Raw genomic sequence first — 576,716 nt, forward strand, 5'->3', positions numbered from 1 at the left:
CTCTTAATCACCAGAACCTGATAACTATGTTAGGTTACATGACAAAGGGGAATTGCAGCAGATGGAATTAAGATTGTTTATCAGCAGAGCTTAAAATAGTGAGAGTGTCCTGAATTACTGAGGTGGACCCAATGTAATCACAAGAGTCCTTAAAAGTGGAAGAGGGAGATAGTGGAAGAGTTAGTTAGAATGATTAATTCTAAGTGCTGTTGGTTGGAGGAAGCTGATTGGATTGAGGAAGACCTCCATTACTCAGGAAAAGTGAGTGGACTCTACCAGCTCAAAGAGGCCAGGGATTGGAGTCTGTTAGAACCCACAGAAGGAATGCAGCCCTGACAGCATCTTGATTTTAGCCCAATGAGACCTATTTCAGATTTCTGAACTCCCGAACTGTAATAAATGTGTGTTGTTCTAAGTCCCTACATCTGTGGTCTTTAGTTTCAGCAGTCACAGAAAACTGGTACAACCTATATGAGTTTGTATTATTAGTACCATAACAAAATGAACACATTTCTGTATAAAACTGTTGTTGACAATGATATGAATTGAGCAACCACAGTTGTGGTACAGTGCAAACAGATGTCTTTTACTATTATAAGTGCATTCATTTTGATAAAATGGCCAAATGAGAGGAGAGGCAAAACAATTCCCTTCTGCCTTTTCTAAGATGTTTACTTAAGATGATTTCTTCCTTGACAATTCTCTTTCTAATCAATATGAAGCACTTTATTGTTTATGCACATTGCTAACCATTCAAAAATTGAACAAAGAAATGAATTTCTCTGTAATTTCATTAGGCAATTTTTAAAAACATAGTTCTTATGAATATTATTCCTAACAAAGTAGGCACTTTTTAACAAGTTGGATGAAATCATAAGATTAAAGTAATGCAAAATACTGTCTCCACAAAATTATAGGCATTTAAGAATGCACATCAGAATGCATCTAAGAATCACTGCAGATGGTGACTGTAGCGTGAAATTAAAAGATACTTGCTTCTTGGAAGAAAAGCTGTGACCAACCTAGACAGCATATTAGAAAGCTGAGACATTACGTTGCCGACAAAGGTCTGTCTAATCAAAGCTATGGTTTTTCCAGTAGTCATATATGGATGTGAGAGTTGGACTATAAAGAAAGCTGGACACCAAAGAATTGATGCTTTTGAACTGTGGTGTTGGAGAAGACTCTTGAGAGTCCCTTGGACTGCAAGGAGATCCAACTAGTCCATCCTAAAGGAGATCAATCCTGAATATTCATTGGAAGGACTGATGCTGAAGCTGAGACTCCAATACTTTGGCCACCTGATATGAATAACTGACTCACTGGAAAAGACCTTGATCCTGGGAAAGATTGAAGGCAAGAGGAGAAGGGGACAACAGAGGATGAGATGGTTGGATGGCATCACTGACTCGATGGACATGAGTTTGAGCAAGCTCCAGGAGTTGATGATGGACACGGAGGCCTGGCGTGCTGCAGTCCTTGGGGTCACCAAGAGTTAGACACGACTAAGCGATTGAACTGAAGAATGCACAAGTGTGCACACATACACAAAACACCTGTCCATGGCAAAGTTAAGATGGTTTTAGGAAAGAAAATATTTGGCTGTATATTATATATATATACAGAATTGCCAGAAGATGTGGCCTTGATAAAATCAGATGAGTTTTCTTTAAAACAAGAAAATATATATTTTTAGAAGAAATATTTTCATCATTTAATTAATCTGTAGTTTGCTAGTACTTATTTGTTCTTAATTTCCCCAATTATACAAAGGTTTGCAAAAATAATTAAATCTTCTCAGAGCAGTTATTGATGCATTTTTTGTTGATTGAGTAATGTTTATTTTTCTTAGTATACCATAAACTCATGGAATCAAGGTTCATAAATAATTGTTTTCATTATTTAATCTCTAGAGCCCAGGCTTTTTGGTAGAGTAGGTATCAATGAATATTTATTTAATAAAAGGTTTTTGCTATAGAATGAGGTTTCAATATTATTAAGGTCTTTCATTTTCTGAAAGTTATAGATACACAAACATCTATTAAAAAACTGGGTGAAATTTGTTCTATGCCAAATAACCAAGAAGCTTAGAGATTAATATGTTGTAGTATCTCCTGGATGATGTCCAGCAAATACATAGCCATCATGACAAGGAAAAAAAAACAAACCCCTATTTAAGTTCCAAATTAAAGGCTTCAAAATGATTCACTGGATGTCACAGGCTGTCACCGAAGGAAAAGATATCTAAGACCCCTAAGACTCTATGGCATTAGAAACCAGTTCAGCTTTAGGTACATTCTGTTATTAAAATAAATAAATAAATAAAAGGAAGGAAGTAGCTACATCAGATAACTATGATTTTTACTGTTGTAATACCTCTATACTAAAATATCTTATATTGATAAAAATATCTGGGGATGTTAGGTTTATAATGCCTTTTCAAGGTTGCTATAATTTATGTCAGACATAGAAAACTACAGATCAATGCAATTATATTTCCAATATATATATATAAATATATATATGTTTTTAAAGTATGCTTTATTTTAAACCTAGAGACATAAAATAAATCCTTCAAAATGACCATATTCAAAGAGGTTACCCCGTAGACAGGAAATGACAGTGGCAAAAAGGCATGCCCACTTGGTGTGATTGCACTGTTAACAAGGAAGTTTTTCATTTTGAAGCAACATTGCCAAAGCAAGGCCTTGTCTAAATTAAAGGCAATCTATTGAGAGGAAGAAATCAGAGGAAAAAAATAACCTAGATATTTTTAAATGGAAGAAATTTTTAATACAATTTAAGTTCCAAAAATGTCTTCTCATCTGTTATAATATTTAAATATCTCACATCTTTCCAGGATCTAAGTAGTGTTTAGTAATGTCAAAGCAGTCAGGGCAAACAGTTCAAGTGAAAGAAGAATCTTAGCTCTGCTTGGTAATACATCCAGCCCATTGAATTTTACACAACTCTTTTTTTTTAAACTATTGTTCTATAATTAAATTTGAAAATTTTTTTTTACTGAATTTGTACTCAACTATATATGACAAATGCACACAAACATGCATAGATATATTTAGTAAAATAATAAAGAATGCATATAAAAATTAAACAGAGGTAGAGCACATGCCCTTTTATTTGCCAGATCATAAAAAGAAGGAAATCCAAAACAGGAAAGAAAAGGAAATCTAAATGTTCATGTTGAATAGAAGTTTATGAGATGTTGTGCTTAATTTTAAAATATATAAAATCAGTTATTTAATTACGAACAAGCTGTAGAATGCTCATGATGGTAAATCACTGATATGCGATGTAGCATGTTAATGTTTACCATCTTGTGATAATCACTTATGATATAGTATATACAGAGGTCTAATCTCAGTTCAATAGCTAAACAGGTTTCCAGGTTTCAGAGTGGCCATACGTGTGAAATGAGGATAATTCCTACCTGGTACATTTTTGGTAGAGACTTGAGATATGTGTAAACTGGCCCAGATGGTATATGGTACAGAGCAGAATTATAATATGTAAAAAAGAAAGATACATTATTGGTTAAATGTAGCTCACTCGAAATTGAATATCATTTAATTTAACTCAGATGACCATTATATTTACTACGGTGGACAGGAATCCCTTAGAAGAAATGGAGTAGCCCTGATAGTCACCAAAGAGTCCAATTGGGTCCAATGTCCAAAACGTCACAATGTTCTTCGTTTTCAAGGCAAACTATTCAATATCACAGTAATCTAAGTCTATGCCTCAACCACTAATGCCGAAGAAACCGAAATTGAATGGTTCCATGAAAAAGACCTAGAACTAACACCCAAAAAAGATGTACTTTTCATCATAAGGGACTGGAATGCAAAATAGGAAGTCAAGGGATTCCTGGAGTAACAGGCAAGTTTGGCCTTTGGAGTACAAAACAGGGAAAAGGCTAATAGATATTGCCAAAAGAATGCACTGTTCATAGAAAACACCCTCTTCCTACAACACAAGAGACAACTCTACACATGGACATCACCAGATGGTCAACATCAAAACAGATTGATTATAATCTTTGCAGCCGAAGATGGAGAATCTTCAGCAAAAGCAAGACTTGGAGCCCACTGTGGCTCAGATTATGAATGCCTTATTGCCAAATTCACACTTAAATTGAAGAAAATAGAGAAAACCACTAGGCCATTCAGGTAGGTCTTAAATCAAATCCCTTACAATTACATGGTGGAAGTGCCAAATGGATTCAACAGATTAGAATTGATAGAGTGTCTGAAGAACTATAGATGGAAGTTTGTAATACAGGACGGTGATCAAAACCACTCCCCCCAAAAAAAGAAATGCAAAAAGGCAAAACGGTTGTCTGAGGAAAGAAAGAAAGTAAATTCGCTCAGTCATGTCTGACTCTTTGTGACCCCATGGACTGTATCTTGCCAGAGTTCTCATTCCATGGGATTTTCCAGGCAAAGATACTGGAGTGGATTACTGTACATCTTTCTCCAGGGGCTTTTCCTAACCCAGGGACTAAGTCCAGGTCTCCCACATTGCAGGCAGATTCTTTACTGTCTGAGCCACCAGGAAATTCTTAGATCTTACAAATAGCTGAGAAAAGAAAAAAAGCAAAAGGCAGAGGAGAAAAGGAAAGATAGACACATCATATTCAGAGTTCCAAAGAATAGCAAGGAGAGATAAGAAAGCCTTCCTAAGTGAACAATGCAGAGAAATAGAGGAAAACAATGGAATGGAAAAGACTAGACACCGCTTCAAGAAAATTACAAATAGCAAGGGGACATTTCATGCAAAGATGGGCAGGTTAATGACAGAAATGGTATGGACCTAACAGAAGCAGAAGATATTAAGAAGAGGTGGCAAGAATACACAGAAGAACTATTTAAAAATGATCTTAATAAACCAGATAACCACAATGATGTGATCACTGACCTAGATCCAGATTTCTTGCAACGCAGCCAAGTGGGACTTAGGAAGCATCATCACGATGACCAAAGCTAGAGAAGATTATGGAATTGCAGGTGAGCTGTTTCAAATCCTAAAAGATGATGCTCTGAAACTGTTTCACTCTATATGCCAGGAAATTTGGAAAACACAGCAGTGGCCACAGGACTGGAAAAGGTCAGGTTTCATTCCAATCCCAAAGATGGGCAATGCCAAAGACTGTTCAAATTACTGCACAGTTGCGCTCATTTCACATGCTTTCAGAGTAATGCTCAACATTATCCAAGTTAGGCTTCAACGGTACATGAACCAAGAACTTCCAGGTGTTCAAGCTGGATTTAGAAAAGACAAAGGAACCAGAGATCAAATTGCCAAATTCCACTGTATCATAGAAAAAGCAAGACAATTTCAGAAAAACATATACTTCTGCTTCATTGACTACATCAAAGTTTTTGACTGTGTGGTACACAACAAATTGTAGAAAATTCTTAAAGAGATGGGAATACGAGACCATCTTACCTGCTTCCTGAAAATTCTGTATGCATGTCAAGAGCAACAGTTAGAACCAGATAGGGAACAATGGACTGGTTCAAAATTGGGAAAGGAGTATGTCAAGGCTGAATACTGTCATCTCACTTATTTAATTTATATGCAGAGTACATCATGTGAAATGCTGGGCTGGATGAAGCACAAGCTGGAATCAAGATTGCCAAGAGAAATATCACCAATCTCAGACATGTATATGACACCACACTTATGGCAGAAAGCAAGGAGGAACTAAAGAACCTCTTGTTGAAGGTGAAAGAGGTCAGTGAAAAAGCTGGCTTGAAATTCAACATTCAAAAAACAAAGATCATGGAATCCAGTCCCATCACTTCATGGCAAATAGATGGGGAAAAAATGGAAACAGTGACAGATATAGTTTCTTGGGCTCCAAAATCACTGAAGATGATCACTGCAGTCTTGAAATTAAGAAGAAAAGCAATGACAAACCTAGACAGCATATTAAAATGCAGAGACATTACTTTGCCGACAAAGGTCTAGCGAGTCAAAGCTTTGGTTTTTCCAGTAGTCATATATGGACATGAGACTTGGACCATAAAGTAGTCTGAGCGTGAAAGACTTGATGATTTTGAACTGTGGGGTTGGAGAATACTCCTGAGAGTCCCTTGGACTGCAAGGAGAGTCAACCAGTCAATCCTAAAGGAAATCAGTCCTGAATATTCATTGGAAGGACTGATGCTGAAGCTGAAGCTCCAATAATTTGGCCACCTGATGCAAAGAACTGACTCATTAGAAAAGACCCTAATGCTTTAAAAAATTGAAGGTAGGAGGAAAAGGGACAGAGGACAAGATGGTTGGATAGCATCAGCAACTCAATTTGCATGAGTTTGAGCAAGCTCCGGAAGATGGTGAAGTATATGGAAGCCTGACATTCTGTAGTCCATGGGGTTGGACATGACTGAGTGACTCAACAACAACAAATGAAGAGTTTTCTTTATTGAATAGAAAGGCTCTTGACTACAAACACAGAGGCACACACACATATTCTAAACGTAATTTCATTTCAAAGGGCATCAGGCTTAGAGGCACTAGAGTGAAAGTTCATTCAGATGAAATACACCCTTACATCCACAGGCTATAAAAGTTTAAGGTTGAATTTTGGTGGTCTACTTAGTAAACATAAAATGGGCCATTGATTTTGTTGACTTTTGTTTTTTTAAGGAACAAATATAAGTAACTAAGATTTTCTAGTTCTAACAGCCATGGAAAATATTTCAATAGAAAATGACCTTTCTATTAAAGTGGAATAAAATAATAGTCTTTTTGTATCCCTAGAGCAGTAAACTTTATTCACATCCGCTTGGCCTAAACTCCTTCTGAAAATTACTTCATTGTTCAATAGCAACATTTTGCTTTTTAACTGCGATGATTATTGAGGTTTTATTATTTAGATATGAAATATACTTTAAAAATACAAGAGCTTTGTGATCGGCTCATAATTTCTCATTGTTTCATATAAACTCCATTTTATTATGTAAAAATCATTATTTTATCTGTAGGTTTCTTGGGATTTTAAACACTGGAGTCCATCTTTAGAAAATATTACTCCCTTTTAGTTTATGGCCAATTGCAATTCAGAGAAAAAGTAAAACTAGAGGTTAGAAGCAACACAAAATAAAAAGATTAACTTTGGTTTTTGCTTTTTATTTGTGGGTCATTGTCTATTACCCTATATTCAAGTAGCTAAAGTTCTTATAAAATGGCAATGCCTAGGGATTTTGAGGAAGTTTGAGAACAGTTTAATGAGTATTCAAAGTATCTGGGGAAGTCATACTGTCATTCATATTGTCTTTATAACAATTTGCTTATAAATTCTAGGGAAATGTGAACATACCTAACAAATATATATATATATATATATATATACACAATTTAAAAATTATGATGGCCTCAACCTTATATACTAAGAATATTATCCCTAAGGAAAAATATATGTATAATTTGTTTATGATTGCTGTATTATTCTTCTACATGTCAAAATATCACAGACTGGGTGACTTGAACAATAGACACTTATATATCTATTTTCTCACAGTTCTGGAGGCTAGAAATTCAAGATCAAGATCAGAGTTGTTTTCTGTTGAAGCCTCTCTTCTGACTTGTAGACCTTCTCACCACGTTGGCATACAAACTTTTCTCTGTGCGTTAACTGAGAAGAAGAGAAAGAAGAGAGACTGAGGCAGGTATCCTATACCAGCTTCACTAGATTTGCCCCATCCTTATGATCTTTCTAAATCTTAATTACATAATATTAAAAGGCCTTATTATACATAAAGTTCTTGTCTCCAAAATACAGTCATAATAAGGGCTAGAGCTGCAAAACTTGACTCTGAGGGGGGCACACAGTTCACTTCACAACAGTGGTGTTCTTTTCATTTGTACACTCACTTAACCATCACATTTATTAAGGATCTGCTATGAGCCAGGCACTGATTAAATGGAACTTATAATATAGCTATTACATTATAATGGCTGGATGAAGCACAAGTTGGAAACAAGATTTCTGGGGGAAATATCAATAATCTCAGATACACAGATGACACCACCACCCTTATGGCAGAAAGCAAAGAACTAAAGAGCCTCTTGATAAAAGTGAAAGAGGAGAGTGAAAAATCTGGCTTAAAACTCAACATTTAAAAAGCTAAGATCATGGCATCCAGTCCCATCACTTCATTGCAAATAGATGGAAGAAGCAATGGAAACAATGAGAGGATTTTTTTTTTTTTTTTGAGCTCCAAAATCACTGCAGATGATGACTGTCGCCATGAAATTAAAACACGCTTTCTCCTTGGAAGAAAAACTATGATCAACCTAGACAGATACTAAAAGGCAGAAACACTACTTTCTCGCAAAGGCCCATCTAAGTTAAAGCTATGATTTTTCCAGTAGTCATGTATGGATGTGAGAGTTGGACTATAAAGAAAGCAGAGCTCTGAAGAATTGATGCTTTGAACTGTGGTGTTGGAGAAGACTCTTGAGAATTCTTTGGACTGCAAGGAGATCCAACCAGTCCATCCAAAGGAAATCAGTCCTGAATATTCATTGGAAGGACTGATGCTGAAGCTGAAACTCCAATACTTTGGCCACCTGATGCAAATAACTGACTCATTGGAAAAGACCCTGATGCTGGGAAAGAGTAAACGCATGTGGAGAAAGGGACAACAGAGAATGAGATGGCTAGATAGCATCATTGACTCACGGACACAAGTTTGAGCAAGCTGCAGGGGTTGGTGATGGACAGGGAGGCCTGGCGTGCTGCAGTCTATGGGGTTGCAAAGAGTCAGACGCAAATGAGTGACTGAACTGAACTCATAATGTAGCCAGGAAGACATTTATTAACTGTGATGAGTGTTAAAGGGGGCAAAAGTTATAAATCGAAAATGTAAATAAGGAGATCTAACTTAAAGTAAGTTAATGATAGTGATAGTCCCTGCTTTCATGAATTATCATTCTAGAGAAAATAAAAAATTTTTTGCACACTAATGTGACATATTTCATGACTTTTTTCTATTTGAGTATTTTATGTGTTTGTCTCTTTGGTTATAATAACCACAATAATTGAATGGTGAACTATGTAAATATGTAAAAACTCTTTAGTTTATATGAGGATTTACATTTGCTTAAATGCTCAAGGCACTTTATAACACATTACACTATTTGATCTGTGCAAATATTAGGAGGTAGCTAGCATAGGTCATGTTCAAAAGAAGTAAGTTCAGTTGAATAAAATCTCAGCATAGGATAGTTACGTGACTTCTGAAGATAAGTGGTAGAATGATAATTTAAATATCAAATGATTGATTTTTTAAAATTTAGTTTCATTGGTTGCATCATGCTGATTTTCTTAGAATAATTTGTTATTATTTTGGAAGCTGACAGGAAAATTTATTTTGTTGTTTAAAAATACATTGTCTCATACTTTCTGTTATATATATATATATATATATGTATATTTATATATATATATTCACTCAAGTCTTTTATTGAGATTTTCTTTTTTTTTTCCAGTTATTTTTATTAGTTGGAGGCTAATTACTTTAAAATATTGTAGTGGTTTTCCCCATACATTGACATGAATCAGCCATGGATTTACCTGTATTCCCCATTCCGATCCCCCTCCCACCTCCCTCTCACCTGATCCCTCTGGGTCTTCCCAGTGGACCAGCCCCGAGCACTTGTCTCATGCATCCAACCTGGGCTAGTGATCTGTTTCACCCTTGATAATATACATGTTTCGATGCTGTTCTCTAGAAACATCCCACCCTCGCCTTCTCCCAGAGTCCGAAAGTCTGTTCTGTACATCTGTGTCTCTTTTTCTGTTTTGCATATAAGGTTATCATTACCATCTTTCTAAATTCCATATATATGTATTAGTATAATGTATTGGTCTTTATCTTTCTGGCTTACTTCACTCTGTATAATGAGCTCCAGTTTCATCCATCTCTTTAGAACTGATTCAAATGAATTCTTTTTAATGGCTGAGTAATATTCCATGGTGTATATGTACTACAGCTTCCTTATCCATTCGTCTGCTGATGGGCATCTAGGCTGCTTCCATATCCTGGCTATTATAAACAGTGCTGTGATGAACATTGGGGTGCATGTGTCTCTTTCAAATGTGGTTTCTTCAGTGTGTATGCCCAGAAGTGGGATTGCTGGGTCATATGGCAGTTCTATTTCCAGTTTTTTAAGGAATCTCCACACTGTTCTCCATAGCGGCTGTACTAGTTTGCTTTCCTACCAAGAGTGTAAGAGTGTTCCCTTTTCTCCACACCCTCTCCAGCATTTATTGCTTGTAGACTTTTGGATAGCAGCCATCCTGACTGGCGTGTAATGGTACCTCATTGTGGTTTTGATTTGCATTTCTCTGATGATGAGTGATGTTGAGCATCTTTTCATGTGTTTGTTAGCCATCTGTATGTCTTCTTTGGAGAAATGTCTGTTTAGTTCTTTGGCCCATTTTTTGATTGGGTCATTTATTTTTCTGGAATTGAGCTTCAGGAGTTGCTTGTATATTTTTGAGATTAATCCTTTGTCTGTTTCCTCATTTGTTATTATTTTCTTCCAATCTGAGGGCTGTCTTTTCACCTTACTTATAGTTTCCTTTGTTGTGCAAAAGCTTTTAATTTTCATTAGGTCCCATTTGTTTATGTTTGCTTTTATTTCCAATATTCTGGGAGGTGGGTCATAGAGGATCCTGCTGTGATTTATGTCGGAGAGGGTTTTGCCTATGTTCTCCTCTAGGAATTTTATAGTTTCTGGTCTTACATTTAGATCTTTAATCCATTTTGAGTTTATTTTTCTGTATGGTGTTAGAAAGTGTTCTAGTTTCATTCTTTTACAAGTGGTTGACCAGTTTTCCCAGCACCACTTGTTAAAGAGGTTGTCCTTTTTCCATTGTATATCCTTGCTTCCTTCCTTGAAGATAAGGTGTCCATAGGTTTGTGGATTTATCTCTGGGTTTTCTATTTTGTTCCATTGATCTATATTTCTGTCTTTGTGCCAGTACCATACTGTCTTGACGACTGTGGCTTTGTAGTAGAGCCTGAAGTCAGGCAGGTTGATTCCTCCAGTTTCATTCTTCTTTCTCAAGATTACTTTGGCTATTCGAGGTTTTTTGTATTTCCATACAAATTGTGAAATTATTTGTTCTAGTTTTGTGAAAAATACCATTGGTAGCTTGATATGGATTGCATTGAATCTATAGATTGCTTTGGGTAGTATAGTCATTTTCACAATATTGATTCTTCCTATCCATGAACACGGTACATTTCTCCCTCTCTTTGTGCCCTCTTTGATTGCTTTCATCAGTGTTTTATAGTTTTCTATGTATAGGTCTTTTGTTTCTTTAGGTAGATATATTCCTAAGTATTTTATTCTTTTTGTTGCAATGGTGAATGGTATTGTTTCCTTAATTTCTCTTTCTGTTTTCTCATTGTTAGCATATAGGAATGCAAGGGATTTCTGTGTGTTAATTTTATATCCTGCAACTTTACTATATTCATTGATTAGCTCTAGTAATTTTCTGGTAGAGTCTTTAAGGTTTTCTATGTAGAGCATCATGTCATCTGCGAACAGCAAGAGTTTCACTTCTTCTTTTCCTATCTGGATTCATTTTACTTCTTTTTCTGCTCTGATTGCTGTGGCCAAAACTTCCAAGACTATGTTGAATAGTAGTGGTGAGAGTGGGCACCCTTGTCTTGTTCCTGATTTTTGGGGAAATGTCTTCAATTTTTCACCTATGAGGATAATGCTTGCTGTGGGTTTGTCATATATAGCTTTTATTATGTTGAGATATGTTCCTTCTATTCCTGCTTTCTGGAGAGTTTTAATCATAAATGGATGTTTAATTTTGTCAAAGGCTTTCTCTGCATCTATTGAGATAATCATATGGTTTTTATCTTTCAATTTTTTAATGTGGTGTATTACATTGATTGATTTGCAGATATTAAAGAATCCTTGCATTCCTGGGATAAAGCCCCCTTGGTCATGATGCGTGATTTTTTTTAAAAATATGTTGTTGGGTTCTGTTTACTAGAATTTTGTTAAGGATTTTTGCATCTACGTTCATCAGTGATATTGGCCTGTAGTTTTCTTTTTTTGTGGCATCTTTGCCTGGTTTTGGAATTAGTGTGATTGTGGCTTCATAAAGTGAGTTTGGAAGCTTACCTTCTGCAATTTTCTGAAAGAGTTTGAGTAAGATAGGTGTTAGCTCTTCTCTAAATTTTTGGTAGAATTCAGCTGTGAAGCCATCTGGTCCTGGGCTTTTGTTTCCTGGAAGATTTCTGATTACAGTTTCAATTTCCTTGCTTGTGATGGGTCTGTTAAGATCTTCTATTTCTTTCTGGTTCAGTTTTGGAAAGTCATACTTTTCTAAGAATTTGTCCATTTCTTCCAAGTTGTCCATTTTATTGGCATAGAGCTGCTGATAGTAGTCTCTTATGATTCTTGATATTTCAATGTTGTCTGTTGTGGTCTCTCCATTTTCATTTCTAATTTTGTTAATTTGGTTCTTCTCCCTTTGTTTCTTAATGAGTCTTCCTAACGGTTTGTCAATTTTGTTTATTTTTTCAAAAAACAAGCTTTTAGCTTTGTTGATTTTTGCTATGGTCTCTTTAGTTTCTTTTGCATTTATTTCTGCCCTAGTTTTTAAGATTTCTTTCCTTCTACTAACCCTGGGGTTTTTCATTTCTTCCTTCTCTAGTTGTTTTAGATTATTTATTTGACTTTTTTTTTTTTTGTTTCTTGAGGTAAGTCTGTAATGCTATGAACCTTCCACATATCGCTGCTTTACAGTGTCCCATAGGTTTTGGATTGCTGTGTTTTCATTTTCATTTGTTTCTATGCATATTTTGATTTCTTTTTTGATTTCTTCTATGATTTGTTGGCTATTCATAAGCGTGTTATTTAGCCTCCAAACGTTTGAATTTTTAATAATGTTTTTCCTGTAATTGAGATCTAATCTTACTGCACTGTGGTCAGAAAAGATGACTGGAATGATTTCAATTTCTTTTTAATTTACCAAGGCTAGATTTATGGCCCAGGATGTGATTTATTCTGGAGAAGGTTCTGTGTGCACTTGAGAAAAAAGTGAAGTTGTTTGTTTGGGGGTGAAATGTCCTATAGATATCAATTAGGTCTAGCTGGTCCATTTTTTCATTTGAAGTTTGTGCTTCCTTGTTAATTTTCTGTTTAGTTGATCTATCAATAGTTGTGAGTGGGGTATTAAAGTTTCCCTCTATTATTGTGCTACTATTAATTTCCTTTTTCATATGTGTTAGGTTTTGCCTTACATATTGTGGTGCTCCTATTTTGGGTGCATATATATTTATAATTGTTATATCTTCTTCTTGGATTGATTCTTTTCTTCTTGGATTGATTCTTTGATCATTATGTAGTGTCCTTCTTTGTCTCTTTTCAAAGCCTTTACTTTAAAGTCTATTTTATCTGATATGGGTATTGTGACTCCTGCTTTCTTTTGGTGTCTGTTTGCGTGAAATATTTTTTTCTAGCCCTTCACTTTCAGTCTGTATGTGTCCCTTGTTTTGAGGTGGATCTCTTGCAGATAGCATATATAAGGGTCTTATTTTTGTATCCATTCAGCCAGTCTTTGTCTTTAGGTTGGGGCATTCTTCCCATTGACATTTAAGGTACTTATTGATAGGTATGGTCCCCTTGCCATTTACTTTGTTGTTTTGGGTTCACGTTTATACAACCTTTCTGTGTTTCCTGTCTAGAGAAGATCCTTTAGCATTTGTTGAAGAGCTGGTTTGGTGGTGCTGAATTCTCTCAGCTTTTGCTTGTCTGTAAAGCTTTTGAATCCTCCTTCATATCTGAATGAGATCCTTGCTGGGTACAGTAATCTAGGTTGTAGGTTATTCTCTTTCATTACTTGGAGTATGTCCAGCCATTCCCTTCTGGCCTGAAAGGTTTCTGTTGATAGATCAGCTGTTATCCTTATTGGAATCCCTTTGTGTGTTATTCCTTGGCTGCCTTTAATATTTGTTCTTTGTGTTTGATTTTTGTTAATTTGATTTATATGTGTCTTGGGGTGTTTCACCTTGGGTTTATCCTGTTTGGGACTCTCTGGGTTTCTTGGACCTGTGTAACTATTTCCTTCCCCATTTTAGGGAAGTTTTCAGCTATTATCTCCTCGAGTATTTTCTCATGGCCTTTCTTTTTGTCTTCTTCTTCTGGGACTCCTATGATTCCAATGTTGGGGTGTTTCACATTGTCCCAGAGATCCCTGAGATTGTCCTCATTTCTTTTGATTCTTTTTTCTTTTTTTGCTCTCTGCTTCATTTATTTCCGCCATTTTATCTTCTATCTCACATATCCTATCTTCTGCCTCCGTTATTCTACTGATGGTTCCCTCCAGAGTGTTTTTTATCTCATTTATTGCATTACTCATTTTTAATTGACTCTTTTTTATTTCTTCTAGGTCTTTATTAAACATTTCTTGCATCTTCTCAATATTTGTCTCCAGGCTATTTATCTGTAACTCCATTTTGTTTTCAAGATTTTGGATCATTTTTATTATCATTAATCTAAATTCTTTTTCAGGTAGATTCCCTATCTCCTCCTTTTTTGTTTGACTTGGTGGGCATTTTTCATGTTCCTTTACCTGTTGGGTATTTCTCTGCCTTTTCATCTTGTTTAGATTGCTGTGTCTGGAGTGGCCTTTCTGTATTCTGGTGGTCTGTGGTTCCTTTTTATTGTGGAAGTTTCACCCAGTGGGTGTGGTTGGACAGATTGGCTTGTCCAGGTTTCCTGGTTAGGGAAGCTTGCATCAGTGTTCTGGTGCATGGAACTGAATTCTTCTCCCTGGAGTGCAATGGAGTGTCCAATAATGAGTTTTGAGATGGGTCTATGTGTTTGGTGTGACTTTGGGCAGCCTGTATGTTGATGCTCAAGGCTATGTTCCTGTGTTGCTGGAGGATTTGCGAGGTATATCTTGCTCTGGAACTTATTGGCTCTTGGGTGGTGGTTGGTTTCATTGTAGATATGGAGGCTTTGGGATGGTCTCTTCTTACTTAATGTTCCCTGTAGTCAGGAGTTCTCTGGTGTTCTCAGGTTTTGGGCTTAAGTCTCCTGCCTCTGGGTTTCAGTTTTAGTCTTCTAGTAGTCTCAAGACTTCTCCAACTATACAGCACTGATAATAAAGCTTTTAGGTTAATGGTGAAATGATTCTCCCCAGTGAGGGGCACCCAGAGAGGCTCACAGAGTTACATGAAGAAGAGGAGAGGGAGGAAGGAGATAGAGATGAGCAGGAGGAGAAAAAGGGGGACTCAAGAGGAGAGAGAGAGATCTACACAGTTCTCTGTTCCCAAAGTGTTCTCCGTAGCCCAGACACACACAGAGATTCACAGAATTGGATTGGGAAGAGAAGGGGGAGGGAGGAAACAAAGGTGTTCTGAGGTGAAAACAGAGAGTCAAAAGTGGGAGAGAGTAATCAACACACTCCTGAGTAAAAATGAGTACTGAATATTGGATTTTTAAATGTGCAAATTGATATCAAATACTGAAAAACAATGATTAAAAATCTAGAGTAGAAGTTAGACTCTTAATAATACAATATTAAAAAACAAAAACACATTTTAGAAATATATATGAAGTTCAGTTTAAAAATAGGGCTTCTCACAGCATCAAAACATGTATATTATCTAGGGTGAAACAGATCACCAGCCCAGGTTGGATGCATGAGACAAGTGCTCGGGCCTGGTGCACTGGAAGACCCAGAGGGAGCAGGTAGAGAGGGAGGTGGGAGGGGGGATCGGGATGGGGAATACATGTAAATCCATGGCTAATTCAAGTCAATGTATGACAAAAACCACTACAATATTGTAAAGTAATTAGCCTCCAACTAATAAAAATAAATGAAAAATAAATAAATAAATAAAAAGGAGACCATTAACCATTAAAAAAAATAAAAAATAAAAGTAGGGCTTCCCCTTTATTTTTTGCAAGGTTATAGTGAAATGAAAATGAAAATTAAGGAGTAATAGAGGAGTAAGAGAGGACTTTAAAAGAAAATAAGAGAAAAAATAAAACAAAAAAAAATTTTTTCCTAATTAAAAAAATAGTAAAAATATATGAAAATGAAAATGAAATTTAAGGAGTAATGGAGGAGTAATAGGGAATTTTAAAAGAAAATAAAAGAGAAAAAATTTTAAAAAGAAAAGAAAAACCTTTTTAATTTAAAAGGAAAAAAAAGTAAAAATATATCTAGGAATTTCTCTGGAGCTGTTGCAGTCAGTGTGGGTTCAGTTCAGTTTCAGATAGCTCCTCTTTCCAGCTTACACTTCTTAATATCTGTAGGCCCCTCAAGTGTAGTCGGTGTTACCTACAGGGATTTTAATCTGTTGCACTGGTCACTTCTGAAGCGGTTCCCTTTGTTTATTTGGCTTCTGTTTGCCGGTCTCTTCAGTGTCCAATTTCTGCCCTGACACAGGCGGGCAGAGGTTGTCTCCTGTTTAGGTTGGCTAGTTCAGTCCTGCTGCGGGGAGGGAGGGGCGCTGCAGGCAGATATCACTGTGTGTGGGGGGAGCACTCACCGTGTTCCGGCCACACTGGGTTTGCCCCCACTCACGGGTGTGTGCTTTCCCCGTCTACACTGCTCAGGCTCCCGGCTGCTCTATATGGAGCGGGCCCTGCGTTGCATGCGGTTCCGGTTTTCGGGTATTCCACAAAAGTGCGGACTCAGTTGGGCCTGCGTTTTGTGCCTTCAGCGGCCCGAGCGGCTCAGTCAGCCAGGAGCTTGACGGGCGCACTCTCCCCAGGTGTGGTGCGCCTTCTCCCCTCCGCGGGTCCAGCCTCAGTTTCCTCGCACGCCAGTCGGGTGCGTGTGCCTTGTGTCTGTTCTTGGGAGCTGGCCTCTGGTCGTGACCCTCCCGGCGGATGTCAACCATCAGAATCTCAGGAAGTCTTTGGTTAGAAACTGGAGGCCCGTTTGCAATGTGGTAGGGGATGCCGTCTCTGGGGCCGAGTTTGCCCCTTTCCCCTCCCCCCTGCCTCCTGCCTCCGGCGGGGCGGGGCCGGTCCGCAGCCGGCTAGCTCTTGTCTGGAATTGCTCAGTCCCTTTGTTCTGTGAACTGCCGGCAGTGTGTTCCCGCCGGTTAATTTTCTCTCTCTTGCTATCCCATAGTTTAAGTTGCTATCTCACGTTAGCTCCCTCCGATTGCCCTCAGGGCATTCAGGCCTGGTCCTTACTCTAAGCAATGCCGCCCGCTCCTCTCCGTTCTGCCCCCACTTGCTGGTGGTGGATGCGAGTGACTGGGATACTTACTTTTCTTCTGGGAGTTGCTTTTAGGCATGTAATCTGTGGGTTTTATTTATTTTTCCTCCCAGTTAGGTTGCCCTCTGAGATTCGAAAACTTCCTCCAGACCCGCCAGCGAGAGGGTTTCCTGGTGTTTGGAAGCCTCCACTACAACTCCCTTCCCAGGACAGGTCTCCATCCGCAGCTCTTTTGTCTCTCTTTTTATCTTTTATATTTTGTCCTACCTCCTTTTGAAGACAATGGGCTGCTTTTCTGGGTGCCTGATGTCCTCTGCTAGTGGTCAGAAGTTGCTTTGTGAAGTTTGCTCAGCGTTCAAATGCTCTTTCAATGAATTTGTAGGAGAGAAAGTGGTCTCCCCATCCTATTACTCCGCCATCTTGGTTCCTCCCTCTCTTTATGTAATACTTTTGCACAATTTCTCATTTGGATTAAATTTTTATGGAATTCATATATGTAAATAAATAAATGTATAGATAAATTCAGATTTACTTAACACTAATACTTTTGTGGTATTTTGCCTGCACCATGCAGCTTATGGAATCTTAGTTCCCCCATCAGAGACTGAACCCAGGCCCCTTGCAATGAAAATGCAGAATACTAACCCCTGAACTATCAGACAAGTTCCTCATACTAATTTCTTAAAAGGTATATATCTTCATCACAAACTGATTTGTTATTTCAAGAAGAACTGATCAAAGTCCATTCTCATTAGATGTGTAAAATACTCAAAATGACTTAATAGGCATTGCTTTTGTTTCAGAGGGAATCATACCACTAGTGCAGAATTCACACAATTTTAAAAGATATTTCAATGAACTGTGACAAATATTATGATAAAGTGTATGGGCATATATACAGAATTATCTCATGTGCTTTGAGAACCTGTCAGAGTTTCATATCTTAGGACATTAACTCCATTCAGTTCAGTCCCTCAGTTGTGTCCGACTCTTTGAGACCCCATGAATTGCAGCAAGCCAGGCTTCCCTGTCCATCACCAATTCCCAGAACTTGCTCAAACATGTCCATTGAGTCAGTGATACCATCCAACCATTTCATTCTCCGTCGTCCCCTTTTCTTCCTGACTTCAATCTTTCCCAGTGATGGGTATTTTTCTAAGGAGTCAGTTCTTCACATCATGTGACCAAAGTATTTGTGCTTCAGCTTTAGCGTAAGTCCTTCCAGTGAATATTCAGGATTGATTTTCTTTAGGATTGATTGCCTATCTCCTTGCACTTCTTCTCCAGCTCCATGGTGTAAAGCATCAATTCTTCAGTGCTCAGCTTTCTTTATGGTTCAGCTCTCACACCCATACACAACTACTGGAAAAACCATATATTTGACTAGACGGACCTTTGTTGGCAAAGTAATGTCTCTGTTTCTTAGTATGCTGTCCAGGTTTGTCATTGCTTTTCTTCCAAGGAGCAAGCATCTTTTAAATAAATGGCTGCAGTCACCATCTACAGTGATTTTGGACCCCGAGAAAATAAAGTCTCTCACTGTTTCCATTGCTTTTCCCATCTATTTGCCATGAAGTGATGGGACCAGATGCCATGACCTTTGTTTTTTGAATGTGAAGTTTTTAAGCCAACTGTTTCACTCTCCTCTTTCACTTTCATCAAGAGGCTCTTTAGTTCCTCTTTGCTTTCTGCCATAAGGGTGTGTCATCTGCATTATCTGAGGTTATTGATATTTTTCCCAGCAAACTTGATTCCAGTTTGTGCTTCATCCAGCCCAGCATTTTGCATGACATACTCTGCAAACAATTTAAATATGAAGCCTTGATGTACTCTTTTCCCAATTTGTAACCAGTTTATTTTTTCCATGTACAATTGGAACAGTTGCTTCTTGACCTGCATACAGATTTCTCAGGAGGCAAGTAAAGTGATCTGGTATTCTCATAGCTTTAAGAATTTTCTACAGTTTGTTGTGTGATCCACACAGTCAAAGGCTTTAGTGTAGTCAATGAAGCAGAAATAGATATTTTTCTGGAATGATGTGTGCTCATTTTCTCCTGCAAGAACTCCAAAACTGGAGCATGTTGCTGAACAACCATCAACAGAAGAATGAGGGATCCCACCCATAAAAGATACCCCACATCCAAGGGCAAAGGAGAAGCCTCAGCCAGATGATGGAAGGTGTTTAGAATCAAACCCCATGCCTGTCAGAGATGCTCAGAGGGCGCAAACAAAACCTTGGGTACACCAGGACAAAAAGACCCCACAGAAACTGAGCCAGACCTGCCTTGGAGTGTTTGACTGTCACCTGCAGAGGCAAAGGTAGCCTTCTAGGAGGACAGGGAGTCTGCATGCATCAAAGCTGGGACACTCAGTGTATGGCATAAATCCTCCTGAAGGAGGGCAACATTAGCCCTACCATAGAGCCTCTGAGCAGATGACCCACAACTGGAGAATAATTATATAAAAGATGTTCTCAGTTCAGTTGACTTCAGTTGCTCAGTCGTGTCCAACTCTTTGTGCCCCATGGACTGCAGCATGCCAGGCCTCCCTGTCCATCACCAAAATCCAGAGTTTACTCAAACTCATGCCCATTGGGTCAGTGATGCCATCCAACCACCTCATTCACTGTCGTTCCCTTCTCCTCCCACCTTCACTCTTTCCCAGCATCAGGGTCTTTTCCAATGAGTCAGTTCTTTGCATCAGGTGGCCAAAGTATTGGAGTTTCAGCTTCAACATCAGTCCTTCCAATGAATATTCAAGACTGATTTCCTTTAGGATGGACTGGTTGGATCTCCTTGCTATCCAAGGGATTCTCAAGAGTCTTCTCCAGCACCACAGTTCAAGCATCAATTCTTCAGTGCTCAGCTTTTTTTATAGTTCAGCTCTCACATTCATACATGACTACTGGAAAAACCATAACCTTGACTAGATGGACCTTTGTTGGAAAGAAATGTCTCAGCTTTTTTTTTTTTTTTTTTTTCTGTCTCAGCTTTTTAATATGCTGTCTAGGTTGGTCATATCTTTTCTTCCAAGAAGCAAGTCTTTTAATTTCATGGCTGCAGTCACCATCTGCAGTGATTTTGGAAACCCCCAAAATAAAGTTTAACACTGTTTCCATTGTTTCTCCATCTATTTGCTATGAAGTGATGGGAACAGATGCCCTGATCTTAGTTTTCTGAAAGTTGAGCTTTAAGTCAACTTTTTCACTCTCCTCTTTCACTTTCACCAAGAGGCTCTTTAGTTCTTCTTTGCTTTCTGCCATAAGGGTGGTGTCATCTGCAAATCTAAAGTTATTGAAATTTCTCCTGGCAATCTTGATTCCAGTTTGTGTTTCATCCAGCCCAGCATTTCTCATAATGTACTCTGCATATAAGTTAAATAAGCAGGGTGAAAATATACAGCCTTGACGTACTCCTTTCCCAATTTGGAACCTGTCTGTTTTTCCATGTCCAGTTCTAACTGTTGCTTCCTGACCTGCATATAGGTTTCTCAGGAGGCAGGTCAGGTGGTCTGGTATTCCCATCTCTTTCAGAATTTTCCACAGTTTATTGTGACTCACACAGTCAAAGATTTTGGTATAGTCAATAAAGTAGAAATAGTTGTTTTTCTGAACTCTCTTGCTTTTTCAATGATCCAGAGGATGTTGGCAATTTGATCTCTGGTCCCTCTGCCTTTTCTAAAACCAGCTTGAATGTCTGGAATTTCATGGTTCACATATTGCTGAAGCCTGGCTTGCAGAACTTTGAGTGTTAATTTACTACTCATTGCCAGCAGTCTAAGTGCCCGGTAAACAGTACCGTTGGTTAGGAAGCTGTTATCACCCTTCATCGAGGAGCTACCCCACACCCGAGGTTGGCCAAGAAGAGCAACCCTACATCCAAGGAGTGGCCTCTGCGCTGGTTCAGGAAGGCCAAGAGGAGCTACTCCACGTTCAAAGTCAGGAGGGGTGACCTCGTCCAGCTGTGCTTTGCTGGAGCAGCCATGAAGAGATACCCTATGTCCAAGGTAACAGAAACCCCAGTAAGATGGTAGGTGTTGCGAAAGGGCATCAGAGGGCAGACACACTGAAATCATGATCACAGAAAACTAGCCAATCTGATCACACGGACCACAGTCTTGGCTAATTCAATGAAACTAAGCCATGCCGTGAGGGGTCACCCAAGATGAACGGGTTGTGGCAGAGAGGACTGAGAGAATGTGGTCCCCTGGAGAAGAGAATGGCAAACCACTTCAGAATTCTGGCCTTGAAAACCCCATGAACAGTATGAAAAGGTAAAATGATAGGATACTGAAAGAGGAACTCCCCAGGTTAGTAGGTGCCCAATATGTTACTGGAGATCAGTGGAGAAATAATTCCAGAAAGAATGAAGGGATGGAGCCAAAGCAAAAACAGTACCCAGTTGTGGGTGTGACTGGTGATAGAAGCAAGATCTGATGCAGTAAAGAGCAATATTGCATAGGAACCTGGAATGTTAGGTTCATGAATCAAAGCAAATTGGAAGTGGTCAAACAGGATATGGCAAGAGTGAATGTCGACATTCTAGGAATCAGCAAACTAACATGGACTGGAATGGGTGAATTTAACTCAGATGACCATTATATCTACTACTGTGGGCAGGAATCCCTTAGAAGAAATGGAGTAGCCATCATGGTCAACAAAAGAGTCCAAAATGCAGTACTTGGATGCAACCTCAAAAATGACAGAATGATCTCTGTTCATTTCCAAGGCAAACCATTCAATATCACAATAATCCAAGCCTATGCCCCAATCAATAATGCTGAAGAAGCTGAAGTTGAATGGTTCTATGAAGACCTACAAGACCTTTTAGAACTAACACCCAAAAAAAGATGTCCTTTTCAATATAGGGGACTGGAATGCAAAAGTAAGAAGTCAAGAAACACCTGGAGTAACAGGCAAATTTGGCCTTGGAGTACGGAATGAAGCAGGGCAAATGTTAATAGAGTTTTGTCAAAAGAACACACTGGTCATAGCAAACACCCTCTTGCAACAACACAAGAGAAGACTCTACACATGGACATCACCAGACAGTCAACACCGAAATTAGATTGATTATATTCTTTGCAGCCAAAGATGGAGAAACTCTATACAGTCAGAAAAAACAAGACCAGGAGCTGACTGTGGCTCAGATCATGAACTTCTTATTGACAAATTCAGGCTTAAATTGAAGAAAGTTGAGAAAACCCCTAGACCATTCAGTTCAGCTCAGTTCAGTCGCTCAGTCGTCTGACTCTTTGTGACCCCATGAATTGCAGCACGCCAGACCTCCCTGTCTATCATCAACTCCCGGAGTCTACTCAAACTCACGTCCATTGAGTCAGTGATGCCATCCAACCATCTCATCCTCTGTCGTCCCCTTCTCCTCCTGCCCTCAATTTTTCCCAGCATCAGGGTCTTTTCAGATGAGTCAGCTCTTCTCATCAGGTGGCTAAAGTACTGGAGTTTCAGCTTCAGCATCACACCTTCCAGTGAACATCCAGGACTGATGTCTAGGATGGACTGGTTGGATCTCCTTGCAGTCCAAGGGACTTTCAAGAGTCTTCTCCAACACCAGAGTTCAAAATCATCAATTTTTCAGTGCTCAGCTTTCTTCACAGTCCAACTCTCACATCCATACATGACCTCTGGAAAAACCATTACCATTCAGGTATGACCTAAATCAAATCCCTTATGATTATACAGTGGAAGTGAGAAAAAGATTTAAGGGACTAGATCTGATAGACAGAGTGCCTGATGAACTGTGGACAGAGGTTGTAACATTGTACAAGAGACAGGGATCAAGACCATCCCCAAGAAAAAGAAATGCAAAAAAGCAAAATGGCTGTCTGAGGAGGCCTTACAAATAGCTGGTTCTGTAAGAATGAAATAAATGAAAGATGAAATAAATGAGTATGTCCTGGGTAAGATATTATTTAAAAAATAAAAAGTCTAGGAACTCTATAGTTTAAAATAATCAAAACTTTTCTTTATTTAACCTAAAGTTAGTGAACTTGAAGTCAAATTGGCTTGGGCAAACCAAATACATTGTTCTTATATAAAAAGACACAATGTGAAACAAATGGATCCAAAGGTTTAGATATTATCATCAGGTTGGTCTGTTTATCTAATAATTTGATACATTTTATGTCAACCTTATTATCTCATACTGCAGATAGACTTTCTCTATTTTACAGGAAAGAGAAACATGGCTACAGTATTTGCAAGATTTTACAATACCAGGAACTTATCACTAACCTGTATATACCAAAGGACTTCTCTATCCCTTGACTATATATCATATAAAACATATATATATATACAAACATACACATATATACATATACACACATTCCAATTTTATACAACATATTAAAATGTAAATATATTTATGTTTATAAAATAGAGACATGTGTCTATGTATCACAACATATTTAATAATTATATAATATTGTGGAATATATATATTCCAACTGGCCAAGGGGTAGTCACAGTACTGATGAATCAGATCTTATTCAAAAGCCTTCCCCTGAAGAAGGGAAAGGAGATGTGTTGGCCATATTCTTCAATTTACATCCAAAAAAACTTAGAATGGTTTCATAAAAGGGTTGTGTGACGTTAGATTGCTGTTTATAAAGGGAAGAAGGGACAGTGTATGTGAAAAATGGCATGTACATTATAATTCAACTGTTATTTATAAGATCTATTTCCATTTTTAAAATATATGAGCATGAAGTCTTGTGTTCTTGAATGTTCTCATTGGTTTAGTGGCAGTACGGAACCTACTTCAGTACATTTATGAAATATTTGATCTTTAGATTTTCTTGAATCTCAAAACTCCTTGGATATTTCCAATAACAGATGCAATGTCATATTTTAGGTTCACAGCTCTTTGGTAGGAAAGGCAGATATCAATCATTCCTATTTATATTGTTAGCTTAATTTCAAAAAGTCTATAAATGTTTCAAACACTTGTGCCTCTTGGGAGTAAAAATTGGAAACTTTAAACACATAGCAATTTGTACTTTACTTAACTTTTACTCTTGTTCTTAAGCTAGAATGCTTAAACTTTGTTAACCTTTTAATCTTTTTGTATGTGACATTTCTGTGGAAAGTGTTAAAAGCTTACTCCATAACCTAATGTAGAATAAGTGAGTATAGTGGAAGATACCACCATTAAGAGCAAAAATTAAATTCAGAGATTCTAGGTTTTTTCTCTCTCTCTCTCTCTTTTAAAATGATTAGCAGATCCCTAAGCTTCAACTATATTTTCTTGTTTATGTTGATTTTGTCCCAATTTTCCAAGTATTAAAATTGATATCCTAGATGCACAGAATTGGCAGTTTTATAAATATCGTTTATTCTAATACCAATCCATGTTTTTGTTTTTGTTTTGTTTTCTCCCAACTTGAAACACAACAATAAATAAAAATATATATTTTTACAAGAGAAAACAACCTGGCAAGTTTCCCTTAACACTTGCAAAATAAATAAATAAAATCCCCACAAAAGCGATTAAACAATTTAATTTTATTTAAAAGAACAAAAACATAAGTAAATAAGAGTAGCTAATGAGCCCTATTAGGTTTGACTTTAAATTCAACTTGAAGCTCTAGATATCCCCTTGGGGTGAGGGAAATAATAATTTATAGAGTTTAATTTTTTAAAAAGGGTAAAGTTCACAGACAAAGAAAACAAATCTTTGAAACTAAATTATACACATAATTACTGTTTGGCTAATATGAGACATTTTAGAAAAGTAAAAAGAAATCCTCAGTTAAGTTTTATAAAAGATACTACTGTCCTCCAAGACAATGTTTTCAATGCATCTCCACTCCAAAAATAAAGCAGAAGTAATAATATTGGTAAAATTCAGAAAAGTCATTTCTTCAGGAAATTGGAAGCACAGAACTATAAATCAACCTAAATTGATTTATCAGAGATATGCAGATATCACTAGTAGAATGGATATTCAGCTTGTCTCTGGGAAAGTTTCCCACTAATGTTTATTGTTTGTTTAAGTAGGTCTGTGATGGCAGTTATGTGATAGTCATTGATTTGAGGCTTTGCTTCTGAAATATTAATGATTTTTGGTGTTTCATAATAAAAGGACCTCATGCAATTATATTTATTATTGAGTGTGTCTTTTATATTCTTGACGAGAACCTCACCTGGCACACAGTAAATGGTCAAAAATATTTTAATGAATAAATAGTGAGACATCAAACTCACATCTGCAATATGATACAAGGTAACCTGACAAATTGCCAATTGCATAAGTTAATTTCATCTAAAGCATAATCCAGGAACAACTTCAATGTTCAAACAAGTATTTACCTAACATAATTTTCAAATATATAGAATGTTAAAAAAACAAAATACTTTAAAAACATTTCTGAAATAGCCAGCAAAATTGAAAGCAGAAAGGGATAGAAAGTTGAATAATTCAGACCATAGAGTTTGCTCATTAGTCAGAGCAAAGTTGAGCTAAGTGCAAAGTGGATATGAAAGGGCAGACAGGGAATATAATTAAACTATATGAATAACTATGATTTGAAATAAAAACCCAGTATAGTACTGGAAGTCTGAGCCAGAGCAATTACACAAGAAATAGAAATAAAAGTCATCCTAATATAAAAGTAAATTTGTCTGTTTGCAGATGACAATATTTAATACACATAGAAAATCCTAAAGATTCTGAAACACTGTTAAAGCTAACAAATGCATTAAAGTTGCAGAATCAAAATCAACATAGAAAAATCTGCTGCATTTTTATATACTCCCAAATTTAAAAGAACAATCTCTCTTGCAATAGCATTGAAAAGAATAAAATACTTAGGAGTAAATTTAATCAAAGAGGTGAACAGTCTATACACTGAAAACTATATAACACTGATGCAAAAGAGAAGACATAAATCAATGGAAGGATAGTCTGTATTTATACAATGGAAGAATTAATATTGTTAAAATGTTTATATTACCCAAAGTCATCTATCAAAATTCCAAAGTCACATTTCATAGAAAGAGAAAAAACTCCTAAAATTCATATGGAATAATAATAATTAAAAAAAAAAAAACACTGAGTTATCAATGTAATCTTGTGAAAGAATAAGAAAACTGGAGACATCAAACATCAGTATTCACATACAAGTAATGTGGCTTGTTATCTATCCACTGTCATCTTTTTTCATTCTAACTGTTGTGATATTAAGGTACCTTTCTCTTATTTCCATTAATCTACTCAGGACCAATGTATAAAAGGAAGAATAAAAAAAAAAAAAAGCAAATATCCCTAATTAGGGAATAAATTAATGTATACTGGAACATTAGACCACTTCCAAGGGTATGTTCTTTTAAGATATACATTATTAGAAAGCCGCTTATTTAGAGGTCTTATTTCATTTTTTTTTTCCATTTAGTTTTATTAGTTGGAGGCTAATTACTTTACAGCATTGTAGTGGTTTTTGCCATACATTGACATGAATCAGCCATGGATTTACATGTATTCCCCATCCCGATTCCCCCTCCCACCACCCTCTCCACCCGATCCCCTGGGTCTTCCCAGTGCACCAGCCCCGAGCACTTGTCTCATGCATCCAACCTGGCTGGTGATCTGTTTCACCCTTGATAATATACAGATGTACAGTAGAGGTCTTCTTTCTACAAAAAACATTTTAACAAGGCATAGAAAGTCACATGCACTCAGTATTTTTTATTTTTTAAATGCCAACATCTGCAATTTAGGTAAAGCTGGGAATGAAATAACTCTAATATTGAGTCACAAAATTCTTTGGAGAAAAAAAAATGATGTTGAAATAATGAGTAATATAATTAGGCTAGTTTGCTTACATTAATACAATATAAAATGCTAATAATACTGAAAGAGGATGATCAATCTTTAGTCTGAAAATATTCAATGCAGCTAACACAGTAGTTTTTATTGTTTAAGTTAAAAGGAGCATTACATAGTGACAAAGGGATCAATTATTTAAGAAAATGCAATATACAAATATATGCACCTTGCAAATGTATGTATATACACCTAACAATGGAGAGTCAAACTACATCAAGCAAAACTAATAAAACTTAACAGAGAAATAAATCCACTATTATAAGACTCTCAGGACCCCTCTGTCAGAAATTATCTAGAAAGCAGAAAATCAATAAAGATATAGTTGACATGAACAGCATTCTACTTAATCTAATTGGCATTTGTGAAATACTTCATCCAAGAAGAGAATGCACAATCTTCTCAAGTTTATATGGAATATTTAGCAATATATATCACATTTTTGGGCTGAAACACACTTTAATAAATTTAAAATAGTAGAAGTAAAGCTACCTATGTTCTCAGATTATATGGGCATGAAACTGAAATCAAAACAGGAAAAGATGTAGAAAATCTCCATTTTTGCAGAAAGAACATTTGTAAATAGCATATGAACCAAAGAAAAAGTCTCCAGAGAAATTTAAAAATAGTTTGAACTAAATAAATTTAGAATATAGTTTATAAAAAGTAGATGCAGTGAAAGCAATGCTTAGAGGGAGGTTTATAAAGCATACCTTAGAATATAGAAGGGAAATATTAACTAAGTGCCCTCCACTTCCATCCTAGGAAACTAGAGAAAGAAGAACAATTTAAGCCAAAAGAAAGCTGAAGAAAAGAAACAATTTTGGCAGAAATCAATAAGAATTGAGAAAACAATGGTGAAATTAATGAAGCCAAAAATTGGTTGATTCAGTAAATTTTACTTAAGAAATACTAATATTTAATAAAATAATATTAAAATGATTGATCTCTGCAAGGTTAACCAAGAAATGAAGGGAGAAAACACATTACAAATATTTCCTCTTTCTGCAATGAAAGAGGGACATCACTGCTCATGATCACATGAACATTAGAAGGGAAGGATAATAAAGAAATGCTATGAAAGCTATATGCCCACAAATTTAATCACTTAGATGAAATGGATTAATAACTTGAAATACACAAACTACCAAGACTCACAGAGGAGTAGTATATAATCTCAATGGCTATATCTGTTGGAACATTCTATCAATAATTAACAAAATTCCAAAAACATAATTCATAGTCCAATGGTTTTAATGGTCATATTTCCAAATATTTAAGAAAGAAAGGAGGATAATTGTATTCAATCTCTTCCAGAAAATAGAAGCAGAGAGAACATTTTCTAAATCATTCAATAATATCAGAATTATCTTAACACATTATGAGAGGAAAGCTCAGACACACACACACACACACACACACACACACACACACACACACACACACACACACACATATTACCATCAATGAAATACTCCCCAAAATAATAGCAAATTGAATCAAACATTACAGAAGAGGAAAATTACATATCTATATATATTTTATCATCAGTGATATATACCCTTCATAATAATATCAAACTGAATTCAATAATATATAAAACAACTATACATGACAACCAAGGTCAATTAATTAGAGTCAGGGTTCAACCATGAAAGTCAATGACACATCAACATGATAAATTATATATATATATATATATATATATAAAATCTCAAATGATGCAGAAAATCATTTTAAAAATTTCAGCATCTCTATGGTAAAGACTTTCAACAAAGTAGGAACACAGGGAAGTTTCTTCAACTTTATGAAGAGCATTTACAAAATCATACAACTGTCTTCATCCTGAATGGTTAGTGTATAATCCAAAATTTATCAGAGACCTGTATTTGTCCAAAGGTCCCTCTTCTGAGTCTTCTTGATGATGAAGAACTTTTACAAAATCAGAGTACAACAATAATTGCCTACTAATAAAACAAAACTTAAGTATGGCTAAACACCTAATGACAATGTAATCAACAAAGAAACTTGATTAGAGTAACCAGAATTATGATTGATTATCATGACACTCAAAACCTTAATCTCTGGCAAAAACCAATAAGCAAATAACTATGAACTGCTTACCATATTAGCATGTTTTGATTGAAACTATTAGGCTGTAGTCTTCCTCTCCTAAGGAAGACAATGGTAGGTAAATTTAGACCCATCTAACAATCAATGTTTCAGTATTTTATCTTATTTGAAATGACCCAGATAATTAATGAATTCTCTTTATTTCACTTAGCTTTAAATTACCAAAATCTGGAGATACCATTTTAGACATTCCCCAAACATAATTATTCCCATAGAATTTACCTAAAATGTCTCCTCATTTACATTTACTTAGTTTCGCTATATCAAGTTAGTTTCCCTGCTGACAAATTTGCAACAGATATAAGAACATCTTGTTTGACCTCTAGTAAATCTAGGTACAACAGAAGTCTTATAATATTGATGACTCTAAAAACATATCTATATCAATCAAACCAAGGAGCTTAAGTAGCTACAATACCAGGTATCAATTCAGTACTAAATATTTCCTAAATCACATGAAGCTGAAATGTATTCTTTTATAATTGTGAGAATTAATATAAACGTATATTTTCTTTCAAGTCAACTAAACAAAGTTTATCCATAAACCAATGTTGGCAATGCCATTTGTAAGCAGAGACAACTCATATATACAAATTAACACATAGACACACATATATCTATATAGGCAAGAGGTCTCACAATCTCAATTAAAGTTTTTTTCTCCTTCACTCTCAGGGTTAGAGGCCCAGGTAGATTATTCACATCTCAAAGAGACAAGAAAAGAAACATGGATTCCTTCTAGAAAGCTAACTTCTTCTAAGGGTATTTGCAAAACCAGTTTTAGAATGTCAAGACATTCCCATTTGGGCCATTTTCAATGCTTCTTCCTCTTCTTCTTTATTTTTAAACTTTCCAAATAGCAAATTCAGCGTTAATAAATAACAATAATAAGCAATAATATATACCATTCACTCACCTTCGTATGTCTCACTTAGAGAGGAACAAGAATCAGCATTCAAGTTAAGCTTCGCCTCAGCTATTGACTCAAGACTCTGCGACCTCTCTTCAATACAAAACGCAACCACCAGTCCATAGCTGTGGTCACTGACTTATCGGTCTAACTTCTATCTCCCCATTGTGACAGTGGCCACTATCTCTGCAACAGCCTTGGGGGTGTCTCAGAGTTCTCTGTACCCTCCTGAAGACCTCCATTCATCAAGCACAGCTACCAGAGGTCCAAAATATGAGTGGAGATTTTGCCACAACTATTGAGATTACTGCCACAGCTTTTGAGATTACTCCAACAACTTTTGGGCTCCACATTAATGGATGGCCACCCCAGGATTACACCAATGGTGTAACTTTCAGGCCCTAAATGTTAGTGGATGGCTCCCCACAACTTTTCATTCCCATCCTTATGTCTAGGCATTTTGGTGCTCATGGGAGTGTCCACAGTCTCCTTGTTGCTTCCACAATGGTTTGGTTGCACAGTGAAGTCCCGCAAACCCTGTATTGGCCTAGCTTCCTCACCAAAGAAAGTATCTGGAGTTAGTGACAGACATCAACAGTTTAACATTTACGGGAAGCCTACCTATCTGAAGCAAGGTTCTGGAGCAACAGCGAGCAGGACATGGCATCAGCCTTCACTCCCAGGGAAGAGTGGGAGATTAGCAGTTATTGGGGAATTGATATTAGGTAGTTAGAATAGGAAAAAGGAGTCCAGAATGGCGGTGGCTAAAAGACAAAGAAGGGGAAAGCCCACGTAAATAGAACAAAGGAAGGTCCAAGGACCAGAGTGAGGACCTCAAGTGGAGCAAACAGCCTGCTGGCTAGCCCAATTTACATAGGGCAGGCTCAGGGGGAGGAAAAAAAAACATGTAAAAAGAGGAGTCAAAATTGAACTGGGGCTTCTCTTCATTTTGCTTATTTCGGTTTGCCCACCCTTATGCCTCTAGGATATATTTTCCTTTGCTTGCCAAATAAAACTGAGCTGTAACACAGAGCTATAACACTGGTCTGTCTGTCGCTTCAAATTTTTGCTGCAATGAGACAGAACTGATGAAATTACACACTCCCCCGACATCTATGGTGCCTTGACTCAGATTTAACCTGACTGAAAAACCTCCACTCAGCCCCCGTGAGGTGGAAGACAAGCACAGCAGAAAACCCAACTCAGCAAAGGCTCCAGTGGTGGAAGCTGGACGTGAAGAAAACCCAGCACAGGGGCAGTGACAAGAAGCCCAGCGTACTAGAAATGGTGACAACAAAAACAAACTCAGCAGAAGCTCTCGTGGCTCAGTCTCAGATTCCAGAAAATCTCCAGTTAAGGCAGGAGGTCCTCGCTCTTATGGCTGGAAGGACGTATGACTAACAAAAGCTTAATTCCTTTACAGTTTTTCATTTCTTATTTCCTCTAACCCCCAGTGAACAGACAAGGGGTAGTGGGTGCCCCAGGATGTCCCAAAGGCTCTACTGTCTGCTGTGCCTTAGTAGCTATTGCCCAAGCGTGTGGGAGTTCTTCTTTCCTTAATCTTCTTTGTGCCAAGGATCAGGCCAATGAAAACTGTGAGCACAGGTCAGGTATTTAGCAGATTTTCTGGCAGGTTATGAAGTGGATTCCTTGGCACCTTTCTTGCACTGTTTTTTCCTCCCATCCTTCAGCTCATCTCTCCATCTATGCCACTGCTTACAAAATATTGGACAGGTCATCATCTTTCCATTTCTAAAAGTTGTGCTTGAAACTATTTACCTAAGATTGGGATTCAAACCCACTTGGCAGGGACTCTGTGCTATGCTTCATCACTCAGTCATATCCAACCGGGACTTGAGTCAGCCAAAACACAAAGTGCCTGGCTTCAGGACCTAGTGAAGCTCAGGTCCTTGATGTCTCATTGAAAAAATTCAGTGAGAGACACAGTGATAGGTAAGAGGTATATTTATTTGGATTTAGAGAGAAGCACACTCCACAGGGTGTGGAGCCTCACAGAGGGTGAGGGGGACAGCCATGGAATGTGGTGTGGTTAGTTTTTTATGAGTTGGGTGATTTCATATGCTAACAAGTGGGAGGATCATTCCAACAATTGGGGAATCAATCACCCACTCCTCCGTCCTTTGACAGTGCCTTGAAACTGTCAGGAGAGACCCCACGTCCAAGGGCAGAGAAGCCCCAGCAAGATGGTAGGCACTGGAGAGGCAGCTGCGTGGTGTTGGAGCAACTTTGAGGACATACCCCACGTCCAAGGGCAAAGGAAAATCGCTAGCAAATGGTAGGAAGGCAAAATCACCTTAAGAATCAAACCCCATACCCGCCAGAGATGCTCAGAGGCCTGAAACATACCTTGTGCACCCCAGGACCCAGAAACTGCACAGAGACTGAGACAGAACTATGTTTGACTGTCTCCTGAGGAGATGTGGGGCAGCGGTGGACTGCCGCAGGGGCGGGGGCTCTGGGTGCAGGAGACTTGGGTATGGCATAAGCCCTCTTGGAGGAGGTCGCCATTAATCCCACCATAAGCCATCAGAACTTACACAGGGCTAGGGACACAGACTCTTGGAGGGCACAAACAAAACTGTGTGTGCACCAGGACCCAGGAGAAAGGAGCAGTGACCCCACAAGAGACTGACCCAGACTTGCCCAGGAGTGTCCAGGAGTCTCTGGTGGAGAGAGTGGCCTGCTCCAGGGTTGGGGGCACGGAATGTAGCAGTGTGTGCATGGGACCCTTTGAAGGAGGTCACCATTATCTTCATTACCTCCACCATAGATTGGCCCCAGGTGAATAACAGGGAGGGAACACAGCCCCGCCCTTCAACAGAAAATTGGATTAGAGATTTACAGAGCATGACCCTGCCCATCAGAACAAGATTCAGTTTCCCCCTCAGTCAGTCTCACCCATCAAGAAGCTTCAAAAGTCTCTTATCTATCTCCATTGGAAGGCAGACAGGCTGAAAAACACTTTCACAGAAAAATAACCAATCTGACCTCGGGGACCACAGCCTTGTCTACCTCAATGAAACTGTGAGCCATGTTGTGTAGGGCCACCCAAGACAGATGGGCCATGGTGGAGAGTTCTGACAAAACGAACTGGAGAAGGGACTGGCAAACCATTTCAGTATTCTTGCCTTGAGAACCCCATGAACAGTATGAAAAGGCAGAAAGATAGGATGCTGAAAGATGAACTCCTCAGGTCGCTGGGTTACCAATATGCTACTGGGGATCAGTGGAGAAATAACTCCAGAAAGAATGAAGAGATGGAGCCAGAGCAAAAACAGCACCCAGTTGTGTATTTGACTGGTGATGGAAGTAAAATCTGATGCTAAAAAGAGCAATAATGCATCCAGGGACCTGGAATATTAGGTCCATGACAAGGCAAATTGGCAGTGTTCAAACAGGAGATGGGAAGAGGGAACATCAACATGTTAGGAGTCAGCGAACTAAAATGGACTGGAATGGGGGGATTTAACTCAGATGACCATTATATCTACTATTGTGGGCAAGAATCCTTTAAAAGACGTGGAGTAGCCCTCATAATCAACAAAAGAGTCTGCAATGAAGTACTTGGATGCAATCTCAAAAACTACAGAATGATCTCTGTTCGTTTCCAAGGCAAACCATTCAATATTACAGTAATCCAAGTCTATGCCCCAACAAGTAACGCTGAAGAAGCTGAATTTGAACAGTTCTGTGAAGACCTACATGACCTTCTAGAACTAACACCCAAAAAGATGTCCTTTTCACTATAGGATACTGGAATGCAAAAGTAGGAAGTCAAGAGATACGTGAAGTAGCAGGCAAATTTCGCTTTGGAGTACAAAATGAAGCAGGCTAACAGAGTTTAGCCAAAAGAACACACTGGTCATGGAAAACGCCCTCTTCCAACAACACAAGAGATGACTCTACACTTGGACATCACTAGATGGTCAATGCTGAAATCAGATTGATTATATTGTTTGCAGTCAAAGATGGCGAAGCATTATACATCAGCAAAAACAAGACCAGGAGTTGACTGTGGCTCAGATCATGAAATCCTTATTGCAAATTCAGACTTAAATTGAAGAAAGTAGGGAAAACCACTAGACCATTAAGGTATGACCTAAATCAAATCCCTTAAGATTATACAATGGAAGTGAGAAATAGATTGAAGGAATTAGATCTGATAGACAGAGTGCCTGAAGAACTACAGACACAGGTTTGTGACATTGTGCAGGAGGCAGTGATCAAGACCACCACCAAGAAAAAGAAATGCAGAAAGGCAAAATGTTTTTTTGACAGGGCCTTACAAATAGCTGTGAAAAGGAAAAAAACAAAAAACAAAAAGCAAAGGAGCAAAGGAAAGAAGACAGAGTTCCAAAGAATAGCAAGAAGAGATAAGAAAGCCTTCCTCAGTGATCAATGCAAAGAAATAAAGAAAAACAATAGAATGGGAAAGACTAGAGATCTCTTCAAGAAAATTTGAGATACTAAAAGAATATTTCATGCAAAGATGGGCTCAATAAAGGACAGAAATGCTATGGGCCTAACAGAAGCAGAAGATATTCAGAAGAGGTAGTAAGAATACACAGAAGAACTGTACAAAAAAGAACTTCACTACCTAGATAATCACGATAGTGTGACCACTCACTGAGAGCCAGACATCCTGGAATGCGAAGTCAAGTGGGCCTTAGGAAGCATCACTACAAACAAAGCTAGTGGAGGTGATGGAATTCCAGTTGAGCTCTTTCAAATCCTAAAAGATGAGGCTATGAAAGTGCTGCACTCAGTATGTCAGCAAATTTGGAAAATTCAGCAGTGGCCCCAGGACTCCAAAATGTCAGTTTTCATTCCAACTCCAAATAAATGCAATACCATTGAGTGTTCAAATTACTGCACAATTGCACTCATCTCACACGCTAGCAAAGTGGTGCTCAAAATTCTCCAAGCCAGGCTTCAACAGTACATGATCCATGAACTTCCAGATGTTCAAGTCAGATTTATAAAAGGTAGAGGAACCATGGTTCAAGTTGCCGACATCTGTTGGATCATCGAAAAAGCAAGAGTTCCAAAAAAACATACACTTTTGCTCTATTGACTAGACCAAAACCTTTGTCTATGTGACTTACAACAAACTGAAAACTTCTTCAAGAGATGGGAATACCAAACTAGCTGACCTGCCTCTTGAGAAGTCTGTTTGCAGGTTAAGAAGAAACAATTAGAACTGGATATGGAACAACAGACTGGTTCCAAATTAGGAGAGGAATACAATAAGTCTGTATATTGTCACCCTGCTTATTTAACTTATATGCAGAGTACATCATGAGAAAACCTGGACTGGATGAAGCACATCTGGAATCAAGATTTCTGGGAGAAATATCAATAATCTCAGACATACAGATGACACCCCACTTATGGCAGAAAGTGAAGAAGAACTAAAGAGCCTCTTGATGAAAGTGAAAGAGGAGAGTGAAAATGTTGGCTTAACGCTCATCATTCAGAAAACTAAGATCATGGCATCCGGTCCCATCACTTAATGGCAAATAGATGGGGAAACAATGAAAGCAGTGACAGACTTAACCTTTTGAGGCTCCAAAATCACTGCAGATGGTGACTGCAGCCATGAAATTAAAAGATGTTTACTCCTTGGAAGAAAAGTTATGACCAACCTAGACAGCATATTAAAAAGCAGAGACGTTAGTCTGCCAGCAAAGGTCCATCTAGTCAAAGCTTTGGTTTTTCCAGTGGTCATGTATGGATGTGAGAGCTGGACTATAAAGAAAGCTGAGTGCTGAAGAATTGATGTTTTTGAACTGTGGTGTTGGAGAAAACTCTTGAGAGTCCCTTGGACTTCAAGGAGATCCAATCAGTCCATCCTAAATGAAATAGGTCCTGAATATTCATTGGAAGAACTGATGCTGAAGCAGAAACTCCAGTACTTTGGCCACTTGATGCAAAGAGCTGACTCATTTGAAAAGACCCTGATTTTGGGAAAGTTTGAAGGCAGGAGGAGAAGGGGACGACAGAGAATGAGATGGTTGGATGGCATCACCAACTCAATTGACATGAGTTTGAGTAAACTCCAGGGGTTGGTGATGGACAGGGAGGCCTGGCTTGCCAGTCTATGAGGTCACAGACACAGTCAGACATGACTGAGGACTGAATTGAATTGGACTGAACTGTAACCGTCCTGGCACTTCTGGGTGTATCATTTAGCTTGCAGATTTAGGATCAAGGTTTAGTTGAATTTGACTTGTCATCTTGGACCCATTTGATTTTAATCAGTTTATGTTATGCCCTTGGGCTATGTCATTCTTTCAAAGTCCTGCCCCCTTCCCTCTGGTTACATGCTCCTTTCCTTAGGCCAGTCCTGGCCCACAGAGTTTCCTCTACAATCTTCTGGAGGGAAAACCAGAAAATAGCTGCCCCTTGGGAGGGAAATACTATGTAATATCCAATCCCTGTAGATATTCAGGCCTTCGTCTTCCATGTTTCCTAAAACATGTGCAACAACAGTATCTCTCATGAATCCGCTAGGGCAGGTGACAGGCACACAATGCCTGCCAGAAGGCCATCTGTGAGTGGCATCCCTTCAAGGGCAATTTGGCTTCCAGGGAAAATGTTTGCCTCCTTGAGAGTTAGCCCTGAAGGTTGTTTGAGCCCAAACCCTTGCCTCCTTCTTCTAAAGTTACAAATATATTCCTGGATCAAATCTCCACTCCACTTTAATGGCACATCTGGTTTGTTGCCTCTTATCAGTTTGTTCTTAAGCCACTTACTAACTCCTACAACCAGGACCCTGCCCCCTTGTAGGCAATATCACTCCACCTCGCTTAATATTAAAACACTGTTAGTGCCTCTAACAGGACCAGATAACCCAATCCTTTGTCATTATTTCTGTTACTACCTAAAGTGCATCTATGACAGTGAACTGTTTACCGTTGGAAATACCCTAAGCTGTTCTTATAGAGGACTAGGGGCAGAAATCAGTGACTTATATTCCCCCAGAACAATAAGATAATGCTTGTGGCTATTTCACCAGGTTCCCCGTCTTAGGACACAGGCTTGAATTGCTTTACATCATGGTCTCTTCCCATCTGCAGTAGGCAAGCCAGCAATGAGTTACAATTACAACCCCTGAATCCTACCAAGCACTGGTCATGCTAGAGACCTTGAAGACACTTAACTCCAGTCTGGGGGTCCCAGGAGGTTAACTTGCCTTGACCTGCCTAGGGATTTGGTCCCTGGGAGTTGTCACAACTCAGCCTGCTTGGGGATCCACCAGCCTGGGGTCCCAGGAGTTCAAAGTACCTAGGGATCTGGTCCTCGGGAGATTTTCACACCTCAGTCTGCTCAGGGGTCCACCAGTCCAAGGGTTCCAGGTGGTCAACATGCCTGTGCAGGGACCCAATTCTCAGGAGGCCAACATGCATCGACCTGCCCAGGTATTCGATCCCCAGGAGGTTGTCATGGTTCAACCTGCCTGAGGATCTGCACCCTGATCCAGGGACACCTGGCTCTCAGGTTGCAACAGTGCTGGGTATGATAAACTTCAGAAAGACTACCCCTAAGGAGGTCCACCCATGGAAATACAAGGAAGCCTGTTAGTTGTGAGACTGTGCCCAGTCTCAGCAGTAACTCAGGAGCCCAATGAGAACCCCATTGCCTTTCTGGAAAGGCTAAAAGAGGCCCTCCAATAGTTTACCAACCTGGACTTAGACTCTTACTAGGGGCAGGTGATTTTAAAGGACAAATTCCTGTCCCAGCGTGCATCAGACATCAGGCTAAAGTCACAACAGCTACAGCAGCAGGACCCACTGCCTCTTTAGATGAAATGAGCCAGACAGCCACCAATACTTTTTACAACAGAGAACAGTAAAGGAAGCCAAGGCCCAGGAAAGGGAGAAAAGGAACGAGACGAGGCATGCCCAGATGCTGGTCACCCTCCAGGGAAGCCCTGTGGCAAACCCTGAGTTCTTGAAGGACAAGGCACAAGGCAATGCCTAATCTGTAGACAGGTGGGACAATGGGCCAAAGAGCATCCGTACTGTGACAAGTCTCCCAAAATGGCTTGCTACAATTGCCATCAATTGGGACACTGGGTGGCACTCTGCCCTCGGGATCCAAAAGCCTCAAGGTCAAGCACCAAGCCTTTCCTCATGGTGGCTCAACATGAGTGAAGCGGCCTGCTCCAGCCAGCCCACCTGTCTAACCTGTTTTGTCTCTGCTCAGGTCATCAAGCTACAACATGCAGTGCCAGTTCAACAAGGATATTTAAATCTGCACCCAACCACAGAAAATATCATTCACCCTTACATGAAAACTGTTATAAGGACTCTGTGGCTTGACACTAGCAAGAGGGGGAGGCCCAATGCCTCTTGCCATCCCAGTTCAGCAGGAGGTAGCCAGAGAGACCTCGACACCCTTATTCCCAAAGAATTGCACCTCCCATCTCTTGAGGGGGGAATGTTAGGTAGTTAGAATAGGAAAAAGGATTCCAGAATGGTGGTGACTAAAAGATAAAAAAGGGCAAAGCTGATGAAAATAGAACAAAGGAAGGTCTGAGGACCAGAGTGAGGACCTCAGGTGAAGCAAACAGCCTCCTGGCTAGCCATTTACATAGGGCAGACTCAGGGGAGGAAAAGAGAAAAAAAAAAAACCAATATATATATATATATATGAGAGGAGACAAAATTGACCTGGGGACTTCTCTTCTTTTTGCTTCTTTCAGGTTGGCACATCCTCATGCCTCGAGGATGTATTTTCCTTTGCTTGCCAAATAAAACTAAACTGTAACACACAGCTTTAATACTTGTTCATTCATCACTTCAAAATTTTTCCATGGCAAGACAGAACTGAGGAAATTGCACACTCCCCTGACAGCATATCAGTTAGCAGGGCAACTGGAAGAGGAAGGAGGATGCCTCTCCTGGCCCCTTTGATAAGCTCTCCAGGTGGAAATATTCTGATCTAAAGATTAGAATAATCATTAGCTGGGGTTGGGGCAAATAAGTGGGAAGGTCAGCCAGGTGAATGTGAATCTCTTTACAGAGTATATGTGTATTAAGTCATCACAGCCTATACTTTAGATATCTAATTATATGTGTCATTATACCTCAATAAAAGCTGATTTATTATAAAATCTTGTTATTTATTTTTTCATATATTTACTTATTTGACTGCTCTGGGTCTTAGCTGCAGCCTGTGGCATCTTCATTGCAGTACGCAAGCTCTTAATTGCAACACATAGGATCTAGTTCCCTAATCAGGAATCAATCCCAGTCTCCTGTATTGGGAGCTTGGAGTCTTAACCTGACTAGAGCACCTGCATTTTTTTTTTTTTTTTTTTTTTTTTTTTTAGCTTATGAACTCTCAGAAGAGAAATCCTTTCCCCACATTACTAGGCAAATTCAATCAAGGCTGCAAGACACTGAAGGAAAATTAACCATAGCAGATACACAGGAAGTTGAGGAACTTGCAGTCATCTCTCCTTCATGCTGTGGGTATCACAAAGGTTGCAGCTCTCTAAGAATGAAAAAAATAAATGGTCACAGACAGAACCATGGGTGTTGAAAGAAATTTTGTCAATAGGAATGATAATAACTAAGAAAGAGTTTCTGAAGCCCAACAGTAAACTGATGAAAGTTGTTGCAGCTCTCCTCATGGTCATATGAAATTGAGGACAAGAAGCAATTCACCACTACCACCATATACCACTTGTCATGAGACAAATCCCACTGATCCCAATTTAATTAAGCTTGTAGCATTCAAGCCAAATAGGCTTCAAAGTAAATTGAGTTATACAAAACAATAAAGAAAATTATGCATGTTCTACCATAATTTTTTAGACTGAGATATGTGCACACTCTATAGGTAAAAGCTCATTTTTTAGGTTCTGCCCTGACAATTAATAATAGTAAATGAGTCTGTGATGAAAAAATTTTAGTTCAGGACTTAGGACTAGTAATGTCTACTCTGATATCCAAGAACTCTGGTCCTCCACAAGTAAACTGAAGTAATATATATTATAAGAAAATATTTTGTAAATAAGAAAGTAAAATGACAATGCAACTTTAGTTTGTTTTTGTCTTTGTCTTTGTGTATAGCCTTTATTTGTTAAAATGCCACTAGATCATAGCTCACGACAAGAGCAAAGATCATCCCCTGCAGAAACCTAGGAGCTAAGTATAGAACTCTACATAACAGAGGACAACACTTTAGCTAAAGCCTGCTGGCTGACCAGAAAAGAGTGACCTCAGTGGACTCAGAAAAGAAAAGGAAATCAGTTAGGGAAGGAAAGATGCCCATCTGAATCCAAGTTTAGCTGCCTTCAGAGCAAGTCTTGTGATAGTTTCAGATTGGAGGCTCTGTTGTGGAAAGGTTGATTACAGCACCAGGTTTCCATGCCAGGCAGAGTTGCCATTCTTGGTACTGGCCAGCCAAATTCTGGCAGCAAAGAGTCCCAGATTGAGGATCAAGAGCCTCCAGAAGTCATACTTGTCAGGGCCTTCAGAAGCGGTAAATGCCTGGCAACCAATCTCCCATGTTGTGGGAATTTCTGGAGCTTGATTTGCCAAGCATGAACAGTGACACTGGCTTCACTGGAAGTCACAGCAGCACATTTGCACTCTGCAAGGCCTCTAACTTCAACTTTTTTTTTAAGTCTATAAATTGTACTTTTTCTTACAGTCATTTGCAATGCATTGGAAACTCTGTAAAGTATGATGTAGACATAAATTATATAATTTCTGCCCTTAAGAAATTGTCAGTACACATGGAGATATGACAGAGTCTCAATAATATTTAATTGACAGAATAAGTTATTATAAGACTCATATCTAAGGAACTTTTCTTCTGAGAAATGGTAAGTGAATTTCAATGGATCAAGTAAGATAGGAGCTGGCTAAGCAACATAAGAATTTCTATCTGTGGTGTAGGGAAGGAAAAGAACTTTGGTAGTTGGAAGTGCACTAGCAAAGACATCAAATTTGAAGACAAGTTATTTCCAGGGCATCAGGGAACCTAGTGGATCTAGTGAAATGGGGAGCATAAAATCATTTTAAGGAAAACTAATATATTATCCCACATGAACAAAGGACTTCCCTTGTGGCTCACTGGTAAAGAATCTGCCTGCAGTGTGGGAAACCTGGGTTTGATCCCTGGGTTGGAAAGATCTCCTGGAGAAGATAAAGGCTACTCACTCCAGTATTCTTGCCTGGAGAAGCCCGTGGACTGTATAGTCCATGGGGTCACAAAAAGTTGGACATGACTGAGTGACTTTCACTTTCATATGAGCAAAAAGATGAGTTTAAAGAATAAAGAAACATGCAGCCCAAAAGGGATAGAGTACTAATATATGCTATACTGAACCTCAAAAATGTTATGCTAAGTGAAAGACACATGACTTTATTCCATTTGTATGGCATATCTAGAACAGATGAGTCCATAGAGACAGAAGCACATCAGCGGTCAGGAAAATGGCAAGGAACTGCTCAGTTAGTATGGAATTTTATTTAGGAGTGATGAGAAATTTTTGAAACTTGATAGAAGTGATGTTTGTATAATACTGTGAGCTCTAAACACCACTGACTTGTTCACTACACTAAAAAAAAAAAAAAAAAGATTTATTTATTTGGCTGCAGCAGGTCTTAGTTGTGAATCTTCAATTTTCTTTGCAGCATGTGAGCTTTTTAGTTGAAGCATGTGAACTCATAGTTGCTGTATGTGGGATCTATTTCCCTAACCAGGGATAAAACTAAGGCCTCCTACATTGGGAGTACAGAGTCTTAGCCACTGGAATACCCAAGTTGTTCACTTTAAATGGTTAATTTTATGTTACATGGATTTCTCTTAAAGAAAACAATTAAAGAACAATTTCCAGAGTGTACTGGTGAGCATTGTCTATAGGAATATATAAATACTCTGTTTATATAAATACAGTTTTATAGAAATGCCCTTGTGAGCAGAGTATTTATCAGAACTAAATTCCCTCCAAGTCCCCTGCCAGAAATGATTGAGAAGCATTTTTGTAAACTGATGTGTCATATTCAGTGAGTTCTAGCATTCCAATTGTGCATATTAAATACCTTAACCTTTTATACCATTAGCTTAATTTCAACATATCTTTTAAAAATCTCATTTTTACCTAAAACTACACATCCTCAGAAGTTTCTGTTGTTGCATTCATTCTCCAGAAAACAATATAATAAATGCATCTCTTTTTGCTAAATTAAATCACAGTTTATTATGGGTCACTTCTCTTTTTATTGAAGTATAGTTGATTTAAAATGTTACATTAATTTCAAGTGTACAACATAGTGACTCAATCATTTTAGAGATTATAATTCATTTAAGGTTATTATATAATGATTATTTCCCTGTTCTGTAAAATATATCATTGCATCTTATCTATTTCATGCACAGTAGTTTCTATCTCTTAATCAACACCCTTGTCTTGCTTCTTCCCCCGCCTTTCTCCCATCTGGTATGAATTAGTTTGATCTTTATATCTTTGAGTCTGTTTCTGTTTCATATATAAATAAATAAATATATATATATATATATATATATATATCCATTTCTCTTATTTTTTTAGATTCTACTTATAAGTGATAACATAAAGAATTTGTCTTTGTCTGATTTATTTCAGTAGTATAATACTCTCTAGGTCACCCATGTTGTTGCAGATGGCATAATTTTATTTTATTATTTTATGTCTAAGTAATATTCCATTGTGTTACCAGTGGCTCAGAGGTAAAGAATCTGCCTACAATTCAGAACTGCAGGAGACATGGGTTCAGTCCCTAGGTCTGGAAGATCCCCAGGAGAAGGGAATAGTAGCCCACTCAAGTATTCCTGCCTGGAGAATCCCATGGACAAAGTAGGATATAGTCCTTGGGTCACAAAGAGTTGGACATGACTGAAGTGAGTTAGCATGCACTCACATATGCATAGTATTTCTATTATTAATTTTAATATTTTAAGGAAATTCCATACTGTTTTCCATACTGACTGAGCCAATTTACATTCCCATATTATTTTTCATCTCTTCAAGACAGATTTTGCAGTCAGCACATCATTATTTTACTAGTTGACAATTCAACTAATCCCTGAATGCTTACTCTTCCATTCTTCCTGTTAGAGAATATTTATTCATTACAACTGCAATAATTTTACCGAGTAATATATTGGTTGCATATAGAGAGTATAATTTTGTTTCTTGGGTAAAAAAATTATAGAGTAGACTGATTAGTGTACCCTCCTTGTATCTATCTGATACCTAATTCTAACCCATGGCTAATATCCTCAAGATCACTCCACAGTCCAAGTTATCTCAAATCATCTTGCTCAAGTTTTAAGCAGTTCTGAAAAAAAAAAAAAGCACATAAAGTAAGATAGAAAAATACAGACACTACTCATTTGAGTTTGATTTCTTTAGAAAATTTTCCAAGAAATCTCAGAGAATACATCTGCTTTTATCTCATTGGTCACAACTAACTCTAAGAGATTCAAGGGAATAAGATCTTTTAATTAGACAGTCACTGCCCTGAATAAAATAATAGTTGTCATTAAACTGAATGACAAATATATATCAGGCAGGTAGTCAGCAATCTCTTCCTTTTTCATATTAAATAGTATACACATATTAAGGTAAATATATTAAGTAGTTCACATTATGTGTTATGTTATATATTATGCAATATATGTGAATGTGAACTATACCAAGTGCTATATCACAAATTATAATTTTATTCATCAAACAAATATTTGTTGACTAACTACTGTTTTTTTGGCCCTAGACTAAGCCTGAAAGCAAAATCGGACTCAGTTCCTCTTCTCAGGGAACATAGAGTTTAGTGAGGGAAACATTCTTTAATCCAATAAACATACAAATAAGTATTCAACTATAATTATGAAAGCATGTAAGAATTCTGACATATTGGTGAGAGAATCATCTGAATTCACTGTGAAATTGGCACTTGAACTGAGATCAGAAAATGATGGCAAAAAAACCATCATTTGGGGTTATGGTCAATATTTTCACTTTGAAAGAATTCAAATATACACATTTTGCCATAATTTCTATCTGCCCACAATAGAATCTGAAGTGTTCTGTACCCAGTTCCATTATTGGGGAGTCCCCGATATCACCAAGCAAGACTTCATGACACTACCTATGTGTCTACAATATACCTCAATTCTCAAACTATCTACCCCATGATAGCATCAGATTCCACAGGTTAAGGATTCAGTTCTGTTAACACAAGACTGTATCCCCACCTACTTCAGAGGCCAGCCATAAGCCAAGGTTATTACCTGTGCTTCTCACCCTGGACTTCAGATGCCAGTCCTTACGCTGAATTGTTACCTGTAGTTCTCATTGACTGACTTACTCCTCGGGTTCAAGTAATGGTCTAGAACTCACAAAACTCAAAGAAACATTTTATTTACTAGATTACTTGTATATTACAAAACGATAGAGCTCAAGAATCACCAGATGGAAGAGATGCACAGGGAAAGCTATGGGGAAAGGATGAGGAACCACTATGCTCAATCCAGGTGCATCATTTTATCCACAAGCACACCAACCCAGAAGCCCTACAGATCCCTTTGTTTTGGATTATTAAGGAGGCTTCATCACAAAGGCACACTTGATTAAACCACTGAATTCAATCTCCATCTCCTTTCCCCTCCCTGAGATCAGGGGCTGGGTGAGGCATAAGCTGGAATCAAGATTTCTGGGAGAAATATCAATAACCTCAGATATGCAGATGATACCACCTTTATGGCAGAAAGCAAAGAACTAAAGAGCCTCTTGATGAAAGTGAAAGAGGAGAGTGAAAAAGTTGGCTTAAAGCTCAACATTCAGAAAACTAAGATCATGGCATCTGGTCCCATCACTTCATGGCAAATAGATGGGGAAACAGTGGCAGATTTTATTTTGGGAGGGCTCCAAAATCACTACAGACGGTGATTGCAGCCACGACATTAAAAGACACTTACTCCTTGGAAGGAAAGTTATGACCATCCTAGACAGCATATTAAAAAGCAGAGACATTACTTTTTCAACAAAAGTCCGTCTAGTCAAAGCTTTGGTTTTCCCAGTAGTCATGTATGGATGTGAGAGTTGGACTATAGAGAAAGCTGAGCACCAAAGAATCAATGCTTTTGAACTGTGGTGTTGGAGAAGACTCTTGAGAGTCCCTTGGACTACAAGGAGATCCAACCAGTCCATCCTAAAGTAGATCAGTCCTGGGTGTCCATTGGAAGGATGGATACTGAAGATGGAACTCCAAAGCTTTGGCCACCTGATGTGAAGAGCTGACCCATTTGAAAAGACCCCGAGGCTGGGAAAGATTGAAGGTGGGAGGAGAAGGGGACGACAGGAGATGAGATGGTTGGATGGTATCACAGACTCAATGGGCATGAGTTTGAGAAAACTGTGAGAGTTGGTGATGGACAGGGAGGCCTGGCATGCTGCAGTCCATGGGGTCGCAAAGAGTCAGACACAACTGAGCAACTGAACTGAACTGAACTGAGGTCAGGAGTGGGCCTGATAGTTCCTACTCTCTAATTACAAGATTTGCTCAAACTCATGTCCTTTGAGTCAGTGAGGCCATCCAACCATCTCATCCTCTGTCGTCCCCCCATTTTGAGCAAACTCCAGGAGACAGTGGAGAACAGGAAAGCCTGGCATGCTGCAGTCCACATGGTCACAAGAGTCAGTCACAGCTTGGTGCCTAAGCTATTACAAGGTTGACTCCATTGACAACTAGCACCCAGGCTCAGGTGTTTTCCAAAAGTTACCTCATTAACATAACAAAAACATTTCATCACCTCACAACACTTAGGAAGTTCTAATGGATTTGAGGCCTGGGAGTCAGACATCATGGATGAAGACCAAATATATATGAGAAATATAATTTAGTCATCAGAAGAATATATGTATATGGTAGTAGTGGTTTAGTCTCTAAGGCATGTCTGACTTTTATGATCCTACGGACTGTAACCTGCCAGGCTCCTCTGTCCATGGGATTCTCTAGGCGAGAATATTGGAGTGGGTTGCCATTTCCTTCTCCAGGGGATCTTCCCAACCCAGGAATCAAACCAGGAATCCTGCATTGCAGGCATATTCTTTACTAACTGAGCTATGAGGGAAGTCGTGATATATGCATATACATATATATAAAATAAATCAAAATATCACATATTAAAATCTCACCCTAAACAGTCTTTCTACCATCACTATGAAGGACAGAGTTTCTATGAGAAGAGTGGCACTGGTATATATCTCTGCTCCACTAACTTCCACAACCTGAAGAACTATATCTTCCTTTTTCTGAAGTGCTCAAACTACTCCTTTCTCCAATTCTTCCACTTTTTCTCAAGTTCCTAGATTTTTTTGTGTTGTGCTGCCAAGATACCTTGGTTCTGGGCCTCTCTCTGAAGACTGAAATTGTTTCATTGGTTAAGCAGGTACATGTATATATCAATAAATTTGTGAAGAGGACAAGTAGTCTAAAACAGAGAAGGGGGCAGGAGGAGAAACAATAGTGAGTTTTTTGGGAGACAGTCTCATTTATATTAACCAAATTTATCTTCTCATTTATATTAATGCTAAAGAATAAGAAGGATAAGTATTGTTATCTCCAATTTATGTGTCTGGAAACTGGGGATTTAATAATGCCAAATCTGATACGGTTGTTGAGAGTTTAAATGACATAAGCAAGTAAATTGTTTAGAGTAGTTCCTAAAAGATAGGTGCCATAAGTGCCTAATATATGCTAGCTATTATTATTAGTTTCCATTCCAAGGAAGTATCTTAAGGCTAAACAAAGAAAGAAAGTGAAGTCGCTTAGTCGTGTCGAACTCTTTGCGACCCCATGAACCTACCATGCTCCTCTGTCCGTGGGATTTTCCAGGCAAGAGAACTGGAGTGGGTTGCCATTTCCTTCCCCAGATCTTAAGGCTAAGATGTGTATATTTGCTTGTCTAAAGGACTTTTCTGTCAATGCAGGAGACACAAGAGATATGGGTTGGATCTCTGGGTTGGAAAGATCCCCTAGAGGAGGAAATGGCAATCTACTCCAGTATTCTTGTGTGGAGAATCCCATGGACAGAGGAGAGGAGCCTGGTGCGTTACAATGAATGGGATCACAAAGAGTCAGACACAACTGAATCAACTTAGCACAAAAAAAGTATTAGAGGTGAAATCCAGAATTGAAATTAATACCTTCTGGCTCCAAACACGTTATCTGTGTTGTGTTTCTTAAAAGATATTGCCTTTTCTTTAAAGGTTTTTGAAGTCACATGCCTTTAAAATCAAATTCACTAATAATTTTAATGGGCAGAATTGCCCATGAATTGGGGGAGGGTGGCTGGCAACATGTGTATCTGATCAGGGCAATGCAGAGGAGATAGACTCTAAGAGGAATAGAATTCAGCAATCAAGGTTAATTGGGATGAAAATAGTTGGTTTGCATTTCAATGCTTAAAATATCAGAATTTTACTTTAATTAAAGCATCAGTTTAACTATAAACTATGATCATATGTTTCTCAAAAAAAAAAAAATACAGCCTCTTTGACAAAATATAGATATCATTAAATTCTAGTGATAGAGAGTTAGGATAAAATATAGTTATCTATATTATAGAGACAAGAATGAGCATGATGTTAACAGAATGTAATAAAGAACAGATAAAGGCTTATAAAGCTCTGTCTGAATTAGAACTTATTTTTAGATCATAAACTGTGACTACTGCATTGTTCTATGGGGGAAGAAAAAGTCTTTTTTCTTTTTAAAAAATGATCCCAATATAGTTGCACATTATAATGTTTCTGATAGGAAAGCACTCATTTATTAGCAAATTGGTCATCCTTTCATTTCTACAGCAAATATAAAAATGAGAGAGGGGTGAGTTTTGGCAAAAGCTAAATGGGAAAATATTTGGTTAACTCTTATTATCATTTCAAATACTGAATATCAGAAAAGATGTAATTCTTAGACAAGAGATGTCAGAGTATGTGATGGAACTAATGAATGAGAGCCTCCAATTCAGGTGAGAAATATGTTAAATCAGCATTATCACAGCGTATGAAGTTTTGGTGCAACATTTAAAAGTGGGCTTTGGAAAAAAAGATTCTTTTTATGATATTAGTATTATAATAATCACTATGCAAATACTGCTAAAAATGTAAATTATATAGAAAATGTATAAAAAGATTTAAGAGCCTTTGTTCTTTTCTTTAATAAATAAGAAGTTATGTATTTGGAAAAAATCCCCTACATTTCTGTGCTTAATGCATTCTTGTGTAGAACTTATTAAATGTACGTGTATCAATATACTTAAGCTCAAAATTAATTTTTATAAATATGAACTTTCATTAAACAGCTCATCTTAAGTCATTTACAATGCAATTTAATATATGACTGATTATTTTGAATAGGTTTATAAAAATATTTGTCATGATACCTTCTTTGCTTTGCTGTGATCCTATAAAAGCAATAAGGAAAAGATAATCACCTCAGAACAGTCAGCTTTAAAGAACATGAGTTATGAAGTTCATGAATTTTGATCAAGATCTGGGACCTTATTGCTTCTCTTAGGTGATTTAGTTTTATTTATTTATTTATTTGAATATTTGTGATTTGACTGAGACTTTAATTTTTCAAAGTTATTCTTGCTAAGTCAGAGACTTTTTAATCCCCCATGACTTTCAGGTAGTTTTATTACACGGAAACTCTTTATCTCCTCCTTAAATTATAAATTCTTTTCGAATAGATGGGTCATATTATACCACCCACAGTGCTTGTCCTAATGATCATTTGTTAACATTACTCTGCATTGTTGTTGTTGTTGTTTAGTCGCTAAATAGTGTCCAACTCTTTTTCGACTCCATGGACTGTAGCCTGCCAGGCTCCTTTATTCGTGAGATTTGAAAGACAAGAATACTGGAGTAGTTTGCCATTTCTCTCTTCAGGGAATCTTTCTGACCAGGGGTCAAATCCACATATCCTGCATTGGCAGGCAGGTTCTTTACCACTGAGTCACCAGGGAAGCGCTGAATACTAAAATTACTAAATTACCAAATATTGCTTATGCCTAATTTCAATTTTATTATAGTTTGAGAAGCCATAAAAAGAATAATCTGTCAGATGATTAGGGTTTTATTCCTTGTGGTCAGATCTTTGTTTGGAGCATTTGGATAAATTATTGCTTAAAATGTAGCCTCGAATGCTCCTTCTATCTCTGGATTCACAACAATGTTAATTAACTACTTGACTACCAAGTAGGTTATAAAGTGTGATTATGGTTCTTTCTATTCTTCATAGTGATTTCTGTTTTTTGTTTGTTTCATGAGGATAGTTGATTAATTCAGTATTCCCCGTGTTTACTTTTTCTGCTTCAAAAAATAATCTATTTGGGTGAAGAGTAATACTGAAGTTTGTAAAAACATGTTAGCTAGTGTATTTTAAGATTGGTAATGAGCAATGTGCAACTGTGTTTCCAAAAAATAAACTGAGGTAGAGATTTGAGTTCAGAGATTCACTTGGGTATGATCTCATTATCAGTACATGTGAGGAGGAGTTACAAATAGGATTGGGCAAAGAGAGAAGGTGGGGTACGAAGTAATCACAACAAAGTCCTCAGCCAATCCCATGGGGAGTCTTGAGGCTTTTATGGTTCAGTGTTGTCCTGAAATTGCTCCGCACATCTGCAAACCACTGAAGGCAAACTGACCCAAGATTAGATATAAGCATAGACAAAACAAATTTCTACCACAAAGGTTAATTAAAAGAAAAGGACTTAGCTGGGAGGTGCAAGCAACTGATATTCCCAGACGGTGGGAGAGTGTATGCTTCAGACTTGAAAGCTAATTTATGTTTAATAATGTAATATGAGACACATATATTCAATAATTGTGGAATGAAAGGATTTAATCTTTTGTCTTATTTTTTACAGCAACAATTTAAATTTATTTTTAAAATAATAAAGATGATGGGGGGTTTCGATAAAGATGTTGACTTAAATACATCTTACCAAGATCTATCAATTTTCAACTGGAGCAATTTAGCCACTAAATCAAAGATGGATGGTCATTTGTAAAGAACTTTGGAGATTAGAAATTTGGGCCATACCTTCCTCCTTCTTGAAGACGTAGCTACAGATATCAATTGTTTTGATGGAGAGGGGTTGAGAAGATAACCTGAGGATATGGAGGATTCTCATGTCTTCAAGGGTCCTTGGAGTTAGGATCTCTGGTGGCACTGCTGCCCAGAAATCATCCTAAACTAGGTGAACAGTGTGATTTAACTAACTAGTAAGGAGTTCTCCATGCAGAGAGAGTTGAAGTGCTCTGTTTTGCTTGCTGTTTATCGCTGTAACAGACTGAAAAACAATTGTTTTAAAGCTAGATAATGTTGACAGACAAGAAGTTAAAATCAGTACTATAGCAAGAATACAATGCAGTGATAAACAACTTAATGAAAAATCACATTAGAGATATAAAAAGAATAGTTATAGAAGAGAGAACAAAAAATAAGTTTTGCAAATCAACAAAATACTAATACCAAGGAATCCATTTCCTTCGCTAGAATTCAGGGAAAATGAAAAATAAAGCACTAACAATATGCTATATGTTCCCATATTAGATTAGAAAAAAAGATCAAAAACCTCTAACATGGAGGAGCACAGTGAACATGTAGTTAGCATTTCTGCCTAAGATATCCTTCAAATTCTCTCATTAAAGTGCTTAAAATGTTAGTTTATAAACCTCATTATTTTATAAATCCACTAATATTCAAAACTTTGTGTATATATCCTTGATAATCTGACAAAATAACTAACATATTTCAGTTGCCTTGTAAAACAGGTTCCTAAGGTTATTGAATTTATTCTACATTATGATATATTGCATCATTAGTAAGCACATTGATATGTCCTTGCTTGACTAAAGATGCTTAATTTCCTATCAATTGAAATATCAAATGACTGAAAACTAGGGATAAAATTTTGTGTAAAGCGTCATTTTTATTGTTACTAAAATGTGTATCAAGATATTTCATAAGATCAATCTAAAAATACTCTTTTATATTAATACCTATGATTACATTTTAGAAAATATTTGTTAGTAAGTATTATGGGTCATTTATAAATTTTTCTCATACTATACATCCAGCCACTTATCAGAAGAATTTTGTTCAGATATTTTGAGAAAGTTCTATTTTTATTTTTTATTAAGACTACCAATGCTGTCAAGGTTGTTCATTTTCCAAAAATGGATACATTTTAGCAATAGCTAGCAGTTGGTGATATAAGTCAAGAACACTGAGGGTGTTTTTTTTATCACATTTGGAATATCTAATTTCCCCTCCATCTGATAATAATTTTGCATGCAAAAAATAACACAAAACTATGTCAATATGAAATAGCCACCCACACACCTTATGGAATTAAAATATTGTGTGGGATTGAAATCATGAGTATGCTCTGTAAGCATGATCTCAAAAGCATATTTTTCTAAAAAACATAATAATGACAGTTGTTTGAACCAAATGATCTGATATTTTAACGTCAAGAACTTACTCAATAATCTCTGGATCTTGGTTTATAGTGTTAACAAGAGCATTTGGATTTCAAGGACATAAAGTCTCACGGTAGTAAAATATAGTAACACAAAATTTTTGGATGAATAGGGAACAGAAAGTCCAATAAAAGCTATCAAAATTTTAGCACTGCATGAAGGATTTTTTTTTTTTTAGTGCATATTTTTGTTGTAGACGGAAAGGTTATGTTCACTACCAATTTAAACAGTACTTTGCTAACATATGGACACAGTCTAAGCTATAGGGTAAACATTTTCAGGATTCCTCTGAGAGCTAACTTTAATATCTGAACAGATTTGGCACCAAACAAGTGGGATATAAAGCATGATTCACAATTTCACATAACTCATTGACGGTTAAAACATGCTAAAAATAAATTCAGAAATTCCTTTCCCTCTTGTATCCATTAAATGAGTAAAATTGTTTACTGCACATACATGAGCCACTTGGTGCAATTTCCATGTTAATTTTTCTATTCAAAAGCCCTTGAGCACTAACTGATACTTTTATATGTAGTTAAAAAGTAAAGGCAAGGGAGTAGTATGTTTATAAGCATGTTTCATATTTTTCTCATTAGAATAATTTTCATACACAAAATAATACTATAAGAGATGGAAAAAAGCAAGAATTTCATTAGCTGAAAACGAGTGTATAAAACTAACAGCAAAATGTTACACAGCCATTTAAATTTATGCATCAATCTTGTTCTAGTTGTTGTTGTTGTTCAGTCACCCAGTTATGTCTGACTCTGCGATCCCATGGACTGCAGCATGCCAGGCCTCTCTGACCCTCACCATCTCCCAAAGTTTGCCCAAGTTCATGTCCTTTGCATCATTGATGGCTTCCAGCCATCTCATCCTCTGGTGCTCTCTTTTCCTTCCGCCCTCAATCTTTCCCGGCATCAAGGACTTTTCAAATGAGTCAGCTCTTTGCATTAGATATCCAAAATACTGAAGTTTCAACTTCAATATCAGTTCTTCCAATGAGTATTCAGCGATGATTTCCCTTAAGATTTATGGGTTTGATCTCCTTGCTTCCAAGGGACTCTCAGGAGTCTTCTCTGGCACTATAGTTTGAAGGTATCAGGTCTTCGATATTCTGCCTTCTTTATGGCCCGGCTCTCAAAACCCTACGTGACCACTGGTAAGGCCATAGCCTTGACTACACGGACCTTTGTTGGCAGAGGAATGTCTGCTTTCCAGCATGCTGTCTCCGTTTGTCATAGCTTCTTCTAGTACTCTTATTAAAATTCAATTCTCCAGACTTAAACTTTAACAACTAAAGAGGATCTACAATTGTTAAAAAATACTAATTAAAATCTTTAGACATTTGGAAATTTGTGACTTAAATCACTGGGGGAACTTAACATCCCTTTTTGTCTTATAAAAATTAAATGGGTTAAAACAGAAATCTGTTTTTTATTTTAACATTTTAAAATTCCACATTGTATTCCTCAGTCAATGACTACTGCTTCATCTATTTAAAACTATTAAGCAATAAGTTGTCCTTTAACTTCCAGGTGGCTCGGTGGTAAAGAATCTGCCTGCCAATGCAGGAGATGCAAGTTCAACCCCTGGGTCAGGAAGATCCCCTGGAGTAGAAAATGGAAACCCACTTCAATATTCTTGTTTGGAAAATTCCATGGACAGTGGAGCCTGGCAGGCTACAGTCCATATGGTTGCAAAGAGTCAGACAGGACTGAGCAACTCTGCATGCCAACAAATGAGGGAATAAAAGAGAAATTTAGAATGTATTGTTATTTCTGTGCCTTTCAAAATTTTAAATATAGTACTATTCTCTGTTATTCCCTGAGGTATACTGCACTGTTTATTGGTATATTATTTGGCAAAGAGGAGAAACTTAATTTTCTTCCATTTTGCTGTTCTTATCATGATAGCTTTCTCTTCATATGTCAAAGTAAAGATTCAATTTCTTATGATAACTATTCTAACTATAAATTCAGAAATTGAGGAAACATCTTGCTCCCATGTCTCTCGAAGGCACACTGAAACACAAACCTAGTCAAAAGCCAGGAACAATAAGGTGTACGAAGGTGAAATACAAGAAAAAAAGATTAGTTTTTCCTTTTGATTAACTGTCTTTGGAGAGTGGGATGAACCATCATCTTATAATTTCACAGAAGAGGAGTTGTTTTCACAGAAATGAGGAAGGGCTATATCTTTTGCAAGTACGCATCCTCTAAAGCCTATACTTTCCTGATAAAAACACTAAATTGTACGTAAGGGACATGGAACTGCAAATTTAACTGTTATGGTGCTGAGTATCTTTGAATAGAGAAAAATTAAACAGATTCTTAAGTAAGGATACTTTCTGTCACTCACGCATGAGTTTCTTCAAGAAACACATGATATTGTTTACTCTTTTTACTTTCACTGTGTAATACAGAATAATGCATAGGACATTACATATGTATGAAAAGAACAAATTAATGTTAGGGCTCAAATGTTTTTGTCAGATACCATTTTATTTTTGTTTAATAAATATAGCTTCAAAGTGAAGGCAGTTTTCAAGTTCTAAATAAATATTTTAAAATGGACATTTAAACACAAAGCAATGAAAAAAGTTGGGAAGAAAGTCATAATTAAAACCTTGAGGATTTTAATTAAAAACCCAATTATTATCTGATGAACACTATAAACTTCAGCTTGGAAAATACATCCTAATTATCTATATGTATTTGAGTTATTTTTAAAATATAGATTAAACATAATAGCTTTCAATTTTAAATTTATTATATCCAGAATTTGGGCTTCCTTAGTGGCTCAGATGGTAAAGAATCTTCCTGCAATCCAGGAGACCTGGGTTCAATCCCTGGGTTGGGAAGATCCCCGGAGAAGGGAATGGCAACCCACACCAATATTCTTGCCTTGAAAATCCCATGGACAGAGGAGCCTGGTGGGCTGTAGTCCATGGGGCCACAAAGAGTTGGACATGACTCAGTGACTAACACACACATAACCAGAAATTACAATATGCATAATTAATTTAAAATTTTGCACCAGCAAACATTTAATGAAATTGATATATATTAGTAAAGTCTATTAGGTGATTTTCATATTCCCTCCTAGGCATATTAAAATGTAAGGGATGGAGTTTCCTTTGTTCCTATCTAAAATTCTCCCCTTGAGTCATAGCTTGAAAAGAATATGTGTGAAACTATTGGCAAATTGCATTTGTCAGATATGTGTGTGAGGTAGGATGAAAATTACTAGATAAGAAATAATTCCTCCTAAAAAGTATTTTCTTCTCTTTGGCTCATACATGGTAATTTGAAGCCCATAGCAGAATTGTTTTGAACGGAATGCCTCTGTACTTTGGCTTATGGCAAAGACAGTCTCTGACAATGTGATTCACCATACAGATTCTCCATACATTAGTTGATTTATTCCTCAAATGTTGTAGAATGGTACAAACAAAAAAGAGTGAATTTACTCTCTGAGCATCATAACTCTTAGAGAAGTGTAAAACAAAGAAAATATCTTTGTTGTTTTAAAATGTTTATCTTAGAGGTCATGATAAAAAGTTTACTCAAGTATTCCACTGACCATTAACTACAAAATTTAAATTAAACAGAGGTACTTCCCTGGTGTTCCAGTGGTTAAGACTTTGCCTTCCAAGGCAGGGGAGCTAAGATCCCACATATTTCACGGCCAAAAAACCAAAACATAAAACAGAGGTGATTTTGAAACAAATTCAATAAGGACTTTAGAAATTGTCCACATAAAAAGTCTAAAATAAATGAATTAATTCAACTGATATTTACGATGTGCAATTTATGTTTTTTGTTTTTATAGCATATCAGGGTTCAGAAGAAACCCAGGAGGGGCTACATATTAAGCAATTTACTGCATAGAATTGGCTTAAACAATTTTGGAGCTGGCTTTGTAAGTTCCAGAGACCAGGTTGTCAGGAAGGGTTGGCTAGTACTCCCAGTCATAAACAGAAGTTGCTGCCCACAGGCAGAATTTACTCTTCATTAAGGAAACCTCAGCTCTTAAGGCTTTTCTGTTGGAAGAATTAGGCCCACTAGATAACCTAAATTAATCTCCGTTACTTAGCATCAACTATGTATGGACTCTAATCACATTGACAAAATACCTTCATATCAACACCTAGATTTGTTTTTGGATAACTGAGAACTATAGACTAGCCAAATTGAAGTATCCAAAGACTATCACAGGTTTAACACTCCTTTGAAATCAATGTAATGATTACATTAAAAACTCTGTCAGTTCCGTTCAGTTACTCAGTCATACTCTTTGAGACCCCATGGACTGCAACATGCTAGGCCTCCTTGTCCACCACGTGGAGTTTACTTCTGGAGTTTACTCAACTCATGTCCATTGAGTCAGTGATGCCAACCAACCATCTCATCCTCTGTTGTCCCCTTCTCCTCCTGCCTTCAATCTTTCTCAGCATCAGGGTCTTTTCAAATGAGTCAGTTCTTCGCATCAGGTGGCCAAAGTATTGGAGTTTCAGTTGCATCATCAGTCCTTCCAATGAATACTCAGGACTGAACTCCTTTAGGATGGACTGGTTGTATCTCCTTGCAGTCCAAGGGACTCTCAAGAGTCTTCTCCAACATCACATTTCAAAAGCATCAATTCTTCTGTATTCAGGGAAAAAATACAAAAACTCTGTATTAAGGTAAAATATTTCCTCATTTTTTAACTGCAATTTTAGCTTTAGGGAATAATTCCAGAGTTGTATTATTTTTTGCAGTTCTAATCCATCACATGTTGAGATTCAGATTAGAGGCAGTCATACTTTCTTCATATGTTATTGCTAGATATCTCCCAAGAGCAATTAAATGAAAATAATGATGCTTTATATAAACTAATTTACTTTCTACTAAACACTGGGCTAATTTGTTAAAAGATTCTTCTAGCATCGTATCAATTATAGCCTTAAAGAATGTCCCTAATTTCAATAAAGTGCAGAAGAAACAGAATTTAGCAATTGTTAGTATCCTTGAAACTCACATGTAAAATTCAAGGGTTAAATTTTGTTATTATGAAACACACCAGTACTTATGACTTCTAAACAAACACAAAAGAGCTTCAAACTTTTTTTACCAAAGGTTTATACTAGAGAAAAATTTCTTCTTCTAGAACTTCAGAGAAGCTTATCCACTCCTAGAACTTCCAGACCAAGTAATTTGTGAAAGACTACAAGCAACTTCTATTAAATATGTCTAAAGTAATAAAGAAAAGTGATCATTTTGCAGGAGAAATGTATATTGTGTACTAAAAGCACTATAGACTTTTACTATCATATTTAAAGTATTCCAGAATGTTTGAAGAGACTCTTCTTTATATCTAAAATTTGCTTTACTATACTTTTAAAAGGTTAACATATAGATTAAGCAAAAATATAAAAAGAAAATTAAACAAATTATAAACACACATAGGTTTATAAAAGCCAAAAAATTTCTAATTTGTTTGAAAGCTTAGATATGAGGGTATTCATAGGATGTTCCTTTCCTATATTTTGTCAGTAATAAAGAACAAGAAATAAGTAATACAAATAAGTGACTATCTCTTTTTATTAAGTAGAAAAAGTTTCAAAATTGAGTCTTTTTGAAAAGTGCCAAAATACGGGGAAGGAGTGTCTTGTTCTGGTCATTAAGCTTTTTAAGTTTATTCCTCAGTAGATAAAAATCAAGAAAGTTTTACACATTTTTATAGAAAGCAAAAAAGCTTAAGACCTCTACTAAGCAATTCCAAACAGATAGGAATGCATTTTCATAATAAGACAGATGAAGAGCATCTCAACTGGGGTATCATTGGATATAGTATCTTATGCCTCCGTTGTGTTGTATTGGGACAAAAAAATAAACAAAATTTAAAAAAATACTGTTTTACCTGTTGAAGATTCTGCTATGAATTGAATCACTGAAGAAAATATTCAATCAAAAAGCTTTCAAGAGAAATAACTGGCAAAGGGTTATAAGTATATTTTTACTTTTTAAAAGCATGATTCTAAAATAATTATATATATCCCACTTTTACTTCTAGGATAAAACCAATAATGCAGGCTTTTGGAAAGGGAGAGAGAAAGTTAGAAACATTTAAGAAACTTCATCTGAAGAATAATCACCTCTCAAAAACTTCTGTTTTAATATTGTAAAAGAAGAATCTGCAAAAGTTTCATCAAAGTGTCCTTAATAACAAAGGAGAGTAAAGTACACATGGAAGATCTGGGAGCACAACTCCAAGCACACAGTTTACCGAGGCTCATGTCTTATTATCAATGTTTACACTAGTTTTTGTATTCATTTGACATGTAATATTTATCATGTTTTACTAAGGAGATTTTACCAAACTTTCAAGAAAAATATGCTCCTTCCATCTGGTAGTTTTTCATACCCCTGGAGGTATTCATGGCCTAATTAGGAAAGTAAAAAGTCAACCAAACAAAAAAAAAGTGAGTTTTTAATTTTTTTCTTCTTTTCAGGTAAAATATTTATGTACAATTATATGCTTTTGATAGACTTCAGAAATCCTCATTGTTCCAGAATGGCTATTATCCAAAAATGAAGTCAAAAAATTCTTAAAAGTCAACAAAAAGAAGTACTGTAACACCTGTTCCTCCAAACAGTGCTGCCATGCCCCACCTCATTCTCTCCCACACAATACACACACTTTAGCCATTCAAGTAAAATGGCATCGAACCTTAAAAAATAAAAGATTTATTGCTTCATTTCCAAGGTGTAAACAGTGTGGAATGTGATACATCCATCTCTACAATAAGGCTAACCTAAGAAGACTAAAAAAAGAAGAAAAAAAAAGGAAATCTGACTTTTCTTGACCCACCAGAGAAATGATGTTTCAAGGCAAATCATCACCCTGAAAACTGGAAAGAAAGATTCATTCAGAGAGTCATAACTGAGATCTGCTTACTTGGAGGAAAAAACCACTGGACCTATAAACTGACAGGAACATATAAATGCTAGTTGTCACAAATCACTGAATTGTAACAGAGCAGTTTCTCATTGTAGCCTAAAGAATGAGAAAGTCCTGAGGGCATGTAGTTTCAGTGGGTCCTCTTACATTTGTGGGCCTGATCTCCAATAACCCCACTAGTTTCTCATGATTAAGATCTGAGAAAGAGTTCCTTATATAATGTGCATGCGGAGAAAAAGAGTAATAATTGTGTGAAACACCCAGACTTCTCTATACAAAAGCCCACTCTCTAAGGGAAAATAATTTATTAGAGCCTTATGCCGGTCAGAGAAGAGCATGTTACTTCCTCTTCCTTCCTCTACTCCTGCAAGATCACATAAGACACAGGGAATAGTCAACAAGTGTTACAGTTTTACGAAAATAGATTGGGGGAAATGTTGTCTGATAAGAGAGTAGGGGAAAGAGAAAATCAACCTACATCATCGGCAAAGCGCTTGGGAAGGTAGCTACAGCAAGCGTTAAACACAGTCTAACTCAGCATAATTAACATAAATGCTTATTGTTGTCGTTCAGTAGCTGTGTTCAACTCTTTGTGACCCCGTGAACTGCAGCGCATCAGTCCTCCTTGTCCCTCACTATCCCCTGGAGTTTTCCCAGGTTCATGTCCATTGAGTGGGTGATGCTATCTCAACCATCTTATCCTCTGCTTCTATCTTCTCCTATTGCCTTCAACCTTTCCTAGCATCAGAGTCCTTTTGAACAAGTCACTTTGTTCGCATCAAGTGGCCAAAGTATCAGAGTTTTAGCTTCAGACCAGTCTTCCCCATGAGTATTCAGGGTTGATTTCCTATAGGATTGATTGATGCTCTTGCTAAAGGCTTATTTGCCTCAAACCCTCTTACCTGACAGTTACCTATTACTGGGCATTATAATATGCCTAGATTTTAACAACAACAAAATCAAAAGACATGCCAGAAAGGCAAGGGAAACAAGCATATTCTGAAGAAACAAAGGCATCATTGGAAACATAACAAATGTGACACATATGTTGGAATTAAATAGCAGGGGATTTAAAATAACTCTAATATCACCACACCAAACTAAAATGCAAAAATAATAAAAGAATAAAAAAATAAATAAAATGTCCAAGAACTGTAGGATAGATCAAAGGATGAAACCCACATGTAATTGGAACACCAAAAGACAGCAATGAGAGAACAGAACTTAAGAAATATGTGACGTAATAATTACTGAAAACTACAGAACCAAAGAGCCTCTTGATGAAGGTGAAAGAGGAGTGTGAAAAAGTTGGCTTAAAACTCAACATTTAAAAAACTAAGATCATGGCATCTGGTCCCATCACTTCATGCCATGGGGAAATAGATGGGGAAACAGTGGAAGCAGTGGCTGACTTTTTTGGGGGGGGCTCCAAAATCACTGCAGATGGTGACTGCAGCCATGAAATTAAAAGATGCTTGCCTCTTGGAAGAAAAGCTATGACCAACCTAGACAGCATATTAAAAAGCTGAGACTTTGCCAACAAAGGTCTGTCTAGTCAAGGCTATGGTTTTTCGGGTAGTCATGTACGGATGTGAGAGATGGACTCTAAAGAAAGCTGAGTGCCAAAGAATTGATGCTTTTGAAATGTGGTGTTGGGAGAAGACTCTTGAGAGTCCCTTGGACTGCAAGGAGATCCAACCAGTCCATCCTAAAGGAAATTAGTCCTGAATATTCATTGGAAGGACTGGTGTTGAAGCTGAAACTCCCATACTTTGGCTACCTGATGTAAAGAGCTGACTCATCTGAAAAGACCCTGATGCTGGAAAAGATAGAAGGCAGGATATAAAGGGAACAACAGAGGATGAGGTAGTTGGATGGCATCACTGACTCAATGGACATGAGTCTGATTAAGCTCCAGGAGTTGGTGTTGGACAGGGAAACCTGGCGTCCTGCAGTCCATGGGGTTGCAGAGAGTCAGACACAATTGAGAGCAACTGAACTGACTGATAAAAGTAATGACAGACATCAATCAGGTACCTGAATCTCAGAGAACACAGCAAAGTCAGGATAAATATCAGTTAGAAAAAATTCAGGAACAGTATATGCAAACTCAAGCCACTGCCAAAAAGCTTTTTTGAAAGAAGTCCAGGTGGGGGGCTTATTTATAGTGGTACAAGGGTAAGAATGAACAGAAAATTCTCATGAAAAATTAGGTAAACAAAAAGAAAATTTACTGAAAGAAGACCACTAATATAGAATTCTATACATAGTAAAATTTTTCTTCAAAGTAAAACAGTAATAACTTTCTGAGACGTAGAAAACATGGGACTTCATTGCTAGCATATCTTCCTGTAAGGAATGGTAAAAAGAGATTTTCATACAGAAGAAATATGGCATATGCCAGAAACATGAATCTGTATAAAAAAAGAGTTTTACCACTGGAGTTATAATTACTGGAAAAATATTTAGAAGGAAATACACTTTCTCTAATGAAAGAAAGTTCTTGGAATTCTCCAGGCCAGAATACTGGAGTGGGTAGCCTTGCCCTTCTCCAGGGGATCTTCCCAATCCAGAAATCGAACCGGGGTCTCCTGCTTCTCAGGTGGGTTCTTTACCAACTGAGCTATCAGGGAAGCCCTAATCATATAAAATGTTAGTTAAAATCAGAGAAGCAAGAAAAAGAGTAAGAAAAATAAATAAGAAATAAATGGGACAGAGGAAAATTAGTAACCGTGATGTTAGATATTAATCCAAGTATATGAAACATAACTTTAAATTTAATTATCTAAGTATGCAAATTGAAAAACAAACAGTGTGTACTTGGAGGGCATTATGCTAAATAAAGCCAGACAAAGAAAGACAAATGCTGCATGATATCACTTATATGTGGAATCTAAAATGTATATAAGCTAGTGAATATATCAAAAAAGAAGCAGACTCATAGAGAATAAACTAGAGATTACCTGTGGGGAGAGGACAGGGATGAGGTGCAATATAGGGGTAGGAGTGGAAGTGGAAGAAGTACAATCTATCAGATATAAAATAAACAACAAGAATATATTGTACAACGTAGGGAATGTAGCCAATATTTTATAATAACTATAAATGGAGTATAACCATTAAAAATTGAAAATGACTATATTGTACACCTGTAACATCTAATACTGTATAGCAATTATACTTCAATTTTAAAAAAGAAAAAACTGTCAGTGTTTTTCACTGAATATATATATATATATATGTATATATATATACTGAAAGAATATATTCACAGAATATATTCACTGAAAATATATATTCACTGAAAGAATATATACTATATGTTGACTAGAATAAACCTATGTTGAAGTATATAGTCTGATAGGCTGAAAGTAAAGAGATAGAGTTAACATGATAAGTAAGTGTTAGTGGCTCAGTCATGCCTGACTCTTTGTGACCCATGAACTGCAGCCCACCAGGCTCCTGTGTCCATGAGATATTCCAGGCAAGGATACTGGATTGGGTTGCCATTTCCTTCTCCAGGGGATCTTCCTGACCCAGGGATCAAAGCCGGGTCTTGTGTATTGCAGTCGGATACTTTACCAATGGGGCTACAAGGGAAGCCTTGTAGGGCTACAGGAGTTAACATGATAATGCAAATCAAAAGAAATCTAGTGTAGCTGTATTAACTGTATACAAAATAATCTTCAGAACAAGAAAATTATCAGGAATTTTAAAAGGGCACTACATAATGAAAAAGGAATATATCATCCAAAAATAGAAGAAGCCCTAGACACATATGCAACTAGTATCAGTGTCTAAGTATTAATACATGAGGAAAGCTGATATGATTCAAGCAAAATAAACAAGCCATTCTTACAGCTGGAGACTTCACAACCCCTCTTTCTATTATTGATAGGTCAAGCTGACAGAAAATCAGTAAGGATACAGAAGTTTGGAATAGCAATATCAATCAACTTGAAAGAATTGACATTTATGGAATAATCCTAGCTATTTGTCCAGTTGATTTGAAAATGTATGTCCACATTAAAACTTGCCTGAAAATGCTTTTAACAACTTTATTTATAATTGCCAAAGGCTGGAAACAACCAAAATGTCTTTCAGTGGGTGCCTGGATAACAACAGAATATTATTACGTGCAAACAGACAATGAACTGTCAAGCCATACAAGGACGTGGATGAATCTTTTATTTTTTATGAGTGAATCTTAAATACATATTGCTAAGTGAAAGAAACTAGACTGAGGCTGTGTGGTCTATCGTTCAATTTGCCTGACATTTCTGGAGAAAGTAATGCTACAAGAGACCATTAACAGATTAATGGTTTCCAGTGGTTTGGTGGGAGTAGAGTTGACTACATAAAGCACAGGGGATTTTTATTTATTTTTAGGATGGTGGAATCATTTTGTATGATTTTATTTAATAATAATGTATCACTATTTGTTAAGTCTGACACAAAGACCATATCTTGCAGGGCTTTAATAGTTAAAGAAGCTAGATGTGTGGTATATGGGAACTTATAGTATTTTCACAATTTTTCTGTAAATGATGATCCATTTTAAAAATAGAAAGTTTATTTAAAAATTATAACAGGTTTGTGGTTGCTTGTGAAAGTCATCAGTTCTTTTTCTTTTTCTTTTAAAACTAGAGATCAACAAGTTTGGGGGTAAATAGAGGAAGCAAAATAAACATACAATTTTGAATTAACAGTGAACTAAAAAAGCAACATAAAGAGAAAGGATACTGATGTCCAGCATCAAATAATCGTTTGTCATTCTTCTGCCAAACTGTGTATATTGTACAGAGTATCTCATATTTAGGTCTTGAACAAATAACAAAAAGTTGTCATTATAATAGAGCATAGTAATGATATTCATAATGACAACTCTAAATTTTTTAACATACCAAATTATATTATTATACTTTGTTTACTAAGTCAGTGAAGTATGTAATATATTTTAAATTAATGAGTTTCTAAAATTTTAAGGATATTGAAAATTAACTAGAATACTTAAATATCTAATGACGGCAGGTAAATTATTTCTTAACTATATGGTAAATGATATGTCATGAATTACATAATAGCAATTAGATTATATATAAATGATATTTCCATAAGCAAATCTCCTGAGAATGAAGCTGCATTGTATAAAAAGGGTATTCTCATTTGACCTTTTGATACAATATATTTGACTCCTAATATTAAACCATCTTTTATTTCTGGATTAATAAATAGACATGCTTTTGAATAAATTAAATGGTTTTCTATTGATATTTTGCATGAATATTTTATCTCAGTATAATAATATTATGTCAAAAATCTTCTCTTTTAAGAAAACACTAACTTCCAAAGGGTTTATGCAGCATTGCAGAGGAAAACTTGAGGAAAAACTTTTTCCTTCTTTGTAGAGTGATATTCACTGGAAGATATTGTAATGCTTCCTCTTTTTATCCCCCAAATTTTGAAATGTCATTCTCCATTGTTTAATTGCAGGTTACTTTATTAGTTTAGCTTGTATCACAGGCAATCTAACTGTACATTTTTAAACATAAATCAGTGGTGTAAAGTGAACACTTTCATACCTTCCTGGTCAGCATTGTGATTCAATATTTGGTGCAATTGCTAGTGTGGATCAATTAGTTCACTGTTTTTATTTAGTTTTAATGAGAACTTGGAGAGGAATATTCAAGCACTGCTAATGCTTCATTGAGTGTTAATTTTGTACTGCCTGGAATATCCACATTGATCTACTACTTTCTTTGTCACTCTAAAGCAGGATTTAGTAGGAAAGTGGCTTACCTCTTCAAAGCCCTGTCTCTAGATCTTGTGTCCTTCATTATCAGTTCCTTTCAGGACCTATAAGCCACCAAACCTGGCATAGATTTTCTGGCAAATGCATGACTTTTCTCCACAGCATTTGCATCTATTCCATTTGCACGGTAAATGCTGGTCAGATTTCAGCTGTCTAGCCTGTCCTAGCTTGAACTTTCCTCCTGATCTTTATTCTTTATCTGTGTCTGCTTTGTATTCTATGCATTTGTGAGATCCGACCAACATAATTTTAATTATCTTCAATTTTTATTTAATTTTGTATTAGAGTACTTCCATATTTTTTATCTTTTCAGTAAAGAGTATAACTCTGATATATGCTGTTCTAACATTCTTTCTCACTAATATCAGAAGCTCTATACTCTATAATGGGATCAATCTAAGTCACAATCACATATGTGTCATTAGTGGTGATTTTTTTTTATTACTTATGGTGAAGAATTAAATTGATTTTGATTAAAGTATCAATATTCAGTACTACCCTTTATCCTTTGGATCCTTTTCTCAGTCCTCTACAATATTTTTCTTATAATTTTTAAAAATTTCAAAGATTCAGTATTCTTTTAAGAACCTGGATACCATTTCAGTGTATTGCTGTCACAGTTTAGAAAGAGGCTACCAAGTTTAAAAGACAATAAAAATAAGCAAAACAAATAATGAACAAAAATAATAAGACATTGCAATAAATATTTTTTGAGTAAATGTTTTACTTTTAATTCATGGTTAATATTCAAAGATTAGATTGAATGAGATTTTTCAATTCAGCAACAATTTCTTGGTGACCTTTCTCTATTTCTTAGACAAGTGGACTTCAAAATGGGCTTCATAGAATGCTGTTCCAATACTTTGACAAGCTCTGGATCCTAACTCCAAACTTCAACTGGGTTAGCTTACACAACATAAGGCTTCATTTGAACAAAGTGTTTTGCAGCTAAAAAAAGCCTTTCCCATGATCCTCAAATTGGCAAACAGTGTAAACCAGATACTTGAAAAATTTCTCAAGTATTTATTGGAAATATGACAGGTCAGTCATTTAACCTATCAATCGTAACAAAGTTTACTTGTAAATAAAGTCTCTATGTTTCAGTGTGACACAATCACACATGGGAAGATAAACAACACCCATCACCCTCTACTCCACATGTATTTCATTACAGTGAAAACACAAGTTGTTTCTACATCAAATGAGGAAGTCATATGTCATGTAGTTCATCCTATTTTACTAGAGAGCCTGAAAATTTATACTAGCTGGCAAGGATCCAGCACCTTTATATAACCCTTGGTTATAAATCTGTGAGGTTTTTACTGCCTTTGCATTTTTAATAACACTGTTATAACTATCAAGAATGAACCCAGTTCTACTCAGCAGAAAAAAGTTGCTTGTCTAGACTCCTTGAAATTGAGGCATTTTTTTCCTTTCCTCTTCCTTCTTTCCCTCCTATTCCATAATCATTCTAATGTTCATCTATTTTCATCCATCTAACTATACATTCCAGATCTATATATTCTATATTGATAGATTTCTAGTCCTTGGATTCAAACCCCCATTTACCATGTCTTCTTAATTCTTCTTATGGCTCATCAAATCGCCTGCATTTCATGGATAGAACTTTGACTTCAAACTTGCTGACTACTTATATTTGTGATACTCCATTGGATTCCTCTTGTCTAAATAGTCTCCCAGTCTTCACATCCTCTGACTTGTCTAATCCTGTCATTACTTATGACTTACTGTGAACATGCAATTCTCTATTCATACTCTTATACCACAATTAAGCACTCTGTTTCCAATAAAACAGTCACTAAGATATTTTCTTTTATCCAATACAGACAGCTGTATAGAATTGGTAATCTAGAAAATTTGAAACTGAGACAATACAGTAAGCTCATCTTTTAATTTCTAGCCATGTAAAAATCTTATCATACTGGAAATACCCAAATTAACACTTACAGTGTAAAGTTTTTGGTTTTAATTGAAGTGATTATTCTATTTAGCCAATATCAGTTGCTCTTTTTGTGTGTCATTCTATATTTTAGTGGCATTTCAGATTTTCAAGGTATAAAATATACTATCATAAATATAACTGATTTTGCTGTAGGTTAATTTTGTTTGTTAATTTTACTGTAAGATGTAAAATAAGGATATTAAATTCATTTTGCATCAAATATGGTACTTTTGACTGACTAATACTTAACATGACTCTTTCATTTTAATTCAATTGTTCAATTTGTAACATAAAAATTGTCCATATCATTTTGAATTGATAGAGTGCAAAATCATATGGGTTTCTCACTTTTTATGTGATTAGAAAAGCAACTGTAAGAATCAATTAAAATGAGCTAACCATTTGATTGTTATAATAAAATACTGTGCATTCATGTACATTTTCTCAAGTATGATTTTGTATTAATGGATTAAATTAAACCAGTATGTATGTATATATGTGCTGGTTTGGAATAACATATTTATATGATGTTCTATAATGATAATCTACTATAAACAAGCATAGTTACATGTATTGGGAAAAGTATGTTATTGACATGAAGAGTAATAACATTAATTAATTATTGCCAAGCTAAAATTATCAAGCACATTAATAATTTCTGAGATATGATACTGAGATATGAGTACTTGAGTGTTTTAACTCCAGGCTATCAATCTTAACTACACCAATTATTTGAATATCAATTTTTCTACCTATAAAATACAAATAAGAATGCTAATTTTGGTGTTATTGTGAAAGTTAAATAAGATAATGCATATGGAGTTGTAAGTACAGTGTACATTACACGGTAAGCCCTCAAATGTAACATAATTAGTACCATCATTTTTACTGTTATTTCTATCTGCTCTTTGATAGAATTGCAAAGAGGGCAGTTACTTCTCAATGAAATATATATATATATATATATATATATGTAAACCATAGAGAGAAGGTGCAATCTGATAAAATGCTTGGGTTTCCATGATATATGATTCATTTATATTTCCCTATGCTTCACTAGTTCATTGGCAAAAGGATATCACATTTAGGTGAATGCATCCCCAGTTGCTCACTAGCATCTGACTCTTGTGATGCCATGGACTGCAGCCCATCTGGCTCCTCTGTCCATGGGCTTTCCCAGGCAAGAATAGCGTATTGGGATGCCATGCCCCGTTCCAGGGGATCTTCCCAACTCAGAGATCAAACCCGCATCTCTGGGGTCTCCTGCACTGGCAGGTGTATTCTCTACCAATGAGCCACGTGGGAAGCTGAATCATGTTTACATTACAATCCAAACGGAAGTAGGAGCAATCTCCCACTTGTTAATGAGCATTCTAGTATTTTGCAGCTGTCACAAGTCTACCTATTCTATGAATCCCCAGGTTGGTTAATATACTTTTATGAATAATAATGCCTTTTTAGTTCAACTGCTGCTGCTTAGAGCAGCACGAGTCATTCCAATTCACTCTTATAGACTAAACTACAAGTACAGATCTATGGATAGCATTTCCCTTTTATCTCAGTTGCCACCCTATTGCCTATTTACCTCAATTGCTGCTGATATTCCAGCAGCTGCCTGCTCGAGATGAAAAAGCCAAATGCTTGAACAATACTAAAAGCTGAGGAAAGGAGTGGTCTTGAAGAATCCTCTGTCCTTCCTGACCTCCTTCCCTTGCTAACCATCACTCCTGTCTCTTGTCTGTTGCTGCTTATATGAATGTATTTTCTGCCTGTTGACCACCATGCCTCACAGTGCTACCTTTCATGAAAGATAAGCCATGGAATCATGGAAGAGTTTCCTAGGACCATAGTCGTAAAAGTTTTTGCATTCACATTCAAGTACCTGTTTACTTAGAGTATATCTATGGCTTCAGAATACCAAATTGAATTCTAGCACTACCTTCACTGTGTTTGGTGTTGATATTAACTGAGTTTCTGATCTAGACTTCTTGAAAGTGAGTTTCATTGAGAGCCAAGCTTTATTATTTTTGTTCAACATGGCTATTTGAAAGGTTATATGTTTTCTTATATTTTAAATTTAACATGGGATAGGAAATAGTGACAATCTTCCAGCCTTTTCTTTACAAGAGAGCTGGACAGCAACTATGCAAATATGTATGTTGAATACAAATAAACGATGATAGTCAAGTTCATTATGCAGCATCAGAATCATTGAGGGAGAGATGTTATTTCATAATACTGGGAAAATATGCCACTTCCCACTTAATTACCTAGCAAAATTTTCCTGATAGAGAGAGGATCAGTAATTGATGTGATTTCTATGATTTCACTTTAAGCTAATCATTTTCATTGAAGAAAATATTAAAATGATAACTTTCTTTACAGTCTTCAAATATTACATAGGGATAAATTATTAGCTGAGACTTCGAAAGTGCATTTATGATCAGCTGCTTACTTCGTTGTAAAACACAGTGTTCTATATGAATAAAATTCTCAGCTTTCCCCCCAAAATAGTTACAGTTGCCTCCCCATCACTTTCTGTAATGAATAAAGTGTAATTTTATTGGGAAAACAAATGCAAATAATGGCATATAGATGCAACAGTTAAAATGATATAATTTCATTAAATAAATATTTCCATTGAGAGATGACAAATTTCCCATATGAGACAGATTAATTATTTAAATACTTTCTATACAGTTACACAAATATCCAAAACAGTTTATATAAATACATCTATCCACACAAATGGAATATATATATATTCTACAAATAGAAAATCGATTAGAACATTAGGATGATTTTGCTATTGGAACTTAATCTCTTATTGTTGCCATTGTTCAGTTGTTAAGTCCTGTCTGACTCTTTGTGACCTCATGGGCTGCAGAATACCAGGCTTCCTTGTCCTTCCCTATAACCAGGAGATTGCCCAAACTCATGTCTATTGAGACAGTGATGATTTCTAATCATCTTATCCTCTGTAGTCCTCTTTTCCTTTTGCCTTCAATCATTTCCAGCATTAGGGTATTTTCCAATGAGGTGGCCCTTCATATGAGGTGGCCAAAGTGTTGGAGCTTCAGCTTCATAATCAGTCCTGCCAATGAATATTCAAAGTTGATTTCCTTTAGGATTGACTGGTTTTATCTCCTTGCTGTCCAAGGGATTCTCAAGAGTCTTCTCCAGCACCACAACTAAAAAACATCAACTCTTTGGCACTCAGCCTTCTTTATGGTCCAACTCTTACATCTGTACATGACTACTGGAAAAACTATAGCTTTGACTATATGGACCTTTGTCAGCAAAGTGATGTCTTTGCTTTTTAATACACTGTCTAGGCTGTTCACAATTTTTCTTCCAAGGAGCAAGCATCTTTTAATGGCTGCAGTCACCATGTACAGTGATTTTTGAGGCCAAAACAAAACCTGACACTACTTCCACTTTTTCCCCATCTATTTGCCATGAAGTGACAGAACTGGATATCATGATCTTGTTATTTGACGGTTGAGTTTTCAGCCAGCTTTTTCACTCTCCTCTTTCAATTTCATCAAGAGGCTCTTTAATTCCTCTTCCCTTTCTTCCATTAGAGTGGTATCATCTGCATATCTGAAGTTGCTGATATTCCTCCTCGCACTCTTGGTTTCAGCTTGTGATTCATCCAACTCAGGTTTTTGTATGATGTACATTGGAAGGACTGATGCTGAAACTGAAATGCCAATACTTTGGCCACCTGATGAGAAAAACTGACTCGTTTGAAAAGACCCTGATGCTGTGAAAGGTTGAAGGTGGGAGGAGAAGGGGACGATAGAGGATGAGATAGTTGGATGGCATCATTGACTCAATGGACATGGGTTTGAGTAAACTCCAGGAGTTGGTGATGGACAGGGAGGCCTGGCATGCTGCAGTCCATGGGGTCACAAAGAGTCAGACTGAGTGACTGAACTGAGCTGAACTCTGCAAAGAAATTAAATTAGCAGAGTTACAACATAGTGCCTTGACATATTCCATTCCCTATTTTAAACCAGTCAGTTGTTCCAAGTAAGGTTCTAACTGTTACTTCTTGACTTGCATACAGGTTTCTCAGAAAACAGGTAAGGTGGTCTGGTATTTCCATTTCCTTAAGGATTTTCCACAGATTTCCAACAGATCACTGTTGTGACACACACAGTCAGAGGCTTTAGCATAGTCAATGAAGCAGAAGTAGATATTTTTCTGGAATTCCCTTTCTTTCTCCATGATTCAGTGAATGTTGGCAATGGAATCTCTGGTTCCTCTGCCTTTTCTAAAACCAACTTGAACATTTGGATGTTCTTGGTTCACGTAGTGCTGGGGCGTAGCTTGAAGAAGTTGAGCATAAACTTACTAGCATGAGAAATGAGTACAATGAGTACGGTAGTTTGAACATTCTTTGGTACTGCCTTTCTTTGTAATCGGACTGAAAATGGACATTTTCCAGTCCTGTGGCCATTGTGAGTTTTCCAAATTTGCTGGCATATTGAGTGCAGCACTTTAACAGCATCAACTTTAGGATTTGAAATAGCTCAACTGGAATTCCATCACCTCCACTAGTTTTTGTTTATAGTGATACTTCCTAAGGCCCACTTGACTTCACATTCAAGAATGTCTGACTCAAAGTGAGTGATAACACCATCGTGGTTATAAGGTCATTAAGAACTTTTTTGTATAGTTCTTTTGTGTATTCTTAGAGGAGAAAATGGCAACCCACTCCAGTGTTCTTGTAAGGACAGAGGAGACCAGTGGGCTATATAGCACAGGGGATCACAGAGAGTCAGACACGACTGAGCGACTAATACGTCTGTGTATTCTTGCCGCCTCTTCTTAATATCTTCTGCTTCTGTTAGGTCCTTAACATTTCTGTTTTTTATCATGCCCATCCTTGCATGAAATGTTCCCTTGATATCTCCAGTTTTCTTGAAGAGGTCTCTAGTCTTTCCTATTCTATTGTTTTCTTTTACTACTCTGCATTGTTTGTTTAAGAAGTCTTTCTTATTTCTCCTTGTTATTCTCTGGAACTCTCCATTCAGTTGGGTATATCTTTCCCTTTCTCCTTTGCGTTTTACTCCTCTTCTTTCCTCAGCTATTTGTAAAGCCTCCTCAGACAACCTCTTTCTTCTTAGATTTCTTTTTCTTTGAGATCATTTTGGCTACTGCCTCCTGTACAATGTTATGAACCTCCGTCCATAGTTCTTCAGGTGCTCTGCCTACCATATCTAATCTTTTGAATCTATTTGACACCTCCACTGCATTATCATAAGGGATTTGATTTAGGTCATACCTTAATGGCCTTGTCGTTATTTTAATCTTCTTCAATTTAAGTCTGAATTTGACAATAATGAGCTGATGATCTAAGCCACAATCAGCTGAATGTATAGAGCTTTTCCATTTTTGACTGCAAAGAATATAATCAGTCTGGTTTAGTTATTGACCATCTGGTGATGTCCATGTGTAGGGTCATCTCTTGTGTTGCTAGAAAAGAGTGTTTGCTATAGCCGATGTATTCTCTTGACAAAACCGTTAGTTTTTGCCCAGCTTCATTTCATACTCCAAGACCAACCTTGCCTGTTACTCCATGTATCTCTTGATTTCCTACTTTTGCTGTCCAATCTCCTATTATGAAAAGGACATATATTTTTGAAGCTACCTCTAGAAAGTCTTGTAGGTCTTCATAGAATTGGTTAATTTGAGCTTCTTCAGAAGTAATGGTTGGGGCATAGATTTGTATTACAGTGATGTTGAATGGTTTGCCTTGGAAACAAACCAAGATCATTCTGTAGTTACTGAGATTGCACCCAAGCAATGCATTTAAAATCTTTTGTTGACTATAAGGGCTACTCCGTTTCTTCTAAGGGACTTTTCCTAATGTAGTAGATATAATGATCATTTAAAATCAATTTGTCCATTCCTGTCCATTTTAGTTCACTAATGCCTAAGATGTCAGTGTTCACACTTGCCATCTCCAACTTCAGCCAGTCAGTCATTTCAGTCGCTCAATCATGACTGATACTTTGCGACCCCATGGACTTCAGCACATCAGGCTTCCCTGTCCATCACCAACTCCCGCAGCTTGCTGAAACTTATGTCCATTGTGTCGGTGATGCCATCCAATCACCTAATCTCCACCATCCACTTCTCCTCCTGACTTCAATCTTACCCAGCATCAAGATATTTCTGAAAAGTCAATTCTTCTCATCAGGTGGCCAAAGTATCGGAGCTTCAGCTTCAACATCAGTCCTTCCAATGAATATTCAGGACTGATTTCCTTTAGGATTGACCTGTTGGATCTCCTTGCAGTCCAAGGAACGTTCAAGAGTCTTTTCCACACCACAGTTCAAAAGCATCAGTTCTTTGGCGTTCAGCTTTCTTGATGGTCCAACACTCACATCTGTACATAGCTACTGGAAAATCCATAACTTTGACTAGACAGGCTTTGTTGGCAAAGTAATGTCTCTACTTTTTAATATGCTGCCTAGCTTGCTCATAGCTTTTCTTCCAAGGAGCAAACATCTTTTAATTTCATGACAGCAGTCACCAACTGATGTGACTTTTGAGTCCTCCAAAATAAAATCTCTCACTGTTTCCATTCTTTCCCTAACTATTTGCCATGAAGGGATGGGACTGGATGCCACGATCTTAGTTTTTTGAATGTTGAGCTTTAAGCCAGACCTTTCACTCTCTTCTTTCACTTTCATCAACAGGCTCTTCAGTTCCTCTTCAGTTTCTGCCCTAAGGGTGGTGTCATTTGTATATCTAAGGTTATTGATATTTCTCCTGGCAATCCTCATTCCAGCTTGTGCTTCATTCAGCCCTGCATTTCACAGTATGTACTCTGAATATAAGTTAAATTAGCAGGGTGACAATATTAAGCAATAATGAACTCATTTCCTAATTTGGAGCCAATCTGTTGTTTCATGCCAGGTTCTAACTGTTGCTTCTTGACCTGTATAAGATTTCTCAGGAGGCAAGTAATGTGGTCCGTTATTCCCATCCCTTGAAAAGTTTTCCACAGCTTGCTGTGACCACACAGTCAAAGGCCTTGGCACAATGAATAAAGCAGAAGTAGAAGTTTTTTTGGAACTCTCTTGCTTTTTCCATGATCCAGCAGATGTTGGCAATTTGATCTCTGGTTTCTCTGCCTTTTCTAAATTCAGCTTGAACATCCTGAAGTTCACATTTCACATACTGATGAAGCCTGGCTTGGAGAATTTTGAGTGTGAGATGAGTGCAATTGTGCAGTAGTTTGAACATTCTTTGGCATTTCCCTTCTTTGGGATTGGAATGAAAACTGACCATTTCCAAATTTGCTAGCTTATTGAGAAAAGCACTTTCACAGCCAAATCTTTTAGGATTTGAAATAGCTTAACTGGAATTCCATCACCTCCACTAGCTTTCTTCATAGTGATGTTTCCTAATGTCCACTTTACTTCGCATTCCAGGATATCTGGTTCTAGGTGAGTGATCACACCATTGTGGTTATCTGGGTATTGAAGATCTTTTTTGTACGGTTCTTCAGTGTATTCTTATCACCTCTTCTTAATATCTTCTGCTTCTGTTAGGTCCATACCATTTCTGCCCTTTATTGTGCCCATCTTTGTATGTAATGTTTCCTTGGTATCACTAATTTTCTTGAAGAGATCTGTGGTCTTTCCCATTCTATAGTTTTCCTTTATTTCTTTGCATTGATCACTGAGGAAGGTTTCTTATCTCTTCTTGCTATTCTTTGGAACTCTGCATTCAAATGTGGATAACTTTCCTTTTCTCCTTTGCCTTTCACTTCTCTTCTTTTCTTAGCTATTTGTAACACCTCCTCAGACACACATATTGCCTTTTTGCATTTCCTTTTCTTTGGTATGGTCTTGATCAGTGCCTGCTGTACAATGTCACAAACCTCTGTCCATAGCTCTTCTGGCACTCTATCACATCTAATCCCTTGAATCTATTTCTCACTTTCACTGCATAATCATAAAGGATTTGATTTAAGTCATACCTATATGGTCTAGTGGTTTTCCTTACTATCTTCAATTTAAGTCTGAATTTGGCAACAAGGATTCATGGTGTAAGTCAGTCAACTCCCAGTCTTGTATTTGCTGACTGTATAGAGCTTTTCCATCTTTGGCTGCAAAGAATATAATCAGTCTGATTTCAGTATTGACCAGCTGATGATGTCCATGTGTAGAGTCTTCTCTTGTGTTGTTGGAAGAGGGTATTTACTATGACCAGTCCATTCTCTTGGCAAAACTCTGCTAGCCCTTGTCCTGCTTAATTTTGTATTCCAAGGCCAAATTTGCCTGTTACTCCAGGTATCTTTTGACTTTTTACTTTTGCATTCCAGTCCACTATGATGAAAAGGACATCTTTTTCTGGGTGTTAGTTCTAAAGAAGGTCTTGTAGGTCTTCATAGAACAGTTGAACTTCAGCTTCGTCAGCATTGCTGGTTGGGTGCATAGACTTGGATTACTGTTATATTGAATGGTTTGCCTTGGAAATGAACAGAGATCACTCTCTTGTTTTTGAGATTGCATCCACGTACTGCATTTCAGACTCTTATGTTGACTATGAGGGCTACTCCATTTTTTCTAAGGGATTCTTGCCCATAGTAGTAGATATAATGGTCATCTGAATTAAATTCTCCTGTTCCAGTCCATTTTAGTTCAATGATTCCTAAAATGTCAACGTTCACTCTTGCCATCTCCTGTTTGACCACTTCTAATTTATCTTGATTCATGGACCTAACAATCCAGGGTCTTATGCAATATTGCTCTTGACAACATCAGACTTTACTTCCATTGCCAGTGATATCCACAATGGGGTATTGTTTTTGTTTTGGCTCTGTCTCTTCATTCTTTCTGGAGTTATTGCTACACTCTTCTCCAGTAGCATATTAGGTACATACTGACCTGGGTAGTTTATATTTCAGTGTCATTTTTTTTTTTTTTTTTTTTTTTGCCTTTTCATACTATTCACTGGGTTCCCAAGGCAAGGATACTGAAGTGGTTTGCCATTCCTTTCTCCTGTGGACCACGTTTTGTCAGAACTCTCCACCATGACCTGTCCATCTTGGATGGCCCTACACAGCATGGCTCATATTTTTAGGGTTCTTGGTTTCATCTCCTCCTTGACCACTTCCAATTTGCCTTGATTCTAAGAACTAACATTCTACATTCTTATTCTTATTGCTCTTTACAGTATTGGACTTCACTTTCACTGCCCAACACATCCACATCTGAGCATCATTTCTGCTTTGGCCCAGCTGCTTCATTCTTTCTGGAGCTATTAGTAATTGCCCTCTACTCTTCCCCAGTAGGATCTTGGATACCTTCTGATCTGGGGGTCATATGTTTTTGCCTTTTCATGCTGTTCATAGGTTCTCATGGCAAAACTACTGGAAAGGTAAACCATTCCCTCCTCCAGTGGACAACATTTTGTCTGAACTCTTCACTATGACCAGTATGTCTTGGGTGGCTCTTCGAGGCATGGCTCAAGCTTTGTTTAGTTATGCAAGCCCCTTATGCAAAGACATGAATTGATACTTCATATCATCTGTAATTTGGGAATTGATTATTTAAGAATGAGATACCCTTATACACCTATCAAATGGCTGAAATCCAAATATAACAACAATAAATGCTGGCAAAGTTTTAGAGCAACAGGAAATCTCATTCATTGCTCCTGGGAATGCAAAATCCTACAACCACTTAAAAAGACAGTTTGGCAGTTTCTTACAAAAAACAAGTATAGTCTTAGCATATGATTCAACAATCATGCTCCTAGGCCTTTACCCAAAAGAATTCAAAATGAATGTCCACACAAAAAAACCTGCACACAAAAGTTTATAGCAGCTTTATTCAAAATTACCAAAACGTGAAAGCAACCAAGATGTCCTTCAATAGTTGAATGAGTAAACAATCTGTGACATATCGGTACAGTAGAATATTATTCGGTAATAAAAAAGAGAAGTGAGCCACCCAAGCCATAAAGATAAATAAATAAATAAAGAGAGAGAGACATGGAGGACCCCATAAATGCATATTGCTAAATGAAAGATGCTTGTCTGAAAAGCTACTTTCTGTATGATTTCAACTATGTGATATTCTGGAAAAGTTAAAAAAAATTATAAAGACAGTAAAAAAAATAAATGTGGTATCCAGTGATTGAAGATAAAAGGGAAGGGATAAATAAATATGTGAAGCACAGGAAATATTTTTGGAGTGAAACTATTCTGATGACACTATAATCATGGATATATAACATCATGCATTTGACAAAACACACAAAACTGTACAACATAGAGTGAACCTTAAAATAAATGGAGAGTTATTATCATAATGTATCAATACTGTCTCATCATCTGCAATAAACATACTATACTAATGAAAAGTATTTTTTATGGGGAAATTCAGGGTAGGGACAAGGGGTGATGAAAACTCTCTACTTTTTGCTCACTTTTTCTGTAAACTTAAAACTACACGAAAAAAAAATAAAGTATATCAATAAAAATAAAATAAACATGGGTTTATTTTAGTTTGAAATTTAGTTTATTTTAGTTTGAAATTCTTACATAATGTGTTTGCCATACTATAGTGCTATCATTATCATGTAGGTTGCTACCCCCAACTTAACTTATAAACTGTTTTAGATTTCCATGTAAAAGTTAATATAAAACAGAAAAATGCCTTAAATTAAAAGCAAAATGTATGAAACAATTACTTAATCATCTGGAAATTTAATAGCTTCTTTTTTTTCTCCTCACAACTGGCCAGAGAAAATGAATGTCACAAAGAATGGCTTAATGAAATTTGTAGCTATACTTCTGAAAGGTTGTTGCTGAACCACAAACGATGCTGGGGTTCTCGGCCTCCAGAGGAGAAGAATTCAATCCAGGGCCAGAGATGAGGGTTGACTGCTCAGAGCTTTTGTGTAATAACATTTTATTAAAGTATAAAAGAGATAGAGAAAGCTTCTGACATAGACATCAGAAGGGGGCAGAAAGAGTATCCCCCTGCTAGTCTTTAGCCGGATGTTATAAAGCTACTAGCAGTCTGCTAATTAGAGAAAGGAAGTGTCTCAAAACTCAGAGAATGGCACCAGGTGAGTTATCCTGGGGCATAAAATGATTGACAAGAATCTTGAAGAAAAGCAGATTTCCATACGAATATATAGTTTCACTAACATTGATTAGGAGAACAATGTATGAGTGTAACATACTGGTTTGTCAAGTGGGTTCTGAGTGTTTAGGTAAAACCAACTTGAAGACAGAGTCTAGGGTAAATACATAGTACATTAACATAGCTTAAGACAAACATTTCCATAGAAAAATGCATTGGTTAGCTCAAGGTTTGAGGAAAGTTAAGTTCAGGTGAAACCAGGTGTCATTATGGCAACAGAATTTTAAGAGAAACCTCTTTTTAAATTTGCATAGAGAAGGGAAAAAATATAACACTAGTTTGTTTCCTCCTGCCGCTTAAGAGAGAGACAAAAAATGTGCCACTTGCAGCCTATTTCCTCCGTTTGGAGACCCCTGGCCTTCCTGCCGGTCACGCTCACTTCTTTCCAGTAATAACACAGTGAAAATACTCAGTAAAATAAAATGAGAATCTAAAATACCACGGTTTCTTTCAAACTTTTCAATCTATTTGCTTCATTTATTATTGATGCTTATTATTTACCTTTTTGAAACTTGTTTATTTGATTGTATAAGCCCATTCTCCAAAAAGTCTGAACTTTTTCTTAATATTTATTTTTATACCTACCTAATTCTTCTGTATTATTACTATGATCTTTTTTTTTTAAATTTAAATAAAGTCTTGGTGTAGTTATACATGTATCAGATATTTTGATGTTGAATTTTAGAACAGTATTTATATTACAGTATTTTGACACAATACTGTTTATCAGTATCATTATAATGAGTTTTCTCATTATTATTATTTCTTAAGATACTGTACATTTGTAGACTGATTTTTTATAACTTAGGATAAAATTTGAAATAGCTTAAGTTGTCTAACAATCATTATTTGACCGAAAGGTGAAAACGTAAGCTTAAATGATCAAGCAATAATATGTCCTGTGTGTATGTGAAGTGGTGACAACAACCAAAATCTCTTTGCTCAGATCTTGAAAAGACTGTGGTTTTGACTCCAGAATTCTTAGAAACAATAGCTCTGTTCAGAGAAAGAATTTGCCACAGTCAGAACTGTGGCTGTAAAGATGTAAACTTTTCAAAATGTGGTCCCCAAACTAGGAATCAGCAGCCTCAGTTTCACCTGGAAAATTTCTAGAAATGCAAATCATTAAACATTACCTAGGGCCTACCTACTGAATCAGAAACTTTGTCGTTGAATCCAGAAATCTGTATTTTCACAAGTACTCCAGAAGATTGTGCCGCACGTTAAAGTTTGAGAACCACTAACCTACAGCTCTAGGTATTGCTTTTAGTCTCATCTCTGAGGCTGTGTGTGTTCAGTTGCTCAGTCGTGTCCGACTCTTTGCAAACCCATGTACTGTAGCCCAACAGGCTCCACTGTCCATAGGATTTCCCAGGCAAGAATACTGGAGTGAGTTGCTATTTCCTTCTCCATGGGATCTTCCCAAATCAGGGATCAAACCACATTTCCCGCCTCTCTTAAATTGACAGGCGGATTCTTTACCATTGTGCCACCTGGGAAGCCCCACTCTGAAGGTACAAGTCAACGAGTAAAACAAAATATTTAAAAAAATAGTGGCCCTTAATTAATGTTAAAACACTGATTCTTAAAGTTAAGACAAAGGTTTCATATAGCTTAGTATACCTCAGATACTCTTATTTTAAATGACTTATGGTTAAGGTTGGGCAATGGTAATGAGATATCTTCCCAAAAGGACTTGCAGTCAAAGATAGCTGGATCCAATAAGTATCTCTGCCACAAAACATATTCCAAAAAAGTTAAAATCTTAAACTCAAATCAGGTGATATTAGGATATATGTTTTCAAGGCTTAAATGCATTACCTTTATGGAAGAAGGACGATGAATGGGTAAATTGTTTTTTATTAGTCTATCATGAAGCCCATACATTAGCATAAGTCACAGAAGAATTTTAAAAAATCAGTTCCTCAGAGTTATATATCTCTAAATTAAACTGCCCCATCAATTTTAGGAATTTGATGTTGCAATACCAATTTCAATTCTCTTTTCTTTTTTTAATAGTACAACTCAAATTTTAGTTAGGTATGTAGTCAAGCACTACATTCTCAAACCTGCTGTTGCAGCTTTTTGTGACTATAAGAAAACTGCAGCCTATTAAATATGAAAATAGAAGTGTCATATGTTAAGCCATTCTCTTAAAGGGAAAGACAAGGATCTCCATTTGCCCTTCTCACCTTTGAATTTGCTGAAACAGGTATGCAATGATGGAGGCAAGAGCAGCTACCCTGTTATTATGAGATGAAAACTGCATGTTAAGCATGACAGAACACCAAAGGCAGAAGATCCTGGGTCACTGGCATTGTTTGTCTCGGAAAACTGATACAGTAACTATCATGAATGAGAAGAATCAACTTTTTTGCTTAATTTTTTGTTGTTTTGGGGTCTTTTTAGAGATTTTATGTTTATTCTCATTAATACACCAGGGAAACCTAATTGACCTCATGTTCTAATGCTCATAATTAGAAAGGCACATTTGTTGATATGAAATTAAAATGAAGAGATTTACCATAGTGAGAAGTGCTTGTTTTTTTCAAACACTTATCCAAATTCCTCCACTCTTATAACTCAGCCAGTCAGTAATAATTACTGAACACATTCTAAGCTCAAGGTACTCTTCAGTGTCCTGGAGATGCAATGGTGAGCAAGCTAGGAAAAACGGATGCTCTTCAGGTGACTTCATATTGTTGGGGGACTCTAAACAGATAAATAAATTAATTGCATGAGGTTAATTTAAGCAGGCAAAAAGTGTTTCTTAAGTTCTTTGAAAATCCTAAAATAGAAAAATTTTTACATCTACACTTATAACCATTAAAATATTATCTTTTGAGAAATGAAGGCTGCCTTCACCCAATCTTCCTCTTGCCCCCAAAACCATTCAACTTAATAGTGACAGGTGATAAACAGCACTAATTTCTGCTGCATGTCCAGTCTTTTTGTCTTTCCCCTATGCTTATCAACAGTCACCTGTTTGTCTGTAAAACTACATATGCTAAATTATTTATACCAAAATTATTCTACACTGTAGTTATTTGCTTTGAAATACTTGGATGAAAAATCTACATAATAAATAAAGACATAGCTATTTTTTTAAGAACTGATCTCTCAATATACAATATCTAATATACCATTTCTACACTTTTATTAATTTCTGCTATTTATGCTCCTTTATGAATATTTTTTTAATATAACATATTCTGCAGTGAGAACTTTGTGCCTATTTTATCTCTTTGTGATATTATTCCTGTGTAACAGTCTGCAAGAAGTAGAATGGCTGAGTCATGTAATATGTACATTTTACAATTTTATGAAACAAAACCAAATTGAACTTCAAACAATTGTATCAATTTATATTACAACTATCCTTAGTTGTTGTTTTTAGTCACTAAGTCATGTCCGACTCTTTTGTGACCCTATGGACTGTAGCCTTCTAGCCATGGGATTTCCCAGGCAGAAATATTGGAGTGGGTTGCCATTTCCTTCTTCAGGGGGTCTTCTCGACCCAGGGATCAAACCTATATCTCCTGGATTGGCAGGTGGATTCTTTATCACTGAGGCACCAGGGAAGCTCTAAAAGACTAGCATATGCTATCAATTTTTATTTTGGCTAATCTGATAGAAAAAGTGAGTCAATATCTTATGTTTATTAATATTACTTTTATGAATTATTCCTTTTTATATTTTGCTTATTTCTGTAAAACTTTTTGCTTTATAAATTTTGCTCTTATGTTATTTGGTGCATAGATGTTTGTGACTATAATATTTTCTCAATCAACTTTACTCTTCAATGTTTTTGGCTTTAAATACTATTTCATAGGGTAATAGTATTTCTTTCTGTTCCAATTTTATCTTCACCCATCTGTTTACTTTCAAATTCTCTATCACTGTATATTTAGAAATGTTGCTTGTTAGTTTATAATCTGAAAATCTTTACCTTGCTTAGGATAATTTAAATTATTAACATTCATGTTTATATAAAAAACATGTTTTTCGGATAGCTAATGTTTTCTATTTATATTTTTATAGTTTCTCATTTTCTTATCTTTACTTTTTCTAAATTGAAAGAACTTAATATATTTTTCTAGAACTTAATACTTAGTAAAAATAGATATTTCTACCTTCATGTAAAGGAAAACTATCCACTTAAAATATGAACACCTGCAAAAATGTTTAAATAAAAATAATCATAGTTTTATTATTGACAGATTTTTCTATTAATGAATTGTTGTAATATTGTGAAGTTGTGTTTTTGTATATATTTTTATGTACATAGGGCTGTTCTTTTGTATATATACATGCGATTTTATGTTTGCTATTTTTATAACATTTTCTTCATGGTCATTTTTATGGCATTAAAATATTATAATATTATTTGCAATAATATATATTTTGGATTATATGTATTATTTAACCATTTTCCATTATTTGCATTTTCATAGTATTTGTGTGTTTATAGTATTTGTGTGTCATGCATACTCAGCTGCCCAGTCATATGTGACTCTTTTCAACCCAGTGGGCCTTAGCCCACCAGGCTCCTCTGTCCATGGGATTTTCCAGACAAGAATACTGGATTGGGTTGCAGTTTCCAATTCAGGGGTCTTCTTGAACCCAGCATTGAACCCATGTCTCCCGCATTGGAAGGCAAGTGTTTTTTTTTTTTTTTTTTTAATCATTGAGCCACTTGGGAAGCCCATTTGTCTATCATGTGCATGCCTGAAAAAAAGCCCTTAAGATTCCTAACTAGAATGCAGAATCTTCATGAGCATGTTTAAAACCTGAATTCTGTAGATTCAGTTAGCTATAAAAAATCCAGTTGATACTAACAACTAATTCTATCATACAGGTTCTGAGTTATCACATAGAAGCATGTGAAAGCAAGTAGGCCTTAAAGTTCAGTTCAGTTCAGTTCATTCTCTCAGTCGTGTCTGACTCTGCAACCCCGTGAACTGCAGCACATCAGGCCTCCCTTGTCGCCATTCTTAATCTATACAGAAAAAGGATACATTGTGATAATAATGTCAATCACTTCTTTCTAGGCTTTTTTTAAATTAATTATTTTAATTGGAGGTTAATTACTTTGCAATATTGTGGTGGTTTTTGCCATACATTGACATGAATCTTTCTAGGCTTTTTAGAGTCCTGGCACACAAAATAAAATTGGCCCATCATGAAACTTAGTAAGATATTCTCAGACTTGCTTGGTTCAGGAACCCACGATGGAACAATCAACTTTAGTTGAGAACTGGGTCCTTTGATAGACAAATTTATGGATGGTGGTGAGGTTTATGATACATATTTTCAAATTCATTTTCATAAATATTATACTACTAATATTCTAATCTGAATTATATGAAATCTCCATTTTATCATTAGCTCATGATTCCTGTGAAATAATTTATACACCAATTTAATAAGCTAATAAAAATACATACAGCTTAAATTTATGTTTATTTGGTTCTAAATCAATATGACCATATGTAAACTGAAAACCTCAGTGAAAGTGTCCACATCCTCTTCCACTTATTAGCAAAAGGTTTACTGGAGAACAGGGGAGTTCAAGTATATATGCCCTTGTTTAGTCACTAAGTCGTGTCTCTTTTGTGACCCCATGGACTATAGCCCTCCAGGATCCTCTGTCCATGGGATTTTTCAGGCAAGAAAACTGGAGTGTGTTGCTATTTCCTTCTCCAGATAATCTTCCCAACTTAGGGATCTCCTGCTTTTCATGCATTGCAGGCAGATTCCCTACCACTGAGCCACCCAGGAATCCCTTTCAAGTATATATAGGTTGTGCTAAAAGACAATATTGAGTCTTGATCTTCTATTATATTCTTAAAGCTCATCACATCTGTCCATATATAGAAATATTTCCACAAAATTTCTGTCATACAAATAGGACACATGCCTGATTTCTTAACTTGGTTTCAGAATTACTTTTTTTCTTGTAAATTCTTCACAGTCTTTCTGGTATATTCCAGAAACTGCTTTTTCAAGGTCACACATGACTTCCAATGTGTACAACTGGCAATCACCTCTCTGATCTCATCTTACTTGAGCTGTTAACAGCATGCCTCATAGTTGATCAATCTCTCCTTAAATTCTACCTTTTTTTTTTTTTTTTCCTGGAAGGGAGAGCTTCTAATGTATCATGTTCACTTTGCTTTGAGCCCCACTGGCAGCTCCTTCCTTGTCTCCTGTTAAAACTGCTTTTCACAGAGTCAGCTGATATCTGTCCTGTAGTTTCTGTGTATCTACACATGTTCTCATGTGATCTTATACAGTCTTATGTCTGTAAATTGCACCAATATGCCAGTCATCTTAAATGAATACCTGACCCCAACTCTGTAATCTGTACCTGGCCACCTCTGTTCTCTCCACTAGTTCATCTGAAATTCATCTCAAACTGGTTAAAAATCTAAAATTTAGCATTTCCCCTAACCTAATAATAGTAGACTTCCCTGGTGGTTCAGATGGTAAAGAATCTGCCTGTGATGCAGGAGGTTCGGGATTGATCCCTGGGTTGAGAACATCCCCTGGAAAAGGGAATGGCAACCCACTCCAGTATTCTTGCATACAGGATTCCATGGACAGTGGAGCCTGGCAGGCTACAGTCTATGGGGTGGCAAAGAGTCAGACATGACTGAGCCACTAACAGTAACCTAATAATATTTCTTCCTAGACTTCCCCATCTCAGTAAGATGCACAAGTAACCTTCAATTGCTCAGATAAAATTTTCAGTTTTTCTGTGTTAGTCTTTTCATCATGATATATCCAGTCTATCAGTAAATCATGTCAACTGTAGTTCTAAAGCATTTCCCAAATCCATTCCCTCATCCTCATCACTGTCTACCACTGGTTTCATGTTAGAATCTTCCCAATATTTCCCCTGCTTTCATCTATCTCCTATAATTCTTCATATACTATCTATGGTGATATTTGTATCTTCCGCCCTCTTTTTTTTCCTTTCCTTTTTCTGTTTTCTTACCCAGATAAGTGTCTCTGTGTGAATGCATCTCAGTGTTATTTTTTCTCTTCTACTTCCCTGGCTTTTTCCTTCTCTTCTAATCCCTTTTTATCCCTCATACCTGACATTAAAGAATGTTAACAACCTACATATATCCTTACCTATATTCATGTCTGCTTATTTTACAAATATATATGCAATCTTTTTTTAATACAAAACCAGATCCTATTTAATACTGTTCTTTCATTTGTGCACTGCATTTCTTATGCAATAAAACAACTAGATAATAATACCAAATCAATGGGTACAGATAGTTCATTTCAATAAATGCAAAATCTACCCTTACTGAAATTTCCTGTTTCCATTTTTTAGAACTATGAACAATTAAGCAATGTTGTGCAAAGTATTCTTGAGTATCCTTTTATTCATTGTAGAGAGTCCTAGGAATGCAATGTCTAGGTCAAAAGTTTTGTGGCCAAATTGCTTTCCAAAAAGACTATAAAGCATGGGAATGTAATAATTGATCATCTTTTCCCTGACTTACAATAAGATCTTTTAATGTTATTCCTTTTGGTAAATTAGTTATATAGCATCCAATTATATTAATTTCTTTGGCAACATATTAGATATGTGGCTTTGACTCTTAAATTAGCATTTTCTGGCATCTATCCCAAAGTCAGTTATTAGATTTGAAAAGTAAGTGAATAAAAAGGTAAAATCAATTATCAGTATTGAATAAATATATTGGCCAATAGGTGATCTACCATTATTTTCAGACATAATATAAATTGCTTAATATTCTTCCTAGGGTTAAACCTGGGCTTCCCTGGGGGCTCAGACAGTAAAGAATTTGCCTGCAATGTGGGAGACCTGGGTTCCATCCCTTAGCTGGGAAGATCCCCTGGAGGAGGGCATGGCAACCTACTTCAGTATTCTTGCCAGGTGAAGCCCATGGACAGAAGAACCTGGTCCACAGAGTTGAAAAGAGTCAGACATGACTGAGCGACTAAGCACAAGCTTAAAACTAAACAAAATTATAAGATTTACCTGTTTACATTTGCATCAATTTCCACATTTCCACAATTTCTGGATGTTCACCATATATTTAAGATAAACATCCTAAAGTAGGAAATTAAAATGGTGCTCTCTTCTGCCAGGCCTGACCAATATCAGCTCTAGAGAAGTTGCCAAAGGGTCAGAAAAATTAAATCTTGACAATACATAGGATCATATTTGGCTTTTCCCCTTTCCTTTAAAGGTAAAATAACTGAAGTTAAGAAAACTGAATCATTACTTGACCATATTCCATAGTTGTTTTAGTTGGACATATCTTAAAGTGATTTCTGTTTAAGTATTAACTGTGAAAGTGTCTACCCAAATTTATGTTCAATATATCATTGACTATTCTGTGGCTTTTTGTTTTCAACATCTCTGTAATTCAGATATCTTATAATCAGTGGCTGCTTACAGTTAATTGGTACTGTGCCTTATTTATAGTGGACATAAAAAGAATACATCTTACAATTGATGGGGTATAAGGTTTGTTAAAATCTGTATTTGTTTTTAATAGGTCCCACATTTAAATCCAGCAGACTTGAGATACAGAAACAGGAAAAGGGAGCTAGGACTACTTGTAAGTAACAATTAACTGATAATTACTTTAAAAAGTCACTATTTCCTTTCAAAGCATACCATAATAGTGTCAGCTTCAGATAAAGTCAGTAATGGTTATTCAATACTTATCCCATGATTAGCATATAAAATTTTCTCATACTTAAAAAGCATGTAGATATTTCTTAAAGATTATCTAGCATAGATTAAGTTCACTAGTGACATAATTTTACTGAAATATGTTAATATCAAACTAATTATAAAGCCCCATATGCTTACAGTTCTTATGTAAATACAAAACAGAAATAGAAATCAAATAAAAATACAACTGAAAAAATATCCAAATTATCAATCTTAATTTAATACAACAGATGATGTTACTTTGCTTAAACCAAATCCTATCTCAAAACATGGATATGTTTATGAGAATTTGTGTCAATACTGATTTAAGTATGTCTGATGAGTAGAGTGAATATGAGTACTGTATGTGATACAGTTATCTCACCACTTTTCTCCATTTTATGCCATATCTTTGTTCATATAGCATGCCATGGCATTATTTGATCTCATCTTAGAATAAACAAAACACTTATATGTTAAGTTCCTAGATATTTCCTCATTAGGCCAAAACAATAAAAGCAGTAATACCTGACACCAATGTGATTACAAACATGAATGCAAACAAGAGATATATAATGACGGAATTTAATTACAGATACTGTTAGATCATTATAGTAATAAAAAGTTCTTAATTCCAATCATATGTTCTGTAACCACTAAGATTACATCACAGACACTTTTGAATAGCACTGGAATATGCTTGTTTTTTATTTTTTTTAAAAAAGATGACATAAGAACAGGAACTAGGTTCACAGAAGCTCACAAAAGGTAAGTTTGAGTTGCTGGAACCCAGAGGCTGATCTAATTTGTGGATCTTTTATGTTGGCAATGGGAAGTTAGCCAGATGGAGTAAAAGCATTCTGTGATTGTAATGACAGAAAGTAGGAAATCCAAGTGTGCGAAGGTAGCAGCATATGGTCTCAAACAGCAGTAGGCAAACTGAGGGAAGTTTCACTTCCTCTGGGAAAAACGGACAGAGAGAATCACAACAGGGATTCAGGATGCAAGGGCCCAGCCACGGGTCTGGGACAGAAAGCAGAACTTTGGTTTCACGTTTCACGGTGGTAGCATTGTTTTGAAATTTTGCGTGAGACATCAACAGATCAGGACCAATGCTCAGGTGCTGTGCATTTGGACTGAGCAAAAGGAAATGAGGAACAAGAGTGAGGTAAATTACTATAGGCACAGAGCAAAAGGATCTTGATTTGAATCACAGTGATGGGAAGGGGAAACCACACCTGTAGGAAGGGCAAGTTAAAGTGTCGTTTAGTCTCCCAGTTATTACTCCTTGCGACTCCATGGACTGTAGCCCAGCAGGCTCCTCTGTCCATAGGATTTCCTATGCAATAATACTGGAGTGGGTGCCATTTCCTTCTCTAGGGGATGGATCTTCCTGAGCCAGTGATCCAACCTGTGTCTCCTGCATTGGCAGGTGAACTCTTTACCACTGAGCCATTAAGTGTAGTGTGGCAAAAAAAGAACTGCAGGTTTTTTTTTTAAGAATAATGTCAACTACTTAAATGCTTAATTTATTAGTTGTAATTTTTTTCAGCTGGTTAGTTGGTAATTAAACCCAAGGGATCTATAGTTATCCCATAAAATATACTTTTTAATTTTATGATTAAAAATATTGATTCTGCACATTTATAATAGCAGTTAGATGTCTGACTTAATTTAAATTTTCTAAGTCTTTGAAAGGGAAATCTTTATTTTTTGAATTGAGTAGTATTGTTTCATAGGAATAACCAATGTCAGAAATTGTTTGAAATAATGGGAACAGACCATGTATATTAAAGAGATGGCAGCATAGTAGGACATTTAAAGACACTTATGTGCTTACTTCCTTTGGACCATGGTAAAAGGAAAGAAATGGAAACAGCAAAATGGAAGTTCACAATAATTTATCATTGTTTGTTGTGTTGTGTTAGTTGTTCAGTCATGTCTGACTCTTTGTGACCACATGGTCTGTCCATGGAATTCTCCAGACAAGAATACTGAATGGGTTGCCATGTCGTACTCCCGGGGATCTTCCTGACCCAGGGATCGAACCTGAGTTTCCTTCATTGTAGGCAGATTCTTTAACATCTGACTTAGTAAGGAAGACCTTATCATCATTTACTGATTTTAATTTATTGCCACATAAAGGTATGCTTTCTCTCTAAAATGGTGGGGAAGTCCTGATTTCCTTCTTGACTTCTCTATTCATTTTAGCAAAATTCAAAGAAAAAAAATTCACATTTTAATAGAAGAATTCCATTATACTTAGGAATTGTTTATTGTTATTAGAAGCCAGAATACACATGGTGGTGGCTTACTTTTCTCTTGAATTTTAAGATTGATGTAGTGATGAGTTCAATAGCAACAAAGCTCATTGGTAATGGCATAATGAATATCACATAGTGTGATTAGTAGTTTTATTTGAATGACCATTATGGATATGGCTACTCAACTGAAGTGAGTGTAAATAAAAGGAACTGAATCTGCACTCTCTTCTGAAATATGTCTGTGCAAACTGAAGGCATAGGTACAGAAGCTTGCTGATTATACTTAGCATCAAGTAATGCTGAGATAAATTACCTCATGCGTAGAGAAAAAATAAGGATACATTTTATGTAAAAAAACTACATTGCTTTTGACTCTCAGCATCCTCCATGTATTAGAAACAAACCTATGTTATATTATCACCAATTATATACAGGTTTAGATTTTGCAGTCAAAAACTACCCCATCACATCCTCAAGCTTATAAGTGGCAAAGGTAGACTATCATGACAGTAAGGTGAATCTTTTCTGAGATTATTTTCCTAAAGTTTATTTTTAGGATATACACATCATCATATACATGTATATATGTCATATGTATGGTATATATATTAACTTTGCCACTACAAACACAATATGGCATTCCATATAGATGATATTCTGCTACATGGGGCATTCATGTAATTGTGGTTCCTGAAATGGAAACTGAGCTTCTTGATATAGATACAGATCTGAACATTTTGTCAGAAGTATTTTGATAGAAAAATATTGCAAAATATCTAGCTTAGATTATATGAGTTGTATAAGCTACCCACTCCAATATTCTTGGGCTTCCCTTGTGGCTCAGCTGGGAGAGAATCTGCCTGCAATTCAGGAGACCTGGGTTTAATCCCTGAGTTGGGTGGGCAGATCCCCTGGAGAAGGGAAAGGCTACCCACTCCAGTATTCTGGCCTGGAGAATTCCAAGGACTGTATAGTTCATGGGGTCCCAAAGAGTCAGATGCGACTGAGTGACATTCACTTTTCATACACAGGAAAACTACACTATTTGATTCTTTCACTATGGGGTATCTTCCATTTCTTTAGGGAATTCTTTAGTTTGAGTCAGTAAAAATGAAGATTCTGTCTCCAGTCTAACAACTGTGTTTCCAAAAATTAAAAAGACATAATGAAAATAATATAGGTCATGAACTGTTCCCAATGTTATATGTACAGAGAATGCCTGCACCCTCAAGATATAAAGTAAAAATAAAAATAATTGTAATCGAAGGAGCCAAAACAAAATTGATTTACACATGGCAGTTGGTGGGGAGATCACTTAAATATTTTTTATAAGATTGCATTCATACTGAATTGTAACAAATTGTTAGGGATCTGTTCCGTAGAGTATAGAAGTTTTGTAAATTCTTGCTTTCTCTTTCTCCCAGGACTTCCATACTCCCCCAAGTGGATATCTGAGAAATTTAGCCAAGTACCTTTAAATAACTGTGACACTTCATAATGAGCTTTGATCAATACATACCAACTTTTCTCTTTATTTGAATTGAATCAAGGCAAATGGAGATTTTCCCTTGGATGAATCTAGCACTCCCCTCTTACACCCTTGGAAGTTATAAATTACTCATATGACTATTGCCTCTCTTACAAATACTCTTTTTCTTTCTCTGCTCTTCCTCTTTCAAAGAGTGAACTCAAACTGGCAGATTCATTTAAGGACCATATTGGGGTTTGCAGAGTCACTGCTATATAAAATTATATATAGGGGACACTCAAAATGAACTGCTTTGAATTCCTGACCTTCAAATAAACAAGATCAACACAGCTTATTTCAAAGTGCAGTATGCTTGTGACACAGAAGCATCAGAATGGCTGGAATCTGATTTAACCAATTAAGCCATTCAAGGCAAGAGGAAAATAAAGCCTTCAGTAAATCCATTGAAGGCACTATCTCCCAGCCTCCCACTATTATCGATCTTTTTAAGTGCGGACTAATGAGTCGTATATATACCTGATGGGATGCGCTCACCCTACCACCTACGAGGAGTTAAACTTACACAAAGAGAGAATTCAGTAGGTGAGAGGCAGGGTAGGAGGGCACATTCAGACCGACGACTACCGTGGCCCCTTAAAAACCTGCGTGGTGGTTTCTCTTCAGGGAACGCAGCAGAACCGTCCCTACTTGCCTAACGAACCCATTAGTTCCTTTGGGAGAGATTTTCCTTTCAGGTCGCTTCTAGGGCAAAGGCTTTTGTTCGCTAGCACTCTCTGTAGCGGGAAAAGAACTGTACAGAAATGCAAAGCAAGCTCGTAGCAGCAGCTTCTTTGCGGCAAAGCATCGCTTTCCGTTCTGCTTTGGCAATTTAGGAAGAACCCAGGTTCTCAGGGGACGTGGGTGAGGGGGACTCCGGGTCGAGGAGCACAGAAGCCAAGAATCTTTTTCCTTTTATCCACTTCACTTCTATCTCCACAACATCCCTCCCCACCCCCCAAACGATCAACACAAATCCCCATGATCTCTACAAACGGGTGGTGGTGGTGGTGGGTGGAGGGACCTTTTCTTTCTCCTGAGACTCTCAAAAGGATTCAGCCTCCATCCTAAAAACCACATTAAAAACAAATAAAATCACAGAAGCCAAGCCCAAATGGGTGGCAACTATCTCAGGAGAGAAGCAGCTGCTGGCACCTGCCTGGAAACGCGGCAGTTGGAAGCGGATGGCTTTTCATCCTGAATTATTAATTTATTTACCCCCCTTACCGTCTCCTCCCCCCTTCCCCGACTGCGAGGCCAGACACCTCCGGGTCTCCACACCTCCCCCTCGGCCCCCACCTCGGAGGAGTCTCCCGCTCCCGGTCGCGGGCCGCTCTGCCGCCGCCCGCGGTGACCGTCGCGTCCCCGGCCCTCGGCCGCCGCGGCGCGGGGGGCGGCCCGCTCGCCGCGCGCTCCCACTCGCGGCCGGCCCGGCGCGGCCGTGGGTCCCGGCGGCGGCGGCGGGGGAGTGCGGGGGGAGGCCGCGGGTGACAGATGCACTCCTCTGACAGCTCTCAGTATCAGCCCAGTGGCTCCCTGCCATTGGCTCAGTGCAATGGACCGGCAACGCCGCTCAATATAATAACACTCATGCCTGCCAGCAGCAGCAACTCCGAGCGCGGGCGCCGAGCGCGGGGGATGCTGCCGCCGCCGCCGCCGCCGCCGCTGCCGCTCGGGCGGCTCCCGCTGCCCGGCTCCGCTCGGCCGCGCGGCCCGCACTGACTCGCGCGGGGCTCCTCTCCGCCTGCCCGGCCCCTCCCAGCCCGGGATCCTCCCGCGGGGCGCAGCGCCCTGAGGCGGAATCAGGGGAGCCACAGAGCCTGCTAGGCAGAGCGAGGCGAGCATGCGGGGGCGGAGGCGCCTCGGCGCGCAGGGCAGAAGCGCCGAGTGAGCCTGTCTCCGGAGGGCGAGCGAGAGAGGCGGCGGTTCGCCCTCCCGGCCGGTCCTCGCCCACCCTCCCCGGCCCCGGCGCGCTGCGGCGGCGGGCGCGGGGTGCATGGAAGCGGCGGCTGCGGCGGAGGAGGCGGCGGCTGCCCCATGGAGTGTTACTACATTGTCATCAGCTCCACGCATCTCAGCAACGGACACTTTCGCAACATCAAGGGAGTTTTCCGGGGCCCTCTCAGCAAGAACGGGAACAAAACTCTGGTAATCGCTCCTCTCCTCTCTCTCCTGTTTAAGAGGGCATTTAGAGCATTGAGGTTACTGTGAGGCTTTGGGGCGTCGCTGTTCGGTCTGGTTTACAGTATATTCGTTTCTTTATCTTGTGGGCGTGGGGTGAGAATTTGGTGTAGAAAAAGGCAGGAATCTCAGGGAAGCTGTGATCCAAGGCTTTGGTTGACACTTCCCCATCGCTCCGGACTCTCCACCTCATTTGCACCGGTGAAAATTACCAGTTTCTCCTTATTTGATGCAAATTGTGTTAACAGGACCTCTTATGAGAAAGAAAAGGAATAACCCTAACCCCAAGTGACCCTATAACCTCCGTCGGCTTAGGAAGCTGAAGGTGAATAAGGATGTGGATGTCTTTATGGAGGCAGAGAGCCATGTGACTGGTGGCCCGGGGCAAGTGGCGGGATTGAGTGATGGTCTCGGAAGGAGTTTGTGTTCCGGCTGTCTCCGCAAGGACTGGCAGCAAACTTCTCCAGTGAGAAGTTGTCAGTACAGAGCTTAGCAGAGTGACTCCGGAACCCCAGGCCATCAACTTTAAGCTATTGACTCAAAAGAGCTTGTAGATGAGTGTGTGGGGTGAGCATTCGGATACAATCAAAGCCAGAAAGGAGAAACGTGCCAGACAGAGCCCGTGCAGTCCTGGAAGGCTCTCACTGGGCCACAGAGCTGCTTTTTTCAGCATTCTAGTATGAAAAGGACTCCTGATTGGTGAGAAATGTGCTGAGCATTAAGATAGTACAGGGCCACAGCTCTTACTTTTTCCTTTCACATCACCTCTTAGCTACAAAACCTCCTTGCAGAACTGATTCCCAAGTCCTCGTATTGCCTGAGAAGTATACACTTCAATAAAGGAAAAAAAGGGAAGTGTAGGGAAGGCTTATTAGGAGGGAAGACTTATTAAGCTTAGTAACGAAGAGTAGAGCCAGAGTGAGGTGATGGTATGCAAATATATGCATCACTAAAGTCTGGTTCCTTTAGCAAGCAACACCCCCCACCCCCACTATACAAAGTGATGATTGCTTAGCCCTGAATAAGTAGAGAAGTTTAAGGACAGATTCAATTAGTCCAAAAGTAGAATATTCTTAACTTGCATTTCTTTATATATCTTAAAATATTCTACATAATAAAAAAAAAAAAATGTGCTGTGCATGTGTTTTCCAAGAATGAAAAGTTCTCTTCTGAAGTTTTAAGTGAATTCTGGCATTGATGTGATTTATTTGATTATTTTCTTTTCTCCCTTGAAATCTCTTGGACACCTTCCTCTCAGCTCATTTAAGACATAAAGAACCAGAGTTAAGTTTATTGCTTTTATTCTTGTAAGGATAAGATTGTTTACTGTTGTTGATCAAAGAAAATACTTTTCTGTGGTCTTCCAGTGGAGTACCATACAGAGCAGGAGGCACAGGCTGAGGGAATTGTGGAAAATGTTCTGGCTAGACTTAGAGAACTCAAAAATGTGTAAAGGTAATTGGTTTTTTTTGGGGGGGGGCACTTCATTTTGAAGAAAGTATGCACTGGTTTGTTTTTTAAGTCATGTTTCACTTGTGAGAAAAGACAGACTTATTGAACACGATCTCATCTCCATAATTATAATAATGGTGTAGGTAATAAAACCATGAAATAAAGTTCATAGGGAAAAAAAAATTATTTGCCAAACCTCAACTTGTTAAAATTCTGGTAATCTTGATTCTTAAGTCAGCTTTGGGCTTCCACCAATGATTGAACTTGATTAGGCTGATATTTGTTTTATGTTTGAAGTTGATTAGTTCTTTATCACTCATGTTGACAAAAGATAGGTTAAAGTGTAGGCCTGCCTGTTGTATCTTCAAATTAAGATAGATGTTTAGATGAAGCTATCTAAGTTAGACAAATAAATCTAAATGTATGCAAATATCAGAAGCAACAAATTCGGTTAAAAAGGCTTAGAAATAGGCCTATCATATTTCTCTTATTTATAGAAAATAAAAACAAATTATATGGGCTTCATAACTAATCCTTCAATGTTGTGCTTACAAACTGCCCAAGTTTGTGTTTCCTGTGCAAGAGATTTATACTGACTGAAATGATGTAGATTTTCATATATGGTTCCTCTATAATTGAAACTATTAATTTAAAAAATAATATATGTCATATGTTTGTTTTCTGTGTCTTTTGATGATTTGTTATTGAAGAGAAGGAGACTCACACCTGTTTTTATAATAGAAGAGATTCTAAATATATTCATAAATGAATTTTTTAATTAAATACTTTTCTATACTTACCAAAAACTATATTCTTTACAGCAAGTAGGATGCTATGAGAGCCTATTATAAACTAAAACTTACTACATGTTAAACACAGAAAACTGAAACTGAGACTTATCAGAAATAACAACCTTAATAAGAAACACAAGTATTATCTTACAAATGTATATGTTCCACAATTTTCATGCAAGGATTTATATTGTCATGTCATAGAGTGAAATTATGAGATCTTTTTTACTTTCTTGACTATTTGATTTTAACATATTGTGAACTTTGCCTTTAAAAACATCATCACATTTTTGCATTTTGAAATTTGTATTACATTTAAAGAATTTTAACAATATCTCAAGTTTTTTTTCATATTTCAGGAAAAAAAATTTTACTTAAAATGTAAAATCCATTTAGGGATTTTTTTCCAAAGAAATTCCAATTATTTTCAGCCACTGGAAAGCAAATGGATATTCCGAATATTTCTAAAATTCATATTTTTAAAACATTATTTTATAGTCTTTAAAATTATTGAACTGATTTAAGATAGGCTGTAACTGTTAATGCAGTGTTCTTTCATGAATTAGAAGTTTTCTATAAAGTTACTTAGAGAATATAACTCAGTGTTTAATGACATTGATTAATTGCTTTAGTCCTAAATCCAGAATTCATATTCATATTGAGGAGATTATAAAAATGTACAGACCTTTTCAAAGGTCATATTATGTCACTCACACAGTAAATTTTTAAGGATACTTAATGACTAAGCTTATTGTTAACCTTGACCCTATTCCTGAGCCTTTAAATATACTTCTCTTCACAATTTTAACTGAAAATACACAAATCTCCATTTTGCAAGGTCTTACCTTCAAAGAGAAAGGTCACTCTACCTCTGATGATTTCTGTTGTAAACAGTATCATATCTGTGATATAACTTTAATTCCTTGGAATAAAAAATAAACTGATATTTTATTAGTGCTCCAGAATATGTCTAAATAACTTATGTCATTTAATAACAGTGAATAAAGTTTACCATCCATGTATTCTCATTGTTTATACTTAGATTATTTCAAACCACCATTGTGTATGCATTTGTTTATTGGATGAAGACATTCTCTTATATTTATATTTTGCAATTGGTCCACAAAAGATTTTTTGCCCTAATTATTTAAAAATTGTAATACAAAATATTAAAATATTAAAAAAATTTAAATATATATGTAATCACTTTTATTATGGAATTTGGAGTTTGTGGAACTTTGGAAATCATTACTAATTTGTTTATTGCGTTGTCAATTTGTCAGCATTTTTTTATTTCACAAAGAGTATTATGTCTGTGTAAAGACTATGGAATTCAGAAAGAAGAAGTGCTGATTTGAGGTCAAAAAGTGAGTCACTATTATAATGCAGATTTCCTGACTCTAGATGAATTTTCTTTATGATTTTTATGCCAAATTAGAGAATCTATAGCAATTGGTACCCTAATCTCCATACTGAAACAGAGGTGTTGGTGTCATCTATTGTTTGAGGACATTCTACTTTTCCATTTGTCTTTAGGTGTGGAGAAATAGTACCAGACTCACAGAATAGCTTGAACTCAAATTTATTTTATTTCTTATCTTCCAGTATGTGAGCATGGATATTTTTTGTCTTGCCTAAACCTTGCTTCTGAAGGCTGCCCTCTATTTCCATAATATTTAGTACCAGATTTGTTAAGAAAAGATGTATTGACTTATTAATCATTTCTAAACATATTGTTATTTAGTTCATTCAGATTTACTGAGATGCTTTAATTGCAAAACACTAGTCTAGGCACTACAGGATCTGTGCTAAGCATTATGCACTAAATATTGTGTTAAGATGTATTCATGTATGCGCCTGTTCATTTTGAATGTGTTGAAAAAATCTTCACAAATTTTGACAAGTTTATATGTTTCTTGTCACTCAGGATATTTTATATATATATTCATTCTGAAAGTATGAAAAATTTCTTGAATTTTTCCTTTGTGTATACAGGAACTCACTAAAATTAGATAGGTCTTTGAAATATGCTATATGGACTTATTCTCATTATAATAGTATTATGTCATTCCCTTAAACATTTCTGTATCTCCTACAGTTTATAATTTAAAAGGTTTCTGCACTCACTAAAACCCATTTATGTGGCACATTTAGGATTGTTCCTACGACTAAAGAAACAAGTTGATAAATCGTGCTACTGAGATGTTATCATTGTTAGATTAATATCCTCAAGAACGGTCAAGAATGAAGGTGGATTAGGGTGAATAATATATGGCTAAACTTCCCCACGCTATATGTATAGACTTAGCCGTATAGTCAGTTATATATTTTTTCCAAGTTTCTTTTACACTCTCATGCATTCAGAGTCAAAGACATCTTGTGTCTCCCTTTCCTGAACTTAAGGTGTCATATATTCTTTGTCATACTTGTTTTTTATTCCAGCAGAGCTTTACAGCATGTGCATTTTCAGAGCATATTATTGGAGTGAGGAAAATAAGATTGAAATATTGATATTATAACCTATTCAAAAAGCTAAGCAGTATTTTAAGGCAAATATTGTCAAGTAATAGCCATGATTCCAACATATCCTTTTTGGTTTATCAAATATTTTGTAAGTTATTTTTGATAATTGAAATTCAAATAGTGACACGCTATCTTGCGACCTAACTTCTCTGTTATGCAAAAGTATTTTCTAGTTTATTGATGACTTTTATTACTTTTTTGCTGAAAATACAGCAAGAGCTTTGGAGACCTCTAATCCAGAGGTTTCATATAGCTGTATGCAGGACCAAATTCAGGTGGCAGAAGTAGTTTGTTGAGTATGCGCTGTGTTTTAAACTATTTGAGCTTAAATACCATTCAAAGAGGAATACACTTCACAGTTTGCTACTGTTTATACTGTTTTTGGTTTTACTGTTACATACGTTTATTTATCTAATTATACCATCCTGACCAATGAAGGCACTTGAATTTCCCATCCCTTGTTTAGTCTGAGAACCAAATTTTACATACAGGTAGACAGAAACATTTTCGTCGTTCTACCCTTCATGTTACCAACTTTTAGGTAGACAGGAGTCTTCTGGAAAGTTTCCCACATATTCATCTTTCTGTTCTGTTTACTATATATTGGCTGGACAACTTAACAGTATTTTCCAGATCATATATCTAGGAATGCAATTGTAATAACTACAATATAGAAGTGTGGATTTGAAGATGATGCACATTTTGTATTTTAAAATTGCAAACTTTCACTTAGACCACTGGTGTTTTTGGTAATTTCATGTTGTTTTTGGTCTTTTAAAAAATTAATTTTGAATGTAATTTTATTCTTTAACTTATACTTTTGATAAACATGTTTAGCTCGTATAGTATACTTAGAAAATAGTTTTTGAAAGTATTATATATAGGGGAAATCATACTTTTTAATAAATGTAATCATAATACAGGCTTGAAATAATTTTCTCCGATGATCTTATTTACCTGAGATATATTATTGAGGGCAGTTGTTGTATATAAAGAGTTTGAGTAATCCTTCCAGAAAGAAAGAAAGAATAGTCTTTTTAACCTGTAGTATACTGAAGCCAAAATTTATAACAAAGTTATTTATATCTGTCCCTTTTTTATACTGCTAATTACAATATTGCACTTCCCTTGTGGCTCAAACGGTAAATAATCTGCCTGCAATGCGGGAGACCTGGATGTATTCTTGGGGTTTCCCTGGTGGCTCAGACCACAATATTAATAATTTTATTAATTCTGTTCTCTAAAAATCTTCGCCTGAAACCATTTCATCTGTTTTATCTCATCTAAATTATCCTTTGCTTCTGAGAAAATTCTTAGCATGTATACAATATTGTGATTGTGTTTTCAACTGGCAAAGTTTCATTAATTTTATAAATGTATTACACTACACTTCCTAGCACAGTGTAAGATAAAGTGGAATAATAAATAATTAAAACTCAATCCTAGTTGTCAAAATAGCAGAGTCCATTACCTGATGTAGTGCTCTGGACTCCTTCATAATGGTTTGGCATCATTAGAAGAAAGTTATATACTTTCCTAAGTGTAAGTACATTTAGTGTATTAAATGTTTATGATGACAATGCTATATTCAAATAGTGAGAAAACACTCTTTACTTACATAGCTTTAGAAAAATGAGCTATGCTGAGTGTGGTGACTGGTTTTATGTGTCAATCAGAATGAAGTGAAGTGAAACAATTAATTGCTCAGGTGTGTCTGACCTTTTGTGAGCCCATAGAGTGTAGCCCACCAGCTCCTCTGTCCATGGGATTCTCCAGGCAGTAATACCGGAGCGGGTTGCTATTTCCTTCTCCAGGAGATCTTCCTGAACCAGGGATCGAACCCAGGTCTCCCGCATTGCAGGCAGATTCTTTACTATTTGAGCCACCAGGGAAGCCGTGAGTAGTAGCCAGTTATTTGATCAAAGACTAAAATCGTTCCTCTGAAGGTATTGTATAGATATAGTTAATGAAGTCTATATTTAGTTGATATCAAGTAAAGGAGATTACCATCTACAATGTGGATGGACCTCATGCAGTCAGTTGAAAGACAGTAAGAGAAAAAACTGAGGTTTCCTGGTAAAGAAGACATTCTGCCTCAAGACTGCAGAATCAAATCCTGCCGTGAGTTTCTAGCCTACTGACCTGTCCTACACAAGCTTCACAAACCCACAGTCAGAATCAATCCCCAGTTACTTAAAACAAAATTCTCTCTCTTTTGCTCCCTCTGCCTCCTCTCCTTTGTCTCCATGTATTTTTTCCTCACCACCCCCAACACCCCTGTAACAGTTCTCTCTCCATCTTTCCTGTTGGTTCTGTTTGTCTGGAGAACCCGAAGTGGTATACTGAGAGTCAGTTATTGTATCTTTTATGTCGTCTCTTACAATAAGACAACTCAATATTTCAAATATAAATCATATCCAAGCCCAATTGGATTTAATTGGAAATAGGTGAAATTGACATTGTTAAACTTTTGGGGCTTGAAATGGATAGACCTTAATGTGGAAGGAACATTTTTGTTGTTTTCTAGAGGAACATATAGTAACCTTATTTTAAATATTTTCCTGGATTACTTTGTATCCCTCAGTCCATCTCCCTGCCTTCTCCCAAAAAGTGAAAAGTGAAAGTGAAAGTCAGTCATGCCCAACTCTTTGTGACCCCATGGACTATACAGTCCATGGGATTCTCCAGGCCAGAATACTGGAGTGGGCAGCCTTTCCCTTCTCCAGGGTATCTTCCCAACCCCGGGATGGAACCCAGGTCTCCCGCATTGCAGGCAGATTCTTTACCAGCTAAACCACAAGGGAAGCCCAAGAATACTAGAGTAGGTAGCCTATCCCTTCTCCAGTGGATCTTCCCAACCCAGGAATTGAACCGGGGTCTCCTGCATTGCAGGTGGATTTTTTTACCAACTGAGCTATCAGGGAAGACTGCCTTCTCCCCAAAACCTTTATAAAACTATAAAATATATTCTTATCTGTTCAACTTCAGTAACTAATCATACATGCATTTATTGTACATTAACAAATCAGGCCATCTTTAAATGAGAGAAAGTATTTTTAAACTTAATATCAAAAGTATACAGTTTGGTAACCTAAATTTAAGAAAGTTGCCTTTAATGGGTGGTTGTGTAAAATAAAGAACTTAAATTTTATAACAGAAAAAAATGTCTTCATGAAAAATATACTACCGGCCAGAAACTATCAGTAACACTGCACTAGTTGAACCAAGCTGGACATACTGGTCCTTGTTGGAACAAGATGAACTGCACTCCAAGGAGAAGCTTGATACATCTCATGAAGAGGGAATAAGGGCGAATTTTATAGGTTTGGGGATTGTGTATGGTGCTTTTCTGAAGTTTATTAAAATACTGTTTTTATTCTGGATTGTTCTGTGAGAATGAAGGGCCAGTTCTGTGATTGGTTACCTTAATGCTTTTTCTCTAAGAGGCAAGAGGAACAGAGTTAGGGTAAAGCTGTAGTTGGTAAGGAAGCAGCTTTTGCTTGTTTTGGCTGACAGATGGGGATGTTTCATAACAAAAACAGTGTGTTTGTTTTTGTCTGTCCCCAAACACGGTTGCAAAGTGGTCTTGTTTTTTTCCTACTTGACTTTGTTTTCATCAGTGACCTTTGATTTAGCGGACTGTGACACTGTGTATGTTTGATCACAGAACCATACCTTACTTTTTCAACTAAACAAGTTTGTACTTGCCAGTTCCCAGGGGCTGCTCTTTTCTTTCTCAAATATGACATGGATGGCAAGGCACAACCATCAGAGGGGAGTTTCAAGAAAACGAATTCCAAAGCTGGGGAGTTTTAGGGATGAGGGAAGGGAGGAGAATGATTGAAGATTACCAAGCTGGATGTGGACAATATTGTCCTGTGCTGGCACTTCCTTAGGACGACTCTGGGAGATAAACAGTCACTGGCCTCTTGAGAGAGATACAGAAGAAAGGATTTTCAGGAGAGACAAACTTCAGTGGGAGCAAAATGGTGAAGTGAAACTTCTGTGAACACTCTGAAGCTATAGAGATTTCATTGATAAGGTACCCTTCTGAATTCAAGACACCATCCAAGTGTTTTAAGTTATGTAGTAATATAGAGAATTTTGTCGTAAAAGAGGATGTAACATAATCCAATGGAGATTGAAGTCCAGGAAATGAAGAAAAATTTGGGAATTCTGGGGTTCTTGTGGCAACTGATATTGTTAGAAATACAGAGTAGTTTAAAATTGGTTCTGATAATCCCAGTGCAGGTAGTGATTAGCAGTGGAATGGTGAACCAGGACAGAGGAGAAATTCTGTGGGAGGTACTCAAGAGTTCTTGGGCCCCTTGGATGCCTCCTTTAAGACTGAATTACATGCATGCTTAGTCACTCACAAGTGTCCCACTGTTTGTGAACCCTCATGGACTGTAGCCTGCCGGGCTTCTCTGTCCACGGAGATTTCTCTAGACAATAATACTGGAGTGGATTGCTATGCCCCCTCTTCAGGGGATCTTCCCAACCCAGGGATTGAATCCCGGGTCTCTCCCGCATTGCAGGAAGATTCTTTACCGTCTGAATTATACACAGGCCTATTCTGAGCCTGAGGTCTTTCTCCTGACCCTTGTTGAATTATCATGTCAAAGGGGCATTGTTAGTTCTAGTGCACAAATTTCCTTCCATATTCAGCCCCTGGCAGTGGGGGCTTGGGGAAGGTCAGTGTATTAACAGTGATTCAAGGTTACCCCATCCAAATTGCTTTGTTTTTGTCCTTCAGATAGGAAACACCTAAAGAATTTGATGTGAAACAAGCAAATTTTGTTTGGAGGGAATTTCAAAAGTTGCCAGACTCACTGAATTATGAAAAAGCAAGAGTTTTGGACAATAAGTAATGGAGGAGGAAGTGAGACCAATTACAGAGAAAGAAGGGATTTAATGATGAGTGATTTGAACCTGATTTTACTTACAAGTGATCAAAGACAGGAAGATGGGATATAATATGGAATTCTCTCCTTGTTTAATGAAAGGGTCTCAAGTGACATGATCTAGGGAACTCCAAGCAAGTATCAGGGGAAATATGGTGGTTGAAATCATACTTTATAACCAGATGGCCTTGAGCTCAAATCCTAAATAGGCCCTTGTATCAATTAATAGACAGTAAGACTTTTAGTAACCAGAATCCCAAATATCAACTCTGTACCTATATAGTATTTTATATAAAATTTTTAATACACTTAAAATATGAAACTACATATATTTTTATGTAAAGTGGCTCAAGAATGTCAAGACTAAAGACTGATTTTATTTGTATTTTTCCCTTCATTTGTAAGGTGTTTAGTGCTCCAGCCATCTACATTCTAAGTTAGAAAAAATGAGTAAAGAAGACAGATGAAAAGTTGAATATTCTTTTTTTTTTAAAGAAGTCCTACTCAACAGTGTTTGCTTATATCTCTTTGGCTGAAATTGTGTTATAGGACCACTGAAGTATAGGAAAGAGTGGAAACATTATTAATTAAGCCAGGCATTGCTAAGCTCAAGAAAATAAGTGTTATGTTAATAATAATAATAAAAAAGAGGTAACTGATCAGAAAAGAGAAATCTCCCACAACCTGTCACTAGCTTTATAATCTTAGTAAAGTTCACCTCTCTGTCAGTTATATTATCCTTAAATAGAGATGATATTAATATCAATGCCTACCTAGGAAACAGATTTATGTATCAAATAAGATGAAGCAAGTAAAGTAATTCACTCAGGTTTGACACTAATAAACTCCCAATAAATGAGGTTAGCTGTTGACAATATTTCATGCTGGAACATTCATATCTAGAATCTCATCTATTCAAGTCAATATGTATGAAGTGAAGTGAAGTGAAAATCGCTCAGTCGTGTCCAACTCTTTGCGACCCCATGGACTATACAGTCCATGGACTTCTCTAGGCCAGAATACTGGAGTGGGTAGCCTTTCCCTTCTCCAGGGGTTCTTCCCAACCCAGGGATAGAACCCAGGTCACCCACATTGCAGGCAGTTTCTTTACCAGCTGAGCCACAAGGGAAGCCCAAGAATACTGGAGTGGGTAGCGAATCCCTTCTCCAGGGGATCTTCCAGACCTAGGAATCGAACCGGGGTCTCCTGCATTGTAGGTGGATTCTTTGTCAACTGAGCTATCAGGGAAGCCCCTCAGTATGTATAAATTTGCATAATTTGTACGTTTTAGCATTGAATAGTATCAAGATTTCCTTTTTTTTCCCTGTTTATCCATGACACTTCTTACATATTTATCTTCACCCCAAGAGTCATAAACTTTACCTTAAAAAATGGACTGGGCTCTAAATACTCCAGTAGATAAAGAAATGAAAATCTTATGAACACTTTACATATAAGAGATTCTTTTGGCTCATAAAGTACATGACACTTATATTTTGTATTCCGAGGTTGCTAGTTCTTTAGAAAAGCTTGGAATTTCTTTTAACTCTCTTCAATAATTTCAGTAGCTGTGATTCCTTTGCAATGTCTTGGATCAACTGCAGTTTTGGTGTTACAAAGTTTATATTTACACTAGGGGGCGACATAACATTTCCTCTTGCTCATATAGACAGGCGTAGTAAATAATCATGCATTAATAAATTTGTCAGCTATAGGGTTACCGCAGTTTATTAACCAAAAGTCACTTTAAAATTTTACTGACCAACAACAAGTCAGTACAGAAATGCAAAACAGATGTGATGTATTTTCTATATAGTTTATTTGTGCACTTCCTCAAATAATTATTCTTGGCCATTCTCTACTTCAGTCACATGAGATACATGTAGTAATATGGAGCTAGCATAGCCTTGATGTCTAACCATGCCTGTTATATTATCACTCTTGGCTGTGAAAGTGTCAGTTTTCATTTTCGAATTTGATATTCTTGGTTTCTTCTGAGTACCTCCAACCTACTAGATTTATGATTCTTAACACCGCATTTATGTCATAATTATCTTGCAATCAGTTGTTATAGTTAATTTGTAATTAAATTTTATTGACATTTTCAGGGACTGCATTATTAAGCAAAATGAAAGTGGACTATGGTGACCATTATTTGTTAAAAATAGCTACAGCACAAAATAAAAAAAAATGTGAAATTGTGAAACCTGTTAATTTCATGATTGATACATGATATTAGAGAATAGTAAAAAAATATCTGAGGCTCAAGTTTCCCAGCTTTACTAAAATTTAATGGAGTTTCCTCCATAGAAATTGGGATTAGGTTTCCTAGGGAAAACGTTCACATTGCATGAAATAACACAAACTGTTCTGCTTGTGTCACTAATCATTGTGAAATTATTGATACAACATGAAAGATGCATTTTTTATGGATCAAGATTTAGAGGAGTTGATACTATGATATGTGCTACTACTCAAAAGCTTCCAAGGCTTTTTTTTAGGTAGAATAATATTAATGAAATTTCAGATGTTGTATGTTACATATTGCTGTCCTGGAAAGCCACATTTAAGACAATCTGTTAGCCTATTATTCTACAGATAGGGTTCATGACCTAAATAATAGTCATAGTACTAATAATATTGAATCAAAACAAATTGATCCTCTTTGTACAGTGCCTAACATAGCTGTAAGCATGATTTGATGATGTAAGGAAAAAGCTACAGAGATTATCGTTTACTTATAATGTTAAATTATTTTAATTAAAATGCTGTATCAATAATTCAGTTTACATATGCTATACTATGAGTAATTATTCACCTTATAGGCATTAAACATGCCAACTATTTTGACTTATTAATAAAGTGCCAATACAATTATGTCAGCTATAGAAAATATAGGTCTTGTGAGAAATTCTTCTCTTTTCTCTCAGTACCTTGCATAAGTACAATATCTATTTTTGGACACAGGCAAAATAGACATGTTCACACAGGGTAAAGTCAAGCACACACCTGCTCTTTCTCTCTCTGTCTCTACCCCTCTACCCCTCTAACCGCTCCCTGCCTCCTTCCTTCTCTCTTTCTCTCTAACTCCTCTCTTGCTACACCCTCATTGTATTCTAGATGAACAGAGAGCGTATTGTTTTTCCAGTTTCAGGTTGTCTGCATGTTTGTTTCTAAGGTAGCACATAGAGTTCTGCTAGCAGTTCTGGCCAGATGCAGACAGCAAAATGATGATTTACTTGAAAAGCAATTGAGAACTCCCCTTCTCCCCACCTCAGCCACCAGATATAATATCAGAGATCTGAAAATAATGCTGGAAAGCTTTTGAGAAATCTGAAGCAACTTAATGGTCAACATTCCACTGGATGGCCACAATCCTAGGAGTTAAAAATAGAGAGAGGTGGCTTCCCAGGTGGTGCAGTGGTAAAGAATCTACTTGCCAATGCAAGAGATGCAAAAGACACAGGTTTGATCCCTGGGTTGGGAAGATCCCCTGGAGAAGGAAATGGCAACCTGCTCCAGTATTCTTGCCTGGAAAATTCCATGGACAGAGGAGCCTGACTGGTGGGCTACAGTCCATGGGGTCGCGAGTTGGACACCACTGAGTACACACATATGCAGACACAAAGAAGGAGAGAAGGAGAGAGAGACAGAGAAAGAGAGAGAGAAAAAGGAGGGAGAAAGAGAGGGGAAGGAAGGAGAAAGAAAGAAAGGAAAAAGTAAGGAAGGAAGGGGCAGAAAGAAGGTCATTAGTTCTTTTTAGGCAATAGAGAATATAAGTGAATATATGAATGCATATCAGTTTGAATAATTAGATGATGGTACATTCAGATTTTCCTGGGGTTATCCCAGTTTGGATAGTTGTCCTGGTATGGCACTGCCTTTAATTCTTAGGATTATTCGGACTTGGATGATAATCTATATGGTCATTCTGCTAAATAGAGAAACATTTAGAGTGACAGAAATCTGCCTACATTGTTTCTTCATTCTCCATCCTGGCTTGACACCCACTTTCCTTTAAGATCTGTTGGTTCTTTTGAGAATGTTATCTACAGATGTGTTTAATGTTCCGCTTTGCTGTTTTTCCACAGTGATATGGAATCAACAATAAGAATATGCAGTGATAAAAGGAATGTAGTTATTCCTTCTCCCCACCTTTTGGCAGTTTGAATTTAACTGAATCATGGAAGAAGGGCTATTCAGAGGCAGGATGATGTGCAGGCACAGGGTCATGGGGAGATGGCTTGCGGCAGCTGCAGTAGAGTGAAGCGGAGCAGGGAGCCACAGTATGCTTCCAGTGGCCACATACCAGCCAAGCCTTGTCTGTGAAAAGTTCCTGGGGCTGAAGATCCAGTTGCAGTGTTCCAAGCTATTTTAGTGGCAGAATTTTGCCCAAACATTGCCAGTTTTGGTTCTTCAACAAGCCTCCTTCAACAGGGTCACCTTTGAATCTGTCAGCTACCTAATAGTCTTCCAATAAATGTATCTTATGCTTCATTTCATGAGTTAATTTTGGTTATTTTTAGCCGAGAAACCTGACTGGAATTAGGACAACTGTAGAACTGCAGAGTTTTGCTTTTTTTTTTTTTTCCCCAGGATATGAAACATTTTGCTGGGTTTTACATCTAGAGCATTTTGACAGTGTTTCACTCTATCCTCTGCTTCTGATCATTCTCCTTCCTTTTTAAAAAAAATAATTATTATGGAATATTTAATTGTTATTCAGGTTTGCCTGGGATAATCCCAGGAAATAGTGAGACTTTTGTTTAAATTCTGGGTGTGTAGTGTGGGCCAGTTATTTAACCTCTTCTGTTTCTATAACTAAATCTATATCTAAAAATAACAAAAGTTGTAATTCTTCTAGCTCCCGATGTATAGCAAATGTTATTTTAACCATGGGTTTCCCTGGTGGCTAAGATGGTAAAGAGTATGCCTGCAATGCAGGAGGCCCGGATCTGATCCCTGGGTTGGGAAGATCACCTGGAGAAGGAAATGGCAACCTACTTGACTGGAAAATCCCATGAACAGAGGAGCCTGGCAGTTTATAGTCCATGGGGTTGTAAATAGTTGGACACGACTGAGCTACTTCACTATTTTAACCTTATTGCATAAATTATATATAATTTCTGATGAAATGCTTTAAAATGGGTACACGTCAACAGGACTGTTTTAAGGGTAAAATAATATAAGGGAATTCTCTGCTTCAGTGATTGGCACATAATCAAAGTTATTATTTTTACTGTTATTGATACTTAAAGAAGACATGTTTTTCCTCCTTTCCAAAGCCAATACATGGGCTTCTGCTTTTCAGACAGAACATGAGAGATGCCAAATAAAAGAGAATATAGGTGCTTTAGGGAGTCCAATGAAAGATGGGCCAGATAATTGATTATAAAATTTGGCATTTATATATGGCCTATGAGTGAATCGCCTATTTTATCCTTTGCAGGAAAACTGAAGACCTGTGGTATACAGATACCAAACTAGGTGATCATAATTGTCACCTGAAGATTTGCAAAATAACATCCTGGACTTCACTTCATAACTACTAAATCTTAATATCAACGGTGAGGTCCAGGAATCTAGGTTTCCTAAGAGCCACAGATGACTTTCACTGTCCTAGAATAAACTGCATCTGGTTTGGTATCAATGGTCTTGTTCCAGAAGGTTGCTTGGATGTCACGCATTCACACTTAGTGTGAGAGATGAGGCCCTGTTCTCATCTGCCCTTTCTTAGTTTCTCTGCCCAACACGCCTCTTCATCCTGCCCCTGCCTTCAAGTAGTCCTTTGGAAAGCTAGTAAAAATGCATTTGTTTCATTGTAAAGAAAAATGACATTACTTAAAAAGGTAGGTACAAAATAACTAAAGGGCATAATCTTAAAATTTAATAGAGTACATCTACAGAAGGGACGAAAATGTGACTCTATGTTGTAAGCAGAAAAAATGTCTAGTTCTAGATTCTGCCTCATGAGACAATTTAGTTAACTTGGCCAATTTCCTTTTCAACTATGTTTTCAATATATTATTTCATGTAGAAATTAAGGGTAATAATGCATTTCATGCTTTCTTAAAATTATTGTTTTAAGTAGCAAAGCAAGTGGTTGAGCTAGTAAACATATAAACATGAGGCAATTTATAAAATAAAAAGATGCAAAGGTAAATAGTTTTATGAAATACAGGGTGATCCTATGTACTTTTATGAGAAGTATATCAAAGATTTAACACTGATAGCCTGGAAAGAAAGTGAAAGTGAAGTCGCTCAGTTGTGTCCAAGTTTTTGCAACCCCATGGACTGTAGCCCACCAGGCTCCCCCGTCCATGGGATTTTCCAGGCAAGAGTACTGGAGTGGGGTGCCATTTCCTTCTCCGGGGACCTTCGTAACCCAAGGATCGAACCTGGGTCTCCCGCGTGGTAGGCAGACGCTTTTTGTGTCTGAGCCACCAGGAAAGTAAAATCATATATACTAATTACATCATTATTGTCAGATGATACACCTCAATGATTTTTGAGATTCAAATTCAATAGCATATTTTATTTACAAATTTTGGTATTCTTATTGTTTATATATATGGGATTACCATTTATCATTTTTTAGAATTTTGTTTGTGATGTGATTGTGATACCATCAGAATCAATTTCTACAATAGCAACTATGTAATTGTCAGTTATTTAATATAGTTTGATAAATCATCTAAATGTCTTTGATTAACCTTATCCAAGTCATGTTTTCAAATTGTATTTTCAAATCCTAAGAAAAAAATCATCTTATTTAATGAAAGTTTTCAGTTTTTGAGCATTTATTAAAATATTTCATTTAATTATTTCAGCAATTCTTTAATTTGGTATTGTTACAATTGTGACTTATAAATGAGAAGATTTAGTTTTTAGAACTTATCAAGGTCCTCTAAGTTGTTTTAAAATCATAGCTGTCTTGTGAACACTATGGAGAATGGATCTGAACACTAAGATTTAACATACGTATGTCCATGTCTCTTCCATTTTGTTTAGTTTAGCACAGAAATAATGAATACCTCATTTTTATATTCTAGAATTCATGGCTATGCCAGTTAAAGAGATTCAGAATTAAGAAATGTATATATAAATCCATAACTATTTTCCCCAAATATCATGGCTTTATTTAAAAAAATATGTTTATTCTTTCTGCTTTCCTATTTTTATTATCAGTGTCTGGACCTTTAATTAAAATTTGCATTACTGCCCATTTGCTTGCCACTAGTGTTCAATGAAGACAGTTTAATGTTCCTTTTTCTTCTTATAGGTAACAGAACAGAACTAGTTAATTAGACTAAATAATTTGTGTCAAATGGTGTGTTTCTATATACATTACATAGGGCACCAAGGCAGGAAAAAAGATACTTTTTACTAAAAATATTATTTTAGTAAAATTCAGGGCTTAGGATATTTTTTATATTTTCAATTCACTTTGAAATTTCTTCCCCCAGCTTTGTTCATTTTTAGTGTTTGCAGTCTTCTATTTACTAACTATTAAAAGTAATAAAAGTTCTCAAACTAAAGCAGATGATAAATTATTTGCAAGTTATTTATAGCTGAGAGAGCACCATCATACTCCAGCATACGTTATTGGGTTTTTCCTTTATAGAAATAAGATAAGAAAACCTGTACATTTTCTAATCACTGGGCTTTGCAGCACACGTTTGTAGAGGGTTGGCTTTCAGGTTTAGACAGTTCATAATGTGTAGGTTATCCTCTCATCTTTCTCAGAAGATTATTTTCAGGGAGAGTGCAAGAAAATGAAAAGATCTGAAAGCTTTTAATATATTTTTTTGGTAAAATGCTGATGCTTCTAAATTTATTTTCCCTTAATTGCTGGCTGTGCTGCAGAGGAGAGGAACAGGGAGTAGGGGGGGCAATGAGGAAAGCACCTTGTCATGTGTGAACAGAGAGGAGCCTTTGAGCAGCGCTTTGGTACAGTTTGTAAAGAGCCTTCTGCTCTGTCCTCACCAGTCTGACCTGACTAACTAACTCTGTGTGTGTGTGTGTTCAAGATAAAAACTTTAGATGTAGATCCAAGATTCTGGAGTATCTGGGACCTGAAGAGAACAGGAATATTTTTAAGGATTAAGGTGGTCTTCATGCTGAGAAAATATTATAGGAACTTTTGACTCTAGAAAATAAAGGAAGTCAAACTAATTCCTTACAAAACAGAACCAAAAAAAAAACTGTATGACTTAAAATAAAATCCCTACATCACATTTCTTGTAAGGTCATAAGTTCTATTCAGTTCAGTTGCTCAGTCATGTCTGACTCTTTGCGACCCCGTGGACTGCAGCATGCCAGGCCTCCCTGTCCATCACAAACTACCGGAGCCTTCTCAAACTATGTCCGTTAGTCGGTGATGCCATCCACCCAACTCATCCTCTGTTATCCCCTTCTCCTCCTGCCTTCAATTTTTCCCAGCCTCAGGGTCTTTTCCAAGGAGTCAGTTCTTCGCATGAGGTGGTCAAAGTGTTGGAACTTCAGCTTCAGTATCGGTCCTTCCACTGAATATTCAGGACTGATTTCCTTTAGGATTGGCTGGTTTGATCCCCTTGCAGGCCAAGGGATCCTCAAGAGTTTTTTTCCAACACCACAGTTCAAAAACATCAATTCTTCAGCACTCATATTTTATGTAAATATGTAAGTTCATATTTTCTGTAAATATGTAAGGTTGTATTTTATGTAAATATGTATTTGTAATATAGAAAGCATATGATTTTTAATCAGGCAGGTACCATGATTTCGGCCATTTTGTAATACTTATGAAGAATTGAAGAGAATCTATAGATCTTTACAGAGATTATGAAAGCTTATGAGTACTTCAGTCTAATTTTGTCCTAAGTTGTGTTCCAGTAACAATCACAAGAAGCGATATCTATTTATATGTTTTTATAACAATAATGCTATAAGCCTTTCCATTTTACAAAGAATACTATAACTGAGAGTTCAGTTAAGTATGCAATGCCAATTTTAGAAATTACTAGCAAAATACATGTTCTTCATTCTACCCTTTAAAGTGTTCATGATTAAATCTATACTTAATAACAAAACATATCTCAAATTAGAAATTAAATATGAATTTCCAAAAGTAAGTATTCCTGGGCAAATAAATATTGTAGCTTTTATAAATTTTAATTTTATATCATAATTTTATAGGTTTTACAGAATCAATAGTGAATACTTTTTTAAATAAATTATTAATAGAAACTATTAAAGACAGTTTGTACAAAAGCATATGGAGAACAGAATAATTGCATTTAATTATAAGTTACTATCTATAAATCCTTCATATCTATTTTGTGTACCAAATATTTCACACAATGAAATTAGAATTCATTAACTTTAATATAAATTCAGAGGGACAAATTGTGTGACAGAGATTTCTACAAATATAAAGTAAAATACACTGCTTTATTTTCTATTAAAGAAATTGGCTCATAAAGATAAAAATTGCTGTTTTTCCATATTGATTCACAAAAAAGAGGAAGGGACAGCTACAATTTTCAATGAAAGGAAGACTGTCTGTGAAAATAAGATTGCATTTTGCCAATAGGGAGGAAGCTAAGTGATTTGATTTTTATTTTAGCAATTGTCTCTCATTAAAAATTAGCAAATGTATTCATGTGTTTATTCGTCAAATATGAATTAAACAGAGTGGTAACATGATCTGATGTTTTCCTTTTCTCCTCTAGTAGTTGCTTAGTCATCAGGGTGTGGAATCACACCTATTCTCCTTGCTTGAGCCTGATGAAAGTTATCCTCAAGGAGAGTATCACAAGATAAGTGGAGAGACAGGAAAAGAGATTTCAAATAAAAGATGCAAAATAATAATTAAAATGAGATGTAATAAACAATCTGCAGAGAAGAGTTGTAATTATTGTTGGGTCATAATTACTTGATCCATTTCATTAGCTATAAACATGAACACCCTACAGATATTTTATAATTTCAGAATCCAAGGAAAAAGGCAGATTATTATTTTCAATTATAGTAGATATTTAAAAAGAAGTAGATGTCATTGATTTCACAATTGAATGTTTGGATTTTAGTGGATTTATTTTTCTATAAATTTAACTTCTTGTTATCAAGAACAAGAATAGATTATTGGAACATAAGTAGGTAGTTAATTGATAGATAGACACAGACTAATATACATTGCTATTCATTTATGTTAGTTTTGAAACTTTAGAAAATTAGAAAGTAAATATCATACATACATATGTAAAATACTCTTGAAATTTTGTTATATTTTCCCAGACATTTTTCCTATATCTAACTTTACTTAGAATCATTTAGAAAAGTTACTTTCCAGATTAAATATTTTCTCTTTCTATTTTTTGCAATGCTATCAGATAATTTTTTAAAATATTTAGATACTTAGGATCGAAATTTAGAACCCTGACAATTTTCTAGTAAAATACGTTATAAACTTGTGTATTAGTGTCAGTAACAAATTATTTTCCATTCATCTGCATTAAATGCTGATTGTATTGTCCATATATTTGCATAGATTGTATATCTTTCATCTATATATTTAGATGGTTAAGTTGGCATAAGTCAAAGAGAATTGGATTTAGAATTTGAAGACTGAGTTCCTGTCTAGTTAAGTAAGACTTAGTTTCTGGATAATTTTGTATGATGCTTAAAAAATAGTTTATCTTCTCTGGGGGTACATATATATATATTCATTTATTCCTATCTTTCTGCAATACAATTGATTACCTCTGTATGTCAGATTCTGCACTCACCATTAATACCATGGAAGGCAATAAAGACTTGGTTCTTTGCTTCTAAAACTGTGTAATGCAGTGGTCTTTAGAGTGGGTGGCATGCACCCTAGAAAGTGTGCAATATATTATACTTTATAGGGAGCAAGTGGAAATGTGAAAAATAATCTTTATATTTATGATTGTCTCAGTTAAGATGTTTTTATAATGCTTTATTCTGTGTAGAAATGCATGTTTATATTTGTATATTAGCTTGAAAGTTTTTTGTTATAGGATTGTGCTTGATAGCAAATTCAGAGACTGGATTAGTGTAAGGAAAAAGAGTTGAATGAAATAAAACATTTTATCATAGCCAAAGACTGTATCATTTTTAAAGAAAAATTGTAATGTTGTTTGCCTTGGACATTATGAAACATCACATTTTCGATGCCCCCTGTAGTTTTACAATTGAGCATCAAACTTGTACATGGTATGTTCTAGACACATTTCCAAGCAATTTGTTTGAATTAACATATTTAATCTTCACAGCAACCCTATTTGGAAGGTATTCTGATTTTTATCTAACTTAAAAGTATCACTGAAATTCAAGTAATCTGTCTCAAGAGCAAGAGCTCATATTCACTGTGGTAGCCTGTCTCTCCCATGTGAAATTCATTGATAGAGTGCAATAATAATAGCAGATCTGGAAATGAGTATACTGTTAGTAACTTAAATCTATTTTTCATTATTTTCACATTTATATTATGTCATAAGATAGGCAGTCTTTCTTCTTATGACGTACATCTTTCCCCACAGAACAATGTATAGCTTTCTGATTGTACTTTTTTAAGATGCTGTTTGAATAGTCACCAGATATTGAGTCAAATTGGAACCTTACAGTGTGCTGAGCACCGCATCAGGACCTGGAAAAATGGAGCCTATTGAGATAAATTCTTACACCAATAGGAACCTCACTTTGCACTGAATAGTAATACAATACAATACAATATTTAAAATTATATGTAAAATGCTGAACAAAAAACCTGCCTCTCTCCTTCAATAAAATTTCACCTTATTTATTAAAACTGATTTATATTATATATTTCTAGTCACTGAGTCAGGTCCAACTCCTTTGCAACCCCATGGATGTTAGCCCTCCAGGATCCTCTATCCATGAGATTTTCTAGGCAAGAATACTGGAGTGGGTTGCTTTTTCCTTCTCTAGTATTATATTTTATTATACTATGTTACATTGTGAAAGTGAAAGTACAGTCGCTCAGTTGTGTCCGACTCTATGTGACCCCATGGATTGTAGCCTACCAGATTCACTGTCCACAGAATTTTCCAAGTAAGAGTACTGGAGAGTGTTGCCATTTCCTTGTCCAGGGTGCCTTACCAACCCAGGGATCGAACCTGGGTCTCCCTCATTGCAGGTCAACACTTTATTGTATAAGCCGTCAGGGAAGCTCCATGTTATATTATATGTATATATGTATGTGTATATATATATATATATACTTTACTTTGGGGTATATCAAACTTATTTTGGTTTTTATGTCAATTTCAACAGTACATAATCTATTATTAAATTAGTGCTTAGGTTGCTTTCAGAACGCACTGATCATTTTGTATATTTTGTATTAAAACCAAATATAAATAAGTGTTTTATGTGGGTGAAGTAATAAGTACCTATTGTGGGTTAGGTGCTAGAAATGTAGTAGTAAGCAAAAGTACACAAGTTCCCTGCTGTCATGAAACTTACAGTCTGGCAGGGAAGGTGGATATTGATCACTGAGTGTGTTATTTTAGGTTGCTTGAACTGCCATAACACAGAACCACAAACTGCGTGGCTTGTAACAACAGAAGTTTATTCTCACAGTTAGAGGCCAGAAGCCAGAAATCAAGATATTGGGAGGCTGTGCTCCTCTGAACTCTAGGAAGACTCTTCCTTCCCTCTTGTAGCTCCTGGTAGCTTCAGATAATGTCTAGTTTGTGGCAGCAGGACTTCAGTATTTGCCTTTATCTTCACATGATATCTTTGTTTCTGTGTATATATGCCTCTGTCAATCTTCAATTGACATTCTTCTTGTGAGTCTTTGCTTCTTTTCCTATAAAACACAGGTCATTCTTGGATTAAAAGCTCAACTTGTTCTATTTCAGTCATCTTGAATAATTATACCTGTAAAGATCCTATTTCCAAATAAGGTTGTTATGAAATACTGAGAGTTAGCACTTCACTGTATCTTTTTGAAGAATACAGTTCGGTCCATAATACTTATCACTGCAAACTGTCTTAAGTGCCATGAAGGAAAAGTACAGGCAGAATGAGAGCATGTGCAGTGGGGTATGGATCTAGGGGGGAATATAAGGAAGCCTGGGGTTCAATCAGAGAAATCAGAATGAGTGTGTGACTTTTGGAGAGAGGAAGATCATCATCTTTAAGGGAACCAGTGTGACTAGAGGTTGAGGACTTGGTGAGGAGTTGGTGAAGGTGAGACAATGTTGTTTTGTTCAGTTGCTAAGTTGTATCTGACTCTTTTGTGGCCCCATGTGCTTCAGCTTGCCAGGCTCCTCTGTCCATGGGATTTCCCAGGCAAGAATACTATAGTGGGTTGTCATTTCCTTCTCCAGGGGATCTTCCTGACCCAGGGATTGGACCTATGTCTCCCTCACTGGCAGGAGGATTCTTTACACTGAGCTACCAGGGAAGCCCAGGTGAGAAACTAGCTGTGCATAAATTAAGAAAATGTAAAATTTGGGTATTCTTATGAAGGTGAGCTGAACAAATGATCTGACTCCTTTTTTAAAATACTGATTCAGCTCAGTGTTGGAAAAGATAGCATGGGGTGGATACAGGAATGGATGCTGACGTACCAGCTAAGAGGCGATTGCAGAAGTCTAAGCTAAAATAGCTTGGATTTAAAGAATATATATATTCTGCAAGATGTGTATAGATTTAAGATATATATATATATATATATATATATATATATATATATATATATATACACACACAGACACACAGACACAGACACAGACACACACACACACACACACTAAATGAAATCAGCAGGATATATAACAAATGGTATGTGAGAAATGAAATCAAACGATATGCTGAGATGCTCCTAAATTACTCTCTTGTAGCATGTACAAGTGTGAGTACCATTCACTAGCATAAGGGGTAGTGATATAAATATTGTAAGTGTGTTTTTAGACATGCTGAACAAGAAGTGCTTTTCACAGCTATTTCAGACATGCAATTAGACATACGGATTTAGATGTCACAAATAAGGTCAGGGTGAGGAGATATATGTTGGTATTAACTGGTCATTTTTTCATCATTCCAGTTTTTTGTGCTTTCCTATCTCTACCTGAGGACCCGGGCTGGGATTTAGAAAGGACTTACAATATGCACTATTGAATAATCTCTGGACACAAAGCTAGACCTTTGCTTCTTCAATGAAGTAAATTCCATCATCATTATACATTTTCAATAGAGAAGAGAATTCTGCTATTTTTTCTACTTTGAGTTGTAAGTTGACACTTCTTAAATTCATTGTATTCTTATTCATTTTTTAAAATTCATTTTATTATTCATTTTATTAAATTCAAAACTAGACAATTTGATATCTATCCATGGACATTTGCTTATGCTGTATCTATAGAGATTATCAGTGACCTTCCAAAACAAATCTTTGGAGGATGCTTTTCAGGTCTGAGATAGTATTTGTAAACAATACAAAGGCACTTAGAAATGAAAGATCTAGTTGATTGGTAGACGGTGTGTGTGTATTTTTAGAAACAACTAAGAATGAGTCTCTAGAGACTAATTTAAATAAACATAAAAGAAAACTAAGGAAGGGAAAGGATCTAGAGCTGGGAAAAAATTCTAAAGGAAAATTTTAGTAAATGGAATACCATTTAATTATTGCCTGTAAAGCACACTAGAAAGTGGCATTTGAAGAAGAGATACCCACATGACAAATACATGGTACTGCATTGAGAAACCAGGAACTGGAACAATCTGTTCCCCCATCAACAGCAGTGCTACACAAACTAAAAGGCATATGCTGTTAGGCAGGAAAAACGTCATTATTTGCTGGAAAAGTGAGTAGTGGGTATGTAGCAGCAGTATTTTGTAGTGCACTGTTCTTTATTCTAGCCATGGAAAAGGTAACCAAAACTGTTTGAATGTTTTTAGCTGTTCCTTAATCAGAATCCATATACTATTGTGTGTCTAAGATTTCACCCTTGAAATTCAGAAGAAAGGAGAGGTTAATAATTATAAATAAGAGAATAAAATACTGTGAAAGTTATGATATAAATAAATGTTTAAAGTGAAAATCTGACATGAAATTAAAAAAAAGTATGTTTTAATGCCTGCATAAAAGAATAATACTGACAAATTTATTTGCAGAGCAGGAAAAAATAAAAGGCTCTCAAATATAAAATAACAGAGAAATATTCCCTAACTGTATACCTTTTGCTTTGGATAAAACTGCTGTATTCAGAACAGTGGGTAACAAGATTTGGAAACATTTCAGAGATTATTCAAGATTTTAAGTATATTGTGTTAGTCTACTAAATATGTGTAAATTTTAAACAAGGACATATCACTTTATATTTGTTGTTAGTTGTTCCAAGAAACATTTGTTTTATTGACTTTTGTGTATTTCTTAGGATCAGATTAATAGTTATCAAAAAAAATGCCAAGCTTTTATAAATTAACCTGCTGAACATCGCAATAATACACATTTTTGAAAGATTATGTCCGAACCTATCGTTTAACACAAATGGAAGGCCATCGCAATTGAAAGTATGATTGTCATTACAGTATTCATCATCTTAAAGAAAGAAAACAGATGCATGTACACACACTCACAGACACACACACCTTGTATGTACTATGTGGCAAATATCAATAGCAAGATTATGATGTTAAATTATGAATGGGGGATAGTTAAATGCAAATCATTATTCAGCTTGTAACATTCCACTAGACCCCCCAAAGTTAAGTAAAGGATATGATTTTAAGGGGAAAACATAATTAGAAGACAGAATAGTATCAAGAAATCAATATGTTTATTTGGACAATCCGTCAAATGGTCTGAAGATTCTTAGATATGTCTGGTTGTTCCAGAAATCTTAACAATTGTATCAGAATTCCCTATAATTAATTGGCAAGAGTAGTGAAAATAATGCTGGCCCATTGGCCATTTGTATTTATCAGATTAGATAATTGTAGATTAAAACAGTTTGGATTCCCATTTTATTCAACTATAAAAATGACTGTGTAGCAGTATTAATGCAGTTAATACCTGTGAATTGTAAACTTTAAAAATATTAAATTGGTAGGTGTTATATATATTTTACCACAATAAAAAATAGGTCTGAAAGTGCTATAAATATAAAGTCTACTTGTAAATACAATGTTTCTAGCTTTTTGTGAAAATTTCTAATTTCACTTTGGTGCATATATAATCTTAAATATCTAAATTCTGTGAAAATATACATACATGTCTGCAATGTGAGGGATCTAGTAAGTCAGAGTCGTATTTTCTAAGAGCAGCAGCAGTGATTATGAAAGACTGAGTTCATGTACAGCTTGGATTACTCACATTCTGGAGAAAACACATACTTTCATATGTTTTTGAATTATTTGTTAATGTAGATCCCAGGTTGTAACTAAAAAATGGAACTCCATCTGTAGTGTTCTAACTTGTAGACTATTAGAGTATATTTCTTTTCTTCTATGAGGAACTGCTATACTTTTTCTTCCTAAACAACTGTTTCCCATTTGTTTTAATTATGCAACAGCCTTCGTGAAAACTTGGTATCATTCAGAAATAATTTCTGACATTTATAACAAGGAAAAATAGCAGCTGATTTAATTAATGATAAATAATGCTGCATTATAAAGTTTGAGGAGAAGGCAATGGCACCCCACTCCAGTTCTCTTGCCTGGAAAATCCCATGGATGGAGGAGCCTGGTAGGCTGCGGTCCATGGGGTCGCGAAGAGTCGGACCTGACTGAATGACTTCACTTTCACTTTTCACTTTCATGCATTGGAGAAGGAAACGGCAACCCACTCCAGTGTTCTTGCCTGGAGAACCCCAGGGACGGGGGAGCCTGGTGGGCTGACGTCTATGGGGTCGCACAGAGTCGGACATTACTGAAGTGACTTAGCTTAGCTAATAAAGTTTGAAAAAGTCTACCACTTTGGTGAATGGGGGTGGGTAAATGGTGTGCAAACTGCTTCTTCATATTGGATTTCAGTATTTTATTACATATAGCACTAAATGATTGTTCTGTGTTGGGAATGTTATCCTATCGCTTCTAATCCTTAAAATAAGCAGGATACGTTTATTATACCAAAAAAACACTTATGGTTTTAGCAGAACAATTCAATCTTCAGATGTCTGAATTTTTAGTTCAAGACTATCCAGTTGAAAATATTAGGAATCAAGCTGATAGTGGTGGGAGGACAGACATAATAATAAATATGTGTCAATTCTAATAATACAGTGTAAGGGATATAATTTTTAAATTTGCATTTCATGAAAATAGTTATCACATTATAAAAAATCATTAAGCACTTATTATTGCCTTTCTTTTTTCCATCAAGAATTCTTTGTATTAAAATTCATTGGAAAAGTAAGGTAAACTTGAGGCTTAAAAATTATTATACAGTGTAATGTTTTATATTCAGATTGATAAGAACAATTATCAATTGGATCTGTATTGTCAACATAACCTATAAAATGACTTATTATTTATGTTACATAAAGATGAATACAACATAAATAAGTTGTCATTTATAATGAAAAATAGAACAGAGAGTTAGATAAATAGCTAGATATAAGCACAATTTTAAAGTGAGCCTATTTTTGCAAAACTTGTTTCAAGCTATTTAGCTTTTATAAGGTTGAGTGGATAAAGTTGATGTGTATGATATTACTCTATCAATTAGTAATATCTATATTGTTGAATCAGTTTATTTGGAACAATGTTGCCAGTATTTACAATTAATATTATTCCTAGAGATTAATTTAAATTAAAAACTAAACACATCTTATTTTATTTGAATTTTCAACAACTAGACTATAGCAGATGCCCTAATAATGAGGATAACTTAATATACAATACTTGCAGGGCAGAATAATTTTACAGTCTTTTTGCTTATAATCTCCTAGTCTCTGGTATGGTTAAGTTGTATTTTGAGTTCACCTTCAGTAGTGTATGGCCAGCATTGTAGATGGAGTAAAAATATTCATTGGGCAGATATCTACATGCCATTATTCTGTTTTAAACTCTATTAAAGACTTCTTGAAAACATTTGAGAGAATTTGTGCTTCTAGAATTTTTAAAGCTGTTTTTTAAAAGCATTTATTTAGTTATTATTACTTCTTGGTTGTGGTGGGTCTGCATCGCTGCATGCGGGCCTTCTCAGCTCATTGTGAGTGGGGGCTACCTGTTGTCGTGCTCAGCTTTCTCATTGCAGTGGCCTCTCTCGTGGAGCACAGGCTCTAGGCACTTGGGCTTCAGTAGTTGCAGCACGTGAACTCAGTCATTTTGGCTTGCAGGCTCTGGAGCCTGTGTTCAGTAGCTGTGGTGCATGAGATTAGTTGCTCTGAGGCATGTGGGTTCTCCTGGACCAGGATCGAACCGGCGTTCCTTACATTGCAAGTAGGATTCTTAACCGCTAGACCACCAGGGAATCCCTTAAAAATCTTCTGGGTTCTTCATACCTGGTGTAACTTAAAATCCACATTTTCATCCTAAACTTAGGCTTGGGAAATAATGGTTTCCTTAGCCTTGTGAAAAGATATGTACATTTTACTATCAACAGTTATTTCTGAATCTGAATGACATACAAATAGAATATCTTCAATGTTTAGAATATGTGCTCAACAGTTAAGAAGTGATTATGCTCATCTATTAATGCTGTTCTTTTTACAGTTTTTTGTAGTGTCACAAACCTAGAAATGATGTCTGAATGACTGAAAATGAAAACATAGACCCTAACCATGGTATCAGATTAACAGAAGCTCATTTTAAAAACAGATCCATAATGTAGAATTAAGCAAATAGTTTAACTTAGTATATTTTTATTGAAAGAAATTATACTAATCAGAGTTATTTTACTTTCCTTCAAATGGTGATTTACACAAATACTTTTTACAATTTAATGTTGTAAAAATGAAGATAAATATCAGGGGATAACAAGACATTTAAATACCAATATAATCATAATATATATTATGTAACATCAGAAAATAAGAACTAAGACCCATTAACAGTAAATGCATACTTCTTAATCAGTAGATAAAATGATAGTACCTAGGATGTATCTCTACATAAAATTTTTCCCAGTGGCTATTTCAGCCACAATTACAATGAATAAACATTCAGTTAAACAAAAACATATTTTAACATGGATTATATTGTGGAAGTGAGAAATAAGTTTAAGGGACTAGATATGATAGACAGAGTGCCTGATGAACTATGGACAGAGGTTTGTGACATTCTACAGGAGACAGGATTCAAGACCATCCCCAAGAAAACAAATGCAAAAAATCAAAATGGCTATCTGAGGAGGCCTTACAAATAGCTGTGAAAAGAAAAAAAAGTGAAAAACAAAGGAGAAAAGGAAAGATATACTTATTGAGTGCAGAGTTCCAAAGAATAGCAAGGAGAGAAAAGAAAGCCTTCCTCAGTGATCAATGCAAAGAAATAGAGGAAAACAATAGAATGGGAAAGACTAGAGATCTCTTCAAGAACATTAGAGATACCAAGGGAACATTTCAGGCAAAGATGGGTACAATAAAGGACAGAAATGGTATGGATCTAACAGAAACAGAAGATATTAAGAAGAGGTGGCAAGAATACACAGAAGAAATATACAAAAAAGATCTTCACAACCCACATAATCACAATGGTGTGATCACTCACCTAGAGCCAGACATCCTGGAATGTGCAGCCAAGTGGGTCTTAGGAAGCATCACTACAAACAAAGCTAGTGGATGTGATGTAACTCCAGTTGAGCTATTTCAAATCCTAAAAGATGATGCTATGAAAGTGCTGCACTCAATATGCCAGCAAATTTGGAAAACAAAGCAGTGGGCACAGAACTGGAAAAGGTCACTTTTCATTCCAATCCCAAAGAAAGGCAATGCCAAAGAATACTCAAAATACTGCACAATTGCACTCACCTCACACACTAGTAAAGTAATCCTTAAAATTCTCCAAGCTAAGCTCAGCAATACATGAACTGTGAATTTCCAGATGTTCAAGCTGATTTTAGAAAAGGCAGAGGAGCCAGAGATCAAATTGCCAACATCCTCTGGATCATTGAAAAAGCAAAAGAGTTCCAGAAAAACATCAACTTCTGCCTTATTGACTATGCCAAAGCCTTTGACTCTGTGGATCACAATAAACTGTGGAAAATTCTGAAGGAGATGGGAATACCAGACCACCTGACCTGCCTCTTGAGAAACCTGTATGCAAGTCAAGAAGCAACAGTTAGAACTGGACGTGGAACAACAGACTGGTTTGAAATAGGAAAAGAAGTATGTTGAGGCTGTACATTGTCACCCTGCTTATTTAAGTTCTATGCAGAGTACATCATGAGTAACACTGGGCTGGAGGAAGCCCAAGCTGGAATCAAGATTGCCAGGAGAAATATCAATAACCTCAGATGTGCAGATGGCACCACCCTTATGGCAGAAAGTGATGAAGAACTAAAGAGCCTCTTGATGAAAGTGAAAGAAGAAAGTGAAAAAGTTGGCTTAAAGTTCAACATTCAAAAAACTAAGATCATGGCATCCGGTCTCATCCCTTCATGGCAAATAGATGGGAAACAGTGGAAACAGTGGCTGACTTTATTTTTGGGGGCTCCAAAATCACTGCAGATGGTGATTGCAGCCATGAAATTAAAAGACACTTACTCCTTGGAAGGGAAGTTATGACCAACCTAGATGGCATATTAAAAAGCAGAGACATTACTTTGCCAACAAAGGTCCATCTGGTCAAGGCTATGGTTTTTCCAGTGGTCATGTATGGATGTGAGAGTTGGACTATAAAGAAAGCTGAGCACCAAAGAATTGATGCTTTTGAACTGTGGTGTTGGAGAAGACTCTTGAGAGTCCCTTGGACTGCAAGGACATTTCAACCAGTCCATTCTAAAGGAGATCAGTCCTGGGTGTTCTTTGGAAGGACTGATGTTAAAGCTGAAATTCCAATATTTTGGCCACCTGATGAGAAGAGCTGACTCTTTTGAAAAGACCCTGATGCTGGGAAAGATTGAGGGCAGGAGGAGAAGGGGATGCCAGAGGATGAGATGATTGGATGACATCACCGACTCAATGGACATGAGTTTGGTAAACTCCAGGAGTTGGTGATGGACAGGGAGGCCTGGCATGCTGCAGTTCATGGGGTCACAAAGAGTCGGACACAAGTGAGCAACTGAACTGAACTGAACTAGCAAAGTAGTCTGGTATAATGCAAATGGTACAGAAGGCTAAATAGGAAATTTATTATTTATGCTCTATTTGACATCAATTCTGATCATTAAGATGATCTATCTTGACTGCTCTAGTTAGTACATGAAAGTTAATCATAATACAATTGAATTTAATCAGTATATCAAAATTTCATATTTGTGCTTTTTCCAGAAAAATATGTTGACTTAGTGCTATCTAGTATGGAGATGAATTTATATTTCATTTAAATTATATATCTCTTTATTGTGCTTTTGACAGCTGTCTTATTATACAGAAACATTTGTTACTTAAATACTTTGTGTTTTTACTGAAAACTTTCACATCTGTGATCCATTTTTTCCCCTAAAACAATTGTATCATTTTTCAAGAGCTCTTCCCTTGAAATGAATTGCATCTACAACATCTCAACACTGAACCTGTCTAATAATAAGATGTGAGCTTCACATTTGTTAGATATTGAATGTATGAGTAAGGATGGACTTCCTAGGTGGTGCTAGTGGTAAAGAACCCACCTGTCAACGCAAAAGATGTAAGAGATGCAAGTTTGATCTCTTGGTCAGGAAGATCCCCTGGAGGAGGGCATGGCAACCCACTCCAGTTTTCTTGCCTGGAGAATCCCATGTACAGAGAAGTCTTGCGGGCTGCAGTGCATAGTGTCACAAGGAGTTGGACACGACTGAAGTGACTTAGCATGCATACACACCCGTGAATAAATATATGATAGGAACCTTACATGTGCAAGTTAAGAATCATTTAATTTTCCTAGATAACTAAAAGAGACCTAGGGATGGATTCATTCTAGGAAGCTGTTCAAGTTATTATTTCAGTTGGGTCAAAAGCCCAATTATTGAGAACTGCCAGTCTGAATTCATTTAATCATAATGATAGTGAAGTGACCTTCCATTTGCCCAGAGAGTTTAGGAGGAATTTAAACAGGGAAAGGAAAACTCGTTCATTAAATATTTATTTAACATAGTTTCTCACATATATCTATCACAGACTCTGGGAAGAATGTACACAAATAACCCCTGTTTTAACTTCATGGAACTTTCATCTGCTGAGTTAGACAGTTATTATTCAGTCACTCAGTTGTGTCCGACTCTTTGTGACCCCACGACTGCAGAATGCCAGGCTTTCCTGTCCTTCACCATTAGACAGGCACTAATCCACACAGTTACAAAAGCAAATCTAGCATTGCTATTGTTTTAAGAGCTTTATAAGAGAAGAGCTTTGTGCTATGAAAACCTATAATAGGATTTACTAGAGCACAGACATGAAATTCTGTTCAAGATACCCTTTGGATACTAGCAAAAGGATAAGTAGGAGTTAACTTAAAGTGGGTTGAAGGATTGGGGCTGGGTTGAAGTGTCACTGAATATCCCATATCAGAAAGAGAGTGTGGTTTGTCTGTTGTTCAGTCGCTAGGTCATGTCTGACTCTTTGTGACCCCAAGGACTACAGCATGCCAAGCTTCCCTGTCCTTCATCATCTCCCAGAGTTTGCTCTAACTCATGTCCATTGAGTTGGTGATGCCATCCAATCATCTCATCCTCTGTTGTCCCCTTCTCCTCCTGCCCTCAATCCTCTCCAGCATCAGGGTCTTCTCCAGTGAGTCAGCTCTTTGCATTAGATGACCAAAGTATTGGAGCTTCAGCTTCAGCATCATTCCTTCCAGTGAATAGTCAGGAGTTGGTTTCCTTTAGGATTGACTGGTTTTATTTCTTGCTGTCCAAAGGTCTCTCTAGAGTCTTCTTCAGCATTGCATTCAAAAGCATCAATTCTTCAGTGCGCAGCCTTTTGTTATTGTCCAGCACTCACATCTGTACATGACTTCTGGAAAAACCATAGCTTTGACTATACAGATTGGCAAAGTGATGTCTCTTCTTTTTAATATGCTGTGTAGGTTTGTCATAGCTTTTCTTCCAAGGAGTATGCATCTTTTAATTTTACGGCTGCGGTCACTGTCTGCAATGATTTTGGATTTGAGAATCCTGAAAAAGACATATGTATAGCTGAATTAAGGAGACTTGTTGAACATGAAATCCCCAAATAAGTTGAGAACCAGATATGCAAAACTATTCATATAAGACTATACAGAGCTTTACTTTTCCCTGAAAGCAATGTGTTCAAATAAACCAATTCTGAATCTTTAGGCATGCTTATGTAACTGCTCTATTTGTGTTTTTATAAGTTCTTTCTCACTATGGAATAAAGAATAGAAGATATTAAGTGTATATGAGTTGGCTATATAAAAAACTATTGCAGTAATTCAGACCTATAATGAGAGAAGTTTGAACTTGAGTTGGGATATTCAAGGTAGAAAGAAGATGATGAATTCGGGGATAGTTTTGGTCAGCTTGATTGTGGGAATAACTAGAAATGGAAAGTAAAGGCAGGAACGATGTCAAGGATGATTTCCATTATTTCCTATGGATAGTAGAACCTGTGACCTGAGACAGTCAATGATGAAAGAGGACTTATCTGAGTTTACTATGTTATAAAGACTTTGATTTGTCTCTAAATAATAGTTTTATTTGTTTTGTTTTTGCATACTGTTTGAAGGTGGCAAAAGTGATAGATTATATAGAAGGATTCAGAAAAAACTGACAAAGTCTTGATTTTATCCCATGTTTCCACGTACATCATTTTCAAGTTTCAAAGAAGAAAGCTATTTTTGCTGCTAGAAGGATGAGGAATAAAGGTACCTAGATCAAAAGAAATGTGCATTTCTTCTTGGTATATATCTAGAAATATAATGGCTCAATGCAGCATATGTAAACATTTAAGTTTATCAAGCAACATGTTCCAAAGAGGTTGTACTAGTTACTATCTAAACCACAGTAGGTTGGAGTCTCTGTGGTACTATGTATCTACTAACATTTATGCATATTTGAATTTTTCTTTATTTGATATATATGGGCTGGAATCCCATCTTGGTTTTAATTGAAGACTCATTGTATAATCCTGTGTTGATTTTATGTGTTGAAAATACATTCACTAATTTCTGCATTATTTGTTTTATTGAACTTGTATTTACCAGTATTTTTCTTGTATTCCTTGTTTTTTGTAAATTGCTTGAAAAATTATTCATAACAGGAAGTAATAGAGTCTTCCATATCTTCACTGTCTAATATGGTAACCAATAGCATATTTACTGACAAAGGTCCGTTTAGTCAAAGCTGTGGTTTTTCCAGTGATCATGTATGGATGTGAGAGTTGGACCATGAAGAAAACTGAGCACCAAAGAACTGATGCTTTTGAACTGTGATGTTAAAGAAGACCCTTGAGAGTCCCTTGGATGCCAAGGAGATCCAACCAGTCAGTCCTAAAGGAGATCAATCCTGAGTGTTCATTGGAAGGACTGATGCTGAAGCTGAAACTCCAGTACTTTGGCCACCTGATGTGAAGAACTGACTCATTGGAAAAGCCCTGATTCTGGGAAAGATTGAAAACAAGAGAGGGGGACGACAGAGGATGAGATAGTTGGATGGAATCACCAACTCAATGGACATGATATTGAGTAAGCTGCGGGAGTTGGTGATGGACAGGGAGGCCTGGCATGATGCAGTCCATGGGGTCGCAAAGAGTCAGATAATGACTGAGCTACTGACCTAAACTGACTGAGCCTGATTTCAGTTGCATATTAGCCCATGATTTCTGGTTACCATATTGAGCAGAGTAAACTAGAATATTTCCATAACCACAACAAAATTCTATTGAGCAGAGCCATTTTATTCTATCTTCTAAAAATTTCCTTTTCTTTTGTTGTATTTGTTCACTTTTTGCCCTCACAGTTATGTGATTGGAACTTCATTGAAACTGTGTAGCTCACTCCTTAGGACCTTCAGAGAATTAACATAAAATAGTTTGACTTGAAATATATTTTTGGTAGTTGTGTCTGTGTGTTTAAAGACCATTTTGGGGTTGAAAATTTTCCTTCCTAGTCTATTACTTGGACCTAAAACAACATTTTTCAACATTCCCATAGAAACTGTGTTTATCCACTTATATTTAGGGTGATTAGTGTTATATTTGAACTTTATAATTTTATAATGTGCTATGTGCTATTTCTTTTATAAAACTTTTTCTGGTCCTCTTCCTACTTACTCTTGCTTTATATTTAGGGTGATTAGTGTTATATTTGAGCTTATTTCTATAATTTTTAATGTGCTATTTCTTTTTTTAAAACTTTTTCTGGTCCTCTTCCTACTTACTCTTGCTTTGTTTTGAATTGGGGGAGTTTTAAAATTTTATTTTCATATTTTTTTATCTAATTATTTAGGATTTAGGTATTTCTTTTATTGTGTTGTTAGTTTTCCTAGGCTCATTATACCATGGTTTACTTGTGTGTTAGTTGCTCAGTCGTGTCCAACTCTTTGTGACCTCATATACTGTAACCTGCCAGACTCCTCTGTCCATGGGATTTTCCAGGTAAGAATACTGGAGTAGGTTGCTATTTCCTTCTTCAAGAGATCTTCCCAGCCTGAGGACTGAACCCAGATCTTCCCAGCCCAGGGATTGAACCCAAGTCTCCCACACTGCAGGCAGATTCTTTACCATTTGAGCCACAGGGAAATCATTTCCTTAACACATTCAAATGTAACTAGTGGCTTTTCTTCATCTTAGATAATAAAAGGGTCTGAAACTTTGTCTTTTATCCCTCATCATGTTCCTGATCTACTTTGACCGTTACTATCTAGGATTTAAGTTCTAACTTGCCTCTCCAAATTAGACATGCATATTGCCTCCTAAAAATAAATGATTGTTTGAATTATTTACAGACACATTTTCTTATCTAACTCAAAATTTGTTTTTTCATTTAATAGCTTAACTTTGGGCCAATTTTCTCTTCCTGAAAAATATTTCTTCAAATTTGCTTTGGTGAATATATTTGTGTAATTAAATTCTATTTTCCTGTTTTTTTTTTCCCTGAAGATATCTTTATATTTAAAGCATTCATAAAGGTAGTTTTTCTATATAGAGATTACTGAGTGGCAATTATCTCATCTCATTAAGGAGATTTCTTCAGTATCATCTGCCTTCTGTTGTTTCCAGTGACAAATCACTGGCCAGTTTAATTACCTTCTCTTTGAAGCTGCTTTATATTTTCTTATTCGTTTTTCTTGACATCTCTTTGCCTCTGTTTTTTTGCCATTTCACTACTGTATGTCTAGATGTGGATTTCTCATTAATTATCCTCATTGGGAATGAATGACTCCCAGATCTGATTGTAGCATTTTTCAAAATTTCTGGAAAGCACTCAGCTTATCTCTTTGAATATTGCCTTGTTATTGCCTTCCAGAGTTCTGTTTAAATGTTTGTCAAGCCTCCTCACTATTTCTTCAGTGTAATAGAGACCACTTTTTATGTCTAGGCTGAAATATAAACAATTTCTTTTGGTCATTTTTCCAGGTCTCTCTTTAATCAGTTCTATATAAACTACTACTTTACCCATTAAAAAAGCTAGTTATAATTTAAAGACATAGGAGTTGTATTTGTTTTCAAATTTCTCTTGTATTTCTTTAGAAAAAACTATTTTTCTTAAATCTGTTTCTAATAATTACAGTGGCTAAAATCTTTGAATGTCTGTTTCTGCTGTTGTTTATGTTAGCTTTTATGCATGGCACCTTCTCTGTGTGTGTGTGTGTCTGTGTGTATGAAGGTGTTTTTGCTTCTCTGTTGATTTGTTTCCTATTATAACGAGGTACTGATTTTCTTCTTTTGAACTTCATTTATTGGCGTTCTTTGTGTCCTGAGTTGAGGTTAAATTCATGCGGTGTTTACTTCTGTCTATCAACTTGGGACAATTTTAAATCAAATACTTTCAAATAACTTAGTTTTTGAACATGCCCTGTAAAGTTAATATTGACTCTTTCAGAGATTATATTAAAGTTTCAAATGATACTTGTAGTTTTTCTTTTTCCATTCGTGCAGTGTCAAGACAGATATTGGCAATATTCCTGTCTGTCAACATTTAGAAGAGGCAGTTTGAGAAGGGTTGGGAAAGGAATACTGTATTTCTTGTCCTTGTTTGCTTGTGTGTTCCAGCTCAACTGAAAATCTCTTGTTAGTTTTCACACCTTGGGTGCATCCTCTTATAGTCCTGTTTTCTGTCATCTGTATGGTGGGAAAGCTGTGGCTCAAAACCTTAGATTTTGTAGAAGCACTCAATGAGACTGCTGACACTGACACTCACTTCCTATGTACCTGGTTTCCAGTTTTTTTATTTCTTTAATTAATTAATTTATTTCTTTATTTATTTTTATGTTCATGGTAACTCATCAATGAATTTAAAGTTGTTTTAAATTACAAAAAATAATTATCCAAAGTTTTAGTTAACTCAGTAATTAACATTAATCTCAAATATGTATTTTCCTAAAACATAAATTATAAATTCTATCATCTAAAATTTTTATGCTAAAATTTTCCTGTTTCAATTGTATACTTGTACTTATTGCATGTATCAAACCTACAAATAAACACTTTAAAATATGTGGTTCAGACATTGTTTTAAAAATAAAATTTCAAATTTAATCCATTGTTTTGATAAAATTGATTTTCTCTTTGCAAATTATAGAGTGACTCTAAAAGTTTATTTCCCAGGTCCAAAGAAACATGTGAACTTAGAGAAATAATTTAAGTATTGGCTTTTAAAAATGTTGTTTTATATTTTGTTATTTTTACTGTACTAACTTACATTATGTGATCACTATGGCAACAAGATTCTTAGAAAATTTAAATGCCTAGGTTTCTGAAGCCACCCACAATAGGTGTTCCTCAAGAGAATAACCATTAAACTTGCCCAGAAAATAAATTGCTAAATAAATTGTGAGGAATAAAAGAAATAGCAACTTCAAAACAATTAGTCTCATGCTAAATTACATAATTTTCACTAAATATTTTTCTGATTGAACTGTATGTCTAGGTTATGGGGAAAAATTGGAAGAGAATCATTTTCAAAACCTTAATTTCTAATACATATCAATTAATTTAATAATTTTATTGTTTGTTAACATAAGGATCTCACTTGTAAGAACTTTTCAGTAGCAAAGAATTCAAAACATTAAATTTTATGCATAAACATAGGTATAGTATTAACTATATAGCGTATCTGAAAAAGGACTTCCCTGATGGCTCAGATGATAAAGCATCTGCATACAGTGTGGGAGACCTGGGTTCAATCCCTGGGTCAGGAATATCCTTTGGAGAAGGAAATGGCAACCCACTCCAGTACTCTTGCCTGGAAAATCCTTTGGATGGAGTGTGGTAGGCTATAGTCCATGGGGTCACAAGAGTTGGCCACGACTGAACAACTTCACATACCTGCAAAAGAATCTGTATGCTAGGGATATCATTAAGTATCCCTTAATGCATCAAATTTAAAATTTTAATTTAGCCATTAAAATTATATGCAAAATATATATGTAGCCACCTGTACAATTATATAATATTAGTAATAAAATATTTAGGAGAGAAGGAAACATTTAAAATTTAAGATATGCTTGCATATGGACTGACAAGAAGAAAACAAAAAGGATTGCAAATATTTATGTTGGCATGACGAAATTGTGTATGCTTTTAAAACATGCTTCATATTTTTTATTCTGTTCTAATTATTAAGACAACCTTAACATGTATGTCTAAATCAACAGAAGCAATCAAGATTTACTGTTTTATTAAAATAGCTTACAAGTGTATATAATGATGTACTGTAATTTTCCATGTGGACCAGCTACCATTTCTAGAATATATGATCTTAAGGCCAACTCATAAACCTAAGTTTCCAAAATTAAAGGTCTAGGGAAAATGTTCTGCATTTTCAAAACTGTAGATGGAAATTTTAAAATAAATTTAAAAATAAATTAAAATAAATAAAAAATAAATAGATGACCAAAATAAATGAATTCAATATATTGGGAGTTGTTAGATAAGTAAAGCAGAGAAAACAGTTGCATAAAAATAATACAACTCTTAACTTCAAAGTACAATTTCAGTTTTATATACCATTAAAATGGAAAACATACCAATGTAGTTAATCATGATTGCTATAAATGATTATAATATTATATAAAGTATCAGCGTTAAATTCAGGGCATTAATCTCTAATATATTTGTTGATAACAATTGCATTAAATATCTGAAGTTGCTTCTTGGACTAAATATCAAATGACTTTACAGAATATGTGTGTTCTTTTAGGCACAGAAGGAAAGATTATGAGAGAGTACTTGATAGTTTCAATTTTACTGAACATTTATGATGTCCTTGGCATTGCTTGTTGCTGTGGATATGAGGATAAGCTCTCTTAAGAGTTTATAAGTAGAAAAAAAAGCAGTCACAGAATGGGAATAATATTTGATCTAAAATCAATATATTAAAAATGTTTTCAAGCAATCTCTGGCTGAAATAATAACTGAAAAGCAGTGTTGGTCTTTCAAGATCCCATTTGGTCTTTTTGGAGTCACTTCTTTATTGCTTAGTGGTTCTTTCATTCTTTCATTTTTAACTAACAGGTGCTCTGCCCTGCAGCAAGTGCCAGTGAGCTCAAGATAAAATCTAAGTGACTGATAAGAATTGTATGTGACATTCCTAAGAGATTTTTCTACTTCTAGATTTATAGATTTCTCTTTCTTTACAAGGAGGCAAGATCTTTGGATAATTTATTCAATTTCTGTTCAGAAATTTGAATAATTAAGGTCCAGAGAGGGTGTACCCTATCCAAGGTCATTAGCTATTAAGTCGTAGAATGAGGACCTCTCAATTCTCTATTTTAATATGGGTAAGAAATTTAAGTTAACACCTCCCCTGATTATTACAAGAACCTCTTGATGCCAAACACTTTCTTTAACTTCTCCCTTCCTCAAAGGAATAATGTACAGAAATATAGGAAAGTGTAATATAACCCTTTATGTGTTTTGTGGTTCTAGAATAAATAAAAAGTCATTCAGAATTCTTTCACTTACAAAATAATTGCTTTAAAATGCAACCCTACACAAAAGTAATATTAAAAGAAAGTTGTAAAGATATAAAAATACAAGGTTTATTCTATTCATCTATCACTTATAATGGAAGCAGTGCAGCTAGTGATCCATTCATCATTTTGAAAATCTACTTCCAGTATATTAAGCTTCTAAATGCCTTGAGATCCAGGGTACTGGAATGAGGCCATTGTATTTTATGGTTGGAAACTGCAAAAAATAAAGTCTAAAATTTTCAAGAGCTAGTTGAAGAATTTGTAAATACATTTCAGAACACATAATGCATAAATGAAACAAGCCATTTAAAAATAATTTTTTAATGTTTGATTATGAAACTTGATCAAAACATGAAAGAGAAGTATTTTAAATATTGGATATAAAAAATGCAGGGTACAAAGTTAAATTATATTTTTAGCCTGTGAAATCATTCTAATGACTATATTACTATTGAATTAAAGCATATTGAAATTTGATATAACCTTAGATTTTTTTTTTAAATTGCAATGAATTATTTTTGAATATGCATATAAAGACCCTGATGTTTGGAAAGATTGAAGGTAAAAGGAAAAAGGGGTGGCAGAGGATGAGATGGTTAGATAGCATTATTGACTCAATGGACATGGATTTGGGCAAATTTCAGGAGACAGTGAAGGACAGAGAAGTCTGGCATACTGCAGTGGGATCACAAAGAGTCAGACACGACTTAGGAACTGAACACACACATAATGTAAATATATTTTAAAAATATTAGCAACATCCAAGTATCTAAAGTCAAACTGTAAGCCTTGTACATGACTCGGTTTCTTTGAATTACTGTGTCTCTGGGCAATGAAAACAAACTTTAACATTTGTCTACACAAAAGGTGAAAGGAGTCTGTATCTCCTTCTACTGCCCTGTCCCCAAGGGAAAACTAAGCAGTATTGGAAAACAAACATCAGAAATAGTCTCCAAACTAAATATAGGGGCTTTGGAGTTACCTATTATTGCACTAGTTTTCAATACTGTAAATATATTAAAGTACAAAATATTATGCCTATTTCATTAGTGTATTATTCTAGGTAATAATACTAACTGACTAAAGTAGCATCTTTAACTGTAATTAATTCTGCATTATTTAATGAGACATTTAATGGCAAATTTGGGAGATTTTTCAATATATTGAACAATTGAGATAACACTGGCACTGTTCAAATAAAATAGACATAGCATTAAAACCTATGCTTGGTATATAGTTAATATCAGGTAAAAGTAGAGATGTATCCACATTTTCAGGTAAATTAAATGAAATTTGGGAAACAGCAATCATATTGTTAAATTAAATTGAATTTTAATCATTTTCCTATTTAAAAATGAGGAAGTTTTTATGATGCAAAAATAAGCATTTATGATGAAAAAGTCAAACAAAACCAAAACAAAACAGTTTTCTATATTGAAATAAAGCAAACAGTATTTCAAGCTAGTAAAAATTTAACTTTATAAACCTCTGAGGCAGGATACTTGGATTTGGAGAATACGAAGGAAATATGAAGGAATATCAAGGAAATAGAGTCCCATAAAAAGGGGTGAAATAGGTAAAGTGCTAGCATATAAAAGCAGGCATATAAAGTCAGGTAAAATATAAAGATACAAAAGCTCACTGCTTGCCTTAGAAACATCACTAAGCAATAATAGAATATTGGACTTGCCAAGACTTCATATCCACACTGGTGCTACAAACTGAATACTTTAACAAGTGGTTAGTAGGGTTATATAATGAAATATTATTTTTGCAAGCGAAGAAGAGAGTATCTATCAGAAATGTTAAATTTTCATACATTTTGCTATAGTAATTATATTTTTAACCATTTCTGAGAAGTATTCCCTAGCAAAGTATAAATATAGTGTTTCATATTTTAATCAGTGAGTTCAACTATATTATGCTATATTGGTCTTCACTTTGCTTTAATGACTAAGTTGGCAGATCCTACTACATTTGATAATTTTTAGTTATTACAGTAAATACCATTTAGTTTTTATTGTCAATCTCATATTCAAGTGAAATCTCCAGACTGTCTTATTTCATCTTACTAAACTTCAGTGGATCCAGTTCAGTGGGATAGGAGAAGGGAAAGGGAAAACAGAATAAATAAGTATCCCTTCCCTTGTCTGGTCAAAGTTTCAGCCTTTTAGTCATGTATGACTCTTTTCAGTATAACATTGACTACCTATAACGTGCTTCTGTGTAGCAGATACACTGGCTATTGGGACTGAACTCTTTAAAGGTGATGCCTGGTTGTTTTACTGCATGATCCCCTAATGGAGGACATCTAAAGGAAGCCTGACCTTTGCAACCTGATCTCAACTTTGCTTACTTGGAGCCCTTCCTGAAACATCTTCCTATAGACAGCCTTCTTGGGTAAAGCTTCAGAAAGATGGCTCAGGTCCCATTTCCTTCCGTGGTGTCTGCTTGACTAAGAGGATATGTGTCCGACATTGCTGTCTCCAACAGTAATCTTGTAAGTTCTGCCCCTTTCTATCCTGCTACCTTTCTTAACTCTACTTTTTGTAATCAAGGGCAAATAAATGGGTCTACTGCTCAAGCAGAATTCTCACTTGGGAATACAGTGTCAGTTCTTCCATCTAGCAAACATTCCCCATCTCTGTAAGTGATTCTTTTGGGATTTTCCTTAATATGAGGTGCGACAGAAGAGCTGGTTGGGGATCATCTCATTAGGATCTCAGTATTTCCCGGCAGACACAGGAGAGCACAGAATTTCCTCCCTTCCTCATTTAGGTAAACTGGATGAATTCTTTACATGCTGTGCATGCTCGGTCCTCAGTCGTGTCCGACTCTGCGGCCCCATGGATTGGTAGTCCACCAGGCTGCTCTGTCCATGGGATTTTCCCAGCAGGAATATTGGAGTGGCTTGCCATGTCCTCCTCCAGGGGGTCTTCCTGATCCAGGAATTGAACCTGCATCTCTTGGTGTTTCCTGTATCGCCAGGTGGATTCTTTACCACTAGCGCTACCTGGGAAGTCCAAAGTAGATCAGTGGAAAGGGGTGAGTGTAAGTTTGAGTAATAATATAAACTTATTCAAGTAGTGATCTTGAATGGTTACATGTAGCCCTAAATGTTGGTTATTCTTCAGATTATGAGGTTGATATGTTTCTTGTTTTGAGTACTAAATATCCCACCCATCCTGATACTACTCTTGCAACCTAACTTAAGAATATAATCACACATGTATACAAAGATATTGATACAAATCTATAAATTTTATCATTTTTCATAAAAAAAAACAAGTAAAAATAACCTGAATGTTTAATATGATGGAATGAGTTGAAGTTAACTTTACTCTAAACTTTGGAATTACTCATCATCCCCATTTGAACGTGTCCCATTCAAGCTATAGGATAGATCCTTGTAATGTGTTCCTAAAGCCATATGTTTGTAAAATTTGCAATAGTGAGCTATTTTAACTGAAATTGGGGCTTCCCTGGTGACTCAGATAGTAAGAAGTCTGCCTGCAGTGCTGGAGACCTGGGTTCGATCCCTGGGTCGGGAAGATCTGCTGGAGAAGGAAATAGCAGCTCACTCCAGTATTCTTGCTTGGAAAATCTGATCGATGGAGGAGGCTGGCAGACTACAGTCCATGGGGTCACAAAGAGTTGGACACTACTGAGCGACTTCACTTTAACTGAAATTGGTTAAGACTATTTTTCCTTTTCAACTTCCCCAAGATACATAGGTAGTACCTTGATATATCATACATTACTTGTGTGTGTAAAGTCTAATGGCCCCAGGAAAAGCAACATCAATTAATCATCAATCATAGTGAAATGGACTGAGGGTAAATTAATGAAATTATAAAACTGACATTCCCCAAATTTCAAATTCTTCAATAAATCAGTTGGTAAGAATAAATTGCTTTCAGAATTATGTAGTTCAACACAATGTAGCCGTAATTTAAAATTTTAATTGCTCTGTTTATATTCATTTTAGTTACTCTTTAACTCATTTAAATAACTCCTTGAACATAAAAGTGATAGTTGTAGAGTTGTGTCTGACTCTGCGATCCCATGGACGGTAGGTAGCCTGCCAGGCTCCTCTGTCCATGGTATTTTCCAGGCAAGAATGCTGGAGTGAGTTGCCATTCCCTTATCTAGGGGATCTTCCTGACTCAGGGATCAAACCCATGTCTTCTGCACTGTGGGCAGATTCTTTACAATCCGAGCCACCAGAGAAGCCCAAAAGTGAGGTGAAATGAAGTAAAAGTTGCTCAGTCATGTTGGACTCTTTGCTACCCTATGAATTATACAGTCCACAGAATTCTCTAGGCCAGAATACTGGAGTGGGTAGCCTTTCCCTTCTCCAGGGGATCTTCCCAACCCAGGGATCGAACCTAGGTCTCCTACATTTCAGGTGAATTCTTCATCATCTGAGTCACCAGGGAAGCCCAAATAACTCCTTAACTTCTGATAAATTTTGTATATTTTAAAGAATTATCAATCACAACCAACTTCAGTTACAGTAGAACAACCTTAATCTGGTGGACAAGAAAGAGAACACTTGGTCTGTGTTCTAGGAGTAATCATAGCCCACACAGATGTCCACGCATTAATCCCTGAAACCTGTGAATATATCACCTGGTATGAGAAAAGAGACTTTACATTTGTGATTAAATTAGTGGTCTTCAGCTGGGGATATTGTCCTGAAATATCTGAGTGAGCCCAATATGATCACAAGTTTATGGTAATTTACTGCAGCAGCAACAGGAAACTAATAAAAATTGAAAGAAAATATGCGTGGTAGTTGTCAGCATTAAGTTTCACTTATTGTTTATATTTTTCTGAAGATTAATATCTCTTTTGTTTGAAGTTTATTAGTAATTTTATATTCTTTTTCTTTCAAAATAAAATGCTGTATAAACATGAAAGTCGCTCAGTCGCCTCCGACTCTTGTGACCCCGGAGACGATACAGTCCTTGGAATTCTCCAGGCCAGGATCCTGGTGTGGGTAGCTGTTCCCTTCTCCAGGTAATCTTACCAACCCAGGGATCAAACCCAGGTTTCCCGCATTGCAGGCAGACTCTTTACCAGTTGAGCTATCAGAGAAGCCTGTGTAAACATGAGACCTACAGAAAGTTGATCGTCCTTCTCATAGAAGAGTGGTTAAATTTTGCTGCATCTTTTTCTTCTTTTGAAGTAATTAAATCTAGTGTTCTGTTTGTCAAATAGATTTTTATTCTTTAGGAAGCACTTGGCAGAGAGTTTATAGAGCTTTTGCAATTAATTTTCTTCTTTAATTTTGGGTATCTGCTGGGAGGATAATACATACACATTCAACAAGACAGTTTTTTTTTTGTCTTTGACAATACAACCACTTTCTCATCTAAAATAATCACTTTGTTTATCTAACACCAGAAAGGATTTCCTGTGTAAGTTTAGCAATTAAGTCAAACCAGATGCTCTTCTTAAAAAATAAGGAGTAGCTTGGCAGTAACATTATAAACCTGTCTACTTGTTTTTATTTAGAAGTTAGTAAGCCTTACACAAAATAACTAATTACCCTTTTTGAGGTACTATAATCACCTTGCATAGTCAAGTATGGGAGATAATAATAATATATTGTATATGGCAAAAGTATTATTAAAGAAAGCAAATGAAATATGATCTCTACAGTCTAACCCTTTATACTTTACTAAACCTGAATTCCAGACTGGTTCCAAATAGGAAAAGGAGTACGTCAAGTCTGTATGTTGTCACCCTGCTTATTTAACTTCTATGCAGAATACATCATGAGAAACGCTGGGCTGGAAGAAGCACAAGCTGGAATCAAGATTGCCGGGAGAAATATCAATAACCTCAGATATGCAGATGACACCACCCTTAGGCAGAAAGCGAAGAGGAACTAAAAACCCTCTTGATGAAAGTGAAAGAGGAGAGTGAAAAAGTTGGCTTAAAGCTGAACATTCAGAAAACTAAAATCATGGCATCTGGTCCTATCACCTTATGGGAAATAGATGGGGAGACAGCGGAAACAGTGTCAGACTTTATTTTTTGAGGCTCGAAACTCACTGCAGATGGTGACTGCAGCCATGAAATTAAAAGACACTTACTCTTTGGAAGGAAAGTTATGACCAACCCAGACAGCATATTAAAAAGCAGAGACATTAAAAAAAAAAAAAAAAAAAGAAGTAGAGACATTACTTTGCCAACAAAGGTCCGTCTGGTCAAGGCTATGGTTTTTCCAACGGTCATGTATGGATGTGAGAGTTGGACTGTGAAGAAAGCTGAGTGCCGAAAAATTGATGCTTTTGAACTGTGGTGTTGGAGAAGACTCTTGAGAGTCCCTTGGACTGCAAGCAGATCCAGCCAGTCCATCCTAAAGGATATCAGTCCTGGGTGTTTATTAGAAGGACTGATGCTGAAGCTAAAACTCCAATACTTTGGCCACCTCATGCGAAGAGTTGACTCATTGGAAAAGACCCTGATGCTGGGAGAGATTGGGGGCAGGAGAAGGGGACGACAGAGGATGAGATGGCTGGATGGCATCACCGACTTGATGGGCATGAGTTTGAGTAAACTCCGGGAGTTTGTGATGAACAGGGAGGCCTGGCGTGCTGCGATTCATGGGATTGCAAAGAGTCAGACACGACTGGGCGACTGAACTGAACTGAAACCTGAATTAGTTAGTAATTCAGCTTAATAAGTTGAGCTCAATGGATAGTGATTAATTTAATAATTCAGTAACTTATTCTTAATTGCATAATATTTTAACTGAATTAAAATTTTTGTATATATCCTATTATCTTTATCTAAATGCCCAGAATATAAGTGTGTAGGAGTTTTCTTATTGGGAATTAGGCACATAATTGGAAATTTTTTGTTAGTATTCCCTTCACATATTTTTATCTACCAATTATTTCAGTAAGTGTATGCTACTAAATCTGTGACCTTAAATATTCCATTTTAGATGGTGTTTTGTTTTAAAACTAGTATATAAGCAAACAAGTTCAGAGCATCAGGATGAAATGGCATTATAATTCCCAACAAGAAAACTCCTGCAAACTTTTATTCTGGACATTTTGGTAAAGATAATAGGATAATCTTTCTGTATATCTTGTGAGAAGAAAGAAGAATTAATGCTACACAGCTGTAGAAATAATGGATATTTCTTTCTTCATCTCATCATTACTGCTTACCATCCACCATTCATATTCCCAAAAACTACAAGCTCACAATTAATCTTCCGTTACTCTTTTTCATGAGTCCTTCTGTAATTTCAGCACAGTTAATTCAGAATAAGAAAATTTAATCATAGACATCAAATTCCACTTCTCAGAGTTTATTCTGTTTGAATCTTGTATCTGTAGCATTTTTAAGAAAGGACATCTTAGTGGTAGATTAGGAGATCTGATGCTAGAATGATTATTTCATTTTTATATTTCAAACCTGTGTTTCTCCCTAGTATATTCCATTTTTTGATCAGAGATTTATTTCTTCATCATAATTTAGTATTTACATTTACAAGTACCAGTGTACCAAAGGAAATCTTTCACGGTATTGTTTCAAAATATGATGTTATATAAAAAGCCTTAAACAATTTGGGGATATTGAATAATAATATCTCCTGCATTACCTAACTTGGGAGACTGCACTTTTAATGTGCACTTCATTATGGTTAACATCATTAGAAGATGAAATGCTTTAAGTGAAATAAATTTCACAGAATTGCAACTCATCTTCTGTGGACTTCCCTGGTGACTCAGATGGTAAAGTGTCTGCCTATGATGCGGGAGACCCGGGTTCAATCCCTGGGTCAGGAAGATCTCCTGGAGAAGGAAATGGCAACCCTCTCCAGTATTCTTGCCTGGAAAATCCCATGGACAGAAGAACCTGGTAGGCTATATCCCATGGGGTCGCAAAGAGTTGGACATGACTGATCAACTTCACTCACTTCTATGTTCTTCAAACAGTAAAACATGATATGTTCACAGTATTGATTTCTGTGAGGGAATATTGTAGTGCTTGTCATTTTTTAGAGAGAGGTTGGTCTAAATAGCACGCCTCCTTCTAGCCTTTCTGAGCTGAAAGGATCTTTGATATGAAACTCAGGTATGCCTTCAATTTTTCAGAGTCACTTAGGAGAACTAAGCCCAGGTTCTGTAATGTGGTCTCCAATGATTTAGAAACTACTGATTTCTTGTGACCCACTTTTTACCTTTCTTTAGCTTCATATTTCATCTTTACAGGACTATAGTTACTTTTTGTATAAATTTATAATTAATATTTGTACATGAACTGAGAACATCCAGATGATCAAGCAGGATTTAGAAAAGTCAGAGGAACCAGAGATCAAATTGCCAACATCCATTGGATCACAGAAAAAGCAAGAGAATTCCAGAAAAACATCTACTTCTGTTTAATTTATTACACTAAAGCTTTTGACTATGTGGATCACAACAATCTGTGGAAAATTCTTAAAGAGACAGGAATATCAGACCGCCTTACCTGCCTCCTGAGAAATCTGTATGCAGATCAAAAAGCAACAGGGAGAACAGGACATGGAAAAACGAACTGGTTCAGAACTGGAAAAGGAGTAAGTCAAGACTGTATATTGTCACCCTGCTTATTTAACTTATATTCAGAGTGAAGTGAAGTGAAGTGAAAGTCTCTGAGTCATGTCCAACTGTTTGCAATCCCATGGACTATAAAGTCCATGGAATTCTCCAGGCCAGAATACTGGAGTAGGTGGTCTTTCCCTTCTTCAGCAGATCTTCCCTACCCAGGAATTGAACCAGGGTATCCTGTATTGCAGCCAGATTCGTTACCAACCAAGCTATCAGGGAAGACTTGATATGCAGAGTACATCATGCAAAATGCCAGGCTGAATGAAGCATAAGCTGGAATCAAGATTGCCGGGAGAAATATCAATAACCTCAGATATGCAGATGACATCATCCTTATGGCAGAAAGTAAGGAGGAACTGAAGAGCCTCTTGATAAAAGTGAAGGAGTGTGAAAAAGCTGACTTAAAACTGAACATTCAAAAAACTAAGATCAGTGCATCTGGTCTCATCACTTCATGGCAAATAAATAGGGAAACAGAGGAAACAGTAGCTGACTTTATTTTTTGGGGGTCTCCAAGATCACTGCAGATGGTGACTGCAGCCATGAAATTAAAAGATGCTTGCTTCTTGGAAGGAAAGTTATGTCCAACCTAGACAGCATATTAAAAAGCAGACCTTTGTTACTTTGCCAGCAAAGGTCCATCTAGTCAAGGCTGTTGTTTTTTTAGTAGTCATGTATGGATGTGAGAGTTGGACCATAAGAAATCAGAGCACTGAAGAATTTATGCTTTTGAATTGTGGTGTTGGAGAAGACTGTTGTCCCTTGGACAGCAAGGAAATAAAACCAGTCAATCCTAAAGGAAATCAGTCCTGAATATTCATTGGAAGGACTGAACTGAACTGAACTGAGAGAAGTAAATGCTTCTCAACTTCTTTTATTTTAGGTAGCCAGTTTCTTGGTACCAGTTCTGTTCAGTTCAGTTCAGTCACTCAGTCGTGTTCAACCCTTTGCGACCCCATGGACTGCAGCACGTCAGGCTTCCCTGTCCTTCATCAACTCCCGGAGTTTACTCAAACTCATGTCCATTCAGTTAGTGATGCCATCCAGCCATCTCATCCTCTGTCATCCCCTTCTCCTCCTGCCTTCAATCTTTCCCAGCATCAGGGTCTTGTCCAGGGTGTCAGTTCTTCGCATCAGGTGGCCAAAGTATTGGAGTTTCAGCTTCAGCATCAGTCCTTCCAATGAATATTCAGGACTGATTTCCTTTAGGATGGACTGGTTGGATCTCCTTACAGTCTAAGGGACCCTCAAGAGTCTTCTCCAAACACAGTTCAAAAGCATCAATTTTTCGGCGCTCAACTTTCTTTATAGTCCAACTCTCACATCCGTATATGACTACTGGAAAAACCATAGCTTTGACTAGACAGACCTTGTTGGCAAAGTATTGTCTGTGCTTTTTAATATGCTGTCTAGGTTGGTCATAACTTTTCTTCTAAGGAACAAGCATCTTTTAATTTCATGGCTACAGTCGCCATCCATAGTGATTTTGGAGCCCAAGAAAATAAAGTCTGTCAGTTTCCACTGTGTCCCCATCTATTTGCCATGAAGTGATGGGACCAGATGCCATGATCTTAGTTTTCTGAATGTTGCACCGTTTCTTGATACCAAAAGTAAGCCAAAACAACGCAAGATAACTACAGACCAATCTTTCTCATAAAGATGGATATAAATATTTTTAAGAAAACATTTGTTCTTTAATAAACCAATAAATAAGAAGGATACTAGTACATCATAACCAGTGACTAAATGGAGTTTATCTTGAGAATGTGGGATTGATTTTAAAATTATTTAATTTGCTAGAATTTAATAATATTATTTGGGCAACTTCTTGTGTACTTGTAATTATTAAATCTAATAATTTATTAGATAAAGGGAGGAAAATTATGATAATTATTTTAGCTGTAGAAAAAAGTTTGGACAAAGTTAATATTTATGTGTGATAATGGCTCTAAACAAATTTAAATGAACTGAGTTCCCTGTGCTGAAAAGGACATCTACAAACAAGTCACAAACCATCAATACAGATGAAAGTCTGACTTGTTTCCTTCTAAGTTTGAGAATAAGACAAGAATGTCCACTGACTTTGATTCAATGTTGTACTAGTTGGTAACATAAATTATAAACAATAGATACAAGGAACAGGACACATACATCTCAAAATACTATGCTAACAAAAGCATCTAGACAAAGAAGTATAATCTGTTGTGACAGAAAGCAGATCAGTTTTTGCCTGAGGCTAGGGATAGAACTGACTAGGAACAGAAGCAAATGGCCTATTTAGAGTTATGGAAGTGTTTTGCATTTTGATGTAGTCACCATCAAGTTGACATGTACATTTGTCAAACTCATGAACACGTATGCTTAAACTGAGTGCACTTTATCATATGTTAAGTTCTGCTTTAAAATGTTGAGTTTTGAAAAGAAAGTGCATTGTTTTACTAGGTGTGTTTGCATACTCAGTTGCATCTGACTCTTCGCTACCCCATGGATTGTAGCCTGCCAGGCTCCTCTGTCCATGGAATTTTCTAGGCAAGAATACTGGAGTGTATTGCCTTTTTCTACTCCAGGGAATCTTCCTGACCCAAGAATCCTTTTCCTACTCCAAGGGATCTTCCTAACCCAGGGACTGAACCTGGTCTCTTGTGTCTCCTGCTTGGGCAGGTGGATTCTTTACACTGCACCATCTGGGAAGCCCTTTATAATGGTATAGAAAATATATATCATTGTATTTAATAACAAATTATTTCTGAAAGAGTTTAGCCAATTATTTCTTAAATATTAGGGATTTGTAATTCTGCTATGAAAGCTTCCAGCATATGTATTATCTTTATAGTATTTCACATTACATTTCTAGACTTTTAATTGTAGCATATGCAATGAGAATATTTTCCTTCATTATAGAGAAGTTCTTTATATTTTGTTTTCTGCTTTTATTGATTGCCTAACATTAGAAATCAAATATTCTGTATTAATATAAGTTAGATCTTTCACCCCAACAATCTTGTTGGGGTAAAACAGAATGTTGAAAGAATAAATCAGAGTCACTATTCTCTCTGATTGACCTTATAACCCGAGATGTCTCCTCTTAATGTCTGTCATTTCAGTCCATACACACATATACACACACTCTTGATATTCTTCTCATTCACATGGCTAGGGTTTCTCTTCCAGTGCAAAAAGGCCTCAGGTAATATACACATTTTACTGTTTGAAGACATAGTTGCTTTTTCCTGTAACTGATTTTAACTATGTAATCCTATGCTTTTACTTTTCTTCCGATTTTTTAATAGTATTAAACTGTTTTAATTGGCTCTCTAACTTCATTACTTAGGAAAAAACAGTGTTTCCTTTATTTTTATTTTAGTTTATACTTAATCTGTCTTCAAGTACCCGTCATTTAACATTCTTGCCCTGCACTGAAAGCGTCTTTCTTCCATTATTTTTTACTTCCCCTTCAAATAATATTTTCTTACTTATTTAATCTAAAACATACTAGCTAAGGGCTTACTACTGTTCTCTATAACAGGATGATGCTTCATATTTGCTTTTAAATATCCTTTTTAAAGATAAGAATTGCTTGGTTCTGTAGGCCAATGTTTACTTAAGCTAATAGTTTTCAAAGCACATCACTTAGGATATAACAGGTAAAAGAACTGTAGAAGTCAGATAATATATTTACTTCTTTGTCCCTCTTTTCTGCTTTCATTTTTTCCCTCTTTCTACATTATCTCATGTAGGCATGTGGCAACCAGTTGTTCAGGGAGCCAAGTTTCATTAGTGACTCTGGCAACATCCCCAGCTCATAATTTCTACTACCCAAGCCCTATACACACAACTTAGACATAACAATTACAGAAGCTCTTGTGTGCAAAGGATGGAAGAAGTCTGAAGAGCTTATATTTGAGAGCACACTCTCAGTTCTTGTTCCTATAACTTTAAAGCTGGGTTCTTTGCATATTAAAATCAAGATCTTTTAGAATGATAGCCTTCGCATTTTCTTGATATAATAGTTGATGATGGTATGATGTATTTAAGAGCATTTACATTATCTTAGATCAGTTCAGTCTCTCAGTTATGTCTGACTCTGCAACCCTATGAACTGTAGCATGCCCGGCCTCCTTATCCATCACCAACTCCTGGAGTCCACCCATCTCATGTCCATTGAGTTGGTGATGCCATCCAACCATCTCATCCTCTGTCGTCCACTTCTCCTCCTACATTCAATCTTTCCCAGCATCAGGGTCTTTTCAAGTGAGTCAGCTCTTCACATCAGGTGGCCAAAGTGTTGGAGTTTCAGCTTCAGCATCAGTCCTTCCAATGAACACCCAGGACTGATCTCCTTTAGGATGGACTGGTTGGATCTCCTTGCACTCCAAGGGACTCTCAAGAGTCTTCTCCAACACCACAGTTCAAAAACATCAACTCTTTGTCACTCAACTTTCTTTATAGTCCAGCTCTCATATCCATACATGACCACTGGAAAAACCATAGCCTGCACTAGATGGACCTTTTTAGGCAAAGTAATATCTCTGCTTTTTAATATGCTATCTAAGTTGGTCACAACTTTCCTTCCAAGGAGTAAGCATCTTTTAAATTCATGGCTGCAGTCATCATCTGCAGTGATTTTGGAGCCCAGAGAAATAAAGTCTGCCACTGTTTCCACTGATTCCCCATCTATTTGCCATGAAGTGATGGGACCGAATGCCATGATTTTAGTTTTCTGAATGTTGAGCTTTAAGCCAACTTTTTCTCTCTCCTCTTTCATTTTCATCAAGAGGCTTTTTAGTTCCTCTTCACTTTCTGCCATAAGGGTGGTATCATCTGCATATCTGAGGTTATTGATATTTCTCCTGACAATCTTGATTCCAGCTTGTGCTTCATCCAGCCCAGGATTTCTCATTACATTATCTAATATTAACATAAGTGTAAAAATTAGTGTAATTCTATGTTATTGGTTTACTACTTCTATAATGAATGTCATATGTATCTAGAATGATAATACCAGGTGAAAAATTATAGAACTTCACATGAGAAAAACAGGTACCCATTTTTTGGCATAGCATTTAGGATGATATCCTGATTGAAAATGTCACTTAAGGCCCTATTATTTATTTTCCTTTAAACATTGAATACATCCTCCCTACTTTTCTTTTTTATTTTTTTTTCTTTTTATGGTGAAGTGCAGCATATAGCATATAGTTGGTATATAAGGAATATTGAAGTAGAAAGAATAAACCTAGGAGTTAGTTATGTTTTGTTACTTATTAGTCATGATTTGGTCATCTAAATATTTTGAACTTTTTCTTTTGTAGATAAAAATTAAATACTTACTAGCAGCCTTTTCCTTACAGTGAATTTATGTAGAACATAAAATATACTCTATAAATTTGTATTGAATAACTAGGAGATGTACACATTTTAAGTACCATTTTTATGATTTTATGTTAATCTTACAATATATTTGTGATAAACCACTCATGTAATAAGCGTGTTTAAAACTTCAAGTAAAACTGTAAATTTTCTTCCTATAGTGAAGAGCACAGCACCAGTAAAAATCACTTTATTTCCTATTTCTAATTTTAATATTGCTTATTGAAAAAGGGACTAATCTTATAGAAATCAAGTATATGTGTATATATATGTTGAAATAAAATATAGAACAACACATGCAAAAATAAGCATTGGGAAACTGAGTACAGTATAGCTAACAATGTTACCAAGTTCACGCTTATACTGCTCTTGGTGTGACAGGCCATTAAAAAGATGAAAGAGGTGAGGCTTTGGGGCAAGGAATATCACAACAACTTTATTTGTAAAGCCAGCAGACTGAGAAGATGGTGGACTACTTTCCCAAAGAATCATTTTACCCAAGTTAGAATTCAGACTTTTTTAATGCTGAAAGGGAAAGGATTGTGTCTGGTTGTTACAAACTTCTTGGTGTTGGCCAGATCCTGCCCATTGTGGGTGTGATAATTCTTTGTTCTTTCAGCTGTCCACATAGGTTTGGTGAGAACATGCTTATAAACCTCCAACAGGAAAATTGGTATTTTTCTGTTCTGCAACTTTTTATTTCTAAGTGAATTAAAAAGTGTTATGGCTTTAAACCTTTAAGCCTGGAAGACAGTCCTTGAGGAAGGACTGTTATGTATATTTCAGGTGATAAGCAACATTCTTTTACTTATTGAGGAAAACAAGGAAGTAAAGCCAGCTAAAAGAATAGATCCAATAGGGATTCAGGGTTGTTCTCTGTTAAAACAATATGGGTTCCCTGGAGTCAAGAATAGCCCATGCAAAATAGCTTCCATTATTAGCAGGATTCTAAAATTTTATCATAAAATTCTCAAAGCACCCTAAAGGCACTTTAATCATGTTAATCCACTTACTTGCTTTTAATGGAAAGAATAGAGTATAGAATATGGCATTAGGAACCCCTTGTCCTACTTTACAAAAAATAAATAGTGAAGTAAGTATTAGGTTGGTTCAAAAGTATTTAAAGTTTTGCTTTGCTGAGCTTTGCCGTTTGATATTGGAATACTTTCTTAAATGTGGTTATCTTATATATCAGTTTAATGCACATTTCTCGATTTCTTTCTTTTTTTGCTAATGGCTTACTACTTGCCATATATTTTATATTTATTTTTGACTATGGAAATGATTTTAGACAAAAAGCAAGTTTGAGCGATTTTCTTATTTGAATTCAAAATGGGTTGTAAAGCAATGCAGACAGCTCACAACATCAACCACACATTTGACCCAGGAACTGCTAAGGAACATACAGTGAGGTGGTGGTTCGAGAAGTTTTGCAAAGGAGACGACAGCCTTGAAGAGGTGGAGCATACTGGCCGGCCATTGGAAGCAGATCTTCTTACAAGTATGCCAGAAGTTGCCCAAGAACTCAATGTTGACCATCTCACGGTTGTTCGGCATTTGAGGCAAATAGGAAATGTGAAAAAGCTCGAAATAGGAAATGTAAAAAAGTGGGTGTCTCATGAGCTGACTGCAAATCAAAAAAATCATTAGTTTGAAGTGTCATCTTCTCTTATTCTGTGCAGCAACAATGAACCATTTCTCAATAGGACTGTGACGTATGATGAAAAGTGGACTTTTTACGACTGGTGACAACTAGCCCAGTGGCTGAATGCTGAAGCACCATGAAAGTGAAAGTGAAAGTGTTAGTCACTCAGTCTTGTCTGACTCTTTGTGACCCCATGGTCTGTCCATGGGATTCTTCAGGCAAGAATATTGGAGTGGGTGGCCATTACCTTCTCCAGGGGATCTTCCCAACCCCAAAATCTAACCTGGGTCTTCTGCATTACAGGCAGATTCTTTATCATCTGAGCCACCAGGGAAGCCAATAAGATGCTCCATAGCACTTCCCAAACCGAAAACTGCATCAAAAGATGGTCATCATCACTGTTTGATGGTTTGATGGTATTTGGTGGTCTGATCCACTACACATTTCTGAATCCCAGTGAAACCATTCCATTTAAGAAGTGTGCTCAGCAAATTGATAAGATGCATCAAAAACTGCAAAGCCTGCAGTGGGCCTTGATCAACAGAAAGGACTGAAGTCTTTTCCACAACAATGCCGACCACAGTTCGCACAACCAATGCTTCAAAATGAAGTGGAAGTCACTCAGTCATGTTCAACTATTTGCGACCCCATGGACTATAAAGTCCATGGAATTCTCCAGGCCAAAACTAGAATGATAGCCTTTCTCTTCTCCAGGGAATCTTCTCAACCCAGAGATTGAACCCAGGTCTCCTGCATAAATGCAGGCGGTTTCTTTACCAGCTGAGCCATAGGGGAAGCCCAAGAATACTGGAATGAGTAGCCTATCCCTTCTCCAGTGAATCTTCCCGACCCAGGAATTAAACCTGGGTCTCTTGCATTGCAGGTATATTCTTTACCAACTGAGCTCTCAGGGAAGCCCCAAAGTCCAAAGTTGAACAAATTGGACTACAAAATTTTGCGTCATCTGCCATATTCACCTGACCTCTCATTCTTACTACCCAACTACCACTTCTTCAAGCATTTCAACAACTTTTCTCAAGGAAAATGTTTCCCCAACAAGCAGGAGGAACATATGCTTTTAAAAAGTTCATCAAATCCTGAAGCACAAATTTTTATAAGCCAACTTATTTCTCATTGGCAAAAATGTGTTGATTGTAATGGTTCCTATTTTGATTAATAAAGATGTGTTTGAGTGTAGTTACAATGATTTAAAATTCATGGACCAAAACCGCAATTATGATTGCACCAACATAATAGCAATTTAACTGTCAGGGTTTAGAGGTATCATAATAATCACTGGCAGAAAGGCAAGAGGCAAGGAGAGATATGAAAATTGCAAAACAACTAAAAAGTTTATAGTAAACACATCACATGATCAATTGCATTTTGAAGGGAATAATTGTGACTAGATTATTTAAACATCATTTTTAATCTGAACCAATGCATAAACAAAAATGTTTGTGTGTGTATAAATTTACCTTTTTGTGTTTTGACAATTATTTTGTTAACCAGTCTCTTATTATTAAGTGTAGATGAACTGATTGCAAAGTGAAATAAAATTAAATAGCATATAAATACATCTTGCTTTATAAATAATAGCATCTACAATATGTCTGACAAACATCAAATTTTATGTTTTCAGGGAAAAAAAACTCTTAAGTACGTTTTATGTCATGCAATAATCATTAAATCCTGCACTAATATTTAACTGTTTGATATAGGAAATGTTGTTCCTTTTTAATCTGTTATGTAAATACTCTTTCTCATTATATGAAAGCATTTCAGTACTCTGAAAAGATAGGCATGATGCTGATTTCTCAAAATTTACATAACTTCTCAATTTGATTTTCATTTTTAAACTATTGAAACTGTGTTAGGGAAATGTGTTGGGCAGGCATTTTTCTTCTTATTCTGTTCAAGTCTCTGATGTGTAATATTGCACCTCACTGGGGTAGCAGATGGCAAGATCACTTTTCTTAAAAGTCTATCACAAGTATCTTGTGTTTTGCTTTTATTTAAAAGAATAATGAGAAGTTTACATTTTTTTCTTCATATATTTGGTTTCAAAACTATTAAATAATATACTATTATTTAATATATATTGTAATTATATATATAATATTTATATATATAATATATATAATATTCTTTTGCTTTCAAATAAAATGTTAATTGTATTTGTGTGTATAACTGGAGAGTTTAAAGAAAAGATACCTAAGGCCACGGTCATATTAATGAGATTATATTAACCTAAGTCTTTTCTTTCTGTTTCCTCTATCAATGTTTCATGTATTAAAGCAATACTATCCATGTGGAATGTGTTGGCTTTAAATATACACTTTTCTTGACACCAGTGATACTTATTGGCATAATGCTTTATTTTACATTGAAAACTTATACTGAAGACATTTGGTTGTTGCTGGTTTATTGCTAAGGATGTGATGACCCCAAAGGCTAGCTTATTAGCAAGATAATTAAAGTGACTTTTAATTTTTCATAGAAGACTATAATCATCTTAAAATATTAATTAAAATATTAATTTTGTGCTGTGCTTAGGCACTCAGTCATGACTGACTCTTTGCGACCCCATGGACTGTAGCCCATCAGGCTCCTCTGTCCATGGGGATTCTCCAGGCAAGAATATTGGAGTGGGTTGCCATGCTCTTCTCCAAGGAGTCTTCCCAACCCAGGGATTGAACCCAGGTGTCCTGCATTGCAAACAGATTCTTGACCATCTGAGCCACCTAGGAAGTCTAAGAATACTGGAGTGGGTAACTTCTCCCTTCTCCAGGGGATCTTCCTGACCCAGGAATTGAACTGGGGTCTCCTACATTGAAGGTGGATTCTTCACCAGCTGAGCTACCAGGGAAGCCCATTAATTTTTTAGGTATAGCTATATATTTATGTATAGCTATATTTTTAATTGGAGGATAGTTGCTTTCCAATATTGAGTTGACTTCTGTCATATATCAACATGAATCAACCATAGGTAAATGCATGTCCTCTCCCTCTTGAACGTCCCCCCCACCTCCCACCCCATCCTCGCATCTAGGTTGTCACAGAGCACTGGGTTTGTGCTCCCTGCATCCTACAGTAAATTTCTACTGGCTGCCTACTTTCACATATAGTGATGTATATGTTTCAGTGCTACCCTCTCAATTTGTCCTACCCTCTCCCTCCCCTGCTGTGTCCAAAAGTTTGTTCTCTGTGTCTGCATCTTCACCCCTGCCCTATAGATGGGTTCATCAGTACCATCTTTCTAGATTCCATATATATGCATTAGTATGATATTTGTCTTTCTCTTTCTGACTTAATTTAGTCTGTATAATAGGTTCTATGTTCATCCCCCTTATTAAAACTGAGTCAAAATTGTTCCTTTTATGGCTGACTACTATTTCGTTGTATATATGTACCATGGTTTCTTTATCCATTCATCTGTGTGTGTGTGTGTGTGTGTGTGTGTGTGTGTGTATTTAAATACAGTTCTCTTGGTGAAATAGTTGGGGAAAAGGCTTTACACTGAATTTAAAACAAAATGCTTAGGACGTTAAAGAGGGTGTGTAACAGCTAGGGAGCATTAAAACTCTGACAGTAAGACCCTAACATCACTTAACTAACTATATTTAAACTTTTTAATTGTTTCAGTCATTGGGGTTTGAGACTGTGGAATCCTGATGAAATCCTTGATTGGTTGATTTCTTGGCAGTTAAATTACTATTGAAAAAAGGCCTCTTGCATTCCTTTGTTAAATAGCACACCTCTCCAGTATCTTTTTAAGAACATTTCCTCCTGCTTTGTTGAGTGTAGATTTATCTTTGATCTTCTCTTACTCTTTCTACTTTGTTCTTTTGTGTTTCCTCATTATAGGGTCAATTGATATGGCAGTTGAAGTCATTTTGCTTGACTGCAGTCAAACAGCAGTTAGGTGTTCTCATTTAATGGTCTATATAATAAAGTAAAAATTAAATGTTTATATAAGCAAGTTTCCTAAACACCTAAATGTATACATTTTTACGTCTGTAATTCAAAGCCATTTTGGATATAAATGAAGACTACTCAAATAAAAACAAATGGTAAAATATTACTCTAATGCTTTTGCTATGCAGTATGCATATACATTTTTCTAAGGTTGAAATCATGTTGCATATAAAATTGCATATTCAAATAATATAGCATCATCAGTATCTCCAGTGATAGAAATGGGTTTTTAGTGGTTGCATGCTGCTGCTGCTGCTGCTGCTAAGTCGCTCCAGTCGTGTCCGACTCTGTGAGACCTCATAGACAGCAGCCAACCAGGCCCCTCCATCCCTGGGATTCTCTAGGCTGGAGTGGGTTGCTGTTTCCTTCTCCAATGCATGAAAGGGAAAAGCAAAAGTGAAGTTGCTCAGTTATATCGGACTCCTAGTGACCCCAGTGGTTGCTTATCCCAGCATAAATGTATCATATTCCTCATTCCCACACAAATGTAATTTAAGGCACTTTCCCTTTCTTTAATTAATATTGTGGTAATTATTTTAATAATTTTCACTTAGGGGGCAGTGGGAGATGTTTTTGCTACATTTTGATTATTGAAGTCTGGTTTGTTTGTATTGCACCTTTTACAATTTATGGTTTGGCAAATTTTAATATATTTTGGGAGGTGGAAAAGTATTTGGTTAGTTTTATTCCATAGCTACTTAAAAGGAAGGTATAATTCTTTTGAGAATTAAAACTACTCATACACACACACACACACACACACACACACACACACTCCTCATAATACTTGTTCTGAAACTCATTATCTCTATTCACTATTCTAATAACCTATTAAGTGCTTAGCGTAAATGTTTTCTATAAACATTTGTTACACTGATTTTATAGCATAGTTGAGTCAGGAAGCAGTACATTACAGTAGTATCACTATAATTCAATAAGGTTTTACACATTCTATTTATTATTTAATAAGATTTTTATCAGTCAATTCAGTGCTCAGTCATGTCCGATTCTTTGTGACCCCATGAATCGCAGCACACCAGGCCTCCCTGTACATCACCAACTCCTGGAATTCACTCAAGCTCATGTCCATTGAGTCGGTGATGCCATCCAGCCATCTCATCCTCTGTCGTCCCCTTCTCCTCCTGCCCCCAATCCCTCCCAGGATCAAGGTCTTTTCCAGTGAGTCAACTCTTCACATGAGGTGGCCTAAGTACTGGAGTTTCAGCTTCAGCATCAGTCCTTCCAATGAACACTCAGGACTGATCTCCTTTAGGATGGACTGGTTGGATCTCCTTGCAGTCCAAGGGACTCTCAAGAATCTTCTCCAACACCACAGTTCAAAAGCATCAATTCTTCGGCACTCAGCTTTCTTCACAGTCCAACTCTCACATCCATACATAACCACTGGAAAAACCATAGCCTTGACTAGATGGACCTTTGTTGGCAAAGTAATATCTCTGCTTTTTAATATGCTATCTAGTTTGGTCATAACTTTCCTTCCAAGGAGTAAGCGTCTTTTAATTTCATGGCTGCAGTCACCATCTGCAGTGATTTTGGAGCCCCCAAAAATAAAGTCTGACATTGTTTCCACTGTCTCTCCATCTATTTCCCATGAGGTGATGGGACCAGATGCCATGATCTTAGTTTTCTGAATGTTGAGCTTTAAGCCAACTTTTTCACTCTCCTCTTTCACTTTCATCAAGAGGCTTTTTAGTTCCTCTTCACTTTCTGCAGTAAGTTTGGTGTCATCTGCATATCTGAGGTTATTGTTATTTTTTCCGGTAATCTTGATTCCAGCTTGTGCTTCTTCCAGCCCAGCGTTTCTCATGATGTACTCTGCATATAAGTTATATAAGCTGGGTGACAATATACAGCCTTGACGTACTCCTTTTCCTATTTGGAACCAGTCTGTTGGTCCATGTCTAGTTCTAACTGTTGCTTCCTGACCTGCATACAGGTTTTTCAAGAGGCAGGTCAGGTGATCTGATATGCTCATCTCTTTCAGAATTTTCCACAAATTATTGTGATCCACACAGTCAAAGGCTTTGGCATAGTCAATAAAGCAGAAATAGATGTTTTTCTGGAACTGTCTTGCTGTTTCAATGATCCAGCGTATGTTGGCAATTTGATCTCTGGTTCCTCTGCCTTTTCTAAAACCAACTTGAACATCTAGAAGTTCATGGTTCATGTATTGTTGAAGCCTGCCTTGGTCAACTTTGAGCATTACTTTACTAGGGTGTGAGATGAGTGCAATTGTGTGGTAGTTTGAGCATTCTTTGGGAGTGGAATGAAAAACTGACCTTTTCCAGTCCTGTGGCCACTGCTGAGTTTTCCAAATTTTCTGGCATATTGAGTGCAACATCTTCACAGCATCATCTTTCAGGATTTGAAATAGCTAAACTGGAATTACATCACCTCCACCAGCTTAGTTCATAGTGATGCTTTCTAAGGCCCACTTGACTTCGCATTCCAGGATGTCTGGCTCTAGGTGAGTGATCACACCATCGTGATTATGTGGGTCGTGAAGATATTTTTTGTACAGTTCTTCTGTGTATTCTTGTCACTACTTCTTAATATCTTCTGCTTCTGTCAGGTCCATACCATTTCTGTCCTTTATCGAACCCTTTGCATGGAATATTCCCTTGGTATCTCTAATTTTCTTGAAGAGATCTCTAGTCTTTCCCATTCTGTTGTTTTCCTCTATTTCTTTGCATTGATCGTTAAGGAAGTCTTTCTTATCTCTCCTTGCTATTCTTTGGAACTCTGCATTCAAATGGGAATATCTTTCCCTTTCTCCTTTGCTTTTCACTTCTCTTGTTTTCACAGCTATTTGTACGGCCTCCTCAGACAACCATTTTGCCTTTTTGCATTTCTTTTCCACGGGGATGGTCTTGATCCCTGTCTCCTGTACAATGTCATGAACCTCCGTCCATAATTCATCAGGCACTCTGTCTATCATATCTAATCCCTTAAATCTATTTCTCACTTCCACTCTCAAGTCATAAGGGATTTGATTTAGGTCATACCTGAATGCTCTAGTGATTTTCCCTACTTTCTTCAATGTAAGTCTGAATTTGGCAATAAGGAGTTCATGATCTGAGCCAGAGTCAGCTCCCAGTCTTGTTTTTGCTGACTGTATAGAGCTTCTCCATCTTTGGCTTTGGCTGCATAGAGTATAATCAATCTGATTTCGGTGTTGACCATCTGGGGATGTCTTCTGGTGATGTCATCTGGTGTAGAGTCTTCTCTTGTGTTGTTGGAAGAGGGTGTTTGCTATGAACAGTGCATTCTCTTGGTAAAACTCTATTAGCCTTTGCCCTGCTTCTTTCCGTACTCCAAGGCCAAATTTGTCTGTTACTCCAGGTGCTTCTTGACTTCCTACTTTTGCAATCCAGTCCCCTATAATGAAAAGACATCTTTATTGGTTGTTAGTTCTAAAAGGTCTTGTAGGTCTTCATAGAACCATTCAACTTCAGCTTCTTCAGTGTTACTGGTTGGGGCATAGACTTGGATTACCATGATATTGAATGGTTTGACTTGGAAACGAACTTAGTTTAACTGAGTTCATCCAAATTTGTCAAACATTTTTGTTAAAACTCTGATTTGACTAATAAAATAAGCCTATTTTTTTATGCTTAATTTAACTCTCTTTTGTAAATTTTTTTTTAATCTTGATTTTTGGTTAATTTTCACTCTTGTTCTAATCTCTGCTTTACAACAGAATGACTCAGTTATGCACAGGTAGATGTTCTTTTTAATATTCTTTTCTTGTTTATCACAGTATACTGAATAGAGTTAATCCACAGCATACTGAATATAGTTCCCTTTGCTATATAGTACAACCTTGTTGTTTATCCATTCTATGTATAATAGTTTATACCTACTAATCCTGAACTCATGTTCCTTCCCTCTCCCACCCCCACCTCCCACCCCTTGACCACCACAAGTCTGTTATGTCTCTAAGTCTTTTTCTGTTTGGTAGACAGGCTCTTTTGTGCTAAATTTTGGGCTTCACATATGAATGATATCATATGATATTTGTCTTTCTCTTTCTGACTTACTTTACTTAAAATGATAATCTCTAGTTGCATCCATGTTTCTTCAAATGGTATTATTTCATTTTTTTGTGGATGATTAGTATCCCAGTGTATATATGTGCCACATCTTCTTTATCCATTCATCTATTAATGGACATTTAAGTTGATTCCATGTTTTGTCTGTTGTGAATAGTACTGCTATGAGTGTGAGAATGTATGAATCTTTATAGATTATAGTTTTGTCTGGATATATGCCCAGGCATGGGATTGCTGGATCATATGGTAATTCTATTTTTAGTTTTCTGAGGAACCTCCATCCATACTGTTTGCCTTAGTGGCTGCACCAATCTACTTTCCCACCAAAGTGCAGGAGGGTTCCCTTTCTCTAGACTCTCTCCAGCATTTGTTATTTGTAAACTTTTAAAATATGGCTACTCTCACCAGTGTGAAGTGATACTTCATTGTAGTTTTGATTTGCATTTCTCAAATAATTAGTGATGTTGAGCATATTTTAATGTGCCTACTGGCCATCCATGTATCTGGTTTGGAGAAATTAAAACTACTACACACACACAAAATAGGTCTTCTGCCTAATTTTCAATTGGGTTGTTTGTTGTTGTTGAGTTGCATGAGCTGTCTGTATATTTTGGAGATTAAGATTAGTATTCAAAAATTGATTACATTTCTTTGTAACGGGAATATAAAAAAAAAAATCTTTTAAAATAGCAAAAAAAAAAAAAAAGAAAGAAAAGCCTAAGAATAATCCTGATCAAGGTGGTGAAAGACTTATACAATGAGAACTATAAAACATTAATGAAGGAGGTTAAAAAGAATTCAAAGAAATGGAACGATATCCCATACTCTTGGATTGGAAGAATTAATATTGCTAAAATATTGGTACTACCCAAAGTAATCTACAGATTAATGTCATCACTGTCAAAATACCCATGACATTTTTTATAGAACTAGCACAAGCAATCCAAAAATTTATATGAAACCATAAAAGACCCAGAATTTCCATAGAAATCCTGAGGAGTTGGGGGGAAGCAGGAAGCATAACTCTCCCAAGCTTTAGACAATACTATAAAGCTATAGTAATCAGAACAGCATGGATCAGAACAGCCACAAGGGAAACCCAAGAATACTGCAGAGGGTAACCTATCCCTTCTCCAGTGGATCTTCCCAACCCAGGAATCGAACCAGTCTCCTGCATTCCAGGTGGATTCTTTACCAACTGAGCTATGAGGGAAGCCCATTTTGCACAAAGGAAACCGTAAAAAAACCAAAAGACAACTTACAGAGTGGGAGAAAATATTTGCAAATGATGCAACAGAAAAAGGCTTAATTTAATTTTCTTCTAGAAACTCAATGTAAGCATCTCTTTATTTTCATTTCTGAGTTTCACTTATTTTTATAAACTTGCAAAACTTATTTTTGATCTTATTTTGCTGATCATGTTATTATCTATTAATAGTAGTTAATTTGTATATGTTTCTTGTTTTAGTCTTTCATTAGATGTATAAGTTTTCTTATCTGTTTTAATTTATTCAATATTTTTGAAAGTAAAATTCTTTAAAATGTTGCTGATATTGTTTTGCAAGTTTACAAAGGTTATGATTCAGTTTATATGTTCCAATCATTTAAGTTACAAAAAATGGTATCTTCAGTTGTCTCCCTGTGTAAGGTGGTGAATTTATTGTGTTTTCTTTCCATCTTCAAGGATTTTTTCTCTTCTACCCACGAATCAATATAATCTGGGTTTGGAGGATCAAACTGTTTCTAAATTACCTAATGTGTTTGATGTCCGAGTTATTTAACTTTCCAAATGCTTACTGGAAGTTTCTCTTTTTTTTTTTTTAAACTATTTTGCTGGGAACACAGTACATCTTTATCTTTTGCCATTTCAAGTTTCATTTATGATCAGAAAATTATATTCATGCAATACTTTCGATCAGAAAAAAATATCATCAGAAAATACTTCATGGAGTCCAGTTAAGACTCAGCTCTTGATGCTAGTGGTCCAAGTGCTATCTCTTGTTGGTGAACTAAAATCCCACAAGCTGCATAGCATGGCCAAATAAATAAAAGAAGAAAATTAAATTCAATTATGATTTTTTACTTTATTTCTGCTCTAATTGGTGTGGTTTGTTCATGTGTGTTTGTGTATATATATATGTGTGTGTGTGTGTGTCAGCATTTCCACAGTTCCTGTGTATCTAGCTCCATTTTCCCCAAGTTCTATATGTGTGTGTGTGTATTCTATATTTTTGTGTGTGTGTGTTTGGCTGTGGCTGGTCTTTTGCTGTGTGTGGGCTTTCTCTGTTTGCAGTCAGCAGGGGCTACTCTTTGCTGCAGTGTGTGGTCTTCTCACTGCAGTGGCTTCTTGTGTTGGGGAGCACGGCTTTAGGGCACATGGGCTCCACTAGTTGCAGCATGGGGCTGCAGTAGTTGCAGCTTGTGGGCTCTAGAGTGTGGGCTTCGTAGTTGCGGCACACAGGTTATAGTTCTGTGGCATGTGGGATCTTCCCAGAGCGGGGATCAAACCCACATCCCATGCATTGGCAGGTGGGTTCTGAACCACTGTGCCACCAGGAAGTCCTAAATTATATTTTAAATAATATTATCTGAGTCCCATTTATTTTGCCTTTTTTTTTTCATCTAAGTCTTTTGTCTTCTATTTCAATGAGGCCATGTCTTTTTTCTTTTTATCAAGGGATTCAAAAAGTTTTATAAAAAGAACCTATTCTCTACTGAACACTGTCATGGGACAATTATTTTCTCTAAGCTAAACTTGCTTTCATCTTTTTATGCATATATTTTAGAGTATATACATATATATTAGAGTTTCATATTTGCCCATCCTTCCATAACAAAAGACTTAGCTTATATTTTTCATTAAAATAGACTTAGATATTATAACTTATTCTTAAAATTTGCCCAGATCTTTGTTTTTTTTATTTACCAATACATCCAAATTATCGAAGAACATAGAGAAAAAATATTTTAAATGATCAATCATTAGGGACAGTGTGTGTATGTGTTTTATAAGCAATTTATATTCTTAGATTCAGGTAAGGGAAGTTTCAGGGAAAGGTTTTTTTGTTTTTGTTTTTAAAGGGTTATCAATAATTTTAGGAAATAGTAAAATTTCTCCATTTTTAAAAATTTCTACATTTTAGCACTGAAAAGCACTAGAATGTGGAACATGTGCAAATATACCCTAATCACTCCTATGTTGAGTAACTTCCAGAATCAAAAATGGATGACCAGTAAAAGTTACATCAATATTTGTAAGCCAGGAGAACACGTTTTCTAGATGTAGTGCAAAATTGAGCTTACTCAGAAGATACATGTTTTCTGGTGATAAAAGCTAATGGTAGGTGATAATGCTAAAAGAAGCAGTTGTCATTTTCAATATAATATTTTCATCTTAGTTAATAAAATACTTACAATTAAACTAATAAATTGATAAATATTTTCTTCTGAGAAACATGATTTTGGGTGATGATGCTAAAAGAAACAATACTTTCCATGGTAATGAGATCTTTCCCTAGCTGTTAAAATACATATAAAAATAAATATTAAATTTCACAACACTTAAAGAGCACATGATAAAATCATATTCAAGTACTACAGGTGATATAGATTTCCTTTTTATGATGCCTTTATTTTCACATACACACAAAACTTAGATAGTTTCCCTTGAACAAAGCACAAGTCTTGCCTAGTGCAGGACTGTTCATTTTACTGAATTGAAAGCCAGTTTAATCATATGACATTGATTACTTTTATTATATTTTTTCTGGTGGTTTAACATCTTGGAGATGCAGTTGAAGAAAAAAGCATTATTCTTTTTCTGATTTTTAATTATTTTTAACTTAAAATTTATCTCAATAATTACTGTGCATTAACCTAAAAAGAGAAGTTCAACATTTTTAGCAATAATAAATTAAAATTTCATAAAGTATAAAGTGTATAAGTTATAATTTATGACTATAAAATTACATTAGGTTGAAACTTCAAACAATTTTCATTGTTGAATGTGAAGTTATGTTAAGCTTGCTGTTCAGCTTTAATAGTGCCATTGTTAGATTTTTTTTCTTTCATTGTCATTTTCATATAGAATTTAAATGACATTTTCATGTTGTTTTTAATTGATGCTTTTCCTTAAATTAATTTTCACACAAAAATCCACAGATGGGTAAGCAAAAGAAAAAGGAGAATAAAGAAGTTCTATGAAAATTTCTTAATATGATTCTTATCAAATCAGTCAAAAGTATCTCATTATGATAGAAATGAAATTTTGCTACTTAATAGACACAGTTTTAGTGGTACTGTCACTATTGAATCAAACCTAACATAAGCTACACTTTAGATTATTTACCTTTGTTGTAGCTTCCAATTGTTTTCATTTGTTACCCTTTAATATATTATGCTTTTCTGTGGAGCCCTTTCTTCATTTGTTGATAAAATATAAAATTCTAGGGAGAATCTGGCTATTGTAAAGCAAAACGTCATTGAAATAATACTCTTAGTAATATAGTCTCTGAAGTTCCAATTCATCTGTCCTTGCCCTTCTGCCAAATGTTATCAGGAACAAATCTGAGCTTGAACAAGCAGTCTTTATTGCTCATGCAGTTCATTGGAGCACCTGACCATGGGGATTTATGAGGCATATTGATAACAGAATATTAGGATGACTTTTTATAGGGTTTGAACTTTTGTTCCATGATTTAGGGAGACTTAAGGAAGATGTCTTTATTTGAATTAAGAAACTAGAGTGTTTTTATGATTAGCTATTTAAAATCTTATCAAGAGGAAGGGAAAATCAGAGCAAGGATAAATCTGTAATTAATAAAGAAGTAGCCGTGATTCATATTAGCTGGAAGATGCTGTCATTTTTGTGTTTCGGACAATATTCATGATTCTGTCTGTGTTCAGATATGATTCTAAATAGCACTTATGTTTGTTTTGACTCATAATGGTGATAGAATGGCCTTACTTGTTATTGATGATTTGAAAACTGTTTTATGTTCAGCAGGAGAACAAGAAGGCTTAGCTGTGAATACCACACTAGTTCCAAGATGCTAGGGGCTATAAATCTTCTTTCTCAGCTCAAACTCAACAAACGAGAAAATATATTGTTTAAATGCATTTGTGTGTATGTTTTTCCGAAGCTAAATTTCTTGGTGCAAATTTGGGGTAAGAAACTTCATCAGATAAGTTTTACTGAAACTTCAGGTTACAAAGGCACAGAAAAGTAAAATTAGGAATAAGACCAAATTACAGCTGAAACATAAAGAATGAAAGAGGGAAGAAAAATGGAATGAAAATATGAATATTTCTGAAAATATTTATTTTTCACAAATATTTACACATTAAAATAACTGAATTACTCAACTGAGAATGTATTATATAATTATTAAACAATTTTGTTATTTGCTTGCATAAAATTATTGAAGTGAAGCTAATAGATTCCCCATATTATAGTTATTTAAGAAACATATCATCCACTGAATAGTATTGTTAAATATTTGCATGATATATGGATGATAATTCATTACAATTAGGATACTTAATGTTTTATTTACTGTACCTTTAATTGAATAAAATATTCATTAGAAGATTCTGTCATTATTATTTGCACAATTTATCATCTTATCTGAAGCTCATATCAAAATAATTTGAATAGTTATGTGAAAATACAGAGTAGTAAATAATAAATGTGGCTATGTAAAATCATTTTAAATTTGCATCATAATTCAGGATCACAATACATACAATCTCAGAAAAAATTGAGTAAGGACTTGATAAAGGTAGAAAGTGATATTAGATATGTCATGCTATTTAGCCATGGGGCAACTCTTAATTTGATCCACTAAGTCTTTGAATAAAGCATTACTTTTTCATTTCAATATATTTTTAACAATGTAGTATTTGAAAACTTCAAGAGAAATATTTAGACTGCTATTTGTAGACAATATATGTAATACTAATTTATTAATGTTCTATAACAAATTTTGAAAATATTTGAATACTTGAGTATTCCAGTGAACACTTTAAACAGGGATTTTTCTAATCCATAACAGTTTAACACATTTGCTTTATTTCTCTTTGTATTTGCATACATTTCATTATGTGTGTGTAGGCAGAATCATTTAAGAAATATTTGAGACATCATAATGTTTCACCTTTAAAATCTTCAGCAGCTGCTGCTGCTGCTGCTAAGTCGCTTCAGTCGTGTCCGACTCTGTGTGACCCCATAGATGTCAGTCCACCAGGCTCCCCCATCCCTGGGATTCTTCAGGCAAGAACACTGGAGTGGGTTGCCATTTCCTTCTCCAATGCATGAAAGTGAAAAATGAAAGTGAAGTCGCTCAGTCGTGTCTGACTCTTTGTGACCCCATGGACTGCAGCCCACCAGGCTCCTATGTTCATGGGATTTTCCAGGCAAGAGTACTGGAGTGGGGTGCCATTGCCTTCTCCATTCAGCAGCTGTCTCAAGGAACAAATACATTTTCCTTAATAACTGTAAATTATCACACTCATGATGTTGTTCAGTCACTTAGTCGTGTTCGACTCTGTGACCCCGTGGACTGCAGCACGCCAGGCTTCCCTGTCCATCACCAGCTCCTGGAGCTTGCTCAAACTCAGGTCCATTGAATCCGTGTTGCCATCCAACCATCTCATCCTCTGTTACCCGCTTCTCCTGCCGCCTTCAATCTATCCCAGCATCAGGGTATTCTCCAGTAAGTCGGCTCTTTGCATCAAGTAGCCAAAGTATGCGAGTTTCAGCTTTAGCACCAGTCCTTCCAATGAGTATTCAGGGTTGATTTCCTTTAGGATTGACTGGTTTGATCTTGCATTCCAAGGGATTCTCAAGAGTCTTCTCGGGCACCACAGTTTGGAGAGCATCAATTATTCAGCTCTCTACCTTCTTAATGATCCAACTCTCACATCCATACATGACTACTGGAAAAACCATAGCTTTGACTATCGGGACTTTTGTCGGCAAAGTTTCCGCTTTTTAATGTTTAGGTTTGTCATAACTTTTCTTCCAAGGTGCAAGTGTTTTAATTTCCTGGCTGCAGTAATCATCCACAGTGATTTTGGAGCCCAAGAAAATAAAGTCTTTCACTGATCTATTTGGCAAGAATTCATGGCAGATGCCATGATCTTGATTTTTTGAATGTTGCATTTTTTTGCCAGCTTTTTCACTCTCTTCCTTCATCTTCATCAGGAAACTGTTTAGTTCCTTTTCACTTTCTGCCATTAGGGTGATGTTGTCTGCATATATATGGTTGTTGATATTTCTCCCAGCTATCTTGCTTCCAGCTTGAGCTTCATCTAGTCAATCATTTTGCGTGGTGTACACTGCATAAAAGTGTAATAAGCAGGGTGACAATAGACCGCCTTCTCACACTCCTTTCCCAGTTTGGAACCAGTCTGTTGTTCCATGTCTTGTTCTAACTGTTCATTCTTGACCTGCATATAGGTTTCTTAGGAGGCAGTTATGGTGGTCTATTATTCCCATCTCTTTAAAAATTTTCTTCAGTTTGTTGTGATCCACATTCTGTTCGGTTCAGCCTCTCAGTCGTGTCTGACTCTTTGCAACCCAATGGACTGCAGCACGCCAGGCTTCCTTGTCCATCACCAACTCCCGGAGCTTGCTCAAACTCATGTCCTTTGAGTCAGTAATGTCATCCAATCATTTCATCCTCTATTGTCCCCTTCTCCTCCTGCCTTCAATCTTTCCCATGAGTCTTTTCCAATGAGTCAGTTCTTCACATCAGGTAGCCAAAGTCTTAGAGCTTTAGCTTCAGCGTCAGTCCTTCCAGTGAATATTCAGGACTAATTTCCTTTAGGATTGATGGTTTCATCTGCTTGCAGTCCAAGGGACTCTCAAGAGTCTTCTCAATACCATAGTTCAAAGCATCAATTCTTTGGTGCTCAGCTTTCTTTATCATCCAACTCTCAACATCCATATATGACTGCTGGCAAAACCATAGCTTTGACTCTGTGACCCATATAGGCTTTAGCATAGTCAGTGAACCAGAAGTATATGTTTTTATGGAATTCTCTTGCTTTTTCTATGATCCAACAGATGTTGGCAATTTGATCTCTGCTTCCTCTGCCTTTTCTAAATATAGCTTGAACATCTGTAATTTCTCAGTTCACATACTGTTGAAGACTAGTTTGGAGAATTTTGATCATCACTTTGCTAGCCTGTGAAATGGGTGCTATTGTGTTGCCTTTCTTCTAATTGGATTGAAAACTGACCTTTTCCAGGCCTCTGGCCATCACTGAGTTTTCCAAATTTTCTGGTATATTGATTGCGACACTTTAACAGTAAAACTGTTAGGATTTGAAATAGCTTATCTGGAATTCCATCACCTCCACTAGCTTTGTTCATAGTAATTATTTCTAAGGCCCACTTGACTTCACACTTCAGGATGTCTGGCTCTCGGTGAGTGATCACGGTATCATGGTTGTCCAGGTCATTAAGACCTTTTTATATAGTTCTTCTGTTTATTCTCATCACTTCTTAATATCTTCTGCCTGTTTTAGGTCCATTTCGTTTTTGTCCTTAATTGTGCCCATCTTTGCTTGTAATGTGCCCTTGGTATCTCTAATTTTCTTGAAGAGATCTCTAGTGTTTCTCATTCTATTACTTTCCTCTGTTTCTTTTCATCGTTCACTTAAGAAGTTTCACTTAGGTTTGTAACATTATACAGGAGACAGCGATCAAAACCATCCCCCAGAAAAAGAAATACAAAAAGACAAAATGGTTGTCTGAGGAGGGCTTACACTCAAGATATTATCCTTAATATTGCATTAGCTATTATTATATACCCTCCATCTAGTGAGCCCTGGTTTTGCTTTGTATGTGCATTTTTGTGTGTTGTGTCACTTTACTTTGATTCAGATTCCCACTGCAGATCACACATTAGTTGTCATGTGGTATAATTGTAAAGCATTTTTCAGATCTTTAATGACACTGTGTATATTTTCCAATTTAGTGTATTTCTTACCTTCTTTCAATGCCAAACACTTGGTAGTGTATATATCCTAAGAATCTCAAAACTGACCTGAAATGGGCTTCTCTTAAGATGATGATATAATACTGTAATATATTGAGATATTAGAATATTTTATTTGATGTTTATTAAACTGTTAAAATTAAGTTGCCAGAGAAAATTACATGAATACTGAGTCTCGATGGAGAGACCCTGTCTTAATCAGTCTGTCTTTAATGTCCACCTATTTCCCCAGATTAACCAATATGTCTTCTTCTTCTCTAGTGTAACCTCTCAGATATTTTCTCATAGAAATCAAAATTTCCATTTTGTTTTCTAACAGACTGTTTGCAACATCTTTTTAATTCAATATGAATTTGTTCTTATTTTACCCTGATCATTGTATACTGTTAGGGTCAATGGGGAGGAAGAAGGGAGGAGAGCTTTCCAGAATCAATGTACTTTGTCAAGGAGAATAAAATCACCATTTCCACTATGAGGTAAAATCTGCATTATGTGATGTCATATCTTGTTATGATGACTTCTATCATGTAGGAGTTAGAAAATATAAAATAATATCTATTCTTATTTATTTTGTGCCATGTTTAAGCAAAAAAGCACTATAATGTTGTTTTTGAAAATAAATAATGAATGAAACTCAGAGTCACAAGATAAAGTAGAATTACTAATTATTCTGCTTGATTTTGATTTTTAAAGAATTTCCAAACTACATTTTTTTTCTATAAATTCTTTGTAGATTTTGGTAGAAGAAAACATATCTATCTAAACTTAATAACAGATGCTCATTTGTGTATGCAAGGATCTGATTTAGAAACGGGAAAATATGATAAATGTGAATAAGGACAAATAATTGGAAAATAATTCTTAAGAGTAAGTTGATGCCTGTATGAATTAGGACTGGAATGACAACCACATGCATGTTGCCACTCCCTCATTTTCTCCCCTGGACAATATTGCAAGTTGATCAATAGCACTGAGATGGAAGAGTATTCTTTTTGGGAGCCTAGTATTAATTTTAATATCCTTCAGAAGACATAGCTTGATTGAACAGTTTTTTTTAAAGTGGAGTGCTGATCATTTAATGAAAAGATGTATGTAGAAGACTTTGAAAAAATTAGAATATAGAAAGCCATTGGGAATAGTTATAGATGTCACAAAGTTGTAAATTGAATGCTGAATTTATCATGAGGACATATTGAATATTTTGTCTTTTTGACTAGTGGTAACAAATTATTTAAACATCTTTGTCTAGAACATATGTTTCCCATGTGTTTTATTTCTGTTAACCTGCCTAGTTTGTGAAGACGTTCATTTGGCTTTCAAAGAACGGTAGTGAAATAAACCAGAGGTAAATGATAGTATCTGTAGCAATGCAAACATTTTATTTTTAGAAGTATTTATATTTCATAAAATATAAATAAAGTAATGCAAATAAACAATGGAATGAAACTATACATCTAAAAGAAATTTCTATGGAAATACAAATCACTGAATTAGATATTCATTCACTATATATACTAAGCAGTGTAAATGATCAATTAAACAACATTAATTTAATAGTTGCTTTAAATCCACAAATTAAATCTACTTAATAATATATTTATAAATATATTCTTCAGCATGAAGAATGGATATTTTTCTGTTAGGAATTCTCATCTTAAACTATGTGAAAGATTGGTAAACTAAATCCTAATTCTGTGTTCAAACTCTTTATTGAATAATCTCCTATCTTGATTGGATACTTGTAAGGAATTTAAGTACTATTTAACTTTTTATTATTTTACAGCAATAATACTGATCTCAGTTTATGTTCATCTTCTTTGGTTATATCATGTAAAGAAAAATAATTTGACACAGTCACTTGAATTAATTTCAATATACTATCCTGTTTACATTCTGTTTACATTTACATGTTCAGAAAGTTTTTGAGCAAGAGGAAGTATATTGTTCTAGCAATGGTTGCTCTGCAATACAACAATATTCTCCTTAATACAACTTTTGTAGCCATGTTCTCTGTATTTTATATACTATAATTATGTTCATTTTTGTATTAATTAAATAATTTAAATATTGATGTAAATGTTTCTAAATGTAAATATGGAACTTTGGAACTTAAAATAACTAGGATACACCAGAATCCTGAAATATTTCTAAACCTTTATTATAATAATTTTAAAGAGTAACCTAGTATTCAATTAATTTAACTTTTTAAAAATAGCAATCAAAATTTGAAACTATATCATAAATATTTTAGAGAGCAATGTAAATATCTACACACATAAAAACTCTGTTTTTTTATTACTTAAATACTAAAGGCAAAACATTTTCAGATTTCTTAAAGATAATTCAAAGTTTTAGAAAGGTAGTTAGTAAGTAACAGATTTTAAGCACTTACAATCTTATATAATAAAGATGATTCAAAGTTTTAGAAAGGTAATTAGTAAGTAATAGATTATAAGCACTTAGAACCCAAGAGCTAGAGTTCAGTTTTGGAGACTTAAAATTGCTGCTTTTACGAGCTATTTTATTATGATCATGAAGCTGTCTATGGGAATTCTAGAATGCAAAGGAAGCCTGTCTTTATGAAGTATGTTATTTCCATGCTGCTATCTCAAGGATCTTACAAGAAAAAAATAATCCATTCTCTTCACCTGGGCATCTTGCTCACCTGTGGAAAGAACTCATAAAGATGGGAATTTTAATTTGAAGATACTGACTTGAATTACTATATCCATTTTCTCTCACTCTGTAACAAATCACTACATATTTAGCAGTTTAAAACAATGCACGTTTATTATCTGTTTGTCAGAAGTCTGGCTGATGAGGCTGGATTCTCTGCAGGTTCTCCTGGAGTCTAAGTCAAGGTGTCAGAAGGGCTGGGCTTTTCTCTGAAGGATCTAGGGAATCAATCCACTTCCAAACTCAATAGGGCTGTTGGCTCAATTCAGTTCGTTGAGTCTGTTGGACTCAGGTCCCTGTTTCTTCTGATTGTCAGTCAGGGGCTGTTCCTTGAGCTGCCTGCATTTTTCTCTCATGTGGCAATATTACTTGCCTTCTTAGACCCTCGGTGTTATAATTCAATTCAGAAAAGGTATGTGATCGGTCCTCATGCTTTGAATTTAATAACTACCCCCTTGGTCACATCTCTTTCTGGCATCCTTTCTGGCTCCTCTTCTACCATTAAGGGCTCATGTAATTACTCACCTAGATAATAAAGAATAATCTCCCTATTTTAAGATCAGCTAGTTAATATACTTATATCTGCAAAGTTCATTTTGCAATGTAACATAACATATAATAATGGGAATTACACCAAGAGGTGGTGATATTGGAAGCCAAAATTCTGCTTATCACAGGTACTTTTCAAAGAAGATATATACATTTAATACAAAATGTTTATTTTGAAATATTTCCTGTACCCAACAATAAACATGTGTAGAGGAATTTTCATGTAAGGAAAAATAACTTAATGCAAATGTATGTATTATTTATTGTAGATGTTAATATTGTATGTTATAAATTTGACTTTTTAAAAAAATCAGATAGTTTTTTATGTTAGGATCACAAATATACTCTTTCATTAGAAGCTAAGGAGACATATTCATTCCAAAACAAACACAGAAATAACTAAGAAGTATGTTACACTTACAAGTGTACTTACTTATAATATTATACTTACAATTATAGAAGTGTATATTATACAATTATAATCTTTTACACCAGACTCAAAATATATGTACTCTAAATTTTTAACTAGTTCGATTCAAGGAAAAAATGTACAAATAACAAAATTAATAATTGATCAATATCTAAGGTGAAAAATTATATCCACACACTCCCAATTTTAATTATATGTCATAATACAGTTAAACACAGTTAAAAAGATTTTGTGGTCATTTTGTATTGCAACAGATGTATGAATATGTTTTCTCATGATCAGCGAAAATTCTAAATTTCCAAATTGTATGCTGTCATCTCAGGCAGATTAGCATAAAATTTAATTTATGCCAATTATCCAGAGGCAAAGGAGGGAAATTAACTTGACACATTAATTTTGAATCTACGGTAGTCTATCATAATGTTCATGTGCATGCGAAATTTATTAGTTATTCCCTTTCATCAGTGTCAGAAATTACTTCCTTGAGTGTCTTAACCAGAAGAAAATATTTGTTCACAAAATACATTGCAACACAAATTGAATTACAGAAAACTGGCAATCTAGGAGGTAGTTTCACAGCTTTTTGTTAGCCATATATAAATTTGATTTTGATTGTAATAATGATGCATTTAACTTTCTAATGTTTATAACATTGAGGGTCTAGGAAGGCAAATAATCCAAAGTAGCAGATAATTTGAATTATTTTAGGAAATGCACTTTCCTTAAAATAAATGCATGGTATGAGGTAGGAAATCTAAGAATTTGACTCTAATTTGTATTTTAGTGCTGTATACTGAATTTTCAATGTGTAGCCTTTAAAAACTATCCTATTGATTTATCTTACATTATTCATTAATTAATATCATCTTTAGTTACTAAAAAAATCCTAATTTTCCTTGACACTTCAAGATTCAAGTTTTCAGTATCTTCATTAACATTATTTATTTGATTTAATGGATGTTCAGCATTTGTAATACAAAAGTGAGTAATTGATGGTTTTTTATATCTCTGTTCTTTCTTTGACCAGTTAGCCAAAATTAGATTTTTAACTTTGGTAAAACCTATCACACACATACTGATGCATAATGATTTATTTTATCTTAAATCATGATTGAAGGTCTACTATGCTCAGCACACTGTTCTGAGAGCAATAAGAAAGCAAGAGCGCACTGTGTAAGACCGTCTCCTCCTAGAGGAATTACATTTACCAAAAGGCCCTCAAACGGTCATGTACATATTAGAAGAGGAAAAGATTTTGAAGAGTTAAAATCAAAAACTTGTTTGAGTTACATTTCTTCTTTCTTAGGTTTTTAACTGTAACAACACGGCAAATCTCTATAAGTCGCCATGTTTTTATATGTAGTATGGCCACACATATGTTAATTCACATTGATCAGGGAGTCCCTGTGAGGATTAAATGAAACATTTTTTTCATGTGAAAATCCTTTAAAATTTCTAAAAAAAACTGTAGTATAATTTATCCAGCCAAATTGAAAAACTTATATTCTTTTCAACATATCTTCAAATTATCAAAAACAATCTTTAAAAATGGCAAAAGATTAAACATTCTTATAGTCAGTACTCATTGCTTTGAGGCAACGTGATCTCTTGAATTGTGAACTAATTTTTAGTGTTATCTCTTCAAAAAAGATTAACAAAAGTTAAAAGAATCTTTTTTAGAAAAAATGAGTTCCAGTTTTCTCAGATGTAAATTAAGGAAGATTATGTAAAAGCTCATTTATGAGCTTCCATAACAATTCAAAGACTTATTAGTTTCTACGTGTTTATAGTAAATGATAAATGGCATTTTGTTTATTTTTTCTTACAATTGCATTTAAACAGAATATCAAATTTTAGTTGATTATATAATTGAAGTAACATTATTTCTTCTTCCACCCCCCAATTTTCAAAACAAAACCTATGGTTTACTGTTTCTTTTTCACAATAAAAGCTGAGCAGGAAATTTAGTTACTAGAAGCAATAGGAACCAATCAGAAGGTTTAAAGAATCATGAAATATGCTATTTTGCATCCTTGAAAAAAGGAAAAATAGTTGTTTCAAGGACTAGTTGGAAAGTTATACTATTTGAAATGACCAAGATTGTACAAGATCAACCAAAGATCAAATTCCTTTCCTGATTGAAATTTTCTATTATTTAAAATAGCTAGAGGGAACGATGTATCTGCAAACAAAAAGAGAACATGTTATGTCAATAGAAATGGTAAATCTGTTTTTGAATTTAATTCATTAGCACTGTAATTACTATTGCCCTCAAATTGATGAGCCTAGAGTTAGACTCTGGAATTTGTTAAGCCCTCGTGGAATATCTAAGACACCACTCTCTATTTGGTACCTACTTGCTGGAGAGATATTAAGTCCTACACCTGGTCTCCAGTGTGTACCTAGTTTTCTGAGCCTTGTGAGGGTTCTCTCCTGATGATTACTGAAAACAGAAGTAACAACTGTGCCCCCCCCATTTTTTTTTTTTTTTTGGTATGAAAAGGGGGTTATGAGATTAAGAATAAACTACAGCTGACCCTTGAACAACATGGATTTGAACTGTGCTGGCCCATGTATGTGGGGATATTTATCCGTGATAAATACTACAGAACTACACGTCTCTGGTTGGTTCTATCTACGACGTGAGGGATGCACAGATACAGAGGGCCAGCTGTAAATTATGTGAAGATTAATGCCACAATGTTCAAGCGTCAATGTATATAAAACAATACATGTATTAGCAATTACAGCAGAGTCTCCAAAGGATAAATAACCATTTCTATAATATATTCATGCAGATACATTGTTCCCAGTTGTTTTGTTTTTTCCTGGAAATGCAATCACATGAGGTTTGGGATCTGTATTGATTAAGTGACATATAAATCACTTCATACAAATGAAGGTCTTACATGGCGTATAATTGTTTACTAGCTATAGATCTATCTATCTTTCCTTTCTTGATTGTGGGTTCTAAAGTAGGAGACATAGTTTCAAATCACCTTCTATCTCATTAGCTCTAGTTCCTTAGACAAATTATGGATTTTTTTTTTAAATATGAGCTTCACTTTTCTCTTCTATTGAATGGAATTGGTAATAACATATTTCTCAAATTTAATCAGGATATGAATGACAAAATTCTAATATTTACTACTTTGCTTGTCACCTTTCTCCTGTCCCCTGTTCACATTGGAACATTGAAAATGGCACATTAGTGGTTACAAAATAACTGAACAGGTCAAAAAATACATGAATAAGGGAATTCTTTTTAAATTAAATTGTAATTAAATATTTTAAAATAATATTATCTTGAGATAATGTATCAGTGATCCTTCTAGATGATTTGGTTACCAAATCTAGTTTCATATATCAAGAAATTTGTGAATGAAAGTGGGCATGTTTCTTGATAAGAAAAAAGTAAACAAAGTAATTTTAAGTGGATAATACATTCCACACTCCAATAAAAATGGACTCTTACTAAATAAGGAGAAAGTATGGATTATTTGAAAATTATCATCCGCTGCTTACTTGGTGTTCAGAACTATTCCAGATGCTCAAGTTGTCTCATTTAGCATTTAAAAAAATTTGGTGAAGAACATTCTGTTATTAGCTGAAGTCCTGTTAGTGATAGAGTACTCAGTCTAAGCATACGGACACGCACACATACACAACTAGAATTTTTAAAAGTTTCTTTAAAATGATTGCAACTTTTTAAGAAAAAAATTATGATTATTTGATATCTGAGTTAATTACCTCTCTTGTTAATATGAGCAAGTATGAATAAATTCTAGACCCAATAATTTTCTTTCTCTTCTCCTCTAAGTTATGTATGTATGCTCAGTTGTTCATTCATGTCCAGCTCTTTGGGACTGTCTGGACTGTAGCCCACCAGTGTCCTCTGTCTGGGGGATTTTCCAGGCAAGAATACTGAAGTTGGTTACCATTTCCTACTCTAAGGGATCCTTCTGTCCCAGGGATTGATTTCATGACTCCAGCATCTCTTGCATTGGCAGGAAGATTCTTTACTACTGCATCACTTGGGAAGCCCCCTTCTAAGTTATATACTTTGTTAATTATTTCAGTTATGATCTTGGCTTTTAAAGTTTGTTCTTATGAAAGAGTTTATTATTCTTAATTTTTGGATGATTATTCAGCAGGGTTTAGTCAGTTCAGTTGCTCAGTCGTGTTCAACTCTTTGCGACCCCATGGACTTGCAGCAGGTTTAGAATTCTAGTTTAACATTTAGTGTTATGCAGCAGTGTGAAAGTTTTACTCTTATAAGTTTTCATAATGCTATGTTGTTTGTATTGCACAAGAACTCTATTGTCAGCCTACTTGCTGTTACTTTTCTGATTAATATAACTTTTCTGTTGAATATCTTTATATTCTGTCTTTATTCTGAATGTTATATGTTGCTGACTTATTTTAATTTACCTTTACAGCACATAGTATGTATCTTTAGTCAGAGTAGTCCTGTCATTGTATTTCTGGAAAATCTTGATTTTTTTTTCCTCTAAAAATGAGCTTCCTTATCACTTCTTTTTATTTTCTTTTTCTAGAACTTCATTATTCTAGAGTTTGCCAACTTAACTAATTTCTTTTGATGACTCTTTTGTGGTTTTATTCCTTCTTTTTTTTATATATTTCATTCTGGGTTGTAGTCTCTGTTTTAGTTCTCTAATTCCCTACTTCAGTGTGACTTTCAGATATTATACTGCCTATTGAATTATTTAGATGACTATATATATTTTACATACAGAAATTTAATATTTCCACTTATTCATCTGCATCTATTGAATAGAATTCAGTATTTTATTTGTATGGATGCTACACTTTTTCAGGACTCTCTATTTATTTTACAGCATTCTATATTGCACTCAAATATTTGCTAGAATAAACATATCTTCTGTTGCTTAGTTGTTGGTCATTTTTTAAGTTTTGGATTTGAGTATGCTAGTTATAAATTCACCTCGAAATCTTCTGTGTATGTGTTTGTGTATGTTTGTGTGTGTATGTTTGTGTATGTGTGTGTATATGTGTTTGTGTATGTTTGTGTGTGTGTGTGTGTGTGTGTGTGTGTGTGTGTCCCACGTTCACTTTCAGCTCCCTCTTTCTTGTCTGGTAGATGTTCAGGTGACTTCTTCTCACCCCTGTGGTTCTCAATCAAACCAAGTTATAATTTCTATCTGGAATCCATTCCAGTGGTAATATTAGACACAGTACAGATTTGATATCTAATGGATAATCAAGTGTCCAGGTCTTACTTATGGACTTAGAACTGGTTTACCAGGCTCTATAAAGTGATCAGGTTCATATAATAAATCAGAACCCAAACAGTGATCTGTCCAGGCTTTTCACCCGTTTTCACCTCAGGTTTGTTTCGAGTCAATGAACCTGGACACTTTCATGCTTTCATTTCCCTATTTAGATCTTCTGTCGCCCCCTATTCACTATTGTAAGATCCATTGTGATCTTACTCCAGGATGCTAGCCTGGTGGAGCCTATCAATTGTCTTCCATGTCCTCTAACTACTGACTGGGTTCAGCCATGGGAAGGCACAGCCAGAGATGGACGGGAAGAAAGAGAGAATGGATGAGGTGTTATTACTTTGGGTACTTTCCTGAGTGGTCAGAAGAAACTTGGAGATGTTCTGCAGAGAAATTGGCTCTTTATCTCACATGAATTGACCTACATTTAATTGTATGAACCTATGTTCCATGTTGGTATAACACTCTTCCCTTTCATAACTTGGGGTCTAGATAGATGACAGTTTTCCCTTATGGTAAATTATTTTTGCTACATTGCTTGACAATCAGTCCCTTTGTCAGACCTCCCTGACTTATCTGAATATCAGTGTACCACCGCTTTCCTACTGATTGACTGATGGAACATCTCTTTGCATGAATTCTCTAGAATCTCTTGCTTGATTCTGAAGCAATGGTCTCATTGCACATTCAGATCCACTTACCTCTTTATTTTTCTATTCTATACCTATCTGCTGCAATTCACTTTATGAGATTTATTATAGTATGCTATTATTCTTTAAGATAATCCCTCTATCATTGCTATGTGCTATTAGCAGAGCCTGGAGCAAGTTAGTTTTTCAGAAAATGAAATTAAAATATTATAGTGATTCCCTCTCTGTATGCAATGAGTTTCCCTGGTGGCTCAGATAGTAAAGAATCTGCCTGCAGTGCAGGAGACCTGGGTTTGATCTCTAGGTTGGGAAGATCCCCTGGAGAAAGGAATGACCACTCACGCCAGTGTTCTTGCCTGGAGAATCCCATGGAGAGAGGAGTCTGGTGGGCTACAATCCATGGAGTTGCAAAAAGTCGGACACAACTGACTGAGCAACTAACCCTTTCACTTTTTCCCACATATATGCAATATTAATGTTTTTGAGACAGGAAAACTTAAGCTATTGCACCTATGATAGATGGAGGAAAATAACTTCAAATTATCTAAGGAACTATTTATGGGAATGAAAGTTGAACAAGTGTTTTTAAAGGTCCATTTAGTGATAACACTGAAACTCCTAAAATGGTGTGGAAGGAGTACAATTATAAATAGGCTACTTCTGCCATATCCTTGCTTGTTGCATGATTTCATGCCCTAGGGTCCTGACAGATTCAGAACAGAGTCAGTAAGTGTGTGAGAAACTGGAGATGAATTGGAGCAGGGCTTTAGGGTCAGGCAGAGAGAGAACAGAGAGCTCCTGTAGAAACATGGCTCATCTATCAGCAACTCTTGGGCTGTTTCTATAATACCCTTGCTGGCTGTGATTACTCCACACCCTAAAGTTCCTAACAGTTGATCATGAAAATTATAATAATGTGTGTAAACCTGCCCCAATGTACATGCATGCTCTGAAAACATCAGTGGGAATTTATTCAAATAATTTGTTTTGTGATAATGACATAACATGTTATTATTCAAAAAACCTGGATTCTAGATGATAACTGGAAATTTCAGCACTGACGTTTGTTAAGTCCACTTCTTTAATTTTCAGTTACACAGTACTTTTTTAAGAATAAAGTGGGTTTTTTTGTTTGTTTTTTTTTTAATGAAAAGAAAGCAAGTATGGAGATTTGCCAGATGGGCAAAGGGGTAAACTTAAGTTCTACAGATGTTTGTAAATCTCACTATTGTAAAAGAAAGAAAAACGTAGGATAACTATATTTTTTCCTATATTTAGAAATTTTTTTTTTCTAAATATAAGAAATATTTTTCCTATACTTAGAAAGGAAGAAAAAAAGAAAAAGATGGGCATGGATGAAGGAAGGAAGGAAGGCAGGATAAGAAAGAAAATTCAGAGTCAACTTAGTTCTCATGCATGATACTCTTCCCAATTAAAAAAGGCATTGCTTGTGTTTAGTATTCAAATGCATGTGGTAGCCCATTTTTATGCTTTGTAATTAACCTCTTTTTGGCCCTTCCCAATATTTAGAATCTCCACAGCTTCACATGGCTTTTGTTTTTAATTCAGGTAACTTTATCACAAATCATATTTGTGTATTACCATATCCTGATTCTTCAGTTGTCAGAGCTTTGCTTTGCTTAAGTCAGAGTCAGCTGTGGTGAAACTTAGGCAGAATAAATATTGCCTGTGAGAGCGACTAGTTTTCTAAGGCCTAGGAGAAGTGACAGTATCCAGTTTACTGATAAATTGCAGTGTAGCAGGAATGATGCTAGGATATGTATTGATTTCTTTTGTGCATAGAAATCATTTTGCTACAGATGGTAAATTATCTTCATGAGCTGAAAATCCATTAAGTATTATTTTGTGTGTCTCTTCCTTCATTATTGATTTTATTTATTTTACTGCTTTATGTTTTACTACCTTTAACAGAGGTTATCAAAGAAAAATGAGTAAAGGGAAAACTTAGTGGTAACATCACAATTAGGATGTAAATACGATAGAATGATTTTATTAGATAAAACTGAATTTTTGCCAGTACCTCCAAGAAAAAACTATAAATAAAATAACTTAAAAGAATTGTATTATAATATCTTCTAGAAAAATATGTAAAAGTGTGACTTGAATTCTATTCTAAAATTGTTAATTTCACTTTGACATTTTGTATTATAATTAACACAATTTACTTTGCCTGCTGTTGACCGTAATGTAGTTTTATTAATTTATTCATGACCAATCTGATATTTTATGTGTGAATGCAAAAAAAGACACTTTTAGAGTTTAACTCCCACAATCCTAACCTGTCAGCTTATATTTTTTCTTATAAATGTGCAAATTTAAAATATGTCATTATTGTTTTGTGTGTATTCATTTAATTTCTTTATATTGCTGCATCTCAGAGCAACAGTTTAAATATGTAATAAAATGTTACATTGTCAAAATTTTGGATTTTTATGCATTATTACTTCTGCTCTTTTTATATTGGCTGGCTTCATTTTTCTCAAAATGTGATAGAAGCAGAGTAATTATGAGGTATATGAGAAAAAAAAATATATTTCAAATTAGCTTGCAAGAACTGGAAGAAAGTACATGTCTATTATATATGAAGGCATGAAAATGAAGATACAGAACCAGAAAACCGTTAAGTACCAAGAGAAAAGGAAATGCATATTTTTTTTCCAAAGCAATGTAACATAAAGGAAGCAAGAGGCTAAATTTCAAAGAAAAAATTAAAATCAGATTGGAAATCATAATGAAAATTGAGATTATGGGAAACTAATTTTAGGATGTGATGAAGTGATGGGATAATTTAACTATATACAAGTATAACATGAAGACTGAGGGAGAGACAAGGAAGATAACATGGTACTGTAGAATGGATACAGCTAGAAAATTAAAAGATAGGTGTGGAGGAAAGAGAATGCTGATCCAACCTAAAAATTATGTGTTTTCTGATTTAGAGGTCAGAAAGACAGGAATACAACCATAAATTTAAGTAGTATTGTAGACAATATTCTGAACATTGAGTTTTTTTTCCATTTATTTTTATTAGTTGGAGGCTAATTACTTTACAAAACAATATTCTGAATCTAAAAAAAACAGTTCTTACTAAGATCTAAGTAAGAACATAGAATGCTCACATTGTTAAGAAAGATAAAATCTCACATGTTAGTAACTGTGTATGTAATGATTGAATAAAAAAACTTATACATTTTATCTAATATTTCTTGAGTCAGTCTTTAACATAGTAAAATAGCATCAGTGGTCAATACCTACCCACTCACTTAATAAAAGCAATCAAGGAATCTTAGCCATGTATTGGTGTTTATGGGTAAATGTGGGTATATGTGCATATATGTATGTATGGATAGACAGATAGGTAGGTAGATAGAAGATAGATACATGTATTTTTGCATGTATGTATACTTAAACATATTCATGTACTTGTATATGTTTATAGAGATTGTAAGTATATGTTTATATGCGCACACATATACAATGCACATACATGCATATATAATGAAGTATAAATAGTGCATTTGTTTAAAAATCTATTTATAATTATGTTGTTATAAAATATCATCATTGTGTGTGCTTAGTTGCTCAGTCGTGTCTGACTCTTTCCGACCCCGTGGATCATAGCCTGTCAGACTCCTCTGTCCGTGGGGATTCTCTAGGTAAGAATATTGGAGTGGGTTGCCATACCCTCTTCCATGGGATCTTCCCAACCCAGGGATTGAACCCTGGTCTCCCACATTGCATATGGATTCTTTACCATCTAAGCATCAGGAAAGCCCATAAATTATCAACATTATTTTAATTTAACAAACTGCATGTGTAATTGCAATTCAAATGCTATTTATATTTTTAGCTGTATGAAGTTGCAACTAAGTATATTATATTAATTTCCAAAAATTATGCTAATAGAGGTTTAGATTAACTGACTGACTACAATCACAATATTTTAATTGAAATCTTGTCTACACCTCTTGCTAGTTGTGTGAACTTGGCAAGTTACTCAGTTTTCATTGCTTCAACACCCTCATCTCGAATAAGGAATAGCAATCATACTTATCTGCTATAATTATTGTGACAACTAAGTATAATAAAATATGTAAAATATTTAGCATATAGGAAGCATTGAATATACATTTGCTAATGTAAGTAATGATGTTACTGTTGCTACTACTCTTCCTATTCTTGTGTCCTGTTTACACAACCTAGAACTCTCACTCAAGCAAATTTTTGTTAAAGGATTAAGAGTCTGTCTGAAGTTAATAAACTGAAATCTTAAGAAAACTCCAACACACATACAAAATACCATTTTCCTCAAAAATAATTATGAGTTATTAGTAGAAAATCACTTAGGTAAATCGTTGAAAAAAGACTTACATATTACCAAAAAAGGTTACAGAAATATAAACATGATTTTTTACTGGTTCTGTGTTCACTTTATCCTTGCTTTAGCATTAAATTTGATTTGTTTATGTTTGCACATACACACACACAGAAACAGCATTTTAAGGAAGAACTCACATGTATAAAAACCAACCATTAAATATTAAAATTATGTATTTTGTTGCATATATTAAGGATAATTTTTTAAAGATAATAAAAATAAACTAATATAGGGCAAAAATTTTGACACCTACATTGTTTTCAGTGTATTGAATTTATGAAATTAAAAAAAAATTGAACCTTAGTTTTATGTCAGATACTGCTGGAGTAAATTTTTACATGTACTAAGTCACAGTCCATTTAACAGTTAATATTTTGATCTTTATCTTATGGAATAAGAAAGTGAGTACAAAGAAATTTAATATTCTGATGGTTTTTTAGCTACTAAGTAAAAAAATTGAGAAGTATAACCTAGTACCTTGCTTTCAATATCTGTTTTCTGCCTCTATTTTTCCTATCATTTTTCTTATCATTGGATAATTTTCTTTCCTCACTAAATGGGGCTGAAAAAGGAGGAAAATATAGCATATTACATAGAAAACTAAATGTATATATGTTTTATTACATATAATATTATTAATTGTTCATGTTTTATGTATTAGTCATCAAAACTTTAAGAACATTTATTAAATAGAAGCAGTTGTTTCCTGTTTCAATAATGTGAAGATCCTGGAAAGAGTGACAATATGTACATTTATAGCTTATACTCCCTGGTGGCTGAGGTGATAAAGAATCTGCCTGCATTAAGGGTACCCTCGTTCAATCCCTGGGTCGAGAAGATCCCCTGGAGAAGGGAATAGTTACCCACTTAAATGTTTTTGCCTGAAGAATTCCATGGACATAGGAGTCTGGTGGGTAACAGTCCGTGGGGTCGCTAAGAGTCAGACAAGACTAAGAGACTAACACTTCTACTGTTTTTAAATTTCATACCACTTATACAATGACTGTCATAATAACATAAATGCAAATGAATCTTGTCAGCTATGGGCTTACCTGCTGACTCAGATGGTAAGGAATCTGCCTGTAATGCAGGAGACCCTAGTTCAGTCCCTGGGTCTGGAATATCCCCTGGAGAAGGAAATGGCAAACCACTCCAGTATTCTTGCTTGGAAAATCTCATGGATGGAGGAGCCTGGCAGGCTGCAGTCCATAGGATCGCAAAGAGTCAGACCGGACTGAGTGGCTAACACTTTCATAGCCATTATAATGATTCTTCATAAATCATTTAATTTGTTAAAGTTAATATAATTCATCCCCTGAGAATATTTAAAAGTTTATTTTTAATGAAAAAATGCTGAGAAAAACATATCAAGTTTGCTGTTTTGTTAAATATTATACAGTGTAAATTATATGAATAAATTTATTTTGTTTCACTTTTTTCAAACATTAAATGTCAAACATTGGAAATATATTTAAAAGCATTTAAAAACCTTTAATGATAAATACAAATTTAACTGATTTTATTAACAAATATGTACTTAAACTTATTCAATTGATTGACAGTATTAAGCATGGGATAAATCTATAATACTTGCTATTAAACACTCAATGTGTTAGATAAACTGTTAGCTAATGTTTTAACTAGAATTTCATACTTGGTATTTCAGTGCATTTTTTCCCCACCTATGTGATATATACTGGATGTTGCCAGTAAACCAAATGATAAGCCCAAACATGGACATTTTGGACTTACTTCCATAGTAATACCTTTCTGCAATTATTGCACATATTTATTTTCCTAAATCACTGCCCCCCAATTTTTTTTTTCAAAATTTGCACCGCATCACTTTTTCTCCTTCAGTTTCAATGGCTAAAACAGTTTCTAACCCAGCATTGCTAAATGGAAAACTGTATACAAATTGATGCAAAGTAAGGAGGGGATGAAAAAATAAAAAAAAAATATAGAATGCTGAATTTACAAGCTTTATAGTATACCCAGAGATACGGGAATATAGTTACTTTTAAAATAATTGTATTAGGTAAAATATATAGTTTTCTTGTTAATATAGCAAGGACTTTATTTCACTTGTAAAATTGTCAGTATTCATCCTATTTGCCATTTAATGTCTTCAATAACATCTAATTGGGGCCTCATCATTGTCCTTTGCTCTAGATAACATCCTGTATTACTCAGCTTCTTTTGTGGCATGTGTGGTTATTTTTCCTCTGTAACCTTTTATTGACTGCCAGAAATGTCTATTAGCTTGATCTTCTCTTCCTTATTTAGTTAGCTATTCCTTTAAAACATAAGTCCAGCCAGATGTAATGATAAGCAGGCAGATGGCTCTAGAGTGATTCTTTTTCGATAAGGAAGTAGTTTCTTTTGAAGATGTGGCTCTACAACTATCCTTGCCTAAGGCATAATTTATGATTTGTCAACTTGTATAGGATGCTTTTCAGTCTCACGATAATAGAAAAAAATTGAACACAAACACTGATACTAAAAAAAAAGAAGCTGCATTTCTGTGTGAATATTGCATTTCCTGCCAGCAGGGGTACATAAGTAACATATTTGAATGGAAAATTGAATTAATTTTAAGAAATAAAATATCACTGAGAGTAACTATCCAGTTAGTACAGATTGAGAAATTTGAAATCCTGAAACTAAATGTATATAGGGTTATTGGAACTCCATTTGATTTTATTGGGGACCTTTATAAATTCCATAAACTCTGAAGTCCACTATATTTATAAAGTCTGTATTTTCTTTCTTTCTTTCTTTTTTTTTTTTAGTAAATATTGTATATGTCAGTTCAGTTCAGTCACTCAGTCGTGTCCGACTCTCTGCGACCCCACGAACTGCAGCATGCCAGGCCTCCCTGTCCATCACCAACTCCTGGAGTCCACCCAAACCCATGTCCGTTGAGTCAGTGATGCCATCCAATCATCTCATCCTCTGTCATCCCCTTCTCTTCCTGCCCCCAATCCCTCCCAGAATAAGGGTCTTTTCCAATGAGTCAGCTCTTCGCATCAGGTGGCCAAAGTGTTAGAGTTTTGGCTTCAACATCAGTCCTTCCAATGAACACCCAGGACTGATCTCCTTTAGGAGGGACTGGTTGGATCTGCTTGCAGTCCAAGGGACTCTCAAGAGTCTTCTCCAACACCACAGTTCAAAAGCATCGATTTTTCAGTGCTCAGCTTTTTTTATAGTCCAACTCTCACATCCATACATGACCACTGGAAAAACCATAGCTTTGACTAGATGGAGCTTTGTTGGCAAAGTAATGTCTCTGCTTTTTAATATGCTGTCTAGGTTGATCATAACTTTCCTTCCAAAGTGTAAGCGTCTCTTAATTTAATGGTTGCAATCACCATCTGCGGTGATTTTGGAGCCCAGAAAAATAAAGTCAGCCACTGTTTCCACTGTTTCCCCATCTATTTGCCAAGTGATGGGACCAGCTGCCATGATCTTAGTTTTCTGAATTTTGGGCTTTAAAGACAACTTTTTCACTCTCCTCTTTCACTTTCATCAAGAGTCTCTTTAGTTCTTCTTCACTTTCTTCTATAAGGGTGGTGTCATCTGCATCTGAGCTTATTGATATTTCTCCCGGCAATCTTGATTCCAGCTTGTACTTCTTCCAGCCCAGCGTTTCTCCTGATGTACTCTGCATATAAATTAAATAAGCAGGGTGACAATATACAGCTTTGATGTACTCCTTTCCCAATTTGGAACCAGTCTGTTGTTCCATGCCCAATCCTAACTGTTGCTTCCTGACCTGCATATAGGTTTATCAAGAGGCAGGTCAGGTGGTCTGGTATTCCTATCTCCTTCAGAATTTTCCACAGTTTATTGTGATCCACACAGTCAAAACTTTGGCATAGTCAATAAAGCAGAAATAGATGTTTTTCTGGAACTCTCTTGCTTTTTCAATAATCCAATGGATGTTGGCAATTTGTTCTCTTGTTCCTCTGCCTTTTCTAAAACCACCTTGAACATCTGTAAGTTCACGGTTCCATGGAGAAGGAAATGGAAACCCACTCCAGTATTCTTGCCTGGAAAATCCCATGGACAGAGGAGCCTGGCAGGCTACAGTCCATTGGGTCGCAAGACACTACTTAGAGACTAAACCACCACCATTGTGTATTTACATATGAAGAATGACAGTCCATATCTTGCTAGAAGTTGTCAAAGGTCAATACCTACTTATATTTGATTTATTCAGCATTTGTTGTTGTGTTTTAAAAGATTTATTGACGATCAAGTCAAGACAACACTTGATGCAATAATGACAGATGTCAGTATGTTGAAATCTTTGAGGAATTGTGATTCATACTTGTTTAAAGAATTTAATACAGGATTAAAATTCACTGCCTTTTTTAAAAAATGAAACTTTAAAATGCAGCCTATTATACTATGGACTGGGAGGAGTGCAAAGTAGGAATCATTACTAAATGGTTACAAGCTATTGTTTGTAGTAATGAAAAAGTTTTGGAAATATACAGTGTTGATGACTACAACATTGTGAATATAATTAATATCACTGAATTTTATACTTAATTATAAAGGTAAATTTTTATGTTTATACAATCTTTAGCACATTAAAAGTATTCAGGAAAGCAAACCAAATGTGAAGACATTTATGAATATATATTCAATGAATACTTCTAAGTCATAGTGTAAATCCAATATAAAAGAAGTATTTTTAGTACAATAGTAGGATGAATCAGGTACATTTGCCACCTGTTCTTTGTTGAGAATTTTAGGCAGCGCTTATAGGCAGAAGATATGTACAAATGGAGCACTCTCTCTCTCACTCCTTGTGTGTATGTGTGTCTCCTGTCTATCTCTGTTCAAAGTAAATTTAACTATGTTTTAATGCTTGGTATATACATAATCCATCTTACCTTTAATAATAAGCTAAAAATTTCTTTACAAAATGATTTTCAGGTTACTAAATCTCTTTCTTTTCTTCAGGCATATTTTTCCTAACCTATCAGTAAAACTCAAGTTGAAGGTTAGAATTACTTTCCCATTCTTGCTTACTTCAGTATTTTAACTGATAATTTTGTGTTTTAAATTTTCCTCAGCACATAAAGCTTTAATGCTGTTTTTAATATTTACTTCCCTAGGGATATAAAATAATTTTTGGTATATGATATCCATTTTAATGTGTAAAGCATCATGAATAATTAAATTAAATAATCATGCATCTTTGTGCTAAAAGGAACAATTTTAAAATTTAACAAGTAAAGCACACTTAATGATACTCTTAAATCTATTTTCAAAATCTCCCTTTGAAGCATGCTACATATCTGCCTATTCTAAGAAAATGCAAGGGGAAACAAGTGAATTATAATTTGCAATGTTAATCTGATGCCATTGCAATAATAATTATTATGGAGAGATCTAGACCTTTTGTCCCTAAAAACCTGTAAATTTATAAAAACTTACAGAATTGCATACATGAATATGAATCTATGAGTATAAACTAATAGATTAGTATAAATAATTACTAAACTCAAATACACATTTGTATACACTAACTGATATAAGGCATCCATCAGTTAGTAAGCCATTCTCTCAAGTACTGAATTGATAAGCCATTCTCTCAAGTTAATTCTCAGTCAAAGCATCTCTCACTTCAAAATATTCATATTGAGCAATATTCCAAATATGTAATTCCTCATACAGTTGTTTCATCTTCACATAAATCATTTTCAAATGACATTTACCTAAATTTTCTCACAATAAAATAAAAATAAACTTTGAATTAACCTTTTGGTGTTCAAATTTTAGTCTTCCCCTTTAATAATTATATGGTCACTGGAAATGCATTTGGTCTCTACAGTTACTGCATCTATTAGATATATATGTTCATAATAGCTAGAGTTGCTAAAAGTTTCTAAAAGAATTTAAAAGAAAATTCATTCAGAAGTTATTGGTAAGCAATCATATAGAGTAATTTTTAAAGTTTTGTCATAATTTTAGGGCCAGTGTTAAGGAAAAGCTATCACTTAATTCTAGGTAAGTGATGTAATCTTTGCTGTTGCTTCTGTATAGTCACTAAGTCATATCTGACTCTTGGCAACTCCATGGATTGTAGACCATCAGGCTCCTCTGTCCTTGGGATTTCCCAGGCAAGAATGGAGTAGGTTGCCATTTCCTTCTCCAGGGGATCTTCCCAACCCAGGGGCTGAACTTTTGTCTCCTGCTTGGCAGGCAGATTCTTTACCGCTGAGCCATCCAGGAAGCATCACCAATTTAATCTTTGCTACATTGGAATATGTGATATAGTTAGATATACTTAATGATATTTTTATAAACATAGGCTTTAGCTCTTCATACATTCTGTTTAAGACATAAAATCTTGCCCATCCACATGACTTCCATAACAAAACATGGGTATGTGCAGGTGGTTCCTTAGAATTTTTCCAGATTCTTTTTCTTCTCTCATATTCTGTATAACCTTGGAGTACACTTTATGGTATAAAACCCATGATCGTATACAAAATAACATGTAACATAGGAATAAAAGAATTGGACAGTTAGCCATTTAAATGATTTTTCCAAGAAGAAAAATCACGCCATCTAATGATTGGCATGATTGTTAGATGGCAAAGATGTGGAATATATCTCAGGTTTTAACACAAAATTTTCTTAAAAGAAAAATTTTTATTCATCTACTTATAAAGCATCATTTAAGAATCACTAGACATAAGGAAATGTGTAGATTTTCTAATTAAAAATATGAAAAGATAGAAGGAAAGCTTGATTATACAACATGATTGCAATTACCATTCTAGTCATCCATCAAATGCCTTGTATTTTATTCATTCAGTTATAATCCTTGTTTTGTGATTTATGAATAATTTGATAAACTACCCTTTAATGAGTTTAGGTGAGTTGGCAATAACCTGTTAGGATATAAGATTTTCAATTGACTTTTAGTAAAATATTTTGATTCACAAGAGAAATCCTCTTGATGGAAAAGTCTAATGATATCGCAGGCTGCTGTGTGAAGTGTTACTCAGATCATGCCAGAGAAAAGTTGTTAGTACTACTTTGGTAAGCCATTCATTAAATCAACAGATATTTACTTAATGACATCTTTGTATACTCCTTCTTTACCTATTCGTCACTTAAGGTTGCATTGGTTAGTAGTGTTATCACCAAAAGTGACCATCTATTGAAACTGAACATCTGTCTAGGAACATGTCCAATTTATTGTGAGTGGTTTAGCAAAGTATCATTCCCATATTTCTTCTGTATTTACTTCTATAAGCATACATATTAAACCAAACTGTGCAAACAAACATATAAAAACAAACTCTATCAAATCTTAGTTTGAAAATAAATTATTTAAAAATAATGCTTATTTTATATACCAAAAAACTCTGAGTGATTTGTTAATGTAAGATGTACAGTTGTACTCATCTCACACACTAGCAAAGTAATGTTCAAAGTTCTCCAAGCCAAGCTTCAACAGTACATGAACCGTGAACTTCCAGATGTTCAAGTTGGATTTAGAGAAGGTAGAGAAACCAGAGATCAAATTGCCAGTATCTGTTGGATCATCAAAAAAACAAGAGCATTCCAGAAAAACATCTACTTCAGCTTTATTGACTATACCAAAGTCTTTGACCGTGTGGATCACAATAATCTGTGGAAAGTTCTTCAAGAGGGAATCCCAGACCATCTTACCTGCCTCCTAGAAATCTGTATGCAGGTCAAGAAGCAACAGTTAGACTGGAAATGGAACAACAGACTGGTTCCAAATCGGGAAAGGACTATGTCAAGGCTGTACAAATTAATTTACAAAAGTAAGTTTACATATATCACAATCTTATACTTCTATATGAAATACCTGGTATTTCTAAAAACAAATTGCAGTAATCTGGTTCAGATGTAATATTGACAGGAACCGTCCTTTTAATCTAACTATGTTTTCTTGAAACAGCATTCATTTTTGTTTCTTTGTATAGGCTAAAGCAAAACATAATTAAATACTGCATATTTCTACTTTATAAGTTTTTTTTTTTCAGTACACATTTTTTAATATTTTATTACTGCATTTTGTGTAAGGAAATTGAGCATTGGGCAGGTTTGAGGGGTCTCCCAGAACCAATTCCCTGCGAATACCAAGGGGTAACTGTGGCTCTCCAGGAGCCGTAAGTGAGAGCATAGTTACCCCTACACTCTTGGACATAACAGTTGGAGGAAATAGAACAGAACAGAGCTCAGAGAAATGATCCATAATTTCTGATGAGAAAAAAAAGTGAGAAATCTTTCACAATTTCCTCATTAGATAACCTACAGGCAAAATGATTTATTAATATGTGAAAAATAGTTACTAAAGGTATATTTTAGATATTACTTGCTTTAAAAAGGCACTTGAACTACATAGCCTACTAAAAAAGTTAACATTCAGTTATGCATGTGTATGTTTTGCCTGGAAAAAATAACTGGGCATAGAAATATGTTTTTGGAGACAAAAGCAAGCAAGTTAGCAGTTGTTCATCAATGCGTGTCTTCAGACACTTTAACTGGCGTGTGTGTTTAAATCCAGAGTGCCGCAGTTAGTAGCAGCAATGCTTCACACACACTGATTCAGCATTTAATTTTTATTAAAAAACCCTAACTGTCTTCTGTCACGGTGTGAATGTGTCTGCCTCTAGGACTAGCACCATGTGTTGAATTCATTACAGTCTTTCATAGGATCCCAGGAGAGTTTATTCACAGATGTAGATTTATTGCCAGCCACCCAGAACTGTTTGTTTGGCCTTCATTGTGAGCACAAAGACAAGGAATTATCCAGTGGAAATAATTCATAGCAGTGTATTAAAAATAATAAGCATTATTCCTAGTCAGTGATGCTGGAGGTTTATAGTTTCTGACAGCTGACTCTGGTTTTGTGGCAGCCCCCAGGATTTATGTGTAATATCATGTCTTTTCAATGTCTCACAGTAGAACTTAAGTTTTTACAGCTTGAAAGAAGGCTCTAGGATGCTGGTACCATAGATCTATGCTATTTATTTTCCCATATGTATTTTTAATTATTCAGTGAAGGATCCATTAAACAATCTCATCTATTTTTAACCAATTAAGTTTACATTAAAGATTTACCATATCATTCTAATAATAGAATGTTCCATGGCACTTAACCAAGTACCCAGTACTGTGATTCTGAATCCTATAGTGCATATAAAGATCTAAAGTAAGAATGCTTTCAGAAAAACAGTAAATATATACATAATTATCACCTTAAAAAGACTTAATAGTTTAAATATTAAAGTATTATAAAATTTATTCCTTTTTGACATTCAAATAAATAATAATAAATAAAAATATTCTTATCAAAGTAGAAATCTTTGGATTGACATTACACATCTTAAAGTCTGATCATGTAAGACAAAGGAGGCAGTACAATAGTAATTCACTGTAGAGTCAGAATACATATCATTTCTGTTTATCATCCAAACATGTTTACTAAAATGTAGGGTTTTTATTTCTTTGTATTACTACATTCCTTTGTATTGCTAGAGAGAAATATGAGATTAGAATAATTTATTAGAATAAGATAGTCTCAATTATATTTTTTGAATGGGCATAGGATTTATGAACAAAAGAGCTTTTAAAAACTATATATTACATACACTTCATTTTATTAAAAAAAAAAGAAAAGAAAAAACAATGCCCATAATGGCTTGTTCAAGGTAACCTAATATTAATAATATGAGAGTTAAATGTCATACCTTTATGCCTCTTAGTCCAAGGTTATTTCTACTTGTATTGTATTTTATAACCCCACACTCATAATGTATCACTTGTTATGTTGCACTCATATGCCATTTTCTCTAAAACTGAATGTCATAATAAATATTTATACATGCAGGATATGTTGCAGTTGGTTCCTGTTACCTCCTATATTCCTAGGAGGAAGAATGCAGCTTTGCCTTAATATTGACTTCCAGTAAGTTTATGTCTTGACTCTGACATATATTTAATTTTAAGCCTACTTACAAAACAATCGTTTCCATCTATGTCTAAGATTGCTTTTTCTGTTTTCATTTTGCTTTCTTTTTGAAATGTGCATATAGCTAGTGCTGTTTTCCTATTGATAAATTATTCCCCTATACCATTTTAATCTTTCTCAACCCCTTCTCACTTTACTACACATGATGTCAGTTTGGAGTCAGTGTATATCAATGTGAAAAACAAGGAAACAAATAAGAAAAAAAAATCTCATGAGGGTTTAACTGCTGTGGGGACAAAATCAATGATACAGCTAACTCTATCTTTATTGTTATATACTGGAATTATAACATTCTGTTGTAAACTTCAGACAATATGAGAATTTCAGTGTAAAATGAAGATTTCCACAGATGGTTCATTCACAAATTTGTCGTTCTTGGGTAACTTTTAGAAGCATAAGATTCACGACTCCAGGAATACTTTTTTGTATATTCATTACTATTTTTATACAACTCACACATGTTTTTATATATATTGAGCGGTGTATATATATATATATGCATTTAGAGAGTTACATACCTTTGAAATACATGTTTAATAACCTATCAGTATATAATTGACATTATCTATGGTTGGATTTCCTGGAAGCAGATTCTGACGCAAAATTTCAAGTACACATAATTTATTGAAGAAGTGCTTCCAGGAATAGGAATATGAGATTTAGCAAATAAAAACATGGCATGCCCAGTGAAATTTGAATTTCAGATAAACAGCGAATATTTACATGAAATATTCAGGACATACTTTTATTAAAATAATATTCTTTTTTTTTGAAATTAAAATTTATCTCAGAGTCCTTCTTTTTAATCTGATGACCTTAGTTAAGAGGGAAGTAGTAAAGAAAGATCTGGGAAGGGAAGGAACTAAGCATAAGTGTAGTATTAGTTGGATCCAGGCTCCGCCTGAATCTTTGGCAGTGCTGATTGTATGGGAGGTCTGAATTACCCCCATGAAGTTGGCCCTGCACTGAGTCTGAGCTTTTGTATTAGCATGGCTCGGTGAGTGGCTGCAGGCTGTGTAGGGGAGAGGTGGGATTGTTGTCGTTCAGTCACTTGTCGGGTCCGACTCTTTGTGACCCCACAGACTGCAGCACACCATATTTCCCTGTCTGTCACTATCTCCCAGAGTTTGTTCAAACTCATCGCCTTTGATTCGGTGATACCATTCAACCATCTCACCCTTTGTCATCGCATTCTCCTGCCCTTAGTCTTTCCCAGCATCAGGGTGGTCTCCAGTGAGTTGCTTCTTTGTATCAGGTGGTCAGAGGGTTGGAGCTTCAGCATCAGTCCTTCCAGTGAATATCCAGGGTTGATTTCCTTTGGGATGGACTGGTTGGATCTCCTTGCAGTCCAAGGGACTCTCAAGAGTCTTCTCCAGCACCACAGTTCCAAAGCATCAATTCTGCAGCACTCAGCCTTTTTTATGATCCAACTCTCACATCCATACATGACTATTGGAAAAACCATAGCTTTGGCTATATGGACTTTTGTCAGCAAAGTGATATCTCTGCTTTTTAATATTCTAAGATGGTCATAACTTTTCTTCCAAGGAGCAAGCAAGTGTCTTTTAATTTCATGGCTGCAGTCACCATCTGTAGTGATTTTGGAAACCAAGAAAATAATATCTGCCACTGTTTCCATTTTTTCCCCATCTATTTACCATGAAGGGATGAGACCAGGTGCCATGATCTTAGTTTTCTGAATGTTGAGCTTTAAGCCAGCTTTTTCACTCTCCTCTTTCACTTTCATCAAGAGACTCTTTAGTTCCTCTTCGCTTTCTTCCATTAAGGTGGTATCCTCTGCATGTGTAACGTTGTTGATCTTTCTCTTGGCAACTTGATTCCAGCTTGTGATTTCTCCAGCCCAGCATTTTGCATGATATCCTCTGCACAGAAGTTAAATAAGCGGGGTGACAGTATACAACCTCGATGTACTGATTTCCTAGTTTTGAACCAGTCCATTTTTCCATATCTGGCTCTAACTGTTGCTTCTTGACCTGCCTACAGATTTCTTAAGAGACAGGTAAGGTAGTCTGGTATTCTCATCTCTAAGAATTTTCCACAGTTTGTTGTGATCCACACAGTCAAAGGTTGTATCATAGTCAATAAAGCAGAAATTGATGTTTTTTTGGAATTTGCTTCCTTCTTATATGATCCAGTGTATGCTGGCAATTTCATCTCTGGTTCCCCTGACTTTTCTAAATCCAACTTGCACATTGGTTCACATACTATTAAAGCCTAGCTTGAAGGATTTTGAACATTACCTTGCTAGCATGTGAAATGAACCCAACTGTACAGTAATTTGAACATTCTCTGGAATTGCCCTTCTAACCTCCTGGATGGATAACTCCCATTTCAACAAGGGCAAGTCTCTAGAGAAGGTTGTAGCTTTGACTATTTAGTGGGCAGCAATCACATTAAGTACAGACATATTTATGTGTTTAGGCATATAAACCTACCAAAGTACCTCATCTTCCTTGCCAAAGATAAAATACCTAATTTTATCCTATCAAACAGACTCTGGTTATCAAGAAATCATAAGGAATGCCTTATTATAGCAGGTATTTAAGGCATCTCATAATTAAAAGTTTAAGACAGTTGCATCCTCTGCTTATTATTGTTACAGAACTTTGATTGCATGATTTGTTGAACAGAGTGAGATAACTAAGTTATCATCTGTTCCTAAGAGTTATACTCTCTAAATCAGTTGTAATTTGTGTAAACACTATATAAGAGTTTTAACTGGAGTAACCAATTATATTGTAATATCTTTTGGGTTGTTATATTACTACTGATGTAGATTTTTCATTTCTGTACCTTTTAATGTCAATTTCAAAGATATGTCAGCTCTTAGAAGAATATGGTACGTATGTGGGTCTCTATGGTCTTTCCAAGTTGCAGGAGACATGAGATGTGGGTTTGATCCCTGGTTTGGGAAGATCTCCTGGACGAGGAAATGGCAACCCGCTCTAGTTTTCTTGCCTGGTGAATCCCAGGGGCAGAGAAGCCTGGTGGGCTACAGTCCAAAAGGTCCCAAAGAGATGGGCAAGACTGAAGCACCTTAGCATAGCACAACACAACACATGGGTCTCTACGCTAAGTGACATTTGCCTGGTCAAAGGACGAAAGAGTTGGCATCTAAGCAGCTGAAAACAGGTCAAAAGAATACAACAGAGGCAAAATTGAGTTAAGAAAAAGGAGAAGGCCAAATGAATTTTGATAGAAAATGACTGATTTCAAGTGATGGAAACAAGAAACAACAAGGTCAAGCTAGGATTGAAGCCTTAGGTATATAGAGTCAAGTATAGACTCTAGTGAAAACAAAGTACAGAGTTGAGGGCAGGTTAGAGATAAATTATGAGATAAATTATGAAGGGTCATTTTAGTGAAGTTTACATGTGACTGGGACTACCTGAATTGAATTTCTGAAGCTTGCTCTAAAGGACCAGAAGTTAAAGGGCTGCCTCAGTCACACAGAAATTGTTTTAAAATGTTTAGTATTTCAGGAAATGTAATATCGTTCGTCAAACTTCCCATCAAAATAGCGTTTGTATTATTTAAGTAAATCAAGTAACTTATCTTGTTAAATAGTTTGACAATATTATTTTATTATAAAATTAAAATACATTTCTTCTTAAGAATTTAAATTATGAAAATGTGCAGGAAGAAATTTGCCCTTAGTTAATCATTCCAAGGCAACAATCATTAACCCTTTTTTACTTTCTTCCTGACTTCTTGCTGTGTATATTCTTTTTACATAATTATAATCAATTGGTGCATATAACATTAAATGTGCTGATTAAAATTTCTGTTCTTCCTGATTATAAATAAATATTTGCTTATTGCAAGTAATAATTTAAAAATGTAGAAACAAATGTAATGCAGAAATGTAACTCAGAGCCTAAAATAAAAATTGTTGCTAATTCAGTATTTCCAGTTGTTTATTATTACTGAAGACTTTAAAAATATTGATATAATAAATCAAAATAAATTTTATTTTCACAATGAAAAAAAATTATGATAATCTCTTGATGTGTGAAAGGATGAACTATTTTCAATTCTATTATAGCAAGTTCTATTGTAAGAAACCTAGCTATTATTTTTACAAGATAGAGAACTAAACAGCACATAATATTGTGTTAAGAGGTCATCAACAAATCAAGAGAACCTATGAGATCTGTGAAGGGTAATGAAGCTCAGGAAAACCATTATCTGTAACATGAAGAGTAGAGTCTCCTCTATGTCAGACCTTTGCTTTTGTTCATGGGTTCTATATGAAACAAAAAATCCAAATGAATTCCTGAGTTTGATATCCCAGATGATAAAGTAGCAACAGCCATTTATATTTATAATGTTGAAAAATCAGAATATATTGCTAATTTTATAATAGTATATAGAATCCCCAAACTGTATATAATTTACTCATGTGTAAATGTAAACTCAGTGTCAGAGACACAAAATATCATTGATAGGAGATGATCTTAAGGAAAAAACACTGATCAAGAAAGAGTAATGCAAAGAATTTTGCTTATCAAAATTGCTTCTCAAAAATTGAGTGCCTAGTTCTTCTGAAGTTACATAATCTGTTAAGTTATAACCAGAAAAATAACTCAAGACACACATAAAAATCATCAACATGTATTCTAATATTTTAAAAACTAATTTTCCACTTGATTTATAGACTCATAATGTAAGAGCTGGAAAAGGGCTTAGAGATCATCTATCTAGGATTTTTTAAACTATCCTTAGTAGAGCTTTTAAACTATCCTTAGTAGAGCTTACAGATTTCACCAAGAAGACAAATGAAGCTGATATCTACTGAGTGGCTCTGGGTCCTCTGCTCCCACTGGAACCAAAGCCCATCTACTTTGTAGCCCATATATACTGAACTTTTGCTGGAATTTTATTTGGAAAAAAAAGTTTTAGATAATTTAATACGGAGGTGAAACTTTCAGATTTCATTTGAGCATATTCTGGAGGGGGTGAATCCCAGGATGGGGGAGTCTGGTGGGCTACCGTCTATGGGGTCACACAGAGTTGGACACGACTGAAGCAACTTAGCAGTATGTTATATGTGAGAAAGTAATGGTCATTCCAGTCAAGTCCATATACTGGTTAATTCAAAACCAACACTAAATCTTCCAAAAGTGCTAAGTTCTTTCCACTGCACTTCTTCACTGTGTGAACTTGAAGATCTGTCTTCTAAAAATGCTGGGAGAGTATTCTGCTCACTGCATCTTAATTATGTGTATGAAATATGCAGAGTAGTTTGGGGTATGGAGAACATGAAAGTTCAATCATTATAAACAGATGATATTCTTAAATTTTTATGATAAATTTTAATCCCCAAAGTTCATTTCTATGGTTGGGAACATTATAACTTTGATAACTTCTGCCTAAAGTCTAAAAGAAATGTTTCAAGCTTATTATTGAAAAATAAATATATCACTACTACTGTTTAAAATATGCAATAATTCAACAGCCTAATAATAAAAAAGCTTTTGACTGAGTTAACCTACCCTCCCAGAATCTTTTTACCTTTATCTGTCTTGTGAGGGAAGAATTAACTAATATAACATAATTCTTTCTATCCTGTGTTGTTAAGGATACTTTACCTTGCAGATTGCAAGAAATGCTCCTTTAACTAACTTAATCAATGAGGAAATTTATCATCACACATATAGAAATTGCAGAGATATGGTAGACATTGAAGTTTGTTATTTCAGCAGTTCAATTATGTGTTTTATATGACCCAAGATCTCTCTATTTTACTCTAGTGCTCTCAGGGTTGATCACATTTTTTTAGACATTCAAGATGCCTAAAGAAGATTTGAGTGTTATATCCAGACCCAGGGATGTCCATAGATAGTGGGAATAAAGGTAACTTCCTAGTCTTTCTTAACGTAAGTGCTTTTGTAGAAGCAATCCAGCTGACTTGCCGTGATGTCTTGTGGATTACAGTTCACTCGCATGAATATACTTTTACCAGTCAATGCAAGGAAGATGAACTGAACCAGCTTTGCCTTCTCTGGGGACTGTATATAGGTTCAGTTTACCAGGAAATGTATAGCTCTGTGCATGGCACATGGGAGTAGCCACCTGGATAAAATCTGGAATCTATAACTAAAGAGAGAGCAGGAATGGGTGATGATTAGGCAAATATCTGTGTCCACTCCACAATGCTCACAGCATATGGCTATGTTTATAATCAGCAATTATGAATGGTAATGATATCAGACAAAGTAAAACTAATCTGAATTTGAATAGAATTCTCAAATGTCACTCTAGGCATTCCTACCCAAGCCTTCTCTACCCATTTAAACTTTTGTTAGAAATTAGCTGAAAATAGCAGAACAGATTTGCATTGGTAATATTAATCTGAATACTTTCAATGAGTTAAATATTTAGGCATCATGATGCTTAATGATACATTGATTAGAGAGAAAACTAAAAGCTGAAACCAAGTAACTAAATGGCCTTAGGAAATTGGCATAGATAATGACTAAAGCCTTTGCCAAACTACAGACCTTCCCTGTCCTTGACCTCTTGGAGGCTTTAGCCAGCTTTTATATTCAGTTGAATTCAGTTCAGTTGCTCAGTAATGTCTGCCTCTTTGTGACCCCATGGGCTGCAGCACGCGAGGCCTCTGTGTTCATCACCAACTCTTAGAGTTTACTCAAAATCGTGTCCATTGTGTCGGTGATGCCATCCAACCATCTCATCCTCGGTCATCCCCTTCTCCTCCTGCCTTCAATCTTTCCCAGCATCAGGGTCTTTTCAAATGAGTCAGCTCTTTGCATCAGGTGGCCAAAGTATTGGAGTTTCAGCTTCAACATCATTCCTTCCAAAGAACACTCAGGACTGATTTCCTTTAGGATGGACTGGTTAGATCTCCTGGAGTCCAAGGGACCCACAAGAGTTTTCTCCAACACCAGAGGTCAAAAGCATTGATTCTTTGGTGCTCGGCGTTCTTTATAGTCCAGCCCTCACATCTATACATGACCAGTGGAAAAACCATAGCCATGACTAAACGGACCTTTGTTGGCAAAATAATGTCTCTGGCTTTTAATATGCTGTCTAGGTTGGTCATAACTTTCCTTCTAAGGAGTAAGTGTCTTTTAATTTCATGACTGAAGTCACCATTTGCAGTGATTTTGGAGCCCCCAAAAATAAAGTTAGCCACTGTTTCCACTGTTTCCCCATCAATTTGCCATGAAGTGATGGGATCAGATGCCATGATCTTAGTTTCCTGAATGTTGAGCTTTAAGCCAACTTTTTCACTCTCCTCTTTCACTTTCATCAAGAGGCTCTTTAGTTCTTCGCTTTCTGCCATAAGGGTGGTGAAATCTGCATATCTGAGGTTACTGATATTTTCCCCAGAAATCTTAATCCCAGTTTGTACTTCATCCAGCCCAGCCTTTCTCATGATGTATTCTGCATATAAGTTAAATAAGCAGGATGACAATATACAGCCTTGATGCACTCCTTTCCTGATTTGAAATCAATCTGTTGTTCCATGTCCAGTTCTAACTGTTGCTTCTTGACCTTAATACAGATTTCTCAAGAGGCAGGTCAGGTGGTCTGATATTCCTATCTCTTGAAGAATTTTCCACAGTTTATTGTGATCCACACAATCAAAGGCTTTGGCATAGTCAATAAAGCAGAAGTTGATGTTTTTCTGGAATTCTAGTGCTTTTTTGAATATCCAGCAAATTTTGGCGATTTGATCTCTGATTCCTCTGCCTTTTCTAAAACCAGCTTGAACATCTGGAAGTTCACGGTTCACATATTGTTGAAACTTGACTTGGAGACTTTTGACATTACTTTATTAGCGTGTGAGATGAGTGCAATTGTGCAGTAGTTTGAATATTCTTCATTACCTCTTTTTGGGATTGGAATGAAAAGTGACCTTTTCCAGTCCTGTGGCCACTGCTGAGTTTCCCAGATATGCTGACATATTGAGTGCAGTACTTTCACAGCATCATCTTTTAGGATTTGAAATAACTTAACTGGAGTTCCATCACCTCCACTAGCTTTGTTTATAGTGATGTTTCCTAAGGCCCCCTTGACTTCACATTCCAGGATGTCTGGCTCTAAGTGAGTGATCACACCATCCTGATTATCTGGGTCATGAAGATCTCTTATATACAGTTCTTCTGTGTATTCTTGTCACCTTTTCTTAATATCTCCTGCTTCTGTTAGGTCCATACAATTACTGTCCTTTTTTGAGCCCATCTTTGCATGATATATTCCCTTGGTATCTCTAATTTTCTTGTAAAGATTTGTGGTCTTTCCCATTCTATTGTTTTCCTCTATTTCTTTGCACTTATCACTGAGGAAGGCTTTCTTATCTCTCCTTGCTATTCTTTGGAACTCTGCATTCAAATGGGAATTTGTTTCCTTTTCTCCTTTGTTTTTGATTTCTCTTCTTTTTACAGCTATTTGTCAGGCCTACTGAGACAGCCATTTAGCTTTTTTGCATTTGTGTTTCTTGGGGATGGTCTTGATCCCTGTCTCCTGTACAATGTCAGGAACCTCTGTCCATAGTTCATCAGGCACTCTGTCTATCAGATCTAGTCCCTTAAATCTATTTCTCACTTCCACGGTATAGTCATAAGGGATTTGATTTAGGTCATACCTGAATGGTTAGTGGTTTTTCCTACTTTCTTCAATGTAATTCTGAATGTGGCAATAAGGAGCTCATGATCTGAGCCACAGTGGGCTCCTGGTCTTGTTTTTGTTGACTGTATATTGTTTCTCCATCTTTGGCTGCAAAGAATATAATCAGTCTGATTTCGGTGTTGACCATCTGGTGATGTCCATGTGTAGAGTCTTCTCTTGTGTTGTTGGAAGAGGGTGTTGCTATGACCAGTGTGTTCTCTTGGCTAAACTCTATTAGCCTTTGCCCTGCTTCATTCCGTACTCCAAGGCTAAATTTGCCTGTTACTCCAGGTGTTTCTTGACTTCCTACTTTTGCACTCCAGTCTCCTATAAAAAAATGACATCTTTTTTGGGTGTTAGTTCTAAGAGGCCTTGTAGGTCTTCATAGAACTGTTCAACTTCAACTTCTTCAGCATTACTGGTCGGGGCATAGACTTAGATTACTGTGATATTGAATGGTTTGCCTTGAAATAGAACAGAGATCATTCTGTCGTTTTTCAGAATGCATCCAAGTACTGAATTTGGACTATTTTATTGACTATGATGGCTACTCCATTTCTTTTAAGGGATTCTTGCCCACAGTAGTAGATATAATGGTCATCTGAGTTAAATTCACCCATTCCAGTCCGTTTGAGTTCGCTGATTCCTACAATGTCGACGTTCACGCTTGTCATCTCCTGTTGACCACTTCCAATTTTCCTTGATTTGTGGACCTAAGAATGCAGCTTCCTATGCAATAGCACTCTTTACAGCATCGGACCTTGCTTCTATAACCAGTTATATCCAGAACTACTCTTATATTACCATTATTTAAGTAGTGTTATCATGGAACCCTGTATGACATTGAGTGTTATGTCAGGAAACCAAAATGTATTCTTGAAAATGAAGCTAATATTGTTATGATCATCATACAAAATAATTTATATGAGCAAATTGGATGAGAGCAATGAAGATATAAAATAGATGAGCAATGATATGAGCAATAATAGACAATATTTACAGAAGCCTTATAGACAACACTTTAAGTGACCAAATATAAGTGAAGTTCTGCAACAAATATAGAAGGCAGGTGCTGTTATTATTTGAAGAAGGAAATGACTTTTATTATTGTTATCATCCTCATTTTAAGATGAGACAGTCAGCGAGTCACAGAAAGGATGGGAAAGTCATGTGGTTAGTAAGTAGTGGAGTGGATAATACCACGCAAGTTACATGGTACCAGAGCCCACATATTCTGCTAGTACCATAGCATCTTTTTGAATAGAGACATAAAGGAGAAGAAATATATAACTTCAGATGAAGAACTGGCTTTACTGGTGAAATGAGAAAGGCATTTATGAACTTAAGAAATTATTTGACAAATCTTAATTATTTTAATGTTCTAGATGCTACAAAAAAGAATGTATATAAATTATTTTAGTATATCATTTAAATAGTGACTTAATTTTCTGTTCATAGTATAGTATGTGCTTATTTATATCACTGAATGAAATCTTTTAAAGCTATGCTACTTCCATTCATTTCCAGACGATGTAGTACTTGGAGAATCTGGAAATGCGTTTGGTGTGATTTCATAAGAATAGCACCAGAATTCCAAAATCAAATTTATAGTCTTATTTTAGAACACTTTCTAACACTGCACACAAAAATAAACTCAAAATGAATTAAAGATCTAAATGTAAGACCAGAAACTATAAAACTCCTAAAGGAGAACATAGGCAAAACACTCTCTGACATAAATCAAAGGAAGATCCTCTATGACCCACCTCCCAGAATATTGGAAATAAAAGCAAAAATAAACAAATGGGACCTAATGAAACTTACAAGCTTTTGCACAACAAAGGAAACTATAGGCAAGGTGAAAAGACAGCCCTCAGACTGGGAGAAAATAATAGCAAATGAAGAAACAGACAAAGGATTAATCTCAAAAATATACAAGCAACTCCTGAAGCTCAATTCCAGAAAAATAAATGACCCAATCAAAAAATGGGCCAAAGATTTAAACAGACATTTCTAAAGAAGACATACAGATGGCTAACAAACACATGAGAAGATGCTCAACATCACTCATTATCAGAGAAATGCTAATCAAAACCTCAATGAGGTACCATTACACGCCAGTCAGAATGGCTGCTATCCAAAAGTCTACAAGCAATAAATGCTGGAGAGGGTGTGGAGAAAAGGGAACCCTCTTACACTGTTGGTGGGAATGCAAACTAGTACAGCCACTATGGAGAACAGTGTGGAGATTCCTTATTTTAAATTTGGGTCAATTTTTTTCCTCCTAAAGATAATGTCCAGTGTTTTTAATAGATGTACAGTGTTCCTAATGAATAAAAAGGTGTTGTTAAAAGCACAAATGAATAAGTAAATACATTTAACTTAACAGATTGGTAGAAATACTTCTGTCAGTCCTACATTTTCCTTGTATTACTGAAAAATATTTTTCCTACAAAAACTATTTTTCAGGATACTGAGGACTTATATAAGACCATATGCATATAAGACCAAAGCTCTTGACAGCCTACATAGAAAACTTTTGGTACCAAAATCTGGTGGTGCTCAAGTCACACATAAAATGGCATATTAAAAATGGTGTATTATTTGTAGGTAACCATATACTTTAAATTGTCTTAGATTATATGTAATAACTAATACAAGGTAAATGCTATGTAAATAGCTGTAAGTCTAATGAAAATGCGATGTAAACAGTTGTAAATACAATGAAAATGCTATGTAAATGTGTGGCAGTTTCAAGTGTTGCTTTTTGGAATTTTCTGGATTTTTAAAGATATTTTTCATCTATAATTGGTGGAATCTGCAGATGCAGAATCTGTGAATACAGAAAGCCAACTGTAACAAAAACTAAATATTAAGAATCATATAAAGTCCTTTTTAAGGTGATAAAAGTTAAAGTGGTTGACAGTAAAATAATAAACAGCATATATTTGCTCTGTGCTCAGCTGTGAATGACTCTTTGCAGCCACTGAACTGTAGCCCACCTGGCTCCTATGTCCTTCTGTCCATGGAATTTTCCAGGCAAAAATTCTGAAGTGGTGCCACTTCCTATTCCAGTGGATCTTCCCAACCCAGGGATCCAACCTGTGTCTTTTTCATGTCTGGCATTCACAGGCAAATTATTTACCACTAGCAGAACCTGGCAAGCCATATACATACATACATACATATATATATATTTAATGCAGGCTTAAATCATAAAAAAAAAGACTTAAGAAATGACATCAGGGTAACCACAAATTTCACATATACCTCATTATATTGTACGTCCCTTCATTGCATTTTTTAGATACTACCTTTTCTACAAATTGAAAATTTATGGCAAGCCTGTATGAGCAAGTCTATTGTGCTATTTTTCCAAAAATGTTTACTCACCTTATGTCTCGGTGTCACATTTCAGCAATTTCTGCAGTTATTCAAGTTTTTCATTATTATTTTATCTGCTATAGTATTCTGTGATCAGTGATCTTTGAGGTTACTACTAGGATTCTGAAGGCTTGGTCTGGTGGTTAACATATTTTAAAAACAAAGTATATTTTAATTAAGATATGTACATTTTTAAGACAATGCTCTTGCACACATAATAGACACAGTATAAAATAAACATAACTTTTGCATGCACTGGGAAATAAAAAAAAGTTGTGATTCTCTTTATTGTGACATTTGCCTTATTACGGTAATCTGAAATTGAACCAGCAATGTCTCTGAGGTCTGCCTGTAAATCCCATCAAAGACAGCCTTAAGTGACCAAAAGGCAAACTGACAACAGCAATTTTGAAAAACATAATCAACAAAAGGACTGAACTTCCTTTGGAAATGTGCTGGGAGTGGAAAGAGGTGAGTTATCACTTGACATGGGGCACTATTTGTACCAAGTTAGAACTGCATCAACAGAAAAAAAGAAAATACACAACTAAATATCCTAAATAGTAGGTGAATATGTATGTACACTGAACAAGGACCCTTGATCACTTGATAATCTAAAAGAGTTAATGAAGGAAATGTTGTTTCAGTGCTTGCACTTTTACTTTGACAAATAAAACAATGATTAAACCTTTCTAAGATTAATAGTTTTATAGTGAATAAAATACCATCAGTCTTCCCAGGTAGCTCAGTGGTAAAGAATTCTTGCCTGGGAAATCCCATGGACAGAGGAGCCTGGCAGGCTACAGTCCATGGGGTCACAAAAGAGTTGGACAGGACTTAGCAACTAAACCGCCACCACCAGGTACGAAAATGATAATTATGACAGAATACAGCCAAAGACATGCAGCTTTTCTAGGGTAAAATTTTAGGGAATAACTAAGAAACATGCCTTATAAGACAATATAGAAAAGCAACAGAGCCCTTTCGTTCTGCTAAAATAAATGTTCTATTTCTCTCAATTACAAAACTTTTCCAAAGTAATTTGAATGTATGCATTTCTTTCCTTCAAATTGTATTTCAGTTAATTTATATCGTTGCTTGAAATCAGTGGTAAGAGGGCAAATTAACATCTAATTTGGTTCAAATAAGGTTTGCTACTTCCCCTGCCAGCCCTTTCAGTCATTTTATTATACCTTAGAAACATTTTATCTAAAGGGGGAAAAAATGATTTAGTGCCACTGGAATTCTAGAATAATCAAGTGGCATTAGCAGCTTGATTTTCTTAGAAATCAGGTTCTTTTTTTCCCTGCAACTTAATATCATAAAAATCTAAAGGCAAATGAAATGTTATAAATTCATAGAACAGTCTCCCTGGGAAAATACTATTAGTGCAGAATTGCTAACCATGAACAAATTACTGCAATTAGAGATACCTGAGTGGTATTGTAAGGCAGCTCTACTTCACTAAAGTTGTTTGAACCCAGACTCCGTGTTCCTTACATTAATCTTAAGATTCTCTGAATGAATAAAGGAAGATATTTAATGATTATTCATTGGATAAGGTGATTTGATGTCAGAAGGAGTTCTTCAGAGTTTAGACTCTTGTAAATTCAGAGCAATTATAGGTCCTCTGGGTAATTCAACTACATTTCTAACTTTAAATTAAGAGCTGTAAGGAAAATCACTCTTTCTAAGCTAGCTGTAAAATAAAAACTGTGCTTTTTAAAAAGAACCTTGAATTCTTCATTCTGATATGTCTGCAGAAATCCATAGGTATCAATACATATTTAATTATAATTAAGGATTTTATAGACCTTTAATCCATATTAATCTCCTTCACGAGTCTTTGTAAAGTTTGATTTGATGAGATAATTGAAGTAAAGCTGCATAATATAGAAATATGAATTTATGGGTAAGAAAATGAAGTAATTAGGAATGAATCAGAAGTACTACAGAGATCAGAAATTTCTAGGCTACAATGAGAGTAAAGGGGGAGTGAGAACTCTCTAAAGGTCATACAGTGCTCTCTTTATTTCTCTCTCTTTCCCTGTCTGTCCACCTATAGTTCTCTAAAGAGAGAGATAAAAATAGTGTATAATAATGTATAGTGCATTTTAGCTAAGCATTCAACAGTGAAACTGAATACTGAACTAAATGCAGAAGTTAAAGAATCTTAGATTAAATAACAATTCTTTGAAACACTTTAAAATTTCTTTCAAGACTTTCTTTAAACTTTATATTATTATTTTAAAAATAACTTTTATTCCCACAAGGTTTCCTTGGTGGCGCAGACTCTTAAAAAAAAAAAATCTGCCTGCAATGTAGGCGATCCCAGGTTTGGGAAGATCCCGTGGAGAAGAGAATGACAACCCACTCCAGTATTCTTGCCTCGAGAAGTCCATGGACAGAGGAACCTGGCAGGATAGAGTCCATGGGATTGCAAGAGTTAGACACAGCTTAGCGACTAAACCATTACCAAGCGAATAGCACTTTACTTATAGTACTTGGAAGCTTTTCAATTCTAAATCTTTGGAACTATCCTTATAAAATTTGAAGTTCTTAATTAATATGCTTGGATAAAGACCTAGAATCAATTTTTACCAAACTTTTCAGGAAGAATTGTACAATGAATGAAAGAATTAGAGTATCTCTAAAGACAGACAAATCCCCAAAATAATATGGTAAATTTAACAAAAATGAATATAACATCTAGTATTTTGCTTCAATAAATTAATTTTATGACATAGACTATCATAAGTTGAGTTTGCATAAACAGTATAATGTGTCTGATAATAATGGTTTTTTCCAATTAGGAAATATATGTATACATTCATGTGCACACACACACACACACACGCACACACACGCACACACACACACACACACACACACACACAGACATGTATACGGCACTCCCTGCCCTTAATTAGTTTATAACCTGTTGGAGGTTGAAGATATGATTATCCAGTGTGGTATGGCCTTGACTGTGATATAACCAGGGTCATAAGTAGAGAAGAAGCACTTCACCTTGTTTGGCAGGAATAAGAAATGCCTTTGAGAGTGACAACACTTAGATTGTGTTTTAACAGTGCTTCTTGGCTGCATAATAAGATATATGGATGAGACAAATGGGAGCTAAAGCTGGGAAAGTAGAGAGGTCGTTGATCATGAGTCCCAGTATGGAATGCTAAAGTTCTTGGCCTTTATCTTGTGCCTGATGAAAAAGCTGTCGTGTTATTTAAGCTGTGGAATGGCAAGTGTGTATTTTAGAAAGGTTGCTTTAAAATCAGAGTATAAAGCAGACTGTGGAGAGACACTACGGCTTTTAAGGAGTCCTAAATGATAAGAGACTGGGGGAAAATGACATCTGTATTTAAATATTTCATAGTGTCACGTATCTCTGTATTATAATTTCACTTTTTTCATAGCAGAAAATGAACCATGTTACTTTCACTTTAAAGATCTAATCTGGACTGATGCTTTTTTGTTTTGTTCTGTTTTTGATTCCGGCTAAATGCTGCTAGAGTCTATTTCAAGGAAAAAGAAAGAGGCTGAATAGCTAAACCACCAGAACTTTCGGGGGCTACAAGTAAAAAATTATTTGTAGCTAGATTAATTTACGAACTCCACATACTATCACACTGAATTTAGTGTTTGGAAAACACTGCATTGTGTGTACATACTTAAGAAATCTGGGTTGATTCTAAAACGTATAGGCTCTCATTTTGGTGTAAATTTGCAATCTGATGGTAATTAGAAAATTCAGCAAAAAGTTTCTAATAGATACATATTTACTATCATTGTCATCATTGTGACAAATATGTTTGTGCAGAAGCTGAAGCTGCAATACTTTGGCCACCTGATGCCAAGAGTCGATTCATTAGAAAAGACCCTGACACTAGGAAAGATTGAAGGCAGGAGGTGAAGGGGATGACAGAGGATGAGATGGCTGGATATAACAATTTACATATTTAATATTTGACATGGTTAATATTTGAGGTACAGTTATTTGATTTCTCTATGGATTCATGTTTATATCCATTAATTACTTGCTTTACCTGTGAATATATTTATATAGATATAGATATTTTTTTTAAAGAAATTTATTAAGTAATGGAAATTTTGCCCCTTCCCATTTTGCCAGTCAATTTTATAAACATTGATATTGTAATATCTCGGTAAACATTATTTGAATCTCTGGGGTTTTTGACTGCTATGCTTAGGTCATAATATGTATACAGAGTATTCTGTCTGGCTTTTTTTGTTTTCACAGTTATTCCCATTTGATTATGAGCAACTATACTGCTGCATAAACATTACAGCTTGCCATGATAGCTTCTTTTTTTCTTGCATGTTTATGAAGAATTTACTATGTAAATACTTTTAAGGGGACAATTCTACTATTTACTATTAAAGTTCCAATTGTCATATATATTTTTCAGAGCAATATCACTGTAGGTAAAAAGCAGCTTATGTATTGTTTATTTAGTGTGGAGAACCCAGCTGGTATGAATGAGAACCATAATGTCTCAATTAAAATAAACACAACCATAAACAACATATCACTAAATACAAATGCATTAGTTAAGAATTGCTTCCAGACAGGAGCTGTATATTTTGAATGAATGGTACAATGTAGAGAGACCAGGTGTGCATTTATCTTATGGAGGGAAATGCCAAATTTAAAATAATGCTTAATAAAATCTAGCATAGTTCTTTTTGAAGATAAATTTGTTGATTCCGAGTAAAACCAGATAATCATCATGATAAAACTCAGAAGCTCATGCTTATTTCAAAATCAGAGTATTTTCAGTAGAAAAAACTTTTTTTTTACTTCAAAAATATGAAAAATATGACATATGATTCATCACATTAATGACTTTAAGGAGAGATATAGTGGTGACATATCCCCCAGAGTTAATATACTCAAGATAAGATCCTAGTTGATAAATGAACTTACTGTACTTATTAAAATATAAAGACGAAAGAGAGCACTTGTAGACTGAGTTTCAGAAAGGCCTCGTGAAAGACTTTCAAATTAGTCTAGAATGATAGATAAGATTTCCAAAGAAGAAAGAGAGAGGAAAGACATTGAGAAACATTAATATAGAGTGAGTTAGAAAGATGCTCATAGTAATAGTTTAAGTTCATGTAGAAAAGTAAATCAGAAAGGGAGAAAGTCTTCAACTTGTGAAATCCTTTGAATTAAAGACTTCTTTGGGACTTTTGTTAGTAAAGTTTTTTTTTTTTTTTTTTTAAGAGAGTACAAGTCCAAATCTAATGTCTTTGCCTGGGTTCTTAAGCCTGGATTACAAGCTTATGTGCTCCTCTTTTCTTTAGGGAGTACATCTCAAAGAACAAAAAGTAAGGGACACAGATTGAAGCAGGGGAGGAGAAAGAGCAGGAACTAAGTTGGTCACTTATAAATGTGACTGATGCTTGGTCCTTGATAGGGTAACCCAAGAAACCCTATAAACCATGTCAGGACTATTTCCCATGGAGAGAAAGAAGAAAGTAAGAATAATTTAATCATTTCTTCTCAAGATATATTGACTAAATATTCACCCCATGAATTGTTAATACCCCTACTTTTTTTGGTCTGTAAATTAGGCAAAAAAAAAAAAATGAAGCAATGTGAGATTGTACCTATTTGAGGTTAATTAGAGCATAGGAAGAGTTGGAACTAGAAGTAAATGATGCAAAAAAATGTTTAGGAGATTTCTGATATGATGATGTTTTAGGAAAACTGCATGGCAACATAATTGAGAAAAATATATTAAATATAGGATGCCCAATTAGAAAAAAAATATTTAAATAGTTAGATAAACGTATGGAGATTTTCTTTAGCAGAGTAATATTTGGAGTCAGATTAAGAGAATGACTACTAGAAGACTTACGTGAAGTGAAGTGAAAATCACTCAGTCATGTCCAACTCTTTGTGACCCTATAGACTACAGTCCATGGAATTCTCTAGGCCAAAATACTGGAGTGGGTTGCCTTTCCCTTCTCCAAGGGATCTTCCCAAGAATACTAGAGTGGGTTGCCATTCCCTTCTCTAGGTGATCTTCCCAACCCAGGGATCGAACCCGAGTCTCCCACAGTGAAGGCAGATTCTTTACCATCTGAGCCACCAGGGAAAAATATATCAAGGACTAACAGGTGACCAGATATGGGATGATAGAAAGCAACAAAGATGATATCACATCTCTTAGCCTAATTTTAATGGTAACACTCTTTTCATAAGAAGTAATTTTTGTTGTTCACTTTTTTTTTTCTGGAGCAGATTTTAATGGTAAATATGCTTAGACATAGAATTCAAAATGCATTATTTGGTTAAGATTGTCTAACCATGCATATAGAAAGTATTGCTAAACAGATAATATAATATTCTGATTTCTGCATTTAGTAAATCTATTTTCTGCTTCCTATCTCAGAATACAACTACAGTTAATAACCTTAATCATTTTTTGTGTACTCCAAGGGGTCAGGGAATGGCTTTTTCTTCAAAAGAGTCATGATATCTATTATTTCTGTTTCACAGAAAGAAATATAAAATTGTGCTCTGTGATCAAAAGTTCATTTTGGGGAATTTCTATAATTTTTTAATGCAAAAATAAACCTCCACCCCACCCCCAAATACAGTAGCTATGCATTTTGGCATGTGAATATTTTATAGGTTGAGGTGGAAGAAAATATGGTTCAGGGCCTAAAAACAGAAAATAATGGCTATTATTGCATGGATGCTAACTGAACAACAAACTGATAACTGATATAACTTCCATTTCTGCCAACATGGCCACTCTGTTCATAAACCTAACAGACAATAACAGGGATGGCTGGGGAAAGAAGCAGACTGGTATTAACAGAATGAGTCATCCTATTTACTGCATTACTAAACTCCTCCTCTGCTGAAGTAATCCATGAGTAAGCATGTATGTGGGATGCAAATATCAGTGACAGTTGAATATAAGTTCTTTTGTATATTTAAAATAATGTAAAATGATACAGTTGATGTGAGTGATGAGTGCAAAGTTCACTGTGTCTAAGGATTTTAAAAAGACAACTAGTGGTCTTCTGCCATCAAATTATTAAATTAAAAATATTTATTTCAATAAATTAGATATTATAATAGATGATCCCTGAAACTGGTCCTTTGACTTCCCTGATGTCTCAGACAGTAAAGAATCTGCCTTCAGTGCAGGAGACCTGGATTGGATCCCTGCGCTGAGAAGATCCCCTGGATAAAAGAATGGCTACCCACTCCAATATTCTTGCCTGGGAAATTCCATGGACAGAGGATCCTGGCGGGCTATGGTCCATGGGGTTGCAAAGAGTAGGGCGTGACTGGCTGAGTGACTAACACACTTACAGGTGGTTTGCAGATACAAAAGTTCACTTGTGTTGAAAGGAACTTGTTTCTTAATTCTCTACTCTAAATCTAAGCTTTATATATATAGCTTTAAAGTTTCTCTAGTTTTTTTCTTGTGGTATTGCACATTTTAATGACATCCAGATGTATTTTCACTAAAAGAGCCTGTGCAACATTAAACATATAAGAGCCTAAATGATAGGAATTATTTTGTTTCTTTTGTGTACATATAACTTCTTTTATGTATGTATAACGTTATTTATGGGCTTTATGAGCTTCACACTGGAAATTCCAATAGCATTTATTAGAGGGAATGAGACATCAGTATCTAATTTGTATCTGTCATTTCATATTCTTTTCTTAACACAGTGGAAGAATCTCTATTTTAATACCTTCAAAGTAGTCATTTTAGGCACTGAACTGGTATGTTTTTGCCGGTTGTTAGGGTGCTACTTCTTGATTTCCCAACTTTTTGTTTGTGACAAAGATTGCAGTTCCTTCATGTACCAATTCTGTATGCTGGTCTAAGAGCCACTTCGGGGCAAACCCATTTTCCATATGCTCCATTGACTATATATGCACCTAGTTCCCTCTATTAGAGGGCTCATTTGTTTAAAAAGCTAAGTTGGATTTAGTTCTCTGAAATTTACTTCACCTGATATAAGTATTCAACTCATCCTTCAGGTCCCATCCTTGTATTTCATATTTCCCTCTATATCATAAGCTCCTCACAACAGTAAATATGTGCTATATATGTCTTTATGCCTTACAGCATCTGTTTCTCATATTTGAACAATATTTTGAGAGGAAGGGTTTCCCTGATAGCTCAGTAGGTAAATAATCTGCCTGCAATGCAGGAGAACCTGGTTCAATTCCTGGGTTGGGAAGATCCACTGGAGCAGAGATAGGCTACCCACTCCAGTATTCTTGGGCTTCCCTTGTGGCTTAGCTGGTAAAGAATCTGCCTGCAATGTGGGAGACCTGAGTTCAGTCTCTGGGTTGGGAAGATCCCCTGGACAAGAAAAAGGCTAGCTGCTCCAATGTTCTGGCCTGGAGAATTTCATGGACTGTGTAGTCCATGGGGCTGCGGAGAGTTGGACATGACTGAGCAACTTTCACTTCACTTGAGAGGAAATGGAAGTGTAATTAGATTACAAGAGTATTGCTAAAATCCTAGGCAATGAAAATGTTAATGATACATTTTTCTTAGATATTTTATTATAGAAAGTATTAATCATCATAATAAATTATTAAATATTGCCTTTATACTAATATTGTTCTTTTTACATATATATGTATCTGTGTGTGTGTGTGTGTGTGTGTGTATATATATATATATATATATATATAAATTCACAGTCAGTCCAAGGTAATAAAAAAGTGTCCTTAATACAGAAGAGGAAATGATGTGCCTTTTGAGATGGAAATTAAATTTTTATTTGGGTAATTGCATATTTAAGTTAATACACTTGAGGAATTAAATGAGGTTATTTTGAGTCATTTTAGTGATGTGCAGACTCTTACTAAAAAATAGGTTAAACACTAAGGTTTTTAGAAAACACTGGTGTAGCAATTTAATGGATTACATCTTTAAAATTCTAATGAATCATTCCATTGCATTTTAATGTTTTTACTCTAAATTCCTCTGATTAACTAGAATTACTTGTTACTGTATCTTTTTTTTTAAATTAAATCCTATTGTAAGATGGGTTATCTGTTCTAAGTGGTTGCCTTGTTGAACTTAAAATATAAAAACCATCCAGAGAAATTCAGATGTCTTCTTCCTTAATCACTTATGATTTATCTCATTCTCTCTGACAGTTTTAAATAAGCAGAACCAAAGTCATAGGCACATATATAATCTATTCCTTTGCTGCCAACATTTAAATTTCTCCATTTTATTTTAATCATCACAAATTATTAAATATGCATTACCATTTGTGTCTAGAAGCTGCATATCTAAGTTTTATGAATGTTATCATATTTTGTATGTTAAAATACATTTGTGTGTTAGCTGCTCAGTCATGTCCAACTCTTTGTGATCCCATGGCCTGTAGCCCACCAGGCTCCTCTGTCCATGGAATTCTCCAGGCAAGAATACTGGAATGCATTGCCATTTCCTTCTCCAGGGGATCTTTCTGATCCAGGGATTGAACCCAGATCTCCCACATTGCAGGAAAATTCTTTACCATCTAAATGCATTTAAGTTTGGTCAAAAAAAAAAAAAAAATCTAACACAGCACATTTTCAAAGATGACTTCTGGAACTTGTGAACTATTCCAAAGAGTTTAGAGTGTACCTTCAATAAAGACCCCACAGACACACCAAAATTGATAACAAAGCTGTTCATAGACAAGTGAATGTGCTCCGTGTCATATTTATTCTTTTTAATTGGAGAAAAGTCGCTTTACAATATTATGTTGGTTTCTGCCATACAACAATGGGAAACAGCCATAATTATACATATATTCCCTTCATCATGAGCCTTCATCATATTTTTAAACACAGAAATCTCAGATTCTACCTGGTAAGCTATCAAAATCATCAAAGCAAAGTAACAAGAGCATAACCCTCTTTTTTGTGTATGAGGACAATGAGAAGTCTATATTCTACCTGAATTTGATTTTTTTTCTCCATGGTATTCTTGGGAAAGAACAGCTTACTCTGAGGTGTGTGTGTGTGTGTGTGTGTGTGTGTGTGTGTGTGTGTGTGTGCACGCTCAACAGCTCAGTCCTGTCCAGCTCTTTGGAGTCCCATGGCCTGTAGCCCACCAAGCTCCTCTGTGGGATTCCCCAGGCAAAAATAATGGGGCGGGTTGCCATTTTCTTCTCCAAGAGATCTTCCTGACTCTGGAGTGACTCATTTCTCCTGTATCTCTTGCATTGGCAGTCAGGTTCTTTACCAATTGCATCACCTGGGAAGCCCTGGGAAGCTCTGAGATAAAGATGATAAATAGATTACTGCTTTGTATTACCTTAAATTTTTGCATCTTTAAAAAGATCTTAATGTTTCTTGCTTTCTAGAGTTTTACTTTACAGATGAAGACTGGCTTGGGTTGCCATGCCCTCCTCCAGCAAATCTTTCTGACCAAGGGATCGAACATGTGTCTCTTATGTTTCCAGCATTGGCACTAGCACCACCTGGAAGCCCCAGAGATGAAAGCACTGCAAGATAAATATTTGTGTAACCCTGACAAAAGAGAGTGAATGTGAAGAATGGTGTTTAGGTGTTAGAGGTGTTTAGAGGGCTGTGATGTTTAGGATGAGCACTGAATGAAATAATAAGGCCTGATCAGCTTTTATAATAAAAAAATGCAGGTAAATATATCTTTATATGGAGGATAAACCAAGTTTGGGTACATTTTATAAAGAACATAAATAAAGGAAATTTACTTTCTCTCTTTTGTGATTTCTTTATACTGAAATAAAGAAAATATTGAAGGATGAGTGCTAGAAGGTGTCAGGATTACTAAATGTATCCCTCTGGCTTTGACATGCTTGCGTGCAAGACTGGTAACCAGCCAGATAACGAGCCTGGTGTCTGACCAATAGGAGATGGCAAGAGTAAACAATGACATTGTAGGAATCAGTGAACTAAAATGGATGGGGATTGGAGAATTTAATTCAGATGGCCATTATATCTGCTGCTGTAGGGGCAGATCCCAAAGAACAAAATGGAGTTGCCCTCTCAGTCAACAGTAGAGTCTGAAATGCAGTACTTGGAGGCAATCTCAAAAATAACAGAATGATCTCTGTTCATTTCCAAGGCAAACCTATTCAACATCACAGTAATCCAATTCTATGCTCCAACCACTAATGCTGAAGAAGCTGAAGTTGAATGATTCTATGAAGACCTACAAGATCTAGAACTAACACCAAAAGAATATGTTCTTTTCAGCATAGGAGACTGGAATGCAAAAGTAGGAAGTCAAGAGATACCTGGAATAAAGGCAAGTTTGGCTTTAGAGTATAAAATGAAGCAGGGCAAAGGCTAACAGAGTTTTGCTAAGAGGACTCACTGGTCATAGCAAATACTCTCTTTCAACAACACAAGATATAACTGGACACAGGGATGTCACCAGATGGTCAACACCGAAATGAGACTGACTGTTGTATTCTTTGCAGCCAGTGATGGAGAAGCTCTATACAGTCAGTGAAAACAAGACTGCGAGCTGACTGTGGCTCAGATCATGAACTCCTTTTTGCAAAATTCAGACTTCAATTGAATAATGTGGGGAAATCCACTAGCCCATTCAGGTATGATCTAAATCAAATCCCTTACAATTATATAGTGGAAGTGACACATAAATTCAAGTAATTAGATCTGAAAGACAGAGTGCCTGAAGAACTATGGACACAGGTTTGTAACGTTGTACAGGAGGCAGTGATCTAAACCATCCTTAGGAAAAAGAAATCCAAAAAGGCAAAATGGTTGTCTGAGGAGACTTTACCAATAGGCTGAGAAAAGAAGAGAAGCAAAAGCAAGGCCAAAAGGAAAGCTATTCCTATCTGAATGCAGAGTTCCAAGAAGAGAAAGGAGAGATAAGAAACCCTTCCTAAGTGAACAATGCAAGAAAATAGAGGAAAACAATAGAATGACAAAGACAAGAAATCTCTTCAAGCAAATTAGAGAAACCAAAGGAACATTTGATGTAGAGATGGGCACATTAATGACAGAAATGGTATGAACCTAACAAAAGCAGAAGTTATTAAGAGGAGGTGGCAAAAATACACAGAAGAACTATACAAAAAAGATAGTGACCCAGATAACCACGAAGGTGTGATCACTCACCTAGAGCCTGACATCCTAGATTGAGAAGTCAAGTGGACCATAGGAAGCATCACTACAAAAAAAGCTAGTGGACATGATGGAATTCCACCTGAGTTATTTCAAATCCTAAAAAGAAAAAAGAAGATATGCTCTTAAAGTGCTGCACTCAATATGCCAGTAAATTTGGAAAACTTCGCAATGGCCATAGGACTGGAAAAGGTCAGTCTTCATTTTAGCCCCAAAGAAGGGCAATGCCAAAGAATGTACAAACTACCACAATTGAAATGCACTCATTTCTCATGCTAGCAAGGTCATGCTCAAAATCCTCCAAGCTAGGCTTCAACAATACGTGAATGGAAAACATCCAGATATACAAGCTATATTTAGAAAAGGCAGAGGAACCAGAGATCAAATTTCCGACATCTGTTGGATCATAGAGAATTCCAAAAGAGCATCTGCTTTTGCTTCATTGACTACACTAAAGCCTTTGACTGTGTGGATCACAACAAACTGGAAATTTCTTCAAGAGATGAGAATACCAGACCAACTTATCTGCCTCCTGAGAAACCTTTTGCAGGTCAAGAAGAAATGGTAGAATTATACATGAAACAACAGACTGGTTCATATTTGGGAAGGGAGTCCATCAATACTGTATATTGTCACCCTGTATATTTAACTTATATGCAGAGTACATCATGTGAAATGCTGGGCTGGATGAAGCAAAGGCTGGAATGAAGAGTGCTGGGAGAAATATCAACAACCTCAGATATGCAGATGAAACCACCCATATGGCAGAAAGCAAAGAGGAGCTAAAGATCCTTTTGATGAAGTTGAAAAATCTGGCTTAAAATTCAACATTCAGAAAGCTAAGATCATGGCCTCTGGTCCCATCACTCCATGGCAAATAAATGGGGAAACAATGGGCAATGTAATAGACTTTATTTCCTGAGCTCCAAAATCACTGCAGATGGTGACTGCAGCCATAAAAGTAAAAGTTGGTGAAGGACAGGGAAGTCTGGTGTGCTGAGTCCATGGGGTTGCAAAGAGTCTGAAATGACTGAGCTACTAAACAACAATATGACCAAAACCTGGAGGCAGTGGGCTAAAGAAAACTGGACATTTTTTAAGCAATATTGCAAAAGTCTGCAGAGGAAAGGTTTTTCTAGCCCATAATTTTCAAAAAAGTTTGAGGCATTAAATGTTAATGGTTCTGCTATACTTAATGTTCTGTATTGAGTGAAAACTGGAGAACATATTATTATTGGGCTATGGAACTGTGTGACACCAGCAATGTGGGTGAGCACTCAAGCTGTTGAAAGTATAAAGTGTTCATCTCTATGAAAATATGCCCCAATTTGGAACTGAGCTTTATAGTTCTTTACACTTATCCTAAAGAGTAATAAATGAGATAACCACAATACTTTAAAAAAGGCAACTGGTATGTAATTCTCTGAAATATTTTTATAAGTTCATCAATATTTTAGTCATTTTTGTAAATAATTTTATTGATAAAAGAAAAACTGTGTTTATATTGTGTTTAGACTAATAGAACATTTTTACATTGGTAATTCACTGAATCTGTTTTGCCTTGCATAGATATTGGCCAAAAATAGGCATTCATTGAAAGAATACAGATTTCAAGCAGATGCTCAAACACTGTTTTATGCTAACAGGACTAAGACTATCTGAGGGTAACATTTTTGTGAACAAATCCATTAGAATTGCATGATGCCTTTAAACTTTTTAACTTATGAGTAGTGAATTGTGTGTTGAATTTAAATCACTTCACTTTGACATAATTATCAGATCATATTATTTAGTTGTTAATTTAAGTAAAGAAAGTGACTGACTCTGCAGTCCCATGGACTATAGCCTGACAGGCAGCTTTGTCCATGGAGTTCTCCAGGCAAGAATACTGGAGTGGTTTTCCATTTCCTTCATCAGGGGATCTTTCCAACCCAAGGACTGAATCCTGGTCTCCCGCATTACAGTCAGTGCATCTGAGCCACCAGGGAAGTCCCAACCTTAGTAAATGGGAAAATAATTATTTCAAAAGCCAAAGAAATATTTAGGTTCTGGAATCACTAGGCTTTTAACTGAGGAGTATAATCGTATTTTCATATGCCTTATTGTTGTTCATGATTATTAATTTGAGAGATTTCCTCATGCATTTCCCCTAGGTGGTACTATTAGATTGTTGTGATAGTTTTATTTCATATTCTGTTTTGTCTAGCTAACATTTAATACAAGCATTTTAATCATGTTACTCTTTAAAATAATGCTATAATACCTGAATAATCGATGTAATAGTTGCATAATGCCTCATGATTGATGGTTCAGTCAAATCATTAAAAATTACAGTCAATAAAAAGAAAGACTCATAGTGTAAAAAGGTGAATGACATAAAGATCTTAGTCATAAGGTAAAGATATCTTATAGTTTTAAAGCAAAGAGTTATAGGATATTTAGCTGTGTGGATATTGGAACCACTCACCTTCAGTGGTCCATATTCTATTAATAGACAAGAGCTCACTCAGAAGTGGATTTAGGAAATCTATGGTTGGTATATGTATATCTGCAGATGCATGTGAAAATATTGAGAGGTGCAACTAGGATAAATGGAGAGAGGGGAATTATTAAGTGAATTTAATGTCAAATGTGATCATTTGTGTTTTATATACGCTAATAAGATTTCTACCCCAACTGTCCTCTTATGACCACAGTATGGGATACTCTGGAAGAATCTATGTAGAAAGGCTATCATAACTCCTCTAAAATCATAACACATAAACCTGAACACTTCAGATGTCTCACCCTGTCAGAGTGTCAAACTTAAGGAGAAAGTAATTAGACATCATGAAATAATGTGAATAACTGTTCACAGTAACTTGCTGAAAAAATTACCCCCCCCCAAATCTATTCATGTAATACTACAAAGCTGCTATTTTTTTTTTTTTTTGACTCATTGTGGCATAGAGGCTTCTCTAGCACCCACCCCCTCGACAGATACCAGAGTCCATGGATGATTAAGTCTCTTAATATGAAATAGTGTGGAATTTACATATAGCCTACCCCCATCCTCTTTACCTTAAATCACCTCTAGATACAATGTAAATGCTATCTAAATAGTTGCCAGCATTATTGTTGTGGCAAATTGAAATTTTGGTTTCTGGAGTGTTTTTTTGTTTTTTTGTTTCTTTGTTTGTTTTTATGATTACAGATACATTTATTATTTCTGCTACATTATTTCTGTGTTTTTTGTTTTTATCTTTATTTTCCTTCTTTCAGACTAGTAGAGGGGTTTGTTTGTTTTTAACTTCTTATTTTGATTTCTGGTGTTTTATGGAATTTTTAGAATACTTTCAATCTGCATTGGTTGAAATGGGGGATGCAGAATTCACGTATAAGGAGGGTCAACTGTAATCTATTTGTAGGTCCATATCTGCAAAAACCAATTTAAACACTGAATTGTAATTAATGGCTTCCCTCTTGACTCAGTGGTAACAAATCCACCTGCCAGTGGAGGACATGCAGGTGACTCAGGTTGGATAGCTGAGTGGGGAAGATTCTCTGGAGAAGAAAATGGAAACCTACTCCACTATTCTTGTCTGGAAAATCACATGGACCGAGGAGCCTGTTGGACTATACAGTCCATGGAGTTGCAATAGAGTCGGACACAACTGAGTGACTAAACACAAGTGTTGTAATTAATATTTAAGGAAATGTAAGTGAGCCCTCAGAGAAGTTTTTTTTCCTTCTGTAAGTGTGCTTTGTTTAAAGTGACTGGAAAATAAATAGTGCACACAAATATTTTCCATCTTGAAAGTTTAGAGTTTAGGAATTTTGTGTTAAAATGAGTTATATAGGAAATGTGAATGTATAATAGAAGCTACTGGGAATATCTTCCCCGAAACTGGTTAGTTTCTGAATTTTTTCACATCTATTACTAAACCAGAGTAAATTTAATTTACCAATTTTATTTATAATTATTTCAGAATTGCCCAGAGTTAACTTCAAGAGAAAGTGAAAGAGGAGAGTGAAAAAGTTGACTTAAAGCTCAACATTCAGAAAACTAAGATCATGGCATCTGGTCCCATCACTTCATAGCAAATAGATGGGGAGATAGTGGAAATAGTGTCAGACTTTATTTTTTGGAGCTCCAAAATCACTATAGATGGTGACTGCAGCCATGAAATTAAAAGACGTTTACTCCTTGGAAAGAAAGTTATGACCAACCTAGATAGCATATTAAAAAGCAGAGACATTACTTTGCCAACAAAGGTCCGTCTGGTCAAGGCTATGGTTTTTCCAGTGGTCATGTATGGATGAGAGTTGGACTGTGAGGAAAGCTGAGCACCGAAGAACTGATGCTTTTGAACCATGGTGTTGGAGAAGACTCTTGAGAGTCCCTTGGACTGCAAGGAGATCCAACCAGTCCATCCTAAAGGAGCTCAGTCCTGGGCGTTCATTGGTAGGACTGATGCTGAAGCTGAAACTCCAATATTTTGGCCACCTGATGTGGAGAGCTGACTCATTGGAAAAGACCCTGATGCTGGGAGGGAGTGGGGGAAGGAGGAGAAGGGGATGACAGAGGATGAGATGCCTGGATGGCATCACCGACTCGATGGGCATGCGTTTGAATAAGCTCCAGGAGTTGGTGATGGACAGGGAGGCCTGGTGTGCTGGGATTCATGGGGTCGCAGAGTCGGACATGACTGAGAGACTTAACTGAACTGAACTGAACTTCAAGAGAATTTAGAGTGAGAATGTTTTAGTACCTATTGAACATGAAATGGTTAAATATATTTTCTGAAAGTCAAATAATGTCACTGAACTACTTCAACAATAACAAGCTGTTTTTTTCGGTGTGCTAAGTCTCTTCAGTCGTGTCCGACTCTGTGTGACCCCATAGACAGCAGCCCACCAGGCTCCCCCGTCCCTGGGATTCTCCAGGCAAGAACACTGGAGTGGGTTGCCATTTCCTTCTCCAACGCATGAAAGTGAAAAGTGAAAGTGAAGTCGCTCAGTCGTGTCTGACTCTTTGTGAGCCCATAGATGGCAGCCCTCCAGGCTCTTCTGTCCATGGAATTCTCTAGGCAAGAATACTGGAGTGGGTTGTCATTTCCTTCTCCAATTTTTGGTTTGTGTAGCTCTATACAGATAATTAAGGTGAATTTGTGCTTTGTCTTCCTTAGATGTGATAATTAATTCTACAGAAATAATTCTCCCCAAAAAAAGTTTCATGGGAGTGCAAAACTTTGGCATTGAGAGACATCATAAAATAATTGTAAAACTGCTTCATGTTAATAGTATTTACCCTACATAAAAATTTTGGCTTCATTTACAGTATGCAGCCATTTTAAAGAGCATAACTTTGCTGTGCTATTAAGGTAATCATCCAATTTAAGAACATATTACTGTGAACACATCATCTAGTATAATACAGAATCTAGAGGGCAGGATTTGTTTTACTATGGATTTTTAAAGAATGTATAATATTACATGGATTATCTGGTAAATAGCCCTGTATGGTATTAAAAATCATTACAAGCCCAGGAGGCTAAGTAGGCACATTGGCACATTAAAGAATTTCTTTCTTTTAAATAAAAACTCATTCTAAAACTATGTTTACAGAAATTATACACTTAAGTGGGAAATGGTCTACATGATAGGAAATTTTAAAAACTGTATTGTCTGACACATGTCACATACTCAGTATTATATCTGCATATTTCACTATAATTGGCAGATGAGGGCATTCTCCAAAGGGAAGTGAATAGGAGCTGAAATACCAGCCCAAAATATACTTCTTAAGGATTATCTCGAGCTGCTTATTTTTGAAGAAACAGCAGATGCAGGAGAAGCTCTGAAAAAATCAGTAGAAGTTACGCTTTTGTACGATAAAGTTACTCGTACAAGGAAAATCTCCATTTATAAGTTGTCTCCCTCTCCATACTATGAAAAGGAGGAATACTAGATCACTAGAAACTCTATCAATGGAGTGGACAGCTGATTTAAATTTGCTTCACAACCCTATCCTTGTTTACTGTGTTTATCCTGTGAAGTGAATTGAAGTCGCTCAGTCGTGTCCGACTCTTTGTGACCCCATGGACTGTAGCCTACCAGGCTCCTCCGTCCATGGGATTTTCCAGGCAAGAGTACTGGAGTGGGTTGCCATTTCCTTCTCCAGAGGATCTTCCCAACCCAGGGATCGAGCCCGGTCTCCCGCATTGTAGGTGGACGCTTTACTATCTGAGCCACAAGGGAAGCGTGTTTTTGCTGTAATCTCCCACAACTGACTCCCCTCTCCCCTTGCCCCCAGCTCCACGATGTCTTCTGATCTTCTATCTTTAGGAGGAGATGGTATTTAAAGTGAAGGCTAGGCCCATTTGTTAATACCATGACTCACTGAAGACTCAGATGAGGGTTAGTATTTTTTAGCAATGAAATATATTTAGTGAAGGTATATGCATTTTTTTTAGACATAATGCTATCACACATTAATACACTATAGTATAGTGTAAATGTAACTTTTATTTGCACTGGGAAACCAAAAAATATGTGTGACAATTTTGTTATTCACTTTACTGCAGTGGTCTGGAACTCAAGCCACATTATCTCTGAGGTATGCCTGTACTCAGTTTTCCTAGGTATCTCCCATGTGCCCAGGAGGTATACATGTTGTAAAAGTTCTCTTTGTTTTTCTCTTGTTAATCTGTCTTTTATTCTCAGCCAACAACCTAGAAGTATAGAGGGAGATTTTTTTTTTCTCCCCTACAGAAAATATTCATTTTATGGTTCGATATGAAATAGCAACTTGCTTCAGTATTCTTGCCTGAAAAAATTCTGTGTACAGAGGAACCCGGTGGGCTACAGTCCATAGGGTTGCAGAGTCAGATACGACTTAGCAACTAGATGACAGCAACAATATTATCATAAAATGATTTGCAAAAACTTTAAAGATCAAACCTATTTGCAGAGAAAAAATTAAAACAGGTGTACTTGGATTGAAAGCTTATTTTATTTCATATAGATTATGAAAGCTATTTTAGACATAATATAACTACAGATATTGGGGCTATAATCTTGCATGAATATCAGTTTCATTATTTTATACTCATCTTAACCTCTCAAGAGTACACCTTAGTATTTTGATTTGAAATTGTGAAAACTGTCATATACTTTTATGAGGATATTTTTTTTAAAGTAAACTTTATTTCAAACACATCTACCTTATTGCTTTCAGCTCACTATTACTCTATTAAATGCACATTTTGATCACATGAAAGCAAAACATGTATGTATGCTTTCCATACAGTAAGTGTCAATGTTATACAATGCACGGGAAAGCTGCAATGATCAGCATCAAGACTTTCAGTGTTTTCCAATATTTTGGCTTGTAATCATCTGCAAGTTTAAGGATTTCTATATTCAAGGAATTAATTGTTTTGCTTTTTGTTCAAATGCTTATAAATGATAGACTAGATGAATGGATGGATTTCTTAAAAATTCTTTTATTCTGCAAAATCATTAATTGGCACATGTCTTGAAAATGAATAAAAATCACTGTGAGGTATTACAAACTGACAGAATCTCTGATGTTTAACTTGTGAGGTTCAACATACTTTTAGTAGTTGTTTTGTATCCCTCATACATATATGTTTATTCTCCTTGTTTTAATTTAACTTCCCCTTCTCAAAATTCTCAACAGTTTTATATAAATTAAATTTAAGCTTAATGGCCTAAGCTCTGTACCAGGAAAAGGCCATTATAATCTTGCCTCAAGCAGCTTGTAGTAAAAGAAACATACTAATAAAATGATGTTCATAAATTCTGAAAGATGGAACAAAAAATTACTTAGAATTGACATTCATTACCTTATGTAAGTAAATGAAGTGTATAGAATATATGCATGTAACGCTTTATGCACATTATTTAAGTGAAGAGGAAATTATAGTCACTACATTTTGAAATAATATTTATGATTTTTGAAATCATGGTAAATCTAGAAAGCAGGAGGGGGAATTACAGATCTGATGGGATTACAGAATATTGGAAATCAGGCAAAAATCAGAGAATCTCCAAATAAAGTCCTCTACAGAAACAAGAGAAAATATAAGATGATGTGTGTTAAATAAAATTGCCTCGGAAACAACTCAAATTAAAAATGATACTGATATTGGTGTTGGAGAAAGAGAATTTTCTTTTACCCTTTAAGATTTTTTTGGCTGGTCTGATGACATTAATATGAAATAGATTAACAGAAGAAATTCACATTTAATTTTGTATGTACAGGAACCCACATACATGATGGATTTGAAGACAGAAAGATACAATGAAGTGTGTGTATATATGTGTATGTATGTGTGTGTGTGTGTGTGTGTGTGCGTGTGTGTGAATATGTATATATGCCACCTGAATGGAAAGGACCCTGGGCTTCAAAGAGGAGGACAATTCATAGGACAGTAAGAATAAAAGCAGATGTTTGGTAACTGATGTTTCTCCTGACAAACAGATGGGCCACTCAGGTCAAATTTATCTCTAGAAGTAATTCTCATTCTGGGAAAGATTTCCAATTTAAAGTTTTCTAAATAATTAAGGGAGGGACAGAAGTTTCTCTGGAGCCCACTGATCTCAATTGCTTTAGTTCAAAATAATCCACATGCCAAAGTGGCGCACTTTGGGAAGGTTAGTTATGAATCCCTTCAGTGGTCTATTGAGTCGCAGTCACCTTGTTATTCACCAAAGTCTTGCTAAATATGTATGTAGTACAGATTCTACAAATATGAATAGGAAGTAATTTTACTTTTAAGGGAACTCATTATCTCTTCATAGAGGACATGTAAATAAATGAATTAGAATACAGTTTTAGAAATATTAGAAATATATACCTTATAAAGGGATAACACAGATAAAGAAGGGATGGAGGATGGATAAGAGATTTTCAGAAAGATAGGAAAATAATTTTACAATAAGGAATAAGATTATTTGAAAAAAATTCTAGTTAGAGAAATGTACAGAGTGGTGGTTTTAGGGCACTAATGCAAAGCTTAAATTATATGATAAGAATAATGTGAAACAGTACACATTTCTCTTTATACAGATAATTTTTTAAACATATTGAATATATGGAATTTTCCCTAGGGACATTTAGAATTTTTAAAGAATTAAAACACTCATTGCCATAGAAATACCACACTGTGGTTAACCAGTAGAATTATGGAATCAAACAGTGTTGATTTTGGTTCTAGGGCTGCCTGTTAGAAATAGAATGACTTTTGGAAATTTCTTAGCTTTTATAAATTCACTTTTATCATCTATATATTGGGAACAACAGTACTTACGCATTAATTGGCTTCAGTTCAGTTCAGTTCAGTCGCTCAGTCGTGTCCGACTCTTTGCGGCCCCATGAATTGCAGCATGCCAGGCCTCCTTGTCCATCACCAACTCCTGGAGTTTACTCAAACTCATGCCCATCGAGTCAGTGATGCTATCCAGCCATCTAATCCTCTGTCATTCCCTTCTCCTCCTGCCCCCAATCCCTCCCAGCATCAGGGTCTTTTCCAATGAGTCAGTTCTTTGCATGAGGTGGCCAAAGTATTGGAACTTCAGCTTCAGCATCAGTCCTTACAATGAACACCAAGGACTGATCTCCTTTAGGATGGACTGGTTGGATCTCCTTGTAGTTGCTTACTTACTCATAAATAAAGTATACATAAAAAATGTGATTGAAATATGCAAGAACTGATAAATGTTAAGATATAACATTAATTATCTAGTTATTATTATTAAGAAGATGTTGAAAACATAATTCTGGGTGTGTAAGCATCAGTATTATCTTCTCTGTTCTTCAGTAAAATCTAAATATCCTGCGATTATAATTATGCATGACAAGATTTTTATTACATAGTGAAGTAAAATGAGTTTAAATGTAATGACACTGACATCAATTTGAGTAAACTTTGCCTGCCTAGTGGCATAATCTTCCACTGTGCAACATTTTCCAATTAGAATTTTTGGAAATTTTTATATATAAATACTTATATTCATAGGAAGTTGCAAAACTAGGCCAGATATTCTCTGTGTTCTCTTCACCCATTTGTCCTCAGAGTAGCATCAACTATAGCCATAGTATGATATTAAAACCAGAATATGACAAAAGCAAAATAGTTGTTTAAGGAGGCCTTACAAATAGCTGAGTAAAGAAGAGAAGCAAAAGGCAAAGGAGAAAAGGAAAGACATACCCACTTGAAAGCAGAGTTCCAAAGAATAGCAAGGAGAGACAAGGAAGCCTTCCTCAGTGATCAGTGCAAAGAAACAGGGGAAAACAATAGAATGGGAAAGACTAGAAATCTCTTCAAGAAAATTAGAGATACCAAGGGAACATTTCATGCAAAGATGGGCACAATAAAGGACAGAAATGGGATGGACCTAGCATAAGCAGAAGATATTAAGAAGAGGTGGCAAGAATACACAGAAGAACTGTACAAAAAAATCTTCATGACACAGATAGTCATGATGCTGTGATCACCCACCAGGAGAGCCAGACATCCTGGAATGCAAAGGCAAGTGGGCCTTAGGAAGCATCACTATGAACAAAGCTAGTGGAGGTGATGGAATTCCCGTTGAGCTATTTCAAATCCTAAAAGATGATGCTGTGAAAGTGCTGCTCTCAATATGCCAGCAAATTTGGAAAACTCATCAGTGACCACAGGACTGAAAAATGTCACTTTTCATTCCAGTCCCAAAGAAAGGCATTGCCAAAGAATGTTCAATCTACCACACAATTGCACTCATCTCACACACTAGCAAAGTAATGCTCAAAATTCTCCAAGCCAGGTATCAACACTAAGTGAACTGTGAACTTCCAGATGTTCAAGCTGGATTTAGAAAAGGCTTTAGAACCAGAGATCAAATTGCCAACATCTGTTGGATCATCGAAAAAGCAAGAGAGTTCCAGAAAATCATCAACCTCTGCTCTATTGACTATGCCAAAGCCTTTGACTGTGTGGATCACAACAGACTGTGGAAATTCTTCAAGTGATGGGAATACCAAGCCACCTGACCTGCCTCCTGAGAAATCTGTATGCAGGTCAGGAAGCAACTGTTAGAACTGGACATGGAACAACAAACTGGTTCTAAATTGGAAAAGGAGTACATCACGGCTTTATATTGTCACCCTGCTCATTTAACCTATATGCAGAGTGTATCGTGAGAAATGCTGGACTGGATGAAGCACAAAATGGAATCAAGATTACCAGGAGAAATATTGATAACTTCAGATGTGCAGATGACACCACCTTTATGGCAGAAAGCGAAGAAGAACTAAAGAGCCTCTTGATGAAAGTGAAAGAGGAGAGTGAAAAAGTTGGCTTAAAATTCATCATTCAGAAAACTAAGATCTGGTCCCATCACTTCATGGCAAATAGATGGGGAAATAATGGAAACAGTGGCAGACTTTATTTTTTTGGGCTCCAAAATCACTGCAGATTGTGACTGCAGCCATGAAATTTAAAGATGCTTGCTCCTTGCAAGGAAAGCTATGACCAACCTAGACAGCATATTAAAAAACAGGGACATTACTTTGCCAACAAAAGTCTGTCTAGTCAAAGCTATGTCTTTTCCAGTTGTCATATATGGATGTGATAATCGGACTATAAAAAATCAGAGCCCCAAGAGTTGATGCTTTTGAATTGTGGTGTTGGAGAAGACTCCTGAGAGTCCCTTGGACTGCAAGGAGATCAAAACAGTCCATTCTAAAGGAAATCAGTCCTGCATATTCATGGGAAGGATTGATGCTGTAGCTGAAAGTCCAATACTTTGGCCACCTGATGCGAAGCACTGACTCATTGGAAAAGACCCTGACGCTGGGAAAGATTGAAGGCAGGAGGAGAAGGGACGACAGAGGATGAGATGGTTGGATGGCATCACCAACTCAATGGAGATAAGTTTGAGCAGGCTCCAGGAGTTGGTGATGGACAGGGAGCGCCTGGCATGCTGCATTCCATGGGGTCATAAATATTTGCACACAACTGAGTGACTGAAATGAACTGAACTGATGACAAAGATAGACTGCATAATTTTGTGTCATTTTGCCACATGTGGGTAAATGCGTGTAACCACCACTTCAATCAGTATGTAGTATCATTTAGTCACTGTAAGATCTCCCAGATAATTGCTCCTTTGCAGTCATGTTAACCCTTTCCCTTACCCACTATCCCTAATTCCTGGCAAGCAATCCCATTATTGTTTTCTCCTTCTCTATCATTTATTTCAAGAATGTTATGTAAATTAAATAATATTTTATGTTACCTTTTTCATACAGTATAATGTCTCTGAGATTTACTAAAGTTGTTGGTGTTTATTGGTAGTACATAGCTTTCTTTACTGAGTAGTATTCCACTGTATGGTTTTACAACATTTTGCTTAACTAGGACATTTTCACTTTTTCCAGTTTGGCGCCTATCACAAATGAAACAGTAGTTAAAATCATTTACATGTTTCACTGGGCATATGTTCCATACATGCATAGAAGTGCAATTACAAGATTATATAAAATATATATTTTTAGAGTTTTAAGAATTTGACAAGTTATTTTTAGAGTGCTTATACAATTTTAAGCACATAAATTCACACCAGGAATATATAGAAGTTTCTTTCATATTCTAACCAACATTTAATATTGTCATCATTGTTTTATTTTAAATGGTTCTACTGTAAGTTTTTTGATACCTCATTGTGATCTTAATGTGTTTTCTATCAAAAGAAAATATTCATTTTCATAGAAACATATTTCCAGATATATAATAAGTTCTTTGTCTCTTTAAAGTATAAAATTTTATATTTGGGAAAAATGAGTGAATTTGCTATAAGTTATCAGGGAACTGAAGAAATACAAGGGAAAATAAAGATTTATTGATATCTCAAGTTGGTTGAGACTCAAACCAAACTTTGGGATTATAGTGAGAAAATATTCCACATTCCCATGAGAAAATACATAATTTTATCAATTATCTTCAAGAAAAGCATTCACCAAAGGGAAAAAAAGTGATGAGCTTTTCTCACTTATGTGTGAAATCTAAAAAATGTCAAATATAGAAGCAAATATAGTAGATGGTAATTGCCACGGGTGAGGAGGTGGAGGAAATGGGGAGATGCTGGTCAAAGAGTGCATATTTGCAATTATTTAGGATAAATAAGTCTATAAAAGATAATGTTCAGCATTATCATTTTAGTTAATACTGCTACTACTATTGAGGATATTGGAAGTTTGCCAAGAGTATAGATATCAGGTGCTCCCACCACACACAAAAGGCTGTGACTATGTGAAAAGATGGGTATGTTAATTAGCTTGGCTTTAGTAATCATTTCACTATATATATGTATATCAACTCATCATGTTGTACACCTTAAAAAGTTGTTATTAAAATAATAATCCAATTCATGCCTATTATCCATCTACCTACTGTACCATCCCCAGAACTTAAACTCATTATCTAAATATTGCTCTGAATAAAGAATACTTTTGAAAAGCTACAGTTGTATTCCTTGTATATGACTGTCTTAAGTTTTATATGCCTAGTAATGGTTAAGAATTCTAAGGATCAATTTCATATTCCCTAATTTTTAAAAAATGTCTATGTGCAAAACATATTAAAAGAACAGTTGCTTAACAGATTTCCCTGGTGGTTAGTGGTTAAGTTTCCACCTTCCAATGCAGGAGGTGTGAGCTAAGATCTCACATGCCTGGAGGCCAAGAAATCAAAACATCACACAGAAGTAATATTGTAACAAATTCTTGAAAAATTGTCCACATTAACAAAATCTTTTAAAGAACAATTATTTTTATTGTAGAAAAATGTGTTAATATAACCTAAACTCATAATTTAAATTCTCTAGCATTACTAACATTGAGAAATTACATGGCACTGGAAAATAGTTTCCTTGGTAATTTAACGAAAGTAAATCCTATCTGTAACTGAAATAGTACAAAAAACCCCACATAACATTTCATTTTCATTTTTTTTAAAGAAATTTTTTTGGAACATATGTTAGCATTTAATTTAGGGTCTTATTAAAAATGCCCTGGCATTTCTGCTTGTCTGAATAGAATTTCAGTACCTCACACATCTTGAGCATTATAAAATACCACATTAACCTTTCTAACAGAGCTTGATATGACACAGAAGATATATTTTTCCAGGAGAATGTATTATTCATTAAGTAAATAGTAGAAGCAGTATAAAAGAATTGTCTTAGTACTAAAATTTAATCATAGCAATTAAAGTCAAAGGTGTTAATATATAGCTAGACATATTAGAGTAATCAAATATTGTTGGACTTTTCCTTCAGAAATGAAATAGACTCCTACTTCAAGTACTCATCTGAACTATTATTATGTCTCATCATTTTTGTACTAACTCATGATGCTAAATTTATTCCAATACTTGTGCGTAAGATATTGTGAATTTTATATTACTCTTCATTGTGTCTATAGCTGATAAATCATTTCTAACTCACTTTATTTCAGTATTGCTTTACAGATCTAGTATAATACTATACCAGAGGAAATATTTTAAGCATAAATAGAAGTGATTTTATATACAATGATATTAATAATTTTCAGAAAATAATTACTGCATGCAATGCTTTAAGATGTTATAGTATAAATTTGAATGTCAGCTGCTGTTTTGTAATTACACTAGAGTTTTTCTTATAGTAAAATATGATGACAAGAATAATCAGTTTATGAACATGTACAATGTGTCATACCTCATGTTGGATAGTTTATATTCAGAATATCTTTTCATATTTATATTATTAGCATTTGCAAATTAAACTCAGAGAAGAAGTTACCCAAGAACATACACCTAGTCAGTGACAAACACAGTCTGTGAATTGAGAATATATTAAAAATAACCTTGGATACTCATCAAATACTATGACAGGAAATAACCAATATATACCAGTGAGAATTCCCATACCTAGAAGTATGCTGCTTTGAGTAAAGCTTTTGAATAAAACCCTCAAATAAAATAGTCATTTTATACAAGAGATGAATTTAGGAAGGTATTTAAATAGACTGCTCTCATGGACAAGAAACACATGACACATGAAACCACCAGAAATATAAATAACTAATTCAACAATTTTTCTCAATACCAATATGAATAGGCATCTATTAATGTGATGCCAATATCAATAAAGTGTTATGTAGGGATACAGAAAGTTTAAAGCTGATTTCCCACCTGAAGCTATGCCATGGTTGGATATTTTTAATTGCAATAAATTGGAAAGCCCAAATCACTTATGTGATCGAGATCATTCAATCTGTATCACTGCTTCTATAGACGATCAGACTAGTTCCTAGTAATAGGAAGTATGCATTCTGCTTCCAGTTTTGCACCTGTTATTTGAGAATGGGCAATGAAAAAGTTCAAAGACTGCTGGTTCACTGTCCAAGCACAGTTCTGGGATGGGCTCTGTGGTTCCCAGACTTCCGATTAGGCTTCCTACTTGAGCAGGAGTGGATGCTATCCAATCATTATGTTGTACACCTTAAACTAATGCAATACAGTTTATCAACTATATCTCAACCAAACTAGGAAAAAAGTGCAATGACTTTGTCCCTGGAGATTTCTTCCATCTGACAAACTACTTTCCATAGATGGGTGTTGATCTGATCCTTCTGTGCATAAGTCTGAGCCATGTAGATAACTGTCATAACTTTCTTATTTCTTTTGTCACATGGAAAGAAAAGTTTCTTTCTATGTAGACACGTGAAGAACAAACCAGCATTATTTCCAGAACATAATTGAATAAATTAAGTGGCTGTTGCTTTCTTTGTTCCTCTTTATTCTTAGAAAAAGGCTTAAAGATCTTCAGTAGTTTGTTTAAGAAAAATAGAAAATAATCACACTGTGTTCACCTCCTTTGTCCCTTTGATAAGATGTTACTTTATGGAACGAGAAGATTTCAGCCTAGGACACAGCGCTTGATGATCTCTTGTACAATACATATTAGTAAATGTCAATAATGAGACCATCTTTAAAAAATAGTATGTTTGAAATGGAATTCATGATTTCAAATCACTCAGTTGGCTCAATTCATCCCTCAGCTTCTCGTTTTCAAAATTATTTTTAAAGTATTTTAATTTCCTCAATGTTCTTCTCTGTAAGCCAATTTTTAAAGCTCAAGTAATCAAAAAATCATGTTGCTGTGCAAAGTATTGAATGCAAAACTGCAAGAAGACAGATGATATACTTAATTGAATGTTGAATGTAAAATATAGAAATAATTTTGTCATTGACACATTTTTTCCTCAACTTCATGTATTTATATACCACTTATTACTATAGTGTCTAGACATTGCAGCAAATGTGTCATGCCAATATTAAACACTATATTCTTTGGCCAAACCTATAGGAATACCATATGGCATTCTGAGTTGTTGAAAAGCAAACACAAAAATAAATTACCCTGCATGATCGGGCATTAGAAATTATTATTAGATTTTGATGGTGTAACATTCTCTTCACCTGTTTGTCTTAAATACTAATGCCTAATGCGTTAAGATATTTTCATGGAAATTAATAATGTTGGACCTGGTATAGTAACAGTAACTTATACTATTATGGTAACTACCAAAATGATTACCTTTACTTGTCCAAATTCCTGAAAATCTTGATATAAAATTTAGTTAAACTTCAGGAATTACTTAAACAAGTCATTTTAATAAGTTTATATTTTCAGAAGCTTAAACTGTTTCTTGCAAATTGACTACAAAAGATAGTTTTTGTTAACTTGGTTACTTTTAAGCGCATTTTAAAATATCATTTATTCTTTATTCTATACTCCCGAAATCATGATTTAAATGCAATTACAACCTGATCATTAAAAGGAATATTTATATTATCCCCCAAAATAAACTTTATGACTTATGCACATAATACTAAGTAAATCTTAGTTTCAGAGTTGAAGGTAAAAATATAATGATATTTGAAGACTTCAGAAAGTGCTGTTTTCAGAGTTAGTGCTGATTCATATTTCTTTTTCTAAGCAAATAAAATAAGGAAAGTAATGCGGATATACATGCACATTATTACTGGCAGAATCTAGAACATTGAAGAAGTTTGTGAGAAATAGAGAAGCAAAAGATCTTAAAATTTCTTTGTAAGCTTTTAGCCTCGGCACGGGGACAGAGAGTGGTGTGAATAAACTTTCTTACTCCTTTCCTTGTCATTATAATTCACTGCATTCTTGTGAGATATAAATAGTCTGTGAGTTGGGAAATATACCAGATTCTGAGTGAAAAAGCTTGACTTACTATTTACGTAGACTTTTCATGTCTTGCAGCTCTGATGCTCATCTCCTCTGATTGATTCCAACACATACATTTGCCCCTTGATGTCTAGGCTACACTTCAGCTTTTTATTGATTGCTTACAAGATGAAAAACACAGCCCAGAGCAACAGAGGTGATTCAGATGTAATCTGACCTTACAAATTTCGTGGTAGAGTGAGGGAGAGACAGTCTTGCCAGCTGCCCTTTCTTGGTGATATTTTGTTTGATATTTTATCCTTTCTAGTTTTGAAATTAAAATGACAAAATTTTTATATGCTTATTAGCTATTTCTTCTATATTTTCATAAAATAATACTTAATATTTTGGTACTACAATATAATTTGTATCCTAATACAGTGTAAGTAATATAGTAATACTATTAAGTAATAATACTTAGTATTCTAGTGTCTGTATTTTTAACTCAATATTCATTAATGTATTTTCTAGAAAGACATTTTCGTCATTTACAAATCATAAGACATCTCTCTTACCTTCTAATATTTCAATCCATTATTTCTTTTTATTTTTCTGTATAGTGATGGCTAAGACCCTTATTATCATATTAAACAGTTTTGGCATTAATGAACATCTTTGTCTTCGGTTGCAGAAATGTATTAAACATTTATTCATTAAGCATAAGATTTGTTATAGGTTTTGATATTGCTTATATCAAATTGTGAAATGTCCATTTACCACTAGGTTAGCTTTTTTAAAAATTATTCGGTTCACTTCAGTCGCTCAGTGGTGTCCAACTCTTTTCAACCCCATGGACTGCAGTACACCAGGCCTGCCTGTCCATCACCAACTCCCAGTTTACCCAAACTCATGCCCATTGAGTCGGTGATGCATTCCAACTATCTCATCCTCTGTCGTCTCCTTCTCCTCCTGCCTTCAATCTTTCCCAGCATCAGGATCTTTTCCAAGGAGTCTGTTCTTCACATTAGGTGGCCAAAGTATTGGGGTTTCAGCTACAGCATCAGTCCTTCCAATGAATATTCAGGACTGATTTCCTTTAAGAAGGAGTTGGATGCCCTTGCTGTCCAAGGGGCTCTCAAGAGGCTTCACCAACACTACAGTCAAAAAGCATCAATTCTTCAGCATTCAGTTTTCTTTATAGCCCAACTCTCACATTCGTAAATGACTATGGGAAAACCATAGCTTTGACTAGATGGACATTTGTTGGCAAAGTAATGTGTCTGCTTTTTAATAAGCTGTCTAGGTTGATCATAACCTTTCTTCCAAGGAGTAAGGGTCTTTTAATTTCATGGCTGCAGTCATCATCTGCAGTGATTTGGGAGACCAAAAAGATAAAATTTGTCACTGTTTCCATTATTTCTCCATCTATTTGCCATGAAGTGATGGGACCAGATGCCATGATCTTAGTTTTCTGAATGTTGAGTTTTAAGCCAACTTTTCCACTCTCCTCTTTCACTTTCATCAAGAGGCTCTTTAGTTCTTCTTCGCTTTCTGCCATAAGGGTGGTGTCATCAGCGTATCTGTTTCACCCAGCAATCTAATTCCAGCTTGTGCTTCATCCAGTCTAGCATTTCTCACGATGTACTCTGCACATAAGTTAAATGAACAGGGTGACAATATACAGCCTTGATGTACTCATTTCCCAATTTGGGAACCAGTCTTTTGTTCCATGTGCAGGTCTAAATGTTGTTTCTTGACCTGCCTACAGCTTTCTCAGGAGGCAGATCAGGTGGTCTGGTATTCCCATCACTTGAAGAATTTTCCACAGTCTGTTGTGGTCCAACAGTCAAAGGCTTTGGCATAGTCAATAAAGCAGTAGTAGATGTAATTCTGGAACTCTCTTGCTTTTTCAGTGATCCAACAGATGTTGGCAATTTGATTTCTGCTTCCTCTAACTTTTCTAAATCCAGCTTGAACATCTAGAAGTTAATGGTTCACATACTGTTGAAGCCTGGCTTGGAGAATTTTGAGCATTACTTTGCTAGCGTGGGAGATGAATGCAATTGTGAGGTAGTCTGAACATTCTTTGACATTGCCTTTATTTGGGACTGGAAGGAAAAGTGACCTTTTCCAGTCCTGTGGCCACTGCTGAGTTTTCCAAATTTGCTGGCATATTGAGGGCAGCACTTTCACAGCATCATCTTTTATGACTTGAAATAGATCAACTGTAACTCCATCACCTCTACTACCTTTGTTTGTAGTGATGCTTCCAAGGCCCACTTGCTTTCACAATCTAGGATGTCTGACTCTCTGTAAATGATCACACTATCATGGCTATTTGGGTCATGAAGATCTTTCTTTGTATAGTTCTTCTGTGTATTCTTGCTACCTCTTCTTGTCTTCTGCTTCTGCTAAGTCCATCCCATTTCTGTTCTTTATTGAGCCCATCTTTGCATGAAATGTTCCCTTGGTATCTCTAATTTTCTTGAAGAGATCTCTAGCCTTTCCCATGCTATTGTTTTCCTCTATTTCTTTGCACTGACCACTGAAGAAGGCTTCCTTGTCTCTCCTTGCTATTCTTTGGAACTCTGCATTCACATGGGTATGTCTTTCCTTTTCTCCTTTGCCTTTTGCTTCTCTTCTTTCCTCAATTATTTGTGAAGTGAAGTGAATTTGCTCAGTCGTGTCTGACTCTTTGTGACCCTGTGGACTGTAGCCCACCAGGCTCCTCCGTCCCTGGGATTCTCCAGGCAAGAATACTGGCGTGGGTTGCCATTTTCTTCTCCAGGGGATCTGCCAAACCCAGGTATCGAACCCAGGTCTCCGGCATTTCAGGCAGAGGCTTTAACCTCTGAGCCACCAGGGAAGCCTATTTGTGAGTCCTCCTCAAACAACCATTTTGCCTTTTTGCATCTCTTTTTTTAAGGGATGATCTTGATCTCGGCCTCCTGTACAATGTCACAAACCTTCATCCACAGTTCTTCAGACACTCTATCAGATGTAATCCCTTGAATCTATTTGCCACTTCCACTATATAATTGTAAGGGATTTTATTTAGGTCATACCTGAATGATCTAGTGTTTTTCCCTACTTTCTTCAATTTAAGTCTAAATTTGGCAATTAGGAGTTCATGATCTGAGCCACAGTCAGCCTCCAGTCTTGTTTTTGCTGACTGTATAGAACTTCTCCATCTTTGGCTGCAAAGAATATAATCAGTCTGATTTTAGTGTTGACCTTCTGGTGATGTCCATGTGTATTGCAGAGTCATCCGTGTTGTTCTAAGAGCCTGTTTGCTATGACCAGTGTGTTCTCTTGGCAAAAATCTATTAGCCTTTGCCTTGTTTCATTCTGTACCCCAAGGCCAAATGTGCCTGTTATTCCAGGTATTTCTTGACTTCATACTTTTGCATTCCAGTCCCCTATAATGAAAAGGACATCTTTTGGGGCTGTTAGTTCTAGAAGGTCTTGTAGGTCTTCATAGAACTGTTCAACTTCAGTTTCTTAAGCATTATTGGTCAGAGCATGGACTTGGATTACTGTGATATTGAATGGTTTGCCTTGGAAACGAACAGATCTTTCTTTCATTTTTGAGATTGTATCCAAGTACTGCATTTCACAGTCTTTTATTGACTATGATGACTACTCCATTACTTCTAAGGGATTCTTGCCCACAGTAGTAGATATAATGGTCATCTGAGTTAAATTCACCCATTCCAGTCCATTTTAGTTCACTGATTCTTAAAATGTTGATGTTCACTCTTGCCATCTCCTGTCTGACCACTTCCAATTTGCCTGGATGCATGGACCTAACATTCCAGGTTCCTATGCAATGTTGCACTTTATAGCATCAGACTTTACTTTCATCGCTATTCACATCCACAGCTGGGTTTTGTTTTTGCTTGGGCTCCATCTCTTTATTCTTTCTGGAGTTATTTCTCCACTGATCTCCATTAGCATACTGGGCACCTACTGGCCCGTGGAGTTCATCTTTCAGTGTCCTATTTAAAAAATCATTAAATAGTCTAAACTTTGTCATTTGAGTTTTCTGTAACAACTGATAAACATAAATTGTCTTTTTTTCTTCCTTAATTTATCAGTGCAATAAATTGCAACTTCCTTTAGGATTTAGGATTTACTGGTTTGATCTCCTTGCTGCCCAAGGGATGCTCAACAGTCTTCTCCAGCACCATAATTCAGTCTTCTTTATGATCCAACTCTCACATCCAGACATGATGATTGTAGCATTGAAGATAGAAACCTCTGTGATTTTAGCCACATTTTTTTATGATCCTCATTAATAACTCTTCAAACTAAATTGAGTAAATATATGCTTTGTTTACTCAAGTATAGACTTGATTTTAATTAATAATGGGTCCCTTGTTCTTCCTAAGAATTACTAAATGTTATTGGTCCATGTCATATGTAATGACTAAGGTGGAATAAGCATTCACTCACAGAGCTTGGGCATCCAGAGTGATTAAGTTCATTTGTTAAGCCTAGATAAATGAATTTCTTGACCTGAATAAGTTTTAACTGGGTAAGTGTCTGGAATTGCTTTTGAGAAGAATATATGTTTTTAAAACCAAGAAAATTAGATCCAAAGAGGAATGAAAAATAATAAAGTGAAAGTTATAATGGGAAAATAAGCAATAGAGATCCATAGCAAGGAAAGTTGAAAGAAGGGTAACATAAATTTTGAGAAATTGATGAATGAGGAATATTGAGATGAAGACACTATATTGCCTAAGTTGCCCAGATTCAGGAGTGGCTGTGATAGCTTTGATGAATTGTGGTATGCATGTATGCGGCTTAGTTGCTCAGTCACTTGGTCACTCCTTGCAACTCCGCAGGCTGTCACCTGTCAGGCACCTCTGCGCATGGGATTGTACCAACAAGAACACTGGAGTGAGTCGCCATTTCCTCTTCCGGGGGATGTTCCCTACCTAAGAATCGAACCTGTGTCTCTTACATTGAAGGCGGACTCTTTACTGATGAGCCACGGGGAAGTCCCTTTTAGGAAATATAGAGGACTGAAAGTTCATGGACTATGTTGACATAAAATTGTCTCTGATGTCCTTCTATAGGCAAATTAGATTACCTAAGCATAATGAGGGATTCCCTGGTGGCTCAGACAGATGCAGGTTCAATTCCTGGGTTGGAAAAATCCCTTGGAGAAGGAAATGACTACCCACTCCAGGATTCTTGCCTGGAGAATTCCACGGATGGAGGAACCTGGTGGCTACAGCTTGTGGCATCACAATGAGTTGGACACGACTGAAAGAAAGAATAGTGAAATGGTTATTAGGCACAGGTTTGTGGCACTATAGTAAATCAGAACATATTTCATTATGCACCCCTTGACCAGCTTAGCTTTAATGTATTCTTTTTAGCCCTTTTATGCTTCATTTGCAGCATTCACTTTCCTCCATGCATCTGAAGGATTGGTGATTCCAAGAATCCCACCTTTGTAAATACACTGAAGATTTATCAAGATAACAAGTGAAGTTCAGGAAGAGATTCAATCTAGGACTCCAAAGTAACTTTGAAATGATTTATCCATGCAAAATTCAGCAAACACTATTTGCAGAATAGTGACCAAAGAAATAAATAAGTAATAAAAACTGAAGCAACATTAAAAAAAAAAAAAAAAAAAACACAACCTAGGGGCTGGAAAAAGAGGGATCTGAGTCAGTTTTAATTTTATGTATATTTTATAGATGGAACATACAGAGACAAATTTATACAGGAAAGGAACAATGAAAATAATTGCTAATTGAAATTCAGTTAACATGTGTTATCAAAACACTCCATTTATTTATTATCTCTAATTTGGAGGATCATTAATAAAAATTCAGAAATACATGTCTAAAATTTTGCACATGATTCTGCAATTTGATTATAGTCTAAATAATAAGAATTGATATTGTAAACTTTTCATTGTGCCTTCTATATTCAAAGTTTGAAATCTTATTTAAGCTAACATGATTAACATGAAAAATATTTGTATTAAAAAATCTAAAGTTTTGTATCAATTTAGTTAGGTGGATTTTGTCCTAGATTATATACATTCATATAATTAATTGCAAGCTCAGCAAAAAAAAAACCAAAAAAAACAAAAAACAGCAATTTATTCATTCACCAAATAGGATAATCTTTTACTCTACTCTGTGTTGTATTCATATGTTTTTTGATTACCAATAAGATGTAATATTTCTTAACTATTCTTTGCACCAAAGTATTGAGCACAGAAATGTTAATACAATAATCAATCTCCACCACTCAATGTTGCAATACTTCATCTGTACTACTTTATAAACTTTGTATATTTTAGCCTTTTTGTCTCTCTCTGAATGTGTCAGCCTTTTATAAACCAAGCATAATCAAACAATTGAAATCAGAATATTATTATAGCCAGTGAAGACGTCATCTAGCATCCATTGCTATATCCAAATATAATTTTCCTTTAGAACATTAACTGAGTTGTTGAATTTACTTTTAACTATGAGATGCAAGACAAATATTTTCTAAGATATATCACTGTTATTTTTTCTTTATTTTAGTCAAACAATCTGTAATAATTTCATTCATATCTTGGGAAATGAATTCTGCCATTCATTTAATACTTCTTTTCATGTCAGTTTTTTGAGGGGCTCATTGTCTCAAACTGTTAATGCTGTAGTACCATGAGTAGTAATTCTCAGTCAAATCTTAGGTGAAATTTCATATATAGTGCTTCCTTGGTGGCTCAGTCGGTATGGAATCCACCTCCAATGCAGGAGACCAGGGTTCAATCCTTGGGTTAGGAAGATCTCCTGGAGAAGAGAATGGCTACCCACTCCAGTAGTCTTGCCTGGGGAATTCCATGGACAGAGGAGCTTGGCTGACTGTAGTCCATGTGGTTGCAAAGAGTCGGACAACACAGAGTGACTAAATACGGCACTATATATATATATGTATTAATATGTGTGTGTGTGTGTATATATATATATATATATATATATGTGTGTGTGTGTGTATATATATATATTAGGACTCCTCTGGTTACCTCCTTTCAGAACAGGTCTCATGCACATTCTGCTAGAGATATGAAATGTGATTAATACCAGGTAAATGTTTTTTAGAAATACCCAATTGATTCACAAGATCATTATAAGGAAGGGAGAGATGAGAGTTGCTCTCATATGGAGGGAGAATGTTAAAAAGCATCTAGATGGTCCTTATGTTATATGCTTACTGAGCATGATCCAAAGGCTGTACTCTGACATTCTGATGACTTTTGAGAGAGGTCTAAGTACACTGAACATTTCAGAAGCCAAATCTTTTGATTCCCAAGCATAACACCATTTTTGTTATAGAACATTTTTGTAAATAGAACACTGTTCTATTTTCACTCAAAATTCTGTTCCCTTATAATTAAGTCTCAGAAAACTTTCTATAAGGTTGATATCTTTTTAAAGCACAATTAAATCACATGTTCATTTCTTTATTAGGACAAAAGAGAGGAGCATCTATATTAAAATGTTTTAGTTTTGTTTGTAAATTTAAAAATTCAGTAATACTCTATGTCTTTTTTTTGCTAAGTCATGTTTGACTCTTTTGTGACCCTTTGGACTGTAAACCTTGGGGCTCCTCTGTCTATGAGAATTTCCAGGCAAGAATACTCAAGTGGTGGCCATTTCATTCTCCAGGGGATCTTTCTGACCCAGGGATCGAATCCACATACCTGCTTGGCAGGCATATTATTTACCAATGGCCACCAGGGGAGACATTCTATCTCTTATATTCTACTTGTTCTGAACTTAAGAATTTCTATGATGTGAATTAATAACATCATTAAGTTGGTATGGGGGATTTCAGTCACAAAAACAGTATAAACTACTTGGCCACTTCAGTTGCCTCATCTATAAAATGGCTCAATTATAATACTTAATTCAGCAGTATATTGCAAGAATTAAATGGTCAATTGATGTAGTTAATAAACATTAGTTATAAGATTATAAATATGAGGATTGAAGTGCTTTTAATATTTGCAAAATTAAGACACAATTTATAATACCATCCTCACCTCTGATACCCACTGCAAATTCAGGAATCCTCAAGACCACCACTTCTGATATGAAATGAAACTTTAATGGTTGTCAGAACCACCCTCAATTTCAGTAATTTGTAAGAAAACTCACTGAACTGACTGAAACCTCTAGAACTCGCAGTTAACAGTTTATTTCAATGAAAGGGTGAAGATTAAAATTAACCCAAGAGAAGAGATGTCTGAGGCCAAATCCAGGAAAGTAACATATTTACAAGCAGAGCTTCCAGTTGTCCTCTCCCCATGAAGTCATGGACAACACTAACTGTCATGGCAGTCATGGTGGACAACACTCAAAATGTCACCAACCAGGATAGCTTGCTGGAGCCTTGATTTCCAGATCCTTTACTGTCATGTAAATGTGATTGCTCTTTGGAAAACAAAGGTATGACAAACCTAGACAGGATATTAAAAAACAGAGACATTGCTTTGCCAACAAAGTTCCATGTGGTCAAATATATGGATTTTCCAGTAGTCATGTATGGATGTGAGCGTGTTAGTTGCTCAGACATGTCCGACTATTTGCAAACCCATGGACTGTAGCCCACCAGGCTCCTCTGTCCATGGAATTCTTCAGGGAAGAGTACCAGAGTGGGTAGCCATTCCCTTCTTTCCTTATCCAGGGTATCTTTCCTACCCAAGGATTGAACCCAGGTCTCCTGCATTGTGGATAGAGTCTTTACAATCTGAGCCACCATGGATGTGAGAGTTGGAACACCAAAAAATGTCTGCTTTCAAACTGTGGTGATGGAGAAGACTCTTGAGAGTCCCTTAGACAGCAAAGAGATCAAGTCAGTCAATCCCAAAGGAAATCAACCGTAAATACTCAATAGGAGGACTAATGTTGAAGCTGAAACTCCAATACTTTGGCCACCTGATGGGAAGAGCCAAATCATTGGAAAAGACCCTGATTCTGGGAAAGATTGAGGGCAGGAGGAGAAGGGGAAGACAGAGGATGAGATGGTTGGATGATATCACTGATTAAATGGATGTGAGTTTGAGCCAACTTAGGGAAATAGTGAAGGACAAGGAAGCCTGGCATGGTGTAGTTCATGGAGTGACGAAGAGTCAGACATGACTTAGCAGCTGAACAACAACAACAAACATCATTGACTACCCTTTTGGCTAACTTCAGTCTCCAGCCCATCTTCAGATGGAACTAATACTGCAAAATACAAACCCTCCATTTTAAATCACTTCAGTAGATTTTCTAGTATGGCTCCAGGCCCCCAGCTAGCCAAAGACAATTTAATACAGCAAGACTTTCCAAGGATTTCAAGATGGCCTCTTAGGAGCTGAAGTTGACCAGATAAATATTTGGTTAAAGATAATTCTTAACTATACGCTATTGAGGGCTCCCCTGGTGGATCATGACTGAGCAACTGAACAACAACAACAACTTGGAATATATGGTAAAGAATCTGCCTGCAATGCAGGAGACCCAGGTTCAATCCCCAGGTCAGGAAAATCCCTGGAGAAGGGAATGGCTACCTATTTCACTATTATTGACTGGAGAATTCCATGGATAGAGGAGCCTGGTGGGCTACAGTCCATGGGGGTCAGTTTAGTTCAGTTCAGTCACTCAGTCGTGTCCAACTCTTTGCGACCCTATGAATCACAGCACGCCAGGCCTGCCTGTCCATCACCAACTCCCAGAGTTTACTCAAACTCATGCCCATCGAGTCAGCGATGCCATCCAACCATCTCATCCTCTGTCGTCCCCTTATCCTCCTGCTCCCAAAACCTCCCAGCATCAGGATCTTTTCCAATGAGTCAGCTCTCCACATCAGGTGGCCAAAATACTGGAGTTTCAGCTTCAGCATCAGTCCTTTCAATAAACACCCAGGACAGATCTCCTTTAGGATGCACTGTTTGAATCTCCTTGCAGTCCAAGGGACTCTCAAGAATCTTCTCCCAACACCATAGTTCAAAAGCATCAATTTTTCAGTGCTCAGCTTTCTTCACAGTCGAACTCTCACATCCATACATGACCACTGGAAAAACAATAGCTTTGACTAGATGGACCTTTGTTGGCAAAGTAATGTCTCTGCTTTTTAATATGCTATCTAGGTTGGTCATAACTTTCCTTCCAAGGAGTAAACATCTTTTAATTTCATGGCTGCAGTCACCATCTGCAGTGAGTTTGGAGCCCCCAAAAATAAAGTCTGACACTGTTTCCACTGTTTCACGATCTATTTGCCATGAAACGATGGGATCGGATGCCATGATCTTAGTTTTCTGAATGCTGAGCTTTAAGCCAACTTTTTCACTCTCCTCTTTCACTTTCATCAAGAGGCTCTTTAGTTCCTCTTCACTTTCTGCCATAAGGGTGGTGTCATCTGCATGGGGGTCAAAGAAGAATTCAAATATATACACAAAATATAGGTAGAAATTGCAGCTGCCCATTCTATAAAATAGTTAATAGTGTTTATCATATGTTTTGCCTTGAGTTAAACTGGTAATATTTTTAGAAGAAAAATGTCAATTGCATGAAAATTTGTTTTGCCTTACAAATAGCCAGATTTTCATTTCCTTTCTGGATAATAAGTGACATTTTTCAAAGTATAAATAAGCCATATAGTTACCATTTTGTACTTAGGTATAATAAACAGAATGTCAATTTACGTGTTATCTAGTTTTTGTTTTTTAGTCTGTCTATGTTAAGTTTTAGGTACTGATTTCTGTCAATAAGATTCAATCTGCGCTCATAAAAATGTAGCACTGTTGACATCAAGTGCAAATGCAAAGTACAAATTTGCATATCATTCTGAAAGAAGTAACCTTTCTTTTTAATCAGTTAGTCTCAGATATGCTGTGTAACTATACAACAAGTATTTTTGTGCATTCATTTCAATCATTATGATAATAAGCTTAAAGAGATAAAAGCTGTTCTATTTCTTATGCTGCATTGTTAAACCTGTGCAAGTGTTCAATTATCATAATTCTGAAAAATTTTTTGGCTTAAAATTTTAAGGTAATATAGTCTCTTTCTTGTATTCAATTTTATTTTTTGTATTCAGTCTAAAATATCTGACAGCTGCTTTTGAATATGTTTTGTAGGTATTTGAAAAGAGTCAAGTGTAGGGTAGGACTGAAAAAAGGCTAGAACAAAGCTGATTCTGACAGCCTATCATATGTAAGAAAGAATAAGATATTTTTGTGTATTACATGGTACTTTTATAAAAATAACCCAAGTTTTCAGTAAAACTACTTTGTTTTATTTTTTTAGCATTTTATTTTTTTTTTTTCTCATTGAATTTAACTACCTCTAAGCATGCTTGGTAACTGCTTGGTCAATATATATTTTTTACCATTTATTGATCAGAATCTACTAGGTCCTTGGAGTCTAATGGTGGAGACTATTAGATACAGTTTCCAATGTCTAGGAAGTTGGATTTCAGATAACCTGATGAGAGTGAGCCAAGTTGCATGCACATAGAAACTATTATTTAGCTCCCAGTTTCAGATTCATAGATGTTACTCTCTGCCAGTCTGTCTAATACTGAGTCTTTATGTTTGAAAGCTTTTCTCTTTCAGGAAACATCAATCTCCAGTACATATCTTGACCATCTAGTCTGTATCTCTGAGCTATGGCTGGAGAATGCAGCCATCTTTTTGTCTCATGTACTAGTAATTACCAGACCGAAACATGACTGCCTCTCTTTCTCCTTTCCATACCACCAAATTTGAATGTTTTCAGGCTTCCTTAGCTCAATAAATTTCACCATTAATGATCCATTTGTTCTAAGTCTAATAAATCTAAATTATCCTTAATTCTTCTCTTTCCATTACTCAACAAATCCAGTATATCAGCAAGTTTTCCTGAATGCATGTTAGCTTTTATTTATCTCTAACAGAAATGGTGTTCCTGACTCACTTCTTTATATTTTTCATTGCCATTGTCTCATTGAGCTATGGTTGCTTATGCATTAACTTTGATAACTAGAAATAATTACAACCTAAATTCTTTCTTTGGGCCTTCTAAGTGACACTAGTATTAATGTTTTTTCTTGATGCAGTAATATTTGAAGTAGATGAAGATGGAGAAAATTAAGATAAAAGTAAGGAAAATCTTTTGGAATGCAATGTATGGCACCATATTCAATAGCCTTAATAAATATCACATTAAAATATATTTCAAAACTTTGAATTTTTGTACATTATGCTAGAAGACTCTTGTTAAATCTCTACATAAGAATATATTATACATACACATATAATGTATATTAAATAAAATATTAAAATAAGAGAAATAAGAGGCGACAATCCCCAGAATTTAGTTATCTTTTAAAGACTGGAAAAGGTCAGTTTTCATTCCAATCCCTAAGAAAGGTAATGCCAAAGAATGCTCAAACTACCACACAATTACACTCATCTCACACGCTAGTAAAGTAATGCTCAAAATTCTCCAAGCCAGGCTTCAACAATATGTGAACAGTGAACCTCCAGAAGGTCAAGCTGGATTTAGAAAAGGAAGAGGAACCATAGATCAAATTGCTAACATCTGCTGGATCATTAAAAAAGCAAGAGAGTTCCAGAAAAACATCAACTTCTTTTTTATTGACTATGCCAAAGCCTTTGACCGTGTGGATCACAATAAACTGTGGAAAATTCTGAAAGAGATGGGAATACCAGACCACCTGACCTGTCTCGTGAGAAATCTGTATGCAGGTCAGGAAGCAACAGTTAGAACTAGACGTGGACCAACAGGCTGGTCCAAATCAGGAAAGGAGTACATCACTATATTGTATATTGTCATAGTATAAAGTATATTGTCACCCTGCTTATTTAACTTATATGCAGAGTACATAGTGAGAAACGCTGGACTGGATGAAGCACAAGCTCGAATCAAGATTGCCAGAGACATATCAATAACCTCAGATATGCCAGATGACACCACCCTTATGACAGAAAGCAAGGAAGAACTAAAGAGCCCCTTGATGAAAGTGAAAGAGGAGAGTGAAAAAAGTGGCTTAAAACTCAACATTCATAAAACGAAGAACATGGCATCCGGTTCCATCAATTCGTGGCAAATAGATGGGGAAACAGTAGAAACAGTAGCAAACTATTTTTGGGGGCTCCAAATTCACTGCAGATTGTGACTGCAGCCATGGAATTAAGAGACAGTTACTTTTTGAAAGGAAAGTTATGACCAACCTAGACAGCATATTGGAGAAGGAAATGGCAACCCACTCCAGTGTTCTTGCCTGGAGAATCCCATGCATGGAGGAGCCTGGTAGGCTATAGTCCAAGGGGTCACTAAGAATTGGACATGACTGAGCAACTTCACTTTCACTTTTCACTTTCATGCATTGGAAAAGGAAATGGCAATCCACTCCAGTATTCTTGCCTGGAGAATCCCAGGGACAGAGGAGTCTGCTGGGTTGCATCTATGGGGTTGAACAGAGTCGGACATGACTGAAGCAACTTAGCAGCAGCAGACAGTATATTAAAAAAGTAGAGACATCATTTTGCCAACAAAGATACATATAGTCAAAGGTATGGTTTTTCTGGTAGTCATGTATGAATGTGAGAGTTGGACTATAGAGAAAGCCGAATGCCGAAGAATTGATACTTTTGAACTGTGATGATGGAGAAGAGTCTTGAGAGTCTCTTGAGCAGCAAAGAGATCAAACCAATCAATCCTAAAGGAAATCAGTCCTGAATATTCATTGGAAGGACTGATGCTGAAGCTGAAGCTCCAATACTTTGGCCACCTGATGTGAAGAACTGACTCATTCGAGAAGGCCCTAAAGCTGGGAAAGATTGAAAGCAGGAGAAGGGGACAACAGAGGATGATATGGTTGAATAACATCAGTGACTAGATGGATATGAGTTTAAGCAAGCTCCTGGTTGGTGATGGACAGGGAAGCCTGGCATGCTGCAGTCCATGGGGTTGCAAAGAGAAGGACATGACTGAGCAACTGAACTGAACTGAACCAACCTTATGCTTAAATAATCATCTCTGAGGAAGGAGAGCAAAATCGTTAATAGTTCAGTCAATACATTAAGAAACCCCTGTATTATAATTTTATGTCTGCTACTTAAGTGGTTTTTGACTGTAGTCAGTTCAGTTCAGTCACTAAGTCATGTCCGACTCTTTGTGCCCCATGGACTGCAACACATCAGGCTTCCCTGTCCATCACCAACTCCCTGAGCTTGTTCAAACCCATGTCCATTGAGTGGGTGATGCCATCCAACCAGCTCATCCTCTGTCATCCCCTTCTCCTCCTGCCTTCAATCTTTCCAAGAATTAGGATCTTTTCCAATGAGTCAGGTCTTCACATCAGGTGGCCAAAGTATTGGAGTTTCAGCTTCAACGTCAGTCCTTCCAACGAATATTTAGGACTGATTTCCTTTAGGATGGACTGGTTGGATTTCCTTGCAGTCCAAGGGACTCTCAAGAGTCTTTCCAACACCACAGTTTAAAAGCATCAGTTCTTCAGCCCTCAGCTTTCTTTATCATCTGACTCGCACATCCATACATAACTACTGGAAAAACCATAGCTTTGCCTAGATGGGTCTTTGTCAGCAAAGTAATGTCTCTGCTTTTTAATATGCTGTCTAGGTTGGTCATAGTGTTTCTTCCAAGGCGTAAGCATCTTTTAATTTCATGGTTGCAGTCACCATTGGCAATGATTTTGGAGCCCCCCAAAATAAAGCCTCTGACTGTTTCCATTGTTTCCCCATCTATTTGCCATGATGTGATGGGGCCAGATGCCATGATCTTCGTTTTTTGAATGTTGAGTTTTAAGCCAGCTTTTTCACTCTTCTCTTTCACTTTCATCAAGAGGCTCTTTTTTCTTCTTTGCTTTCTGCCATATGGGTAGTGTCATCTGTGTATCTGAGGTTATTGATATTTCTCCCAGCAATCTTGATTCCAGCAAGTTATTTCAAATATGTTCAGTGGAGATATAAACATTGTTTTACTTTTTTATTTTAAAGGTTAAATGAATTTTTATGTAACATTTTATATTGCATCATTGTGTCTGCTGCAAGAAGTATGCTTAGTATATTATAGCTGTTTTAATACCACTTTAATATAAGGTAAAAATAACATGTAAGATGCATAGTATTTGCTGTAAAATAATAGATTTTTGATATCATATTATTATAGAATATAAATTTATTCAATCTGAGATTACGTTTTGTGCTAAATGGAGAAGTAATTTTGATCCAAATGATGACACTAGGGCAATCATATGGATGAATATTCTATAAATATTCTGTAAAATGAGTTTGGCTACATTACTTACCCTGTATACAAAGTAAAGTTCTCAGGATAGAAAGAAATGTGAAGATTCAATATTTTTTTTCAAAAACAATAATTTATTTGCTTTAATATTCTTAATTTAAAGTTCTACTGACATTTATTTTCAAGAATGCAATTATCACTGTCCCTCAGGAATCATGTTTAAAGTAACTTATTTGTGTTGAGACATCAAGAACAAAAGACTGAAGTGTTATTTATATGAACAAAATGTCCTCCAACCAAATGTCTTACAAACAGATCATAAACTCATGAATATTTAGCTTTTCTTCTTTTCTCTAGGCATTATCAAATATCCCATTGTTTTTAATAGAATGTTTCATTTACTTAGCATAATATGGAGCCAGTATCGGAAACAAATAGTTTACTTGGATTTCTACTTCTCATGGGCAAGAGCATGACTTAATCATATTATATTCTTTGTCACCAGGCATAATATCTATGACAGAGTAGATAATGGAATATTGAATAAATAAATTATAATGAGTAAAATCAGTCTATATCATATAAAATATCAAATGGTAAATGCATTATTCAAAGTATATGTAAATAGTTTTTCTGTCACAAGTCTAAGAAACTCTGACAATATTAAATTAAGATTTGTTCTCATACTTTTGAGAATGAGTTTTTTTCCAATAAAGATCTGGAATCCAAAAAACTGTATTTATGACGAATCAACCTGAAAAGATTTTTTTTTTTTAATTTCATTCCAGGCAAGCACACAAAGGATTACATGCTCCTGAAAGCTTGTCTGAATAAACCCAAATCCCCCTACCAGAATCATACAAGAATCTATTTTTTTATAGCCTTCAATGTATTTTCAGTAACTTTCCTTTGTTAGCAATTTTTTAAAACTGCCTCAGCAATAATGTAAGTAAAAATTAATTAGACTTTTTAAAGAGTGAAAAACCTGCACTGCCCAATCTTTTTGCTTGTGTGGGTGAAATATGAAATATATAGGAAACTAATTATAAATTTGCATATACAGTGTTCAGAGAAAAGCTTTTACATATGTAAATACTTTGAAAACAGAATAGTACTCTTTTTTCACCCTTTGAAACACTAAAAAATGTTTATAATATGTATTCAATTTTTATGTTTAAAAAAACTTTTTACATATGGAATATATTGGTCATACCTTTACATGTTTTGTGAACAACTTAATCTTTTATCTAACGTTATTAGGAATGAAAAAGGGGAATAATGCTTAAAGATAGGTTTAAATTTAATATATACATTCTTATTTATTTTAAGCACAAAATATTTTCATATCAAATAGTGAATGCCACTAATTTACTTAGGAACTTATCTACAGCAGCATACAGCCATGGTTATTAATACTTATATTGGAATAAGTATTCTCTTATACTTTAAGAAGCTGATATGTAAGTATAGTCACAATTCTAATTATTTATTGAACTCTGAAAGAGACCAGTCATTTTTTCAGCATATGACATTCCTTGTATTTCATTTGTTTTATATTTCCACAGAAGTTAAGTACTATTGTATTCAATTAAAATATTGATTTTTCATGTATTTAGCTTTCACTTGAGTTTCTCACTCATTGATTACTTTAATATTAAGTAACTCTTACAAAAGATATAAGATCCCTTAAAAGTATAAAGAAGATGTTAATTCTCATGGTTGACAAAGAGTTTTATCAGAATTTTTACAAAAGTAATTACTCTTCATGTAATTTCTTAGTCCTGAAATTTTTTTAATACATGATGGTTACCTTCAAAACTGGTGATTACCAAAGTTGGATACTGTATAGAATGGGTTGTTCTTTCTTTTTATTAATTTTTTTATACCTGTTTGTATTTTTTTTAAGTTTTATTTTTGGAATTCCTAGATTAGTGATAACTTAGTCTTATTAATTTCTTTTCTGTAAACTAATGTGGATAGATGATGGTGACAAAGAAGATGATCTTATTCACAGTTTAGCATGGCATAGTTGTGTGGCTAGGCTCACCTTTGCTGTCACTGAATTAGCAATTAAAGTCTTACAGTGAAAAAAGAATATTTGTCCAGTAATGTCCTGCACTATGAAAATCACTACCTTATGTAGTGAATGAAACTTATGTTTCATTTTGAAAAACTAATTGGGTTTTATTTGTGATTCATTGCTATTAGAGACATAATCAGGAAGATTAATTAGGCAGTAATATAAATTATGGTATAAAGTGGTGATGGCCTAAACTGGGGTTAAAACATGGATGGAGAGAACCACAAAAGGAAGTTTCCATGTTGTGTTCATTAGTAGAAGTAATGATTCCATGATTCTGAAATCTGGGACAGAAGATTAACTGATGAAATTATTTAATTAGGGTTCTGATATTTGTCCTTATAGTTGCATACTTATTTAATATCATGTTTTCTTGTATCAAGAAAAGTATTTTAAAATTTGATACTAATTATAAATTTGGGGCATGAAACTTCATGAGGTTTGCTTCTGAAGGCAACATGTTGGAGGGTTCCTCCTTCCTTGGCCTCCTAAAATGAAAGCAAAATTTAAACATAGCCATAAATATAACCCAGAAAACAACCTTGAATGGTATGAGTATGCATCTCCCACAAGTCTCTCAATCTTTGCAATATCAATCCTCTTTAACTTACAAAATGTAATTCTGTCCATCATTTTTAAAAATGTGATGAAAGCAGTTGCATATTATCTTCTAGGGCCAAACTTGCCTTTCTTGGACAGCATGTAATACTCTACCACTGCTACTCTATTATCTCTGGTTGAAGTCTACCATATGGCAGATAGGTGTCCTGATAGTTCAGTTTTACCTGTGGGAATGGATACCTGTCATGGATTGTTCATGTGATAAATCAACAATGCTAGCAACTTCTCTTTGAATATTGTCCTAAATTCACTTTAATAATCTCCAGACTTATTTTGATAGAAATTTTTAAAAAGGAGAAGATGCTTAGAGAAATATTATACTAAGTCTTCATGAAGGAAGTAAGTCCTAAGTTAACACATGGAGGAAGGATAAAATTTTATGTTTTTGCTTGCCAAGTATTCTGGGACTAGAGTTGCCATATTATCAAATTAAGATACAGGATACCCGGTTTGATTTCAATTGTAGATAAACACTTTTCAGTATAAGTATATCTCAATTAGAGGGCTTCCCTAGCGACTCAGTGGTGAAGAATCAGCCTGCGTCTGATTCCTGGGTCAGGAAGATCTGCTGGAGAAGGAAATGGCAACCCACTCCAGTATTCTTGCTGGGAAATCCCGTTCACAGAGGAGCCTGGCGGGCTACGGTCCATGGGGTTGCAAAAGAATAGGGCAAGATAGCAACTAAACCACAACAATCCCAAATGGAGCACACCATACATACTACATCAATATCTGTATTAACATTGGTAGATGTTGATATAGATATCATATATGTGTATATATATATATACACACATGTGTATATGTGTAGATACATTTGTAGATGTAGATACAATATGTAGATACATTTCTGAATGAAAGTTAATTTAGTATTCTAAATTAATTTAGAATTAAATTAATTCCTACAGCCTTACTTGAGACATAAACTTGCATGGGTTAAGACTATTCTCAGTGTCCTTTACTTTATGCCCTGTACCCAGTTTGTGTCCAAGTCTTATGTAAGCAAAGGACCTGTGGAACACTGGAAAAATAGCTTGGGTGGATATCCAGGTGGATTACAACGTTCCAACTTCGCACGTTTTTGCCTAGCCATGGTTTCATTCACGTGTGGGCCAACACCCGTGTGTGAGATGTGATATGTGTGCTCTGTGCTCAGTCACGTCCAACTCTGTGCAAGCCAGTGAACTTCAGGCTCCTCTGTTCATGGAATTTTCCAGGCAAGAATACTGGAGTGGGGTTCCATTTTCTACTCCAGGGGATCTTCCTGATCTGGGCATCAAACCCACATGGCTTGCATTTCTGGCAGGAAGATTCTTTACCATTGCACCACCTGGGAAAACCAATCTGTGAAATATGTGGGATTAAAAATATCAATCTGTAAAGGAGTTAATGATTTGAAAAAATTGTATTTATATCTGAATGCACTTACAGTACCTTTATCTAACCCTTTCATCATTTTTTCTCTTTTAAGTGTCTAGTGCCTTCCTCATGCACATTGTTGGTGCAGATATCTGTCATTCACGGTCACTTATTCATGGATATTTAGAATAAATTTCAAAAACATTCTCTACTTCTACTATTTACTTGCCTTTTAAGTCTAATTTTCCCATAGTATAATAACATAGAAATAATGCCAAAGTTGTGGAAATGTCAATAGAAATAATTAATAGCCAAATTATCTTAGTGTTAAAAAGGACCCTCAGTTTATGTTAGGAAAAATTTGAAAGATAAGCCAAGGCTAGTCTTTGCTGTACTCACCACATAAAATGGCCCTTCTTTCTCTGGGAAATATGAGTAGTGAACCATAAATCTATGTTGTGTAAGCATGTTCCAGAGATGTTTAATACTGTAAAATATTAGTGACCTATTGGAAAATAATGCTTCTCCTAAGAATATAGAGTCAATTTTGGTGAACTTTCTATAATGGGAAGCCTTTCTTTGAATTGGGTGCTTGTCTCTTGTTTATTTCCTCCATAGTTCACAGGAGCCTCATGTAACTCCAGCAAATCACCTAACTATGTCCCCAAGGCAATCCTGTTCATATTTTATATTTCTTTGCCCATTTGTTATTTTTGTACTGTGTTCTCCACATATTTATGAGGCTGTGGGATGAACCCTTATGCTTCCTGTATTGTTTTTCTTTTCTTTTTCTTTCCTTAAATTTAAATGCTAGATTTCAGAAGGCAATAAAAATGGGTTGTAGTGTTCTTAAAATTATATTGAGAGATATAAGTGCTATGATTTAAAGATTTATTCATAGACAGCTACAGATTTGTAGATAAAGTGAATCTGAACACACCTGATTCTTAACAATGAATATTTTAAAACCTGGTATTAATATAAAATAACCAATTCTGGATGTATTTGAAAAAGATTTGTGTACTCCCTCTGACTTTATTCACTTCAAATGCATTCCTAATTAGTTGTTTTGCTCTATAATGGCCTACAATGCTTTAATGTAATTTTTTTTTTAATTTGCCCTTAGTAAAGGAGAGAGGATTCCGCAGTAGCTCAGCTGGTAAAGAATCCACCTGCAATGCAGGAGACCCCAGTCCATTCCTAGGTCGAGAAGATCTGCTGGAGAAGGGATAGGCTACCCACTCCAGTATTCTTGGGCTTCCCTGGTGGCTCAGCTGGTAAAGAATCCACCTGCAAAGTGGGAGATCTGGGTTTTGATCCCTGGGTTGGGAAAATCCCCTGGAGGAGGGCATGGCTACCCATTCCAGTATTCTGGCCTGGAGAAGTCCATGGACTGTATAGCCCTGAGATTGCAAAGAGTTGGACATGATTTTCACTTTCAGAGGAGAGATTATATTTGAAACATCATGTCATTTATTTAAATTTTGTCATATAACTATTAAAATTCTTATTTTCTTCATAGCATATAATAATTTATTTGATGTTTAAGGAGAGATTAATTTGTTCCACTGTATTTAACTTTTACAAAAAACAAGCTGAGTAAACATAAACAAATTTTTACTATAAGGCCAAGGCAAATATTGTTCTCAGAGTTTATGAGTATCCATTTCAAACTCCAGGCTTATAATTCAAAAGATTTTCTTACTATAATTTTTACCTCTTGGTTAGAGGTATATATTCATTATATAATAAAATATTTTAGTAAATTTGATATAACGACTATCTGTGATTTTGATATATTGAGCTTTCACTTAAGATTGATATACCTGCAGAATACTTTAATATATGCCTTATCCCTTAAGATTTTCTTTTTCATTTTATGTATACATTTCCCAGGTTTGCAGAGCAGTGCTACTTTTATTGTTATTTTTGGAGAAAGAATATGGTATTAAATACCTAATATCCATGAAAGGGGCTTCCCAGTTAGCTCAGTGGTAAGAAATCCACCTGCCAAGCAGAAGACATGTGTTCCACCCCGGGTCTGGAAGATCCCCTAGGGAAGGAAATGGCAACCCACTGCAGAATTCTTGCCTGGGAAACCCCATGGACAGAGGAGCCTGGAGGACTACAGCCCATGGGTTTGCAAAGAGTCGGACACAATTTAGCAGTGAAACAGCAGCAGCAATCCATAAAAGACTGCTTAAAGTGAAAAACAAAGCCAAAATGTTCATGCATTATTTCATGTGTACAAACCCTCATCTCAATCTCTTGCCTCAAGAAACTGAAAGGCACATTTTATTACAGGGTGGCTGCATTTAGCAACAAGCTTGGAGGAGGCAGAGATGACTGAGGCTAAACAGATGCTATAATAGCAGGGGTTTTTGCTGCATTTAGTTTTTTTGTTTCCTTTTTTTCTCTTTCTGATTCTGTTTTTTCTCTCAGTGTATCATGTTGATTGCCTTGGCTTCAAACCCCATAGTCTCATCAAATATGTGGGACCTTTTACTCTCCTAGCTTCAATGTTGTCATCTGTAAAGGGCTTACCTCACTGCCTAACACATGACACATTTGACCAAGTTTCTATTTTTATAAATTAACTTCCATTTAATTTACTCTTCTCTTTGTCATGTAAATTAAACTGTTTTTATTTTTGTGAATATCAGAGCATTAGTAAACTTTAGTGAGCCAAATAATGTTTTCCTTTTTGAGGTTCTAACTGGAAATACTTGCCACAGAAATTAAATTTAATACTTCAGCACATTTTGCTAGAGGTATGTTTAAAAGTCAAGAGATAAAGCTAGTTTGTGAATTCTATAGAAATTTTGCCAAACATAAAAGGGCCATAAAACCATTATGCACACAAGCAAGCACAGTTGGGATATTTTCAGTCTGTTAAGTTTGCATTTTTAAAAATGTAGTAAGGCTGTATGGGGAAAAAAAATTGTTTTTCCTCAGTTTTGTTATCTCTTTCTTTGAATGTCAGGATACATTTGTAAATCAAATTGTGCTCAGCCAGATAATGCTGAATCTTAAAGTTTTAAGAATGGTTTTTAGGCACTTTCATAGCTAGTTTGATGTACAGAAAGTGATTAAAAAAGCATTGTGAGTTTTCAAGGCAAGATTGCAAATACAATTTACTACTAATAATGGTCTATTCAAGTACATATTTTTAAACATAATGGGAAAATCGATCCAGCGATAGTTTATTGAGTTCTTTAGATGCTAGTCATTCTGTCAGAGGCTTGGAAGGCAAATAGGGAATAGCGACATATAGTTAGAACAAATGAAAACAAGTTATCAGCTCTCCACATGTCACCCAAGTTGGGTAAGTATAGTTAAGGTAATATTTTTACAGGCCACAATGAAAGTGTGTTTATAAACAACACATATACAAGAGAATTATCTAAGGTTGCTTACGGTGTCACGGTCTTATCTGTTAACCAGAATATGGGATGAACTTCAGGTATCTTATGTGGATCTGACAGTGATCTTGGCTGCTAGTTATCCCAAGCCCCAGTGAGATTCTGAGACTGGAATTATGAGACTAAACTTTTGATATGACTTTATCATGAAGACTGTATCTTCAATCCTTGCAACCCAATAGAAGCCTATTCTGCAGGTGTTACTCCTCAAACTGCCAATTTGAAGATTAAATGCAGAGAAGAAATATTTCTATTATATTCCATGATGTCTCTTCCTTTTTTCACATTGTCTCCTTCAGTATTCTCAATTTCTCTTTCTCTCTCTCTCTCTCTCCTTTCCTCCTCTCTCCCTTTTGTATAAGAGTGTTGTTATTCTTTACTCATAATTTTCATTTATTCAACAAATTTTTATTGAGCATCTATTATTTTCTGAGCACTGTTCTCACTACTAGTAATACAGTGGCATACAAAACATTAAAAAAAACTCTTTATACTTCTAAGTTTAAAAGGATACATCTCATAAGGTAATACAAGTTATAAAGAAAAAAATCAAGGGACAGAGTCTGATTTTCTTTTCTCACTGATATTCTCTTTATTTTACAGGGTATCATCTACTTCTAACAACAAGTTTAAAGTGTGTTATTTGCCAGAGAAGTTAATTTATTCAATCATTCATTTGTCTGCTTATTAATTAGCTTTTGTATTAGATGTGACTGTTTAAAGAGAAAACAATTTAAAGACAGGACTAAGCTTTTGGGTTGGGTGCCTCAGTTTCTTTTTTTTTTTTGAATTGTTTTGTGAGCCCCATAGAAACTGACTAAACATATTAATACTTCACATGTATGGCAATAGTTTAATGGAAGATTCATAACTTTGAAACTATTTTAGCCAAGATGGAGGTAATGTCCAGGGCAGCTACATAATTAGAGGAGAGAAAGACTTAGAAATAACTGGAAGATAGGAAGATAGGGTCTAACTGATACACAGAAAGTAAGGAATGCAAAAGATATGTGTAGTTGTAGTAAAGAATAAGAAAAGGTGCCAATTCATGTGAAAGACCCTAATCATAGCTAAAGCTATGTTCATTTATTTGACTGGTAAATTGCTTAATTTTCAGATTATATCTGAAATATTGTGTTTATCACAGATCTTCTAGAGATTATCCCTTCATGAAACACTGGGGCTGGGTGACAGAAAAAGTGAGATATGATTCTTACCAAATCATTTTGTCATCTGCTGGAAAAGAGAAACTTATAAAACAAGTAGTTTTACAGCATAAGTAAATCACTATGAATTTAAGTGAGCATGCATACAGAAAGATGCAAAGGAAGGAAGTTATTTTGATTTGAGGTGTTTTTAAATGAAGAAATTGGTACATAAATCTAGACTTAAGAATGAGTTTTTTCTATTGGCAGGGAAAAAGACAATTTGAGACTTCACATTTTAAAAATACCAACAGATCACTGAATTTTCAAATTGTGAGGAGTTGGGAAAGGGAATGAATGAGGGTGTCTGAGAATGTTAAGAAAGAAAAGAAAACTAAAAGGAGACTAAATAATTATATCAAATATTTGAAAGCTTCCTGTGCAGGAGAAGAAAGAAGTTTATTTTCATTATTTCTAACACATATTATTGGAGCAGAAATGGCAACCCACTCCAGTATTCTTGTCTGGGAAGTCCCATGGAAAGAGAAGACTGGCAGATTATATTCCATATGGTCACAAGAGTCAGACACAGCTTAGCAACTGAACAACAACAGCAACAACTTGGATTATGCAATACATGATTGCCAGGTCCTATTGTAAGACTGTGCTGTTCTTGTCCCTAGGAGCAGCACTCACAAAGATTGCCAAAGCAATGTTGTCATACAGTATTGTCTGATGCAGAATTCACCATGTATGCAAGCTCCTTTGTTCTCCTAGCCTGAATTAGGTTAGCTTTCTTATGAATTCCAATTAGGAATCTGCAATATACATTTATCACATTATATTGCAGATTTTTGTTAATCTATATTTCTCCCTTATTGATTCTGAGTTAGTAGATTCCTGACATTTACTTCTGCTATATTGACTATGCCAAAGACTTTGACTATATGGATCACAACAAACTGGAAAATTGTGAAAGAGATGAGAATATCAGACCATCTGACCTGCCTCTTGAGAAATCTCTATGCAGGTTAAGAAGCAATAGTTAGAACTGGACATGGAAAAAAAGAATGGTTCCAAATCAGGAAAGGAGTGAGTCATTTTCTTTATTTAAATTATATGCAGAGTACATCATGTGAAACACCAAGCTGGATGAAGCACAAACTGGCATCAAGATTGCCAGGAAAAACATCAATAACCTCAGATATGCAATTGACACCACCCTTATGGCAGAAAGCAAAGAAGCAGTAAAGAACCTTTTGATGAAAGTGAAAGAGGAGAGTGAAAAAGTTGGCTTAAGACTCAACATTAAGAAAACTAAGATCATGGCATCCAGTCCCATCACTTAATGGCAAATAGATGGGGAAATAATGGAAACAGTGAGAGACTTTAATTTTTTTTTGGACTCCAAAATCATTGCTGATGGTGACTGTAGCCATGAAATTAAAAGATGCTTGCTCCTTGGAAGAAAAGCTACGACCAACTTAGACAACATATTAAAAAGCAGATACATTACTTTGCCAACAAAAGTCTGTCTAATCAAAGCTACGGTTTTTCCAGTAGTCATGTATGGGTGAGAGTTGGACTATAAAGAAAGTTGAGCACCAAAGAATTGATGCTTTTGAACTGTGGTGTTCGAGAAGAGTCTTGAGAGTCCCTTAGATTTCAAGGAGATCCAACCAGTCCATCCTAAAGGAAATCAGTCCTGAATATTCATTGGAAGGACTGATGCTAAAGCTGAAACTCCAATCCTTTGCCCACCTGATGCAAGGAGCTGACTCATTAGAAAAGACCCTGATGCTAGGAAAGGTTGAAGGTAGGAGGAGAACAGGACAACAGAGAATGAGATGGTTGGATGGCATAACCGACTCATGGACATGAGTCTGAGCAAGCTCTGAAAGTTGGTGATGGACAGGGAACCCTGGCGTGCTGCAATCCATGGGGTCACAAATAGTCAGATACAACTTAGCGACTGAACTGAACTGACCTGAAACAAACAACAATCACATTATCATAAGCTTGTTTTTATATTAACCATTTATTTTAGATAAAGTGTAAAATGCAACATAATATTATATATATGATTGCTATATATATAATTTATATATATAACATAAAAATAGCTCTCTTTAAAATCAAATATGTTTAGTCAATGACAACCAGAAAGGAAATGCATTTTGAAATTAATGAATTCTCGTACAAGAGTTTTGTGTCTGGAATAGCTGGATTTTTTTGACCAAGTATTCAAATTGTGGCCATTTAAGAGATATGTTGAATTTGAAATATTGCAAGCAGATCGCTAAACATAAGGTAATAATATTCAAGACTAAAATTTATTTTTTGTATTTTACTTTGTTTTCAGTTTGGGAAAGTGTGATGACAACAGAAAGTTATTAAATGGTGTATATAGCATATGACCTTTAATATCTTTTTAGGAAACAGTTTATAATATACAGAATATGCTAGTTGCCCAATATAGATAGAGAAAGAGGAATCAAAAATAAGATCTGTTTTCAATTAAGATGTCATGTAAGAATTATCAGTAGCAAGATTGAATTGAGTTTAAAAATAGAAACAAACACTCCTATAAGTTTTTTGAAAATTCTTGAAATTTTCTGAAAGTCTAGAGTAATTAGCAATATATATATTTAAAATAGGAATCAGGACTTCCAATTTACCAAGTAGTCAGGATATAGTCTGGATATTTACCAAGATTTATAGGATATAGGAGAATTTTGAGCATTACTTTACTAGCGTGTGAGATGAGTTCAATTGTGTGGTAGTGTGAGCATTCTTTGGGATTGCCTTTCTTAGGGATTGGAATGAAAACTGACTTTTTCCAGTCCTGTGGCCACTGCTGAGTTTTCCAAATTTGCTGGCATTTTGAGTGCAGCACATTCACAGCATCTCTTTCAGGATTTGAAATAGCTCAACTGGAATTCCATCACTTCCACTAGCTTTGTTCATAGTGATGCTCTCTAAGGCCCACCTGACTTCACATTCCAGGATGTCTGGCTCTAAGTGAGTGATCACACCATCGTGATTATCTGGGTCGTGAAGATCTTTTTTGTACAGTTCTTTGGTGTATTCTTGCCACCTCTTCTTAATATCTTCTGCTTCTGTTGGGTCCATACAATTTCTGTTCTTTATTGAGCCCATTTTTGCATGAAATGTTCCCTTAGTATTATTAATTTTCTTGAAGAGCTCTCTAGTCTTTCCCATTCTGTTGTTTTCCTCTATTTCTTTGTATTGATCGCTGAGGAAGGCTTTCTTATCTCTCCTTGCTATTCTTTGGAACTCTGCATTCAAATGGGAATATCTTTCCTTTTCTCCTTTGCTTTTCACTTCTCTTCTTTTCACAGCTATTTGTAAGGCTTCCTCAGACAACCATTTTGCCTTTTTGTGTTTCTTTTCCATGGGGATGGTCTTGATCCCTGTCTCCTGTAAAATGTCACGAACCACCGTCCATAGTTCATCAGGCATTCTGTCTATCAGATCTAGTCCCTTAAATCTCTTTCTCACTTCCACTGTATAGTCATAAAGGATTTGATTTAGGTCATACCTGAATGGTCTAGTGGTTATCCCTACTTTCTTCAGTTTAAGTCTGAATTTGCCAAGAAGGAGTTCATGATCTGAGTCACAGTAATTCTCCAAGCCAGGCTTCAGCAATACGTGAACTGAGAACTTGCTGTTCTCGGTTGATGTTCAAGTTGGTTTTAGAAAAGGCAGAGGAACCAGAGATCAAATTGCCAATATCCGCTGGATCATTGAAAAAGCAAGAGAGTTCCAGAAAAATATCTATTTCTGCTTTATTGACTACGCCAAAGCGTTCGACTGTGTGGATCACAATAAACTGTGGAAAATTCTGAAAGAGATGGGAATATCAGATCACCTGACCTGCCTCTTGAGAAACCTGTATGCAGGTCAGGAAGCAACAGTTAGAACTGGACATGTAACAACAGACTGGTTCCAAATAGGAAAAGGAATACATCATTGTACTGCATACTGTCACCCTGCTTATTTAACTTATATGCAGAGTACATCATGAGAATCGCTCGGCTGGAAGTAGCACAAGCTGGAATCAAGATTGCCAGGAGAAATATCAATAACCGCAGATATGCAGATGACACCACCTATATGGCAGAAAGTGAAGAGGAACGAAAAAGCCTCTTGATGAAAGTGAAAGAGGAGAGTGAAAAAGTTGGCTTAAAGCTCAACATTCAGAAAACTAAGATCATGGCATGTGGTCCTATCACCTCGTGGGAAATAGATGGGGAAACAGTGGAAACAGTGTCAGACTTTATTTTTTGGGGCTCCAAAATCACTGCAGATGTTGACTGCAGCCATGAAATTAAAAGACGCTTACTCTTTGGAAGGAAAGTTATGACCAACTTAGATAGCATATTAAAAAGCAGAGACATTACTTTTTCAACAAAGGTCCATCTAGTCAAGGCTATGGTTTTTCCAGTGGTCATGTATGGATGTGAGAGTTGGACTGTGAAGAAAGCTGAGCGCCGAAGAACTGATGCTTTTGAACTGTGGTGTTGGAGAAGACTCTTGAGAGTCCCTTGGACTGCAAGGAGATCCAACCAGTCCATCGTAAAGGAGATCAGTCTTGGGTGTTCATTGGAAGGACTGACGCCCTAGCTGAAACTCCAATACTTTGGCCAGCTGATGCGAAGAGTTACTCATTAGGAAAGACCGTGATGCTGGGAGGGATTGGGGGCAGGAGGAGAAGGGGACGACAGAGGATGAGATGGCTGGATGGCATCACCGACTCGACGGGCATGAGTTTGATTAGACTCCGGGAGTTGGTGATGGACAGGGAGTCCTGGCGTTTTGGGATTCATGGGGTCACAAAGAGTCGGACACAACTGAGCAACTGAACTGAACTGAACTGACTTATAGGATATATGGTCTCAATCCAGAGGAAAAAAGAGTAAAGCTACTAAAATTTTTTGGTAATCAAAGTAAAATTACTTGAGGATATATAGTTAAATTATTTCTCATAAATCAATATCATGATAAAGTAGTTAAGGTAATAAAATTAATAATTCATTGAAAAGTATAATATTTATTTTATAGTTCTGGGATTTAAAAAAAAAATACATACTATAGTTGTACATGCTTCCTCATAACTCAGTTGGTAAAGAATCCACCTGCAATGAAGGAGAACCCTATTTGATTCCTAGGTGGGGAAGATCCATTGGAGAAGGGATAGGTTACCCACTCCAGTGTCCTGGGGCTTCCCTTGTGGCTCAGCTGGTAAAGAATCTGCCTGCAATGTGGGTGACCTGGGTTCAATACCTTGGTTGGGAAAATCCCCTGGAGAATCGAAAGGCTACCCACTCAAGTATTCTGGCATGGAGAATTCCATGGCCTGTATAGTCCATTGGATCTCAAAGAGTCGGACACAGGGTGAGTGACTTTCACTTTCATAGTTGTTAACTTGCAAGTTACATGGCATTGAATAACAATTTAAACTATAAATGTAGGCATACTCTTTCTCACCAAAGTAGAAGTTTATAACATACAGAATAAGTAAATTATAGAATTATGTATAGCTAAGTTAAGGAGCTTTCAAGTAGAATGTTCAAGAAAAAGAAATGGCTATTTTAAATTAAATCTGGTAATTAAATGACTAATATGGTAGTTAATGTTTAAACATACACTTGTTTTCCTAGTGATTATAATTCATTTTATTTTATTAATTTTTGTTGGAGTGTATTGCTGCCTTAAAAAATCATTTTAGTTTTTGCTGTACAGCAAAATGAATCAGTTATATGTATACACATAGCCTTCTTTTTTGGACATGGAAGCAACGTAGATGCCCATCAGCAGATGAATGGATAAGGAAGCTGTGGTACATATACACCATGAATTTTCTTCACACTTGGAACACCACAGAACACTGAGTAGATTTCCCTGAGTTACAGAGAGGTTCTCATTAGTTATCTATTTTATACATAGTACCTGCATTCTTATAAAGGCTATGTTATTAGTGAGGGCAAATATGAAAAATCAAGGCTTACACCCTGAGTCAATGTTATCTCCTTAATTATTATATTTCACTTCTCTCCCGTGAAATATATTTTCTCTAAACATCAGCCTTAGGCCTTTCTTCTCTCTCATTCTCTCCAAGCCATCTAAAATCAAGCTTTTTCCAGGCAAGCCCACCACTTATTAAGTTCATTAATTACCTTTCCTGAATATTTAATATAAGCTACCTCTCCACCACTCTCACTTTTTTCTTCAAAAAGTTTTTGCCTTTACTTGTGTGTATCTTTAACTCATATTTATCCCCTCTCATAAAACTGGGTCATTTTTTTCACTACTCTGAATCTCTATCCCTGAGACTTGTAGTCAATGCTCAATTATTTTTTGAACAGTTCAGTGAATCTGTGGTATAAAACCCAATTAAATACAGAAGACTGTTGTTAAAATCAAAACACCTTTTGAATAAATAAAAACATAAAAGCCATGTAATTTTTTTTCATTTTTTCTGGTCTACATACTGAAAGGATCCTTGTTAAAATAATCATTAAACTATCTTTGGCTAAGGTTATGTGAGAGAACATTTTGATCAGTTGACTCATTAATTATCCAAAATTTTGTCTAAATTGATGATCTGAATTAAAAGACTCATAAAATCAGCTCAAGGAATTGTGCTATTTTGTGTCATATTTCATATTTTCTCATTATGAACATGCCATCTTTATTTTCTTGAGCTGTTAACCATCAAACACAGTCTTGGGGAAAATTGTGACTTGATTTTCAGGTTTAAACTGGACATAAAAACTGGCCAGCAACTGGGCTTTGCACCTTTCATGAATCTGAAAGCAGTGCTTTATTAGCTATTTGTCATATAATCCATATGCATGATTTTTCACTTCCTTTTAGAAAAGAGCCACAGCCACAATTTATATAGGTACATCTACACTGCCAGTCAGAAACATCACATCTATGAATAGACTATATTCAGTATAAAAGCTTATGACAATAAGGCAGTTTTCATAGCCCCAAATCATTCCTTGAACATTTGTCGATTATAAATGAGCTGAAATTAAATCAATGTAATAATTTACCTTAAAAAGATATATTTAATTTATGCTGTTTCAAACGTCTGAATTTTATAATTCATATAATTTATGTTAATCATTTTAAAACATAACTATTTCAAAGAACTTATGATGCCACTAGAGTAAATAGGTAACATTTTAATCTAGGAAAAACAAAACTTTAAAAATTGTTCTTGCTTTAAGAAAATGTCTGAAGGTTGAATTTGATTTTGAAAATACAAGTGTACAAGTAAGTGATTTTAAGCCAGGGTTAGAATTGTGTGTTATCAACATATTTATGACAATATAATTGTGCTAATGTCATTGCTTTCTGAAAATTTTTTGTAAAGAGTCATGAAACAGGTGCAGATAATCCAATTTTACCTCTTATCTCAGTAGCTTGTGAACAGCTGACTTGGTGGAAAAAGGAAACAGGGTTAAATTGGAATATGCTGCTAAACAACACTGCCGCAGGGACTGATCCTGAATGAGAAGTCAGTTCTTCCACTTCCATCATTTTTTTATACTATCAAGGGACCCAAAGTGTTTCCCACCAATAATAGCACCCATAGGTCTCTGTGTATTTAACAATTTCAAGCAGAGTTATGTATCTGTTGTATACTATTGTATACTGAAACACTACTTAGAAAAATCAATATAGCACTTGCCTATATGTTATTTGTCCAGAGCAGCAAAACAAAATTTTTCTTGTAGAAATGAAAGAGCATGTTTCTAATTTAGAGGAAAGTGGGCCATTATTTTTCCCCCAAAATGCATGATAATATGCAATATATCACTTAAAAAGGATTTATACATATAAACTTGCTTATTAACTTCTTGTTAAGTTTGCTTTATTAGAATTCCTACATTGGCAAATCAAAATCATTCATTGGAAAATCATTTTTCTGGTTTAATATCAAATCAACTTTTTGTTATAAGATAACCATTCAAGGTTTTGAGTCTTAGTAGATAATGTAGTTAATATCCTGAAGTCATTGTTTAGAATCATCACTTAGATGATAGTTCCTTGATTCTAGGACTAAACACAGTTCAAAAGCTGTAAATATACTCAAAAGTTTTTTAAGATTAGTTTTTTATGATATGATTTTTGATTAGGAAACATATAAATATTGATGAAGAAGCTAATCAAAGCTTCATTTTCAAAGTGAGTACTTAATCTTATCTTGGAGTATTTGGGAACTAGTAAGTTTACCCAACTAAATGCAACATATAGTGACTATAAAGTAATGCTTGAGCAACATTGACTTAATTGCTATGGAAATTTAATTTTATTCACAAAAACATACTCTATCTTAATGCAAGCCTTGCAGATATTTCTGTGATTAATATTAGAGCACTTTTGAATAACTGATAAAAAAAAAAAACCTAATGTAACACATGTGATGACAGCTGTTTAGAGATTGAAGAATTTTTTAAATTAAGTGGAATCCCTCGAAGAATATTATTTATGCTCAAAAGCATGAGTAACAAAATGTAATTAGACACAGGGTCCTAAACAAAGAGTAAACAGGTTTTGACTATTACTGCTATACATATCCTGTAAGTGCAAATGTTAAGTGTTCTCTAAGTGAAGTAAAAAAGCCAATTGTACCTAACGTCTCAGTCATACACATACACACACACACACAAAGTTGAAAGATACATAATCGGGTACTATGGTAACTGAAAATGAGAAAAGTATAAAATTCATCATTATTTGATGCTACTACTTCTTTAATTTCCTTTCTTAATTTAATCTGAATTTTCTTTATTGATTAAATGAAAAATTATATCTCTGACTTCTTTCTGTAAGTCAGTCCTTTATTTCTTTTCTCAAATGGATATTATATTTACATATCACTTTTGGGGGAAAGTTAATTTAAATATAAGAAACTTTGTAGTATGCTTAAACAGCATAAAATGCTGATTAAATCTACATATTTTAAACTATATTGCAATTAAAATTTCTATGTAAGCAGCAATTAATTAAAGGACAATATTTTCACAGAGATTATAAAATAGTCTATGGATTCTAATTATCAAATTGGAAATTTATCTTCAATTTACAAATAGGGCTGATAGATGAGACATGGTCTGTTATGTTAACAGACTTGTTCTGCTTAATTGTAACTCAAAATTCTGAAGTGCTACAGAAATCAATATCTATTTAAAATGAGAAGCAGAATATAAGGCCCATTTTGAAGTAACTCAAAAGTTTTGTTTCCATCTCAACACAGATTAAGAAAAAAAGTCCAGAGGCTAGTAAAACTTCTTGGTAATTTAACTATAAGAAATGATGTTAATGGCATGGATTCAGTGTAGGTTAGAAATTGAAGTTTCCTAAAGGCATTCTCCTAGATGTGTCATGCTCACAACAAAGTTTATACTGAATTCACTACTTGCACTGTCTGATGAAATCAATCCATAGTGAGCTGCATAAAATACTGAATTTTAATTCAGAGCAATTATCTTCATTTGACAGTGGCAACAATCACTCTTTCACTTCATTACAGTTCAGTAAAATTGTTTTTCAAATGGGTACTATATTAGGGAAATGCAAAGTAAAACCATAATAAAATATCACCTCACATCTATCGGGTTGACTAATATCAAGAAATAAAAATGAAAGCAGAAAGCAACAAGTGTTGTTTAGATGTAAAATATTGGAGCTCTTGTGCACTTTTGGTGGGAATGTAAAAGGGTGACGTGTGTATGGAAAACACTGTAGAGATTCCCCAAATATTTGAAAATAGAGTTATTATATGATTCAGCAGTTCCACTACTGGTCATGTATCTAAAAGAATTAAATAATAACGTTAAAAGAATTTAAAATAACTTGAACAATATTTGCACGCTCATGTTCGTGTGTACATGTTAGTCGCTCAGTTGTGTCTGACTTTTTGCAACCCCATGGACTGTAGTTTACCAGGTTCCTTTGTCCATGGAATTCTCCAGGCAAGAATATTGGAGTGGGTTACCATTTCCTGCTCCAGGGGATCTTCCTGACTCAGGGATCAATAGCAATATTATCCACAATAACCAAGTAATGGAAGTATTTGATAATAGACTGTATTATGTTTCACCAAAATTCATTGGCTAAAACCTTAACCCCTACTGTGACTGTATTTAGAGACAGGACCCTAAGGAGATAATGAAGGCTAAATGAGCTTATAGTATGGAATCCTAAACCAATAGGCCTTGTGTCTTATAAAAAGAGGAAGAGACACCAAAAGTGTGTGCATGCAGAGAAAGGCCATGTGAGGACACAACCAGAAGGTGATGGTATGTGGAAAAGAGTGCTCAGAGCAGCATAGCTTGAATACTGAAAGTAGATTTTCTCTAAATAATAAATAAGCTAGATAAAGTATGGTATAGTCACACAGTGGAACACCATACAGTAATGAAGATGAACAGGTGATATGACACACAGGAAAAGGCCACACCACCAAGATGTTGAGCATGGGAAAGCAGGCACAGAGGTATTTATACTCTGATTCCAAACATATGCATTTAAAATAGGTAGTACCGTTTCAACATGTTAGAGATGAAGGTACTGGCTGCTTTTGAGAATTGGGCTGTAGTGCCTAGAAGGGGAAAAAGGAATCTTCTCAGATAACAGTGTTCGTATTGTTCCTTGCCATATAACAAATCACCATAAGCTTAAGTGGGTTAAAAAAAACCAAACACATTAAATATCTCAGTTTCTGTAATAAATCTGACAAGGTTTAGTTGCATTCTCTGCTTAAGAAAGTAACTCGGCTACAATCAAGGTGTCAACTAACTGAGTTCTCATTTGTAGGATCAATTAGGGAGGAGTCTACTCAAGCTCACTCAAACTGGCAGCATTCAGTACTATACGGTTGTAGGACTGATCTCCTCAGCTCCTACAGAGCCTATAGAAAATGAGAAAACTTTAGCAAAATAGAATCCTATATAACAATATAATCAGTGAATAAAACCCCATCACTTTAATCAGAAAATATAACCAATTTACAAGTCACATCCCATGTATAAGTGTTTTTTTTGTGTGTGTGTGTGGGTTTAGGTTGTCATTTTTCTTGACTACATTATTAGAAGGAAATTTTCTGAGTCATATGGTAAGCCATGTTTAAACTTCTGAGGAACTATCATACCATTTCCAAAGAGGCTACATCATTTTGCATCCCCACTAGCAATATGCAGGGTTTGCAATTTCTCCATATCCTTGACAATATGTGTTATTATCTGTCTTTTTGGTTATAATTGTTTTAGAGGGTGTTAAGTGACTCTCATTGGGGTTCTAATTTGTATTACCCTGATGAAGAATAATTGTTTTAAATATGGATATTTATGAGGTGAAAATTCATTGTGATTCAACTACTCTTCTGTTTGATATTACTCATCAAGTTATTTTAAAAAAACAGTGTCAGTGAGACTGCACTATGATGTGCAGATTGGTTGTATGATATTCAGCAACCAATAGCATTATCTCATCTGTGCAATGTGAATGCACCACTTCAGATGGAAGTCTTAACGAATCATTGTACCTGGTCTCTTTTCCAACTGATGCTCCACCGAAACTGAGAGATAGAGACAGAGTATGCATGTGCATATGTGCGTGTGTATGTGTATGCGTGTGTGTATGTGTGAAAGAGAAAGGGCAAGAGGAGAGAGAGACAGAGAGAGAACTGGTACCTACATTATTACCTATCACTTAGTAGTGATTAGGAAGGGGAAGCCAAGTAACTGATCAAGACTTATAGCTGTAACTATGTAGTCTGCAAGCAAGTGGGAAGACACTTTATCTCAGTTTAGTATTAAATATTAACACAATGTCAGGAGGAAAATGGAAGAATTTAGGGAATTATTGATCATTCAGTTCATATATGCATGTTGAATCTGCATAGAAAGTTATATCAAAGTGAAAAAAATGCTTACATGGTCTGTGGTACTCTATAGATATTTATTCAGAGCTCTCTGTGCAATCAAATTCTCTGAAATCCTGCTGCTTTAATGTATTTTGAGTATTGGGTAAATGTTAGGAAGGTAGTCCTACTTTTTCATAAAGTAAATGCTATGAAAAGTACATGAAATTTAATTCTGTGGCTTTGCTGGTGATAGCTAAACATTTTTTTTTTCCTTTTTGCCAGTGAATATTAAACAAGTAACGTCCACCCCAAGGTAATTGGTAAACTATATAATACAGTGGCAATTAATGTCAGGGGTGGCAAATGAAAATCGTGTATACAAATATATATTGCTCTTGTGGACATAAAGTAAGAACATACAATGTTAACAGTATGCTTCTTTTACTGGAAGTATATAGGATTGTGTTTTGAAAATGTTATTTCTTTCTTTGTGGATGGTTCTCAAGGGTAAGAGAAAAAGAATCTTGCCAGAAAAAAAGTGGAGAAGTAGATCTTTTAAAGTTTACTATTTTTTTATTGGTTTGGTCAGAGATTGTGAAAGGGGAATCTTTCCTGCTTAACACATGCTTTAACTTGAGCATCTCTAGTCTTCTTTTCCCCACCTGTGGCAAAATGAACTCTATTCATACATCTCTCCAGGTTCATTCTTGCAGTTCTTAAAGGCACTTTGCATATTAAGATGAATAAACAGCACATATCATTTTATCACATGAGTTTGAGCAAACTCTGGGATATAGTGAAGGACAGGGAAGCCTGGTGTGATACAGGGTCTCAGAGTCGGACATGAGTTAGCAACTGAACAACAACAACAACAAAATCATTTCATCATTCATAAAGTTTTCGAAGAAGAATAAGTTCTACTTTTAATTCCTTTATTCAAAATGCTTGCTCTAAAGACAGATCCTACATCTGATCTCAGCAACACATTTTTGCCTGATTTGAGGTGGTGTTAATGGAAGAGTAAAGGGTCAGTGAGTGTAAAGGTGTGTGGGGGATCAAAGAGTAGGAAAGTTAAAGCACTGCAGCATGGGCCTGCCGGATGCCAATAATATTGTTAGTGATCCTTAAGCGTGATGGATAGTCAAAAAGAAAGGGACTAGACACTATGAGGTAAGGGATTGATTATTCTCTCTTTTATCCTTAATACCATTTTTTTTTTTTACATTCTACATGAAAGCAAAATAAAAGCAACATAAAAATCTATTTATTTATTTTATAACAGAATTACCTTACTATCTGGGAAATATTAATTTTGAGATAATTTAATCTTCATTTCCTAATATTTCCTTCTTGTCTATTGTAAAACATACATAAATATGTAATTTTGAGCATATTTAATGTGTACAGTTTCAACAGTCTCTAAAATCATTTTTCAGTCTTTATGAACTCTAAGCATGTACTTAGGCAAAATTTCTAAAATATCATTCAGATTTATAAATAGCTCACTAACCATAGGTTCTTTTGAAAATCAAGTTGGTTATGATTGTCTTAAGAAAGATTATTTATCTAATTTGGTAAGCCATGATATGAAACCACGATAATCACTAAGAAAGCAGAGATTCCTAATTTTCATAAAATAGGGCCAAGTGTAGGGATGGTCATTTGGAAGCAATGTCACAGCTTAAATAGTGAAACCATGTTATTCTCCATGTTAGTTGCCTGCTAAGTCTGTGCAGTGGAGGCTGACAGTCTTGGGTCCTAAACTCCTACTTGAGAGAAAACAGAGTTATCCTAATTGAATGTTGTACTATCACAAACTCCTGAATTAGTTTTGTAAATGTTTACTGTACAAGAAACTTCTCTACTTTTGGAGTTAGGGATATTAGTAAAAAACAAATTGTTCTTCTTTCCATATTCTCAGATAACTTCCCTCAGGCTATTCTCTGTAATTTAAGTCTCCACAGAAGCTTGAATGCTTGGTTATCTATAGTGACATGGTGAAGGATTTGTACTGCTAAAGCATTTCTTAGTCATGAAGCAAGATAAAATGGCACTAATTCTCATTACCAAAAATGAAGATGGGTAAATGGTGTGGAGCAGTAGATGTTTGGGTATGAGAGCAAATCTTTACTTAGTATTACTTTACTATTTCATGGATGAATCATCAAATGCAAAAAATGTAAAGCTTTAACAACTCTACAGAATATTTTTTTTAAAATATTATTACATTTCATTGTAATCATTAATAATGTTTAAAGTGAAAGTCGCTCAGTCATGTCCAATGCTTTGCAACCCCATGGACTAGACAGTCCATGGAATTCTCCAGGCCAGAATACTGGAGTGGGTAGCCATTCCCTTCTCCAGGGGAATCTTCCCAACCCAGTGATGGAGCCCAGGTCTTCTGTGTTGCAGGTGGATTCTTTACCAGCTGAGCAACCAGGGGATTGTGTTTACAGAAGTGGTATAACTAGAATTGTTCCTTTTTCAAGGGTATTTATTAACCTTTTTCTCTGTGTCAGGTATTATTTTAGACAACACTGGAAATACAGTGGGCAAATAAGAGAGAAAATTTTTATGCTCCAGAGTGGTTTACTTTTGGGGGAGTGAGGAGAGCAGTTAAATAATAAAGAAAGAAATATACACACAAATGGGAAAATATATGGTACTATGTGCAATAAATAAAATGAAACAGGGTTTTGTGATAGAAAGTGCCTAGTGGATACGTAATAGTTCAAAGGAGGAAGGAAGGATAAGGAAATTAGGTCTTGAACAAATTTTGGAATGAGAAGAATCAATAGAGAATGAGTTAATAGAAGATTGTAGAAGCAGAAATAGAGGTAATCTAAAAATTTTGTTTTTAATTTTGTTCTATCAATAGGCTCTTACCATTCAAAGTGAATAGATGACACTTGTGAGGTTCAACTTTTGTTGGCTGTTTTATATAAACTTCATTATCTTTTTTAGACCACCATATAAAAGCTAATTCTTCAGAATGAGTGTTTTCTCTAATTGTCAAAAATTATTCATACCTCTTGAAATAAGACATATTTGGGAGACACCTCCCAATGTCATAAAAGAAGCAAAAATCACCTGAGGATTATCTAGGAAAATGTAATTAGTTTACTCATTACTACTATTGATTAAAGGATCTAGACTTTGTGAAGTTGTATACTAATTTGCATATTTCTCCAGATGGAACTGACAACCCCAGAGATTAGAATTTATGGCTCTATTGAACATTACCCCGTTATCTTAACATCGCCTAGCTTTGTAAATGCCATTTGGACTGGTTTTAACATCTGTTTCCCTGGTTAATTAATGAGGATAGAAATTACGTGATGCTTGTTTATTTTTATTGGAGCTGGAGTCATGTTTTAATTTTTTTAACATATTTTGTTATGTGAAACATAACTAAATCTTGGTTGCTACAGTCAATGGCATCCATAGTGCTCTCCTTTCTTGCTTATCTGGATGTAAGAGAAAACAGAGAACTCTCTGATCTAAGAATTATTCCAGTATATTTGTAAAAAAAAGATGTTGATATTTGGTTTTGTCTTCATTTTCATTCGTTTTGCTGACTGCTCTCATGGGGCATTCTCATTACCTGAAAAGATACTTCCTAATTCTTTCATCCCCTAAACTGCGATAGAGTCTACTGCTACTTCCTCAATCACCCATTCACATGAAATCAACTAGTCCCAGTGAGGTACTAACTCATAAATCCTAAAGTCATTCATCCTAATCTCTGATTCTTCTTCTGATAATTCTTATCCTTCATAGTCTCAGTTTATAGTGCCACTGTACTTGCTCCTGAATCTCAGAAAGACTTCAGTACCTTAATATTTTCCAACCAGATTATTGACTCTCTTTTACCCTTTCTGACATGTTTTCTATCTCTACATTTTCTGTCTCTACATGATGATGTGTCTGAACTGCTTTCTCACAGTCATCTCAATTTCCTTTCTTGCACTTCTAGCTTTACTTCATATCAGTGGACAAGATCCTAATCCAGAATGATGACTGTATTCACTTTCTTTAGTGCTATGTAAAGGAAAGCTAATCCATATTTTAAAAACAAAACAATTAAAAAACACATCCTACAACTTATTTGACTAGATGAGAATCCACATGAGCCATGCATTTGTTTATAAATTTCTATAGTCTCTTTTAATCTACAGTTTCATTCTCCATCTTTCCCTCTTCATGACAGAAGTTTATTTGTTGAATAATTAATAACATGTATTTTATCTTTGAGTTGTTAATCCTACAGAGTTTTCCATCATCTTTTTTTTTTCCTTTCTTTTTCAATGACTTCTGATATATCATGGTATTGTTTAACATGGTCCCCTTCTCACTGTGTTATAAGTTGGGTGTGAAGACTTGTAGTTCAGGTTACTTCACTTATGTGTATTTCCATCAGGAGGCACATGGATTGTGTTTCAAAATAGTAATATTCTGGTTTTATCATTACTTCTTCATTTATTATAAAACTAGAATATTGCCATTTTGAAGCCTCTAGTTAATTGGTATATTTTGAAAGTCATCATCATGGCTACAACTACACAGAAAAACAGACACCATTCAGGTGCCTCCTGATGCTTCCATCAATGAAACACATCCATGAAGTATTCTTGAACCACAAGCCTTCACATCCAGCTTGCAACACAGTGAACAGGGAATCATGCTAACCAACACCATGAAATAGATGCAAGAGATGCAGGTTCAATTCCTGGGTCAGGAAGAATTCCTGGAGTAGGAAATGGCAGTCCACTCTGGTATTTTTGCCTGGGAAATATCAAGGACAGAGGAGCCTATACAACCATGAGGTTGTATATAGTTGGACATGACTGAGTGACTGCACAATACTAGTGCTCTTCTTCATTTATTATTTGGAATACTTTCTAAAATGAAACTTTTTTCACCAGCTCTTTTGCTACCCAGAGGCAGTTCAAATAGAAAAGGTGGAATAAATGCAATATTTTCCCCTTTATTTACCAGTTTACCAGAGTTATCATTTGGTTCCTTGAATCCTTCAAAAGGGATAATGGGGCTATGTGTGTGTGTACATGATTTTATCTTTATGAACTCATGAATTTATACATATCTGACATGCTTAAATCCATCAAAGCTTTTATGCTCATTTAGAAGATCTTTGGCCAGTGGAGATTCCTTAAAATGGCTATTGAGCTTTTTTTGAGATGACCTTGGTAATACTTTATAACTTTCCTGCTTTCTGCTATTCTAATATACTTACAGACTCATTCTTAGGTTATTATTAATGGAAATAATGTTTAAAGACCGCAGTCTGTGACTTCAGTCATGCTGATTGCTACTTGTATTTTTTAAATTGTTTCTAGGTCTTTAAGTGGACAGAGTTAGCAAATATGTATTATTTGATTTCTTTTTGAAAATTTCAGGGTACATTCATGCTGATAACTCATTCATCTCAGAACTGCAGATCTTAAACTCATAGAACTTAAACACTCAACATTAGCTGTAAAACTCTGTTAAAGCTTCACAAAATGAAACACCTAAACCTAAAATTAGTTTTCTCTAATTTGAGGGAGGAGAGTATCTGATTTTAGGAAAAACTGATACCCACTTCTTTTTAAACTTTCCCTTTGAAAAAGAAATATTTCCGAAATTTCAGCCAGTCACTTCCCTAAAAACGATGTTGATGTATTGTTTAAAATAGTAGCTAAAGAAGCTGAAACTCCAATACTTTAGCCACCTGATGTGAAGAGTTAACTCTTTTGAAAAGACCCTGATACTGGGAAAGATTGAAGGCCGGAGGAGAAAGGGACGGCAGAGGGTGAGATGGTTGGATGGTATCACTGACTCAATGGACATGAGTTTGTGTAAACTCTGGGAGTTGGTGATGGACAGGGAGGCCTGGCATGCTGTGGTTCATGGGGTCACAGAGAATCGGACACGACTGAATGACTGCACTGAACTGAAAGTCTTTGAGTATATTCAGTGAGCATCAAAATACAATAGATGAATAGCATGTTATTATGTATGTGATTAATAATTCATTTACAAAATTATAATCAAAGTACAGTGTTTTACAGGATTATGTTAGATTCTCTAGTGTGACTTTGCCTTACAGTTTAGAGGAATCTACGTTTGAATAAAAATGTGCACCCTTTGCTTCCAACTAATTCTAGCATTAAGCTGCCTAGAAGCTATGTTAAAGCTCCCATGACACCTGAATATGTTCTTGCTTTGTCTGCAGATAAAAAGCTTTTGACTTGAGCAAATTAGTGGTAGATTCTTTTTGTTATAGTGATTTATTACTTTCACATTATATAATTTTTTCATTTGATAAATATTATTGGGCACATAACTTCCAGGAAGCACTGTTCGAGATGCTAGGAAAATTATAGTAAAGAAGCCTAGTAATCATACCACACCTGCTATTGGACTTAATGGGGAGATGAGAGAAAGTCTGTCAACCATCTAATTCATATGTGTCAGCTGTTTATAAGACAAAATAGGGCAAAAAATGGGAATGAGAGAGACTAGATTATGGGTGTTACTCTAGATAGGGTGTCAGGGAACACCTGCTCTTTGTACCACCTTCATAATTCTGATACCATTTTTTAAGAAAAAAATCTCAAAATCAGCAAGAGTCTAGCTGGCAAATATCAACCTAATAGCTAGGAGTCCTGATAGTTACTAAGAAACACTATAGCAAGAGATTAGCTTTCAAAATGTGACCTGCTTCTCAGGCCAAATGAGAGTTTAATAATGCGCTTCTACATATAGTCACTGTACAAACATTTCTTGGTATGTGGAATGTGCTGGGCACTGTGATTGATACTATAAGTACAGAGAAAAAAATATAAACCTTAAACTTAAGTTCAGGAACTGAACAGTTGGACAAACCTACCATGTGCATCTTAGCATCCCAAGTCTACTGAATAATCTTTGGGAAAGAAGTTAAATCTTTTATTAAACATTTTCAAAGTCCCTGTAGATTATTTTAGTGTGGAGTCAGAGTTAAGAATGAATAACGGGGAAAGGAATGCAGTTGTAAATTTCTGTTTCAGCATCTACCAACACAATTTCACCCGTGTTTCTCACTTGTAGGTCCTAAGGCTACCATAAGATAACATTCTCCTTTCTCTTGCTCTTCCAAAAATATCCTCACAGTTTTCAGGTCACTAGAATGCTGTATTCTGAAGCTTCAAATGGAAGTTTTATAGACAGGCTTTTCATTTGTGACCTGACACCTGTATTTCTCTGAACTCATATTGGCCTTTCATCTATGGTTTCTGAGCAACAGACCTCTTCTGTTGCCACTCTGTTTTCTTTTTCAAGCAAGAAGTTTAGTTTCATGGCAACTGATATATTTATTTGTTGCATTTGTTCTCTTTTTACTAAGATTCTTCCACAAGAGTAAGGAAGAATGACTCCCCATGATGCCTGCATCTTAACTGCAAGTACCTGTGAATATGGACTTCCCCAGGGCTCAGTGGTAAAGAATCCACCTGCAGTGCAGGAGCTGTAGGAGACACAAGTTCAATCCTGGGGTCTGGAAGATCCCTTGGATGAGGGCATTGCAACCCACATCAGTATTCTTGCCTGGACAATCCCATGGACAGAGGAGCCTGCTGGACCACGGTCGATGTGCGTTTGTGTGTGCTAAGTCGCTTCAGTGGCATCCAACTCTTTGTGACCCTGTGGATTGTAGCCTGCCAGGCTCTTCCAGGCAAGACTACTGGAATAGGTTGCCATACCCTCCTCCAGAGGATCTTTCCAACCCAGGGATCAAACCCATGTCTCTTACATCTCCTGCATTGTGAGGTGGGTTCTTTACCAGTAGCGCCACCTGGGAAACCCCAGGCTACAGTCTAGAGGGTCGTGAAGAGTCCGACACGACTGAAATGACTTAGCACACACACACACATGCACTTGTGTATATATTAGGCTACTTGGCAAAGGGAAATGGAGGTAGCAAGTGGAATTAGGTTGCTAATTAGCTGACATTTAGATAGGGCGATTAGCTTGTATTATCCAGTTGAATTAATTGTAATCAAAAGGGTCCTTAAATGTGGAAGAGGGAGAAGAAGAGTCAGAGTGGTATCAAGTGAGAAATACTTGAAATGCCTTTGCTACTTTTGAAGGAATGCAGCCACAGCCAAGGAATGCAGAGAGCCTCCAAAAACTGAAACAGATAGGTAACTGAACTCTCAGTTAGAGCTTCAGTAAAGGAACACAGCCCTGCAGACACCTTTATTGTAACCTGGTGAGACCCATTTTGGACTTCAGACCTCTAGAGCTGTAAGATATTACATTTGGTTGCCTCAAGCTACTGAATTTATGGTAATTAGTTACAGCAAAGGAAAGGAAGCCAATGCAGTACCAAAGGTTTTTTGTTTGTTTGTTTTTTAATTGAAATATAGTGCCCTGGTGGCTCAGATGGTAAAGAATCTACTTGCAGCACTGGAGACCTGAGTTCGATCCCTAGGTCAGGAAGATCCCCTGGAGAAGGGAATGGTAACCCACTCCAGTATTCTTGCCTGGAGAATTCTGTGGATGGAGGAGCCTGGCGGGCTACAGTCCATGGGTCCCAAAGAGTAGGACACGACTGAGTGACTATTGCTTCAGTTCTCATGATTGCCTTACAACGTTGTGTTGGTTTCCGCTATACAACAATGTCAATCAGTCACATGTACACATGTAAGGCCCCCATCTTGAGTCTCTCTGAACATATCCTGTCCCTCTAGGTCATCACAAAACACCAAGCTGAGCTCCCTGTGCCAGGTAGCTTCTCACTAGATATTTTACACACGGTAGTTTGCATATGTCAATGCTACTCTCGCAATCCATCCCACCTTCTCCTTCCTATCCTGTGGACTGATTCAAGGGTCTTCATCCTGGGAAACTGCCTTAAACTTAAAACTAACTTAAACTTAAAACTAACTTAAGCAATAATTTTTCCTGTTAGATACAGTGGTTCATCGAGTAAATAAGCCTCCACAGGTTAATTCATTACCATTCTAGATATCCCCAAATGTGGATGTGTTCACAGTGTGTGTATAGTTTAGACTGTGGCATATCCACTATATTACAAAATCGAATTTAATTTTGATTAAGAACAAGTCCAGTAAAGGGTTCCCACATAGTGTGTAAAGTTTTAGAAGAACTGGTTCTATTATGTCATATCCAAGCAAAAATTTCAAGCCAAAAGTCATGCTGATACTGCCAAAGGTTGTCCTAATCAAAATTGCTGACAAAGCTAAGGCTAAGTCATCACCAAAAGGATTTAATTCTTAGAGGAATTAGAAGATAATAGTTTATATACTAAATTTTAAAACTTTTTTATTTGACTAAAATAGACTTGAATGATGATGAGGTTGTACATTACTATCTCTGTTTTAAATGTGAAAATTTTGAGGAACAACTCAGGAGAGTGCTTCCTGGACTTATTTTCCATTTTTACTTATTGCTTTTCTGAGAAATATCAAAGCTTAATCATACATTGGAGTAATGGAATCAAACAAAAGTGAAAAAATGACTCAAAATTCAGAGGTGAAACATTGATAGGATCCAAGACACACTCTGAGCAAGATTTTAATTCCAGAGCTTCTGTAATGATTGAAGTAGAACTAACAAAACTTGTGATGGACAAACTGTGCCTTTCCCCAGTCATCATGAAGCCAGAAATTCAAGTACAAAAGGTCTGTTATGCTTTAAAAATTGTCTTCAAGGGTTTTTTTAAGTGCAAAGGTAGTATAATAAAATAAGAACTAAAAGGTAGAGATTTCAGTCATAGCTCTGGCCTTCTCTCGAACACAAACTATCAATGTTTTTCATTCCCTGCATCTCATATTCTTCCCTAGGAGAGGACTGGTCTTCTGAAATCCGGAAATTCCAGTTGCCTATGTTCTTTTCAGATAAAGCTTGCAGGGGAAAGACATAACTTCTGTGAAGTTTTATTGAGTAGGTATTTTCTATGTCCTTTGCCTTCTCTTCCTGAGAATCTAGGAAATATATAGCCAATCCTCCTTGAGGATTAGTGGAAGCACTCTTCATTGAGACTTAGATCTTGCCGGTCAAAATATGCATTTTCATCCCCCCAGAATGCTAAGGATTTCGAGAAAATAGAGATGCCATTACAGGAAATGAACTCATGCATGTGATTGTGCACTAATTTATCTTAATAACTTAATGGGAAATTTCTATTATATTTTGATTCTGTAATGGTCCAAGTAAATGCTACTTTATTTTCTCTTGGACACTATGCCTCTGTCATTTGATGCCAATTTGAGACAATAAGGGACAACTGGCTATGCTTTTCTGTAGGAGAGAATAACTGTTAAATAATATTTAATACATACTTACTTTTTAAAGAATATTTTCCTAAAAAATTGCACCTTAGAAAAAAAGATAAACTACCTCTTCAGTAAATGTCAACTATTAATGATCTCTGATAGTACCACACTAGTTTAAGCACTCATTCTGTTTTAAGGAAAATTTTTAAAATCTTTTTTGGATATCTGTGTTATCTAAGTTCCTAGGGGTACCATGCTATACCTTGGCTGCCTGGAGTTGAGAAGTTTTCTGTTACTGACTCTATTTTCCCTGTTAAACTAAGCTTATCAGTGACTACATCATAATAGTTTTAAGAAGAACTTTCAGTCAGTTCAGTTCAGTTCAGTCCAGTCGCTCAGTCGTGTCCGACTCTGCGACCCCATGAATCGCAGCACGCCAGGCCTTCTGTCCATCAGCTTACTCTAAATTCTTCCTTGCATCATCTTTGTACAAGACAAACATCTTTCTGAAATGCTCCCTCTTCATAATCAGAACAGAGAGGTAAGAAACCTGAAAGCATTTGCGTTAGCTTTCTAGGGCTGCCATAACAAAGTACTAGAGACTAGATAGCTTAAACAATGGAAGTGTATTTACTCAGTTCTAGAAGTTTTAGGTCTGAGATCAGGATATCTGTAGGATTTTCTTTTTCTGAGGCTTCTTCCCTCGTGTGTCGATAGCCATCTTCTCATGTGTCTTCACGGCAGCTCCACTGTGGGCACGTCTGTATTCTAAGCTCCTCTTGTTAAAAGTACATCAGTACTGTTGAATTATGGCCCAGCCCTATGAGCGAACTTAGCTTTAATAACCTCCCTAAAGGCTCTGTCTTCAATACAGTCACATTTTGAGATACAGAGGTTAGAACGTCAACATACGGGTTAGGGAGGTTGTACAAGTGAGCTTATAACAGAATTCTACAAAAAGCCTTTACCATTTAGCTTTATAGCCAAAGAGATTCCCCTTCCCACCCCCCCCCCCCGCCCCCCCGGACTATTCTCCTTTCTAGTCTTGGTCTCAACTGTAGAATAAGCATACAAACTTGAATTGCATTGATTACCTTGTAGACAATCTAACACATTCCCCAACTACCTCATTCTATATTTTGTTCAAATTTGTTTTTACAGTGTTACTGTTTTTTTTTCCCCCAAACTGTGATATCTTGTGTGCAAAGTCTTAATTTTTGAAATATATGTAATGACTTATTCCATGCTTTCAAAAAGCTTTCTGTAAGTATATTGATTTTTTTAAGATAATACATTTTTAAAGATGAATAATTCTACCCTGCAGGGCTTCCCTCGGGGACGCAGCACTAAAGAATCTACCTGCAATACAGGAGACACAGGAGACCCGGATTTGATCCCTGGGTCAGCAAGATTCCCTGGAGGAGGCCATGGCAACCCACTCCAGTATTCTTGGTAGGAAAATTCCATGGACAAAAGAGCCTGGTGGGCTACAGTCCTTGGGGTCATAGGGCCGTACACAACTGAAGTGACTGAGCACATATGCACGCATGCACACGACTCTACACTTTATGCAAGTAAACTGCCACAGCACGTGATGGTGGGGGTGGGGCTGGAAACAAGATGGGTCAGAAAAACACCATAGCCCTAAAAGTTCAAGAAATCCATATAAAAAGCAATGCCGTAAATGGTTATCACAGCATTCCAAGTTTTTTATGTTAAATAAACTTGTTTTTACCCTATGTGTTAAGTTTTAAGTATCCTTTAAAATATAACCGCAACAATTAAAGATAATGCATTTCTAGGAATTTTTTCTTGAAAAGCAATAGAAATTTTATCATATACTAAACAATCACTATAAAATAAATTGTTATTTTTATCTCCCTTCCTTTTACCCTGTAAGAAGATAGGCCTACAGAGCTAAAGGTTCTTGTTACATAATAAATGCACTGAAATTTGATAACCAGTCTGCCTCCCTTTCCGTTTCTTTTCTCTTTCCCATCTTCTACTATGATTTTCTGATGTCTCAAAATAGGAAACCTTCTCATGAGTCAACTTCTATGTTTTCCTCTGTAAATCAATAAAACCCTGCCTTAAAATGTGAGAATCTTTTTTATTCTGTCAGTGCCACAGTGTCCTCAGCATGACATGCCTCAGCTCTGGAGTCAGAGTATCTCATTTATTTTCCACAAGTGGATCCTTAAGAGATGACATCACTGTTGCTCCTCCTCCCATTAGGCAAGAAGCTGTCTGTACCTGTTGAAATTACAAGAGATTTGTCAGTTTCTAAAATAGCAGGCTTCCTCTTCAACTGTGGTATATTGCCTTAAGAAATAATGTTAAAATAACTGTTTCATTTAGACAGAATAAAGTTTTAAGTGTTTTTTCACATGACCGCCAGACCTAGGATATCATTGTTCTAATTTTCTTTCAAAATAGTGTTTATGAGTGAAATTCTCATTATGAAAATGTCTAGTTTGGTTATAAGAAAGTTAGTATAGTGATTCACAAAGAAACACTAAGGTGCTCAGGAATACTTCATGTCTTCCAAGTGGTTCAGTACAGTTTTGGAAATGTGTTCTATATTGATTTTTAAGCATTGAAGACAGTCTTAACCTGAATGACTAAAGATGATAATTCTAAAAATGTATTTGATTTCAAACTCCTTTTTAGCAGCAAAATATTTTTGCTACATGAAATCTTAAACGCATACATGTTCTGTTGCTTCAGTTGTGTCCGACTCTTTGCAACCCTATGGACTGTAGCCCAACAGGCCCCTCTGTCCTTGGGATTGTCCAGGCAAGAATACTGGGGTGGGTTGCCATACCCTCCTCTTGCGGGTCTTCCCAATCCAGGTATTAAAACTGCGTCTCCTGTTTCTTCTGCTTTCCAGGCAGATTACCACCAAGCCTCTGGGGAAGCTCCAAAATCTTAAATAAATAGATATTCATATCTATATCCCTTTTTATAGGAATACATATTATATTGTGTATTTCACTTATAATAAAAATGTGGGGCATTGTTCTTGAAGTTTTGTTTTATACGCACTACCCTGTTCTTTATTTCTTTCTTCATTGTGATCTCTGAAAATTCTTTTTTCTTTTAAATATCCAAGGCTGTGGGGAATAGGTTTGATTCTCAGCAACTGAAACTATGTGTTTTAGCAGCTTGTATGAAAAACCATTGTCCTAACGTAGTAGCATGTCCTTGTGATTCTAAGTTGGAATCAGGCAAAAATGTAGAACAAGAGAAAGTTTCTCGGTACCCCAGTCTTACACTTCTGTGAAGTTCTGGTATTTTCCTCTAAACTTTGCCCTCCTGAGACCCATGTTGTCAGATTTTTCTCTCTGAAATGATTGGAATTTTTTTCCAGTTGCTTAACTTACCAGTTTTAACAAATTTCTGCTTAAATATGATCCTTATCAGAAATATTTGTATTTGAAAAAAGGAAACAATATCAGAAGTTCTAAGAGTAGAATCCAACACCTCCATCACTGATGGATGCACTTGGAGTTGGGTGTTAGGTAGAAGCTTTCCTGGTGCTTCCAGTATCAAATTGCTAGAGATGTGAGCTTCATTATCTGTTCATTACCCTGACCTTACCCATCTCGTCACCTTTGCTACTTTTATTCTACACATGTTTCATATGTATAAGTTGCTGCCACATAAAGACTTGAATTGTTCATAAAAACCTGGGAATCGTTGGCTAGTATCCCTACAAAGTTGCATTCTTAGCGTTTCTGTCCCTGTAAACAAAACTCCATCTCAGTTCATGCTGCCACAACAGAACACAGTAGACTATATGGCTTAAACATTAGAAATTTATTTGTCACATTTCTAGAAAAAAATGCCTGCATGGTTGGGTTCTGGTGAAGACACTCCTCCTGGTTTGTAGATGGTCATCAAATTGCTGTGCCTGCACAGAGGGAAGTCAAGTGTCTCCTCTTTTTATAAAAGCACTAATACCACCATAAGTGTCCCACTTTCATGACCTAATCTAGCCATAATTATCTCCCCAAGGCCCCACCTTCAAATATTATCACATTGAGGGGTTAGGGCTTCAGTATATAAATCTTGGCAGGGATACCACCATTCAGCACATATATTCTCAAGTATCTACAATGGACCCTAGAGCCTGCTTATCTCCTATTCACTCATTTACTTGTCTCAGTGTTTGAGTGTCTCCTGAGGAGGCATGGCTCAGCAGTGACCTGCCATGGGGACAGGAGCTCTGGCTGCAGTAGACCTGGGAGGCAAGGTGTGTGGCATAAATAATCTTGGAGGAGGTTGCCATTAGCCCAACTATGGAGTCGCTGAACAGATGACCCACAAACTGCAGAACAATTATACCAAAGTTCTCAATTGTTGCAAAAGTTCTAGGGCCCACAACAGATTTCCCAACCTAGGGATGTGGCAGAAGGACTGAGAACACCCAGGGAAACAGACTCTTGGAGGACACAACAAAACCATGTGCATACCAGTAGCAGGAGAAAGGAGCAGTGACCCCACAAGAGGCTGAGCTAGACTTGCCTGTCAGTGTCTGGGAGTCTCCAGCGGAGGTGTGGGTCAACAGTGGCCCACCATGGGATTGGGGCACTGACTACAACAGTCTTGGGAGCCACAGTGTGCTGACATAAGTCCTTTTGAAGGAGGACACCATTACCCCCATAACCTCTACCATAGTGGCCTCAGGCAAAACTACAGGGAGGGAACACAGCCCCACCCATCACTGGAAAATTAAAGATTTACTGAGCATGGCCCTGCACAGCAGACAAAGACCCAGTTTTACCCATAGCCAATCCCTCCCATAAGGAAGCTTCCACAAGCATCTGATCCTCATCCATCAGTGGGCAGGAAGAAGGAAAAACACAATCACAGAAAACTAACCAAACTGATGACACGGATCACAACCTTGTCTAAGTCGATGAAACTATTAGCCATGCCAGGAAGGGCCACCCAAGACAGAAGGGTCATGGTGGAGAGTTCTGACAAAATATGGTCCACTTGAGAAGGGATTTCACTTCAGTGGTGAATGTAATTACTGAGTGATGAAGAAGCCACTTCAGCATTCTTGCCTTAAGAACTCCATGAACAGTATGAAAAGGTAAAAAGATATGACACCGAAAGATGAAATCCCCAGGTCAGTAAGTGTCAAATATGCTATTGGAGAAGAGTGGAGAAATAGCATCAGGAAGAAAGAAGAGTCTGACCCAAGGTGGAAACAACACCCAGTTGTGGATGTGACTGGTGATGGAAGTAAAGTTCAATACTATAAAGGATAATAGTGCATAGGAACCCAGAATGTTTGGTCCATAAACCAAGGTAAACTGGAAGTTGTTGAACAAGAGATGGCAAGAGTGAGCATCAACATTTTAGAAATCAGTGAACTAAAATGGACTGGAATGGGCAAATTTAATTTAGATAACCATTATATCAACTACTGTGGGGATGAATCCCTTAGAAGAAATGGAGCAGCCCTCATAGTCAACAAAAAAGTCTGAAATGCAGTATTTGGGTGCAATCTCAAAAATAACAGAATGATCTCTATTCGTTTCCAAGGCAAACCATTCAATATCACGGTAATCCAAGTCTATGCCCTGACCAGTAATACTTAAGAAGCTGAAGTTGAGCCATTCTATGAAGACCTACAAAAGTTTCTAGAACTAACACCCCAAAAATATGTCCTTTTCATTATAGGGGACTGGAATACAAAAGTAGGAAGTCAAGAAATACCTGGAGTAATGAGCATATTTGGCCTTGGAGAACAGAATGAAGCATGGCAAAGCCTAAGAGATTTTTGTCAAGAGAACACACTGGTCATAGCAAACACCCTCTTCCAACAACACAAGAGAAGACTCTAAACATGGACATCACCAGATGGTTGATACCGAAATCAGATTGATTATATTCTTTGTAGCCAAAGATGGAGACACTCTATACAGTCAGCAAAAACAAGACTGGGGGCTGACTGTGACTCATATCATTAACTCCTTATTTCCAAATTCAGATGTAAATTGAAACAAGTAGGGAAAACCACTAGAGCATTCAGGTATGACATAAATCAAATTCCTTATGATTATACAGTGAAAGTAAGAAATAGATTGAAGGGATTAGATCTGATAGACTGAGTGCCTGAAGAACATTGTATAAGAGGCAGTGATCAAGACCATCCCTAAGAAAAAGATATGCAAAAAGGCAAAATTGCTGTTTGAGAAGGCCTTACAAATAACTGTGAAAAGAAGAGAAGTGAAAGGGGAAGGAGAAAAGGACAGATATACCCATATGAATGCAGAATTCCAAAGAATAGCAAGGAGAGACAAGAAAGCCTTCCTTGGTGATCAATGCAAAAAAAAAAAAAAAAAAAATAGAGGAAAACAATAGTGTGGGAGAGACTCGAGATCTCTTCAAGAAAATTAGAGATACCAAGGGAACATTTCATGCAGAAATGGGAACATTTCATGCAGGACAGAAATGGGATGGACCTAACAGAAACAGAAGATATTAAGAAGAGGTGGCAAGAAGACACAGAATAACTGTACAAAAAAAGATATTCATGACCCAGATAATCACGATGGTGTGACCACTCACCTAGAGCCAGACATCCTGGAGTGTGAAGTCAAGTGGGCCTTAGGAAGCATCACTACAAATAAAGCTAATGGAAGTGGAATTCCAGCTGAGCCTTTTCAAATCCTAAAAGATGATGATTGAAAGTCCTGCACACAATATGCAGCAAATTTGGAAAACTCAGCAGTGACTACAGGACTGGAAAAGGTCAGTTTTCATTCCAATCCCAAAGAAAGGCAATGTCAAAAAATGCTCAGACTCCCACCCAATTGCACTCATTTCACACGCTGGCAAAGTAATGCTCAAAATTCTCCAAGCTGCACTGCAAGAGTATCTGAATCATGAACTTCCAGATGTTCAAGCTGGTTTTAGAAAAGGCAGAGGAACCAGAGATCCAATTGCCAACATCCATTGGATCATAGAAAAATAAGAGATTTCCAGAAAACATCTACTTCTGCTTCATTTACTATGCTAAAACCTTTGACTGTGTGGATCACAACAAACGGTGTAAAATTCTTCAAGATTTGGGAGTACCTGATCACCTTACCAACCTCCTGTGAAACCTGTATGTAGGTCAAGAAGTAAGAGTTAGAACCGGACATGGAACAATGGACTGGTTCCAAATTGGAAAAGGAGTATGTTAAGGCTGTATATTGTCACCCTGTTTATTTAACTTATATGTAGAGTATATGTGAATTCAGGCAAAATGCTGGGCTGGTTGAAGCACAAGCCAGATTCAAGATTGCCAGGAGAAATATCAGCAACCTCGGATATGCAGATAACACCACCCTTATGGCAGAAAGTGAAGAGGAACTAAAGAGCCTTTTGATGAAAGTGAAGAGTGAAAACCTGGCTTAAAACTCAACATTCAAAAAATGAATATCATGGCTTCCAGTCCCATCACCTCATGGCAAATAGTTAGGGAAACAATGGAAACTGACAGACTTTATTTTCTTGGGCTCTAAAATCACTGCAGTGATTCTGGGTAAAAGGAAGAGGTTATATAGATGAACACAGAGGAATTTTTAGAGCATTAGAATTATTCTGTGTGATAGTATACGTGTGGATATATAGCAATATGCTTTGTCTAAACTCATATGATTGCATAGCACAGAGTGAACTTTAATGTGTGGTAATAGAAATCTTAATTACAAGATATGACCTTACTAGGAAAAAGAGTCTTTGCAGATGTAATTAAAGGTCTTTTTTCCCATATCTTTTTGGGGAACAACCATTCAATCCACCCTAAATAGTATCATTTGGTGTCACTGTTTAAACACTTGCTGAATTCTATCTAGATGTATTAGAAATAATTTTTCTGTTATTCAAAATCTGGTCTCTGTGTCAGCAGCATGAACATCCAGGAACATTTTAGAAATGCAGAATCTCAGGTCCCACACTCATGTAATTGAGTCCAATCTGTATGTTAGCAAAATATTTACTTGTTAATATGCACATCCAAGTTCGAGAAATCATGATTTCTCAAATGTGGAAAAGACTGGAACAGAATCTAGATAAAGAGAAATTAGGTATCTCTATAAATTGGAAACAAAAAGAAGATAAGTGTTACAAGTCTTATGAAATAAGTGGCAGGCAATTTACATAAAGTGAAAAGCAAAGGAAGGTGAATAGTTTAATGAGTTCAGAGCACAGAACTCTGGCAATCTATAGAGGAAGGAAAACATGATCAACTGAGTCATGCAAGAACAAGAAAACTATCCTATAAATAAAGCCGTGAACTTTTCTGGGGTCAGCTGCATCTTCTTAAATTGCATTCAGATCTGAAGTGCATCAGAATCGCCTGAAAATCTTGGTAAATGAGACATTTTGACGGGCACCCTCAGAGTTTCTGATTTAGTAAGTGTGGAGCAGGCCCCATAAGTTTTAGTACTAACATGGCCCCAGGTGAATGTGTGCAGGGACCACGCTAAAAAAGTTCTGCTGAGATTTACTTAAAGCATCTAGATAAACACGCTAATAAAGGAAAGGCATCTAAGTTTCTTGAGTTTCCAGAGTTCCTCAAGTACCTCCCTCTTTTCATATTTCTTTTAAACAACATATAAATATTTTCCTACTTATAAGAGAAATTGATGGTTGTAGAAATGAAAGCAACGTTTAGATGTGGAAGATCTGGGCTTATAAATGTGTGATTTTCTTGAGCAATCAAAATTGTTAATATTATTGTTCAATGGTGTTTTCTGGCTTTCATTGTAAGAACTGTCCTGATGTCTTGGTAAGCACTTAAATAGTATTTTCAGATACGTATAAATGGGGACCTAGCCTTGGAATGTGGTCGTTAATGAATGTTGCTGAATATAATTTTAAATCACCTACCATGGCTTAGTTGGCCACAGAAGGTAATTCAAGCTTTCAGAGATATACTTCAAGACTTTTTCTAAATATTTCAAAACCTTCTTCAAAGATGTCCCTAACAGAAAGTTGAAGAGATATCAAAGGGGGAAATGTAGGCACTTCATTATTTTGGTCAAAATATTTGAATTGTTTTGAAGTCAGTAAGACCTTCTGTTTTTCTAAAATGTTTTAGCCTTTATCAGTAAGGGTATTTCATACTTCAAGATAAGAAGCCATTAGTAGTTGAACTAAGGAGAGAAGTGGAAATATTTGTGGAATTTGGAGTTTTGACCTTTATTCACGGTCAAGAATTCAAAAAGTAGTCAGCGAATTTTCAAGACAAGAAATTTGCTTTCTCAGAAGTATATAGGAAGCAAATGTCTCTTATAAGAAATCATGTTTCTGACTGATATATAGAACTATATCAATAAATAGGATTTTTAGTATTTACATATATCATCTACAATTCTCTAGAGGCTCAAACAACTGAACAAAGTGTTTGAAATTTTTAATCATTTCTGAATCAACCAGGCATAGCAGGTATATTCATATCAAAAGGAATTAGAAAATGTCCACTTTGGTTCCCTGGAATATTTATAGTACGACTAGTGATTATTTTGTGTATCCATCACTAACAGGTTTAGAAGGCACTTAATAAATGGCATTGAATAAGCAAGTTCTGAGCAATTCAGAGTGAGTACTCCAAACCAGTACAAAAAAAAACACTTGTGAGGCCACTACTGTTAGCAGAGTAGCTCCATTCTTTTATCCATTACTAAGTCCCTTTTTTCCCTGACTTTATTTTCTCCAATGGAGGATTATTAATAGAAATATTTAAATTTAATATTGTTATCCATTACAATACACAAAATTTTAGTGAAATAAATAAACGTGTATGCATATTTAATTTGAATGGACTTTATCAGCATTTTAGTGCTTTTTAAAAATCATATATCACATAGAAATAGTTTTAGCAATATTTTGATAAATGCTACTAGTTGATGATTATGATCAGGATGATGAGCAAGGATTTTTTAAAACAAGTTTTTAAAAATAGGACAGATTGTCATGACATATATGTAATAATAGCAGATATGTAATTTAACATATGCTGTATATGTAATATAAAATATATTTATATGTGATACACCACCTTTATAGTTGATGTACATTTAGGCAAAATTGTTATTTCTATTTTTTTTTTAAAGTTTAGAAAAAAACAAGCTTATTGTACTAGCCTGGGTTCTAATGTAACCATAAGTGGAGTCTGGCTGCTTGCCATTCCGAAGCCAGTAAAGAGGTAAGGTTGGTGGAAAGGAACGTTTGCTTTATTCTGAACATCAGCAAAGGGGGGAGGTTTGGGGAGGGGTTTGCAAAGGGCAGACTCCTGTCCAAAGACCTTTAATAATCAGTGGACAAGAGCTTTCATAGGCTGAGGGAGGGGCCATATGTGGAAACAGTACAGTCAGCTCTGTCGTCCTGAAGTTGGTCATCAGTAGTGTGACCAGCGTCATCTTGATTTCTTAAGTACAGCTAATATTCAGTTCCAGGGTTGATTTGTTCCCACTTCTTGAGGCCATTTCTTGGAATTGTGGTAGCTTCTATCATTGCTACAGTCTGACCCTCGTGTAGTTAACTCCTCCACTAGGTGGGGTTTCAGTATCTATAAAATAGCTCACAAGATACAGCTCAGAATATTATCTGAGAGGAAGCTGAAGGTCCCTGACTTGCTTAATGACTAAACTATTACTATTTTGTCTCTTTGACTGTTTTCCTTTATTTCTGCATTTTCTCACTTCCCTGATTAAACTTATTTTTTGACTTAAGTTTTTCCATAGACAAAAGGCAGGTGAAGGACTTGGGGGCAATGGTCATAGGGACCTGTTCTGTTTCACTAAGATGGTTAAAAATATATTTTTTTTTTCTGAAGGAAAAATAAAAATTTCCCGTAGGATTATCAGTGACTAAAAAGGAAAGTAAAGGTCAAATATATTAAAACCTTTATTTAAATAGAACAAAATTACATTGTTATGTTCAAATGAAATTCTAATAAATTATCAAAATCATGAAGGAAATCATGTTTATACGTTTTGCTTTCAATAATGAGGAAACAAAACTTTGAGTAGTCTTATAACAAAATATTACCTGTGTTCTTTCCAGATAGCCCATTTCCAATTTAATACATGATTTACCTTGAATGTCTTGAAAAAAATATATATCACATTTGTATATCATATCTAAATCAGAGGCAAATAAAACATTGTAATCTTCACTCTAATCATATTACTATTCTTGTAGTGTAACAATAGAATGCTAGAAAATAAAATTGCAGGACACAAACCTCAGGTGTCAACTTGTCACCATGTTACACTAAAAGTAGTTATTAAAATCATTAAGCTATCAACTCCTGAAGTTTGGATGCGCCAAATATAGAAACTTGATTTAATTGCTCACAATTTTATTTTGAGTGAAAGAAAAGGAGGGGGAGATGAGAGTGGATAAAGCTGCATGTTTGAAAGATACCTGTAAAGGCCTCCTTCTATAAAAATTAGATGAAGAAACAATTTTCAGCATGAATATTGGACATATGAAATCTTGTTTGTTGAACTTAAATTTCTTATTGTCTTCACATATGGGTGAAAAAATAAAAATACCTAATTACCTGCCCATCTTGAAGGAAAGCTCAGAAAATACTAAATAAAAAGTGTAAGACAACAGCTTTGATATTGTACAATGTTTCTACTTTTAAAATTAAGCAGAAAAAAAACCCATAGTTTTTTTTTTTTTTTTTTTTTTTGTAGTCTATTTCAGTGATTGATTGATGAGTAGAATTGTCCCTATGGAATATAACTTGTGCTGCTTGTAATTAAGTGTCCAATATAGCAGTGCATCCTAGGAAAAACACTTCTTGAAATCATTCAATTTTCCAGCTGCCCCTTTTGGCCTTGAATATTTGTGCAGAAATCACTTAATGAGAAGGAAAAGAAATAAACTTGAATTCAATATTAGATTTTTAATATAAGTATGAAATTGGGATTATTATTTTTATTCATCTAAATTTTCATTTCAAAGTGAAAATTTATACTTTATATATATATGTAAAAATTCATTTTCTAAAAATTGCAGAATTACCAATTAAAAGGTCACATATCTTAATTTCATGGGAAAAGTTTAAATCAGTATTAATGTTTGCAGGTAATATTAAACTATCAGATAGTCAGTTCTTTTATTTTGCATGTTATTTTATTTTTTGCATTTTTATTGGTGTATAGTTGCTTTTCAATGCTGTTAGTTTCTGCTGTACAGCAAAGTGAATCTGGTGTACATATGCACATACACTCTTTTTTCTTGAATTGCCTTCCCATTTAGGTCACCACAGAGCCCTGAATAGAGTCCCCTGTGCTGTACAGCAGGTCCTCCATTAGTTATCTATTTTATACATAGTATCAATAGTGTCTATATGTCAATCCCAGCCTCCCAATTCGTCTCCCAATTCTCCACCCCTCTTTCCCTTTTGGTATCCATATGTCAGGGAGTGTGTAATTTCCTCAGTCCTGTCTCATCACAACAAACATTTGAAGCAACGGACCAGTGTTACAGCCCTTGGACAGACCAGTGTTACAGCCATCAGACAGAGCACTGTTACAGTTCAGTTTTATTTAGAAAATAAAGGAAAATACATCCTTGAGGCGTGAGGGCATGCGACCCAAATACACGAAGAGAAGAGAGAGACCCCTGGCCCTTTGGCTCCTCTTTTCATGTGTTTTTTCTTCTCCCCCTGGGCCTGCCCTATGTAAATTGGGCTAGCCAGGAGTGCTGCTTGTTTTACCTGAGGTCCTCACTCTAGTCCTTGATCTTCCTTTGTTCTATTTTCGTGGACTTTTCCCTGTCTTGTCTTTTAGCCACCATCTTTCTGGACTCCTTTTTCCTATTCTAACTACCTAACACATACGCTTATTCTCTTCATCTGTGTCTGTGCTTTTGCTTTGAAAGTAGTATCATCTGTACCAATTTTTTTTCTGATTCCACATATATGTGTTACTATATGACATTTATTTTTCTCTTTCTGGCTTACTTCACTCTGTATAACAACAGTCTCTAGGTCCATCCATATCTCTACAAATGACTCAATTTATTTCCTTTTTATGGCTGGGTTATATCCTTTATATATATATACATTACATCTTCATTATCCAATCTTCTATTGATGGGCTTTTAGGTTGCTTCCATGTCCTGGCTATTGTAAACAGTGCTACAGTGAACATTGGGGTTGCATTTGTCTTTTTGGTTATTAAATTTATTTATTTTTAACTGAAGGATAATTGTTTTACAATACTGTTCTGGTTTTTGCCAAACATTAGCATGAATCATCATAGGTATAACTTTTTGAATTGTGATTTTCTCTGGATATATGCCCACTAGTGGAGTCACTGTGTCATATGGTAAGTCTCTTATTCGTTTTTTTTAAGGAAACTCCATATTGTTTTCCTTAGTGGCTGTAACAATTCACATTCCCACTAACAGTACAAGAGGGTTCCCTTTTCTTCATGCTGTTTCCGGCATTTATTGCTTGTTGATTTTGTGGTGATTGCCTTTCAGACTGGTGTCATTGTAGTTATGATTTGCATTTATCTAATAATCAGTGATGTTAAGCATCTTTTCACAGATAGTCAGTTCTTCATGTAAATATTACAGAATTATTAATAATGTGATCATATGTTATATAATTATATGTAATCTCATATTTTCTATGATATTTTATAATACAGATTTTTAAAAATCTTACAGCATGCTTTAGAATAGTTTATGTTTCTTCTGCTCACTGACAGCTAAAATTTCTATTTTCTAAAAAATACATTTTATTTTTTGTCTAATTTTTATTCATTGGAAGACTGAATTGATTTGTGCACTTTTTTTTTTTTTTTGGCAGAAGTGATGCTAAACAATTAAAATTTGAAAAGCTAAGTGATTTTCAGGGAAAAGTGTGAAGCCCATATAGTTAAAGCAAGGTATAAAGCTTAATTTAATATCCAGGTAAAGCATAATGCAGTCATGAAATTTTGAATTGTAGCTTAGTGCTAAAACATATATTGCATGTTTTACAAGTTATTTCAAGTGTTTTAAGTTATAACTTAAAACACTACCATTTTGTGCATTAATAAACTTTTATGGTTAAAGAAGCATTAAATACTTAACATTTGAAAAGTTAAGTAGAAATGTGAAGCCTACTTATTTGTTGTTGTTTAGTCTCTAGGTCGTGTCTTAGAGTCTAAGTCTGACTCTTCTGGGACCCCATGAACTGTAGCCTGCCAGGCCCCTCTGTCCGTGGGATTTCCCAGACAAGAATGCTGGAGCGGGTTGTCATATCTTTCTCTAGGCTCTCTTCCCAACCCAGAGATTAACCCGTCTCCTGCACTGGCAGGCAGATACTTTACTACTGAGCCACCAGGAAAGACCCTAAATAGTTTGTAAAGACCTATTTTAGAATTCAGAAATAAGCATTAAAACTTAACAAAATGCTTTACAAAATGCAAAGTTTAAAACATTATTTATAATAATTAATTTTTATCTTCCACCTCTGGCGTAAATGTTTATAAGAATGTTCCTTAAGACGATCTGCTCTAGACATGTGTCTTTCTCTGGAAAAAAGGTAGTACTTAGAATTCCTGAAGTTTGAACATTTTGGGGGGATTATAAAACAAAAGTATGTTATTTTAAATACCTCTTAGTAACTTAGAAGACACACCTAAAGTATTCTACAAATATCAAGATATAGCCATTTAATTTTCTTTTACATGTCAATATTATACTTATAAATATTATGCTGAGGCTTTTTAAAAATATATATGTATTTAATACATAAGTATATATATTCATAGTAATATAGTCAATTGAGTGTTAAGTTTTTAAGGTAAAGGTTAAAAATATGCTGATAAAATTATCACTGTGCATATATACATGTGTATTGATTTGTATATATGTATATATTTATTTAAATATATATTATATAAGCTATAAAATAACATCAATACTTTGATTCTTCAGGTATCTTTTGTATTTTTTACTTTATGTGTCAGGAGTACTATATAAATGCTTAAAATTCCAAATCCTTTTGTGAAATATAAGCATGTTTATTTTTATTTTTAATTGGAAAGTATTTGCTTTACAATGAAGTGTTGGCTCCTGCCATACAACTGCCATACAACAGGCTCCTTCCTGTTGAGCCTCCCTCCCCACACCGTCCCACCACTCTGGTTGGTCACAAAGTGTGGGCTGGATTCCCTGTGTTATATAGCGTCTCCCCACTAGCTATCTATTGATTTTCAACAAATCCCTCATTAAATTCCCCAGTGAAATAAGGTAGTAAAGTGGATTAAAATGATAAGTTCTTATAATTATTCAGCTTAAATCATTTGTTAAGTCAAACATGTATTAACTTTCCTGTTCATAGACCAAGAATGGTCAAACTTTGGCTCATGAGTCAAGACCAACCTGCCAACTGTTTGGATAAATAAAATCTTATTAAAGCACAGCCATACCGGTTTGTTTCTGTATTGCCTATGAGTACTCTACCCACGACAATAACAGAGTTGAGGAGTTGCGACAAATACCATATGGCCCATAAAGTCTAAATGCTTACTATTTTTACAGAGCTTGCCAGCCTCTGCTATAGATGATTATCATACAGGGTTGTAAGATTTGTCTGGTTTTTAGGTGATTAGCAAGCCGATTATATATGTTCACAGCTGTTTCTTATACTCAGTATATACATTCATATACATAGTCACACAGTCACAAGAACACAAACATGCTCTCTAATTTTTTTTCCTTAACACTCAAATTGTGCAGACATATAACTATTTCTTTATAATAGTAAGCGTTATCACTTCAGTTCAGTTCAGTCGCTCAGTCGTGTCCCACTCTTTGAGACGCCATGGACTGCAGCATGCCAAGCCTCGCTGTCTATCACCAATTCCCAGAACTTACTCAAGCTCATGTCCATTGAGTCAGTGATACCACCCAACTATCTCATCCTCTGCCATCCCCTTCCCTTCCCACCTTCAATCTTTTCCGGCATCAGGGTCTTTTCGAATGAGTCAGTTCTTCGCATCAGGTGGCCAAAGTATTGGAGTTTCAGCTTTAGCATCAGTCCTTCCAATGAATGAATATTCAGGACTGATTTCTTTTAGGATGGACTGATTGGATCTCCTTGCTGTTCAAGGGACTCTAAAGGGTCTTCAACACCACAGTTCAAAGGCATCAATTCTTTGGTGCTCAGCTTTCTTTATAGTCCAACTCTCACATCCATACATGACTGCTGGAAAAATAATCATTATCACTAGTTCTCCCTAAAATTGGAGATATTATTTCCCCATAAAATTGATTAAATATACTGAAGATCATTCTACTATGTAAATTTCTGCAAGAATAAGAAACGTAGAAATAGTGTTTACTGCAAAAAAAAATCTCTGCAATGTGCCTTCATAAGCAGTGTCAAATGTTACTAGTATTTTCTTTACAGTATAATTCTTTCTTCACTTAGTGTTATTTTCTTCCTAGGTTCTTTTAAATGAGAAAATAATAAGATACTGGATTTGCAAATGAATTTCTCAATGATAGGCATTGAGGTGTTACAAATTTCCAGTAAAAAATCTGTTTTTGCATTTGTTGGCTGTTCTGTTTTAGGGATGGCATACTATAGAGATGACAAATTGTGATTACAATTAAATATTAAATGTTTTGGATTCAGCCAAGCCCATCACTTACATAAAATCAAAATCACTGATGAGGGGAAAACACATTAGCATCAACTTACTGCATACTAATGTCATACTCTTCATTCCTTTATATTGTCAGTAACCTCATGTAGTTATTTACTTTCTATATTGTTCAAATATAAAATCATTTATTGAATTCAATTTATTAGTAAATTGACTCAAGAGCAAACGGTAACCATTTGTTTTCATTTTTTATAAACCTGTCGTGTGCATGCATGTGTTACTCATTCAGTAGTGTCCAACTCTGTGACCCCATGAACTGTAGCCTGCCAGGCTTCTCTGTCTATGGGAATCTCCAGGCAAGAGTACTGTAGTTGGCTGTCATTCCCTTCTCTAGGGGATCTTCCCAACCCAGGGATCGAACCTGGGTTTCCTGTGTCTCCTGCATTGCAGGTGATTCTTTACCATCTGAGCCACCAAAGAAGCCCTGGTTATATATATAAATATATTGCTGGGTATATGAGTATCATGATTTTCTAGATATGTAATCTACAATCAATGTCCTTTTTAAAATTTTATTGTGATTTATAGAGCACAATATTATATGCATTGTAGTACCATAATTAGAAATAAAATAACCAAATTTAATATATCTAAATCTGTATGGAATGTCAGCCTCTAAGTTAGTTAATAGTTAATAAAAAAATTTGCAGAATATGGAAAGGGTGGAGAGAAAAATGAACCCCAGTTGGTAGGAATGTAAATTGGCACAGACACTATGGAAGAGTATGGAAGTTCCTCAAAAAACTAAAAGTAGAATGATTATGTTTTAGCAATTCCCCTCCTGAATATACATCCAAAGAAAATAAAAACACTCCTTCAGAAAGATACATGCATCCCAGTGTTCTAGCAGCACTGTTTACAATAGTCAAAATTTTGAAGAAACCCAGTGTCTACCAAAAGATGAATGAATAAAGAATATGTGACATGCATATGCAACAAAACATTACTTAGATATAAAAAGAATGAAAGTCTGTCATTGGTAGCAATGTGGATGGACCAACACAATATTATCCTTAATGAAATGTCAGGCAAACAAAGACAAATACTATGTGAAGTTACATATATGGAATCTAAAAAATGAAACAAATGAATGTATATAGCTAATACTGGGTTGGCCCAAAAGCTCATTCAAATTTTTCCATAACATTTTATGGAAAAACCCAAATGAACTTTTTGGTCAGCCGAACTGAGACAGATTCACACATATAAAGAATGAACTAGTGGTGACCAGCTGGGAGAGAGAAGGGAGGTTGAGTAAGATAGGGATAGAAAATTAAGAGGTACAAATTACTATGTACAAACTAAATAAACTATGAGGATATATACTATATAGTATAAGGAATATAGCTAATATTTTCTAATAAATTTAAATGGAGTATAATCTATAAAAATATTGAATCATTACACTGTACACCTGAAACTCTATTGAAAATCAACTATGCTTCAATTTAAAAAATTATAACATAGCAGTCAAAATAATCATCTTAGGAATTTTCATTCTAGCTTTGCAGAGTAATTCAGCAGAGAATTACAAAAGAGCATTACAAATAGATTGCTATTCTTTTAGAAGAGATAAGGAGCCCTCTTATACTATTGCTGGGAATGTAAATTGGCACAACCACTATGGAGAACAGTATGGAGGTTCCTTAAAAAACTAAAAATAGAGCAACTTTTCAATCCAGCAATCTCACTCCTGGGCATATATCCAAAGAAAACCATAATTCAAAACTGTTCATGCAGCCCAGTGTTCATTACAGCACTATTTACAACAGCCACGCATGAAGGCAACCAAAGTGTCCATCAACAGAAGAATAGATAAAGAAGGTGTGGTACATATATACAATGGAATATTCAGTTCAGTTCAGTTCAGCCATAAAAAGAACAAAATATCCTTTCCCTCTTAATAGTTCTACCTCAGATGAAGGAAAAAGCACAGTGGACGCACTTCCTTGGCAGTCCAATGGTTAAGACCTTGCATTTGCACTGCCAGAAACGCAGGTTCCATCCCTGGTTATGGAACTCAGTTCAGTTCACTTGAGTCACTCAGTTGTGTCCGACTCTTTGCAACCCCATGAACCGCAGCACGCCAGGACCCCTGTCCATCACCAACTCCCAGAGTTTACTCAAACCTGTTCATTGAGTTAGTGATGCCATCCAACCATCTCATCCTCTGTCGTCCACTTCTCCTCCTGCCCTCAATCTTTCCCAGCATCAGGGTCTTTTCCAATGAGTCAGCTCTTCCCATCAGGTGGCCAACGTATTGGAGTTTCAGCTTCAATATCAGTCCTACCAATGAACACCCAGGACTGATCTCCTTTAGAATGGACTGGTTGGATCTCCTTGCAGTCCAAGGAACTCTCAAGAGTCTTCTCCAACACCACAGTTCAAAAGCATCTATTCTTCGGTGCTCAGGTTACAGAACTAAGGTTAGTCAAAAAAAAAAGTGAAATTAATTTTTTTTCTTCTCTTTTCTGATAGCTTCCTGTCAGATTTGACCTGGTAACATCAAGAGGGAAAGTCTAGAACAATACTCTTTAGGAGAAGTTGTAGGCAGCAGCGCATAAAGCTTTCAATTGTAAGGAACAAAGGGAATACAATTTCTAGCAGCATTATCCAAAATCAAGACAAGACATGGTTCCACTTTCTAGAACTGGGTCTGTCCTTGATATTCTAAGGTAATTTTTTCCTAAGAAAAAGAGATAAAACTATATTAATATGCAACAAATAAGAAAAATATTGTTGGTTATGAGTCTGTTACTCTGACTATATTGGAGGCTGTTTTGTTTCTGTTTTCCAAAAAATGCAAGCAGCATTGATCTTTTTATATTTAGTATCGTTGGTGGATTAATAAATAGAAAGAAATAAATACTAAAAATAGTAACATGTTTAAAATGAAACACTAGTGTTTCTACCAAGCAATTCATCTTGCCAATAATATATGTGAGGACTAATATAAATATTTAGTCATATAAATTGCATATTTCTATTATTGTGAGGTAAGCAACATCAATGAAGTGGGATGAGAGACCCAGAAGTCTGAGAGTCAGCTGACAAGGAATAACATCAAAAATCACATTATTGTTGGGTTTTACCACTGAGTGAGCCAAAAGATTCATTTAGTTTATTCTGTATGGTGGCACTAGTAGTGCTTAACTGTCTTTCAGTTCAGTTCAGTTCAGTTCAGTCACTCAGTCGAGTCCAACTCTTTGTGACCCCATGGACTGCAGCACATCAGGCATCCCTGTCCATCACCAACTCCTGGAGTTTGCTCAATCTCATGTCCACCAAGTCTGTGATGCCATCCAACCATTTCATCCTCTGCCGTCCCCTTCTCTTCCTGCCTTCAATCTTTCTTGGCATCAGGGTCTTCTCCAATAAGTCAGTTCTTTGCATCTGTTGGCCAAAGTATTGGAGCTTCAGCTTCAGCACCAGTCCTCCCAGTGAATTCAGGATTTGTTTCCTTTAGAATTGACTGGTTTTATTTCCTTGCAGTTCAAGGGACTCTCGTGATCTTCTCCTATACCACAGTTCAAAAACATCAATTCTTTGGTGTTCAGCTTTCTTTATAGTCCAGCTTTCACATACATACATGACTATTGGAAAAACTATAGCTTTGAATAGATGGACCTTTGCTGGCAAAGTAATATCTCTGCTTTTCAATATGCTGTCTATGCTTGTCATAGCTTTTCTTCCAAGGAGCAAGCATCTTTTAATTTCATGGCTGCAGGCACCATCTGCAGTGACTTTGGAGCCCCCCAAAATAAAATCCATTACTGTTTCCACTGCTTCCCCATCTATTTGCCATGAAGTGATGGAACTGAATGCCATGATCTTAGTTTTCTGAATGCTGAGTTTAAACCAACTTTGTCACTCTTCTCTTTCACTTTCATCAAGAGGCTCTTTAGTTCTTCTTCACTTCCTGCCATAAGGGTGTTGTCATCTGCATATCTGAGGTTATTGATATTTTTCCCAGCAATCTTGGTTCCAGCTTGTGCTTCATCCAACCTGGCATTCCACATGATGTGCTCTGCATATAAGTTAAATAAGCAGGGTGACAATATACAGCCTTGACGTATGCCTTTTCCTATTTGGAAACAGTCTGTTTTTCCATGTCTGGTTCTTAACTGTTGCTTCTTGACCTGCACACAGATTTCTCAGGAGGCAGGTCAGGTGGTCTGGTATTCCCATCTCTCGAAGAATTTTCCATGGTTTGTTTTCCTCTAGTAGAGGAAAACAATAGTTGTCTTTAACTTCTTTCAAAACAATTTTGTTGGAATGTATTGTGATAGCTGTCATATCAGTGTGCATTTTAAAAAAATGATCAAAATTGATAAATTTTTGTGTAAGCATTTTAATACTGAAGACAGAAGGGAAAAAAGCAACAATTTCAGCATATTAAGTGTCACTATTTTAAGAAAAATAGAAATACAAACTGAAATGCAAAAAAAAAAGAAAAGATTTTTTCTGTATATGGAAAAGGTGTCAAAAATGGTTTGCAAAGTTTCATGATGGAGATTTCTTCCTGGATGACATTCCATGGAGCGGTAGATCAGTAGACATCGATAGTGATCAAATCAGGACATTGAGAACAATCAATGTTATACCATGTGGGAGATAGCTGACATACTCAAAATATCCACATCAAGCACTGAAAATCAGTTACACCAGCTTGGTTATGTTAATCACTTTGATGTTTGGGTTCAACAAAAGTTAAGGGAAAAAGAGCTCTTTGACTATATTTCCACATGTGATTCTCTATTGAAACATAACGAAAATGTTCTGTTTTTAAAACAAATTGTGAAAGATGACTAAAATTGGATACTGTACAATAACGTGGAGCAGAAGAGATTGTGCGGCAGGCAAAATGAGCCACCAACAACCATATCAAAGGCCAGTCTTCATCCAAAAAGAGTGATGTGTTGCATATGGTAGGATTGGGAGGGAGTCCCATATTATGAGCTCCTTCTAGAAAACCAAATGATTAATTCCAACAAGTACTGCTCCCGCTTAGACCAATTGAAAAGAGCACTCAATGAAAAGTGTCTGGAGTTAGTCGATAAGAAATGCATAAGCTTCCATCAGGATACCATAAGACTTCATGTTTCTTTGACGACCAGGCAAAAACTGTTCCAGCTTGGCTGGTAAGTTCTGATTCATCCACCATATTCACCAGACATTGCACCTTTGGATGTTCATTTCTTTTGGTGTTTACAAAATTCTCTTAATAGAAAAAAATTTTAATTTTCTGAAAAACCATAAAATGCACCTGGAATGGTTCTCGGCTCAAAAAGATGAAAAAACGTTTTGGGAAGGTTGAATTATGAAGCTGCCTGAAAAATGGCAGGAGGTAATGGAACAAAACAGTGAATATGTAGTTCAATAAAGTTCTTAGTGAAAATGAAAAATATGTCTTTTCGTTTTACTTAAAAAACTAAAGGAACTTTTGGCCCAACCCAATTTGTTTCCATGTGCATTTTAGGCAGTAAGTTATTCATAGAGAAGAGTTACTTGTTGTTTATTTTTATTTTTTAATCATTATAGGACACTCTGGTAGCTCCTATGAGAATGCAAAAAATAACATATAAGATTAGTTTTCAATTTCCAAGTGCTTATAATTTATTTGGGGAAGTAAAGATAATCAATATGAAAAGACCTATAACAAAACTGCCAAATGCTCGTTTCTGAATGGTGAAAGCAGAAATTCTGGGAAAGTTGGGTGTGAGTTGGCTGTTGAAAATTTGGTAGAGTTTAAATTAACAGAAGATAGAATGTTTCTGGAAAAAGAAATGACAAATTTTTGTTGGCTACCTTATACTCGAGTTTGCCTAAATTGAGAGGGTGTTAATTTAGTAATGTAGTAAAAACTACTAGGGGAAAAATTAAAGGGGCTGAGCAAAGATAATTTTTATTCTCATTGAATGTAAGTTTATAAAGTGAATGAAACTATGTAGTTTACTTTCTCATTTATCATTTTATTTAACCATCTGTGTTGTGCTGCATTCCATGGGGTCGTAAAGAGTTGGACACGACTGAGCAACTGAAGTGAACTGAACTGAAGAAACTTTTAAAGCAATTTTAATGTTATGTGATATCTGCCTAACTCTACAGGTCTGTTTCCCAGAATCCTCCACTTTCTCCCATGCTAACCTCCCAAAAGTCCGAAAACCTACTTTGTTCTTCCTAACTATGCTTTTGTTTAGGTTATTTTCTTCTTTTAGCCTCTATTGGTCCCACCAAGATGAAACTTTTCTCTGACCCTTTCCCTTCTCAGATGCTAAAGTATATGGGGGTTCTTTACCTCTATTTGCTTGAAACACTTACTGTACACTTTAAATATAGGGTCTTTTGCACCCTTGTAATCATTGGTTATGCTCAATAAGAAAGGCAGACTTTTAGTCTTCTGCACTGCTCTATGCCCAGAACCTGAAATGGTACTTAAACACAGAAAGTTCTCAAAATTCTATATGTCTTGACTGATGAATATGATCTCTTTGAGGAAGTATTTTTAATCTCTGAAAAGCTAGAAACTGCCATGCAGTACCACAGGTTTGAGGTTTGCCTCACAAACATCAGTAAATTGCTGTCAGGTGGATGAATTATTAGAAAGACAAAGAGCTAATTTGAATCACTTGAAAGTACAAAACTAACATTTTGATGGAAAGATCACTAGACTGAGCATTTAACTGTCAGTTCTAGTATTATTCTGACTCAGAATTGCTGAGTTACACTCATCAAGTCAGTGAAGTTATTTGGACATCAGTTTTCTCATTTGTTAAATTAAGGAACTGGACATTGTACAACTAAGTTACTTGTTAGGAGCTATTTTTACACCTTCACCCAATACATTCCTTAGCAAAACCTTTGCTTCTAAGGTTGCTTCTTTGCTCCACAAACACGTAATTTAACACCTAATTGTCTCCACATTATAGGAAATGAGAAAACTGTCATGGAAAGGTCATTGAGGAGAATTTATTCAGCACAGCATGGCAGTTTCTGGCTTTCAAGTGCTGCCTGGATATAATCACTTGTCTAGTAGCTGAGAGGCCCTTCTAAACTTGAGTAGATTTTCCTGACCTATTTAAAACTCACTTAAATTTCTGGCATCTTTTTGGAACATGGGGACTTAATTTGACATATGTAAATGAGATCTCCTTCACCTGGGTAGTTGCTCTTGCATAACTGTTGGTTTAATAGGCATGGCTTTGACTGTTTCTTTTGTTTAGGTAGAATTCTGAATATAAAGGATAATCTCTTCTATCAAGGACCTGACATTTTAAAGTCCTGTCTATGCTAAATCATTACTATAAAGGATAGATATTTATTAGTCTCAGCTCTGAGTTCCACTTTGGAGTGTATAGCAACTTCTTTACAGAAAATTAAAATTATGCTTGAAGAAATTTTCCAATCCAGACAATGTAACATTTTAAAGTATTTTAGCATAAATGTTAGTGGTCAGATTGTTGCTGTTCAGTCGCCAAGTAGTAGCCAACTCTGTGATCCCATGGACTGCAGCACACCAGTCTTCCCTGTCCTTCACTGTCTCCTGGAATTTTGTCAAATTCATGTCAATTGAGTCAGTGGTACTATCTAATCATCTATCTCATCCTCTGCCACCCCCTTCTCCTTTTACCTTCAATCTTTCCCAGCATTAGGGTCTTTTGCAATGCATTGGCTCTTCACATCAGTGGTCTGATAAGCGGTTACTAATTTGTAGAATTCAAAAGTCACTAACATATATTTAAAATGGATAACCAACAAGGACCAACTAACTGTACAGCTCATGGTACTCTCCTCAGTGTTAGGCAGCAGCCGGATGGGAGGGGAGTTTGGGGGAGAACGGATACATTTATATGTATGGCTGAGTCCCATCACTGTTCATCTGAAACTGTCACATCAGTGTTAATCAGCTATACCCAAATACAAAATAAAACATTAAAAATAAAAATCACTGACACAATTCAGCATTGTGAGAAGTCCAGAGATGCATATAATCCACAGCGTGTGTGCGTGCTCAGTCATGCAGTCATTTCCAACTCTTTGCAACCCCATGAACTGTACCCCACCAGGCTCCTTTGTTCACGGAATTTTCTAGTCACGAGTACTAAAGTAGGTTGGTTGCCATTCCTGCTCCAAGAGGTCTCCCCGGCCCGTGGATCGGACCCATGTCTGTCTCTTGCATCTCCTGCAATGGCAGGCAGATTCTTTACCATTGCTCCACCTGGGAAACACATATAATCCACACAAAACAATTATCTATGTTCATATTTTTTAGATATGTATAGATGCTGTTTTAAAATGGTAAAATAGCATAATTATTAATATTAAATCTATAATAGATCTTGTCATCTAATATTTTCTCAAATAGTATATGCTAAGAGTAAAACCCTCATTTGGAGTACACAAAATGTTTGTTATTCCTAGATAGTCCTTACTTTATTTTAAAGTGTTGCCTTCAACTAGTACAGCCACTATGGAAAACAGTGGAGATTTCTTAAAAAACTGGAAATAGAACTGCCATATGACCCAGCAATCCCACTCCTGGGCATACACACTGAGGAATCCAGATCTGAAAGAGACACGTGCACCCCAATGTTCATCGCAGCACTGTTTATAATAGCCAGGACATGGAAGCAACCTAGATGCCCATCAGCAGGTGAATGGATAAGGAAGCTGTGGTACACATACACCAAGGAATATTACTCAGCCGTTAAAAAGAATTCATTTGAGTCAGTTCTAATGAGATGGATGAAGCTGGAGCCCATTATACAGAGTGAAGTAAGCCAGAAAGATAAAGAACATTACAGCATACTAACACATATATATGGAATTTAGAAAGATGGTAACGATAACCCTATACACAAAACAGAAAAAGAGACACAGATGTACAGAACAGACTTTTGGACTCTGTGGGAGAAGGCAAGGGTGGGATGTTTCGAGAGAACAGCATGTATATTATCTATAGGGAAACAGATCACCAGCCCAGGTGGGATGCATGAGACAAGTGCTCGGGCCTGGTGCACTGGGAAGACCCAGAGGAATCAGGTGGAGAGGGAGGTGGGAGGGGGGATCGGGATGGCAAACACATGTAACTCCATGGCTGATTCATGTCAATGTATGACAAAACCCACTGCAATGTTGTGAAGTAATTAGCCTCCAACTAATAAAAATAAATGAAAAAAAATAGTGTTGCATTCATGTGAAAAGTTAATAAATTATGAGGATATTTTGCTATGGTCATAGTTATATACATGTTATTATATATCAGAGTAAGATAAAATTACAGATTAAGATATATGGCAGTAAAGTGTTATCAAAATAAGAACAATATAATATACAGGTGTACTGCTGAGATTTTGTGGATTTTGTTACAGAGTACTTCAATAAAGCACTGTCTCAATAAAACGATTTACAAATTACTTTGGTTTCCCAATGCATATAAAAATTACATTTACATTGTATTGTAGTCTGTTAAGTACGTGATAACATTATGTCCAAAAAAGTGATGTATATATCTTCACTAAAAATACTTTATTGCTTAAAAATTCTAACCATTAGTCTGATCCTTCAGTGAGTCATAACCTTTGTGCAGGCACAGGGTTTGAAAATTATAAGAATTACTAAGTGTGATATACAGATAGGAGGTGAGCAAGTGCTGTTAGAAAAACTGAACCAATAAACTTGTTTGATGCAAGGATGCCCCAAACCTTCAATCTGTGAGAAGCACAATATCTACAAAGTGCAAAATAACAAAGTAAAATGAGGTATGCCTGTACTGTTACTTGATATTATTTTCACAATGCATATTTTAAAAGTATTTCTAAAATAAGGATGTTATAAAATCAGAGTATATGGTAGCTTATTTTCTAATATCTAATGTAAAATCAGTTATTAACTTGCTCATTTTAAAGCGGTCATTTATTTGCTCATTTATTTTAAATTTGCTTGTGTCCAAAATATCAGGATACAGTGATGAGTCTCAGGAACAGAAACCATAACAGTGTCTGCTATATAGAGTAATCTAATCTTAAAATAATTATGCCATGTAATACAGATAGCTAACACCTTACAGTGAATGAATTGCTGTCACCTTGACTCCACCAAGATGAAGGAATGAGATCTGGGTGCATGTGAAAGAAAGCCAGACATTTGCTTTTTGTTGTTGTGTCACGATAGCATGTTAGTTTATGGTCCCTTGTCAATTTTTCTTGTTTTGATGCATATGAACACCAAATGCCTTAAATCTCTAAAATGTCATTTTAAAATATACAAGTACAGTACACAGGTTGTCATTTGATAAATGCATTGTGAACATGGAGCCAGGAACAGAACATCTTTCACCATCCCATTTTCCTCACTGCTGATTCTGGGTTCCCTCAGGCAATAAAAGACTCTAGAGATTCCTTAATGGAATACAACTTTAGGTCACAACTTTATTAGCTTAAACAAAGAACATGGAAATTGTCCCCGGATGGATTCACCAAGGCACTAGGCAGCAATGGTACCTAATTCCCCCAAGTGACTGTTTGATGTCTCTTTTAAGATAAAATTGCCTTGTACACAGGGAAATGGACTATCAGTCCTGCCTTACAGTTCTACCCTTGGGAGGGCAGCAGCTATAGTCAGTGGCACTTTCTCCAGAGGATTTCAAAACTTAAGAGAAGTGAATTCTGTTTCTTTTTAGGTAGTTGTAAGATTGTGAGAACATAGAAATTTACTGTTCTCTCATAATTTAAGAAATTTCTGCTTTTTCTATTTATTTTTCAATTATTCAGTTTTTAATGCACAAAACAGTCATATAACATAGCTGTGCATTGGCAAACATGTTCCTTCTTACATTCTTCATGACTTCTATAGAATTTGATTTTCAAATTGATTAATTTATGCCCAGATTCAATGTGCTCAGATTTGTCTCATTTACCAATCAAGCGCTCCTTAGATTCCCAGTGTTGCTATTTTACCAAAGTTTTATGAAAATTTAGAAAGTATTGTCTCCCGCTGCTATGTCTTGTTTTATTCTTGTTGTTTTGTTTCATTTTTAAAATATCTTCCTCACTCTTCTACTTGGATGAGGATATTTTGGATTCATGGATCATTTTGAGTAGCTACAAGTACATTCTTATCATTTGAGCATAATTAGTGCTTAGAGGAGGTGTTCAGATCAGGAGGAGTAAGACTGTAGACTACTTTTGTGAAAAACTAATGATCTTGGGCTTCCTTGGTGGTTCAGATGGTAAAGAATCTACTGCAATGCAGTAGACCTGGGTTCTATCCCTTGGTCAGGAAGATGCCCTGTAGAAGGGAATGGCAACCCACTCCAGTACTCTTGCCTGGAGAATTCTGTGGACAGAGTAGCCTGGCAGACTATATAGTCCATGGGGTCACAAGGAGTAGGATACAATTGAGAAACTAACACAAACAACGATCTTGAAAATGTATTCTAAATCTTGAAATCTAAATATTTTGGGTAATTAAAAACATTAGAGCAGTGAATAATTAAGATTTGCATTAAGAAAATTCACTGTCAACATTGCTAATAACTGTGTTAGGAAGAACAAGAGAGATTATAAAACCAATTAATCCATAAGAGAAGTAGAAAAATGGCCATCGCAAGTAGGGACTGAAAGGAGGAAGTTGAGTGGGAAAATGTTGCATAGGTTGGATATACAAAATCCTATTTAAAGAAGTAAGTGAAAAATTAATAGCTAGCATTACCTCTTGATTCTTAAACTTTGGGCAGATTTTTTTGCATTTTCATTAAAAAACATGTTTTAGAGGATGAGGTAGATATTTGGATGAAGGAAGGTGATAAATTCTAGTTAGAGGATTTATACTTAATAGTCCTGTGGAACATAAAAATCTAAATATTTAGCAAGCAACTAGATATCTCCATGCATTTCATGATAAATTCATTGATGCTTCAACCAACTGTTATATTTCAGATTATCAAAAAGTCATAGTAAAGATCATATAAGATAATGCAGCTTGATCCAAAGAAAGTGTATGTGTATCTGTTCTGTAGTACACATCAAAAGCATGCATGTGTTTTAGAAAAGCATAATGATTGAAAATCATAGAAGTTGTCTGATCAGAGAGCCATAATTCTCAAATTTCAGGAGTTTCTGAACACCTGATGCTGATTATCCCAGCACCTCACTCACAACCATTGGGATGTCCCAGAACAATTGATCAGTTCAGCTCAGTCTCTCAGTGATGTCCGACTCTTTGCTACCCCATGAACTGCAGCACGCCAGGCCTTCCTGTCCATCACCAACTCCCGGAGTCCACCCAAACCCATGTCCATTGAGTCGGTGATGCCATCCAACCATCTCATCCTCTGTTGTCCCCTTCTCCTCCTGCCTTCAATCTTTCCCAGCACCAGAGTCTTTTCAAATGAGTCAGCTCTTTGCATCAGGTGGCCAAAGTATTGGAATTTCAGCTTCAACATCAGTCCTTCCAATGAACGCCCAGGACTGATCTCCCTTAGGATAGACTGGTTGGATCTCTTTGCAGTCCAAGGGACCCTCAAGAGTCTTCTCCAACACCACAGGTCAAAGGCATCAATTGTTTGGCTTTCTTTATAGTCCAACTCTCACATCCATACATGACTACTGGAAAAGCCATAGCCTTGACTAGACAGACCTTTTGTTATGTAAAACCAAAAGGAAAATGCTACACTGTAACATGTGATTTATTACCCATGTTTATTAAATTCCTTATTTTCCAAGTATATATATCACACACTAATGGGGTATTTGTTGCAGGCAAAGTATTTTTGTTCTTTTGTTATAAAGAGTCTTTGAATGAACAAAAGGAAGGAAATACACTGTGTTTTCCCACTGGTGCTCTATTTCCTTGGTCTTCCAGATATGTCTATTTCTAAATTCAGCATTGGTGCCGTACTTGAAGGAAAGAGCTCCCATCTTGTCAGCATGCCTCTTATGAGAAAAATATGTTTAAATTAGACTTGGAAACATTTCTTATGGCTTGTTATTTTTATTAATTTCTAAGATTTATGATTGGAATATTAAGCTGGATGTTAATAAAAATTAGATCCTTAACATGTACCTCACTTAAAATATATAACTCATAAATCAGCATGAAAATTCTTGATATTAAAATCATGTTAATATTATAGCAAGCTCCCAGGTGGTGCTAGTGTTAAAGAATCCTCCTGCCATTGCATGAGATGCAAGAGACGTGGGTTTGATCCCAGGATCAGGAAGAAATGGCAACCTGCTCCAGTATTCCTGCCTGGAAAATTCCATGGGCAGAGGGCCCTGGAAGGCTATGGGTTGCAAAGAGTCAGACACATCTGTGTGACTGAGAACAAAAGAATATAGCAATAACAAATAAACAGTTGATATTTCTCTTTCTCTCTTACTTGACTTAATGCCTTCAAGGTTCATCTATGTTGTCATAAATGGCAAGGTTTCATTAAATAAACAGTATTTTATATAAATAATATTACATATTATAATTTATTTCTCCATTTTTTCCTCAAGGACACTTAAGTAGTTTTCATCTCTTCACTATTGTAAATAGTGTTTTCAGTAAATACGAGTTTGTATATGTCTTTAGTGTTTTTTCTTTCTTTGGGTAAATACAGTAGAATTGCTGAATCATATGGTATTAATAGTTCTATTTTTTATTTTTTGGAGTAACTTCCATATTGCTTTTTACAGTGGCTGCACCAGATTACATTCCTCAAACAGTGCAAAAGGATTACTTTTCTCCATGTCCTTGCAAGTACTTGCTATTTCTTGTCTTTTTGATAATAGCCCTTCTAATGGATGTGAGATGATATCTCATTGTAGTTTCGATTTACATTTTCCTGATAATTAATGATGTTGAGCATCTTATTATGTAACTATTGGTCATCTGTATGTCTTGTTTGTCTACATAGATCTTCTCCTCTTTTATGTTGAAATCAGATTGCTTGTTGCTTTGCTATTGAGATGTTTTGAATTTCTTATGTATTTTGGAGAGTGGCCCCTTATCAGATATATGATTTGCAAATATTTTCTCCTGTTTAGTAGATTACATTTTAATTTTGTTGATGGTTTCCTTTGCCATACAAAAGCCTTTTAGTTTTATATAGTCCCACTTGCTCATTTTTGCTTTTGTTGCTTTTGCTTTTGGTATAAAATTTCAAAAGTTATTGCCAAGACTTACGCCAAGGAGTTTGCTTGACGTGTGTCTGTGTTCTCCTCTAAGAGTTTTACGGCTTAAGTTCTTACATTCAACCCTTTAATCCATTTTGAGTTAATTTTTGCTTGTGGTTTAAGATATGGTCTTTGTGTGTGTGTGTGTGTGTGTGTGTGTGTATGGCTGTCCAAATTTCCCAACATCAATCTTTTAAGAGACTGTTCTTTTCCCATTGAATATTTTGGCTCCTTTGGCATGGATTAATTGACCATTTATCTGTATATCTATATCTGGGCTCTTTATCCTGTTCCGTTTATCTGTGTGTCTGATTTTGTGCCATACTGTTTCCATTACTTTAGCTTTGTTTCAAATCAAGGCTTCTGATGCCTCTAGGTTTTTTTTTTCCTCTGTCGATATTACTTTGTATATTCAGGATATTTTGAAGTACCACACAAATTTTAGGATTGTTTCTTCCATTTCTGTGAAAAATGCCATTGGTTTTTTGATAGGGATTGAATTGAACCTGTAGATTGCTTTGGGTAGTATGAACATTTTAACAATATTTATTCTTTCTATCCATAGGACTGGAATATCCTCACATTTATTTATGTATTCTTCAATTTCTCTCATTAATGTCCACTTTCATTTCTCCCTAGGTATTTTTTAAAATTATTTTTTAATTACTTCTTTGACCCATTAACTGTTCAGTAGCATGTTAATTTCCACATATTTGTGAATTTTCTAGTTTTCTTCATGCAGTTAATTTTTTGTTCATACCAGTGTGGTTGGAAATTATACTTGGTTTCAATCTTCTTAAATTTGTTTAGAATTTTAATTTGTGGCCTACCATGTGATCTATCCTGGAAAATGTTTTATGTGCATTAAAGAATTTGTATTCTGCTGCTTTTAGATGGAGTGCCGTTTAAGTTTCTAAGTTATCTGGTCTAATATGTTATTTCAGGCCTGTGTTTCCTTATTGGTTTTCTATCTGCATGATGTATCCATTGATATATATAAGGTATTAAGGTCACCTACACTCCTCTTGTGTTGCTATTTATGTCTCCCTTTTGGTCTGTTGATATTTGCTTTATGTATTTAGGTACTCTAATGTTGGACAAGTAAAAATTTACAAATTTTATGGCCTCTTCTTGGACTAACCCCTCTATCATTATGCAACACTCATCCTTAGCTCTTATTACATTTTTGTTTTAAAGTCTGTTTTTTCTGATATAAACATAGCTACTCCAGCTTTCTTTTGATTTACATTTATGTGGAATATCTTTTTTTCATCTCTTTCTTTTCAGTTTACATGGGTCCTTACATCCAAAGTGAGTCTCTTGTAGGCAACATATAAATGTGTCTTATTGTTTTAATCCATTCAACTATTCTATGTCTTTTGATTGGAGAGTTCAAGCCACTTATTTTAAGGTAATTATTAGTAGGTATATACTTTATTTTCATTTTGCTAATTGTTTTCTGGCTGTTTTATAATTACTCTGTGGTCTTCCCTATCCTCTTGCTCTCTGATGGTCTGATGAATTTCTTTGGTGGTATACTTATATTTCTTTCTTTTCATCCTTTGTGCATTTACTATAGATTTTTGCTTTGTAGTTACCATAAGGCTTTCATATAATTACTTATATCTATAGCAGTCTATTTATGTCAATAACAACATGATTTTGATCACTTCTAAGGCTCAACATTTTTCTACCCTTTTATTTTTTAAACTCAGCGTCATGTTTTACATCTTTATATGTGTATATCTTTTATTAATTTTTGTAATGACAGTTATATTTTACTACTTTTTCTTTTAAAGCTTTCATTCTAGTTTCATAAGTGATTAATCCATTGCGTTTAATATATGTTTTCCTTTTTAGTGAAATTTACTCTTTCCTGTATTATAAGTAGTTAGTAACAAAAAATATTTTCCTTATATTTTTAAAAGCATTATCCATAATTTAAAAAATTGTAAAAATGCAAAAGTCTATTAAACTAGGTGAGTACATTTCTGAAATTTATGGTCCTCTTCATATCCTGTGAATAAGAAAGATTCATATAAGTTGCCTTTCAAATATTACATTAAAATGTTAAAGAACATAACACTTTTTATATTCTTACAGCTATATTATAAAATATAAGATATTTTTATTTTAAATGTAAATGATTTCTTTTTCTCCATTTCAAGATTTTGTTTTTGATGAACTCTTGAAAATGTTTGACAGACATGCTTGTTAAGTTCTTGCAGTATGTAAATAGCCCCTCACTTTGTGGCTATTTTCTTTTCAAATGCATAGTGGTCTATAAATCAAAAACCAAGCAGAAATGAGATGTATCTGGTTACATTCAATGCCACAGTGCAAATGGATTCTCTATAAAAATTTCATCAAATGGGGGCAATTCATGTTATGTTTTACTACATGAGTAATTATACATAATGCAGATCCCATTTATTTTACAATTTCTACTTTTTAAACATTTAAAGGGCTTCTCTTTGGATGGTCACTGAAATGTGAAGTGAGTCAGTCAAGCTTAATTTAAAAGTATAACTCAATAAAGTCTATTAATCATTATAGGTGAGGAAAACATGGTGAGATATAAATATTTTGGTATAAATACCAGAATAGCTTTTTATGTACCTATAATAGTGAAAGAGAGAAGTTTATAGCTCAGAATGTGACTCTGATTGTGTTCATCCTTTTCTTGCTAAGTACAAGGGACCCACTGGTGAGCAATAATAATGAAAATATCACACTTCCTGCTTTCTTGTACCTTATAATTCATTGAGAGAGACAGATTTACTAAAAATAATGATAGTTATAATAATGTGTTTCTCAAACAGATTTGATACCAGGGCTCTAAGAGAAAGGACTAGCATATTACAGTATCTCAAAATGGTCAAAGGTGTTGTTATAAAAAGACTTTTTTGAGCAAGTAATTCTTACCCAGCTAAGGCAGGTGAAAAGCAGGTTCAGTAGCATCTTAGATCCAGGGAAATATTCAAAGGCTGTATTAGGAAGAGTAAGGGTTCAGGACTGGAGGAGGTGACACAGATTAATATTTTCAAAATAAAGTGGTTCATCGTGTCTGACTCTTTGCAACCCCATGGTCTCTACAGTCCATGGAATTCTCTAGGCCAGAATACTGGAGTAGGTAAGCCTTTCCCTTTTCCAGGGGATCTTTCTAATCCAGGGATCAAACACAGGTCTCCTGCTTTGCAGGTGGATTCTTTAGCAACTGAGCCACAACAGAAGCCCTCAAAATATTATTAATAGATTTCATATTATGTACCTGCACATGTATGTTTATATGTGTATGTGTGTAGCCTTACATTATTTTTTATTTAATAACTGAATATTGCAAATGTAATATATTTCAGAACTATACAGTTATTTGAATATATAGCAGTTTCCTCTTTGAAAATTTTTATAATTTAGAAGATAAACATAGTTAAACATCATAGAATTAAATCAGCATATTTAATGTACCTTGCGTTAGAAGAAAAACACTTTCTAAAGATAGACTTTAAGACAGTATTTCTATTCCAATCTGTGAACATAAAATTAATTTGCTTGTGAGGGAGGACATTTTCTTCTTAAATTGTATGGATATTAGTGAACCAGAATATTTTTTTCTTTATACTTGTGCAGTCCTTCAGTTCAGCTCAGTTGCACAGCAGAGTCCGATTTTTCTGACCCCATGGACTGCACAATGCCAGGCGTCCCTGTCCATCACCAATTCCTGGAGCTTGTTCAAACGCCTGTCTATGAAGTCGGTGATGCCATCCAATCATCTCATCCTCTGTTATCCCCTTCTTCTCCTGCCTTCAGTCAGCATCAGGGTATTTTCCAATAAGTCAGTTCTTTGCATCAGGTGGCCAAAGTATTGGAGTTTCAGCTGCAGCACCAGTCCTTCCAAAAAATATTCAGGACTTATTTCCTTCAGGATTGACTGGCTTGATCTCTTTGCCATCCAAGGGACTCTCTCAAGAGTCTTCTCTACCATCACAGTTCAAATGCATCAATTCTTCAGTGCTCAGCTTTCTTTATGGCCCAACTCTGACATCCTTACATGACTACTGGAAAAACAATAGCTTTTACTAGACAGACCTTTATTGGCAAGGTATTGTCTCTTCTTTTTAGTATGCTGTCTAGACTTGTCATAGCTTTTCTTCCAAAGGGCAAGCGTCTTTTAATTTCATGGCTTAATTTAAAAGTATAACTTTTTTTTTCCATTTATTTTTATTAGTGGGAGGCTAATTACTTTACAACATTGTAGTGGTTTTTGCCATACATTGACATGAATCAGCCATGGATTTACATGTGCTCCCTATCCTGAAAAAAGCTATATAAAAGCTTATTAAAAAAAAAGCTTATAAAAGCTATAAATAGTATAGCTTTTAAAGTATGGCTACAGTCACCATCAGCAGTGATTTTGGAGCCCCCCCCAAAATAAAATTTGTCACTGTTTCCATTGTTTCTCCATTTATTTACCATGAAGTGATGGGACCAGATGCCATGATCTTAGTTTTCTGAAGGTTGAGTTTTAGCCAAATTTTTCACTCTTCTCTTTCACTTTCATCAAGAGGTTCTTTAGTTGTTCTTTGCTCTCTGCCCTAAGGGTATTGTCATCTGCATATCTGAGGATATCGATACTTCTCCCAGCAATCTTGATTCCAGCTTGTGCTTCATCCTGCATTTCACATGATGTACTCTGCATATAAATTAAATAATCAGGGTGACAATACACAGCCTTGATGTAATCCTTTACTGATTTGGAAACAGTCAGTTGTTCCATGTCCAGTTCTAACTGCTGCTTCTTGACCTGCACACAGGTTTCTCAGGAGACAGATAAGGTGGTCTGATATTCCAATCTGTTTAAGAATTTTCCACAGTTTGCTGTGATCCACACAGTCAAAGACTATGGCATAGTCAATAAGGCAGAAGTAAATGTTTTTCTAGAATTCTCTTGCTTTTCCTATGATGCAGTGGATGTTGGCAATTTGACCTCTGGCTCCTCTGCCTTTTCTAAATCCAACTTGAACATCTGGAAATTCTTGTTTCATGTATTATTGAAGCTTTGTTTGGAGAATTTTGAACATTACGTTACTAGCAAGTGAGATGAATGCAATTGTGCAGTAGTTTGAACAATCTTTGACATAAACTTTCTTTGGGGTTTGGATTGAAATTGACATTTTCCAATCATGTGGCCACTGCTGAGTTTTCCAAATTTGCTGGCATATTGAGTGGAGCACTTTCACAACATCATCTTTTAAGATATGAAATAGCTCAGCTGGAATGCCATCATCTCCACCTTCTTTGTTTGTAGTGATACTTCCTAAGGCCCACTTGACTTCAGACTCCAGGATGTCTGGCTCTAGGTGAGTGATCATACCATCGTGGTTATCTGTGCCATGAAGACCCTTTTTATATTGTTTTTCTGTGTATTTTTGCCACTTTTTGTTAATATATTCTATTTCTCTTAGGTCCTTACAATTTCTGTTCTTTATTGTGCCCATATTTGTATGAAATGTTTCCTTGGATTCTCTCATTTTCTTGAAGAGGTCTCTAATCTTTCCCATTCTATTGTTTTCCTCTATTTCTTTGCACTGATCACTGAGGAAATCTTTCTTATCTCGTCTTTTTATTCTTTGGAACTCTGCATTCAGATGGGTTTATCTTTCCTTTTTTCCTTTGCCTTTTGCTTCTCTTTTTTTCTCAGCTATTTGTAATGCCTTCTCAAATAACCATTTTGCCTTTTTGCATTCTTTTTCTTGGGGATGGTCTTGATCACTGCCTCCTGTACAATGTCACGAACCTCTGTCCATAGTTCTTTAGGCACTCTATCAGATCTAATCCCTTTAATCTATTTGTCACTTCCACTGTATAATCATAAGGGATTTTATTTAGGTCATACTTGAATGGTCTAGTGGTTTTCCCCATTTTCTTCATTTTAAATATGAATTTTGCAATAAGGAATTTATTATCTGAGCCACAGTCTGCTCCCAGTCTTGTTTTTGCTGACTGTATAGAACTTCTCCATTTCAGCTGCAAAGATATAATCAATCTGATTTCTGTGTTGACCATCTGGTGATGTCTATTTGTAGACATCTTGTGTTGCTGAAAGAGAGTGTTTCCTATGATGTGTGTTCTCTTGGCAGAATTTGTTAACCTTTGCACTGCTTCATTTTGTACTTCAAGGCCAAACTTGCCTGTTATTCCAGATATTTCTTGACTTCCTACTTTGGCATTCCAGTCCCCTATGATGAAAAGGACTTCTTATTTTGGTGTTAGTTCTAGAAGGTCTTGTAGGTCATCATAGAACTGTTCAACTTTAGCTTCTTTGGCATTAGAGGTTGTCACACAGACTTGGATTACTGTGATATTGCATGGTTTCCCTAAATGAACAGAGTTCATTCTGTCATTTTGTGTGTGTGTATGTGTTGGCAGTCCATAAATAAAATCAAAATTATTGCATTTCCGCGGCTTCCTTCTTAGTTGATTCTTAAAACTGCAAACAAAGAAGCAAATAGGGTAATTGTGAGATTGCTTTTTATTAATTGACTTTCTCCAAAATGAGAGTTTTATTTTTATTTTTAATAGGTTCTTGAAACTTTATTAATTGGCACTTGGAGTCCCAGTTTGAAACTTATGAACTGAAGAAATTCAGAAAAACCTATAAAAGGCATTATATCATCAAAACCTGCTGTGATTGTTTATCCTTGTATTCTTTCACACCAAATTCATGTTTTCACTTGGAAACAATATTAAAACAAATCTGTTGAAGAATGATAAATGGAATTACCTAAGAAACAATTAAGTCCCAACCATCAAACTTTCACACTTTACTAACTCTATATTCTTTTTACTTAATCTTAGAACATATACATGAAATCTTGTTCATATAGTTTGTCCCACTTACAAAATTTCAATCAATTCACTTAAGAAAGTATTCTGTTAATCTGTCTAAATATCTTTAAACTATTAAATACTAAGTTTCTACAGCAAATATCTTAAGTAGTCAATCTGAAAGTGGTTAATGTGTTTGATGGAGTATACATTAGTTTTATTAAACTATAGAAAAGTAAATGATCTAGTTTATTATAAGTGAGATATATAAGACTATAATATTGCTTCATGGGACTAGATAATTTTATGTAATGTTAAATGTGAAAAGTCTTGTATTTTTACATAGAAGTTAGTATCCCCCACACATATAGCTCCTTTTTAAATCAACATGTAGGCACAATATATATACCTCCATACTAACATATTTTAATTTTTCATGACTTTTGTGAAATACATATATTTGTGTAGATGCCACTCTAGTTTTAATATAGAGTATTAATCTATGTCCTGAAAGTTTACTCTCGCATGTTTTGCAGTCTTCCCACTGTACCTTGACCATTCACTCCAGGTGATGAATAATTTGTTTGCATGTTCTAGATGTTCTTACAATTTGTGCGTGTGTGTGTGTTAGTCACTTGGTCATGTCCAACTCTTTGTGACCCCATGGACAGTAGCCTGCCAGGCTCCTCTGTCCATGGAATTCTGTACACAAGAATACTGTGGTGGGTTGTCATTCCCTTCTCCAGGGGATCTTCCTGATCCAGGAATCAAACCCCAGTCTGCTGCATTGAAGGCAGATTCTTTACCATCTGAGCCACCAGGGAAGATTTTAATCACATAATATTTACTAGTTTCTGTTCACTATCTTTTACTGAATACAATATATGTGAAATTCATTCTCTTTGTTGAATAAATCCATAGTTTGTTTCTTTTTATGATGAATTAATAGTCCACTGTATGAAAATACCAAAATAAAAGTGTCTATTCACTGTTCACTATCTATCTAATCTAATATCTATTCACTAGATTTTCTTGCCTGGCAAATCACATGAATGGAGGAGCCTGGCATGCTACAGTCGAAAAGAGTGGGACATGACTTCAGTTTCACTTCCACTTTCTTTCATTCACTTTTAATGGTATATGATAGCATGTGCATGCACATGTTACATACACATGCACACATACTTTGCACACATCATCTCATAAGTGAATATATAAATGTTCTGATTTTTCTTTTTGTCCCAGTTAGTGTCATTGTGTGAAAATTCCTTTTCTCAAAAGAAAATTTACTTCAAAATAATACTGATCAACATATATTCTACTGCAATGACGTGATTTTATTTAGACCAATTTTATTTCCTTTGAATTTAATTAACTAGATTTCTTACGCATCTAAACTACACCTGCCTGTTATTCCCGATATCTTATATCATTTTTGTTTCTTCCCTGCAGAGTGCATGATATCAATAAAACAATTTGTATTCAGCAAATCCAACATTATCACCATATTCTCTTATTATCTATTTTATTTAATAGTTAAGCAAAAATAATGGAAAAGTTACATAAACCACAATTAATGGTGAAATTAGAATTTATCAACTTCATCAGGTCTACACTTAACATGTTTTTGTTTTTGTTCAATTGCAAAGTCATGTCCAACTCCTTGCAACCTCATGGACTGCAGCATGCCAGGCTTTCCTGTCCTTTACTGTCTCCTGGAGTGTTTTTCAATGAGTTGGCTCTTCACTTCAAATGGATAAAATATTGGAGCTTCAGCTTCAGCATTAGTCCTTCCAAAGAATATTCAGAGTTGATTTCTTTTAGGATTGACTGATTTGATCTCCTTGCTGTCCCAGGGACTCAAGAGAAGTGTTGGAGAAGTCCAGCACTACAGTTGGAATCATCAATTTTTCAGTGCTCAGCCTTGTTTATGGTTCAACTCTCACATCCATACTTGATTACTGGAAAGATATAATCTTACTATACTGCTCTTTGTTGGTAAAATAATGTGTCTGCTTTTTAATATGCTATCTAGTTTTGTCATAGCTTTTCTTCCAAGGAGCAAGTAACTTATATGTTTAGACCTTACAATATTTATATTCTGTTGTGGGATTATAGGGAGAAGGCAATGGCACCCCACTCCAGTACTCTTGCCTGGAAAATCCCATGGATGGAGGAGCCTGGTGGGCTGCAGTCCATGGGGTCGCTAAGAGTCGGACACGACTGAGCAACTTCACTTTCACTTTTCACTTTCATGCATTGGAGAAGGAAATGGCAACCCACTCCAGTGTTCTTGCCTGGAGAATCCCAGGGACGGGGGCTGCCGTCTATGGGGTCGCACAGAGTTGGACACGACTGAAGTGACTTAGCAGCAGCAGCAGTGGGATTATAGTAACATCTTTTTCTCATTACTTCTAATTTGAATCTAAAAGTTTTTTTTATCAACAAACAAAGTTTACTTTTATGAAAAATTGGAGAAGGAAATGGCAACCCACTCCAATATTCTTGCCTGGGAAATCCCAAGAATTTGGAATTTGGCCTGAAGTCCATAGAGTCACAGAGAATCTGATACAACTTAGTTTTATTTAGCAGCATTATGAAAATATCTATTACTGAAAAAAGTAGTGGCCCTGTAAAAAAAAAGAAAATACCATCTTAAGCCACTAAAACTATGTTTCTTAAAGGAACATTAATGTAAACATTAAATTCAAATGAATTTGCTTTTCTTAAATTTTATCAATTGTATAACATGTGCTTAATTATCATAGTATACTTTCTATACATACTGCCTATAAAAGAAAATTTATTGATGGTAATTTTTTAAGAAATATTTGAATGCAAAAAATAATGATAATAAAACTTAAGGTCATTAGTTCTAAGTAAACTGTAAACAAAATTATATTATAAACTATAATACTGTATATAATAAATGGGGAATCTGTATAAATTCCACATTTCTAACATAATATTTTATTTCACTTTAGATTGTTTGTCTATGACATGATCTAATTAAGTAGCTACAATAAAATTAAAATCCTTTATATATTTTCAATATTGTGAAATATATTTTAAAATAAAGCATTTTAAAAGATTTAAGTATCACAAAGCTCTCATATTAATAGACATAGAGACTTTAAATCACCTTTTGAATTTCTTACTGATCTTGTCACTGTATTTTTAAGATAAAAGTATAAGAACTGTCATATTGGGTTTTTCAAGGAAAATATTCCATCTATCAGAAGGCATTTCCTGAGACAGTTGGGACAGTGCCATCCAAAATATCTACTCTCTCTTCGACGATAATACTTATTTTAGTTTGCTTCCAAAAGAATTTCAGTTGGCTACCATTCAAATTGCAATTAAAGGAAAATCTAGATTTATATCTGACATAGGCAAAAAAACAAGTTTTAGGGGACAAATTATTTTAGTGAAATTTAGTTATATTAGGCAATTCATAGATAGTCTTTTAATCTCTGGCAGCCAACTAATTAGAATTTTTCTCATTTTTAAACTTACAAAATAAGAAAATAACCTTTTTTAATCCACTTGACAAAGTTTTATATTTTTCAAATATTAACTATGCAGAGTATAACTTAAGTCTGTGAAGCTAATGTATATTTTCAGATTCTTCTTGCTGATATAATGTGTCAGTTAATGATTTTTATCTACTGAATAATTTTTGCAATCTACCTGTTTTTTTATTGTGAGAATTCTATATTGAAACAAGCTTTAAAATATTATAAACCAGTTGTATACCTGGAGAATTATATCATATGTTTGCTTAACTCAGAAGTCTAAAGTTTAATAACAGAACATTTTTTTTCCAAGCATCAAGCCTGCAGATTCTTTTCACAAAGTGTTGGTTCCAAGTTTAACTGTTAACTATTGGCTACCCACTCCAGTAATTCTTGCCTGGCAAATTCCAGGGACAGAGGAGTCTAGTGGGCTGTTGTCTATGTAGTCAGACATGACTGAGTGACTAACACACACACACATATGATTAAAGAGAGAGGTTATTTTATTGATGTAAACTTGCATATTTTATCATTTGAGACAGACATTTCTTTGTGAGGTGATTAAGGTGAGGAATCTATGTGCATCAGTGATGCTGTGAAATGCTAAGATGGGCCTCCTGTTTTAGTTAGTAGTCAAGTAACTCTGATCCATCTGGCAGTTCATGAGTAGTGAACTGAATTTAAAAAGAAAACTGTTAGTATACCATTGAGAGCACCTTGCAGCATCTAGTCACTTTAATATCAGTCTTGCATGGTCAGTCATTTTCTATCCTCCGTCCTCTCCTAAAGAACTAAATTGATTCTCTGAAGCACTGAAAAGATTTCCATTGGAATGAACCTTTTTTTACTAGATGGAATGGAATCCAGTTTGGGTGGACAAATGGCTATAAATTTTACTAGATGCTCCTGAAAAACTTACATGACACAATAAAATATAAATTATCTTTAATGGTAGCCTCAATTTGTAGGAGTAAGTTAAGAGGTAAAGAAGCAAATATGTAGTTATTCTGCTAGAATAAAACTGCTACAAAGTATGTTTTACAATCTTCAGAGTACATCAACAACAGAAAAAAGTGGTATATTTCATACATTTTTGAAAGCTACTTTCAAAATGAAAAAGGACTATAAAGTGTATTTGGTTGCAAAAGTTGAGAGGTGAAAAACCAGATTTTCCTTTAAAGGTATAGCACCACCTATTTATATACCTGCATATTCATGTATGCAAATTATTGACAAGTAAACTCGTATTCATCTTAATGGTTAGTGTAAAGCTAATAACCCTTTTATTTAAATTTGGGGGCTCATATTAATCTAAAATATTTTACTCTGCTATACTTTTTTAAAATTTAGAAAACCATAATCTGATTATTTAATTAATTGCTCTTTCTCTGAATGGAACTGACTACTGGTTATGTATGGGTTTCAACTAAGGGAGATATTGATGCTATATTTGAAGCATTAATTTTTGAGTAATTTAAATTTCCACTCAAATTGCATCGCAATCACATTAGTGTTGCTTGAGAATGTCTTAACAATTCTGAATCTCAAGCCTCAACTAAACCTATTGAATCAAAATCTGGACTTTGTTAGGTGTTTTGAATGCATGTTATTCAGATTTGAAATACACATATTTGGTAGCCTCTAGTTAGCTTAATAACTGCTATCTGAAGAAAATGAATATCTTCACATATCTTCATATGTGAAGTTGCCGTGACCAAAACACTAACCACCCACCATGCCAGCAGGCAGACACTGAGGGGGATGGGAAGAATTCGTTTTGGAAACATTTTGCTTCCCAGTGATAATATCCTATCAGTTTCAGATTCCTGAATAATACCATGAACAAAAGTGGAATCTATTGATATCTCATTGTAGAAGTCAATAACTTTCTAAACTTTTGACACTGACAGCTACACTTGACTGGAGAGAAACCTCAGTTTTTTAATCTTACATATAGAAAAATAACTAGCTTCGGGGATACAATGTCAATCAAGAATTCATTATACTCTTAAGGCTTTTAAGCAGCCACTGTTATTTCAGTGACCTATCAATTAATCAAAGTATACTGGGCTATGCCAATTAATTATGCAATTTATCCCTCTCTGTTATCCACATCATAATCATTGTATCCATTCCTTCAGTCCATAAAAAATTATTGAGAGTCTATCACAAACTGGTACTTTAGCTAGTGGGGGGTCCTTCTACCCAGAGAGTTCCTATTTTGGTAATCATTGACACAGTAGGACTTTACTGTGTGCTTAAAAACAAGTAGACTTATATGGCTCCTTTAGGATTCAACCCTATTTTAAGTCTGTACAGTACAAAAGATCAGTAGGAAAAATATAATTAGAACTTAATTTAGAGAAATGTCAGTTTCTTTGCAGAAGTTATTATACCATCTTACGTAAATGCTCACTTTTACTGCATATTTCTGTCAGTAAAACAAATACTTTTTCTTTGTATTATGACCACAGACTCTAGCAAAATCAGTTAATGCGGATAACATGTAGGTTGTTTAATCTTTACAGGGGTTTTGACCTAAATATTGGATCTAGTTATTTTCTTTTTTTAATTTTGAGACTAGAAGTCAATAAATTAGTTAATCATACTCCTGATTCATAGCATATATTTATCATTCATTTATTTAAGAGTTCACTGTTTTGTTCTATTGTTTTTATCTTAGATCCTAATTCCAAAAGACATCTAATTCTAACTTCTTTAATTAATGTTCTTAAATGTGCATGTGTGCACAATACAGGTACATTTCATAACTTATTTTATTGCACTTTTCAGACATTGAATTTTTTATAAATTGAAGGTTTATGGTAACCCTGAAGAAAGTTGATCTAACAGCACCATTTTTCCAAGAGCATATGCTCACTTCATGTCTCTACATCACATTTTGGTAATTCTTACAGTATTTCAAACTTTTCCATTGTCATATTGTTACATTTGCTTTTCACCAGTGATCTTTGATGATACTATTGCAATTATTTTGAAGCTCCACAAACCATGCCCACATAAGATGGCAAAATTGATTGAGATATGCAAGTGTTCTGACTGTTTCAGTGACCAATCATTTCTTTCCCTCTCCTTAGACTTCCCTCTTCCCTGAGACACAACAATGATGATATTAGGCCAGTTAATTACCCTAAAGTTTCATTGAAATGATCAAATAAAAAGAAGAGTTACATGTCTCTCACTTTAAATCAAAACCTAGAAATGATTGAGCTTAGTGAAGAAGGCATATCAGAAGATGTGATAGGCTGAAAGTTAGACATTCTGTTCCAGTTAGCTAAGTTGTAAAGGCAAAGGGAAGTTTTTGAATGAAATTAAAAGTGCTACTCTAGTAAAGACATGAAATATCAGAAGAAGAAGCAAGCTTACTCTTGTTATGGAGAAAGTTTCAGAGATCTGGATAGAAGATGAAACCCCCCACAACATTCCCTTAAGCCATAGGCTAATAATCCAGGGCAAGACCTTAACAGTCTTCAATTCTATGAAAGCTGAGAGATGGGAAAGAAAAAGTTTCTAGTTTATCATCTATTAATTTAAAATCATTCTCTTTTAAGTAGAAATCCCTTATTTTGATAATCCTGGAATCTTTCAAATGAGTGTCATGGACGTGATGGAATGTTCTTCTCATTGCATCATATCAGGAGACACATGAGTCTGGTTGGTCCCACTATTGTGTATCCTAGCTCTAATCACATTTTTATTAATGTTTCATCCCCTTATTTTAGCATCTATAAGTGATTCTTGCCTAACCAATTATCACTGTGATGTTTGTGAAGTGGTGATTTTCCTGATTCCAAAATCATTTCCTCATTTAGCAGTCAGCATCACACTATCTAAAAACACTTTTCTCCAACATTTTATAATCATATACCTATTTATATTAATATATAGTTATGGATTCCTATTTTATGTGCTGCTTACTATTAAATTTCATTACATTTTTAATGCCAAACGTGTTCAATATTTAGCCCATGGGTGACTGTTCAATTTGGCTCTGTTTATTCTGATGTGTCCCATAATTCTCTCGGGAGTTTCTCTCTGGCCAACTCCACATGATTTTCCAGTCTTATCTTTCCTTTTCTTCTCTCAATCCTAGAATCCTTCATTTACTCAAGATACTCTGGACAATAAAGGCACAAATATCTGGGATCTAACTGTGTTGTTTTCTACTGGAATGTCATTGCTGCTAAGCCTTCTCAGTGAACAGAACTAGAAAATGCATGCTTTCTATGTCTATTTCTTTTCTTTCTTTCTAATGTCTCTGTCTCTCTTTTCAGTTCCTACAGATATATTGAACTCTAGTCCAATATCCAACAAGAGAGGGCTCAGTCGTGTCTTAATCCATAATCTTAGTCCATATACTTTAAAATTCAGTCCTGCTTTATGTTAATGATTTTCTTTTCCTTATTCGTGTCAAGACTAAGATAACCTCTGAGTTATTCTGACACTGATGATAAAACTTGTTTGAATCCAGTCTTTGTCGGTGGTGGGTAACCTGTGAGAATTTAAACGAGGCAGACCCAGAGTGGTGATTTCTACCTGCATACCTTGCTGAGGGGTCAGAGGCTAAACCCAACTTCATGAAATATCCAGAAATTACTCAGCAAAAGTAGCTTTTTGCATTTACTTCCTCTCTGTGTTCTCAAGTCATTTTTCTGGAGATTTCTTATCATCCTCTCAGCTTTGCAATGCTTTTGAGAGGACATTTTGATATTTTATTCAACTTTTTAATTCATTTCCATTGGAAGCTTTAGCCTTAATAATTTGATAATCTTACTCATAGAAATAAAAGTTTTGATCTTAATTCTCCTATATGAACTTATCTTGAAAGAAATTCTATTTACATAAACCTATTCTATTTACATGATTAAAAAATTACCTCTGAATGAAACTGGATTCTTACACAATCCAAGTCAATATTTGGCTGTACTTTAATTTTCATCTTATACAATAAGGTTTTTATCAGCAGAACCAAAGTGATACTTTAAAGTTTGTTGTTGTTGCTCAATCACTTAGTTGTGTCTGACTGTTTGTGACCCATGGACTGCAGCACTCCAGGCTTCCCTGTCCATCAGCAACTACGGCTGTTTGCTCAAACTCATGTCCATTGAGTTGGTGAGGCCATCCAACCATCTCATACCCTGAAGCCCCCTTCTCCTCTTGCCATCCATCTTTACCATCAGAGTATTTTCCAGTGAGTTGGATCTTCACATCAGGTAGCCAAATTATTGGAGCTTCAGCATCAATCCTTCCAGTGAATATTTAGGATTGATTTTCTTTAGGATTGACTGGTTTGATCTCCTTGCTGTCCAAGGAACTGTCAAGAGTCTTCTCTAGCACCACAGTTCAAATGCATCAAATTTTCGGCACTCAACCAACTCTTTATGGTTCAACTCTCATATCTGTACATGATGACTGGAAAAACCACAGCTAAAATTATATTGTCATATTAATAGTTTCATTGAGTTATACTTTGTATACCATGCAAAATTTGGTATTGTATATACTTTGTATATCATACAAAGTATACAATTCTTACATATATAGTTTATATTGAGTGGTTTTTAGTATATTCAAAGTGTTGTACAACCATCACTATAATCAAATTTTAGAACTTTTGATTCACCTCCAAAAAAGAAATTATACTAGTAGGTATCCCGTCCCACCAGTTACCCAGCCCTCGGCAATAACAACACAATTTTTTTCTCTGTAAATTTGTCTATTCTAGACTTTTCATATAAATAGAATTATGTAATATGTTATTTTAGTTGACATTTCACTTAGCAAATATTTTCTTCTATTCTATAGGTTATCTTTTCACATTTATACTTATGGTTTCATTTTCACAATAAAAAAGAAATTTTTAAAAATTCTGCTCATATCCAGCTTGCCTATTTTTTTCTTGTTACTTGAGTTTTTACTGTTCTAACTAAAAAGGCTTTAATCATGATCATAGAGATCTATTATCTGCTGTTTTTTATTTTTGTTTTTATTTTCTAATATGTTTTAGTTTTAAACTATGGGGTCACAAAGAGTTGGACATGACTGAGCAACTGAACTGAACTGAACTGATAGTTTTAAATTGTACATTATTGTCTATGATCTATTTCTAGCTTATTATTATGTATGATATAACATAGCAGTACTGCTTCACTGATTTGCACAAGAATGTCTGGTGGTCCCATTTCTTGAAAAACCATTTTTTTTTTACCAATGAATTGTTTCTGCACTCTTGTAGAAAGTCAAGATGAGGAAGTCTCCCGGTATGGGGAATGTACTTATGATGAAGTAGGAAATTTTGTCAAATCTTTGTACCACATTTATTGAGAAGATCTTGTGATTTTTGTCATTCTTTCTATTAAAACTGATGTATTATATGATTGGTTTTATGATGTTAAAGCAATCTTACATTCCTGAGATAAAGCCTACTTGGTCATAGTGTCCCATGCATTTTATATATTTGATTCTGTTTATTTCCACATAGTTTGTTGGGGAATTTTACATCTCTATTCCTAAGAAACATTAGGGTGTATTTTTCTTTGAGGTCTTTCTCTGCTATGGGGTCAGAGTAATATTGCCCTCATGAAATAAATTGGGAAGTTTTCATTTCTATTTTCTGGAAGAATTTGTGAAGTGGTATAATTCCATCAATGTCTGATAGCCTTCACCAGTGGAACCATCTGGGTCTGAGTTTTCTTTGCTTATTGTTTGAAAATGACTAATTAATCTCTTTATGTTTTATATATATTCTAATTTTCTATTTATTCTTGAATAAGGTGCAGCAGTTTGTGTCATCACAAGATTTTTTTCATTTCAACAATGTTACCTAGTATACTGGCAATATTGTTTGTTGTATGAATTTATAACTTTTGATGTTTCTATAAACTCAGTAGTGATATCTTCTCTTTCATTCCTGATTTAGTGATGTCTTCCCTTTCATTTCTCTCCATTTTCTTGATAAATCTAGCTAAACATTTGTCAATTTCTTTTTTTCAAAGAACCACTTTTTGGGGATTTTGTTTGATTTATCTATTTTCTATTCACTTAATTCTGCATTAATCTTTGCTTTCCTCCTATTTGTCTGGTTTAACATTTTTCTTCCTTACAAGCTCTTGTTTTAGAAAACATAACAGTTTGTAATTATTTTATTCTTGCAACTTTGAGCTTACTTTCTTCTTTTTCATTCATTCAGTCCCATTAGATTGTAAGTTCCATAAAGACAAGGACCATGCATGACTTTGTCTCTGTTTTTTTTTTTTTTTCATTATTTCAGTGAGGGGGAAATTCAGAATAGTAAGGAACAGCCTGGCCTAAAAGATTTCATCACCCTTTTCTTATGACAAATGTAATACTAGGCAGTATTTGTTAATTAATCTGCTTCTCTAATGGTTTGTGGCCTTAAGATCTCGTTTCTACTTGGCAAATAAAAGCTGGCAAAAAGAATATGTTACCTATGCCTTGCAGTTCAGCTCCCACAGTCAAAGTGGGGAGAAGTTCAGACTCTTCCATTACACAGTTCAAAAACTGTGTCTTTGATAACACAGTCATAACTCTCTTAAATCACTGGGGACATCCTTGGGCAAGTGTCCTATTTTTCTAAGATGAAGACCTAGCAATAAGTTAGCAGAATTTTTTTCAAAAAAATGAAACAATAAAAAAAGTACTTTATCAAGAAATTTTCAGGCATTTCATACCTTCTTTCTGCTTTATAACTATTTTCTCTTTTTTTAAACTTCTTTATAACTATTGTGTAGTTTATTGCCTTGATAAAAAATCATCATTTTCTTGTTTGCTTTTCTTGTAAGTCGACAAGAGGCAAAGTTTATTGGCCCTCTCTGCTTCACTTTAAGAGGAAAAGTTATTACTTGTGGTTGTTGGAATATTCAGGGGTGCTGTTGAGGAGGAGAAGACCTCATAGTATAGGCATTTAGTAAATACTTGTTTAATGAGTAAATAACTGAGAACCGTTTAGAACTCTGTAACAAGAAACAAATAATGACCTTTGCAAAATCCTTTTGCATGTCTATGTTTTTCAGATTTATGTTTTTCTCCTTAAAATAGATTGGGTCATGTAATAGTAATATCACAATTGTTTGCTTGTCAAAAATTGCTTTCAGTGATTTTTCCTTCTAATTTAAAAACATAAAACTGTAAAAACATGCTGTACTGAGGAAAACACATGAAGAACTTTTTAAAAATGATACATTGATAAAAAAGGAAGATAGAACTTAAGCATATGAGCTATCCATTCAGTCTGCAGAAAAGGTTGAGTGCAACTGAACCCAAAGCTGAGGAAGCAGTTAGCTCCTCTCTGTTACTTTCCCTTCCTTTGAACTATAATTTTTAAGAAACATTTTCTGTCGATTGACAACAGAATCAAATTAAACTTGAAACCATCATGAAAAACTTATTTTATATAATATGCATGTATGTGTGTGTGTGTGTGTGTGTGTGTGTATATATATATATATATATATAAAATTATCTTAAGGATACATATGCATTTTAAAAATTACCTTGAAGAAAGAAGTGTTGAGAGTTACATTACCCACTCAGGTAGTTGTAATCATTTCCTTTTGCCAATTTAAAACTTCTGAAGTCTTCCCATTGTCTACAGACACAAGATCTATATTATCAGGACACACAGTCCTTCCGAGCCTTAGAGCAGGGTCGTCCCCAATTTTGTTTTCTGAGCATATCTTCACAAGCTCTCTGGCAACTCTGAACGACTTGCTATTCTCAGCACACTCCAGGAATTTTCAACTCCATGTCATAATTTCTTGTGACAAATGTTCTCTTTCTGAGTTGGAGTCTCTTCATTCTTTAGAGTTCTTTTAATGCCATCGCCTCTTCATCCTTTCCTTATTTTCTTTCCTTGTTGGGTTAAGTGAGTGATTATTCTATCACTTGTGGTCTAATAGCAGTTACGCCACAGTATTATAGCCATGTTTTGGGACTGTCTCCTACTCTACTAGTTTGCTGAGGAGGGAACAATTTGGTTTTATGTTTCCATTCCACACCTTCTTTTGGTCTTACACATAGCAGGTACCTGAGGATTTTTTTGATATTAAATTGCATTGCATACCTTCAGGCTTATATATTAATGGTCAGGGGTTCAAAGCTGAGATAACCAGGTGTGGTTTTAAATCTTAATGCTGCAACCCAGTACCTCTGAAATTTGGAAGAGCTGCTTAATCTCTTTAGGCTTCCTTCCCCTATTCTATAAATTAAGATTAAAAATATCAATCTTGTAGAATTTTCATAAGGAAAAATTCAGAAATGCCTAGCATGGCTCTTAGCACCCTATAGTTGTTCTTTTTTTTTTTTTTTTAATATTTTTTACTTAATTTATTTATTTATTTTACTTTCCAACATTGTATTGTAGTTGTTCTTTACAATGGAATTGTTTAGTAACAGTGAAATATCTCCTAAAGGAAGAGAATAAGGCTAGACAATGATTGACAGTGTGGCAGAGCCTGTACTTCCTGGGATGCCTGGTACTGAACACAAGGAGCATCTTAACCAAAAGTAGCCACCCAGGCCTGAAATCCATCCATGTTCACAATGCTGGGAGAGTTGTTTATGCACACGTGTAGTCACAGACACTGGGAGTGACTCATGGCCAGCGGAATGCAGAGCCAGTACTTTAGAGAGAAAAGTAACGTGGAGTTGATTGATAGTGGGACTTCATGTTTAAAACCAGTGACTATATACATTAAAACTATAGAACTATTAGAGTCCGCAAAGTAAGATTTGATAAACTCATTGTTTATAAATTGTTTAAGTATAAATATATGATAGAATTGTATTACTAAAATCAATGTGACTTTTGATCTTAAAATGGAACAGTTTTTTACCTATAGGTTTTGAAACACAGCCACTGCTTCTTACCTTGGAGGAGGAGTATCTCCTCATGGCCAGCCCTCCTGACCTTGAAATTGGAGTAGCTCCTCTGGGCCCTCCAAAATTCTGAAAGAGATAGGAATACCAGACCACCTGACCTGCCTCTTGAGAAACCTATATGAAGGTCAAGAAGCAACAGTTAAAACTGGACATGGAACAACAGACTGGTTCCAAATAGGAAAAGGAGTATGTCAAGGCTGTATATTGTCACCCTGCTTATTTAACTTATATGCAGAGTACATCATGAGAAACACTGGGCTGGAAGAAGCACAAACTTGAATCAAATTGCTGGGAGAAATATCAATAACCTCAGATATGCAGATAACACCACCCTTATGGCAGAAAGTGAAGAGGAACTAAAAATCCTGTTGGTAAAAGTGAAAGAGGAGAGTGAAAAAGTTGGCTTACAGCTCAACATTCAGAAAACTAAGATCATGGCATCTGGTCCCATCACTTCATGTTTAAAAAAATGGGGAAACATTGGAAGCAGTATCAGACTTTATTTTTCTGGGCTCCAAAATCACCGCAGATGGTGATTGCAGCCATGAAATTAAAAGACGCTTACTCCTTGGAAAGAAAGTTATGACCAACCTAGACAGTATATTAAAAAGCAGAGACATTACTTTGCCAACAAAGGTCCATCTAGTCAAGGCTATGGTTTTTCCAGTGGTCATGTATGGATGTGAGAGTTGGACTGTGAAGAAAGCTGAGCGCTAAAGTATTGAACTTTGAACTGTGCCAGTTTTGAACTGTGGTGTTGGAGAAGACTCTTGAGAGTCCCTTGGACTGCAAGAAGATCTAACCAGTCCATCCTAAAGGAGATCAGTCCTGGGTGTTCACTGGAAGGACTGATGTTGAAGCTGAAACTCCAATCCTTGGGTCACCTCATGTGAAGAGTTGACTCATTGGAAAAGACCCTGATGCTGGGAGGGATTAGGGGCAGGAGGAGAAGGGGATGACAGAGGATGAGATGGCTGGATGGCATCACCGAATTGATGGACATGAGTTTGAGTAAACTCCGGGAGTTGGTGATGGACAGGGAGGCCTGGCGTGCCCCGATTTATGGGGTCGCAAAGAGTCGGACATGACTGAGTGGCTGAACTGACTTTGTAGCACAGGCTCTAACCATCTCTTGCCTGAGCAATTGCAAAAGTGTGTTAACAAGCTTCTCTATTCCCAACTTCTGTTTAATTATCATAAGTAAGCCAAACAGCTGCCAGGTCCTTCCTGTGCCACAGACTTTGTGATCACACTTTTACTTACTCTTCATGCCTTTTCTTTTAAGCACTCTGCCTAGTGCTTTAAGTCCTGTTAATAATACCCTGCTTTTGTTCCCTGACCTCATCAAGTTTGTTCAAACCTCTGTGACTATGTACTTTGTATCTCGTTTTCTGGGAACCTATTCAGACATTTCTTTCTTGGATAATTGCTACTGCTTCTTTACAGCTCAGTTCACTTGTCAGCTTCCCCAGAAGCCTCACTTGACCCTAAAGTACTCCAAAGGGTCCTGTGAAATCTTTACCAGAGCACTCACTAGGTTGACACCATCTCTTCATGTGGCCTTCTAGCTCACTAGCTCTTTCTTGTATTCCTCTATTCCAGGAACACTGTTTATCCTTCTTCACAAGCAAAGAATCCATCTAGCATACTGCTTGGTAAACAATAGGTCAGGCATAGAACTGGGTACTTGTGTATCATGAATAGTATAGCTTCTGAGGTAACATACTTAATTTAGTCTCCAAATTGTAACATATTTTCCAGTCTTGTGCATTCAGTTGCTCAGTAGTGTCTAACACTTTGCAACCCTTTGGACTGTAGCTCTCCAGGCTCCTCTGTCTGTGGGATTATCTAGGCAAGAGTACTGGAGTGGGTTACCATTTCCTCCTCCAAGGGGTCTTCTTCACTCAGGGAGGAATCCATGTTTCCTGTGTCTCCTGCATTGCAGGCAGATTCTTTACCACTGAGCCACCAGTGCTTCCATTTTCAGCCTTAGTTTGACATATTTTAATACTTGTTATGGTTGCATCAGATATGATAGTTTATTTTCTTTTAGAAATAGCTTTCACATTTTGTATTTACTACCATTCTCATGTTTTTTTCAGACTTTTATGATTTTTCAGTCTGATAGTCTTGATATTTAAAAAGAGAAGGTTAAAATTGTTTGTGGCACATACTGATATAAGAAGAGATACAATCTTCCTAGTGATTTGTTCCTAAAGACAGAGACAGACAGAGCAAGGTTGTTAGCAATTATCTACAGAAAGATTTAAATGCTGTAAATTAGAAAAAAAAAATAGTCTGAAGAAAAATATTATGCACTTTTCATGCAGAATTTACTTGTAAATACTTAATTGTACTTGAATGTCATCTCTGTGTTTAAAAAAAAAAAAGCTGTAGATGAAAGCTCAGATCATATTTTCCAAGATATGAAAGCATTTCCACACTTACTACGTGCTTGGAGCATCTGACTCTGCTCTAATCCACAGCAGAGCCTCCACAGTGGCTTTGATCATGACAGGAGTTATTACCCTTAGTATGATCACTAGGGCCTTTGGGAACCTGCCTGGGGAAGAACAGCAGGAAAAGGCTGGTCACACGGCTCAGTGGGCAGAGGAGCCCAGGCAGCAGACATTTCTGGAGGCAGGACTTGGTAATGGAGAAGAAGAACATGCATGGGCACATAGGAGTTTCTCCCTGGGGAGGATTTGCAGGGAGTCAGGGCTACTGAAACAGCAGGTAGGAGTTTAAAACAAAAATGCTTTTTTCATTATTGTCCTTATGATCCCATTTTTAGCTCTAAAGCACAGTCATTTGGACAATCATGAATTGTGCTGTTTTGTTTTTATAACTCATTGTCATCAGCTTCTATCTTTATAATACAACAGTGAAGCCAAACTTCCTATGTACAAATTTCCTATGTACTGATTTTGCCACCCATTAACTGTCTAACCTTGGGCAGGTTCTTAAATTCTCTGTGCCCCTGTGCCTGTATCTGTGAGTTGACAATAATAAGACCGACCACATTAAGTTGTGAAAATTACATGATGTGAAATACATGAAGTATCCTGAAATGAGGCTGGCATGCAGTATGTACTGTAGAAATATTCAGTTATTAGTATTGTCATTACTTATTCTGAAGATATCTCCAGAAAGTTTCTTTTTTTTTGGTAATAGAATTTTTCTTCCAGAAAATCATATCAACGAAGAGAATATTCCAGAATATATAGGTTCATTTCCTCATCAAATATAATTTAGAATATTTTGATATTCTTTCTCTTTGCTTTACTCAAATCTTTTGTCCTAGCATAATTGCAACCATAAACAGAAGCCTGGGATTTTAAAAAAAAAAACAGAGATATCATCTCATTGGTAGAAAAATTTCAATATTAACTAGCGAATTCACTATTTGTTCTTAAAATGCACTTGTACTATATTTTCTAGAAACTGAATATATCAAAAACTTTGTTTGCAAAGTATTTCCTTTATGTTAGAAAACTAGAGTATAAGTTTTATCCAGTGATGTGATCAGGTCACCTGGTTATGGGTTTCATGTACATTATGTGGTCACTTCCTTCCCCATTCCTTACATTGTTCAGAGCCTCAGTCACTGAAGAATCCTATCTTTCTCATTTCATTATTCAAACTGGCATTTTCATAGTTTTAAGTATATATGTTCACTAAGTAATTCTAGTAGTATTACATGTTTTACATCATCATATGTTTAAATTTTAACTAAATTTGTATTTTAACAAAATAGACTTTCTACTTAAAATTGTAATGTCTTTTAAAATATGTATTTCTCATGTTTCTTTTTGCTGGGTTAATTATTTTAGGCCACTATTGATTTCTCCTAACAGAAAACAATGTCAGGCATGGAAAGAAAGTTCATAGGTAGTTCAGCAAGAGTCAACAAAATGTCAGACTCCCCATCACATGCTATAGGATTGCAGGCCAATTATTCTTACCTTTCTAGTTTTGTTTTCGTCATATGTAAAATGGGGCTAATAGTATTCATCTGAGGATTAATATTGTCAGGCCCGAGATAATTTACATGCAGTGCTCATTTGAAGTAATCAATATGTGTTAATGTTCTTACCTTCTTCATTGTGTCTTCTCCACCCAAATTTTAGTTCTAAGTTTTTCAAGTTAAAATGCTGCTCTTTGCAAAATGTCCCTTTTCTTTCGGATACCTGAAACATATGATTATTTTCAAATGGGCTTTCCCTGCTGTGCTAACAATGTATCAAACACACAGAATATCACTCCCATTTGGAGTTCAAGACAAAGCAGAATTAACCACAGGGGCAGAGCCTGCAGGCACTAATGGGAGGGACAGCAGGTCTCCGTGTATTATTCCTCTTATTATGGAAGCTATGGTTGCATTATGGTCTTCGCAAGGCATCTGGGGAACTCCTCCGATGCGACACCTACAGTGTCATGCTTGCTTTTTGAGAAAATATTTTCTAAAAATGCATAAGGCTAAAAGTTTCGAGGACTATTATTTTACCTTATTTTCTTCTCAGCAAGACAATTTCATTTTGTAGCCAGGAAATGAAAAGAAAAGGGGGAAAAGGAGAGAAAACTCTTTGACTTTAGGAAGAAGTAGAGCTAGTCTAAAATTAATTGAAAATCCACCTTTTCCTTTTCATTCCAAAAATCTGCAGTTTATGCCTATCCGTATGTGATATACACACACTCTTAGGTGCTCTTATTTCCTCTTTTCCATGCGGCCATCTTTTAAAGTAATACATAGGTTAACAAATATGCAAAACTTCTTAGATCTTCTATTCTCAAAATGCAGTATGAGAAAATACACAAATTTCTCATCTAATTCAAAAGAATTAATTATACCATCTTGGTCTCTAAATAGCCTTGTTGAATGTTGTTGTGGACACTTTCAGTTCAAGTTATTAGAGGGAGACTGGATATCTGTATTGGTATTAGAAGCTTCAAGAGCACTTGAAATTTTAAAATGTTTATTATTTCCTTTCAATTTTATTATTATGTAATAAAATCATAGTTCTGACCTTTTTGATCTATTCTATAATGATATGTTTAAAGTAGCTAACAATGAAAACAGAATAAACTGATGTATAGGAAAACATAATCAGATGAAATTAAGTCTAAATAACAGAAAATATTAAATAACTAATATCTAGCTCTAGGGAATCTAGATTATAATCTTACAAATTATCCTTCAGAAAATTATAGTATAAGAAGCATTGAATTTTGCACAGGAACTTAGTTATCAAGAGTTATAAGTATTAATTATATTAGAAAAATGATATGTGCATTTTGGGTATTTCAAACATAGTTTTTCCATCCACTCAAACAGTGCACACCACCAAAGTCATGATTCAAGTCTATAAACAATAATTGATATGTACAACCTCCAAAAATATAGTTAGTTCATTCATTCACTTATTAAACAACCTTTCTTAAAGTCTATTTGTTCTAGTTGTTCTTTAGGCATTGGGGATATAGCAATAAACAGACTATAAATACCTTACCTTCACAGAATGTATAATAGTGAGAAATTACAACAGATATTTTGTGTAATTATAAGTAGTGAGTATATACATATCTATGTGTGTGTGTGTGTTTCTATTTGCATGCATGTGTTTATAATATAGGTACAGTGTTTTCTGTATATAGTGTCAGGTGTAAATGCCCTCAGAAAACTGCCATGGGCCAATACTTAAGGGGATTTGTTAGATTAAATAGCTTTGATCCCTGATGCTATGAATACAAAACTCCCAGTTTTGTGCTCTCCACGAGGGTCCAGGGTTTCCAATGTGAACGAGCTTCATTTGCCCCTGTAGCAATTTCCCTCATAGCATAGTCTTTTCTTTTTTTTTTTTTTTTTTGTATAATAGTGAATATTATCACATATTTTATTACAGAATATTTGCAGATGATCTATTTCCTTCTAATTCATTGAGATTCATGTTTAGCTTATGAATGAGCAGAGCTCGCATTGCATTCAATATTTATTCATTCAACCAATATTTTAAACAGTTACTACATGCTGATCATAATGGGCATAACACTTTCATTCAAAATCCTTAATGTTACAGTTTTGCACTGATCTTTTTTTTCCAATTATTTTTATTAGTTGGAGGCTAATTACTTTGCAATATTGTAGTGTTTTTTGCCATACATTGATTATCCCTTTTCTTTATCCTGGGTCTTTAGAACAGGTTTCTTGTACTTGGTAGCCTGTTTCTTATGCAGTTTTTTCTTTTAATTGATGTAATTAAAGGGATTTTTTTATACAATTGATGTAATAACTGCCATGTTTGACTTTGTTTTCTATTTGTTAAATTTATTCTTTGTTTCTCTCTCTTTTGGCCTTTTTTCTGCCTTCTCAAGTTTTTAATTAAGCAATTAAACAATGTATATTATTCAATTTTATCTCTTCCCTTAGTGTATCAATTATACTTCACTTTAATACCTTTTTAGTGGTCTGTCTGGAGTTTATAACATGCATTCATACTAATCCAAGTCCAGTGTCACATAGCACTATACAGGTAGTGTAGAAACCCTTTAGGAGAGTATTCCTTTACCCCAGGGCTTTCTTTTTTTTAATTAAAGTTTATTGAAATATGGCTGCTTTACAATGTTGTGTTAGGATCTATTGTACAGAAAAATGCATCAGCTATGTGTGTACATGTATCCCCTCTGTTTTGGACTTCCTTCCCGTTCCAATCACCACAGATCACTGAGGAGCGTGCCCTGTTCTATAGAGTAGGCTTCCCTGATGGCGCTGCATTGCAGGATTTGACCCCTGGGTTGGGAAGATCCCTTAGAGGAGGAAGTGGCGACCCACTCCAGTATTCTTGCCTGAAAAGTCCTATGGACAGAGGAGTCTGGCGGGTTAGAGTCCACAGGGTTGCAAAGAGTCAGACATGACTGAGCTACTGAGCACACATTCTCCTTTCTGACATTGCTGTGACTCATTTTGCTTACTTATATGTTGTAACTACCCAATTCATTGATGGTATTGTTGTTTTAAACAAAGTTAACTTTTCAGATGTTTGGGTATATCTATCTTACATTAATTTATTCCTTCTCCAACTTTTCCTGTATTCTTTCTTTCTGAAGAAGAAAAGAATTACTTACAGGCAAGATCCATTGATGATGATTTGGTTAATATATCTGATAAAGGCTAAATCTGACGGTTTTCTCTTTGTCTTTCTGTTGTATAAATATGATATGTCTAGGTGTTTGTTGTTGTACTATTTATATCCTTCTGATGTTCTCTGATATTCCTAGGTCTGTTATTTGGCATTTCTATTAATAAGGAACTTTTCGGCCAATTTTTCTTCAAATATTTCTTCCATTGCATTCTCTTTTCTCCTTCTGGTATTTAAAAATAATTAATTATACCTTCTGATATTATCCCATATTTCTTGTACATTCTTCTGTTCTGGCTTCTTCTTTCCTTCCTTAATCCTTAAATTTCAGTTTGTTTAAGATTTTGTGGGCACACATCTTCAATTTCATTTTCCTCAGCTGTACCATGACTATGGATGAGCCCCTGAAAGTATTCTTCATTTCAGTTGGGACGTTTTTCTTATTTCTAGCATTTTTTAAATTCCTTCTTGGAATTTCCATTTCTTTGTTTACATAGTCTGTTTACTCTTGCATGTACCCTGTCTCTCCCATGCTGTTAATATAGCCTCAGTCTCCAGTGCCCAAAGGTATTCTGTAACTGTTTTCTTCCTGAGTAAACGTTCTCATCCTAAATTTAAAGCGAAAGATAAAAGAAGGAAAGAATGGAATAAATGTTCCTCTTATAGAAGAATGATAAGGGAAGTCATCTTTGGTGAAAGAACATTTTAGCAGAGATCAGCAAGAAGTGAATGAGTGTTTGATGCAAGTGTCTGGTATGAGAACATTCAAGGGAAGGTAAGTGATAAGTCCAGGTGTCAAAGTGATTGTATAATAAAAGTTTCAAAAACCTTAAGGAAATAGAGTAGCTAAAGTAAAGTACCTGCAGCCATGAAATTAAAAGATGCTTGCTCCTTGGAAGAAAAGCTATGGCCAACCTAGATAGCATAGTAAAAAGCAGAGACATTACTTTGCCAACAAAGGTCCATCTAGTCAAAGCTATAGTTTTCCCAGTAGTCATGTGTGGATGTGAGAGTTGGACTAAAAAGAAAGCTGAGCGCCAACGAATTGATGCTTTTGAACTGTGGTGTTAGAGACGACTCTTGAGAGTCCTTGGACTGCAAGGAGATCTGACCATCCTTTAGGATGGCCTAAAGGAAATCAGTCCTGAATATTCATTGGAAGAACTGACGATGAAGCTGACACTCTAATACTTTGGCCTCCTAATGCAAAGAACTGGCTCATTTGAAAAGACCCTGATGCTGGGAAAGATTGAAGGTGGGAAGAGAAGGGGACAACAGAGGATGAGATGGTTGGATAGCATCACTGACTTGATGGACATGAGTATGAGCAAGCTCCAGGACTTTGTGATGGACAGGGAAGCCTGGCGCGCTGCAGTCCATGGGGTCACAAAGAGTCGGACACGACTGAATGACTGAACTGAAGTGAACTGAAAGCAAAGTAAGAGAGAGAGAGAGAGAGAGAGAGAGAAAGATAGAAATTGATGACAAAGATGTAGTGCAAGTAACAGGTGCAGTAGGACTTGTGGGTCATTGTAAAAGCATTTATTCTAATAATGATGATGGGCTACTAGAGAGTTTTGAGCTGAAATATGGTATCATCTTATATTATACTAGAAAATGTGTCTTGTCAGAAAGACATTCATAGGAAATACCGGATAACTGATAATCTTCTCCCAGTTCATCTTAAAATCAAACCCAGGACAAAGGCTTCTATGAAACTAGTTATTTAATTTTTATTTTAACTTTTCACTTTATATTGGAGTATAGCCAATTATCAGTGTTCTGATAGTTTCAGGTGAAGAGCAAAGGGACTCAGTCATATATATATATATATATATATATATATATATATATACACACACACATATATATTCATGTATTCATTCTCCTGAGAGCTGGACTATAAAGATAGCTGAGCACAGAAGAATTGATCCTTTTGAACTGTGGTGTTGGAGAAGACTCTTGAGAGTCCCTTGGACTGCAAGGAGATCCAATCAGACCATCCTAAAAGAGCTCAGTCCTGAATATTCATTGGAAGGACAGATGTTGAAGCTGAAACTCCAGTACTTTGGCCAGCTGATATGAAGAACTGACTCCTTAGAAAAGACCCTGATGCTGAGAAAGATGAAGGCAGGAGGAGAAGGGACCAACAGAGGATGAGATGGTTAGATGGCATCACCGGCTCAATGGACATGAGTTTGAGTAAACTTTGGGACTTGGTGATGGACAGGGAGGCCTGGCGTGCTACAGTCCATGGGGTCGCAAAGAGTCAGACACGACTGAGTGACTGAACTGAACTGATTTTCCCCAAACCCTCCCCCCATTCAGGCTATCATGTAACTTTGAGCAGAGTTCCCTGTGCTATACTGTAAGTTCTAGTTGGTTATCCATTTCGAATATAGCAGTGTATACACGTCGATCTCAAACTTCTTAAGTCACCTTTCCCCCTATCCTTCTCCTCTGAGACAAGTACTTATTTACTTGAGACATGAGCCCAGGAAGCAGAAGTGAAGTTCCGCAAAGGTAGAGCAGGTAAGGAAAGCAAATATAAGGATAGACTTACTGTTTGTCACTAGTACAAACAGATAGTAACTGGTGTTCCTTCCTACTGGGAATCTCTGTGGAATTTTAGAAATGTGTCTCAAAAATATCTGTCTGGTAGATAAAAGGGGAAATAACTTATCCTTGAGTTCTTACTGTCCACAAAGGTCAAGGGTGGACCTGTATGGTGTTAACTGCTCAACCTTCCTGGGTTGTACATTTGTTAGTGCTAAGAGGGGATCTGCAAGCTCCCACATTGTGAGTCAGAGAAGCCACTGGATGGTGAGTGATGCCTCAACGCAGCCTGGGGCCAACTGCAGCCAAGAGATACTACAGAAGGCTGCTGGAGACTTTCAGAACCTGTCACTTCGGTGATAGCTGGGACAAGAGATATGGCCCAGAAGATGTACAGTATTTTACAAAATGTGTAGACTATAGATTTTCTGATGAAATGCCTTCTATCAAATATCCTCTTAAACTAGAACTGTTTTGTGACCTCTTCCTTGGTTAATGTTTTCATTACAATCAAATTTTAGCAAAGACTTTTTCTCTCTTTAGAGAACCTATAGTGAAATTTATGCTGTGTATAAATCACAAGGATACTTTTATTCTTGACGGAACAATAAGAGAGATAGAGACAGAGAAGATTTTTCCAAAGTATTTAAGTGTTAATTACATACAAATATTTTTCAGTATTGAAAATAATTATATACTAACAGTGCCCAATCTATTTATACCTTCACAACTTTAGCTACTTTAAATAGAGCATTCCTGGCAGAAATCTTGGATGTAATATATGATCACAACTATTATTTTGCAATGATAATTTATATATTATTTGCTGTTAGCTCTGAAGATGTCCCCTAAATGATTGGATACTGAAAGCCCAAACATGAACACAGCTACTTTAATAACAGTGTATCTCTCAGTGCTGCTTGTTTTTGTTATATTTGTTTTTCATGCACATGTTAATAAAAAAGGACAATGCTGATATTCTTTATTATTATTTGTCATATGCCTGCTAGCCCTGGGCTCTGTTATAACCTCTGGAGATATCACAGTCAACAAAGCAGGAGTGAATCCCTGCTCTCCTGGAGCTCACATTCTTCAGGGAAGGTTACTGATGTCATTGAGTTATGGTTAATTCTTAAGAGGGGCTGAATAACATTTGATGCCATGTGTTGTGCAGAAGCCAACATAAGTTGCATCATTTTGGAAAAGAAAGGTTTTCCTTTCAAAGTCCTACTGGGTACTATTTATTTTTACTATAGGGTAGGTGGAATGACCCTGCGACTCTAGATAAACTGTTAACTTGTTTCAATTTGCTGTCCTGCAAAAAGCATTGCCCTGCAGAGTTGCTATGGTTGCATGTGAAAAGATTCTTGATTTTGTAAGTTGGGAATTATATGCTGCTTCCCTGAAAATAAGGATTCAACTTTTACTGTTTTTAGATATATGTAAACTGTGAAGAGTTTGGATGACTTGATAGCTACAAGAATTCATCCTTTCTTCACTATCTACCATCATACTTAGTGGGCATTGGGAAATGTGTACATTGTTGAATAGAAAGTGTTTGCCAGATAGAAGGGGGAGTTTGAGTTTGAGGGGGAAATATGAGTAGCTGTGTTCCTCTTTCATTTTATTCAATGTATTTCTTAACTTATGCAGGGAGGTAGCTGTGTTGAATGCCTATATACTATGCTTTATGATACCTCTTTCAATACCATCCGCACTGGAGAAGGAGAGGGGTCATGGGTATGGGGCATGTCAACCTAATGAGGGCTAATTTTTGTCTACATATATACTTACATTTTTTTTCTAGATACTGGAACCCTTTTCTCCCATGATCCTTCTCTCCATTTGCACACGCAGCAGCTATCCTTTCCTCATCTTCCAAGATCCATCAGTTTACATACATTTTTAAAAATGTATAATCAATGAAAGTACATATGACTCTTTTCCCTTATGACACATTCCATAACTAGTCATTCTATTCTACTGATGTTTTGTAGAACACAGCCCTGACTTCTTCCTGCAGTTTATATCAAGTTGGAAGTTCTAGCCTAAAAATATTTCTTACTGTGAAACTGTTTGCAACCTTAACTTCAGCTATGTCCTGTTGCTTTTAACATCTTAGAGGAAGATACAGAGATAAAGCAAGAGAACAAACATATGCCAAAATGTTAACAATGATTTTATTAAAAAGAAGGCCTTATAAAAGTTCATTGTCATCCTCTTGTGATGTTTCTATAGTTCTGAATGTTTTACAAAATGTAAGGGATAATAAAAAAAAAAACTTCTGAAAGCTAAAATAATATGAGGAATAAAACAAACAGAGGCAGAACATATAGCATGAAAGAGACTAAGAATCATACCAGATGAAGGTAATGTATGGGCCTTATTTGAATCTTGTTTTGAACAAACTGTTTTAAAATATTAGACAATTGCAGTTATGTGAACACACTGACTGGCTATTTGATGATAGTAAGAATTGAATGTAGGCTTTTTTTGTTTGTTTTTTTTTTTAAATCTGATATGGGTTTCATGATTTTTTAAAAAAAAAATCTTCTATTTTAGAGATACACACTGAAAGATTAACAGATAACATAATATGAATTAAGGACTGTCCTTAAAAATTATCTGAAGCAGGGGAAAGGATATGAGGTAGGAGTGGATAGAATGAAACAAGATTGGCCCTAAGTTATAGATAATTGTTGAAGCCGAGTGGTGGGTATGTGGTATGTGGTGGGTATTGTTCTCTCTACTTTATTTTCTGCTTAAAAGTTTAAACATAATGAAGTGCTATGGATCAGATTATTTGTGCTCAGATATTAGCTGCACATTTATTTGTTATATATCATTAAGCTAGATATTTAACTTTCCTTTGCTATAGTACTTTCACCTGTAAAATGAGGGAATGTCTAGAATGCACATTTTTATCATTTTAATCATGATTGAATGAGTTAATATATCCAAACCTTAATCAGAAACTGATCCTAAAAAAAAAAAAGTACTGAATAAATCTTGACTATTATTTTTAGATTTGTTTTCCTCTTTCAAATCTAGGCTAAGGCTTATACTTCTGAAGAATGCAATTTAACCTAAGAATCTCGGTATACTTTACTCAGATTTCCCATTTTTGAGGAAAGAAAAATTAGGAAAAAGTATTGCTTCTCTGGAAAATCATCAGTCTTAGGAAGGAAAAAACAACACCACAATAAGAAATAACCAAAAATTTAGAGAGAGAAAGTAGCTTAACTGTAATTATGATTAATAAGGAAAATCTACTAGCTTGCAGAGAAATTGCTGTTCAAAAATATTGTTTTGAAAGTTAATTCTGCTTTGAACCAGACTGTTGCCATTATAATATTAACACAACTCATATTGATTAGAATTTTATCTCTGCTTTGCACACTTTTGCCATGAAATCATGGTACTTAATTTTTGTTTCATTTAAATTGGATGAACCACAAAGTATTATTTTGAAGATTTTGTAAAAATTCAGTAAGCAGTTCAGATCTGTATAAGTCATTTTCATCATTTTAAACTAACTTAAAAAAAAAAACATATTGGATGCAACCAAAAAGAATAATGGGGACTATTTCTGAAATCTGCTGGAAAATGGTAAATTATTCAAATTGACTACTCATATATGAACAATTCAAATGATTTTGCAATTTATTACCTCTTGCTGTGAAGTTGATAAAATTAATCAAACATAATGACAAATCACTGTCTTTAAGAAAGAGAACTTATGTATACACAGATTATGGCAGCTGTATTATGCATTGCTACAAGACATACTACAAGTTATACCTATGAATGATGGTGAACATTATGAAATGATGCTTATACAAATATATAGCAAAATAAGGTAACAAACATATTAATCACTCATGAAATTATGATTAGTAAAACACTTTCAAATTTTGCAGAATTTAAATATTCAAACCATGAGTTCTTCTAGCCTGTATATTTAGTGAGAGGATTACTGCCACTGACATAGAAAAGATTGTGTCATTTCATCTCCACATCCCAGGGCCTGAGGGAGTGTAGCACATAAGAGGCTTGAATGTATAGTTGTTTTGAATTTCAATAAATTGAACATGAGGCAATCTGTAAATTAGAAACAAATATATTCTATGGTAGGGATTGAAGTGTAGGTTTTCTTTATATCAGTACTTCAGGGAAAGACTTGGACAGTGTTTCAACATGCAATGTTTATTCATGTCTGACATCATTAACATTTAAGGAAGCATGAAATAGCAAGTAAATTTAGATTTAAGAAAACCTAAGTGCTACAAACATTTTCCTGTTTTATGCTTTGTAAATGAAAGCTAATGATAACTCACTGCATTTTTCATATTTTCAGGAGGTTGATTGTATAGTGATCTTTATTTACTATCAGCATGATGAAAGCAATCTGTTTATACAGTTTAATTCTTTTCAGTTTAGGTAAATAACTTGCAGGAATGAATTTCATTTTCCAAAGACTAGTGAATTTTAAAAGTGCAACCTAAACTGATGTGGGTCAAGATGAAAACATTAGTCAAATGAAATCTACTTGGGATGAATAAGTTGCTGTACAGATATTTAGGGAAGCAAACAAAAATATGAAGCTTGAATATTTGGACACCAATATGGAGAACATATTTTCGATGTTCAGAATTTAGAAGTTTTATGTTAAGTAAACATAGACAGTTTAGCTAGAACTTGACAGTTGAATTAACAGTTATATGAGTTTCATATTTCTTCTGTGCTAACATAGCATAGGAAATTGTTAAAGCAAGGGCTTCTATTTCTTCTGTGATTTGGTTTTCTTCTTCATATGTCTATATCTTTCCCTTATTTATTTTGATTTCTTCTGTTAATCTTTTTCTTTAACTGATAATTTCTTCTAATTTGCTTTGCTGGTATTTGCTTTATATATCTCTTTGTCTGTGATGTTATTTTTAATTCTAATAACTATACTAAGCTGTCAACTGTAAGAAGGAAAGGACCTCAGAGGAAAACTAATTGCTTCCTTCTTCAAAATTTTATTTTTCAGGATTATGCTGAGAAGGAGAACACCATAGCCAAAGCGCTGGAAGATCTGAAGGCCAATTTTTACTGTGAACTCTGTGACAAGCAGTACTACAAGCATCAGGAATTTGATAATCACATTAATTCATATGACCACGCTCACAAGCAGGTAAGAAAGAGGTGTCAAAAAACCTCTAATATTTCTGAACTTTTGTAATAACTTGAATTATGTAGACTGTATGATTATAATATATTTATCTTGTTATGCAATTTTTAAAGATGCGAGTCTGCAGTGATAATTTAATGACTTACATAAAAGACATTAAAAAAAAAAACCACCAAAAGTCAAGTCTGAAATAAATAACCAATATAAAGAAATGCCATTCAGTTGCCTTTTAGTGATTGACAGTAGTCTGAAAATTGTATTCTTCAGGTGGTGATCTTTTAAATAATTTCAGTTCACTTCAGTTCAGTCACTCAGTTGTGTCCAACTCTTTGCGACCCCATGAACCACAGCATGCCAGGCCTCCCTGTTTGTCACCAGCTCCTGGAATCCACCCAAACCCTTGTCCATCTAGTCGGTGATGCCATCCAACCATCTCATCCTCTGTTGTCCCCTTCTCCTCCTGCCTTCAGTCTTTCCCAGCATCAGGGTCTTTTCAAATGAGTCAGCTCTTTGCATCAGGTGGCCAAAGTATTGGCGTTTCAGCTTCAACATCAGTCCTTCCAATGAACACCCAGGACTGATCTCCTTTAGGATGGACTGGTTGGATCTCCTTACAGTCCAAGGGACTCTCAAGAGCCTTCTCCAACACCACAGTTCAAAAGCATCAGTTCTTCTGTGCTCAGCCTTCTTTATAGTCCAACTCTCACATCCATACATGACTATTGAAAAAACCGTAGCCTTGACTAGATGGGCCTTTGTTGGCAAAGTAATGTCTCTGCTTTTTAATATGCTATCTAGGTTGGTCATAACTTTCCTTCCAAGGAGTAAGTGTCTTTTAATGTCATGGCTGCAATCACCATCTGCAGTGATTTTGGAGCTCAGAAAAATAAAATCAGTCACTGTTTCCACTGTTTCCTCATCTGTTTGCCATGAAGTGATGAGACCAGATGCATGATCTTAGTCTTCTGAATGTTGGACTTTAAGCCAACTTTTTCACTCTCCTCTTTCACTTTCATCAAAAGGCTCTTCAGTACCTCTTCACTTTCTGCCATAAGGGTGGTGTCATCTCCATATCTGAGGTTATTGATATTTCTCCCAGCATTCTTGATTCCAGCTTGTGCTTCCTCCAGCCCAGCATTTCTCATGATGTGCTCTGCATAAAAGTTAAATAAGCAGGGTGACAATATACAGCCTTGACGTACTCCTTTTCCTATTTGGAACCAGTCTGTTGTTCCATGTCCAGTTCTTAACTGTTGCTTCCTGACCTTCATACAGGTTTCTCAAGAGGCAGGTCAGGTGGTCTGCTATTCCCATCTCCTTCAGAATTTTCCACAGTTTATTGTGATCCACACATGAGTATATTAAGTATTAATATATTCTAATTCTTATACTGAATAATGGGATCATTATTATTCAACTTAGTATTATGTTTCATATTATTGCACATATGAAATACTACAGGCTAAATCATTTAAAAAAGAAATATCAGAGTCAAACAAATACTGTTATTGAAGTCTCTGAAATTATTCCATTATATTTACAGAGTTGTTTTAATTGCAATTAAATCATCCAATATTAAATAGAGAATTATAATTGAAGTTATTGTTAGCTTTTCCAGATGCCATTCAAATATTTCACCATTTTTTTTAAGTAAGCACATATCTCCTATTTAGTAATTCATCAGGATCTTCTTGTTTGTTAAACTTCAAACAGTATCAGAGTTTTCCAGGAAAGATAAAAATGGTAGAGATAAATTTTCATTGCTCTTTCTTAAATCATTTGACCAGACCACACCATAATATTAATGTATAAAGAGCACACATTTTTAATTATACTTATGTATTTATTGAATGCTTTATTCAAAAGCCCAGAGAAGCACAGGTTTTTTTTAGCATACATAAAAGCTAATTATATTCAGATAAGTGACAGTTCAAATGCAAATCATTATTTTAAGCTACATAAACATACAAAATAATAGTTAACTTATTATTTTAAAAACATAGAAATCAGTTTTTCATAACAGAAAATACCGAGGTTAAAGACAATTAACATCCCACTATCACGATAAAGTGACTGTCTCACTTTATATGTCAGTTCAGTTCCGTTCAGTTCAGTTCAGTTGCTCAGTCATGTCCGACTCTTTGTGACTCCATGAATCGCAGCACACCAGGCCTCCTTGTCCATCACCAACTCCGGGAGTCCACCCAAACCCATGTCCATTGAGTCGGTGATGCCATCCAACCATCTTATCCTCTGTTGTCCCCTTCTTCTCTTGCCCCCAATCCTTCCCAGCATCGGGGTCTTTTCCAATGAATCAACTCTTCGCATCAGGTGGCCAAAGTACTGGAGTTTCAGCTTCAGCATCAGTCCTTCCAATGAACACCCAGGACTGATCTCCTTTACGATGGACTGGTTGGATTTCCTTGCAGTCCAAGGGACTCTCAAGTGTCTTCTCCAACACCACAGTGCAAAAGCATCAATACTTTGGCACTCAGCTTTCTTCACAGTCCAACTCTCACTTTCATACATGACCACTGGATAAACCACAGCCTTGACTAGATGGACATTTGTTGGCAAAGTAATGTCTCTGCTTTTTAATATGCTATCTAGGTTGGTCATAACTTCTCTTCCAAGGAGTAAGCGTCTTTAATTTCATGGCTGCGGTCACCATCTGCAGTGATTTTGGAGCCCCGAAAAATAAAGTCTGACACTGTTTCCCCATCTATTTGCCATGAAGTGATGGGACCAGATGCCATGATCTTAGTTTTCTGAATGTTGATCTTTAAGCCAACTTTTTCACTTTCTTCCTTCACTGTCATCAAGAGGCTTTTTAGTTCCTCTTCACTTTCTGCCATAAGGGTGGTGTCATCTGCATATCTGAAGTTATTGACGTTTCTCCCAGCAATCTTGATTCCAGCTTGTGCTTTCTCCAGCCCAGCGTTTCTCGTGATGTACCCTGAATATAAGTTAAATAAGCAGGGTGACAATATACAGCCTTGAGCTACTCCTTTTCCTATTTGGAACCAGCCTGTCACCCTAGTTTAATTTTTAATAATGTCCTTATTTAAATAATAAATAGCATGATTACAATAGATATGTTTATTGAACAGCAGTAACTTTTTGGTTACATTTTAATAAGATGAAAGATTAAAAGAAATGTCATAGAAAGCCTGATCCTTCATGTTAGTTATATATTTACCCAAACTCAGAAATGTCAAACAGAACTTTTTAAAAAGTCTAAAAGATCACATACTTAGCATGTACATTTTATGCCTGAGGAAATTATGCAAGCATACATTTTATTATGTAGCAAGTGCACTTAAGAGGCCAGGCAAGCTCCATCATGAATTTCTGGTAAGGACTAAACTTCTTACCTTTTTTTTTTTGTCATCTCAGGCCTCCATTTTTGCATCTATATACAGAAAGTTTAAACCAGATGACTTCACTGGCCTTTCTAGATCTAAATTTTAAGGATTTTGCATCAAATACAACATGTAGTTAAAACGTATGTGCTCGTCATACATAACCATGCACACTCCATTCTCACATCCACATTTTTCTAAATGATTCTCTCATGTAAAAACTTATTAGAAGATTTTCACTGAAGTTGTTATTCTGAATTCTAGTCATTGAATTTTTTTTTTTAAGTGTAAAACTCACTATCAGGTAAAAAAGAAAGGTTTTCCTATAAACCCTTTTACCTGTTCCTCTGCCTGAAACCAAAGTCACACTGTGTCTGTTTTCTCACCTGGCAGCTGTGGGCAATTCAGAGTTATTTTCACTGTAAGAGATTTGTCACGCTGATGCTACGAAAAGATAGAAAAGGGAATGATTGCTCTATTGCTGCTGCCCCTCAAACATTTTGATTTTTACTTTACCGGTTTTAGTGGGGTTGAAATATCTCCCAAAAGGCATCAAAGTGACCTTCACCCAGCAAGTCAAGATTCTGTGGCTTATGGCCTGCTGTTTCATTCTGCTCCAGAGGAAGTCACTGTCAGGTCAGGTTGTTGGAATTTGCTGTCCTGCAGGGACTTAAGAGTGCTATAAAAATGGAGCCGTTTTGTTCTCAAATCTGAACGTTTACTAATCATTTAAGCTTCTGTTCAGTAATGTGACACTTGAGGAAAAAAACAAAACACTTCATAATATTTGGGTGTCAATTTTTGTTTGCAAAATAATATTGAAAGGTTAGTAAGAAGATATAAGATACAGGTAAAGCAATTCATGATTCAGTCCTTTCACACATCCTTCCTGGAATTCTTCCTGTGGGGTGTTTTCAATATAACTGCACTTATTTTTAACCATTTGGAGTATCAGAACAAAGGAAAGATTTGAAAGTTCCTTCTACAGAGCATCTTCACTGCCCCAAATGACTGCCCCAAGAGAAGGATACACATATTTCTTCATCTTCATTGAACTGTACTGTCTTGACATGTCATATTCAAAGCCATTATTTGAATAGAATTAAACTGAAAGTTTTGTCCTTTCTTGACTCTGTGCCAGACTGGATAAAATACTCATTTCTAGTATCTGAACTAATGCCATTGCCCTACACTTTCCCTAGTGGAGTTCAGTCTCTTTCTCTCCTGTTTTGCACCATCTATTACGTGACTGGCTATCTATTGAGTCAGTTGATGTTCAGGGTAGGTGAAAAATACTACAATTTTAAGCAAAGGTTTCTGCTCCATGTCACCTAGATATAATTATGCCATAAAGAGTAAAAAAAAAAAAAGTAGGATACAGTAGAGAAATGCACCTAAAAAAAATCACACATTTAGAAGCAGTGATTTCAATCATGTTTAAAAACTAAAATGTACCTAAATATTAACCTTCATGCATACCTATATTTAAGGATAAATTGAACTATTACATTTAGAAATCACCAAATAATATCATGAACATAAGTCAATTTCAATATATCAATAATCTGTGTAAGAATGAATTATTTTTCTATGGCACAAATCAACCCAATCCAGTATTCTTGCCTGGAGAATCCCATGGACAGAAGAGACTGACAGGCTATGGTCCATATGATTTCAGAGAGTCAGACACAACTGAAGCGACTTAGCACAGAAATAGAGAACTATAAAAGAGACACTATATATATATATGTATGTGTATATATATATATATATATATACATACACATATATATTTGTATATATATGGTGAAAGTTGAAAGAAGTGAAAGTTGCTCTGTTGTGTCTGACTCTTTGCGACCCCATGGACTATACAGTCCACAGAATTCTCTAGGCCAGAACACTGGAGTGGGTAGCCTTTCCCTTCTCCAGGGTATCTTCCCAACCCAGGTCTCTCACTTTGCAGCCAGATTCTTTACTAGCTGAATCACAAGGGAAGCCCAAGAATACTGGAGTGGGTAGTCTATCCCTTCTCCAGTGGATCTTCCCGGCCCAGGAATAGAACCGGGGTCTCCTGCAATGCAGGCAGATTCTTTACCAACTGAGCTCTCAGGGTAGTTGTATATATTTCTGTTCATCTTCATTCTTCCCTTATCCAGGGATATAAATATTTGCTATCTTGGTTATTTGAGGTTGGTAACACTATGAGTAATTTATATCTATAGTTACTTACACCTATAAGTAATTAAAATCTCTATGAGCAGCTTTGACAAAGAAGAATTCTGGCAATCTTTAACTCACTGAATTTTTGTAAGACTGGTTTTTATTATGATTATACCTTCTAATAGCAGAACATGGTGATGTTTGTAACTTATCTCTAAGAAATATTTCCTGTTTTGAAATAAATGGCTCTTATTGTAATGCATATTTGGATCATATCTGCTGTTTCAAGTTGCCAAAATTATGGCACCTTTTTCTTTTAAAATATGAACTTTGGAGAAGTCATATTATTGGCCAAGACAAGATATTATGTAAGTTGGTATCTTCAGTTCTTCATATGCTGAAATTCTTTTGTGTCACTGTGCTCATTCTGTGGACAGACAACTTCTGAGATGTTGTGTATGATTATCACAACATTGTTATATAGACCTTACAGTAACTCTAATAGAAGTGTTAATTCCAAGAAAGACAAGAAACAGGCTAAAATAATATAGATTGTCCATGATTATATCTCAGAATGCTAGAAACTTTCAAATGACTTTGACTTGCAAATAGTAGTCAGTCTTTTCATATTCCATAAAACAAGGTTCTAATCATTTTCCCACCATTTTACCCTAAGCATTTAAGGAGATCTTTTCCTTCTAAAACACACAAGGCTAATCATTGGGAATTTTAACACTTTGCATTTTCCAGGATTCCCCCTTCTAATTTCAATATTATCTAATCTATTTGAAAATAGTACATTCTCCTATTGATGATATTCTGTTCCCAGTGTAGAGAAGGATTTTTTTTTTTTTTAACATTTCCTTATCCTGTACTGTGTGTGTCACCATGGCTTTGCCTTCGTTTCTCTGAGTGCAATCAGGAGTATTCAAAATCTATTTTCCTAGTATGTAAAAAATTGTCTAAAGACAACTTAAAAATAGTTGATGCTATGTAAAGCTAGATCTGCATAAAATGTACCTTGGAATATATCCAGATATCATTATTTAACATAGCATTATGATAATTAGCACATAAAAGTGATGCTGAAATTTGCTCTAAGTAAAGTGAAATTATTCATGAATTCCCCCCAGCCTCCACCCTATATCCTACCTTTCATCTCCTTCTTCTACCCAGATGTTGAATAGCAAATGCATAAGAAATATGTGCATGTCCACTGGAGAATATATGCAGAACCCATTTTAAGAGAGAGTCTGCTATCCTCCTAGCCCCACTACAGCAAGTTGCTCTTTCAAGTCTTTTGCTCAAATTTTCTGTTTGTTGATTATCTGCTCTTCTGTTTTCTGATCTGTATTCTGACCTTAAGTACCTAAACCCAAAATGAGAAACACAAATTTTCAAGAGGTTAACCTGAACCTGTGCTGTTTGCTTTAAACTTTGAATAGCATTGTGTCAAAATCTTGGGGTCCAGAGCTTCCTACAGGTAAAAATAGCTGCCTTACAAATAGAGATAAATATCATATACATATATGCTTATATATATACATACACACACATTTCCTTCTCCATTTAAATATATACGTGTGTGTGTGTGTGTGTGTGTGTGTGTGTATCACTGTAGGTGTGCAGTTTCCCTGGTGGCTTAGTGGTAAAGAATCTGCCTGCCATTGCAGGAGATGCAGTTTCAATCCCTGGATTGGAAAGATCCCCTGGAGAAGGAAATGGCAACCCACTCCAGTTTTCTTGCCTGGGAAATCCCATGTACAGAGGAGCCTGGGGGGCTACAGTCCAGGGGGCAGCAAAAGAGGCAGATGTGACTTAGTTACTAAACAACAGCACAACAATACTAAAAGTATACACACACAAATATATATGTCTATATGTTTTGTTTTTTTGTGTTGATGAGAAAACCATTGTCACTGTTATTTAATGTTGTTTCATATTCAGTTTCATGCCTAACTAAATACATTGTATCCAATAGGCATTACAATGTATATAAAATATGTTTAATTAAAAAATCTGTCAAAATAGATATATTAATACCCAAATCATTTTCTTTATACAGATTTTACTCTTTAGGAAACTTTGATATGATATGGTGCAATACTCCCTCATCTTTACTCCTGTTCAAAAGTTACCTTGGTGTTTTTGTAGCTATTTGGAAGTCCTATGTACTCAGAGACAACTGCTTGCATTTGTAGGGTAAACAGGGATATTAATGGGGAAATAGTTGACACCTCTTATTGATATTCCCCAAGGACAACCAAAGGTAAAGTTCAAGTCATCAGCATGATATTTTCAGACCAGGGAAGCATGATCCATGGCACAAAATCTGCTAAGAAAACCCTCTACACAATATTAAAAACTGCTTTTCTCAGCAGAGCAGTGTTTTTATTTAATATAAAAATAAGTCACTGTTGTCTTATATCAACAAATACGTGTGTTAAAAGCTTAAGTGGTGCCTGATAAAAAGAGAACATGCTAGATGTTAACCTCAACTTTGTTTTTACCCCAGTATTTCTGTGGGCTAAAGAAACTCTTTTGCCCTAGAATCTGTAATAAAAGTTATTATCAATGTTGCAATCTAACTGTGATTTGCATAAGGGGAGATATAAAAAGAAATAAGGCATGATGTCAAAAAGTGTCAAGACAAGATATTTTAAAGAAAATACCACACAGCTTTTATTGAGCTTATCGTTGGCCCCAAAGTTTTTATAGAGATAAGACAAAGAAATACAACAAACAAAATTACAAATATTTTATTTGGAAAGTGTCATATATAAATTAATATACGCATATATATGTGTATAGAAATCTGGATATCTGCTACCTTCTTTCCCTCAAAAAGTAAAATTGTGACCATCATAAAATATAAAATGATGTGTTTAAACATTTTCTTTATTAATTTAAAAAGCAATAAGAAACTAAGACTGGTTCAAAGAATCATTTAAAGAACAACCATATAGGTTTTCTGTATAGTTGAATGCTACGTAGTTAGGCAGGAATGTTGATATTAATATTTTAATATATCTAAACTGGTTTATATCTGGTAGGAAAATAAAATATATTTGAGTTATCTTTTCTAAATGACAAAAAATTAATTGTGTTTTTACTGGATAAAATATATTTGCATTTAAATGGACCATAATAATTGACATTACTCTCCATTTTCTACAACTAATTTCATAAGTTCTAAAATAGCCTTATCAATGGAAACAAAAACAAAGATGACCATTATAGATATCAGATTATTCCTAAAAGGTTTCTTAGATAATGACCAGCATTTAACTGAAAATACTGTTTACTTTTTTGGCTTTCCAAGTTTTGGAAATCATAACTTTGAGTGCAAGAGTGACATTAACATCCATGTTATAGGCTTTTCAAGTAATTGAAAGAAAAATTTACTGTGAGTTTTTACAATGCTCCTCACTTATGGTATGAACAATGTCTCTCAGATCAGTAGCATGTTATATCACAAAGCATCACTGTAATGAAAGCTCTGCTATAATTCAGGAAACTTCATTTTGAAATTGAGCTTTTATAAATTTACACTGTGACAGCTATTAAGGGAAATATCTTTTTTTTTCTTTCATGTAAGAACAATAGTATTAAGACTCTCACTGGTGGATAAGAGAAGGGAAATATACTTTATATATGATTTTATTTAATTTGCTGTAAATATAATGCACGTGTCTAATAAATTTATTGTAACTATATTGATTATATGTATTTCCTAAAATTATAAAAGTAACTGGCAAGGGAAAATAGGAACCATGCAATGATTAAATCATAAATGGTTCAGATCTTAACTCTACATACAAATGTGGAACTAATCTAGGTGAATACCAATAGTGAAAAAGAAAAGATTTTTCTTTCATAGAATTGAATTTTGGTGAGTCAAGAAGCAGAATCAAAACTCACTGTTTAAGTTTGGATATTTACATCTTGGAAGAAAAATAAAAATACAGGAGTTAAATGAAGTGCAGCTATTATTTTAGATAAGAAAATGAGTAAAGACCTTTCTGAGGAGATGACAGTCAAGTAGAAATTTAAAGTGAGTGAACAAGTGAGAGAGAGATGCGTATGAATACTTCCCAAAATAAACTGGGGCATGACTGTGTTTGGCTTGTTTCAATAAAAAATGGAAGTTATGTGACTGGCAAAAAGCGTAAGCTAAGGAAATCTACAGGAGATGAATTTGGAAAAGATGCTTAGGGCCCGATTAGGTAAATTTTGGTAGGTCATTTGCTGTGACATTGATGATCTAGAGATTGTCACACTGAATGAAGTCAGACAAAGATAAATATCATATGATATTACTTATATGTGGAATCTAAAAAAAAAGATACAAATCAACTTATTTAAAAAAAGAAATAGAGTCACAGATATGGAAAACAAATTTATGGTTACCAAAGGGAAAAGGGAGAGGAGGGATAAATTAAGAGATTGGAATTGAAATATATGCACCACTATACATGAAATAGATAACTAATAACCTCTACTTAATGCTCTTTAATGACCTCTATGGGAAAAAGAATATTGAAAAGAATGGTACCTAAACCTATATGTATAAATGAACACTTTCTATATAGAAGAAATTAACACAGCATTGTAAATCAACTATATTCTAATAAAAATTAATTCAAAAAAGAAAAAATAAGGTAGGCCATAGTGTAGAGTATGGGAAATACTCTTAACGCTCTAGGATGATAGGTTTCCATCTGGAAAGTCAGATCATGTGATTTGCTTTTTAAAAAAGAAATCCCTCTGGTTGTTATGTGTAAAATAAACTGGGAGAACAGAGGTAAAAGTGGTAGAAAGGAAACCCCCAAACTGGCATGCTCAGACATGTCCGACTCTTTGAGACCTATGGACTGCATGTAGCCTGCCAGGCTCCTCCCTCCATGGGATTCTCCAGGCGAGAATACTGGAGTGGGTTGCCATTTCCTTCTCCAGAGGATCTTCTGGACCCAGGGGTCAAACCCACATCTCCTGCCTTGCCAGGTGATTTCCTTACTACTGAGCCACCTGGGAAACCCAGAAAGGAAACTAGTGGGAGGCTAATGCTACAACCGAGGACACAAAGGGCAGATGCTTGAGTTAGGGAATAGAGCTATTTACTGTGGGGAGTGGTCAGAATCTGAATATTAAATGGCATGGAAGTGCCAACAGATAGGCTGCATTAGATTTTGAGTGCAAAAGAAAGGAGCTCAAGAAAGACCTCAGGAATCTTTATAAGAACATGTAAGTGAATGGTGCCAAAGAAACCTAACCAAAAAATAGTGTGGGGTCAGAGTCAGGCATTTCATTGTGGGTATATCAGGTTTGAGATCCCTATCAAGCATCAGAGTGGAGATAATGATTATGTCCCTAGACATAGTCATCTAGAGTTTAAAACTATAAAACTGATGGCTAGATAGGGAATAAATAGAGGGAGGGATGAAACGTGGTAAGAATGAGTCCTTAGTATGTATTTACAAGTTGAGAAAATAAAGAGGACCTAGGGGCTTGAACAACTGTGGCAGTGGGACCAAAGGAAAACAAGAAGTCAAGAGCAGAGATGAACAGTTGAGTCAAAGGGAGATGACTAATTGATCTTTCAATTTGAAATTGTGGAAAACTTGACAAGAGAGGTTTACGGAATGGTTGGAGACAAATGCCTGACTGTAGCAGGTTTAAGTAGGAATATAGTAAGTTCAGTTTCTGCTATTTAAATACTTCTTGGAACTGAGTATCCTGGAGAATATATTAGCAGTAAAGAAAGAGAATGAAAGCAGATAGAGCTTTTATAAGATTTAGTGCAGTTTTAGATTTCATTAGCTTTGGAATAGAGTAATATAAGCCTTTTTCTTTTTTTTGAGTTCTCATATATCTCATATATTTATTTGACACATAATTCCTCATGTCTATATGTCATTATCCTCTATAGGGACCTCCTATTGTTTTGTTTTGTTTTTTTCTTGACCTCTGTTTTCAGGAAAGGGGTCCATTTTATTTCTCTAATTTCAAGGCAGTTTCCTTTGTTCTTTATTCCCAGAATCTAGGTACTGAAGTCAAATGGATAGAACATTTTTTTTTTCCTATTTATTTGTTCTGTTCAGATTTTACATTTTCCTAACAATCTTCAAAGGTATACCTAAGATTAATAATTACATTGATATGCAAAATAGTATCTTTTTTGGTTGTCTAGAAGCTTACTAATTCAAAGTTACATATTGTATGACTTTGACAAAACACATGGCAAACTGCAGTGCTTTTCCTAAAATAAAAAATGACTTGAAATCAACACCTCCAGGAAATCTCAAACTGCTGACAGATGAAAAATTTGCTGAAATTCTGGACAGGACAGAAATAAAGAGAACAAACAAACAATATTTGACAGATTACTCATGAATTCTCAGCAGGTCATCTTTATCTGAAGAAAATTCTTTATTCTTTTCATCAGTTTATTTCATAATCATTTGTTTTGGACATCAAAGCAGTGTTTTCACACAAATTTTGTCTTTACTGAGATTCCATTGCAAAGAATATTGGCATTTGACATGAAAGGGGATTTTCCATCAAATGTCCTTCACATTATAATTAGTGGAGTCAAACCACATGATGTGCCTGTAGCTAGAGTCAGAGAAAGACAAGGTTAATGCACAGTTCTTTGTTGATCAAAAAGCTGTATGGACTGAATGAAAGAAGATGTGAAATGATGCAAAAGGCAAGACGCCATAAGAATATTTATTTCTCCACCTTCTGTTTTTCATATGTTTCTTTGAAAACAAACCTGGAATTCTTGTCTCAAATATTTGTCTGCCATCATAAGGAGACTTTAATTCCACCTGGTTTTATTACTGATTATATTTAATTCACTATTGCCTATGTTGTAATTGATAATGATGGTTTTATTGTTTCCTTATAAAGTGAAAATGACCAACAGGAACACTATAGATGAACCTATTGAGTTAACACAACTAGGATATTATTTTTCATTTTAATTGAATAAATATAATTTTAAGACTTTAGTTTTATTAGAGTAGTTTTAGATTTACAGTAAAACTGAGAGGAAAGTATGAGGATTTCTCATATATTGCTGCCCATGCAGATGGCACCTTCCCTCTATCAACATTGTTCATCAGAATGGTACATTTTTACCAAGAATTGATAAATCATCAACACTCAGAGTCCAGAATTCACATTAGGGTCTACTATTGGTGTTGTGCATTCTATAAGTTTGGAAAAAAGTGAATAACATATATTCATCCATATAATATCATATAGAATATTTTCACTGCCCTAAAATTTCTCTGTGTTCTGCATATTCATCTTTCATTCCATTCCTAACAAACATTTATCTTTTTAATGCCTCAGTAACTTTGCCTTTTCCACAATGTCACATAGTTGGAATCATACATTAGGAAACCTTCTCAGATTGGCTTCTTTCACTTCTGTTCAGTTCACTTCAGTTGCTCAATCATGTTTGACTCTTTGCGACCCCATGGACTGCAGCATGCCAGGCCTCACAGTCCATCACTAACCCTGGACTTTACTCAAATTCATGTCCATTGAGTTGGCGATGCCATCCAACCATCTCATCCTCTGTTGTCCCCTTCTCCTCCTGCCTTCAATCTTTCCCACCATCAAGGTCTTTTCAAATGAGTCAGTTCTTTGCATCAGGTGGCCAAAGTATCAGAGCTTCAGCTTTAGCATCAGTCTTTCCAATGAATATTCAGGACTTATCTCCTTTAGGATGGACTGATTGGACCTCCTTGCAGTCCAAGGGACTCTCAAGAGTCTTCTCTAACACCACAGTTCAAAAGCATCAATTCTTCAGCACTCAGCTTTTTTTATAGTCCAACTCTCACATCCATAGATGACTACTGGAAAAACCATAGCTTTGACTAGATGGGTGTTTGTTGGCAAAGTAATGTCTCTGTTTTTTTAATGTGCTATCTAGGTTGGTCATAACTTTTCTTCCAAGGAGTAAGCGTCTTTTAAATTCATGGCTGCAGGCACCATCTGCAGTGATTTTGGAGTCCCCCAAAATAAAGTCTGTCACTGTTTCCACTGTTCCCCCATCCTTTTGCTATGAAGTGATGGGATCAGATGCCATGATCTTTGTTTTCTGAATGATGAGCTTTAAGCCAACTTTTTCACTCTCCTCTTTCACTTTCATCAAGAGGATCTTTAGTTCTTCTTCGCTTTCTGCCATAAGGGTGGTATCATCTGCATATCTGAGGTTATTGATGTTTCTCCTAGCAATCCTGATTCCAACTTGTGCTTCATCCACCCCAGCATTTCTCATGATGTACACTGCATACAAGTTAAATAAACAGGGTGATAATATACAGCCTTGACATACTCCTTTTTCTATTTGGAAACAGTCTGTTGTTCCACGGCCAGGTCTAACTGTTGCTTCCTGATTTGTATACAGATTTTGCAGGAGGCAGGTAAGGCAGTCTGATATTCCAATCTGTTTAAGAATTTTCCAGTTTAATGTGATCCACACAGTCAAAGGCTTTGGCATAGTCAATAAAGCTGAAGTAGGCGTTTTTCTGGAACTCTCTTGCTTTTTCAGTGATCCAACAGATGTTGGCAATTTGATGTCTGGTTCCTCTGCATTTTCTAAAACCAACTTGAACATCTGGAGATTCACGATTCACATATTGTTGAAGCCTGGCTTAGGGAATTTTGAGCATTACTTTACTAGCGTGAGATGAGCGCAATTGTGTGGTAGTTTGAGCATTCTCTGGCATTTCCTTTCTTTGGGACTGGAATGAAAACTGACCCTTTCCAGTCCTGTGGCCACTGCTGAATTTTCCAAACTTGCCGGCATATTGAGTGCAGCACTTTCACAGCATCATCTTTTAGGATTTGAAATAGCTCAACTGGAATTCCATCACCTCCACTAGCTTTGCATTTGTTTCCTCCATACCTTTCTATGGTTTCATAGCTTATTTCTTTTCAGCATTGGATAATATCCCATTGTCTGGTTGTATTACACTTTATGTATCCATTCACTCACAGAAAGGTATCTTTGTTACTTCCAAGTTTTGGCAATTATGAAAAAGTGGCTATAAATTTGTGTATGCAGATTTTCCTGTGAATATGTTTTTAACTTCTTTGAGTAATTAATAGGGAGTGTTTAATTGCTAGATTTTATGGTAAGAATAGATTTAATTTTGTAGGAAACTAGCAAACTGTCTTCCAAAGTGGCTATGCCATTTTGCATTCACACCAGTGATGAATGTAAGTTCCCTCTGCTCCATATCCTCACTACCATTTGGTATTGTCAATATTATGGGTCTTGGCCATTCTAATGGTTGTGAGGTGCTTTCTCTCTCTTTGTTTCAGTTTGCATTGCCATGATGATGCATGATATAGAGCATCTTTCATATGCTTATCTGCCATCTATATATCTTTGGTGGGGTGCCTATAAAACTCTTTGGTTGATTGGTTGTATTCATATTGTTGAGTTTTAAGAATTATTTGTGTATTTTTGATAGCAATCATTTATTAGCTGTGTTGTCTTTTGCAAATATTTTCTCCTAGTCTGCGATTTGCTTTCTAATACTCTTTTAATTTTAATAAAGTCCAGCTTATCAATGAGTTAGTGCATAAGTTTTGTTTTTGATGTTGTATCTAAAAAGGCATTACCAAAATCATCTTGGTTTCTTTTATGTTATCTTCTAGGAGTTCTCTCTTATGTGTTTTACGGTTAGGTCTATGTTTTATCTTGGGTGAATTTTTGTAAAAGGTCTGTGTCTAGAGTTTTCTTTTTTGCATGTGGGTGTCCAGTTGTTTCAGCATCATTTATTAAATAGATTATCTTTGCTCCACAATGCTATCTTTACTTTGTCAAAAAGCAGTTGACTGTTTTGGGGCTTCCCTGGTGGCTCAGATGTCAAAGAATCCACCTGCAATGCAGGTTACCTGGGTTCAATCCCTGGCTTGGGAAGATCCCCTGGAGAAGGGCATGGCAACCCACTCTGTATTCTTGCCTGGAGTAACACCATGGACAGAAGCACCTCACGGGCTACAGTCCATGGGGTTGCAAAGAGTCAGACGCTACTGAGCGACTAAGCACAGCGCATCACAGGAGGCCCTGTTTCTGGACTCTCTCCTATGCTCTACTGATCTATTTGTCTTATTTTTTCACCAATACCACACTGTTTTGATAACTGTATCTTTACTAACTAATTTTTCAAACTTTAAAGTTCAGAAACACTTTTTAAAAGTGGCCCAATAGGCAGTTAAGGATACATTTTCATTTTTTGTTTCCAATTTAATATGTAAGGTACAGCATCAACAATTGTTTCTTAAAATAATCCAACATAATACTACATATTGTTAAATAGTAAGTGTATTTATCTAATGAAAATATGTTTTCCAGAAAATGTGAAAAATTTGGCAATAATGTAACATGCTTTGACATTAGAAATAATGTACTCAAAGTTGTTTGTTACTTATTTACATACTCAGTTGTTAGCGCTGTAGTTTTAATATTTAGATTAACATCTCTTAATTACATCCTAAACTTTCAAACACTGAGATTATATGCTCTTTTGGTATAGAAGTATGCCATATAATGGTTTTTATTGTCTATAAATTGCCAAGTTAAGTTAAATCCTAGACTTGTCTATAAGCATAGCACGTATCATGTTAAAATTTCAAATGCACATTAATTATTTATAAACTCATGTTTTTCTAAACCTTTGCCCAACATGGCTTATAAAACCCTGAAGGAACAAGTTTTATCAATAGTAGATACAAGAATTAAGATATTCTTGACTATCTAGTAACTTCATTACAGTTTTATTTTAAAACAGCTACATAATAATGGATAAAACATGAAAAAGTGTTTAATTATGATACTATATTATTTGAACCTTTATAAACAATAACTTGAAATATCACTTGATGAGAATGTACCAGTTATTTGTTATATTGTGTGATAAATTTTTGCCATTTATTAAATGTCCTTAATGAAATTTATTTCATGTAGTAGTGTCTAACTGATGGTGACTATTTCTATAATCCTTCATGTTTCCAAAACATTGAAAATTTTTTGATTATGAATCAGCATTAGTTTCAGAGTCATTAACTAAGGTCCATAATACCTAGTCCATAAAATTCATCCATTAGACAAATGTTTATTTTTAAAACCTTCCTTCTTTTCTTCCTTCCTTTCTCTTCTTCTTCTCCCTCCTTCCTTTTATCCCCACTCTTTTTTCCTTCCTTTATTATGTCTTGCTTCATGTTTATTGTTTAGTATTATCAAACAGTAGCTTTGATTATTTCACTATTAACACATTTCTAATGAACTTTTTAAAGTGAATTTAATTGGCTGTGAATGAATCCCTGATTTAAAGTTAATTTAATTAGCTCCAAATTAATTCCCTGATAGCTCAATTGGTAAAGAATTCACCTGCAATGCAGGAAATCCCGGTTCCATTCTTAGGTCGGGAAGATCCACTGGAGAAGGGATAGTCTATCTACCCTAGCATTCTTGGGCTTCCCCTTGTGGCTCAGCTGGTAAAGAATCCACCTGCAATGTGGGAAACCTCAGTTCAATCCCTGGGTTGGGAGGATTCCCTTGAGAAGGGAAAGGCTACCCATCCCAGTATTCTGGCCTGGAGAATTCCCTGGACTGTATAGTCTATGGGGTCACAAAGAGTCGGACACGACTGAAAGACTTTCACTTTCTATTAGTATAAAAAGAGTAAATTTATTCAATTTGGAAAATAGTTTAAATCAAAATATTTTAGATATTAGATTTATTATTTTATTCATTTAGGGAGAAAAGTATTCAGTATTTACCATGATTACCAAAAAAAAGAAAAAAATGCTTTAGAGGAGAAAAGTAAATTAAATGCAGATGAGCTACCGATCTAGAGTGGACATTTAGAAAACCTTTCATTGTTTACATTATGCTGTAATTAGGTAATTTTAAAGTTTGCTTTATAAAACTAATTTATAAAAGATGATATTGGTCATTTTGATCTCTTAAAATCATTGGATTGTTTCATTCACAGCTTGAACAATTAGCTAAAATGTATGACTAGAGACAATTTGGGTTAGTCAAAATTTGGGGATAATATTCTAAAACTATTTTAAAATACAAATAAAGCCATCATCTAAGCTTTATCATTTTCACCCTTCTTAGACTAAAGGATTTTATTCTTCACCTTTTATCAAATGATATTAATATGTTATGCTATTCATTCTTATTAGTCTATTTAGGGGAAATCTTAATATTGAAAATGTATTTTGTGTAGAATTGTATTGAAGCCAATATAAGTATTCAAAATATTTGAAGTTTAGACTGATTGTTTTTACCTACAAAGATTCATAGTTGAAATTACAGCAAAACTTTGGTTGTAGGACACAGTAATTTTATATCCCCCTAACTATAATGAAGCCATTTCACTACATGATATTATGAGTAGTGAAAATTTAAAAAGATTATGCATCATTTATTGTTTAGTACTATGACCTTAATGTGATTTTTCTCTCATTTCATCCAACATTTTGAGCATGAACCAATAGAATAAGGTTTTATAAAATAAGAACTCTGTCTTATTTACAATGAATTTCAAGAAAATTATAAATTATCTGGTAAGTTACTTATCTCTGTTTCATTAGGTTTTTATGGTGTTTTATCTTGTTCTTTTATTTGAAACATAATTCTCTATATTCTCATTTTGTCTGAATGAAATTAGCCAAAACAGTTACCTCGTGTAGAAAGGTTCCTGTTCGGTTTTGTGTGTCCAGTAATTTTCTTAGGTGGGTGAGAGCTGAAGTGAGCACAGCCAAATGCCTTTGCAGAGTGCCGGGGTGTCCCGGGTGACTGCGAGGAGGGGGTGGGGATAGACCGATCCCCAGGGACTTCTACTGGGGGATGCTGACAATGGCTCCTGGGGAGTAGTGGAGCTGAAGTCAGAGGGGCTGGAGGGGGCTTAGCACTGGCCAGAGCTTCTCCCAGGGCCCTGGCAGCAGGTGACCTGAAGCTGGGGTGGGGCCTCTAGGGCTGGCGCCTTACTCAAGGGAGATGGAGCAGGAGCTGGAGCCTGTTAAAGGCTAAGGGCGTGCTGGGGGCAGTTGTCTAGAGCACCAGGGACTTTCCAGTCTGCTTTGTGCTAAGACTACGCAGCAAGTAAATTCGTGCATGTGCCATTTAAGAGCAGAGACTCAGTTTCCTGCAGCCGTCCATTCTCCAGGCCCTGAGCCCTGCTCGTTTTCAAGACCAGTTAAGGGAATTCAGCTTCACAGGGCTGGATGCCATGGGCCAGGGGCTCAAACGCCTCACTTCTCCAGAGGATCTCCGAGTTCGTGATTTCCCTTCCTTTTGTGAGTCACCTGCTGGAGTTGTGGGTCCTGATGAGATTGCTTCTCTTTCCCTCCTACCCATCTTGCTCTGTTTTTTCTTTATACCCTTAGTTGTATAAGAGCCAGTCTGCTAATCTCTAGATTGTTCTAAGAGGGAGTTCTCCTGTATGTTGTAGTTTTTGTGCGTCCAAGAGAGAACGTGAGCTCTGGGTCTTCCTACTACACCATCTTTCTCCTGCCTTTCTATTGGTACACTGAGAAGCATTCTGGCTGGTCAGTTCAACTCAGATCAGTCACTCAGTCGTGTCTGACTCTTTGAGACCCCATGGACTGCTGCTCCCCAGGCCTCTCTGTCCATCACCAACTCCCTGAGCTTGCTCAAACTCATGTCCATCCAGTTGGTGATGCCATCCAACCATCTCATCCTCTGTCATCTCCTTCTCCTCCTGCCTTCAATCTTTCCCAGATTTTCTGACTGGTCAGCTAAATAGAGAACTTTACCTCTAACACACAACAGTTGGTTCAATTATATGTATCAACTTGCTGTTTTCTAAAGTCTTTCATTGTTTATCCTTCTTCATCCTATGAACTGATTAAAATATTTCTGCAAACATCTAAAATCAACTCTTTCAAATTATTTCCAGAATTATTTATTTATAATGTAGTTTTTAATTACTTCTTTTTCTTCATTAATTCACTGGGCCATTAAATACCTAAAAGTTTCTTCCAGTTATAAAACAAATGAGTCCTTGAGATGCAATGTACAGTATGGTGACTGTAGTGGAAAAAAAAAAATTAACAGTCTGGTACTAAAAATTCAGATAATTTTTTTTTCTCCTTCTGTCTCTTAACAGAGTACCTCCTCTTATCTAACTTTCAAAATAAAAGGATTCATGTAAATATATATTGGACTTAGCTAATTTCCTATTCACACAGAATCTCTTCAACCCTGGTAATGACCCTCATTTCCTTTTACAGAGTTTTAATGTGGATAAAATATTATTTCATTTGAATTTTAAATATAACATCAAACTAAACAGAAACATGATTAAAATTGGAATTAAGCAATCTTTCCAGATGCTCTGTTTGACACATAGCAATAATGATGAGCTGAAAATGCTACTAGATCATTTGCAGAGATTTTTAAGTTTGAATATCCCAGTGAGATGTTCATTTTGAATGCTGAATCATTAGCAAAAGAAAAGAGATTACTAAAAAAAAAAAAAGAAAGGAAGAAAAAAATTATGCAACTAGGTGTTCATTAAAACAGAAACAGATGTAAACAATAAGATATATTCATTCGAAGAGAATTTTGCTGACTGTTTTCTCATCCAATACTAGTCTAAAAGCAGTTTTAATTCTGCAGCTAATCTTTCCCAGAATGCCCTCAGATCATTTAATTAAAATGATTCTGAACTAGGAAAAGAAAATGTTTTTAAAGTTTCCAACTCTCACAAAGAAACACCAAGGAACTTAACTTACACCTTCATTACCTTCATTTTCTTCTGTGTCCAACTTTTAAATGTTCAGTAATCTCATTATGGTAAAGCAAATCTTAAATTTCACTTTCAGTGCAATTCCTTAAAAAGTCCCCTTAGCAAAGTGTATTTGTTTTCACTATACTCTTTAGTATATGTGGATATTAAATCCCTCTTTTAAATCTGTAGTCCTCTATTCTTTAGGGATGTAACACAGGCCAATTAGAAATACTTTCTGGTAATATAAAAATGCATTGTGTTATTACTACTATGAGCACATGTGATAAGAATAATGAAGGGATATTGTTTATCAAAAATGGGATATTGTGCAACGTCACTTACAATATCTTATGAATTTTCCTAAGTTTTATGTAGAATGTTGAATGTTTGGGATAATAAAAACTTTACTAAGTTTTACACAGAATTTTGAATGTTTGACTGAATTATCAAATCAGATTCACACAGAACAGAGGTTTTACCTACTATATATCACTACTAATAATTTCAGGAATATAAGTATGTACAATATATGTATTAATAACAGGGAGAGGTCTGGGCTCCAAACACAGCTTCCCAGGTCCTCTATTTCCGTGTCAGGATTTCATCCATGTCTCAAATTTGTGTGAGGTCTAAGTACTACGTGTCATTCATATCACTTGCACACAAAGAACTGCTCTGGTCATGAAACTTCTTCATGCTGTGCTCAGATAATGACAGAACTTGCTGGACATTTTCTAGAGTCATGCCTCTGAAATCTATAGATTCCTGCTTTGTCTTCCACAGCCCATACTAGACAATCTGATGCATCCTGCTGAAAGAATTCTGTAAAGAAGAACTCTACTACTCTTAAATACTTATAAGTTTATTTGCCAACAGATCTATCAGTAGCTTGTTTATAAGAAAATTTGTCTGGTCACAAACTCTTTTATTCTGAAAATTTGCCACTTAGCCATTTTTTAACCACATAGACTAAACATGATCTGTCAATGACAGTTTTAATATTTCTTTAAAAACTGAATTTTTGGTTTTTGCTTACTAGTCTACCTAGTTAAGAGAGCAACATATGAAATAAAAGTAATCCTTACTCATAAAATACAGGAGAAACTCTGAATTCACCATTACACCTGATGTTTTCTGTGAGTTTGCATTTGATACCCTTTATCACATTAAGGAAGCATTCTTTAATTCCTTTTTGGCAAAGAGTTTTATTAATAATGACTGGTAAATTTTATCTTCACTTCATGTTTGCTAAGATGACTATTATTTATCTGAACTAATTTCTAAATTTGTTGAGTTTTATTAATTATTTAATGTTATTTCTAACTTGAAATCCTAGAATAATTAAAATTGTTCATGTTGTATTATTTTTAATATATTCTCCTAAACATTTTGTAGGATATTTTCAACTATGCTTATGCATATGATTAGCTTTCATTTCCTTCCCCAAGCTGATCTAGATAGGTTTTAGGATGGAAACTGTAAATGTTTCCTCTTTTCTCTGTACTCTGGGATAATTGTGCAAGATTGAAATTGTTTGTTCTTTTGACACTTGGACTTTAAATGTACTATTTGTTTATTAACTTATTTATTTTTTTTGTTTATGCTTTTCATGTTTGTGGATGTCAGGGAGGGAATTTTAATTTCCTATTCAATATGTTGAATGGCTGTAGATCTGTCCAAACATTTAGTTGCCCTGAGTTCATTTTATTAAATAGCATGGTGTTTAATTTGTCCATTTTGTATAAGTTTCATATTTTTGGTGTAAAGCTGTTTATAACATTTTTCTTATGAATTATCACTCTCATTTTGATGAGCTTACCATGTTTGCCAGTTCATTAGTCTTTTAAAAGAACCAGTTTTGGCTTCATTGACAACCCAACTCTCTTTAATTTCTTACTATGTACTTACAATTTTCTTTCTTCTATTTTTTGAATTTATCACTTTCTTAGAAACTTCTTAGAGAGTTTTAGCCTTTCTCAGTTTCTAATATAGACAGTTGTGAAAAATTATCTTACTGCTTTTGCTTCATACTGAAGATTTTGCTACTTATTATATAACATTTTCATTTCATCTCTGAATATTTTCTAATAAAATTGATTCTTACACATAATGTATTTATATATTTTATAATTTCCAAACATAACATATTTCTTCTGATTATCTTTTTTCCTCATCTGTTATCAGTACTGTATTTTATATATAATATTAGATTTTATTCATAACACATTTTTAGATTTACAAAGAAAATTAACAAGATAGAACAGTCTATTCCCATATACATGCATTATTCTTGAAATTTCTCCCATTATCAACATCTTACAATTTATTTGCTACAGTTAATGAATCAATGTTGTTGTACCATTATTAGATAAAAATCTGAACAATAGATATGCTGGTTTATTCCAGTTTCCTTAGCTTTCACCTAATATTATTTTTTGGTTCCAAGATACCACATTACATATAGTTATCATGTCTCCTTAGGCATCAATTGGCTGTGACAGTTTGTTAGACTTTCCTTGTTTATGATGATCTTTGCAGTTTTGAAGAGTACTGATTAGATATTTTGTATAATGCCCCACAACTGGGCTTTGCCGTATTCTTTTTTTTTAATGATTACATTGGGTTATTTTTGGAGAGGAGTATATAACAAAGAAAAAGTGTAATTTTTTCCAACGGTGCATTTTATCATCATGAATTATCATGAGCTGATTTTAACTTAATCCCTAGGTGAGGTAGTGTTTGTCAGATTTTTCCAGTGTAAATTCACTCTTTTTTTCCACTTCTCAAACCTTAATTTTTTGGATGGAATAGCCCTGGGCAGCCTACATCTAATGAATGAGGTATTATGACCCACCTCCTTGAGAAAAAATACCTACATAAATTATTTTGGAATTTTACTTCTTGGGACACTTGAGCCTTCTTACACATTAATTTATTTAATTCAGTCATTTATTCGCATCAGTATGGATACTTTATAGTTTGGGTGTTAATCTAATACTATCTTATGTTCTTGCTCAAGTTATTCCAGGTTTGGAGATTGGGAACTCTCTTTTCAATTGTCTCTTGTGTTCTCCCCACATACCCCCATTTTCCCTTCATTATTGTTTTTTAAATTTTCTGTGTGATTCTCCCTTTGTTTTTAGAACTGCTTAACCTTCTGATGTTCATATTTTCTTTTATATTTATTGCCCCAAACCTAGACTCAGCCATTGCCCCAAGGGACCAGATTACTGTTTTTGGAGAGTAGTGTTAAAAAGCAAGTGGGCTGGGCTCTAGTTCTACTCATTGCCAGGTGACCATGAATGCTCCTAACCATTTCAGCTACAGAACAAAGGAGATATATTTGTATATAGTAATGCATGTTTAATTATTTAAGTATAAATTCCTATACTTTTTTCATACTCTATTTCTTTATATAATCATCTGTATTTATGTTAAGCTGACTGAGTGAGTGAGCGAATATATGTTTATACTGCTCTCCAATTACAATCTATTAAGATGTGGATTGTTCTAGACTGTTCCTCTGGTTTATCTGTATATTCCCATCCCACATTGAGAAATTGGTTCCCACTATCTGTAATCTATTTACATATTTATTCAGTTCCAAAGTACAAGTATGTCAGTGTCAGAATTGCTAACTCATACTCCATGGGGATCTCTAGTAACTAGAATAGACTACTTTTGCAGTTTCTTTTACCTTTAGGCTTATAGACTTCATCAGTTATCAAAGTTACTTAGGTCAGCATTTTTTCGCACACCCCTTCAGTGAGATTGTTTCATGGATGTGTAAAACAGTTAGCTTTTCTTATTATAGTCTGCATTCTTTTATAAGATCTCTAACTTCCTAAATTTGTTTTTAAATTTGCATACATTAAGATTTGCTCTTTATGTTTTAAGTTCTATTGATTCTGGAAAATACATAATGTCAGGTATCCACTGTTACAGTATCAAGCAGAATAGTTCTTTGCACTAAAAATCCCCTATGCTCCATCTGTTTATCCCTGCCCTCCTTCCCTTGAATGCCTAGTGACCAATGACTTTTTCTCTCTCTGTAGTTTTGTCTTTTGCATCTTATATAATTGGAATCAAACAGTATATAGTCCTTTCCAACTGACTTCTTTCATTTACCAGTATACTTTTAAGTTTCCTCTATATTTTTAGTGACTTGATGGCTCATTTTTTTAATTTTTATTGTGAAATAACACTCTATTGTGGAGAAGGAAATGGCAACCCAATCCGGTACTCTTGCCTGGAGAATTCCATGGACAGAGGAGCCTGGCAGGCCACAGTCCATGTGGTCACAAAGAGTTGGACACAACTGAGCGACTATCACTCACTCACTCAACACTGTGTTGTATGGACATAACACAGTTTTTCATCCATTCAGCCAGAGAAAGACATTTTGGTTGCTCCCAATTTTTGGCAATTATAAATAAATCTCCTTACAACTATCTGTATGTAGATTTAAAGTGAACATACATTGCAACTGAATTTGTTAAATATCTAAGAGTGTTATTGCTGAATTGTAAATGAAGTCTATGTTTAACTCTCTAAGGGATTGCAAAATGTATTCCAAAATGACTGCATTTTGGATTTGCATTCCTATCAGCAGTGAATAAGAGTTCCAACTTTTGGGGTTAATGCCTAGGAACACAATTGCTGGATTGCATTTTGAGTGTCTTTAGTGTTACAAGAAACCACTAAACTGCCTTCTAAAGTGACTACACAATTGTAAATTCCCACCAGCAGTGAAAAGGAGATTTTGTTATTCTATATCCTTGCCAATATTGGATATTGTCAGTTTTGAGTATTTTAGCATTTCTAAGTGATGTGTAGTGGCACCTTGTTGTTGGTTAGTTGCTAAAGTGTGTCCAACTCTTTTATGACCCCATGGACTATAACCTGCCAGACCTCTCTGTCCCTGGGATTTTTCAGGTAAGAATACTGGACTGGGTTGCCATTTTCTCTTCTGCGTGATTTTCCCAACCCAGAGATTGAACCCACATCTCTTGTGTCTCCTCCATTGGTAGGTGGATTCTCTACCACTGCACTACCTGGGAAGCCTATCACTCTGGTTACTAATCCCTAAAGGTGTCAATAGGTTGTTATGAAAGATTCTGTGATTTAATAAAACACCCATGACTATTTTTGCTCTAAATGTTATTGTAAAGTCTATAAAACTGTTCATATCCATAAATAATCATGGAAGTAATGAGCGTCCTTATCCTATTATTGTTTACTTTTTTATGGTTTGTTCAATACAAACCATTGTCTTGTAACTTGCTATGTTATAATGGCATATTTTCAAATTGTAAGTGAGATTTGGGGTAATTTATTTATCCATAAGTGTGTGTGCCTGTGCAATATTGTGTGACATTTTAGCTTATTTTCCATTTATATACATATACTGATTTATTAAATATTTCCAAATTATATACACATTTGATTATCTTTTCCCCCCAGTTGTACTTAAAGATAGTACCAGAATGTGACTCAAACAGATTTGGTCACCTGAAAGTGTATTGTTTTGTTTTGGTGTTGTTCTTATGTCTTAGGTGTCCCCTGAGTAGTGAGCAGTGTTCTCTAGAAATTAGTCAGAGAAACTTCATTAGAAATTTTTCTGGGTTTCTTAAAGCATTACTAACAAAAGAGTTGTGTAACATGATGTTTTTTCAGGTATATAATATGATGGTTTAATGTAGGTATACATTGAAAATGAATACCAAATCAAGTTAATTAGCACATACATTATCAAATATAATTATAGTTATCAACCACAGTTACTTTGTGGTGAGAACATTTAAGATCTTTCTGCTCTCTTAGGAAGCTTCAAGTATACAATATATTATTTCAGTGTTATTTATCTGTAGTCACCGTGCTGTACATTAGGTCTTCAGAACATAGTCATCCTACATAACTGAATGTTTGTGCCCCCCTTGACCAACATCTCCCCATTTCCTTCAACCAACATTCTACTCTCTGCTTTTATAAGTTAAACATTTTTTTTTTTTTTAGATTTTACATAGAAGTGATATCATACATACAAGTATTTGACTTTCAGTGTTTTGTACTTCACTTAGCATCATGTCTTGGTTGTCCAGATTTATCTATACTGTTGCAAATGACACTATCACCAGGGAAATGCAAATCAAAAGCATGATAAGATATCATCTCACAACTGTGAAGACAATTAGTATAAAAAAGACAAGAGATTACAAGTATTGGAGAGGGTGTGAAGTAAAGCGAACCCTTGTACACTATTGATGGAAATGTAAATTGGTGCAGCCATTATGAAAAGCAATATGGAAGCCCTCAAAAATTAATAGAACTGCCATATGTCCCAGCAGTTCCACTCCTGAGTATATATAAGAAGGAAGTGAAATCAGTCTTTCAAAGAGATATTTATCCCTTGCAGCATTATTCACAATAGCCAAAATATATAGAAACAACCTAATGGTCCATTGACAGATGAGTGGACAAAAAAATGTGAGAAACAATAGAATATTATCCAGTTATAATGAAGAAGGAATCCCTGCCATTAGAGACTATTTTCATAAGCGTTGTCAACTACTGCTAGCTATAGCTTGGCCAAATTGCAAAGTCATAGTAGGTCAGTTTCCCGGCTATAAAGGTCTACAGTCTTCTGGCTTTACCAGTTCCTTCTATTTTTCTTATCCTCTACTTCACCATGCCAGCAATTTGTATGTCTGATTTAATGCTAATTAAATACAAATAACTAGATACCCATGTTTTTGGCATATGAAGGTTATTAAAGGCTATTATAAAGGTTATTAAAACTTCCCAGGTGACACAGTGGTAAAGTGGTAAAGAATCCTCCTGCCAATTTTTTTCCTGTTTATTTTTTTTTTTTAATTTTTTTTTCTTTTTAAATTTTTTTATTAGTTGGAGGTTAATTACTTCACAACATTTCAGTGGGTTTTGTCATACATTGACATGAATCAGCCATAGAGTTACACATATTCCCCATCCCGATCCCCCCTCCCACCTCCCTCTCCACCTGACTTCTCTGGGTCCTCTCAGTGCAGCAGGCCCGAATACTTGTTTCATGCATCCCACCTGGGCTGGTGATCTGCTTCACCATAGATAATATACATGCTGTTCTTTCAAAACATCCCACGCTCACCTTCTCCCACAGAGTTCAAAACTCTGTTCTGTACTTCTGTGTCTCTTTTTCTGTTTTGCATATAGGGTTATCATTACCATCTTTCTAAATTCCATATATATGTGTTAGTATGCTGTAATGTTCTTTAGCTTTCTGGCTTATTTCACTCTGTATAATGGGCTCCAGTTTCATCCATCTCATTAGAACTGATTCAAATGCATTCTTTTTAACAGCTGAGTAATATTCCATGGTGTATATGTACCACAGCTTCCTTATCCATTCATCTGCTGACGGGCATCTAGGTTGCTTCCATGTCCTGGCTATTATAAACATTGCTGCAATGAACATTGGGGTGCATGTATCTCCTTCAGATCTGGTTTCTTCAGTGTGTATGCCCAGAAGTGGTATTGCTGGGTCATATGGCAGTTCTATTTCCAGTTTTTAAAGAAATCTCCACACTGTTTTCCATAGTGGCTGTACTAGTTTGCATTCCCACCAACAGTGTAAGAGGGTTCCCTTTTCTCCACACCCTCTTCAGCATTTATTGCTTGTAGACTTCTGGATAGCAGTCATCCTGACTGGCGTGTAATGGGACCTCATTGTGGTTTTGATTTGCATTTCTCTGATAATGAGTGATGTTGAGCATCTTTTCATGTGTTTGTTAGCTATCTGTATGTCTTCTTTGGAGAAATGTCTGTTTAGTTCTTTGGCCCATTTTTTGATTGGGTCATTCATTTTTCTGGAATTGAGTTTCAGGAGTTGCTTGTATATTTTTGTGATTAATCCTTTGTCTGTTTCTTCATTTGCTATTATTTTCTCCCAATCTGAGGGCTGTCTTTTCACCTTACTTATAGCTTCCTTTGTAGTTTATTTGTATTTATTCCTTTGCTTTTATTTCCAATATTCTGGGAGGTGGGTCATAGAGGATTTTGCTGAGATTTATGTTGGAGAGTGTTTTGCCTATGTTCTCCTCTAGGAGTTTTATAGTTTCTGGTCTTACATTTAGATCTTTAATCCATTTTGAGTTTATTTTTGTGTATGGTGTTAGAAAGTGTTCTAGTTTCATTCTTTTACAAGTGGTTGACCAGTTTTCCCAGTACCACTTATCTACCTAAAGAAACAAAAGACCTATACATAGAAAACTATAAAACACTGATGAAAGAAATCAAAGAGGACACAAACAGATGGAGAAACATACCGTGCTCATGAATTGGAAGAATCAATATTGTCAAAATGGCTATTCTACCCAAAGAAATCTATAGAGTCAATGCAATCCCTATCAAGCTACCAGTGGTATTTTTCACAGAGCTAGAACAAATAATTTCACAATTTGTATGGAAATACAAAAAACCTCAAATAGCCAAAGTAATCTTGAGAAAGAAGAATGGAACTGGAGGAATCAACCTGCCTGACTTCAGACTCTACTCCAAAGCCACAGTCATCAAGACAGTATGGTACTGGCACAAAGACAGAAATATAGATCAATGGAACAGAATAGAAAGCCCAGAGATAAATCCACGAACCTATGGACACCTTATCTTTGACAAAGGAGGCAAGGATATACAATGGAAAAAAGACAGCCTCTTCAACAAGGCGATGTGAATTTGATCCCTGGGTTGGGAAGACCCCTTGAAGGAAGAAATGGCAACCCACTCTGGTATTCTTGCCTGGACATTCCTGTGGACAGATGATCCTGTCACAAAGAGTTGGACATGACAGAGCAATCAACTGAGCACACAAACAGACACATAGTTTAAAAATTTGTAATAATTCAGGGCTCTTATTCTAAGCAAAATATTATACTAAATGTTTCAAATGCTTTAGTTCATTTAATGTTTACCACAACTGTACCAAGTAGTTATAATTATTATATCCATCTTATAAATAAGGAAACTTATAAAACCGTTAAAAAGTGGTAGAGTGGGAAACTTGAACAAACGTCTGACTCCAGTCCCATACTGTCAACTATTTTGCAAATATAATTTAGAGGTATAGATAGCGCCTTTTTCAGTCAGTGAGGAAAGGCTTTATTGGCTTAGAAAGAGTTCAGGCTTTATAATCATGTATAATTGTCATCTGCATACTTGAGGTTATTGATATTTCTCCCAGCAATCTTAATGCCATCTTGGGCTTCATCCAGCCTGGCGTTTTTCATGATGTACTCTCCATATAAGTTAAATAAGTAAAGTGAGAATATGCACTCTTGATGTACTCTTTTCTCAATTGTGAACCAGTCTGTTGTTCCGTGTTTGGTTCTAACTGTTGCTTCTTGGCTTGCATACAGGTTTCTCAGGAGGCAGGTAAGGTGGTCTGCTATTCCCATCTCTTTAAGAATTCCCACAGTTCGCTGTGATCCACACAGTAAAAGTCTTTAGCATAGTCAGTGAAGCAGAAGTAGATGTTTTTCTGGAATTTTCTTGCTTTTTCTATGATCCAATGAATGTTGGCAATTTGATCTCTGGTTCCTATTAGGGACAATTAAATTATGTTCCTATAAAATCTTTCAGTTTATTTTAATTACATGTTAAATGTTTTTTCCTAACCTTTTAAATTTGTGAGTTATTTTTTAAATGTAAAACAAGTTTTAAATTTTAATAGAAGAATATATACAAATAGAATGGTCCAGAATTATATATAAAAATCCTATCCTTATCTCTTCATTTTATTTCCAGATCTAAGAGGTAAGTAAATTTAACTATTTATAGATCATTCTTATTAAATATATATATTCAAGCATTATATATCTTTTGTTGATTTAGACTGGTGTACTATTATGAAAGATAAAGAGTCAGACACAACTGAGCGACTGAACTGAACTATTATGAAAGATAAAAAAGATTAGTATTTTCATTTCCTACTTTGTCCCATTCACCTATAATTTTTATCAAATATACTATTATCCATATGATACTTAGTAGTTTTCTTATAATTTTAAATAATATTTTCTTCCTTATTTCTTCATATCAACTTTAGGTGTTGTATATTGCCCCATTGATGTGAAAGATAAAGAATTTAATCTGCCTGCATTTTAACTTTTTCCTTACTTCAGTGTTTTTGCAAGTTAAACAATTTGAAACTATTAAAAGAATACCATAAAATTTACTGTTCCTACAACTGTAATTAAAGTCTTCTGTACACTGTTTTTCTGTTGAATCACTTTATGCCTCACATGAATGTATACATTATTATGATTAAGTCAGTAATTTTTACAGAACCAAGTCTTGCCTGAACACATAAAGAAGGGAACATAATCCTTTATTACTAAATCCTGCTGCTTGAAAGAGAGCATCTCTGCCTTCAAGTTTCAAAGGCCTCCTTTTAACTTCTTGTAAGCTTTCTTTGATTCTTTTTGATAATACTCAATTGCTGCTGATTCGTTTGGTTTATGTTGTCCTTTCTTAGGTATTTCTTTTTCTTTTACTGTGGTTTATCTGGAAAAAAAGATCATATTTATGATAATCAGATGACAATTTTTTTTTTGCTCTGGCATCTTTAAAAGTACTTTCTGTCTCTCTACATTTGCTTAAGTATATAAAATTCTGGACTCAAATAATCATCCCTTAGAAATTTGAATTAATAGGTTTTTAGGTTTTGTTTTGTTTTTTGACTTTCTGTCATTCAGCATTATTGATTATGTCAGCTTCAGCCTCACTTTTCATAGGCAATGTGTTACTTTGTCCCTCTGGAAGGACTAAGATAAATCAGTACAGAGAGTTGAGTGAAGATTCTGGGTTGGCTTTGTGTTTATTGGCAATAAGTTCTTATAGGCGTGTTTTCATGGGGGTGATTTTGTGGTGAGCAATCTAGCTGGAGGAGATAGATGCTTCTTTCATTGCTGAAGTAGGAAGTCCTTATTTTGCTGGAAGAATCTCACTGGCCTAGTTATTCAGGATTCAGTGTTTAAATTATTCTAATAGCTACATCAGGGCCCACTCCTCTCTTTTGTATTTGCCCACCCAGTGTGCAGATTCTCATAATTTCCCTTTGGAATCACCACAGTTATCTGAGTGTTCTGAGCTGCCATGTTCCTTACATGTATTTCCTGTCAGTCCAATCTCATTGGCCTTACAATCTGGATTTCTTCAAATATTCAGTTCCAATTCTGACTCATTTTCTGGGTTTGAGGAACATTTATTATTTTTCTTTTTTCTTAATTATGTTTTGTCGTCTCATTTGATCACTGGAAAGACAAGGAAGGAAAATATTTGCTGGATCATACATTTTTCAACTTACTTGAAATTTCTGGTTTACCTTAAAAACTTCATAAAATGATATATAGAAGGGTCATTGCCCCAATTTTGTATAATTTTAGAATAGAATCTAAGCATATTAACATAATACTTAAGACTTTCTGCCCTTAAGAATAATGCATTCATTTTTAATATCATCTTTATAGCTTCAATGCTTTATTCCTAGACAAGTGGGATTCTATAATGACCCTCAAAATTCCTGGCCCCTTATGTATACACATCTTCTCCCTATTACTGAATTACAATTTAATCTCTGTTCTACTGTGAAGTGATTTTGCAGGTGCAATTAGGATCCCAAATTAGTTGACTTTAAGATGATCTCATTAGGCTTAACCTTATCTCATAAGCTTCAGCAGTATGTGAACCAAGAAATTCCAAATATACAAGCTGGATTTAGAAAAGGCAAAAGAACCAGAGAACAAATTGCCAACATTTGTTGGATCATAGAGAAAGCAAGGGAATTCCAGAAATACATCTACTTCTGCTTCATTGACTACATTAAAGCATTTGGCTATGTGGATCACAACAAACTGTGCCAAATTCTTAAAAAGACCAGAGTACCAGACCACCTTACCTGTCTCCTGAGAAACCTGTATACAGATCAAGAAGCAGCAGAATCAGACATGAAACAACAGACTAGTTCAAAATTGAGAAAGGAGTATGTCAAGGCTATATATTGTCACTCTGCTTATTTAACTTATATGTACAGGGGGTGCCTACGTGCTAAGTTGCTTCACTTGTGTCCAACTCTTTGCAGCCCTATGGACTGTAGCTTGCCAGGCTCCTCTGTCCATGGGGATTTTCCAGGCAAGAATACTGGAGTGGGTTGCCATGCCCTACTCCAGACTTTCCTCCCATTTCAGGGATTGAACCCACTTCTCCTGGGTCTCCTGCATTGGCAGGCGGGTTCTTTAGCACTAGCGCCACCCAGGAAGTCCAAATGTGGAGTACATGCATGACTGGATGAATCAAGGTGGAATCAAGATTGCAAGGAGAAATATCAACCACTTCAGTACGTAAATGATACCACTCTAATGGCAGAAGAGAAGACTCTTGAGAGTCTACAAGGAGATCAAATCAAGTCAATACTAAAGGAAATTAACCCTGAATATTCATTGGAAGGACTGATGCTATAGCTGAAGTTCCAATATTTTGGCCTCTGGAAGTGAAGAGCTGGCTCATTGGAAAAGATCCTGGTTCTGGGAAAGATTGTGGGCAATGGGACAAGGAGGTGACAGAGGATGAGATGATAGGAGGCACCACCAACTCAATGGACATGAGTTTGAGGAAACTCTGGGAGAGAATGAAGGACAGTGATAGGCAGCTGGCTTTGAAGTTGCACGGGGCTCTATGGAAAGAAATGCAGCAAACACTAATAGTTCAGAAAGGTCTCTGAGTGACAGCCAGCAAGGAAACAGTCCTGTAGCCACAAAGAACTGAATTTTGCCAACAAGAAGATTTAACTTGGGAACACATTTTCCCCTGATGGCTCAGATGATAAAGAATCTGCCCATGATGCAGGAGACCTGGGTTTGATCCTTGAGTTGGGAAGACCCACTGAAGAAGGGAATGGCTACTCACTCCTGTATCTTTGCCTAGAGAATTCCATGGACAGAGGAGCCTGGCAGGCTACAGTCCATGGGATGGCAAAGAGTCAGACACAACTTAGTGACTAACACACTTCTTTCTGGATGAAAACTCAGTGCTAACCGACACCTTGATTTCCGCTTTGTCTGCCCTGAGCTGAGAGCACAGTCACTGACATTTAACCATAGGAACCATAATAAATAAAAGTGTGTCATTTTAATCCCTTAGTCTGTGTGATTTTTTTCAGAGAGATATAGAAAATTAACACATTCTGTCATCATTCTACATTTCTTATTATAAACTCTAAACATTCCTTCTATATCTTCATGTCTTTGTTTCTGATTTGAAAACTATCTGTGATGTCCTTTCTCCTATCTCTTAAAGATTTTGTTCATTATATTGTTTTTTGTTGTTGTTTTATTTTGTTTTTGACAGTTATACAAAACTTTTACATTTCTTCATAAATCCTTTTTGGGAAACTTGAAATCCCTTATCTTCTGAAAAAAAATTGCTCTGTATCTCATATATGATGTATTTTATTCTGTCAAAATTTATATTACTGAGAGCAAACTATATTCTTAAATTAACTTGTGACACTCCAAGTACCAACACTAACAAACTAAGAATTTTCTTTTAAATGGATGAAAGATTTTAATAGAAAATATCATATTGTAAACTCTCAAATAAATGAATGATGACAGAGGTTTAGGTTTTCAAATTCAAACTATCAGACACTTCATCATCTAAATAACAAAATAACAACATTATGTCATATAAACATTTAATATTTAGTAGCTTGAAAACATTATGTTTATTATTTTATTTTGATTTTGTAAAAATTCTAAAAGCTTGAAAGTTCATATTTCATAGGTGAGGACATAAACTTTTTATAATATGATTTATAAAGTCATAGAGATAATTACTAATGAATTATATCCTCCCAATCTATCTTGTAACTTAAACCTAATCTTTCCCCCACATAGCTTATATTCCCCTGCTTTGGTAAGTTTCTACTAGAAAAAAATAATTATTTCTTAGGTACTATGTTAATTTTCTCTTGCTGTTGTACCAAATTATTACAAATTTAACACAAATTGTCAGAAGTCTGAAAAGCAACATGTCATCGGGTCTTTGTTTCTCCTAGAGGCTATGGAAGAGAATCAATTTTCTTGCCTTTTCCAGTTTTAAGAAGCTGTCATCATTCTTTGGATCATAACCCCTTCCCTCATCTTCAAAGTCAGCAAGAAGATACTATCTTCAAATTTCTCCATCTCTCTCTCTCTCTTTCCCTCTCTTCCTACCTGTCACCTCTGCTTCTATGATCACATCTCCTCTGACTCTGAGTCTCCTGTTCCCTCTTTCATTTCTAAGGTTGCTTGTGATCATATCTGGCCTTACCTGGCTAATCCAGGAACATATCCCCCTTTCACAGTCCTTAGTTTAGGGATATCTCTGAAGTCCCTTTGCCCTGCAAGGTAGTGTATTAGCAGATTCCGGGGATTAAGATAGAAACATTTTAGGGAACCAGTTTTCTCTCTATCAAAGGTACCTTTGGTTAGAATTATAAGAGAGCTGTAGCAACGGTTTTATCTAGTATTAAGATTAGCAGACTTTAGGACTTCCCTGTGGTAAGAATTTGCCTTGCCATGCAAGGGACAGGGGTTCGATCCCTGGTCAGGGAACTAAGGTCCATAAGCCATGGAGCCACTAAGCTTGCACTAGAAGTACTGAAGCTCACATGCTCTGGAGCCCATGAAACACAACTAGAGTTGTGCACCACAGTGAAAGATCCCACATGATGCAGTCTAGATCTACCTTCAGAAATTATTTAGTATCTGTGCTACACAATTAAATATCATATTTATTAATAAAACTTTTATTTATGCATTAAACTGGCTTAAATTGTTTCTGATATTTCTTTCTTTATACAATTATGCCTCTTGAATAATTAGCATTTTTAAAAAGAGTTTTTTGGTGCAGGTTTGCAAGATAAAGTAGTCTTTGAGTCATTGAATTCAATCTCAAATGAGATCTCTGTAGAATACATAAACTTCTACCCTTTAATTTTGGATTAGAATAAGGAAGAGAAAAAAAATTGATATTTACTAAGTGAAAGGAAATGAGTGTGCTTTGCATAGTTGTTTTCTTCATTTTACAAATGGTGGAAGGATCACTAAGGGTCACACAGACAGCAAATAGTGAAGTCAAATTTCATCTCTTGAAGTATCCTCAAACTCATAATTTCTCCTTCCTGTAGAGTAATACTGAGATATGTTTACAGTGAAACTAATGTTAATATATTACCATGGAGTGTAGAATTTGGGAAGTTTTCTGAATACCTTAAATTCCAATTTTGGGGGGATAGTGATGTTACTCAATTAAACACTGAAAATCTAGCCTCCTGGAGATTTCCCACATTTTCTTAAGAAAAAGTGGGAGGAAATGAAGTCCCTAAAATGCATCTGTAGTTCTCAGGAGTCTTCTGAAAATCACTAAGAGATATCTATAGTTATTAGATTAGGTATTATCCTAAGCATTTTAAATTACCTGGCGATAGGCTAGTGAAAACCATAACTTTGGAGTGTAAAATACTTATTTATTAAAATGAAGAAAAGGAAACAATGTAGTAGTTTTAATGTCAATGATTTTTAAATAGATCAGACAAATGAGTGAGTAAGCCAAAACAAAATTTTTTCTTTTACATTTATTATTACTTTTTCACATCTTTTGATCCTCTTATTTCTACCTTCTCCCAACTGGCAATTTTGCTTGAGGGTCTTAAAGTTAACTCATTTTGTTTTAACCAATTAAGGAAGATCTTGGCTAAAATGTTGATTATATAAATAATATGAGAAAAATCAATGCATGTTTTACTTTTTAGATGAAATTCACATAGCATAAAATTCACCATAATAAAGTGAACAATTCACTTCATTATACAAATTGCTCTTAAATTCAGTGGCATTTAGTACACTCACCATTCATGAAACTATCATCTCTACCTAGCTTCACATTTTCATCACCCAAAAAATAAACCCATACACTTTAAAGAGTCATTCCCCATTTTCCCCTGCCCCAACCCAAAGTCACTCTGCTTTCTTTATCTATGGGTTTTACTTTATAAAAATTTCATATAAATGAAATCATATAATATGTGACCTTTTATGTCTGGCTTAACTCACAACATTTTTGAAGTATATCCATATTATAAATCCCTTTTCATGGGTAAATAATGTTCCATTGTATGGATATACCATTGTCTGTCCATTTATCATCAATGGACACTTGGATTATTTTCCTCTCTGATTGTTGCAAATAGTGCTTATGAGTTCATTTGTGTGCAAGTATTTTTTAAATTTGTTTTGAAACACTTTGGGTATATATGTAGGAATGGAATTGCTAGGTTATAGATAATTATATGTTTAATTACTGAACATCTGCCAAAGAATACTCAATAGCAACTGCCCATTTTGCATTGCCAATAGCAATTAAAATGAGTCCCAATTTCTCCATATTTTTGCCAAAATATGCTATTTTCCTTAAAAAAAATTATCCATCCTAATAATTGTGAAATGCCATCTCATTTGCTAAGCATACTTTCCTGTCCTTGTTTGCCATTTTCATAGCTTCCTCAGATAAATGTGTTCAAACATCTTGCCCATTTTTAAATATTTGGTTGTTGAAAATTTAAAATTGTAAAACATTGGCTATATGAGTTGTTCATTATCTTTGAACCTATCTTACTTATACCCAAAAGTTTGTGCTTTCCACCCCTCTCACTCTATACTGCCCCTCCCCTGCTTTCCACTGGTAACTACTAATATATTCTCTATGAGTCTTCTTTTTTATTATATTCACTAGTTTGCTGTATTTTTTAGATTCCATATATAGTTGGAAGTTATTTTATTTGCAAGTATTTTTCCCATTCTATAGGTTATCTTTTCACTTACTTTGTTTGATGCACACAAGTGTTTAATCTTAATTTATTCCCATTTATCTATGTTTTTCTTTTGCTGATCTTGCTTTTGGTGTCATATGCCAAAACTATGGTTGTGAAGATTTAGCCCTATGATTCCCTTCAGAGTTGTATAGATTTAGCTTTTTTTTTTTTTTTTTTTTAGATTTAGCTTTTATATTTAGTTTTTGATCCATATTGAACTAATTTTTATAAATGATGTGTTGAGTGTCTTTGATTGTGTCCAAAACTCTGCCCTGATAGAGCTCTGTGCCTTAACCTTCATGTAGTTATTGTTATAAGCTACATTTTTCTACATAATATCCACAATGCATAGATTTATAATTACTATATTATGATTTGTATTTTAAAACACATATAAGTAAAAGAGTAGTTACAAAGCAAAATACAGTAATACTGGCTTTTATATTTACCTATGGAGTTACTTTACCAGTGCACTTTATTTTTTCACATGACTTTAAGTTTCTCTTTCATGTTTTAACTTCAGCCTGAGGGGCTCCCTTTAGCTTTTTTTATAAGACAAGTCTATTAGCAGCAACTCCCTTAGTTTTTGATTATTTGGTAATACATTAATTTTACTCTATTTCTGAAATATTGTTTTGCCAGGTACAGTATTTTTGATAGTTTGTTTTTTCCCAGATAGGTAGAAAGAACAAAGGTGAATTAAAATGCCACAAAGCTCTCCTACTGTGTTTAAATCTTTTTCTTGATTCACCAGTTGCTTGGTTTCTATTAAACCTTGACTGTTTTCCAGAGTTTTGACAAGGTTGATTCTGAAAATTTTACTTATTTTTTTGTTTCTGCATAGGGTCAGCTTCCCAGAACTTTTACTCTGCCATTTTCACTGACATCACATAATAGTTTCTAAACATTTGGAAAGATTTTTAACTGGTATCTTCATGTAGGGGGCTTCCCAGATGGTTGAGTGGTAAAGTATCTGTAGGCCAATACAGGAGACACAGGAGATGCAAGTTTGATCCCTGGATCGGGTAAGTCCTCTGGAGGAGGAAATGGCAATTCATTCCAGTATTCTTACCTGTGAAATCCCATGAGCAGAGGAGCCTGGTGGGTTACAGTCCATGGAGTCGCCAAAAGGTTGAACAGGACTGAGTGACTAAACAACAATCTTCACGTAGCCATGTAGCTCTAAAATCCCAGCATCGCATTCCTGTAATGTTTCTCCTGAGATCTAATTGTGGCCAGTGCTCATTTCTGTGAGATCCGTCGTCTATGAGGGTCTTATAGATCCCTCACCTTAAGACTCCTCAAGCTGATTTCATCCCAGATGCTCAAGTATTGCCTTCATGTTTGTTCTGTGGCCGTTGGCTGCCTCTGTCAAGATCTCCATGCTCTTGAGGTGTGAAGCAGAATTCCAGCAGCCCCCAGGTGCCGGTCTGCAAGATCACAATGCCCAGCTCTGGTCTCAGTGCCTAGAGCACAGCTTATCCTGGACAGGCCTGTCTGCCACATGTCAATGTTTGAATGATTATTCAACATTAGGTTCACTTAGAAAGTTATAAGCCAGTATCTCACACCAGGTGTTTTTTTTTTTCCTCTCCAGCATGAGTCCTTACATTTCCATACAGTTTGGAGGCTCTATCCCTTGGAATTTCAAGTTACCATTTCATTGCCAAGAGATATCACAGGGGTGAATGTGGAACCCACTGTGGCTTAGAAGTTTGTCCTATCTCACAAATCGAAACAATTATATCTAAAAGGTTCTATGGGTATAATTTCTATGGTCCTGGCTAGGGACAAACCTGGTTTGCACTCAAGGAAGTCACCAGTTATGGCTTCCCACCAAGTATTAATAAATCCTTCACACTCTTCTCAGCTCAAATACAGTTTTCAAAATAGGAGTTATTTCCAGTTATAAGCAAAATTGTCTAGTAACACAATATTCCATCTTTATTATATGCCTAAGAAACAACTATAAGTCATACCAAGGTTAAATTACTCCATAGAGATGTTTGCTAACTCTTTACTCATTTTTATTATAAATACATGATAAATCTTTTATAATTATATATATAAATATATTATTAACAGAGAGAAAAAGAAAAGGTATATATTTATTTCTATATAGTGTGATATTGTACTTCTCACAGATTTTGAGTCCTACTGTCCTTACATATTACTTTCCCACCATACATATGCCAAAGAGATGATTAAAATATTAACCAAACCACTATTATTCCATGATGTTAAAGACCATGTATGTAAAACTCCACCAGATTTGTTTTATCTTTTTGTATCGCATATAACGATTTACCTGTGCATTTTCAGGGATCTTGGAAGTATTTGGAACACTCTATTTATGTGATAAGTCACTTCAGTCATGTGTGACTCTTTGCGACCCTACGGACTATAGCCTGCCAGGCTCATCTGTCCTAAGGGTCTCCAGGCAAGACTCCTGGAGTGGATTGCCATGCCCTCCTCCAGGGGAGTGTGCCAACCCAGGGATCAAACCTGCGTCTCTTACATCTTCTGCATTGGCTGGTGGGTTCTTTGCCACTAGCACCGCTATTTATTAGGCCATAAACTAGAATGTGGGGTTCCCAAATAGCACTAGTGGTAAAGAAACCACCTGCAGGTTCAATCCCTGGGTTAGGAAGATACCCTATAGAAGGAAATGGCAATCAACTCCATTATTCTTGCCTGGAAAATTCCATGAACAGAGGAGCCAGGCAGGCTACATCCCTTGGGATCACAAAGAGTTGAATGCAACTAAATGATTAAGCACACACAACCATGAATGTATGATAGGAAGATATGTACAATGATAATTTTTGTTTCAGCTTTAAAGTATATCTATTATTTATATTTCAAATTGAAATTTAAAAGACTCAAAGTAAAACAGGCTTACAAGGGGGAAAAGCATCAAAATAGCATATGATGGAAAACAAAAGTATAATACTTCGGATTTTACTTTACAAAGAAAAAATATTCATTAACATTTCTATATTTCTAGCAGTCTTAGTCTTCTATAGCTGCTGATGTGCTCTGCTCAGTCGTTTTAGTTGTGTCTGACTCTGTGCAGCCCCATGGACTGGAGACTGCCAGATTCCTCTCTCCATGGGATTCTCCAGGCAAAAATACTGGACTGGGTTGCCATACCCTTCTCCAGGGGATCTTCTGGACCTAGGAATCAAACCTGTGTCTCTCATATCTCCTGCACTGACAAACGGGTTCTTAACCACTAGTGCCACCTGGGAAGCCCTCTACACCTACAGATACATTTTTATTGTAAAATCCTGACCATGCTATTTTAAAAACTAGCATTATAATGCAACAATATTCTGGATATATTAAACTCTTAGCATTACTGGTAGTTCAGTTCAGTCACTCAGTTGTGTCCGACTCTTTATGACCCCATGAACTATAGCACGCCAGGCCTCCCTGTTCATCACCAACTCCCAGAGTTTACCCAAACCCATGCCCATTGAGTTGTAGGTGCCATCCAACCATCTCATCCTCTGTTGTTCCCTTCTCCTCCTGCCTTCAATCTTTCCCAGCATCAGGGTCTTTTCAAATGAGTCAGCTCTTTGCATCAGGTGGCCAAAGTATTGGAGCTTCAGCTTCAACATCAGTCCTTCTAATGAACACCCAGGACTGATGTCCTTTAGGATGGACTGGTTGAATCTTCTCACAGTCCAAGGGTCTCTCAAGAGTCTTCTCCAACACCACAATTCAAAAGCATCAATTCTTTGGCGCTCAGCTTTCTTTATAGCTGAACTTTCACATCCATACATGACCACTGGAAAAACCATAGCCTTGACTAGACGGACCTTTGTTGGCAAAGTAATGTCTCTGTTTTTTAATATGCTGTCTAGGTTGGTCATAACTTTCCTTCCAAGGAGTAGGCATCTTTTAATGTCATGGCTGCAATCACCATCTGCAGTGATTTTGGAGCCCAGAAAAACAAAGTCAGCCACTGTTTCCCCATCTATTTGCCATGAAGTGATGGGACCGGATGCCATGATCTTAGTTTTCTGAATGTTGAGCTTTAAACCAACTTTTTCACTCCCTTGTTTCACTTTCATTAAGAGGTTCTTTAGTAACTGCATGGTATTTCCTTATAAAATTGAACCATAATTTTAAATATACTTTTGGCTACTGAAGTTGTTTGTGTATTTTTTAAAATAAAAGTGTCAATATTTCTTAGACTCAAATTTCCATCACTTTGTCTGTATACCAAAGATCTTATTGAGATTTTTGCTAACAAATTTTCGAAGCCTCCTATTGTATGAGAAGTTAGTCACTGCAATCCTATGCCAATTGAATTTGACAAGCATTCATGAGTACTTACAATGTGCAAGACACTTCCGATCCAGCACTTAAGAAAATGAACTGAATTGGTTGGAAAAATCAGTTTTAGACATAACACATACAGATTGCAAAGACTTTTATATTAGAAATAGAATGAGTTTTTGTCCATAAAGAGAAACTTGAGTTAATGGAATCCAAAGAATGAGAGGCCTTGGGGAAAGATATTGTTCAGATCTGATATGCCATTAGGAGATTAGATGCCTCTAAAGCTGCCAAGAGACAAGTCCAAAAGATATGCATTCATGATAGTAATGGGAAAAGAAATTTTAAAAAGAAGCTTCCACAGGTTCACTCAGCATAAAACCATTGATTAAATAATGACTAGAAGGAAATTACACATTGAAGTGTGATACCATTCACTTGAATATCTTAACCTTCCCTGAAGAAATATATTTGCTAACATTCTAATAGAACCCCTGCCTAGTGTCTTCCAAGAGAGATAAATTGATTCAGGAAATAGAGATGGTGATTGAGTTGTAATTCTTTGAAGGTATTACTCTGTGTAAGATAGAAAGCATACTTAGATTTTTCAAAAACCATTAAAAATAGTTCTTGATAGAAACAACTCTCGGGAATTTAAAGGAAATGGTAAGCCTGTGGAAACAGTAATACTGGGCAGTATATTGACTTACTAAGGTATATGAATATGGGAACAGTAGTAGTGAACCAATTTAAAAGAGTAATGGATTTACTTGTAGTGAAGAAAATACTTAACAAGGTAATTATTATTGTTGTTCTAAATACACATTTTATTTGATAAAATCTAAGTCCATCTTAAAAGATGATGTTGAAAACATCAATCTTGGAATGTAAAAATTAGAAGGAACTTTAGATATCATCAGCAACTTCATCTGAGGGACCAAATTTCTAGAATATGAAATTAATTATCCAGTCATACATCTAGTAAGTCAGTATATAAAGCTAAGATTCCATTTAGCTGCAAATAAAAGTAAAATCAGGTAAAGTTGGCTTTTACTTTTTTTACAAGCTACATAGGTAATCCATCCTAGTATAATACATAATTCAATGATGCTATTAGTGGAGAGGGAATCTTTTTTTTATTTTTTGCTTTGCTATCTTCAGAATCTAGGTCTTCTCTGTCAAGCTGACAGCTTAACAGCTGAAAAGATGTTTGTTTCCCATCTAAGACTCACAGTTACATATGGGTAGGAAGTGAAAAACATAGTGAAAAAAACATAAATTTTTTTTTAATGAGACTTGTTTTTTAGGTATATGCTCCTCAGGCATCTGCTTACAATTCCATTAGTGAGGCTTGTGTCACATACCCACACATTTCAGGGAGGTTGAAATTTTTATTATTTTAATTCAATATCCTCCTATCCCCCCCCAAAAAAATTGGAATTCTACTAATGAATTAGAGGATGTAAGGATATAATATGAAGGCAATCTGCATTGTTCACCACAAATATCATATCTAGATATCCATCTTCTGATGAAAATCTGTATTAATCAGGGTTTGCCAGAGAAACAGAGAGTAATCTTTCTCTCTCTCTTTAGTCACTAAGTCATGTCCAGCTTTTGTGACCCCATGGACTATAGCCTGCCAGGCTCCTCTGTCCATGGGATTCTCCAGGCAAGGATACTGGAGTAGATTGCCATTTCCTTCTCCAGGGGATCTTCCCGACCCAGGAATCGAACCGGGGTCTCCTGCATTGCAGGCAGATTCTTTACCAACTGAGCTATGAGGGAAGCCAATAGAGCTAATAGAATATATCTATTTATCTATCTATCAGTCTGTCTATCTGTTCAGTTCTTTTGAAGAACTGGCTCACACATTGTGGTAGCTGACAAGTCCAAAGTCTGCCAGGTTGGAAACCTAAAAAACCTGTTGGGAACCTGTTGTAGTCTAAAGTCTAAAGGCTGTCTGCAACAGACTGAATGAAGTCCACTCACATTATGGAGAGTAATCTGCTTTACTATGATTTAAGGAATAAATCTTATTACTCATCTGATTTAATGTTTATTGCATGTAAAAATGATCTTAGATGAGATTAGTATCTAAAAATGTACTGATTTAAATTTTAATCTCATCTGAAAAATTTCTTCACAGTGGTATCTGATACCTAGTCTGGTATTTGACCAAATATCTGGGTATTGTGGCCTAGCCAGCTTGACACACAGTTTTCTATCTTAAGTCTTTCTTTCATCAATTTGGCACCTATAGATATCTCCTTTAGTTCAGTTCACTCGCTCTGTCGTGTCCAACTTTGCTACCCCATGGACTGCAGCAGGCCAGGCTTCCCTATCCATCACCAACTCCTGGAGCTTGCTCAAACTCATGATATCCCCTTAAATTATACTTAATATCTAAACAAAGACAACAATAGGTAACATGCTTCCTAAAATAAACGTATCCTGTATACAAATGAAAATGCACTAATTTACTTCCCAGAAGAGGATTAAAATTCTTCTTCAGTAATGTTAGCTCTTCTTGCAATCCTGTTACTTAAATACTGTGATATAAATACAATACATCTTATATGATAACAGAATAAATGAAGAAAGAAAATGTATATGTATTTCATAACTAAATGAGGAAGAAATACCCATGACAATTATATTAATTAATATAACTAGTCATGTGATCATTGTTGATATTTATAACTGCTTTATTGCACTACTCATTCCTTTTGCTCTCAACAAGCATCTTAGCTGATCACAGTATTTTCCATGATGGAATGACTCAAACCTTCATTCCTGAGGGGACTGGACCATTACTAGTACTGTCTGAATTGAGTTGTAGTTTTTCATTGACCTTGAATCACAGGGCATGATGACTCTGGGACACCAAAAAGGATCTCCTGTATTCGAGACACAACTTTCCTCACCACTATTGTGGCTATTAGTTCATTGTCTCCCTGGTGATCAGGATCAGTCATCTCACCCAGCACAGCGTCACCCTTCTTTGCAGGTTGATTCAGTATAAAAAGCCCAAAACAGCAAAGTAAAAAATTTAATATCCAGTTCAGCAGAATAATTGATGTATCTCCTGGGTGGAATTATTCTCCAATTTGGAACTAAGACTTCTAGAACAGAAAAGCATAAGGTTATGGGTGCAGAAATCAAAGATTCTGCTAGTGGACCATGAGGGATAGTAGGGGACCCTAGGGGTGTGAGTGATGCCACCTCAATTTCCACCCCTTGTTTTTTGAATCCTTCAGTCCTGGTTATGGGAAAATTAGCACTATATATTGGACACTAATTCAGAGGACATAGAGCCTCTTGGAGAACCTTGCTCCATCCCTGCTAGGTATCAACACCTAGCAATTTAACTCTAGCTATAACTGAGCCTTCTAAAGGTCATTCCACCATTCTTTCAAACCAGCTACTTCAAAACAGTGGGGAACATGGTAAGACCAGTGAATTCTATGAGCATGGGCCCATTTCCACACTTTCTTTCTTTGCTGTGAAGAGTTTCTTAATCAGAGCAATGATCAAGAATGTGTAGTACCATAATAATGGAAATGGAGTTCTGTAGGTCCATAGTTTGCAGTTGCTGTTGTTTTTAATTTTATTTGCTTGTTTGACTGCATTGGGTCCTAGTTGAGGCACACAGGATCTTCATTGCATCATGTGGCGTCTTTTCCTCGCAGCTCACAGACTCTCTAGTTGTAATGCACATGCTTAGTTGCTCTGCAGCATGTGGGACCTTAGTTTCCCAGTCAGGGATTAAACCTGCATCCCCTGCGTTACAAGGCAGATTCTTAACCACTGGACAACCAAGGAAGTCCACATAGACTATAGTTTTGACAGAAGTGTTACAGGGAAGGTAAGTTCATATCCAGAGTAAATGTCTACTTCAGGAAGAGCAAAACTACTGCCTCTTTTTTTTTTTTTTTTTTCCAGAAGGATACTGCCCAGTGTAATTAACCTGCCACCAGCTAATAGCTGATCACTCCAGGGAACAATGACATCTTGGGGACTCAGTGTTGATTTCGATTACCAGCAGAGTGGGCAGAGTTTCAATCAGAGTAGCCCTGGCTCACAGCCAGTATGAAGCTGGGGTTCTCAGTCCCACAAACACAAAGAAATTAACTCTACCAACAACCTTAGGGAGGTTGTGAGAATATTTTTTTCCAACACAAGTCTCCAGATGAGAAAATATCTTGATCAACAACTTGATTGAGCACAGAACAGGCATATTCATCTACAGAAATATGGAGAAAATAATGCATGCTGTTTATAGCTGTTAAATTTGTGGTAATTTTTTAAACAGAAATAGAGAATAAGCCAATGTGTTCTCTTGGCAAAACTCTATTAGCCTTTGCCCTGCTTCATTCCGTACTCCAAGGCCAAATTTGCCTGTTACTCCAGGTGTTTCTTGACTTCCTGCATTTGCATTCCAGTTCACTATAATGAAAAGGACATCTGTTTTGGGTGTTAGTTCTAAGAGGTCTTGTAGGTCTTCATAGAACCATTCAGCTTCGGCTTCTCCAGTGTTACTGGTTGGGGCATAGGCTTGGATTACCATGATATTGAATGGTTTGCCTTGGAAATGAACAGAGATCATTCTGTCATTTTTGAGATTGCATCCAAGTACTGCATTTCGAACTCTTTTGTTGACTATGATGGTTACTCCATTTCTTCTAAGGGATTCCTGTCCACAGTGGTAGATATAATGGTCATCTGAGTTAAATTCACCCATTCCAGTCCATTTTAGTTCACTGATTCCTAGAATGTTGACATTCAGTCTTGCCATCTCCTGTTTGACCACTTCCAATTTGCCTTGATTCATGGACCTACCATTCCAGGTTCCTCTGCAATATTGCTCTTTATAGCATCGGATCTTGCTTCTATCACCAGTCCCATCCACAACTGGGTGTTGTTTTTGCTTTGGCTCCATCCCTTCATTCTTTCTGGAGTTATTTCTCCACTGATCTCCAGTAGCATATTGTGCACCTACCGACCTGGAGAGCTTCTCTTTCAGTATCCTATCATTTTGCCTTCTCACACTGTTCACGGGGTTCTCAAGGCACGAATACTGAAGTGGTTAGCCATTCCCTTCTCCAGGGGACCACATTCTGTCAGCCCTCTCCACCATGACCCGACTGTCTTGGGTGGCCCCACACGGCATGGCTTAGTTTCATTGAGTTAGACAAGACTGTGGTCCTGTGATCAAGCGGGCTAGTTTTCTGTGATTATGATTTTCGTGTGTGCCCTCTGATGCCCTCTCGCAACACCTACCGTCTTACTTGCATTTCTCTTACCTTGGACGTGGGGTATCTTCTCACGGCCGCCCCTCCTGACCTTGAACCTGGAGTAGCTCCTCTCGGCCCTCCTGCGCCGGTGCAGCAGCCGCTCCTTGGAGGTGGGGTAGTTCCTCTCGGCCGCTGCTCCTGCGCTGTCGCAGCCTGGTGCTTTCGGCGCTGACCTTGGGTGAGGGGTAGCTACTCACGGCTGCGCTTCTGCGCGGTCAGTCACAGCCAGAGTTTTGCCAAGAGAACACACTGGTCATAGCAAACACCCTCTTCCAACAACACAAGAGAAGACTCTACACATGGACATCACCAGATGGCCAACACCGAAATCAGATTGATTATATTCTTTGCAGCCAAAGATGGAGAAGCTGTATAGAGTCAGCAAAAACAAGACCTGGAGCTGACTGTGGCTCAGATCACGAACTCCTTGTTGCCAAATCCAGACTTATATTGAAGAAAGTAGGGAAAAATCTCTAGACCATTCAGGTATGACCTAAATCAAATCCCTTATAAATATACAGTGGAAGTGAGAAATAGATTTAAGGGACTAGATCTAATAGACAGAGTGCCTGATGAATTATGGATGGAGGTCTGTGATATTGTATGGGGGGCAGAGATCAAGAACATCCCCACGGAAGAAATGCAAAAGGCAAGACCGTTGTCTGAGGAGACCTTACAAATAGCTGTGAAAAGAAGAGAAGCAAAAAGCAAAGGAGAAAAGGAAAGATATTCCCATTTGAATGCAGAGTTCCAAAGAATAGCCAGGAGAGATAACAAAGCCTTCCTCAGAGATCAATGGAAAGAAATAGAGGAAAACAACAGAATGGGAAAGACTAGAGATCTCTTCAAGAAAATTAGAGATACCAAGGGAACATTTCATGCAAAAATGGACTCAATAAAGGACAGAAATGGTATGGACCTAACAGAAGCAGAAGATATTAAGAAGAGGTGGCAAGAATACAATACACAGAACGGTACAAAAAAGATCTTCATGATCCAGATAATCACAACGGTGTGATCACTCACCTAGAGCCAGACATCCTGGAATGTGAAGTCAAGTGGGCCTTAGAAAACATCACTATGAACAAAGCTAGTGGATGTGATGAAATTCCAGTTGAGCTATTTCAAATTCTGAAAGATGATGCTGTCAAAGTGCTGCACTCCATATGCCAGCAGATTTGGAAAATTCAGCAGGGGCCACAGGACTGGAAAAGGTCATTTTTCATCCCAATCCCTAAGAAAGGCAATCCCAAAGAGTGCTCAAACTACCACACAATTGCACTCATCTCACACGCTAGTAAAGTAATGCTCAAAATTCTCCAAGCCAGGCTTCAGCAATACGTGAACCGAGAACTTTCAGATGTTCAAGCTGATTTTAGAAAAGGCAGAGGAACCAAATATCAAACTGCCAATATCTGTTAGATCATCGAAAAAGCAAGAGAGTTCCAGAAAAACATCTAGTTCTGCTTCATTGACTGCGCCAAAGCCTTTGACTGTGTGGATAACAATAAACTGTGGAAAATTCTGAAAGAGATGGGAATACCAGACCACCTGACTTGCCTCTTGAGAGACCTGTATGCACGTCAGGAAGCAACAGTTAGACATGGAACAACAGACTGGTTCCAAATAGGAAAAGGAGTACGTCAAGGCTATATATTGCCACCCTCTTTATTTATCTTATATGCAGAGTACATCATGAGAAATGCTGGGCTGGAAGAAGCACAAGCTGTAATTAAGAATGCTGGGAGAAATATCAATAACCTCAGATATGCAGATGACACCACCCTTATGGCAGAAAGTGTAGAGGAAATAAAAAGCCTCTTGATGAAAGTGAAAGAGGAGAGTGAAAAACTTGGCTTAAAGCTCAACATTCAGAAAACGAAGATCATGGCATCTGGTCCTATCACCTCATGGGAAATAGATGGGGAGACAGTGGAAACAGTGTCAGACTTCATTTTTTTGGGCTCCAAAATCAGCGCAGATGGTGACTGCAGCCATGAAATTAAAAGACGCTTACTCTTTGAAAGGAAAGTTATGACCAACCTAGATAGCATATTAAAAAGCAGAGACATTACTTTGCCAACAAAGGTCAGTCTGGTCGAGGCTATGGTTTTTCCAGTGGTCATGTATGGATGTAAAAGTTGGAGTGTGAAGAAAACTGATCGCCAAAAAATTGATGCTTTTCAACTATGGTGTTGGAGAAGACTCTTGAGAGTCCCTTGTACTGCAAGGAGATTCAACCAGTCTATCCTGAAGGAGATCAGTCCTGGGTGTTCATTGGAAGGACTGATGTTGATGCTGAAACTCCAATACTTTGGCCACCTGATGCGAAGAGTTGATTCATTGGAAAAGACCCTGATGCTTGGAGGGATTGGGGGCAGAAGGAGAAGGGGATGATAGAGGATGAGATGGCTGGATGGCATCACCGACTCGATGGGCATGAGTTTCAGTAAACTCTGGGAGTTTGTGATGGACAGGGAGGCCTGGCGTGCTGCAATTCATGGAGTCGCAAAGAGTCGGACACGACTGAGCGACTGAACTGAACTGAGAGAATAAGCCTAATAGAAAATCTTCCCTAATCACGCTATTTGAAATTGTGGCCCCATGGACCATAGCCTGCCAGGGTCCTCTGTCCATGGGGATTCTCCAGGCAAGAATACTAGAGTGGGTTGCCATGTCCTCCTCCAGGGTATCTTCCCATCCCAGGGATCGAACGCAGGTCTGCCGCATTGCAGGCTGATTTTTTTTTTTACTATCTTAGCCACCTGGGAAGCCCTTATTTCCTACACCCTCAGCTTAAATTCATTTCATCCACAGCACTTTTCACTATCTACTATACTATACAACTGAATATTTATAAGTTTTAATGTACGTTTCTCTCAACTGTAACAAAAAATTCATGCAAGGGACAGAGTTTTTATCCTCCTTTGTCACACATATATCAGCAGTGCTTAGAATAACAGCTGACAGGTAATGGGCACTCAAGAAGTATTAGTTGAAACATAAATGAATATTTGCAATACATCCCAATGAACCTGACCTAAAGAGTTAGGCTTATTGAATAACATGTGGCAGAGTAAACATAGGAGATAAACCACATGAAATATTCCCTGAAATCCTGATTACAGTCCGGTTCTACCACTTGCACACAACTGTGAACAAGTCTAAAATTTGCTTAACTTTAGTTTTCTCATCTCTAAATATGGATAATAAGGCTAGCTTTGTTTGCTTTCATGCTTGTTTTCAAAGTAATGCATATAATACTGTGTAATAAATTTTAAGGAACAGTATTAATTTTAAATGAAGAAATACAGGTGGCTGATATGTTTGTAAAATTATTTCAACTTCCCAGTAAGCAAATGAATTATAGCAAAACATTAAATCATATATCACTTATTGACTGTCAACAAGTATATCTTAGTATATATAATGTATCATTTATTGCCTGTCATCCCTCTAAATTAAACAAATTTTGAGGGATGCTGCCCAGTATTGGATAAGGTATATATTCTCATATACTGTTGGGAGCAGTGCAATGATGGTATAAGGCTATGTACCGTGGTTTGGAAAATCTCAAAAAAGTGCATTTTGATCTTTTATTTTAGTGTTTCTTATAGGAACCTGTCTTTTGGGTGTAATTAGACAGGTACACAATATACATGTAAGAATGTTCATGAAAGTTTGGTTTGCAACTGTAAAACAATGTAATTTATCTAAATGTTTAAACACAAACTGAGGAGTCATTTAAGTGCTACTTTTCTCTCTTTTGCTTTTTCTCTGTTTCTCACATTGATTAAACCTTTGCCACTCTCTAAACACCATCACTAAAGTGAGGCTGGAATCGTTATAACTTTCCCAGCCATCCAGTTCCATAGGTTTGCCTGAGACCATATCTGAGGATTAATGGCCTGTGTTGCCCTTGTGACATTCTGTTTCTCTATAGACTAAGAGAGGTAAATCAGTGGGAAAGTAGAATAGATCCTCTGAGATGGTATCATAGCCAAAGAATATTGATTTCTGTTTTTTCTTTCTTTAGTGCATATTTTCAAAGTATATATTGAATTATATGTGAGCATACATTACAATTTTTTTTGCAACTCCGGGAATTGGTGATGAACAGAGAGGCCTGGAGTGCTGCGATTCATGGGGTCACAAAAAGTTGGACACGACTGAGCAACTGAACTGACCTGAACTGAGAGAGACCACATCCTCCCACAAGTTCCTTTTAACATATTTTTAGCTTTCTAATTCTTTCTGACTGTCATTCCTGTCTTGACATTTATCACCAATAATTTTTTTTTGGAATGATTCTCAATAAATTGTTGAGGAAACTTTTGAAATAGCATTGATATTTCCATAAGCCTCACCGGTATAATCTTGTATATTCCTTTGTGTGGAACTTAAGTTTTCTTTCCATTTGACATTCTCAGAAGAATTCACTTGGTTTCTATTTTTTTTACTTTTCAAAAATACTCTTATAGTTATAAAATATGATGTAGGACTTTATTTTGCTGCAGAAAAATGCAAGAAAGGATTAAAGACTGAAAAATTATATCCTAAAACTGACCAAAGTATTTGGCCAGACCTAAAACCTCTGCAGCTTCCCAGGTAGCTCAGTGGTGAAATAATCTGCCTGCCAATGCAGGAGATGCAGGAGACTCCACTTTGATCTTTGGTCATGAAGATCCCCTGCAGAAGGAAATGGCAACCCACTCCAGTATTCTTTCCCAGAGAATCCTGTGGACAGAGGAACCTGGCAGGCTACAGTCCATAGAGTCAGAAAGAGTCGGACATGACAGCACACACAGCATATATAACCTCTACAACTAAGTAGTCCCTAAATATTAGTCAAGTTTATTTACCTTGATATTAGGAAGTCTGTCACCAAGATCAGAAAAATGCTAGGTATGTAGAGGGAGATTGAGATCAATAGGAACATTTGAATGTAGTTTGGTGGATCCAACCAGTCCATCCTAAAGGAAATCAGTCCTGAATATTCATTGGAAGGACTGATGCTGAAGCTGAAACTCTAATATTTTGGCCACCTGATATGAAGAACTGACTTACTTGAAAAGAACCTGGTGTTGGGAAAGATTGAAGGCAGGAGGAGAAGGGGACGACAGAGGATGAGATGGTTGGATGGCATCACCAGCTCAATGGGCATGAGTTTGAGTAGGTTCCAGGAGTTGGTGATGGACAGGGAGGCCTGGCATGCTGCATTCCATGGAGTCGCAAAGATTCGAACATGACTGAGTGACTGAACTGAACTGACAACCTCTGAAGACAAAAACAGCATTTGCGTTTTTCTCTTAATCATTATTTTAAGAGCTGATTCTGCCATGTCAATCACTCAGCTATTTCACAGTTATACCACAACTGTTTTGGCATTTGAAAATAGAGAGACTCCTTGATATTTAACTATTATGTCAGTAGAAATGGATTAAGTAAAATCATAATGGTTAATTTGAAACAGTAAATAGTGGATTCTTAGCAATTTCATATACTTGCTTTAGAAAAGCTTTGTTTTTTGTTAGAAGCATTATACTTTTAACTTGCATATATATATATATATATACATATATAACAGAGATTAACATTTATTCTAAAAGTTTTATTAAAAATAGTCATCTATTTTTCTTAATTATATCAACTTCCCGAAGGATCTAGTAGGAAAAATTATGTTTGATTGCTAAAATATTGCTATATATAAATAGAACTCCTTAAAAACTTTGAATGTTAGTTATTAGTTCTTTCATTGATATTGCAGCATTCTTGCTTTATTTCACTTGGCACTTCGATTTTTAAAATATCTATTTCAGAGAGTTTATCTTCTATTGTCTTCAAATTCTCTCTTAGCATCCTCCTCCTAATCTGACCTTCTCTTGATTGACTGTCTGTTTCTTACAATGGCAGGTGTTATTTCTCAGTAAAGGTAATGAATATTCTTTAGGTCATTCAATTATGCACATCCAATAAGTCACTAATTCTACATTTTCTCTCCACTACAACTCCTTTAGAAAAGGTTTTTAATGTTTTTAGCTGGTTCATATTAAAATTCTATTTATTGGTCACTATGTCTTTAATTTTACTCTATGGCAAAATTTCATGCATACTGATGCCAAAAGAATCCTAATAAAATGAAAATTGTATCATGGCAAAACAAAATAGAAAGAAAATCCTGTTGTGACATTGAATTGCTTAAACTCCCCTTAATGTTTTCTACACTCACATTAAGTCATATGTTAGATAGAGTCCCCCAGGATTTGGTTGGACCTTATAATTCATTAAGTTTTGCTACTTCCACACATACACTCTGCTGTAGCCATGCTTCTTTAAATCATGCAATTTTTCAGAATCTGCATGCTCTTATTTCTATGTTATACAAAACTGTTTTATTTCCCCTGAAATATCCTCCCACTTCCAACATTCAACCCTTCTTCTCCATGTTTTTACATCCCTTAAAACCTACATCAGATGTGGCTTTTCTCAGGTAGCCTACCTAGGGATTTTGGGTGCACCCCTATACTGTCATCATAAGTCACAAAAAAATTTCCTCAACCACTTAATGCCCTTATATTTTCCTGTGTGCCTTTTCTACCTATTTTTGTGAAATGATATATAAGTTCACTTGTCCACACACACAGTCACAGACACAAACACACACACATACCAGATAAAGGCAAAAACATATCTTTTACCTTTTAAAAAATATCCTAGCCATTTAACAGAGTAACCATGGCTGGTGATCAATAAGTTGTTGAATGAATTTTGATATGACCTCAAGATTTTAGGAGACAGAGATAACCAAGACCATGAACATCTAAAATTTAGAATTAAAACTTTCTTGCCCTTTTATACTCTAATTCTACATATTTTAAAAATCAATAAATAATTGAATATGTGTTATAAAATTGCAGCTACTCTTGTTATATCAATATGATAATATGTCAAAATTTTACTTTTATGAAATACTAGCACAAGTTAGACATTTATGACATGGTCTTTATTTTATTTAAATTAAACTCTAAATAAACTCTTTCACAAATATGTCAATGCAAATTATCTCAAAAGTTGTTGTTCAGTCACTTAATGGAAATGTGATTAGTATATGCTTTATTCTCTTAAAGTCCTATTTTAAAACTCTGATATATCATGATGGCATGACATGTGTTCCACAGGAAAATATAGTACTTAAAAAAAATTAAGTTTTAATGGTTGTATACTGTTTCTGTGAAAGACTATAGTGAAAATATTTGGGGCATGGGACCACTTTGGTATCTCTTAAATCATGCCACATACTTGGCTATTTGTCAGTTCTATTCAACTTGACATGTTATTTTTCTGCCCTTCAATCCCAAACCCCAGCTCCTTTAATAAGGATGAAATATACGCTCAATGTAGAAAGAATTTTCACAAAAATACTGTTAATTTTCTTCCTCCATCTTGAATTATTTGAGAAATATGCCTGATATTTGAGGGAAGGGATTATTTTAAATCACATTATTTGCGGGAATTTGCCTTGTAGATTCACGTAAGACATTTACTCTTCTTCGGTTCAGTTCAGTCGTTCAGTCGTGTCCGACTCTTTGCGACTCCATGAATCGCAGCACGCCAGGCCTCCCTGTCCATCACCAACTCCCAGAGTTTACTCAAACTCATGTCCATCGAGTCGGTGATGCCATCCAGCCATCTCATCCTCTGTCGTCCCCTTCTCCTCCTGCCTCCAATCCCTCCCAGCATCAGGATCTTTTCCAATGAGTCAACTTTTCGCACGAGGTGGCCAAACTATTGGAGTTTCAGCTCTTAGAAAATATGAAAAAGATCAGATACCTTTCTAATATAGAGTATATCAACAGAAATAGAGGCACAGATATAGAAAACAAATGTAGGACACCAAGAAAGGAAGGAGGGGTGGGATGAATTGGGAGATTGGAATTGACATATATACATTGCTATGTATAAAATAGATAACTAAAGAGAACCTATTGTATAGCACAAGAAACTGTTAGTGCTCTTCGGTGACATAAATAGGAAGGAAATCCAAAAAAGAGGGGATATATGTATACATATGGCTGATTAATTTTCCTGCAGAGCAGAAAGTGACACAATATTGTAAAGCAACTGTACTCTAACACGAATTTTAAAATGATGAAATTTATTACGCTTAACTAAAATACACAAACTAATTGAATATGTGTTAAAAATTAGTTTTTAAAAAAAATTTTTTTAAGACTCCAACAACTTCCCAGATTGTGCTAGTGGTAAAGAACTTGCATGCCAATGCAGGAGTCGTAAGAGATACAGGTTCCCTGTATCTTCCTGAGTTGGGAAGGTCCCCTGGAGGAAGACATGGCAACCCACTCCAGTATTCTTGCTTGGAGAAGCCCATGAACAGAGGAACCTGGGGGACTGCAATCCATAGGGTGGCACAGAGTCGGACATGACTGAAGAGACAGCACTCATGCATGCACAAGACTCCAACACTTCATCTGCATTAGGCAGAGAACCTTGGCAGGCAACAATCAATAAGCAAAGATAAAATATCCAATTTACTAAGGCATAGGTATACCTTTTAATACAATGTAATGATGTGTTTCGGCACTTTTTCTACAAGCCAAAAATGCAAGAACATATTTTGTTAGAAGTAGATTGTCACAAATGCTGTACTTTCCTTGGATGAGATCAAAGATGATGCATTAGAAAATTTCAATAATAATAGTAACTTTGACATTACCATAGACTCAAATGCTATTAATCATTTTCGTATCTTTTAATAGAGGCTCAAAGAACTGAAACAAAGGGAATTTGCTCGAAATGTAGCATCTAAATCCAGGAAGGATGAAAGAAAACAGGAAAAGGCACTCCAACGCCTGCACAAGCTGGCTGAGCTAAGAAAGGAAACTGTGTGGTGAGTGTGCAGTAAAATGTTTTCTTAAAACATGACGACAAAAAAAGGAAATGAAGAAAGGACACAAATCTATTTATTTCTGTACCCAGAATAAGGCGATCACATTTTCATAACTTTCTGTGGCCTCTGAACAGTAAATTGAATTTGAGATTTAGGCAAACACCTGTTTAACGCCCATTTCAATAAAAAGTCAAATTGCTGCAATTTTAGTTTCTAAAAATTAATTTTGCACTATTTATCAAGTTGTGTTAATAGAAAGCCATTCTATCTCTTTAGTGAAATTCAAAACATTTGATTGAAGAAGAGATGTAAGCACAATCTCATAGCCCTTGTTATAAGTAGAGTTCTAAGAGAAATTTATTTTTTAATTGAAATTTGGAGAACTTTTATTTGAAATGACCTTTAAGAATACATATGGAAGGAGAAAGAGAAATAGTGTTAGGGGATACTGGCATATCAAAACATTGTTTGAGATGTCAGATTTTAAAAGTCAAAATAAAGTGTAAATATATCTGGAATCCTATAGTGAACTGTTAAAACCAAACATAACTGCTATTCAATTATACCAACCAGGTATTTTTATTCTGTGTAGTAAAAAATGAAAAATTATACAAGTGCAAGTTTACATTTCAGACTATTTTAGTACCTATGTAATTTAATGTCCTATAAGTAGCCTTTGCAAATGTAAAGCATAATATTTTAAGAGAAATAAACTTGATAATAAGACATGTACAGAAGAAACAAAACTTCTTATCTAAGTTACTTTTCTTAGCATACAGTACATATTTCACCTTACACATACACACACACACACACACACATTTTCCCCAATAATTTGGTGCCTCTTACAAGATGCAAATTAAGAATTAGTGGTGTTTGTTAATGTCATACAAGACAGTGAGCCAGTACATTGTGTTAAAGTTTAAAGAAATAATTTGATTAAAAAATTTGAGACCATTTATTACCTCTCAGAAACTAACATTTTAGAAAAGCAGGGAAAATTCTGCATAACATGATTCTTTTGGGGCAAAGATGATATTTAGTTAGTTCTTTGTTTATGTGCTGGACGGTATAGTTCTTTTTTTTTTATAGAAATTCACTATTTATGGTATCCTGTGATGCCAAATAAATGAAAACCACAACCTATATTTATTCTATATAATGGTATAATGGATAACTTCAGGATAATTTTTAAATATTAAGAATGACAATTCCAAAAGACTTAAAACTCTCATTAAGCATATCACCTAGTCTTGATAGATGCTCGATGAGCATTGGTTGAATTGTTGAACTGAATTCCCAGTCCTGTTTGCATCATGACTGAGAGTTTTTATTTTAACTACCTTCATATTCTCCATATAGGGCCAATGGTATTAAGTATTTGTGAATTAAAATATTTTTTAAGAGAATTCTGTATTCCAAAGTGTCACTGAAAAAGCCATGGGGGTAAAGAAAAATTTTTAGTCTGGAAACACTGGCTGAAAGTCTTTGACCATTGCTGTTAATAGCTGCAAAACTAACTTCAAGAGGTCATCACTAAGTGATCCCAAACAATATCCAAGAACTAAATTAAATTGCGATACTTGGAAGTCAATTGCACTACATGAGTGTAATTATCTTACAAAGATTTAAGAACTTGAAAAAAATCTTAGGATGACATTTCCAAGAGGTAAATGTTTGTTTTTCCTCAAAAGTGTCTTATCTGAAAACATATTTTTGTTTCTTTCTGTAGTGCTCCTGGAAGTGGCCCTATGTTCAAGTCAACGACTGTTACTGTGAGAGAAACTTGTAATGAAATTTCCCAAAGAGCTGTTGTGGATTCAGTTAATAACCAGGAAGATTTTAAATGCACTTTGATTCATAGCCAAGAGAAGGCTAAAGATGTTACCGCTCTTGCTGCGGATCCAGAAAGCACAGAGAGTTACATGGCCAAAAATAACCAACTTGAAGATCAAGCCCAGGGGATTCACAGACACAAAATTGGCTTTTCTTTTGCATTTCCAAAGAAAACATCCGTGAAACTGGAGTCCTCAGCTGCAGCCTTCTCCGAATACAATGATGATGCCTCTGTGGAAAAAGGATTTAGCAGAAAAAGTAGATTTGTCCCGGGTGCTTGTCATCTTCAACTATCTTCACCAACAGATGTGCTTTTGAATTCCGTGGAGAAAGCAAACTCTTTTCATCCACCAGAGGGAATGTGCACTGACAAAGAAACTGCTCAAACTCAAGAGATGAAAGAAGTTTCTAGTGAAAAAGATCCATTATTATTACCTCCATTTTGCCAGTTTCAGCTCCCTTCATCATCTGATGCAGATAATTGTCAACATTCAGTCCCTTCAGCAGATCAGATTTCACAAGAAGATGTTCTTATTAATGAAGACATACCTATAAATGGTAACACTTCTGAATTGCTAGGAAATAAATCCATAGTTCTTGATATGGCTAATGACAACATGTCTTTGCAAGCTACCACCAAGGAAACTGTTGTGACATCCATGATTGAAGTTGAAAATAAAAATCACGATCTGGACATGTTGACCCCTGTAAATTCTGAAGTGGATAATATAACCTTACATAAAAAAAAAGATTTATATAAAAGACCATGTGAGCCATTTATACCCGTACTTAACAAAGATGGATCCACAGTTCTTCAGTGGCCATCAGAAATGCTGACATACACCACCACTCAACCATCAATTTCCTATAGCTGTAATCCTCTCTGTTTTGACTTCAAGTCCACTAAATTAAACAGCAAGCTAGATAAAAATAAGCTGCCCTTAAGTGATCTTTCTTCTACACAGAAGGGAGAAGAAATTTACAAGAACCCAGTTTTGGATTGCAAGGACACATCTATGGCAGGACTCACTGATTATGAAATTGGAGGTGGCAGAAATGGATGTACCCAAGTCACTTCTCATTTGACTGATGATACTGTCTCCAATAGCTGTGATTCTGGAAAAAATGAGAGTTTGGGTCAGAAGTATAAAAATATTTCCTGTAAGATCAGAAAAACAAAAAAATATACTTTTACTAAAAATCAGATAAAGCGAGATGCTCTAGATGGGAAACACAACAAAATAAGATTGAAAAATACTCATGAACACTGGTTCCATAAAAGTAGAAGAAAGAAAAAAAGAAAGTTATGTCACCATAGTTATGGAGCGAAAACCAAAGAATCAGAAACTCGTTTCAACATGGAAACAGAAAATAGTTACACTGATGCAACTAGGAAAAATCTACTGGAAACAATTTCAGAAAAACAGTATTTAGCCACAGAGCAACTATTGGACTCACAGCAATTACCTGATAAAAGGCCCAAATCAACATCCACATACTTAAGTGAAAATGAAGAAACATGTAAAACCTGGAACACTGAATACAATAATAATAATATTATCAGTTCTAAAAACTACTGCAAAAACAGTTCAGTTGTTTTAAGTGGACAGTCCAATTCAACAATGATACATTCTGCAAAACATAATTTAACATACTCCAGAACATACTGTAGTTGGAAAGCTAAAATGTCCGGCTGTAGTCATGATCACAGATGCCTAGTTCTTCAGAATGAAATGAAATGCACGAGTCAGAGCCAGGCTGTTAAAAGAGGTTATAACTCTCTCATTAATGAGTCAGAAAGATGCCATCGAAAGCGTAGACAACATTCATATTCTTATTCTTCAGACGAAAGTTTAAATCGACAGAATTATCTGCCAGAAGAATTCTTGAGGTCACGTCGTGCGTCTGCTCCTTGCAAACCTAAGAGGAAACAGAGGAGAAAAAGAAGCAGATTCCATGTGGGTTTTGAAGCTTTGGAACTCAAAGAGAAAACAGATGATCCCAAGAAAGGCAATTCTTCCTTACATTACCGGGATAAAATAGTAAGTGAAGATGGAAAAGAGGAAGTAAAACCACAGGAAACTGCAGATGTCAAAAGGAACTCAGAACAACCAGACCAAGTAGAAAATAAAGTGGTTCTGCCCATCAGCAGTCCTCTTCCTTCTGAAACCAATGAGGAAGCCAAGCAGGTTGTAATGGAGACCACTTCTGGGGAACTGTCAGAGATTTCCAGTGAACCCGCCACATCAGCCTATACAGTTAGTGCCCCTGCAAAAGAAGGAATGGACAGTACCTTGCTTGAACACAAAGAAAGAAGTGAGGATACAAATATCAGTGAAAAGCAAATTCCCTTCAAGGTGCCTAATGTTGAAAGGAACTTTAGACAGTCACAACCTAAATCATACCTTTGTCATTATGAACTGGCTGAAGCCCTTCCACAAGGCAAGATGAATGAGGCATCGACTGAGTGGCTGTGTTTTAATTCAGGAATCCTTAATGCGCAACCACCGTTGCCATTCAAAGAAGCACACGTCAGTGGCCACACCTTTGTAACAGCAGAGCAGATCCTGGCTCCCTTAGCTTTACCAGAACAGGCGTTACTGATTCCGATAGAAAACCATGACAAGTTCAAAACTCTACCGTGTGAAGTGTACCAGCATATCATACCGCCCGGCATGCTGGCCAACAAGGTCAAGTTCACTTTTCCTCCAGCCGCCCTCCCGCCCCCCAGCACCCCTCTGCGGCAGCCCCTGCGTTCTACCTCCGTCACTGCTATCCACCACACTGTTCTACAGCAGCATGCGGCCGCTGCTGCAGCCGCCGCGGCAGCTGCAGCTGCGGGAACCTTTAAAGTGCTTCAACCACACCAACAGTTTCTGTCCCAGGTCCCAGCTCTCACCAGAACATCATTACCTCAGATCTCAGTAGGACCAAGGCTTTGTCATGGGGCTCAGCCAACTTTCGTTGCTCCTGCTCAGATGCCAGTCATCCCAGCTTCAGTCCTTCACCCTAGCCACCTGGCTTTCCCACCGCTGCCCCATGCCCTCTTCCCGTCCCTGCTCTCTCCGCACCCTACCGTCATCCCACTGCAGCCCCTATTCTAGTCATCACCATGAGAGGCAAAGAAAACATCCATGTGAAAACTCTGCCACATGTGTTCATGCTCATTAAGTGGATAATAGCCTACTTAAACGGTGGAAATAAACTAGCTAAAATATGGCTTCATTGATATGAAATCACTTACTATAAGTGTAATGATGCAAATAAATTCTTAAGCTTCTGATATATAATATTATTAAGGCATTGAATAGTTTGGAAATCAATATAATCTATGCTGTATATCAAAATGATGTCTTAAGAGTATGTATAATGTATATAAAATATATTTATAGTACTGTAATTTATGTTGTAAAGTATGCCCTTCATTTTTTTTAATCTTTGTGTATTTGCACCTATTTAATGTTTAGACAAAGCTGATGGCACTATGTTTTGTACCATGTTCCTTGAAACTGTAAATTCAGTGAAAAATATCTCTTGCAATAAATTTTTGTTAAATATTTAAGTAAATCAAACCCTTGTTTTTAGTTGGTTTTCACTGGGGATTGTATAGCAACAATAGGTTTTGAATTTATATTGTTTCCTCTGTTTATTGGCATCTCTGAACCTCAGAGTCTCAGAAAAGCATCTTTGCCACTCTATTGGTCCTTATACTATAATATTGTCTTTCAGAATAAAAAGTCTATTTGCTTTTCTGTTTTCCATAATGTTGCATATACTCAGAGTTTATTATATTTCATGAACACTTGGTCTAGATAATGAGCCATGGAAATTCTGGTTAACATAATGTTAGTATTTGGTGGAGTGGAAGCAAATAAGTACAATATGCAAAGTATTTAGTATTCTTCCCGGGACTATAAAACAGTACTAGCAGATAAGACATAGCAAGTAACCAATATAAGTTTTTATGACATTTTTGTATGTCAAAAATTATCAAATGTATTTTATCTTTAATTATTGCAGGAAATATATATATATGTATGTGTGTATATATATATATATGAATGTTGGCATGAATTAAGGAATAAGTTTAATTAATCACTAACCATTATATAACATCTTGCGAAGAATGGCACAAACACAACCTGGACATATTCTTAACTGAAAATCTGGAAGTGGGAAAAGGAGTAAATAAATAGCTCTTCCTTCTGCAAATCTTTCTAGTAGACATATTTCTATCATATTTCCAAATCACCTAGGAACAATTAGAAAATCTTCACGTTACCCTATCAGATTCTGTTCTATTTTTAATGACCTCTGCATTTTCATTCACTCAAGTGCTGCTTCTACGTGTACTCAAGAATATAATTATTTAATAGAAAAATAGAGATTATCACACATCCCACGATAGTTTTCTAATGTGTACCTACCCCAGTGCATGCCACTTGTTAAGACAAAGTCTACATGCCTGATAGAGAAGATTCAACTTACTAAGTGCAAATAATGAAGGATTATGGTAGCCTAGGAATGAATGAATCCAAGGAAAAGAGAGGCCAACTAAGTCTGTCTAAAGGGAGAGCAACTTTTAAGTGATCCTGCACGGAAGAAATGCTATTTCATAAGTTCATTTTAAGAAGTGGGTTACCCTAAAAATATTTAGCACAAGCATATATTCCCATAGCAGAATAATATACTGAATTCTACTTTAACTAGAGAAATAAGAGAGAAAAAAAATCTGTTGTCTACTTCCTTTATTATGTGCACTAATAATCATTGATTTAAAGGTTTTGCTGCAAAATGGTTGTTAAATACTGTGTGATTGACAAATAAGAATGAAAAGTAATGAGAAGAAATTTTATTTCAAACACTCTAAGATAACATGTTCTAAAAATGATAATTAAAATTGGAATGGGTGTTTTTTCTCCAAGCAAAATATTTGAAACTGTCTTTGAAGATAGTATATTTAAGAGATGGGAATATCTACTGAGGAATGCTGACCCAGTTTGTTTTTAATAACAGAGCAGAATTGTTGCTTCTGCTGTTTAAAATTAAACCAAGTGTTTCACTTCAAAATATGCAGATTTTCCCCTTCTTTTTGTCATCTTTTGACAATCATCCCACACATTCACCTCGTAGCTTTTGTTCTTATTCTTTAATTCTTTTTCCCCCTAATCTTTTCCTTCTTTATGTCACTATATAAATCATTTGTGTTTGTGTGGGTATCTTCTGCTTCTTTCTCTATTATCACCCTTTTAGTTTGCCTTCAATTCTGTTGCTCACTTACATTTATTTTTGTTAAATAACACAGTTAGGTAGTCTAATTTTACTTGTAGCAGAATATATCTGTTTAGTTACAGTATAATAGATATTTCTAGAAAGTTTGAGGAGGAATGTTTTCACTTAAAACTAATTGAAACTCAACTTGGTAGACAAACTGGTTTGTTTTCATGGATACCAGTGACTGAACAAGGAAAGAATGTTAGTTGAGTATGTTGAAGCCATTCTTACTACTAAGAATTCATTTAGATATTTGATATCTTTGACTGAAGATCAGTCATGAGCAGAGCAATTACACAGGTTTGTCAGGGTGGACTTGTCAAGCAATGAAGCCACGAGAGGATCACCAGGCAAGCACGTATTAGTGGTGGCAGGAGTCAGGCCAGTACAGCAGTCATATTCTGGGAGTAGGCTTGGACACTGTCTCATGGTTTGTCCATAAACCCTGGAGCTAAAATCCCAGCCCCATCCAGGTATAAATTATTACACATTCTATCTAATTGGGAAATTTTATTCTAACACCATCTTTTTTCATTTCATGCAAACATTTCATGCAAAGATGAAATGTTTTCATTTCACGCAAGGAACATTTCATGCAAAGATGGGCACAATGAAGGACAGAAATTGTATGGACCTAAAAGAAGCAGAAGGTATTAAGAAGTGGCAAGAATACACAGAAGAGCTATACAAAAATGATCTTCATGACCCAGATAACTACAATGGTGTGTTCACTCACCTAGAGCAAGACATCCTGGAATGAGAAGGCGCTTGGGCCTTAGGAAGCATCACTATGAACAAAGCTAGTGAAGGTAATGGAATTCCAGTTGAGGTATTTCAAATCCTAATGGATGATGCTGTGAAAGTGCTGCATTTAATATGCCAGCAAATTTGGAAAACTCAGCTGGGGCCACAGGACTGGTAAAGGTCAGTTTTCATTCCAATCACAAAGAAATGCAATGCCAAAGAGTGTTCAAACTACCACAAAATTGCACTCATCTCACATGCTGGCAAAGTAATGCTCAAAATTCTCCAAGCCAGGCTTCAACAGTACATGAACAGTGAACTTCTACACTTTCATGCTGGATTTAGAAAAGGCAGAGGAACCAGAGATAAAATTGCCAACATCTGTTGGATCATCGAAAAAGCACAAGAGTTCCAGAAAAACATCTACTTCTCCTTTATTGACTACACCAAAGTCTTTGACTGTGTGGATCACAACAAACTATGGAAAATTCTTACAGAGATGGGAATACCAGACCATCTGACCTGTCTCTTCAGAAATCTGTATGCAGGTCAAGAAGCAACAGTTAGAACTGAACATGGAACAACACCGGTTCCAAACTGGGGAAGGAGTATGCCAAGGCTGTATATTGTCACCCTGTTTATTTAACTTATATGCAGAGTATCTCATGAAAAATGGTAGGCTGGATGAAGCACAACCTGGAATCAACAGTGCCAGGAGAAATATCAATAACCTCAGATATACAGATGACACCACTCTTATAGCAGAAAGTGAAGAAGAGCTAAAGAGACTCTTGATGAAAGTGAAAGAGGAGAATAAAAAAGTTGGATTAAAACTTAACAGTCAGAAAACTAAGATCATGACATCTGGTCCCATCACTTCATGGCAAATAGATGGGGAAACAATGGAAACAGTGACAAACTTTTTTGGGGGGGCTCCAAAATCACTGCAGATGGTGACTGCAGCCATGAAATTAGAAGATGCTTTTTTCTTGGAAGAAATGCTATGCCCAACCCAGAAAGCTTATTAAAAAGCAGAGACATTACTTTGTCAACAAAAGTCTGTCTAGTAAAAGCTATGATTTTTCCAGTAGTCATGTATGGATGTGAGAGTTGGACTATAAAGAATGCTGAGCACTGAAGAATTGATGCTTTTGAACTGTGGTGTTAGAGAAGACTCCTCAAGGTCCCTCGGACTGCAAGGAAATCAAACCAGTCAATCTTCAAGGAAATCAGTCCTATTCAATGGAAGGACTGATGCTAAAGCTGAAACTACAATACTTTGGCCACCTGATGTGAAGAACTGACTCATTTGAAAAGACCCTGATGCTGGGAAAGATTGAAGGTGGGTTAAGAAGGGAATTACAGAGGATGAGATGGTTGGATGGCATCACTGACTTGATGGCCATGAGTCTGAGTAAGCTTTGGGAGTTGGTGATGGACAGGAAAGCCTGGCATGTTGCAAGTTTATGGGATTGCAAAGATTTGGACATAGCTGAGCGACTGAACTGAACTGAACCATCTCTTACTCACTTATATCTGGTCTGTTGTTTATAAGAATCACTAATAGCATCTGTTATCATAAAGAAGAGTTATCTGGGATATACTGAATAGAATAAAACCTTAACACGGAAAGTAACAAGTAGCTACTGTAGCCAAATAACAAAGAACTCACATTGCGTGACAGGAAGGAAACAGGGAAACTCATCCACAACTAGGACAATTTTTCTGTCTCCCTCCCTCCTCTCTCAGATTTTTGTATATCAAGTGTTGAAGCCCTGTACAACATGTCCACAAGACATCTCAACCTACATATCTGCTATGTACTTTGAACCCGTAACTCAAATCCATGATCTTCCATTATAGGTACCACCAAAACCTATTATCTGTCCTGTGTTCCAAAGCTCTCTGAATGTTATTATAAAAAATAAAAACTGTTCCAAGTCAGAAGCCAGGGTGTTAGAATACCCATGTAAAGTCAATCAATGAAGCCTTTTGCTTTGTTTCCTTAAGTTTTTCTCAGATACTTCTCACTAGTATATTCTATATAGTTCTAGTCCTAGTAGTTCATAGTTGAATTGGTGAATTGCTTTTATAAATTAATGTCTCTTTTCCCAATTTCCCATTCATATGCTCTGTCCTCCACTGCTGCCAGGGCTTCGTTTTTGGGGCTTCCCTGATGACTCAGTGAGTAAAGAATCTGCCTGCAATGCAGGAGCCACAGGAGATGTGGGTTCCATCTCTGGTTGGGAAGATCCCCTGGAGTAGGAAATGGCAACCCACTCTAGTATTCCTGCCTGAGAAGTCCCATGGACAGAAGAGCTTGATGAACTCCAGTCCACGATGTCACACAGAGTCGGACACGACTGAGCACATAAACACAGCAAAACCGTGTCATGACCCTCCTCTACTTTGAAGGCTCTTCTGAGCTCTCAATTATTCTCAAGATAAACATCAAAGTTCTTAGTGTGTCACAGAAAATCTATGGGGAAGCAGGGGCCAGCTTTCCTACTTAGCATCGTCCATTGTAGATTTCGCCAAGGCTAATCACTCTATTCTATTTACAATCATCAAGTTTGTGTGAGCATGTTCTGTTGTCCTGCAATGCCTTCCTGCCTGTTTTTCTTCACTTGGCTAACTACTAAAGAACAACCATTTGTGTCAGTTTTTCTAAGGGATTCTTACCCAGATTTCTACTGTCTCCAGGTGTTACCCTCCCATCCTCTATCTTCACCTGGAATTTTTGTGCTCAAATATTGTTATGAAGTATTCTCTGTGCTGGATATATTGCCTTGTTCTTGAAATCTACTGGATTAAGAGTTCCTTAAGTCCAAGTGCATTTGATGCATAGTAAACACTCAATGAATTTCTTAAATGAGTTGGAAGAATGTAATTAAAAGCTATACAGATTGTATTACAAAGTTCCAGAGCTGTTATCCATTTCTACTCCAAACTGGTCCTAAATCAGTCATTAGTCTAAATTAAAATATAGTTTTCCAAAATAACTAGGGTTTCAAAACACCCCTTAGCATGAAGTACTTATTTTTAATGGAATTTTGAATTATTTAAAATAGAACTAAGCAATCATTAAAGCATAATATGAACACTTTTTTTACCCTTGGAAGAAAGTACAGCCTTCTACCTATTTTTCATCTTTCTATTTGTAGTTGTCACTAGACATTAACATATCTTGTCAGACACAAAACTAGATATTGGTATAAATAGATGAGAACATAACTACCACTCAGATATTCAAATCCAGTAAAAGAGGCAGACATGAAAAATCATATACTGAGCTATCCAAAGTTTGCTCTTTCAATATTGGTCTATCAAAATATGTTGATTTATGTTTACCAATGTCTTTCCCCCCACCACCACTGTTCTGTATTTTCCATTTCTATTCTTGTTTTAACTTTTTTCCCCATCTGTTTATTTGCCTAGCTGAACCACTGTCCTTGGGAGTGAAAGTTGCCACCACGGATGTTTTCTAATAAGCTGTTTATTTTCTCTTACAAATAAAATGGTAACGGTTTAAGGCTTACTTAGGTTATTAGTTGAGGTCCAAGTCTTGATTTAGAGGCTTCAGTAAAAGGCCATGAGATTTGTCCTGAGGTGTTGAGTATGACTGAAGCCTAGCTCACCACCTGACAGCCCTGTGGGTTCTGTCCCCCTTCCCCAGACCCAGCATGGGCTACATTGCTACCAAGAAAGCAACCATTTTTCCTTCACTCAAAGGCACCACTGCTCACTAAGCCAAATGCCTAGGGCAATATCCTTTTATTTATTCATGTGTGCATGCCTTCTCAGTTGCTGAGTCGTGTCCAGCTCTTTGCAACTCCATGGACTGTAGCCCACCAGGCTCCTCTGTCCATGGGATTTTTAGGCAAGAACAATGGATTGGGTTGCCATTTCCTTCTCTAGGGGATATTCCCAACCTAGGGACTGAACCTACATCTCCTGCATTGGCAGGTGAATTCTTTACCACTGCACCACCTGAGATGCCCCTTTATCTATTCATAGAGCCATCTTTCAGATTAGCATTTGCTCAGAGCTTTCAACACTTGGGAACATAGGCTATGGAACATACATGAGCCTGGAAGCTCCTGGTATAAAACTATAAAAAGCTTTTCTTTTCTTTTACTCTCCTAAAATCTTATTTTTAAGTAATCTATTTTCATTTTTTACCCTTTTTGTGGTAATATTTTGAATATATTGCTTACATATTTCATAATATTTTCCTTTTTAGGATTCTGGTTTTAAATGCTCTGTTTAAACTTTTTGTAAATTACTTCCTAACATTTTTATGGAGTATATTTTCTATTTATTTAATATATTCATGCTATTTAGAATATTATATAATATATTTTAATTTTAAGGAATAAGTCTCATTACATTCAGTGGAATTAGTCATACTTTGTGATTTAGTATTATTACCTTCCATATCTAGTTTGTATTGCTTATCTCTAAGACTATCTTAATTCCCTCATGGAATGTTAATTTCACTTCATTCCTCAGTCTATTTATTGATAGTATAGACAGAATGCATAAGTTCTTTGGGAAGTGCCTACATATGAATTAAAGGAACTTTGATGACATGCCTTACATTAACCCTTCAAGCTCTTCCAAAAGTTGTCTTATTCTTTTCAGTACATAATTCCTATAACCAGGAACTATACCCAGAACTGAATTTTCATTTTACCAACAAGAGCTAGGATTGATGTTCTTGGAAACAGTTCACTTCATCTTGCTTTATGAGCTTAGTTCAACAACTGGGCTTCTAACAGGAAAATCCTCTCAACACATAAACTTCGTCTCCCTACTTAGCCCATGACCTCCTTGAGAATGAAACTAGATTTTTTTTCTTAAAAAGCTATTGGAGAATACTTGCTTTACAATCGTGTGGTAGTTTCTGCTGCACAGCAAAATGAATCAGCTCTACGTATATCCAAGAAAAGAGGGATATATGCTCATGCAAAACTAGATCTTAAGCTTGTTCCTAACTCTTATCAGCACTACATCATGTTCTGGCGTTTATCTATTTCTGTCATCCCAGTTAATTCAACATTTTGTTGTTCCCTAAACTTGCTACCTGAACACTGTACCTTATTCCTTCTAGCTGTGCTTGTTGAAGCTAACCTCTGTACTTGAGTAAATTATAGGGAGTCCAAAATGCTTATTGACTTACATATCATGTTCCCTTCTTTGTTGCAAATTCCAACATATTCTTGGTCTGAGTCTGCCCAAATTGTAAATTCAAGGAGAGTGATTTTTTTAAAACCCAGCATTTCAGTTGGATTACTATTGTGGGCTATATTAAATTTGCCATATACTTTTGAAAACAATAAAGTTTCAAATTAATGCTTTGAATTTCAGCTAATCTGCTGATGTTTTTCAACTTAGTTTTAATCTAAATGATTTTACAAGTAGATATCACTTTAACTTATATAAGTTTGTAAGTCATTAATCTTCATATTAAAATGGTATACCTAAAACTGATTATAGATTTTATTAAATGGCTTCTATCTCTAGAACAGTTGTACTGAAACAAAAGTGATAGAAATATTAATATGTTCTACTCAGATGAGAAATCTATTTTCTACTCAGAAATGCAGTTCTCCTGACCATGACCTTTGAGAAGACATAACATTTGATAGATAGTATGAAACATAATATTTTAAATACATTTTAAACTTTAGCAATTTTAATCACATTTTTCTTATCCAAAATTGCCAGTATGCTTGCTTATCTGTTATTCTAATAGATAATAGTAGTTTGACACTATCTTTTACAAATTCTAAACAAAGATTTATTTGTATAATTGAAATCAGAGGGTTTCTCTAGTATTCAGATAATATAACATTGTTCTTTTATATAGATAATATTTGCCTAAATGTGCCAGCATAGAAAGGATTCTACAGAAATTCTTTTGTATACTGACAAGTGTAACTACTATTGTAGGGTTGCCATTAAAGCTCATATAGTCATACTGTCAAGTTGTTAGAGTCCCCATCTATACAAACTGCAATCATAGTTTACTAAGAGTAGAGATGCTTCTTAAGTGCCTATGAACATATAGTGTTTTAGATGGAGTATAAATATAATACTCTCTCTGCATGACAGTAATACACTGCGGTATTTCTATACACAAATTTAAATTGAATCCACCTATAAACTCTGCCTTCCCTGCTTGGGGCTTCCCTGGTAGCTCAGAGGGTAAAGAATCTGCCTGCAATGCAGGAGACCCAGGTTTGATTCCTGGGTTGGGAAGATTCCCTGAAGAAGGAAATGACAACCCATTCCAGTAGTCTTACCTCAAGGATTTCATAGACAGAGGAGCCCGAAAGGCCACAGTTCATGGGGTCATAAAGAGTTGGACATGACAGAGTGACTAACACTCACTCACAAACTCTGAGCTCAGAGTTTAGTGAGGGAATGCATTTTTGTTTTTTAAGTTCGTGCTATTTTTTAATCAAGTTACTTGGGACTTGGAAGCTCTATACAGTACTGAAAGTGCTTCCCTTTCCTCCGGTCCCAGGCACATGTACAGCATTCTCATCACCCCCTGGACCTCTTAGACGTCCCTTGGACAATGCTGCTCTCTCTTTTAGGTCACAGTCAAGAGGGTAAGTGGAACAGGCCACACTGATTCTATGTCATGCTCCCCTGTCATGCCTTGCAAGAACAACCATGGAACTTTCTGAATGGGAATATTGGGACATTTTAAAGGGGTGGAGGGGTTACAAAGTGAGAATGTAAATGCTAAAATCAAGTGCTGAATAAACTTTCCTTAGAAATAAATTCAGCCATTAACAAGAGGTTAATGTTTTAGTACCTACTCAGGCTCTTGACACTCAGATATGCTGCATTCCTCTCAAACTCCCTTCAAATCTTCATCCTGTTTTGAAAAACACTGTCATTCCTGCTTCAGTGAGGACTACATTTTCTGAAGTTCAAATCATTCACTTAGGACTAGCACTCAGGGAAGGCACCGGCTGGTCATGATGGTCATCAGTCCTAATTCCACAGGAACGCAGAGCTAGAGACATTGGTATTCCAAACCGAAGGCCTGAGGATGAGTTTTATGTCTCCAGATATACATTGTGGAACACAAATAGACACACACACCCCATACACCTTTCAAGAACTGCCTGATGGTTGCTGCCTGGAATTCCTGGATGTTGGTCCCTAAGCAAGATGCTATCCTCTTGTCTCTCCACAGTCACAATTAGGAGGTAAAAAGGGATATAGCCTCAGATGCATAAGGTGAAGATGGCAAAAATTTACCTAACTCCTTGGAGAATGGTAAGATGCATTCCTTTTCCATGCTATCGATAAATCTCATGTTTCTTTAGGTCTTCCATGGAAAATGCCATGATAATTATTCTAGTAAATTATTGAATAAATAACTAGTAAAGTTGCTTGTCTTCAGTATCGATCAGTAATGAGGGGCTGACTAATCGATTTTTGCCTAATATAATTCCAGGCTGTGGCTACAGTATTCTTACTTTGAGATACTCCTTCAATTTACCTTGTTTAGGCTGACTTGTCTCTTATGGCCATTTATGTCTACTATGCTCTAGGGATCTACTAGGTGCTGGAGAGGCAGAAGTAGAAAGAAAAAGCTTTCAATAATGAGTTTAGAATTGAAAGGAGGAAGTAGATAAGTAAATTGGCAATTTTAATATGATGGCTGCATATAAAATAAACATGATAAACAATATATTATGAAAGAGACTATGCCACATTAAGGAAACAAAAGAGCAAAAAGGGATCTTTTGGCTAGATGAGGCTGAGAGATAAACAAAAGGCAGATCATTAGGACTTTATTGTTGAGGATGTCAGAAAGACAAAGTTTCAAGCAGCAGCAAGCAAATAATGTTGAATTCTAGCAGTTAGATAACCTAAGGCTATTTAAGAGTTGACTTTATAGGGGAAGTTTTCAAAGAGAGTAAGAGAGGATTTAAAAATAAAATTTGAGTCTCAGGTCTGGTTCATTTGGCCAATGTGATCATTTACCAATAATAAAAAGAAACACAAAAGTGGAAGAAAGTGTACAAAAGTTGGAGAGCTTAGCAGAAAGGAAAATAACATATTCAATTTTTTGATACATTAAATTAGAGACACCTAGAATATATTCAAATTGAGCTGTCTTGCAAATACATAACTATGTAGTAAAAATTCTCATAACTGAAATAATCAGAGCTGGTTTGTGGTCAGTTATTTGACTAAAGTGGAAAGCACACATTATGGAACGGATGCACACTGGGATAGCCCAAACATCATATATTAATCCACTATCTTATTGGGTATTAAATTCACCAATATTGTACTATAAGCCCAAGGCCTTTTCCCTGAATACTTTTTCTACCCATTGAAGTTATGAAGTCATCTTTTCTCATATAAGTAAAGTGACAGTCGCTCAGTCATGTCCAACTCTTTGTGATCCCATGAACTGTAACCTGCCAGGCTCCTCTGTCCATGGGATTCTCCAGGCAAGAACACTAGAGTGCGTAGCCATTCCCTTCTCCAGGGGATCTTCCCAACCCAGGGATTGAACTGGGTCTCCCGTGTTGCAGGCAGATTCTTTATTGTCTGAGCCACCAGGGAAGCATACATTGTAAACTATGGATTTTAGTTAATAATAGTATATCAATATTGATTCAACAAATGTAACAAATATACCACACTAATGCATGCTGTTAATAATTGGGAATTGTGTGATAGTGAAGGGATCTGTATGAGAACTCTCTGTATCACCTGCTCAATTTTTCTGTAATTATTTAACTGTTTTATAAAAAGTCCACTAATTAAGTACAGACATACACAAGCACACCACACACACCTTTACAACTAATTTAGCATGTGATCTTGGCCAAATCTCTCTTTACTACAATTTACTTCTCAATAAACTTGGATTGTTAAAACAGATTTCATATGAAGATTAATTTAAAATGTAAATGTCAAATATATCAATGTAATATAAAAGAAAATTACTGAACTTCAGTTAATATTAATTTACTCCATACATGTCCATATATTATTACACCCATTTATCTCTATCATGGAGAATTTATTCAACTGAAAGTTACCATACCAAAAATAAAATCTCAATTTCATAAGATGCAAACAATAAGGAAGATTTATTATCTCATAAAGCAGAATTAACATGGATAAGAAGTGGTCACCATAAAAAAGTGGCTATTGGATAGACATCTAGGAGGTATCCTATATAATAATTTTTGTTTCATGCAACCTTCTGGCCTTATGTGAAATATGGTCTTATCACTATAATTTGTTTTAAAATTGGCTCAAGAATGAATATATTTTGCCCCTTGCTTGACAACTTTGTAGGGTCACAATGTCTACAATGTTCTTTACTTTAATCTGCCCATCTATTTTTGCCACCAGAGAGAGAACAGTGCTTTTGTTGGCACACAGGGGTACCTGATTTTCAATCATATTATTTCTGCAGAATCTCAGTTGGGGGTACTAGAGATTTATGGTAAAGGCAGAAATTATTATTAAATCCATTCTACTTTTCTAGGATCATCATGAGACTACAGATAAAAAGGGGAGTAGAAGCTATATTGCTTTTCTTATAAACAATAATTTTTCTAAGTGGCTATGACCAATGTTATTATTGCCACTCATTCATAATCTATTTTATGCCCAGACTAACTGTCAGGGTACAAAATTGCTTCAGGTCAAAGTTAATAAGTTAGAATTGTGGAATACATATTTATATTTCAGATGAACTGAATCACTGTTAAATTCTGTTTTATAAATTATAAATGTCAACAAAAAATCACTTAATATTTACTGTAGGCAAGTAATCATTGTACAAAGCATCTAAGGTAGCCCATATCTTGAATCTGGAGGGTATCAGAATGTAATACATATTATGTACTAGCTATTATTCCAGACGTATGTTCTCTTTAAAAAAAAAAAAAAAAACTGCAGTCAGTTATTTTAAATTTAAGATTTCTTATTAAGTTTTCCAGAATTAGGACATACAGTGATGGATGGAGATATAATTTAGAGCAAATAATGTAATTCCTTACAAAATATGGTCATTCATTTAAAGATCATTTCATTCAGCTGTCTGATTATAATAGGAAAAATCTCTAAATCACAGGAAGATTTCCTTGTTAAATATCATGTGACAAGTTACTGTAGTAGCTAGGAAATAAACATGTTCCTGACCCACTCCTAAGTTAGTGTTTTTGTTTGTTTGTTTCCCTACAAGAATATAGCCTACCATTCTAAAAAATGAATGAATAAAATGCATTAATTCGTGGTCAGTGGTCTGCAAAGGAACTTTCCAAACATCTCAACTATCTTTGCCTTTCTTTCATTGTTTGTAGGTGCTATTTCCTCTATCTCTGTTCTCATATATCTGTTGGAATTTTTAAGAAGTGAGAGCTCTTCAATAGGCTTCAGAAGTGACCATTAAAGAAGAGAATCTGAACACAATCTGTTCTGACACATCCGCCTGCCTCGACATAGCAGTGGATGACATGTGAGCTGTGAGCTCCATCACTCAGTCGTGTCTGACTCCTTGTGACCCCAGGGACCATAGCCAGGCAGGCTCCTCTGTCTATGGGATTGTCCAGGCACGAATACTGGAGTGGAGAGCCATTCCCTTCTCCAGGGCATCTTCCTGACACAGGGATTGAATCCAAGTCTCATGCATTAGCAGGTGGATACTTTACTACTGAGCCACCTAGAAGCCCATAGTAATGGACAGCAGAGTCTTAATTATCTATAAATAAGAGAAACATTTATCTTTAAATATTTTGCCATGGCCTCAACATTGCTTGACACCTTGGAATTATCAGGCCTGTTATTTATAAACACATAAATCATATAAATATAATTAAAGAAAAATGTTGCATTAAATAAAGTTGTTTTTTGTAAGTTTCTTCCTGTTGTGAATAAGCAATGTATTTATTCTAATACAGAAATAATTTTTGCCCAAATATTTTAGGTTAATATTTTATTTTAATTAAAATTTATTCATGGATAGTGGAGCAAAGATGATTAGAGAAAGTGACCAAAATAAACAAGAATAATGTAAACCAACAATAAAATAGTTTACATAAAATCTTTTCAGTCAAGGGCTGTGAAAGGTCTGATTTAACCTACTTAAAAGATAACAAGTTACCTGTAACAGGCTCATGGATTCTGGTGGAAGACAGGAGACAGGTTAGAGATGAAGGGCAATGCTTCTCATTCAGGGCAATAGCATTAGCCTGAGTATCAGCATTTTGTTGCAGCCTTCCCTACTCCCCATTCCTGCAGATTCATGTGAAACACAGATGTGCAGATTTATCTGCTTATGGTTGGTTGCATTGAAGAAGAGGAACACTGAGCTTAGAGAAACAGATTTTCTTTTAATGATTAACAGTAAACGTGCTTTCTCTTTTCTCCGGGGAGAGGAACTATAGTTTTTTTTCCAAGTTTGTTCACTCTTCAAACATTATTAAAAACAATTCAGAAACAAAAGCACTCTGTACCTCACTTATAAGGCATACAAAAATGTGAGAGATACCTGGAGAATTGTTTTTCAACACCTTCTACCTTATAAAAATGTTTTCTTAAGACATCCTTCTAAGATAGAGTAATTCTTTGAAACTTTTGGATGCGGAGAGTGGGAAAGTCAAAGAAATCCCACTTGAAGAAGAAGTAGTAGTATACGATTCTAATGAGGTAAGCTACAGAAGAAAAAATAATCAGTGTTCCAGGCACTGGGATTTCTTCTTTTCCTCTTTATATGTACCACTCCCCTGGCTTCTTTATAATTTTATTTCTAAAGGTATGCACTATCAATGCTTTTCAGAAAACTTCCCTTAGGATACTGATGCCACTTTGCCTCCACTTGCAGAGTTGAAAGAGGCTGAGAGTTTGCATTTCCTGACGGCTGCTCTTAGCCAGTGATTGACTGGTGCTTGAATTGAAAGCTCGCTATGCTGCTAATCAAGAAAAACACTGCAGCGAAGCCTCCACTTCCAAGTTTGCCTGAGGGATCAGCTATATTTGCCCTCCATAAGATTTTCTGGAAATAACATTCTTTCTAACTTCTATTTCCATTTATGTTTTCCCCATTACCTTCCTAGGTTCTCCTGAGAGCACTTTTTTAGCAAATCATCTTCACAAAAATTCTTGTTTTAGATTTTACTTCTCATTAACTATGAAAAAGCAGGGAGGAAAGATTAAAGAGAATGATAGCTTGTTGTTTAGTCACCAAGTCGTTCGACTCTTTGCGACCCATGGACTGCAGCATGCCAGGCTTCCCTGTCCCTCACCACGTCCTGGAGCTTGCCCAAGTTCATGTCCATTATTAGTCTTGTCCATTATTAGTCTTGTCCATTATTAGCTACCACTACTGACTGCTTATTATTTTCCAACACTGTATAAGCCCTTGGTTTGATTGCCATAACAACTCTGTGTTATGACACAGTATTATTATTCCATAATAATTAAATGCAATAATAAGTATTATTATTGCATTTTACTTAGGAGAAAGCGAGATCCAGAGAGGTTAATTTGCCCAAGTCCCATTGATTGTAAGTGGTAGAGCCCAGTTCTGAATCCATCTTCGTCCAATGACTGTGTGTCTAAATGCTATGGAGATTAGGAAATCCAGTTTAAATTTCATTCTTCCGAATTTTGCTCTTGGACAAAAAAAGCAGTGCTGAAGAATATTTTGATGAACCTTTTTGTTAAAATATTAACAGTCAAGCATGTGCCCATGAAGGTATTTTTAGCAGTGACTCTGTTCATGGATAATGCTTCCCAGATGTTACTGATGTCTGATGTCACCCTATTCTATAGTCACATACTCCAACTAAGAGCAACTTTATAATCAGTGTTCTTCAAATGCTATGGTGATTGAAAATGCAAGAATCCTTGGATCCACCAAGAGGTAGGAATCCTTGAGTCAAGCGTATAGAACATCCAGATCTACTGGTTTTAAACCTACAGATTTTGATGGGACAAGTTTGCTATACAGCTGAGACAACTGCAACTGCATTATGGAACTGAATTATGGAAAGTCAAAGGAGATGAAAGAGAGCAGCAATTAACACTTAAAAACAGATATTAATTCAACCTAATGTAGTGATATATTGGAAAATATTTGTAAATTCAGTTTCAGTATTCCAGTGTTGTTCTTCTGCTCTATACTCGCATTGTGTTTTCTCTTTTAGAAAATGTTAGATCACCTAACCTATATTTAAAGCCTCTAACGAGGTCCCCAACTTTCCTGCATACTGCAATAGAGGTAGCTCTGTGAGTAGAGGCTACTCTGATGAACTGCTGTAAAGTCTCCAAGAACACAGACTTTGAGCCCAGGGAAGCTCCAAACATGCATTCATAGCTTTAAGTTAGTATGTAAGGAATGTTGTGTGCTCAGTCACTCAATCATGTCCAAATTTTTGCAACCCCATAGACGGTAGCCTGCCAGGCTCCTCTGTCCATGGGATTTTCCAGGCAAGAATATTGGAGTGGGTTACCATTTCCTTCTTCAAGGGATCTTCCCAACCCAGGGATCAAACCCATGTCTCTTGTGTCTCCTGCATTGACAAGCAGTTTCTTTACCACCAAGTCACCTGGGAAGCCAATGTGAGGAATACAAATTGCAAATAATTCAGTTCAGTTCAGTTCAGTCGCTCAGTGGTGCCTGACTCTTTGCGACCCCATGTGCTGCAGCAAGCCGGCTTCCTTGTCCATCACCAACTCCAAATTGACTAACATATGGCATAATTAATTGACAAACTATCACATTTTCAACTATTTATCATAATGTAGGACTTACTCTTTTATAAAATTTAAAACTATTTTTATAGTTTTTTACATAGCCTTATTGTTTATATAACGAAAATCAATGTATCTATAAAAATACATTTAATTAAAAATAACCATTTGCAATTGGATTGTCTTTTGGTAATATGCAGAATAGCCTATTTTTTTAATAGTCTTTACAACCATAGTTGCATCTTTTTTGTGTGCATTTCATAGATATTCCAAAAGCATTTGCTTACCCTTTCTTGCCCACAATTTTCTCTTAAACTTACTGCAATCTGCCTTCTATGCTCACATTTCTAGTAAAATTGCTATATTAAAACTGATAAACAAAAATTACTTAGGCCGTTAAATGAAAAATGCATGGTTCTCTTTTCCATAAGCACCTAGTGATGTTGACAATTCTTAACATACTTAATTTTTTACTTAAAATTGTCTTTTGCCATTTTCCCCATGGTCTATGTTTCTCTAGTTTACACTCTACCTCTGTGGAATCCTCTCTGTTTCCTCCACAGTTTCTTTTTCCTCTTTCCAAGCTCCAATGTTGCCTGTATTCTAATTTCAAGATCCATTTCTCTCTTTATACATTCTCCTTGGGGCTAATCTCAAGACTTTCAAGACTTTAATTAAAATCATCAGGGTGAAAATTTCAAGATAATTTTTTAATAGAAATTTTTTCGTAGATATCTCTTTTGAACTTTATCTCTTTTGAACTGTGTAGTAGTTTCTCTTTTAAAAGATCTGTATTTCCATCTCAGAGTGATTAAATTCTTCATTTTCTATGAAACTGAAGCCCAAGGCATAATGGGAACCCATTCTACATGATGTCATTGTAGTTATCTTCACTGCTGTTGATAATTTGCTTACCTAGATTCATATTTATTTGTTATCAAATTGCTTTGCACATGTTGCATTATTACTACAAGTACATAATTTAATTCAGTAGTAAGTCAAATGATGAAACTTGAGTAGAAGGAGATCAAGTTTATTCCTACAACTATGAAATTTAATACTTTAGAAATTCCAAATTAAGGTGAGTTGCTAAATAAATGATGTCAAGTATGGCATGGTTATGGTAGTAATGTAATGCTGGAGAAAAATAAATAGGTAAAAGAAATATACTGTTTTGTTCAGGAGTGCACTTTAAATAAATGTCTAGAAGTCATGGATTGTTTGACTGCAGATTATACAAGAAAGGACTTTCCTGGTGGCTCAGACAGTAAAGAATCTGCCTGCAATGAGGGAGATTTACACACCATTATATGAATATACCACAGTCTGCTTATATGTGCTAAGTCACTTCAGTTATGTCCTACCCTTTATAACCCCATGAACTGTAGCCTGCCAGGCTGCTCTGTCCAAGGAATTCTCCAGCCAAGAATACTGGAGCAGGTTGCCATTTCCTTCTGCAGGGGACCTTTCTGACACCCAGGGTCTGTTTATATAGCTAAGGGCATATTAGTTGCTTCTTGTTTTGGGTGATTATACTGCTGTAAGCATTCACATGCAGGTTTTTGTATAAGCAGATCTTTTCAACACCATTGGCTTTCTATTCTGTTCTATTGATCTATGTGTCTGGACTTTTGCCAGTACCACATTATGTAGATTACTGTAGCGCTTCTCTGATAGCTCAGTTGGTAAAGAATCTGCCTACAATGCAGGAGACCCTGGTTTGATTCCTGGGTCAGGCAGATCCCCTGGAGAAGGGATAGACTACCCACTCCAGTATTCTTGGTCTTCCCTTGTGGGTCCACTGCTAAAGAATCTGCCTACAATTTGGGAGATCCGGGTTTGATCCCTAGGTCTGGAAGATCCCTTGGAAAAGGGAAAGGCTACCCACTCCAGTATTCTGTACTAGAGAATTCCATGGACTATATAGACCATGGGGTCACAGAGAGTTGGACACAACTGAGCGACTTTCACTTTCACTTTAAAGTCAAGTAGTCATTTCTCCAACTTTCTTCTTCAGGATTGTGTTGACCATTCTGGATCTTTTGCTTTCCATATAAAATTTAGAACAACATTGTCAGTATACCCAAAATAACTTGCTGGCATTTTGATTGCAAGGTGCTGAATGTATAGATCATGAGGGGAAATTGACATCTAAATAATATTGTGTCTTCCTACCCATGAATGTAAAAAAATCTATTTATTTAGACCATCTTGATTTCTTTAAACTGAACTTTGTAACTTCCATCTATAAATCCTGTATTTATTTGTCAAATTTATACAGAGATATTTCTATTTGTATTGTGCTAATGTAAGTAGTTGCTATTGACTGAATCATGTCTCTTGAAAATTCATAGGTTGACACTCTAACAGACACTGTGACTGTATCTGGAGACGGTACCTTTAAGGAAATAATTAAGGTTAAATGAGGCTATAAGAAGTGGGTCTTCTTCCAACCAAACTGATAGCCTTATAAAAATTGGGAAAATGTCAGGAGTATGTACACAAAGGGAAAAGGCCATGAGAAGATGCAATGAAAAGACCGCTACCAGTCAAGGAGAGAGTTATTAGGAGAAACCACCTCTCCTAGCACCTTGATCTTTGACTTCCAGCCTCCAAAACTATGAGAAAATAAATTTGTATTGTTAAAGCCCCTCCATGTGATATTTTGTTATGTTGGCCCGGATGTCTAATAAATGATGTTTTATTCTTAATTTCAAATTCCAATTACTCATTGTTGGTATTTAGAAAAGCAATTAATTTTTTTTAATTTATTGATTTTTAATTGAAGGATAATCGCTTTACAACATTGTGTTGGTTTCTGCCAGACATCAACATATGCATGCCATAAGTATACATGTCGCCTCCTCTTGAATCCTTCCCACCTTCCACCCCATCCCACCCATCTAGGTTTTCAGAGAGCCCTGGTTTGAGTTCCCCGGTCATATAGCCAATTTCCACGTTTTACATATAGTAGCGTATATGTTTCCATGCTTCTCTTTCCATTCGCCCCACCCTCACCTTCCCTGTCCCCTGCAATTGACTTAAATACTAACCTTATACACTACAATCTCACTACAATCATTTGTTAGAACCAGGAATTTTTTGTGATTGATAAGGATCTTCTACATGCACAATCACGGCATTTGTGAGCAAGAAGTTTTATTTCTTCTTCCCCAATCTTCATATCTTAACTTCCTCTCCCTGCCTTATCGCATTAACTAGTACTAGTGGTACCATGTTGAATAAAAGTCCTAGAGGGAGTTATCCTTGACTTGTCTTAGGGCGAAAGCATCCTGTTTCTCACCTTAATTATGATGTTATCTACATTATTTTAAATAAATGTACCACAGTAGTGGATTTAATCTTCATCTTTTTCCCATCTTTTATCTATTTACATTTCATGTTTCAGGTTGGAAATTTTCCATTGACATGTTTTCAAGCTCATTGGTACTTTCTTTTGCCATTTCCAGCCTATTAGTGTGATTGTGAACATCATATTTTCATTTCCATTAAACATTTTTTGACTTTTTTAGCATTTCCTTCTGATCTTCACTTTGAGTTTCCAGCTCTCTGCTTACATTACCTGTTTGTTTGCATGTTGTCTTTTTTCATGAGCACCTTTAGCATATTAATCATAAGGATTTTAAATTCTCTAAATTCATTCTAAAATGAGTTTCATATCTCACTTTGGTTTTAATGCCTTGTCTCATGTCTTTTTATCATGTATTATATTTTGCTGTTGCTGTTATTGTTGAGAATTGCACATGATTTATCAGGTAATGTGAGACTTTATGTTAATCTGGGAAGATGCTGAACTGTGTTTAATATTTTCTATAGATGTTGGTGCCAGAAGACTCAGTCTCTTCATATGTAATTTTATCTCCCTATTTTCTTTGAATTTCCTTAAGAACTTCTTAAATGGAGTCCATATCTTACAGCTCTTCCAGTAATAATCCCCTGTTATTATTCTGAAGCCCTGTTGATGTGGTATTAAGACATGGGCAAAGAGAAGCATAAAATGTATTATAGTTAAATCTCAGTTTTAGTTGGCCTGAGTTACTGGGCTAAGATGCAGAAGCATTTCAAAACCTTTTTCTTCCCCCTGTACATAAGCTGTAATGGACAGAGGAGTTGGGAGCTGTCTAATTGCCCTTCCTACAAGTCAGATAATGCTCTGGTAAAGTAGTTTCCCCTGCAGAGAAACCTTTTGTTATAGAGACAGCTCTAGGCATATTTCAAAATGCTTACTTATTTTCTAGGTGTATTTCAAAATGGATACTTTTCTCCTCCTCCTGACTGAAATATTAGAGATATTTCTCCGGTTTTTACAGTGAGTTACTGGCGGGGTTGCTAGAGGTAAAATTCATAAAGTTTCAGGGGGACCCCTCTAAGATTGGGCCCCGAGGAGTTCTAGTCAAGCTACTGTCAAGTCCATGGGGTTGCATAGAGTTGGACATGACTAACTGAATAGCACTAATACTGTCAAATTAGTACATCCTCAGCCTGCACAAATTCTTCAAAATGACTGTGAAGGTGTCCCACCAGTTAATGGCCTCAACTGCTTCAGTTCCAGGTAAACTAATCCTGATCGTAGCTGTTCTTGTCTTTATCTGGCTGCTTCTCTAGATTTCTGGAAGACTCTCCCATGGCCTCAATTCTCCAGAGAATCTAACCAAAAGTTGGTGATTTGGGGTCTGCTAAATTTTTATCTTGTGAGAATGACAGTGATGATACATGATACATACACACACATACACACACACACACACAAAGAAAAAGCAACTAAGAAAAAAAAACTAAAGATCGTTATCAAACCACAGGAATTTCCAACTTTTAAGTTGATGGAGCTCAAGCCAGAAGTCTGTAAAAGGGTATTTTAATCTCAGTTTTGTTTATGAGTGGTGAAACTATACCCAATAACTCATGAAGAAATTATATGCGAGTAAATGGGCTTCCCTGGTGGCTCAGATAGTAAGCAATCTGCTAGCAAGGCAGGACACCTGGGTTCGATCCCTGGGTTGGGAAGATTCCCTGAAGAAGGGAATGGCAACCCACTCCAGTATTCTTGCCTGGAGAATTCCATGGAAGAGGAGCCTGGCGGGCTACAATCCATGGGGTTGCAAAGAACTGGACATGACTGGAGTGACTAAGCACACACACCCGTCCATTGTATCTATGATTCCATCCAACCATCTCATCCTCTGTTGCACAAAGACAACTCAATTAGCTATAGCCAAAGGTCAATATTCTTCATGTGACTTGGAAGTCCCAAGCCTAAGCTTATATTAGGCTTGACTGGAGTCATTGTCTCAAGCACCATAGTTAGGGATTTCTTTCTGCTATCCTAATAGGATGGGAAATGAAGCATGATGTTTGGCATCCCAAAAGGACCATTTGCATGCCAAATATCAATTTATTATCTCAGCTTCAAATCCAGTGTTTTCTCCCCATTTTGCAATAATAGAGCTAGATTCTGAGCCATTTTCCTTGGCATACAGCAAGACATTTACTTTTGTAAGCACACGGTGATGTAGATATAGAACTAGAGAAAGAGAATCTCTTCCTATTCCAGTGTACTTCCATTTTTATTTTTTATCCTCCTCTCACTGCTGCCAGTATTGCATACTGGGGAACATTCTGTTACATTCCACCTGGCTGGAAGCCTAGAGAAAGTAGTCCCTCAGTGAAATTACAGCTTTGGCCTTAGCTCAGTGACACCATCAATGAAGTGATCCCTGAACTGATACCGTACATCCAAACTATCTGTCACCCAGCCAGCACATGAGCTCTTGACACTTCCATTTCTTTCTTGCATCTGCCCTCCAACCTTGGTCTACCTCAGCCTGGAAGTGTTTTCTTCTAGTTAGCATCTCACTTGCATCCCAGCAACAATCCACCTATAGCCTGAAGGTTGTTTCTATTTTCCAATCAGTTTCCTGTACCTGAGCCTTGACCCATCTACATACTAGAGGCTATTTTTTGCTTGTTGATGACTGCACACCAGTTCTTACCTGGAACAAGTCAGAAAGCATCTAGTGTAGTGGGTTGTAGCCACACTTGTCCAGTGAGATCTGAATTCCAGCTTTGGAACTGGGACTCCACTCCAAGTTTGTTCCATTCTTGAGGTAATCTCTGGGATTTCTGGGCTATTCATTAGAGCCCCTAGACAAACTTCATAGTCAACCCCTGTTAAATAATTTTTCTTGTTAAACTATCCCCATATGAATTTGTGATTTATGTCTTCTGGTTGTACTGTCATTGATACACTGTATCATGAGGATGAAGTAATTCCAAAAGGATAAATTCAGGGAAACTATAATGTAATTTTTACATAATTCCTGTTTTAAAAGTCACCATTATATAAAAGGGTTTCCCGGGTAGTTCAGGTGGTAAAAAATCCACCTGCCATGGCAGGAGACCTTGTTTGATTCCTGGGTTGGGAAGACCCCCAGGAGAAGGGCATGGCAACCCACTCCAGTCTTCTTTTCTGGAGAATCCTCATGGACAGAGGAGTGTGGTGGGCTACAGTCCGTGGTGTCATAAAGAGTCAGACACAACTGAGGGACTAAGCACAGAATATTATGTGAAATTATTAGATTATATAAAAAGGAATATTATGTTATTTCTTTCATATATTGTTTTCCTCTTATTGCTATATTTTAACCATAAGTCTGGTTTTGCAGTGCTAAAATCAAATATTTTTAAAATACCTTTTCTCTTGTGAGTACCATGTTTAGCAATGTTCCTTTCTGCTGTATCCACTATAAAGAAAGAAAGAAGGACATGTTCACAGCATCTGATCAATATTTATTCATAGCTAGACATAAACATTTATGAAGGGTATGTACGGGAAGAAATAATTGAATCTCTAAATTCCTGAAAGTCTGCATTTTCATGTAAAATCCATACCTATCTGGACAATTCTGTTGAGAATCATCTATTTATCAATTTTCACATGTTTTATTTTTTGTCATGAGTAAGCAATGAAAAATTGCTAAATTTTTCATTGTTCTTTTCCCATTTATACCAAATTTCTATTGTATGTTTAAGAATTATCTGTTTCTTAGACTTTTTTTTTGTCATCTCATTTCTTTTATTAACAATCTAGTAATTAGATATTCTCTGATGATCATTTTTAAATAAAGAAAATTGTGTTCTCCACCCTTCCCCGACTAGAGGATAGCCTGCAGAAAGGGAGACAATGAGGGCAGAGCCACTGACAGGGTTTGTTGTCCAGAAATGTCCTGTAGCTCTGTGTTAAAGGGGCAGAGCCTGACTGGACGGTGGGTGGTGAATCCAGATTGGCATTTTTCAGGAGCAGGAGGTAAGTGAGGATGACCAGCAGGTACATGGGAGAATGCTTGGTGTTGCTGATTTTTGGAAAAGTTAATTTGGGGGCCTTGGTGGGATATCACCTCATGCAGCTCAGATGGCTGTCATCTAGAGGTCCACAGATGATCGGGAGGTTTGGGGGAGTTGTGTATTGCTGGTGGGGAGTGTGAACTGGTGTAGTCACTGTGGGGCAGTGTGAAGGTTCCTTAGAAGACTGAAGGTGGAGTTGCTATGTGGTCCAGCAGTCCCAATGCTTGGTTCATATCCTGAAGTAACAGAGGACTCTATTTGTAGGGAATGCACGCACCCCGTGTTCCTGTGGCAGAGTTAGCAGTGGCTGGGGGATGGGAGCAGCCCAGAACTCATCAGTACATGGTTGGCTGGGGATGATGTGGTGTAGCGGTAAGGGGAATGTTACTTGACCATGGGAGGGAACGGGGTATTGCTGTTTGTGGGGCATGAATGGACCCAAAGCATATTTGCTTGGTGGTACGGGTCAGAAAAAGAGGGGCATGTGCAGTGTCATACTGCTTGTGTGTGTGTGTGTGTGTGTGTGTGTGTGTGTGTAGTCTAAGAATGATATAGATGAATGTGTGTACTGTGCAAGAGTGAACTTGGAGACATGGAGGGCAGGCTTGTGGTTGTGGGGTGGGGAAGGAGAGAGGGACTGATGTGGAGTGTTGGATTGACTACTGTACATTGGGCTGATGGGTGATGGGGATTTCCTGTATAGCAGGGAATCAAATTCAATATCTTGTGATGACCTCTAAAGGAACAGGCTTTGAAGAAAGAATGACGGGGTCGTTTTTCTATGCACTTGACCCTAGGACTGTTGTAGAAGTAACCTTTAAAAAAATAAATCAGTGTTTTTTATTTTATTATTTTTTTTTTGTAGTCGGTGTTTTTTAAAATTAAGATGCTTCTTACACAACAAGGAGTTTTCACGTATGCAACAATGAATTACACACATTACAAATATGTGTAATAATGATTTATAAACATTATTTGGGTCCCTTACAAAATCTAATGATGAAATTCTCTGCCTTGCCTGCCTGAAGGAAGCTCACTCTGATAATATAGAGGGTTTTCCTTCTCCATTTCAATATCTTGTAGACTAAGTTTCTGAGTTGTTAGTCATACAGTATTGACAGAAATAATCAAGAATCCAAGATGCTGTTTCACAAAGTATTAGTAGAAACTGACTGTCATGATATGTGCATGGGTGTGTGAGAAAGTGATTTTTTTGGCCTCTAACTTGTCTCTCTCCCACCTCTGCAGAATGTCTACTGCAAGATGCTTTCTCACTGTAATCCAGATTCAGTGATTATCTTGACATATTGCACAACAATAATTTAACATTTCAGTGGCCATCCTGGAAAGGTTTTGGCATCTCACATATTAGACACCTAACAAAACGCTTAGAAAGAAGAGGGAGCAAGTGAACAAGTATCAAAAAAATGTTAGTTTCTTGTTATTATACTGAGGCCTTAAAAAGAAGCTCTCAATCTAGAATATCTTCCCTCAAAGACTTTCTAGTAAAAACCAAAGGAAAAAAACCCTTACCCATTAAATCATTTGAAACATGTCTCTTGTGCTCCAAGTTCTATACCCTACTTTAACTTCACCTGTTTATATGGCTTATGGCCCTTTTCCTACTCTCCTAAATACACATGGGAACTACCCTTTTACTCAAGATTTTCTACAGAATGATCCCATTTTAGTGGTTGACTTCAGAAGACTTTCAAAAAATATTTTAAAGTATCTCTGAGAGCTGACATAAAAGTAATCACTGTCCTCTATTTTCATAAGTGGACAGAGAAGAGAAATAATGTGTTTAATAGGAAAATGAATTGAAATGGGAATATTCTGACTTGAATAATCATTGTCTCTCATAAAGCCAAATATTTTCTGAGGATCTTAGAAAACTAACACACTAAGAACAAAATCAAACTCTGGACAACAGAAAAACAACTCAAACATATTTATATATATAAAGATCATAGTATAAGAAACAAACATCTCTTACTAAGGGTATTCACAAATATTGCAGGAAAAAGGTCTCTGTCTCTGCAAGAGCCAATATTCTATATCAGAAAAACAAAGCACAAAAGGTATAATGGCACAAAACTACTGTCTAGGAAAAACTCCCTGCTTCTCATTTACTCACTACACATAGAATGTGTCCAAACACTCAGTACTACTTACCCCTCATCACCAAATGTGTGGGTTTATTCCCACACCGACCTTGTCTCAGACATCAGGTGTCTTATAATAAAATCCAGTTTTGATGTTAACTGGAATTAGTAAAGACCCCTATGACTGCCCCACTACCACTATCACTTCAGATGCCAATTGAAATCCAGATTCCTATCTGTGTTTCTGATAGACTGGTTGTAAATCAGAGACTCCCACACCTCTCTACTTGGGTCTGATTATTTGCTACAGTGGCTCATAAAATTCATGAAAACAGTTTACCTACTAGATTACCATCTACCATAAGGGATATTAAATGATATGAATGAAGAATCAGATGAAGAGATACACACATGAGGTTCAAAAAGGTTCTGAACACAGGAGCTTCTGTTCCCATAGAGTTGGGAATTACCACCCCTGCAGCACGTGGATGTGTTCACCAACCCCAAAGCTCTCTGAATCCCACACTTATGGGATTTTTATGGACGTTTCATCATGTTTGTGCCTGTGCGTGTGCATGCTAAGTCACTTCAGTCATGTCGGACTCTCTGCAACCCCATGGACTGTAGCCCGTGGATCTCCGTCTTTGGGATTCTCCAGGCAAGAATACTGGAGTGGGTTGCCACGCCCTCCTCCAGGGGATCTTCCTGACCTAGAGAGCAAACCTGCGTCTCTTCTGTCTCTCCCACCTTATCAGGTGTGTATTTTACCACTAGTGACACCTGAAAAACTCCTTTTCATGGAAGATGGTACATTAAAGATCGTTGGCTATTCAAAATGATACAAAACTTATAAAAACTTAGGGAATTTCTAGGACTGATTGGATATTGCAGACACTGAGTACTCAAATTTTCTCAAATAGTAAAATTTCATGTGATTTGACTAAGTACATTTTTTACACTTTGCCCATGTAATTTTAACATGCAATGTGGATTGAGAATCTCTATATTAGAATACAATCAAAAGAGGACAAGTGAAGAGAACAATGAAGCTTCAGTTCCCAAAGACAGAATATTCCTATTATATATATATATATGTATATATATATTTTAATAAAACAACAGTTATAAGATGATTGTTTAGCAGTAAACATTTGAACACTTTCCTGTAAGACATGAATCTTTGGTTCTTTGCCTCAGATTCAGCAGATGAGTTTCTAATATTTGAAAGAGTTTTGAATAAGATTAATTTGTAGAATTTTTCTTGTAAATGAACTACAGATTTCTATAGCAAATAATGATTTTGCTATGATATTAGTTGAATCTGTCACTTAGGAAAATGACAATTGAATTTTCAAAAATGGAGTTTCCTCTGGATACTTAAGAAATAATGTGAAGTTTTTAATTTTACTACATAACTTTTTCCTAAATTATATTGTGCCATTGTAAAGATTTTCTAATGTTTTTAGAGGTTTTTGCTGGTGATTCTATGTGCAATATATTACCCATAAAGAAATAGCAAAATTAATAATAATTATTAAAAGTAACATCTCTAAGCATATAAAATGTAGCTGAGTAATTTAGCTATACTTTTTAGATTTATTTTTGTCATTAATGTGTCTTTTTATGAATTAAAAAAGTAAAATAAAATATCCATTTAATATAGAAAACAAAAGGTAATGGTCAATTCTACTCGTTGTCAAAACCTACCACTAATCCTTCAATTAAAAGTAAATAAATTAAAAAAACTTATCACTTGTCAAATATTTAAGGTAATTTTTGTTGCTTTTATACCTATATATCTATATTTCATTCTGCATATATACAAGACACACATATACATATATAGTCTCCACACAAAATTACTTTATTTAATTAATAGTACACTGGACTATAATGCTTATCACATTTAATTTTATAGCAAATATCTTTTCACACTGTAGATCAATTATTATAGCTTAGATTTTTAATTTATTGTCAAAATTTTCTCATCTCTTTTCTTTGAAATATTTTATTTTTACCTATATATGTAGTTTAATCCCATTCTCTATCCTTGTAATTTGTTTTCTCTCTCTCTAGCCCTCTCTCATTGGTAATTCTTTTTAAGAAGTAATGTTTTTTTCAATGTAATCTCTGGTAAACTCAGCAGAAATCTCTGAGGCGCTCCTAGGAACAAAAACCTTTCTGAGTCTCCCATTTCTTATTTGCAGACTAAAGATTTCAGCCTTCTAGAAATTCCCTGAATTCCAAAGGTCAGATTCAAACAGCTACTTATCAAGGAAATAGGAATTTTAGAAACAAAGGAGGAACAATCAAGAAGCTATTCAATTCAGTTCAGTTCAGTCGCTCAGTTGTGTGTAACACTGCGAATCCATGAACCGCAGCATGCCAGCCCTCCCTGTCCATCACCAACTCCAGGAGTCCACCCAAACCCATGTCCATCAAGTCGGTCATGCCATCCAACCATCTCATCCTCTGTCGTCCCTTTATCCTCCTGCCCTCAATCTTTCTCAGCACCGGGGTCTTTTCAAATGAGTCGGGTCTTCGCATCAGGTGGCCAAAGTATTGGAGTTTCAGCTTCAACATCAGTCCTTCCAATGAACACCCATCTCCTTAGGATGGATTGGTTAGATCTTGCAGTAAAAGGATCCACAAAAGTCTTTTCCACACCACAGTTCAAAAACATCTATTCTTTGGTGCTCAACTTTCTTTATAGTCCATCGCTCACATCCGTACATGGCTACTGAAAAAACCATAGCCTTGACTAGATGGACCTGTGTCAGCGAGGTAATGCCTCTGCTTTTTAACATGTTGTCGAGATTTCCTTCCAAGGAGTAAGCGTCTTTTAATTTCTTGGCTGCAATCACCATCTGCGGTGATTTTGGAGCCCCCCAAAATAAAGTCAGCCACTGATCCACTGGTACCCATCTATTTGCCAAGAAGTGATGGGACCAGATGCCATAATCTTAGTTTTCTGAATGTTGAGCTTTAAGCCAACTTTTTCACTCTCCTCTTTCACCTTCATCAAGAGGCTTTTTAGTTCTTCTTCACTTTCTGCCATAAGGGTGGTGTTATCTGCATACCTAAGGATACTAATATTTCTCCCAGCAATCTTGATTCCAGCTTGTGCTTCTTCCAGCCCAGCGTTTCTCATGATGTACTCTGTGTATAAGTTAAATAAGCAGGGCAACAATATATAGCCTTGATGTACTCCTTTCCCTATTTGGAACCAGGCTGTTGTTCCATGTCCAGTTCTAACAATTGCTTCCTGACCTGCATACACATTTCTCAAGAGACAAGTTAGGTGATCTGGTATTCACATCTCTTTAAGAATTTTCCACAGTTTATTATGATCCACACAGTCAAAGGCTTTGGTATAGTCAATAAAGCAGAAGTAGATGTTTTTCTGAAACTCTCTTGTTTTTTCGATGATCCAACAGATGTTGGCAATTTGATCTCTTGTTATTCTGCTCTTTTATAACCAGTTGGAACATATGGAAGTTCACCATTCATGTACTACTGAAGCCTGGCTTGGAGAATTTTGAGCACTATTTTACTAGCTTGTGAGATGAGTGCAATTGTGTGCTGGTTGGAACATTCTTTGGCATTGCCTTTCTTTGGGATTGGAATGAATATTGAACTTTTCCAATCCTGTGGCCACTGCTGAATTTTCCAAATTTGCTGACATATTGAGCGCAGCACTTTCATAGCATCATCTTTTAGGATTTGAAATATATCAACTGGAATTCCATCACTTCCACTAGCTTTGTTCATAGTGATGCAACAAACACTAAGGCCTACTTGATTTCACATTCCAGGATGTCTGGCTCTAGGTGAGTGATCACACCATCGTCATTATCTGGGTCGTGCAGATCTCGATTCTACAGTTCTTTTGTGTATTCTTGCCACCTCTTCTTAATACCTGCTGCTTCTGTTAGGTCCATACCACTTCTATCCTTTATTGAGCCCATCTTTTCATGAAATGTTCCCTTGGTATCTCTAATTTTCTTGAAGAGATCTCTAGTCTTTCCCATTCTTTTGTTTTCCTCTGCTTTTTTTTTTTTTTTTTTTTTTGCATTTATCGCTGAGGAAGTCTTTTTTGTCTCTCCTTGCTTTTTTCTTGCACAGATCTTTCAAACTCTGCATTCAAATGAGTATATCTTTCCTTTTCTCCTTTGTTTTTCACTTCTCTTCTCTTCACAGCTATTTGTAATGCCTCTCGGACAGCCATTTTGCTTTTTTGCATTTCTTTTTCTTGGGGATGGCCTTGATTCCTGTCTTCTATACAATGTCACGAACCTCTGTCCAAAGTTTGTCACACACTCAAGAACAGTATAAAAAGGCAAAAAGATAAGACACTGAAAGATGAACTCCCCAAGTCAGTAGGTTCCCAATATGCTAATGGAAATCAGTGGAGAAAAAACTCCAGAAATAATGAAGGGATGGAGCCAAAGCAAAAACAACACCCAGTTGTGGATGTGACTGGTGATAGAAGCAAGTTCCGATGCTGTAAAGAGCAATATTGCGTAAGAACCTGGAATGTTAGGTCCGTGAATCAAGACAAATTGGAAGTGGTCAAACAGGAGATGGCAAGACTGAACGTCAACATTCTAGGAATCAGCGAACTAAAATGGGCTGAAATGGGTAAATTTAATTTAGATGGCCATTATATCTACTACAGTGGCAGGAATCCCTTAGAAGAAATGGAGTAACCATCATAGTCAACAAAAGAGTCTGAAATGCAGTACCTGGATACAATCTCAAAAACGAGAGAATGATCTCTGTTCTTTTCCAAGGCAAACCATTCAATATCACAGTAATCCAAGTCTATGCCCCGACCAGTAATGCTGAAGAAGCTGAAGCTGAACGGTTCTATGAAGATCTACAAGACCTTTCAGAATTAACACTTCCAAAAGATGCCCTTTTCATGATAGGGGACTGGAATGCAAAAGTAGAAAATCAAGAAACACCTGGAGTAACAGGTAAATTTGGCCTTAGAATACGGAATGAAGCAGGGCAAAGGTTAATAGAGTTCTGCCAAGAGAATGCACTGGTCATAGCAAACACCCTCTTCCAACAACTCAAGAGAAGACTCTACATATGAACATCACCAGATGGCCAACACTGAAATCAGATTGATTATATTCTTTGCAGCCAAAGATGGAGAAGCTCTATACAGCCAGCAAAAACAAGACTGGGAGCTGACTGTGGCTCAAATCATGAACTCCTTATTGCCAAATTCAGAGTTAAATTGAAGAAAGTGGAGAAAACCACTAGACCATTCAGGTATGACCTAAATCAAATCCCTTATGATTATACAGTGGAAGTGAGAAATAGATTTAAGAGACTGGATCTGATAGACAGAGTGCCTGATGAAGTATAGACAGAGGTTCATGACATTGTACAGGAGATAGGGAACAAAACCATCCCCAAGAAAAAAGAAACTATAACACAGAGATTAAAGAAGGATCCTGGTTCTTCCTGAAGGGACATACATAACAATATCTTTGGGTTCTTCTGTCAGAAGCAAGCCCTCCACCCAGGTGAAGGATGATAACTTCAGGCTGAGTCCAAGATTCCTGGAGCATCACCCTGTTACCTTATCACCAAGGAATCAGAAGAAAGCCACACACACCCTACAGCCCTCACCCCAAATTAGGCCTATAAAAATTTCTCCCAAAACCATCACAGAGTTTGGGGTCTTGGGGGCACAAGTCAAATGTTCTCACTGCAATAAGCCTTTCTCTGTCCCAAATCCCTAAATTTTTGTTTGTTTAACCTCACTTGAGCACAGGATTTTGCATTCTGTAGCATCTGTATCTTTTTACAACCAGCTTTGAGGATCTTTATCTCTGTCTTTCTTGGTCATTATTTTTTAATATATGGTAATTTGTTACTGTTTCTTTTATATTCATTAGCTTCTTAAACTTTAATTTTTATTTTTGTTTCTTTCATTTAAAATTTAATGAATTTATTTATTTATTTATTTTTTAGGAATAAAAGCTGTTTTCATGGCATCCATAAATTGGATTTAAGCCACAATAATTTTCAACTTTCACCTTGTGTTTTTATTTGTTCTTTCATGCAGAAGTTATTTTAGAAAAATGATGCTCAATTTTTTATATATCTCTAAATTGATCTTCTTGTTTTATTACATTTTAATCAGAATGGTCTTTGCCACATGTTTATTTGGAACTTACTAAGTGTGTCTTTGTGACAAGGTATGATTTTTAAATTATAAATTAAATGTCAAAATCAAGACTTTTATACAAATGATTTATAAAGCTATGATGCACTCAATCCTCTGCCAAGTCAGTCAAAACAGTATTGAAGAGGTACAGTGTAAAAAACTATGGAACTTCTAACTTATTTTTACAGCTCTTTATGATGACCAACTAGTTGTTTTCATGTAAATAATGTAAACATGAGAGATAAAAGGTGATGTTTGATAAACATTTGGGGAGGAGCCAAGATGGCGGAGGAGTAGGACGGGGAGACCACTTTCTCTCCTAGAAATTCATCAAAAGAATAACTGAACGCAGAGCAAACTTCACAAAACAACTTCCGATCGCTAGCTGAGGTCACCAGGCGCCCAAAAAGCAGCCCATTGTCTTTGATAAACATTTGATACTTGTAGATTCTGATATTTTCAGAAATCAGGTTGTGTATCTAAAGAAATAACTTGTCTATGATTATGTCTGAAATGTCAAACATCCCTTTTCTTCTTTTTGAAATATGCTTCATCAGAGAGGGGACTTTCTACTAACACTAATACTATAAATATCCTTTGCCCTTTTACTGTGGATAAAAGCAGAGATAATTAAGTTTAAGTTGTTCATCACCTCTCTTTATGTGTGCAGCTTCACAAGCACCCCATTATTGGTTAACTGCTTAATGCTGGAGGATGGGAATTCCTGACACCAAGTGACATCTCATTAGCATGAACAGCTGGAGCCTGAAATGGAAGGCACCATAGGGACTAATTACCTGAAAAGATTTAAATAGCAAATACCTACTAGAATCTTTCTCACAGAAAGCAAAGCTCTATTCACTCACATGTAAAACCTCTGTATGCCTTAGACTAATATTTGTTTGAAATTTAAATGTTTTAAAGTCTCTTCATTGTAATGTCCTCTGCAAAACCTATCCAGGCTGGTTGCCTCGTATCCTCGGTCTTATACTGTGGTATTATGAGCTTAACCTGGCTGATGAATTTGATGTGGCAGAACTCGGGATCTGTGTCAGTGGAGACCTCAGAGAAGCCCACACATTTTCTCATTACTGCTGTTGTGAGGCTGAAGGAAGCCAGTTGAATGTATTTGACTAGAAGATAATTAAACATTTGTCAGCCACATTTAAACAAGATTTCTGGTCCCAGGGTCTCTGGGCTCTAGAGGTTCTTTGAAGCCCCTGAAATTATAGATAATAATTTTTGTACATATGTCTATTTTTTTTTTCAGAAGTAGATTCTCTTGAATTATACACATACCAAAGTATTAAGATGTCCCCAAATAAGTATTACTGTTATATATCCTATCCTCCTCCAAGTATTAAGGACCACTCACCTTGTTATTTCTTATTTTTTCAAATTAGAGAAAAATTATTTGCATTTTCAAAGAAAAAAATAGATGTGATATATTTTTGAGGGGAATGGGCAGGCTTATCTGATAGAAAAGAAGAGATAGAGTGGTTATTAGTTTCATAGGGTGGAATTCACTGATACAGGTCAATAATATCAGTGGGGGAATTTTTTAGCATCCTGTGATAAAATGAAAAAATACGCTGTTCTCAATTTTAATGAATGTGCTTTAATCTGAGATTATATTTTGCTGTATTTAAATTTTAAACTGTGATTCCTTTAACTGAATGATAGTGAAGATAGTTGTATAGGGTTTTTGTATGTTTTTGTTTGTACTCTTATATGGTAAAATTCCCTTGTGGCTCAGCTGGTAAAGAATCCGCCTGCAATGTGGGAGACCAGGGTTCGATCCCTGTGTTGGGAAGATCCCCTGGAGAAGGGAACAGCTACCCAGTCCAGTATTCTGGCCTCAAGAATTCCGTGGACTATATCGTCCATGGGACTGCAAAGAGTTGGACATGACTGAGCAACTTTCACTTTCATGGTAAATTTCTAAAGAAAAGCCATGCCCTATTTTTCAATCTTTTTTTTTTTAAGCTATGAAACTTAAAGCTTGGGCATTATTGCTCAATATTCTTCCCACTCCTATAAATGCCTTTCATACTGAGACTCACAGTCTTAATCAGTCATTGGTCTTATGGTTATGAACCCTCATTTGCCCAAGACTGAGTGGTTTCCTGGGACACAAGGCATGCATTTTTAAGAAAAGAACACTCAATGAAAACCACAATAAAACCACTCAGTTTTTTCACTGAGAGAAAAAAAAAAAATCGTTAGTGAAAATCACTGAAATCCATTGGCATTAATATAACTTGATGATTTAAACAATCATCTAGGTGATAGGCATATATGTCAGTGCATGAGAAATAGATATCTGTATCTCAAGACAGCAGTATTATATAATGATATGATTATATCATTAATGATATATAATGATATGATTATATAATGATATGATATAATGATTTTTTTCCTTGACTTTTCTTTTTTTTTAAATGACTTCTAAGTCATAATTTTGAGTGTGTCTGTGTGTGTTAGTCACTCAGTCATGTCCAATTATTTGTGACCCCCATGGACTATAGCCCTTCAGGCTCCTCAGTCCATGGAATTCTTCAGACAAGAATACTAGAGTGGGTAGCCGTTCCCTTCTCCAGGAGATCTTCCCTACCCAGGGGTAAAATCCAGGTCTCCTGCACTGTAGGCAGATTCTTTATCATATGAGCCACCCAGGAAGCCTGAGACTGTCAGGGGAGTGTGTAATTTCCTTGGTTCTGTCTTATCACAACAAAAATTTGAAGTGACCGACCAGTGTTACGACCCTTAGATGGACCAGTGTTACAGCTTTCAGACAGACCAGAGTTACAGCTCTGTGTTATAGCTCAGTTTTATTTAGAAAATAAAGGAAAATACATCCTCGAGGCATGAGAGCATGTGACCCAAAAGATGCGAAGAGAAGAGAGAGACTCCCGGCCCTTTGGCTCCTCTTTTTATATGTTTTTTCTCCTCCCCCTGGGCCTGCCCTGTGTAAATTGGGCTAGGCAGGAATGCTGTTTGCTCTACCTGAGGTCCTCACTCTGGTCCTCGGCCCTTCCTTTGTTCTATTTTTGTGGGTTTTTCCCTTTCTTGTCTTTTAGCCACTGCCATTCTGGACTCCTTTTTCCTATTCTAACTACCTGATAAGACCATTTCCACCAATTATCATGATGATTTCTCAAATCACATTGCATTTTATACCTTCACCTAGGCTGATTCTGGGGCTTCTCTGGTGGGTCAAATGGTAAACAATCTGCCTGGACTGGGGGAGACCCAGGTTCGATCCCTGAGTTGGGAAGATCCTCTAGAGAAGGTAATGGCTACCCACTCCAGTATTCTTACCTAGAGAATTCCATGGACAGAGTAGTCATGGGGTCGCAAAGAGTTGGACATAACTGAGTGACTAACACTTTCACTTTCTTTTTTTTTTCAAACTGAGTCTAATGGTACACATTTCCTAAGCTTTCAAATATTGGATGTTTATGCTTGGGTCATTTTCATGGGAAAAGATAGAAAAGGCAACAATGTGATTCTCAATAATCTCCTAACTGTGATTTTACTTATTACCTGGTCATCTAGTATAACCTGCTAACATATGTAAAAAATGCTTGCAAAACAACTTTGTGCTCTTTCAACGTATGGCTATGAAAAAACAGTCTTTGCCATTTTAAAATTGAAAAGATGGACTTTTATGTCCTATGATTCACATTACTTGAGTAACTACTGTGTGTAGATACATATGATAAACATATTTACATAATTATCTACACAGTATATTTTTAAAGTGTAAAGGGTTTCAGAGGGATATTAAGGTTAATTTTATATGTCAACTTACCTGGGCCATATTACCAACTATTGGAAGAAGTGAAATTTTAGTCACTCTGTCATGTCCAACTCTCTGGGACCCCATGAACTGTAGCCTGGCAGGTTACTCTGTCCATGGAATTCTCCAGCAAGAATACTGAAGTGGGTAGCCATTCCCTTCTCCAGGGGATCCTCCAGACCCAGAGATCAAACTCAGATCTCCTGTATTGCAGGCAGATTCTTTACCCACTGAGCCACCAGGGAATGCCAACTATTTGGGGAAACATTTTTCTGGATGTTGCTGTGAAAGTGCTTTTGAGTGAGATTAATGCTTAAATAGGTGTACTATGGATAAAGGAGACTAGCCTCTGTTATGTGAGTGGGGCTCATTCAATCAGAAGGCCTTAACAGAACAAAGACTGCCCTCTCCCAAGCAAGAGGGAATTTTCCCTGCATTGTGACTGCAAAATGCCTTTGAACTTGAACTGTGACTCTTCCTTGGAAGCCAGAACTGTCAAGTCTGAAGATTTTAGACTTGACCTTCACGATTATGTGAGCAGCCAATTCCTTAAAATAAATCTCTCTATGAAAACACATCTTACTGGTTCTGTTTTTCTGATGAGCCTTAACTAATACAGCGAATATATCTTTAAGTCATTGTTGTTCAGGAATTATTTATCTTACTCGCTCTCCATGTTAAAGGGAGTGGGAATTTTTACAATGTATCAAAGTGCAAAATAATTAAAAAATACTTTAAATTTGCTGTCCATTCACCTAAATAATGGAATAGTTTGACTGTCTCTTAGGAAGAGTGCTTGAATGAACTCACTAAATATAAGAAAATAATGATTAAAAATCAAATATAAAAAATTGGAAATCTCAGGATAAATAAGTAGCTCTTTGTTGGTATATCAATACCACACAGAATTTATGTGGACTTAACAGAGATGTGGTTAGTGAACTTCAGCAAAGATTAAAGTTGGCGTTAATCCATATGAGGCCTCAATGTATGAAAGAAACTGAGAATAAGAAAATACTATTTTAAAAAAGGGTTAGATTTGAACAAAGTTCAAAAACAACGTATTCATTAACTATAAAAAATAAAAAGGAATATATTTGAAGGATGGGAATTCTTAATGTTTATTCTTGAGTATAGAAACTGGAAACTAACAAGCCAGAATTTGACTGGTTTACAGCTCTACAGTCAAAGTATCAATCTTGGTGATTGGAAACCTACTGGAAACACTTCAAGCCATATTTTCAAGTTACATTTTTACTATCCAATTACCAAGAGAGCTGACTCATTGGAAAAGCCCCTGATGATGGGAAAGATTGAAGGCAGCAGGAGAAGGGGGCTGTGGAAGATGAGATGGTTAGATAGATAGCATCACCCACTTAATGGACATCAATTTGAACAAAATCCAGGAAATAGTGAAGAACAGAGGAGCTTGGTGTGCTGCAGTCCACGAAGTTGCAAAGAGTCAGACACAACTTAGCGACTGAACAACAGCCAAGAGACGGTAGGTATTGTTGGTTTGAGAGAAGAGTAAGTGCTAAAATAGAGTAATTGAAGAACACATTCTTTAATCAGAGACCTGCAGAAAAAAGATAATCAAGAAAACCACGTAACTATTGGGAAAATTTTCCAGGCCCAGTGCATAGTCTCAAGGACTATGCTCTTGTAGAGACAAGAGCATGCTTTGTGTGTTGAAGAACAAAGAAGCTGATTTTTAGAACAGAGTGAAGAAATAGGAGATGTTGTCAGAGAGCATGGGAAGGAAAGAATATATGTAAGGTTTTTTGCAATTTTTAAGGGTTTTTACTGTTAATAAAATGGGAAATACCTGCGGGTTTTGAGTAGAGGTGTTACAGAGCTTACTTTTTAAAAATATCTATTCTGAACATTTTAAAATAACCGTGGTGGTGGTGGTGGTTTAGTAGCCAAGTTGTGTCTGACTCTTGCAACCCCATGGACCGTAGCCCACCAGGCTCCTCTGTCCATGGGGTTTTCCACGTAAGAATACTGGAGTGGATTGCCATTTCCTTCTCCAGAGGATTGTCCTGACCCAGGAATAGAATCCAGGTTTTTGGCATTGCAGGAAGATTCTTTACCGACTGAGCTATGAGGGAAGCCCTAAAGTAAACATAAGTAATGATAAGTGCTTTATTGTACCTATCACTTGACTTTTTCAAATAGAAACATTACAACAAACAGATTAACTCCAGAGTTACCCTCAAGAGTAACATATTTAGAAAAGAAATTTTGAATCTGTCTTTCCTATAACATCCTATGTCCCACATAGGATGTTAAGAATCTTAATACCGGGCTCTATTCAGGCAATTCACTGGCTTAAAAAGTCACTACTAATTTCTACAACAGCTAAACTACATTTATTTGCCTGATTTTCAACTACCATCAAATTAGTTTTCTTCATTATGTTTCCACGATCAGAACTTTTTTCCACCTTCTTTCTCATCCAAAGACTCATAAATTCCAAGTTTTCTTTACCAACTACTCCTGTTCTCACCAGTACTGTTGTCTTTCAGCACTTTTATAAGCATACCATTCTGGACCATACAATGTTATAGAAATCTTTCTTTCTTCCTCTTCTTTTTGTTTCCCCAGCTCTTGGCTTCACAAGAAGGGAAGGGAAACAGAGGTAATTCCTCATAGTACATGTCTCCCATGTTGCTTACCAAGTTTTGGTCCCCTTTATGTCAATATCTTTATTACAAACCTGCTTTATCATCTTAGTATAAACATTACTTTTCCCTATGAATATTATTTGTTGTGTTCCAGTAAAATACTTATTCTTAAATATTTACAAGAATCCAGGATACAATATGATTTCAGTCATGTCCCTCTCTTTCTACAACAAAAAGATTTCAGTCATGTCCCTCTCTTTCTACAACAAAAAGAAAATATAGGTATGGGAACAGTGACAAAACAAGTCAAAGAACACTTTATTACTGGTTTGCTTTCAGCCTCATAATCCAATTCCAGAGCACAGTCAATTTGTCTAGGCCATTTGAAGGAAACCTTAATTAGCTAACTTAATCAGTTTGCATGTCCTAAAAATTAAAGTAGTACAATTCCCTAATTTATAGATTTTGCTAAATCCAAACATGAGACTTAAAACTTACTCATGAAAAAAAACAAGCATGCCTATTAATAAAAATGTGATAGTTAGACCTAAAGAAAGCTGAGTGTGGAAGAATTGATGCTTTTGAACTATAGTGTTGGAGAAGAGTGATGGAGAAGGCCCTTGAGAATCCCTTGGACTGCAAGGAGATCCAACCAGTCAATCCTAAAGGAAATCAGTCCTGAATATTGATTGGAAGGACTGATGCTGAAGCTGAAACTCTAATACTTTGACCACCTGATGCGAAGAACTGACTCCTTAGAAAAGACCCTGTTGTTGGGAAAGATTGAAGGTAGGAGGAGAAGGGGACGATGGAGGCTGAGGTGGTTGGATGGTATGACTCAATGGACATGAGTTTGAGTAAGCTCGGGGAGTTGGTGATGGACAGGGAACCCTGGCATGCTGCAGTCCATGGGGTCCCAAAGAGTTGAACATGACTGAGTGACTGAACTGAAACTGAATTAATAAAAACACACTGACCTTTTCATTTGCGCTGGCGGGCCAGCCTGCCATGGGGAGGGTGAGAGCTCCCGCAGCCACTCACAGTGGAGGAACCGGAGCAAGGCTTGCTGATGCAGACGTGTGCACGGCTACAGCTTGCCGGGAACTCCCTCCTGGCCAAGGCCTGTATCACCAGGCAGGGCTATGCCTTGCTGGTTTCAGATCTTTAACAAGTGTGGCATGAACAGGTGTACACTAGTGCAATCAGTCAGCGAGCCAAGGAGTTGAACAAGTGCTGATTGCTGCTCCCGAGGCTTTTCTTTGACGTCTGGATGATCAGTTTTGAGCGTGTTGAGGATGCTTCTTGCCCTAACAGAGCTGTACTCTCCTGTGATTATGTGGCAGAGGCACTGACATTATGGAGGCAGAGTGAGCTTGCTGGTCTCCCATTCTATTGGAATTTCCACTGCATCCTAGATCGCCCTTTGGTGGTCTCCCGATGATTCGTCCTCTGATGGGCATGAGTCTGGCATTGCAGTGCCAGGTGAGTGACCTAACAATGATGCTTCATATGATAGATCTAGAGATCCAGGACTGCCAGGAGAGTGGGGCTATGCTGAGCCAAAATCGGTTGAAGACAGAGTCATTTGAACAGAATTTCTTCTCAGAATGATTTATGGTGGAGAAACTACCAGAGGCATTCATTGTTGGTGATGGAAGACCCTTCATCACAAATCTGCAGAGTCTGGATATGGCGGTCACCAGACAAGGGATCCAGGTGGGGCAGAAACATCAGGAGGCCGGAGATCCCCAGACCTCAAGCAGGGCTTTCTCACGGGGAACTGATAACCAACTTCTGAAGCAGCCAGAAGAGCCTGTCTCCTCAGCACCATCCCTCCCAGGACCCGAGAAGGAGCCCACAGTTCCTTCAGGCCCAATGCAGAGACCTCAGCTGTTTGAAAGTGCAGAGGAGGAAGCTAACGGGGCTCTTCAGTTAACCTGTCACCATCTCAACTGCTGAGGATGGACTCAGAGAGGAGTTTCCTACTGTCCCCTTGGAAGGAGATCCCGTGGCAGCAGCATCTCTGACACAGTTATACAGGCAGGGACTCCACCATAAGGGCCAGATAACTGAAGCTCATGTTGGCAGGCATGGCTACTGTTAACAAGGGAATCCTGGCTCCAGCCCACTGGTCACTGGCCTTTCTTGTCCGAGTGGAAGACTGTCTCTGGGAATCCCACACCCTCCTTTTAGTGCAGGTTCTCTAGACTCAGGATCTACCATGGACTTTAGGTATATGGGGCAGGTCAGCAAAAAGGCACAACGTTCTCAAGAAGCCTTGTCTGTCTTTCCAAAGAGTCCCTAGCTACTCCCAGATGCTCCTCAGAGGCTCTCTTCTCTCTTTAGCATGGAGCAAAAAGCACTCACATTCCTGGAAAAAAAAACCAAAAAACAAAACTGAAATCAGAAAGGAAAGAATGTGTGGACAAGTAGCAGTATTTAATGCTTCCAGATGGATAGCTTAGATGTCAGTACCGATCTTCAACCAAGTATAGGCAGCTGGCATACCCCAGTCACTTCTTGAATGACACAAAATCCAAAGAAGGAGAAAAAAAACAAACCTGAACTAAGCCTAAGCCTGAACCAAGCCTGACCCTTAATCAAGATCTTTTACCACAGATGTGTATAATAAAGAGAGCTATGAAAAAATGTTATTAATACATGCTGACTTCATAACAAATTCAAGATCTCTACCTTTTAAAAAATTGGTTCGACCACCTGTGCTTGAATCAAATTGATCAAAATTAGTTCTTCACTTCTCCTATTTTAAAATGGAGAGGATTTGCCTTTGACCTTCACTGGGGATGAATTAGAGTGGGGGCAGTTAATGAGGACTGGAGGAAGATGAAAGAAGACTTGAGTGCCTCTTATAAGCTCATTGTGTATTTATTCAATCACATATGGATTAGTTGTCATTAGAGCCTGTTATTTGTACTTCAGGATAAACTAGATTTAGTTTTTTTAAAAAAGTCACCAAGTCACCAATAAGGAATATTAAATTCTAAGATTTTTTTATTGCATTTTTTGTTATATGTGAAAGTATGACCAAGTTTTCAGGTATAATTATTATAATATTTGGATAGCTAATATTTTAATAATATATATTTATTCAATTGCCCTTTTAAATCACAGGAAAAAAGCTATTTTTCTTTCAACAACATATTTTTGTTGCAGATATTAAGGCAAATATCATTTTTATCTGGAATTTCAATGTTAATTTTTATTTGTTTCCAGATAGAATTTGGAGTTATTTCATCCTTTAAATAACTTACTGTATTGTGCAATTACAATAGCATAACAATTCCAGGTCTTGGTTCACTCACATGAGTTTAAACTTTGTTTTAGTTCTATTAGAATATTTTTAAAAAATTTGCCAGTCATGACTGAGACTTACCTACCATCAGCTATGTAAGAACTTGGAGTACATTGCACAGCTCAAAGTGTATATATTTAATATCAGTTCTACCAATTATTTGTCCTTTAATAACCTGGTTTTTATTTTTTAGAATACCTTAAATGCATTTTTAGGGGTATTTTCCTTAAAACATCTTTTTTGATTCTTAGGTGGCTATTAAAAATGTCTTCATATTTTTTCCACAATGTTACAATTTTTTTAAATCAGGCATTTATAAATAACCAAAAAGTATTCTTATATTTATTATGGACCATAAAACTCATTTTCCTATAGATTTTTACTATTCTGATTTCACTTAGATTATTATTAAATGATATTACTTTAAAATAATTAGGGATGGTAATATTGCATCATCTGTTAGTCATGCACTAATTTTTGATCCACAATTATTTTATATTTGCTGTTTGGAGGAAATGTGATTAAAATTCATTTCACTAAATTTTTATACATTTTAGAGCTGTAAATCTAATGGATTTATACAGCTTTTTCTGAAAGTTACTGCTTCAGAAATTTCATCTTTTGACAGTCTTTTTCACATAGCTCTATTAAGTAATAGCATCAAATTGAATAATCTAAACCATTCTATCTTATGTTATAATACTTTTCAAAAAACTAATTCACTAAACATCTCAGTTGCTTTACATCTGTAAAGCATTAAGAAGTGTGCTGACTTATTCAAATTGTTTCATGAATTAGCTCTAATAAAAGATGATTTGTGAGAGAACATTAAAAAAAAATTTATAAGTGTAACAAAATAAATTCATTTCAAATAAATAAAACATTTTTAGATTGCAATTAAAATAAATTATACCTAGTTTATTTGTAAATGTCTCATACCTGGATTGGGCTTACCTGGTGGCTCAGTGGTAAAGAATCCACCTGCCAATGCAGAAAACACATTTTCAACATGTAGTCTGGGAAGATCTCCCAGCAAAGGAAATGGCAACCCACTCCAGTATTCTTGCCCAGAAATCTCCATTAACAGAGGAGCCTGGTGGGATACAGTCCACGGGGTCGTAGAGTCAGATACAACTTAGCAACTAAACACCCACTGGATTATAGTTAACTACATTAAAACACAATTATTTCACATGACGGTGTTTGTGCTACAGGGTGTCTTATGCTAATTGAAGATTACTACTCTAACAAAGAATCAAAAAATCAACCCTTGCTGTTTTGTAAGCTCCCACAAATAGTCAGAGATAGATGATTATAATATTTCATACTAGATTTCTTTTTGAGAATCTAAAAATAGGAAATATTCTAAAAAGTTTTAAAAGAATATGCTTATAATACTGTATAAACTATTGAAAATAATAATCATAAACGTGAAGTGAAAGTCACTCAGTCATGTCCAACTCTTTGCTATCCCATGGACTATACAGTCCATGGAATTCTCCAGGCCAGAATACTGGAGTGGGTAGCCTATCACTTCTCCAGGGGATCTTCCCAACCCAGGAATAGAACCGGGGTCTTCCCTCATTGCAGGCAGATTCTTTACCAACTGAGTTATGAGGGAAGCCCAATCATAAACACACAGCAAAATAAAATTTAAAATGCATAAAAATAATGTATTATGACTACTAGATATTTTTCAAAGAATTCAAAGTTGATTCAATGTAAAATAAGTAATTCATAGTTTTCAGATCAAAATTTTCCCATTTATGTTATTTAATAGTCAAGTTTAGCAAATATACTGGATATGTAATCAAAATGAAAGGGCCAATTTCATTATTGTACACCTGCAAGCAATAGTTAGAAAATGGATTTAGAATAAATGCCTGTGAGGGATGCTGCGATATACTGTCCATATTCCCCTACATGAATGAAGCACTCCTTAAATAGCCCAGCTAATGAGTTTTGTGTTCAAAGAGAGCCTCTGCTTATCTCCTTTCACATATTGCCTCAGTCAAAGAAAACCACTTCTGTCAGGCTCACACACTTTCCCAGACCCTCACGTGTAACGACTGATCAATAGGAGTATTAAGACCTAATCACCCGGGACCTGGTCTCCCTTCAAGGCCACCTGGTCTCTCTGTCTAATACGTAGAGCCCACCCACTCAATGGGCTCCATATCACAGTTCAGGAATTTTTGTTTTCTGTCATGGTAACATTTATTTTGAGATTTTTGAAGACTCTAGTTCCACAAAGCCAAAAGACTCTTTAAATTGATATCCTCTCTTGTCTTTGATGGGTGTTCTGTATGTTCAGTTGTGTCAGACTCTTTGTGACCCCCATGGACTATAGCTCATCAGGCTCCTCTCTCCATGGAATTTTCAGGCAACAATACTGGAGTGAGTTGCCATTTCCTACTCCAAGGTACTCTTCCAGAGCCAGGGATCGAACCTGCATCTCCCACACTGGCAAGCAGATTCTTTACCACTGCGCCACGTGGGAAGCCCTTTTGATGAGTGGTGCAGTGGTAAAGAATCCCTCTTCCAATGCAGGAGATGCAAGAGACATGGGTTCCATCACTGGATCAGGACTATCTCATGGAGAAGGAAATGACACACCACTTCAGTATCCTTGCCTGGAAAATCCCATTGACAGAGCCTGGTGGACTACAATCCATGGGGTCTTGAAAGAGGCAGATGCAACTATGCATGCATGCACTAGTCTTTGATAGATGCAGTGATATTATTTTCTCCCTAGTCAGTCTTCTCTCTCTCTCTCTCTTCAGTTGCTAAGTCGTGTCCAACTCTTGTGACCCCACAAACTGTAGCCTGCCAGACTCCTCTGTCCATAGGATTCTCCAGGCAAGAATACTGGAGAGAGTTGCCATTTCCTTCTCCAGGGGATCTTCCCAACCCAGAAATTGAACCTGGGTCTCCTGCATTGCAGGCAGATTCTTTACTGACTGAGCTATGAGCAAGTCAGTCTTAAGACTTGCCAAAACAGGTATGATATTCCTTCCTTAATGGGTTCACACTTCTCGGTCCACAGCTACTCACCTATCATCTCTGATGGATTCTGGAAGGCTGGTATGTGGTCATCACTGGAAGAGATCATGGTCTAGAAATAATTATAACCTAAAGAATTCAAGAGTAAACATGTATAGAAGATGTGTTGTTCTATACCACACGATAAAATAGTAAATTTCACATGACAAAAGAGGAATTTTCATTCACATTTTCCTATTAATTTTTGGTAAAATGTTCATTTGTGGTTATTACTAAGAAAGCACAATAATGACTTTTGAGAACATCATTGTAAATACTCACCCAGGGTCTTCATATCCTAGGATTGACCTTGTATTTTGCTAGGAAAGATATTCATATTAAGAATAAAACAATTTCCATTTTTCATCCTTTATAAAATCTATTTAAAATAAATTATGTACTTTATATTTTTGAAGATAAAAAAGAATGTCTTTATGAATCTGAGATAAGAAGGATGTTTTAAAAAGTAATGTTAATGTTACTGATGGATCATTTGCATGATAATCACTTTGATTGCTGTTCTTGTTCAGTCCCTAAATCCTGTCCAACTCTTTGCAATCCCATGAATTGCAGCACACCAGCTTCCCTGTCCTTCACTATCTCCTGGAGTCTGCTCAAACTCATGTCCATTGAGGGCTTCCCTGGTGGCTCAGTTGGTGAAGAATCCACCTGCAATGCAGGAGATCTGGGTTCAGTCCCTGGGTTGGGAAGATCCCCTGGAGGAGGGCGTGGCAACCCACTCTAGTATCCTTTCCTGGAGAATCCTCATGGACAGAGAAACCTGGCAGGCTACAGTCCATGGGGTTGCAGAGTTGGACACAACTGAGTGGCTAAGAACACATACAAGTCCATTGAATCTGTGATTCCATCCAACCGTCTCATCCTCTGTTGTCTCCTTCTCCTCCTAACCTCAATCTTTCCCAGCATCAGGGTCTCTTCCAATGAGTCAGCTCTTTGAATCAGGTGGCCAACGTATTCGAGCTTCAGCTTCAGCATCAGTCCTTCCAATGAATATTCAGGGTTGACTTCCTTTAGGATTGACAGGTTTGATCTCTTTGCTGTCCAACAGACTCTCAAGATTATTCCCCAGCACCACAGTTCCAAAGTATCAACTCTTTGGCACTCAGCCTTCTTTGCTGTCCAACTTTAACATCTGTACTATTGTGTAGATTATCATTTTTTCAAAAATTCTTTCTTGTTCCATATTTACAATAACATTTGTATGGACCTATATATAATCTATATATATAGATTATATATATATATATTTTATATATATATATAAAATATATATATCTTCTTGCCTCTTTAGTTTTTTTTAATAGTTATTTAATGCTGCTATAAATACATCATTACCCATGATGTAAGGCACTAATCATGAATATTGCTTCCCAATTATTGTCTCAAAAGTTGTTACTGTGCTTTCCAAGGAACTCTGTTCAATATTATATAATGATCTAAATAGGAAAAAGTTTTACAAAGGACAGATACATGTATATATGTATATATAACTGAATCACTTTGCTGTATAGCTAAAACTACCACAACATTGTTAATCAACTATACTCCAAAATAAAACAAAAAGTTAAAAATGTACTTCCTTAATGATGAATACAAATGCACAGATTATCTTTCCAAGTAATCAGAGGTTGACAATTATTATGTTGGGTATACAACATTATTGGAGAAGGAAATGGCAATCCACTCCACTGGGAAATTCCATGGACAGTGGAGCCTGGTGGGCTCCAGTCCACAGGGTTTCAAGAGTCATACACAACTGAACGACTAAACCACCACCACCACCATAAAACATTATTTCTTAAAGCAGATGTGATAGAAGTTGCTGTTGTCCATCCATATCTTTTAGTTATTTATTATCTTTTATTTTGTTTTGGTTTTTGCATGTCTGCCTGCCTTGCAATTGTTAGCACCTATGCTGCTTTGTATAATAGCTTTTTTTAAATTAAAGGATATACCACCTACCTGGGCTTCCCTGGTGGCTCAGACGGTAAAGTGTCTGCCTGCAGTGAGGGAGGCCTGGGTTTGATCCCTGGGTTGGGGAGATGCCCCGGAGAAGGAAATGGCAACCCACTCCAGTACTCTTGCCTGGAAAATTCCATGGACTGAGGAGCCTGGTAGGCTACAGTCCATGGGGTGGCAAAGAGTCGGATATGACTGAGCGACTTCACTTTCACTACCTACCTATGTGATTTACAAGCCGGGAATTTGGAGAAATAGGAAACCTTTGTCATCAGCATAATCCATAACTGACAGAGTTGGTGCATATTTCAGGAGCTCCTTTACATATCTGGTAGAAAGATTTTGAGGAATATGTTCTACATAACCTCCCAAATATAGTTTGGTAATACACTCTTTGCTGGATATTTTCCCTGTTCTATCCTAATTCTATCTAATAATTCAAGTCTACATATAATTTGCTATCAATATTTCTATGCTGTTTTGTGAAATAACTACTAGCACTTATCTTTTTGCCTTAGGCTGTGTCTGCAGAAACCATATACAAGATAGACAGTATTGTGCATAGGGACTCAGTTGCCCAGTCATGTCTGATTCTTTGCAACCTCACGGACTATAGTCCACCAGGCTCCTCTGTCCATGGGATTCTCCAGACAAGAATACTGGAGTGGCTTACCATTTCCTTCTCCATGTGATTGTCCCGGGGATCAAACACGTGTCTCCTGCACTGACAGGCAGAAAAAGCAAAACCTCAGGATTGAAATCTGGAATTTGATCACTTTGCAGTTCAAAAATTATCACATAAATAAAAGGAGGACATATCAACAGTAAGGTAGTAACTTCTCTGGCAGGGCAATATGAAACTGGATGCAGGTAAAAAAGGATGAAGTCTTATTTAGAATCTCCAATATTTGAGACCTACAGTTATACATGTACTTGTATCTATTCTTTTTCAAATTATTTTCCCACTGTTTCTTAACAATGAAATTATTAAAGGGATAGAGTTTGTTGTTGTTAACTGCTATTGATTCCCTGAAAGAAAGAAAAGAAGCAAACAGTCAAGTAGGATTTAGTTGGCCAACTACAAACAGCACAGCATGAAAGTCACAAATCTTCTGTGGCAGCAAGACCCTGATCTGCAGCTGGGGGCAAACTGCAGAAAACTGGCCTCAAATCTGACTGTGGGGATTTGCTGGTTTTTATGTTTGAGAGCTTCCCACACATACTCAGAAACCAGCCCTGGTACATTAGCAGCAAGGGAAGGGAGAAGAAAGAGTCAGACTATTGTAGACGCTGGTTTAATAAGCAAGGCAACTCACACATGACACTTATTTTGGGTGGCTGTGAGATGCGTGGGTCTTGTACATGCTCGCTGACATCTTAAAGGCCTATCAGAGGCCTTAACTTGGTTCAGCATGTATTCAGTCCAGGTGGTCTCAACACCACATTGATCTCTCAAGGCTGTGTTCTTGAAAACATTTCCTACTGTGGGAATTACGGACAGACTATTTCAAAAATAGAGGAGAAAATAAAGGGCCTATGAGTCCAGCCCATGGGTCAACTGGCAGATCAGGTCCTCTTGATGACTTCTTCCAACAGAATTAACAAAAGAAACTCCATGCACAGGAGCAAGACATCGCCTCTGCAAAACTAATGGCGCTGATGTAGAGACACTTGAGTGGATACACTTGCAAATCTCGAACCCTGAGATTTCCATGAACCCTCTAGGTTATTATAAATGATTTTCTTTCTCTTGCTAGAGGATATTAAGATTCCTTTGTTTGGAGAACATGAAAAAGTAACACATGACGCAGATGGCCTCATTATCTCCTTAATTTCTTTCTTTTTTTTTTTTTTTTGCTGTTAAAGTTACTAATAAATTTATTGTCAAAAGAACTAAATTTTTATCTTATATTAAAAAAAAATTTGACCTCATTTCCCACTACTACTACTTCTGGAGCAATGATTAGTACCAAGTCAGCAACAGCACGACAATAGCACTGTAACCAGGGCCTCAGACTTCTCAGGAATAAACACTCGGGTTACCCTATGGGGCATACAACTGAAACTGGCAACCACCTTAAAGATGAGGAATATCTGGAACAGGCCATGGAGGAGGGAGATGCATCCTCAGGACCAAATCAGGTGCAGCTACTGTAGTTCATTCTACTAAACTCCCTAATGTAAATCTGTTTCTTTTTTAGATTATGTCATTAGAAGTCACCTTGGGAAATCAGTGATAGGGAATGAATTTAGCATGGATTGTGAATGTATCTGGGCAGACAGAATTCTACCACTGCCCTGCCTGTTGATATTGACTTGACACATCCTTTCCAAGGACATCAGCTCTATTTTCAATTACCAGCCACCACATCTTGGGGGCATATCAGTCAGGTTTCAGTCAGAGAAGCAGAAGTAGAATATGCATACAAATGCACACACACACACACACACACACACACACACACACACACACACACACACATGTATCAAAGCATTGGCTTAGTTTACATAATTGTAGGAGTTGGCTAAGCATGTCTGAAATCCTTAGAGCAATCAGTCAGGAAGGGAAGAACGAGATAGGCTGAAGTACATGAGCAGGAGTTAAAGTTCTTGTACACAGTAAGAATTTCATCCATTTCTCAGAGAAGCTTCAGGCCCATGTGTAGAGCCTTTCAACAGATTTAGTCAGGACTAGCCAGATTATCTAGGATTATCTTAAATTTAATTTAGAGGGACTTTACATCTCAAAACCTCTTAACAGCTGTACTTAATGTTTTACTAAATAACTGGGGACTAACAGCCTGGTCAAGCTGACAAGTTATAAAAGCCATAGCAAAGGACTCTCTGGTGGAAAAAGAACACTCTGTACCCTTGTGGGCCAGACTGGCAGAATCAGGGATCAACAGTCCTCAACCAAGGTTAAATGAGTGCTGGTGGAAAGTACCACAGCTCTCTCACAGCCTAGGCAAGTTAACTTTCAGGTATGCATTCTAGGCTGGCTCTCAATTTCTGAGTGGAATTAAGTTCTAGACACTTACAGGTACTGATACTTCCTACTCTTTTACTAGTTTCTCCCATGATTATTTTCCAAATAAACTACTTTCACTGGAAACCTTGCCTCTGGATATACTCTGAGGGAAAATAAAGAGGTTAAATAATATACTATACTAGTAAGATTATGTCATACTTGAATGTACATGTTACCACTTCTGGGCATACACACTGAGGAATCCAGATCTGAAAGAGACACGTGCACCCCAATGTTCATCGCAGCACTGTTTATAATAGCCAGGACATGGAAGCAGCCTAGATGCCCATCAGCAGATGAATGGATAAGGAAGCTGTGGTACATATACACCATGGAATATTACTCAGCCGTTAAAAAGAATTCATTTGAATCAGTTCTAATGAGATGGATGAAACTGGAGCCCATTATACAGAGTGAGGTGAGCCAGAAGGTTAAAGAACATTACAGTATACTAACACATATATATGGAATTTAGAAAGATGGTAACGATGGCCCTATATGCAGGGCAGAAGAAGAGACGCAGAAGTACAGAACAGACTTTTGAACTCTGTGGGAGAAGGTGAGGGTGGGATGTTTCGAAAGAACAGCATGTATATTATCTGTGGTGAAACAGACCACCAGCCCAGGTGGGATGCATGAGTCAAGTGCTCGGGCCTGTTGGGCTGGGAAGATCCAGAGGAATCGGGTGGAGAGGGAGGTGGGATGGGAGACCGGGATGGGGAATTCGTGTAACTCTATGGCTGATTCATATCAATGTATGACAAAACCCACTGAAAAAAATAAAAAAAAAAAAAGAAAAGAAAAAAATAGTTAACAAATGTGAAAGGAAAAAAAAAAAAAGAATATACTAACAAAATATTATGCTTAAATTTTCTTCAATAATTATATTTAGCTATTGGTAACTTTCTTAAATGAAAAAGATAGTTCTTCAATATAGAAATATCAAATAGAAATTTTTGAAAATATTTTAAATCAGGGTAAGAGAACTTCTAATGCAAACATAATCACATTTTATTTTCTCCTTCCATGATTAAATTAATGATGTGGGTGTCCATATGCTGAATAGTACTGATTTTCTGAGCTGCTATGCTCTGAATATGTTCTGAGTTTGAGAAAAATATATTTATCAAGACAGGAAAAAAGAATGTTGAAGGCTCAGGATAGTTTTTTATTGTAAATGCCATAGTTCTATATTCAACTTATAAATTCCTATATTATGTATTTACATGTTTTGCTGTTTGAAGGATTGTATTAGGGATGAGAGTAGAATGAGGAGAAATACAAATAAATAAGTAATTTGATTTAGGTAGTTAGTAAAAATTTGTTAATTTTCTATTAGTAAGATATTTTTTTCAAAAGCCATGCAAATAACATACTATTCCTTCTCTTTCAATGTATAAGTTTAATCTGTAATGTAGATTTAATGTCAAGTATACCTTTACTAAAAGCATTTTCAAATTGCTGAATACTGAAGATTTGATTATATTATAAAAATGTTTGTTTGTTTGTTTTCTTCCACTTGAAATCCAGTCTATCTTCCTTGAAAATTACCCTTGCCCCCATCTACTGCTTTTGGTTAAATGTAAGATTTATTCTGAGTAGTATAGAAAAATTCAAGACATCTTCTTAATTCCTCTCTCATTATTGTGTCTGCTAAAGTAAAACTAAACTAGTATGACTACAGTTAAGGATATTAAAATAGTGCATGTTCAAGATTATTAAAGTGTTTCCAGCAAAATGTAGCAATTTTCTTGCTTTTATCTTAGTAAATTATGGGTTATTTAATGGATTGTTTCAGAGTAGAAAATGAAGCTTATTTCTTAGAGCAATTTAATTTGCTCAACAGATTAGTGTTCTTCATGATATTATGTTTAGAAAAGTGTACATATTAAAGTTACAGGAAAGATACCAAAAATCTTACAGATTTTTAAAGACTTTTCTAAAAGCAACAATGCAGTCTTTGAAATCCTATGCAATTATTCATATATCTATATATATTTATTTGAACAACATATGTTTCATGAAAATAATTCACTTGAAAATAATTCAATAGAACACTCTGCCTGAGATTCTTAAGGACAAGTGTGCAATTGTTTTATCTTAATTTTCTGGAGCTCTGGACAGCTGAGAGAAACAGTATAGAGAGCATCTGCTGGAGCGGTAACTCCTGGGATCCTTGTCAAATTGATTGTGTTCAAAAACAACTGAGACACAAAATAAGGAGAATAATTACCATATTGCAATTATAATGTTGACTCAAATATAAAACTATGTACTTTAGGACTAAATACTTTGCTGGGTGTTTCAGCAGTTTTCATTAACAGATTATTCTATTAGCTCATGGATTTCTCCTCAGGTGACTGAAATGGATTTTCACCTGAGCTTTGTTTCCATATGTCAAGAAATTTTTGAATAAATAAGTAACATATTGATGTCTTAATTCTGATTTGATAAGCAGATTGCCATACCAAGGACAGAATGAACAATAGTCATTCCACTATGTTATGTTCTCTTTTTAAAAGTACATTTCAATTTTTCACCATTGAGGGTGATGCTTGCTGTGGGTTTGTCATATATAGCTTTTATTATGTTGAGGTATGTTCCTTCTATTCCTGCTTTCTGGAGAGTTTTAATCATAAATGAGTGTTGAATTTTGTCAAAGGCTTTCTCTGCATCTATTGAGATAATCATATGTTTTTTATCTTTCAATTTGTTAATGTGGTGTATTACGTTGATCGATTTGCGGATATTAAAGAATCCTTGCATTCCTGGGATAAAGCCCACTTGGTCATGGTGTATGATTTTTTTAATATGTTGTTGGATTCTGTTTGCTAGAATTTTGTTAAGGATTTTTGCATCTATGTTCATCAGTGATATTGGCCTGTAGTTTTCTTTTTTTGTGGCATCTTTGTCTGGTTTTGGAATTAGGGTGATGGTGGCCTCATAGAATGAGTTTGGAAGTTTACCTTCTTCTGCAATTTTCTGGAAGAGTTTGAGTAAGATAGGTGTTAGCTCTTCTCTAAATTTTTGGTAGAATTCAGCTGTGAAGCCATCTGGTCCTGGGCTTTTGTTTGCTGGAAGATTTCTGATTACAGTTTCGATTTCCTTGCTTGTGATGGCTCTGTTAAGATCTTCTATTTCTTCCTGGTTCAGTTTTGGAAAGTTATACTTTTCTAAGAATTTGTCCATTTCATCCAAGTTGTCCATTTTATTGGCATAGAGCTGCTGGTAGTAGTCTCTTATGATCCTTTGTATTTCAGTGTTGTCTGTTGTGATCTCACCCTTTTCATTTCTTATTTTGTTAATTTGGTTCTTCTCTCTTTGTTTCTTAATGAGTCTTGCTAATGGTTTGTCAATTTTGTTTATTTTTTCAAAAAACCAGCTTTTAGCTTTGTTGATTTTTGCTATGGTCTCTTTAGTTTCTTTTGCATTTATTTCTGCCCTAATTTTTAAGATTTCTTTCCTTCTGCTAACCCTGGGGTTCTTCATTTCTTCCTTCTCTAATTGTTTTAGGTGTAGAGTTAGGTTATTTATTTGGCTTTTTTCTTGTTTCTTGATGTGTGCCTGTAATGCTATGAACCTTCCCCTTAGCACTGCTTTTACAGTGTCCCATAGGTTTTGGGTTGTTGTGTTTTCATTTTCATTTATTTCTATACATACTTTGATTTATTTTTTGATTTCTTCTATGATTTGTTGGTTATTCAGAAGCGTGTTATTTAGCCTCCATATGTTGGAATTTTTAACAATTTTTTTCCTGTAATTGAGATCTAATCTTACTGCACTGTGGTCAGAAAAGATGACTGGAATGATTTCAATTTTTTTGAATTTTCCAAGACCAGATTTATGGCCCAGGATGTGATCTATTCTGGAGAAGGTTCCGTGTGCACTTGAGAAAAAGGTGAAGTTGATTGTTTTGGGGTGAAATGTCCTATAGATATCAATTAGGTCTAGCTGGTCCATTGTATCATTTAAGGTTTGTGTTTCCTTGTTGATTTTCTGTTTAGTTGATCTATCCATTTCCTCTGAAATCAGGAACAAGACAAGGATGCCCACTCTCACCACTACTATTCAACATAGTGTTGGAAGTTTTGGCCACAGCAATCAGAGCAGAAAAAGACATAAAAGGAATCCAGATAGGAAAAGAAGAAGTGAAACTCTCGCTGTTTGCAGATGACATGATCCTCTACATAGAAAACCCTAAAGACTCTACCAGAAAATTAGTAGAGCTAATTAATGAATATAGTAAAGTTGCAGGATATAAAATTAACACACAGAAATCCCTTGCATTCCTATACACTAACAATGAAAAAACAGAAAGAGAAATTAAGGAAACAATACCATTCACCATTGCAACAAAAAGAATAAAATACTTAGGAGTATATCTACCTAAAGAAACAAAAGACCTATACATAGAAAACTATAAAACACTGATGAAAGAAATCAAAGAGGACACAAACAGTTGGAGAAACATACCGTGTTCATGGATTGGAAGAATCAATATTGTCAAAATGGCTATTCTACCCAAAGCAATCTATAGATTCAATGCAATCCCTATCAAGCTACCAACGGTATTTTTCACAGAATTAGAACAAATAATTTCACAATTTGTATGGAAATACAAAAAACCTCGAATAGCCAAAGTAATCTTGAGAAAGAAGAATGGAACTGGAGGAATCAACCTGCCTGACTTCAGACTCTACTACAAAGCCACAGTCATCAAGACAGTATGGTACTGGCACAAAGACAGAAATATAGATCAATGGAACAGAATAGAAAGCCCAGAGATAAATCCACGAACCTATGGACAGCTTATCTTTGACAAAGGAGGCAAGGATATACAATGGAAAAAAGACAATCTCTTTAACAAGTGGTGCTGGGAAAACTGGTTAACCACTTGTAAAAGAATGAAACTAGAACACTTTCTAACACCATACACAAAAATAAACTCAAAATGGATTAAAGATCTAAATGTAAGACCAGAAACTATAAAACTCCTAGAGGAGAACATAGGCAAAACACTCTCCGACATAAATCACAGCAAGATCTTCTATGACCCACCTCCCAGAATATTGGAAATAAAAGCAAAAATAAACAAATGGGACTTAATGAAAATTAAAAGCTTTTGCACAACAAAGGAAACTATAAGTAAGGTGAAAAGACAGCCCTCAGATTGGGAGAAAATAATAACAAATGAGGAAACAGACAAAGGATTAATCTCAAAAATATACAAGCAACTCCTGAAGCTCAATTCCAGAAAAATAAACGACCCAATCAAAAAATGGGCCAAAGAACTAAACAGACATTTCTCCAAAGAAGACATACAGATGGCTAACAAACACATGAAAAGATGCTCAACATCACTCATCATCAGAGAAATGCAAATCAAAACCACAATGAGGTACCATTACACGCCAGTCAGGATGGCTGCTATCCAAAAGTCTACAAGCAATAAATGCTGGAGAGGGTGTGGAGAAAAGGGAACCCTCTTACACTGTTGGTGGGAATGCAAACTAGTACAGCCACTATGGAAAACAGTGTGGAGATTTCTTAAAAAACTGGAAATAGAACTGCCATATGACCCAGCAATACCACTTCTGGGCATACACACTGAGGAATCCAGATCTGAAAGAGACACGTGCACCCCAATGTTCATCGCAGCACTGTTTATAATAGCCAGGACATGGAAGCAACCTAGATGCCCATCAGCAGATGAATGGATAAGGAAGCTGTGGTACATATACACCATGGAATATTACTCAGCCGTTAAAAAGAATTCATTTGAATCAGTTCTAATGAGATGGATGAAACTGAAGCCCATTATACAGAGTGAAGTAAGTCAGAAAGATAAAGAACATTACAGTATACTAACACATATATACGGAATTTAGATAGATGGTGGCGATAACCCTATATGCAAAACAGAAAAAGAGACACAGAAATACAGAACAGACTTTTGAACTCTGGAGGAGAACGTGAGGGTGGGATGTTTTGAAAGAACAGCATGTATATTATCTATGGTGAAACGGACCACCAGCCCAGGTGGGATACATGAGTCAGGTGCTCGGGCCTGGTGCACTGGGAGGACCCTGAGGAGTCGGGTGGGGAGGGAGGTGGGAGGGGGGATCGGGATGGGGAATACATGTAACTATATGGCTGATTCATGTCAATGTATGACAAAACCCACTGAAATGTTGTAAAGTGATTGGCCTCCAACTAATAAAATAATATTAAAAAAAAAAAAAAATTAAACAGAACCTAATTTTTCTAATAAAAAAAAAAAAATAAATAAAAGTACATTTCAGTAATTCTGATTTGTCTGTATCATTACACTATTTTTCAGTAGCTAAAAACTACAGATGCTTTATTAGGTAATTGATTTTTCAGAGAATAATACAAGTGACTTAGGACTTACAAAACTCTTGATAAAGTCAAAATATTCTATTCTTTTCAAGTATATTTTGTTGGTTTATACCATTGTTGCTACTTTCTTCCATTGATTAGAAATTCTTCTTCACATAACTGTTTAGATATTGGAAGAAATTTAAAGAGTTTTGTTATCATTTATTATATTTTTGCAGGCTAAATGTTTGGAAAGCAAAAGAGATCAATGTTAAAAGATTGTAATAAATATAAATGATTAATTAACAGGTAGGCTTAGACATCCCCTTAGGAATACAAGAAATGTGAATGCCAAGTTCATCTAGAATATACTACTGTGGCATAAAAATTATTTTGAACTAAAAATATTTGAGAATCAACAGATGCAGAATGATTATTTTCCTGAATACTCCTCCCCTTATCTGCCAAAAAGCAAAGACTTCCAAAAAGTTTTTAACTGCCATAAATCTCTCTTCAAGGGAAATTAACTCTTATAAGTGGAAAGGAGAAGCTAGCACCTGATTGGGAAATCTCATAACCAAACATGTTCATGATGCTATTGTACCTCCCATATAAACTTCTAAAGCTCTGCCTTTCCTAACATTATTTACCTGACCTTTCTCTTCTTGTCCTTCCCCTATTAAGAGGGTATATAAACTTTAAATCCTAGCCACTTTTATGTGTCACTTTCTTTGTGAGTTTCCACAAACCTATGTGAATAAACTTTGTCCTTTCTCCTGCTAATGTTTTTTGTCAGTTTAATTTATGAGACTCAATCACTAATCTTAAGTGGGTAGAGGAAAAGTTTTTCCTCACTGATTGTGGCAAGAACAGTGAAACTGTTAATCCTATATGGAACTCCAGCTTCTGTTTCTTTATTTTTCTCCCCACTTTGTAGTCTTTTTGTTCCTCAATCAAATATCCCTGAAGACTGAAACATAGTTTTAAACATTTCTCTCTTTTTATCATTTTTGCTTACTTCCTTATCATCCTAAAATTTGTCATGGTAAGAATATCAAGTATTTTGAATTGTGGATTTAAGTCATTTTGTGACATCTAAAAGTTTTCTTTTCATTCACATCACTGGCAATGAAATGAAGGACTTACTAAGAGTGTGTTTCCACAGGATACTGTGGGGCAACTTCCAGTGGCTGATCAAGCAAGTGATGAGAATGGAAGGTAGAGGCAATTTAATTCGTGTGTGTTCTCCTCTGGGCTACATTTACATCCAAACACAGATGTGAATGACTTGCAAGTATTAATATTTTATGGACTCTTGAATTTTTATTCCTGTCTTATGTGTAATCATAAAAAGTGATATAGTCACTATTGAGACTAGAGCTGAAGCAAATGATTTCTAAAACATTATTAGGTATTCCTGAATAGACTCAATATTTAAAATACTATTCTTCAGTTACTGTAATCATGAGCATGCATTCTCAATTAGCGTACTTAACCATTAACATGTGTGATGTAAGAAGTAGATGTTCACATTTGGCTTTGTCAATCTTTTGGATTTAGTGGAAAAATAATGTTTTCACATATGGTTAGCTACACTGTACTTTCCATTCATCTTCAGTGTTCATTGCCTCATCATTGTTGTTACAACCTGTTAACCTCGGAAAAATAGACTGCCAGATATTTCTCCAGGAAAGATAGGTTATTTGGGATCAGCTGAGAATTGCAATTCACTGTCTGTCACCATACAAGCTACTTGTTAAGTCCTCACAGGGCAGAGGAAGAAGACTCTTCTACAGAGGAAAAACAGAAGTTATGGAGCTATAGCAAAGAGTTCATGCTTTTGATTGGCTAAGCCCTTATGGGCTCCGCTATCATGTTCTGTGAGAGCTCCCCCTTCTTATCTACTGACTCTGTTCAATTGAGGTTTCTGTTTATTCATATTTTACACACCCCAGGTTATGGTACCATATTACATAAATGGCAATTAAACCAAATTTTCCTTGCAAAGTCATGCCCCATTTCTTCAGGCTCAGGTAAATGACACCAATTGCCAGTATGTTATACTTGTTGTACTTACTGCTTAAAGAGATCCTCTCTATTATTTCTGCATTTTCTGTGTGGCCAGGTGTGAAATTAACTGGTCAGGCTACTTTGGAGGAGAAAAAAATTTTTTTTCTCAGTTCATAAAGTGTTATCGGGAGGAAAGGAGGACAGAACAGTGATCTGGAGTGTTCAATTTGCAGGTGTATGCAGAAAGTGTTCTCGGCCATATCTGTTCAAACCCCTAACTAAAAGTATCTAATGCTGAGAGTTTTCAAAAGTCACCTGAATGACTATAGATTACCATATTTCTTAAGCACAGTATTCATGATTTTAGTATTACCTAATAGGACCTGCACTCAGAAAGAACTCTGACTTGAAAGTAAACAGACCCAAAGTTAAAATTTTCATGTATATATCCTTAAATGTGTTAATAAAGTAAGGAATAATAATCCTCTTTTTTATGAAAATGAGTAGAACATCTAAGATATTTGTTTAACATTTCCATTTCATAGTTCAGTATATTAAAATCACTGGGGAAGTCCCCTTTTGAAAGCTGTTATCTCTGAGGTTAGGGAATAGAATAGGGCAGTTAATCTAGAACAGACATAAAAAACATATGTGGCACTTGTTAAAGCATAGATTGCTGAATCCATTTCCAGACATTCTGATTCAGAAGGAATGAGGTTAGGACCCAAGAATTTGCTTTTCCAGCTCATTTCCAAGTGATGCTGAGACTGCTGGTCTGTAAAAAAAAATTGTGACAATTACTGGCATATGGTGGAAACAAATTTACAGATGATATTGATTCTATCAATACTCCTACAGTTGAAGTTAACTTTGATCTATAAAAAGCAGTAAGGAATGAGGCAAAATTTTATTTTTTATTGAATTTTTAAATATCTGGTTTGAAATTACACATGCTAGAAATCTGTGCTCATTCTTAATATGTCCTGAAACATCTGGAAAGATAAGACTATGATTCACTTTTTGATGTAATTTCTCACAGACACACGCACATGTATTAAGTGTTTCACACTGGTTATAAAAATATTACCAAACAGTTTCATACTGGTCATACTGGCTTTGCAATTAAATTTATGATGTGACATATCTGAAGAGAATCGAAAAATAAGGCCATCTGCAAAGGAAACGTGGTGGTGTCTACTTGATTATGATTTTACCATAGCAAAAATTATACTAGTATTTTAATAGACTATTAGCCAACTTATATATTCCCAAATGGTTATCTAGGAGGAATATATTAGCATGTTTAATTAATATTGACTATATAAAACTAAAGGAAATATACAGCTGATGAAGTTTTCCAAATATTTGGATCATAAGAAACATTGAATTTTCTACAGTCTGTTGGTAATTAGTTAATAACATTCAGTACACCCTTGCTTATCTTAATACATGTAAATAAAACTAAAATCCATCAATATTAGCTATGATATCATAAGCTTATGGTTTATAATCTTCTTTTAGCTTGGATTTTTGTTTATTCTTTGACTCTTTGGGTATTTATGAGTATGTTTAATCTGCACACATTTGTAAATTTTCTAGTTTTTCTCTTTTACTTAATTTCTAATTTAATACTCTTGTGGTCAGAAAGATGCTTGATATGATTTCAACCTTAAATTTGTTAAGATTTTGTTTTGTGACCAAATATTTGATCTTTCCTGGAGAATTTTCATCTGTGCTTGAGAAGAAAGTGTATTCTGTTACTGTTGGGTAGGATTTTCTATACATGTTTGTTAGGTTATCTTGTTTAATGTGTAAAGTCAAATATTTCAATACTGATTTTCTATCTGGGTGATCAGTCTATTGTTAAAAGTAGAATAATGAAATCTTCTACCATTATTGTATTGTTGCCTATTTCTCCCTTATACACAATAATATTTGATTTGAATATTTAGATGTGGGGTATACAAATATTTACAAATGCAATTTCTTGAGGAATTGACCACTTTATCATTATATAATAACCTTCTTTGTCTCTTGTTACACTGTTTTTAGCATAAAATCTCTTTTACTGTTATAAATATAGTCCCTCCACCTTCTTTTGGTTTGTATTTGCATGAAATATATTTTACATTCCTTAACTTTTAGGCTGTGTGTTTTCCTAAATCTGAAATGAGTATCTTGTAGACAGCATAGTACTGGGGCTTGTTTTGTTTTTAATCTATGAAGACTCTATGTTTTAGATTAGAGAATTTAGTTCATTTACATTTAAAGTAATTATTGCTAAGTATGAGCCTGGAAGGGAAATACTCACACACCTATTTAGAAAAGAAAATTACTTCTTTGCTTTTATGGTCCTGTGGAACTCATGAATACTAAGCTGAGCTGCCTCTAAGATCTAGGTGATTTGGGGGCCTGTTCCTTGGATGGCCATCTTAAAATTTCAGGTGCTCGATGTGTAGTACAAACCCTTTGCTCCTCAGAGGACACTGGCAGTCCAGAGTTCTTCCCTTATTGTAAGACACAGTACTAGAGACGGTGTTTTTAAGACTGCTTCTCACACTTTCTTACCAGTTTTGATGTATTTTCTTAGTTGCCCAAAGTGTAGAAGTAACTCAACTAATGTCTGGATTATCTAAGTGAGAAGAGATTCATGAGTAGCTCTAATCTGGTACATCCATGGAAGGAGGAAAAGTCAGGAGTATTCTAGTCTGTCATTTTGATGATGTCTCCCAAAGTTACAATATTTTTTTAAATATCAAATTATCTCTGCTTGAGAAATAAATGCAAAAGAGGCAAAAAAGACCATAGCAAAAATTAACAAAAGCAAAAGCTGGTTTTTTGAGAAGGTAAATAAATCGACAAACCATTAGCCAGACTCATCAAGAAACAAAGGGAGAAGAACCATATAAACAAAATTAGAAATGAAAATGGAGAGATCACAACAGAGAACTCTGAAATACAAAGGATCATAAGAGACTATTATCAGCATCTATATGCAAATAAAATGAACAACTTGGAAAAATGGACAAATTCTTAGAAAAGTACAACTTTCCAAAATTGAACCAGGAAGAAACAGAAAATCTCAACAGACCCATCACAAGCTTGGAAATAGAAACTGTAATCAGGAATCTTCCAACAAACAAAAGCCCAGGACCAGACAGCTTCACAGCTGAATTCTACCAAAAATTTAGAGAAGAACACCTATCCTACTCAAACTCTTCCAGAAAATTGCAGAGGAAGGTAAACTTCCAAACTCATTCTATGAGGCCACCATCACCTTAATACCAAAACCTGACAAAGATTCCAGAAAAGAAAAGAAAACTATAGTCCAATATCCCTGATGAACATAGATGCAAAAATCCTTAACAAACTTCTAGCAAACAGAATACAACAACATATTAAAAAGATCATACACCATTATCAAGTGGGCTTTATCCCAGGGATGCAAGGATTCTTCAATATCCATAAATCAATCAATGTAATACCCCACATTAACAAATTGAAAAATAAAAACCATGTGATTATTTCAATAGATACAGAGAAAGCCTTTGGCAAAATTCAACATCCATTTATGATAAAAACCCTCCAGAAAGCAGGAATATAAAGACCATACCTCAACATAATAAAAGCTATATATGACAAACCCTCAGCAAACATTATCCTCAGTGGTGAAAAATTTAAAGCATTTCCCTTAAAGTCAGGAACAAGACAAGGGTGCCCACTCTCACCACTACTATTCAATATAGTTTTGGAAGTTTTGGCCACAGCAATCAGAGCAGAAAAATAAATAAAAGGAATCCAGATTGGAAAAGAAGAAGTAGAACTCTCACTGTTTGCTGATGACATGACCCTCTACATAGAAAACCCTAAAGACTCCACCAGAAGATTACTAAAGCTAATCAATGAATATAGTAAAGTTTCAGAATACAAAATTAACACACAGAAATCCCTTGCATTGCTATACACTAACAATGAGAAAACAGAAAGAGAAATAAAGGAAACAATTCCATTCACCATTGGAATGAAAAGAATAAAGTACTTAAGAATAAATCTACCTAAAGAAACAAAAGACCTATATATAGAAAACTATAAAACAGTGCTTAAAGAAATCAAAGAGGACACATATAGATGGAGAAATATACAGCGCTCATGGACTGGAAGAATCAATATAGTGAAAATGACCATACTACCCAAAACAATCTATAGATTCAATGCAATTCCTATCAAGCTACCAGTGGTATTTTTCAGAGAACTAGAACAAATAATTTCACAATTTAATGGAAATACAGAAAAAACCTTGAACAGCCAAAGCAGTCTGGAGAAAGAAGAATGGAACTGGAGGAATCAACCTACCCGACTTCAGTCTCTACTACAAAGCCACAGTCATCAAGACAGTGTGGCACAAAGACAGAAATATAGATCAATGGAACAGAATAGAAAGCCCAAAGATAAATCCACACACCTATGGACACTTATCTTTGACAAAGGAGGCAAGGATATACAATGGAAAAAAGACAATCTCTTTAACAAGTGGTGCTGGGAAAACTGGTCAACCACTTGTGAAAGAATGAAGCTAGAACACTTTCTAACACCATACAAAAAAATAAATTCAAAATGGATTAAAGATCTAAATGTAAGACCAGAAACTATAAAACTCCTAGAGGAAAGCATAGGCCAAACACTCTCTGATGTAAACCACAGCAGGATCCTCTATCACCCACCTTCCAGAATATTGGAAATAAAAGCAAGAATAAATAAATGGGACCTAATTACAATTAAAAGCTTCTGCACAACAAAGAAAACTATAAGCAAAGTGAAAAGACAAACTTCAGAATGGGAGAAAATACTAGCAAATGACAACAGACAAAGAATTAATCTCAAAAATATTCAAGCAACTCCTGCAGCTCAATTCCAGAAAAATAAAAGACCCAATCAAAAAGTGGGCCAAAGAACTAAACAGACATTTCTCCAAAAAAGACATACAGATGGCTAACAAACGAAAAGATGCTCAACATCACTCATTATCAGAGAAATGCAAATCAAAACCACAATGAGGTACCATTACATGCCAGTCAGGATGACTGCTATCCAAAAGTCTACAAGCAACAAATGCTGGAGAGAGTGTGGAGAAAAGGGAATCCTCTTACACTGTTGGTGGGAATACAAACTAGTACAGCCACTATGGAGAACAGTGTGGAGATTCCTTAAAAAACTGGAAATAGAACTGCCATAAGACCCAGCAATCCTGCTACTGTGCATTCACACTTAGGAAACCAAAATTGAAAGAGACACGTGTACCCCAATGTTCATCACAGCACTGTTTATAATAGCCAGGATATGGAGGCAACCTAGATGCCCATCAGCAGATGAATGGATAAGAAAGCTATGGTACATATACACCATGGAATATTACTCAGCCATTAAAAAGAATTCATTTGAATCAGTTCTAATGAGGTGGATGAAACTGGAGCCTATTATACAGAGCGAAGTTAAGTCAGAAAGAAAAATACCAATATGGTATACTAACGCATATATATGGAGTTTAGAAAGATGGTAATGATAACCCCGCATGCAAGACAGCAAGAGAGACACAGATGTATTGAATAGTGTTTTGGACTCTGTGAGAGAGGGTGAGGGTGGGATGATATGGGAGCATTGCATTGAAACATGTAATTGTCATATGTAAAATGAAATGCCAGTCCAGGTTCAATGCATGATATAGGATACTCGGGGCTGGTGCACTGGGATGACCCAGAGGGATGGAATGGGGAGGGAGTTGGGAGGGGGATTCAGGATTGGAGAACACATGTACACCCATGGCATGTTCAAGTCAATGTGTGGCAAAACCAATATAATGTTGTGAAGTAAAATAAATAAATACTTTAAATAAAATAAATAAAGAAATAAATATCTCTGCTTGAAAATATATATTTTTCTTGTTTAAATATTTCATTATTTATATTTAATCTTATTTTGAATTTGGATTTATTTTGTTTTTATTATATAGTTAGAAGTCCCAATATTAGGAATTCACCAAAGTTACATGTTTTACAAGTCAGATTTATTATGTCCTTGTTATTTGACACTGTATGTAACTTTAATAATTGTACGCATTTTCCTAACCTGTTTCCTGGTAACCAAATAATCTCCCAAATCACTTTTTCTATTTTCCCCATGTAAGCCATTATTTTTCTGCAGCATCTGCAGATATCATCAAATTAAAAAAAAATGACTTCAGTCATATATAGAACACTGTATTATAGAGTCCTGGTGCTGTGTAAATTGCCAAAATATAAATTCATTTTATTTAATATGTTATCACTTAACAAATGGTATTCATGTGTGGGCATCCAGAAGACCATAGATGAGCTTCAAGTATGTATGTTTGAGAGTAGAATTTCAGGCCAAGAATGCTAAGGTAGTTATCTTTCTTGAAAGTCTGTACCTTGGTGTCAAAGGATTTGTCAAATCAGGAGTAGTAAATAGATGAACAAAATCCTTCATAATAAACAAAATAATATGAAAAATATTCAGCTAATCTCACATTCTATACCTACATAATCTTTTTTGAAAAGCTTTCATTTTTTAACATATTGGTATAGACATCTCTTTATAAACAGAATTTGCTGATGTAAGACAAATGATTGTAAGACAAGTTCAAAATATATATAATAATGTTGGTTTTTGTTGCCTTCTTTTTGTGACTTTTGAGTATTTTAAAGAACAGCAAGACTACATATTGAGTACATATTTCTTTGAAAACAGCTATGACTTTGTTGAACATTTTTAAGCTAGCTTGAAAGTGGAAATTTTCAACATGTTTTTCATAAATGAAAGTATCTGAGATCCACAAACACTAAGAGAATTTCTCAAGGCCTTCAATAAATTAGAGCAAACCTGAGGCTACACCCAGGTGGTGCTAGTGGTAAAGAACCCAACCTGCCAATGCAGGAGATGGAGGAGATGCAGGTTTGAACCCTGGGTTCAGAAGATCCTCTAGAGGAGGGCATGGCAACCCACTCCAGCACAGAGAGTTGGATATAACTGAAGTGACTTAGCACACAGCACATGTGAGGCTAAAACCTGGCTTAGAACTACCAAAATATTAATTTTCCTTTTGTTATTTGAATAACTAAAGCATACTTTTATAGATCTCTGCTTTTGAGACTTCTGAAGGCAGCAGCTGGAAACAATGTATTTCAATATAGAAATGAAATAAAATACAAGGTACAAGTTAAAAGACAACATTCCTCAATGTGTTAAGAGTTGTGGCCATGGATCCGAAATGACTTGGGTCATATTTCACCTCTGCCATAAAGTAGCTTTGTAACTTTCTTCAGTTTATTTCATTTGTATGTACTTCCCTTTCCTTATATGTTAAATGAGAACTTTAGTTTCCACCACTTCATTGAGTTATAAGAGCATTAATTGAATATTTGTATTAAAAACATATGCTACAATGCCTGAAATAAATGAATAGTCAATGATGCCATACATCATTACAATTTATCAATGATCCAAACTTGAAACTCTTATTCTTTTTTCCTATATAAAGAAACTAAATGTTTGAGATTAAAGGATTTACCCCAGGTCACATAACAAATAATTGCTGGGGCCATAATTTGAACAATGAAATAACAATGAAAAATATTAGAAGATTATACTCTGTTCCATTAACTACAAGATTTGCTTTCCCTCCAACTCACTTCAAGCTATTTATGTTGATCCTGAGAAACTATTAATCCCTAGCCCACAAGCTATTCTAAGTGGATTGCCTGGTTCATGTCTCAGACTGTGCCAGATGCAGAGGTTCAAGGCTACAAAATGAGGATGAGTATTTCTCACATCATGGCTGCCTTTGTCCTCAGTTACATAGAATCCATTCACTTTTCTGCTCATGGTCTAGATTAACACATAAAATAAAATGAAGCTGATAATCTAGTAGGCATAAAATGTAGAAGCAGAAGACTCTATGCAAAAGGGATGTGAAAATTGCTGCCATACTATAATTTTGAAACCAGAAAGCCAGGATAATTAAGGTTGTTGAAAGTTTATCTTGCCTAGATAGAAATTTCTAGATTGTATAGAATATTTCATAAATATATTAATACAATCATTTCTGTGCAAATAAATGTGTAACCATATCTTTTATAGTGCATGTTACCTAATTCATGTTAAAAATTGTAAGACATGTTTGGAAAATCGTTTCTATAGAAAGAAATTTATTGATTAATATGTATATATATAAAACCTAGAAAAATTATATCACAACCCTATTTTCAGTGACAATATTTTATTTTTTTTATTTTTTTTTATTTTTTTTTTTTTTAATTTTTTTATTTTTCAGTGGGTTTTGTTATACATTGATGTGAATCAGCCACAGAGTTACACGAATTCCCCATCCCGGTCTCCCATCCCACCTCCCTCTCCACCCGATTCCTCTGGATCTTCTCAGCCCAACAGGCCCGAGCACTTGACTCATGCCTCCCACCTGGGCTGGTGGTCTGTTTCACCACAGAAAATATACATGCTGTTCTTTCGAAACATCCCACCCTCCCCTTCTCCCACAGAGTTCAAAAGTCTGTTCTGTACTTCTGCGTCTCTTCTTCTGCCCTGCATATAGGGCCATTGTTACCATCTTTCTAAATTCCGTATATATGTGTTAGTATACTGTAATGTTCTTTATCTTTCTGGCTCACCTCACTCTGTATAATGGGCTCCAGTTTCATCCATCTCATTAGAACTGATTCAAATTAATTCTTTTTAACGGCTGAGTAATATTCCATGGTGTATATGTACCACAGCTTCCTTATCCATTCATCTGCTGATGGGCATCTAGGTTGATTCCATGTCCTGGCTATTATAAACAGTGCTGCGATGAACATTGGGGTGCACGTGTCTCTTTCAGATCTAGATTCCTCAGTGTGTATGCCCAGAAGTGGTATTGCTGGGTCATATGGCAGTTCTATTTCCAATTTTTTAAGAAATCTCCACACTGTTTTCCAGGAAAATTCAAAAAAATTGAAATCATTCCAGTCATCTTTTCTGACCACAGTGCAGTAAGATTAGATCTCAATTACAGGAAAAAAATTGTTAAAAATTCCAACATATGGAGGCTAAATAACACGCTTCTGAATAACCAACAAATCATAGAAGAAATCAAAAAAGAAATCAAAATATGTATAGAAACGAATGAAAATGAAAGCACAACAACCCAAAACCTATGGGACACTGTAAAAGCAGTGCTAAGGGGAAGGTTCATAGCATTACAGGCACACATCAAGAAACAAGAAAAAAGCCAAATAAATAACCTAACTCTACACCTAAAGCAATTAGAGAAGGAAGAAATGAAGAACCCCAGGGTTAGCAGAAGGAAAGAAATCTTAAAAATTAGGGCAGAAATAAATGCAAAAGAAACTAAAGAGACCATAGCAAAAATCAACAAAGCTAAAAGTTGGTTTTTTGAAAAAATAAACAAAATTGACAAACCATTAGCAAGACTCATTAAGAAACAAAGAGAGAAGAACCAAATTAACAAAATAAGAAATGAAAAGGGTGAGATCACAACAGACAACACTGAAATACAAAGGATCATAAGAGACTACTACCAGCAGCTCTATGCCAATAAAATGGACAACTTGGATGAAATGGACAAATTCTTAGAAAAGTATAACTTTCCAAAACTGAACCAGGAAGAAATAGAAGATCTTAACAGAACCATCACAAGCAAGGAAATCGAAACTGTAATCAAAAATCTTCCAGGAGACAATATTTTAAAAATGATTGTCCACTCATCAGAATGTACATGGATAAAGAAATCTATTTACTATAATTCTATGGAACAATGAAAATAAATGAACTTGAGCAAAATATATCAATATTCATAAATATGCAAAGAGAATATTGACTAAAGAAAGTTCCTTTGCTGGTATAACTCAATTCAAATGTTAAAATATGTATTTTGATGAATATATAAATATACAAATAACATGTAATATGCTCAGAATAATTATAATAAACTTCAAAGTACTTGTTTTTAGTCACTTTGGCAGAAGGAGTATTATAAGATGCTGAGAGAATACCATGGGAAGTACATGGTATTCATTATATTATACTCTTGATAGAAACTAATATGAGACAAATTTGACAAACTGTTAATACTATCTATATCTAGATACTTCATATGTTCATGCTATTGTCTTTTGGTTTGTGCACTTTTTCTATAATTTGTAAAGTAAATACATTAAAAATACTACTTACAACCCAGGTGAGTTATATCTACATAGGTTTTTCAATAAATGTTTTATATTTATTCTGTTTCAGCAATTTTTAAAAAATGTACTTTGATATATTTTTCTTATAAACTTTCCTTGGTTTTCTATCTCTGAATAATAAGAGAAATTTTGTATGAATCCCCTGAAGAAATCTTAAATTTTATTCAGTAACCAGAATTCCTTTTATTTTGAATTCCCCAGATACTTTCCCCTTCTCTTTATTTTGTGTTTCCTCTGTACTAGTCATTTTTACAGAGGCAGTATTCATTATGTTGATCCCTGACCATGTTTCAGCACAGCTTTTTAAAGCAGTTTATGTTTGCATGCAGGCAAACAGCAGAAAGAAATTCCCTTGGGCTCTCCCTTACAGTTCAAGAAAATAAAAAATTTCCACTTTTTAATAAATACTTTTATTAGAATCATGCAAAGAGGGAGTAGATTTTTTTTTTAACTCCAAAAGGCAGGAAATAGGGCAAATGATTATATGTGTCACAGAAACATATTTTGCTTTATTATGAAAAAGAACTTTTTGCAGCTTTATGACTGATATTGTTTGGTTTTCATTTGAAGTTTTCAAGTTTATAATATTAAGAAAGAAATGGAATAACAGATGCTGGGGAAAATTGAGAGCAAGAGGAGAAGAGGGTAACAGAATGAGATGGTTGGATAGTATCACTGACCCTATGGATGTGAGTTTGAGGAAGCTCTAGGAGTCAGTGAAGGACAGGAAAGCCTGGTGTGCTGCAGTCTGTGGAATCTCAAGAGTTGGGCATGACTCAGTGACTGAACAGCAACAACTCATAAACCTTATCTCCCCATATACTTACAAAGACACACTTCTAGACTTTGTTGAAGTCACTTTGTTGAACACTTTGTTGAAGTCACTCCTACATTGTGTCAGAGACTAGATGCAATGACTTCTAAAGTACTTCTAAATATATATTCCATTTTACAAATACAAATAATAGATACCAATGCAATAGTTCATTTCCAGAAATGTTGTAAGAAGTGAATATTAATTAACAGGTACTTTTGATTTGATTATAGCAAAATGCATTTTACATTTCTGAAGACTTATTTCAATTTTGTAGCTCTAAAAATCAATGTATAACAATACTACCTGTGTTTTTTAAATTAATTTAAAATTTATTTAGAAGATATATAAAATACTAAAATACACATTTATCAAATAATTTTCTTAGCCTCACTTATAATCTTTGGGTATAATATCATAAAGTATTTTTGAATTGCAAATTGTTTAGATATTTCTTTCAAACATGGTTATGTATCTGGATTAAAACAATAACCTTAAGTAATTGAAAACATTTTAATTAATTAGGATTCTGAATATTAATTTGTATTAAAGTTATAAATCAGTTTGTAGCAACATAAACTATTTCTCTTTCTCTCTTTTGTTTTTTTGCCCTCCCACATTATTTGACATCCCACATTTATGCTCAGTAAGTCTTACTGCTTCTCCTAGAATGTGTTTATTTCTAGTCTGCTTTGTGTCTTGAACAATACCTGAGTGCTATTTTTATTTTCAGGCTTTCAGAGGATTTCATAAGTGACTGAATTAATTAATAAAAGGGCAAGAAGCCAAACATTAAGAGCACAGGGGCACAAGGCTGACTTCAAGTCCCAGATTTACTACCAGCTAGCTGTAACAGGGGTACATTACTTAAATATCCTAATCTTCAGTGTCCTTACCCGAGACACTAGTCCTTACTTTATAGGGCTGCTTAGTGGATTAAATGTGAATAACACTCTGTGGGTGATGTCAGAGTTGTCTAAATATAAATTTTGGGGAAAAATTATCTCACTTTTTCTTGGCCATTCAAATGGGCTCATCAAATAAACCCCATTGAAAATGTAGGATTATTAGCAAGGTTAGGAAGGGAGTTTGGGGGAGAATGGATGAAATCATATATATGTATTGCTGAGTCCCTTCATTGTTCACTTGAAGCTATCACAACATTGTTAATCAGCTATAACCCAATATAAACTAAAAAAAAAAAAGAAATTAAAACAAGAAAATGTAGGCTGTTAAGTCAAATTTAGCATGTTGAGAGTGTATAGCATAAAGGAAAAAGTGAAGACAGCGGCCATACACTCCTCCTAATCTACATTCTTTGGTTCTAACCTGGAATACCCTCCTGCCTAGGTATTCTGTCTTTAGAATGGTATAGCTACAGAGGTGCTTCTCTGTGAATATGCAAGATAGAAGAATCCGTGGAGTTGAACTGGGACGGAAAGCATCGTCTAAACAAGCAGGATCATGAAACATTGGATCAGTCTGTATACGATGTTTTGTTGTTGTTTAGTCAATAAGTCTTGTTTGACTCTTTGTGATCCCATGGACTGTAGCCTGCAAGGCTCCTCTGTTCAAGCTATTTCCCAGGCAAGAATACTGGAATGGGTTGCCATTTCCTCTCCAGGGGATCATTCCAACCTAGGATGGAACTCTTGTCTCCTGCATTGACAGGTGGATTCTTTACCACTGAGCCCTCTATATGTTTGCTTTCTCTTATATTATCAGAAGTTGAGACCTGTTCCATGTAGATTCTTTATTCCTTCTTAGCTGTTTAATTTATATTCAAGAATGTGCACTAGAAACAGGATAATGGAGAAGAAGAATAATTTTGTTTATTTATATATTTTTTCTTGCACAAAAGCAATCTAATATATTTAAATTAGAAAAAATGAAATAGCTCTTTTTCACATGCAAACTTTTTGCAACTTTCTTCTTTGAAAACACAGCATTCCAGATTCCTAAACACTTTCAAAATCCTCATGATTTATTATTATTTATTATTATTCTCTTTTCATTAAATATTAAATATTAATTAGTAATGGTCTCATAAGAATCTATGACATAAACTCTCAGAAAGAGCAGGCTAGCATTATAACCAAAACAAAAATTTCTCCTATAGATTATTGTACCATGTATTAAATTTATAATTTTACCATGTACATCGATACTAAGATTTACCTTTGGGCTTGATCTATGCTGACCCAAAGTTCACATACAATAAGATCCCAAAGCAAATCTTTCAGACAGAAATATGGCATTGCCCCTTTCTAATGCCCTTGGAGTTAACCAAGACAGCCTGAGCCATCCCATCCAAATCTCATCATCTTCTTTAGTTTATCCACTTTTGTCCCATATTCTAATTTAACACAGAATTTAACAATGACCCTTCAGGTCACTGATTCTTGGTCTTTCAGTATCCTTCAGTTTCAAAAGTCACTATTGATATAACTATATAAGCACTCTTGCTAGGGCAGCCTTTTGTTAAAAAAAAAAAAATTACCCATATAGGAATTTTTAATAATATACCTCTCTTAAGACTTCGAAGAGATTTAATTGAGACCCTATGTCTTTAAGGACTACAAATTGCTATATATCTATATAAAGCAAGAACATTTTGCTTCTCTGGCTAAACCTTAACATTTTAGGTTCTAGTCTTTGCTGTATTCTGTAGAGTTTTCATGATATTAAATCCAAGTGCCAACTAGTTGGTGTTTGAAGCTGCAGTCTTATCGGCACAGGGCTTGAGCTTACGCTTTCTATCAGTTCTGCTTCCTTTTCATCTCAGGTTTCTTCTTCCATGCCCTTGTCATGTATTCCCAGCTTTACCTCACAAGATGTTAAATACATGCCTGGGTCATGAAATAACTATGTAGAAAGTAGTGGTGTAACAGTATATTAATTCTTGCCTATTCAGAAGTTTTTGCTTGGTTAGGTGCACAGAAACGGTACAGTTCAATTAATCATGCTGTCAAAGTGATTTCTTAATATAGTTTATTGACATGTGAATGCATATCATACACAAACATTGTTACCTGCTAATTTACCACCTTCTGGTTGAAGAAAGATGGTAAAAGTCTCACTGTTTATTTTGTTAGACTTCATTTTGCCATTAACCTTTCACTCCTTTAGGGCCCTAGAAAAATTTTCTTTAGTTAAGTTATTCAGCCGTGATGCCCTAAAAATGAAAATATTGATTTTCAATATGCCTCACCAAAAATTCACTAACATTAAATTATTTTCAAATGCTTGAGCTTTGCAAATGTTTGCAAAAATATTTCCATAGAATGTATAAACACTGAATTTTAACTAGAGAGTTTCTGACTTCTGAATCAAAAATATTTAAGTAAACTTACGTAAAACTGGGGAGGGTGGGATGTTTTGAAAGAACAGCATGTATATTATCTATGGTGAAACGGACCACCAGCCCAGGTGGGATACATGAGTCAGGTGCTCAGGCCTGGTGCACTGGGAGGACCCTGAGGAGTCGGGTGGGGAGGGAGGTGGGAGGGGGGATCGGGATGGGGAATACGTGTAACTCTATGGCTGATTCATGTCAATGTATGTCAAAACCCACTGAAATGTTGTAAAGTGATTGGCCTCCAACTAATAAAATAATTAAAAAAAAAAAAAAAAAAAAGAAATATTTCAGCACCTTACTTTATCTATAAATGCAAAAAGAACAAATAAAAATGCTGAGGTTTCAATACCTTATTTCAACTTAAAAAGAGAAAGAAAAATCTTTTTATTTACCATGATAGTTTTAAAAATAACATATTCTGTAATGTATTAAAATGGCTATCAAGATAAGTGATCAATTTAGTATATATGTACAAGTTTTGGTAAAATGATTCCATAGTATTATGACTTGATTTATAAAATGTGAATGTTTATGATGATGGTAATGATAATTTGAGGAATAATAATCAAGGCCATGAGTGACTTCCCTCAGACATTGAAGTATTCAAGAACAATTTCACAGCTATGAAAATTATAAAATATATAGAGTGAAAATAATATCTAAGTCCTTAAATTAATTATTCTGAGGCATATGAATGAAGAAAAAAGATTTATTAGAACATTTAATGGTCTTTGCTTCAAAAACTGAAATTTTATTTACCATCAGTTCAGTTCAGTCGTTCAGCCATGTCTAACTCTTTGCGACCCCATGAATCGCAGCACGTCAGGTCTCCCTGTCCATCACCAACTCCCAGAGTTTACTCAAACTCATGTCCATCGAGTCGGTGATGCCATCCAGCCATCTCATCCTCTGTCGTCCCCTTTTCCTCCTGCCCCCAATCAATCCCTCCCAGCATCAGAATCTTTTCCAATGAGTCAACTCTTCGCACGGGGTGGCCAAAGTATTGGAGTTTCAGCTTCAGCATCAGTCCTTCCAATGAACACCCAGGACTGATCTCCTTTAGGATGGACTGGTTGGATCTCCTTGCAGTCCAACGGACTCTCAAGTCTTCTCCAACACCACAGTTCAAAAGCATCAATTTTTTGGCGCTCAGCTTTCTTCACAGTCCAGCTCTCAAATCCATACACGACCACTGGAAAAGTCATAGCCTTGACTAGATGGACCTTTGTTGGCAAAGAAATGTCTCTGCTTTTTAATATGCTGTCTAGGTTGGTCATAACTTTCCTTCCAAGGAACAAGCGTCTTTTAATTTCATGGCTGCAATCACCGTCTGCAGTGATTTTGAAGCCCAAAAACATAAAGTCAGACACTGTTTCCACTGTTTCCCCATCTATTTGCCATGAAGTGATGGGACCAGATGCCATAATCTTAGTTTTCTGAATGTTGAGCTTTAAGCCAACTTTTTCACTCTCCTCTTTCATTTTCATCAAGAGGCTTTTTAGTTCCTCTTCACTTTCTGCCATAAGGGTGATGTCATCTGCATATCTGCAGATTACAGTTAATTATATCTTTAGAAATAATATATAGTTTTATTACATCCCCTGATGATTCTTTTACCAATAATTTTTTTATACTGAATAAGATAAAAGGAAACCTACATTGGGAGTTCTAAATTATTATGACAGAAATATGATTTTGGAAGGGAGAATTAATATATGATCTAACTTAAAAATAATGCAATCTTCCTGAGTTTCACACTAGTTCAGTTTTTAGTCACTCTGTTCTCCCTAATCTTTTAAAAACAACCATGTTTAATACTTAAGATACTAGTAGAATAGAAAAGCATAAATGACAAAATATAAGCTACTTCTATTCGGTGGTAACTACTTTTGAATGTCCTTCTTGTCTTTTTTTTCAATTGGAGTATAGTTGATTTACAATGTTGCATTAATTTCAGGTGTACCGCAAAATGAATCTGTTATACATATATGTATATCTTTTTTTTTTTTTAAGATTCTTTTCCCATGTGGGCCATTACAGAGTATTGAGTAGAATTCCTTATGTTATACAGCAAGTTCTATTTATTTTTCTATTTTATATATAGTGGTGCGTATATGTCAGCCTCAATCTCCCACTTATCCCACCCCCTCCATCCTCTGGTAATCATGTTTGTTTTGTACATGAATGACTCTCTGTTGTGTATATAAGTTCATTTGCACCTTCTTTTTTTCTTGTTTTAGCTACTCACACACTTTAAGGAAAGTAATATGACATTAAAAAATTGTTTTATTAGTGCCCTTTTAAAGCATTAACAGGATATAATGAACCTTATCACACATATTTGATGCTAACTGATGTATAGTATGTTATATTTTTATTGCAATAGCTTCACATGCTTTCTTGGCCTACAGATTATTTCCTATTTATCTCCATTTCAAATAATGCCACAATTAAAATTATTCACTTAAATGCTTGTATATACCTGCATTAAGGTTCTAAAGATAAATTCCTGGATTTAGAAATACCAGATGAAATACTTTGAACAGATTTCCAGACTCAGGCCCGACATTTAAAGAGCTTGAAAGCCATCCCTCCAAATCTTAGAACAGGAATAAATATGGACAAACTGAAAATTAAAAACTTTTCCTGGGTGTCTCAGGACAGTAGGAGTGATAAAACCAAGGACGGGAGAAAAGCTCAAGTCTCTGGTACCTAGAGCTACAAAAACCTTTGAATAGCTAACTCTTAGTGATATGAACATGTAACTTGACACATGTAAAGGAAACATATAAAGATGCCTTCCCTTTGGATCCTATAACCAATAGTCATGTTTGGGTTAAAAAATGAAATGAACCAAAACAAAAGCAGAGCATAACAAGGCATGTTAAAAGACAAAGAAAAAACACAGTTTGAAGAGACAAAATGTGGGTCAGAACCAGACACAGATGTGACACAGAATTTGGGACTATCAGATAGGGAATTGAAAATAAGGTTATGATAAAACTTTAATTGAATAAGTAAAAAATTTACAGAAAACAGATAGTTTAAGTAGAGAGGTGGAAACCCTAAGAAAGAATCAAAAGAAAATGCTAGAAATAAAAAAGAAAACACACTGTAACTAAATTTGAAATGTCTTTAATGGCCTCATTTGTACACTGGACATGAATGAGAAATAAATCAGTGAAGTTGAAGATGGCAATAGGTACTTAGGAAAATGAAATGCAAAGAAAAAAACTACAGGGAAACACCAAAGGCATAACCGATATGTACTTGGAATAAATAGACAAGAAAGAGAGAATGAAGAAGAATAAATTTTTGAAGTACTAAAGGCCAGGAATTTTCCAAAACTAGTGATAAATACCAAACCACAAATCCAGGAAACTCAGTGAACAAGAAGCCTAAATAACAAAGAAACTACACTAGGCATATCATATTCAAATTTCAGAGTACAAAGGATGAAAATAAAATCTAGAAAGAAGATAGAGGGAAGCAACAAATCAACAAACAAAAAACTTTTACCCATGGAACAATAAGAAGAATTACACTGGACTTCATTTAAGGATATTTTCTGAGAAAATGTGTAGCAAGTCAGCATTTAAAATGCTTATTTAGACTGGGATTTTTTGACACTTTTTATAATGGCAACTTCTTTGAATAGCACTTTTAAAAAGTTATCATTACTAGGACCTAAATAGTGGATTTATTCTTGATTTCTCACTTAGTCTGTCTCATTACATTCAATAGATCAGCAACTCCCAAAGGTCCAAACTTCAAATGATTTCCAAGATCTGACTTATTTGTAATATCTCCCTCACTGATATTCTGACCCATGCTTTGCCCCAAATTCATCATCATTCTAAGGGTACTTTTCACCCTATAATCACTTGTTGATGGTGCACAAAGTTCTGATATCAGTAGCGGCTTTCAAAATGAGAGGTTTAAGAATGCCTGTATTTTTATGACGATACCCTGAGACAATACTCAGCATTTTCACTTACTAATTTAACATATACATGTACATCTTAAAACTGCAATGATTATGTGATGTCACAAACACACACACACACATGTCAGTGAGAATACACCCATGGCAATGCCACAGTAATAGGTTTATCTGGTCTTTCAATGTTCTGTTTTGGGTCACTTTTGCCTTTTCCAGATTCTGTCACAAATATCTCCCAATAATTATAAGGAGAATAAAAAAGTGAAAATAGAGTGTTTTGGACAATTCCATTCCCTCCATTCAGAAAGTAATTTTAGATTCTATCAAGAATATGTCAGTAGTACCAAATTTAACAACAAATGTAGAACTATCATGTTAAAATTGCATGTCTTTAGTAAGCACCCTTTCCAATTTCTCACTGCACTAAAGAGAATGTATTTCTTTTTGCTTCAAATTTATGAAGCTAGGAAGATTTTAATAGAGGTTACCCTGTTCCTTGTAAATTCTCAGCTTCGTTTAGAACTGCTCTTCCTACTTGATCCTTCTGTTGTTTCTGTGCACATATGTTTTTCTGATATTTCAGCTGTTTTGTGAGGACAAATGTTCCAATGTCTGTCATTTTGATGTTAAAATTAGTGTAATCATCAACCTTTATAAAAATTCCTTTTTCTTGGCACTCTACTCAATAATTTTCAATGACTAAAGTGTTTGATTGACAATAGCCATGTAGAACCAATTATTTATGAGTCATAAGAAACTTAATGTCAGAAATTAGCTAATTTCTAAGGAAGAAAAGTTATCTTATAGTTGTGTTAAAATATTTTAATATTTTATACCCAGAAAATTTATATGCAGTTATTTTTCTATTACTGTATGTCATTTATTAAAATGTACACTAATAAGGCTTAAATTTTTCATGTTACTGATTAGCACTCATATAGCTGGTCATTCATATATAAGAATGTACATCATATGACTACCTTCACATGTAGCAAAATTGGAAAGTAAAAAAGAGCAATAGAAGATTTTCTAAGACTTTCTCAATTTACATAATAACCTCTAAGTCAAAATGAGCAACTTTCAAAAAGGAATTCTGAAATATTAAGTGTCTTCCAGGACCTTGGAATTTATTCAGTAATCCCTGCTGCCTAGTGCAGCACTCTTTTATATATTCCTCACAATCACTTACACATTCTTCTTAAATATTTCAGTCAGTGACAAACTGCTCCTTCACAGAACAGTCTAGTCTACATACTGACACATTCTGATTTTAGAAAGGTATTTCTTTTTAATAACGAGGTGCCCATATTCCCTTCTCTTATTTTCCCTTTTCTTCCCTAAAATAACATTTTTACATTTTCTTTCCTTCCTTTCTTCTTTCATTTCTTCCCTACTTTCTTCTTCCCTTCCACATTTTTTCCATCCTTTCTTCTTCCTTCTTTAATCCTATCTTTTGGCTTTTGCACGTGCACACACACACGCACATACACACACACACACACACACGGAAGATGGACCATCCTAGATGTTAGGCACCATGATAGGTGCTATGCACATTGTGAGTGAAATCGAGGGTCTCCTTCCAAGGACTTCAGCCCAGTTGAGGAAAGAGAGAAGTGATGGGAAAAATACAGTGCATTTTATTGATGATATGAACCCACTGCAAAAACAGGCAGCTGTGAGAAAGGGAAGAAAAGAAATCAAAGCCATGCCTGTACTAAAGCTTGAGACATACTGTGCGTCATGTAGAAAAAGAAGGAAAGCTATTCTAGGACAGGGAGCATCGTATGCAAAATCACTGAATAAGGGGCCAAACTGAGTTCTTAGATTTGGTTTTAAAAATCAATCCTGCATATTTCAGTTTTTAGTAGCCATATTTGACTAAAGGCTAATGTATGAGAGAGCATAGATACATTTCCATCATTACAGAAAGCACTTTTTGACAGCTTGCCCTAAACTTTATCATCATAATCTCCCTATAATCTCAATTACCAATCAACTTTATCAACTAGTCCTTGCTTTAATACCTAATAATCTTTCTTTCTGTTTCATTGGGATTTATAACACATCAATCTTGCTTTTATACAATGCTTAACTTCCCTTGTGCCATTTTTTTTTTCTTTCCTAGGTTAAATACTTGTGGTCAATTGAACCCACATACTGAGGGTGATCTGAACTTCTTCATATCCATGCATTGCTTGTTTTCAAAATTAGCTTGATAAAACCACAGTTGTAATTATCCAACTCTGTCTTTATCTACACTTGAAATATGTAACTGACTGAGGTGGGGAAAGCCATACAATCATGCTAACTGCTTACAAATTATTCTGTGATTGCTAATTTCAGATAAATCTTTTATGATGACTCACAATCATATTCTATTCCTCTAGTCCAGAGGTCTGCAACCTCTGGGATCTAATGCCTAATGACTTGAGGTAGAGCTGATGTTATAATAATAGAAATAAAGTACACAATAAATGTAATGTGCTTGAATCATCCTGGAACCACCCCTCTCTGGGCTCCAGTCTGTGGAAATATTGTCTTCCATGAAACAACTCCCTGATGCCAAAAAAATTAGGGGCTAGTGTTCTAGTCCATTCACTCTTACTCTTACGGATAACTGTTACATATGTTATCCAAATTTCCTCAAACATCAGTTCACCTCTTGACTTATTTGACTATGAAGATAAAAGCACTCAGAAAAGAACTTTAAATCATTTCCTCCAACAGATCTATCAACCCACTTGCATATAAGTTCTACTGTCTGTTCTATTATTGTACTATGGATGAACTGACTCTGCTAAAACTGATGCCAACATTTTCATTTGGTTCAGTTCACTTCAGTTCAATCGCTCAGTTATTTCCGACTCTCCATGACCCCGTGAACCGCAGCACGCCAGGCTTCCCTGTCCATCACCAACTCCTGGAGTTTACCCAAACAAATGTCCATCGGCTAGTGATGCCATCCAACCATCTCATCCTCTGCCATCCCCTTCTCCTCCTGCCTTCGATCTTTCCCAATATCAGGGTCTTTTCAAATGAGTCAGCACTTTGCATCAGGTGGGCAAAATACTGGAGTTTCAGCTTTAACATCAGTCCTTCCAATGAACACCCAGGACCGATTCCCCTTAGGATGGACTGATTGGATATCCTTCCAGTCCAGGGGAATCTCAAGAGTCTTCTCCAACACCACAGTTCAAAAGCATCTATTCTTCGGTGCTCAGCTTTCTTTATAGTCCAACTCTCATGTCCGTACATGACCACTAGAAAAACCATAGCCTTGACTAGATGTACCTTTGTTGACAAAGTAATGTCTCTGCTTTTTACTATGCTATCTAGGTTGCTCATAACTTTACTGTCAGAGTAAGTGTCTTTTAATTTCATGTCTGCAATCACCATCTGCAGTGATTTTGGAGCCCCCAAAAATAAAGTCAGCCACTGTTTCCCCATCTATTTGCCATGAGGTGATGAGGCCAAATGCCATGATATTAGTTTTCTGAATGTTGAGCTTTAAGTCAACTTTTTCATTCTCTTCTTTCACTTTCACCAAGAGGTTCTTTAGTTCTTCTTCACTTTCTGCCATAAGGGTGGTGTCATCTGCATATCTGAGGTTATTTATATTTCTCCTGGCAATCTTGATTCCAGCTTGTACTTCCTCCAGCCCAGCATTTCTCATGATGTACTCTGCATCTAAGTTAAATAAACAGGGTGACAATATACAGCCTTGACAGACTCCTTTTCCTATTTGGAACCAGTCTGATGGTCCATGTCCAGTTCTAACTGTTGCTTCCTGACCTTTATACAGGTTTCTCAAGAGGCAGGTCAGGTGATCTGGTATTCCCATCTCTTTTAGAATTTTCCACAGTTTATTGTGATCCACACAGTCAAAGGCTTTGGCAGAGTCAATAAAGCAGAAATAGATGTTTTTCTGGAACTGTCTTGCTTTTTCAATGATCCAACAGATGTTGGCAATTTGATCTCTGGTGCCTCTGCCTTTTCTAAAACCAGCTTGAACATCTGTAATTCCACAGTTCACGTATTGCTGAAGCCTGGCTTGGAAAATTTTGAGCCTTACTTTGGTAGCGTGTGAGATCAGTGCAATTGTGCCCTAGTTTGAGCATTCTTTGACATTGCCTTTCTTTGTGATTGGAATGAAAACTGACCTTTTCCTATCCTGTGGCCACTGCTGAGTTTTCCAAATTTGCTGATGTATTGAGTGCAGCACTTTCACAGCATCATCTTTTAGGATTTGAAATAGCTCAACTGGAATTCTATCACTTCCACCAGCTTTGTTCATAATGCACTTCCTAAGGCCCACTTTATTTCACATTCCAGGATGTCTGGCTCTAGGTGAGTGATCACACTATTGTGATTATCTGGGCCATGAAGATCTTTTTTGTATAGTTCATTTGGTTACTAGAAACTATTTTTTATCATTTACTCAAGGACTTGAACAAAAATTTTATGACTTTCCTCTTTTGAATAATCAATTTTCTTCTCCACCGGAGCTTTCACATTATCACACAATAAACTCCTGACTTAAAATGAAAATCCACTTGACCCCACCAGTTTCTGTAACTCCTACTCTACTTCTCAATTCTGTTTATAGAAAAAACTACTCAAAGAAATTTTCTGTATTCATGTTTTTCTATTCTTTTTCTATTTTCACTTGAACTCACTCCAAATAGCCATTCACACTTATGAAGCTGCTGAAATTGTTCTTGGTGCCTTAAAAAGCAAATCTCCATATTGCTAAACCACATAGTCAATTATCAGTACTCTAATCAGAAAAATTCACAACAGTGTTTGTATTTGACACAGGAGATCAGCTTCTCTCTCTCTCTCTCACTTTGACACTTTTTTCTTTCCTTTTTTTTTACCTCCAGAACAAGTGATTTTTCATTTTTCTTCTTATTTACTTGCTCCTTGTTATTCTTTGCTGATTATTCATATCTTAGGTCTTTAAGCTCCTGTACTACCCTGGGAATAAGTCATTAGACCTCTTGTCCTTCTCCCCCCCAATTTCTTTGTGATCTTGCTCAGTTTCTTGGATCTAAATAACATGTATATGCTTACTGCTTCCAAAATGGTATCTGCAGGCAAGAACTACCCATTCGCCCACTTGATTTCTTCATCTGGTTGTCTAATAGGCATACTGAACTTCGTACCAAATCCAAGATCAACTTTTTATCCCTAAAATGTGCTCTATTTTTAATTACCTCTTCGATCTCTATCTCAAGACTCTTCTCCTCATTAATTGTTTACTATCATGCTGGCCACTTTGTTAATCTCTAAACATGCCTAGCATGGTCTAACCTTCTGGCTGGAATGCAGTTTACGTAGATTTACACTGTCTTGCTTCTATCACCTGATTCTAGGTCTCTACATGAATGTCGAAAACCCCCATCCCCAGCCCATCATTCCTATATGTGTTCTGAATTAATTTTCTCCGCAGTACTCATCTATACACCACACATTTTTGCTTTTAATTTTTTAAATTGTTTTTGGAGTAGGAAATATAAGCATTATGAGTCATTTGTATATTTTTCTATTTTGTCATCTGTGAGAAGAAAGGTTTGTGTAGATATTCCTGACTGAAAATTGGCAGAGAGTGAATGCTGCTGATGAGTCCACCAAACCATATTTTCCTTCATTCCTCAGCTCATGGTTGCTAAGTAGTCTGTATTTTTGCTTCATTTACATCCATGTTCAACTTTTTGTTTTCTGGATCCTGAATGTGATCGCAACCCCTTTGACTATGCTAGCAGTAATGCCCTATAAGCTTAGGTATAAAAATATTAAGATGCAAAGAGAAGGAGTGGCCAGAAAATAGGAGGAAACCAAAATGACTACTGTGCCAAGAATCTAAAGAAGGGAAGGAATGTGACCAGTTTCTGCAATAAATAAATTGCAAAAGAAAATTTTAAAGACGCGATGAGAGAACCTACAGATTAATAAAAACTTAAGGGATGGATCAACAGATTGAAAAGTAGGTCCTTTTCTTGGCCTTTGATTCAAAACAAATATTAGAAATTTATAAAGTAATAAGAGAATTTTGTAGTTATTTCTAAAAAGAAGCCTTTTGTTTTAGAGATATATATGAAAATGTTTACTGATAAAATCATATGAAGTCTGCAATTTGCTTTAAATAAGACAATGGAGGGAGATAGCATTGAGAATATATCTGAAATAAGACTGACCATGGGTAGTAACTGTTGAAACTGAATACTAGAAGCATGAAGGTTTATTATAGTACCATATTTTTGCATATGTTGGAAATTTTCTATGTAAAAGTTGAAAAGTTTGGAAGAGAGCATAATGAAAGATCAAGCAAAATATATTCAGAGCCACTGAAATGTATGTATCATATTTCATGTCATCTTATAGCAGTTATATAATAGAGAACTGACTGAATTTCAAATTAATAAGATGCAAATGGTAAAGGAAAAAAACAAAGAGTAGATAAATGAGACAACATATGCCCTAAATTCCTTTTATTCCTATAACAAATATCCATGCAGAATACAAGATTAATGCTCACCGTGTGTGAGGTGGCATGTATACTTGTCAAAGACCAGAAAAGAAAGATGTTACTGTGTTAACTTTTGAGAGGAGAGACTGGAAGATTGGATATCTTATATTAGCCAGAAGAATGGATTTTCTTTTTACACCCATTCCCTACTTTCTTACTGGAAAAATAAGAGTACAATATTAGAAAAAAAGATAAACAGAGAATCAATTTGACTTTTTTCCCCATATACTTGCTTCCCAAAATTTAGATTCTCTGAAATAAAAGGAATCCCCCCACAACTCCCACTATTTTTCAGGTTGCAATTATGTATAGCATGCCAATAGATGAGGGAAACGCAAGAGAGTTTTAGGCATGCTGGTGGTGTTATTCAGTTGCTAAGTCATGTCTGACTCCTCAAAACCCCATGGACTGCAGCATGCCAGGCTTCTCTGCCCTCTGCTGTCTCCCAGAGTTTGCTCAAACTCATGTACATTGAATTGGTGATGCTAACCATTTCTTCTTCTGCTGCCCCGTTCTCCTTCCCTCTATCTTTTCCAGGAACAGGGTCTTTTCCAATGAGTCAGCTCTTTGAATCGGGTGGCCAAAGTATTGGAGCTTCAGCTTCAGCATCAGTCCTTCCAATGAATATTCAGTGCTGATTCTCTTTAGGACTGACTGGTTTGATCTCCTTACTGTCTAGAGGACTCTCAAGAGTCTTCCTCTAGCACCACAGTTCAAAAGCACCAATTCTTCAGTGCTCAGCCTTCTTTATGGTCCAGCTCTCACATCTGCACATGACTAGTGGAAAAACCATATCTTGGTGCACTTAGTTAGAAGAGTGCCCTGGTGCTAGAGGGGGCAATTGAGAAGTCTTCATGGGCTCAAGAGTTCTTCTTGATTAAGAGACCATGTAATAGGGTTAGCTGGCAGGGACAGCGAGTAGCATATGAGATGACCTTGACCAGAAGGCGACGTGAGACTCTTGCCTGATGCTCTACAGAAGTCTTAGAGAGCTTGTCCTCCTTTTTGGAAGAGGAGATAGTAGACTGTAGTGTGTAAAATGGGCCAGGCACTACTCAGACATTGTGCTGCTGTCAACAGAGGGTGTGCGACATCCCTTCCCATCCACTTCCCTCACTTCTGAATATGAAACCCGGAACCAGAGGGAGAGAATAAAAATGGAAAAGTTCAACTAGACTGTAACAAATTTATACATCTCAAATCGATTAATTAATTATTGGATTGGACTAAATTTAACTGAAAGCAGTTAAGTTATCTGTCATTAGACAGACTGGGGGCTCAGAGTCAGAAAATAGAAGTCAGTTCTAAAAGTAAAGAATAGCTCATTTTCGAAATCTGAATTAGTGAATGAACAAGTTATACCTCTTTGAGACAACTATAGGAAAAATGTTTTGAATAGAAAGCAAGAAATAAGGTGGTATCTATAAAGTAGATTAGGTTAGAGGTTGGATAAAGATAAATATTTTATTTAATTTAGAAGAGAATTAGTTGTGCATAAGAGCTAATGAGAAAGATGCCATTGAGAGAGATTTTGATTATTCAAGAGGAATAAGAGATTATTTGTTAATTTAAAGTTTCTGCAAAGCCATGAAAAAGAATTGCAGGAAATAGATATGAAGTCATTTTCATTATAGGAGAGGGCAGAGTGGGTTTAAATATAGGCAGGTTTGTAAAGTTGGTAGTCAAATTTGAAAGAGTTTACATGGAGAGAATATATTCAGTTTTGTGGTGTCCAGCAAATAGAGAAGTCACCCAAATTCATCTTACGATTTTGAGGATATTACTAAGACATCCTCTGAAAAAATTGCTACTAGTTCTCATTAGAATATCTTCCAACTTAAAAAAAAAGGAAAAAATGTGTAGGGAATTAATAATAGAAATATTAGGTAATTTATACATAGTAAGGAAATTTTAAAAGCTTATTTATTTCTTATATTTTATTTTGCATCTTACATATGAAATATATGTGCAATATGTAAATTTTGGAAAGTTCTGTACACATAAATAACAAATATAAATCTGTTCTGTTTCTTGATTTGTATAGTCACTCAGTCATGTCCAAATCTTTGTGACCCTATGAACTGTAGCCTTCTAGGCTCCTCTGTCCATGGAATTTTTCAGGCAAGAATACTGGAGTAGATAACTGTTCCCTTCTCGAGGGGATCTTACCAATCCAGGAATCAAATTCACATATCCTATGTCTCTGCAGAGGCAGGCAGATTCCTTACTGCCTGATTATACAGATATACTTAGTTTTGGAATTTATTAAACTGTGTACTTATAAATGCACATATCAAAGTGTACATTGCATGTCAATTAAATGTCTAAATAATCAATACTAATTTCACAGCTCCAAATAATCACAATTGATAATTGTTATTTTTCTATGAATTTTTTAATAGTACAAATAGTAGTCTTTATCAGAGGCTGGTAAACTATGAATTAGAGCTAAATCCAGTGACTGAATTTCTTTCCTGTTTATAAAGTTCTATTAGAACAAAGTTGCACCATTTATGTTTTACTTTTGGTTGATTTTGTAGTACAAGAGCAGAGTTGAGTAGTTGCAAAAGATACTGCACAATCTGCAAAGTGTACAATATTTACTATCCAGTTCTCTACAGAAAAAGTTTGCCAACTGCTACTATACATTCAATTCTTTCTTTGTCTTTACTAAATGGTATGATGTGTATTTTCATAAATGTTTTTTTCTGAATTTTTTTCTAAATATGTTTAATTTGGATCTTATTTTACCATATAGAATTTATCTAGTAGTTTCCCAAATTATGGAGGTTAAGTTGTTTTCAATTTTTATGCTTTATTACTTTGCTCATGGTATTTGGTATAAAGTTCATAATGTTTTCCTAGGAATACAGTTTAAGAAAGCTAAGCATTAAGACAAACCCACAAAGTTTCTGGGTATACACTACTAAAAGCTAATTCATGCATATGTTATACCTGTGTTTTTTCCATCAGCAATCATACAAACTAAGGAACCACTTACATTGTTTTTAGCAAAGAGTATTATTATAATGAGAAAATTCACTCAAAGTGAATGGTTTATTAGTTAATGTAAAAGCAGTTAAAAGTGAAAATTCATAGAAACATACTATTTCTATAACTTGCAATGTCTATTTTTCCAGAATTTTTAAAAAAATTTTTTAAATTTAAATTATTTATTTTAATTTACAACACTGTATTGGTTTTGCCATACATTGACTTGAATCTGCCACGGGTGTACATGTGTTCCCCATCCTGAACCCCCCTCCCAATTCCCTCCCCATCCCATCCCTCTGGGTCTTCCCAGTGCACCAAGCCTGAGCATCCTATATCAGGTATCGATGTCTATTTTTCCAGAAATTTGATACCCTTATATTACTCTCCAATATTTTAATTTTGGTTCAACACTTACTTGATCATGATTGTAGTTTTGTTTGTCTACCTTACATAAAAATATCATTATACATTACCTACAATTTCCAGTTAAATTTTCTGCCCACTGGAGTTAAAACTTGAATACATACTTAAAGAAATTCTAGTTTTGGAATAATTTCAATTTCATTGTAAAATTTTCACAATCCTCTTGACCAAATCTTGTTCAAAATCTTTAAAAAATAAATCAAGTTTAACTTAGTTTTCACAGAAGTAAATCTCTCATCTCAGTTATTGATCATTGCTTATATGATCATTAATCAATCTGTATCATTTGCATGTGCAGATAAAATCAGGTGACTAATGATAAGCATACCACTTAATGAAGCACTCTAGAGTTTAACCTGGAACCATGATTATTCTACATTCAGTGGGACCAATTACTATATGTTACAATTAAAGTAGTAGAGTTCATTGGCTAATCCTTTATGTTAGCTAATTCATTCTGCAAAGGTTTTAATAAAGAAACAAATTTATCTATGTTAAGTTTCAATATAATTGTGCTGTTTTTATTACCAAAGATTGTATAATTTTTTAATATTTCTGAATATGTATCTATATACTTATGCACTATGCCTATTCTTATTCATTTCCTTTTTATCATCAGTTTTATAATCTCCTGAACTTAAGCTCATATATTTATCAAAGTTTAATATCTATATTTTATTTTTTGAAGATTTTTTAACTTTGAATTCTATTCTGATATTAAAGTTGCTATATTGCATATGATATTAGAAATATTTGAATAAGTAGAATCAAATAATATCTAACTTTTTAATTACTTTAATTAGTTATTAAAGTTAAAACTGATTTAATTTCATTTTCATGATTGTCTTTACTACACTACCCTTCATATGGTTTTAGAATTTCTCTTGAAAGTAGCATATTGATTTTGCTATTTTATATAAACCAAAACCTCTATATTAAAGGGAGAAATTTAACTTATCCATACTCATTGTAATTACTGATACATTTCAGTTTAATATTGCTCTCACTCTTACGTTTTTATTTTACCAGTCTCTTGTCTTAAAATATTTTTCACTGAACTGACTTAGCTTTTTTTATTTACTTTTGTTTTACTCAGATAGTTAAAAGTAATGTATGTTATTCTCTTTTTGTTAGTTGTATTTAGCACTTTGTCATACATTTTAACTGTTGTTTCTTTAATGATCTCTAGAATTAGTCAATATGTATGTGTATATATGAATGAATGTATTAAACATGTGTCTTTGTGATTCCTTGCTACATATAAACACTAATCAACAACTCTAACAGTAATTTTAGAAGCATATTTTCCCCTTTGTTCCACTTATTTTTATTTTGATGTCATCTTGGATTTTATTTCCTAGTAATCACTCTAACAACATATTCAACAATTAGTTGTGCTTTATTTGATTTTCTATCTTTGTACATGTTTAGCTGTATTTGAGAATAATACATGGACATTGGCACACGCTTAAGGATAACAGTAAAATGACATCAGCCCTCGTAATATTTGTCAAATATGTTATACTGGACATGTACTGAAGTTGTTAACTAAAATGCCTACTCAAATGGAATAAATTGGTGTTTTCATATTGTTCATAACTCTCTTAACATCTCTAGATAAATTTGAAGTGTTTTGCTTTCACCTTATGCATTTGGTTATTATCATATATATTTTAGATTTATAAAAATATTTGAGTTATTGTTGGTTCATAAACAATTATGTAACCTTTTGAGAATTTTAAAAGCATAATCAATATTGACAGGGAGTTAATCTGAATATATATCCATAATTATTATCTTTAACATGAAGTCAGATTAGATTGAGCATAGTACTATTAATATTATTCAAGAAATAAGATGAAATGCTTACTTTTGAAAAAATATTTGAAATGTGTTCTTCTGTGTTTCAAAAAAAATGAAACTACATTAAAAATCAGTTTAAATAGCATATATTCTTCATGATTCTATTGAAAATTAAGATATGATAGTTTCAGACCCAAAATCAAAAGCCCTCTTTTCACAGGATTGTAAAATTTAATAGCTCAGATAAGATGATACTTTTCCAACCATCTTTATTTTTGAGAAAAATAAACAGTAAAGGATACCAATTATGAGAATGATCTAAATAAAAGATAAATAACATAGACAATAGAATCTCTACACTACTGTTTTCAAAGCAGGATACATGCCTCATTAGAAATGATTTACATTAGATGTTAGAAATTTTCTACAAACATAATGTGATAGGAGTATGGGACATATATGAGATATATGTAACTGTTGCTAAAGATATCTTAGAATGAGAGAGAAGTTTCAATCAGCATCAGTTCTGTACTACTGAAAATATAAATGAGGTCATAGCCACAAAAGCAGAGGTAATGTGCTTATGAGCCTCAGAAGTTTATACAAATGCTAACCAAAGCATAATGTGGCACAGGGATTCTTTTTACTATTGGGCTCTTGGAATATATCTTAACTAGGTTCATGGCTACAGGAACTTTAGTTAACTGCCCTCTTTACCATCCAATGACATTTTTGTTAGAAGAGTTTTCAAAGTCATTAGAACAATGATACAAGCTGGCAAATTTACTTTTTGTGATAACGGCACTCTGCTGTTGTGCATATGAGGAGAGGGCTTATAACACCATATTTAGAACCTAAGTCACAGATGCACAGGGCTTTTGATATTCCACAGCTATTGAGAGTTTAATTATTCAAACAATGTGGAATTGGTCTGGAGATTTCAGATAAATTCTGAATTATGTTCTCAGAATTCACATTCAGACAGGAAGATGCTGATTATCCACTGATGGCAATCAATCTTTTTGTGTTTCTGACACAGTTTTAAATACAAGAATTTGGGTGGCATAATTGGGAATTAAAAGATTCAAAAGCAACACAAAGGAAGTCAGCATTAACTACAGTAAAATTAAGTGCTAAGAAATAAAAGTATCTTTTCCTGTCTATCAATACATCTAAGTTAGTAAAATATTATGTGCTCGGTTTTCCTTCAACATTTGTATACTACTGTTTGAATTAAGTTGCCCAACTTCCTTAGTGCAAAACTGGGCTTCACATTGAGGAAGTTTGCTTTTCTTGATTAAATAAAATTTTTAAATGACTGGAAACAGAGAAAATTAGCTGCCATGTTTCTTCCTCACATATGATTAAGAGTTCTTTCGGGGAACTAATACAAATGACAGTGCAGGAAGCAGTACCAGTACAAATCGAGGGATCTGAAGTACATACATGTGCCCAAAATGTGCCACAACCTCGGATTTCTGGGTTTCATTGATTTTTTTAATATTCTTGAATTGTGAGAAAACTGTTACAAAGTATTTCAAAGGTTAGATAGACTAGAACAAAACCCTGGGAGAAGGACAGGACTTGACAGTTTTAATTGAAGTGAGATTGAAAAAGAAATAAAGTGTCCAGCTTGAAATAATACAAGAAAGCATAGAGGACTTATATGTGGATGTGGGAGAGAGGAGTGTACAATTCATACATGAAGATATATTGCACATTTTTCTGGTTTAAAATAATGCAACATGAAAATGCATATCATATATGAAGAGAGATCCTTGGTCTAAGCCTGAGATTTCAAATTTGAGAGGCTTTTAAGAATTCAACTCTGACTAACCTTGACTTTATATCTTTTAAAAGGAGTGTGCTGAAGTATTTCACATTATAAAAGCACAGAGCAACAGCCAAAGTATTGAAATTAAAAATTCAAATCATTAAGAGATTATTAATGCTGATATTTGAGGTTATTTTTAAAATTTTTTTATTTGGTTTTTGGAATATATTTGTATGGTTTAAGTTTATTGTAAAATAGTAGTAATGAAAAATTTTCTCCATCTTTGTCCATAACTTTCATTATCACTTTCTCCTGTGTCTTTTTTGAAAAGATGTAGCAATATATATATATATAATATATGATATATATATATTTGTGTATATGTATATATAATTATTCATATTTCACATATAGTCACATAATATATATGTTGTTCCTCATCTAACTTTTCTCAATTAAAATGGAGCTTAAAGATATTGCTTTTATAAGTATAGAAGTTTCTTTGTTTAAATAAACACCTTATTGAAGTATGACTAATATCTCATTTAGCATAATGTCCAGTTTCATCCATGTTGTTGCAAATGACTGGATAAGCTTCTCCTTCAAGGCAAAATGGTATTCTGTTATGTGCAAATACCATTCTTGATCTCTTCACCATAATTGCATGATATTGCAATTATTGGTGATAAATGATATAAGGAAAAATCTGAAACACCAGACTGTTTACTTTTAAGTGTTTTTATATTTAGATCTGTATAGCTATCCAAAATGTATTTGCTCAAAATTGTTTCTTTTATTTAACTTTGAAATCCATTAAAGTGTATTTTTTATTTTTCAGTTTTTAATATCTGAATGTCTTTTCACTGGAGAAGTATCATTTTAATATGCAAATTCAAACCATTAATTTTAGAAAATATTCTATAAATTCTGCCTTCTTTGTTTTAGTTTTCTTTTACCAGAAAATAATATTAATACATATTCAGGATTTATTTTAAGTCTTTTTCTTATCTATTAAATATTTATGAAATACTTTATAATGCTTTTTAAAAAAATGTTATATATATTTTTTCATTCCCGTTTTCTAAACTTTGTTTCCCTCATCTGTTTTCACTCATTCCCCTACTGTCTCCTCTTTTATTTCTAGTTTTGTTTTGTGGCTGTTTTGATATTTTTAAATATCTAAAACTTAGGAGAAATATCAAGTTGGCCCAAACTGAAACTACTGAAATGTTACTGACTACACTGTGGAGCAAGAGAAATGACAGACCTTTGTCCGTCATGTAGGGCAGCTAAAGGGGCGATAATTCCTTAGTCAGAGAGGCAAAATGGTTATGGCCCATCGGACTGTGACCCCAGGGGATATGACACATTCATACCTCCAATCCCAAAATACATTCAAAGAGTGGGTGTGATGGTGGGCCTTGTCTGAGAAACTGCTGTGGGAGAATTCAGCCTAGGAGAATGCCTGATAAAGCAAGAGGCCTTGCCAAATGGACATTGGCCAATCTACCTCAACCACAAACAATATAGACTTCCAGGAGGAAAGGAGGAAATCATTAGCACCAAGAGAGAACTAGCAGAGGAGCATCATGGGAGTTTCACAGCCACATATAGCTAGGAGGGAAATCGAATACCTCTTGGAGAACACCTGTAGATGACAGGAGATAAAATAAAGCAACTCTGATCTTATATGCAACTGTGCCTAATATTACCTCTTTGTTCTCCAGATGATGAACAGTTGGGGCTTATTTTTGTCATTGATCTTTCCAAAGTCTTCTTTAGCATCCCTTTGGCCCCTGCACACCAAGACCAATTGTCATTCATTTGGGAGGAGAAAGAACGGACATTCACTGTGCTCCCCTGGGGCTATCACACAGCCCCAAATTTGTCATGGCCTAGTAGCTGTGGATCTGGCTAGGTGGGGCTCTCCATAGGATGCTTTCCTCCCCTGTTACACTGATGCTATCACACTGACTTCAGAGTCTCAGATAGGCTAACAAGCTGGCAGTTGTGCCCTGTCAAAGCCCAGCGCTGTGTATATACACTCGATGATTCTCACAGCATTTCCTCTGCTATGAAAGCTGTAGACCAGCATGTAACCACCATAAACTTTCTCAATTGACCCTATTTGTGCCTAGCTACAAAATTTCTCCACCTCTTGGTGAATAGCTTTTCAATATAGTTGGCATCTCATTGCTAAAACTGTCTAGCTGCTGCTGTCCATATTGTGTTAGTGGTATCTAATTGCAGTGTTCCTCTACAAACCTGACTCCAAGGATATGCGGACAAAAGGCAGATAGATTGTGAGGGTCCTGTAGGGTGTGCAGGGGTGGAATGTGTAATCAGGGCTCATCAGATGGCTGCTCCCTTGCTCCCTAGACATCCCCTGCCAGACCTTGTACTTGTGCACATGACTACCTCCCTCTCCTAAGCTAAGAATTTAATCAATAGCTACCTGTATGATTGGCTTGACTTCCAGAAAACAATTATTCTAGCACTCAGACCAGAATGGCTCTGGTATGTTCAGTCATCAACAGCCTTCTCAGAGTTTGCTAACCCAAAGAGCTGTGGGGTTGTGTTCCAGCATTTCCCCAGAAATTAAGAAATTTTTCAGTTGCCATGCTCCCTATAATCTGTAGCCTCTTTCTTCCATGTGTGGTGAAGACTGATGCCCTGTCTTACCTGCCATTGGCCATATATGGTGGGTATTGCTCCAGGACCTTTGCCTCTGATTTGTAAGAGTGTCTGTCCAATAAACCACTAGTGTCTCTGTCATTGACTCCAGGTTCTTTCTTTGGTCTCATGACTGGGCATCTGCAAGGATTGCAGGCCTGCAGGGTACAGCTCAACATCTCTTTGCCTTGTAAATGGGCATATTCTCTGGAGGAATGGAGAGCAAGGCTGTGAAAACATCTGGCACACTTCAGTGAGAGTCTCTCTTGTTAATTAATCTCATTTCTCAACTCATGACTTTTTTGGTTATTCTCTAATATCTTCATATGGGTTTGACTTTTCTTTTAAATTATCCTTTGTTTTCTTATTTGTTTTATATTTGATTTGTTTTTTGTTTGTTTGTTTTAGTAATGTATTAAGCTTTTTGTGGCTCTTTTTGTAATAAAGTGAATCTGTTACTTGCTAACATATATGAAAGCATAACTGATTATGATTCCATTGATTATTTTGAATTTCTGAGAAATGTTTAATCATAATATATATTTGTTAGATGGGTGTGTTTCCTCTGGTAAGTGTTTGTCAACTATTAGTCTTTGATGCTGTTTAGCTTACTTTTTAATTATTGAATCTGAAAGGTTGTTGCTGAACCATGAAAGACACTGGGATTTTTGGCCTCCAGAGGAGAAGAATTCAATCTGGGGCCAGAGACAAGGCTTGATCGCTCAGAGCTTTTGTGTAATAAAATTTTATTAAAGTATAAGATAGAGAAAGCTTCTGACATAGAGATCAGAAGTGGCAGAAAGAGTGCCCCCTTGCTAGTGTTAGCAATGGAGTTATATGCCTTTAATTAGTTATTATAATGAATTAAAAGAATATCTGGAGGTTGTAAAGACCTTACTAGACCTACTCCCATAATTTACATTTTAAGATAACAGGATTAGCCAGAAGGTTTTTTCCAGTTCAGTTCAATTCGGTTCAGTTCAGTTCAGTCGCTCAGTAGTGTCTGACTTTTCACGACCCCAAGAATCGCAGCAAGCCAGGCCTCCCTGTCCATCATAAACTCATGGCCATCGAGTCAGTGATGCCATCCAGCCATCTAATCCTCTGTCGTCCCCTTTTCCTCCTGCCCCCAATCCCTCCCAGCATCAGGGTGTTTTTAAATGAGTTAACTCGTCGCATGAGGTGGCCAAAGTATTGAAGTTTCAGCTTCAGCATCAGTCCTTCCAATGAACACCCAGGACTGATCTCCTTTAGGATGGACAGGTTGGATCTCCTTGCAGTCTCAAGAGTCTCAAGACTCTCAAGAGTCTTCTCCAACACCACAGTTCAAAAGCATCAATTTTTCGGTGCTCAGCTTTCCTCACAGTCCAACTTTCACATCCATACATGACCACTGGAAAAACCATAGCCTTGACCAGACGGACCTTTGTTGGCAAAGTAATGCCTCTGCTTTTTAATGCTATCTAGGTTGGTCATAACTTCCCTTCCAAGGAGCAAGCGTCTTTTAATTTCATGGCTGCAGTCACCATCCGCAGTGATTTTGGAGCCAAAAAAATGAAGTCTGACACTGTTTCCACTGTCTCCCCATCTATTTCCCATGAGGTGATGGGACCAGATGCCATGATCTTAGTTTTCTGAATGTTGAACTTTAAGCCAACTTTTTCACTCTCCTCTTTCACTTTCATCAAGAGGCTTTTCAGTTCCTCTTCACTCTCTGCCATAAGGGTGGTGTCATCTGCATATCTGAGGTTATTGATATTTCTCCAGAATACATTATTGTTATATAATCCTAAGGAATGTACAGGGGAAAAAAAGTTTGTCTTTTCCTTCTCCTTGAGAATTCCAGACCCCTCTCTCTTTGGGGACCCCCGGACTTCTTATCAACCTGCCTAGGAATTGACTCTCTCAAATCTTTATAAGATGCTATGCTAGTTCCTTTTATCATGACCTTTTATTGAATTAATTGAATTTTTCTGAATCAGTTCTTTTCTAGACTATCCCAGTTTGGAAGGAAGTGGTATCACAGGGCATTATGACAAGCTTTTACAAAGCAAAGAGTCAATTATCATAAGTCACAACTTTTAATACTTTCTGCAAGTTTGGGCTGTCTATGTTCTTATGTAACTTTGTTTCCTGGAATACTTTGAATCAAATCAATCTGTGCGAAACTTGCATAGCTCAGTTCACTCCACTCCTCAAATCAGCTGATGCAAAGCAGGAATCTGTTTCCTCACCTTAGATACTACATATTTTACTTAGTAAGTGTATTTCTTGCTGGCTAGTAGTTTTCTGAGATTTACTATTGCATGGCATTTTCATCAAGAAAACTTGTCTCTGAGGCAACTTTTTTTCTCCTACACTATAGCGTGGTTTTTCATACTCTTCACGGGATTCTCAAGGCAAAAGTACTGAAGTGGTTTGCCATTCTCTTCTCCAGTGGACCACGTTTTGTGGCCTTAACTAACAGGGACATGCCCTTCAGCTGCTCAGCATAGCAGGATGACATGCCCAGCGCTCTGGTTGTCCCATTGCTGGTCCTGGTTGGGCGTGTAAACCTTCACTGGCCACTGTGTGTCAGTCAACATGTGGCCAGGTGTCAAGGCAAAGGTCCTGCTGGAGTGGCTAGGAAGGGGGTCCAGGGAAATCTTGAGCCAATGTTAAAGGATGCCCAGGAGCAGAGGGCCCCCAGCCTCACTGCTGCCACTGGCTGCACTGGAGTTTATCAGCCACCAATGAGTCACAGTCCACCATGGAGACAGATATGCAGATGATACCACTTTAATGGCAGAAAGTGAAGAGGAACTAAAGAACATCTTGATGAAGGTGAAAGAGGAGAGGGGAAAAGCTGGCTTAAAACTCAACATTCAAAAAACAAAGATTATGGCTTCTGGTCCTATCACTTCATAGCAAATAGATGAGGAACAAGTGGAAACAGTATAATATTTCATTTTCTTGGGCTCCAAAATCAATGTGTACAGTGACTGCAGCCACAAAATTAAAAGATGCTTGTTCCTTAGCAAAGCTGTGACAAATCTAGACAACATATTAGAAAGCAGAGGCATCACCTTGCTGACAAAAGTGTGTCTAGAAAGCTATGGTTTATCCAGTAGTCATGTATGGATGTGCGCATTGGACCATAAAGAAAGCCGAACAGGGAAGAATTGATGCTTTTGAATTGTTGTGCTGGAGAAGACTCTTGAGAGCCCCTTGGACTGCAAGGAGATCAAACCAGTCAATCCTAAAGGAGATCAACCCTGCATATTTATTAGAAGGACTGATGCTGAAGGCCCAAAACTTTGGCCACCTGATGGGATGAGCCAACTCATTGGAAAAGACCCTGATGTTGGGAAAGATTGAGGTTAAGAAGAGGAAGGAGTGGCAGAGGATGAGATGGTTAGAAGGCATCACTGGCTCAATGGACATGAGTTTGAGAAAACTCAAGGAGATAGATAGTGAAGAACAGGGAAGCCTAGCGTGTTGCAGTCCATGGGGTTGCAAAGAGTCAGATACGACGTACAATCACATAGTATGGTTCCTTGTTAATCTTGAATTTTGGGGTAGGATTTCCACGCTCTTTGAAATCTTAGTTAATATGTTCATATGAGTTACATAAAAATATTCTGCTGTATGACTGAAACCGTTTCCATTTGAAAAAGAAAAGGGAATGAAAACAGGATATGGTGAGGAATGAGAAAGTAGTATCAAAGATATTTTCAGAAATTTTGCTTTTGCAAATAAGATTTTTATCAACCTCACATTAAACAATGGTTTGGAAACTGCCAATTCTTAAAAAAAAAAAACTTTTAATATCCTCTTTTCATAAGATATTTGAATTTCCTTCTTATATCTGGCTTCTAATCAATCTATTATTTTGATACAACTCATCAAACTCAGTATATGTCTTTCACTTGGGCTTGACTCTGTTACATCTTCATTTTGATATGTGCCCTGTCTCACAAACTGTGTATCAAACTTCTAAAGAATAAGATCTATATTTTATATTTTTCCTCTCCCACAGGGTTCTGCACAGTGACTATGTGGGACTATCTATAAATCATTAACCATCTAGCCACCTATCTTTATGTTAGCAGTTCTTGCTAAAGAGCCCCAAGCCGGCTCATACTGGTAATTTGGCATCTTGGAGAAAGCTTAAAAGTGTGATTACTTTTAAGTAATCTATTTAAGTCTCTATAACTGCTGCCTGTTAATATATTTATTCTAAAGTTGTGCTGTGCTGTGGTGAGTTGCATCCGACACTTTGCAACCCCAGGGACTCTAGCCCTCCAGGCTCCTCTGTCCATGAGGATTCTCCAGGCAAGAATACTGGAGTAGGTTTCCAAGTCGTCCTCCAGGGGATTTTCCAAACCCAGGGATTGAACTCAGGTATCCCTCATTGCAAGCAGTTTCTTTACTGTTTGAGCTACCAGGGAAGCCTTTTCTAAAGCTGCAAGTCTATAAAGTTGATAACCTTATCATGTGACTTCAAAATTTGCCAGTATGCAGTTCTCATTATTGTGTTTAATAGTTAAATTGCAAATAATTGTTTTAAATATAATTTATTAAATAAATTCTATTTTTTTCATTTAATCCTTATTTGTTTTCAATCAAGCTTTAAACAGACCAAGAAGTGGCTGTTTAAAATGGAATCAAATAACTTTTCAATTGAGTTTGGGATTTAGATAGGGCAATATTTAGATGGAGTAATTTTTCTCTGTACTATAAAATAGCTATTTCCTCTAAATTCACTACAACATCATGGCAAAATGTTTTTTCCTAAAGAAAACTGCAACAAAATAAAATTTTGTTTCCAATGTTGTTATCCATGTCAAACATCACAACAGAGATATTTTAGCAAAATGATCCCTTTATACCAAGATAACATGATAGATAAGATTAGTGTCTACATGTACCATAATATTGACATTTTAGTCACTATGACTTACTATGAATACTTTTCTGATAATAGTATCAAAGTGTGTGGTTGATATGCTTTAGTGTCAATTGAGGACTGGCCAGAAAATAAGCTTAGTAACTCTGTTGGTGCTGATGTTGATAAAATCATAACAAATAACTATTTTAGGCTATAATGAAATTTTTAATTTTCCAGTCAATAAGCCTATTTAAATACATTGGTGGCATGGCCAGATTTAGTCCAGTAGTATAAAAGCTATTGAATATTCAATAGAATGATACTTAATGTTTGAATTTATTGTTCTTTTAAGATGAAGATGAAATGTTGCTTTTTATTTTTCTTGGAGCAGGAAGTTCTACTCTGAATTTCCCATTAAAATATTTCTTTTTATATCTCCTGTGGGAATGAAAGATTTTTGTATTAGAACATGGCACAATAAATAGTGGATTAGTGATGACACATCTTAAGAAGAGACTGACAGACATTTGATTTTTTATGCCTGAAAATCCTGTCAACATCGGCAGTTTTGGACTATACATGGTCTCTGGGCTGCAGTCAGAGCCATCTGTCTGAGTGGCAAACTGCCTATTCAAAAATTAGTTGGACCATTTCATCAGGGCAAAAATGCCAAGGAAAAATAACTACAAAAGAGCAGATTATATATTTCACCAACTGCTGTTGCATCTATAGGAAACTCACATTCACTGCTATATTGTCACAGATAATGAGGCCATCTAATCTCCTTGAAGTGGGGCCCTAAAGAAAGGCATTGCAGAGACATTTCGGCTTACCCAAGAGGTTGATATAATTTACATACCAGTCTTGAAATGAAAGGAATTTTTGAAGCATACGTACAGATGAACAAGTCCAGGACACATTAAAAGTAAGTTTATCCACATACAATAATGTTAAAATTGCAGTTATACGTGTTATATAATGATGATATCTCTCCAAAGGGGCAATTTCAATAATTATAGTAAATACTTTAATAGTGAAAAAGGGGAAAGGAGATGTGTGCATGTGTATGTATGTGCATTTTTTTCAGGGAAATAGTATATTTGAGGTTTCATATAAATAACATTTTGGAAGTAAACACTCCAAAAAACTTCAGTCAGATAAAAGATTGCATAAATTAATATAATGCCTTTATAATTTATGTTTTATTTTGACATTCTTCTAATAATTGTCTTGAGAAATTCACTCAATAGATTTTCTTTAATGTATCTTAAATAGGAATTAGTTCATTTATCACAATTACTATGTGTACTAATCTTTTATTAGAATCATTTGTTTTATTTCCCAGGGACACATTTACTTTACATAAGAAATAAACAGAGTAATAGTATATAAACTAACTTTTAAATATTTTGGTTCTTATATTATTTTATAATGATCTCATGTTTTAATTTTGAAAATATTCTAAATATGGAATTTTCATTGTCAATTCCCACAAGAAGAAAGTGTATTTAGTGTATTTTTCAAACTGCCATAGCATTTCAAAGTAGAGAGAATTACCTACTAAAATAATGCAGACTTGTAAAAATTGACTATTAAAGAATTAAAAGCAAATTTTGCATAATTGAAAAATTCCTTCACTGTCAATTGAAAGTTAAATTTCCTATATGATGAATAATGTAATAGTATGTGAATGCTAATGGAAAGGAGTTAAGAAAGTAGACATTATTTCTAATATATTATGCAGAATCCTGGCATTAAGCCATAATGAAAGTGCTAGACTCTTACAATTATGAGAGTTCAAATGCCCCTTCAATATCAATCCAATAGCACCAATAGATCATCCTTTTTTTTTTTCCCCCATTGGATAGCTTGTGTTCCAAAGAAATAAAATATATCACCATTGCAGAGTCATCAAAACTTTGTGAGACTATGTCTTTTAAAAAATTAGATCTACATCCTACCTTGAATGACCCAGAAGTTTTAATTTAGTGAAATAACCTGACATGAAGCCTGCAACTTAAGAGGGAAGTCTGTGATTCTATCTTTAAACCCCTCCTCATCTAATTTTTTTTTTCTTTTTATACATGAAAATGTTCATTTTAGAATGGTTATTTTAAGTTATAAGCTGTTGATACGGAGCTCTATTTGCATATGCTCAGAATATACATCACACATGGATTATATTACAGATTGATTTTATTCTTTGAATACTTATTGATAATTCGCTGTATTCTATCTACTTTCAGAATTTCAAGATTTATAGGACACAATAAAGACTTAGAGTCTCAACATTTTATAGAAGAGATAAATGTATGCATGTATACCACAAAATATTCCTCACCAAAAAAAAGAATAAATTAAGTTCTATGTGGATGTAACAAGAAAAAGTAGAAATTTATCTGAAGGAAGGAAAAAAATGATCTTCATGAAAAATTTTGCATTGAATTTTGACCTTGGGTAATCATTTGGCTGGGGAACAAGGCCTGCTTAAAACAGAGGAGGGAAGTGGACAGTACAAAATTCCAGTGATGGCTAATGAATAAATTATCAAGAATAGAGTCACAAGAAATCACACTCTAATCCAGAAGTAAGCAGAGACAGAAACCCACTTTGGGCTAAAGTTTTAAACAGAAGACTGAACACTCTGAGTGGAATGGAAATATTAATTAAATCATATTTTAGTATATCTAGTTGCACAAGGACATTCTAGAGGAATATTATGCCACTGATGCAAGAAAGGTAAACACTGGAAAACAAAACTAAACAAAATCAAGTCCATCTTAACTCTAGATTGACTAAATCCCAACAATATCAATTAAGCAGAAAGAAACATGCCTTTTTCCTAGCATGAATTCTATTTACTTTAGTCTCTGCTGTTCTATATCCAGACTTCAATGTCCGATACCCAAATAAGACTATAGGAAGAGAAAAAAAATTGTCAGTCCACTTTTAAAAGATAAAGCAAACAATGAAACTAAACTCAGATATGGATCCAGTTGCTTGAATAGCAATATAGAGAATTTAAAATTACTCTTACATTGTATACAATGTATAATATACAACATGAACATTAAGTTCTCCAATGCGACTAGTGGAAAGTGTACATAACCTAATAGGAAATTTCAGAAAGTAATGGAAATAATAAAAGTCACATAGAAATGCTAGAAATTAAAGCTACTGAAACAAAGATGAAGAATTATTTTGAATGTCCCATGAGTGGACTCAGCATGGTTGAGGAAGAGAGGTCATTAGAAACTACCTGATATTGAATTCACAGAGAAGAGTTGTTTAAAAAAAAATAGAAGAGAGCATTCAGAAATTGTGGAATAATTTAACGAAAAACAAAAAACACACGTACACAACTGGAATCTCAGAAAAGAATAGAGAGAAAATGGGAAGTAAGAAATATTTAAAGAGGTAAGGGCTGAGAATTTTCCAAAAATAATGAAAAAGAGGTCAAACTTTAAGTCCAAGAATCACAGTGAAACCCAAATAAGATGTACAGCACACATACATGGACACCCATGCACAGATAGCATATGGACATTTCGTATTTAAATTGCTAAAATTAAAGATTTCAAGTATTGAAGGTGTTCAGGCCAAAAAAAAAAAAAAAAAAAAAAGACATTTCATGCATAGATAATAAGTAGATCAGGCTTACAGTTTGAAACAGTAAACAAAAGACAATGGAATGACTTTTTAAAATTCTGAAAATAATGGGAAAATAATTCTCAACTCAGAATTCTACACTGTGCAAAACTATCTTGGAAAATGAAGGAAGAAAAAAGATTTTCAGCAGTATGAAAACAGAATTCATTGCCAACAGATCTGTGTTATAAGGAAGAGTAAATAAAAAACTGATACTAAATAGAAGGTCAGGTATGAACAAAGTAGTGTCCGACTCTTCGCGACCACATGGACTGCAGCCCACCATGCTCCTCCGTCCATGGGAGTTTCCAGGCAAGAGTACTGGAGTGGGGTGCCATTGCCTTCTCCGGCAATGTGGATGACCCAGGTTCGATTCCTGGGTTGTGAAGATCCCATGGAGAAGGGAATGGCAACCCACTCCAATATTCTTTCCTGGAGAAGAGGAGCCTGGTGGGCTACAGTCCATGGGGTCACAAAGAATCGGACACTACTGAGCGGCTAACATCACTACTACTACTTAGAAAGTAAATAGATAAAAGAGGAATCTTCAAGTTCCCACTAAGATTAGAAGTGAATGAAGGACTTTACTTGTGGTCCTCAGTTAAGACGGTGCTTCCACTTCAGGAGGTTCCATCCCTGGTAGGGGAACTAACGTCCAAAGAAAGAATAGGATATGGGAGAGGGAGAACATATCCTAAAGAAAGAAAACAGATGAGGCGTAAAGAAAAGAAATCAAGAGATAAAAGAAAACTGCTAGTAAAGTGCTTTAATTAGATTGAGTGACAATAAACACAAAATATAAAGTAATAAAACAGACTTTAACCAATGAAAAGTCTGAAAAACAGATGGAAAAATATATAATTTATCCAGTTGACCCTTCAAAACCAGTAAAGTTTTCAAATTTTGTATTGTATTGGTGCATGTATGCTTTATTCAGCTTTAACTAAATGTACAGATACTGAAGATATAAGATAAGTAACATAATCCAAGAGCCTTTAATATATACAATAGGCTAAAATATGTATTGCTTTAATGAATATTTAAATACCTTCTCTCCTAAAATGTAAAAGGATAATACAAAAAAAATGTAATAAAGAAGTATTTGTGACTAATATGCATTGAAGGAATATGTTTATTCCAGTGAGGAAGAGGGAGTCAGTCAGGGGACTTGCTAGGAAAGATTAATTGCAGGAAATAAGCTTGGTAATGAATTGTTTGACTTTGAGTTAAAATGTCCAAAATGCACTGGAATGTGCCCAAGGAAGCAATCTGGTTAAGGCTTATAAATTTTGGAGGGGTGGGCATTTAGAGAAATGTAAAAATCATTGCCATCATCAAGAAACTGCTTGGAGTCAGACAAAGGCACTGGAATTATAATCTCAAAGTTGATTCCAGATACTGAAAAATTAGATAGACAGAATTAAAATGCTTTATGTGAGCAGTAGTAAAAAAAATTGGTCTGGAGAGATTGGTGGTGTGATCAAAAAAAAAAAAGTAGTAGCGAAATACTTTAGTAATCTACTGTGCTTAACTTGATGATAAATCAATTAATGCTTTTAAAATGTGTAATATAATGAAACAGCTTTGTAGAGTGTCTTTTTGATTGTACATTTTGAATAATAAGTTAGTTAACCCAATAATAATAGCTCTTAAGTATTCTTGAAAAAATAAACATATTATATATTACAATTTTAAATTTGTAATGATCAAGTATATTGTAAGATTTCATGCTAAAATTTCACATTTTTCCCACTCAATGTATTACACATTTATAGCTCTCTTTATAAAATAAATGGTTGGGCATCTGTTCTTATAGTAACTATAAATCAAAAAGCTTTAAATAGATAAGTACTTTTATGTTAAATAAGCTTAAATAATTCTTCTCAATCTCTAATGTAGATATCAACCACACAAAATCTTATTAAGATACAGATTCTGACATTATATCTAGGATAGCCTAGATATCTGGGATAATGCTATTCTAATATACAAAGAGTCATCTTTGTTGTTGCCTGCACACAATAGTTTGAGTAGCAAAACAATATCAAGGTAAGTGGAAACACATTCAAATTTTTAAAGCAGTGTGATTAATGAGACATTACCAAAGGCTTGACAAGTGCTTGTGTATTAAATTTTGATTTTTCTTGCTGCTTTCAGAAATCACCAGGTAAACACTCGGAGCTAACTTTATGCGTGAAGAAACACCAAATGTCAGAGAACTGAGGTGCCTCATAACATAATTATTCAGCCAAACACCTAACATATGAGAGAAGGCATCTTAGGGTATCCAGGCAGCAACCAGCATACAAATTATACCTTCAAATTAATGAGAGAGCCTAGGAGACAGCATTTAACTCAGTTGAGCCCAAAAATTCCTGTACAACCAACCCATAGAATTGTCAGCTAAGTTAACTGTTGTGGTTTCAAAGTATAAGTATTTGTGTGATTTGTAACACTGTAATAGCTAAATAGTAAATGTTAAGGGCAAGTTTGTGGTTTTTATCTGGCTCCCTGTAATTCTGCCCCTCATCTCCCAGTTCTCCTTGATCAACCTTAAACATCATGTTGATATGACTTTATTGTACCGCACAGTTACTCTTCCCTTTCCAGTGGTCATGTATGGATGTGAGAGTTGGACCATAAATAAAGCTGAGCGCTGAAGAATTGATGCTTTTGAACTGTGGTGTTGGAGAAGACTCTTGAGAGTCCCTTGGACTGCAAGGAGATCCAACCAGTCCATCCTAAAGGAAATCAGTCCTGGGTGTTCATTGGAAGGACTGATGCTGAAGCTGAAACTCCAATACTTGGCAACCTGATGCCAAGAACTGACTCACTGGAAAAGACCCTGATGCTGGGAAAGATTGAAGGTGGGAGGAGAAGGGGACGACAGAGGATGAGATGGTTGGATGGCATCACCGATTCAATGGACATGAGCTTGAGTAAGTTCTGGGAGCTGGTGATGGACAGCAAGGCCTGGCGTGCTGCAGTCCATGGGGTCGCAAAGAGTTGGAAGTGACTAAGCGAGTGAACTGAATTCTTCTCTCATAGTGGTGCTGTGCTTAGCGCTCAGTCATGTCCTACCCACTCTTTGCAGCCCTACGGACTGTACCCCACCAGGTTCCTCTAGCCATGGGATTCTCCAGGCAAGAATACTGGAGTGAGTTGCCGTGCCCTCCTCCAGGGGATCTTCCCAACCCAAGGATCAAACCCAGGTCTCCCACATTGCAGGTGGATTATTTACCATCTGAGCTACCAGGGAAGCCCCCCTCATAGCTAGTTGATGCTCCACAGTCTTATCCAATACAATTTGGGCCCTCTTGCAGGGGAGAAGATGTTACTCTTTGAGACTGATTCCAGAGGATTCATTTTAGGTTACTCTAGGCCTAGTTTTTCCTGCGTTAAACTTCCACGTGGTCTTTCCTTATCTCAGTGTTTGTATCATAGAACTAACAGCCCCCTCTTAGCCATGAACTTAAAGCCCATTTTAGTCATTCTTTATTAGAGTCCCATTCTTTATTAGAAATAAAAGGTCTTTTTTCAATAACCTGGACAGAACCTATGTACCAGTGCCCTGGGCTGAGGTTGAACACACAGCCTCTTTCTGCTGAGTGGCATATTTTGCTTAAACAGGGAACTAGCCAGGGATGATAGTAACTGGTCCTCTTATCTTGGTCATCTGAATAGGGAACCTCCACCTTATGAGCACTTTAAGGGCACTCTGGACCCAGTGTTCTCAGCCTGTTTTGGATGGGGTTCTGGCCCTATGAGCGCTTGAAGGTTGGTTAAGGGAAGCACAGTCATCTTAGCCACATTTACTAGGGATAGAGCACCTGCAAAGCAGAGTTGGAGATAAGCCTTAGCACCAGGCCCTCCTGGGATAAAACTATAGTTCTGGACTGAAACTATAGCTCTAGAAGTTCACAGAGAGGGACAGTCTGGGTCTTTAGGTTACATTTGGCCAGTGAAGAGTGGCTGTGATGAAGGGAAGAATAGGAAATTGGGGTAGACTGTGGCTCAAATGCCACACACACTCACTTATTTTGCTGAGAATTGGTATGTGTGCTACATGCTTAGTCATGTCTGACTCTTTGCAACCCCAAGGACTGTAGCCTGCCAGGTTTCTCTGGCCATGGAATTTTCTAGGCAAGAATACTGGACTGAGTTGCCATTTCCTACTCCAGGGGATCTTCCCAACCCAGGGATTGAACTCACGTCTCTTGCATCTTCTGCATTAGCAGGTGGATTCTTTATCTCTCTACCACCTGGGAAACCCAAGACCTAATATATATTCTTGAACAAATATTTCTCCATTTACTGCTTCCTATGGGTGAAATATCTACCTATTATATAAGATTGTTTTGATAATTTTCACCAATTGAATTGTTTCAAAGGTAATTGTTTTGCTGGGGACTGGATCCACCAATCACCTCTTACACTATTCTGGAAGTCCTCTCCACTAACTACGGCAGTTTACAAAATCTGGGGTCCATTTTAAGTTAGAGCATTAATATATAAAAACAAATGAATATGAAGACATCTATTGTACAAAAAGTTATCAATCCTAAATTGAAATATGACTTAAGCATATAAGAAATGAATTTGTTTAAATAACCTGAAAGAAAAAATAAGTAATTATATACAGGCAGTGTGAAGTTTCAAAGCTTGTTTCATTATATATCATAATGAAAAGTAATGATCAAACTGCTGTTGTGTGTCAAATTGAGAAGAATAGATCTATAATTTGATCAATACCTATACCTATATCCAAATATGTACCTATACTTGTATCTGAATGGAAGTAGGATAAAAAGATTAATAAGAAGAAAATAATTAACAATAAATTTGTAAAGATGGGTATGGCAGGTGGGAATGTAGAAAGGATATAGATGCTCTGAATATTAAATACAAAATGCCAATTTTTCAACAATAACTCACTACAATATTATATACACATTGGTTAAATATATTTGTTTGGTTGGGAAAATTTATTCTAACATACATACTTGTATGCCTATATAACTCTATCTCCTATCTATTGATTTGCATGTCTTGTATACATGTACAAGTGTATCTCTAGGATACATTTATAGAAGTCAAATCATTCTGTCAGGTATATTATCCTTTCAATTATGTGCGTGTTAACAAATTTCTTTAAAAGTTTACAGCTTATTTTTAGAAATGTGAGGACAATGAAAGTGTTTTACTTGTTCTTAACTCATTGATTTATTAAACCTATTCATTGATCTATCCTTTTAAGTGCCTTCAGTAATATTTTGAAAAGATCAAATCATTTTGAGTGATTCAATATCAAAATGTAAAATAATTGAAAAATAAGCAAATTTATGAAGAATAAAAGATAAATTGCCATCAAATGAACAGTATTATCTCTGATACAGTTTTCTACACAACACTTTAAAGTTCAATTTTGGGAAATAATCCCAATCTGTTGATTTTGTTGAGTATCTTCAGCCACTGTTCAGAGAACAGATGAATCATTTTTATGCCAGAATGAAATTCTTTAAATAAATTATAGATGAATACACAAAAAGTCATTGAGTAGGAGAAAGCTGATATTTGTCCCACTCTGTGATATATTTTACTCTCCTACAAACTCACATAAAATGCAAAAAACGAAGCTGATTAAGGAATGTTTACTTAGGATAACTTTAACATGGCAAACATTTCATGGTTTTTAATGGCACTTTTTTTTTGGAATGTAAGAAAATTAGTCAAAGGGAAGTATAGAACTCATCTACACAGTCAGTATACTCTAATAAAATTTAATGAAATATAGGCAAAAAATATCGAAAGAATAAAGTCATTTTGGAAAGACCAATTTGTAGGAGTATGTACACAAATGAATAAAACATGTGGTTTAGAAATTTTATAAAGAGACTTCTGTTCATGCTGTGTCACTCTCTGTGTTAATGATTTGTAGTAATTTTATTCTAGTAAGATTATTTGACAACGGTTTAAAAATAGCTTATTTCCTTGCAGTTCTGGATTTATATGGCATATTATTTGGCTGTCTGCGTACACAATGGTTTGCATCATGGAAAATATGCCCCCTTCTGCCAGTTCTCTCCTCTGCACGCCATCTGCCAAAGAACTTTGATTATAGCATAATGTTGAAAACAAGATCCATGAAAAGATTCACAAGAATTACTTGATAATGTCATAAATTACCAACATACAAATGTATGATTAAATTGGATAATTTAGATAATATGAATTATCTAAAACCTTTATGTATCATTCTTTTAAATCTTGATGACTGACTTTTTCCTCTTAATTTTTATTAAAAATATCTCAACTTTTGAAATGCTTTCCCTACCCTGATCTCATCTCCCTTTAGATCTATGCAGTTTTTCTATGCAATGAATTCCCGCATCATTTTTATTATTAGCTCAGTAGGTGTGTGTCTGTGTGTGTGCTCAGTCGCTCACTAACTCTTTTTGACTCCCGGACTGCAACCCACCAGACTCACCTCTCCATGGAATTTTCCAGGCCAGAATACTAGAGTGAGTTGCATGCAGTTTCCTGCTCCAGGGAATCTTCTGAAGCCCAGGGTCAAACCCACTTTTCTTGTCTGCTGCATTGGCAGCCAGATTCGTTACCACTGAGCCACCTGGGAAGCTAATTAAGTATACATTTCTCAAACTGGATTCTTTTTTGAATTCTCCACTTAATATTTCTGCTTAGATATTTTATTGTCATAAGCAGTCTTTGCCCCAGTTTGTGGTATATAAGTAGTTTCCTTAGGATGAAAGGAAAAAGTTTCCTGAAGACTAGAATTAGTCAGAAACAAGAGGGCATGCAAATGATCTTGCAACACTATGATCATTCCTCGTTTACACCATTGATTATATTTTGATCATACATAGTTTATGTATATAAATATATACTTATACCATTATATCTATATATATTGATCATATATTTTTTGAAATATCTGCTTCACTTTTTGGAATGTAGAACTCCAGAAAATTTTTCTTCCACTGATGCTTTGTAATATCTTGCAAAAAGCAAGGAGCCAATAATGTTTACACATCTGGCAACTATTTTGTTTCCACCTGTTATACTTTATTTGTTAAGCTTTAGATTTTTTCCTTCAATTAGATCATAGCCTAATTAAAACAGATAAGTTTATTGAGGAATTCAGAGAGAGCAGCTCATGCTACAGTCCTGTGTAACTGTATGTTCTTTACATCCTGTACTCTCTGGAGAACCTCAGGTTTCTCCTCCTCCTCCTACAAGTAAAGCACCTGTGTGATTCAAGGATTTAAGAAAATAAGGCTGATTTTTAAGAATTCTGTATCTATTTTATATTCATGATTTTGATCAATTATATGAATAGCAAAGATTTTCTTTTCTCAGGATCTTTCATAGAAAAAAAATAATTAATTGTGATGAAGTCCAATTTACTTAATTTTACTTTTATTTGATCTTTCTTTTGGTGTTAAGTCTTTGCCTAACCTCAAGTTCTTCAAATTTTCCATTTCTTAGAAGCTTTGTATAAGTACAGACATCTGGAATATGGCTGATAATTCCTTCTTAAACTAAAAAATGGACTTACTAAATGACCCAGCAATTGCACACTTGAGCATATATCTCAGAAAAATGATCTATTTTCATATAAAAATTGCATGAACACTTAGAGCAGCTTTATTTATGATAACCTGAAGCTATAAACTCTCCAAGTATTCTTCAGCGGGTAAATGAGTAAAAAAAGAAAAACAAAATGTGATTTATCAGTAGCATGAAGTAACTCTTAGCTATTAAAAAGACTGAACATAACTTCAATGAATCTTAAGGATATTATGCTGAAGTCAATCTCAAAGAATAAAGATTACATGACTCCACTTATATAACATTTGTGAAACAAAATAATTATGAACATGGAGAACACACTAGTGATTCCAGAGTTTAGAGATGCAGTGGAGGGGAGGATATGGTTATAAAGAGACAGCATAGGAAGTCTTGTGATGATGGTGTAGTTAAGAATCTTAAAGACCTCCATATAGGTTTCTTTGCAATTTCTTGTGAATTTTATAATTATTTCAAAGTAAAAATTTGCAACAGAAATTCCAATTATAAGATAGTAAAGTTTAAAATAGTGACAGTAGGCTCCAACAGACCTGCTTTGAATTTCCCCCTCACAGATTTGCTGAGATTAGTCAGCCTACACATCAAAAGCAGGGTGTTGTTTGGTGACAATTGTTGTTTTAGTGCATATTCAGAATGTTAATTGTGGTCCAAATATGGTAGCTTTGAGCTGGTGACAAGAGGGAGTCTTTTAATAGCATTTCTCCACTTGTGTTTCATTTTTTTATTTAACCTACTCTAACCTGACTGAGTGATGAAAACTTTTCTTTTTCAAGGAATGTGCTGATTTTATTTCATTATTTATTTGTCTGACTGTGCCAGGTCTTAGTTGTGGTAACAGAGGATCTTTGTTAAGGCATGTGAACTTTTCATTGTGGCATGCAGGATCTAGTTCCCTGACCATGGATCAAACCAGGGACCCAGCATTGAAAGCATGGAGTCTTTTTTTTTTAAGATTAATTTATTTATTTTAATTGGAGGCTAATTACTTTACAATATTGTAGTGGTTTTGTCATACATTGACATAAATCAGCCACGGGCACATGAATCAGCCACATGTGTTCCCCATCCAGAACACCCATCCCCGCTCCCTCCCCATCCCATCCCCCAGGGTCATCCCAGTGCACCAGTCCTGAGCACCCTGTCTGATGCATCGAACCTGAACTGGTGATACATTTCACATATGATAATATACATGTTTCAATGCTATCCTCTCAAATCATCCCACCCTCGCCTTCTCCCACAGAGTCCAAAAACTGTTCTTTCAGCTATATCTCTTTTGCTGTCTCACATATAGGGTCATCATTACCATCTTTCTAAATTCCATATAGATGTGTTAGTATACTGTATTGGTGTTTTTCTTTCTGACTTATTTCACTCTGTATAGTAGGCTCCAGTTTCATTCACCTCATTAGAACTGATTCAAATGTATTCTTTTTAATGGCTGAGTAATTTTTCATTGTGTATATGTACCACAGCTTCCTTATCCATTCATCTGCTGATGGACATCTAGATTGCTTCCATGTCCTGGCTATTGTAAACAGTGCTGTGATGAATATTGGGGTACATGTGTCTCTTTCAATTCTGTTTTCCTAGGTGTGTATGCCCAGGAGTGGGATTGCTGGGTCATGTGGCAGCTCTATTTCCAGTTTTTTAAGGAGTCTCCACACTGTTCTCCACAGTGAATGTACTAGTTTGCATTCCCACCAACAGTGTAGTAGGGTTCCTTTTTCTCTGCACCCTCTCCAGCATTTATTGCTTGTAGACTTTTGAATAGCAGCCATTCTGACTGGCGTGAGATAGTACCTCATTGTGGTTTTGATTTGCATTTCTCTGATAATGAGTGATGTTGAGCATCTTTTCATGTGTTTGTTAGCCATCTGTATGTCTTCTCTGGAAAACTGTCTGTTTAGTTCTTTGGTCCATTTTTTGATTGGATCTTATTTTTCTGGAATAGAGCTGCAGGAGTTGCTTGTACATTTTTGAGATTAATCCTTTGTCTGTTTCTTCATTTGCTATTATTTTCTCCCATTCTGAAGGCTGTCTTTTCACCTTGCTTATAGTTTCCTTCATTGTGCTAAAGCTTTTAAATTTAATTAGGTCCCATTTGTTTATTTTTGCTTTTATTTCCATTACTCTGGGAGGTGGGTCATAGAGGATTCTGCTGTGATTTATGTCAGAGAGTGTTTTGCCTATGTTTTCCTCTAGGAGTTTTATAGTTTCTGGTCTTACATTTAGGTCTTTAAATCATTTTGAGTTTTATTTTTGTGTATGGTGTTCTAGTTTCATTCTTTAACAAGTGATTGACCAGTTTTCCCAGCACCACTTGTTAAAGAGCTTGTCTTTTCTCCATTGTGTATTCTTGCTTCCTTTGTCAAAGGTAAGGTGTCCATAGGTGTGTGGATTTATCTCTGGGCTTTCTGTTTTGTTCCATGGATCTGTGTTTCCGTCTTTGTGTCAGACCATACTGTCTTGATGACTGTGGGAAAGCATGGAGTGTTAACCCCTGGACCACCAGGGAAATCCCATGAGGGTTTTTATTAATCCTTCTTTTACAAGTCTGTGAAGTCAGAGTTTATTGCATATACAATTAGCTTATTTATTCCAAAATCTCACACAGAAAATTGGGATATAATTATTATTGTTTTACTTTCATTAAAGATACAAATTGAAACTAGTAGTATCTACCATACTGTATGTTGGTGAGATCAACTATTATATGCCATGTTAAAAGTTTGATTTTTTTAATAACTCATCTTAGGTTATAATCAAAATCATCCTCAAATTGAAGGATTAAATATGTTTATTACAACTTTTAATTTATCTCTCCTCAAAATGAAATAAACACAATATTATCTAAATATTTTTCATGTTAAAAGAGAACCTCATATTCCAAGATGAGACGATTATTCCCCAAATTTAGAGAAAAAAAAAAATATATATATATAGGATTGGTAATGACAAGGACTATAGAAGTTCAGAACAAATACAAGTTCCTCTTTAGTCTTTTTTTTTTTTCTTATTTTTTTTTTCCAGTGGGTTTTGTCGTACATTGATATGAATCAGCCATAGAGTTACACATATTCCCCATCCCGATCCCCCCTCCCACCTCCCTCTCCACCCGACTCCTCTGGGTCTTCCCAGTGCACCAGGCCCGAGCACTTGACTCATGCATCCCACCTGCGCTGGTGATCTGTTTCACCATAGATAATATACACGCTATTCTTTCGAAACATCCCACCCTCACCTTCTCCCACAGAGTTCAAAAGTCTGTTCTGTACTTCTGTGTCTCTTTTTCTGTTTTGCATATAGGGTTATCATTACCATCTTTCTAAATTCCATATATATGTGTTAGTATACTGTAATGTTCTTTATCTTTCTGGCTTACTTCACTCTGTATAATGGGCTCCAGTTTCATCCATCTCATTAGAACTGATTCAAATGAATTCTTTTTAACAGCTGAGTAATATTCCATGGTGTATATGTACCACAGCTTCCTTATCCATTCGTCTGCTGATGGGCATCTAGGTTGCTTCCATGTCCTGGCTATTATAAACAGTGCTGTGATGAACATTGGGGTGCACGTGTCTCTTTCAGATCTGGTCTCCTCAGTGTGTATGCCCAGAAGTGGGATTGCTGGGTCATATGGCAGTTCTATTTCCAGTTTTTTAAGAAATCTCCACACTGTTCTCCATAGCGGCTGTACTAGTTTGCATTCCCACCAACAGTGTAAGAGGGTTCCCTTTTCTCCACACCCTCTCCAGCATTTATTGCTTGTAGACTTTTGGATAGCAGTCATCCTGACTGGCGTGTAGTGGTACCTCATTGTGGTTTTGATTTGCATTTCTCTGATAATGAGTGATGTTGAGCATCTTTTCATGTGTTTGTTAGCCATCTGTATGTCTTCTTTGGAGAAATGTCTGTTTAGTTCTTTGACCCATTTTTTGATTGGGTCATTTATTTTTCTGGAATTGAGTCTTGCAGGAAAAGTCTCAAAGAGAAAGCGATATTAGCACTTTAAATAAAGGATAATTTGTTGGTAGATAATAAACAGAAACCTGTGCACATTCTACATAGAGGAAAAGGTCATGAATATAGGAAGAGGAAACCTATAAAATATAATGTGTTGCTGAGTCATGAGGGAGAAATTTCCCTCTATGTGATATGTCCATTAATCATCTAAACTCAGCTAGATTAGGCCATGTTATTAATGCAGGAGATGGAGGAGACATGGGTAGGATCCCAGGGTTGGGAAGAATGCCTGGAGAAGGGCATGGCAACCCCCTCCAGTATTCTTACCTAGAAAATCCCATGGACAGAGGAGCCTGGTGGGCTACTGTCCATAGTGTCACAAAGAGTTGGACATGGCTAACACAGCTAGCTCACAAACAAGCACCACCAAACAATACAATCCAAACACACAGTTTAGGAAGAATTCACATTAGGTGAGTAGAGGGAATTTGGATTTCCTAGGATCCTTGTTTTTGAGCTATGCCTGTTAGTTTTTTATGACATCTGCTCAGATTTAAGGATAATAAAATACTGAGAATGTATATAATTTAAATGCTAACTTTATTTGACATCTCAAGCTCCTGAATATCTTCGCAATAATCATCCATCTCTGAGAGCACTTTACAACACAGTAAGAGTGTGTTTTACACAGCGAGCTATAGCACAGGAACCCAGCAACGAAGTTAAAATGTTTTAAGTTCTCTGGTGGTCTGATGTTTAGGATTTGGGGTTTTCACTACTGTGACTCAGGTTCAATCTCTAGGCGGAACATGGAGATCCTGCAAACGATGTGGCATGGCTAAAAAAATAAATAAATAAGATATTTTAAAATAAGAGTATAATTGAAATTAAGGAAGTTAAAATATAGCCTTTGGCTCAAAGTTTGCATTATGAGGTAGTAGAGTAACTAAAATATACATATTTCCACTATTAATACTACTGCAACTGCTGCTACTTCTCCACTGCTATTGCTAGTTAATGACAATATAGGAACCCTTTCTTCAACTTAAAGGAGTTAAAACCAGTATATAAAACTGACAAAGCAGACCTATTCTGTTAAAATAATGGAATGAAGGAATTATATGTGTGCCTCCTGTAGCCCTAGCACTCACCACACTCCAGGAAAACTATTATGTGTAGATGGAGTACAATTTGGAATCTCTGTGTGATGACACACTATGCTGAAAATTGTTACAAAACAAAGATGAAGGTATTTTAAGTGATTAAAGCCAGTGCTTGTGTTTAGCTATATTATCAGAGAGAAAAATAAAGCACAATAAAGCAGTTACCTAACTACTGAGATAAAATAGTTATTGGATAAGTGGACATTAAAAAAGAGAAAATAAGATAAAGAAATGCTAAAGAAGAAAAAATAAGTCTTGGTAAATGACTAGATAGTCATGACAAAGGTAAGTCATTACTAAGAAAGATGGTTTGGAGGAGGAGCCAAGATGGCGGAGGAGTAGGACGGGGAGACCACTTTCTCTCCTAGAAATTCATCAAAAGAATAACTGAACACAGAGCAAACTTCACAAAACAACTTCCGATCGCTAGCTGAGGTCACCAGGCGCCCAGAAAAGCAGCCCATTGTCTTCGAAAGGAGGTAGGACAAAATATAAAAGATAAAAAGTGAGACAAAAGAGCTAAGGACGGTGATCCGTCCCGGGAAGGGACTTAATAGAGGACGTTTCCAGACACCGGGAAACCCTCGACCTGGCGGGCCTGGGGGAAGTGTTTGAATCTCGGAGTTTGAATCTGGCTGGGAGGGATAGAATAAATAAAACCCACAGATTACGAGCCTAAAAGCAACTCCCAGCAGAAAAGTACCCCAGATGCCCGCATCCGCAACCAGCAAGTGGGGGCGGAACGGAGAGGAGCCGGCGGCATTGCTTGGGGTAGGGTCTGGGGCCTGAGTGCCCTGAGGACAATCGGAGGGAGCTTTTGTGGGTGCCCAGCCTGAACTGTGGGAGAGCGAAAGAGAGAGAGAAAATTAACCGGCCCGAACACACTGCCGGCAGCTCGCAGAACAAAGGGACCGAGAAAGTCCTGAGAAGAGCTCGCAGGCTGCGGACCGGCCCAGCCCCGCCAGAGGCAGGAGGCAGGGGGGAGGGGAAGGGGGCAGGCTCGGCCCCAAGGACCGCATCCCCTACCACACTGCAAACGGGCCTCCGCCTTCTAATCAAAGACCTCCGGGGATTCTGGATGGTCGACATCTGCCGGGAGGGTCGCGACTAGACACAGTACAAGCACCCGGCCAGTGCGGGCGGGATTGGGGCTGGGGACGCAGAGGTCAGAAGGCGCACGCACCCGACTGGCGCAGCGGAAACTGAGGCTGGGATAGCGCAGGACAGAAGGCGCGCCGCACACGGGGAGAGAGCGCCCGACAAGCGCCTGGCTGCCTGAGCCACTCGGGCGGCGTAGGGACAAACCGCAGGCGCAGCTTTGTGTACCGCGCTTTTGTGAATCACCCGAGGGCTGGAACCGCCTGGAGCCTGAGCAGCCCAGACGGAGAAAATAGCGCCAGCCCCTCCCTGCAGCGCCAGCCCCACCCCGGAGCGCGACGGAACTAGCTACCTGAATAAGAATCCACCTCCGCCCCCTGGGTCAGGGCGGAAATTAGGCCCTGAAGAGACCGGCAACAGGAGCCAAATAAACAAAGGGAACCGCTTCAGAAGGGACCGGTGCAACAGATTAAAATCCCTGAAGAAAACACGGACTTCACTGGAAGGACCTATAGATATCGAGAAGTATAAGCTGGAACGAGGAGATATCTGAAACTGAGCCGAACCCACACTGACCGAAACAGCTCCAGAGAAATTCCTAGATATATTTTTTCTTTTTTCTTTTTCTTTTTTTTTTTTAAGTAAGAAAAAAAAAAAAAATTTTTTTTTCTTTTTTCTCTTTTATTTTCCTTTAAAATTCCCTATTACTCCCCCATTACTCCTTAACTTTCATTTTCATAAGATTTTTACGATTTTTTTAATTAGGTAAAACAATTTTTTTCTCTTTTTTTTTTTCTTCTTTTTATTCTTTTTTTTTTCTTTTCTTTTTTCTTCTTCTCTTCTATTTTCTATTTTTCTTTTTCTCATTTCTTTTAAAGTCATCTAGTACTCCTCTTACTACCCCTTAATTTTCATTTTCAATACACTATAACCTTACAGGGGGAAAAAAAAAAAAAAAGAAGAAGAAGAGAAGCCCTATTTTTAAACCAAACTTCATATATATTCCTAAAATTTTTTTTTTTTTTATGTTTTGGTTTTTGTTTTTAATATAGTATTTTTAAGAGTCTAACCTCTACTCTAGATTTTTAATTTTTGTTTTTCAGTATATGATATAAATTGTGAACATTTAAGAATCCAATATTCAGCTCCCATTTTTATTCAGGAGTGTGTTGATTATTCTCTCCCAATCTTGACTCTCTGTTTTCTACCTCAGAACACCTCTATTTCCTCCTTTCCCCTTCTCTTCCCAATCCAATTCTGTGAATCTTTGTGGGTGTCTGGGCTACGGAGAACACTCTGCGATCAGACAACTTCGTAGATCTGTCTCTCTCCTCTTGAGTCCCCCTTTTTCTCCTCCTGCTCATCTCTATCTCCCTCCTCCCTCTCCCCTTCCTCATGTAACTCTGTGAACCTCTCTGGGTGTCCCTAACGGAGGAGAAACTTTTCACCATTAACCTAGAAGTTTTATTATCAGTGCTGTATGGTTGGAGAAGTCCTGAGACTACAGGAAGAATAAAACTGAAATCCAGAGGCAGGAGACTTAAGCCCAAAACCTGAGAACACCAGAAAACTCCTGACTACATGGATCTTTAAGTAATAAGTGACCGTCCAAAAGCCTCCATACCTACACTGAAACCAACCACCACCAAAGAGCCAATAAGTTTTAGAGCAAGACATACCACGCAAATTTCTCCAGCAACGCAGGAACATAGCCCTGAACGTCAACATATAGACTGCCCAAGGTCACACCTAACACATAGACCCATCTCAAAACTCATTACTGGGCACTCCATTGCTCTCCAAAGAGAAGAAATCAAGATTCACGCACCAGAACACTGACGCAAGCTTCGCTAATCAGGAAACCTTGACAAGCCAATCATCTAACCCCACCCACTGGGTAAAACCTCCACAATAAAAAGGAACCACAGAACTCCAGAATACAGAAAGCCCACTCCAGACACAGCAATCTAAACAAGATGAAAAGGCAAAGAAATACCCAACAGGTAAAGGAACATGAAAAAAGTCCACCAAGTCAAACAAAAGAGGAGGAGATAGGGAATCTACCTGAAAAAGAATTTAGAATAATGATAATAAAAATGATCCAAAATCTTGAAAGCAAAATGGAGGTACAGATAAATAGCCTGGAGACAAAGATTGAAAAGATGCAAGAAATGTTTAATAAAGACCTAGAAGAAATAAAAAAGAGTCAATTAAAAATGAATAATGCAATGAACGAGATCAAAAACACTCTGGAGGGAACCAAGAGTAGAATAACGGAGACAGAAGATAGGAAAAGTGAGGTAGAAGATAGAATGGTGGAAATAAATGAAGCAGAGAGGAAAAAAGAAAAAAGAATCAAAAGAAATGAGGACAACCTCAGGGACCTCTGGGACAATGTGAAACGCCCCAATATTCGAATCATAGGAGTCCCAGAAGAAGAAGACAAAAAGAAAGGCCATGAGAAAATACTCGAGGAGATAATAGCTGAAAACTTCCCTAAAATGGGGAAGGAAATAGCCACCCAAGTCCAAGAAACCCAGAGAGTCCCAAACAGGATAAACCCAAGGCGAAACACCCCAAGACACATATTAATCAAATTAACAAAGATCAAACACAAAGAACAAATACTAAAAGCAGCGAGGGAGAAGCCACAAATAACACACAAAGGGATTCCCATAAGGATAACAGCTGATCTATCAATAGAAACCCTCCAGGCCAGAAGGGAATGGCAGGACATACTGAAAGTAATGAAAGAGAATAACCTACAACCTAGATTACTGTACCCAGCAAGGATCTCATTCAGATATGAAGGAGAATTCAAAAGCTTTACAGACAAGCAAAAGCTGAGAGAATTCAGCACCACCAAACCAGCTCTTCAACAAATGCTAAAGGATCTTCTCTAGACAGGAAACACAGAAATGTTGTATAAACGTGAACCCCAAACAACAAAGTAAATGGCAATGGGACCATACTTATCAATAATTACCTTAAATGTAAATGGGTTGAATGCCCCAACCAAAAGACAAAGATTGGCTGAATGGATACAAAAACAAGACCCCTATATATGCTGTCTACAAGAGACCCACCTCAAAACCAGAGACACATACAGACTAAAAGTGAAGGGCTGGAAAAAAATATTTCATGCAAACGGAGACCAAAAGAAAGCAGGAGTCGCAATACTCATATCAGATAAAATAGACTTTCAAATAAAGGAGGTGAAAAGAGACAAAGAAGGACACTACATAATGATCAAAGGATCAATCCAAGAAGAAGATATAACAATTATAAATATATATGCACCCAACATAGGAGCACCGCAATATGTACGGCAAACGCTAACAAGTATGAAAGAGGAAATTAATAGTAACACAATAATAGTGGGAGACTTTAATACCCCACTCACAACTATGGATAGATCAACTAAACAGAAAATCAATAAGGAAACACAAACCTTAAATGATACAATGGACCAGCTAGACCTAGTTGATATCTATAGGACATTTCACCCCAAAACAATCAACTTCACCTTTTTCTCAAGCGCACACAGAACCTTCTCCAGAATAGATCACATCCTGGGCCATAAATCTGGTCTTGGAAAATTCAAAAAAATTGAAATCATTCCAGTCATCTTTTCTGACCACAGTGCAGTAAGATTAGATCTCAATTACAGGAAAAAAATTGTTAAAAATTCCAACATATGGAGGCTAAATAACACGCTTCTGAATAACCAACAAATCATAGAAGAAATCAAAAAAGAAATCAAAATATGTATAGAAACGAATGAAAATGAAAGCACAACAACCCAAAACCTATGGGACACTGTAAAAGCAGTGCTAAGGGGAAGGTTCATAGCATTACAGGCTTACATCAAGAAACAAGAAAAAAGCCAAATAAATAACCTAACTCTACACCTAAAGCAATTAGAGAAGGAAGAAATGAAGAACCCCAGGGTTAGCAGAAGGAAAGAAATCTTAAAAATTAGGGCAGAAATAAATGCAAAAGAAACTAAAGAGACCATAGCAAAAATCAACAAAGCTAAAAGCTGGTTTTTTGAAAAAATAAACAAAATTGACAAACCATTAGCAAGACTCATTAAGAAACAAAGAGAGAAGAACCAAATTAACAAAATAAGAAATGAAAAGGATGAGATCACAACAGACAACACTGAAATCCAAAGGATCATAAGAGACTACTACCAGCAGCTCTATGCCAATAAAATGGACAACTTGGATGAAATGGACAAATTCTTAGAAAAGTATAACTTTCCAAAACTGAACCAGGAAGAAATAGAAGATCTTAACAGAACCATCACAAGCAAGGAAATCGAAACTGTAATCAAAAATCTTCCAGCAAACAAAAGCCCAGGACCAGATGGCTTCACAGCTGAATTCTACCAAAAATTTAGAGAAGAGCTAACACCTATCTTACTCAAACTCTTCCAGAAAATTGCAGATGAAGGTAAACTTCCAAACTCATTCTATGAGGCCACCATCACCCTAATTCCAAAACCAGACAAAGATGCCACAAAAAAAGAAAACTACAGGCCAATATCACTGATGAACATAGATGCAAAAATCCTTAACAAAATTCTAGCAAACAGAATCCAACAACATATTAAAAAAATCATACACCATGACCAAGTGGGCTTTATCCCAGGAATGCAAGGATTCTTTAATATCCGCAAATCGATCAACGTAATACACCACATTAACAAATTGGAAGATAAAAACCATATGATTATCTCAATAGATGCAGAGAAAGCCTTTGACAAAATTCAACACTCATTTATGATTAAAACTCTCCAGAAAGCAGGAATAGAAGGAACATACCTCAACATAATAAAAGCTATATATGACAAACCCACAGCAAGCATCACCCTCAATGGTGAAAAATTGAAAGCATTTCCTCTGAAATCAGGAACAAGACAAGGATGCCCACTCTCACCACTACTATTCAACATAGTGTTGGAAGTTTTAGCCACAGAAATCAGAGCAGAAAAAGACGTAAAAGGAATCCAGATAGGAAAAGAAGAAGTGAAACTCTCGCTGTTTGCAGATGACATGATCCTCTACATAGAAAACCCTAAAGACTCTTCCAGAAAATTACTAGAGCTAATCAATGAATATAGTAAAGTTGCAGGATATAAAATTAACACACAGAACTCCCTTGCATTCCTATATACTAACAATGAAAAAACAGAAAGGGAAATTAAGGAAACAATACCATTCACCATTGCAACAAAAAGAATAAAATACTTAGGAGTATATCTACCTAAAGAAACAAAAGACCTATACACAGAAAACTATAAAACATTGATGAAAGAAATCAAAGAGGACACAAACAGATGGAGAAACATACCGTGTTCATGGATTGGAAGAATCAATATTGTCAAAATGGCTATTCTACCCAAAGCAATCTATAGATTCAATGCAATCCCTATCAAGCTACCAACGGTATTTTTCACAGAACTAGAACAAATAATTTCACAATTTGTATGGAAATACAAAAAACCTCGAATAGCCAAAGTAATCTTGAGAAAGAAGAATGGAACTGGAGGAATCAACCTGCCTGACCTCAGACTCTACTACAAAGCCACAGTCATCAAGACAGTATGGTACTGGCACAAAGACAGAAATATAGATCAATGGAACATAATAGAAAGCCCAGAGATAAATCCACGAACCTATGGACACCTTATCTTTGACAAAGGAGGCAAGGATATACAATGGAAAAAAGACAATCTCTTTAACAAGTGGTGCTGGGAAAACTGGTCAGCCACTTGTAAAAGAATGAATCTAGAACAGTTTCTAACACCATACACAAAAATAAACTCAAAATGGATTAAAGATCTAAACGTAAGACCAGAAACTATAAAACTCCTAGAGGAGAACATATGCAAAACACTCTCTGACATAAATCACAGCAAGATCTTCTATGACCCACCTCCCAGAATATTGGAAATAAAAGCAAAAATAAACAAATGGGACCTAATGAAACTTAAAAGCTTTTGCACAACAAAGGAAACTATAAGTAAGGTGAAAAGACAGCCCTCAGATTGGGAGAAAATAATAGCAAATGAGGAAACAGACAAAGGATTAATCTCAAAAATATACAAGCAACTCCTGAAGCTCAATTCCAGAAAAATAAATGACCCAATCAAAAAATGGGCCAAAGAACTAAACAGACATTTCTCCAAAGAAGACATACAGATGGCTAACAAACACATGAAAAGATGCTCCACATCACTCATCATCAGAGAAATGCAAATCAAAACCACAATGAGGTACCATTACACGCCAGTCAGGATGGCTGCTATCCAAAAGTCTACAAGCAATAAATGCTGGAGAGGGTGTGGAGAAAAGGGAACCCTCTTACACTGTTGGTGGGAATGCAAACTAGTACAGCCACTATGGAAAACAGTGTGGAGATTTCTTAAAAAACTGGAAATAGAACTGCCATATGACCCAGCAATACCACTTCTGGGCATACACACTGAGGAATCTAGATCTGAAAGAGACACGTGCACCCCAATGTTCATCGCAGCACTGTTTATAATAGCCAGGACATGGAAACAACCTAGATGCCCATCAGCAGATGAATGGATAAGGAAGCTATGGTACATATACACCATGGAATATTACTCAGCCGTTAAAAAGAATTCATTTGAATCAGTTCTAATGAGATGGATGAAACTGGAGCCCATTATACAGAGTGAGGTGAGCCAGAAAGATAAAGAACATTACAATATACTAACACATATATATGGAATTTAGAAAGATGGTAACAATGGCCCTATATGCAGGGCAGAAGAAGAGACGCAGAAGTACAGAACAGACTTTTGAACTCTGTGGGAGAAGGGGAGGGTGGGAAGTTTCGAAAGAACAGCATGTATCAAGTGCTCGGGCCTGTTGGGCTGGGAAGATCCAGAGGAATCGGGTGGAGAGGGGGGTGGGATGGGAGACCGGGATGGGGAATTCGTGTAACTCTATGGCTGATTCACATCAATGTATAACAAAACCCACTGAAAAATAAAAAAATTAAAAAAAAAAAAAAAAAAGAAAGATGGTTTGTATCTGCATAAACTGTTATGGTAAGGTTAGGAGCTTTTGATGGAGATCTATCTAGATTGTATAAAGATATATATGAACCTTAGAATCCTAGTTCGCCTACTGATCAGCTGTGTGATGGTGGACAAGTTATTGGAACCTGGTTAGCCTCAGATTCTGCACTTGTAACAGTAACAATAGCTTACTTTTCTAATCATTAATTTGTTCAATAAATGCTTATTGACCAAATGTTATGTGACAGGCATATTATTATGGATTTTCCCATTAAAAAGACAGATATACATCAAGACGGTTTTTAACGTGAAACTTACAAATTAAACGGAAAAAATAGAAACTGAATATATACTTTCAAGTGTAATAAATATTGAAAAAAAGGAGAAAAAATGTGCCACGGGAGCATACAGTAGATCGCGGTGAGGATTAATATAACCGATAACATAAGTAAAGTTTATAGTACAATTTCAGGAAAATTTAGAACTGTTCTTGCTTGTATTTGGAGACAAGTAAGACAGTGCTGCGGAGAGAGAAATGGCAACCCACTCCAGTGTTCTTGCCTGGAGAATCCCAGGGACGGGGGAGCCTGGTGGGCTGCCGTCCATGGGGTCGCACAGGGTCGGACACGACTGAAGCGACTTAGCAGCAGCAGCAAGACAGTGTTGAGTTTGAAAAATGTTTGAATGGTTCCTTTGAATGGAAACTCAGGGCACCAATTCAACAGTTCCACAAAGAAAGACCTCAAGGGATGAAGCAAATTCTGATTACTCACATTTGATTTGAGGCTATTATTTTTAAAATCTCAATATATAAAATGAGAAATATAAGAATAGAGAGACAGAAAATCGTGATTTTCAAGGAGGACATAATTCATAGGCATTTTGTAATGTTATGGAAAAATAAGAAATAGCCATACAAATTAAATAACAACAAAGGGGTATAGCAAGGGAAAAAAAAGGTACAGGATAAAGTGCCAAGTCAGAAATTCTAGGTTTTACTGAAGTGGTTATATATTTACATTTAAGAATGCTGCTGTGATATTGTTGTTTTTTCAGAGCAGTGATTAAAAAGGGGCAAAAGTTTGATAAGGTTGATCTGGTTTCTAAAAAAAAAGTAAAGTTGCTCTCTAAGGCTCATTTAAATTATCAAAATAAGACATTTTTAAGGAATTTTTATCTAAATGCAAGTGGTTGTCAGAATCTGAGAATCAGATACTAATTGTTAAGTGAGTTTTTAAAGTCAGTATTTCTTTTATTAAACTTTCTATCCATAATGTGAAGACACAACAATCATTTTTTTTTTTTTGCCTTATTAAGTATTTTTGGTTGGTTGTAAAATTATTCTAGTTATTTCTTTTCTTATAAGTGTATTATAAGGGAAATAAAAGAATATATGAAAATAGAAAATATTCAAATAACTTTTACTATACTTTATGTTTTTAGTTTATATCTATCATGTGTTTGGCTTTAAAGAGCATATTGAGAAAAATAGGAAATTTTTTCAGATATCTATAATTAGATAATGGAAAAGATATAAAGATTTTAATCCAGTATAGACATTATTTAAATTTGGATTTAGAATGAAACAGCATTCTCAAAGTCACACACATTCATGCTGTGATTACATCACACTTCCAGTTCACTATGCCCCTAGAGCATCAAGAAGATCAGGCACAAAGTAAATGAATAATTGCATGTTTGGATGTCTTGTATTCTTATTTTCTGGCCATGCTGTGTGGGTTTTGGGATCTCAGTTCCCTGACCAGGGATTGAACCTGGCCCCAGCAGTGAAACCACCAGATCCTAACCACCAGACCACCAAGGAACTTCTTGTCCTGTATTCTACAGAGCTAAAGTCTCTGTAAAGCCTTTGAAACAAATGTTTATTCCTTGATTGCTCCTTTCATATATAGAAAACTGACTTAGGGTCTAGATTCCCTAGAGGCAAAAAGACACCACAGAATCAAGATTCAATATGCACAGTGTCACAGAATTATTTGGCACATCACTCCAGTGTTCCACACTTTGTCCTCCCACTGTTTCCTTTCAAACATTGGATCTATTCCTTTTTGGTGTATGGGAATCTTCTGATTAATATGCACTGGGGCACATCATGGTTGCCCATCTGTGTGGGTCAGTTTTGAATCACTGATCAGGGCTCAAATTGAGTTGAAATTTTGCCAAATAGCCAGCTACAATGACCTTCAAATCTGTCATAGTTGGCTGATGAGCAACTCTAGGGAATTTAATTTGCTTTGGAGCTTATATCTCACATGCATGTATGATGCTTAAAATGAAGTTATTCCTGCTATCGATCTTTGCTTTTCTGATATTTAAGTTTTGGAAAGATTTCTTCCACGTTTCCAGTAGCAGACTCATCTCATAATATTCTCTTAATAATAACTTGAGGAAATCAATAAATCAATCAAATAACATTTATGCAATTGTGCTAAGAGAAATAAAGAAAATTAATCTACATCTTTCTTCCTCTAATAGCAGCTGACATACTCCAGTTAGTAGCTAGTAACTTTTATTATTTAGAATAGACAAAAACAAGGAAAGAAACTAAATTTATTTAAGAAATGGAATAGATGACCTTTTAAAAATGAATCAAATTTGGTAAAATATGTGCATTTTGAAAATCATCTAAGTGTTAACATTTTCATGTCCTTTATTTGTTTTCTAATCTTCCATATTTGAGAAATAGAGCTATGAAATTTCCTAAGGCATAATAAAACTAATTATCTTTTCATGTTCCTGAAAAGGTTATTTTTACTTTTTTTAAAGTTTAAAGGTACATTTTCATGTCCCTAGATAGTATATATATACAACTTAGATAAGTTTTATGTTGTCAAGTTAAGTATCAGATTATCGCATAAGAAGGAAAACAATTCTAATATTTTCTTATATAGAGGGGTCATCAGAATCATCAACAGTTTCAGTCTTCTTTAACTCACTTTCCTTTTCTTTTAAGAAATCTAGAATGTGCTACTCTTTGCCAAGAGGTTCAAGACCAATAGTAACAAACTCAATAGATTTTCTTCCAGGACAAGATTTTGCTTCACATTGTGGGTGATGCCATAGGTTTCCTCACTACGTGTTCTCATTCCACAACTCAGGCTGAAAGTGCAGCCCCATTTCTGGAACATAGTATTCTCATGGAATAGACAACATAAGGAGCAAAAGGAGCAAAGAAATCATGCAGTTTTAAAGTTGTGCTTGGAGATAACACGTGTGCTGTTTCAGTTACATTCCATGGGCAGTGGTCCAGCCAAAATTAGTAGGGTGGGAAGTGTACTCCTCCAGTAGGAGCCTAGCAATGGACAGATAAACAAATATTTGGATTCAAGTATAAAACTTCTATTTTGATTATGTATATTTATTTCTCCTTCATAAAACCCAGTTTAGCATCTATTTATGATAAAACTCTTAGTAAACTATGAAAAGAAATTTCTCAACTTGATGAAGACCATCCCCCCAAAACCTACAACTAACATCATACTTAACAGAGAAACTCAAAGCTTTCACACTGAGAAATAAGGTAGATAGCAAGGAAGTATCCTCTCACCACTCCTTTATCACATTGCATTAGAAATTCTTGCTAACGCAAAGAGACAAGAGGATGAAACAAAAGGTATATAGATGAGAAGAAAGAAATAAAACTATCTTTGTTCACAGATGGCATGATTAACTACATAGAAAATTTGAAAGAATTAACAAAAAGTCTCCTGGAATAAGTAATTTTTAGCAAGACTATAGGATCTAAAGTTAACATACAAAGTTAATTATTTCCTTGTATACCAACTATGAACAAGTGGATTTCGAAAATAAAAATACAGTGTATTTCTTCTGTGAATTATCTATATCCTTTGCCTTCATCAGGGTCACTATAATCAACTGGGCACTTTGTTGAAAATAGAAAAAAAAAAAAAGACTTATTCCAATTAGATACAACACCCCTGCTAGCAGGGTTTGTTGAGCATAGTGTAGGCTGCAATTCTGGAACTCTTCTCCCACTCAGTAATCACCCTTATGGGCTCCCCAGATGTTTTAGTGTGTAAAGAATCTATCTGCAATGCAGGAGATGCAGGTTTGATCCCAAGGTCAGGAAAAGCCCCTGGAAGAAGATATGGCAACCAGCTCCAGTACTCTTGCCTAGAGAATCCCATGGCAGAAGAAACTGACAGGCTACAGTTCATCGGGTCACAGAGTCAGATACAGTTGAAGTGACTGAGCATGCACGTACCCCTGGCTTATCTTTAAAAATATCCTGAATTGTTACTAAAATCCACATCTATTTGGGGCTTCCCAGGTGGCACTAGGGTTAAAGAACCCAATTGTCAGTGCAGGACACAGATACGGATTTTGATCCCTGGGTGGAGAAAATCCCCTGGAGAAGGAAATGGCAACCCACTCCAGCATTCTTGCCTAGAGAATCCCATGGACACAGGAGTCTGATGGGCTATATAGTCCATAGGGTCACAAAAAGTGGGAAATAACTGAAGTGACTTAGCAGGTTTTCATGCAATCACCCTTGTATAGGGTACAGCCTAATCAAATTTATGCGATGGCCCTTACTCTCCTAACATTTGCATAATTTCTAATACATTAATTAAAGTTAATTCATGATATGATATATAATATATGTATGCTAAGTCACTTCATTGTGTCTGACTCTTTGTGACCCTGTGGACAGCCCTCCAGGCTCTTCTGTCCATGGGATGTACATATGTACATATATGGCAATTATTTTCCAGTATGTTGCTTTTCTTTTCATGCTGTAGTCTTATGTATGAAAATTTTAAAATCTAAGGCAAAAATGTTTTGAAATTTTTCTGTCTGATTTCTTCATTTTATATAGACAAACATATATACCTGTATAAATATTTATTTTTATAATACCATTAAACTCTTTTCTCTATCCATCGATTTAGAATAACTTCATCATGTTAAGTTACCATATACATGTCTATTTTGTGATACTATATTATTATTCTTTCTACTAAGTTATTATTATTGTTATATCATGGTTACTTATATACTTCCATTAGCAAACCTAGAGAGAACTGAAATTTTTACAATTTTGAGTCTTTCTCTTCATTAACATGGCATTTCTATGCACATTTTAAAGTTTTTTATATTCTTAAAAAATTATCATCAGTAGTTTCATAGAGATTTTATACATATTAATTGTATTCATTAATGTGGTTTTGTTTTTGTTTTTTGCTATATCTGATAAAAGTATTTACCCATGAGACATTATATCTTGCACTTTCTGCTTAATTGGAGAAACTATGGATTTTGTATCTTGATTACATAATGTACTAACTTGCTGGGCTCCCATATTAATTCTGTTGGTGTTTTAGTTGATTTTCTCTCACATGTTCTCTTGGTCTGAAGATCCTGCTTATTAAGCGGGTATGTCACATCCTACTCAACATTTTGGTTTGTCCCTTGAAGAAAAGAAAAGAAAAAGAGCTGCCGAGTAAGGATTAGTTCATGATATAAAAGGAGTCACATATTATTAGCCATCAGCAGGCATCTCTACCATCATGTTGAACACCCATCCAAGAGTATGGCCTACCCTGGTATAAAACATAGGAGCTTAGGGTAAATGACATAATGGTATTTTAACTTATGCCTTTTCCTGCTGAAATAATAAAGTAAACCTATAAAAAACAAGTGTCTAGAGTCTGGTATTTGGAATGTTCAATGTGATCAGTTAATATGGGATAGATAAGAAAGAGGATTCTAAAAAAAAACCTTTTCACTTACAGAAAGTCACTCAGTCGTGTCTGACTCTACAGCCCTTGGAATTCTCCAGGCCAGAACAGCGGAGTGGGTAGCCTTTTCATTCTCCAGGGTATCATCCCAACCCAGATATTGAACCGGGGTCTCCTGCATTGCAGGCAGATTCTTTACCAAATGAGCTATCAGGGAAACCCATTCTCTTACAGAGGTTCCTCCTAAATCTAGTGCCAGCTAAAATTCATATGCCTGGAAAATATCCACACTGTGTCTTGCAATCTAATATAAAATATTATGAACCACTTAATTGAATAAACATACTCTAAAACAAATATATCTAATTGAAATGTATCAATTGCAAAGGAAACTGGAATATACTTGATATCTAATATCCCCATTCTTCTCATTTATTTTTTACTCCTACTTATTGATAATTCTGTTGCAAAATTTCACTTTATTGTCCTAGATGTCCTGGGTTTCCACTAGTAAGTTCACTGTCTCTGAAATATACAATGTAATGTGTTTTGTGTTTTATTTGATCTGCATTTCTTGTTCATTCCCCCAACTCTGCCCTTTACCAAGACAATGTCCTGTTATTGAAGCAAATGAGAAAGAATTATCTTTAATTTATCCAAGCAGAAATATCTCTTTTCTCTGAAGTTCTCTACCATTTTTCTTTATTCCTCAACTTCACCCAACACTACCATATGAGAAAATACATCTTTTTTCTTTAGAGTTTCAGTTTAAGTTCTTTGTTTTAGTACTCCACCCCCACAGGGTATATCCATCGTGGGCTGTGTCTATAAAGTATGCAACATGTATGATATGTTTTGCACAAAGAAAAACTATCATGACAGGCTGGTGAGATTACATGCTTAGTAAAAATATCTGGGGCATTTAGAGTTTAACTAGAAAGGTTAAAAAAAAACATAGTCATTATCATAACTTACTATTATTCAAAAATCAATTAAATGCTATATCACGTACCCTGGAATAAAGCATGCATAATATGATCAGAGAGTAACAACAAATTACATGTTCATGTGGAAAAAATATAATTATAAATGTTGTGATATTTGGAGGCATAAAAACCACACCTAGAGTTGCTTTGTTTTTCAATAGTATTGCAGCACTTCCTTTTCATATATGTTCTCCCCTCAAAAAACACAGGCTTCTCTGGTGGCTCAGATGGTAAAGTCTGCCTGCAATGTGGGAGACCTGGGTTCAATCCTTGGGTCAGGAAGATACCCTGAAGAAAGAAATGGCAAACCACTCCAGTATTCTTGCCTGGGAAATCCCATGGATTTAGAAAAGGCAGAGGAACCAGAGATCAAATAGCTAACATCCATTGGAAAATAGAAAAAAAAAAAAAAAAAAACTGGAGAATTCCATAAAAACATCTACTTCTGTTTCATTGACTATGCTAAAACCTTTGACTGTGTAGACCACAACAAAATGTGGAAAATCCTTTATGAGATGGTAATACCAGGCCACCTTACCTGCCTTCTGCAAAACCTGTATGCAGGTCAAGAAGCAACGGTTATAATCTGGACTGGTTCCAAATTGGAAAAGGAGTACGTCAAAGCTGTATATTGTCACCCTGCTTATTTAACTTATATGCAGAGTACATCTTGCAAATGCCAAGCAAGATGAAGCAAAAGCTGCAATGAAGATTGCTGGGAGAAATATCAATAACCTCATGCATGCAGATGATACCACGCTATGGCCAAAAGTGAGGGGGAATTAGAGAGCCTCTTGATGAAGGTGAAAGAGGAGGGTGAAAAAGCTTGGTTAAGATTCAGCATTCATAAAAGGAAGATCATGGCATCCAGCACCATCATTTCATAGAAAATAGATGGGGAAACAATGGAAACAGTGACAAATCTTATTTTCTTGGACTCCAAAATCATTGTGACTGAAGCCATAAAATTAAAAGATGATTGTTCCTTGGAATAAAAGCAATGATAAACCCAGAAAACACATTAAAAACCAGAGAAATTACTTTGCCAACAAAAATCTGTTTAGTCAAAGCTATGGTTTTTCCAGTGGTCACCTATGGATGTGAGAGCTGGATAGACTCACAAAAGACTGAGCACCAAAGAATTGATGCTTTTGAACTGTGGTACTGGAAATACTCTTGAGAGCCCCTTGGGTTGCAAGGAGATAAAATCAGTCAGTGCTAAGGAAATCAACCTTGAATATCCAATGGTAGGACTGATGCTGAAACTGAAGCTGAAATTCCAATACTCTAGCCATCTGAGGCAAAATGCTGGCTCATTGGAAAAAACCCCTATCCTGGGAAAGGTTGAAGGCAGGAGAAGGGGATGACAGAGGATAAGATGGTTGGATGGCATCACTGACTCAGTGGACATGAGTTTGAGCAAACTCTGAGAGATGGTGAAGGACAGGGAAGCCTGGCGTGCTGCAGTCCATGGGGTTGCAAAGGTTAGGATACAAGTGAGCAACTGAACAGCAGCAACATAAAAACACACCCCACCTTCAAAGGCTCATTCTCAGAGCAAACTTCTCAGACCCTTTCATCTGATATGTGCCACTTCTTATATTCTATTACAGTTTCCTGTTATGACAATTACAGCAATTAAAAAAAAAAAATGTGTGTGTACTTTGTTTACCGCTGTCCTCCCAGGAAGAAAGAAAGAAAGAAAAAATGCATTATGGGCAGAGAGCATCATGTTTCCACTGCTCTTAACACAATGACAAACTTAGATAAACAACAGGTAAATTTTGGTGAATTGAGGAGAGAAAGAATTAATTTTGCTTCTTAACTACATATTTCCTGATAAGTTATTGAACTTAGTGCTATAGGTTAGAGTCTATTTATCTGCACTATTCATTGTTGCCATACTTGGATGGTTCTAATACATGAAAACTATGCTCAGAATTATGCTTTATCTTTAGTCTTGACCAAGTCCAAACAGTTTTCAAGTTCAAAATAAATAAATATGTCAAGCTCTTATACTCTTGCACAGACAGGAACATTCTTTCCAATGGCAGTTCAGCTTCTAAAACCACCAGTTCTTTAAATAAAGAATAATATAAGAAATTGGCCCAACAAGGCTTCTTTAAAAAAAAAATCAGATGTCATTCAAACTTTAGCTTTTCATTCTAATCCATATTTCTTGGAGTGTAATAAAATGAAAATGGAGAAGACAATGAACACTATTAGAAAGCTGTTCAAGCATTGCATTGTCTCTGTATGCAGATAGAGTATCAATAATCCTGGACTCTGCTCTAACAGATGGACATCAGAGGGAAGAATGTCATGAGACTGAAAGCTAAAGACCTAATGAAAAAAGTGCCGATGCTAGTCTCCTTAGGAGTGTGTACATTTGTTAGATTTAAAAAAAAAAATTAAAATCTAATGGGGTATAATGAATAAGTCTTGCTGGTAAAATAAATCGTTATGATCTCAAAATAATCAAGTTTAAAAAATATTTATTAAGGCATAAAGTATGTCATCTCTTAAATGTACACACATTTTACATTAGCATAGACAGTAGTCTATGAATACACACACACACACACACACTTACGTCTGGAATATTTTTTCAAACATTAGTCAATGATTATAAATAAATATGTTATTTATGAATAATGAGAGTTTTAGCTCTTACTTTTAGCCTGATATTTATACTTTATTTTCTTACTGTATTATCTAGAATATCTAATAAAAACTTTAGTATTTCACTGTTAGTGCATGTCCTTAATTTTGACTTTAATGGGCATGTTTATATGTTGTTAATTTGGACTTCTTTTTCCCTCAGTTAGAATACAAATTAATGAAGATTATTTAATTTGAAAGATCAGTATATTTTCACTGCCTGTATTTGGTTTTCTCATGTTTCAGGTACTCAAGGGAAGAATGAACTAAGGAATCCTAAAGACAAATTTATTTAAGAGAATTTCTCTATAACATTTTCTGTGTGAAATTAGTTTATTCAATTTACTGGTCTTGAAGAGTTTTATTGAGAATTTCATCTACCCTATCATGGTTTATCCAATTTAATGATCTTTCAAAAATCAGAAACAATGATACCTAGTCTAAATGATATAGAGTACAAGTCTTGAAATATTTTTTATAGCAGTGCCATTTTTTCTTATTTTCTTATTAGTAAAATGTGATGCAGAAGTTGAAGAATCACTAATAAAGTTGATTTTGTGACATTGAAAAAAGTGACACTGATTTCCCAAACCTCTTTGTTTTAGCTTAATTGCTAATATGATAAACCGTGTGCGTGTGTCTGCTCAATGACTAAGTCCTGTCTGGCTCTGTGACTCCATGGACTACAGCCCTCCAGACTCTTCTGTCCATGCAGTTCTCCAGGCAAGAATACTGGAGTGGCTTGCCATTTCCTCTTCCAGGGAATCTGGAAGATAATAAAATGAAGTACTATATTCTGTGTTCTAAATGTCTATTTTAAAATGGCAGCCCTGTCTTCGTAAGAATGTCATCAATCCTCTTCAAATTGACCATAACAATAATAGTCAAAATGAACAGAGGTCAGGCTTCTCTTTGTGTGGTGTGTAGTCTTAGAGCCTCCAGGAAATAAATTGGGGGAGAAATTGCAAAAAAAAAAAGAAAAGCACATAAATACATTGACATGGTGACATAGTGGCACAGTGTGGTTTTGATCTTGCATATTAAGAAATTAGTAATTTTCTCTATCCCACTGTAAAGAATAGTGGGACATCCAAGGCCCCTTTTTGGCAGCTTGCTTTTCCCTCAGAGGCAGAAGATAATTGGGCTCATGGAGTTGTACATCTGTCTATCCTCACCATTTTACAAACAAAGTTCATAGTCATTGGGCTTCTGTTCACAGAACTGATGTGGAAAAATTGGATTGATGTAAAGGGATATATGCAAATTTATATAGAGAAAAATAAACTATAATTTGCATTTCTGTCAGCCAGAATCAGTTGGATTTTGTTCACAAATATTTATAAAATTCCTTCTCATTGCCAAGCACTATGCTAAAAACAGAAGAAAGACTATGTGCCTTTGGGAAACAGACATATAAGTAGATGAGTAGTCTGTGAAATAGATACTTTTAACAAAATGGTTTCAAGACTGTGGTAAAATGTATGTGCTCAGCTGCTAAGTTATGACTGACTCTTTGCAACCCCATGGGCTGTATCCTGTCTGACTCCTCTGTCCATGGGATTTCCCAGACAAGAATAGTGGAATGGGTTGCCATTTCCTCCTCCAGGGGATCTTCTTGACCCAGGGATCTAACCTGAGTCTCCTGCCTTGGCAAGTGGATTCTTTACCATTGTGCTACCTGGGAAGCCCTGGTAAAATATTATAGGTGGGCTAAGAGAGGAAGAAGAGCAAACCAACCCAGTGGGTGGGTATCCTGAGAGTGTACTCTCAGGATTATTGTTCAGTTACAATTTCAGTTATATCATTCAGTTGAACAATAATTAGATAAATATTAGGGAAAGGTAATCCATTTATTTGTAATTTAAGCATTCTGATTTGCAGAGACAAAAAGCAGTATGGTGTGCACTACAAAACTACACAATGTTCCATGCTACTGAAAGATAAAATACAAATAAATGGTACTAAAGATGAGGCAGAAAGGAAGGATGGGTTTAGATAAAGCATAAGATTATAATTTTGAAGAGGTGTTAAAGTTCTGGTCAAGTGTTTAAGCAAGTATTTGTGTATCATAGTCAGATTACATTTCAGTCAGATTCTGTGATGGCAGTGTAGTGAAACACTGGTTTAAGCAGGGAGATCAGTTAAGCAATATTATACTTTTTCTGAAATAAGGCATTATGACATAGAGTGGATTGTCCTTATTTTGGTTCTGCATCCAACTCCAGTGTGTGGCGAGGGGTTTCCCCTACACAAGTGTGTATTACTCGCTCAGTCTTCTCTGACTCTTTGTGACCCGATGGACTGTAGCCCCACAGGCTCCTCTGTCTGTGGGATTTTCCAAGCCAGAATACTGGAGTGGGTTGCCATTTCCTTCTACAGTTCCCTACACAACAAGAAAGGAATTCAATGGATATCAGCTGGATGCCCTGATATCACTGGGTTCTGATTCTATTTACCTGGAAATAGCATCAGATTCCACAGAATAAGGGCTCAGTCTCACAAAACTGCCATCTACATTAGATGTTGGTCACACACCAGGCTGTTATGTCTGTTTCTGACTAACCAGCTGCAGATTGGAAGTTCCCAGGAATCCCTCTGTGGACTTCGGATATCCACTGCAAGTCCAGTTTGTTACTTCCGGCCATCTGTTTACTTCTGACGAAACTTACAAATCAGTTTCCCATGGCACCCTCCTCAGGTTTGACAATATGTTAGAGAAGCTTACAGAACTCAGGAAACCCATTTACTCACTGGGTTACTGGTTTATTACAAAGTATATGAAGGGATATGAATCTACAACAAGAGATCCATAGGTGAGGTTCCAAATAAAGGAGTTTTGGTAGCATTTGGAAGGATTCTGGTTCCCCTGTCTGGAAACTCTGAGAACTCCAGAGTTTTTATGAAGGCTTCATTACATGGGCAGCATTGATTGAATTATTGGTCATTGGTGATTGATTCAATGTTGCTCCAGTCCCTGTTCTCTTTCCAAAATCAAGGGGTGGGACTGAAAGTTCCAATTCTCTATTCCTGGTTGGTAACCTTTGTGGTCAGCTCCCAATCTTAAGTGTGGGTATAAAAATTATCTCATTATCATAACAAAAGACATATTTATTGCTCCATCCCTTAGGATATTCACAGTATTTCAGGAACTTTGTGCCAGAAACTAAAAGCAAGACCAAATATGTATTTCTTATTGTAAATCACAACATTACAGTCCTAATTAAAGAATATTTATCAATAAGACTGATGACAATCTTTGCTTGAGTAGATATAAATGACATGAAAAAAGAAGAAAATAAAATGTCCTTTATTTAAGCACTTCCAGGAATGGCCTTTCTCACTTCAGGGATAAGAAATATCCTATACAGCTAGAGGTAAGAAAAGTCTGAGAGGGACTTCCGTGGTGGTCCAGTGATTAAGAATCCATCTTCCAGTGCAGAGGATGTGGGTTCGATTCCTGGTCAGGGAACTAAAATCCTACATGCCGTGGGGCAACTAAGGCGACGCGCCACAGCTGTAGAGCCTGTGAGCTCTGGAGCCCACAAATCACTACTAGAGAGAAGTCCTCGCACTGCGATGAAAGATGCTTCATGCCACAACTAAGACCCCAAGCAGCCACAAATAAACAAATATTACTAAAAAAAAAAAAAAATTCTGAGGGAAAAAAAAAAAAAAAGCACTGTAGAAAGTGAACGAAGCTAAGACTTCCAGAATGGCAGAGTGAGGAGCCTAGTTAATGTTAATCCTATCCCCCCAAAACAGTGAGAAGAGTGCATAGAGTTGTCAAGACAAACGTTTCAAGATATAACAAAATGAGAAACGTGATTTATTTAAGAAAATCTACTAAATCTTGGTGAAATGAGGAGTCAGTGGCATTTCGGCAGGAACTGCTGCTGTGCCCCAACATGTAAGGCAGGTCTCACGCACCAGCGGCCTTACTCCACTGCCAGACGGGCTCATTTTACTCGGAGTGGAGTGTGGAAACGTCCATGCCCAGGGCATTGTCAGAAACAATAGAGATCTCTGCGGCAAATAATTAGGAAAGGCTGACACAGGTTAGCTAGAGGTCATAGTACTAGTTGGGGCACACAACACAAAGGCAGACCAGCCAAAATTTAACAGAAAGATCCAGCAAGAGATGGCCAGAGGCCTGGCTAAAATCTCACTTGTCCTTGGTGGTTTGGAAGGATATACAGAGGCATAAGGCTGAGCCTGCTCAGGAAAAATCAGAAAGGTCCCCAGTGAATTGTTCATACCTGGCTGAACATAAGGCCTAAAACAGAAAATGTTTAAAAAAAAGTAAATTCCCTAAACTTAAATAAAAGCAACCATTGAAGAAACAGAAGCCATTAACTAATATGACCTTCTTTCTTTAAGGAAATGGCAGCCCACTCCAGTATTCTTGCCTGGAGAATCCCATGGACAGAGGAACCTGGCGGGCTACAGTTCATGGGGTCGCAAAGAGTTGGACATGACTGAGCGACTTCACTTTCATTTTCCTTAAGGTTGACTGAACACTAGATAGCTTTCTCCTACCTCTAGGGCCCTGATTTTCTTCTCACCCTATTGTCAGCCTAAATAAGAAGTAAACTGAAGCAAGCTCCAATACCAGAAACTGAGTTTATTTGGGAACAGTGGAGGAACATCAGTTCAGGAAATACATGCTATAGTAAGCTACAGGAAAGCGCATGGAGGGTTTGGGGTAGGCAGTTTCCATGGGCAAAGAGGACAGAGAGACAAGTCCTCACTGACTTGAGGATGGGGAGAGTTGCTTGGGGGATGTGTACTCATCAATCTTATGTAAATCAGGTATTTACTGGAAATCAGTCTATCAATTCTTAGGTTTCCTTCTTCTGAGGGTACATACCAGAGATTGTCCATTTCAAATCCTCTGGTTCCATTTAGCACATTATTGACCAGAAATGTATTAACACCACAGATGTTAGTTTCTGCAAAAATCCCCTGGTCAATAATGTGTTAGACTGATATCTTTGCACATGATCATGAAGATCAGAGGAAGTTTACTTTTATTTTGGATAAAGTTAGTTAGCAAACACAATCACCTATGACCCCATCCACTCCAGGTCTTAAAAATATCTCCCTCCCATTGTTTCAGCAGAATTCAGTTCCGATTTATATTCTGGTTTCTCCCACCTATTGTGTATTTAATTTTGGCTGCAATTTTTGCTTTGATATCACTATTTTCAGAAACAAACATTTCTGTAAATGAATTTCCAATGAAATGGTAGATAGCAAAATTTTCTGACATTTTTTAGATCAATCTTTTCTGCCTCGGTGACTTATTTGTATGAACTATATCATCTAGCTCCTTGTCTTAGGCTTCTACTTGATTTCAGTCATTATGTATTCTCATATTGCAGCAGAAAAGAGGGGTCGTGGTAAGATCAGGATATTTTATGCCTTCGATTCTTCCCTGTAAGTCTCATTGGGTGGCTATGTCATTTTTGGGTGGGTGATCCTCTTTGGTTTCTAGTAATCCCTCTTTCCTGTAAGGTCTTCAGTTCTCAATATGATAACAACTTGTGGTTCTCATACACCCTAAGCACACTTTTCTAAGTAGTTTTTTTGTTAAAGTTTCTCTGAATTATTCTAATTTGTGTGTCATTTGTTTCCCCTAGTGACAATGATCGGCAAAATTTCAGAAAACAAACCAAAAAAAGATAGACTAGAGTGAAGTGAAGAATATTAGATCTGAGTTGGTACAATAAGATAAAGGTATTCCTAGTCTTAAAGATCTTCAAAGCTAATTCATAAAACACAAGGTTATTAAATCTCAAATATTTTAGTTTTAATTATGCCCCAAGATCATGCCAAGCTAATAATTTGGTTTATAGGATGAACTCTGTTAAGGTAATTTATTTATTTATAAATTAAGTTTACTTCAGCAAAATAAACAAAAACTAAAAAACAAGTTTGCCAATTTCTTCTATTCCCACACCCTCACTGATCTGGTAACTACTGATCTATCGCTTATATTTATGAGCTTTTTTATTTTATATTGTTTTGTTTCATTTTATTTGTTTAAATTCCACATAAGAGAAAGATCATACAATGTCTTTCTCTGTATGACTTATTTTACTTAACATAATGCCCACAAAGTCCATCCGTGTTGTAAAAAGTGGTAACATTTAATTATTTTTTATGACTGAATAATATTCCATTATGTATATATACCACAATTTCTGTATTTATTCATCTATCAATGGATACTTAGGCTGCTTCCACATCTTGTCTTTTAATTTTGTGGGTGATTTCCTTTACTGTGCAAAAGCTTTTAGTTTGCTAGAGTCCCACTTGTTTACTTTCACTTTTATTGCTTTTGTTTTGGTGTCAGATTTTAAAAATCATTTCCAAGATCATTGTCAAGTAGCTTACCACTTAGGTATTCTTCTAGCATTATGATTTTAGATCTATGTTCAAGTCTTTAATTCATTTTAAGTTAATTTTTGTGTGTGATGTAAGATATTCCAGCTTCACTCTCTTCTATGTGGCTGTTCAGTTTTCTTAATACTATTTATTGAAGAGATTGTCCTTTCCCCATTGTGTATTCTTGGCTGCTTTGTTGTAAGTTAACTGACCACATATATGTGGGCTTAATTCTAAGTACTCTGTTCTATTCCACTGTGTGTGTGTGTTTTCCATTCTATGGGTCTGTTTTTGTGCTTATATTACACTATTTTAATTGAAATACCTTTGTGATATAGTTTGAAATCAGGAAGCAAGATGCCTCCAGCTTTTTCCTTCTTTCCCAAGAATGCTTTGACTATCTGGTGTTATTTTTTGGCTTAATATACATTTCAAAAATTTTTGTTCTATTTCTGCGAAAAATGTCATTGCAATTTTGATATGAATTACATTGAATATAATTGAATATATTATAATAAATATATACATAATATATATAATATAAATTATATTTCAATATATCTCAAAATTCATTTAATTAAGATTATAAAATATATATCTGTTCAAAAAATAAGAAGAGCATTAAGAGGTAGGTTCAGTTTTATGATAATAATAGTTTAGGCATTTTTTTTATAATACCCAATTACATGTGGTGGAATGTTTTTTCTACTTTTGTGCTTCTCAGTACTTTTTTCAAGTTTAAGATTATCAAAATTAAATATTGAATAAGAGTCACAATTGAGTCAAGGTTACAATCATCCAGCTAAGAAATAATCACATATATAAAGTTTTAGCTTTAGGCCACTGCAAAGTGAAAGAGGATTATATAATTTAAATAAAACTTTATTGAATATCTAGTTTAAATCCCCAATTTAAAACTTTCCTTGGAATCTGTTATGTAACAACAAAATTTTAACTACTGTATGCACACAGTAAATTCTTGCTTAGGGGCAGGAGTGTTTTTTTGTATTTGACTAATGTTTATGAATAAAAAAGCAAGTAACAAATTCATGAATTTGTTTTTATATTATCATTTATAAAATTGATTTTGTGTTTAACTGAGCATGAAAATCTGCACTTTGAAAAATGCAAATATATGGAATTTAATTATAAATGCATTCATTGTGTTGTAATTGAGTTAAAACTTTCCAGTTTCAAAACACCAATCTCTCTACATAAACAGGGACTATGTGTATGTATATGTATAAATTCCTGTGTATATATATAAATATGCTGCTGCTAATAAGTTGTTTCAGTCATGTCCGACTCTGTGCGACCCCACAGACAACAGCCCACCAGGCTCCTCTGTCACTGGGATTCTCCAGGTAAGAATACTGGAGTGGGTTGCCATTTCCTTCTCCAATGCATGCATGCACGCTAAGTCACTTCAGTCGTGTCCGACTCTATGCGACCCTATGGACAGCAGCCCACCAGGCTCCTCTGTCCATAGGATTCTCTAGGCAAGAATACTGGAGTGGGTTGCCATTTCCTTCTCTGTATATAAATAAATATACACTTAAAAACAGATTCAATATTAACATAAACTTCATGTTATTAACATGATTTATAATCTCTTAATCTTAACCTAAATACATTTTTGGGCAGATTCTTTCTCTTTTTTCTCCTTAAAGCTACATATTTTCAGAAAAGTTAAAAAAAATTTTATTATTTGTTAAATAATTTATAATTTTTATTTAAAACAATGTGTTGCTTGTTGAAAGGCTACTTACTGCCCAAGGAAAGGTATATGTATAAACTATTACAATGAAAATTTTTCTCAATTTTAAAGGCAAAACTCCGTTCACTAATACAGTTTATTTAAGTAAGATACATTTTGGTACATGCAAATACTATCTTAAAAACTTACTTAAACCCTGAAATGAAATATTTCAACTGAATTATTATCCTGTAGATATTTTGAGGAGTTAATTCATATTTCAAAAAATTAAATGATAGATACCTGAACTGACTCATTTTTCTTTTGAACTTGGGAAAGATGAAGTAGAAAAATATGCATTTCTCGTGTCAGTTTCCTCAGTTTTTTCCTATGTCATGAATTTCTTTATGTAGTATCTGTTCTTCCCTATCTGCAGCCCGTATCAGCTAGTATTAAGGAAAAAAAGAAAAAGTGTTCTGATGGACTCTACAAAGCAGCAGCCTCTAGCAATATGCCTTTTGGAATGATAGAACGAAAGTGATTTTACTGGAGAAAACGTGTGAAGATTGCCGTCCCTTTATAATATTGTTAAAGGCCCAATATCTTCATCAAGTCAGAGAGAATCAGGCTTATCTCTGAAAGTCACAAAGTTTTTCATCTCTAAAGAGAATGTTTGAGTTAACTTAGTTTTTCCTCTCTCTATTTCCTAAATGCATTTCTAAGCCATGGAATATTGGAGTTTTAGGTACACACACACGAAGAGACCTAGTTTGCTATAAAAATACAACATGGTCCGGACAGGAAAAAATCATAACCTAAGATATGGTTTAAAGTTACATTACAAATAGAATAATAAGTATTAGCATCTCTCCTATGAAAAGAGATTATTCCATAAGAAATAATGCATAACTGAGAACAATATCCAAAATAACAGAAACATAGAACACCAAAATCTCTTTTATTTAAAAGAAATGGCTTTTAATTGTTTATTGGGAATTATTAATCTATATCATCTAAAGAAAAGTGAAAGAAAGTGTTAGTCACTCAGTAGTGTCCATTCTTTGAAACCCCGTGGACTGTAGCCTGCCAGGAAGGCTACATTCCTCTGTCCATGGAATTCTCCAGTGGGGAATACTGGAGTGGGTAGCCATTTCTCTCTCAGGGGATCTTCTCGACTCTGGTCTCCTGCACTAAAAGCAGATTTTTTACCATTTGAGCCACCATGGAAGCCCATATTATCTAAAAGTGTTTCTTAAATCTAGGAATGTGGTAAATAGGTTGATTAGAAAGCAATTGATGTTTCAAGTACTTTGCATGTATTTATCATTATTTCCTAGATCATTATTCCCAAAGACAAAATTATATAGGTAAGTTTTATATTTCTCTATTTCTTGGAATAAAATCTTGGTAAGGCTATAGAGAAATATTTGAGGAAGAAGAGATACATTTTCCTGTGACAAACTCTAGGAAAATTTATTTTGCATGGCTATATGATTTATTTTCAAAAAAGTAATAGTCAGAATGTTAATTTGCCTATGTTGGTAAAATTAATAAATTGAAAGTCCCATCCTCCATTAACCATCAACTGTTTCTAAGAGAAAGGAAGTACGTATTGTCCTACTTTCGCCTTTTACTTAAATCCACTGGGATGAAGATCTTCTAACGAGGATTTAAATTTTGAAAAGGAGACTAAGCTTGACTCATTTGTAAATGTCTCTAGCATATAATCTGTTTCACATGGCTTGACTAGTGTTTATGTTAGTCATGATTAATTTGATTATAATCAAGTAATGATAATGAAAAATTGCTGTATTTATTTATTTTAGTTTGTCTCTGTTGTCCTGTAAACCACTCAGCTTAAAAACATGGTCAATCCTTGGACTTTTAGCATCTTCTACTGAAAACATATACATAATAATTACTTCCTTTATCCTATTTGGGGGGTAAGGAAAGTACAAATGAATATAAAGCCTTCTTTAGAATGCACTTTGCATGTATTTTTCATTAATATGTCTATGCAGAATGACATAACTTCATATACATTTACTATATTAAGTCATTTTAAAGATTTTATAGTAACTCTGGCAAACAGTTTGATGCACTGGACCATGTTTTTTCAGCCTTACTGATTCAAGCAAAGTTTTTGTGGTAGACAGACTTCTCAGATGGACCACAATAATCCTGCCCTTGGCTGACATTTTGATCACAACCTTTTGAGAGATCTTTGAAACAGAGAGCCCAGGTTGCGTGTGTTAAGTTGCTTCAGTCGTGTCTGACTCTTTGCGACCTTATGGATTTCAGCTTGCCAGGTTCCTCTGTCCATGGGATTTTCCAGGCAAGAATACTGGTGGATTGCCATGCCCTTCTCCAGGGGATCTTCCAGACCCAGAGATCAAACCTACATCTTTTATGTCTCCTGCATTGGCAGGTGGGTTCTTTACCACTAGCACCACCTGGGAAGCCCAGGTTTGCTGCATCCAAATTCCTAACTCACAGAAGCGATGAGATAATAAATAATACTTTTTTTTTCAGCCACTAAGTTTTGGAATAATTTGTAATGCTGCAATTACTAGCTTACAGTTTGGTTGACAGTTCCATGCACTTTTAACTTCTTTAAGCTATAGAGAATCTCTAAAAAATACTGTTAGTCACTTAGTCGTGTCCCACTCTTTGCAACCTCATGGGCTATAGTCTGCCAGGCTCCTCTGTCCATGGAATTCTCCAAGCAAGAGTACTGGAGTGGGTAGTCATTCCTGGAGTGGGTAGTCATTCCCTTCTTCAGGGGATTTTCCCAACCCAGGGATTGAACCTGGGTCTCCAGCATTACAGGCAGAACTTTGCCATCTGAACCACTAGGGATGCTCATAGAGAATCTCTAAGCTGCAAGCAGGTATATCCAGCAGTAACTCCCTCAACTAGATGGGGATAGGAATCAATGGATAAACCTTCAGGAAGACAAATTTGAAACTTATTCTTTATAATTTATCAGAGGGTTACAGGTATTTGAGTGCTCTTTTATCATTATGTGATAGATAAATAAGATTAAAGATCCTCCAGGAAATATGTGGCATTGGTGTACATTGCATGAAGTAAACAGAGCAGCAAAATGACAAAGCACAATTTTTTTTGGATGGAAACTGAGCACTCTCTGGTATCCTACTGCAAAAATAAAATGGGCTATGGTCATTTGAACCAAGTTTACTTAGGGTTGGTTCTTCTCTGGAGCTCAGACAGTAAAGAATGATGGTAAAGAATGGCAATGTGGGAGACCTGGGTTTGATCCCTGGGTTGGGAAGATCCTATGGAGGAGTAAGTGGCAACCCATCCCAGTATTCTTGCCTTGGGAGTCCTATGGACAGAGGAGCCTGGCGGGCCACTATCTGTGGAGTCGCAAAGAGTCAGACAGGACTGAGTGACTAACACTTCACCTTAGAAGGTGAAAGTGTTACCTTCTGGGTGGTCAGATAGATTTTCGCAATTGAATATGATGGATTATTTGGGGAGGTTGTGGAGGCAATGTTTATAAGCAAAAGAAAAATAAGCTTAAATTTCAATTTTTACTTTAAGAGTGGAGATTCAACTCTGAATTTGTTAATCTCATGTCTTACATAATACATATCAAAGTTCAAAAAACTGTATTTTGGGCTTTATTTTGGTGATTACTGCATTGCAATGTCAGTGAAATTGATAACTTCCTAGATGCCATTTGTGAAAATAAGGATATTAATAAGAAAATGTTTAATAATGGCTTCTTGAAAAGGTTCCCTAATAATTTTCCTCAAATCCCATTCCTTAAATCTCTAAGTCTAGGTAGGACCTCAATTGTAGCAAGTCTAGCAAGCAATTTGGTAATTAGTAGAAATATGAGTTTGCAATCTCCAGATATTTTGCCTTTGCAATTATTGACATTCATGTATTTTTTTGTTTCTATATTTTTATGATATTATACCCAACAAAACACTAAAACATGAACCTCATTCATAGTGAAGAATGTAAGCCAATAGATTAATACATTTGTGATTTAATGGCCCTATTATGCATCTCATCACCCAGAAGCAGAGGCTTTCTAAAACACTGGATAGCTCAGTGTTTTAGTAACAGTGTTAAATGGAAGACAACTGTTAGTCATTTTCAGATGCTGTCCTGAGGAATGATCCTATAATCCTCTGAATAATGTGGAGGGCAGGTGTCCCAAATATTTCAAATATATCTGCTTTTTTCCTTTTTTGTAAATTGTCCTAGTCACACTGAGTCAATTACATAATTTAATGCATATAAATGAAACATTTCTACCAAAGATTAAAAAAAATAAAATTATGGTATCCTCCACTGGATTAGATGACAAGGCTATCATCAGGCTGTTTGGAGTGGGTATATACCATAAGATATTTGGGTCAGAAAATAGGTTATACTTTTTTATTAACATAACTGACTGATTGTCAGAGTTTTGTTAATAATGGAAGTAAAAAGGACATAGGTGAATATTTTGTTTGGTATTGTGCAAGCTTCACTTTATATTAACATTCAGTCAAAACAGTCATCAGAAGTTTCAGACCTACTCAGATAGCACAAACTGGCTCAGATTCATCAAGAATGAATGCTTAGGTTACAACATTAGACAAAAGATTTTAGTCTTCTCAGGTTCTGAACAAAGACAATATGTAGGGTTGATGGATATGACAAATATCGGCTATATTTAGAGGGTCAGTTGCAGACATGAGACTATAGTCTTAGCCTGTTTGCTTAATATTTACTACCTTGTGGTGTCACTTGCCTAGCCATGAAATTTAACTTATTTTCTCTCCTTTCTAATGCCTATCAACACATCCTATTGTGCATGTATGCTATAACTAAAATTTACTTTGCGTTTTCCCTGCCACTTACTAGTTATGTGACTTTGAATGAGTTATTCTGAGAAAATTTTCTGTACCTCTGAGTCTATATCTATTAAACAGAATTCAGGATTATTACAATATAAAGTGCTATAAATATTTCCTGGTAAATTTTTAATATTTTAATGACTATTTTTTTTGCACCTATTATGACAATTAGATGAGAAGACTCTAGGAGGAGTCCATATTATCCTGTCTGATGATGGCACTGGAACCAAAAATTATCATTTTTAGGTTGTCTTCTTTTATAAAAAGGAATAGGTTTCTGTTTTATATGACATAATTGTCTTGTATCAGATAGGAACACTGTGGAAGTATATGTGCAGGAAAATATTGTTAATTTAGATGCAGTGGCCATAAGAATGGACTGTAGTGGAAACTTGAGTTGTTTATTTTCTTGTTTGTTTTGTTGCCCTAAAGTCATTTCTCTTCCATAAGTCCATCCTAATTTACTCTCTAGAATTAATTCACTTTGCATTGTATGCTATCTGGTTGAAGTCATATTTAACTTCATTCTTTCCTCTTATTTTGGTAGTTTGTTTGTAAAACCTTCTACTTCCAACCCACACTCTCACTGCAACCCAAGTAGAGAAACAAATGTCTGATAGATATTTGACTTATTTAATCCCTCCAGGATTCAGTACTACAAAATGAGTGTACCTGCTGTGAGATTTTCCTGACAACTCTTTTTTATCTACTCTTCTAATGGCCTGGATCTATCCTAAACCCAGATTTTGTTCTCCAAGCCTCTTGATCTTGTGTGCCATTTTTTTTATTCTTCCCATAACTCCCTTTAGCACAAAATTTATTTTACTTTCAGATAATAAATTTATAAAAAAAAATTTCTGAAGAATAAGTAAGAACAAGTTTGAAAGAATAAGGAGTTTAATCACAAAACTTCAACCAATTTTTTTCATGGGCAATTCAAACTAAATGACCCAGATGTATTAGGACTCATTTTTATTAAATTCAACAGTTAATTTTACTTCAAAGGAGGTATTTTAGAGCCTCTGTTGGAGAGGGAAAATTCTCATAAGAGTGAGGTTACAAAGTAGAGCAAGCCAACTGTCTAAGAAAAAAGTCACAGAGAAAGTAACAAAAAAGAGAACTTTGAAGAAATTGTATTCTATGTCAGTGGTTGTCAAGGTGTGGTCCCCAAAACAGAGGCATCCGCATTACAAGATAAATTGTGAGTAGAAGATATGCTGTATAGTCAAGAATTCATGAACTTCAGAATGTCTATTGCAAAGGAATACTGATCATGAAAGAGGTCACATTTGTCAACTAAGATACAGAGGAAACTAAAGATATTTGACTATTTGTCCAGGGAAGTGAGATATTTAATAGTTGTAAAAAGGGCAGAATCTTGATCTGTGTGAAAACAATGAAATACCTTTGTTAATTGAAAATTTTATTCATTAGATTAAAATAATATCAACTTGTGTTAATTATGGAGAGGCTAATATTTTCACCAAACCATAACAAATAACTAAAGATATCAACTCAAAATGACTTTCTTTGCACTTCTGTTCATAATAATGTTAAGTTGTATGTGTCATTTGATTTTTATAGTGTTAGTGGCTCAGTCATGTCCAACTTTTTGTGACCTCATGGACTGCAGCCTGCCCTACAGGCAGGAGCCTTCCCGGTTCCTCGGTCCATGGAAATCTCTGTGGCCAGAATACTGGAGTGGGTAGCCATTCCCTCCTCCAGGAGATCTTTCTGACCCATGGATCTAACCATGGCCTCCTGCATTGCAGGCAGATTCTTTACTGTCTGAGCCACCAGTGCTCACAAAATCACATTTGTAAAGAAGGAACTCTAAAGACAAACTCAAAATAAATGAGTTCTACAATGCGCAAAGACAGCCAATTATCCATTCATTATTAATTTTCTTTTTTTGGTCTTTTCTCAAGTTTTGTCTGGGAAGATGGCAGTTTCCCTAGAAATAGCACACCTCAGCACTGCTGATGGCTAATTTTTGTCATAGCCTTATGACCAGAAATAATGCCAAATCTCTTCATAGTCTCTCAAAGTAAGCTATTACTTTTCTTTCTCCTTTTCTAGATAAAATGAGGTGTCCTAGAGCTTACACTTAGTATACAGAGATGACTGCCATATGCTGAAGATGGTAGAGTTAGCTCTAAATTTCTCTCCTCAGGATTGTCACACAAAAGAAAACTAAATATTTTATTTAAATCATGTTTGAGATCTTTTTGTTACAAAGGCATTTCCTTTAAGTAACAAGAACTCTAATATTGGAGGTACTGAGGCTCTGCTATAATAAAATCCTATAATATGGGTCTTACAAATAGACATTGAAGCTGGAAATCTGATGACCCTTGCTATACTATGAAAACCATGCAATAAATTGCTTATTTTCAACAGTTTGGAAGGGAGATCAAATGCTTAAAGAACCGAAAGATCTAGCAAAAGAAACTAGGAAATGTCAGAACATATATTTTATTTTTTAAAATCACTACTGAAAGGGAAATAAAAAAAGTAAACTTCAAGAAAGAATTAATCAATAATAGAATAGAGATAAAAAGAAATGCTAAATCATTCAGTCGTGTCTGACTCTTTGCTACCCCATGGGCTGCAGCCTACCAGGCTCCTCTGTCCATGGGATTCTCCAGGCAGGAATACTGGAGTGGGGTGTCATTTCCTTCTCCAGATAAAAAGAAGTAGAGCTATACTAACAGAGGCATTCTCAAAATTGAGTAGGAGTCCAGTAATCTGTGACTTCCTGGTGGCACTGGTGGTAAAGAACCCAACTGCCAATGCAGGAGACATAAGAAAAAAAAGTTTGATCCCTGGGTAGGGAAGATCCTTTGGAGGATGGCATGACAATCAACTCCAGTATTCTGCCTGGAAAATGCCATGAACGGAGGAGCCTGGCAGGCTATGGCCCATACAGTTGCAAAGAGTTGGACATGACTGAAGTAACAGCATTCAAGTACCAGTCATTTGTAGACTTGCAGAGTAGAAAAGCCATCACTTGCCAAATTCCAAACCTCAAATATGTGAGTGTCACTCCAAGTCTTTTTCATGATTTTCTTATTAAATACAATTTGTCTATAAACAGTATATGTTGCAGTGTTTAATTTTTTATTCAATGCCTTTCTTAGGAACTTCCCCAATGGCTGACAGGGAAAGAATCTACCTCCAGTGGAGAGCCAGGAGATACAGGTACGACTCAAGGGTCAGGAAGATCCCCTGGAGTAGAAAATGGCAACCCACTCCAGTATTCTTGCCTGGGAAATCCCATGGAGAGAGGAACCTGGTGGGCTATAGTCCATGGATTCACAAACAGTTGGGCATGACAGCACGCACACACATGACTTCTTTAAACTTAAGAGGAGTCAAACATTTGTGTATCAGAGTCAATATCTACATGGCTCCCATTTTCTTAACCTAATTTCTAAAAACTGAGAAAGGAATCTAATTGATAGTAAACAAGTTATCATCTTTATTACTCAAAAAAATTACTTTTAGAGGAAAATTTGAATTAAGTGGATGCATTTATTTAAAGATATCCCCACTTGAATTAGATACACTTAACTTCTAGTTGTTGGAAAATGTGAAAAAAAAAATGAAAGCCCTCTTTTTTTCTCCTCTGGGGCTCCTCCTGAGACTGCTAATGACAATATAAATTTTTCTTTCAAACCATGTAACCACCAATTGATAAGGTTTATTAATAAACTAACTCCAAAGTTACTCTATACTCAAGTCTATTCCATTTCTTATCCCAAATTTGGTTCAAACATATATGTAGAATATAGTTCATTATGGGGATTGTGAAAAGATTAAATAGCATTAGAATTCACCACATTTTAAAATGACTATTTCCCATTATGAAGTTCCTATGGAAATGGTAAAGATAAAAATTCATTGAAAGCTAAATTCCCAAGTACAGACCAAGGGAATTGATGTCAAAATTAATTGCTTTGTGTGTTATTTGCCCATAGCACACATGGGTCAAAATTACTTCTCCCAAATTTCTTACTCTGCTTAGCCTCAGCCAGAGAGAATGTTGATGTTGATGATCACAATCATGATGATACATGTAAATTTCTTAAAGTAGGTGCATGAATGTAGTTTCCTTGTGGTTCTTTCAGAACCTAAAAGTCTAAGTTAGTCTTACACATATTATAGAACTAAAGGAGCAATTTACATAAATGTACAATAACTTTATGCATAAATAAAAGGTAATATAAAGGAACAATTTATAATGTAATTTACATATAATGAATACAATATTGGCTGCATACACAGTAAATTTGGAAAATAATAATACTCAGACTATTTTTCACAGTTGAATGAGAAACACAGTAAAACAGAAAAATTTTTTACTGAAGTTTATTTTTTATCTTCGTGTGTTATTTTAGCCTTCACTAAAAACAGAAAGCTAATTTTTGCTTAGAATCCAATTCTTGCTCCACTCATACATGCTGAGGTAAGAACTGTTCCTATACTTCAGTAACTACTGCAGCATCCAACATACTGAAAACACACAAAGCTCTGCTCACTAAAGAAAATAGTTCCTCAACTTTATACAAACCTTCTGTGATTTACAGTGACCTGAAAAAATATCAGAATTCCATATGGCAAAAGCTTACCAAACCTGAGTCTAAATTCATCCTCCAAGTTTTATTTCTATTATGTAATTCTTTTCACTAGTTTTCAATATTCATGTTCGATACATTAGATATTGTGATTAGATAATACTGATTCCCTTTTTCCTCCCTGAATTTAGACATATAGGGTCAAAATATCAGCGTTATTATGAATAAACATTGACTGGGGAATGTGGGTTTTGCATATGAAGCATGAATTTGTGAATGTTTATCACTTATACAGGGAAACTTATCTACCCAAGCACAGGAGCATTTTGGCAAGGGCAGGTTGGTCCAAAGTGGTCCATCCCTAACTTTCTGATACTAATGAGCTGAAAACATGTATTCTCTGTTGACAGAAGAAGTGCAAAAGTAGAAAAAAAAAAGAACTGAGACATACATTTTAAGTTCTTTCTTGAAAACTCATCAAACATGTCAATCATTCTCTTTTCTTGAGGGGAGGGGTAGTGAAGAGGGTATGCTCTAAGTTCAGACATGACTCTCTTAAAGAATGGTCCTTTGCTTGGAACCCTAAATAAGGGGTAAGGAGTGCCCTCTCCTCAGTTTCACCTCAATATTTTCCATGTGCCAGGTGCTAATTGAACTTCATTGATATATGGTGTTGTCCTCAAGCTATTTGATACAAATACTAACCAAGGAGGTCTGCTGGTGAATCTTAGAATTTTAGCATATTGTATACTTAACATGGATTAAATCTGATTTACTCAAATCTTTATTTTTCAAATTATGACTTTCTTGAAAACTAGTATACCTTTACTTTAGGACACAATCAATCTTTCATGCTTCTTGAAGTTAAATTTAAATTGCAAATGTATATTAAAATAATGCAATTAAGATCTCTAATTAAAAACATAGTTCCCAAACAGATGAATACACAAAATAAATTTAGTGGTACATAGCTACAGATATTACAATCACTGCCTAGTATAATGGAAGGAGTGCTTGTTCAGATGTCAGGCCCCTAGGAGATCTGAGTTCAAGTCCTAGCTTTATGATTAATTTGTTCTTATGATCTGGTCAACATCAAGTACTCTCACTGTCCTCCAGAGTCACAGACTGTAAAATTAGGGAGGTAGACCACATGATCACTAATGCTGATTCCAGCTGTAAACTTCTTATTTTTCACAGCATCTCTACTTTGGAATTTTTAGATACTGTGATAATACCTCTGACCTTGAAACACACACATGTCCTAAACAAATCTGACATTACAAAAAAGCCTCCCAGAGGACACTTAAATAAGAAATATGATTCCTTTTGAAATTAAATATATACATGACTTCACTATATCCATTTAAGAATGGAAATTAAATATTTATAACCAGGCTAATTTAAGCTTGGACTTCCCAGGTGGCCCTACTGGTAAAGAATCTGCCTGCCAATGCAGGTGCTGCAGGAGATATAGGTTCAATCAGTGAGCCAGGGAGAGTCCCTGGAGAAGGAACTAGCACCCCACTCCAGTATACTTGTCTGGAAAAATCCCATCGATGGAGAAGTCTGGCATGCTACAGTCCATGCAGTTGCAAAGAGTCGAACATGACTTAGCAACCAAACAACAACAACAATAATTTAGGATTAAGAGGGGAAATATATCAATGAAAAGACTTAGTAAACACATTCTAATATTTCTACTTTAAACACTTTTATGTGCTACTTTAATCACTTCAAAGACAGCTCAAATAGTTTCTAACATTTATATTTTATTACTTATTTAGATTTTTGTGCTGTTTCTTCATTTTAGCTTTATGTATGGCAAATAACTTGAGAATATGTCAGTGCCTTTTTATGCTGATTACAAAAATTTATAGACCATTGCAACATAGCTACAGCTAATTTTAGGGAAATATAATCTAGATAGTAAATAAAAGGCCTACTTAATTAAAATACTAAATGCATGTGAATATATTTAATATTATAAAAATTTTCAAGATGCTATATAAAATGTAAATCTAAAATTTTCAACATTATTGTGAACAGAAGAGAATTAGATAGTTGAGTACAGCCAAAATAGATGTATAACAGCTTTTTACATTCAAAATAAAACAGCCTTGGAAGAGAGAAGAGCCTAAAATATCATTGATATTAACTATGGATCATGCAAAATATTAAAAAAAGTAACTCCCCTGTAAACAATATAATTGTAACAATAAATTTAAATCCTGTATACTAATTATTTAGCTGAGGATGAAAACAATTCCCTGATTCACACTTCGCATTTCTGTGGTTTTGATGTTCTACTTGAACAATGCTAATGTGGCTGTAAAGACTGTCTCCCACTCTGTACTTTATTGCATTATTGGTGAAGAAATATCACACTTGTCAAACTTTTGTGAAAATAAGATATAACCAATTCTTGACAATGTAAGTAAGCTTGAAGTATCCATAGATATAGCTTTGGAAAAATAGCCAGCAGCAATGTAACCCATGGGATAACCCTGTTATAACACAACACAAATCAGACAATGTTGTTTCAAAATGTAATTAAGTCTGGAAAATTAAGTAATGTAAAGAATTTATTTAAAACTATTTTTATGGTAAAAAGAAAAGAATTAGAAGAAAACAGTAATCAGGAACTGATTTCCAAAGCACCATAATTAAGAGAGATTTAAGGTAATAATGATGATTGGGGCAAGGTTTGACAATGGCTAATAAAAATTTAACTTGTAGTTAAGGTTAGATTGTTAGTCTTAATAGGGACTTTGCTTTTTCTGATTTCTAAAAATTCTCTAGTTTTTCCTACACCTGTGCTTTTATAGCACTACTCAAATTATACTGGATGTTAAAATTCAATCTAGACATTATTCTACATATAAATAGACATTTTCAGTTGCTAATGATGGCATTTTGTAGCAATATGAATGGACCTAGAAAATACTTTATTAAGTGAAATGAGTCAGATAAAGACAAATATGATATCAGTTATATGAGGATTCTAAAAATAATATAAGTAAATCTATGTACAAAACAGACTCATAGACATAGAAGACATGCTATGGCTATCAAAGGGGAGAGAGAGGGGATATAAACTAGGAGAATGGGAGAGAAGTCAACCCTGAATATTAACTGGAAGGACTGATGCTAAAGCTGAAGGTTCAATACTTTGGCCGCCTGATGCCTGGAGCCGACTCACTGGAAAAGACCCTGATGCTGGGGAGATTGAAGGCGAGAGGAGAAGAGGGCAGTAGAGGATGAGATGGTTGGATGGCATCACCGACTTGATGGACATGAGTTTGAGCAAACTCCAGGAGATAGTGAAGGACAGGGTAGTCTAGTGTGCTGCAGTCGATGGGGTCACAAAGAGTTGGACATATCTTAGCAACTGAACAACAACAATTATATTACCATATAATCCAGCAATTGCACATCCTTGGTGTTTACCCAATTCAATTGAAAACTCATGTGCACATAAAAGTCTGTTATTTTTGATGCTGTAAATAAACAAATATATATATATGCATATAATTTTTACCTATAACTGCCGAAAAACAGAAGCATTCACAATGTTAATAGATTAATAGGTAAACATTAGCATATGTATAAATATGTGGTATATTCATATAATGGAATATTATTCAATAATTTAAAAAAGTAAAGAATCAGATCATGACAAGATATAGAGAAACTTTAAATTCATATTGCTAGTAAAACAAGACAGTCTGAAAAAGCTACACAGTTTATGATTTCAATAACATGCCATTCATAAAATGGCAAAACAAAAACAATAATAAACAAATCAATTCAGTTCAGTTCAGTCACTCAGTCATGTCCGACTCTCTGCGACCCCATGAACTGCAGCATGCCAGGTCTCCGTGTCCATCACCAACTCCCGGAATCCACCCAAACCCATGTCCATTGAGTCTGTGATGCCATTCAGCCATCTCATCCTCTGTCCTTCTCCTCCTGCCTCCAACCCCTCCCAGCATCAGTGTCTTTTCCAATGAGTCAACTCTTCGTATGAGGTGGTCAAAGTATTGGAGTTTCAGCTTCAGCATCAGTCCTTCCAATGAACACCCAGGACTGATCTCCTTTAGGATGGACTGGTTGGATCTCCTTGCAGTCCAAGGGACTCTCAAGAGTCTTCTCTAATACCACATTTCAAAAGCATCAATTCTTCAGAGCTTAGCTTTTGTTACCAAAGGCCTGGAAGTCAAGGAGCGATTTAAATAACTGAAGTACAGGATTTTTTAAGGTGGTAAAACCATTCTGCGTGATGCTGAAATTGTGGATATTTAACCCTATACATTTATTGAAATTGACCCTATACATACATTGAAATTTATAGTACAAAGAGTAAACTTTAATCCATGTAAATTAAAAATAAATATTTTTAAGAGTCAGAGTATCCTAGAATGATGCAGGTAGTGGCAAAAGGATCTAAATATATTACAAATAGATGAAATAATCTTATGGAAGACATTGAGGGAATGAGGTATTGACCTAAGCAATTTTAGAAGCAAGTGGTAATAAAGAAAAATAAAACCGTACATGTGCTCTAGTGCTCTAGTGGGAAACGCTTTTCCCCAATCCACTACCTCCTCAACAGAGTATGGGATAATAATTCTGCAATCAGTATACCTGAATAAGGGAATTTAAACTATTAACTAAATGGTTGGGAGGGGTTAGGATGATGGTAGACAAGTCTCTCACTGTTGGAATTGGAGATTACAGATAAGCAAGGAGAAAATAGGTAAAAAGACTTATGCAGTAACAGATTAGATTTGGAGTCATTAGTATAAACTCATGTTTAGTTTACTATACATATATCTGGTTGTATATATATAGAAATATTTAATGTGCATTGTACACATAAAGGTAAGTTTACAGTCATACATCTCCTAGGAAAAAATACATCAAGGACTAGAGCAGAAATATAGGATGAGACTGGATCATCTTGCAGTGCAAGCAAATTAAAATATTTAAGTAAATAAGGGAGTATTATGTCAAAGACACACAAAAGCACTGAAATTGTCCCCAATGACCAAATAGTTAACAATTCGAACAATAGCAATGAGTAGTACAAAATAAATGTTCATGAGTCTGTACTAATGTCAATGACAGAATAAATAAATGAGAGTGAATAAATACATATCCTTTGCAGAATAATTTTTTGATACTCTTGCCTTTAGGAGTTCTAGTATAACTCTCTACTTCTTAATTTTGGGCTGTATATAGTGACTTTCTTCCCAAAAGTACACTATGGAATGGAGAAATAATAAGAGTAAAATTATAGTGGAGGAACCTTGACAAAATCTATCTCAAGAAAGGTGATTTAGGTTATCATCATAGCAATAAGTCATATTGATTGAATATACACTTAATAGGATGTGATGAAAATGCAGTGTACATCTATAGTTTTTCTCCCAAAACACCCTGAGTCCAATCTTGAGAAAAGCATCATACAAGTCCCAGTTGAGAGATATTCTATAAAACATCTGACTGGTAGTACTCAACACTGTCAAGGTCAACAAAAAAAAACTCAAAATGTCAAAGAAATTTTGAAAAATTTCACAATGTAAAGAAGCCTAATGAGACATGACTATGGAATATAATGTAATCTAAATTGAATCTAAGAACAGAAAAATAAACTAGGAAAAAACAGAAGAAATGATGATGAAGTATGGATTTAGGGTTAATAATAATCTCAAATGTACCATACCCATATAAAATAATAATAACAGAGAAACAGTGTGGATCATAGGGAAAAATGTCTACACTATCCTCACATTAATTCTATCAATCCAAGCTGTTCTAAATCAGCAAGTTTATTTTTAATCTTTTCCCTTTCATATTATAACTGCTTTTCAAATCCTCTCGTGTGGCTATTGTTTAGTTTCTTATCCTGGATTATTTGCTTGTGATCTTATTTGCCTCAAATGTTTAGAAATCATCATTGGTAAATTGTGGATAGTGGATAAGGTTACACAATATGGGGAGGAGAGAAAGATTCCCTTGACAAGTGTATAAATCTCAATCCATGACCCTATTTCCTCCAAATGGAAAACTAAAAATATAGTGTTCTGCATAGGAATGATTAGGGTAGTCTCATTAACATACTTCTCTTTAGGAAGTATATGCATATAAAAGGAAAATGAGTGTCCCTAATGACTTTAATTCATAAGCCTTTGTAGTTTCATTTATGCAAAACAAGCTTTGTCTTTTTATTGCACATTGATTTTGAAAACTGTAACTTACCTTAGGGTTGATTACCAATCCCTCATAGGCTATATAAATTCTCCTGCTTCTCACCAACCCTTCCCTTTTCCCCTGTGCTTTGCTTGCTTTGACCACCTTACTTGTCTCCTGAGAAATCTGTACACAGATCAAGAAGCAACAGTTAGAACTAGGCATAGAACAATGGACTGGTTCCAAATTGGGAAAGGACTACGTCAAGGCTGTATATTGTCACCCTGCTTATTTAACTTATATGCAGAGTACATCATGCAAAATGTTGGGCTGAAAGAAGCACAAGCTGGAATCAAGATAGCCGGGAGACATATCAATAACTTCAGATATGCAGATGACACCACTCTTATGACAGAAAGCAAAGAGGAACTAAAGAGTCCATTGATGAAACTGAAAGAGTAAAAAAGCTGGCTTAAAACTCAACACTCAGTAAGCGAAAACCATGGGATCTGGTCCCATCACTTCATGGAAAATAGATGGGGAAACAGTGGAAACAGTGACAGACTTTATTTTCTTGAGTTCTAAAATCACTGCAGATCATGACTGCAGTCAAAAAATTAAAAGACACTTGCTCCTTGGAAGAAAAGCTATGACCAACCTAGACAGCGTATTAAAAGGCAGAGACATTACTTTGCCGACAAAGGTCCATCTAGTCAAAGCTACGATTTTTTTCCAGTAGTCATGTACAGATGTGGACTACAAAGAAAGCTAAGAGCTGAAGAATCGATGCTTTTGAACTGTGGTGTTGGAAAAGACTTTTGAGAGTCCTTTGGGCTGCAAGGAGATCAAACCAGTCAATCCTAAAGGAAATCAGTCCTGAATATTCATTGGAAGGACTGATACTAAAGCTGAAACTCCAATACTTAAGTCACCTAATGGAAAGAATTGACTCATTAGAAAAGACCCTGATGCTGGGAAAGATGAAGATAGGAGCAGCAGGAGAAGACAGAGGATGAGATGGTTGGATGGCATCAGTGACTCAGACAAGAGTTTGAACAAGCTCTGGGAGTTGGTGGTGGACAGGGAAGACTGGTGTGCTGCAGTCCATGGGGTCACAAAGAATTGGACATGACTGAGTGACTAAACTGAACTGAACTTGCTTGCTTTAACTGGAGATTTGGGTTTGAAAGGCAGGCATAGGTGCCACCCTGTTTTTCAGGTTGTCCATTCATCTATTATATCTTGATGATAAACTTAATGCTGATTGATCACTAGATTCTTGACAATGAGTTTCTTTGGGAGTCTCCTAGGAAGAAGCATTCTCCACTATGTCCTAGTTGATTTCCATTATATTTTTCTTTGTCCTAATTTATTTTTTCAACCAAGTCATCTGTTTGCTATTTCCCCAAAATGCCTTAAATATTTTCATTTACCAGTGACATGCTTCCTGTTTTATTTTTCAGTGCTATTGTGCTGTTAATTTTCATGTTTTCTTTCTTCATTCAAATGGGGTTCTTGGAGGGAGATCAGGTATACACGATGGTTTTTGTTGGGTTTTAAATGAGAATCACATATGAAATAGTTTGAAATATGATTTTATCATCTGTCATAATATGATCTCTATATAGAAATTTAATATATTTGATTTAGGATGAATTCTGCTGGTCCAATATAATAGACTAAGGGGCAGAATATTTTTCAAGGAAAAATTAATAGAGTTTGCAACAAAGCAAAAACAAAAGATAAAAATTTTCTATCTTCACATGGACACAATAGTCTGAAATTATGTGAATAGAAGGACAATGCTGGTGCTATTTTATTTATTGAATCAGTTCTTTTACTTTTCTTTGTTTTCATGTCTTCTAGCAAATCTCAAGCATGGGTGGGTGATACCTTTTCACAAACATGAAAACTTTTGGTTGGATGATGTGGAAATGGCTATTAATAAATGATTTCAGTCAATACAGATATATAATAGTAAGACTGAGAATCAGGTCAAGAAACATCCTTCCACACCATTTTTTACCCTATTTTATTTGTTTTTATTATAAAATGAAGAATGGAAAGATCAGGGCTGTTGGTCATTTGCTAAACTATTTCATATTGATATTTAGGTAAGCTATCTTCACTAATAGTATATGAAATACTTTTTAAAGGGGTAAGTATTTTATTACTCATCCAGTATGTATGGCTTTATTTTTATTACAATATTTCTTAATTATAATTGACTTAGTATTAACACATGAAATAAAAAAGCTAAAAATCAAATAAACTCAATAGGATTGAGGGTGTTCTACTGTGATTATATTTCTTTGTACAGTGTATATGACACTGATGTCTGCAATGCACTTTCTATTGAATTTTATATGTCTGTACTTCTTGATATTGGTTCATAATTTAATTTTCCCACTGTATTTTTCTACTCAAAGTACTGCAAAACCAAAATGTTTATCTAGCAAATCATGGCTTCTTTTGACTTTACTCATTTAGAATATAGTATTTACATTAAAAATCACCCATCCTTTTCCCATTTCTGTTTGTATATATCTTTTACCAGATATACTACAGTAGTATTAACAAGACCAATATAACTAAAAATGAAAAACCCACACAGGTACAGAAATTGCTTTGTAACACTTGATTTAAATTGCTTATACAAATGATTCAGGAAATGTTCATATGGATTTTTTGGATAATTATCTAAAATAAAATTATATACTTTACATACACACATATATACATATATTGCATGTGTAGATAAGTATAACCTGAGAAACTTGGGAAACATTTCTGAGTCTTTGGAGGATTGTAGAATTGTAAAATGGATAACAAAAACACCTGCCTATCACCTTATCCTGTGTAATGTACAGAGTGTAACACCTTCTGAAAGAATTTTTCTAAAAAGTAACCTTTACTAGCAGTTCAATCTGTTAATATATGGCAAAAATAATGAAATAATCATTTGTAAAATATGCTTTACCAAGGATGTAGAGGTCATTATGTATAGTTACATATGTTGGTAATATTTAAACTCTGTTTCACATTAAAAAGAAGCCATCAGAGTTACTTCTTTTGCTTGAAGAATGTGGAAACATTACATTAAAATTGTCAAATATCATTCATCCTATCTTTAGTTAAATGTTGTCAATTAAATGTGCCTCACCAGTACAAAAAAAAAAAAAAAAAAAAAGCTTGATTGGCTTGCATTTCAGATGTGTACTGGGACAGCATTAATTCTATGTCATCCAGACCTATCTACAGTGATAAAATTAAGGGCAATTTCATTTTCTTAATGAGATTTCTCCTAAGAGAGCTGGGCAGAATGAAAGACAGGCCAGGAAATTTAACATGGACACATTTTTAAAAATACCCCTCAGGAAAATGTCATTCCTTCAAAAGTGTGAAATTAAAAATAAACAACATTTAGCTTAAAAAAATATCTCTTCTCTGCCATCAAGGCTAAAATATTGAAGGGTGGTGCCTTAATATATGCCCATTTGGCATAAGGATTATTTTCAATTAAAGACATTTGAAAAATAGCTTTTGCAAGAAGAACACTGTGACCTCCCCCTTTTTACCTAAAAGCAGAAGATAAAACTCTCATCTTAAAGATGCCCTCTCTATTCCAGGAGGGAAAAGAAACATTCTCATTTCTAGAGTTTGGGGGTAGAAGCCAAGAAGTACAAACAGGACTTGTTAAAATAATTTTTACCCCTCCCCTTTAATTCATTTTAGTTACCTATCTATAATTGTCTGTCTTCATTTAACCTCATATAAAAACACAAGCAGAGCCATTTCTTTTTGTCTTCATTTTTATGGGGAATCCCACATACATGTAAACATTTGTATGCTTTTCTTTTTTAAATCTGTCTTATGCTGCATTACTTCCTAGGCCCAATCAGTCAGAAACCCTAAGAAGGTAGAGGCAAAGTTTTGCCTCCATTAAAATATTAAGGCAATTTTAATACAACAGACTAATAAGAATGATGGAGCTAATTTTTTTTTTCTTGAGAACTGTGCATGCACTGAACTGACAGTTACGCATTTTATTTCATATTAGTGATTGGTTTAAAACTATGTATATTAGTATATTTATATATTGCTTAAACCCATATTATTTATTGGTTATATTTACTCTTATCAGGACCATTTGAAAATTGCAATAAAAATACAAAGATAGCAAGAAATAATAAGAATATGCAAAAATATAACTGAAGTATGAAGCCTAAACCATCAAAACACTTTCTATTTATAAAACCACAAGTAGTCATATGGTTTTGTATATGTATAAAAGTAGAGAAAAAAAGATGGATACTAAGAGTGATAGCAGAACATAAGTGGCAACTGGTGCTTACATATATGACAGAAAAAGAAAAAAGATTACCCATAAGAATCTGAGCTCCACTAAATGCCAAGTCATGAGAATCTTTAAACTGGCAGATCAGAATTACTCTGCAAGAACAGTCAGTCTTCAACCCATTGCAATCTGTCGTCCCACTTATCATCTCCCTCCCTCCTAAACGTGTGTAGGCAAAACCATCAGTGGCCTCCTTATTGTAAAACCCCCAAAACACTCCCTAATTTTCTCTCACAGCATTTGAAGTATTACCCATTCTCCTCTTAAAGTAACTAATGCTACAATTTTAACTCAAACTTGAAAGATTTCTTTTCTACGATGCTCCTGAATCTTTTCACAATTCTTCACATTGTCAATTTTTTTCATTCATTATAGACTTGTTCCTAACTGCTTTATTGTAAACTGTCTTCCCTTCCACTCTAGTTTATCCACTATCCGTAAATGACAAAATCCTTTCCTATGGCTTCAATTATGTCCTCACCAGATTTTCCTCCTGAACTTTAGTCAGTTCCACTGGAATCTTTTGCAGGAACCACAAATTTAAACGGAAAACAGCTGTGATTTCTAACTGCCTTTTCAAACGTGATCATTTTTCTAATGTATAAGTTCAATGACATAATTTATTGCCCAAGCTAGAAACCTGGGCCCTAGCAAGTGTCCTCCTTCCCCCCTCACAGGCCATCCTACAAATTCAATCCCCACTTTAAAAGATTACTTTTAAATTCATCTACCTGTCCCCAGGTAGTGCTATCTTTAAGCCACTCAGGAAAATTTGCATTGTAATAGTTTCTAATTGGGGCTTTCCTGGTGGCTCAGACAGAAAAGAATCTGTGTACAATGCAGGAGACTCAGGTTTGATCCCTGAGTCAGGAAGATCCCCTGGAGGGAATGATGGCAGCCCACTCCAGTGTTCTTGCCTGGAGCATTCCATGGGCAGAGAAGACTGGAGGGCTATAGTCCATTGGGTCAGAAAGAGTCAGACATGACTGAGCTACTGACCCACAGTTTCTCATTAGTTTGTCAGTCTTTTGTCTTTCTTCTCTAGAATTAATTTTTCTCCTTGTGGAAAGAGAAAAAACACTGCAATAATCTGATCTTGTCAAAAGCTTGAAATTCTTCAGTGATATCTACTAAAGCTTAGAATAGCATCTGAAATCTTGAATTTAGTTTACAAGTCTCTATTCTTGCCACCTCTTCTATTGATTGCTTTTCATTCTTCTTATTTTATGCTACAGTCATGTGACTGGATTTCATTCTCTTGTATCCCACCATCATCCATCTATTTCCTAATCTTTGGAGCATGCCTCTTCATTCCTTATTCTGTATTCATCCAGCCAACTTCTACATGTTCTTCTTCCTCAAATTAGACATCATTTTATCCAGGAAGAACTCCTGGAACCCTATACTTTAGGCTAGTGGACCCCCTGGTGACCTTTATGCCTCACAACTCTATGCTGCACAAACACTATTCTCATTTCAGAAATGACAAGAAAACCTCTAGGCAGGTTAATAACATGCCCAAGAAAAACCATCAGAGATAAGTTTTAAGTCCACTGTGTTAAAGTCTCTTTCTTACTTTAAACATGCTAACTAATGCAGAAATATACAAAATAAGATTTATCAAGAGGGCTAAATTATAACTTGTATTTGGTGTAGTTTTCCAGAACTATCAGGCCTTCCCTGGTGGCTCTGATAAAAAGAATCTGCCTGCAATGTGGGAGACCTGTGTTCGATCCCTGGGTTAGGAAGATCCCCTGGAGAATGGAATGGCAACCCACTCAGAGGAGCTTGGTGGGTCTACAGTCCATGGGGTCACAGAGAATCTGACCAGACTGAGCAACTAACAGAACTATTTAATTTTAACTTTAAAGTTAACTTTAAAGAACTATTTAACTTTCCAGAATTATTAAGAAAAATTTATTGGAGAAGCAGATATAGTTGATGGTTATCCATGACTGATTAAGGAAGTTAATGACAAAAATTTAAATTGACCTGTTAAAATTTATTCCATTCACAATTGTACTTAGCTTTGTCCTCAACCATCTATGTGTCTGTCTATCTATGTATCTATTTATGTATGTATCTATCTGTGCTTCCCTGGTGATTCAGAAATAAGAATCCGCCTGCAATGCAGTAGACACAAGAGATATGTGTTAAATCCCTGGGTCAGGAAGATGCCCTGGAGGAGAGAATGGCAACTCACTCCAATATTTTTTGCCTGAGGAATCCCATGGACAGAGGAGCCTGGTGGGCTACTATATCACTGATCCTGTTCATGATGCCAACTATCTCACTGTATCTCACTGTGTGCACTGTTTGCTGAACCCAGGGTAGGCAAGGGGGGTGAGCTGGTAAGCTGGAAGAAGCCTGGAGGAGCCATAGGGACTGCAGACATATTTATTCTCTCCTGGCTGGTTCAGCAGCCATAGCAACGGACACTCTATATGCTCTCCTCTTGTGGTCGATCCAACGGATACAGCCATGATGCAGCAGTAATGCCACCACTTTTTAGGTCAAACTCATATATGCGCACCACACAAAGTAGTCCTTGATCAAGCAAGTACCTCGTGACATGCATGCACAGTGCTATAAATGATCTGAGCTGTCACATAGCCGGGGAGCGAGAGAATCTGAACACACCATCTTGGCTAATTTGCTCTCTCCCCACAGCTACAGTCCGCATTGGAGTCATAAAGAGTTAGACATGACTGAAGTAACTGGGCACACACACACACGGATGTACCTATCTAGCTATCTATCTATGTCATTTATAGATGAAATAGATGTCACCTATGTGACATTATTACTAATTTGCAAAGCAATAACAGAATTCAAATGCAGGAATCAAGTTCTCTAGATTTAGTCCTCTCTACTGTGGTAACACATAACCTTAAAACATCAGCAGCATATATTGACAAATGTCGCATATCAACTAAAGGTCACCCTGAATGAGCTCCTCTTCTCTATGTGTATTTTGTCTAGAATCTAGACATTCTTACTTTCCATGTTATATTTTCAGTCCTGAAGAAAAAGATCAAAATGGGTGGAAACATGAAAAAATTTTCAAATTATCTGTTCAGATGTAGTGTACATTAAATCTGTTCTCAGCCAAGGCTAAATACGACATCATTGGGATGAAAGGCAAGTCATAGGACAGTGGGATGGACTGTATCATACTCTTACTGGAAAAGAGTGAAACCTGGAGAAAAAATATTGCCTCTAATTGCTATCTCTGAGAGTGGGATTGTTTATTTCAGCCTTCTTTCTTAAAAGCCTGAGTCTAACCCCATCTAATTTGCATTGATAATTAGGTAACTAGAGGAGATGTTGATGAAAATATTTTCAAATATGCAGTTGCTAGCTACATGTTGTACTAAACTCAATTACAACACGGACGTTTAAATTAGTATTCTATAAGGAAATTCTACTTCATTTTCCATGTGCTTATATTACTATTATTTCCTCAGCTTTCATTTTTGCCAATTTGTCAGTGAAAATTATTCAGCAGCCAAGTTTCCCTCCTTCATTTCATCCTGGATTTTTTGATGATTTATAATCAGGTACCTCCTTATTTGGTATTTTTTTCCTATAACTTGGAAACAAAGGAATAAAAAAATTCCATGTATCTTCTATTTCTACACTCATTTTCTAAAGAAAGAACTCTTTATTTATCACAGGGTAGCATTGCTTCTGATTGGATTTTAATTCATCCCAAACATTTTTGTCTGGAGGATTGGGTGTAGTGATGGAATAAGGCATTTAAGTCTGCTCCTAGAGTTAGTTATCGCCACTTAAAAGTTCAAAGAGTGAGAGTGTATGGAGGTGATAATCCCCTAGAGGAAATTTATAATTTATTTATTTATTTCTAAAGAAAGGGAACCATTAAAAGCTGAACATTACAGTCAATCACAGATCACTAGTTTCCCCTTTAGAAATATAACTGTTTAATATAACACTATATTTTATTTTAAAAAAAGAGAACAATAAGACAATATAGCTAGATATACAGACAGATTATTGACAAATACATGGTAGATAGATAAATGGAGATATATTTATAACAGCAATTTATATAGACAAAGCTGTGATTTAATCAGTTTTTTTAAACTATATATAAGAAATTTAAAGTGGAGAGAATGGAAAAAAAAATCGGAATTTAAATTTAAACTTAAAATGTTAGTTATGTTCAGTTTGGTTGAAATTAATTTTTACGTGGATTTTTATATTAGAAATTCATATCGCATGTCACAAATATGAATATAATACTGTTCAATTTCCAGCACTAGCAACACCTATAATTTGTGAATGTAAGTTTAAAATTGTTCATCACTGTACTTATGATGAACAACTCAAAATCTCAGAAGGCTCAAAGCATCTACCTAATAAGTAAATATCTTATGCTTTAGTGCTATTTTCTTCAAGAATTTAATAATTTTGTTGATCTTGTTTGACTTTCTTAATTTTTTATACATTATTTTATGTAATTCCTCATCATATTTAAAATACTCTTTTTTTTTCTTTTTTCCCAGAAATTATTATTCAGTTTAGTTGCTAAGTCATGTACGACTCTTTGCAATCCCATGAACTGCAGCACACCAGGCCTCCCTGTCCATCACCAATTACCGGAGCCTACCCAAACTCATGTCCATAGAGTCAGTGATGCCATCCAACCACCTCGTTCTCTGTCGTCCCCTTCTCCTCCTGCCCCCAATCCCTTCAAGCATCAGGGTCTTTTCAAATGAGTCAGCTCTTTGCTTCAGGTAGCCAAAGTATTGCAGTTTCAACTTCGGTGAACACCCAGGACTGATCTCCTTTAGGATGGACTGGGTGGATCTCCTTGCAGTCCAAGGGACTCTTAAGAATCTTCTCCAACACCACAGTTCAAAAGCATCAATATATTTTGTGCAAAACTTTCTTTACAGTCCAACCCTCACATCCATACACAACTACTGGAAAAACCATAAGCTTGACAAGATGGACCTTTGTTGACAAAGTAATGTCTCTGCTTTTTATTATGCTGTCTAGGTTGGTCATAACTTTCCTTCCAAGGAGTAAGCGTCTTTTAATTTCATGGCTGAAATCACCATTTGCAGTGATTTTGGAGCCCCCAAAAATAAAGTCTGACACAGTTTCCACTGTCTCCCCATCTATTTGACATGAAGTGATGGGACCAGATGCCATGATCTCAGTTTTCTGAGTGTTGAACTTTAAGCCAACTTTTTCACTCTCCTCTTTCACTTTCATCAAGAGGCTCTTTAGTTCTTCACTTTCTTCCATAAGGGTGGTGTCATCTCCATATCTGAGGTTATTGATATTTCTCCCAGCAGTCTTGATTCCAGCTTGTACTTCATCCAGCCCAGTGTTTCTCATAATATACTCTGCATATGTGTTAAATAAGCAGGGTGACAATATACAGCCTTGACATACTACTTTTCCTACTGAGAGGGTAACAGGCAGGAAGGCCAGGGGTCTCCAAATGAAGGAAATAGGCTGCAAGTGCCAGACATTTTTATTTCTCTTAAGTGACAGGAGGAAACAAACTAGGGATTCTTTTTTTTTTTTTTTTTTTTTCTTTTCTATACAAATTTAAAAGAAGGTTTCTATTAAAATACTGTGTTGCCATGACACCTGATTTCACCTGAAGCTAACTAGTCTCAAACCTTGAGTTAACCAATACATTTTTTCTTATGGAAATGTTTGTCTTTAGCTATGTTAAAGTACCCCAGACTCTGTCTTCAAGTTGGTTCTGCCAAATGGCTCAGAACCTACTTGAGAAACCGGTGTATTATAGTCAGATATTGTTCCCCTAATCTATGTAAACAAAACTACTTGTATGGTAATCTGCCCTTCTACAAGATTCAAGTCAATGGTTTTATGGCCTGGGATGAATTATCTGGTGCCATTCTGAGTTTTAAGGCATTCCTTTCTTTTCATTAACAGACTTCTAGTGACTATATAACATCCAGTTGAAGACTGACAGGGGGCTTCTCTTTCTGCCCTCTTCTGATACCTATGTCAGAAGCTTTCTTTATCTCCTTTATACTTCAATAAAACTTTATTGCACAAAAGCTCTGAGTGATCCAGCCTCATCTCTGGCCCCGGATTGAATTCATCTCCTCCGGAGACCAAGAATCCCGCCGTCTTATCATTCAGCAACAACCTTTCACTATTTGGAACCAGTCTGTTGTTCCACGTCCAATTCTAACTGCTGTAGGTTTCTCAAGAGGCAGGTCAAGTGGTCTGGTATTCCCACCTCCTTCAGAATTTTCCACAGTTTATTATGATCCACCCAGTCAAAGCCTTTGGCATAGTCAATAAAGCAAAAGTAGATGTTTTTTCTAGAACTCTCTTGCTTTTTTGATGATCCAGCAGATGTTGACAATTTGATCTCTGGTTCCTCTGCCTTTTCTAAAACCAGCTTGAACATCTTGAAGTTCACGGTTCACATATTGCTGAAGCCTGGCTTGGAGAATTTTGAGCATTACTTTACTAGGGTGTGAGATGAGTGCAATTGTGCAGTAGTTTGATCATTCTTTGGCGTTGCCTTTCTTTGGGATTGGAATGAAAATTGACCTTTTCAGTCCTGTGGCCTATGATGAGTTTTCCAAATTTGCTGGCATATTGAGTGTAGCACTTTCACAGCATCATCTTTTAGGATTTGAAATAGCTCAATTGGAATTCCATTGCCTCCACTAGTTTTGTTTACAAATACATTATTATATGCCTTCCAGGTGCGTATGAATAGAGTTTTAATACTTTTACTCTAAAATCATTAATACATTACTGAAAGATGAGTAAAATTATTTCCCATTATTGATTTTGGCATAGGCTCTTCTTCCAATTACTGTTCTATGCATATGCATCCACTTGCCCAATAAAATATTACTTAGTACCTATCTGTGTCAAGCTCTATTTTACCACCGGAAATGTGATAATGTAGAAAGCAGATAATGTTCTATCCATTTTAGATCTTATATTCTAGTCAGAGGAGACAAGCAAAATAAGTAAACAAAAGCAAATACTCTAAAATACTAACTTTGGAGAGTAAATAGGCGCTGTGAAGAAACTTAATGATGTACTAGAGTGACTTGATGGGTGGAATACTATAGAATGGGTGGCCAGGGAAGGCCTCTAGGACCATATATTGTCACCAAAGAATATGAGGTCATGTGAAAGCCCAAATTTACTCAGTGGCTAAATAAATTGGAATCATATAGCTCATAAAAAGTTGTTTATATTTTTTCTAATTAATAGGCTTTTTATGAGAGACATAGCAAAATACATTTGTAAACGGTCATTCTTAAAATCATGTGGAAAACTGACTGACTGCAAAAATACCGAAGACAGCAGCGGATCCAGTTATGTGGCTATTGAGATAATTCATGTCACTTAGACTAAAAAGGTAGCAGTGGAGATGGAAAGAAGATGAGTTTGAGTTATATTTTGATAGAACTGAACAGACTTGTGTTTGTCTGGACATGGCAGTGTAGTCAAAAAAAAAAAAAAAGAATAATGAAGGTCTTATGAGTTCTTGCATTCAACATCTGTATTGATGATAGAGTCATCTCGTAAGATATGAAGGATGTGGGGAAAAGTAGGGCTGAGGGAAGGGCAAACAAGTATAAATTATGATGTGTGCTAATATCAAAACACAATTGGAGATACTAGGAAGTAGCTAGAAAAAATATTTTGAAACGTATAGCAGAAGACCTAAAGAGACAGATTGTTTTCCTCTATTTCTTTGCATTGATCACTGAGGAAGGCTTTCTTATCTCTCCTTGCTATTCTTTGAAACTCTGCATTCAAATAGGAATATCTTTCCTTTTCCCCTTTGCTTTTTGCTTCTCTTCTTTTCACAGCTATTTTGTAAGACCTTCTCAGACAACCACTTTGCCTTTTTGCATTTCTTTTCCATGGGTATGGTCTTGATCCCTGTCTCCTGTACAATGTCACGAACCTCTGTCCATAGTTCATCAGGCTCTCTGTCTATCAGATCTAGTCCCTTAAATCTATTTCTCACTTCCACTGTATATTCATAAGGGATTTGATTTAGGTCATACATGAATGGTCTAGTGGTTATCCCTACTCTCTTCAGTTTAAGTCTGAATTTGGCAATAAGGAGTTCATGATCTGAGCCACAGTCAGCTCCAGGTCTTGTTTTGGCTGACTGTATAGAACGTCTCCATCTTTGGCTTCAAAGAATATAATCAATCTGATTTCGGTGTTGGCCATCTGGTGATGTCCATGTGTAGAGTCTTCTCTTGTGTTGTTGGAAGAGGGTGTTTGCTATGACCAATGCATTCTCTTGGCAAAACTCTATTAGCCTTTGCCTTGCTTCATTCCGTACTCCAAGGCCAAATTTGCCTGTTACTCCAGGTGTTTCTTGACTTCCTACTTTTGCATTCCAGTCCCCTGTAATGAAAAGGACATCTTTTTTGGGTGTTAGTTCTAAAAGGTCTTGTAGGTCTTCATAGAACCCTTCAAATTTAGCTTCTTCAGCGTTACTGGTTGGGGCATAGGCTTGGATTACCGTGATAATGAATGGTTTGCCTTGGAAACGAACAGAGATCATTCTGTCGTTTTTGAGATTGCATCCAAGCACTGCACTTCAGATAGATGCCTTTAAAAGCATTGGAGGGAGGTGGGCCTAAAAGTGTGTCCTGATGCATCTCAACATTTAGTTTTAATTATAGGGGATCCAGCAAAGAAGTTTAAGAAGTGGTCAGTGAAAAAAAGAAAACAAAAAGAGAGATAACATACTGTCATATGAACATATATAAGAAAGAATTGAGTATGAAGAGACATCAAGTTCTAAGTGAGGCAAAACAATGCTAAGATGAAGGAATATGCCACAAGAAAATTGCTCACAGAATTTTATATTATGGAAGCTCTCTAGCTGACAAGATTAGTTTCACTGAGCTGGTTGACAGGGGAGTAAACTGGGGCTAGATTAATGCCAAAAAAAGAGTTGAGGAAATGGAAACAGAGTTTTATGACCTCTTCAAATATCAAAATTTGAGGGAAATTATTTTTATAGACAGAGATGTGATGGTTATGATTGAGGAGTAAGGACATTATTAAAGATTCAATAAAAAATATAACATAATTTCATGTGTAAAGTTCTTGCAAAAATAAAGGCAGATCAATCCAAACATGAGCATGGGTTTGGAGTGGTATCTGTAACCCATTATAGAAGCAGAAAAGTTTATGAACTTCAACATTAAAGAAAGAAGATTACTTAAGTAAGAAGGGAACTTTTGTAGATTTGGCATTATGCAACAGAGGGAGTTTCTGCCTGATTGCTTCCATTTCATTAAATGACTTAATATATGTAAAGCTCTTGGAACAGTGTCTGGCCCCGGGTACATATAAGTGTTAGCTATGAAAATTTCTTGATGTAATATGAAGCAAAGTCATCAGCAGAACACAATAGGAGGGCAGAAAAGTGTAAAAAGGCAAAAAATATGAAATAATCATTCTTAAGAAGGAGCACTTCTTTATTCCGGGAGTTTCACCCTGTTCCCATGTATAAGGAACCTTATTTGCTTGACTCCATTAGCTTTTTTCTGATCCTTTACTCATTCTGTCCCTAGAGAGGTAGAAGACCATGTCGGAAGATTTTAAAATGATACAGTGGAAAGGTATAGCTTGGTTACCCCTGTTTCCACTTGACTAATTTCTTTGAAGTGAGCAAGCTGTCTCCTTCATTCTTCCATGACCTAATATCAATTTAACTGGGTTAAAACTCCTTCAAAGCTGAGATCTGTCTTGGTCCATCACTACCCAATACTGGAGTGACAAAGGATTGATGCCTTTGAACTGTGGTGCTGGAGAAGTCTCTCAAGAGTCCCTTGGAAAGCAAGGGATCAAACCAGTCAATCATAAAGGAAATCAACCCTGAATATTCATTCATTTATGCTGAAGCTCCAATACTTTGGCCACCTAATGCTAAAAGCCAACTCATTGGAAAAGACCCTGATGCTGGGAAAGATTGAAGGTAAGAGAAGAAAGGGGTGACAGAAGATGAGACGGTTGGACGGCATCACTGAATCAATGGACATGAGTTTGAGCAAACTCAGGGAGATGGTGAAGGACAGGGAAGCCTGGTGTACTTCAGTTCATGGGGTCACAAATAGTCAAACACGGCTGAGTGACTGAACAACAACTTGCCTTATGTTTATAAGATGTGTCATCCAACTTAGGTTTTATTCATGAATAAAATCAATGATGTGTCCTCTGTCTACTACCCTTTTGTCTTAGCGGCCACTTGGTCTAAAACAAAAGTACAGGGAAAAGAGAGACACTTAATACATCTAATTCGAGATTGCAGCTCTCCTCCTAAAGATTATTGGTTGTGTAGTTTGGGGCAAATTAATTAGTATATCTTTAAATCAATTTCCACATCAATTAAGTATGAATATTTAACACTGATTAAAAGTATGTTTTCGAGTTAGCAAATGCTTTACAATGTAGGTTGTTTTTTAAATGTAAATTCATAATAAGGGTTAAGTGAGTGAAACTAAGCACCAAGAGTAGAAAAATAATAGCACAGGAAACTATTGGAGAAAGAGGAAGAGAGTATATACATATTTAGAAAGTCTCAATTAGACCACAGACATTTTTAGACTCAGTTGAGAGATAATTCTTCAAATGGCACATCAAAAATCAAAAGCTATTCTTTACTTCATTTCCCAAGTTGTTTATAGGGAAGGTGACAAGTTAAATGTGGGAGGACTATGAATAGATTTCCAATCCAAGCTGGCAACATAACACCATGAAAATGACAAGACTGTCTTCTAGGGTCCAAATTGGAGTCTATTGTTTTATTTGTTAAGCTTAGTGCTAAATATTCATCAATGCAAACATTTATGCAATAGCTTTATTGGTAGAGGCTGTGGACTTGCTTGCTAAAGGAGAAAGATTTAATTGTACCAATGCTTAACATAATGTTTGAATGATGAAAGGATAATCACAAAAGATATATGTAGTAAATTTGTTTTATTTTTTTGGGTTTGTTTCCTTCTCCTACACCCCTTGAAAAGAAACAAGAAGTTGACAAGAAAAGATGGTATTTCAGGCAGAGGGAAAAACATACTCAATGCTATGGAGATGAATGAGAAGTGCTTAGGAAATATAATCTAAAATATGAGGCAGTGTCAACAGGTAGAAGTACCTGCAGGTTTGTGGTCCACAAAGAGGTTTGAATTTTATTCTTGAAGGGAAACCAGAGTAAGGCATTAAGAAAGGGAGTGGTATGAAAAGATATGTTTTATTTCTTTTTTTTTTTTTTTTGAGAGGATACAATGAAAGCCTGAGAAAAAGATTGTTAACCGTAAGTTACATGAGACTTGAATAAAGCCTGATTGTGATAGATTGTCTTATTCTTCACTCTAAGACAATAACATGTCTATTCTCCATGTGACTTGCAGTGATTCCCTCTAAACTATGTAGGCTTCCCTGGCCTGCTGACTGGCTTGGCAATGTATCTTGCTTGGACCCATGAATTGGAAATGGAATAACACATTATCATTTCCTTGGAAATGTTTTAAGAGTCAGTGGTTATATTTTCCCTTTACTCACCCCTTTACTTCTGCAATAATAAGAGTAAGTCCCTAAGAATTCTGACACCCAGGCTGCCTTTTCAGCCTGAATATCAAAATGTGGAAACATGTACAACAGAGGCTGTAATCTGCCAGCACTTGCTGGCAGCTAACATGAGAGTTAGAGAAATGTTTATGTTGGAGACCACTGAAATTTTGGGTTTCCTCTTATCACCATAAAATATTAACAAAATACACTTACTTAAAACTGCAGCAGTAAGAGTGAAAAAAGAGTGGATCAAAAAGATATAAGGAGACTGATAAAAAATTAGATAAAGACTAAGAACACTCAAAGGTGATTCTTAGTCACCACAATGGATAACTAATCACTATTAAAGTGCATGCACTATACTCATTTTATTATCAAAACAATGCTACAGTATAAATATTTTATTTCTCTTTTGTAGGTGAAATACTTTACACACAGAAAATCTGTCTTAGATCAAATAAATTGTTAGTAGGAAAACAAGGATGCAGTGTCACTCCCCATTGTTAATGAAGGAGGAGGAATAAATTTGTGGATAATGATGAGTAATAAAGATAGAATTTTCTCAATTGTAAGTGATAGACTCTCTTGGAGTATAATCAGTGATCCATGTCTCTGCTACGTTCAAAGACTTTATCAAACTATGATCACTGTTAGAAACAACATCTTCAAGTCACTGTTTTCTCTTTCTACATACCATGGATTTGATTTTTTACATGATTTCATTCTTAACTAGTTTCCAACAGCAAGTGACAATATGGCTGCCTGCAATTTGGAGATCATGATCACAGAGGAAAATAGCCAAATTAAAAGAAACTTTTTGAAAATAATCTAATTTGATCTATTTAGTCCTGGTATCTATCTCCTGGAATAATCACTGTGGACTAAGCAATGACTAACTAGGTCAGCAGTTTGAAATGTGCAAAATAATGAGACTGTCCCTGGAGAACTAAAGTTGCTAAAGTTTATTATAAAAGGTAAGTTGGGGATAGGTATAAGAAAGTAAAAATATGTCAATACATACAATGGTTTCTTACAAATTTATTTTGAGGTTTATGTGGTATATATGGTGACAATTGATTATATATTGTTGATACTCAGAAGAAACACTTGCAACAAAGCTTTTTAATTATTGGTATGTAGACAGAAATTAAAGACTTAGGTCTTTCTTTACTATTTCTATGACTTCTTTCAGTAAACTTTGTGCCAATTTACTTTGCCAAATTATCTCTTATATTTTAAGATTAACTTGAATAATCATCAATACAGTAAAATTCATATCTGTATATATTCATATATGAATTTATTTTATTTGACATAAAATAAGCTATAAACATATACATGAACATATACACACACACACCATGTTTGTCTTGATGGAACTATGTCATTTAAATTACTCTCACTTTTATAAAAATTGTTCATCACAGGCTAGTTCTTCAATTATCAAGCCATATCCTGACAATGGAACACAAGGATCAACATCATCATGTGCAACCAGAGGTGGGAAGAAAGAATGAAATAATTTCAAGCAATCACATTTAAATCAGATATATCTGGATCTTTGTTCAAGTGCTCTTTTAAGCTATTGTGGAGAGAAAACTTAAAAACAAAAAAAATATTATGGAATTGAAAGATTTAGTATACATTATGTTTTATAAGATTAAGAGAAAAACTGATATTTTGTACTCAAGCAGCTTGGAAAGTGTCCATAGGGTAAAGTCTGGCAGAGTAAATATTTTCTCCTTTTGAATCTAAAAGGCAAGGAGTGCCTTGTTTTAAAAAAACATATGCTGTTTTAAAGGAAAGTGATATAGTCCTGAAATGTTCAAACACATTTAGAATTAGGATAAATTAAGTTTGTAATACTAGGTTGGCCCACGGGTGGAAAAAAACAATAGAAATACTGTAAATATACTAAACAAAGTAAGTGTCTAGAAAAAGCACATTATAAAAATCAAAATGTAGAACCAGTCAATTTAGCAACTATTCTAAACAGTCTGGATTAATGTTAATGCAAAATTCATTTTCAAGTACCCTGGAAAAAGAATTAAGATAAACCTTAATTCAAAGTTGATCTAAGAATTTGTATCAAAATCCTTTTTAACACTGCAGTTTAACAGAGCAAAAATGTGCAATGAATGTCATGGATCCTCTACTGCCTATAAT

General features: G+C 35.8%; 1 protein-coding gene and 1 pseudogene across 1 annotated transcript; both read left to right on the forward strand.

Annotated features, from left to right (window-relative positions):
* The first annotated feature begins 91,982 nt into the window (after nt 1–91,982).
* ZNF804A (zinc finger protein 804A) lies at nt 91,983–403,181 on the forward strand. The gene is made up of 4 exons (XM_065927943.1): nt 91,983–92,266; nt 342,242–342,385; nt 397,961–398,091; nt 399,824–403,181. The coding sequence occupies exons 1-4, from the start codon at nt 92,156–92,158 to the stop codon at nt 403,029–403,031; spliced, it is 3,594 nt and encodes a 1,197-aa protein (XP_065784015.1). The 5' UTR covers nt 91,983–92,155; the 3' UTR covers nt 403,032–403,181.
* A 23,755-nt stretch (nt 403,182–426,936) lies between these two features.
* On the forward strand, nt 426,937–443,719 carry LOC136164246 (non-homologous end-joining factor 1 pseudogene; annotated as a pseudogene).
* The last annotated feature ends 132,997 nt before the right edge of the window (nt 443,720–576,716 follow it).

The sequence above is a fragment of the Muntiacus reevesi genome, chromosome 3 (assembly GCF_963930625.1).
Source record: "Muntiacus reevesi chromosome 3, mMunRee1.1, whole genome shotgun sequence".
NCBI classification, from domain to species: domain Eukaryota; kingdom Metazoa; phylum Chordata; class Mammalia; order Artiodactyla; family Cervidae; genus Muntiacus; species Muntiacus reevesi.

Bases quoted from the DNA above. Each gene is read 5' to 3' on its own strand.
- ZNF804A (XM_065927943.1), top strand. From the start codon at position 92,156: ATGGAGTGTTACTACATTGTCATCAGCTCCACGCATCTCAGCAACGGA. The intron at 92,267-342,241 runs GTAATCGCTCCT...TTTATTTTTCAG, and splicing joins AGAACGGGAACAAAACTCTG to GATTATGCTGAGAAGGAGAA. The intron at 342,386-397,960 runs GTAAGAAAGAGG...ATCTTTTAATAG, and splicing joins ATGACCACGCTCACAAGCAG to AGGCTCAAAGAACTGAAACA.